The sequence below is a fragment of the Pelodiscus sinensis genome, chromosome 6 (genome assembly GCF_052426305.1).
Source record: "Pelodiscus sinensis isolate ZL-2025 chromosome 6, ASM5242630v1, whole genome shotgun sequence".
Taxonomy (NCBI): Eukaryota; Metazoa; Chordata; order Testudines; family Trionychidae; genus Pelodiscus; species Pelodiscus sinensis.
In genome coordinates this window covers 90,012,483-90,589,198 of record NC_143057.1, presented here as the reverse complement: position 1 = coordinate 90,589,198, position 576,716 = coordinate 90,012,483, and the positions used below count along the sequence as shown (strand labels likewise).

General features: G+C 41.9%; 2 protein-coding genes across 8 annotated transcripts; one reads left to right on the top strand and one right to left on the bottom strand.

Moving 5' to 3' along the window:
- Window positions 1–107,256: 107,256 nt before the first annotated feature.
- MAST4 (microtubule associated serine/threonine kinase family member 4) lies at window positions 107,257–550,460 on the top strand. 7 transcript variants are annotated; one of them, XM_075932355.2, is made up of 30 exons: window positions 107,257–107,969; window positions 185,663–185,816; window positions 211,341–211,462; window positions 291,686–291,760; window positions 311,428–311,459; window positions 428,813–428,901; window positions 441,674–441,743; window positions 447,566–447,644; window positions 458,614–458,771; window positions 460,227–460,302; window positions 460,980–461,189; window positions 465,990–466,091; window positions 470,332–470,464; window positions 483,237–483,298; window positions 486,835–486,920; window positions 502,869–503,077; window positions 504,751–504,889; window positions 506,374–506,506; window positions 507,273–507,438; window positions 512,477–512,578; window positions 517,584–517,706; window positions 517,952–518,064; window positions 519,775–519,902; window positions 520,044–520,276; window positions 526,182–526,382; window positions 532,220–532,449; window positions 535,203–535,325; window positions 540,990–541,126; window positions 543,414–543,595; window positions 545,111–550,460. In XM_075932355.2, exons 1-30 carry the CDS (start codon window positions 107,706–107,708, stop codon window positions 548,986–548,988), a joined length of 7,809 nt encoding a protein of 2,602 aa, XP_075788470.2. In that variant the 5' UTR covers window positions 107,257–107,705; the 3' UTR covers window positions 548,989–550,460. The 7 variants fall into 7 exon arrangements, with proteins under 7 accessions (XP_075788470.2, XP_075788471.2, XP_075788474.2 ...); XM_075932356.2 differs by lacking the exon at window positions 291,686–291,760 and having other exon boundaries at window positions 107,258–107,969; XM_075932359.2 differs by lacking the exons at window positions 107,257–107,969; window positions 185,663–185,816; window positions 211,341–211,462 and adding an exon at window positions 256,826–257,065.
- Window positions 550,461–551,089: 629 nt separating this feature from the next.
- On the bottom strand, window positions 551,090–574,688 carry CD180 (CD180 molecule). Its single transcript, XM_025182648.3, has 3 exons — window positions 574,414–574,688; window positions 565,390–565,556; window positions 551,090–564,605 (listed from the first exon to the last, which is right to left on the bottom strand). The coding sequence occupies exons 1-3, from the start codon at window positions 574,501–574,503 to the stop codon at window positions 562,877–562,879; spliced, it is 1,986 nt and encodes a 661-aa protein (XP_025038433.3). The 5' UTR covers window positions 574,504–574,688; the 3' UTR covers window positions 551,090–562,876.
- Window positions 574,689–576,716: the final 2,028 nt, after the last annotated feature.

The following is a 576,716-nucleotide window of genomic DNA, read 5'->3' as shown; positions in this document are numbered from 1 at the left end:
GGCAATTTACCATGGTAAGTTAGGCACTGAAATGGTATTCTTAATCAAATGGCACTTCATGCCCCCCATCCCTGGGTATGTCCACAGTGCAGTTAGACATCTGTGGCTGGTCCATGGCAGTTGGTCCCGGCTCATGGAGCTCGGGCTGTGTGACTGTTTAAATGAGATATACAGGTGCTGGCTTGGTTTGCAGTCTGAGCTTTGGGGCTCTCTCACTTCACAGGGTCCTAGAGTTAAGGATCCAGACCGAGACTGAACATTTATGCTGCTTTAAACATCCTTGTAACTTAAGCCCTATGAGTCTGAGACAGCTGCTGTGGACCTGCAGCAGGTTTTTAATTGTAGACTTACCCTAGTTCATGAAAAAGATACAAAATCTGCTGTGACACAAAACTGAAGAGGAAGAGGGGCCTGCTAGGGCAAGAACTGGGAGAGAGACATATCCTGAGAGTTCCTTAAGAGGGATGCTGCAGCAACTTTTCCTGGGAGAGAGCCTGCCACTGAGGCTAGAGGGGCTGAAGGCCAAGTTATTTTCCTTTTGTTTGCTACAGTATCAAACTGTAAGACTTTGAGATAATAGTGAGTGGCAAGATGTTTCCCAGGGAGGGCGTCTGAAGGCACTCCTGGTGTTAGACATTGCTGCGTCTCTTGGTGCCCTGAGCTTAGTGGAGCCAGGAAGATTTGGGCTCAATCTACCAGCCATAGAAAGGGAACCCTTTTCCAGACTCTCCCACGTACAACTCCACAGAGAGCAAATACTATGCAACCCCCATGGTTGGTATAGAATACCTACTGGGGTGCTAAACAAACTGAAGGTCCTTCACTGCCTTTATGAGGGTATGGGACCCGCTATCTTCCTGGGAACTCTGTTACCCTGCAGAGGAATTGATAACTGACTGGCGGGTCACGTCAACATCCACCGAAAGGTAGGCTGCCATGGAATTTGACTGTGGTCAATTAGACTTGGTCTACACAAGGACTTTACTTCAAAATAAACCCACAAGGTTGAATTTATAAGCAGAGCATCCACAGTAGCAAGCTCATTATTTCAAAATAATGGGTGGTGAATTTGAAGTTGGTACTCCTGCTTTTCATCAGGAGTAATGGTAATTCCAAAATAGTTATTTTGAAATAATGATAGTGTGGACGCTTTGGTGCTGCTATTTCGAATTAATCCCTAGTGCTTTCTAGGGCTTTATGTTTGAGGTAATGCATCCACATTAACAGAGCCTGCCTCGGACTAATTTCAAGGATTCCTTGTGGTGTGGACACATTAATTTGAATTTATTAAATCAGGAGTTAAGTTGAATTAAATAATTTTGAAATACTTTCCTAGTGTAGACATGGCCTTAGACACATTAAAGTTGGGCAAGTAGGCTATGTCTACACTCACGGATTCTTGAGTCAGAAGTATGCAAATGAAGCTAAGCATGGAATATTGCCGAGCCTCATTTGTATACCTAATGAGCTGCCATTTTTGTAGAAGAGGTTCTTGCGCTAGAAGGAGCTGTCTACACTGCCCTTTCTTGTGCAAGAAAACCCCTTTTGCACAATGCCGTTACGCCAATTATTTTCAGGAATAACGGCATTGCTCAAGTGGGGTTTTCTTGCGCAAGAAGGGGCAGTGTAGACAGCTTAGCCTCATTGGCATATTTCTGACGCAAGAAGCCATGAGTGTAGACATATCCCCCGAGACCTATTACTACCCTAATCATTGAGTGCTGCCCTTCACAATCCTATATATTTTTATTTGCAGATTCCATAGCCTTGGCCAATTTCAGAGCTGTTTCAAATGTTAACTGTTTTTCAGATAGCAATTTAATTTGTATTTTGTTATCACTCAATGATGCTGCAAACTATTCTAGCTCTTAGCATGTGTGTCAAGAGTTAAATCATAATTACACTCTTAAGAGAACTTCCTCAGTTATACCACAAATTCTTTTATAGATTTCTTAGACCAAGAGCTAAATTTCAGTCCTCCTTCTGCTTCACTGGGTGTTTGGTTGCAACAGTTTTTTACCAGATTTATTAGCTTTGTCAAAAGTTTTATCTCCAGGCTTTTTAGCAGGTCTTTGTTTAAACTGTACTCCTTGGCCCCTATGCTGCTAAATAAAGATAGCTTTCTTTTTATCTTCATCTGCAGTATTATCATTAGCAGTGAACAAGTAATATTTCAGTGTTTTTCCAAAGGCTGGTCCTGTGTATTAAGTGGTGAAACAGTGACAAATGTTGCACCATCTCCCTGGTGCTTGTAGGGGTGTATAGCCCTTTCTCTTTTTTCATTCTTGTGAGTTCAGCTCCTCCTAGGTGCCATATATTGTACTGTAAAGCAGCTGTACTTCAGCTTCTTTGAGTATTAACAATTCTTGTATTCAAACAGCCAATAGCTTCACAGTTGCAACAACATAACCCTACATATTTTTGTTTAAGTATATTCCTGCTCCCCACATAACAAATCCCTGGGGATGAAAGACATTCTTGTGAAGTGGACTGACACACACACACGCACACACACTTCACTATGTGTATAAAGGCGGAAAGGATAAATATTATGAATCTTTTTTTTTCTTTTCAGAACTCCTTATATATTAGGATAACTCAGTTTCATTTTGAATCCATTATATTATAGTGACACCTATTGGAAAATATCCTTGCCTAGACAACATGCATTTTTCAGCATAATTCAATTAAAAACCAAATTCAGTAAGACACACACTAGTACGGAAAGTGATTTGGAGTGATAATACAAAAAACTAACATTTATTAGAAATGTCAGAAGAAAATAAAACAAATTGTTGTAGGGAGAGGGACCTATACAGCAAAAAGAGCAAAATGTTGTTTTACATATATCACCTTTTTTAGTGACAGAATTTAAGAAGTCTCTCGACCACTGAAGATTGACTCAAATCCTTAAGAGAGTTTAAGCAAGAATTTCTGCACTGTTCTTCTGTAGTGTGTTGAACTTGAGTTTCAGAGAGCTAGGAAGTTTGAGCCTCACGTTGGGCTACTTTTTTTCTAAAAAAAATTGTTTTAAGGAAATCATGCTTTCTAAGTTTCTAAGGTATTTCCTCGTAGTGCTTAGTAGCTTTTATCAATTAAAATATCCCACTAATATAAGCATATGTGAGACCAGGGAAGGAGGGGCAGAAAGTCAGGTGGAAGAGGAAATAATGCCTTATCTCTCTCTCTATAAAAAAAATTTCCTGTGGGATGACAGAGTGATGTCATCTCACAGTAAAGCTTCCCTGCTGACTGGCCTCTTTGTTGAGACCTCGGTGTGCTTAAATTTGAAACTTTACGCCGAGGTCTCAAAAAAGATGCTAATAATCTTACCCATTACAAAGATAGCTTCCCCCAATTATCACCTCTAATATCATTATCTCACAGACATTTACCTCCCCCCCTATCCTCCCTCTGTTCTGAAATTTGATTTGTCCTTTTCATATGTGTTCACTTTTTTTGATTGTATCCCTTTGGTATATATGGTCATGCCAATTTTCTTCCACAATTTGCTCTGAGGAAGTGGGTCTGGCCCACAAAAGCTCATCACCTAATAAACCATCTTGTTAGTCATTAGAGTGCTACATAGTCCTGTTTTTTGTTTCAGCTAGTTCCTTTTAAGTCTAACATTTCATTTTCATTTCCCACTAAAGGAAATACCACTAGATGTCGCTAAGTCTCAGGAGTACTTGAATATTGTTAGCATAGGTCCTATGCCATAGGAGGACTAAAAGCCCACCGTGCCACATATATTCTCTCTCTCTCTCTCTCTCTCTTTCTCTCTCTCATTTGTGAGTAATACTCGTAGGGGAAATATATTTTATGTTGGATATATACGTAATGAGCTTTCATACTAATTTTTAGTCAAAGGACTATTTTAGGCCTAAACAAGAGGATAATAACTGCAGATGTCAAAATATATCTATTTATACATGCTTATGCTGGAGGACTGTTTTGTTCTAGTAGGGCTTAAAATCAGGCCAAGATGTGTCACCAGTTTGCCTGCAGTACGTGTTTCTAGTTTACCAAAGGACTCTCATATATGACATAAAGAGTGGAACATGCTACAGTTGAACTAAAGGTTGCCCAATAAGTCAGCTGTTTTCTGTTTATAACTTTGCTGAAGTTTAACAGTTTGGACTGAAAGTTTCAAAGTCAGATTGCTTAAGCAGCTCTCTTTCCCCTCCACCCTCCCCCGCCACCCCCCGCTAAAATGTAAGATGTTCTGAAAATGAAATTAAGAAAAATGTTTTGTGTGTGTTTTTAAAAAGAAAGTCTTACGATTGTTTCATTAAGCAGCTCTAGCACCTGCATGCTTTGGAGCAGGTTGTCAGGGAAAGGCCCTAAGAGATGTGCTGTTTCGTTTTTGTTTGTTTGGGAGTTTCATTTTTTTGCTATCTGTATGAAAACTTGTTTACATTTATCTAAGTTATGAGTCTCTGAAAATCTCAGTTGACATATAGTAAATAGAGATTTGTTAGAGATTGGCAGCTAAATCTTCATGTGGAGTAAGAGCCTGCCTCAACCACTAAGGGACAGAGTAGCTACCTGCATCTAGTGGGGGGGAAGGGCACTCTGTGCTCCTGAAAGGGGTGGGGCCTTGGGCAAAAGGGGCAAGGGTGGGAGCAGGCAGCCTTCAGAACTGCCTAGATCGTGCCATTCCTCCTGCTACCAGCACTGCCCCTTTGAATTGCTGGTTGATGGGCCTGGCTACTTTACCAGTAGACTCTCATTAAGCTGTCCAAGGACCAGGATCAGAGGCCCTTATGGCTTAAGGTGAGACTTATGGGTGGAACAAGCAGGGGCCCTAGGCAGGTACTTCTATACTCCATGAGTGAGAGAAGAGCTGATCTCCAGAGGGTTCTGTTGCGAGGCCCAGGAGAAATACGATATTGGGAATTGAGGAGAGCTAGAGTCGAACTAGAAGGTTAGGAGAGAAGATCTTATTTCCAATGGACCTGAGGCCAGCCAAGAAAGGCTGAACTCTCACCTCATCACATGCTGTCACAGCCTGCCCCTGAGGTCCTGGCCGGTGGGGTAGGCAAACAGAAGTGGCATATTCACCCTCCTGGTTGGATGGCAGGAAATCCCACCCTGCATGGGACCTTTGTAAGAGCACATGAGGATCAATCAGAATACCAAAGGGAAAAGATGACTCAATCTGTGACTCGCAGATTAGGGGTAAACAATGGCCCTGCTTCTTTTGTCATCTTCTCCTTAACAGCAGAGCCCATCTCCATCTCCAACCCCTTCACCTCCAAAAGATCCCATGGTATGGTGCCCTCTGGAAACTGGTGCCCGGAGTGACTGTTCTGCTTTCCCACTCCTAGAAGTGGCCCTGGTGGGAGTTTGGAACCCGCTACCGCAGCATAATATGCTCTGAGCACGCACCGTCCTTGTAAGTCAGACCAGGCTGTACATGCACCATTTCTACAGTAATTGATCATCCCAACCTAAGGCTGCAGAAACTGAGGACTTTCCCTGCAATTTTTCCTCTTGGCTGCCTGGGCTGTGATACCCACTGCCAAAGGCTACATCTACATTGGCCCCTTCTCCGGAAGAGGCATGTTAATTTCCAACTTCAGAATAGGGAAATCCGCGGGGGATATTTAAATATCCCCCGCGGGAATTAAATAAACATGGCCGCCGCTTTTTTTACGGCTTGGGGAGAAGCCGGAAAAAAGCGTCTAGACTGGCGCAATCCTCCGGAATAAAGCCCTTTTCCGGAGGATCTCTTATTCCTACTTCGAAGTAGGAATAAGAGATCCTCCGGAAAAGGGCTTTATTCCGGAGGATCGCGCCAGTCTAGACGCTTTTTTCCGGCTTCTCCCCAAGCCGTAAAAAAAGCGGCGGCCATGTTTATTTAATTCCCGCGGGGGATATTTAAATCCCCCGCGGATTTCCCTATTCTGAAGTTGGAAATTAACATGCCTCTTCCGGAGAAGGGGCCAATGTAGACGTAGCCAAAGCGTCTTCTGTTGCAGCTCATGAATGTGGAAGAGCAGGTTGTTCAGTTTTATCAAGTGCTAGAGATCTGAGGTGTGGATATAAAGGTGTGAACCCTGCTGATGACCTAAGCTGGAGAAAATTATGGTTCCATATGATAGAACTGTGTGTGTGTGTGGGGGGGGGGTTCATTTTATTTTTTAAAACAGATACTGTGATGAAAATGCTATAGAAACACCAATGGGGAAATTATTTGTGAGTTTGGGTTGGATGGTGTACGTTAAATAAGGCCGGGGCCACCTTTAGGATGAGGAGGATAAAGAGTACATCTATGTAAGAGGGACATACTATTTGATCTTGTTATTAAAGACTGAATCCTAATGAATATGTACAAGAGGACAGAACTAGGATTGCATAGGCAGGCTTTCTTCTGGTATCTCCTAACTTTTGAGTTACCAACCTAACATTCAATGAAGGTGCAAATAGATCTTTATGTAGATTCTTGTGTTAGTATCCCCCCTATCTATTGACTTTGATCCTTACCTGCTTTGTTTTAACTATCCAATCTTCAGGTACTTACTGATAGTCTATTCTGCCTTCCTGTTTTCCCTTTGATTTTGTCATAACCTCTGCTCCTTGTTTCCTGCCCCCCGCCACCTTCCTTTCTTTCCCTTCCCCCTTCTCCCCTATTTATTTTGGGTCTGCACATCCTAACCTCAAAACTCCAGTCATCTGAAAAAGTGGGCTGTGTCCACAAAAGCTCATGATACCATTTATATGTTTTGTTAGTCTATAAAGTACTACCAGACAAGTTTTTGTTTTTTAGGTTTATCCTGTACAGACTAACTCAGCTACCCCCCGAAGCTTCTAACTTTTGAGTGTTTGTCTTTGGTACCTTTCTTAATGTTATTTTAACATAATCTTCATCATAATATGCTCATTGATCTGAATTGTGTATATATAATATATAAACTTTCATACATGATACAGATGACAGAACTAACAAGAAACGTGACTATAGTCATTCTGATCATTTTACTTCTTGTTTTTCTCTCTTCCCCACTATTTGGCTATCTCTATCTGGACTGAATACTCTTTGGCGAAGGGTTCGTATCTTCCCATGTGTTTGTATAGGGTCTTACTGTGGTATATTGAAAAATCTGTTTAAATTGTGATATATCACTTTAAATTTTCAGGATTTTGCTAGTCCTAATTGCTCTGTAGGGAACCGTGTGATCAGAGAGAATTTGCAGCCAGCCTAGAGTAAGAAGGAGTCTGCTGATCGGTTTTAGGGAGAAACCTGCTTTGTGTGTCTCTGTTTTTGGTTTCTTTAGTGTTATTTTACTGAATTCTAAAAAATGAAGTAGTGTTACCCTGGAGCTCTCTGGCCAGAGGATTTATGATGTTATCTAACTTCGGTGTGTGTGCCATGAACGTGACATGAGCACCAGCGGGACCCCACTTACAACCTTTGTATGCTCCTATAATATAAAAAATAATAGAAATAGCCTCTCTGCCTCAATTTTCCCCATCTGTAAAATGGAGTTGAGACTTTATCTACCTAATGATGGTATTGTGAGGCTTAATAAGTTTCTGTTCATAAAGCACTTTGAAGAGGAAAAATGCTGTAAGTAATGCTTTCTGGTACCCTGAACAAAAACAAAAACAAAAACAAAAAAACATTCCATACAATCTTAAAATATCTTAGATAAATGGCAAATCCTAGCTGATCCTAGACATCCATACAAACATATGTATGGGAGCAAAAATAGTCCGAAGAGTAAGTAAATATAGAAACCATTTTTTTAAAAAATTGACAGTTGTGGTATTTTCGTTCTTTTGATTTTTAATGTGGATCATTTCAATATGGACCTCAGAGTCTGTCTGTTCCTCTTCCCATGACTGAGAAAGAACATGAAGTAACTCCCAGTGCTGCATAGATGCAAACAAATGTTTTGAAGGTAATAAGGGTTGGGAATTATGGGCCAGAGAGCATAAACCCATTTGCATGCATTTTTTTACCTTCCAGGTGCTTATTTACATATACATTTACTAAGCAGCTGTGCAATGTGTAGCTGATTTATTGATATTTATATGATGCCCATCCAGGTACTGGTATTGTGCAGGCAGATAAAAATACAGGGCATGGCTCCAAATAGCTTTCAGGCTAATGACCTAATTTTGACATAATTTCATTCATGCGTGGCCTCCTTGTTTTAAAGTACTAAGTGTGAGTGGGGGTGACAGAACCGGGCCCTAAAGTGATGACAACTCAGTTCAAAAAGAGACAGAAATAAGGGGACTCAAAACACCTTTCCTTGTACTTATTTTCTCCCGTATTGTATGTCTGTCTTTTTGTCCAGCCTATTTTGCTCTCTTTGTTTTTAACACATGTTCTTTTGCCTTTGCTTGTCATTCAGAGCTCACTTGTATCCACAAAGCACAGCACAGCATTATGATGAGCAATGCAGAATCTCGTGCTTCAATGGAAGCACCAGGATGCAAATGTCTTTTGAAGTTCCTGGCTGCATAGAGGCACCATCATCTTTCTGTGGGGTGCAGTGGACTCCCACTGTGTGGTTAGGGGTGTGTGTATATGCGTGTGTGTATGTGCATGTGCATATGCATGCATATATGTACGTACACATAGGTAAATGGGACTACTTGCGTGAGTAAAGACTACTCCCACTGATCATGTCACTTCAGTGGGTTTAAGAGTGTCTGATGTGCAAGCAAACAGTCTATGAGGAAAACAATGGTTTTAAACATCTCATGAGTAATACAAAGATATAAACTAGCTTTAAATCTGTGACTCGCATCAAGTCAAGTCTACCACTAACGTACTATGTGACACATTCTTCTCTCTGATTGAAGACCCACACAGTTTCTAGTCAGTGAATGTGGGTGTAAGTACCCCGGAGCAAAACATAGCCTTTCTACTTTCATCTAACCACAGTTATATTCCCATAATGTTTTCAGCCAAAAGTTGAAAACTTACTATTGCAGCAAATTTGTTACTGTGTGCCTGTACTTCTTTTCTCTACTGCATAACATCAAAACTTCCACTGTGTGTCATAAACCTGATACTCCTCTAGTTCATGTTGTTCTGGAGCAGAAGGATGCAAGTCAAAGCCAAGCTGTTTTTATGATCTGAGTGAATATGGTATAGCCAGTGAGGAAAGCTATGAAGTGTAGATATGGACACAAATGTGTTGTTCATTTTTACAGTAGTGATTTTTGAGACATTGGTGAAAATCTGTACCTAAGAGACCTTAAAACAGAAAAGTCATGAAAGGATGTATAGAGTAACAGGAAATGGCAAAAAGAAAGATCAGCTCATCTATCCTACAGATTGTTGTGTGACAGCCATGTAACACTTCTTTCTTTTATTAATGTAATACTTATGCAAAGACTGAATTCTAATTGGAACAAATATTTATCTGCATTAAATGCTACAGTACAACCAAATCTGTAATACTCATCTGCTCTGTCTCCCACTTTGTCACTTTCCTCCTAATATGGCTTTAAGCATTGAACTGCAACAGTATCAAGTACTATTGTGTAGTGGTTTCATAAAGCAGACAAAATATCCTTAAAAGCAGAGCTGGAGCTCTTGAACATACATTGCTATGAATGAGGTTTATGAAGGTGGATTGGGATAAGAAAAGGAGACAGATCTTTGAATAGCAGGGCCATTATGAAGTCACAATATTGCCTTCAAGTCAAATCTCTCTCAACATGGCATCAAAGCCACAACTGAGGTATATAACAAGATGTTAAAATACTAAAAGTGAATCCCCTCTCAGAAGTAAAATTTTGCACTACAGAAGCACTAGCAAGCAGCTACAAACAAGGAAGTCAGAAGCTGGTATTCCATTCAATTTCCAGACAATACTTAAACACACAGATTCTATGGTGGAAGATTTACAGCTTTATTCTTGATGTTGAAATGGCTTCATTTTGACACAATGTAAAGATTTTTAAAAAGTGTGGGGATAATGATTTAAAAAATTTAAGAGTGAGACGTTTTTACCATTTCCTAACCTTCTCTACAATGGTTGTTGCTAAAGACGAGCATGGGGTCTGCTGAATGACATTGTGGGATGTCAGTTGATTTCATCTTCAATCTGAGCCCCCACAGCAGTGAGCCAGGGCAATCAGAAGACTGTTTGAACAGAGGAAGAGAAAAATATCAAAAGGCAAATTGAAGTCGGTGTGAAAATGAATGGCCTGCAATCTCAAGGTGAGATTACAGAGGTAATGATAACATAGTCATTGCAAAAGAAGGCTGTTATTTTAAGAAATAAAAAAGGGGTGGAGGTGTGTGTGGGGAGAGAGGGAGGAAGAGAAATTATGAAGAAATCAGCCCCACTGAAACTGCTACTTTCCGCTGGAAGATAAATCATTTATTTTTAAATATTTCTTTACCAGGTCATCAGGATGTTGGTAAATGCGTATTGTATTTCAGAATTATATGTTCATTCACACCTTAATAATCTAAATAAATAGTATAATAATTTTATATGTAACAGAGGAAATGACCCAAAGAAACTAAAGTGAAATTTCTAGATTGATAATATTACATGCTTGGGACTTGTGCTTTGTAATAATAATTCATAGATCTGCACCTGTGGAATATTAAGCCACCCAGAACTTGCAAGATAATTAGGTGACATAGAGGGTTTGATTCTACACCAGTGAAGGGAAGAAATTGTCTCTCGTAGTCATTAACTCATCCTGTTGTGCCTACGTATCAAAATGTATGACACATCCTACAGCATCTAGGCACAACAAGATGAATTAATGAAAAGAAGGATTCTTCAAGTAGTAATATATTTCTTTTTAAAAAGATAAGAGAAAGGAGGTTGGTTGATTATTTTGAAGGTATGCAAATAGACTCAATATCAATTTAGACAAATTTTGGAAACACATTTATCTGATCTTATGGATGAGATAAACAACTCTGAGATGAAGACTGTAGTCAACAGCTGCTCTGGCTCAATGGAACTTTTTTCAATAAGGAGAAAGCGTCTCTGAGGGTATGTCTACATTGCATTCCTCCTTCGAGAGAGGAATGCAAATACAGACAAACAAAATTGCAAATTTCCCGTGCTTCATTCGCATAATCACGGCTGGCCACTTTTCTGAAATACTGTATTTTGAGAAAAAAACATGGTCCACATGGGATATTTTGAAAAGAAACCCTTCCTTCAAAGTAACCCTTCAACCTTATGTTTTTAAGGAGTAAGGGTTATTTCGAAGGAAGGATTTCTTTTTTAAATAAACCTGGGGGTTTTCTTCCCTCAAAATACACTATTTCAGAAAAGCGGCCAGCCGTGATTATGCAAATGAAGTGTGGGAAATTCAAATCTGTGCTTCATTTGCAATTTCATTTGTCTGCATGTGCATTCCCCTCTCGAAGGAGGAATGCAATGTAGACATACCCTTAGATAGCATTTTCTCATGGGCTGGTGAGACAGTGTAATGAACTCCCATAGGTACTAAGGACTATTACAACCTCATGCCACCTTCCCTTCCAAGTACTAGGCAATCTTTTCAATTTTACTTTTTGACAAACATAAAGCAACATGCATATGTAGCTATAAATCCACTCCACCACATACTCTTTCTTCTTGGGGAGAGGACGAGAGAACTCACAGGACTAATCTGGTTAATATTGATCAATAAGTTGAATTGCAAAGTGCTTAGATATTACAGTGAAAAGTGTGGTGTAAGAACCAATGTGCAGGCTCATTGACAACAATTTGGGGCCACAGAGCGGAACAGTCAGTGGACCTGTAGAAAGGATGGGTGCAGTATCTGCTACAGCTGGGCCCAGTGGAAACTTCACTTCTTTCTAGTCTTCTACTGTCTGTGTTTCTGCGGATCGTTTTCTTCAATACACATTTACCAACCTCAGAATTCCTAACTTCCAGTTCTTCCCTGTGGATTCCATCCAGCTTCCTTTCCCATCCACATGCTTCAGATTTTATATGTTTCTCAGACATTACCCACTCCCTTTCTCATATCACCAAAAGAGTTTATTTCCGTCGGCCTTTGGGAGAATTAGGACGTAATGCAGTAGGTTTCTGGGGACAAGACCGAGAGAGTTAAATCAGGGCAATCTGCTTAGAAACAGGGCTGCTTATATCCCAAGATTGGGGGTCCTCCACTGCAAGGCACCAAACCAGTCACAAAGAGCACTTCTGTTCACCATGCTGGCTAACAAGAAGTTATATATGCAGCCCCCTTTTTCATTCCAGCTTTCCAGTGCCTTAACTAGCACCACTCCTTATATAAATGAAAGGTTATAAAAACCAGTCTCATCAAATCAGAAGCAGGTTCTTCTGATCCCAAAGGACCAAGCACGTTCCCAGATCAATTTATTCCTCAGATCTTACCCAAAAGAGCATGCTGTGTCGATCGTTTAGAATCTAAAATCTAAAGGTTTTATTAATAAAAGGAAAGGAAGGATGAGATTTAAAGTTTTTAAAGGAATCAAATTACATATACCAATTGCACAGTTATTGGGGCAGGCTCGTAGAAAAAATGCAATAATCCGCCATTTTAAATCAAGTCTCTGGATTACATCTTTTGTTAGGATAGGTCATCCGTCCTTTCGAGCTCAGTTCAAAGCAGAGAGAGGTGATGAGCTGGAATGCAGACAGGATTGAAGAGAAATGGAGGAATTGCCAATGTGGGGGATATTCCATTGTTCTCACTGTGTGAAATCCTGTCCTGAGATGGAGTCTGTCGCATGAGCAAGTCATCTGTCCATGCATGACTCAGTTCTTTTTAGGTAGCAACCCTTGCTTACATGCTGGTCTGAACATTCACAGCAAAGCTCATCAGATGCAGATTGGCACTACCATTCACTTGACTAGCAACACTTTCACAATAGGTTGGCGAAGCCTGTTGATGTCTCCCAGAAGTAAACATTTGAAATATAAGTACTTAGGCAATACTCATAACTTCAAATACAACATGATGCATGCAAATGAATAGTATAAACAGGGTCAGTGACATACATTTTCCATAAGCCTCTATCATGGGACATTTTGTACAAGCTTTGGTGCAAACATATAACAGTGGATGCAGCAATGATTTGTATGTTCATGTCACAGTCCAACGATATCACAGAGGCAGAATAAACTGCAGTTCTGTAGCTGTGTCACTACCTGAAAGCTTTGTGTCTGGAACCTGCAGTGCATGGCTTGTTACTGAAGAATTCCTTCTCCCCTTCCTTCCTTAGGTCAAGGGTAACCTGATGTGCTAGTAACCAGCCGAGATCTCTTTTATTGGGTACTTCCAGACAATTGGTAAAAACCTTGGAATGTATCCAAAGATACCTGAGCATGCAAACACTGTAACTCAGGACTCAGTAGAGAACCATTGCAACTGTTATTATTTTATGCATTTGCATTACAGTAGCACCTATGGGCCCCAACTGAGGTCTGGGTGCTATTGTGCAGGGTGCTGTGCATAATCATGGGGACAGTTCCCTGCCCTAGAGATACTACCAACTAAACAGGCAAGATAAACAGAGGAACATTTTACAGACAGGAAATTCTGGCTCAGAGAGATTGATATACCCAAGGTGGCAGTCTGTCCCCCATCCCCTGAACCAAAACCAGCCCTCTAGCAGTCAGAGAATTCCCCTGTAATGGGTAGTGCATTGTGCCATCACAGGCAGTCTTACACTACTCCCACTGCACATTCCGGCTGTGGGAGGCAGGAAGTCCAGGGCAGAGAATTGAACACAGAGCTCCTACTGCTGTACTCCCAGGACCTCCAACACTTCCCAGAAATAAATATGAGCTTCCAAGTCATAATAAATACACTGAAGGGCAATCTAGCTGTTTGACCTATTCCTAGACCCTACAGCTAAAAGAATCCCAACACTCTACGTTTGTGGCACACAATTCTGCACACACAATCATTTGCTTATGCAACATCTGAAAAGGAGGCCAAATGGAGGTTCCTTTAAAAAGGCCCTTTATGCCTAAATTTACAGACCACTTAGTATCATGTTGACTAAAGGTTAGAGCAGCACACTGGGTTCTGTCTGTGTCTGTGGCACTGATTCATTGGATGTCCTTAGGTAAGTCATTTAATCTCCCTGAGCGAAATTCATTGAGACGTTATGTTCCAGCCAATTTCCCAACCAATTTCCCAGAAGAAAAATCTGACAAAGTCTGGCTAAAACAAACAGAGAACTAATATATGGGAGAGGGAGAGTTCCAACATTAACTGGAATTAAATTTACCTTCTGTGCACTGATAGGCTTTGTAAACCTACAATTGTGGGTGTATGAAAAGTCTCACAGTAATACCCCAAGACTCATATCCCTCTTGATATGTTACACATGCACCAGTTGAAGCTCTTTAGGGAACATTGCATTCTTATTCTTAGATTCCAAGGCCAGAAGGGACCATTCTCCCTCAATAATTCCCATGGCAGATCTTTTAGATCTTGATGTAAAAATGGTCAGTGATGGAGCCTCCACCAGGATCATTATTAGTGAACATAACTAAATCCTCTGGTGAGACTCCATCACTGTTCCACTTACACAGTCCCAACAGCAACATATCCCTTCCCCCAATTGCCAGCCCCCATATCCAAGCATCCTGTTACACCCAAACCATCTCCAAATACCAGTGTTAATCCACTGAGTTCAGCCACATGATCAGCTACCAGCCCCATATCAAAATAACCTCAAACACACCACACCCCTCCTCCAACTTTTGCTCCCTGAAGAGGGATGACTTTTAAATTTACTCTAAGTTCTTGTGGTGTAGAGATCTATAGCTGAGGGACAGTATAAGAACAAGGCTCTAGTTTATTCTGTGCTGCCATGAATGTTGCTGTAGTTATCAACAATTCCTTTATGCCTGAATAGTATGTTTGTTGTGTCCAATTCTAATTTAGCAGCTTAAGAGAGTGAAGCCAGGCCTTTGAACATGCTCTTGTAATTAATGGGGAGTCAGTGTAGTGCATGCTTCAGTGGGGTAATATGTCCCATTTCAGCAGAGAGGCAGTCAGCTTTAGAGAGGACTAAAAAGGACTTTAGAGAGCTGAGAAGGCTGAGGGGGACAATTCAGCAATCCTGTAGAGACCCAATTCAGCAAAACAGTTAAACATGTCACCCCATAACCCATGGTGGAAGTACTCCCATTGTCTTTAAAGGGACATCTCACACACTAGCGTACATAAATGCATAAATACATAAATGCTGTCCTAGACTGGGCCTAGGATAAGAGCTGGGTGTTGTCAGAGCCACTGCTTCTTCCAGAGTTTGGACACTGCAATGATCATTAACTGTCTTCATGAAAATTGACAGGCTGTATGAAAAAAAGACAGAAAGGGACTTGCTTTCCTTGCCCCAAACCATATATAAATCTGTTTTTGTTTGTTTCATTGCAAAAGGGCCATTGCCTGACAGTGTTATTTTTCAACAGTGAAGTGAAAGCTCTGTTGTTTTTGTAACCACGTATGTGCATGTATGGGGATCACTCCAATAAAACTCCCTCAGCTGGGGCTTTCCTTTCATCTTCAAGCACAATCAAAACAACCATCAAACACAGTGGCTATGTCTACGCTGCAGGCTTCTGACGCAAGAAACTTTTGTGAAAGTGATCTGTAGTGTAGACTTAGCCGGTTTGAGTGAGAGCTCCACTGCAGGCAGCGGGCTAGAAATCTTTGAGAGGGGCCAGCTCTCTAGTACTTTTCCCCCTTTTTAGTCTATTCAAGACAGCCACCTGCCTAGGCTGACAAGATGAGTGAGCAGACTCTGGGCCTAGAGTCTGAACATGTCACCTTTTGCTTTATTGAGGGACAGCTTAGTTTTCCAGCAGGATTTTTCAAAAGGAAATTGGGAACATGGTTTTTCAAAAGAAAGTTCAATTTTGTTCTTTAAACATTTTGTTTGTATAAAAACCTAGTTTTCATTCCATTTATATGGCTTTCAGTGAAGTGTCACCTTCCATTAAGGAATGATTAATAGAAGCAACACTGAATCTGATGAAAAGGCTGCTTGACAATCCTCTTCCATTGTTAAGTGCAGTGTCGTTATAGCCATGTCAGTTCCAGGATAGTAATGACAAGGTGGTTTTCTGTGTAGCAAAAAAGCTTGCCTCTTTTACCAATAGAAGTTGGTCTAATAAAAGATATTTCCTTACCCACCATGTGTCTCTAAGACTAGGTCTACACTGGAAAGGTTTGGTGACAAAAGTGCTGTCAACATGAAAACGTTGCCAAAACAGAAAACTCGCCAGACCTGTTTTTTTGCCACTCTTTATCGTGGCCACATTGTTATCTTCCCTGTTGACAGAAAGAGCAAAGCAATGTGGGTAAGCATCCCACAGTGCTTGGTGTTACCTTCAGTTGCTAAGCACTGTGGGAATGCACAACATTGCACTAGACCTCCTGGGAATATGAAAAACATCCCGTCAGCCATCTCCGCTTCCCATCCGGCTTATTTTCACACCACTTGAATGACAGTCCTTGCTGTGAGCTTCAGCATCTTCTCTGAGAATTCATGGATCCCAGACTTCTCTTCCATGTTGTGTTCAATGTGCTTAGGACATCACACATTGTAGCAGGGCTACTTATGCACTTAATAGCAGAGGACAAAGACTCGGATGCAGATGACAGTGAGTGACAGGGACAGCAATGCAGTGGCATTGTATTGGGCTGTCACAGAGCAGCTGTGCACAGTAGAGCATCACTTTGGGGCCTGGGAAGCCAGCACTGAGTGCAGGTGTCGGAGGAAGACCCATGGCTATAGAACTTTCAGATGCATAAAGCAACCTTCCTACAGCCGTGTGCTGCACTGGCCCCTGAACTGTGGCACAAGGACGCCCAAATGTGAGCTGCTTTCTCCGTAGAGAAGCATGTTGCCATTGCTTTGTGAAAGCTGGTGACTCCCAATTGCTACTGTTCAGTTGCAATGCAGTTTGGAGTGGGGAAGTCTACCGTTAGAGTAGCATTTATGTAAGTGTGCAGGGCAGTAAATCGCATTTTGCTGTGGCGCATTGTGACTCTGGGAAATGTGGCTGCCATAGTGGCTGGCTTTGCTGGGCTTTCCAAACTGTGGTGGGGCAATCAGTGGGCACACACATTCCCATTATCAGGCCACCCCACTTTGTCCTAGAGTATATCAACTGGAAAAGGTGCTTCTCCATTGTGCTTCAGGCACTTATGGATCACCGTGGGTGTTTCGCAGACATATATGTGGGATGGTCCGGGAAGTTACATGATGTACCCATCTTCAGGAACAGTGGCCTCTACAGAAAGCTGCAGGCTGGCACTTTCTTTCCAGACCAGAAAATTATAGTGGTGGTTGTGGAAATGTCCATAGTGATCCTCGATGACACAACTTACCCGTTAAAGCACTGGCACATTAAGCCTTACACGGGGTATCTGGACAGCAGTAAGGAGCAGTTCAACAGCAGGCTAAGCCAATGCCACATGATTGTTGAATGTGGATGTGGGGTCCCCACCCAAGATTCCCTCCAGTTCTTTATAAACAGGGCTCGACAAATCAGTGAATCTACTCACCCGTGGCGAGTAGATTTCAGCCGGTCGCCCCGTTCACTGGCGGCGCACACATACGCAAAGTGGGTCTTGCGCATGCGCAGTGCGGGGCTGACGAGTAGATTTTGCCACGGTTTGTCAAGCCCTGTTTATAAAAATGGCATGTTTTGAGTGCAGCTTTAGACTGGCTGTTTGCCTCCTCTGCCTTCTGGTAGGCCTGCTAGAGTCCCTTTATCTTTACTCTGCATTGCAGGGAGTCTCGCTCCGATCCCTCCTCGCACAGGGCTCAAGAACTGTGACTGCACATGTCCCAGTTCTTGCAGGTCACTTGCAACTGTCATTGTGCCAGTTCTTCACCCCACACATTAATAACATCCAAAAGCTCTGAAGTGCTCTAAACAGGAGAGTGTTCTGAGTGATAGTCACCCCTTTTTCCCCGGAGAAGAGGGCCATGACCTATACAATGAGCCAGACACCAGAAATTGATTTTAAAGTTCCAGGGGTTTGCAAGCAGGAGGGGCATTTCTGCTTGCCTGTTTATGAGGCTGCAGAGTAGTGGAGATCAAAGCACTGGCTAGAGTGTCTAATTGGGCATTGTCGGAAACATGCTGGAGTTCAAGAAACTCAACAAAAAGCCTACTGTAGTACACACTATATGATTGTCGACAGTAAAGGGAGGGAGAGAGAGAAAAGTTCTTTGAGGAGGTGGAAGTTTTTTGTTGCCGAAACTGGGCATTTTTCACGACTTTTGTCACATCGCACTGTGAACACTCTCAGTGTTTTGTCGCCAAAAAGGGTTTTTCTGTGACAAAACTTGCCAGCATAGAAAAGGCCTAAGCCTCCTCAATTGACATTTATTGGGGGAAGGTGCATACAAATGAGCAGAGATATTGTCCCAAATTGACATCTAATCTTGATTCTGCCAGTGAATTAGCCTTTTGGCTTATCCAATCTTCTTATTTCTTCCATCTTCAATAACTAAACTATCTGCTCCCACATATCATCCACACTGCTCTAGACCAGCACTCAGTGCTTCTCATTACTGTATTCAAGAGACTTTAGACTGACAATAAACAAGAATGCCAAGATGTTTCTCTGCATGCACAGGTAGTAGGCCACACCCAGGATATAATTCACTCTATTGAAAACATTGCAGAGGGAGGCAAGAATTCTACAGTAGGTAGTTGTGGTATAACCCCAAAGTGGATATTGCTTTAAACAATGTAGCATGAAGTTTTTATCCTTTCCAAAACTCCGCATCAATTATTGTAACTGGATATTCTTGTTTATTCGTATAAACATCCTGGCTGCGTTCTCCCTTGTGGCCGGATGCCAGACAGCCCTCAGCACTGCCCAGTGCAAGCCACGTCTACCCCAGACAGCCCTCAGCACTGCCCAGTGTGAGCCATGCCTACCCCAGACAGCCCTCAGCACTGCCCAGTGTGAGCCACGCCTACCCCAGACAGCTCTCAGCACTGCCCAGCATGAGCCACGTCTACCCCAGGCAGCTCTCAGCACTGCCCAGCACGAGCCACGCCTACCCCAGACAGCTCTCAGCACTGCCCAGTGCAAGCCATGCCTATCCCAGGCAGCCCTCAGCACTGCCCAGTGCGAGCCACGCCTACCCCAGACAGCCCTCAGCACTGCCCAGTGCGAGCCACGCCTACCCCAGACAGCCCTCAGCACTGCCCAGTGCGAGTCACGTCAACCCCAGACAGCTCTCAGCACTGCCCAGCATGAGCCACGTCTACCCCAGGCAGCTGTCAGCACTGCCCAGCACGAGCCACGTCTACCCCAGACAGCCCTCAGCACCGCCCAGTGCGAGCCACGCCTACCCCAGACAGCCCTCAGCACTGCCCAGTGTGAGCCACGCCTACCCCAGACAGCCCTCAGCACTGCCCAGTGCGAGCCACGCCTACCCCAGACAGCCCTCAGCACTGCCCAGTGCGAGCCACGCCTACCCCAGACAGCCCTCAGCACTGCCCAGTGTGAGCCACGCCTACCCCAGACAGCCCTCAGCACTGCCCAGTGCGAGCCACGCCTACCCCAGGTAGCTCTCAGCACTGCCCAGTGCAAGCCACGCCTACCCCAAGCAGCTCTCAGCACTGCTCAGATCATGTTGCACAGGGGCTCCAGTGGCAATTTAAAGGGGCCCAGGGCTGCTGCAGTAGCAGTGTCCAGGAACCCAGGGTTCTTTTAGAATCGCCTGGCCCTGGAGCAGTTACCCTCTTTGCCTTCTCCCATCAGCGGGGCTGCCTTAATGACATACTGGAAAACATAGATGTATGAGAACAGCCAGCCCTTTCTACAAGGCCCTTTTGGCTGTGTTTAAAAAATTCCTTTGCATCAACAGTTAATTTAGATTTAGATGTTCGTAGTTAAGGTTTCAGGGTGCTTGCTTAAAGCAGGAGTCCCTGCTCCACGGGGATGGGGCTTTCTGACAACATCGTCAGTGGGTTTCTGCTGTAGGGGATAGCAGGTACGGGGTAGGTTTTCTGCAAACAAGGGTGCTACAGTCTGCTTAGCAGAGGTCAGAAACTACTCGAGGTTGAGGTAGAGCTAGATTCTTTGCTCTGTTTTATCTATAAAGGGATGTGTGTTTGTGCCAGCGTGCTGGGGCCATAGAGACTACTCCAGCCAAAGTCCTGGAATAGCTTCCATGGAATGGCTGCACTGCTGGTTCACTGCAGATGTCCCCAATGCTCAGCTGAGACACTGAGGTTGGACCCTGAAGCATAAAGAGCATCTATATTACCAGTGAAAAATGCTTTTCACACAGAAATCCATCTCTTCTGCCACCACTTTTACCTTATGCTGCTATCACTGAATCTCTTGAATTTAGTGAAGACTTAGGGAAAGTCTCATACCCCATTTTAAGGGCCAAATTTGTATACTTAGGTGACTATACAAAAATGAGTGACTATACTGGTGTATTCAGATGGGTGTCTAGCAGCTATCAATGGGCAGTGACGTAAATACAAGGGAAACTGCACCGCTGTCTCCTCTGGGTCTCTTGTAGTGCACCCAAGGCAGGTTCATCCCATTGAACGACACCATCATAGTTCTCTTAACAACCTCAAAGTGATTTACCTCGACGTGCCTTGACTCTAGTATTGTTTTGCTTCCTGCTTGTTTTTCCTAGCAGCCTCCTTTGACTTAATTCCATGTAGTCAGACGGACAACTTCCCTCACATCCCTGAGCATATAGCATGCACAGTCTTTATCCATGTATGTTGAGCAAGTCCACGTCCTTCACAAACACTCCTGCTCACATTTTGCTAAATAAATCTGCAAAGTTTCCCAAGCTGCATCTGCTCCGGGCATCTCTCTGAAAGGATAAAGATGACAATATGATCCATAATATTTGCTCCGTGTTGTTACCCCAGAGACACAGGTAAGCAACTAGATACCGTGGGCTGATTATGATTTTGAGTGTCTCTGCACAGAAGTGAGGTTTGGCCTGGCACTCCTGTATCTAATTACTGGTAAGATTGACACAGACAGAGTCCAGAATAAATTTAAACTTAATTACATTGTAAATTTGAATAAACACAGCAGTTAATGAGATAAAACAACAACCCCGGACACTTTGTGTCACAAAGCCAACCCACACCCACGAAGAAATGGAGCATAGTAAAGAAAACCTGAAAAGGTAAACAACTTTACAATTGGTAGGTGGTACAATGGAGGAACCAGACAGGATTCGGGTAAGTTGTTTGGGACCTTCAGACCTAGGGCTACTTATAGCCATTGGGGAGGAACACCGAGTGGTCCCTCGAGGATTGTAGATGGTATTAGAATGGAGCAATTCTGGAAAGGCCTGGGCCTTCACCACAGCAGTCCGAAATGTCCACAAATAGCTGCTCTCGTTTTTAGTTTCACTGATGCTTGGGCATTCACCACAACTCGAGAACCCGGACAGCTGAGGTGTTATCCAGCTATGATGGTGAGGACCCTCAGTTTCTAGTTGACACTCCTACATGCAGTAGCTGAGCTTTTGCTACAGTCTACGCTGAAAGATGTCACAGAGGCCTGAGAATCTCACCACCCTTGCGTCCAACGAAGCAGCAACCGAAGAACACGGGAACTCAGAAACCGAGGAAGAAGCAACCCGAGCCTTAGGGCAAGATCTCCTTTTAAAAATTCCTCAGTGGGAAAAGGAGGTTTGTGCAGTGTGCACATTAGATGGTGCAGAGTGCAAACAGTGCTGAGTGCAGAGGTTTAGTGCCGTGGGAAAATGATGGTGAGTGACGTGTGCACCTTTTAGTACTGTGTGAAACAGTTCTTCTGGCGGGAAAATCCAGTCCATACCAGTTCCTTGGCCTCAAACAGTCCCAATAGTTAATAGATCGTAAAACGGAACTGAGAACTCAAAACGGAAGTTGGATTGCACTGTCCATATTAGCACATAGCAGTACTCAAATTAATCCCAACAATCTGCCATTCTATTTTGAGAGGAGAGCAGAGTCACCCTTGTAGTAGACAGTCTCTGGGTGCTGATATGGCATTGCTTGGTCCTACCATAGGAAGTCATTTTTTGGATAGTAGGCAGGTCACAGGTGAACGAATACCCTGAGATAATTTGGCAATATATAGTGGTACCCTAAGCATGTCTCCTATTTCGTTAGGAGGACATCTCTAACTTTAAAACAATGATCATTCTGTTCAGCAAATCCCGAAGGGCAAGTTGAATTTGCCTTCTCTCTAATTTGTGTACACCACATTATTCCCCTTTTGTTTTCTCCCTTGAATGGGATTAGTTAAATGTTCTTTTGGAGTGGAGAATGTGGCTTAGTTGACTTCTCTTTCTATGCTGTTGTCATGAATAAATTGAGAGTAATGATTGGGATATTCTGTTGAGTCTCAGTCAGGGAAAGAGATTTTGTTGGCAAATCTCATTTTGAAAGCAGGCTTTTCTCAGAGTAGGATATTCAACAGGACAGATTTTTACATAAATAATGTGTTGAATTTATTATATATGCTTTCAGGGGGCCGCAGGGGATTTCCCATTTGAAATCACAATTTAAGTGATGAGATGCGGAGAACACTGCAGCATGCTTGAGTTTCTGTGTGGAAGATCCTGGTCTCTGGGGGGTCCTGCTGTGTGAGCTCGTGCAGATTCTGAAGGGTTTTAGGGTTTTTCTCTGTGAAAGAAGAATCTTATATTCTACCATTTTATCTTAGAGCTTATGTTGCTCATTAATTGAGAAAATAGAATGAAATATGAAACACATACCAAGGAGAAACAATAGCTTGTATATGAAACACAGCCTCAAAAAACAAAAAGCTAACCAACCAAATAAAAACCCCTCTGTAATAAGGAGGTATATTTTTTTTTTCAGAGATTGTTTCACCAGAGTTTTGTTTTGTTTTTAATAGAAGGCAATAGGCATTTTAGTTGAAAAAAATCCTGTATTGTAAATATTACTGGAATACTCTATACTTTTTTTGTTATTTCCTTTTGATTTCAATAACCTATGTTCTATTTAGATTTAAGCAGTTTCGGGCAGGGACTGCTATGTTTGAATAGTGCATAGCACACTGTGGTGCCGGCACTAGGTCCTTTCACAGTACAAATAATTAGCATTAATAGTAAAACAATTAAGTGAGGGTAGCACCAGGGCTATCATGTGGACACAAAGCCATATGCTAGAGTTAGAACTGTGTTGTTTATTCTAATATATTCAGTTTATTTTTCCCTCTTCCTTTGAAACTGGTCTGAGTTCCTTGTTGTTGCTAAAGTTAGCTTCAGTTTGTGCCTTCCTGTGCTCAAGAAAGGGCCACAGCCTACATGTGTTCTGTACGCTCTCAAAGACACTGTTCAAAATGGCAGCTGGACTCTGATCCTTTTCTGTCTGCAAGAAGAGCTAGCAGCCAGCTGCAGTTTTGCCTGTTCAAAGCTGCCACTTGTATGAATTAATGTAGTTTTATGTGAGGCAGCCTGTATGTGCATAAGGACTTCAGAGCATAATAATTAGTGCAGAGCAGCCCTAATGCACTCAAGTTCTTATGCCCCTAACATGTCAGAGCCTTATAAAAAAAACCAACCAGAACTAGTGATTGTGTCCACAGCCAGCGCAATAAAAGGAATTATCCTCAGGCAAAAATAGTTCCTTTGAAGGTGCATCTGCCATCGACCTTTGGCTTCAGGCAATATACCATAGTCTCAGATACTATTTTTACCCCTGGGCAATATTCCGTTATTATCCTTTACCAACAGGTATTTGTGGAACATGCTTATAGGTTACATGAAGTCTACAGCTCCAGAGTGACTCAGGATAATGACCCATTTGAATGCAGAAAGGTGAAAGTGTAGCATTGAAAGAACTGGAGAATATGATAAGGGTTCAAGAAAGAGCAACACACAGGCCCCAACTCAGCAAGGAATTTAAGTGCATACACCACTTTAAATACTAGTACTCCTGCAGACTTGTATGGGAATGTAGTAAGAACTAGACCAGGGATGGACAATAATTTTTGATGGGGGGCCACTCCAAGACTGTTCAGGGCTGGGGAAGGCAAGGAGCCTGGCTGAGGCTTTTGCTGGGCCATGGACTGGATCCAGAAGCTTGGTGAGCCAGATCCAGCTTGCAGGCTGTATTTTGCCTACCCCTGAACTACACTGTACTCTTTTTGGGTGGTTTGTCCCCTGACACTGAGATGAAACTGGATGTGATTTTGTCTGGTATCAGACAGGATTGCCATTTTTATGAATGCAACACTCCAATATGACCTTACATGCACCAGGAGTGCAGAGTCACACTGCCAGGGCAGGACACTCTTAAAAATGGTGCCCCCTGTGTGACATGACTTTGCATATGAGGTCACACTTTTGGGGGCAGGCCCACACCACCAGGAAATACAGGAATGCTTGATGTTCCAGGAATGGAATAACAGACATGAATGGGGAGATAAGACAGAGATCTATAAAAGCATGACTAGTGTAGAGAAATTAAATAAGGGAAAGTTATTTACTTGTTCCCATAACATAAGAACTAGGGGTCACCAAATGAAATTGATTAAAACAAACAAAAGGAAGTACTTCTTCACACAATGCAAGTCAACCTGTGGAACTCCTTGTCAGAGGATGTTGTGAAGACCAGGACTTTAACAGGGTTCAAAAAAGAGCTAGATAAATTAATGGAGGATAAATTCCTGACTATTAGTCAAGATGGGAAGGAATGGTGTCTCTAGCCTTGGTCTGTCAGAAGCTGGGAATAGACGCTGGGAAGGGATCATCTGATGATTACCTGTTCTGTTCATTTCCCTCTGGGGCACTTGGCATTGGCCACTGTCAGGATACTGGGCTAGATGGACCTTTGGTCTCACCTAGTATGACTATTTTTAATGTGCAAATGGCCACTCTAGACCATTCACCTGCTGAAAGTTATGTTCCTGCTTAAGTATTTAACTCCATAGGGGCCAGAGAATGATAAACCTATACAATGAAAAGCTGTTGCTACTGTCAGGATAACAGTCATTTCTAGCATTGCACATTTTGGCTATGTCTACACTCGCAGCTTCTTGCGCCAGAAATATGCAAATGAGGCTAAGTGTGGAATATCCCCGAGCCTCATTTGCATACCTAATGAGCTGCCATTTTTGCAGAAGAGGCTCTTGCGCCAGAAGGAGCTGTCTACATTGCCCCTTCTTGCGCAACAAAAACCCTCTTGCACAATGCCATTCTTCCTGAAAAGTAATCGGTGTAACGGCATTGCGCAAGAGGGTTTTGTTGCGTAAGAAGGGGCAGTGTAGACAGCTCCTTCTGGCGCAAGAGCCTCTTCTGCAAAAATGGCAGCTAATTAGGTATGCAAATGAGGCTCGGGATATTCCACACTTATCCTCATTTGCATATTTCTGTGCAAGAAGCCTCAAGTGTAGAGGTAGCCTTTGGATGTCTGTGTTAGAGAGGCAAGGAGACACAAATCTATAAAAGATGGCTCCAAAGAACTTTTCCGAAAACTTGTATCTCTATGAATGCCTTTACAGCAATGCCATGTTACTTCCCCCAAGGACCAATTCAACTGTTTTTTTGCAGTGCTGGAAAGAATTAATGCTGATTATAGGCATCCTGTCCACGTTTTTCTGGGATCATCCTTTTTTGAGGTATCCACCCTAGGATATATATAAGGATGCTCAGTATGCACTGGCAGTTGTCCAGTTTTGTGGGCCAGGCACATCCCAGGTGTCCTGGGTTTTTGTACCTCAGAAGTGACAATTCTAGATGCATACCATATTGAGTAAGATAGAGGCACAGATAGTAAAACTCACATTTTGCCTTTCATAAATGGCAGCTCAGTCACTAAACTAAGAGGCTATGTCTAGACTGCCCCCTCTTGTGCAAAAAAAATGAAAATGAAACAAAGTATGGAATATCGCCATGCCTCATTTGCATAATTAATTAGGCTCTGTTTTTGTGCAAGAGGCTTTTGCGCAAGAGCTGTTCTTCCTGAAAAAAATGTGGAAGAACGGCTCTTGCACAAGAGGGGATGGCTCCTTTTTGTGCAAAAATTAAGACTAATTAATTATGCAAATGAGATGTGGTGATATTCCATGCTTCGCCTCATATGCATTTTTTTTGCACACGCGGTGGCAGTCTAGACATAGTCAGAATGTTTTAAAGCAAAGTACAAGCAGATTTATACACATCAGTCATCTATCTTAAAACAAATTAAACTCTCAATGAGTCCTGTCCCCATATGCACCAAATATTGTATAAAATTTTGGATAGATACTTTGGTGGCTGTCTTTACTTCAGTTATTCCAGGATCTGGAAAGAGGTAAGGCTCTCTCAAGGATGTTAAAAGCAGATTTCTCCATGGCCTTGTGTATTCCTTTACAGCTGGGCAAAATGAATGAAAAATTTAAAATGTTACCAAATCTTCGGTGCACTCCCCTGACTAACTTGTAAAGGTGTAAGGCAGCTCAAAATCAAACCATTGTTCTAAGTTTTAAATACAGAACAACTGCCCCTTTTGACCAAGATTACTTGCAATCAGCTGTGCTGCCTTCACTCAACCAAAGTCTCTGCTGTGCTGTCTTTTGTTCTGAAAAACAAACAAATAAAACAGCCAAGGACACTGCATGGTGTATAAGGATATTGATTGGCCCGATGATTTTTTTTCATTATACCTAGGAGCTGCTGGTATGTGCGGAGCCATCATATTAGGTGTGATCAGGCAAGTAAATTGTCCCTGCCCTTAAGCATGCTGCGGTATTTAACTCTAATACCAACAACTAAATGTTAATCACAGTATTTGCAATTGCAATCTCATTGTCCACATGGTAAACCTTTTCTAATAGTGGCTTCAAGGTGATGCCCTTTGAAACTGAGAGTTTACAAGAAGTACATTGGAAATGGGCATTTCCTAGTGGTAAGAATGTTCTAATCATTATTTTCTAATTATATTAGGGTATTTTTTTAAAAAAAGGTTAACGATGACATTTTAATAGCTTCAGTTCACATTGATATTCTGAGGACACACTTTACCTCAGCCACTTGTGATTGAAAAGGATGTTTTTCCAATTAGGAAATCTCTTTTTGAGGGCTCCTAGTAAATGACATCCATTTCACTGTGGGGTGTGGACTGGAATATAATTTGTTTCCCTAGCTCCCCGATTCATTACAGCAAGACTATGTAATCTCTTATTTTTATTAAAATTACAAAAATGTGTTTTAATGCAACACTGAGGTTACAATGTTAAATGTGCAAAGGTAAAGGAACTTATATAAGTTAACATTTTCAGTTATTTGAACTCATTCCATGTTTCAGTTATAAGACTAGTTTTGGCTGCTGTATTTATGCAACTCCTCATGAAGTCCGTTGGAATTGTGAGTGTATAACTGAAGGCAGGTGCAGGCCCACTAGGTACCATAACTAGCATGGCTGATAATGCAAAATATTCCATACCATAGGTGTGGTGTGGGTGAGTTAACATTACTATGAGAGTGTTTATTTTCCAAGTTGAACATTTGAAATTATAACCTCTGTTAAATTTAACATAAGCTTTAATTTGTAGTTTCCTTAAAAGAGAAAAGATACTTAAGGTATTTGCTGATGGTTTACTGTTTTGTTGGTGGGGATCCCCAATTGAAAAACAAAGTTCTCCACTCTCTCCTAGGGTTCTATGCCCTCTAACTCTAGGAAGGGAAAGTAGTGGCTTTACTGGAAATGGGGCATGGGTTGTTGTACAATGCACAGGAGTTTAGGGAGGTCAGGAACAAATGGAGATTAAGATGAGACAGACTATTTCACTGCCACGATCCTTGTAGTCATCAGTGGACTTTTATTTCCTATTTGTCCCTCAACAAACTTTCATGACCATTATATTCATTGTAATACAAATGAGATCACTGTTGTTTCTTGATGTGTCTAACACACTTGCTGTAAACTGCAGTGCAGTTTTTAAGAGTTGCTTGTTTAACATAGTTATAAGAAAATGGGTGTTCTTCATGTTAACATGAGGGCGTGCTCCATTTTAAAAATGATTTTGTAAGTACAGTGTTATTTACTGAAATGTTTCAGAAGAAGTGAAACAACAAGGTGGAAGATATTATCTTATTCACCCTTGTATCTCATGTTGGAATCAATGCAGCTAAATGATTGCAGAATAAGTAACTTTTTCTGGTAGGAATGTTTAAACAAAGATTACCTGGTAACAGAAACAAGGATATTTAAAACTCAGGGAATGTTTTATTTCTTTAAATCATTGTGTGGTTTGCCTTTGTAATACTGTGCAAATTGAATGTCAGTGGAAAGGAGTTTTCAGTCAGGACAGAGGGGGTAGAAATGCTGTTCAGAAAGTCCCCAGGAACCTAATATCCAGGAAATTCTGCTAGAATCATGAAATGCTTGTTAGTTGGGTTTGGAAGCAGTGGAGCCTGCAGCAGATCAGTTCTGGCTCTATCAGAAGGTCTCACTGTAGTGAATAGAATTACTATAGATGGTTTCATGGGATAAGGAGAGATAAATGAGCCAAACAAAAAGGCCTGCAGAAAATTGAATAAAAACAGTATTCAAGTAAAAGATTTCCAGCTAAAACCTACTTCAAAGAACATAATGAATCTGTTAGATCAAACACAGGGTCACTATTGCATTCAAATACTGTTTATATTTTTCCTTTATAGAACACATGAAAAGAGACAGTAATAGTATGCATACAGTCTATGGTCATATTTTATTTCAGCTTTGAAGGATATTTAATCAGCTTTTCTAATAAGGGGACAGGATTTAAGTGATTACTCATCACACTGAAAAAATATTCATACAAAGAGCTCTGCAGACATGTGCCATTGCCTAGTTGCTTCTGTTTTGTCTTCTCTTAATAAGATAAGAGTTACCTTCTTGCAATATGTGAGCTTAATAGAGACTCCATACCTGCAGAGATTCTTGGAAAGGGCAGGTAAACATAGATTTTAATGAAAATATTGGTAATGAATGGTTTGGGTTTTTTTAAAAAATAGAAATATCAATTCCAGTACAAGATGCATTTAAAAAAAATTCAGAAATAGAGAACCCTCAAACTCATAAGAAATTATGATATTGGATAAGAAACAAACAAGGCATACAATCCTCCTCTATGTGAAGAACCAGTGCCCAAGGTTCAGAAGTAAAAATAATTATGTAACTAAGTTTTCTGCATCTTGAAAGCCTAGCATTTTCATTTTAAAAGCTTTTGCTTATTTGTTTTCAGACGTGACAAATTAAACCTTCCTGCTGGAGTTCTAAACTGACTATTTGATCGGCTGTGAGTTTATGCGCCCTAGCCTTTGCAATATACTCGTTTATTTTGTTGCCAGTGGCTTGGGTTTATTGGAGTATGTGCATGTACAATTATTTGCAAACTTCACACATTCCTTGTCTCTTAGATTTAGTGTGCTCTGTTGGCTGACTGACTGGAGGGATGGTGGATGGGAGGAGAAGAGATTGTTCTATCATGAGTGGAAGCCAAAGCATCTGGAATGATCTGTGTAGCAGCAGCCCACTTATCCTTTCCTTTTCTTTTTATTCCCAGCCAGCTAATGCCCATTTGCTAGGAAGACCTCTGGTGTACAGACAGGTTTAGGCTTTAGGGACTCTTGAATTACAAGGTATTAAATAGTAGTTAAAGATTTTACCCTTTTTTTTTGTTTGTTTGTTTTATTCAATCCATAGATGGCTTAATTTTGTAGTAATCTGAGAACCAGATATTTGGTCCTGTTCCAGATGCTTTGTGCTCTTTTATTGGTGCAGAGTGGTTGGAAATCTGAGGAAGCCCTCTATGAAATCCTCCCACATAGGGAGAATTGCAGCTCTGTTTCTTAGCCCAAGGAAAAAGGAGGGAAGCTGAAGACAGACTGGTGTCATTTAGAGCAATCTTAAGATTTGTGCCAGTGGCTGGGATGGCACCAAACTGCCCCAACATTGGGAGCTACAAAACATTCGTTTACACCTACTCTTTATCTCCCCCCCCCCCCCAGCTGTATCAATCATGTCAGAATTAGACTGAGTTTTTGGCCCTAAACCTAATAATATTATCTCATATGAAACTTGCCAAAAATGAGGAAAAAGAAGTCATATGGGAGCATATAGAATCTACAGATCAACTTATTTTATCTTCAGGGTTCTTTCCACACAGTAAGACTCCTACCAAGCCTTGTCTACACTGGTAAGTTACAGCACAGTAATCCACACCCAGTGTCGTAACACCCAAGGTGTCCACACTGGCAAGGTACTTAGGGTGCAGCAACTACAGAGTTTTAGTGCACACTAGGTAATGAGAGGCATAGAGCTTTCTGTACAGTGATTACAGCGCTGGAGTGCCAGTGTGGTCACCATGGTGTACTATAGCATTATGACAGGCCTCTAGGCCACTGTCCCACAATGCCTGTTCTCGCCTCTCTGATAATCAGTTTGAACTCTATTGCCCTTTCCCCAGGGGACCAACCCCAGGCCAGCCCTTTACATTCCTTGGGAATTTTGAAAGTCCTCTTCCTGTTTGCCTGGGGAGATGTGGTGGATGCTCAGTGCATCTTTCCAGGCCATCATGCCTGCTCCACACACCAGGTGATCTGCTACTTGGAGCCATGCCAAGTTGCTGGACCTCACCAGAATTTGGGGAGAGGAGACTGTTCAGCCCCATCTGTACCCCCAGCTATAGGAATTATGATACCTATGGGCAGATCTCGAGATGCATTACCGAAAGGGGCTGTGACTGGGACATACTGCAGTGCAGGGTCAAAATGAAGGAACTGCAAAATGCCTACCACAAGATGTGGGAAGTAAACCACTGCTCTGGTGCTGCACCTACCACCTGCCAGTTCTACAAAGAGAAAGATGACATACTTGGGGACGACCCCATCATCACTCCGAAGACCCTCGTGGATAGTAAGGACCCACTAAATCAAATACTGATGGTGCCCCTGTTGACTTAGGGGATTACCTGGGGGCCTGGCACGTGGCAGCAGCCAGGGTTGGCCTCCCTCCCTCACTATGGCTCACCTCAGGGCCCAAACTCTCTGCTTCCTGCTGCCATGGCGATGCTGAAGCAGTGGGTTCGGAGAGGGCAGCGCAGCAGTGCAGAGCTGGCTGTGGGCCACTCCAGCTTTGCTGCTGTGGTGACAGCAGGGTGGCCAACAGCTGCTGTCGCCCTGCACCGGGCCCCCAAGTAATCACCTAGCTCTTGTTGCTTGGGAGAGGGGGATAGGGAGAGGAGCAAGGCTGGGAAAGAATGTGGGAGAGGCAGAACAGGGGTGGGGCCATGGTGGGGGGTGGTATTGCTTTAGCCCTGTACCTGGAACACTGGGAAACAGCTGTCCCAGGCTTTGTGCACCCTACGGACTGCTGCCTACTTAAGGTTTCTTCAGGCCCTCCAACATGGGAGGCAAAGGGGGCAGTTCTCTGGGGCCCAGAGATTCAAAGGGGCCCAGAGCTCTTAGCCTCTGCCACTGCAGCAGCGGTGGTGGCTGGAGCCCTGGGTTCCTTTGAGTTGTCACCAGAGGACTGGAGCACTGCTCCGTGTGGCTCTGAGGGCCGGAAGGGGTTCATTATAGTCTGTGTAGAGCTAAGGGATGTTTGCCCTTGGCCCTGCCCCTTCTACCTAAGGCACTGGCCCCTTTTTGGGGTTTGGAGAACCCCCCCCCCCCACACACACACATACACACCTTGCCTGGTGCCTGTGGTGGCTGTCGTCCCTGCTGGGTTTCTTTAAATGGAAAGAAGTGTGTGTGTGTGTGTGTGTGTGTGTGTGTGTGTGTGTGTGTGTTCGTTCATGGGAAAACCTTTGGGGAGTCAAATTTTAAACAATCCAGAAATGCTCCTTTAACCCAACAATTCCCCTATTTCACAAGGAGGGGCTGGCTCTGAAAACAGCCCATGCCAGTGTATGCAGTACCCAAGAGAAAATGTCTCTGAGAGCCCCTGTGGTATTTACTCATTCCAAGTGAGCACAGCCACAGTTCCCTCATGTCTGTGTTCCTTGACAATCTCTGCACACAGTACTCTCAGCTATGGCCATTCTTGCTGCTCAAAGCAAATGGTCTAACACTCTCTCTGCCAGCCATAGGACTGGGGTGTGGACGCTGCATCATAGTGTATTACTGGAGCTGTTTTGAATTTTTCAGAGAGGTAAGCAAAGTTGCCTTGATACCCGTACCCATTTGAATCTTTGTTTCAGTTTTAAGGTGTGACATTAATATGATTAATATGACCATATTCATCATTGTTGCAACCACTGATATATATTTGCAAGAAATTGTGTACAAAAAGTAGCATGTAGGGTGTCTATGGAAAGGCTATGTTTTGCTGAATATGATTGTGCTATTTGTATGCATGGATCATTTTCATATTTGAAGTTATGAATATTCGTTATGTATCTATATTTCAAATGACTGGCCCTTGTGACAAAACCTGGGAAGTATTTAGACTGCTCACTTTGAAGAGATTATTCAAGATGAATGGCTCATCAAGAAACACTTAACTCTCAATGGACCATGGAAGATGCCCATCTCCACCTAATGGACTTTCCTGTGAATGTTCAAACTGAAGAAGTCACTTCTGTGACTAAGCAAAACTATGCATAGATATGTGACTTGCCTATGTGACTTCATACTCCATCATTTATCTCTAATTTCCACAGTAAGAATAATGGGATTCCTTCCACATGGCAGAGCCTATAATAGGGCCTGGAAATACCTCTTTTTTTTGACCCTTTTTTGCTCAAACCTCTGGACTATGGGAGCATTCTAACAAAGGGAGTGAAGTCCTTCCAATGATTTGGAAGCAGCCAGAGACTTGACTGAAGCCAGCATTTTATTCCATTGATACAAGCCAGAACCAAGAACTTTGCAGTTTTTGTATGTTTGATTCCTTTAACAAATTATAACTCTGACCTTTCTTTCTTTTATAAAAAAAAAATCTGCAAATTTTAGATTCTTAAAGATTGGCAACAGCGTGATTTTGGGGTAAGATCTGGGTGTGTGGCTGCTCCTTTGGGATCAAAAGAAACTGTTATTTGAGGAGGCTGGTTTTCAAGAACCACTTATGTCTGAATCCATTTTTAGGGGTGATAAAAAGACTGGAATGCTTTTCTGACTTCTTTTGTTAGCTAGTGTGGAGACAGAAGTTTACTTTTGTGGCTGGTTTGTTATACCTTATGGAAGAATTTAGGGATGTACTTGCCTTATTTCTAAGCAGTTTGTCCTAATTTTGGTATTTTCAGTTGTGACCCACAAAAGCACAGTTACATAAGGTACAGTAGAAAGGAGAGTGTTGTATTTCTAGGGCTCAGCAAGGTCATAAGAGTTCTGTGAGGTCTGAGACCTCTCTGTTGGGAGAACTACAACTGAGGAAGGCATTTTTGTATCTTGCACAGCAGCAGTGGGGGTGATTCGCATTATTATGCCAGGAAATATCCCCTCTTCTTCCTTCCTGCTTCTTTCCCTTAATTTTGTCTCCTGCCCTTTATACATCTTCCCATGTCTTCTTTCTTTCTTTCTTTCTTTCTTTCTTTCTTTCTTTCTTTCTTTCTTTCTTTCTTTCTTTCTTTCTTTCTTTCTTTCTTTCTTTCTTTCTTTCTTTCAGTAAATGTGACTATCCCTCAGCTGAGAATAAATTCAAAAGGAAGACTTCACTGCTGCTCTAGTACTGATGCTCACCTTGACCCTTTTCTGACTCACTGGCTGTTTAGGGATGCTTCACCATGCAGCATGGTCTCATCTCAGTGTTTGAGGAGATATGAAAATGTTTCAGCTGTACAGCCAGATCAATCATAGATTGATCATAGATAAACCATTCTGATTTGAAGCAGAATTTAGCTGAATTTTTTATTGTAAAATGCCACCATCATTAATAAAACCTTATATAAAAATTCAGTAGGCATGATCTGAAAAAAGTGTCAAAAGCTCATGTGCAATTGTTTTATATAAGGACAGCTAAGAAAATGTTCAAAGATCTGAGTCTGTCACACAAAATTCAAAGTGCAAACATGAACAACTCTCCTGCAGGATTAGGCAAATACAAGGCAAATAAAATACTTGGTGAGGATTCACTGCATTTCTTCTAAAGAGACATCTGCTCATTTTTTTTCTGTTTATTTAGCAATATAGTCCAGCGTACAGAGCACTAGACATGGGTGTGTTATGTGAGACCTGATTTCAAGTCTTGGCTCTGTCACATAGGCCCTATCAGAAGGGGGTGGGCAGGAGAGCCATTTAGTCCGGGTCTCAGGAGACAAAAGAACCTCAAATTTTGACATTTTTCTACCGAGTCATTTCCATTTATTATACACTTTGCTGTTACAACACAAACCACAAAAGAAGCTATATATACCTGCAAAAACTGGATTTAAATCATTGTGGGACCTGGGGGTGAAGGGAGCGCACAAAGTTTCCTCTGCCCTGCCCCCTCCCTGCAAGGAGCAGGGTGGGGAAGCACGGAAAGTCTCCTCCCACCACCAGGAGCATGGGTGCCTAGGGAGAACCTCGGGAGGGAGGGCAAAGGCGCTCCCTCACCCCCAGACCAATTATGGTCTGGGGGTGGCGAAGCCCAGAAGTATCCTAGCCCTGCCCCTTCCATTTGAGGCCCTTCTGGTGCCCAGAATTTTTGAAGTGGCCCCCAGCAAAAAATTATTGCCCACCCCTGGAGTAGAAGCAGTCCTTCTTGAGCAAAATCACAGCTGTATTTTCTCCAGTTGTGGCAAACCATACGCTAAAGCTTGTCAGCATTGATTGTGCTGAATCATGCAAGGAAGCAATCACATACTTTGGAACAATTCAGCAATTGCACAACCTCTTCAGTAGCAGTCCTCGAAAGTGGGAAATTCTGAAGCAACATCTGCCTTCCCTTCACGACATGTTGACAACAAGATGGTCAGCAAAACTGATGGCATTAAACCAGTTGCACAGCATTTGGACTCTGTGAGAGAGGCTTTACGTGAGTTTGAATCTCTTACTCTCGCAGCACAGGCTTGCACTGAACTTAAGTCAATTCAGAAGTATACATCCACATTTAAATGTATTTTAATTTCATCCATATGGATGAAGCTGCTAAAAATTATCCATGAAACTAATCTTGTAATTGAAGCACACAATGCTACATTAGATGCTGAGAAGGATAACACTGAATAACTTCTTAAAGATATTCAAAAGATTCATGATCAATGGGACACAAATCCTTTCTGAGTCCAAATCAGTAGCACAGGGTATTGACTTTTCATCTGAATTTTCCAACAATTGCAGCCAAACATCTCAGTCTGATGCAGAAAGACACTATCGAGTCAATGTTTATTTTGTTATTATTGAGTCTATCAAATCTGGTCTTACAAGTCGATTTGAGTCATGGCTACAAATTTGTACCCTTTTTGGATTCCTTTGGGAGTTCAGAGAACTAAGTGATGAAGATCTATATTCAATGGCTTAACAGTTTCAACAAAGGTACACCAGCAAAATTTCAAGAGATCTCTGTGACGAGATCATCTCCCTGAAACGTGTACATTCCACTAACTTTAAATCTGACTGCAAGCCAAAAGAACTGCTTCAAGAAATATTTACTCTCGGCCTGTCAACTTTATTTCCTAATATCACAATTTTATTACGTATTTTTGTCGGTCTCCCCGCATCAGTGACTTCACCTGAACGCACAGTCAACGTGTTAAAACAAAGAGCTACCATTGTTCTACAAAGGGAAAAGAGCATTTGAATGAGCTCGTAATGCTTCACATTAACAGTGATGTTACACATAAATTATATTTTTCTTCAATTATAAACAAGTTTTCACACAACAAAGCCAGAAAAGCATTCCTGAAATGAAGAGTTTTGCTAGCATATATTACATTTTTAATATATATGCTATTGGTATAATTACTTAATTGTTAATAAATAAATGTCTCATGTTCGTTTATTTATTCTTTTAGTATGACCCTATGGATGAGAAGTTAGATACATAGGGGACCTGAGTCTTGGGCTAGTCTGGGGCCTCTCAACTCAAAATGGCCCAGGCCTCTGTCATTCTTTGAGAGGGCCTGCTGCCATACAATCCCCTATATGAGCTTGGTCACATCACTCTGCATCCCCCCACACCCTACCTTTCATTTGTCTTCTCTGTTTAGGATGTGCCTATAATGTAGTTTGTAGGTGTGATTGTAGCATGTGTCTGTGTACCCTAGGTAGCTTTCATCACAGCTTGATCAAAGCTACTCGGCTATGGCTACTCAGGTTGCAAACTTCCCCTCCCAACTGTGGTATCAACCTAACCTAAGGGTAGGTCTACACTGCAGATTGGAGGTGTGATTTTTAGTTAGATGTACGTGTGCTTTGATATACGGAGTAGGTAATTGAGTTACTAAACCTAGGGTTTGGGATGAGATGGTACTCAGGCAGCTAGCCTTTGCCACAGTAGCTATACTGCTCTTTTGCAGTGCACAAGCTCAATCAAAATTAGTGTATATGTCCACTTAAGCATCTCCAGCTGCATTATTCATTTGTCAGGCCTTTTGGATAAGGGGTGTCTTTTTCTGTGTATTTGCACAGTGCCTAGCACAATGGGCCCTGATCTCTTTTGGGGCCATAATAAATAATAATAGTAATTGTGTTTGTGGGAATAAATATCAAGTTGTGATTCAGACTACATTCTTATGGCTTGATCTATTGCTACAGATTACTAAACACAGGGGTAGACCCTTGTGTCAGGGGCTAGGGGATGGCTTTCTGCATAGAATATTTTCTGCTGTGATGTATTTTTTATGCATCTTTGGTTTAATTTTTAGGAGCCAAGAATTTTAGTGAATGCACTGAAAGCCTGTTTGACACATGCTTAATTATGACAATCTGAATGTCAAATTTTGTTAGCAATTTTGCTGCTTGTAGACTAGTTTTATATGAAGAAGTCACTTACAATAGCTGGGGATTGTGGGTGGAGCTGGGGATTGTGGCTACAGCTGGGTACCCCAGTCCTGTTTTATCTTTTTAATATTGTTCAGCTGTGCAGAATGTAGGCAAAAAAAAAAAAAAAAGCAAGAAACAAACAGCCGCTACCCTCTCTCCAGCTAGGGATTTAATTGTCATTTGCATAGATGGTGCATGCAAACTTAGCATATTTTTCTGCAAAAGGAACATGACATTACAGCAGATTTCCCAAACGTGCAGACTCCATTTAGTAAAGGTCACAAGACAGCATTTGGACATTTAAGTGCTCACAATGTATTCATTCTACAGCCTTGAATACTGATTCTATGGATGGAAGAGGGACCAATATCAGCTCTAAAGTTGGCTGATTCGTTAGTTTTGCTTGCAAGAATAACGTTTAAAGAACAGTGGTGAGATGTGTTATTTACACATACTAGTGGTGGGTGAGATTTTCAAGGTCCACTAATCAATTTTCAGTGCTTCCCACTATTTTAAGACTCTTCTTTTCCCCAATGTGATGGGGCATGTGCCCTGCACTGGCCCTTTAAGGGTAAAACCCAGCACTGGGAGAAGGCTGAGAGCAAAACCCACAACTGTGGCAGATAATAGTCAATTAGGGTACAACTGCACCTACATAAAAAAGGGCTCTGGGTGGGTAAGACTCTTGCTCTAGCTGGAGAGCAGGAGGGACTTGGCTGCCGGGGAAGCTGGGGGCTTCCTGGGACAGAGCAGGCTGGGGAGAGGCAGACAGGGCTGGGGAAGCTCTGGCCTGGCCTCACTCCCACGCTGCAGGGCCTGAAGCAAGGGCTCATGGTACTGGGGTCGCAGGGAGGCAGCCAGGGAGCAGGGAGGCAGGTTCATGGCCAATAAGGAGTGGCCATTTCAGACTGCAGTTTGCCCCTGAGTTAAGGGGATAGATGAAGACCAGCAGTGGGTCACTGAGGCAAGGTGAGTGTAGAGGAAGTGAGGATTCCCTGGGAGGGGAGGACCCCAAAGTATAGAGACTGACAAACTCTCTGGAAGGGGACTGAGGGACACTGGAGTGGACACTGTTGGATGGCAGTGTCCTGAATAGGACATCGTGGTCTGGGAGTGGTACGGCTCTGGAACTGAAACAAGGAGTGTGGACATGGGAAGACACCAGCCAGAGTGAGGCACTGGTGGATGAGCTAACTGCCAATGCTACCGGCAGGAGGTGCCATCGTCGTGTCTGCCCTGTGACACTCCGGGTATTTGGGATGGAATTGTGTTATAGATCCGACCTGCTAGCTGGTACAGTAAACTCAGGAAGAAAGCCTTAGAAAGTAAAGGCTGGAGAAGCTAGCTTCCTGGAACCATTCAGAAGTTGAGCAGTAATTTTTATTCCTAATTAACCTTTCCATTCAAGTGCACTTTTTCATTTGCACCATCTAGTCTCCCAGTCAGAGGTGAGACTGCATATGGGTTTCTAGTATGTTCCCCTCTGCTAATGTACAGGAAATTTACAATAAATCTACACTTAGATTTTAGTGCAAGAGCTTGATATTGATGTTGCTTACTTAAAAATCAGTGTGTTTGGGCACCTCAGTGATTTCTTTGGCAACATCTAGACTGCAAGCCTCTTTCGAAAAAGTGTCTAGACTACAACCAGAACTTTCGAAAAAGTAAGACGCTTTTTTGAAAGAGTGCCCAAACCATCTGGATGCTCTCTTTCGAAAAAGCACAGTTTGCATTACATGGAGCCTTTTTTCGAAAGAGCACTTTTGAAAAAAGTCATTGTTCCTTGTAAAATGAGGTTTTTCCGTGATCGAAAAAACTGCCGTGTTCTTTCCAAAGAACACGGCAGCAGTCTAGACGCAGGGGAAGTTTTTTCGAAAAAACCCTGTTGTCTAGACATACCCTTTCTGCTGTCTTTCTTATATGGCCTCTCAACAAGTGAAGTGATGGCATGTTGTGGATAAAAGCTGAGAAAACAATGGAAAAGAAACCAGAATGCATTTTATACAAATGTTTCAGTTTCTATATTTAGAGGTTTTTTGTATGTTATGAAGTTGTGTAGCTCTTCTGACATTTAAGTTTTTCCCTGTCCTCAATTTAAATTTATTTTCTCATAAGATTTTTTTCTGGACAAATGTGATTTGCAGGTGTTTGCTGATGTGGTGAACCTGGTAGTGACCTACCTAACAAAGAGCTCTTCTTACTGAGAGCTGACTCAGGTTATCATCAGCAGTGCATCTCAACTGATGCATAGCCCTTGATGAAGATAAAGTGGTTTGGCCTGCAATGTTATTAATGCCATTGGTAACATGGGTGATAGTGCTACATCTCTTGGCATTTACAAGTGAAACAAAGTGTTATGCCCTTCACTTGTGACTGCGAGGACGATGAGACTTGAAATGGTAGCTGTAGCCAGAATTGTTACTGATGTAAGTGCTACGTAATTAATTGGAGTTGATCTTGTATAGAAAGTTGAAAAATGCATAGATGTTGATTTAAAACTGCGTTCCTTGCAAGTTTTTTTTTTTTTTTTTATGCAGGTGCTGGAGATTTTTGCTATGGCTAGTAATGCAGGAGTCTGAAGCTCTGTTCTGAAACAGTAATACAAGAGCCAGTTTGACCAAAATCTTTTATCTTGTGATACCCTTTAGGTGTCAAAAGTATAATTCTGTTAAATAGCGTATAAAATACTGAGATGGGAGTGTGTGTGGAGTCATGGGCAGCTGGTATACTAGGCAGCCACCAAGCTGGCCTTGACCACACTCTACCCCCAGAATCAGGGCTGGACTGAGGGGTGGGCGAGCCGGGCAGCTGCCCAGGGTGCCAACCGATGGCGGGCGCCTGATGGCAGCTGTAAAGGGCTCATGGCGTACCTTATAGCTGCCATCAGGCGCCGCGAGCCTGGCTCCCGCAGTGCTGGCCCCATGGTGCTGGCCAGCAGCGCCCTTCACCCGATGGCCGTGGGGCCCTCCATGGCCCAGCGCATGCGACAGCAGCGGTGGCCAGGCCAGGCTGGGCAGCGCATGCGTCGTGCGCCCCGGGGGTGGTACCATGCACCCAGGCCCAGGGCACCAAAATGGCTCAGGCTGGCCCTGCCCAGAATGCCTGCTGTAGGAGTTCTGGGGGCAGAGTGTTGCTGCCCCCACACCTTCCCTCCCTATGCTCTGGGCTGGCTGAGGCTGCATGCAACCCTCCTTCCCCATGCTCTGGGGCCAAGGAGGCTGGAGCTGCCTGCCTCTCTCCCTCCCTCCCCATGCACCAAGCCTAGGACACAGGAGCCATGTGTCTCTCACCTTCCCTGTGCTCCAGGGCTGGAAAGTCTGGGGCTGTGCACCTTCCTTCCTCCCCATGCTCTGGGACTGGAGAGGTTGGGGCCATGCTCCAGTGCTCCAGGACCAGAGAGACTGGAGTTGTGCGCCCTCCTCCCTTTCCATGCTCTGGGGCTGGGAAGTTTCCGGGCACATGTACATTGCCCTCCCCCTGTGGTGGGGGGCAGGAGGCAGCTTGGGTCCTGTGTGGTAGACCTTAGCAGAAGGGGTGGGGAAGGGGCTTGCCTCCCTGAGCCCTACCTTCACAGCTTGCTCGTGAGTGGAGTAATCACAAGCAAAACTAGATTGCTAATTCCTCATATAGGGTATGTCTAGACTACATGCCTCTGTCAGCAGAGGCATGTAAAATAGGCTACCTGACATACTCAATGAAGCAGGGATTTAAATATCCCCGGCTTCATTAAAATAAAAATGGCCACTACGCTGTGCCAGTTCAGCTGATTGTCAGCACAGTGCGCGAGTCAAGACGCGGATCGGTCGACAAGGGAAGCCTTTATCGACCGCTCCCTTATGCCTCATGAAATATTGTTTCCTGGTTGCATTGGTAGAGATACAGAAAATATCTAGGGTTGCCAGATGCTTTCACAAAAAATACCGAACATGGCGGGGGAAAAAATTGGTTGAGCAAAAACTTAAAAAAAGAAACAAATGGGGGACCAAAGTGTTTTGAAAAGAAAAAAAACCCTGCACAAGAAAAAGTCACTGTGCCTTTAAATCACCCCACTCTCCGCACCCCTGCCAGACATGGCAGGGAAAGAATGTCCCAAGTGGTCTTCCATCTGTGAAACACAGAAAATACCGGACATTTTACATTTTACATTTTACCGGACCAAGGCTGCAAATATCTGACTGTCCAGGCCAATACTGGATGCCTGGCAACCCTACAAATATCACTGTCTCAAACAGAAGAAGCTTGATGTCTAGGATCCTGATTTGTGGGGTTAAAAGAGTGGGGTTAAAAGGGCTTGGCCTCTTTGATCAGTAAGTGAAACCTTTTGGGGAAAGGTAAATATGCCTATAACATATCAGCACCTGCAAATCTGTAAAGCCGCTGGATTTCATTGACCCCAAGGCAGCCTCCGATAATGCTAGCTATGTTTTTAAGTAATTGGGAAAAGCCTTTAGTTTAGCTTTCTGTCTCTAGTCCCATCATGGGTTCATCTGAGTTGAGTGTCCTTGAACTCCCAAAGGACGATCTGTTTTGGATATATCTTTTTTTTTTTTTTAAGTGCCCAACTTGAGACATCTCTAGTGCAACTGAATTTCAGAACGTGCTCACCAGCAGTCCTCAGAAATATCAGGCCTTGTTAAGGAGCCACATTCAATTGGATTCCGCATCCAACTGCTGCTGAAAATTTAGGATTGTGACACAGAAGCATTCTGCTCCTGCTTCTTCTCTAGTCACAAACTCCTCAGAGAGACCTTCTTCAGGTTAAACACCAGGAAGGGACAATTTATGTACAATCTTCTTCCATTTGTGCAACTCTGTGCAGCAGAAAACACTGTTTAGCTCACTCAGTCAAGATGTGAGACAGAAGTTGACTTCCCCCTGAGCGATCTCTCCAGGCTTTGATTCTCCAGAGCTTGCCAGTTTCTCTTTCTTCCCAATCACTCTTTCTATGCCTTTCCAATTTCTGGATTAATGAGCTCTATGGTTCCCGCTCATCCACAATCTATCAGTTAGGCACAGCTTTGCCCCTTACAGGCAATTCAGGCGGTGATCCTGTGGTCAGAGTGCTGATAATGCTGCCATTGTCCTGCACTTTATCACAAGGACCAATGGTTTAACGTCACGCAACTTAATGCAGCCAATTGCCAAAGTCTTTACACAATATGAAGCATATTTATAATTTTGTGTAAATTTGGTGAATTACAGTGTCTATTAAAGTGTGAGAGGGATGATGGTCTGGTGAGCCTAAAAGACATGTCCCGATATACTTTACCAATGCATAGCATTGATGGTCTAATTTCCCCACTATTCCTGTTCAGGACCTCTCCTCATCTATGGACATTGCAACAGGTTGTTAATTATGGACCATGATTCACTAGAAAAGGTGTGAGACATTCCAATTTTTTCTCTTGTATTGAGTTAGAGCCTTGTTCACAATTTAAAGCTAGTGTATGAAAACACAGTAATACCTACCATCTGATTTTACTGGGCAAAGATTCAAATTTTGCTGTTTAAAACAAAACAAAACAAAAGCTTGTTACAGTAAAATCCAGAATTTTTCAAATCTGCTGTAATGTGATATTTTTACCCATTAAAACTGGATTTTGATAGCACTCCACTTATTTTTAAAATTTCTTAGCCATCGAGACCCTGAATAATTTTGTCCCTCCTGACTTATTCATTCTTGGATTTAACAATGTTCTCCAGCCAGCCTCATCCAAGGTCTTAGCTTGATCAGGGAAGCACGGTTACAGTCATGTCAACAGGACAAATTGGAACTGTTTGAAACAGGTGCTTTAGATCTCGATGTGTAATCAGTGTTAGACCCTCACATCTCACTTGCTGAACAGCACCAAAGACCAAAGTGGGACAAGTACCTTGAAGCACCCAGGCAGCAATAAGTAGCACTACAATCTCAAGAAATTTTGAAGCACTACAGTTTTCAGCTTTCCTTCCAGATGAGAAAGCAAGAATTGGCAGGTTACCTCCAGGTTTACCTCCAGGAAAGGATTAACAACTTGTGAATACTTCAAAACTATTTGGCAAGACTTGAGCTAACCCTTCTTTACATTCCACAATTACATAATGGAGCTGATCTTCCAGTTCCTTGCACCTTGAGTAGTCAACCATGTATAGCCATTGTAGGTGCTCAGATAATGTGCAGATGAGGGCCATGTAAGTATTTAGATACATTCATTTACGTGCAGAAAAAGAGTGGAAAATGCTGCCACTCTGATACTCAGTGGCAAAAATGACTGCACCAGAAATAGAGGATCATCTTACTAATCTCTGATTACTGCAGTATTTGACACTGCCATGGACTTGCTGTGTGATCTTGAGGAAGTGAATTAGCCTGTCTAAGACTCAGTTTACCTATTTGTAAAATGGAACAATAAAATTAATCTACTAAAGAAGCACCTGAACTCTCCGATACGATATATATATATATATATATATATATATATATATATATATATATATATATAAGAGTTGGCTATAATTACTGCCCAGCTGTTATATTTTTAACAGCTTTTGAAATTCTCACATCAAACAATGTTCTCTGAATCACAACAAAATAAATGATATATTTTCTCTGAGCCAAGCAACTAACCGTTAAAATATATCATATGTATGTTTGTTCAGAGAAAAATACTTCACAGACTAATAAAAAACCACCAAGCCCTAATGCCCCACAATCTGCACTACTGAAAGATATACCAATTGTATCATAGGATATCCTTTTTTTTTTCTGTCAGAAGCTAATGCTGAAGATGAGTTAACTTATATGTCCTAGCTGTCAGATGAGGATTTAAAAAAAAAAAGGGAAGCCAGAGCATGTGCTTATGAAGGGTTAAAATACTCAGGATGAGTGTTCTCTGTAAGCTGAGTGCTTAGGCACCCACCCAGGAGAGAGTAAAATGCTGATGAGCAGAGTGCTCACATACAACAGCATGTGGTCCTCCTAGTGATACACATCAGCACATGCTTCAGTGCATGTAACAAAATGTATTCTGCACATGGATGAAAAAATTAGAAGGAACACTGGTTAGGACCAAATCTTGAGGTGTTTTCCCTGGTAAACATCCACTCTGGGAGGGGTGTTCCCTGAGTTAAAACTGGATGAAGGCTTCAGAATGTCACTATAAGCCTGCGTAATACTTCAATGTTTACTGGAATAAATGGCAATAATAAAACAGCTGGCAAGTGATGGAACTGGCTGTGAAGAAAGCTTCTCCAATCACAAACTAAAAATGTCAGTCAACTTTACTGGGTAAAGTATCGATAATTAAGAATCAACGGAAGCTTGAGGACAGGTTTTATTAAAGTCCTGGCACTGGGACAGATGAAAGAAGCCTGTTTCTCTGGAGACAGGGCTGGGGGGTTGTTTATAATGCACATGATTTTTCTGATACACAGGAAAGACAGTTTCCCTTTCCAAACTGAAGCAAGCCTTAAAAATTAAAGTGTTTGGGTTTTTTTGTTAAGTGCCCAAACATCCTGCAGATTGCATAATTTTAGAGTAGATTAACATGAAGCATTAAAGACCCTTTGTGGGAATATTTCTGCTTCTTCAGACACTATCAAATCAAGAATGCATGTTTTCGGCTGAGGAGAAGTTAACATGTTTTCTTTCCTGGCCCAGAGAGTAAAGGAAAAAGTCATCATTGAGGGTGTGTCTAAACGAAAGTGCAATTGAGCCCAGGATTTAAATATCCCTGGCTTAATTTGCATACTCACGTTCGGGCGCTGTACCGATCATGTGCCCTTTTGAAAGTAAAGTCTAGCCGCAGCTCTGCCAACAGCGGGGAGCTTTTTTGGCAGATCCTGTACTCCTCATTTTTTACTTCTGAGGAGTACAAGATCTTTCGAAACAGGCTTTTCTTTTCGAAAGAACCGTGTCTAAAGCAGTTTTACTTTTGAAATAGTTTTTTTTGAAAACACCGTGACACGGTTATGCACATGAAGTGTGGGAAATTCAAATCCCGACTTCATTTGTAATTTCAATGTCTAAACTAATTTATATACACTACATGTATGGGTATCCTAGGTGTATGGGTTTAGACATACCCCATGTGTTCTGGATAACTTTATTGTCCAAGCAAACATACCAAGTTATCATGGACATGAAGACCTGTTGCTTCCATGATAAACAACACTTTGTTAGGCAGTTTTTGCTTGATGTGTATCAGTGAACACACTTAGGAGCTGATCTTCAAATAGGAATGGATATTAGAGCAATAAAGTAACATCTCTATCCTGGGTGGCAGATATCGGAGGCAGGGAAAAGCAATGCCTGTCCCACTCACACTCCATCCCGAGGGTCCCTTTGCTTCAGCACAGCTCCCTCCAGGCTCCTGGGGTTGCTCGAGCTTCAGCTGCACTGGGGCTGAGGCCACATGCTGCTCTCCTGCCCCATGCTCCAGACACAGGCTGTCTGGGACTGCCCGCCCTCCCTGGGCCTTAGGGCTGGAAAGGCTGGGGCCACGTGCCACCCACTCAGGGGTGAGAGGGCTGGGGATCTACACCTACAGTGGGGGAACTTAGCTCCCATGAGGGGACCTCGGGCAGCAGGGATGCGTTTGGTAACTTGCCAATCCCAGCTCTAGACTCACCGACCATCCATGATCTTTATCATGGTTATCGCTTATTCTAGGCCCTTGTTTGGGTTTCCTCTTATCTTGTAGAGCAGGGGTGAAGAACCTCAGGTCCAGGGGCTGGATGTGGCCCCCTGGCTTGCCTGGATCTGGTGATCGAGGCTCTCTCCTCCATCATTGGGGGTGGAGGGGGGGAGGCTGTGCTGGCACTTCAGCCCTCTACTGCCCCACCTCAGGGCTGAAGCACACAAAATCTACCAGTCTGGGCCCCCATAGGATCAGGTGGGAGAGTTTGGGAATGTGGAGAGTGTCCTTCTCAGTCAGTCGTCACATCAGTGAGGGTTTGTTTTGTTTCTCTGCTTCTCGTTTGTGTGTGACCCCTGACTGATTCTTCTGTGGGTCAGTTTTCCCTGACCTAAAAAAAGGTTCTCCGCCCCTGTTGTAGGGCCAAAGGATCTTTGCAATGGTTGCACTCTAGGAGCCGATGACATCTTCCTGTGTTCCAGAATTTTGGCCACTGAGCCCCTCTGTTAACATTGTAGTAGACTATGACAGTGCTCTGTGCACTGACAGACTGCCCCACACATCCCTCCGCACCACGTAGGCCATCATGCTTTACTTGTGCTTGATGAAGGAAGGGGTCACTGTATTAGCAGTGGAAAGTTCATGGAATTAGATGAACTGCAGCTTCATTTTACTCCCCTCTACAGTGGCGGTGAAAGTTTCCCCAAAAGTGAATTTTCTGTTGATCAAAAGCATTGCAGTTATTTTTTAAGTCATGAGACAGGGAGTGGGAGGAAATACATTTGAAGCTGTTGTAGAAAATAAATCTACCCAGATTTTGTGCACAGTGCTACATCAAAAAAGAATTGAGTTTAAAACATAGGAACTGATCCTATAAACACTTATACACGTGAGTAAGTTTATTCATGTGCAGAGTCTTATTGGAGTCCAGGGACATTCCCATAAATTACACATATAAATGTTTTCAGAATCCAGTTTTTGCCATGTACAAGCATTAAAATCCTTAAAGGAGTATATGGCTTACTGGGTTTGAAAATGCAGTGATTCTGATTTAACAAATGTATGACTGAAAGTTGCATACTAAGCAAATGCAATGGAAAATTTTATTAAGCCCGTTGCTGTACATTTGACCAGCTGGCAATGGGAGCTGGACATATTCATCACCTTTGAAAATCAGGCGATGTATTTAAATGGATAGGTATGGATTTAGGGGTCTCTTTTGAGACATCTGTGTTAAAAATTTTTTGCCTAAGACTTCATTTAAGGTGTACAAGAAGATATTGTGATGGACTTTAAGGAGGTGTTCCACCACACAGCAGCCCTGATGGGGGTGAGTTAGGGTTGACAATTTTGGCTGGCATATTCCTGGAGGTTTCATCACATGACAATCTTTAATTCCTAGGGACTCCAGTACAATCCTAGCAGATTGATAACTCAGATGGCTCAGAAAGGGGGCAAGTAACCTCAAAGACCATACTTGAAGAAAAGTCAGTCTTGATTGAAAAACACTAACTGAAGGTAAAGCCCAGCTGGACAGGAGCAGGCTGGGTTTGTCTCAAGCCAGGAAACTAAGAAGAGAAGGGGGCTAAAAACTCTGCAAATCTCATGCTGTGTGAGTATTATGAGGCCATTGTGTGCTGCAGGTAGCAACAGAAGAAACTCATATAAATTTAAGGATGAAACTGTTAGATTTAGCTAAGGTTAATGGACATGGTGAAATAAGAGTAATAAATAGGAATGAAATAAAAAAGTAGCAACTGAATTCCATAAACTCCCACCTGCTCATAGGTTAAAAGGTGAGTAAGGGACTTGAGTGAAAAGGAAGCACTGGAAGAAATTAAAATCTTCAGTCATGTGAAATCAAACTATAGCTAGACCAGTTGCCCCTCCAATGGTGGATTCGGAATTATATGATAAACAAAGGAGAGAGCATGATGGTCAAATATGATGAAGATTTATGAGTTTATACGTGGCAAAGGGGATCAGAGTTGCCAAATCTATACTGACGGTTCTAAAGGTGACAACACAGTTACAGTGTAAGTGGCCTTTTCTATCCCTGAATTTGTAATTGAGAGCTAAAGAGCCAGGCCCAGCCAAAGAATTTGCAAGGCCCAAGGCAGCATGCTGTGGCTGGCTGAGCCACATGGCTGGGCAGCTCCCAGTCAGCACAGGGAGCAAGGTGGCCAGGACGGTGGAAGCTGGCCATTATGGGGCCCTGAATACGCGGGGCCCAACACAACTGCCTTCCTCACCTTGCCCAAAGGCTGGGCCAGTATAGAAGTATCCAATTTTGTGGCTATTCTCATGGCCAAATTGATGGGCATTTCCCAAGGGAAAAGAATATAATCTGAAAGTATTGGTGAGTATCAGGAAAGTCAGGAAGCATAAATAAAGCATAACTTAGCTTTTGTAAGGATACAAGTCTGGGTGTCAGGATACAGTTTTTTGCTTGGGGGGGAGAGAGGGCTGCACAAGAGAGAGTCTGCAGAGACTGGGTATAGAGTCTACATCTATAATACAGCAGAGAGTTGACGTAAGGTACATAACTCCAGCTACCTGAATAATGTAGCTGGAGTCGACGTACCTTAAGTTGAGTTACTGCAGGGTTTCCACTGTGGAGAAACTCTTCCATCAACGTCCCTTACTTTTCTTGACTGGGGTAGAGTAACAGGGTCAATGGGAGAGCAATCTGCTGTCGATTTGGCAGGTCTTCACTAAACCTGCTACATTGATTGCTGATGGATTGATCTTAGAGTGTTGATTTGGGCTTTAGTGTAGATGTATCCAGATATGTGAGTAGGAAGAAACTCAATGGGAAGAAAAAGCCCTGGGATTCTGTCCCTGACAGAAGGGGTTTAGCTATAGTAGTAGGGAAGAAAGCCTGTGGAAGACAGAGTAGATAGAAGCCCAGGGAAAGAACAGGAAGGTTTGAGGCCTGTATACCTGGGTTGCTGATTATAGGGTCCCTGGGCTGAAACCCAGAATAAAAGGCAAGGCTCAGGTTCTACTGCCAGCCACTGGAAAAATGGCACATACCAGGAATTATAATAGATTGCTTTTTTAAAAGTGGATGGGCCTATTCTGTCCACTTTTTGTCAATGGCCTTGCCCCCATCCTTCCTCTGTTCCCTAAGCCCCACACCCCTGGCCAGGCCAGCAGCTGGAGCTCAGCTGGAGAACCTGGGCAGCTTTGGGGCACCACAGACCCTCCACTCATCAAGGGTTGGGGAGCTAAGAGCAACTCCCGGTCTTTGTTCCCATCTAGGGAAGGTGAAGGATCCACAGCTTCCTATAGCCCTGATGGTTCTTGCCATGGCCAGGCTGTAGCCCCCAAGCTGGAGCCATTCCAGGGAAGAGCCAGGGAGCCTCTTTCTCTGAGTGGGGGACATGGAGGGCAGAGACATAGGCAGGTGGAGAGTCCATGGCTCCTAGCCTGCTTTGGCTTCTGACTTGACCAGGCTGGGGCCTCAGGTGGGAGAGGAGGGACAAGGGTGGGGCCTCCGTCAGAAGAGGTGGGGCAGGGGAGAGGCCACAGATGATGAAGGGGCCCTTGGTTCCCCACTTTTGGGAAGGTTTTGCTGCCCCTGCCCTGAGTATTTCCCAGAGTGCCAGGGCTTGGAGCTTCTGCGATGCAGGGAGCTGACAAGGCTCCCATGGATTTGAAAATATTTGCCAGATCTCCCCTGGAGGCTCCAGCTGAATGTGAATCCTGCCTTTGCGGCTCCCCAATCCTGGGGCTAGCTGTACACAGCTCCTTATCACAACTACACGTGATCCTAAAGAGCTGTTTCCACTGCTGAGTGTTGCTGGGATGTAGTAGCATTCTGGTCAATATTATCTGGCAGGGGGATAAGGTGTACCCACCTGGGGGTTTCTCCTATAGAGAATTCTGACTCAGTAGCCTGAGGGCACTCACCTGGAATGTAGAATCTGGTAAAGCAGGGACTTTAACCTGGGTTCCCACATTCTTGGTGACTTACCTAACCACTAGCTTATGGTGTTCTGGGAGGAGGGAGGACTCTCTCATCCATGTGAACAGCTGCATTTTCATTCTGATATGGAACAAAAACATTGAAAAAATTTCAGGGTTTTTTTTGCAAAACAGAATACTTGTTTTCCAACCAGACCTATCTATAACCTGCATTTTGTATACATGCTCTTAGATTGTTTAAATAACATTTTAGAACAATTGCAATTAACAGCCAGTCAAATAAACTTAACAATATGAAAGCATTCTTTCTTGCACTTCCAAACAATGATAGGAAACAAGCAAGTCTTCCAGTGGATTAAGTGTACAATCTCAAGAAAATCTCTGTAAACAGTTTTAAATTCAGGTCTAATAAAAATGTCAAGCAAAAATACTAGGAACAGTTATTTAGCTCATTTCTCTGCCATGTTAGTCATAGTGCTTTGCTTCTATAGCGCTTTGGGATTTATTTGATTTTTTTAACGCTGCATTTACCCAAGCCAATGAACCCCAGATGCTTTTTGTGCACTCAGTTTACAGCTGCACACTTTAAATCTCATCTTGGTAATTAGCCATGGATAGTCAGGTTTACACTACTCAAATTGCTTTGGATACCACACTATTTAAACATCTTTGGCTGTGTTTAAATGTTTTGTAAATTGGGGCTCAAGGTGAAAAAAGCTATAATTCTCAACATGCTTCAGTCCTGCAAAAATATTGTTAATTATTGTATTACAGTAGCACCTAGGATCAGGCAGCTGGGCATTTTAGAGAGTAGTAGCCCCTGCCTCACTGAGTTCACAATCTAAAAGGTCAACCTAGACCAAGAATAGGAGGAAGGATGTAGCATGTGAACAGAGTGATGAAGCATATGAGTGCTTCAGTCTTTTATAAAAAATGTTTTGCTAGGGGGAGGGCTGTGAGGAGCATGGCTCGATGTGCCACCTTGGGTGTGGGGGCCTCATTGGAGTTGGGGTTGGGTGGGTCTGGGAGCACAGATGGGTGGACGGCGGGGCTGGAGCAGGGTCAGGGTTGGCAGAGGCATTGCATGGGGAGGGGGGAGGAGCAGCACATGGGGAGGCAAGAGGGTGGAAGACAGGAGCAGCGACTTCAGGCGGTTGTGCCATCATGTGCGACATGACGGCACACATTGTCATACCACTGCATCACCTGGTGCCATGTGTGGTTCTACCACTCAAGTCCTCACGGACCTTGTGAGCCATGGTCTGCTGCATGTCATGCAGGACGCTGATGTGGTGGCACATGAGGTCTTCTTGGACCCTGGCGTGCCTTTGGGTACCCCAAACTCTGGCGACTGGCTCTGGTGGTGTGGCTGGGCCCTCAATCCTGGCTGGTCCAGCTGTGGAGAACACATAGAGAGAGAGACGGTCAGTCATCCAGGCAGACATTGTCTCTGAGGCCGTGCCCTCCTCAGTGAGCAGCGACCAACAGTCCTCAGGGCAGAGGAGGGGGATGTCCCAGGAGGAAGGCCATGTGCGGCCTGCACAGCGGGCCATGCCTCACAGGTGTCTGTTGCCGCCGCCTCTGCCGAGACCTCTGGCTGAGCGATGATGGGTGTCTCCAGACCGGAGTCCACAAGGATGGGTGGGAAAGATGTTTCCCCACCCCCAGGATCTGATGCAGCTCTTCAAAGTAGGGGCAGGTGTGGGGTCCTCCCCCTGAGCTCGAGCTGCTCTTTGTGGCCCGGACATATCCCGGGTAGAGCTCCTTCATCTTACTCCGGACCTGTTCCAAGGTCTGGGGTGGGTGTCCGCGCTCCACCAGGGACTCAGCCATCCGGCCATAAATGTCCGCATTTCAGCACTTGGCCCAGAGATCTTGCAAGGTCTTCTCCTCACCCCACAGCTCGAGGAACAGGATCTCCAGACCGGACCAGGAGGGTGCCCATCTCTTGGTCCCCCTGGGTGGGTCCTGGGACCCCGGAACTGCTCCCTGCAAGGACCAGGTGGGTTGTGGGGGGCTTGTGGCTCCGCTATGGGTGGCAAGGCCTGTGGCAGGGCAAGCTCCACGGTGAGTTGCTGCTCCATGGCCAGCTTCCTGCCATAATGCTTATCTAGGGTGTCTTCAGCTTTAAGAGGGACCAGGTGGACATCAGGGCACCTATGATATTTCCTGAAGGCCTCTTCATTTGGGAAAAAAAAACCTCCTCCCTGTCCACACGCTCCTTTTTCTGAAAGAGCTTTTGTAAAAGGCATTCTTCCTTGTAGAAAGAGGATTACCAACATCGGAAAAACCCCTCTGTTCTTTTGATTTACTTTCAAAAGAATATGATTGCAGTGGACGCTCTGCAAGTTTTGTCGGAAAAACAGCTGTTTTTCTGACAAAACTCTGTAGTGTAGATGTACCCTCAGAGGGCCATACAAAAATCTTTTGGCAAGAGAGAGGGAAGAGTCTGGCATATTTTTGTAGTAGGAAGGGGATGGTTTAGCCATGAGACTGACCAACTAAACATGAGTTGACTTGGGGGGAGGGGTGAAAGGGAGGTGGAAGAGAAAGCAAGAGAGAAGACTCCATGATTAGCATGACAAGCCCTTCACTGTAGGAAAAGGATCCTGGATGCCCCCGGAGGGATCTTACCCTTATCCAAAGCATGCTCTGAAGTACTGAGGAAACTGAGGCAGGGAAGGTTTATTAATTCCTATGGGTCTTATTTCTTATTTGGTTAAGTGATTATCTTTCGAAGGATCGATGATGGATATCACGCAACTCAGACAGACTTGCACAGGATTCTAAGCCATTTTTGATAATCTGTGACGGAGTGGTCACAAAGTTAGAGTTCTGTATTAAGCTACAGCAGATTCTGAGGAGATAGCTAGGAGAGATTGTTAGATAGGGCATGTGCACCGTGAGAGTGTGCCTATGAATTCCCAGGACCGAGACTGTGCCTGGGCTTTGTCCAGACTTCTCCGGCTTAAAGCACATAGAATCCAGCTTTCAGTTCCACCACCTCAAGCTGGTGAGGGCCCAGAAAAAGGGAGGGGCTGGTAACTGGGAGCTGTGAGAGGACAGCTCAACTAGATCTGTGACGGGCTCTGGAAATATTCAAATTTATGAATAAAAACAAATGGAGATAAAATCAGCAAATTGTAAAAATATTACTGTCAATTGTTGTGGACCAGATCTTAATCCCCTAACTCAATGAATATTACCGCTTGCTGTAAGGTTATGAGAATCATGTGGTGTATTCCGAATTAAACAAGGAGAAGGCCAGGCCATATTCTTTTATCTCCCTATGGAAAAATTGGGACTATAGGCTACTTTCAACAACAACAAAAAGGCATTTTAATAATTGTCATTCCTATTCTTTAAAACTCACAATTAAATAACTAATAGTTCTAGTGATAAATGCACATTTTCTCTAGGGAAATCTATTATCCATTTTTTCAGTTTAATGGATATCTGCACAAGTCATTACTTACGGTCTAAAGTGCTATATTTCTTTATGTACAAACCTACTATCTGTTGTTGCTCATTATTTATGTACTATTCCATTTTAGTGACAAAGATATAATTGGTTAATTAAATCTGAGGGGAAAAAATAGAATATCTCCTATGAGCCTAATCACTGAGAGAAAAATCCCCAGGGAATAATTGGAACAAACAATATCTATGACTGTTACACTTCAAAGCACCAGAGGAAGAAGTTTTAAAAGAATAAAAAATGAAATGTGAGCTGAGAGATGTCCAGAAGGAGAAATACTTCCTAGATTGTCAGAAAAGAGGAAGGATCTAACTCACTAGGGTTTGGAAGTCAGATGATATCTATGTTTGTATATCTAAATGTTGGAGTATCCTGTTTTGGGCCCAATCCTGAAAGCCCACAATCTATATTAAGTTCATGGAGAGCATATTCATCTCCTCACTGAATTGGGCACATCATGTGTTTTCAGGTTACAGCCCTTAATATTATGGCCTAAGATTTTCCTAAGAGATGGGTTTGAGTTCAGAACCTGAGTTCTGGGAATTTAATTATGGCAAATGTAATTAGTAGAGACAGAGTCCTGAGGGCAGCAAGGTAAAAACAAATCCTGCAGAAGTAAAGATTTTTATCCTGTTCTGTAACCTTTTTTGGAACAAAAGGGACGCACCAATACTGTTAAATGAGTCCTTTTCTAATAGGTAATACAATCCTAGCTGTATTTTATCTAGCAAAGCTTAGGAACACTACCATTGAAACATAAATTTACATTGTGAAATTATTACTAGCAGGCTGCACCCCATGTTCGCTACACTTGCCATGTTGGTCCTGCCACGGCTGTTTTTGTGGCCAGAGAGCATGGTGACATCATTATGTTGCCCAGCAGGAATAACTGTTTCATATAGAGAGAGCGATTAGAAATGCAGAAAGGGAGCTCAGAATTCATGAGATAGTAGGGTTACCAGATGATTTAAAAAAAAAAATACCGGACACACTTGATCTCAGATGGGAGGGGGAGAGGGGACCAACTGGTAGGGAAGAGGGGCTGGCCAGGGGAGATCGGGGTGGGCGGGGAAACCAGCAGGAAGCAGGGCAGGCCGTGAGAGCATTGTGGGGAATGGGGCTGGCCAAGGGGGAACCGGCTGGCAGGGAGCAGGGTCAGGAGGAGCAGGGCTGGCCAGAGAGGAGATTGGGGGAAAGAACATATGGAGGCTGGCCTGGACGCAGCAGATCCTGGGGTGCTGCCCGTCCCAAGCACGGTCCTGGTGGGGCACGTGGGTGAGTACGGCTCCAGGGATTCCATCCCACCCCGGCCCCACTCCCGCCCTTGCCCCCCTCCTCTCTACTCCGTAGTTGCGTACTGTCTGGCTGGTAGACATGCTTACTGTTGAGCGTGTCTATTAGCCAGGCAGAGTGCTTTGGGCCCAAGTGAGGGCAACCAGAGCATGCAGAGACAAAAACGCCTTGCTGTCCCTCATCGAGGCAGGCAAGCAAAACGCTATTTCGAAATGTATTTTGTGTGTAGACGCGTTATTTTGAAAGAAGCTATTTTGAAATAACTATTTCGAAATAGCTTATTTCGGAATAACACTATAGTGTAGACATACCCTTAGAGACTAAGACAAATATACATAGTATCATGAGCTTTCGTGGACAAAACCCACTTCTTCAGATGAGGTTGAGTGGAGAAAAGGGGGACCCTCAGAATATGTAACAGAAAGAGAACGGAGAGGAGAAAGAAAAAAGTGCCTGTCAATTGTTGTGCTGGTGCTAATGAGGCTAACTGAGTAGGTTGGAAGTGTTCCATACTTAACTTTTCATGTCAGTGGGGTGTTGAATGTTTTTATAATGGGCCGTCCAGTTAAAGTCTTTCTTTAGGCCAAGGGAAACAGTATCAAATTTGCATATGAAGGTCAATTCCTCTCTCTCTCTCTCTCTTTTAGTTGGCTTGTGAAATTCCTTTGAGAAGCATGGCTACTTTTAAATTCATTGAGCGTCCAGGCAGGTTAAACTGTTCCCCTACAAGTTTCTGTTTTACCATTTCTAATATCTGTTTTTGTGGCCATTAATCCTTTGTCATCGAGACCATCCAGTCTGGTGCTGGGAGGGAAGGGGAAGAGTAGATCAGCAGGGCCACGAGTGGGAGGCACTTGGTGGAGGGAGGCAGAAGCTGCTGATGTTGCTGAGCACCTGCTAATTTTTCTCCATTGGTGCTTCTGCCCCAGAGCACCTATGGATTCGGCATCTATGCCTTTGACCAACATCAACTGGTTCAATAGGAGATATTACCTTACCCACCTTGTCTTTCTCATATCATGGGACCAGCACTCCTACAACAACAGTGCATGAACACAGAAATGGAAGATGGGTTTGAATCCTAGGTGTTTCATCAACTTTTTGCAAGGTCTTTGGGGTATTGACCATATTGACAAATTTGGCCTGAAATATATACTGTCATTTAAAATGTACTGTAAGTTGGTCAGAAAACTAGTTCAACATGCCCTTGAAACAGTTCGGGATTTAGCACATTTGCAAATAGAGTGTAATTTATATCTGTTCAGTATTTTATGAAGACCAAGTTCACCCCCTGACATGTGCAGGTAAAATTTGCATTTTGTATGTCAAGACAGAATTTGGCATCTGAGATCTCGGGTGATACAGCAGTTTAACACTAGAAAGAGAACCTATTTTGTCTTACATCCCATTCATTTTTCTTCCCGGTACACTTATATCTTTTCTCCTGCAGGACCTAAATCTGCTCAGTTCTGGTCTATAGTGAGGTTCTTGGCAATGTGCAGCCCCCAGTGTAGAGGCACCTACTAGCATAAAAAGTGACCTGCACTAAGGTGGTTTGGTTGCAGGCTGCAGAATTTACTTCCATCACATCAATTTTTTAAAAATGAAGCTGAACAATTGTGTGTATTCAGGTTGCCTGCCCTAAAGATCCTGTTTAAGTTGAATCTTTCCCCACCCCAAAGAGAGGATGGACATCTCTGTGAAAAAGGGAAGGCAGCTTTACAAATGGCCTTGTATTTTTTCATTCTAACTACCTGACAAAGTTTTAGTAGTTCCAGGATAATGAACCCCTTTGAGAGTGTCTCTAGAAGACAAGAGTGAAGTAAGTTGGTTGTCAGAACTCTCCCATAGCCATTTAAAAAAACCCAATCAGTTTCTTATTTATTATAGATGATTTTTGTATCCAGAAAAATAGATAATAAATCATTTTACCATATAATGTGGGGAACAGAAGCAGCTGGCTCTGAACAAAGTAACAAAAACTCATCAACATATGGTGCTGATTTGTGTTCATGCCTATGCAATTTCACTGTAAGAAATACTGAAGATCAGATTAACCCAGTGCAAAGTGGATATAAAATGCTCTCATTCTGAGGCACTGGAATTATTTTGTACCTACTTTGCACCGGTACAAGTGAATGAAGCCCCGAGTGTCTATCAGGCTGGCAGATGGAAGTTCCAGTACTAGTGCAAACACTGTTGTGATGGAAAGGGGGTCTTATGAACCCTTTGTGGTCAGCAACCTCATATTAATTTTTTTGGAAGAGTAGCAGATGTGGATCCACAGTTTATCTCCATCCACCACAAAATGATGAATATTATTTTTTTCATTCACACATTTCAGTATGAATGACATACTGAAGATTAAAGGAAAGAACAAAAGTAAAGTCTTGGGGTGTGTCTAGACTACAGGGTTTTTTTGAAAAAAAAAAGTGGCCTTTTTTCGAAAAAATTTCCCCTGCTTCTAGACTGCTGCTGCATTCTTTCAAAATTAAATCAAAAGAATGAGGATTTTTTTTGACTGTGGTAAACCTCATTTTACGAGGAAGAACGCCTTTTTTTGAAAGAGCACTTTCAAAAAAAAGGCGTTCTTGAATGCAAACAGGGCTTTTTCGAAAGAGAGCCTCCAGCCTGCCTGGGTGCTCTCTTTCAAAAAAGTGGCTCGCTTTTTTGAAAGAAGTGGTTGCAGTCTAGACGCTCTTTCGAAAGAGTCTTGTAGCCTAAGAGAGAGCACAGTGTATGTTTCCTGTCTATCTAACAAACATATGTTCATCTCTGTTACTGTAGTAGCTGAGTGCTTCACAATCTTGAATGTACACAGTGTAGTTGAAGCTATAACGGCCCAAGTATATTAGAGAGACATGGTGGATGAGGCAATATGTTTATTGGATCAACTTCGGTTGGTGTGAGAAGGTTTTGAGCCAGAGTTGTTCCTTTCCCAGACCTGAAGAACATCTTGAATGTATTCATCCTCACAGCGCTTCATTAACAAAATCAAGGTGGTCCACAACCTCCGTATTAGGCACAGGAAAGCGGCCGTCTAGGGCAGGAGAACTGCCAGCCTGGCCACCCAGGAGCAGGTTTGCATGAAAATCAAGGGGGTCCTCTGAGACCCCCGACACTGAGCCCTGAGCTTAGAATGGCCGTACTGGGTCAGACCAAAGGTCCATCTAGCCCAGTAGCCTGTCTGCTGACAGCGGCCAACCCTAGGGACCCTGGAGGGGATGGACCAAAGACAGTGACCAAGCCATTTGTCTCGTGCCATCCATCTCCAGCCTGCCACAAACTTTGGGCAGGGACACCACTCCTACCCCCTGGCTAATACCACTCCACGGACCCAACCTCCATGAATTGATCTCACTTCTCTTTAATCTCTGTTCTAGTTCTATCCTTCACAGCCTCCTGCAGCAAGGAGTTGACTATTTGCTTTGTGAAGAAGAACTTTCTGTTATTAGTTTGAAGCCTGCTACCCATTCCTTTCCTTTGGTGTCCTCTAGTCCTTCTATTATGGGAACTAATGAAGAACTTTTCTGTATGCACCCTCTCCACCCCACTCGTGCTTTTATAGACCTCTATCATATCCCCCCTCCATCTCCTCTTTTCTAAGCTGAAAAGTCCCAGTCTCTTTAGCCTCTCTTCATATGGGACCTGTTCCAAACCCCTCATCATTGTAGTTGCCCTCCCCTCTCCCACCCTCTCTGTTCCCCTCTCCCACCTCCTTTTCCCAGTCTCCCCGAGTTTTGTTCAATAAAGAGAGATTCTATTTTTGACCACACGTTTTCTTTATTTTGTACATCAGGAAGGGGAAGGGTAAGTGGAAGGAGGTGAGGGAGGAATGGGGTACGAGCCCCCGATGGGGAGGACTGGGCTGGCCCTGCGGACTTCTGGGGGTGGAAGCTCTCCTGCAGCCCCCCAATTGCCCCTTCTCCCCAGATGGCAGCCTGTGGCAAGTGCAGCCGGTCTGATGGCCAAGTGCTGTGATGTGCCCAGTGTGGGCACTCAGGGCACTCCAAGACAGGACTGCTTTGCAAGCGGGGAACCCCTGAGAACTGTCTGTCCGGGGTGGGGGTCAGGTCCCTTTAAGCACAGACCTCGGCTAGCCTGAGGCAGCAGCTCCACGCTCTTAGTCCTAATCTGATGCCCTGCCAGCACTGCTTCCGGCCATCCTTAACCCCGGTTCAGGGTCCACTTAATGTGGACATGCTAGTTCGAATTAGCAAAATGCTAATTCGAACTAGTTTTTAGGTCTAGATGCACTAGTTTGAATTAGCTTAGTTCGAATTAACTAATTCGAACTAAGTTAGTTTGAATTAGCGCTGTAGTGTAGACATACCCTTACTGACTTGCTGATATATCCTGCAAGAGAATTTTGAATTCTTGATAACTCACCATGGGTTCTTGTTTTGGAAATATTAATTTGCTTTGTTCAGGTTTCCATCCTGCTGGAAGGAAGTCTTTGTTGTGAGCTGCGACATGTTGAGCTAATTCATCGTCTTTGCTACCAGTGCTGTGTTTCAAAATCACTAATAGAAGTGCTTTCCGTGCCTTTCAGTCTTGTGAGCTTGTTTTTCTTGTGTTATGCTGATGCATGCAACAGATGTATATGGTGAATCTTCTGTTTCTTTTTTGTGGCTTTCATTAGCCTTTGTATCCTCCTTCTCCTGCTTACTTACAGGCTCATATGCATTAATACCTGATTTAGAAAAGTAGGACCATATTTTCTTCTGACTTTGGGATGTTGTGATAGTTGATCATACATGTCACGTCAGCAAAACAATAGAGAACTCATGGCTACTGGTGGAAACACTGACACACAGCAGTAGAGCAACACTGTGCTTCCATTTTGGCTGCCTAGTAACACAAATAAACATGCCTAGCAGCAAACTGGCACTTGAGCATACACAAGAATTTTCAGAATTGATAAACTATGTTGAGAATTTTAAGTCAATTGGACTTATTATAATATGCCTGACTGAAAATGCTGAATTCTTAGACCACATACAAGGAAAAAAATAGTTTGAGATTTTTAACTTTTCTAACAGGTGGTGCCAGGGCTTCACACCGGCTTGAAAAGAGGTCCTGGAGCTGAACTTCAGCAAGCCCTAGAACAAATTAAACTGTGCAGAAGGGAGCACAAGATCAGTGTTTCTTTCTCTACAACCAGGCCATGCACTAGTGCCAGTTCCTGAGATCTCCATGACATAGCTTAGGAAGGCAGTAAGCCTGCCCTGGGTATCAAAAAGATGGAGAAACACTGCACTAGATTGCATGCGTGTGATGTGCCTAAGGTCACATGGGAAATCTGTGATGGAGCAGGGAATCAGAATTGGCTCAGCTCAATCCCCAGCTTGCATCTTAAGCCCATTCTTCCTCACCTTTAACTTACTGTAGTTCAGCTGAATGGGCACTGCCTCTGCAGTTGACAGGGATCTTTATTTACATATAACTGTTTAGTCTGCTAAATCAGAGTTCCCCCTCATCTTCTTTCAGAAACATAAGTCCCCCATGTTTGTTAGAGTGCCCCCAAAGGAACAAGGGAGTCCATGAGGAAGAGTCCATGAGTATTAAATGCTCACGTTTGCTGGCATAATGCTGAAAGTAGCTCCAGCACGGCAGTGCAGTAAAAGTACATAAGCCTGAGGCTTCTCAGACAATGGAGTAAATCAGTTTAATGTTCATTAGCCATTGTGTAGAGACACTGACCATGTTATTAAAAACTTGAAGTTTCAATTATTCAGTGACTCCTTACAAAAGGCAGACACTGCAGCTTCCCCTCTCCCAGCAGTAATAGGAGGGAGTGAAAGAGACCATGTTAAATCTCCTCTTCAGTTTTTCTTGACCGATTTTGTATTAAATTGTGTTCATGTGGACAGGAGAAGGATTTGCATCAAGGTAGTGACTGCTCCTCCCTCCCAGCACCTTCTCATCTTGGGGTCTGGCAATATGGGTAGGCCACACGAGGGAATAAGGAGTCTCCTTATGTGCCCTTGGACTCACACCTGCACAGGTGAATTTCAAGATTCAACACCACAGAAATTAACTTTCCTCATATGTATCTTGCAGATTGGTCACAGTACTTTTCTTCTCACCACTTTGTGGAGTGCGCAGAACAGGAAAAGAGAGCAGCAGGATAATAGGTTGGTGCAGCTCCTAACCTCAGGTCAAAGGCATTTCTGTGTGGCCTCTGGACGAGACAGATGTTTTGCAGTGGGAAGACAGTGGTCTCTGTTTTGGAGAAAGGCACAGAGGAGAAATATCCTTCAAAGAAACTTACCCATGCTTCATAGGCCAACTTCTGTGTTCCACTCCATGCTTGATGGATATTGTCAATTTTCCATGGAATAAATTTGGTCTCTAAACTCTGTTTAGAGTATGGCAGAGGTTGATAAACCTGATTAAAATGCATATGAATGAATGAGTCTTGCCCACTAGATGAACAGGCACCTGGATGTTTTTAAATACTTATGAGATGAAAATGATGTCTGAGAAGGAAGCATCTGTGTAGACAACAGTTTTTATAATGTCTTGTGTAATGTGCTTAATGGGTAGTATGAGAATAAATGTTAAACAACTATAACTCTGCCGGCTTCCCTTCTCTGGTTAGCAGGGAAGAACAGTCTTCTAGGCCCTTAATAAAGATGCATCAAGCAGACTGATGTATCTGTTTCTGATGTCAAAGCAGAAAGAGATCAGAAGGATCCTTGTGATTCAGCATGGTCACACTGTTGCTCTTAGGAGTACTTAGAATGCAGATTGTGTTATAAAGATAATATGATATATGATTACAAATGTGTACTACCAGAAGCTTTATATTGGAAATAAGAGTGATTCCTTACTAAGGCAACTGTACCACTTTTCCCGTGTGAAACAACTATGTAGTTCCAGGGGAGAGGGAGTGAGTGAGTGTGGAATGTGAGTGCTTGGAAAGACAACAACTTATAGGCTCAGCAGTTTCAGAGTCCAAATGGTCAAAGAAGCCAGAAGTCTCAGGGGTGCCACAGTACCATCAATTGGGCCCAATACAAGACAGACCAGTATAGGACATATAGATGGTCTTGGAGTTAGGAGCAAGTATCCCTTTACAGAAAAACATTGGGAAGGAGGCACTAATATACTGATGTCAGATGACTAAAGAACAACTCCCAGATAAACAGATGTTAAAGCAGAATTGATAGTGATTAAGAGCTGACAAGATAAAATGTATAGACCTGAAAGGGAGAAAAGTCCTATAAAGGAAGGGGTGTCTTGTCCTCCACTCCTCCCCCTCGCATTTAACTTACCTGGCCAGTGATATAACATAAGCAACGAACTGGTAACTTTAAGCAACAGAAAGATGGTGTATTTGTGTATATGCATATAACAGAATGTTACGTTGTCGATAAATGTGGTGTTTTGCCTTCTCCCCCTGAAAAAGATCCTGTGAAATTTTTTCAAATATTACATCTGCCCATTATTTAAAGATCTTGCACATCAATCTGACTTCCACTAAAATCAGTAGAAGCCTTTCCTCTTGCATCTAAATGCTGGTGGATAAGTCCTTAATATGGAAATTATATTTCAAAAAATCAAGTCTAAACTCCAGACTACATTCAGCTTTCTTTGCTTTAACTTTTTCAGTTACACAGTATATAATTTCTGATGCAATTTCTCTTGGGGGGTGGAAATCACGTGTGTTTGGAGCAGACCCCAATGTAAGGATATTCCTAAGTCCATTGTTGCCAAAGAAAGCCTTTCTTGACTTCAGTGGTCTTTGGATGTAGGTCTTTACATTTCTGACTAAGATACATTCAAACAGCTGCTGTGATGGAGATATCATACAATGAAGGAATTAAGACCATGAAATGGTGATTTTCTGTATGGTGACAGGGTCTCTAAGTCCATTAAAATTGCATTTAATGTTGCCTCTGAACCTTTTTTTCTGCCTTTTCTTGCATCTTCCACATCATGAAAAATAACTTCACCAACATATCTCATCATCTATATAGCACCAACAGGGTGCTATGGGCTTTACAGACCAAGTATGAAGACTAGATCCCTCTCCTGAAGAGACCAAGGAATAGACTAGTCTGTATTAACTGCAAAATGTAAGAATTATGCCTCTGTTAAAAGCACCCGCTAGCAGTGCAGCTGGAGTTGAGGACTCACTTTATTATTCTTCATCTGGCGAGCACTGATAATGTATTCAGCACTTTGCAGAACATTGAAGATACCCTGTCCCAAGATGTTTATCATCTGTAGCACAATGTAATCAGCAATCAGCCTCCATATTCACCATTATGAAGACATTCTTCTGTTACAAAAATAATAGCTCCAATAGTGATGAGTCCTGATGAGGCTCTGCCGACTGCCAAAGCCAGTCTTACCCCTGGGCTCACTAGAGGTTTTGTAGCGCTCTTCAAGTATGGCAGCTTTTTAATTGGGTTACTTGCCATTTCCCATGCATCAAAACATCCTTCTGACTTTTAAGGAGGAGATCAATATGCTCCTCAAAAATGTCATAGCCATATTCTTAAAAATACATATTGTAAGAGTCATTGTTGGCCAGAAAATACCCCATTGTTCCTGAATTAAATTCCCCAATAGTTACTTGAATTTTCCTTTTATCCCTGCTTTGGAATTAAAGGCACGATGCACTGTAAATACTGCCCCATACCATACCATTTATTTTGTATTAAATGAATTTGATATTCAATATGTTAAAATTCCAGGCCAGGTATTATTGGAACACGCAGTAAATTAATAGGCCTGTGTAGTCAGAGAAGCAATGAGTTTTCATTAAGATTATTAAGTCACAGGGAATCCGAAAACATTGCCTACTTAGGTTTTCATTGTTTAAGACAAGCTTATCAACTATCATTTATGTAAATTTAAATCTGTTTGACTGCATCAGTCTATAACCTGTTTGATATTTAATCATTACCTAAATGTGAGTTTTGCTTGCATAAGGCTTGTAAGATCTGCTGCTAAGTCATGATATCCTCTAGTAGCCGAATTACAGGAAAACTTTGAGATCCTATTTTCAGTGGTATTTTTACTTGATAATTAATAAACACTATATTGAAAATAACTCTTCTTACTTTCCAAAAGCATAGCCAAAATAGCAATTCAGTTCTATTTGTAAAATGTGTTTGATTATGGGGAAGAAAAGACTAAAACATATGGGAGTGTACAACCTGTTATATCTAAGGCTATGGGGCACCTTTGCACACTTTTTTCCCTCTTGTACACATAATGGCATGAAGAAGTAGTAATCTGTGAGCAGTCACTGGCATCTCTCACATAATGGAAGGAACCCTATCTTATCCACCCAGTTCCTTTTTAGTGTAATATATTCTTGAACTGCCCAGTGGATTTCCTGTAATAAAAACAAAAGTTACTTACGATCCACTGCAGTTTAAGAAAATATTTTACAGTATATATAGCTGCTATCATCAAAATTAAAAGTAAATTTGATTTTGCTAACAGAAATGATTTGCTGGGTTTTCTGAAAAGGAGTTAACTTTGCTTCACCTTCATCAGTGACTATGGATTTGATTTATTCATTGTAACAGACTCTCGCAGATGACTCCCCATTGCCAGTCTGTCTGAAAGGTGGGACAAGGCTTAAGGAAGTTCAAAGCTTCGGTAGCCCTCATTTGGCCTGGGCCTCCACAATCAGCTATCAAAGCCTGCACATAGCCCAAGGATAGCACTGAATCTATGTATCTCTGTAGACAGCCTCCCCCAAAGGAGCACCAATGGAGAAAAACTGCAAGCTCTTCCTATTGAAAACAGTGAGCCAGATGGTAGTCTGTCTCTCCCATATGACATAAAGGTAACAATCTGAATCATCCTATCCAGCAGATTGAATCAAGCTCTATATTCATCACCACACAATGCTTTTGAATGCACACATGTGCTTCTTAAACAAGATAATTTAAAAATATTAAATGCTGATAAGCAGGTGTGTAGTCATCAAGTCTTGACTAAGTAGGGAGAACAGAAATTCACGCATAAGAAGCAATTTGTGTGTCAGTAATAAGCACTGGCATTACAATGTTGTGTTCAAACTTGTTTATTTTACAAGTTTGGATTTTTCAATGTTTTGTTTCTGAACATAAACAAATATAGCAAGCATGAACAAACCCATTATGTAGATTGATGTAAACAACTCCTTCTGTAGTATAGTGGTATGTAGGCTTCAGGAGCACAATTTCTGGGATGCTCAGGGGGCTGGGCTGATGAATCTCATGAAAGCAGTATGGGCATGATCCTAAGAACTGGGCTGCAAGTCTTTTTAGAGGCAGATTTTTCTTCTTCCTAATGACGTGTGCATTTCCATTTGAACACTCATATTGAACAGAAGGGGCTTTTGCATCCCTCCATCTCCCTGGATGTTAGCATTGTGGTCTCACTTCTTGTGCGGGGAAGGGGAGGATCTCATCCTTCTAAAATAAATACCATATAGACTCAATCATAAGTCTATTTTTTGGGTAGAAAATGACACATTAAAAAGTGGGGGTTGGCTTATGAATGAGTCACTGCCTTTTACCAATTTTTGTGCAACTTGGGGGAGACCAGCAAACTTCAGTTCCCAGGCCAGCAGGGCAAACTACTGGCACAGGAATGTTTTATGTACCTGGAGTGTCTGCAGGCACAGAGCCCCTCAGTTCCCAGTGGCTGCTGTTCACTGTTCTGTATCAATGGGAGTGGTGCTCAGCACATTCCTTAGCCTGCACTGCTTCCCACAGCTCCCATTGGCTGGGAACAGTAAAGAGCAGCCAATGGTAGCTGAGAGCCTCCGTACCTGCAGACACTCCAGGTAAACAAAATGTCTCGACATGCCAGCAGCTTATGCTGACGAGCTGGGACTGGAAGTTTGCAAATTGCCAATATAGATTTGACTTATGAATGGGTCATTGCAATTTTTACAATTTGTTTTAATGTGTGGGGGTTGGCTTATGAATGAACAGGCTTATGATTGAGTATATACGGTAATTTACATAGCTCTCTACCTGAGGGGATAGGAACCTAATCAAGAACCCACATGTCTTGTTTAACCCTAGAACAGTGAAACCTCAGTTTTGCAGAAATGAGCCAAATACTTGGAGAAAATACAATGCAAAGTCATCCTAGGTCATCCTGAGCGCAACAGAAGAGATAGTTTCTGCATATGCCACTAACAAAAGCATTTTCTATACAACAATGATGCAGCCTATTTTTGTCCCTGAAGCTGAATGGCAGCTTTTAAAGTAGGAAGACCTTTAATGTGTTCCTCTTTCACATCTGAAATGGAAGGATTTGGATCAAAGATCCTGTTAACTTTGAAGCACCTGTTTCGAAACTTTGATTATGGAAAGGTGTTTGTTCATAAGCTCCAGCATATACCCTCCCACATTACAAGCTGCAAAGCAGGAAGTTTTTGTTACCAGATCTGGATCCAAATTTCAGGGCTTGTTTGTCTCTGCGATTTCAGCTATGACCATACAAGATTTGAAAGAACATTAAGAATGATTTGTGAATCAAAATACTTGTGTAAAATGTTCTCTATATTTCCATGAAAATCTCTGCTATGTTAGTTATGGATGTGAACTTCAGCAATGTATGGTGAATCTTTTGATTTCAAAATTACATAGTGCACTATCATTGTTCTGAAACTTAACTGATTCCACCCCCCCTGGTTTGTGTCTGAAGAAGGAGCGAAGAGTGGCTACCAGGTCTGAAGGCAGAATGGAGAGTGGCAGCTGCTGGCTGTGTGTCTAGCTTTGAAGGCAGCGTTGCTGCTAGCAGAAATGGAGAAGTAAGGGTAGCAGTATCATATTATGCTACCCTTACATCTGTGCTGCTGCTGGTGATGCTGTCTTCACAGCTGCGCACCTCGCCTGCAGCCACTGCTCTCTGGCAGCTCAGCTCTGAATTTGTGCAATAGTTCTCCCTGCTTCCCGCAGGCTTCTCTTGCCTCCACAGAATATATTCCCCTCCCCTCCCAGTTTGAGACCTTTTGAGTATTTGAAATTCAAATCCTCCAACAACACTTACCTTCTTCTGGGATTTCTTCTTTATTCTTCCATTTCATTTTGATTCCACTGCTGTGTTAGAGTTTTTTTCCCAGGGTTTTCCTATTGAAGCTTCCACAGCCTCCAACTCTCATCAATTAGTCTATTGCAGCAGTTCTCAAACGTATTTGATCAAACCCCCTTCTTTGTGTCTGTAGTAGTTTGCACCTCCCCCATCACAAAAGTATATATACACTACAGGTTGCACCTTCCCTGGTCCAGCATCAGGACCTGACTGGTCCCGAATGACAGAATTTGCTGGACCAAGGTAGGTGTCCTCTGCCCCGACCTAGCTGACTCCCTGCCTCTGGCTCCCCTATCCTCTCCCCCAGCTCTGCTGCTGCCGGTCCTAGTCTCAGGCTGCCTTTGGCAGCCAGGGTTCTCCAGCCCTGGCCCACACTGCCATGTGCAGCCAGATTTCCCAGTCCTGCGCTGTTGTAGGTGGCCAAGCTTCTGCGGCCTCTGACTCAGCATTGCTGCTGGCTGTTGGGGCTCTCCAGTTCCTCGCTGCTATAGGCTGCCACAAGCAGCTGGGCTTCTCTGGGCCCCAACCTTGCACTGCCATGGGCTCTCCAGTTGTTGGCCCACCACTGCTGTGGGGCTCCTCCAGCGCACTGTCCTCAGCCCCAGCCAGGCTGCTGGCTTTCCTGCCATTAGGCCCTGGGGCTTTCTGGTCCAGGAGCATCCATGGTTCACCAGACCAGAGAGTACCGGTTTTCAGAGGTGTAACCTGTAGTGATAAAAACCCCTATGCAACCCTCACTAAATATTTGAAGAAATGCCTTACTGTTTCTAACAGAGCTAACAATCCATTGTTATAAGAGCAAAGGCAAAACTGATTGTGGTTGATGCTTATAATTAAATGTACACATTATGTTGTAGCAAATGAATTGACATATATGGCAATGATTTTGTATAATGCTATGCAAGTTGAACAGAAATCAGTTGTAAAGCACAGCGCTATCTGAGGACCTTATATGTCAGCAATGAATAGCACAGCTAATTCCTCCAGACGGTAAAATGCCTGCAACAAGTTTTTTCCCCCCAAAGTCTCTCATGCCTCCCCAGAATACATTTCATGCCCCTTCAAGGGGCCCGTCCTCCAGTCTGAAACTACCTGATCTATTGCAGTAGTAAGCTAAAGCATTTCTATAGTTCCAGTGTTATCACTACATCACATACATGCAGGAGTAAGAAGACAAATTTGCAATTACTTACAAAGATCTTCAATAGATTTAGCCTGAAGGTGGAGAAGTTAAGGATAATTCCTAAGCTCAGGTTGAATAGCTTTTCCAAGCATGTCACCTTGGTAGGAGAGTCACCTGTCCAGACTGATCACAATCGCAATGTGTAATCATGAAGAACTGTAGCCGTAATAGTTCAGGAGCCTGTCCCCATTTGCAAGGAAATTCTACATGTAATGAACCTGTTTCACCCTAATACACAGATTATACAGGCACCTTGATAGAAATATCTTGTAGTAGAGACTTTTTCACATCCATATCAGTATTCATCTTCAAGATACAGGCAGGCCAAATTCTGACCTCAGTAAAACTGAAGAGACTCAATTGGTTTTAAATTCCTCCCGAGTCACACTGCTATACATGAAGTGAGAGCTGAATTTGGCCCCACTTACACATGTATTTCATTTAGCAGTTATGTAATGATAGTTTCTATATTCTTTATACATATTTTGTACAACTGAGCATGTCTGAGCAGTAGTAGTAGCTCTAGAAGCATGCTGTCAGCGGGGGATTCAGAAGCCAGCCTGCATCATGTTGTAGGTAACCTTTACATTCAGCACCTCTGTTAAAACAACAAGAAGTAGGTACAATTTTTCCTAGAATGAGAAATGCATTTTGCAGTGGCTTGTGAAACATTAATGGTATTGACTATCTGGAGAAAATCAGCACTCAGTACAACAGGTCTGATTTCTGGTACAGATATGCCACCATCAAGCAGAGCAATGGATTTGAGATCCCACTTTGTTTTTCTTAGATTACACAGTTTTCATTATATCAAGCTGCTTTAAACATTTAAGAACAGATTCTGGCTGCTTGTGCAATGGGAGAGAGAGGGGGCAAAGTTAGATTCCACTAGATACCCCTAAGGGATGGGACAGTTATAAATTCTGCACCACTAGAAAGGATAAGGAGGAGCAGCTTCTCAGCATACTCAACTCCGTGTCCATTGAACTATGTGTGGGCCTCTCTCCTTCACAGCTAGAATGCCTTCAGTCACTGCTATGGGGCACCGTCGCCCCGCACTCAGAATGCCCTGGCACCTGTCCTATATGGGGAGCGCGGGACATGGCCCGCCACTTGTGCTGCCTGTTCGCGGGCTGTGGCTCAGTTGAGCGGCGTGCGCTGCAGTCCTGGGGTGGGGCGCTGCAGCCGTGGTGCGGACCCGCCGCCAGTGATGTAAGGGAAAGGGAGCAGAGCTTAGGAGTACATTGGCGGGGCGTCACGGAGGGAGGGGCAGGCAGTGGGAGCAGGGCGGGAGATACAAAAGGGGCACGAGAGCAGGAGAGAGGGAAGGCGAGCGAACAAGCAGGGGTTAGATTTTCCCTCCATCTGGGAGAGGCTTGGTGGCCTCCGCGTACAGCCCACACACACCGAGGAGACTACTGTGAGGACGCTCGGAGTTCTCCAGGTGGAACCAGGATAGGAAGTAGCCCAGGACAGGGTTTCCCTGCGAGGAGTCCCCGTCAGCCAGACAGGAGCATGTTTGAACCTGTCTTCAGGACCCTGGGCTGGGATCTGTGAGAGAGGGTGGGTCCAGGTCCCCTAAACCCGCCTGCCAAAAGTGGGTACAAGTAGAAAGACTATTGGACAACCTAGGGGTTACACGAACTGCTGGAGGGGCAGAATAGACTGGGAAACCCACCAGCCGAGGAAAGTCGAGGGCCCGAGTGTGGCCCCTGCAGAGTGAAAGGTTACCCCCAACCTTTCACAGACATCTTTGTAAGCTTCCTGTATCCCTATCACCTAAAACAACTGTGTTTATTGAAGCCACAATATGGAACTCAGTGTTGTGCAGCCAACCTATAATTTGATCTTAATGGCTCTGTTGAGGTCAGAGATTGTTGTACTTTTGAGAGGTTTTGTTTTGTGTTAATGAAAAAACAGGTTTTTTCCCCTAAAGAAATAGTAGCCTTTGCAAAAACTTTCAGCAAAATTGTGCTCTGCCTGGTTTTTTCATAAGAGGCTATGATTTCCTCCTGCCTTTAATTGCTGCAGGAGAAGTAATTTGTCTTCGGTGCTCTGGAGTCGCTGAGCTCCTTCCTTTCTTTACCTGATGTTTCACTCCGGCAATATGCTTAATCAATGTTTGCTGAAGTTTATGGTCTAATGCTTACTGACAGCAGGTGCAGTAGTAGTAAATCACCATCTGCATAAAAATCGTCCTTAAATTCAGCCACATGCTGTTTTGCTGTAATTTTAGTAGACAGGTGATTTTTCATGGCACCTTTATAGGGCTCTTCCTCTTCCCCCATCTTCCCCCACCACCATACCTGGCTCTGTTTTCCTACCTGCTGCTTTCAGAAGTTATGGCCTTTTTTTGTAGACCTAAGTGAGGTGCCACTTCTAGCATATCTATCTGTTTTTATTGTTTATGGGTGTAACTCCATCACAGTTGTCATCATGTCTAACTCTGATCTGTGTAGTAGGCGGTCACCCCACTCTGGGGTAATAAGAATTAAGCCCAACCTTTAGAGAGGGCTAGAGACAGCCCCAATCAAGGCCTCACTAAGCCTTGTAAGAAGGGTTCTGTAGAGGAGGACCATACAATCTTGATGCAGCTGTGGAGCAAGAGAGACTTGGCTGATTGGGTATGCCTCAGAGAGTACTTGAAGCAGAGAAGTGCTGGGGAAGGGCAGGCAGAGCGGGGGAGCTCTGCCCTGACCCAACTCCCAGGCTATGTCTAGACTACACTGATCTATTGGAAAAAGGTATGCAAATTGCGCTCCACAATTTGCATACCTTTTTCTGATTGTTTTTTCGGAAGAGGCTTTTCTGAAATTTGGCCTGTTTACACAGGGCCAAATTTTGGAAAAACCTCCTCTTTTGAAAGAGCCCTTCTTCCTCGTGGAAGGAGGAAGATAGGGCTTCCAAAAGAGCGCATCTGCTGTTCCGCAAAAAAACGCGGAAGAGCAGATACGTTCCTCATAGTGTAGACATAGCCCTAGACTGCAGTCCTGATCTGGAGGCCCGAGGGGTTCTAAGGCTGCTGAGGCAGCCAGGGCCTGAGAAAGCAGCAGAGCCATAACCCCTTGCCTATGATGAATGGCCATTTCAAACTGCAGTTTTCCCCTGAAGCGGGGATTAGTTAACAACTGGTCAGGGAGTCACTGAGGCAATGTGGGTCTAGAGGATTGGGGTTCCCTAGGAGAGGAGGACCCCAGAGTGTTGGGGCAGTGCTGCAGGACAGTACCATAAAGGAAGTACAGTAGGCCAGGAGGGACATGGGACCTGAAATAGTGCAGAAGAAGATAGGTAACTAATGGTGAGACACCAGCCAATGGGGGATGCTCTAGGGCTGGAAGAGTGAATTCCCAGATAGACCAGCAGGAGGTGCCACATGGTGAGTGCTTGAACCCTTATATTCTGCTTTTAAAAAGTTGTGATGGGCTACTTTGAGCTGCTCTTTTTTTTGTGCTGTATGGATGAAGGAATGCCATAACTCTGCTTTGAAGGGATAAAATTTCCATCATGACAGGTAAAGATTTAGCTGTATAATGTCCACTAATATTAATGGAAGTATATATGTAAATCTCTATGCACCATGCTTGTAAACTTTCTACTAAGTCCTGCATCATTGGTGTAAGTACGGGGCAGAAAAAAATCAGCTCAACTGTTTCTGTAGCTGACATTTTCCATGTTCCATGTTGCCTGTCTTGCTAGTGCTTCAAGTTCACAGTGTTTTCCCAGCCACTACTAATAGTCCACCACTTTATTTCTGAAACAACAGTGAAAGACTTGATTTCTGTTAGCTAAAAGGGACCATTCATGCAGCCCATTCACTAGCCTAGGTTGCTCATTACTGGAATAAACAGAAGAGACAAAGAAAAGGCAAGAGGAGAAACAGCCACAGAGCAGAGACATCGCTTACCCCATGTCATACAGTGGATCAATGGTAGAACCTGGACAAGAACTTGATTGCCAGTGAAGTATGCTAGAAAGTGGTGGGGGTTGAGCTTACCTTTTATTAGATCAGTTTCTTTGTTTTTTAAAAAAGCTCCGTGTAGACTCCAAAGCTGGTCTTTCTCACCAACAGAAATGGCTCCAATAAAAGATATTATTTCACCCATCTTGTTTCTGGGACAAACACTGCTACAACAACACTGCATACGATAGTGAAGTAGCCTCTCTACAGGAACATGCTATCTCTTAAAATTGTGCTTTGTTTTATTAAACTGCTTGTTGATGCACTTCCAGGAAGAGCAGGGATAGTAAAATCTAAGAAGATTCAAGAAAACACCTAAAAGGAAAGCTACATAGGAACACACAAAACTGAGTAAAAATGATTAAGTACAGCATGAAGGCCACAAAGAATCCATGTGAATATGAAATACCAAACGATAAATGTTCAAAATAAATAGAACACAAACAAAGAGACACTATTTACTATTTTTGATTGCAAACCTTGTAAATTTACTCTTGAAAATCTATCTGAAGATCAAATAAAGCAGCTTAAGATGAGCTAAGAAAAATTTTATACAAGCTGATTCAAAGACAAAATGTAAAGGTAAATAATTAAAGTGAGCCATGTGAGAAGAATCTTAAAGCAAGACGTCACTGAGCCAATAGAAACTCAAGATCAATTGTGCCTGTACATCAAAGGCAAGCTGCAGTACAGTGAGAGAGAATTCTAGGAGGAAATGTACTAGAATATTATCTACTAGAAGATTTACCTAGCATAGCTTGGTTCCTTACCTCAATTAATTTTTGGTTACTGAAAAATAAAAGGAAAATGTACATGCTTCATTTGAACCATTGCTTTGGGGTGGGTCTGAGAATGTGGGGTTCAGAATGCATGGACTACTCCAGCCCTCTCTCACTGCAGCAGCTTGGGGCCAGGTGGAAATACCTCTCCATGGCCATTGCAGCTCCAGTGGGCACAGACAGGGGAGGAGTGCATGTCCTCCACTTGTGGGCAGGTCCAAGTTTATCTGCCCCCATCCCCTGTGCTTCTCAGCCAGAGTGAGGAATGCAGCAAACTGGGCACTTTCTCCTTACTCCTAGATGAAGGGGAACAGCCTGCAATGTTCCCGTATGAACTGGGGGGAAGGGGAGCTTCACCCCCCTTGCCTTCCCTAAAGGACACCGGGGGGTTGTAGGCTCAGAGCTGGGTCAGTCCTAGAGAGGTGGGTGCCCTCAGCCATCCTCTTTCACGTGCTTGGTGATTCTGTCTCTTTTCTGTATGGTTTTCTGAAAAGCAATCCTATTCCAGGCACATCCCATTTTCCTAGCATGACCAAACCCTGACTAGCTTTAAGTTATAATAAGAGGAAGCTGTATACTGAATTTGGTGGTCCTCGCTCTTACCATTTAGGAGCAGTTCTTGAACAATCTGACAGAAGACAAACTCTATCACATATATAGATTACAGGGTAACTGCATCATATGTCTGAGAAAAATGAGACACTTTGCTCCACTATGATTACCAAAAATCTTTTGCGTAAAAGATCAGCGTTTCTGAGGGCAATGTCGACTTAAGGTACGCAACTCCAGCTATGTGAATAGTGTAGATGGAGTCAGCGTACCTTTTAGGAGTTGCCACGAGGTCTCCATTGCAGTGAGGTCAACAGGAAAAAAACTCCTGTTGACTCCCCTTATACTTCTCATTGCAGTGGAGTACCAGAGTCAACAAGAGTATGATCAGTGGTCGATTTAGTGAGTCTTTATTCACTCATCTCCTGGTAATCTCCCTAGTCTTTCCATGTGTCACATCAGCTGGGAAAAGCCCACACCAACAATGATTTTTTTTTCCTGTGTCAGCACAGATGAGGAAGAGGCATCTCCCCAGGAGAGTGTGTGATGAGGTGTATCAACTCTGCACTGGACTGGCAAGGGTTAACCATGGTTACCTGGCTGAGAGAGCCCCGCCCCACAATGCTGCTGGGCATGCTCCAGCTGGAGACTCGCTATAAAGCTGATGGAACAGCTCAGTCAGGACTGAATGCCACTAGGGAAAGAAGTGCTGCCAGAGCGCTGGAGGAAGAACTGTGGACCAAAGAAACTGCAGAGACTAGTCAGCAAGGAATGGACAGAGAAGCCCCCAGTCTGGACGAATGTGGCGGAGAAGACAGCAACAGTGAGTCTGGTAGGAAGTAGCCCAGGGTGGAAAGTTACATTCCCTGAGAACTCAGCGTGTTTGGGGTGGATTCACTGCTGAGTCCACTCCACTGCTCACAGGGCCCTGGGCTGGAACCTGGTGGAGACGGTGGGTCTGGGTTCCACTACCCCATCCCCAATAACCCCAAAGGGGCTGTGTGCTACACCTGTTGACTGTGACTCTGGCTGCTAGGCCGCACTGCCCTGAAGGCAGGGATTGTTGTTACTGACTGTGGCTGCTAGGCCTCACTGCCCTTAGGGAAGGGAGTATTATTATTGATTCTGGCTGCTAGGTCCTGCTGTTAGGATTTTCCATTGACCAGCCAATAAGCGGGGGAGCTGCAGCGGGGTTAGCTCCCGGCCCTGGTAGGCTCTGAAGAGCCAGTAGGCTCTTAAAACATTTAAAAGGGTGAAGTGCAGCAGGGGTCCCCTCCCCCACCGCTGTGCACCAGCCTTTTAAATGTATTAAGAGCCGGTGCGCAGTGGGAGTGGGGACCCGGCATGAGCCAGGACAGCTGATTCCCAGCTGGCGCTGGGTCCCCACTATTGCACTTTAGCCTTTTAAGCATAGTAAGAGCCTGCCAACTCTTAATACATTTAAAAGGCTGAAGTGCAGCGTCTGGGACTAGCTGTGAGCCAATAATCAGCTGCTTTCTGGCTTGTGCCCAGTCCCCCTACCCACCTGCTTCCCACAGTCGGTGCTGTGGGAACCAGCTTTTAAGCTGGCTCCCCTCAGCACCAGCTCATGCTCCCTCCACCTTGCTGCCTCTGATAGCTAGGGAAGGGGCACTTCTCCCTTAGCTACAGCGGCAGCTCCCTGCTGAGGACAGAGCAGCAAGTCTCCCCCACCCAAGAAGTGCCCCTCCCCCAGCGAGGCAGCTCCGTGCATGGAAGTCCTGAGCCCCTGGACCAGGCTCATTAAGCAACTATGGGTAGTTGCTCCCTCTCCACACAGCTTAGAAGGAACCTTGGTCCCAGGATATTTTGACACAACCACTTTCATACTCTAAAAATATTTCCTGTATTTTTCTTCCCTCGTTTTTATTACAAATATTTGCATGAAAACAGGAGAGCTGATTAAGATTTTGCTCAGGCCCGCTACTTATCATTAACTTGAAGTCATGAAATATTCTGTTTGGGACATCAAACCTATCCACAGCAACTAAATGTGGTGGAAGTGTATGATTTCAAATAAGGAATAAATGAAAGGAGCAGAGTTCATGCAAATACAGGATCCCTAAATAATACAAATCAAATCAAGAGAAACACCGAAAAGTGACTGCTATTTAAATTATGCCATTCTACATTGTTTTCCACGAGAAAATCTGTTATAGTGATAACGATTAATACAGACATGTTTCTTAGATAACTATTGAAGCAAAAACTGTCTGCACACACAGCACTAGGGAAGATTAAAAGAAGAGGTCTGGTTAAACTGTAAGTAAGAATTTGAAATGTACTACTGTAGTTGTAGAGCTGCTTTTAAAAAGTCTCCTTTGGTCAGTGTAGTCACAGGATGACATGTACTGTGAGATTCAAAAGCTAGGGCTTAAGAAAATAAACTGGCTAATGATGAGTAGGAAACTTCTACTAGTAAACTAGGGATAAGTAGGGTTCCCTAAGCCATCTTTTTTTTTTAATGCTATACAATTTAAATTTTCATGAAGAAAATGTCTATCCTTATGTGCTAAGTCAACCACCCTGCTTCAACAGGCTCATGATAGTGGTACCTATGGTAGAGTACTAAAAATAGCTATGTAGTTGGTGCATTTTGGGCTTTCAAGCACATCCAACCTTCCAGCTATTTTTAATGTGGTATGGCAGAGCCAGCTAGCACAAGTCTGACACTCCAGAGTAGTGATAGAAATGTAGCCGTGTTAGTCTAGGGTAGCTGAAACAAAATACAGGACTATGTAGCACTTTAAAGACTAACAAGATGATTTATTAGATGATGAGCTTTCGTGGGCCAGACCCACTTCCTCAGATCAAATAGTGGAAGAAAATAGTCACAACCATATGTACCATATGACTATTTTCTTCCACTATTTGATCTGAGGAAGTGGGTCTGGCCCACGAAAGCTCATCATCTAATAAACCATCTTGTTAGTCTTTAAAGTGCTACATAGTCCTGTATTTTGTTTCAACTCCAGAGTAGGGGGTTCATACCCAGTTGCACAGGAGTCATTCCTCATGGTTGAAAAGATAATGAACAATGAGCTGAAGTGGGGTTGTCTCTGGCAGTGTTCCAGAGCTAGTTGTAACTAGGGTCCCTTCTCTGGTCTCCTGAGGGCCTTTACCTCCTTGCCATGTGTCATGGGCTGCACGTCTCACTGCTGGAGTAGCACCACCTGCTGGTCACTCTGGGTATTAGGTTGAGGCCCTCACCTCCCTCCCCACTCTGGACTTTGTCTCAGCTTCAGTTTACACTTGCAGTGGTCCCCAACACGGTGCTTGCGGGTGCCATGGCGCCTGCCGGGGCATTTATGTGCGCCCGCTGAGTGACCAGGGCCGGCCCAAGCCATTCTTGTGCCCCAAGCCCCAGGCCAGTGCCGGCTCAAGCCATTCCTGCGCTCCGGGCAGTGGGTGCGTGACGCATGCGTGGCTTCGCCTCCGGATGAACGGTGCATGCGCAGCCCCACTTCCCAGTGCGCTGCTCACCTTACAGCTGCCATCAGGCACCTCCCCATAGATTGGTGCCCCGGGCAGCTGCCAAGCTAGTCCCCCCCCTTAATTGGGCCTTGTGCGCGGCGCATGCACAGCCCTGCCCCCCGGGTGTGCAGTGCATGTGCGGCCCCGTCCCGGACGCGCGGCGCATGTGTGGCCCCACCCTAGACACACGACAGTGCCAAAAGGTTGGGGACCACTGGCTTACAGCCACTCTTTCGACTTCCGTTACAACAGCATCCTCTTCATAATCTAACGTTCTGGTTATGGTCGACTCTGCCCAACAGTCCAGCCATTTCACCAAGGCCTGCCCACTACTCCAGGTCCCAACCTAGGAACCCTGTAAATAGCACCTCTTTTTTCTTTCAATCCTGTTATATTTTTCCCGTTATATGTTTTCCCATAGCGCTGGTACTCTTTGCCCTCAAGTGCTCAGTCCTGGTAGCTTGCCTGGTCTCTCCTGGTCCCCCAGTCCTGGTCCCTGACAGCAGCTGCTTTGTGCAAAGTGCTTACCATTCTATCAGCCTTCCATGGACATAGATCTCATTCCCAGCAGAAACTGATCCTGCAGCTTCCTTTTATCTGAGCCTGCAGGGCCTGGATTGGATGCTCCCTGCAACTCTTTCCTGATTGGCTTGCTTCATGCAGCTGCTCTGGGCTGTTTACCTCCATAGCTCCTTCCAGGCCATGTCATGATTAACCCTTTCTATGTCTAGGTGGGGTAGTCACTCCATCACAGGGCAGAATCATCCAATTCTCTCGCTTTCATACCAAATCCCAGATTACAGCACCCTGTGGATCAACCTTGCTTACCCCAATAGGTCCAGCTGGGCTTGGGTACCTGTGGTTCTTCCCTGCAGGGGTCTTGTGATTCAAGATGCAAAACACCTTTTTAAAAATATTGTTTAATTGTCACAAAGGAGAACAGAAAAAAGGTTGTTTTTTTAAAAATGCCCATGTAGTTGATCTGTAGCCTTATTTTACTCCAGACCTCTAATCCAGTCTGTTTTTCCAACAGTCTTTGTATCTCTGTCCTTGAGGAACTGTCCCTTTGAATTCAGCCAATGTCTTTGTTCTTCTGTGATTTCTGAGACTGGTTTAATCAGTATGGGCAGCACAGCAGAATGGGATAACATAACCAGGTAAACTGACCCATAAAGGCCTGAGGCAGTCAGCCATGTTCAATTATCAAACTCAGCCAGGCCCACTGATGGGATGGTGGCTGGAGGGCTGGACTCTTTACATTGTCACCAGAGCCCTATGCGGCGTGCTCTGGGGGGCACTGAAAGATTGGGGAAGGGGCTGTTGTGCAGTGAGGACCTGTTGGTGCTGAAGGCTGGCTGCCCCAGCCCTGCCCCTTCTGCCCAAGGCTCTGTCCCTTCCAGGAGTACAGAGCCAGCCTCTTTTTGCCCAGGGGCGCAACAATTCTGTCGGCCCCCCTGAACTCAGAAAGAAAAGGGTTGGGTGATCCCTATAATGAGTTGAGAGATCCCAGCTGACACGGGGCTCCCTCCTTGGACTATCCCTGGGGAAGAGTGAAAGGGCAAGTAGCCTGCTCTAGTTGTGAGTTTGGTATGACCTTGCAAGTTTTAGTTGGTGCTTTGGATGAAGGACCTGAAAGACTCTGGATGAGTCCTTTTCCAGAAAGTTTGGAGAATGGGAGCAGGCGATTGGTCCTGGAACTGAAGGGTAAGTTGAGGTAGTGGCTAGCTTGAAGGCAGACAGGTGAGGCAGGACTGGGATAGACGGTAACAGTCAAGTGACTAATCTTGAGTATTTGCTGAGAGGCTGTTCTTGGAACTATTGTCCTCGTTCCCTCCTGCAGTTCCAAACAATTGTGCTGCATGAGGTTGTAGTGCCACTCACTCATATTTGTACAGGATAGGTATAGAGATTCCAGGGTCACAGTTGCCAGGCTGCTGGGGCGGTGGTACCTACATTGCCACAACCCCACATTCTTTAAATGGTGCGCCACAGCCCCTACTTACAATCATCACCCTAACAGATAGAATATACAATATTTTTCAGTTATTGCAGATCAGCACCAAATCTTTCAGTCTTCCTGAGCCTGCAGACTCACATCTACAGCTCTTTTCAGCTTTCTAAAGCAAAGGCCACAGACCAAAGCAGACCAAACTCTAATTAGTTTCAAGTTAGTGTGCTGAATCCTGTCAATCTCACAAAACAGTCAATTTCATGCTTGGACAAGGGGCAAAGGTGAGACAAAGCACCTGTTGCCTTCATATAGATTTGGCAAACCCAAACTATATGACGGTGGGAGACGGTTGGGTGGTTGAGAACTCAGTTTTATCAGACACCTACTAACCAGAAGCTGATAGCAAAGATTCAGAGTCCAGGCACAATATCATGGTAGCACTGTTGATGCACTGTTTTCCTCAGAAGCACGAGAATCTCATCAAGGAGCAGGGAATCTCATCAAGGCTTTGCTCCTGACCCTTGGCAGTGCCACTTCAAAACATCTCTCATATATTCCTCTCTATCTAATTACTGGTTGATGTCTGGCAACTTTTGTCAGGTTATGTCTAAAGGTTCTTTTAGAGATAATGACTTTCCAATATAATTGATCTGTTTGAGTAGTAGAACTTAATTACATTTCTACAGTGAAAGTGTGCACTATTGGGATTCCAGTTATAATTCCTTAAGTAATTTATCTTCTAGATGAGATTTAAATGCAAATAACGGAACAAAATCTTGCACATACCAGTTCAAAATAGAAGGGCCTCATAGAAAATTAGATGCTCGACTAAAGCTGAAAAACATTTTCTTTCTCCTGGCTCACAAGACAACCTAAACCATTCTTTGGACCACTCAGGAAAGAGATAGAATCTTCCTAGCCTGCATGCTGTCTCAGACAATGGTGATTTAATTGTTTTCAGCAGATAGCTCTCTGGTGGTCTCGCATTAATTACTTCTAATCCAGTAGTGCCTACAGGTCCCCACCCCATGAAGTTAAACATTGCACAGGTGGACACGGAGTAAAAAAGACTATGATGAGCCCAAAGAATTTGCAATCCAAGTATATGATGGGAGATGACAAACAGATTTATACAGACAAGGGAAGCACCTGCTAACAGCAAGATGATTATGAATAGTGTGATAAGCAGTGGACACAGCTTCATTTCTAAGAGTGCGGGAGGTGAATTTTAATATTTCTGTGAAACAAGTTTGTGATCTTAGTAAGGATGTTTAATTGCATTTAATTGACTAGTCAAGTAGTCGATAGAATTTCCATTGACTACTCGACTAGTCAATAAGCACTTCTGCATTCCTCCTTTGAAATGTGCAAGAGCCCCCACGAGGGCTCTTGTACATTTCAAAGCAGGCACGCTGCATGCAGCCCGGGGCCAGTGGGAAGTCCCACTGGCCCCGGGCTGCATGCAGTGTGCCTGCTTTGAAATGTACAAGAGTCCACAGTGGGGGCTCTTGTGCATTTCAAAGCCACAGTGCCCTCATGGAGCCCAGGGTCAGCGGGGGACTCCAAGTTCCCCACTGACCCCGGGTTCCATGCTGCGCTGCATGCCACATGGAGCCTAGGGTCAACTGGGGAGTCCAGTTTAACTTTCAGGATCATAGTTAAATACCATAGACTGGGCTGTTTGCTCTCCTGCTGTACACATGCGTGTAGCTCTCCTCTGATTAGAAGGCCATTCCAGCACCTTTTCCAAGCATGACATTACTTTTCAACTATATTGTAAACCCGGAAGGATCACATTTACCTTGTCCAAAAGAGCAATAACAATACATATTCAGGAATACATATTTCAGTCAAACTTGCTACATAAAAATCTGCCACTTAATCAAATGGTAGCCTCATAGAGCCTGTGTTAGCCCACTTCTGTAGCTCTTCAGCACCACTGTGCTGAGTTCAGTGTGTAGTATCAATTCAGTCCAAAGTCAAGTGTTGAACTCTATAGGAGGCCAAAAGAGCCACAGTATTTGCAGCACCTTGGAATTAAACATGAACCACTAGCTATATATGTCAAAAAAGTTATCCAGCATTCTGGTCACTGCACATTCATCCTTTTATGTTCCTCTGTTGCAGGGATTGTATAACAGTAACAATTTGATATTAGCTTCTAGTTTTGACTGCTTAAGTGCTACTTATTGAAGAATTCACTCCCCCACAGTATGTACACCAAATATTGTGTTTCTACTGAGACTTCTGTGAACAAATTAAACTCTGTATTCTCTATATTCTAAACTAGAAATCTTCATTTCTCAGTCTTCTAGTGGTTGTTTTGGATTTGAGGTTCTGAACACACTGAGCTGTGATGTTTTTTTACCCCCTTGCATTATGATCTGTTAATCCCAGCAGACTCTATGGTATGACATGGAAGGATAAATGATGAGAAGTCAATATGTAGGTATTTTATAGCAAAGACTGAAAGAACTTGTGAAAGATCTCCAACTGCCCTGATATTTCCTTTACTACTTTAAAGTACCAGTATGGAAAATAAAAATACTGCTCAATCTAAAAGCCACATGCACAAATAAAAAGAGAATTAACAAGATTTATGCAACAAGAACCTGATCCAAAGGTTTCACGAGGCATAAAGGATCTGACGACAAAGGGCCCTAGGGTTGGCTGATCCCCATCTAGACTACCGCACTGTGCCGACAATCAGCTGATCGGCACAGTGTGGTGGCCATTTTTATGTAAATGAAACGGCGATTATTTAAATCGCCTCTTCATTTCCTTTTGCTGAATACACTCATCTACATGTAGTCTAGACACACCCTGGCTGTCCAGCTCTGAAGGCAAAGCAGAGAAAGCAGCAGCTGCTGGCTGATTACCCAGCTCTGGAGGCATCATCAATGCCACCATTAGCAGCTCAGGAGTAAGTCTGGGCATGGGGTTGGGCTACCTGAGAAAAGTGTCCAGCCTGTGTCCCTGCCTCCTGGACACGCTGCCTAGGGCACATGGAGGGTCCTGTTGCCTTTGATTTTATTTAAAATGAAGTTATTTTATTTACCATTTTAAGGAATTTTTTATTCTATCATTATGACTCTCCTCTGATGGCTACAGTTTCAAGCTCAGAGTGAAAGTTACCTCTTTCATATGTCTCAGATCTAAAGTCTCTAGGAACACATGAAGACCAAGTATTTTCACTGCACAACATATCCCCTTGGGTAGTCCTGTGCAGATACAGTGCTCATTCTCTCTTTTAAAAAGTTAGTTAAATTAAACTTGGAAGGTCCTTAGCACTCAGCTGATCAATCTACTTTCTTCTGCTGCCCTTGGAGCAGTGACCTGAAATTAAAGCTTCTGCCACTGGGACTGTGTAAACATAAATGCAATGAGAATTGAAGACATTGTATAAAGGCATTGTCAGCTTTTAAAAAACAAAACCTCTCTCTCAAAGTGTAAGGCAACCAATTTTTAAAATCTAAGCTGTTTTTACTCTATCAATACCCATAATGTCGACAGAACTCAGCAGTTTTGTCATCAGCTGTAAACCTCATTCTACGAGGAATAACGCTTTTTGTCAACACAGTTGTCAATAGAAGGCATTATTGATCTACACTGTCCTTTGCGTCTACACTGTCATGTCGACAAAGCGGCTTGCTTTGCTGACAGAACTGGATATAGTCTAGATGGTCTTTGTCGACAGAAGCTTTGTCGACAGTATCTGTTGACAAAACTTCTGTCGACAAAAGTCTGTAGTCTAGACATACCCCTAGTGAATACACGAACATGGAAAAGAGTTAGGTTTTCTTTAAAAATCATAATATTAGCAGTTATGGAGTGTTTTACAGTTGCACGTCATTAACATTACCTCCAATGTAAAAGCTGCAGTGGAAGGGAAACTATAAGAGTTTTGATGGGTGTGGCAGCCGTGAGAAGCTCTGGAGGCCAATTATTTCAAAATAAGCTGCACTGTCCACACTCACCCTATGTTGAAATAGCTATTTTGAAATAGTTATTATTCCTCATAGAATAAGGGTTTATTATTTTTGAAATTACAAGACTTATTTCAAAATAATTTTGAAATAATGGGCTTGCTGTATGGACGCTCACCTTGCTATTTCGAAATAACATTAGTTATTTCAAAATAACGCCGTATTGTAGATGTTCCCTTAAGGAGTAAGGAGGTAGTTAGAGGCTGTTCCCTATGACAGATCTGGGGATACCCAGGAATGTGAGTCACCTGGTTACCACCTGCATCGAGCATGAATGAGTCTTGCTTATGGTAACTCACTGTTAGCTCCCTAACAGCACCAGCTTCTCAGCCACTCAAGCCACTCCTTGGGGCTATCCTAGCCTTTGCCTTGCAGGTTAACAAGAGATGCATCCTTATCCCAAGTCTCCTGGAACTGTTTCCTTTTGATATGCAACCCCTGACACTGAAGCAGTATATCGCAGTTTACCGTAAACACTTAAATGAAACTTCTTTTTGTTTCATTATAAGACAGAATTAATTTCCACTAGAAACAAGACAGTGTGATGGAAACAAATGGTACAATACAAAATAAATCCGTAAAACATTAACAAAGCCCTACACTTATTCACAGTTACCTTTCCTATCTAATACACAGGTTTTCACCAGGAAGTTCAGTCAATTGCAGAGCTGGCTTGCTTCACAGAAAGCAGGGCCCAATCTTTCATGAACATCCTTACGTAAGAAGATGCATCCTCAGTGAATGGATTCAGAGTGGCTCTCCTCACTCTGTTACACCGAAACTGTCTCTTGTCTTTATATCTTGTCTATTATAATGGTCAATTTTAATCTCAAAGTGTTTGCTGTTATCTTTGATGATTTTCTGTTGATTGTTCTGTGATAGTGCAATGGAAGAAAATTAAGGCTTGCGTTACATCACCAGCTAACCAGGGAGAGGTAGCAACTCCTGCCAGCATGAATAGACTGTTGCAGAGTAACCTGATGACTCCTTTTAACTTTAAAACCATAAGAGCATAAACGTCACTATTTCTTAAATATTACCCATACAAACATCCTGCCATAATTATGAATGTTGATAAATGGCAGTCTTTCACTAAATACCTTACATTACCCTTTATGCATAAATTCCGTGAAAGCAATGTATTTTATGTAGTGAACTGGTCAACTCTGATAAGTTGTTTTTAAAAGAACAGGGGACCTTTTGACAAGGAGTTTTGGGTGTGTCTACACTGCACCCTTAGTTTGAAATAAGGTACACTATTTGAGCTACAATATTTGCATGGCTTATTTCAAGTTAATTGAATGAGACTAAGTGTAGAATATCACCGAGCCTCATTTGCATACCTAATGAGCCACCATTTTTTTCAGAAGAGGCTCTTGCGCAATACTGCTACACCTATTACTTTTCAAGAAGAACGGCATTGCGCAAGAGGGTTTTTCTTGTGCAAGAAGGGGCAGTGTAGATGCTCCTTCTTGCGCAAGAGCCTGAAAAAAATGGTGGCTCATTAGGTATGCAAATGAGGCTCGGCAATATTCCACGCTTAGCCTCGTTTGCATATTACTCGGGCAAGAAGCCATGAGTGTAGACATAGCCTTTGTGTATGTCAAGAACGGAAGATCATGAACCTTGGTCCACAGGACTCTTAGGAGCTAGTAAGCGCCAACCCATCACTCAGTGACCTGCTCAAATTTGCCGGGGAAGAAGATGGACTCCAAGAGAGAACTCCGGTCTTAGATTCTGATTGGCAGACTGCTGTGGATCCTAATTGGTTCATAGCATCTATATAAACCCAGCACAGGAACACAAAGTGATGCATGTACTCTGCTCCTGCTTGGTTTCTGGCACCTGACTCATGGATCTGGTCACTAATTTGTCTCCTGCTTCTGATCTCCCAGTATCCAGAATTGGCTGAATCTTGATTCCCATCCCATGACTGTGGTCTCTGCCTTCCCATAACCCGGCCCAGACAGTGTCACAAACACTGCAGATAGTCTACATTTTCACATGGTGGATTGAGGTCTGTGAGAATTGCAATCTATTGCTTTGGTTATATGGGGTTGGGGGGCAAATTTTGGTGCATCCTGTTTGCAGTGTAAGGAGCTCTGTAGAGAAAAATGTTCCTGAAAGAGCCAGTCTATAGAAAGATGGAGTGAGTTATGCCTCTCTATTTTAGGGAACAAACTGTTTTGTGTGTCTGTTTTGGGTGATTGTGTTTTTTCTGAATTCTGAGAAATCATGATGTTACTTTGCAATCTTCCAGCAAGAGGATATTTGTTTTTATCTAACATCTGTTTGCATGTCATGAATATAACACTTTTTTTCCCAAATCTGTATCAGGATGCAATTCAGTGCCATCTGGTTTGATTTCAGTTTTGGACAGAGTTTTGCCATGCAGCTTGCAAGTCAGTCCTGATCAAACATGACTAATATCTTCAAACTCTGAAAGTTGAGACAATACAATTTAGCGGTCCCATTCTGCTCTAATTCTGAAAACTCTCATTGACTTGAGTGAGAACAGGGTCAGTTCCTAATCATTATTATAAACTGGAAAATCAAAGGAGTGTCTAAATTTAAATAAACCTGTCTCAGAAGCCTAGGAATTAAAAAATACTATTACTAAAAAGGAGGAAACAAAGTGGCATATTCTTTCACTGACGATTGATGGATTTGTGTACATGCAGACTTGGAGATCGTTAAAGTGCTTCTGTTGAATTAGACAAAGAATGAGTTCCAGAGATTTCTGGGAACATTCTTGTCAACGTGAAGATTTTATTTTCTTCCCAGATCATGGCTGTTGCATACATACCAGAAGGAGAGTACTGGCACTAGTTAGCTATGCTGTATTCCCTAGCATAGTTGTTGGGCTTCCTAGGACAGAGAAACTTTACTTGTTAAGACAACTGAAAGTTGATAAAAAGTTAATGTATCAGGACAGACTCCATAGACACTAAAGGTATGTCTACACTACATGGCTCCATCGACGGAGCCATGTAGATGAGTTTACTAGACATAGGAAAATGAAGCGGCGATTTAAATCGCCACTTCATTTACATCAAAATGGCTGCTGAGCTGTGCCAATCAGCTGTTTGGCAGCAGAGTGGGGCAGTCTGGACGCGCCGCGGTCAACAAGCGAAGCCTTTGTCGACTGCTCCGGTAAACCTAATTTCACGAGGCATACCGGAGTGGTTGACACAGGCTTATCTTGTCGACCGCGGCGCATCCAGACTGCCCCGCTGCCGCCAAACAGCTGATCGACACAGCTCGGTGGCCATTTTGATGTAAATGAAGTGGCGATTCTTTAAATTGCCGCTTCATTTTCCTATGTCTAGTAAACTCATCTACATGGCTCCATCAACGGAGCATGTAGTCTAGACATACCCTAAATGACCATACCTTGGTGCAGTTGCCTCTGGGTTCTGTGGAATGCAACACAGGAACTTTCTTAAATTGTATTGTGTTCTATTATTTCTCACTTTGAGAAGGAGTTTGGAATCAATGCCAGGTGGTAAGATTTGTATTCAAAGATAATTTCACAGTTTAAAATTGAGATGTTGCTATGCAATTTTCAATATGACATAAGATGAAAACTGTGAGCTTTATTTTCTTTTATAGGTAGACTGCTACTAAAGATGAAAGTAATATTTTAAACATTATCATATTGTATTGTAGTAACACCCTAGTTTTTAGCCAAGATTTCCTTTGGTGTTTAAACTGTTATTTTACTCATATGTTATCATTTGAAGAAGTTTATTTCTAGCTATTTTCCCTCTAGGGTGCCTTGAAATTTTTGAAGGGCTGGCAGGAGTTTCCAGTGTTTTTGAGCTATCTTGTTGACATTAGTTCCAGGATAGCTGTTTATGCCAAATTACATCTTGTTTGGCTGTAGTTCCCTAGTCTTAGTTCTATGCCTTTCCATGCCATGGTTGAACGATACCAGGATGAAGGTGTATATTTGGACTGTTTTATGAAAATACAAAAAAGTTGCTTTGAGTGAGGCTGTGATGAGTTTGTTCAGCCTTTTATATATATTAGGAAACAAACACATTGCCTGGAAATAAAGTATGTGAGCGACTGGAAAACGGTGCTGCTACGTTGACCTCCCAACCCACTAAAAAACAACTGGACTTATAACCTTCATGTATGCGAATGAGTCATGCAGTTAATTGAGTTCTCGATGGTGTGAAGAAAAGACACATAATTTCTAGTTGGCGGGTTAATGATCAAGAGCGCACAAGCAAAGGATTCTAAATGTGGGAATCTTGGTCCAACTAGAAAATTCTCTCCTTTGTTTTTTCTCTTTCCTTTTCTTCCTATGATGCCCTCTCTCTCCCATACTTCATCTCCTGTGTTACAGTATGAGTGTACTTCTCCCAGAGTAAAAATGATTAAATATGGATTTCTGAAGCATACCATCTGGAGGATGCATAAAAGTGTTTTATACTTGTATGTATACCTCACATTTATTTAGTATGCATCCTACTTTAATTTACACTTTCTGTCTTCTAAATATGTGAGGTATACCAAATTACATTCCCTTATATGTGAGCAAAGCAGGGTGCAAAAGTCTGGGTTCAAGAGGTCTAAATTAAATCACCTTATGTATCGCTTCTGAATTTGGCCCAAAGTTTCCATGATTTACTATTGACACCTAGGCTACTTCTACACTGGCATGTGCTTTTGCACAAGAGTGTCTATGGCATTGTGGATGCTCTCTTGTGCAAGAAAGCTCTGATGGCCATTTTAGCCACAGGGGTTTCTTGCGCAAGAAATTCATGTTGCCTGTCTACACTGCCCTCTTGTGCAAGAGCTCTTATTCCTCGTGGGGAGAGAAATAACTCTTTCGGAAGAAGCCCTGTTTTCCAATGTTGTACTGTAAATTTACTTGCGCAAGAACGCGCGTGCAGTGTAGACACCCGGCAAGTTTTTGAACAAGAACACCTGTTCGTGCGCAAGAAGCCGCCAGTGTAGATGTAGCCCTGTATATTCAACCTCTGTAGACAGAACAGTGCATTTATTTCTTTGAAGCTATGAAGAGTGCTGAGTGTAAACCTGAATGCCTCTTCCTTGTCTAAGATGGCCACTCTGTCCATTATTCAGAAGGGGAAGGAGGGCTATCTGGTACTGCTGGGAACAGCATAGGTCTGCCCCTAGTGGGGCGACCCCACCCTGGCTGGTGTGACTGCATGTGAGGTCATGCTGCATGGTGGATGCCATTTTGAGGTGCGTACCTCCCCATCCTTGCTGGCATGACCTCACATATGCAATGTTGGCCAAGTCTTGCTGGTGGAGACAGAGTGGTGTGCTCTTCAAAATGGCACCCCCGATCCATATTCAACAAAACCACGACAAGTTTTTCTCATTATCAGCTGGACAAACCACCCAAACAAAGATGGGTGGTCTTTCTACCTTTCTCTAATGTGTAGCTTCGCATCCCCCTGTGGATGCAGCTTGCTTTTCACTGCTGCTCTGCAGAGTAGCCTAAGGGAGCTCATTACTGTGAACTTTATCTACCTTGGGATTGTCCCCAGTGTGATGATCAAGCCACTGATGCCCACCTTCCTGCCTTCTAGGGTTCCCTACCATCCTATCCTGCTAGTCCAGAAGCTCTGGTCCCCTCCCCGCCCCCAGCCAAGGCACAGAGTTGGGGTTGCCGTCTACCTGCAGAGCAACACAAACACTAAACCAGCTCAGTTCTGGGAGGACTCAGCTATAAAGCTTCAACACCTAGGAGCACTGTCCCCAAAGAGGACCAAAGCCCCAAATAAATCCATCTTATGCTGCATAAAAGTTTTAAAAGATGTCCACCCCCTTTATCAATGAAAGAGAGATATGCACAGAGGTTGCTCCCCACCGTAACAGTTATTTACACTGGGCTTGATATACTTAATAGAAACATTTTTGTTTAAATTAGTAGGATTTAAGTAGTTGATCTGACTGTTTTCACTTCCAAAGTAAGTTACTAAGTTAAAATAAACAAAACTGCCTGCTAATTCTGAGTTACACTGAAATTTGTTACATACACATTCAAACCCTACACTGCTGGATCTTAGCTCTGTCAATATGCTTCAACTCAAAGTTGATCTTTACTCTGGCCTGGGTCTATAGCTTTTTTCCGAGTTCTTAAAGTTCTTTGTTGCCAGGTCTTTTCATGCCTATCCTCTTATAATGGGTGAGGCCGTTTCAAAGGCCAGCTGGAGACCAAGAACTGATTGCTTCCTGTTGCTTAAACAGACTTCCCCACAGGGGTAGGAACCTTTTGTTCAGGACTTCCCATCCCCATGGAAAAATACCAGGTTCAAGATGGATTCCAGTACCAAGTGGCATAGTCATATGTTGTTCAAGGACAAACAACAGGTTGGGCTTACAGGACAAACAAAACCATTCGCAGGTGTGAAGACTGAGTCATTAAGATCCTAAAGTATTCCTAATGGCCCTCATTAGCACATTTAAAATTAAAACCAGATTCACACGTCATATTTCTACTTCACATACAAGAATGATATATGCCCAAAATAGGATATATAGATTCAGCAGATTGTAACTTTATGCAAAATGCCTCATATAACATATCAATTTTAAAGTGTCTCTGAGTTATGCATATTCATTTCTTAAACCAATTTTCATAAAGTGGGAAGTGGGGCTGTGACATCCTGGAACTCTGCATTGCCCAGACCAGTTGAACTTTAGAAATGTCTTATGTGGATTAGCTAAGCTTGTCACTGAACAGCTTAACAAGACAGTCTATATATAGCTGAAGATACAGGCACACACACACACAGCCCTTGCATGACTTCCTCAGTATTTCATGTCACTGAAGACATCAGTCTTTTTCTACTGGATCAAACATTTAATTGCTGAATTAGTCTAGGATTTCATTGTAGAAGTCATTACTACATTCATCAGGATCTAGAGCTGTGTTAGAATGACTTAATGACCCTACAAACTTTCTCTATTTGCTATCCATTCTAATTATCACATTAAATGTTCTACGATGACAGAAAGATGTGACTTATCAATATGGCTACAGATGCCTTTGAACACATCATTTATGAGAGGAGCAGTGTGTAAATCTGTGGTAGGTATTGGCACTGACTCCAAGGGCATTCCAAGCCAGGAGCACCCATGGAAAAAAAGTAGTGGGTGCTCAGCACCCACCAGCTACAGCTTTTCTCCACCCCTGCTCATCAGCTGATGGGTTGGGATGCTACCAAACACATGTTTGGCAGCTCAGGGAAGGTTTGGATGCGGGTGGAGAGCAGCATGTAGGTGGATGTCTTAGGGAAGGGATGGAGTGGGGGTGGGAAGAGGCAGAATGAGGGTGGCCCTGGGGAAGGGGGGAATATTTTTCCATTGGAAAATGCTAATATATCAGAAGTGAAATATTTTCCAGAAATGTTAGTTTTGACAAATTGTGTGTGTGTTAGGGGAGAGGGGTTGGGTGACCAGATGTCTTGATTTTTATAGGGACAGTTACAATATCTGGTACTTTATCTTAGAAAAACACCAATTACCCTCCACCCTGTCCAGATTTTTCACACTTGCTGGCTGGTCAACTTTGTAGAGATGGGAAACTGGAGGGAAAAAATGTATTTTGATAAGGTCACACTTTTGTTTTTCCATTACTGGAATAGAATGGTTTCATTTTGTTTAGAAACTTTGTTTCAAAATTTCATTTGTACTAATTTCTAAATATAAAGTTAATTTTATATATGTATAAAATCACACACACACACACAATCAACAAGAAATTATTTTTTCAGAATTTTGTTTCATAGGGAATTTTGAAAATGCTTTTTAAATCTTATTTCAGAATATAACAAAATTAACCTTTCAGAATTTCCTGGAAAAATGGAAAATGCTGTTCCTGCCCCAGCTGTAGTAATTAGCATTATATAGCACTTTCTTTGTATGTTCTGAATACAGCTGCCACTAACCTTATTTGCATTGTGAGTGGTCAGCACTTCTGCAAGTAGACTCCACTTGTTGGGACCCAGAAAATGAGGAACATAATTGGACACAATGAGAAATAATTAGTGGCTCTTGTGAACATTTTTGTTTGTGACTTGCGAAGCATAAGGTAGGAACTGTGGTGCAGGCAGAGAGAGAATCCAGTTCTTCCAGGTGCCATTCAGCTGTATTAACCAGGCACAGTTGGGTCAGCTCATAGAAGTGAGAAAATGGAGTATGCTCTGTACAGATAGAAGCTTTGAAGAATTTTGCTGCCAAACTCTAGCAAGCCTCTACTGAGCATGTGTAACTAAGTTTAAGAGTCTTAAAACCAGGCTGGATTTGATTAGAATACAACATATATGGCAAAAGGTACATCCCTCATGTCAAGCCACCTCCCTGCCAAATTTCAAGACCTGGTTCCAGAGTATGGAGGTACTGTGGCTTTTCACTGAAACAAGAATTGTAAGAATTTTTAGCAGTGTATTTTTCTGTAGCTACATTCTTGGATGTGGCTGAATTGTTTTGGCTGAAACTTTCACAGAACATTCCCCCTAACCAAACAAGCAAATACTCCCAAAACCACTTCACCACCAACCTCAGTGAAATGGAAAATTTCAGCTTGAATGGTTCTTATCATAATGGACAGTATTAGATAACCTTAATTATTGGTATCTCTAACAGCTCCATTTATAATGAATCTGTGATTTTTTCCAAATTTCTAATAATTGTGAGAATGGCAGTGGTGGAAGTGTTTCAGATTTCTGGATTTGTGTAAGGGAAGATATGTACTGGGCCACAGGGATTCACACTAATATTCTGTTCAGTAATATGTATGTAGCAATCTTGTTTTCAGATCTAAATATTTTTGCCACTTTCTTCCCTTGAAACCCAGATGCTTACACTATAAATTATTAGTTTCTTATGTCTGCCTACCAAAGAAAGATTACAAGTGGAGAAACTTATTCTAAGTGGCAGTAACATTATACACTTAATTAATAAATGGAGAGAGGCTTATTTAAGCACTTTACGTTTATTACACTTGTTGCCCTGAAGAAGAAACAGGGAAACAGTCACAAGATTTGAATTGGACATTCTAGTCTATTTTACTTAAGTTCTTCCATCAGGTCTGTTCTCAGAATATATCAACATCTGTAAGAGGCTCTCTACAGATTCCCTGGCTATCCTAGTGGCATGTTACCTACCTCACACAGGATTTTTAATATATATATATATATATATATATATATATATATATATATATATATAAAGAAGTTTAAAACTGAAAGCACCCTGTAAGTGCTAAGTACATGAACATTAAAATGATGAGCACTTTTGAAAGTCCCTGTCACACAGATATAGGTGGTAACAGTGATTTCTTACCAATCTTTCAGGTTTTGGAGTCTGTTTTCTTCTGTTTTACAGCTGGACAAGACACTTCCTCCTCCACTTTCAGATGCTGCTCCATCCCCATTGATGCTTACATCCAACATGGCAGGCATGGATTAGCATTCACATTGTACTCCCTGTCAGTACTCATCCCAGGCAAGCTAATAATCCAACCAATGGACCAAATTAGGTGACGAATCCTGGTCACATAACACCTGAGCCATGTGCATACGCTAAGACTACCTCCACCATCACTTTACATACAGGCAGGCCCACCAATGTGGAAGGGTGGAGGCAAAGGGCACAGCTGCCCTGGGGCCTGGTGATTTAAAAGGGCCTGGTGATCTGGGCTGCCACTTCCACCACTGCAATAGCAGTGGTGGCTGGAGTCCTGAGCCCTTTAAATTGTTTCTAGAGCTCCATGTGGTCTGATCTGGATGTCCCTGAGGGTTGGTTGGGGGAGGTATGGCATAGTCCTGGTGGTGCTGAGGGCTGGCTGCCCCTAACTATGCTCCTTCTGCCCAAAGCCTTGCCTCTTCTCAGGGACCCAGAACAGAGCCTCCCCCTCATTGCCCATGACCTGGCAAAGTCTGTTGCTAGTCCTACCTACAGAGGGTGAGAAAAATGCACTAGCTGCTTAGTCTGACATTTGCTATAGGGCTCAGCATCCAACAGCTTCTGTTACTCTCTGTTTTTTAAAAAGAGATGAACTATGGATGGAATGTTGTGCCTTGTATCATGGACTGGAGTCTTTCCTAGCTTGTTTTCTCTTTGTGTCTTGCAGCACTCTGCCTGGATGCTGGTCTCTCTTGCACTGAGAGACTGTCCTCAGCTAGAGCCCTTTTTAGGACCCTTGCCCCCCTTTATTCCAGGATCCTCAATAGTCTTTAGGCTCTTAACTCCCATTGAAATGAACAGGATTTAGATACCTTAAAGGATTTTGCCTAAGTGCTTTTGAAAATTTAGCTCTTAAATGATTTCTTCCCCACTCTCCAAACCAACACCAGAGGCTCTCCCAAGAGAGTGTGAAAATTGCAGTCACATGTATGTGTATTATGGAATGATGACACTTTTTGCACAGTTAAGATCAGAATCAGATTGCATTATAAAGCCTATTGTTAACTTTCCTCCTCCCTTATAATTTTAGATAACCGAGTAACTTTGGTCTGGAAATTACTGTGCTTCCTCTGAAGAATAAGAATATTTATGTAAAGTTTGAAAAAAAAATCAAAGGCTTTGCCAGTTACAGGCGACTCTAATTTATCAGGTTTAAAATTTTGATTTATGTTTAATTTTTTTGTTCCTCTGGCTCAAATATGGTTTATCGTGAGCCATTCACATTTTCGCCCTAGTTATATCTCCTTAGAAATTCATGCATAAGCTCTTGTAAAAGAACACTGGCTGTAATCAAGCAAAGTTATTAATGATTGTTGTCTCTGTCTGTAATTGTTATTGTGTGCGTACAGCTGCTCAGCTTGTAGCTTTCTGTCAGCTCTGGGAAGAAACAGCTGTAGATTGCACTGGTTGATCTGTGACTAAACTGAGCTCATTGTCCCAAACATAGCAACCAGGATTGCACAAAATCTGTTATTTATTATTAAAGGCAGAGTTGGCACTCATGCCTATAATAAGTAAGGTTCCTTGACACTTTCCATTGTAAGACCCTATTTTAAACTGCTTATAACTTTGCCAAATATTTTCTGTTGAGGCCGACATCTTCCACACTTACCCCACACTGAATTGTTTTGGAAAGTTTCTGCACAAGCAGTTCATCACTTTACAATAACATGAAATTATAAAACTACTAACTATAGTATGTAATGAGGATCACAGCTCCAAATGCTGTGGGTGGGAAGGGACAGACACCAGCTAGTAGTGGGATAGCCTGGAGCCCGTAGCAGGAATCTGCTCCCCCACATTCACCAGCAATGGCAGAGGAAGTATAGTAAGGTGGCCCCAGATTGCTTTGCTTTCGCAGCATAACACTCTGGGGGAGGAAACAGGACCACCGCCACATTCCCTGGCAGGAAGCTGAGGGAACAAAGCGATGTGCGGCTGACTTGCTCTGCTTCCCCAGTCATTGCTGGGGAGTGGATGGACCCCTGCTACCAGTGTCAGGCCCCTGGCCGTGCTACATTCCCTGAACCACCTTAATTGGGGGAAAAGGTGGGGCAAGGGCAGGGAAAGAGGTGGGGCAAGAGCAGAACAGGGCTGGGGAACGGCAGGGCTTGGGGCAAGGGCACAGGGTTGAATAGTTAGTTTTCCTTTTTTAAGTATAACATTTGGGCCTTGTCACCAATGTAACCAGGATCAGAAGGAATGCTTTCCTTACCGCTAGGTGGAAGGGGGGAGAGAATCTTGGGGTGCGTCTAGACTGGCAAGATTTTGCGCAAAAGCTACTGCTTTTGCGCAAAAACTTGCCAGCTGTCTACACTAGTCACTTGAATTTGCGCAAGAGCACTGACTTTGTAATGTACAAAATCAGTGCTTCTTGCACAAATACTTTCACGCTCCCACTCGGGAAAAAGCCCTCTTGCTCAAAAATATTTGCTCAAGAGGGCCAGTGTAGACAGGGAAGAATTGTTTTGTGCAAAATAGCTATTTTAGCCATCGGCGCTATCGGGGCTTTCTTGCACAAAATCGCATCTAGACTGGCCACGGATGCTTTTGCGCAAAAGCACTTTTTGCGCAAAAGCATCCTTGCCAATCTAGACGCGCTTTTGTGGAAATACTTTTAACGGAAAAACTTTTCCGTTAAAAGTATTTCCGCAAAATCATGCCAGTCTAGACGCAGCCTGGGTGTGTCTATGTAACTACACTTTGCTTAGAAATAGTAGCTATTCAGCAGATTAAGTAGTATTTTGCTCATTGCAATCAACTTAATTTGGGACTCAACAGCAGCTATGTTTGTACTAAATGCAGGGATAACTCAAATACGGTTACCAATTAGGAATGTTAAAATGTGTGTAACTGCGTAACTGCGTAACTGCTGAAAATTTCAGTGGTTACATGTAGAGCAGCAGTTGGCTCTTGCCTGCCCCCTCACACCATTGCCTCTGCTCTTCATCCCACACCTGAATGACAAGGTGATTCTACCACTCAGTGTTGGTTTCCCTAGCCCAAAAGTGACACTATATTGTACACAGCTGCTCTGACAGCCCACTTTGTTGCTGTCCCTCTCACTCACATTGTCATCTGCATCCAAGGCTTCTTCATCTGAAATGAAGTTCATAAGTAGCTCTGCTGCTATGTGTGATGTCCTATTGCACCTTCAGGCTAGCATAGGGGAGAAGTCTGGGAGCCATGATTTCTCACAGCAGATGCTGGACTGCGCAGCAAGGACTGTCAGTTTCAAAGGGCATGAAAGTAAGCCAGAAGGCCCAGGAGGGCTGTGAAGCAAACAGGTGGCTGTTGGGATGTCTTTCACATTCCCAAAATGCCTTGTGCTACATTGTATGTTCCCACAGTGCCTAGTATCACCTGTAGTTGCTAAGCACTGTGGGATGCTTACCCACACTGCTTTGCTCTTTCTGTCAGTGTGGGCGCTAACAATGTGGCCATGATATGTTGACAGGAAGCATAAATATGATTTGGCAATTTTCCTGGCATCGTATGAATGTCGCCAAATCTTTCCAGTGTATACATGGCCCAAGACTTAAAATAACTGGGAGCTGAAATCACTTGAGACTAAGTCACACCCAGGAGGTAGATGGCCAGCAGATGGTGACAACCAGCAAAGTGGTGGTGGAGAAATGTGAAAATAAAATGAAAATGTACCTGCTTCATTAAAATCATTGCTCTGGGATGGGGCTTGGCATGAGGGGTTTAATATGCAGGCTGCCCCAGGGAGACAGGACTACCCCAGCCCTCTCTCACCAAAGCAACTTGAAGCCACATGAGAAGTGTCTCTCCAGAGCTGCTGCAGCTCCAGTTGGCACAGACAGAGGGGGGATGCATGTCCTCTGGATGAGGCAGGTACAGGGTCGTCTGCCTCTGCATCCCTTGGTGTAAGAAATGCAGCAAACTGTGCACTTTTTCCTCACTCCCTGACAAAAAGCAATAGCCAGTAGTGTTCCTGTATGAATGCAGGAGAGCTTCAGCCCTCCTGTCCTCCATGTTCCCGAAAGGTCACCTGGGGGTGGGAGGCTTGGGGCAAGGGCAGCCCTGGATGGTGGATGGAGGGGGCATGCCCCAGCCAACCTCTTTCCCCTGCCTGGTGATTCTGTCTCTTTTCTGTATGGTTTTATGAGAAGCAATCTCATGCCAGGCACATCCCATTTTCCTGACACAAGAGGAAGCTGTATACTAAATTGCATGGTCCTAGTTCTTCCCATTTAGGAGGGGTTCTTGAACAGACAGACAAACAAACCAAGATTTCCATCTACCCCTTTCTTTGCTATTGGGAATGCAGACTCCGTTTAGACCTTTATCTACTGTATATCTGAGAGTCTGTCTACCCCCCCAGGAACACTTTAGGGAGTACGGGCGAGGAGGCTTTGGCTTTTTAATCCTTCCTGTATATAGGTGTGAGCATCTTAAATTTCAATCAATTTATTAGTGTTTATAGCTTTACAATTTTTATTACCATAGTTTCCAGTGTTTATATTTAGGCTATTTGTATAATAGTCTCCACATGCTAGCACTGTTATAACTAGGAGTAGCTTGAGGCCGGCTGCTGCAGCTGGCGCCCCAGGTGGAACATGCGATTAGCGCCCCCGCCTGCAGGGCTGTCAATGGACTGACATCATCGGGGGGGCGCCCCCATGACGTCATCATTGGGTGCTCCGGGTGGCAGTGCCATAGGCGGCGGCCGAGTCCTCCTATAGCCACGGGCAGCCCCTGGTTATAACTCTTCATTGAGATGACTGAAATAAATCCTGTAAGGTTAGGACAAGACGCAATGAGCATAAACTGCAGCAAGGAAGGTTTAGGTTGGACATTAGGAAAACCTTCCTAACTGGCAGGGTGGTTAAACACTGGAATAAATTGCCTAGGGAGGTTGTGGAATCTTCATCTCTGGAGAGATTTAGGAGCAGGTTAGATAGACATCTATCAGAGTTGTTCTGATCAGGCATACAAACCTTGAATCCTACTAAAGACCACACAAACGAAAATGGATAGCTTTCAGGGCCACCAAAGAAAATGTACTTCTATCGGAAAGTTGTAATTATTTATTATAAAATATATCTAAAAATAATCTATCTTATTTTTTTCAGGTCTTGTTAGAATATAATACAATAATTGGACGTGTAAAATTGTTATTTGTTCATATATAATAATTTTTAATTTAAATATACATTTAATGTTAGGGAGTAATTGGCATTGCTGCTGTAAAGGAAGACAGACCCAATTTTCCTGTCCTTTTGAACAGCTTCACACAAAAAAGAGAACATTTGCTCAATGTGTAATAGATATTAAAAGGGGAAGAGGGAGGGTGAAATCCATAAGGAAAGGTACAGGAAATAACACTGTAAGTATTGTAATGCCATTACAAAGATCAATGATGCGCCCTTACCTGACTTCATTGAATATCTTTTTACATTTACGTAAATGACAACACATTTAAAACTGATAAAAGGAAACTTTTTTTTACCCCATTCATTTGTGGAACTCACTGCCATTAAATAGTGAGGTCAAAAGTTTGTAAGATTTTTAAAAGGATGAGGGCTTATTGATAATGAAAACATTTAAAATACCATAGGTAGGATAAAAAACAGATTAAAACCCACTCATGTTTCAGGTCATAAGCCAGCCACAAACTGATGGGAGTGAAGAAGAAACATTCCCTATCTAAGGATAACTGTCCACTATAGTTTCTTAAGGACATACGCGCGCACAAACACCCAACTCTTTCCCCTCTCCTCCCCCTCCTCCCGCTCTACCCTAATGCCTGGGTCTTGGAGCCACCGCCGCCATGTGCTTCTCCCTCCAGGCACTGGGAGGCGGTGCGCAGAGCGGCTGGCGGGCCGCACTTAGATCCTTTATAAAAATGTGGTCATGAGCTGCATAAAAATTTGATCAGGATGCATGAAGCCTGCGAGCCATGTGTTTGACATGACTGATCTAGATGGTACTGGGTCCTGCTGTGAGGGCAGGTGACAGGACTCGATGACCTCTCGAGGTCCCTTCCAGTTCTAATGTTCTATGATTCTTTGAAATTAACACATCAGATGGCCCATGTTTCAGTCTATATGTCAGCCATTTATAAAGCCCTATCTACTAAAAATGAAGTGTGCTTCCTATCCAGTCAAAAACAGTTTTCTTCAGAGGCCCCTGTGCAACAGGTTGGCAACATTTGTGGAAAACACACCCTTTTAGGAGATGTTGAATCTCTTGGGACAGGCTTAAATTGGTTATGCTGATTCACTGAGGCAGGAAACTCATTACCCCATCTTGTTATAAAAAAGGAGCTCTTTGAGGGAAAATGGAACCAGAATGTGCACTGAGTAATCCAGATAGATTAACCTTAGGGCAGCTGATTGTGGGGAGAATATTTGACCTGGTCTTTGTTACCTTATTCTTGTTTGTTTCTTAATGAAGCCAGATTCCACAAACACAACTTGGTTATTGCTAGACGAGGAAATGTCCCGTTCTTCTGCACTGGATGTTGAACTTTTCTGCCCACATCATTGACCAAACTATTTTTACTTGTGGTTGAGAAAAGGCTAGGAGGAACTGAATGTCGACCATTGCTTAATTTCTGGTGGAAACACATCCAACAAAAGGCATCCGTGAAAGATTTATAAGAGAAAGCAATATTTGAAACCAGAAGGGCTATATAATATAATTTTAAAATTAAAGTTAGATTGCAAGCATACAGTAATATTTGTAAAAGATATACAGAATGTGCACATTTCCATTGCCCTACTTATTGCTAGCACTTTCCATTTATCTTCAAGTAGACAGATTTCTTCCAGAGGTAAAGCAGAAATTGAAGTGGCTTGCGTGAACCCTCTCTTCCTGAAAGAGGCTCAGTAATGAAACATTTATACAGCACTAGTGCAACATTTCCAGAATTAAAAATTGAAGGGTCTATTCAGATTACAATTTACTTTCAGGATTGGCATTAACTGGCAATAGTGCTGGCAGTCTTAAAAGGGAGGGCAAGGACTGAAAAGGCACAGAGACTCATTCATCCATGAAAACGATTCTTCCAGGTCAGGATTGATGCACATTGACAATACAGCAAGGGAATGTTTGCAATGGGCAGTACTATAATTGTTTTATGCACAGATGGTTTCATTTGCCACAGCTGTCAGACCAGCACCTTTCTTAGGTACCAGTCTATTTTAAAAACAAATTTTAAAACTTGCTTTTTTGCAAAAAGTGGCCTTTGCATATGTATGCACTATTAAAGTGTAAGAAACCAATTCTAAGCTATAGAAGAAAAATTTGACAAAATATTACCTATCCGCAGCACTTTAAAAATATACAGTGCAATAGATGTCCTCCAATGTGTTTTAGAGAACACGCCTTTGGAGTTTGTCTATAAGAACAAGAGCTTAGATCAGCAGCCTGCCACACCACTGAAACTTATCCATACACCCCTCTCATTTTCCCTCTTGACTTTTGTAAGCTTTTTCTCCCTGGCCTTTTTAACACCCACCTAGTTCCACTGTGGTCCTTTCAAAAAGTTAATTTTTGTGGTCTGTCATTTTTACCACCTCACCCCCTTCTTTGAGTCTCTTCACTGAGCTGCCATTATCTTCAACACAATGAATAAAACCTTCTGATCCTTATTGGAAAAGCTCATCACAACTCACCTATTTCTGCTCATCTGCTTGTGTATCTCCTTATGTTGTTTCTTCCACCCCTTTTGTTCCACCTATGGTACCAACATCCATTGCCTGTTTTTCTACTCCCAAATGCAGCCATGCTCATCTCAGTGGTCTCTCATGCCTGGTGTACACACACTAAACTTTTCTGTAACTCCTAGAGTGACCATATTTCTCCATGCAGAATACAAGACACCTTTTGAAATTACTTGTGTTCAAGAGAGTTCAACAGCAATCAGAACTATTTCAGATTACCATTAAGTTGACATGACTAACCCCTATTAAAAAGAAATAGTGAGTAGTTAGATTCTTTTTATTTACTTTACCTTTAAGGCTGTAGAGTTCACACGGAGAGGGTGACATACTCACCCCTACCCTCACAAACACACACACAGCTGGGGAGAGGTGACACACAGGGGATGAACGACCAGCTGACCCTCCCTGCCCAGCACTCTCCTTTCTCTGTGCTTGGCTGGGCTCCCAAGGATGGGCCCACCTTAATGGTACCTGGTACTGCATCTTCCCAATGCAACACGTGGGGAGGAGACATCCATGGTCACATGCTCCCCCAGATTTCTGCCAGGGTTCACACCATTGTGTGTGTGAGGGAAGGGATGGGAGCTATTCCAGACACTGGGGCAGCAGTTGATGTGGAAATGTCAAGAGAGAGGAAATTGTCTTTATAGTGCATTAACATATTAAGATCTCTAATCAATGCTAAGTTGATAATAATGAATAGGATCTTAACTGGTTAATACACTATCTAGTCACTTCTTTACATGTGGTCTTAAAATATTTGAATACCTAAGGGTCCATTTGTTAGAGAAGTTGAGACCATCTCCCAACTTGGATGCTTTGTGTCATTCTAGTAGCTGGAAACCTAGCTGAACTGTGTATCTGAGAATCCCCCTGGTGTAATAGGGTACGTCTAGACTACATGCCTCTGTCGCCAGAGGCATGTAGATTAGGCTACCAGACATAGTAAAATGAAGCAGCGATTTAAATAATCGCCGCTTCATTTGAATTTACATGGCTGCCGCGCTGAGCCGACAAACAGGTGATCAGCTGTTTGTCGGCCCAGCGCGATAGTCTGGACGCGCGGGTGTCGACATCAAAGGTATTTGTCGACCACCCAGGTAAACCTCCTGGGATGAGGTTTACCTGGGTGGTCGACAAATACCTTTGATGTCGACACCCGCGCGTCCAGACTATCGCGCTGAGCCGACAAACAGCTGATCACCTGTTTGTCGGCTCAGCCATGTAAATTTAAATGAAGCGGCGATTATTTAGGTTGCCGCTTCATTTTACTATGTCTGGTAGCCTAATCTACATGCCTTAAGAAAATACCTTGATGGTGAATATTCTGCACTGCAATCCAGCTGTATGTCACCATCCTTTTTCATCCCTGTGATGAGAGACATGGCTAGGAAATAGTAGACATAGCGGAAGCACCTATATGCTGTCAGAATTACCCCTTGAGACAGTGAACAGCTAGGTCTATAATAGAACTCTCTTGGGGCAGCTCTAATTTATGGTAAGGACCATACCAGTTTTTGGCAGGTCCTAGAAGCCAAGGGCTGTAGAGGAGTCAACATACAAGTATCTTAATGGAATGCTGTCAGCCGAAATGGTCAGGGCAGTGTGTGCGTGTGTGTTACATCCAAGTCTTCAACTGCTGAGATGCAAAGTCTCGTTGCAGTGGGCAGCCTAGGAGGCTGGAGGGCGCCCCGAAAAATAGTTTAATGTCTGTGACTTTACTGCTAGGACCGGGGTCCTGTTGCAGAGGGCAGCCAGCAGGCTCTCAGATGCCCCGGTGTGTGTGCGCGCTATACACCCGAGACTTCAACTGCTGAGACCGGGGTCCCTTGCAGCGGGCAACCTGGAGGAGGTTGACGGGCGCCCCAATAAGTTTATAGAGAGAGCTTAACACCTCAGATTTTAGCTGTTAGGATACAGAAATCCCTTCGCAGCGGGCAGCCTGGGGAAGCTGAGAGGTGCCCCAATGGATCTGTCCCCTGGAAGCGACACGATCCAAAACGCCCAAGCTCTTCCTATACCTGTCCCTTTTGACCGGCTGAAGTTATTTTGTTTGTGTTCGGTTCGGGTACAGCAGCACAGGTTCAAGTCAGAAGCTTGACACGCACTGGCTTATTTATAGGAGAAAGAAAGAGAAAAGAAATAAAGAAACTTGGTTCAGTGTATATATATATTTTATAAGTGAATGAGGGCACCCCACTTATTCCCAAAGTTTATAGCTAAATCACCTTACCAAAGGCAGTTTACAATAGAAATGAAGCAGTTTGACTTAAGAAAACTATAATAAAGTAACTAAACTTACAACAGAGAGACAATTAGAGTGTACACATAAAGAAAACACATTGCAGGTACAATTCTCACCCCTGCGTTCCAGACTTGGCGTGGCCAGTGTCTTTCTCTCAATCCCTCGGGAAGAAGTAGGGCGAGGATGGGTGTCCCACGGACCTCGGGAGACAATCAATACCTGCCAGCAGGTGTAGGTGATTGGAGCTCAAATTGGGTGGGCAACTCAACCCTCTTTATACCCCTTGGGTCACATGGGCTTCTTCCTGGTCTCAAGTGGCCAATTAGGAAAAATGGCTTTGAATGCCAAGTTTCCCACGAAGGGTGCAAAGCATAATTCACACCTGGGAAGATGCAGACAATGGGCACCTCTGGTATGTGATGGGCAAAGATTCCTCTCCTGAGACAGTGCAGGCGTGTCAATTACTGATACTAGCCATCATGGCGACGGGAGGCCTCCCAGTCGTCAGCTAGCCCATTTACTGTCTGGTTTCTGTTTAGGGTAGAGTCAGGGAAAGGCACCACACCTGCGTTCCCAGGGCATCAAAGGCTGACTGCCTTTCTCTTGCTCTCGGGGCGGGGGGGGGGACGGGGGGGGGGGGAAAAACAAGATGGGGTTTGTGTCTGGCTACAAATGCAAATCACAACTGAAGTTTGGGTCTTTATGCAAACCAAAAGATGTGATGTTTACTGACTTCTCTCTTCAGAAATGACTTGCTTAGCTGAAGGCATAACACAGCTTTTAAAGGTAGAGTGATAAGAGTGCAACTGAACTCTAATAGTTCAATCCATTCCCAGCTCTACATTCTAGAAATGCTCACTCCCACCAATACAGTGAACATCATCATGAGGCGACACTGCAATTCTAGTGTGTGTTTAACTGGGATTCCAGTTGGAGCTGTATTTCTGTTAAAGTCATTGAGATATAGTGATTATCTCTGTCATTTTTGATGGATTTTGTTAAGGCCTGTTCTGCAAACTCCATTTGTTAAACATCTGGGGTTTTGGTTGAATTCAAAAACAAGGAGATGGAGATTGGTTTAAGCTTTAGACGGACTGGAAGAAGGAGAGTAACAGGAGCTTAGGATCAAGACTTTTTCTTTGTTGATTAGCTAATCTTACAATGCATGAACTCCAGAATGACACTGAAATCAATGGCACCTTGCATCATGCCCAGCAGTACTATCTGAGGGAAAGTATGGGTCTAATGGTAAAGTACAGGATTGGGAATCAGGAATTCCTAACTTCATCACCTACTGACTGGGGCTATGTCTAGACTACACAGTTTTTCCAGCATACCTCGCTTCCGCATCCAGGGAACGCGTTTGCTCTTCCACTTTTTTTGCGGAAGAGCAAACGCGCTTTTTCGGAGGGCCCTTGGGGGGAGGTGAAGGGGCTTCTGAAGAAGCTTTTTCCCCTACATTTGGCCCAATCTATATGGGCCAAATGTCGGAAAAGCCTCTTCCGACAAAAGAATCAGAAAAAGCTATGCAAAATGCAGAGTGCATTTTGTGTAGCTTTTTCCCAAAATAAGTGGCAGTGTAGACCTAGACTATGTGACTTTGGCTCTGCATAGGTTTCCTGCTGTAATAAACTTCTGCTCAATATATAAGCTTGTTGAGTGCCTCCAATGGTAGATGGTACAGGAATGCTAAGTATGGTTCATGTGCTTAGTTTGTAATAAGAGGTGCCAGGGCTAGGGCCTGGCATACCATTTTTAACAGGACAGGCCTGTATTTAAGCCCTCTTGTAGATGTCCTGCCTTAAAAAAAAAAAAAAAAAAAAAGGCAATTTTCCACATAATTTCCACTGTCCCATTGGTCAAAAGTCAGCAGTAAGTGCAGTTTCAGCCCTGTCTTGTTTGTGGCTGGTGGGTGAGCATGGGCAGGATGTAGCCAGTCAGTGAGAGCATATGGTGGCCTCAGGCTTGGTAAAGAGGTGGGACAAGGCAAGTGGCAACATCAGGCAGGAGAAGAGGCAGCCGAGTGGGGGGTGGAAAGAGGTGTGTGTTACCGTGCCCCTGTAAAGCAGAGGTTCTCAACAGGAGCCTGCAAGCCCTTTCAGAGGGGCACTGGGTGCCAGTGCTGATACCCAGAGCCTGAGCCCCAATGCCCCCCATGAGGCTGAAGTTCTGATCCCTGGCACTCACTGAAGCTGGGAGCTGCAGGGCTGACTGACCTGAGCTCTGGAAATCACCATGAGGCCGAAGGCAGGAGCCTTGTGGTTAGAGTCCTGATCTCTGGAGCCTGTCCCCCTATAGGATGAAGCTCCAATCCCTGGCATTCTCTCCCTTTCCCTTCACTGAATCTGTGAGCAGAAGGGCAGGAATCCCAGATTCCCATGCTGCAGAAGCACTGGAGATATTGCCACCCGAAATTGCAAGTGCAGGACAGTCCAGGTGACAGCTGCACACCCCTTCTTTCCCTGCCCCCCTGGACAGTTTGGAGGGGAGGGGTAGAAACCAGAGCCGGGCACTGCAAGGAAGCTGCTGCTCTGGCTGGTGCCATGGCACAGGCAAGCCATGATGTTCCTTCCTCTCCTGCTCCTGCAGGGGTTCAAGTTACTGCTCAGTTCTCAGCCCCCTTTTCTCACATTGCCAGTAAGAGCTGCAGGGGTAGGGGACCCAGCTCCATAAATGGCAAAGCCTACCTGGCACACAACTGTTAGCTACTCCCTCCCTACCTACACACAGCCTCCTTCTACTCCCTCCCTGCACCTAAAGCTACCCCTCAACTGCACACAGACTTGCACCTTACACCCACCTTGCACCCTGAGCTAGCCGCCTGCTTGAACACAGCCCCTACTTACGCCTCTTTTCATACCTTGAGCTATCCCCTCCCTGCACCCTGAACTGAACCCCCCCCCTTTTCAGTTATAATTTTTGACTGGGCCTCCCCCTCTGCCACAACAAAGACAGGCTGGATGCCCTACTGAGGTGAACTGGGGGGAAGAATCCCATTCCCTACCCACACCGGCTATATGGAGCTGGCTTGAGCCCTGCTGGCCTGAGCCCTGCTGGCCCCCACATCGCAAATAGAAGTCATACTATGCCTATGCCTGAAGTTCCTCTTAGCCCAGACCACAAAAACCACCTTCCTCCAATAGGCCCTGGTATTTTTATAGCATATGGCATAGTTCTGATTGATTGCCCTTGAAATCACATGAATTCAAACAATTTACCATGGCTACATCTACACTGGCCCCTTTTTCGAAAGGGGCATGCTAATTTTAAACTTCGGAATAGGGAAATCTGCGGGGGATTTAAATATCCCCCACGAGATTTAAATAAAGATGTCCGCCGCTTTTTTCCGGGTTGGGTGAAAAGCCGGAAAAAAGCGTCTAGACTGGCCCGATCCTCCGGAATAAAGCCCTATTCCGGAATAGGGAATACGTAGGAATAAGAGTAGGAATAAGAGTAGGAATAAGAGATCCTCCGGAACAGGGCTTTATTCCGGAGGATCGGGCCAGTCTAGATGCTTTTTTCCGGCTTTTCCCCAAGCCGGAAAAAAGCGGCGGACATCTTTATTTAAATCCCGCAGGGGATATTTAAATCCCCCGCGGATTTCCCTATTCCGAAGTTTAAAATTAGCATGCCCCTTTCGAAAAAGGGGCCAGTGTAGACGTAGCCCATGTGTCTTGTATTCAGCATAGAGAAATATGGCTACCCTAGCCAGGGCTCAAGAAAATATGTGCTGGGACTCAGTTTTTTTTTTAAACATTTGTAACCCCTAGAAGCTGCTGCATGGCAAAGCCTAGAGGTGCCAGGATGAGCCCTACCACAAATTGAGCACTGTGACTCTGATCTTGCAACTGGGCCTATGTGGCTGGGTATCTGAGCTTCTGCAAATCAGTGTTGAAATAAATGCAGCTCTCTATGGGCACAGGAGTCCACCTGTATTGGTCTGATCATAGATCAACATATTGGGCCCATCTTGTAATTATAGATGGTTCCCTATAGAAGCTCATATTTTATAAACAGAAAATATATTTTCAGAAATGGCAAAGGGTCTGGTACTTAGGCACCTAAAGATGCATATAGGGATCTAGTGGGATTTTCAGAAGTGCTAGATGCCTAAATCCTGGGAGTTAAACAGCCAAATGATTTGGAAAATTTCAATAAGCACCTATGTCAACAGTTTTAGGTATCAGACCTTTACAAATCTAGCCCAAAATTACTTAATGTTAGTGAATGTTATAAGCACGATGAGCATTGTAGTGCACTTTGTCTGCCATAAGATTGCTACCAACAACTTCCTAAGTGGTATTGAATTGATATTCTAACCACCACAAATTTTTGGATGCTAATTTGGTTGTTTTAAAGGGCAACAATCCACTTGAACAGTTATATTTCCATTGGAATTATTTTTAACTGTTATTGGTACAAGTCATATTTAATACTGCTTTGAAATTAGATATTTTCTCTATTATCTTGTCTATTCTCTTTGGCTGCGTCTAGACTGGCAGTTGCTTTTGCGGAAAAACTTGCCAGCTGTCTACACTGGCTGCTTGAATTTCTGCAAGAACACTGACTTCCTACTGTCTGAAATCAGTGCTTCTTGCGGAAATACTATGCTGCTCCCGTTCGGGCAAAAGTCCTTTTGTGCAAAAGGGCCAGTGTAGACAGCTCAGATTTGTTTTGCGCAAAAAAGCCCCGATCGCGAAAATAGCGATTGGGGCTTTTTTGCGCAAAAGCGCGTCTAGATTGGCACGGACGCTTTTCTGCAAAAAGTGGTTTTGCGGAAAAGTGTCCGTGCCAATCTAGACGGCTCTTTTCCACAAATGCTTTTAAACGGAAAACTTTTCCGTTAAAAGCATTTGCGAAAATCATGCCAGTCTAGATGTAGCCTTTGTATATAAAGCATTTCTCAGCTGTAGTTGAAAGTCTTGCAGAATCTTGCAGAAAAAGTGTCAGGCCCCATTTCAGCAGGACAATGGTGCACAGGAGTTTTATGGGCACGTGAGGCTGCAGATGGCCAGAGGACCAACAAAGCGGAAAGAAGAGGCAATAAGTAGTAGTGTGCTCAGAGATTGTTACAAATGGTGCAGGGACTCATTGGGACTCAGACCTGTTACCACAGCACAAATAATTAGTAAAATAACAGTGCTAGGAGATCTGCAGAGAGATGGGCCTGAGCCTGTTTTGGACTCGCCAAGAAGACCTTTCAACAGAGAAGGATTTGGAAAAGATTGTTTTACAAAATCAGAACACTAACTTTGTCAGCCTCTTGTAACTTAAACAATCTATTCACTCATACCTTGATACCATCTACATTTTTAGTTAATCTTTAAGGTGCTAATAGACTATTTGTTGTTTTTTAAGTTAACTTATTCAGTCTTTTTTCTCCTTTCCCCTCCCTTTCTCTCTCCCCCCTCCCTTATTTATTCTTTGTTCTGGACTTTTAATACTCCCGTCACCTGAAGAAGTGGGTTGTGCCCAGGAAAGCTCATGATACCATCTACATGTTGTTAGTCTTTAAGGTGCTACTAGCCTATTCGTTGTTTCATACATTTTTCTGTCCGAAAGTTGACTACAGTGAAGCCGTGTATAAACAGTGAAGCTGACGGTATCCCTTTGACAAGCTCCCAGCCCGAGTTTGCAAGTGAGCCCCAGAAGCCGCCGGCTGATTTGAAAAAACTTGCTGTCTTCAGAACCCGGCTGGGAAGTGCAAGGAGGCAGAGCTTCTGGCTCTTCCTTCCCTCTTCCCTTGTCCCTCCTTTTTAGCTGTTTGATTCCCTTCTCTTCCCCGCCTCGCTCCTTGCTCCCCTCTCCCCCCATTACCTGCCGCTCACGTTGGGCTCTTGGCCCAGGAATCATCCTTCCAGGGCCCACCCACCACCGCCTTTACCATTGGCTCCGCGGGCTGCCCGTCTCCCCCTTCCCCTGTCCCGGAGGCAGGTTCGCGGGAGCTGCGGCAGGCTCGGCGCGTCTCCGGCTGCCTGGGAGAGGAGCTAGCACTGGCAGCGGCAGCTCGGAGCCTCGGTCCCACGCGCCGCGGCGGCTCCCCAGTAGCCGGGGCCGGGCACCATGTAGCCGCTGCTGTCCGGACGGCGCGCGAGGCCCCGGGGGCGGCTTCCTGGCGGAGCATGCGGGCGCCGGCGGCGGGGGGCTGAGCTGGTACCCACCGCGGCGGCTCCTGCCTCCCCGCGGCACTTGGTGGCGATGGGGGAGAAAGTTTCGGCCGGCCCGGAGCGGCTGCGGGGCGGCGGCCGCATCGTCTTGTCCAGCTCCAGCTCCTCGGGCTCCGAAACTCTCTCGGAGGAGGGGGACGCGGGGCGGCAGGCGGCGGCTCCCCGCGGGACTCAGGAGGAAGAAGGCGGGCGGCGGCGGCGGCAGCAGCAGAGCGAGGAGGCGGCGAGCCCAGGTGGGGGGCAGCAGCAGCCGCGGCCGGAGAGTGACGCCTCGCTGGAGGAGCAGGAGGAAGAGGTGCGGTTCGTCCCGGGGAAAGGGCCCGGCCAGGTGCGGGGGCGGCGGGCGCCGTGGCTGGCTCCCAGCCGGGCGTGGTGCCGCGGGAGGGCGGGGTGGCGCCCTGAGGTTAGAGGCGCTCGCCCCTGTGGGCACCCGCAGCGATTGCCCGGCTGCATCCTGCGTCCCTGGGGATGGGGGCTGGCTGCAGGGCGCTGGAAAAATTTGTCTAAGGGGGGTGCCGAGCGCCATTGAGCCACACGTAACCCTGTGTGTCATGGAGCCCACCTCAAGCAGGGGGTGTGGCGGCAGCGAGCTTTGCTGGGCGTTGAACTTGCTTCTCCCTCTATGCTCTGCCCTGTCTTCCCCGCCTCTGACGGGAGAGCTGGGTTGAGACAGAACAGGGCTTCCCTGCACGCTGTTCGCAGGGGCCCCACCCCGCTTCCTCAGGCAGACAGCGGGGTCGTGTTTGTTCCTTGGGCTAAATGTTTTTTTAAAAGGGGGAAAACTTCCTGATCTCCAGCGCTGCACCCTCCTTCCCCGAAAAGTCCAACAGGACCTTACAAATAACGCTGCTATAAAATGAATTTCTCAATGTCATATGGAAATTATGGGTTAGCCCTTAAATGTCTGCAAGAGAGCTAATGCCATATCTTTGTGGATTGTGGTGTGGCTTTGTGAGGACAGATCTGTTGGTTGATGTATGTATACGTATGGTTTTAAAAACTGATTTTAGCCTTACTGTTTCAAAGGCATTTAGGCTGTTTTTAGGCTAGGTACTATAGTTGTATGTATTATATTGGTTTAAATCTGTTGGCATACTCTGGTTCCATGAAACTTCATAAAACCTACTTTGGACTCATATTTTCACTGGGCAATCTCTGTGTTACTTTGCCTGGTGGCTCTCAAACTTTTTTTTTGTAAGTTGTTGACAACATCCTCATACAGGCTACCTTCTCTCTTGGACTTCATCCTACATTTCCCTTTGTCTTTGGCCGAGACTGACCAAAGAGCCCAAGGATTTATTTTCACTGCAATGTTAACCTGAGCATAGTTAACTCAAGCTAACTCCTGTCCAGGTAACTTAACTGGTGGCAGATGCACAAGAGGAAATGGACAGAACAATTATCAAGTGATCCATTCCCTGTTATCTAGGTCCAGCTTCTGGCAGAGGTAGGTTTAGGGACACAGCTAGAAGGATATGCCTGCTCTGTAATTAAGCACCCACAGGTGGCCTGTGCAGGCTACTTGGGCTAACAGGCTTTCGAATTGTGGAGTAGATGTTTAGGCCGTGGCTCAAATCCGGGCTCTTGGACCCTGTGAGTTAGGAAGGTCCCAGAGCCTGGGCTACAGCCTGAGTCCTCCTGAACCTCTATGGTGCAATTAACTAGATCCTTAGACCTAGTCCTGTGATCCCAAGCCAGCTGGATAGGCCAGCCACATGTGTAATTGCAGTATAGACATAGTTTATACGTAGGCATTGCCTCCCTGACCATCCTGTCCAATAGCCCTTGGTGGACTTAACTTCTGTTGCATCAGGGGATAGCCGAGTTAGTCTGTTACAGAAAAAAACAGCAAGCAAATGGTCTGGTAGCACTTTAACAAAACATGTAGATGGTATCATGAGCTTTCATGGGCACAGCTGACTTCTTCAGATGACTGGAGTTATGACTAGGGGATAAGAAAACTTGAAATAGGAGAAGGGAAGTGTGTGTGTGGGGGGGGAAGAGAAAGATGCTCTGTTGCCCACCTCCCTACCTCTATACATAAAATATCAGGAGAAAGGGTGCTAAACCTGAGCAGATAAAGATCAAAGTCAGTAGATAGATTGCTAAGGCAGGAAGGATACCATTCAGAAAGCTGTTAGCACCTTCAGTGTCTTGTCACAGGCCAGCTCCTCAAGTCAAATTCACAGGGAAAGCTTGGAATTAAAATACATATGCAAATTCAATTCTATTACTGATGGTCTTAATCAAGATTTGGCAGTGGTGGACCTTTTATAATTGAAGGTGCTAACAGCTTTCTGAATAGTATCCTTCCTGTCTTAGCAATCTGTCTACTGACTTTGCTCTTTATCTGCTCAGGTTTAGCACCCTTTCTCCTGATATTTTATGTATAGAGGTAGGGGGGTGGGTGACAGAGCATCTTTCTGTCCTCCCCCCCATTTATTTTGAGTTTTCTTATCCCCTAGTCATAACTCCGGTCATCTGAAGAAGTGGGCTGTGCTCACGAAAGCTCATGATACCATCTACATGTTTTATTAGTCTATAAAGTGCTACCAGACCATTTGCTTGCGTTTTTTTTAACTTCTATGAACATACCAAGTTCTTTTTTTGGACCCCGTTGGCTTTCGTAGCATCTTCTGGAAAGTTCCTACTCTAACATTTTAGCTGCACAGGGTGGCTGAATCCTTGCTGTGTTACTAGCTGACACGTTTTCAGCAGTGTGCCCAGTAAACTGAGTGCTTGGGTGGATACCCTGGAGAGATTCAAATACTGGCCAGCTGATTAGCATAGCACACTCAGCTGGCAGCATGTTTCTCTACTGGTGGTGCAATTTGCACATACCTTGGTGCAAATAACAAAATTGATGGAAACCGTTGGAACATGGGTCAGCAATATTTGAGCATGAATTTATAACTCCAAATGAGCTAGGGAGCTATTATTTAAAGAATTAGTTAAGGGCAATGCTCTAGGCAAAACCTTGAGTTAATGCTGTTAGCATTATTAACACAATGTTAGCAAGCCCTCAGAGAATTAGGCACAAAACTTCCGCTAAAATTAAGTGCACTCTAGTCTTCCCTAAAAAATACCAGGGCAGATCAAAACGCACTAATTGGAGCAACAGCCACAGAATGTGTTCAAGCACCCACTCCTGCATTAAAGCTAGTTTATCCACAAGCTGTTTTCTTTTTTGCATGTGTTAAGATTTTATCTGCCCTGGCTGCTAGCAGCCATGTAGCACTATTCATGCCAGGTCACTTTGCTGTTTGGTTCTGCTCTCTTTGCATTTGCTAGCCCACCAGTTTTGCTGTAGTCAGCAGAATTGCTCATGGTTGAATTTCAAAGTGAAGAAATGAAGAAATACTTAAAGCAGCAGGTTAAGACTTCATTTTCTATGCAGGGAACCACACGTGAAGAATACAGAGGATTTTTGAAACAAACTTGAATGATCTCTTGAAACTTTTCAAAAAGCTGAATGTTGATTACAGTTTGCATAGTTGGGGAAATCATGCTGATTGGTCTTGTCCCATTAGTTTTATTTTTGTTGCTTTTAAATAAAGTCATAGCTTGAAAAGCTTCCTGGACTTCCCTTGGGTTAAGGGGAGAAAGTGCCTGGGTAGGAAGTTTAGATTTCTTCTCTCTCTCTCTCTCTCTCCCTCCCCCTTTCTGTTCCCTTCTCCTCAATCTTCCTTCTGATGAAGCTGAGTACTTAAGAGTGATCTTGTTAAATGCACACCATTGCTAAGAGAACCTGTGAGCAGTAGGAAAGGTAGGATAGCTGTCAGCAGATCCAAGAAGATAGTGCTGCCTCTGTTCATACTTTTATAGAGTTATCTTTACAACCATAACTTGAACCCTTTTAACTAAAAAACATTTAAATTATTATATAATTAGTTACATAGGTTCCCTGCTGTTTTTGACTAGAACTGAGCGAATAATGGATTTGCAGTCTCTCCTCTTGAAACTGTTCCACAGTATATAGATAAGGCAGTAGCAATTGGAGCAGGGACTTGAACTTGAGTTTCTGCCTTCTTGGGTGAGTGCCCATACCACCTGACTGCTCAATAGCCTAGGATGGGTGTGTCTTAGGCTGTCCTCTTGAAGCTTTTCCACATTGTATAAAATTCTTAAAGTCATGGGCAAGAGAGTGGGAGACCAATTCCAGACCCTGGAGCATCTGTGGGGTTGAAGGAAAAAGGACAAATACCAGAGGGGCAGTGCTTGTCCCATTTTCTTTTTACCATGCTTCTTTTCTCCTGTGGATAGAAACTTCTCTCTGCCGGAAAGTGGCTGGGAGCCGGGGTCACAGTTGTTTATAGTTTTTGTTAAACTTACAAAAACAAATAGTACCAAACATCAATGCTGCATCCATCATTTTGTTACTAAATACTTTTCTTTCAGTGAGAAAGAAGCCATGTAGTTTATAGGTCAATCAATTCTCAGACTTTGACTGAACTGCTGGAGATTGAATTTACATAGTGTGAGATCATCATTGAAGCTAAAAGCCACCTTTTCCCACATAAAACTCCCCAGTCCTTGTTACCATGTTAAATTGAACTTTTACAGGAGAAAATTGGTAAATTTACCTTTGTAAAGTTTTTTATAAAAGTGTTCTTTGTAACTGAAACTTGGTATTCATATGACAGCATGGTTTGAGTTCTGTCTTCAAGATTATTAAAACCCCCAAATGACTGAAAATTTAAACTGACTTTTTAGAGTTGCTGATATTCAGTTAAATATATTCTTTGGAAACAGCTTTTCCTCATGATTCCTGTATCTCAAAGCCCTTGTACAGTAAAATTAAGGATATAGAAGAAAAACTACTGTACCAAGAAAGTACAGGATGACAGGAGAGGAGTCACGTGAGGATTACCTGTTGCGTTCACTCCTTGGGGTATCTGGCATTGACCACTCTTGGCAGACAGTTACTAGAATAGATGGACCTTTGGTCTGACCCAGTATGGCCATTCACCTGTTGCTGCTTATTCATCACTTGAAGACTCACTGCTCAGCTCTCATATTGTATGTAGCATTTTACTTGGGCCATGCCTACATTAAAAAGCCAGGTGGACTCAGCTATGTTGTTCAGAGCCACACCCCTGAGCAGTGTAGTGAAACTGTCCTAAGCCCTTGTGTGTACAGTGCTAGGATGATGGAAGAATTCTTACCTTGACCTAGCTACCAGCTGGTTGGGAGATGAATAAATTACAACTATGGGTGAATCCCTCTTGTCATTGTAGTGACTCTCCACTGAAGCACTGCAGCTGTGCTGCTGTAGTGGCTGATGTGTAGACAACTTTTTCCATCCTTTTAAAAAAAAAAAAAAAAAAAAAAAAAGAGACACAAGGTGTTGGGAGGGGTCATGGATCATAGTTGAATACTCTGCACAGGTGCGAAAAGTAGGGCATCTCAGTTAGAAAGACCCAGAAACTTCCAAAACAAGATCTGGTAGTTAGTTAGTAGATATGTGCATTACTTGTTCTGGGGCTGTATAGTCAATTTTCATTGTGGGCAGACCACCTGGCAGGTCATATCTTAGTTACTCTCTGAGAGCCGAACCAATCAGAGAGTCAGGGTAGTGGAGAAAGGTTTTAAAGAGGAATTTGATTGAAATGGGACCAAGCATTGTGTTTGCTTTGAGGGCTGGGTCTCAATCCCTGTACCACTTTGGATACAAATGAATGCTATTTTAGCTTTATTTACCAGAGACACCCTCCACTAGAGTCCACGGAGTGTTTTATGAACCTGCCTGAAGAATTTGTCATAGTTATTAGCATTCTGCTCTAAATTGGGATTCTGTTTGTTAGAGAGATTGGGGTAGCGCTTAGTGAAGTTTTGTGAATTCTTGCTTGACTTAGCCAGGCTTATGAGGAGAAATGGTGCCCTGCAACATGACAGTCTATACAAATACAAGAGAAGGGTATTTTATTTGGTGATTCTAGCCTGTGTAACACTGTAGATAGAGGCTATAGGCTTCTATTTCACCAGCAACTGAGAAGAACAGTGAGCTATTAATTCCAAGGCTGAATAGGTGTATATTTGTGGAGCTCCCCAGAATGTTTGTTTGTGGACAGGGTTCTGAAGTATTTTTAAGGCTGTCATTTCTCTGCCCCAAAAATCCAGTTGACACACTCTAAAGAAATGTTTCTTAAACTTTTTAAGACTGAGGAACACCAAGGATTTTTTTGTTGTGGGGGAAGCCCCTGGGGAAAAGTTGTTGGGTGGGAGGGAAAGGCTTGTCTCTTTAAGGGTGGCTATTTTGAATTCTGTTCTTTCCATGGCATACCAGTGTGCTGCGTAATACACTTTAAGAAACTCTGCTCTAAAGTCTCAAAAATCAACGCTGAGAGAGGATCAGAGAGAAATGTGTTTTCATGTGAGTGTTGTAACCTTGTATTGGCAAATATATGTACAGTACATAAAAGAGAAACAAAAAGGAGAAGTCCTGTGTAAGGTACTAAGAATGTTAAATAGCGACTAATTGACTAATCGAATAGTTGATGAATTTTGCATCGACTATTCAATTAGTCGATGGGGCGCTTTCGCCTTTGAAGTGTAGCAACAACTCTAGGGCTGTTGCTACACTTCCCGAGCTCCACATGGCACTTTTGCCTTTGATCAGTTGGGGACTCCAGCTGATCCTGAGCTCCACATGGTGCTGCCACTTTGAAACACTGCATGTAGCCTGATGCCGGGCTCCTTGTGGCGTTTCAAAGCTGCAGTGCTGTTCAAAGCCCAGGGTCAGCGGGGGAGTCCCCAGCTGACCCTGGGCTCCATGTGGTGCTGCCGCTTTGAAACTCTGCAAGGAGTTGGCTGCCGGGCTCCCTGTGGCATTTCAAAGCGGCAGCGCTTCATGGAGCCTGAGGACAGTGGGGGAGTCCCCAGCTGATCCTGGGGCTCCATGTGATGCTACTTCTTTGAAACGCCACATGCAGTCTGGGGACCCCCCCCCAACTGACTATGGGCTGCATGCGGCATTTCAAAGCATCAGCACCATATGGAGACCAGGGTCTGGCCCCAGGCTTCAAGTGGTGCTGTCACTTTGAAGTATCCCCCTCCTCCCTTCCCACCTGCTTCTTTCTGATAGAGGCAGTAAGACGGGGAAGTGACTAGTTGATTAGCATTTGCTTATCGGATAGTTGACTAGTCGTTCACATCCCTATAAGGTACATGAATTGATTCATCAAATAGGTTTTGTTTAAAAGTTATTCTTGATATTCCAAATGTTATTGGCAACATTTTATGCTATTTACCATGTATTTTTATGCATTTAAATGTTTATGCTAAGAACCATATGGTGCGCTCACTTTGAAATTTACTAGGAACTATGAACATCTTTATCAGTGTTTTACATTCAGCAGCTCTGAGGTTGAACATTTATGTAACCTTTTTAGAAAGCACTGCAGAACAGAGCTGTGGCTTGCACTTTAACAAAGGGTTAAGATGAGGAGCAAGAAATTGGGAGCCGGGAGTGAACAAGATTTATACAGAATATTGCCTGAACATCCTTTGCACTGTTGCAATATCAAAATCAGTTGTTTAGAAAATTGTGACTTTATATGGGAAATGTGAGCAGGACTAGATAGGTTTCTGAAAAAACAAAATTCTGTCATGAAGCCCTCAATATTATGGAGCAAAAAATTACAGAAAATAGAATTGTTTGTAAATATTTTTTTTTTTTTGTAGATTTGTCATCTGGAATGCATAGCACCCAATAGGTACATACCTGTGATTGTAGATTGCCATACCTTAATGCAGCACTGTTGGCTGTAGCTTACGTTACTCTTATACAGGCAGTCCCCGGGTTATGTACAAGATAGGGACTGTAGGTTTGTTCTTAAGTTGAATCTGTATGTAAGTCGGAACTGGCGTCAGCCGCTGCTGAAACTGATCAACTGATCACCGCGGCTGAATCTGGACGCCAGTTCTGACTTACATACCGATTCAACTTAAGAAACCCAGGCATCCCCAAGTCAGCTGCTGCTGTAGTAAGCTGCTGGTCAGTTTCAGCAGCGGCTGACTTGGGGACGCCTGGGGCAGAGCAGCTGGGGTGCTGCCGGGTTGGTCCGGAGCGGTGCTGCTGGACCAACCCGGCAGCCCCCAGCTGCTCTACCCCAGGGGTAGGCAAGAAAAGCCTGGTCTGCTGGGGGGGGGGGGGAGCACTAGCTGCACCCTTCCCCCAGAAGACCAGTGAGACGGGGGTGGCGGGACCGCACAAGTCCTCCACGGCTTTGCTCCGTCTCCCTGGTCTGCTGACCTGGGAGACACGGAGCAAAGCCGCAGAGCATGCGGGCAGCGGGACAGTCCAGGCGTGCCGCGGCTGTCCCACTGCTGGCGTGCTCCGAGGCTTTGCTCCCCATCTCTCTGCAGACCAGGGAGATGGGGAGCAGCTTTTCTCGACCCGGAGGACGGGGGCGGCGGACCGCGGCGCATCTGGGCGTCCCGCCGCTCCCGTCCTCTGGGGCGAGAAAAGCCCCGTTCATAACTGCGGATCCGACGTAAGTCAGATCCGCGTAACTCGGGGACTGCCTGTACAACCTGGTGTCCTTAAATATTAATACTGTACATGTTTTGTTCTGGAATATGACATAAATGACCTACTCTGAAGTTACATGATTGACATCAGCCCATGCCACTCACTCTTCCTTAATCAAATGGAGTGGTGGTGTTTTTGCTGTTCCATTTTTTCCTTCCTCTTTTTCTTTCCCTATCGGTACTTGAAAATAAAAACACCATCTGAAATGAACAGTTTCAGTGTATGAGTGAGATCCCAGTTATATGAGTGTATGAGTGAGAATCCCAGCATTGTTTTAATAACAAGTTCTTAGTGTTTGGCAGTGATGGAGCAAGCACCTTTGTAGCTCCTCCTGAACACATCTTTTGCTCAAAGACGAACTGCATAATTATTGGAAAGTGAGTTAAGAGTCATAGATCGAGGCAGCGATGAAATACATGCTCATTACTACATGGAGTTGGAGTTTATCAACAAGATAGTTTTGTGTCAGAAAATGCCAATTCATCAACCTGAACACTTTCCTGGAAAAGGGCTATTTTCAATGAAGCCTTCATTGGGAAAGTATCTCAGGTTCAGGGTATACAGTACAGTAATTTCTACTCAAAACCAGAGAGATGTCCCCCATCATAGCCAGTAGCCTAGTGGTTATGGCACTCCTCCAATGTTCAGAAGACAGGGGCAAGCCAAGTTCAAGTGCCTGCTTAGCCTTGTTCAGAATCCTTGTGAACCTGTGTCTCATCCTAACCATGAGGCTTTTGGCTACCTCAGAGTGGGGAAGGGAGAGGAGGGGTCTCCTGTTTGGAATTCTTTGCATTTCTATAAATTGGGCTAAAAAGTGATTAAGTCTGTAACTTGGTTGTTAGGTGATTCATGTAGAATGTGGATGGCATAGATACAAGTCCCTGATCTGAAAACGGGAGATCAGGGACATAAACATAGTTCTCCCGTATCTCCTTCATCTCTGGTGAGTGCCACAGCCATTGGTTTGTTGGCTGGGCGTGGTTGGCTGTGTCTGTTTTTTACAGCGGCAGCTTTGAAGTATCTCAGTTTTGTCCCAGAGTGAAATAGGTAACTTTTCAAAATTGTGGACGTTCTTGCAGGATGAGAGAACCATTTCCCAGCTAGTTCTACTACTGAATTCTTGAATATTTGCTGTGCGGGTTTAGGAGAAGGTAATCACAAAGGCAGATATTTTCATTTTTAAGTATACAAGACTGTCTCAGCATTCATGTAAACCACCTTTCCTCCCTCCCCCCCGTTTTGCTTTTACAGTAGAAGTATTTTGTGCTTATTTTTCTTTGCCAGAGAGACTCATCAAAATCTTTTGGAGTATCCTTGGTGATGCCACACAGAGCTGTAAGATGAGCTTCTGTGCCCACAGTGGTGTGAGTGAATGTTGAAGAGGCTGATTCTTATGCTTAAGATGCCATTCAGTTTATACTTTCACGTGCCAGAACTGTTTTAAGGTCCTTCTTAAAATAAGGAAATGAGGACCTGATTATTTCTAATCTTAAAAACAAGACTGAGATAATCTGTCTGCATCATAAAGAAGCAACTAAAGGGCCATGAATGTACTGTTTAAGTTGGTAAGTGAGAGGAAATTGTGCTGAGATTACCATTATAGCCCTTAGAGCTGACTTTAGCATTTTTTGGTATTAATGCAAGTAAATCAACAGAACAATAATTCTAATAATACTGGCCTGAGCATGGGACAAAGAACCTGTAAAATCTGAGTGATAATTGGGAATTCTGAAGTAATCATTATAATTAATACATAATAGAATGGGCTACACCATCCAGCAGTCTTGCTAACTACATGAAGTAGGGATGTGAATGGATAACTGGTTACCAGGTAAGCATCACTCTTACTGAGTGATACTGGAACAGCATATGGCCTGTCATGGACAGAGGCTGCGCCAGCCCTGCATAGGCATTGGGAGCTGACAGCCTGCTCCAGGGCACACCGAGTGGGGGGCCTAGCAGTGGCAACCCCCTGCAACCAGAGAAGGTGTGCTTAATCAGTTCAATTTAGTGTTGAACTGATTAGCTAATTAACCAGGATTTTACATCCCTAATATGAACCTCCATCGCAGAATGAGAAATGGAAAAACTGTTTCTGGAAAACTACAGTTCCACAGTGAAGGGCTCTTGTGACAATCTACAAGAACCAGGAATGTAAACAGGATCTAAATATTAAGCAGTACTCTTAAGGATTAGAGCTCTCTAAAATGGTGATGCTCTGATAACATCGTGATGGGCACTGTATAAATTCTAGACTATTTGGGGAGCTTCTAGTTACATTGCAGCAGGGCTTGGATAGGTCCTGCCTTCTGTCTTCTGCAAAAGCATAGTAGCATGGAATAGGGAATTGGCTTTCTGACAATGGGAGCTTCACCTCTCTTCCTACTCAGCTATAAACCTTTGTCTGCAAAGAAACTAACTTGGAAGATGCTGCTATGAGGGCAAAAATCTCTAGTGCTTACTAGTGAGGAAAATGGGGAGAGGTGTAACAAATGTTTTGTTTTGTGATTGTTCAGCACCTAGCAGAATGGGATCCTGGCCCATAAAAGGGGCTCCAATATGCAATGGTAATACAAATAACAAAGGGACTCAAGTGCAGTATTGCCAACTGCTGCTGGAATACTCTGTCTCAGTGATCTGTAACCTGTTTTCCATTGTTGGCTATCTCCAATATTACTTGTATGGACCTATGACTGAGTCACAAGCTCATAGTTCACTGGGTGAGAACGGCTGCACTCTGTCTAGTTCTGGTCTGCCCAGTTGAAGAACGATGTTGATAAACTGGAGAATTCAAAGAAGAGCCACAATAATAATTAAAGGAATTGAAAATATGCCTCAGAACAAAAAGATTGTATTGGTTTTACATGCAGGATATGCTATTTAGCCCCTTTAAAAATAATTAGGACTGTCTTCACAAAATTAGTTAGATCTTCCATTATAAGATATTTTGTTAATTTCTTCCAGTGATCTGCAACAGGAATAGTTGCCTGGGTCCGCAAAATAGTGGACTCCCCTTTTTTTGACTATAAAGAGCCCGAGTGGCTTCCTTGTTCCTGGTTTGACTCTTTCTAAAAGGTTAACTGGTAATATACTTGTTTAGAACATTAACGGGACTTCTTTCTAATATTGTTTTTTTTTTAAGTTACTTTCAGGATTCTTTCCCAAGCCTTTTCACCAATCAGTAGTTCCATATCCCATATATGAAAGAGATCCTGTTTGTCTTGCATTTCATAAACTAGCCGGGACAATATTATGTGTTTTATTATACAGAGATGGAGAAACGTGCATTCTGTAAACTAAAAAGTGCTGAACTACTTGGTTAATATTTCCTCCAGTGTTTTTCATTTACATTATCTCATTTCATTCTTTTGCTATTACAGTAAACTTCCGATAATCCAGCACCTTTAGGACCCAGGGGGTGCTGGATTATCAGAAGGGGGGGCTATGAGGGGTCTGGAGTGGGGTGGGAGGGGATGCCACCCCAGACCCCTCATAGCCCCCCCCCTTACGATAGTCCGGCTCTGCCCCAGGCGTCCCTGATTCAGCTGCTGCTGGTCAGTTTCAGCAGCAGCTGAATCGGGGATGCCTGCAATAGAGCAGCTGAGGTGCTGCCGGGTTGGTCCCGCAGCGCCGAGGGGCTGCGCTATAGCACCAACCCAGCAGTACTCCAGCTGCTCTTGGGGACGCCTGGGACAGAGCAGCTCGGGTACTGCCCAGTTGGTCCCGTAGCGCTGCCCCTCGGGGCTGTGGGACCAACCCAGCAGGACCCCAGCTGCTCTGCCCCAGGGGTCAGCCGCTGCTGAAACAGATCAGCGGCTGATTCCAGGAAGCCCAGGGCAGAGCTGCTCTGCCCGGGGCTTCTTGGAATCAGCCGCTGATCTGTTTCAGCAGCGGCTGACCCCTGGGGCAGAGCAGCTGGGGTCCTGCCGGGTTGGTCCCGCAGCACGGAGGGGCGGTGCTATGAGACCAACCCCGCAGCACCCCAGCTGCTCTGCCCCAGGTGTCCGGATTCAGCCTGCTGGTGAAACTGGCGCTGCTGGTCAGTTTCAGCAGCGGCTGAATCCTGACACCTGGGGAAAGCAGCTGGGGTGCTGCCAGGTTGGTCCCGTAGCGCCGCCCCTCGGCGCTGCGGGACCAACCCGGCAGCACTCCAGCTGCTCTGCCCCTGGGGTCCCCAAGTCAGCCGCTGCTGAAACAGATCAGCGGCGGATTCTAGGAAGCCCGGGGCAGAGCAGGTGGGGTCCTGCCGGGTTGGTCTTTTGTGGTTTGTCTTTTAAACAAAGATAGTCATGAGATTAATATGTTCTAGATACAACCTTTACTCCTGAAACATCAAGCCTGCTTATAACATTTACTAATACATATAGTTTTCTGGTTCCTTCCTTATCTGAAAGGGCTTACATTTTCAACAAACAATCTGCGTAAATTCATATGGCACGCATTTTTAAAAAAATCTGTTATATCTGTTTTTAGGGATTGTCCATCTGGAAATAAATCTTTCCACTTTCAATAGTGATAATTTGCCTCAACACCTAAAAACTGCTTCATTCAAAAATTTTGAAAGCAGTGTGACTTTTTTACAGTTATTTTATATTCTGAAGTTGTCTTTTTATTTGGTTGTGTTTCTCAGGTATGGGATTAAGGGATGACTTGATCACTCTCTGTAAGTACCGATGTGGGGAATAAATATTTCATAACGGTTTCTTTTGTCTATCAGAAAGGTATAACAGGGTCCAGTGGCTGGAAGTAGAATAGACAAGTTCAGTCTAGAAATAAAGCGCAAGTTTTTAGCAGGTTAGTTAATCATTGGAACAACTTACCATGAGTTGTGCTGGATTCTCCATGGCTGGCAATTTTAAAATTAAGATTGTATTTTGTTTAAAACATATGCTCTAGTTCAAACAGGAATTAATTCTGGGAAGTTTTGTGGTCAGTATTATGCAGGAAGTTGGTCTAGATGATTATAGTTGTCTTTTCTGCTTTTAGGATCTATTCAAAGATCATGAGTCAGGCCTCAAAATGAACTTTAAAAATAAAATTGTGTTATTTTTGTGGTGCATTGAATATGTAAGGGTCATATTTTCCAATTCTTCTTCACAGCCACAAAGGCTACACCATTTGCTTGTTAATTAATAAATGGAGATTTTCATGACTTTGGGAGCTGAGGCTTTATAAATGCCACAGGAGTTTTAGTGTTTGTGATGCAGTCAGAACAGTTGATAGCTGAGTGCATGTGGGAGTGATGGGTCAACAATGAGAAGATGGGGAGAAGTGGGCTTAAAATTAAGCCATTCACTTTTGTTTTATTTGTTTTATCTACTCATTCCCACTAACAATCACAGTTTAAATATCTAGCTGAAAGAAATTCTCCCATAAAACATTCGCTCTGCACTTCATCTTTTGAAATAATGTAATATGATATTTTACTCAGAGATGTAAATGAAAATAAGGCTCCCATCTAACCAACAAACCATTGACCGGTTTACAATTTCTGTGCCATTTATATAAAGCCTATTCATGGGTATGTTTACACTGCAGAGTTGCATGTATGGTTTTTTTTTTTTAAAATATAATGGCTGTTTTTCCAAAAAAAACTTGTTACCACTACTCTGCAATCATGTTCTTTAAAAAAAAAAAAAAAAAAAAAAAAACAGAGGGTTTTTTTCTGACAGCAGTATAGCTCTATGAGGAAGAATGCCTTTTCTGAAAGAGGTCTTTCAAAAAAAGGCATTTGTGGATGGGGGAAAAGGATTTTCTTTTGAAAGAAGAGGCCTCCAGAAAATAATACAGGTGCCCTGATGGCCACTCTGTGCAAAGTAATCACAGCTCTATAGTTCCTGTCTCCTGGCTCCTCTTAAAGCTCTAGGCACACTGGACAAGCCTTGTGTCAGGAAGCCAGCCTTGGAGCAGCACCCTGATTGCGTAGCTTTCCCTGCCACAGGCCTGCTGACCCATGGCACAGCCACAAGCCCCCCACGACTCCCCTGGCCCTCACAGGAAGCGGCGCCAGGGCTCTCAGGACCCACTGAGGGCTACCAAGCAGCGGGCACCGTCGTGGTCTGGAGTGGAGATCCTGTCCCTCCTCGAGCTGTGGGGAGAGGAGGGGACAATACAGGATCTCCACTCCAAACGACGCAGATATTTATGGCTGGATGGCTAAGTCCCTGGTGGCGTGGGGACACCCACTCAGGACCTAGAACAGGTCCGGAGTAAGGTGAAGGAGCTCCACACCTGCCCCTATTACGCAGAACTGCGCCAGATCCTGGGGAGTGGGGAAGCCCTTTTCCCCACCTGTCGTTATCGACTGTGTGCTAGACGCCTGTTATTGCCCGGCTAGAGGTCACGACGGAGGAGGAAGAAGGGAGACAGCAGGGGTAGAAGGAGGAGGACGACGTGGCCACAGTGACGCTGTCTCTGGAGCTCAATTGCCGTGAGCCAGGATGTGTCCCAGACATCATCTGATGCCAGAGAGGGATCTTCAGATGAATGCTCTGTTTGTCACACATATAGGGCTTGGGAAGTGGGCATAGAGGGGGTGGGGTGTGAGTGTCGCTTAGCCTGCTCGGGCTGTATATCATGCTGCAGTCCGTACACGTGGAACCACATGCAACGTTATTGTGCACCACACAGACACATCAGTCAGCCTCTGAGCCCGCCTAGGCTTCTGCTCTCAGAAACTGAAGCATGGCCATGTGGGGTTATCACACCAGGGGCAGCTCTGGCTCCATGGCACAAAGAAAAATGATGTGGAGTCCAAAGAAACAGGGCAGCCAAAGCAGGTACTGCTAAAGCTTTGCTGTCCCTTGAAGAGGTAGCAAGCACATAGCAGAAGCAGAGAAACGGCTGTCCAGGGGGGTTCCTTTAAGCATGTGTCTAGCTAGGCTTTGGCACCAGCTCTCAGAAGCAACTGATGACCTAAAGCCCTACCTGAAGTGGTTCCGGGTGGCCTTATATGCGAGATAGCGTTCACACCGATTGGATGCTATCTTTAGAAAAAGTAGATCGCTTTTTCAATGCGCTTTGGCAGTGTGGACATTCTTTTTTGGAAGATCTCTTCCAGAAAAGCTTCTTCTGAAAGAAGCCTGCAGTATAGATATAGCCCATGTCTTCAAGAGGCGTAAGTCTGTTGTGACCTGGTAATACTATTACTGTCCATTCATATTTTAAATGGTAAATGGTCTTAACCAGGAACCACTTAGCACAGTTATTTGCAGAGCAAGTATGGTTGAAGACCCTGAACATAGACAGGATTAAATCTTGAATAGTGCCACACAGAAAATTTTAATTAACATGTTACTTTGCTGAGAAAAAGTAACACACCATATTTAAGTGGAAAAACTTAAACAACTAATAGTCTAGCAGTCTCTTAAAGACTAACAAAACATGTAGATGGTATCATGAGCTTTTGTGGATACAACCCACTTCTTCAGATGAATGGAGTATTAACAGTCAAGTTCCAAAATAAATTGGGGATTGGGGCGGGGGAGGGGAGGAGAGGAGGAAGGAAGGGGAAAAATAGTAAATTAGTGTTAATTTTACATGAAGCTGATAAGAGAAGGTGCAAATTGTTCTGAAGTACTCATTTGATTGGTTAAGTCATTAGGATGTAGAAGGTAGTGTGTTAGCCAGGTAATGTCTTTATTCATACCTTTGTGATGGGTCCCAAACTTGTAAATGATATATTTAAGTGACTAACTATAGGTGGAAGTAGCTGATTGTGGGGTTAATTTACACAATCCACTGCAGGGATGATGTATTCCCCGTTGGCCCACAGAAACATTACTTTGCATCATATTCATTCAGCCCACTTAGGGAGAACTCTATATGGGTCTCAATAGAAACACACAGTGACTTACCGGTAATTTTTATTTCTTGAGGGCAGCATTTATTTAATATATACTGATTGACAAATTCTTTTTTCATGGAGCCTTTTCCGATGCTTTGCTAGAAGTATAATTAGCTGTACCTGCTCTTTGAGTGATCTTACTCTGGCTAATAGCACTTCTATCTTAGGAGATAGTGTGCTGTTGGTGAGTGCATGGATCTACCAGTGTATTAACCTTCCACCCCAACACGTTAGATTGCTAGTTATCTTCACAGCCTTAGGCAACTTTTATTAGAATACAGCCTCTTTCCGAGTTACGAACAAATTACGGACCAAACACTTGGCCATAACTCTATCTGTTCGTAACTTGGACCCCATTGAGTTACACATGGCTGCGCTGTTCGTAAGCGCAGGTCATGTTCGTAACTTGGGGACTGCCTTTACAACCACTCCATGGGAGCTTTGGTCGTAAGTGCGAACGGTTGTAACTTGACCGTTCGCAACTTGGGGAGCAGCTGTATAGGTATGCTATAATTAGGGTTGAAAAGACACTTCAGAATAAGCCTTTATTTTTCCTACATTTTTACCTTACAGAAAAATGTCTTGGTTATAACGCTTTCGTGCCAGACATGAAGTTATGGGTCTGTTACAGGAGTAAGTAGGTGAGGGTCTGTGGCCTGAAAGATTAGGTAGGTAACTTAGATGGAAGCCACCCTTCAGCAAACAATTTAGAGCTGTTGTAAGACAGTGGCAGAGCCACAGAAGGTTGCTATAATCACCACTGATCAGAGATTCCTGAAGAAAAGGCCCAGGACTGTTGGTCCTGTTAGGGAAGCATAATTGGATATACAGTTTACTGTAGCTCAGTCTGGTCTTGGAATGGGTGAATTGTAGAACCCCACTCCAAAGCAGGTAAGCACATAAGTGAGCCTTGAAGTGAGTTCCCTCTGAGATAAAGATGTAGCTAGTTTTGCAACTTTGTCAGGTGCTAGTACTTCTTACACCACCTTAGGATCAACCCCATAATGTTCAATAGCTTGTCTGTTTCCATGTCTGTCTGTGGGACACTCTGCTAGTGCAGTGGGCTTTTTCTGAGAAACCATTAGAAACACAATGAACAAAAGAAGATGAGTTGCACAAATGTAAGACATAGTGTAACAAGTTTTAAATAGGTAAAAACAGTAACCCCACATCCTACTGTGGGTGCAAGGCTTGCTTTCTGTGAATGGGTAAAGTAAGGGCAAGGCTTCTACCACTGTTGAATGTATTTATGTATTAAACCCTTCCATTTAGTTCACTTGGGTGATACCACGGAGGTAGTTCTGCAAAGGAAGTGTGACAACTTATCTCCTAGATAATGAGGAAAAATATATCTACAACTATGTGCACTCTGGTAATTTACAAGTGAGTACAAGCAAGTTACAGCTGGCCTCTCTAGTGTGACTATTTTGCATAGTAATTTAAATAAGGTAAAGGCAAATTAAAAGATTGTGAGTCACAATGTAGGTTTATACATTAATGCATGTCAGTATAAAAGCCAAGAGCGGAAGTGGGAATAGCAGCCTGAACACATCTCAGAGTTTTAGTTGGTTTCCGAGGTGAAATATGGTACCTGAATGAAACATTGTGAACAAATGTGCTGTTGGGGAATTGTATTGTTTTTTAATTTATCTCTTACAGTGTTGCTATTAGGTTTTTGCAGTTGGTTGGAAGTTAGGTAATTGTAATATTCATCTACCTGAATTTAGATGCTAACCTAAACAACTAAAGCCAACAAAAAGCGATAATTTAAATAACTTTATCTGAAGTAAATAACTTTATCTGAAGTAAATATATGTCCATTGTTACAAATCTAGATCCCAGTTTAGAGGTATGCATATAAGCACTCCCATTGACTCTAATGAGGCTTCTCATGTGTAAATGGTAGTTGAATATGAAGGTATTTGCATGTGGGAGTGTGTGAAGCCACTTATAGAGTTCCAGGTAAGATTTGCTCAGACAAAAACTCTTCTTTTGTAGACTCTCTCTTAGCCTTGATAATTCTTTGGGGGGCAATCTCTTCCTTGTGTCTTCACTAATATGAAGATTCTGTGGGTCAAGTTCTATCATCACCTCTAACTGCAGTTCCATACGTCTATCCAGTTATCCTTAGTGGGGTCTTTTACATTGAGGAGAGTATAATTAAAAGTATACTGCAGAACAAAAATATTGAAATGGCATTCTAACCCTCCCCCCAAGTAGCCATGTGAAGGTATATAAAGGTGTTGTGTAGATCCATTTTCATTATGTCACTGGTTTCCTTACAAAATTTGCTCTCTCTTTTTGTTTACAAGTAATTATAAATGATTTTTATCTAACAATTAGCCATGCAAAATCATGCTGAGTTTTGAATATCAAGTGGATTTTCAACATCTCCAGTATTATCAACCATGTCAGAGTTTGCATAATTTGAACTTTCAGCTACATCTGTGCAATCCCATTACATCTGTGCTCTCATCTGATACACACGTCAATTCAAATTTAGCCCTCAGTAAAGCTATTATGAAAACAGTAGTGTTGAACAGTCGTAAGAGATGGTAGAGCTTAGCCTTCTGAGCTGTTCTCATTGGTAATGATGGTAGTGCATATGACTGAACAAGCTCAGATTGTCAGAACCCAGGGTCACTGTTGGTCTACATCACAAATTTACACTATATCTCTCAGGGGTATGAAGAAAATATATCCTGAGAGAAGCAGATATACGACCTTACGCCCTGGTTGTAGGCAGTGCAAGGTAGATGAAAGAATTCTATTGACCTGGCTACTGCCTCTTGCAGAGCTGAATTACCTATTCCAGCGGGAGAACCCCTCCCGTTGGTATAGGTAATGTCTATACTGAAGTAGGGCAGCACAACTGCAACTGGGTCGCTGTAGCATTTAAAGTGTAGGCATATTCTGAGTTTGTACATAGAATTTTACACCTCCCAAGCATGGAATCTGACACAGTCGCTTTTTAGAGTTGAATGATGCTTTAGTTTTTTGATCAACAATTGTTTCTTAATTTTTCCAATGTCAAGTCTTGGAAAATGTTTCCCATGCAATCTGTACGTGTTCAGTAGAATTTTCTGAATTGTATTTGTGTACAGAGAGCTGTATAGCGCTGTTGTTGCTTCACTCTGCAGAGTCAAACCATAATCAGACTCCGTTGTGGAGCTCTTGCAACCAGCACTTGGAAAACAAGCATCAAAATGTACACGTATTTCAGTTACTTTGAGTTGTCACATTTTGTCTTATCAGTTTAGAAAAAAATGTTTTCCCCTGATAACTTGTTGAGATGTACATTACAGTATTGATGCCTGTTAGATAGAGAAAAGAGGTCTTGTGTTGCATATATATGATGTCCCAAAGTGGGTTTGCTGAAAGAAGAGGTAAGAATATTGATTTCATTCACCATAGATACAAAGAGAATAAAATACTAGTGCTGATAAACTTTGAAGGCTTAATTCAGGAAAAAATTTAGTACTTCTATTCCCCCTCCCTTAATCTAATGTTATTCATTTCATCAGGTATCTATACAGTTCCTTCATCAGTGTCCATTTATTCATCATTTTGATAGCAATATAATTTCTCTTACACTGAGAAGGCAAGGCTAAAGTAATAGGTGTCACTTGACATAACTTCTGAAAATGGATCAATATTTTTATTGCATATTGCCATTTTGCTGAGCAGTGCTGTAATAACAAACTCTAATGCCTGTCAATGCAACATGTACATTTAAGTGCCTTCTCAAAAGTAGGGAATCAAAAATAAGTTATTTGGGCTTGTGTATTTTTATACCTATTTTAAAATAATCCATAAAATATCCTTTAAACTTGATAAAGCAAAATAACAAACTTCTAAATTCCCTGATTCCACAGACATCAATCCCATGAAGTCTTGCTCTATTGTTGCCAACCCTGCTGATTAAAAATGAGTGGTTTAAAAATCCTAAGACGTTAACAAATATTGATGGTTTATATTTGCCTTTTTTTTTGCGTCCCTTGGGTTCACATTTTTTCCACATTTATCTGCAGGCATGGAGGGTAGGAACTCGCTTGAAAAATACAAATAATAAACAAAATCTTGACTCTCGTGTAATTACAGGACCTCAGAACTAGTGATTGAGAGAAATGTCAAATATCACAAGAGATATAATAAAACCAAGAGCCAGAAAAAATAATAATTACAGTCAGTGTTCCCTCTAATATGGTGGCAGCACAGCTTTACAGGTGATTAATTAACCTCGCCCAGCCAGTCTGCTCCATGCTCAGCGCACAGTCAATCTGTGGAACTCCTTGCCAGAGGATGTAGTGAAGGCTAGGACTTTAACGGGGTTCAAAAAAGAGCTAGATAGTCATGGAGGTTAGGTTCATCAATGGCTATTAGCCAGAAGGGGTAAGAATGGTGTCCCAAGCCTCTGTTTCTACAGAGGTGGGTGTCAGGGGAGGGATCACATGAGGATTACCTGTTGTGTCCCCTCCTTCTGGGGCATCTGGTATTGGCCACTGTCGGAAGACAGGATACTGGGCTGGATGGACCTTTGGTCTGACCCAGTATGGCTGTTCTTATGTTCTTATGCAGGAGCCCAGAGCCTCTGACTGGACTGGGCTGATTAATCACAAGTGAAGCTGTGCTGCCCTGCATCTGAGGGAACACTGCTTGCAGTGTGTCCTGATAACTGTAGAAACTGCCCTTTCGGACATCTGGGAAAGATGTGGAGATGTGAAAGAAAAGCCTGCTGCCAGTCTCCCCTTTCCCACCCCTTCCTCCCCCGGGCAGTGTGGCATGTATTGAAGATAGTTTTTTTTTTTTTTTTTTTTTTAACAGGCCTCAGCCATTTAGTTGTATAAGTCAAAACTAGCAGCTTAGTTTCCACTTGGTAAGCAGCAAACAGCTAGTGCAGATTCTGTGGCACAAGTGTCATGCTTGTGCCAAGTTATGTTGCTTAATAAGTAGACTGTTGTGTTCTGTACTGGCTTGTTTCTAGTTTGGCTTAGGTCATCTTCTCTTGTACAGCACATTGCAATTATTTAGTCTTGACCGATGGAGGCCTAAATTGCGGTAGCAATATCGTCTGAAAAGTTGCCACAGACTTGAGATGAAAACGGGAACTGAGGTGAAAAATATTCCTTGACACTGATTCTGTACAATCTCTATAAAGCAGCTGGAGAGCCAACAGTATCTCCAAATTGCAAACTCTGGTAACAAATGGCAGATACCCTCAAAAAGGAAGTCATCTCATCTCATGCATATTTTTGGTTTGCTTCCCCAAATCAGCATCACTTCATTTCTTATCCAGATTGAACTTCTAATCTCCATATTAGGTAAACCGGAAGTTAAAAGGTTTTTCTATCTGTAAAACAGATATAACAGAGTGCTATCTCATTGATAGGTGTGCTGTGAAGCTTAATGTTAAAAACATTTTGATATTTGGATTGAAAGATACTGTATAAGTAGTAACAGCTGCTCAATTCTTAAGTAAGAAATTTTCAGATTCCTACTAGTAGGAAGAGAGGGAAGAAAAGTATAGGTGATCTAGCTGTTAAAGTGTTAAAAGTCTCTCTGAAACATCAATTTCTATGTAATATTTTGAGTAGAAGTAGAAGAAATTTTGAGTATTTTAATATTTGAGTAATTTTAAATGTTCTAAAACAGAGTGCATGTTTTTTCCAGGCAAGCTGCAGAAACACAGTATGAGAGTGCCTGTGTGTAGTGAGGGAAAATGTTTTGGTGCTTTCTTATGTACTTTGATTCCCAATGCTCATTTCCTAGGGCTGCGATTGGCATAAATACTGGTGTACTAGTCATCTATTGAAATACAATAAAAAAGATGCTATTTGAACCTAACATTACACTTCTCTAAATGAGAGATTCTCTAGTCAAACAATGTATAGTGTCTACCACCTGAATCAAAGCACTTTGTTTTTTGCCTAGCTGCAGCTCTGTGGTGTAAGGTTTTTTTTTTTTTTTTTTTTTTTTTTTGGTGTGCTTTGAACATTCGAAGAACCTGTTAACTGCACATATAATGCTGCTTCTGTTCCTCTGTGCACTTTGTCACCCTCCACTGCCTTCCGCTTGCTCAGCAGCACACAGAACTGAAATGCACTGCTTCACATACATTTTAACTAACACCATTGTCCCATTCACTTTGGACTTGATATTTCATTTTCTACATCTTGATTATTTTTAATACTATTTTATCATTCATTATAAGTTGAACTTGGTTGAATTACTCTGCATATCACTCTGGATAATTCTGAAAACTCAGCTGAACACGTGCTACTCCTTATATATTCTGTAATTCTTTTAAAAAAGAAAGGGGGAGGGGAGTAGGGTTGCCACATGTTCGGTATTGACCTGTATAGTTTGGTATTTTCGGTTCCTGTCTGATTTAAAAAAAAAAAAAAATCAGAGTACGTAAAATGTCTGGTATTTTCTGATTTCCCCCCATCCAGGAGGCTTACCTGGTTCTTCAGGGGAGCTGTCTGGCCAGCAGCCTGTTAGGGCCAAAAAAACCTCAAAGGCTTTTTATTTTTTTTTCTCAACAACTTTAGTCTCTCTCTTCCCCCCCCCCCCTTTTTTTTCCTCAGCAGAATTTTTTCCCGTGTGTGTGTGGGTGTGTGGGTGGGTGGGTGTGAAGGGATTCGGGGGGGGGAGGGGTGTGGTGCAGTGTTCGGTATTTTTGGTTAAACCATCTGACAATCCTCACCCTTTCCCCTAGATGGAGAGAGAGACTAGTCTGAGAAATAAACACTCTGCATTAAGCAAGTACATTTTAAACCTTAAATTCTTCTGGTTGATCAGTTTGTCAGATGATTAGCTGTATTTTACTGTTGTTTTCCATGTTTAAGTTCAGTCCTTGATGAATTTTTTTTTCCCATTGATCCAGCTTTGGTTTTCCTGTTTCATTTGGTCTCCACTTTCACTGCCCCATATAAAAGGTGATAATTCTTGCTCCCTACTGGTCAGTGTTTCTTGTTTTAAACAGACAGGTTCTACTATGAAAGGACTTGGTAGAGCTATTGTGTTTTGTAAAACAACATTTATGTCAAAATAGAATAGTCACTAAAAAAATATTTAGGTCATGGACAGATGACCTGCGGCAAGACAGAGTAATATACATATGGTTCTGAGCTCCCAAAGAATCTGAGCTTTATCACAAGCTTTCTATTTTTATTTTGTGTCCCTGTTTCTTGAAGGAAAGATTTGACAATATTTTATGAAATTAAACTTAAAAAAAAAAAAGGTATTTCTGATCTGGCCACAGCTGCCTCTCCAGCCCTGGCATTTGACCCCTGGTTATGGCTCTGGCCTTCAACTCAGCCCCAGCAGGTAGCTCTAATGTGTTTGCCCCTTCAAAAGTGGTCAAATTCAAATTCTGGTGGATACCCCTGGTCTGACTGTATTTTGTTTTTCTTTTAACAACTCTCTAAAGATGTACAGTGTCTTCATATCATATTATTTTCTTCAGTGGCCTGTAATTCTATTGTCATTTTGTCTCATAGAGGGCGACAGAGAAGGATGCTGTGGTTGAAGCTGTAGGCTATGAAGGTGATCTTTACAGCAGTGTTCTGAATGGACAAGAGCAAGGCAGGATTGCATTTGTCAAGGCCAAAGTAAAAGTGGTACTTTTGAGAATGGTTCATCATTTTATCAAAACTACTTGGCAGGAACAGAGTTAGAATATGTCCTAATGTATGCATTTGGCATTAGGAGAGGATTAAAATGTTTTGTGGACTTAGTAGTATCCTGATTAATTTCTTGTTTTGCGAATACTCTGTATTTTTTCTTGTCGCCTCTGTGTCCTCTTCTTTTGGTCTCTAGCCTTGATCCCATTTTCTCCTTCCCTCATTTGATTATATTATATATCTTTTTTTTAAAAAAAAAGCAGAGGAAAAATAAGTGGTAATGAAATATTTGTAATGTAGATTTTTGGCAAATGCTGAAAAAATTAATTTGCTAACACTTGCTCTGCCTAACTATAATACTACAGAAGATAGTTTGTAAATGGCTATTTTTGGTGTTTTAGATACAGTTGTAAACTGTTGGCTATTGAATATTCTAAGCTCTTTTACCTGCCGTCAAATCAGCTCTGGTTATAAGGAACTTATTTGATCATAAATCACTGGATGAGAATATATTTCCACACACTTTGAAGTAAATAATTTTGAAGCAGCAATGTTTCTAGGGTAGGCTTCACAAACATAGCCTGACAGCATTGAAATATAGCTTTTAAAATCCTAACAGCAGGCATCAGCAAGCCTCCAGTCTATTACTATTTTAATTATCTGCTTAAACCTTGAATTTCTTCAAATGTAAGAAACACTTCAGCATTTTTGACAATGCAGAGTTGAATAGTGTAAAAATATTCATATTATGCTTACTTTAAAGTAATAGAAGAACTTGGTGAAAATGATAGGTTGCTTTTAAAGGTAACATTTATTGTTGGTGTGACAGGGAACACTTTGTGGAATTGCATGGAAATTAGTGGGATTGCTTGCCCAAAAGATTACTTGCATGATTAAAGGCTGTGGGTCTGGGGCTAACCTCAGCAACAAGTAATTACATATTATGTTTAATGACTTCAAATTTGCACATCATAACAATTTGAAAATCAGTTTCTCCTTTACTGACCCAACAGTTGAAGTTCACACTTCATTGCTCTCACAGTAGCGGTATCTGAGCTCTCAAATGCCATCACCATTCTGTTAAAACATTTATCTTCACTTGTTAGAACCTGAGAATGGCATAACTACTGAAATGAGTTCCATTTTTTAAGATTAATGTTAGAGAAATTAGCCATATTTTCTTTATATAATGAGTTTATAGTTTTGTATTTTAACAGGCTTTTATAGTTCTATCTTGATTATGAACTGAAATGATACAAGATTCCATTGAATATAGATGTCACACTTATTCAAAAGATTTGATACTAATCTCATTTTCGTTGTGTTTTGCAAAAAAAAACCCCCCAAAAAACCAAAAAGAAAACAAAATAAAAAAAGTGATTATCCACACCAACAGAGCTACAGTAATGCATTTCTCCTCCAACTACTAAAAGGGTGTACCAATGTATCTGTGAATAGGGTAGTACTTTTTATATTTAAAATAATTAGCTGCTCGCTGTAATATATTTTCAGAAATTAGGGATGTTAGCTATGGTTTAATTGAATAGTCAACTAACTTTATGAATTTTTGACTATTATTCGACTATTCTATAGTCCTTGAGGGGTGGGGCTGGCAGCTAGTGCAATCCAACCTCACACCAGGGAGCCCCCTGCCATCCCGTGCTACTGCCTCTCTCTGGGGCTGGTAGTGAACAGAGGCTGGTCCAGCAGCAGCATTCGTCTGTGTGTGGCTGGGACCCCACATAGACAGGGACTGCTGCCATGAAGCAGCCTCTGCCCCCACCCCTCGCTGCTGCTTCTAATAAGGCAGCAGCATGGGGAGGACAGGTGGCATTGCGGAGCCAGTGCTTGGTGGGGGGGAGGGCAGCTTTTAAGTTGGCTCCCCCCAGCACCTGCTCCTGTTTCTTTACCCCCCCCCTCACTCCCTCTGATTCAGAGGCAGTGGGGGGATGTAAGTAGTCAACTAGATGAACGGATAAGCCTAGGCTTATCGGTTAATGAGCTAGCTGACTACTCGTTCACATCCCTATCAGAAATGTCTCTTAGTTTTGAGGATTCTTAGAGAAACATCCACTATAAATACAAAATAATTACCATTACATCATTAACACTGAATAAGATCTCAGGCTCCCCTTCACCCACATCCAGGAAAATTAGACTTTACATTCTGGATGTAACAAAACAGACAACATCAAACACACGTTCCTGTAAGGTAATGAAATTTTAAAATTGCATGGCTTTAAGCAACTTAAATTGTGTTTTCTTTCCTCAACCAGTAGTGGTTCCAAACAGACGTCTACGTGCTTCATTCAGCTAGTAGCAGCTATACAGCATTTAGTATCTCCTGCAGATTTGAGTCCTCTAGATCTTTGCATAGATTCAAGGGAATAAGGCTGTAATGCATCCAAGGGGTTCTGATAGAATCATAGAGCTGGAAGAGACCTCAGGGAAGTCATCAAGTCCAGCCCCCTGTCCAAGGCAGAACCAATCCCAACTAAATCAACCCATGATGAAAATGACAAAATACCAAGTGCTTTGATGTCAATGTCACTGTAATCTATTGATGGAATTGCAGACCTCCTTTGTACAACTGGGGGAATGTTATTGTTCTATGAGACACAAGGCAGGTGAGGCAGTCATTTTTTTGTTTTGTGGTGGGTTTTTTTTTTTTTTTTTTTTAAATTTGGACCAGATTCAGTTGGTGGAAGAGACAAGAATTCAAGCTTCACTAACATCTTCCTCAGGACATCTTTACACAGAAGACACAGTCAACAAAAATGATGAGAAATGCTCTTGTAAGAGAACCATTCTTAAAGTATACAAGGCGGAGGCTTGAACAAGTAATTTTAAAGTTGACAGAGCTCCACCGTAATAAGCATAAAGCTGTTTAAATTTAGAAAATTCCCGGGTTGAGGCAAGTGATGCCTCCTGTTTTAGCAGAGAACTCTTCCCTGGTTTCTGATCTAGCCGTAACTGAAAGACTAATTGTTTGTTTGAAATTATATGATTCTGATCCATTGGCCTAACAGTAAATATGGTCACCATACAAAAATAGAGAAAATCCTCTTCGCTGCTCACTACATTACAGTGCTAGTTGAGGTCAGTTTAGAAAACTCCTTAAATCCACAACTAAATCTGGAAGTCCGGGATTTCAATAGAGGGAGACACAAATTGTCTGGGCAATATGTAATATGAATCCCAGTATGTGCAATTGTATTTTCCTTCCTCCCTGTGGCTGTAAGCCAACAAATCTGTTACATATATGGCTTGATTGTGCATAGTGTTTAAATAAGTGCTGGGTGTGTATGAATGCATGCAAGTGGAGCTGCCCCTTGATCTCTTATGGTTAAGGTAATGAGACACAGCTTTGAAGGAGAATCTGTAAAGCAGTGTAACAGCAATATTACTTTTTTTTTTTTCTATGAACTGTTCACGTGATTTTTGGTTCCACGCCATCCTCAGCATGGAGCTATGTGTGTAAATGGCAAAAATAAGCCTATTACAATGTTTTGGCTTTTAAAAATGTAGATGGAGCCCAATATGGTCTTACCTTTGCATAAATGAGTTTATAGCAGCAAATGCCTGTAATACAGGCAGTCCCCGGGTTACGTACAAGATAGGGACTGTAGGTTTGTTCTTAAGTTGAATCTGTATGTAAGTCGGAACTGGCGTCCAGATTCAGCCGCTGCTGAAACTGATCAGTTTCAACAGCGGCTGAATCTGGACGCCAGTTCTGACTTACATACAGATTCAACTTAAGAACCCCAGGCATCCCCAAGTCAGCTGCTGCTGAAACTGATCAGCGGCTGATTCCAGGAAGCCCGGGGCAGGGGCTTCCTGTAGTCAGCCACTGGTCAGTTTCAGCAGCGGCTGACTTGGGGACGCCTGGGGCAGAGCAGCTGGGGTGCTGCTGGGTTGGTCCAGTAGCGCTGCCGCTCCTTGGCGCTACTGGACCAACCCAGCAGCACCCAAGCTGCTCTGCCCCAGGCGTCCTGATTCAGCCGCTGCTGAATCTGACCAGCAGTGGCTGAATCAGGACGCCTGGGGCAGAACAGCTGGGGTGCTGCCCGGTTGGTCAAGTAGCGCCCAGAGCGGCGCTACGGGACCAACTGGCAGCGCCCCAGCTGCTGTACCACAGGTGTCTGGAGCAAAGCCACGGAGCACGGGGGCAGCGGGACAGCCCAGACGCACCGTGGCTGTCCGCTGCCCGCGTGCTCCGCGGCTTTGCTCTGCTTTGCCCCCCCCCTCGTCCTCCTGGTCTGCAGACCAGGGGGACGGGTGGGGGGGCAAAGCAGAGCCAAGCCGCGGAGCGCGCGATCAGCTGACAGCCCAGATGCGTCTGGTCTGTCAGCTGGCCGGGCGCTCCGCGGCTTGGCTCTGCTTTGCCCTCCCCCTCCCCCTGGTCTGCAGACCAGGGGGACGGGGGGGGGGGGGCAAAGCAGAGCCAAGCCTCGGAGCGCGTGGGCAGCGGACAGCCCTGTCTGCTGCCCATGTGTTCCGCTGCTTTGCTTCCTCTCCCTGGTCTGCTGGAGACCAGGGAGAGGAACCCCGTTCGTAACTGCGGATCCGACATAAGTCGGATCCGCGTAATTCGGGGACTGCCTGTACTACCGTATATTCCGGCGTACAAGACGACCTCTGAAGTTAAAAAACATCCCCCAAAAATCGGGGGTCATCTTGTACGCCGGATGCCCCGCCGCCGGAGCCCCTCCGCGGCTTTGAAAGCCTCGGGGGAAGCCGGCGGCGGGGCATCCCAGGCGCGCATCGGCTGCCCCCCCGCCGGAGCCCCTCCGCGGCTTTGAAAGCCTCGGGGGAAGCCGGCGGGGGGGGGCATCCCAGGCGCGCATGGGCTGCCCCCCCGCCGGAGCCCCTCCGCGGCTTTGAAAGCCTCGGGGGAAGCCGGCGGCGGGGCATCCCAGGCGCCCATGGGCTGCCCCCCCACCGGAGCCCCTCCGCGCCGCCGCGGAGGGGCTCCGGAGGGGGGGGCAGCCCATGCGCGCCTGGGATGCCCTGCCGCCGGCTTCCCCCGAGGCTTTCAAAGCCGCGGAGGGGCTCCGGCGGGGGGGGGGGGGGAAGCCCAGGCGCTCCTGGCGGCTTTGCTCCCGGTGCCTCTGGTCTGCTGGGGACCATCTCCAGCAGACCAGGGACACCGGGAGCAAAGGAGGCGGAGGGGCGCTGGGGTATAAGATGAAACCCTATCTTTTAATTAAAAAGATAGGGGGTCGTCTTATACGCCCAGTCGCCCTATACGCCGGAAAATACGGTATGTACAATTATAGGTGAGCTGTGTTTATGTGCCATTAATGTTAAAAAAAAAAAAATTGGCATACAATTGCACTGCATTTTGAAACACTAATGCAGTGGTCTCCAACGTTTTTAAGCACAAGATCACTTTTTGAATTTAAGTGCAATCTAGGATCTATCTCAAACCAAAATATCCTTGCCTTGCCTCTTTCATGCCTCTGCTCTCTCTGTCCTCACTCCCTCCCCCATTATAGCTCTTTCACCAGGCAGGGTCAGAGGGTTGGGACACAGGCTCTGGTCTTGGGCTAAGGGATTTGGAGTGTGAGGAGGGCTCTGAGCTGAGTCTGGGCCAGGGGTTTGGGGTGCAGGAGGGGATTCGGGGTGCAGGCTCTATAAGGAGTTTGGGTCCAAGAGGCTCAGGGCAGGGGTTTGGGATGTAGGAGGGGGTTCATGACTGGGGCAGGAGTTCGAAGCTGGCTGCAGCTGGACACTGCTTACCTCAGGTGGTTCCTGAGTTGTGGTGCAGTGGGGCTAAGGCAGGCTCACCCCTTCCCTGGCCCTGCACCACTCTGAAAAGCAGCCAGCAAACTTCCTCCATCCCAAACCCTGTTGTACCCCCTCCTCCATTCCGTGAAGATAGGATACAGGGTGGGAGAGGGGACACCCTGACATAAGCACCCCCTCCTCTCCCTTCCCTGCTCTGTACCACAGGCAGGAGGCTCATGGGGAGGGGCAGGAGATATACAGCAGTGCGGGGAGGGGCAGCTGAAGTGCTGCACTTGATAGCCTCTTAGTCTAATCAGTCAGGATCACCTGTCAGCAGCTCCAAGATCTACTGGTTGGTGACTCCTGCACTAATGAATGTCTTATCAAATATTTTGTTTTTTGCCTCCATTTTCCAAGATTTGAATTGTCAGATGGTGAAAAGCTTTTAATGTGCTTGACTCATTGTTTGTCAGGTACAGTTTTTTTGTGTGTGTCAATTGCAGGCTTACCATTTTTTTCCAAAAGTCAAATTTATGCAAAGGTTTTCTTGAGTTTAAAATAATATGTTGGTGCTGCTTTGTAGGTATTACATTTTCGTTACTTAGTGGAATAATGAGAAATTTTAGTAAACCTTCAAATGTAAATGATTGAAACTTAAATCTCAGTAAAGTAATATGTTAGTGGTATGTTTTCAAGTGGCTAGGGCAAGTTAGTATATATTCTTCAAAAACCAAGCATCTTTCCTACAAACTGTCTCAAGTGATATTACAACATACAATGGCAGAAAGTGATAGTGAGCAAAGCAATATATTTTCCAGTCCCCCTTTCGTAGGTCTAGTTTACACTGTGGGACTAAGTTAACCTAAATTACACTTCTCCAGCTTTGTGAATTATGTAGCTGGAGTTGACATAGCTTAGCTTGTTTTATGGTGGTGGTGGGTGGTGGGGGGGGAGGCTGTCATGGCTCCTTCCCCACTCTGGCATGATAAATGCAGAAGTGGGGGCCAGCAAGTGTACCCCAAAGCCTTATCTGCCAGGCTTTGGTATAAAACTTCCCCCAAAATCTTAAAAACCTAGATTTTGGGAATAAAACTTCCGCTGCCACCACCCAAGTATTAATAACGAGATTAGGGGAAAGATCATTTGGGAAATCTCACCCCTATTATAAAAATCAGGACACACAGTAACCAATGCCAGGGTAATAAAAAGAAAGGAGAAAACTTTTATTATTACAACAACATTCCTGTTGCAAGCATAAGGATCAGATGGAAAGGTAACAAAATATACTCATGGAGGAATTACACCATGGGCTAGAACTTAGTTAAAAAGAAAAGCCAAACATCTCTTAAGCAGTGCCAGATATCAGATCCCATACCCAACCCTTAAAACAATAAAGCCTAACGAAACTACCTAAACTTTACCCTACTTACAGAAAGTGAAGAATGGTGTCTTGGAGAGAGAGAGAGAGACATGCTTGTCCCTCCCTGTAGCTGCAGAGGACTCTCTCCTTTTGTCTCTCTGGGAAAGGGGAAAAAAACCCAAATTCCTTTGTCCCAGTTTGAAAGTCCTACCTACATTCCTATTGGCCACTCCACCTGGCTAGGTGTAGTTAACCCCTTAATCCCCAGGCTGCTGGTTAACCCTCATTATCATGACAGGGTCTATACTGTGCTGGATAAATGGGAGAAACTCTTCGGTTGACTTACGCTTCTAGTTCCTACTGGGTACTAGAGTCAACTGGAGAACAATCTGCAGTTGATAGTGGGTCTTATCTAGATTGGCTAAATTAACACCCCTCCCCCCCAGTGGATCTATTGCTGCGGTGCTGATCACAAGTAAGTAAAGACATATCTTTAGTGTTGTCCTCATATCTTTCTGCCTTCTTTCTATATGGTCCCTACATCTGGCTCCCACTCAGTGACATAAGTTGTCATGTCATTGCCCCCTCATCCTGTTTAAGGTACACTTCTTACTAAACTTTTATAAGCTATAATCTTTCACCTCTTCTCCCCAATATAGTATTCAAGATAGCTTAAAGGAGGGGAAACTTCAGACTAGAAACTCAGAAGTGTTTAACTGTTGAATATACCTGAGGTTATGGACTGATTAAATTAAATGAAATGGTTCTCCCCTTTCAATTCTGGAAATATTAGTCATTCTTGAGAGCAAAATTTATGGGCCATCAGAGAAGCAATTACTTATCAAGAATTAAAATATACAACCTATTGTCATCCCTATCTACTTTTTCCTGCTTGTGTATTTGTGTGTTATGTTGTGCATACCTAATGTTTTCCTACTGGTGGTGGTGTTTTAAGGTGGCAGTGCTCATGTGATTAAAAACATGCTTTCATCTAGTTTTTATAATGCTTCATGTCAGTAGTCATTGATACACCATTGCCTCCTAGATATGTTTGCAAGAAGTAATATTTGCAAGCGTAATTAGGGATGAAAGGACTAGTCAACTACCTGATAAGCATATGCTTATCGGATAGTCGAGTAACTACTCGACCAGTTCCCACCTCCCTCTTCCTCCCCCCTCCCCCAGTGCCTCTATCAGAGAGAGTCAGCAAGGGGGAGGGGAGCAGGAGTCAATGCTACTTTTAAGCTGCCCCCGTGCACCATCTTTGCGGGGGGGACAGGGGAGGCAGAGGGACCGGGTGAGAGCTGGGACGGCTGATTCCCAGCTTCCGCCCCGTTTCCTTTGCTGCATGTCTGCCTTTTAAATGTATTAAGAGCCTGGTGTCTGCCTAAATTTAAAAGGCAGGGCCACAGTGGGGTGAGCTGATTAAACTCAATTGAAACTTCTCGATTAGCTGATTAAACACAATTTAACATCTCTAAGCATAATACTAATTTAGCATGCCATGGTCAAGCAAAAATAAACAGTTTAACTGGATATATGTACATTTTTTTTCTCTTTGTGGCAGAGGACAATTGTCGACCTTCTCATTACTATTACTAAGATACCACACATGGAGCTCTAGAATCTAACATGAGTATTTTAACAGAAGAATCTTAAACAAGCAAATAACCCCTCCCTTCCCAAAGGAATAAAAGACTTTGCTGGAAGCTAAACTTGATTATCATAAAATCATATCTGGTTTATCTTTAACATCTGTTAGCCATAGATTAGTTGTTCAGATCGTGCATGATGATTTCCTTGTCTCCCACTCAAGATATTGTAGTTTCAAGTAAATAACCATTTGGATCAATGAAGGAAGAAAAAGATGCCACAACAGTATAAAATGCATTCATTTTGATGGTAGTTACGGTGTCCCCTTCATTTCTTGCGGTGTTACGTTGCAAGGTGTCCCTGAACAACAGACTGGACCATTTGGGATATGAAATGTGTAGCTGATGTGACTCTTGTTATATGTATTTGGCTTTGTGTCTTTTGCTTTATGATATGTAAAGCTGGCGTAAATGTTTTCCTCTATTTTTAAGTTGGGAAACCTAATACAGGCAGTCCCCGGGTTATGTACAAGATAGGGACTGTAGGTTTGTTCTTAAGTTGAATCTGTATGTAAGTCGGAACTGACGTCCAGATTCAGCCGCTGCTGAAACTGACCGCCAGTTCTGACTTACATACAGAATCAACTTAAGAACCCCAAGCGTCCCCAAGTCAGCTGCTGCTGAAACTGATCAGCAGCTGATTCCAGGAAGCCGGAGGCAGAGCAACTCTGCCTCGGGCTTCCTGTAGTCAGCGCTGGTCAGTTTCAGCAGCAGCTAAATCAGGACGCCTGGGGCAGAGCAGCTGGGGTGCTGCTGGGTTGGTCCAGTAGCGCCCAGAGCGGCGCTGCAGGACCAACCAGCAGCGCCCGAGCTGCTCTGCCACAGGCGTCCAGAGAAAAGCCTAGTCTGCTGGGGGGGGGGGGGTGGGCGGGCGTACTATCTGAGCCCCCTCCACCCCAGCAGACCAGGAAGATGCGGGCGGCGGACCGAGACGCACCGCGGTCCCGCCGCCTGGGTCCTCCGTGGCTTTGCTCCCCGTCTCCCTGGTCTGCTGGAGACCAGCAGACCAGGGAGACGGGGAGCAAAGCCTCTGAGGACGCTGGCAGCGGGACAGCCGTGGGGTGTCTGGGCTGTCCCACTGCCGGCTTTCCCCGTGGCTTTGCAAAGCCTCGGGGAAGCCGGCAGTGGAGCAGCCCAGGCAGCCTGGGCTGCCTCACTGCCCGAGCCCCCCCGCGGCTTTGCAAAGTCTGGGGAAGCCGGCAGCGGAGCAGCCCAGGCGCGCCTGGGTTGCCCCGCTGCCTGAGCCCCCCCTGCGGCTTTGCAAAGCCTCGGGGAAGCCGGCAGCGGGGGGGGGGCTCGGGCAGCGGCTTTACTCCGCGTCTTCCTGGTCTGCAGACGAGGAAGACACGGAGCAGCTTTTCTCGCCCGGAGTACACGGGCGGCGGGACCACGAGGTCCCGCAGTCCGTGTACTCCGGGGCAGCCCCGTTCGTAACTGCGGATCCGACATAAGTCGGATCCGCGTAAATCGGGGACTGCCTGTATGTTATCATAATTTCTTGTATTAAAAATAATAGTCATTGAGTTGAAATTGATATTAACAAAACAACAACTTAAACTTTGGCTGTTTTAATATATGAAAGACTTATAATGCCATTGGAAGTGGCATATATTGTCAGTCTGATTTTTTTTTTTTTTTCCCTTTTTGGGTGGGATGTCTGAGCTAGGTAATATAGGACAATGCTGTGTAGTAAATACACTGCTAAACTGAATGCTGTTGGACCATTATAGCTTTTTTTCTTACAATCTGTGCAGTCCTGATAGCATGGCAAGCAGTACACAGAATATGTCAGCAGAACTATCTTAAGTTCATGCAAGGCACCAGATGTTTGTGAATGTGCAAATGTTAAGGATAATCTCATCTTTCATATTGAAAAGAGGCTTAAATCTTTGTGAAGAAAGCCTTGAAAATATAGCTGTCACTTTATAATGTTTTATGGCTGAAAGTTTGTTGGGAAATATCTTTTTCTTTCCCTTAAGATCCATCAAACCGGGGTCAGCAATAATTTTTGCAGGGGGACCACTTTATTAATTTTGGTACATGGTTGTGCGGAAGGGGTGGAAGCTGAGGCAGAAGGAGCAGGGCTGGGGACTAGCCTGCCCCCAGAGTTGTACAAGCATAACAAATGGATTGTGGCCTTCGGCCCTGTTGCTACTGCATTGCCTGGCAGTCACCCAGGGTTGCTGTGACTATTTAAAGGTCTTGCGGCCCCGGCCTCTACTGAGGTAGTGTTGCAACTGGGAGCCAGGAACCATTTAAGTAGGATTCTGCTTCCTGAGCCACTGCCTGGAAATTCGGTGGCATGAGCAGAAGGATATAAATAGAAAGCAGCCAGATGCAGTCCACAGGCCGGATCAAAGTGTTAGGCAGGTCAGATCCAGCCCCTGGGCTGCATCTTGCCCAGCCTTGGATCAAATACATGCAGCCAGGGATTCTTTTTACTGTAAGAAGATGACACAAGTCCTAGGTCTGTTTTGAAGTGGATTATTTTGCATAGGGTTCTGCTAATCATGTTTCAGTTAACACAGTAAACTCATCTGCTGACATGACTTCAGGCTATAGGCTACGGTTGCCAGGTGTCCGGTATTCACCTGGACAGTCCGGTATTTTTGCCTCCTGTCCAGTAAAAAATTCAGAGAATACCAGACACCTAAGACATCCAGTATTCTCTGAATTTTTCCCCGGCCAGGAGGCGAAAATGCCTGGCACCTGGCAACCCTACAAACACTCAGGGCCTGGCCTCCCCCTCCCCGAGGCTCTCCCCGGTCCCCAACACCCCCTGACCTCAGCCCCCATGCTTACCTGGTTCTCCAAGGCGGCAGGCACAAAATGGCTGCTGGCCAAAAGCCCTAGGGGAAGCAATGCTTCCCCTGGGTCTTAGTGCTCAACCGCTCCTCTGTTTCTATCCCTGCACTCACTCTTAAAGGGGACATGCTGTTTTAATGCTGTTTTGTTTTAATTTTTTTTTGCTCCTCCTTCAACAATTTTTTCCTTGTGTTTTTTTTTTTTTTTTTTTTTTTTTTTTGGCAGGGGTGGGGGAGTGCTGTTTGGTATTTTTGTGTCAATCATCTGGCAACCCTACTATAGGCATGGGCAGCTGAATAGCACAAGTAGCAGCTTCTGGAGTTTGGGCTCCTCATTGTCTCCTTCCTTGCCAGACTTGTGTGCTTCTACTATATATGGTATACAGCCGGTCCCCGAGTTGCCAACGGTCGACTTACGACCGTTCGCAGTTACAACCAAAGCTGTCGTAAATGGCGGACTCCGAGTTATGAATGCAATCCGCGCTTATGAACAGCGCGGTCGCGTGTAACTCTATGGGGTCCGACTTACGAACGAACAGAGTTACGACCAATTGTTTGGTCCGTAACCGGTTTGTAAGTTGGGAAGAGGATGTATGGTACACCAGGTGCTCATAACCTTGGAGCTTTAGGAGAGCATGGTGTTAAAATGCTTTGGAGATGGAGGAGGTCAACATTAAGGAAGCTGTTCATCAAGGTCCCAATTCCAGGAGCAGAGAGTTTGTACCAAGAAAGTATGCCAGAGTTTGGAGCCTGTTGGGACCCAGGGAAGCTTCAAGCACATAGATCCAGAATGGTAGGTAGGGCCTGAACTCACAAACCTGGTGAGTGTCTGGCACTAAGGAGACTTATGAAGGACTGTGGCTAGAAGATTGATTTATTAGGTTCAGGACAAGAACTTGACAGAGACAGTTGATTCTGTATAGGAGCAAAGATTTAAAATGATCTGAGATTTTATTTTTCATAATTAAGAAAATACCGGGAATTGTCTGATGGACAGTGGACATGCAGTACTACTGAAGAGAAGCTCTAAAAGTGTGTGTGTGTGTGTGTGTGTGTGTGTGTGTGTGCGTGTTCATTCCAAAGCATCTGATTTCAGCCAAAACCATGTCAAGCCAACACAAGTCGACTCAACCAAATAAGTCAATATATGGATTGATCTGATGGCCCCCTCTAGAATTTTTCCCTATTTATTCACTGAGGATTCTTTTTTTTCTGGTGAGCCTCTCTGATTCCTTTCTTAGGTTTGGTTGCTACTGTTCTAAAACTGCAGTATGGCTCAGTCTACGTCTAGACATGAAAGGCCTAAAAACAACATAGTACAGGATGCAAGCCTGGGATTAATATTGTGATCCATGGACCCAGTCAGTCATAACAGTAGGAGTCCTGGGTTTGCTACTATGTTTATTTCCAGTGCGCGTGACTCTTTTTTATAATTCTGTACTGAGGGTCCATAATGGAAGTGCACATATTTATATGCCAATCTCAATAGATTGCTTTTTTCAGTGTATGTTTTGCAAATCTTCTCAGGTTTTGGGTGTGATCAGATATCTTAAATGCAAAAATATTAATCCATTCTTAAGAGTTTGCAGAATGCACATAATGAAGAATACAAATTATTTTATTTGGGAAGATGAAATCACAAAGGGATTGGTATTTCACTCCATGAGAGTGAGTTTTTTTTCTTTATAATTAATGCCAAGGAGGCCATAGTGCTAGTTAAATTACTGGTTTTGAGAGATCTTGTCATTAATATATAAAAGGTGTTCTCTGTTTTGTCTTAATTCTGAAAATGTCAAGAGCGATAGAGATACTTGATTGACAATGTATTTGTCATGGATGATCATAAGATTTTTAAGATACAGGGAATAGGGCAATGTTTTGTTTGCATGTAGATTTTTTTTAATGTGTAATTTTATGAAAAAGTGATTCATGCTAGAAAATTATATATTGATTCATCCATGTAGGTGTCAGTTTTAGGCTTAAAAAGGATATTTTTGTAAGTTCTGTGAAGGGCGACATTTTGCAGCTGCAGGGAAAGGATCTTTTTTAGAATTTCTAATACAACACATGAGAATCCAAGAGAACTATATTTTCCCACCCAAATTCCTACTGAACACACAGCCCTTATAAGCTCTTAGACTGAAAGCAGTTCACTCTCAGTAAAATTTGTTGTAAATTTATTGCTGAATATAGACCCTTTTAAAATGCGGAGTAACAGGAGTTTAAAGTATTTGGTTATATTTTGTTATCCTTAAGGGACACACCTTTCCACTCAGTCCTCCAAAAGTCCTGTGGGTCATAGGAAGGAAAGACAGAAGGAGTGTTTGAAGTTGACACAATCAAATGTGTTTCTAGTGAAAGAAATGGTGTTGGAAGCATGTTTCAGAGGCTTAATTTCTGATCTCTTCCCCTTTTTTCCCCCCCTCACATTTTTTTTATCCAAAGACTCTTGTTTAACAAGGTTTGTCTAGTTTCTGATTAAGGCCCTGATTCTTCTCTAGTTGACATCAATGAGAATTTTGCCATTAGAATTCAGTGGCGGTAAGGATAGTTCTGAAGTTTGTAATTGTCATTTTTCTTCCAAAAATGAGTTCCAGATACTGTATATGCCTCTAGTCCCCTCTACCAATTCTTGCATGTATCCTATGTGAAAAGGCTTTCCCTCTGCTATTCTTGTGTAAAAGACCCATACAAATACAAACATTTGCTTATTTGATACATAAAATGCTGCCAAAGCCTAGCAGTTTCAGTCTTCCCTCTATAAGATCAAACTTGAAAATCAAATACAATTTATTTTGTCTCTAATATCTTTGAGGTATTACTTATACCCTTAGGTATAAACTAATTAAGTTTACAGAATTTTTAAAAAGTGACTGCACTTAAGCTGGTCTGAAAATATCTTTCTTATGGAAAACTTTGATTGGGGGAAATTGTCAAATTTCAGTGTAAAAAAAATAATTTTTTGTCAAATTAACTTGTCTAGAAATTTTCACTGAGGAAAGAGCATTTTCTCGTTAGTCAAAAATACAATTATCTCTGGGAAAATAATTTGCATAGAAAATTTCCAACCAGGTTTTCTGTCTCTCCTGGCTTTTAGTTGTCCACACAAAGTTTGCTTTTCATGTTAAGAAGTGCTGTCTGGTATTGTTCACCTTTCTTTTGTGGGATGCGGCATATGATCCCAGAAACATTTTTTTGCTATTGAAAACTCCGTTGACTTGTTGAGAAGCTTTATATAAGCATTGAGACCAAGCACATTATTTGTGGGGGTAAACTAACATGGGAAAAATTAGTCTCTATGTTCTTAAAAGAAAATTCAGAATGCAGTCAAAATTTGCATGGCTCCGCATGGGATTGTTATCCTAATGGAAAAGATGCTAAAACTATAATGTTTTGCAGGAGGATCTGTGGGATTGCCAGCCCTGTGCAATTTCATAGACTGTAAACTCTGAATGCCATGTGCTTTGTAGGGTGATTTTGAGGGAGTAAGAGCAATGGGATGAAACTGAGCGGGGGAAGCACTGAATATGAGAACAGGCTGGGTCAGACCAAGGGTTCAGCTGCCTCAGTGTCCTGCCTTTTGACAGTGTCCAGTGTCACATGCTTGAGAGAATGAACAGAACAGTGCAAATATTGGATAATCCATCGTGTGTCATCCCATCCCAGCATCTCTCTGACACTTTTGGGAATGGTGTACTGGACTGAGAGGATCTCAAGAGAAGTAGTAAATTTTATTATTTGAGTTTTTTAAAATATACTTTTCAAAGCATTCAAGAGTATACCACAGGACTATTATGTCTTTAGTTCCAGAAGGGAGTTTCCTGCTTTCCTGTTTGAAGCAATTAGAGCCAGGTGTTTGATTTCTCTAAATAAAAATGCCATACAGATTATTGGGTGGTTCTGAGCAAAGAATTGTGTGGATTATAAAGCCATGGTGATCATCTAGCCCAGGAGTGGGCAATAATTTTTGGTGGGTGGACACACCACAATTTTGGAAAGTGGTCAAGGGCTGCATTTTTCTGTGGAGGAGATGTGGGGTCTAGGATGGAGGTTGGGTGCAGAAGGGTGCACAGGGTAAGGGACTGGGGTACAGGAGATGGTGTGAGGTCTGAGAGGAAGTTTGGGTGAAGGAGGGGGTTGTGATTTGGGTAGGGGATTGAGGTGTAGGGTCAGGGAGGGAGTATGGTGCAGGAGAGGATTCTGGCTTGAGGGAGGGGCGCTAGGAGGGAATGCAAACTCTGGGAGGGAATTGTGACCTGGGAGAAGGAAAAAAGGGGGTGAAGGCTGCAGAAGGTTTGGGTGGTGACCTGGGGCAGGGGAATGGAGTGCAGAGTCTGGGAAGGTGTTTGGGTGCAGGAGAGGATTCTGTCCTGTGGGAAGGGTGTAGGAGGAGGTACAGAGTCTGGGAGGGAGTTGTGACCTGGGGGAGGGAGTGCAGAGGGTTTGGATGGTGACCTGTGGGAGGGAGTTGGGGTGCAGGATGAGCAGGGCTGCCAGAGATAAGGATGTTAAAATGCGGTTAATTGACTAGTCCAGTGTTTCTCAAACTGTTCCACGGAGCCCTAGGGCTCCGCGAGACATCTCCAGGGGCTCCGCGAGGTTGACAAATTGGAAACATCGATAGGTACAACATATACAGTCAGTGGACCACTGGGGCTCCGCATAAATTTTTATGCGTGTAAAGGGCTCCGGAGCCCAAAAAGTTTGAGAAACTCTGGACTAGTCAATGGAATTTCCATCGACTAGTCTATAGGCCAGTGGTCCCCAACCTTTTGGGGTGGCCTGGCCCCCGGGGGGGGCCCACTCACACTGAGCACCCGGGGCAAGGCTGCACATGCGCCCAGGGGCGGGGCCACCTATACGCTGCGTGCCCGGCGCCAGCGCCACTCCTGTGCCACACGCCCAGGGGTGGAGCTGCCCATACGCCATGTGCCGCTCCTGTGCTGTGCGCCTAGGGGCGGGGCTGCCCGTACACCACACACCCAGGGCCGGAATGGCCCATGTGCTGTATGCCCGTGGCCGGCGCCGCTCCTGTGTCGCACGCCCAGGAGCTGGCAGTGCTCCCGGGGCCGGCACAGCCCATGCACCGCATACCCGGGGACGGGGCTGCCCTTGTGTTGCGCGCCCGGGGCTGGTGCCACCCCTGAGCTGTGCGCCCAGGGGCGGGGCCAGCCTCGGTCACTCGGTGGGTGCCATGGTGCCCGTGGGCACCGCATTGGGGACTACTGCAAGTATAGACACTTCTGCATTCCTCCTTTGAAATGTGCATACAATTTCAGTCATACTATTATCACTCACAGTCCTGTGTATGACTATTCCTATTTTATATATTCTCAGCGTATCTCCAGTTGATTCTTGCCATTTTCACTGCCAATGTGGCAGTCTCTTTAAAGTCTAGACTAATTATACAAGGAATCTCCTTGCTCAATAGTTCTGTATCTGTTTTTCCCCTGTGAATGCGGCAGCAGAAACTGTTGCGAAGAATCCCTCTAAATTTTTTTGTGTAATGGTGCAGAGCAAATTAGAATAGCAATATTGCTATTCCCAAGCTGGTTTCTGTAGTGCCTTAGAAGAAACCTTCTAGTAGAACTCATAGGTAGATAAAAATATAAAATGGACGCAGGGGAGGAATTTTGCAGATCTTGAAAAATACTAGCTTCTTACTTTGTAGCTATGTTGGAAGCCTTTTCTCTTCTATTTTATAGCCTGTTCTTGTGGACTACTAGTTGATAATTTAAACACACTGTAGTTACCAATTAAAGAGAAATTGAATTTGAAGCAGCAGTAGGTTCCATTAAATATATTTGAGAATCAGTTACTTTTTCAGTTGCCTAGGAAGGGGTTTAATTATTTTAAAACATGGTCATTTCTTCTTTACTTTGAAAGAATAAAAAAAGAGAGAACCAATTGCTACTTACCATTACTGAATAATTTATTTTTTAACTTTCTAAATTTGTGTATTTTAAGGGTTTTCTTAATCAGTAAAGATGACTGATGATGAAATGCATGTCTAGACTGGATGGAGCGCAGGTTTAATCTACAAAAAGGCAACAAAATATGTTAAAGATTGTGATCATAAAAATGAATATGCGGTTATAAAGTGACAGTACAATTACACTGACCATCTGAACCTGAAAATTTGGGACAAATAGGAAGAGAAGGATTTATCTAATCTACTATATATTTGAAAGAGTTTGTGTTTGTCTATTCAGGAACTCTTCTTGAATAGTAAAAGCCAGGGTCAGCTACTTTGGTATATGGCTGCTTCTTCCCATAACTTTGTTGGTTCTTGATTGGGTAAAATGGCCGGAGTCCCAGAGGCTTAAGGCCAAATACCTAGTGAAAACACTGAATGATGGCAAGACAAGTTTTAACAAAGAAGGAATGATTTATTAAACTGAACAACTTAAAATGAGCAATTACCCAATATTTGCCACAAAACAATTGAACCACAACAATTTTTAAAACTCTAAGTTAAATCTAAATCAAATATATACACATTTCAAAAACTGTTTCTTTAAACAGACTGACAATAGCAAAGGTAAAAGTTATAACTGAGCAATATATTTTCCAACCTGTCTCTTTTAAACCACTTAACAAACAGTGAGGGTAATCAGCAACAACAATATAAAGATATACAAGGAATCAGAGCATGCTCCAGATTTGTACATTCCTACAGCTGCCTTTGGGTGATCAGTCCTAAGCCAGACTCAGATTCTGTCTTCCAGTATTGGGGAGTCCTCCCCAGCTTAGGGCTCAGGGGTTTTTAATGTTATTGCCTATTACCATATTTGGTATTGTTTGTGCTCTGGGAGTGGCATGGGTGTGGTCAGGGTGCTGTGTGATGCCCGTATATGGTATTGAGTGCTGGACTCTGGCAAGCTCCATTTTATTGGCAGATAAGCCTTGGTGCTATCCATGTGAGTGATGAGGTTGCTGAGATAGATCTCCTCTATGCGCCTGCAAGGCCTGGCCAAGAGAACCCATATTTGACAAACTTAAAGCAAGGTAAGGGTTGGTTCTACCAGGCAAACAGGATGTGACAAGAATGGGATTCCATTCTCATAAAATGAGAATGGAGGGCTCTACTATATAATAACCACAAGGGGGCAACAAGGGATATGGGATAGAAAGCAGGGACCCATTCCTACCAGGGACAGACAACAAGGGGCCATTGGAGCAGTAGTGGCCATAGGGGTGGAGAAAGGGACAGCTGTCTATATTTGACAGGTCTGTATGTCTGTCTCTGTTCCCCAGCTGGGGGACACATGCCCCTCCCCAGCTGCACTCACTAGAGCTACAGTGGCCATGAAGAGGCACTTTTTGCCTGGCCCCCAAGCTGCTGCAGTAAGAGTGTGCTGGGGTAGTTCTTTCTTTCTGGGGAAGCTTGTATATTGAATCCATCCCTAAACCCAACTGAGAATAATGATTTTAAATGAAGAAAAATAAAAATGGAGTTAAGGACCCGAGCAATGCTGGGTAAATCTTCTAATTTTGGTTATAAAAGAGTGAATATACTTTTGAAGTCTGGACACTTGTTTTAGGGGTTTGGTTATTGAAATAGCAAAAACAGTGACAACATTTCTAGTGTTCCAGTTATAAGAAAAGAAAGCGCAAATTTTTGTTTTATTACATGGTACACCTGTTCTTTTTGGTATTGAATGTGACTAAGAGCTCAGATCTACAGGTTTAGGCGTGATGCGCAGATCGCCCGAACCCAGCTCTTCCGGGTTACAATCTACTTGCCACGGGCGAGTAGACTGTATAATTTGCCAAGCCCTGCTGATGGCTGTTACCTCACAGATTTCTTAGTGTTGTAGGAGGTTAGGGAAGAGATGTATCCATGTTCTAAATTTGATCAAAAAGTGAATACAGGCAGTCCCCAGGTTACGTACAAAATAGGGACTGTAGGTTTGTTCTTAAATTGAATTTGTATGTAAGTCGGAACTGGTACATATTGTAGGGGAAACTCTAGCCAAACATTTCCCCAGAGCTCAGTTTTATTCTCCCACACCTCACTTCCCTCAGTCCTTTATTCTCAAGCTGAGGTGTCTGCTGAGAAAAGCCGCTCCGCATTTCCCTGGTCTGCTGGGGGGGGCACTAGCTTCGCATCTCCCTGGTCTACTGGGGGGAAGCAGCTAGTGCGGGGTTGCCTCACCCCGTTTGTAAGTAGGGATCCGATGTAAGTCAGATCCATGTAACCCGGGGACTGCCTGTATAAAGTAAGTGCTGGTATGTATTGTCAAACTTCCCAGAGGTAACTACCATAAAAATAACTTCTTTGGCACTCTTCCCAGTTACACTGTTTGGCTTGTGGGACTCTCTTGGGGCAGATGCCTGTGACAACAGAATCATTGAAATGAGATATGGGTAGGCAAAAAGACTTTTTGTCTTTCAACTCTCATATACAAATAATTCGTTTACTCCTCTACAAATCCTTACAAGTAGTTGGCCATATTTCCCTTAATAGTTGTAATTTAGTCAATTTGTACATGTTTTAAAAAAGAGGATGTGATCACTGATGCCATCAATTTCCTGCCCTGAGTAATGAACCCATGATCAGCTTTTTTTTATTTGTGAATTTTCTCAGCTGAGTATCCAAAACGACATAACATTTGAAAGACTGTAGTCATCCTGTTGTTTTTACTGCATGTACATAACCAAATTACCCACTACATGACTCGGACAGTTCCTGGTACTTTTAGATGTGTGCAAGTATAAATAATCTGAGAACAACTTACAGTGTGATTGATTTGCACATCTTGCCCTTTTCTAGCTCTTCTAGCCTCCAAGCTATTCCAAAATGGAAACTGTGAAAAACAACTTAACCTATTCATCTGCGTATGCGCAAAGTTAACTTTTGCCTTGGTTGTCTACTCCCGACTCAAGTGTAGTCCTGATGTTTAAGAATCTTTGAATTTCCTAAATGCTCTGGAATCTAGCTCATTAGTTTTTAAGGTTATAATATTTAATTTGAGATGACAAACTTTACATGAAAATGGAAGGCTGTCCCACTCAGGCACGTTGCACAGGGTCTTCAAAAAACTAGATTTGCTTTCGAAATTAACCATTTAAAACAAGCTAGTGTAGATGCTACCTCTTTATTTTTACTTGTCATTTTTAAGGATGGTAAATGGAGGCACCATCAAGCTGCTAATTTTTAATTCAAAAGGAGCAATCTGGTCTGCATATCCTCTCCATTAGCTAGTCTGAACTTGTTTGGGAAAGGTCAAACTAACTTCTTTCGTTCTTTCGTTAGTTCTTTCGTTAGTTCTTTCGTTAGTTCTTTCGTTAGTTCTTTCGTTCGTTCTTTCGTTCGTTCTTTCGTTCGTTCTTTCAGTAGTATAAAGGGGTACACTTATCAGCTGAATAAACATTATGAGCCAAAGTTATTGTGCTATATATAACTTGATTTCCTTTGTTTTTTCTGCGTTCAAAATGTTTAAAAACATCAGTATTTACTTTAAAGCAAAATGTCAGACATATTTCTCTTGATTTTTAATTAATTCCTTTCCCTGCAGTCTCCATATTGACAATAAACTGTAAACATGAAAATTAAATTCAGCAGCAGCTTCCCCTTTTCTCCAATTGTGCAATAAGCATGAGGTGCAAAGTGAAAATAAGTGCTACCTTCTGAATATAGCTTATAATAAAGTACCACTTTTCCACTTAATCAATGAAAAGTAAAATATTTTAAAGTGGTAACATTTCATTTAGGCTAGCTAAGCTATGGCACTAAGTAATAAACTGCTGGAGAAGTGCAGTACTTTGAAGCTGAGCTTTCATTCTAAGGCTTCTTTTTGATTTTGAGATATTACAGAATGGCATATACAATGCAATATTTATCTTCCAGCTACATCTTGGCTTAATCATGCTGGTAACAACTTTTTAAAATTGCCGCTTCCCTGTCCGTTACTTGAGAGTGTTTTTGTTTTTATTTAAATATTCCATGCATTCTCAAATGCAGGTGTGTGCTTGCATGGGCATCTATACCACTCCTAATTAGCATAGGGCCGTGGTCACCAACCAGTAGATCGTGAGCTACCGGTAGATCTCAGGGCCTCCTCCGGGCTGAAGGCCACAGCCAGCTGGCCAGCCAGCTTCTCCTCTGCACCATCCCATCTTGGAGCTTGGTGCACCCTGGGTGAGCACCATGGCCAGCTGGCCAGGAAGCCGCTTCTCTTCGCTCCCGCCCGGCTGCCCTGCTCTCAGCCCAGGAAGTTTGCTGTTAGTGTTAGTATCCCAACACTGTCCAGCTTGGAGCCCACTCCCCGAGCCAGTGTCCTCTTTTCCACCTCCTCCTGCATCCAGATTTCCTCCCAGAGCTTGCACCTCTCACCCCTTCCCACACCCAAATCCCTCATTCCCATTCCAGAGACTACACATCCTGTCTCAACACAGCAAGGGTCCAGCTAGACTGCAGGAGGCTTTCAGGATTCTGGAGATATCTCAGAAAAACTCTTCTGCATCCAGGGTTGCGTTTGTTCTTCCGCTTTTTTAGTGGAAGAGCAAACAGGCTCTTTTGGTCACCCCTATATTCCTCTTTCCATAAGGAATAAGGTGGCTTCCAAAAGAAGGGTTTTTTTTTTCTGACATTTGGTCCAGTCTAGACAGGCCAAATGTTGGAAAAACCTCTTCCTACAGATTTTTTTTTTTTAAAACAGCAGTATAAGGATTGGGGATAGCAAGTGATGGAGAGGAGGAGAATAGAGAGGGTGGGGCTTCAAGGAAGGGGCAGGGCGGTAGATCTTGGCTTGGTCTGTCATTTAAAAAGTGATCTTGGGTGTAAAAAGGTTGGAGACCACTGCCATAGGGTATCATTTCAGAACTTGTAATTGTTAGGTGTGATTGAAAATCATGTTAATCATGTGATCCTCTGCCCAAACTTACTCTGTGGATAAAGCCTTAGCTTTTTTTGATTACTTGCTTTTGAAGTTAAAGTCATCTGAAGGTGGCAGATATTTAATAATGATAATCTAAAGCCCTTGATAAGTGTAAGAGGAAAAGGAGAAGCAGAAAAACGTTTCAGAACAATTTCTCCTGCTGAGGTTTTGTAAACATTTGATCAGGGAAAAGTAAAACCCATAAATTATAATTTGTTTGCAGTTTTGTAGCAACCTTTTAATGTTTAATAGCTATATTTGTTGGCTTCAAGAAATGGAATAAGGTGAAGGACGTTATAATGGAGCTGCTTTTTCCTTCTAAATCAGAAGGCAACTTGGGTCTTTGTTTTTTCCACATGCTTGACAAAAGTCAATTTTTAACAATGCTGTATACTTAAATCTGAAAAAGAGAGCAACTGGAAAGCAATTAAACAAGGGTAGCCAAATTTTGGTTTTCACAGAACCAGACATCCTTGCCCTGCCTCTGCTGACCTGCTTTCTCTACTTTCACTCACTTGCTTATTTTCAGCCAGTTGGGACAGGGATTTGGGGTGTTGCTGGCAGTGCAAGCTCCAGGGCGGGACCAGAAATGAGGGGTTCATGGTGCAGAAGGGGGCTCTAGGCTGGGGTAGGGGGTTGGGGTGTGTGTGGGATCTGGTGTAGGGCTGGGGATAAGGGATTTAGAGTGCTACAGGGTATTCATGGCTAGGATCAGAGAGTTTGGAGGCCAGGGAGGGGTCATCAGGGCATTGGCAGAGAGCTTGCCTTAGCCCTGCTGTACTGTTGCTGAGACATGGACCAGGGCAACATGGAAACATGAAATACTGTACTTCTCTGTGGAGAAGTACATAACGTTTATCTGTCTTTAGTGGGGTATTTAAGATTTTGCTTTTTGTTTTTTTTTTTCAATCTGCAAGTGATGGATGAGTACAAATGGAGACCAAACTAGAAGAAAAATGTTTGCATGAAGTCAGCAAACTGTGGCTGAATTACCATTTGACTGTAACACCCTTCTGCAAAGTGTACCTGTCAACCTATCCTGAAGGGCAAAGGTGCAATCACACACTAATGGGCAGGCAGCCTTGCAAATTGCTCTTGAAAAGGCTGTTCTTCTTTCAATAGGTTCTGTTGGGTTTTCTCCTGCTTGTTTGAATTGGAGGTATTTTGAGACTTTCCTGTTCCTTTTAGTGTGCATGAACCATCTGAGTCTGGCCCCAGGCTCAAAGCTGTTCTTTCTTTAGGGATGCCTCATAAAATATATGTGCATCGTTGAGAGTATCCTTTATCCTCCTTCCACAAGAAACATTGTCTTTTTTAGCTTTTCCCAACACCGCAGGATCCTCCTTCAGTTTCTCAGTGAATGTTACCTTTATTGCTCTAAATGCCTGTGTCCTGCCTGGGATTCACCACACACTATTTGCTTTCTTTGACAGGGGGATGAACAGGATCTGTAAGATCAGCGGATGATCCCCTGGCACTGGTTCTGACACAATCTTTTCCTGAGCCTCAGGAGGATGTGCCTCCCTAAGTAGGATGCTGACAGGTCCCTAATTTATAGAACTCTCTTGAGAGTGGTGCTTGATCATGTGAGTGCATGACTGGTGTGGAAAACGTGAATAAGGAAGCATTATTTACCCCTTAATATAACACAAGAAACACCCCCTCCCCCCCAAATTAATAGGCAGCCGATTTAAAACAAACATAAGGGAGTAAGTCACATGGCACACAGGCAACTTGTGGAACGTGTTGCCAGGGGATGCTGTGGAGGCTTAAAATATGTCTGGGTTCAAAAAAGAATAGGATGGGTCCAATAGTGGTGCTGGAACATTTTTTGGGATGGGATGCTGTGCTGCCCCCTTAGTCCTGTCCCTGTCTTCACAACCCCCTAGAGCTAGGGCCAGGAATCGGGCTTTCGGTCTGGGGGTCATGATAGAGGTAAGATGGCTGAGGCTGGGCACACCTAGGACCCCCACATGCATGGGGCCCGCAGCCCCACATGAAACCTGGGGCTACTGCTGCACTCCTAGTTCCTGCATCTATGTTCATCAATGGTTATTAGCCAAGATGGTCAGGGATGCAGTTCCATGCTCTGGGTGTCCCAGAAAGGCAATAGCTGAGAAGCTGGAAGACAAGAGTATATGTTGAACCACTGGGGGAAACACAGGTTCAGTTGTCCTGAAGTGATGACAAAAGATTATATATGATTTTTTTGTCTTTACCATGGTCTGTTTTTCCTCATTGTTGCATTACTGACATAGGAAAGACTGTAAGTTACTGCATTTTTCTTATTTTGACTACTGCCAATAAGTGTGTTTTAGCATTATGGTTGTGAAAACAAATACCCACTTATAGAAAAGCAGTTTGAGAAATATTATTCAATGTAGGAAATATTAAAAAAAAACCAGACCAATCCCCAAACTGCTATTTAAATGTTTTCTGTTTATTGGACTCTCATATGCTCAAGGGTTTGTTATTTATGTCTCTGTATATAAAATATTTAGTTTAAGAAATGGATTCTTTTTTACCAGTGATCAAATAGCAGCTGCGGTATTCTGATTGCGTTGGCAAATGGCCTCATAGAATATTTTGGTCTTTTTATTCACATTCAGTAACACGGTGGTTCTCTAGACATGTACTCTTTTCACATCCTCACATGACATTTCTGTGGACAGGAGATTTTATGGCTGAGGAAGCTGTTGGAGGGGACACTAGATTATGTGTAGTAGGGATGTTAAGGACTAGTTGACTATCTGATAAGCATTTGCTTATCAGATAGTTGACAGGCTAGTTGACTAGTCACTCCCCCCCCCCCCCCTTGTTGTCTCTATCAGAAAAAGGCAGCGGGGGGGGGGGGGGAGGAGCGGGAGGGGAAGATGGGGTATTTCAAAGCAGCAGTGCAGCAGGGAGCCTAGGCTCCATGTGACGCTAAGCCTGGGATCAGCTGTGTCATGGAGGCGGTTCAAAGGGATAGTGTCACCCTATCGACTAATCAAGTAGTCGATGAAAAAATTAATTGACTATTCAATTAGTGAAATACCCGATACTTAACATCCTTAATGTGTAGCATTGACATGTAGAAAAGAGAAATCTGGTACAGCATAGAGGCTGACACCAGAGGAATAAGGGCTCGCATGCACTCGCAAGGCAGGGGTGCCAGCCAGCAACTGGTGTGGGATTAGCAAAGCTAGAGGATGCGTGCTGACAGCAGGGGTCCATGTCTCCCCTTCCTGCATTCATCAGGAGTGGGGGAGCACAGCAAGGTGGCCTCAGCTTGTGCTGTTCTGGAGGAGGGGGCAGTACTGTCCCAGCATTCTGTGGAGCAGGGCCGTGTGGCTGGGGAGCAACATAAGCTGGTGCTGCCTTGCTGCAGTACTTCCCCACCCCTCTGGCTACCGGTGAATGCGGGGTAGGGGGATGTGAATACCTGCTGTGGGCGTCATCCCTTCACTAGTCCTAGGGCTTCACTAGTCCCTGGACTGCCTTGGCTGTTGAAAGAGGTGGGGTGAAGCAAGGACCGTTCTCCACCTGGAGTCTCTGCCTACCTGCCTGCGTGTGTGTATCAGAGGAGTAGCTTTGTTAATCTGTATCTGCAAAAACAGTGAGGAGTTTTGTGACATTTTAAAGACTAATAGATTTACTTGGGCATAAGCTTTTGTGGGCAAAATCCCACTCCATCAGACACCACAAAACTTCTCATTGTTTTTGTCTGTGGGTAATTGATTTGTAGTGGTAACTTTTGAAATTTAATATTCACTCTATATGAACATTTGCAAAAATTTATTATCCATGCAAGCTGTATTTCCTTCAAAAAGAGGGCAAAGAAGTGTATGTAATTAGTAGTTGGGGCTTTAAATCTTGCTGTCTTTGGCTGGCTTGGTGTGTACCCTTTTTTTATAGGAAAGAATTTTGGATTTTTTGCTGCTTGGGCTGGCAGAAGCAGCTTCAAAGGATATGGAGATAGTGGGTCCCAAGGGAACAGAGTTTAGCATCCATAGCTTGCGGGCGGGGTTACTGCAAAATGTGGCTTTCTAGTTTGCATGGTAAATACAAGAGTGGGAGAGGCTGGTGGGAGAGGGAAAGGGGATGCGTATATTAGAATCTTTTTGTCTAATTCTCATTATTTCTGTGGATTACATTACTGACATACTTAAATTACTTCAAACTATAAACTGAAAACCTATATATTAAAACTAACCTGCTCAGTCTTCAACTGCTGGAAATATATAGTGAAACACTGGTATATGTGATGCCAAATATGGTCTTATTTTTAACTTGGATGGACGTTATCGTGATCTTTGAAACCACTAACTAGCACTTAATTAAGAAAAACATTATGTAAACATTAGCCAGAGAAAGTTAGTTAATGATATCATAAAGTAAAATAAAATTGTGTTGTGGTTTTGAGATCCAAAGATGTGAGCACTTCTGTCCATTTGTTATTCATTAGGCTGACTGTTACCAATAATTTTTAGAAGTTGCTGCTATGGAAATAATGAGGTCGCTAAGAAACCATATTGTGTGTCCCAGTTAGTCTTGTGTTTTAACCACTTCCACATTTTAACATTAATATCTGAAATAGTAGCATGTTTGCCTCGTGTTTAAAAGACAAGTAATTCTACAAAATTGCTACGTATGGTTGGGATCAAGAGAGCATGATGGTTGCTTCTACTCTTTCTTAACCAATAAAACTTACTATATGATTTAAACTAAACCTACTCAAAGATTTTCTTGAGCAAATCAGACACATTACTGCACATCTGAATAAAAATCTTTAAAGCTCTTCCTTCTGAATTGTGGCTATGGTTAACTTGCATGTTGATTTCACGTTTACTGTATTTTAATTTATGTAGTCCGGCACCAACTGGAACCTGGAAGTGCTCTGGCAGCTGCTTCAAGAAGTTATTAGTCAATTACACTATCGCGGGCTGGATCCGCAGGCGACAGGCTCGCAATTTATCTTTCCTCTACTGCTTCTGGCTGGAGTGAGGGGGTCACTACTATATCCTACAATCATTAGCATGCTGTGCCTCTGTTAAAGCAATCTAAAACTGCATATGCTTATTGCTGTTTTATGTTGAGGTTGTGATCCACCACAACTCCCAGATGTTTCTCAGCAGTGTTGCTGTCCAAACTAGTTTCCCCCCATTCTGTATGTATTTGGTTTTTCTTCTCAATGTGTAGCACCTTACATTGATGTTTGTTGAATTTCATTTTGTTTTTATAGCTCATTCTCCAATTTGTCAAGATCCCTTTGAATTTTAGTTCTGTCTTCCAAAGTGGGGGCAACCCCCTGCTTTGTATCATCTGCGCATTTGATCAGTATGTTCTCCATTCTTATGTTCACATCATTATTAATAATTTGAAACAACATCAAACCGGGGAAAAACCACTTCAGACCTTGCTGAAATATGACATTCTGTGTCCACTTAATGGCATTTCTGCTGAGCTCGTATTTCTCTAGTTGACTTATCAGCATGTCATGAGGGACTGTGTTCAAAGCTGTGCTGAAGTCCAGGTACAGTATGTTGACCACCTTCACTCCCGTCCATCTAATCAGTTATTTGTTTGTCAAAAAGGAAATCTAGGTGGGTTTGGCATGATTTGTTCATGCTGGCTACTAGAGATTACTACAGTACTCCATTCTCCAGGTATTCACAAATGCAGTGTTTTTAATTCATTGCTCTACTATTTCTCAGGTATCAAAGTTAGTGCTGATTGGTCTGTAGTTCCTCAACTCTTCCTTTCCCCCCTTTTAGAAGATAGGCACTATGTTAGTCCTTCTCTGATCTTCTGGGACCTCTCCTATCATCCACAGGTTTGAAATATTGACAGTGGCTCTGAGATTTCTTCATATAATGCCTTCAGAATTGGCCATAAATAGCATTTGGTCCCACTGATCTGGGTTTGTTGAAATTGGGCAGAAGATACTACATGTTCTTTACTAATCCAGTCTGTATTACTTCCCCTTTATGGTAACTTTCATAGTCATCTGGTTACATGTTTTTTTAAATGAGAAGACCGAAGCCAAGTGCCATTGAGTGGCTTTGCCTTCCTGTCCTTTTCCATTATCAGCTCACCACTTCTGTTTGAGCAGTGGGCCCTTACAATTTGGGGGGGGAGAGGGTTTGACATATTTGAAGAATCCATTATTGTTTTTTCTAATTTTTCTTGTAACTGATTGTCATGGCTTTCCAGTTTTTTTTTTTTTTTTTTTTTGTTTCTACATGCTTTCATTAATCCGATTCACTCTTCCTTGGTGACATTCAACCTTTCCATTCTCTGTATATATCTTTTGGTTTTTAGATGGCTATAAAGCTCCCTGTGCAGCCACAATGGCTTCCTCTGGCTCTTACCATCTTTCCTTTGCATGGGACTAGTTTGATGCTTAGCCTTTACTATTGTATCTTTTAGTAACTGCCAGCCCCTTTTGACATCTCTTCTTCATAATTGGTCTTTTAGTGGAGCCTGGTCTAATATTTTTCTTGACTGAAATCTGCCTTTCTGAAGTTATGTTCTCATGTCTTTTCCTTAGGATCTTGAATTCTATCAGGTCATATTGGCATTAGAAAAGGGTCAGAAAAGGGCAACAAAAATGATTAGGGGTTTGGAACGGGTGCCATATGAAGAGAGATTAAAAAGACTGGGACTAAGGGGGAGATATGATAGAGGTTTATAAAATCATGACAGGTATGGAGAAAGTGAGTAAGGAAAAGTTATTTTCACCAAATAAAATTAATAGATAGCAGGTTTAAAACAAACACAAGGAAGTTTTTCTTCATGTAGCATACAATCAACCTATGGAACACCTTGCCAGAGATTGTTGTGAAGGCCAGGACTTCAATAGGGTTCAAAAAAGAACTACATAAATTCATGGAGTGTAGATCCATCAATACTTATTAACCCGGATGGGTAGGAATGGTGTCCCTAGTCTCTTGTATGTGAGAGGCTGGAAGTGGGAGACAGGAGAGGGATCACTTGATGATTACCTGTTCTATTCACTCCCTCTGAGGCAGTGGTCTCCAACCTTTTTAAGCACAAGATCATTTTTTGAATTTAAGTGCAATCTAGTATCTACCTCAAAACCAAATATCCTTGCCTTGCCTCCTTCATGCCTCTGCTCTCTCTGTCCTCGCTCCCTCTCCCATTATCACTCTTTCTCCAGGCAGGGTCAGAGGGTTGGGACACAGGCTCCGGTCTTGGGCTAAGGGATTTGGAGTGTGAGGAGGGCTCTGAGCTGAGCCTGGGCCAGGGGTTTGGGGTGCAAGAGGGGATTCGGGGTGCAGGAGGGGGTTCAGGGTGCAGGCTCTATAAGGAGTTTGGGTCCAAGAGGCTCAGGGCAGGGGTTTGGGATGTAGGAGGGGGTTCATGACTGGGGCAGGGGTTCGAAGCTGGCTGCAGCTGGACACTGCTTACCTCAGGTGGCTCCTGGGTGGTGGTGCAGTGGGGCTAAGGCAGGCTCACCCCTTCCCTGGCCCTGCACCACTCTGAAAAGCAGCCAGCAAACTTTCTCCATCCCAAACCCTGTTGTACCTCCTCCTCCATTCCATGAAGATAGGATACAGGGTGGGAGAGGGGACACCCTGACATAAGCACCCCCTCCTCTCCCTTCCCTGCTCTGTACCACAAGCAGGAGGCTCACGGGGAGGGGCAGCTCCAAGGGGAGGGGCAGGAGATATACAGCAGTGCGGGGAGGGGCAGCTGAAGTGCTGCACTTGATAGCCTCTTAGTCTAATCAGTCAGGATCACCTGTCAGCAGCTCCAAGATCTACCAGTAGATCTACTGGTTGGTGACCCCTGCTCTGAGGCATCTGGAATTGGCCACTGCCAGAAGACAGGATGCTGGGCTAGATAGACCTTTGGTCTGACCCAGTATGGTCATTCTTAATTTCTTATATGCAGATTCTGATCACTTCCACCCCATGTTATCACACATGTTACCAATAGATTAATTAAACAGATATACACTACATATAATACATAGTTTTACAATGTTGATCAGTCTCTGTAATGTGGCAATTAATGTCTTTTGAGAAACTCTGTTTTCATTGTTTTTTTTATTAATTAGCTTCTGTTGGTAGCACTAGATTTTCCATTAATCTGGGTGCCTTCTTTAAGGAGGTTAAAAGGTAGGTAACTGACTAATCGTGTAACTGATACAATTAGTCGATAAGGGAAGGTGCTCAGAAGGAGCTACTCCTGCTGCAACTCTGTAGTTTAAATGTACTAGGAGCTGGGTGTGCAGGCAGTCCGGCTCCTATTACATTTAAACCGCAGAGTTGCAGCGGGGATAGGTCCTGGACTGGCAGGAGCTGGGACTGAGCTGGCCTGCTGGAGCAGCCTCCCTCCCCTCTCGCACCTGATAGGTGCTGGGTGGAACTGGCTTTTAAGCCGGCTACCCCCAGCACCAGCTCCTGTTTTCCTTCCTTTCCCCCACCTGCTGCTTCTGATACAGAGGCTGTGTGTGAAGTGAGTAGTCGACTACCTGGTAAGTTTAGGCTTATCAGGTACTCCACTACTCGCTTACATCCCTAGTCTTCATAATTAGGAATGATGGAATTAATTTTATTTAAAAATGTTTATGGATAATTATTTTAAGCATTTCAAAAATTTTAATTTTTAAAAAAAGTTCAGTTTTATGTGAAATCAGAAATTATTTTATGACAATAAAGGTTAATGTAAAGTTTGTTTTAACATTTAAAATGTCAAATTATCAACATATTTCAAAATAAACAAAGTGAATATCCTTACACTGAGTTTTTAAGCAGCACTTTTATTGTCTGTGTGTAAATTCATGAGGGAAATACTACTTGTTGGTTTGAATGTGCAGTGAAATCAATGTTTATTGACATTTACTGTTAAAAATCCAATCCTTCAAAGCCTGTTCATAGTTGATGAATGCTTTGTACTTCTCTTAAACATAATCAGCATGTAAGCATAAAGAGGTGTTACCACAATTATGCTGTTAATTTGTACATAGACTTTGAATATTGTATGTGAAAGCCCTCTACTTTTGACTTCCTATTTCATGTTCATGCATAAATTAGCTTCGTCATGAAGATGTGCCAAGATTAAAGCTAATAAAATGGGGAAAAATATTCCCCTCGACATTTTTGCATGTAACTTTCCCCATTCATTTTTACATATCTCAGACCCTGAAAAGTAATTTCTGATGACATTGAGTACTAATTTCTTGTAGGTCAGTATGCATAATCCACTTGCAGCCTGAAATTTCACGTAACCAGAATTTTGCCTCTATTGAAAGGACAGCTGTTGTTTTGGCAGTTATGGCAAACAAGGAGAAAATGGGGAGGGCTAGAACAGAAGACCAGGAACACACATCTGCGTCCAACTTGAGAATGAAGATAAACCTCTTTATATGCTTTTGCATTTTCACAGTCTTCCAGTTTGTTTGCGTGGCCTGAGCTGGAATAAGCAGAGATGATGGAATGATTATTATGAATTTTTTTTGTACATGTTGAACCTCTCTTAACCAGGACACTCTGGTTTGGCAACATCCCTGGTCCAGCAGGACCATGGATGTCTGGGTCCAGAGGGTCCTGGTAGAGGTCTGGTCACTTGGAGCCCTACAGAGGAGCTAAAGCCCAGTAGTAGTGGGGTTGCCCCCTATGGCAGCAAAACCGGAAGCCCAGCAGTAGGGCATGATGGGGAAGGAGGAAGAGAGGAGTTGCATGGACCACAAACAGAACTGCAGTGGACCACAGGTTTCCCACTATAGGCAATCATACGGCCCACTCACTTAGTCTTGGTTGCCCATTGCTGATGATTAATGAGCATACCACGTGCCTTGCTGATGCATAAGGTGTGTCCTCTAGTTCCCTTCAGTGAGTTCATTGCACAATTTAAGAGCTTAAATGAGCCATCAAAGAGGGAAGTACACAGTACTGAGGCCAGCCTATATGGGAGTGTCACCCAGAAAGACAGCACAAATTTTGAAACATAGATACACCATACATTTCTTTAATTTAGAATCCAATGGTGATACAAACATATAAACATAATTAGCCTATTTGGCAAATCATACATTTTTCACTGACCACTTACCTGGCATGTCTCGTGAGGTTCATTGCAACTGTGTAACATTGGTATTAATGTCACAAATGGTCACTCATATTCCATACAGCGTCACTTCCTGTCTCTAGTTGAGAGACAGTGCATCTAGCCATTTGTTCTGTGCCCTAAAATGAGTGACTTACAAGTTCTACAAGGTAGAATCATATATTAAAACTTTTTGATTAGACTAGGCTATTCTGACTAGGCTATTCTGACAAAATACTACTGAAAAGAACTTAGTTTTAACTCTGTTATTCCATCTATGCAGACACCATGGAACTAAAATGCTGCTAATTGCGGCATATACTGACACAAAACACACAGTATATCTCTGTTACAGCATAACCCCCTCTCCTAAGACGGATGCTAACTTCTGTCCTGCCGAGAGCAGTTCACAGCAAACAAGGCAACATGCTTGATTATTCCGTGTCAATTTATGCAAGAAGCTAGATCTCCAAAGACATTTGTAAGAGGTAAGTTTGATGGACTCGAGAGCAATAGATCCCTCAGCCAAGAAGACTGCCCTCACCTCAGATCTCTACACGAAGAGCTAACTGACGCACACATATGCAATGCAAGGTGGAACAATACCACATATTCTACTCATGTTAATCCATTGTTTCTGAGGCAGCTAAATATGATCTCCAAACTACCAAAGAATATAAAAGCATCTAAAATGAGTTTGGAAATGCAATCACTTTTGTAGCGTCAAGACTATAGGAAAAAATAGCTGGAATTCGATCTCCTATCCCATTTTTTTTTTTTTCTGGTAAGATTGACAATGTGCCGCTATCCTAATAAATTGTATAGTTCTTGGTCTAGTTTTAGACTTCAGGATCCGTAAGATAAGGATTTTTTTTTTTTTAATTTCAACCACTGGCATTGTTTTAATGGTTGGGCGTTGTATGTCACATTTTAGACTCAGCCAGAAGCATGTGGGCGAGAGCAAATATGAAGTGCTTTTTATATTATGCACTGATCCTAGATACCACAGTGATCGAAACAGGTGGGATTGAGATGCTATGCTTTAAGTAGATCTAGGCAAGATGAATTGGAAAATTTGATTAGGACAGCAGCTGTACAGATTCCCTTCTGACTGCATTCTCTCTCTTTTCCCAGATTCTCCTTGCTGCATGTAACCTTTTTTTTTTCTCCTTTATGTCATTGAAGTTAATGGGTTACTTGAGCCAGATAATGTTGCTAAGTCTCTGCAGTAACAGTAGCTACTGTTAACAAGACCTAGATGTGCTCATTTTTAAGTATTTTGAGTTTGACAAATGACAGCTGCCAGAAGATGTGAAATGGATGGAGGCTTTTCAAAATTGAGTGCAATTTTTCACTACTGCCCTTAAAGACTGATTAAGTACAAGTGATCTGGGCAGTGTTCTTCTTCTCACTTATACTGTCATTAGGTCTCTAGAATCTCTCACTAATTTTATTTTTGGAGAACTCCTGATATTTTAACGACAATTAAAGGAGATTCAGGTATTGATGTTAAAGGTCTACTGAAAAATTACCAAGCCACTCAGTGCTTTATTTCAATTCTCTTTGAGCAAATTTCCAAATGTTCAAGTTTGTTGTAACTTTCTCAGTCATGATATGGAAAAGATTAAAAAAACGTTGTCTGCATCGTCTCTTGTGGCACTATTACATTATTTAAAAGTTTAAGAACTATGTTAAATATTAAGCTTAATGACTGTAGAGTTAAATTAAAATTTCTGGTGCTAGATGCACTATATATGGGTAAAACACAAAAAGGAATGTTGCCAATTGGCAGTTATGCATCTTGCACTGAAATATGTTCGCATGGCATTTATGCTAATACATCCAGTAAATCATGTCTTTTTTTTTTGCAATATCAAAGTGTAAATTAGCTATGCAAGTCTTTCACGTAGCTTTTCAGTCATCATGCATTGATTTGCAGATCAACTTCAGATTTATTACATACTGAGAACCCCCTCCTCTAAGCCTGTTTTACCATGGTTTTCTTTTGCTTTGCTTTGCTTTGTACCTGACTTGCATAATGTTCAGTAAATCCTTTGATATATGTTACTTTCCTTGGAAATAATTGTAGATTGGAAGCTTCATAGGGCCGAAAGGATTATGTAGTATTTTTAATGGTGTACATAAAATATAATTGATTGACCTAAAAAAAACTATTGTCTCTGTTTAAGGCAAGTAATGGGTATTATATCTTATTTTTAAATTGATAAATACAGAATTCAGGAGTAATGTTCAGAGCTATTTATTACAAGGTGCTGGGGGCAATAGAATGTGTTACACTTGATGAGGGAGTAGGTTAATGAATGAAATTTTGTTATTAGTTGTATTTCACTAAAAGCAGTATTTTGGTAGAGGCCTATGCTGTTTGGAATTGCAATTTTTCTAAATGTGGATTGCAAAAACAAGCTGGTCAGTGGGATTAACAATGTTTTACCTTGCATTTTTATTTTTAATTTTGATGTAACTGAGGGGAAAGTGAGACTTAATTGAGCATGGATACAGTGCATAGACTTGAATAAACAACTAGCTGTCTGAGGCAGCTGAGCAAATGAAACAGTTTCAGGTAAAGTTAGAAGCTCAGTAGTGACTGACTAGAAATGGATTTTACAAATGAACTAAACTGCTCTCACTTCATTAGTATTCATGGTAAATAGAAAAATTTCCTTCCTGAAGATATACGTTCCCCTCAGCAAATTAAAGCATTTTTTCACTAACCAAATGATGATGGTGTCAACAACTGATAAAGATGAATAGGCCTACTTCTTAATGTACCTCAGTGTTTTCCCAAGAATTGAAGGTGACTTTGAAGGAAAATTTACTATAGTTTGATCCTTTTTAGCTTTGCTTCTGCCAATTATATCTATCCTCTTCCTCCCTACAGTCGGTATGTATAAACCACACCATTAAAGTAATGTTAAATTATTATATACAAATATTTAATGAATATATTGTACTAGAAGATTTACCCAGTGATGCTCAGGTTCTTAACTCAAATAAGAATTGTTTTTCTTCATTTAAATTCTTGTTCTGGAGTGGGCCTGGGAATAAGGGATTCAATATGCAGGCTGCGGTTGGGACAGAGGACAACCACAGCCCTACATCACTGTAGCATCTTGGGAGCAGATGAGGATCACTTGTTCATGGCTGGGGGACAGACAGACGCACAAATAGACAAACTCTCTCTGAAAGTTTGTAGATAGCTGTCCCTTTCTCCATCCTTACCAGCTTAATGAGGTTATAGTTGCTGTGGTCCTTGTCCCTGGCCCTTTGGTTATAGTTGCTGTGGTCCCTATCTCTGGCCCCTTGCTGCACCCCTGTAGTCATTCAGTAGTATGACTCCTTCTTACCACACCCCTTTCTTTCCATTTTATGGGATACAATTGAATTCTGGGTATGCCCTGTTCCGGGTACAACCAAGCCCTGGCCATGCTTTGTTATGGTAACAGGACGCTGCATACCAGATTTGATGGTTTTAGCTCTTACTGTTTAGGAGGAGTTCTTGGGGAAAAAAGGTGTGTCAGACAGCTGGACAGACACACGTTTCTAAAATGTATAGTAAGATTTGTAACTGGCTTTCTTATGCCATTGTGAAGTCATTAAAGTACTTGAGGATGCAGTTTTGTCAATGGTGGTTTTTAACATCTATTGTCTTTTTCCCCACTTAATTTTTTAGTGAAGATATTAAAAAATAGTCACTTCCGCTAATGCTTTACTTTGTGTTTGTTTGTGCTCTTATAAATCACAATTTCCAAGATGCTTCTAATGTTAATGCTTATGATAGGGATGTAAGAGTTTAACTGGTTAACTGATAAGCGTCAGCTTATTGGTTCCACTCAACAGTTAAACTTCTGGGCCAACAGTGCTGGGAGCCTCTGGCACTGGTAGCATTTAACTGTGTAACCGATTGAATTGTAATCAGTTACATGGTTAGTAATTTTTTACCGTTTTTACGTCCCTAGGTTATGACTGCTAAATGAAGGAACAAAATTGCATCAACATGAAAAAAAGAAAAGGAGGTGTGTGGGATGGGATGCAATAACAATTTAACAATAGATAGAGAATAAACATTTAAAATCTTCCTTTTCAGTAACAAAAGAGGAAAAATTAGTGGGTCCCCCGTGACAAGTAAATCAGTAGAACAATATCTTTGGTATTTTGTCCTATAAGGATCCAATTCTATATATAACTTTCTTGTGTCAAATACACGTTCTAGATTTCATGTAAAATATTGGTGGTAGCTTTCTAGCAGTACTCTTTTGGGCAATAAGCACTGCTGTATATAGCTGGCATGCCAGATTGCAAGAACCAGGAAGACAATTAGTGTGTTAGTTTTTCTGTAGAGACGGTTTAAATTTGAAAACGTACATTTTCTTCCAAGTAGCTTTCTTTAGCTGGCATGTTTTGTATAATAACCAAGCAATATCACCCTCACCCTATTCCTGCTAATTTTTTTCTAGCTGAGTTCAGCACTGTTTACATCTCAGGCTTGATTAGTGTGGAGATTGACTTGCTGCCCAGAAAGCTGAGTTTGTCCAATTAGTCACATGGAACTTAGAGCTGCAGGCAGATTGTGGGGGCTTCTGTGGGACAATGTAACTTCCTGAATATTTGCATTTTCCCAGTAACAACACTGTATGCACAATAACAAATTTATTTTCTTGTCCCCTCAGGTTTCACCTAATGGGATTAATGGGTTGTGTTCTTACTCTAAGCTTCTAATGTGAGGATTTGGTACACTTGTCTGAGGGCTTACTCTCAAAACTCCCCATCTACTCATTCAGCTTCTGCATAAAACAGATTTGTAGTCAGATTTCAATACCTTAGATCTTTGTTTTTCTCCCTCTGCCAAGATGGAAAAAGGAGAAGGTGACAGGATAGGGAGGGTAGGGAATGTCCTTCCTTTTGAGCGGTATGCTTCAAACCCCAAATCTGAGTCAGTATTCATGGTATAGGGCATTTTCAGCCATGTAAATTTCGCTGAAAATTATTTAGTTTGCCTAACACTTCTGATTGGCCTCTTCTGTATTCAGTTTGTCTGTTTTTAATGCCAATTAATTTAAGTAGAACTGGAAATAAAACCCTATTTCACTCACGATTCTATTCTTTCACAAAGTTTGCAGATATATCCTGGAGAGTGAGCAAATGTGTGCGTGCACATCCTTCCTGTGTGTAAATATAAGCTTCTATTCGATGATTTGGGCTTGAATCAGTGGTCACAATGACCTTTTTACATTTAGTATAATTCCATCATGATCCAGGGGGCATTTGGTACCAACTGGCAGAGGCCAGAAAGTTAGTTCATGGGGACTTAGAGGGAACTCCTGGGTCTGGTGTGTACCTAGCATGTGCCAAAGCGTGTCATGTGAGGTCAATACCAACAGTCAGTAATGCACTGGTCATCAATAATTTCAAGATGTATGCATGGATGATATTTGAGGATTTATGTTGCTATACTGAGAACTATGTTCTTAAGATATGGGAATTAAGATAGATCCCTATAAAGGGTTAAATGGGTTCTCTTTAGGCCGGGGGTAGTAGACACTACTTTTTCTGGCTGGTCACTGTGTGTCATGTGTATTAGAATGCAAATTTGTTTGATTTACTGAGCCTGATACTGAAGAAGAAATTGTGAATTCACATGAGAGAGAATCTGCAGGGGGAGGGGGAACAGCAGGGGGACATAACCGGTTTGAGTAAAGACAGTAGATTTTAGGGATGTAACTGGTGGTACTGAGGTATACCTGGGATCCTTCACTGAACAGTCAGTGCATTTGGTCTTTTGAAATGTGGGTCAGAGCACAGTGAAGGAGGCTGGAAAGTACAGCAGAACATTAGCAGGGGTGAGTTAACTCCTTTAGACGAGATAACATCTTGTTAATTAAGTCTAGGCTCTAAAGTATGTGTTACTATTTTATTACACCATTTAACTATTTATTTCCAATACTTTCACTTGCTACTTCTACAGTCTCTATACTTTGTTAAATAAATTTTTTCTTGTTTTCACTAACAATATCTTTTTATGTGCTGTGTGTTCATAGAAGGGTCCTGTGAATGGAAAGTGGAAAACCGTTGACTCCTGCTTTTTTTTTTGGGTGTGTACTGCATAATCTGTGAACTTTGAGAGTGTCCAGTGGACCAGGGGCTGGGCAGTTCACAGAGATGCTTGGGGGTTGGAGTGTATTTATTGCTAACCTGTTAAGGGAGAGTGGAACCTGTGCAGGCTGAGCACATGTATTTCCCACAGCTTGTGGAGCTGACCACTGTTAGGCACCGTCAAGACTTCCTCACTCCGAGGGCAGGAGGTTGTGCTTTAATCTGCTTTAATTGTTCTTTGATTGTCAGGGGGCACTACTTAGGTTTTCTTGCACATGTGAGACTGCCCCTTTCTGTTATCCACAGTGTGCTGTTTTCATCCTTTTTAAAAATGCTTATTCTTAACTCCAGTTTGCTTCTATTGGATTTGGTGTGGGTAGCTTGTGGTATAGAAATACTATGGTTTTTTTTATTGCCTAAGAACACTTGCACATAGTTAGGCATGTGATACTCTTTTTAGAAGAAGACTTGCTTTTGATCTTCTTTTCTGGTACTGTATTCATTATGCTACAGCCTCTTCACTAGTCTGCTTAGATCACTGCAAGTGAAGCAGCTCATCATCTTATGAAATAGACAGACACACTTTGAAGGCTGCTGTTACCAAAGTATTTGAGATCTATTTAATTCAATTTGGAAAGATTGATCCCTTCAAAGAATAAGAACTCATCTCTCCTCAGGTTCAAACCAACTTGAATGGTTTGAGCATCTAGCTATGACCATTCCATTACTGAGCCTCGGAGTTTGACCCTCACACTTAGAAGGGTTCAGAGATCAGGATAAAATAATCCAAAATGGAAACAGAACTACACAAGGACCTTATTGACTTCCTCACCTGCAAGTGAGCAGTTGCTTATGGAACTTAATTTTAACTTCTTGATTACTATAGTCTCAATGACGCTTTCTGGCACAGCTGCTATGTGGGAATACAGAAAATATCAGTATAGATCAGGGCTACATAACATGTGGCCAGTGGCCTGTTCGTTTGTGGCCCGCAGTGTGGTTGGGGTTTACACCGGGCTCAACACACGGGCCTGCAGGTGGGAGCCAAAACAAAAAAGTAGTCAATATAATGGTCTTCTGTTGATATGCGTTTTAGTAGTTAAATTCCTGGACTGTTTGTTATTGCTCATTAAAAGTGCAAAATGGATGGAAATCTGGTAAATGTTGCATTTTATTAATATCAGCAGAACTGACTTAAGTGGGCCTGGGTGTTGTGTAGTCTTGCCTTAATCTTTGTATTCATGCCGTCAGTGTGAAAGAAGCTATTTGCACATATATTTGCATGTATATGTAACTACACTTCAGGTGCGGCCCTCAGCATGTGCTGTGAGTATCATTGTGGCCCACAGGGCTTCCAAAGTTCAGTAGCCCTGGTATAGATCAATAGGATCCTGAGGTTGATAACAAAGGACAGGCGTTCTCTTATAAAGTAAGATCAGAATTTCTCCTGGATACTCAAAATGCTTCTCTTTTCTTTTAAGAATATGTCAGTCTTTACCTGCATAGAATCTGAGCAAGATACTTTTCATTCAGCTATGCTGTTCCCTTTAGTTATTGCGATAAATATATACAGTGGACACCCTGCTGCTTCAATACTTAACGGTAGGAATTGTTTATTTTAGGGCTTCTGTTCTAAAATAAAGAGAATGGCACTAAATGCACAGCAGTAACCTTTTATTTTCAACCCATAATCTGTACATGTTTTGAGGTAATTATATGTTCCTTTTTTTACTTTTAGTGTCCGATGGCTACAGAGATTTTTTTTTTTTTTGCATGAATGAAAGCAAACACTGTATTTAAAAAAAATGTGTTAAAAAGCATAATGCTTCAGCCACATGGAACCAGCAGCCAGAGCCAGGTTCAATATAAAGGGGTTCCTTTCCATCCATCCAAAACAGAACTGGTTCAAGCCCCCACCCAGTAACCTGGGAAATTCACACACTGCCCCTGCAATGAGGCAGCTTCAGGATTTTGGATACCAAGAGAAGATTTATTAGTAGAATTGGTCTGATATCTGGTGAAGTGGGTGTGTGCAGGCATAGGTTCATTAGCATTTGGAATAGAGATTTCCCATCAGGAGATGCTTTCCTGCTTTTTGTGTCTGAGTTCAGTATGATTCCTGCCCTGGACTTTGTTTTCCATTGGAGAGATGCCTGTGTCCCATCTTTGATGCAAATGAGTCTAGGGGAGTTTCCAGTGGGGTTTAGGTGTGTCTTTCCTTGCTTCTTCATTACTTTTTGTAAGTCTTTCTTCAGTTTTGGCTCAAGCAGAGGGTGGATGTGGGGTGCAGTGTTCCCTCTAAGATTTTTCCATCCATGAGTGGAGTGAGTTTCGTCTTGTACATCAGTATTGAGTTCATGTAAGCTTGTTTGGATGTGTGCCACTGTGGCAGCTAAGATATTAATACACATCTTGTATTTAAAATGTTACGGAAGAAGGAATTATCACTTGTTTTAGTATTAACAAAGGTGCATGACTTTAAATGTTTATTTAATATGAAGTCAAATAAAAAGGAAATTAATACTGCAAAGTTTTCAGTAGCCAATTTCCTTTATTAATAGCCCTCTCCCAGGCCCTCCCTCAGCTGTGCTTCCTCCTCAATTAAATCTGGCTCTTCTTTCAGGGAGCTATGTTAATTGGCTTTCAGGCTAAAATTTCTGAGCATGTGTAGGACACAAATGAGGACACAAGCTTGGTGATGACATTAGTGCTGAAAGACTCTTCAAACATAGTATTTGAATACTCTCGCTGCTTCTATCCAAGCATTGTAGATTCAAGTCAAGCATTTGCTAATTAGATCTGGCCTAGAGAAAAGCTTTCCCATGATTGCATTAACTGTCATTATGCCATGTCCTTAATGTCTCATTTCAAGCTCAATCTATGCATATATAATATGACAAACACTAGAGCAGTGGGAAATATTTGTAACAAGTCTCAAGCCCACTCAAATATATCCTACATTTTGAGGTTCACCACCTTCCTGAATGACAGCTTACGTTACTGGGAAGTTTACTTTTCACTCATCAGGTTCTGCAAGTTTCTCCTCTTTCTACTGTTGGTTGGCTGCTTTGCTGTCCTGACAATTTGGTCCTCCTGCCAAACCCATAAACGTCCACTTCTCCGGCGTCCAAGGTCAAAACACATCTAAGTCACTCTCTTCTTTTATAGAGAACCAGGACCTACCTCTTCTACTGCTTCCCTCTTCACAGCTGCCCACAGTCTTTTCGTCCTTCTAGAGCAGGGTTTCCCAAACTATGGGTCGGGACCCAAATATAGGTCGCCATTACATTTCAAAAGGGTCACCAAGCGTCTCCCCAGGTGGCTCTGTCCCCTCTCCTCCTCTCGTTTTTGAATTGCCTTGCGTCACCAAGTGTTCTTGAATTGTCAAAATGGGTTCCCTTCTGGAAAAGGTTGGGAACCGCTATTCTAGAGACTATATATATATATATATATATCATAATGCTTTGTCTTTAAAGGGCCAGAATTTGGAATAGGACATAGGTCCTCCCTTTAGAAAGCCCACCCTTTTCAAAACAACATATTTGTTGCATGGAAGTATTCAAATAGTCATCACAAAATTTCCAAATTTCGTTTAGCCTCTCACATATTAACGTTCAGGTAGAAAGAAAGAAATATTAATATTAGAATTGGAGATGCTCCTATTATGTTACAAGCCTTAGTTATGAATTCACACTGTTTGGCACTGTTAGGTTAAGTACAAATTCTGTAGGTGTTTTAAACACAGAGAGCCTAATTCTCCATTGCCCAGTGCCTTGTGGAGTCTGGATGCCTCTGAAAAGAGAGTGCAAAATGCTACCAAATCAGACTGAAACCACTTTAATCTCACTTTGTACTAGTGAAGATGGCATTGGAGAATCAGGACTGGAGAATTATGGCTGCAGCCATGCCAAAAGTGGACAAACTCATGGCACGATAGCAGAGTGGCTGCCACATCTGACGACAAGCACCTCAGGATGAGACTGCAGAAGAGAACATAAGAATGGCCATACTGGGTCAGACCAAAGGTCCATCCACCCCAGTATGCTGTCTGCCAACAGTGGCCAATGCCAAGTGTCCCAGAGGGAGTGAATTGAACAGGTACTGATCAAACAATCTCTCCCCTGCCATCCATTTCCACCCTCTGACAAACAGAAGCTGGGGACACCATTCCTTACCCATACTGGCTAATAGCTATTAATGGACTTAACTTCCATGAATTTATCGAGTTCTCTTTTAAACCCTGTTATAAGTTGTAGCCTTCACAACCTCCTTAGGCAAGGAGTTCCACAGATTGACTATGTGCTGTGTGGAAAAAGAACTTCCTTTTATTTGTTTTAAACCTGCTGCCCATTAGTTTCATGTGGTGGTCCCTAGTTCTTGTATTATGGGAACAAGTAAATAACTTTTCCTTATTCACTTTCTCCACACCACTCATGATTTTATATACCTCTATCATATCCCCCTTTGGTCTCCTCTTTTCCAAGCTGAAAAGTCTTAGTCTCTTTAATCTTTCCTCATATGGGACCCGTTCCAAACCCCTAATCATTTTAGTTGCGCTTCTCTGAACCTTTTCTAATGCCAGTATATCTTTTTTGAGATGAGGAGACCACATCTGAACACAGTATTCAAAATGTGGGCGTACCATGGATTTATATAAGGGCAATAAGATATTCTCTGTCTTATTCTCTAACCCTTCTTTAATGATTCCTAACATCCTGTTTGTTTTTTTTGACTGCCGCTGCACACTGCGTGGACTTCTATCCACGATGATTCCAAGATCTCTTTCCTGATTAGTTGTAGCTAAATTAGCCCCCATCATATAGTTGGGGTTATTTTTTCTAATGTTCATTACTTTACATTTATCCACATTAAATTTAATTTGCCATTTTGTTGCCTAATCACTTAATTTTGTGAGACCTTTTTGAAGTTCTTCACAGTCTGCTTTGGTCTTAACTACCTTGAACTGTTTAGTATCGTCTGCAAACTTTGCCACCTCGCTATTTTTACCCCTTTCTCCAGATGATTTACGAAATAAGTTGAATAGCATTTGTCCTAGGACTGACCCTTAGGGAACACCACTAGTTACCCCTCTCCATTCTGAAAATTTACCATTTATTCCTGCTCTTTGTTTCCTGTCTTTTAACCAGTTCTCAGTCCATGAAAGGATCTTCCCTCTTACCCCATGACAACTTAATTTACGTAAGAGCCTTTGGTGATGGACCTTGTCAAAGGCTTTTTGGAAATCTAAGTACACTATATCTACTGGATCCCCCTTGTCCACATGTTTGTTGACCCCTTCAAAGAACTCTCATAGATTAGTAAGACATGATTTCCCTTTACAGAAACCATGTTGACTTTTGCCCAACAAATTATGTTCTTCTATGTGTCGGACCATTTTACTATTGTTTCAACTAATTTGCCCGGTACTGACATTAGACTTACTGGTCTGTAATTGCTTGGCGTTACATTAGCTATCTTCCAGTCATTGGGTACAGAAGCTGATTTAAAGGCTAGGTTACAAACCACAGTTAATAGTTCCGCAATTTCACATTTGAGTTCTTTCAGATCTCTTGGGTGAATGCCATCTGCTCCTGGGGACATCAGGGTACAGAAGTGAGCATCCCTGCATGAAGGGAAAGAGGAAAGTGAAACTTGGAGGGAAAAGGGAATGCCTAGGAAAGGAGTAAAACCTAGGAGAGAAAGAAAGGGAGGAATTGAATGGAGAGGGGTTAAAACAAAGGGCGCGAGGGTGGGGAATGGCCTTTTACTCTAGGTTGGTTTTAGCGAGTCACTGCCCAAACTTCTCAGGAGGCAGATGACTCATTGTAACCATCTTAGAATTAGACCCTTTGCTCACTGTTCTTGCTATCCCTCTCCCCCGAACTATGTTCATGTTCCTCTGTCCTGACCAACAGCATCTGTGCTGCATGGCTGGATGTTATGTTCCTGGCATATACTGAGAAGTTAGATTAAAAACACACCCTCATCAGAAGGTTTCAAGTAACCGTTAGCAAATGGGTTTGTTAGCCTGAGAGAGGATTTGGGTTTGGTTTTTGAAACTTTTATCTCCTTACTAGTATGTGTGAACAAAGTAGAAAGACATTGCCTATTACATCTGCCAACAAGCAAATTGCATGAAAAGAAGTAAGAGATAAAACTAATGTGTTGCTGGTGAGTGGAAGTTTACTATATACAGTAGACTTCCGATAATCCGGAGCCTTTGGGACGTAGGGGGTGCCAGATTATCGGATATGCTGGACTTTCAGGAGGTACTATAAAATGGTTTTATATATCTATATCTATATATACATACACTGTATATAAAGTATTTTTAACCCTTTTTATTGTATCGCAAGCACTGTCCAGCGTCACACAATGCCAGTGGCAGACTGACTCGGGCCCGTCCGGTTTTGTTTGGTTCAGCTGCTGCCGCTTGACTTGTTTTTTGCCGAAGCTCACTCACTAGGCTCTTGCCATTTTGATGCTATTGGGAGTGCTGTACAATTGGATGCTGGACTATTGGAGTTTTACTGTATATGAGGGTGTACATGAAGGACAGACCTACCTCAACTCCTCTTCTGAGATAATGTCCAGTAACCAGTCAAGAGGGGTGAAGTATAAAATATACTAAAAGCCAAAGAAATACCTGTCTCTGATAAAATCACAATCTCACTCCAAACCTCCTCCGCCAGAGCAGACCCAGCCCCAGAATAGCCCTGCTCTGCCACATGGTCCCTCCTACCCCCCTGGAGCAGCCTAGCCACTGGAGCAGCCGCCTGCCATGAGCCCCTTTGGCCAGGCCACGTGGCTGCCATGGAGCAGGAACCGGGGCCGTGGTAAGGCTGCCGCAGTAGGGACATCCTCACCACTGCCCAGCTCCAGTGGCAGCAACCGCTACACAGTCCTGCTGGCATGTGGCAGCCACCCGCTACACAGCCCAGCTCCAGTGGCAGCAACCGCTACACAGTCCTGCTGGCATGTGGCAGCCACCCGCTACACAGTCCTGCTGGCATGTGGCAGCCACCCGCTACACAGTCCTGCTGGCTTGGACGTGTGGCTGCCAGGGAGCCAGAAACAGGGCCATAGTGAGGCTGCCCCTGCAGCGACAACCTCACTTCAGTCCCAGCTCCAGCTGGGGCACATGGGGGCAGCCACCTACCCTGTGGCCCTGCCAGCTGGACCACTTGTCATTTCCGCTGAGCTGGATCCCACCACTCAGCTTCCAGAAAGTCCAGCAGGGAAGTGAGTGGTGAGTGCTGCTGCACACCTCTGCAAATGAGGTGGGCAAGCCTAGAATTTTTGTGCGTGGATGCACGGGTACGCATCTTAGAATTATGGTGGTGTGGGGGAGTCAGACCGACAGGATGGTATAACCTGGCTCCCTAAGAACAAAGAGCTGATAGGCAATGTTCCTTCTATTTTTTTTCCATTCGTGTGCAGAATAAATTTTGCTATGTGCACTATGGCATGTACAGATGTTCATCACCAATAGAAACATGCTGTGGGTGTGTGGGCGCTTTGCTGATCAGCTGAGTGGTATCTGAATCTTTCCTCAGTTGCTCATCTTACAGGGAACACTACTGGTAGATGATGAGCTGGTAGATGACTAGCCCAGACCTCGATCCATGGCACAGTGTCTGCTTTGTTATTTTTGGCTTGCTAGCTCAAACATTGCTAGGTGCACCTGTGTACCTGGCTTGGGAAGTTCACTTCTCACTGCAGTGTAGACATACCCACAGTTAGAAAGTTTTTTCTTAGTATTTATTTAAACCTCCCTTGCTGCAGATTAAGACACTTTCTTCTTGTCCTACTTTCAGTATGCATGGGGGCACAGTTAATCACAGTCCTCTTTATAACAGGCCTCAGCATATTTTGAGACTGCTAAAGTGTCTGAGTGGGTCCTGTTTTCTCAAAACTAAACATGCCCAATGTCTTTAACTTTTCTCATAAGTCATGTTTTCTAAATTTATTTTTGTTGCTCTCCTCTGGACTTCTGTCTAGTCTGTGAAAATATTTTAAACCAGTGCTGGAAAGGGTAACAATTATTTCCTGTCTGAAATATGGCACTTCTATTAATACACCCAGAATGTAAGCCTTTTCATCAACTTCTTCGTGTTGTTGAATCATATTCAGTTTGTGATGCACTGTAAGCCCCAGATCATTTTCACCAGTACTACCACCTAACCTCATATTCCCAATTTTGTAGTTGCTCATTTGATTTTTTTCCATCATAAGTGTAGGTATTTTTTTTTATTGCATTACATGTTGTTGATTTCACACCAGTTTTTTGATTTGTCAAGGTTATTCTGAATTCTAACCCTGCCCTCCAATGTGCTAACAACACCCCTTAGCTTGGGGTGGTCTGTAAATCTACAATATGTTTGAGAGAGTTTGCCTGTGAGTGTCTGTTTGTTCAAGAACTCCTAAAAATCTTTTACTGCTCTGTAAGTATACTCTCCACCACTCCATCTTCCAAGTCATTAATGAAAATATTGACAAATACCAGACCCAGAACAGACCCCTGCAGGATCCCACTAAGTCCCATCCTTGATAACTGTTCTTTGAGTATGGTCTTTAAATCAGTTTTGCATCTACCTTACAGTAATTTCATCAGACATTTCTTGAGCGTGCTTAACAGAATGTCATGTATTACTGTGAAAACCCTTACTAAAATCAAGATGTATTCTGTCGACCTCTCCTAACCCCCCATTACCTGAGCAAGTCACTTTTTCAAAGAAGGAAATTGGGTTGGTGTGGCATGACTGTCTCAAAAATTCATGCTGGCTATCCATTTTCACCCTGTTAGCTTCTTAGTGCTTGCAAATTGATTGATATGTGGAAAGATACTGAAGGAAATGATTAAACAAAGTTAGGCTGAATTGTTTAATTCCCTTGACCATCTTTATTCTTTTTTTAAAATCAGCATGATGGTTGCTCTACTCCAGTCCTCTCAGATTTCACTCATCCATTACAGGTTCTTGAAAATAATTGCTAAGTTATAAGATTGGTCAGCTAGTTCCTTAAATATTCTGGGTTGAATCTCATCAGGCCCTGCATAGTTGTCTTATACCCAACTGAATGAAATCATATTTTAACCTGTTCTTTTCCAAGCCTTTGTGATGTCATCAATTATTAGCTCTTCTCTTCCACTCAGTAGAGCTCCTACGTTTTCCTTCATCCTTCTCTTGCTTTAAATGTATTGACAAAACCTTTTCTTATTGCCTCTTAAAGTTCTTGCTAGGTATAACTCTTTTTCTTCCAAAGCCTTTCTGATTTTGTCCTTACATTTATAGGCTATTCTTTTGTTCTCCTCCATAGCAATTTCTACTTTTTGTAGGATTCCTTTTTTTGAGTTTCAGGTAATTAAAGAGTTCCTGACGGAGCTACAGCCTAGTTCACCTCTTAACCTATTACTAGGTGCAGGACTGCATGATCTTAATTTATTAACTCATCTACTGTGCATTTTATTCCCCTGAAATCTATAATCTTGTGTCTGATGCTACTGCTAGACCTTCGGTTATGAGATCAGGTGGAAAGCAAGCTGTTGTTGCAGATGAACTTATCAGAAACATTTTATCTGATTATGAAGTGTGAAGAAAAAAAATAATATGAGAATAGTTTACCATAGGGTTGCCAGGTGTCCGGTTTTATACCAGACAGTCCAGTTTTTTGGGCTCTGTCCGGTTAAAAAAAATCCAGAAAATACTGGACATATACAAAAGCCGGTATTTTCTGGTTTTCCGACTGGGTGCCCAGAAGCCTGGTGGGGGGAGTGGCTGGGAGGTGGGGCATGATCAGCGCTGGGTGCCCTGGTTGAGTGTGAGGAAGAGGGGCAGCCCGATCCATGCTCCTGCACGCTGGTCAAATGCATGGTGGAGCTGCAGCTGGACTGACTTGCGTTTCGCCTGGACTGTGCCGGAGCGCCCTGGGATCTGCACTACCTGGGTCAGTCCCACTCCCCACCGGCTAATACACTTCTCCCTCCTCCTGCCCCCTCCTGGCCGGCCAGTTGGTTCTCCCCCACTTCTCCTCCCAATCTTCCCCCGGCCAGCCCTGCTGCACCTGCGGCCAGCCCTGCTTCTGGTGGCCAGTTCTTCCCTCCTCCTTAAGCCAGTTGACGTACTTGATGTATTGTTTTGACATGGCTAATAGATATGTCTTGGCATACAGATGCATTGTAGTTCTGGAGTCTGAAATTATCCACCTTTCCTAATTCCAGTAATTAACATTCTGGGTTTTTTTAAAAAGAAAAATCCATCTTTCCTGCAGAGCAGGTGTTCTTTTAAGGACCTTGGATGGTACTAACATCAGGTCAAGGCAAGGTGAATTCCTTTTCAGAAAACAGCTGATTATAGATATAAATAGAACTTGTACCTCACAATATTAATAAAATGTGTGTTGAGAACAAAGCAATGGTTTCTTACTCTGTAGAGAAAATTCCTGTAGAATAGAAGTGAGGATGCTGCTGAAATTCTGTCCATATTTTTATAGAATTTTTAACCAACCAGAAGATTTTTATGGCCAGAAATGTAATTCATTATGTAGTAGAGAATTTTTTAATTTCCTTCTCTTTAAAGACATCTTTCTCTAATACATTCTGTTAGTTGTTAGATTAGTTTTTGAGGAATCCTATTATCTCCTGCTTATTCAATTCTTTCTGACTTCTTGTGACATGGGCATAGTTACCATTCTTATATCTTTTGTGTGTGAACAGTGTGTCTGACAGCTTCTTGTTGTAAATACCCTTGTGTACTTCATATGCAGTTTTTCAGTGCCTCCGCTAATACTTATCAATGCATCTCCTCCTTTACACGTTTTTTTGAGCTTCTAACCCCTTTTCCTGGGGTAGTGGTGGGTGGGGGATGTTTCAGGTGTCTATTCAAAGAATTCCCCTCATCAGGCTCTCTAAGCCTTTTGTCTACACTACACAGCTTTTAGTAATAAAACTATGTTGCTAAATGTCGGGCAGGTAAACGCTTTTTATCAGCACTTTTGCCAACAAGAAACTTCCAGTCCTTTCGAGCAGTGTTTGCTTCATTGGCATTCCTGCCAACAAAGTGATGTTTATGCTAGGAATGTAAAATCTCATTTAATTGGCTAACTGGTTAAATATGTTTAATCAATTAACTGATTGATTAAAGGGGGAGAGCAGGGTGGGAAACGCTCCAGCCCATCTGGAGCAGGACTTCCTGCCTGCCGCTGGGCCAGACTTCGGGCCCGCCCTTTCCCTGCTGCAGGCAGAGGCTTCTCCAGAACAGCCCCTGCCTGTGATGAGCCAGGGCTTCTCCAGTGTCCTGGTCAGAGCATCCCCTGCCTCTGCAGTTGAGGCTTGCCCGTTAACTGGGTAAACCTTCATGTCCCTAGTTTACCCTAGCACTTGCCAAAGCACAGCTGTGAGGAAGCAGGAGCTAAACACCTGTGAACAACCAAAGCTTTGTTGCTCAATTGCCAGTGTAGACAAAGCTGCTCCAGTAAAGCAGAGCACCCTAGCTGGGAGATAGGCAGTGGAGTGGAGCAGTGGCTGGGTCGCTCTGCTTCCTGCGGCTACCACCACTGCTGCGGTGAGTGTGTGTGCGTGGGGGGGAGGGACGGACCCAACCCCTGCTGCCACCCTATGCCGGATACCTCTACTCCCCTGGTAATCACCCAGGCCACCTTAGGCCCAGCTAACACGAGAGACCTACTGTCTATAGCAGTGGTCACAAACCAGTAGATCGGGATCTACCAGTAGATCTTGGAGCCCCTGGCAGGTGATCCTGACTGGTTTGGCCAGGAAGCTATTGAACACTGGCCTTTCTCTGTCTGTGTCTCTGTCATTCTCATAAATACACACAGTTCTGTCCTCTCATCTCCCAACCCAATACATATGTCAGAGGTGGTTGTTACTACTTCTGCTGCTTGCAACGTGGGTTATTTTTGGTTTTGGACTGGTCTCTGTGTAAGCGGGGGAATGGTCCCGCTCTTGTGGGGAACTTTCCTGGCTTCTATACACCCCGGTGAAATGAACCAGCGAAAGGATCTGAGTCCCCGCTCCCACTTCCTTTACCCCACGGCTCCCTGATCCTGAGGGCTCCCCCTCCACTCTCCTGAGTAGCAGAGCCCTTGAAACCCCAACAAGGCTGGGCCCAGGTTTCCTGGGGCTTAATCCCTGACCTTGTAGTCACTAGGGGCAGGAGTTAGGGTGTCCCCACTCCGAGGTGCTCTCTTTACACTGCAGGCCTTCTTGGCCCAGTGATCACTTCATAAGGTTCAAAGCAAATACAATTTATTAAACATCAACTGATTAAAGAGAATAGAATAAGAAACAATGAGAATGGTTAAATGAGAACACACAGCCCTGCTCTGTAGCACAGGGACATCAACGCAGCAGTCTGCAGAGTGTAAGGACAGTTCACAGTCTCTTCCTTAGAAGCCCTGGATGTGCTGCAAGGGGCTGCAGGCTGGACACACTTGCTCTGGCAGTGACCACACAGCCTCAAGCTCTAAGTGGCCAGACCCCTCTCCCAGTCCAGAGCCTTTCCCCATACTTTGCAGGTCCCAGTAGCTCACCACATCCAGCTGCAGGCTGTGCTGCTTGGCCAGTTCCAGCTCCTTGTGTTGCTTCTCTGTTCCTTTTGGCTTTCTGAGCACTGCTGGTCTGCTGCTCAACACAGGGTCTGCACTGCTTGGCCTGTCTTTGTCTGGTTCTATCGCTGCAGGACTTCTTCTTGTACTCCTCTTTCAGCTCTCTGTCTTTGCAGGACCTCTTCTGCACACAGCTTGTTTGTTCAGAGACAGAGCCAGAACAATCCCCACTTACAACCTGTCAGTCAGGCTGAGCTGGAGTGTTGACTGCTTTCCATTGTCTCTGGGGTCTGTCAGTCTCATGAACCCTTCCCCTTCTGAAGCTGGTAAACCAAAAAACTCCCACAGTTTTAGTAAGGGGTAACAGTCCCCTTACATCTGCATTTCATAATTTTCTTTTCTCTTATACTTCAATTTAATTCTTTTGAATAGTTTGTTTGAAAATGCCTAACCTGCCATGGTTGGAGTCGTCATCCCCATGGTAATTGCTGCTCCTGGAAGTGGCTGGCATGTCCTTGCAGCCCCTGAGAGAGGCGGAGCAGGGGGTCTCTACATGCTGTCCTTGCCTGCAGATACCACTCCTGCAGCTCCCATTGATCAATAACAGAGAACTGTGGCCAGTAGAAGCTGTGGGTTCAGTGCCTGTAGATGAGGGGCAGCACATGGTGCCAGGGAGCTATTGCTGTATTTGCCAGCTGCTTCCAGGAGCAGCAATTACCATGGAAGCAGCTTCACAGTCAGAGCCTGCTTCCTGAACCCGTCCCAGCCCTGAACCTCTCCCTGCACCCAACGTCCTGCCCCAGACATGAGTCCCCCTGCACCCAAACTCCTTCCCAAAGCTTGCACCCTGAAATGCCTTGTGGACCCCAGTGCCCCACCCTGGGCTAAGCCCAGAGCCCCTCCCACACTCCAAACCCCTTTGTCCAAGACCAGAGCCTGCACCCCAACCTCGAACCCCAGCCTGGTGAGAGTGAGTGAGGATGGGAGAGGAAGGGGGATGGAGCGAGCAGGGTGAGGCCTCTGAGAAAGGGGGAGCAAAGGCAGGGCCTCAGAGAAGAGTTGGGAAGGAAGTGGAGCAAGGGCGTTTGAGTTTGAGGTAGATCTTACATTGCACTTAAACTGAAAAAATGATCTTGTGGTTAAAGATTGGAGACCAGTGGTCGAAAGGATGGTTGAAGCACTTGCCATGGACCCCCTTCCACTCTGCCAAAGTGCGGGACCTGGGGTAGCAGCTCCAAGCTATTCTATGGATAAGACAGCTCCGACTGATGAAGTGGTTTTTCATGGCTAGCCGAAGCACTGTTCATAAGCTTGAAGGGAAGCAATGTGTGTGCATGTATGTTCAGAAATAGAAGCATTAACATTATAAGCATAATTTTGATCCCTAATTTGCTCTGGTACATCTGTGTTGTGTGTAAGATTACTACCTAGAGGTTTTACATAGGACCTAGTTCCATGAAATAGGGACTGAAATTCTGGCCCTTCTGAGGTTAATAGGGCTGACTCAGTGAAGCCAGGATTTCACCTTATAGTGTCTAAGCTCTGCACAGAACTTAAAAGAAAAAAAAAAAAAGTCCTGATAGAAAAATAGCATTTTTTCCCTCTGTGCTCTTGAGGCACAGGAGTGGGGTTTTGATCAGTGTTCCCTATAAGCTAAGTGCGTAGATGGCTGCCCAGGAGAGATTCAGGTGCTGCTCAGATGAGCATCAGAGTGCCCACAGATGGCAGCATGTGTTTCTAGTGCATGTGAAAATGTACACCACCTTTGGTGCACATAACACTTTGCGGATTAGAAAAAAAAAGTAGAGGGAACATCGACCTGGATTCTGATCAAATGTCTTATTGAAAAGATGTGGTATTTTCTTCTAGCTCTAAATACTATCCAGGCTTTGGGTTTTGTTTTCCAAAGTTGTCAAATGTTCAAGAAATTCAAATGAAAAACAAAGAAATTAGAGTAGACATTAAAGATATTATAACAGAATGCACAAATGATGTTGACTCAATCATGTACATTATAGAAAAAAGTTGCTCGGAAAATTTTTCTTCTACACCTCGTTAACCTCATCCTCACATTTGTATTACTAGAGGATGACATCTTTTTAAGAGTTCACCCTCTCTTGTTCTCTGGTACTCCATCCCATATTTGTGACATATAGAACAATCTCCACATTAATTATATTGTTATTACAAGCTGAGGACTATAATTTTGAGTTGGAATAAGTAGGAGGAGCAATAATTTTCTAAACAACAAACATCCATACCCATATTTCCCTTGAAATAAGGACAATGGAAGTAAGTGATTTGACTGTAATATTTAAATGGAACGTTTTCCCTCATGGTGTAAGTAGAAATGTAAGTTTTTAATGGCTGGTTTAAATAGGTATACTAGAACGTGTGGTGTGTTTTACATGTTGTTTATGACGTACTGCCATCTGGTGGCTCTTTTTGTAAAGTAGTAGAAATACATGACAACTGTTTAAAGGAATGTTAGACAAGTCACTCAAAAGTTCTGAAATGTTGGTTTTATGAAGCTTGTGACACTTGAATTCTAGCTCCATATGTCCACCCTGAATGCACCTACCTAATGAAAGATTATATCTTAATGTAAAAGGTGGACTTAAAGTTACACAAGTCACTATACTGGCATTTCCTAACTGTTTAATACTCCATTTAACCACATATAATTTTTTTTAATTATTTTATTATTTTTAAGCTAACAGTGGGTTCAGAATCTGCAGACAAATGTGTATTTATGTTGACTGTGTCTTTCTATTGTGGGACTCTGTCCTTAACAACAATGCATTTGTTTGTTTGTTTTTTGCAGCTTGATCATATATTATCCCCTCCATCTATGCTGTTTCGGAAATCCAGCAATCCTGAAGTCTCCTCTGGACCTGGAAAGTCATTTAAATTTAAAAGACAGCTGAGTGAAGATGGAAGACCCTTTAGAAGGGGAAGCCTTGGAGGAGCTCTTACTGGTGAGCATAGCAGGCCTGAAAAAACTAAAGGCACGGTGATCTATTTGGCCCAGATTTTCTTGGAGGTCTTACAGTGACATGAAGCATTGTATATGCATATGTGACCTCATTTATCAAATGTGTTTTTCTTCCCACCAAAGCTCCGAAAGAATTTTTTTTAGTGTGTAAAGCCTGGGACTAGCTATTAACGGCGTTACTTTCTGTGATCTAAAACAACAATCTCAATGCCAAAGCCAGAGTTTTCAAAAGTGCTGAACCCCCAAATAGCTCTTAATTGTTCTCAGTGAACACTTCTGAAATTTAGCCTTATCATTTAAGGGCCTAAATGGTCAGTCTTGATTCTAGAGCTCTTAAATTCAGGTTTTACACTGCCTAAAATGAATTTGAAAAAGTGACTAGGGGGCTCTGCCTCCCTGCTCGCTACATTCGCCCCCTCTGGAGGCTTTTGTGGCCACAGTGCGAGAGCTACGTTTGCCAACCCCCCTCTCTCTAGAGGTAGGTGTCTGCCTGGCAGGGAGGATGCAGGAGCAGGCTCGGGGCAGGGTGTCTGGCCAGGGGAGAAAGTGGAAGAGCAGGGGATAGTGCAGGAGTAAGCTGAGGGAGGAGTTTGCCCAGGAGGGAGGGTGTAGGAGTGGACTGGGGTGCAGGGTGTAGGGTTGCGAGGTAGGCTCTGTCAAAAAAATGGACACACTTGATCATGGGGGTTGGGGGCGGGGAGCGGGGGGGTGCGGTGGGAAGTAGAGCTGATGGGGGGGGGGGGGGAGAGTCCGGGGGCCGCAGGGCTGGCCGGGAGGAACGGGGGAGGGGGCGGGGGGCTGAGAAGGGGGGCCGGGAAGCAGATCTGGGGAGGGTCGGGGGCGGTGGGGCTGGACTGAGGGGGGGGGGGGCAAGGGCGGCGGGGGGAAGGGTGCAGCCACTGGCTGTAGCTGGAGTCCAAAGGAATGCGCCCCTGGCAGGCACTTCCTCTAGCTGCTAGTAGAAGCCCAGGCAGGGAGAGCGGCTGGAAGCCACTACCCCAGCCCGGCTTCTGCAGGCAGACAGAGGCTCCTAACTAAGAGGCGGGGCTGCGATTGGCGCTGGGAGCATCTGGTCACATGCAGAAGTAGGGCTGGGGGAGTGGCTGGGAGTCACAGCCCCCGTTCTCCCTGTCCGTCCCCCACCCCAGCTTTTGCATGTGACCACTGGCTCCTAGCACCAATAGTGGCCCTGCCTCCCAGTCACTCCCCCGCCTGGCTTCTGTCCGGCACCCAGCTGGAAATTCAGAAAATACTGGACATTGCACATGTTTTTTCTACTGGCCAGGCGGTGCAAATACCGGACTGTCTGGTAGAAAACTGTACATTGGCAACCCTAGCAGGGTCTTGGAGGAAGAAGTGTGTGAGGGAGCTGGTGGTGTAGGCTCTTGGTGGAGGAGGTGTGTGAGGTGGCAGGTGGTGGAAGGTTTGGACAGGGTGGCGAGTGAGCGGTCTAGAGGTGCAGGGTCTCAGTGAGTCAACAAGGGAGGGGATTATTGTCCCGAGAGAGACAGTGGCTGCAATGCCAGAGCATCCGGGAGTCCTTGTGTGCAGTATGGGGCTGCAGCTGCCGCCGAGTGTGGAGTCACAGCCCAGGAATGCAGAGTGGCTGCTGCTCCTGCGGGGCCTAGAGATGTCAGGGACTTGACACTTGCAAAGAAAACCAAAACCAACATAAAAATACCACCCTACCCCCCCCCCCCCCGAAGAGGAGGAACAAAGCCCATCCCAGGAAATCCACCTACTGCCAAGGTCAGGGCAGTGGGGCCGTAGATTTCCTCCCTTGCCTGCAGTCCCACCACGCCCCTTTGGCTGTGCGACCTTCTCACATGTCTGTGTAGATGGGCCTGAGGCTTGGGGGGCACGAAACAAGGGGTGGCTGGTTGCCTGAAGAGGCGGGGCAGAGTCCAAATGGCAGGCACCAGTGCCAGCTTCTTGCGGGGGGAGGGAGGGGAAGGGGAGAGAGTCCCAAGGCTGCCCATGCGCTGCCACTTCCCTTACCCCTCCCCCAGCTGGGGAAACAGCAGCACAGGAACACACTCCAAGGAGGCTTTTCCTGCTGCTCAACAGGGCTCTGATCGGGGCTTTCGGCTTGTGGGAGGCAGGCTGAAGCACCAGTGTGGCCTCATCCCACTCACTGACTACCTCTAGCCCACACACTCACCACCCTGCTGAAGGTTTCTGCCTCTGTCCCGCCAAACTCTTTCAAACTTTCCCTGGTGCGGCAGGGACAATGTTAGTTGGTGGGGGTGGTGCCTGTGGATGCAGAATGACGTGATGATGTCACTCTGTCATCCCACAGGAAAAGGTTTTTTTAGACATCTGTAATGTGTTTGGTTTCACATTTGATTAAAAACGAGAACGATATAAAATGATCATGGCACATAATAAATGCGTTGAAAACTGGCTAACTGATAAGGCTTAAAATGTAATTTTAAACAAGGAATCCTTATCAAGGGGGTGAATTTCCTGAGGCATCCAGAAGGGATTGGTTCTTGGCCCAGTACTATTGAACATTTTTTATCAATGATCTGGAAGAAAACAAAATGGTCAGCGATAAATTTTGCTGATGACACAAAAATTGGGAGAGTGGTAAATAATGACATGGACAGGTCAGTGATTCGTAATAATCTGTATTGCTTAGTAACCTGGGACAAACAAACAATGTGCTTTTTAAATAAAGTTAAATGTAAATATACATCTGGGAACAAAATAATGTTTACAGATTAGTAGAACTCTATCCTGGGAAGCAGTTGGCTGCTGCTTATAAGTAGTCAACATTTTCTGGCTCTTATGCGCTGGACATGCACACACATAAGTAATATACTCATCTGTATCACAGCTCCAAGGACCACAGTTGCAGTAAGTAATAGTTTCATATCTGACCAGATTCTTTTCAGTGTATATAAGGCAAGCATTTCTAGCTATGATGAATAGTAAAAACATCTATTAGTCATTTATTATTAGTGTAATGGCATTTTAGTTCAGAGTGGAAAATAGAAAGTACTATAGTACTAATAGTAATATACTGCAGACTACTTTGGGGATCATTCTTTGGTAAAACCACAGCATTTTGAATCGTTAGTGAGTATTATCACTAATAAAAAAAAAAAAAATTTAAAATTACACTCGTCTGTATGCAATCAGATTTTTTTCTCACAGGAGTTAAATTTATTAAAACACTACAATAGCGGTAAATAAACATCTCTACTCTTTCAGGAATAGATCTTAGTTGACGTATTGGTGGGCAGAAATGCTGTTTGTTGGTTATACCATTTATTTTAGATATACCTGGAAATAAAAATGCTGTGTAGATTTTTATCTAATAAAGGTCATACAAACTGAAAGTGTTTAAATTATTAATTGGGAAGATGTTATTTTGTAATGGTGAAAAACCAATTGAGACTCTTCCATGAAGGGAATTTAATGTGTGCATCTCCACTAGATACATAACTGTCTCAAATTCTTCTCCCACCCTCCATTCTCCACTTCAAGGGACCTGTAACTGAACAGCATTTACTTGTGGTGCACGTTGTCTGTCATATACTTCCTACAACAAAGAGGGAAAGTTTTCAAGGCATGAAAAGTAATCTGATCCACCACACGAGTGTGAATTGTGTCTACTGTGGTTGTTGGAAATATTAAACAGTTCCTGGTCTGTCTTATTGACAAATAATGCCTCCTTAGATGTAGGGTACCTACTAACCATTCTGAAACGCGCACAGCCTTGCATTGCATAACCTCGGAAGGGACTGCAATGCCTAGCCCAGGGGTCGGCAGCCTGTTCAAACCAAAGAGCCAAACTATATAAAAATTCAGAATAAGTGGTCAATAAAGAGCCAGTATAAGAATACTCATTTGCATGACTAAAAATATACAAGTTAATATTATGGATAATTGACATGGTGATTAATAATAGCATAAATGAAACATTGTACTCATAGACTTTCTTTAATGGGAGTTCTGCTGCTGCATCTTTTTGCACATTTCTTTGAAGTTTACATCATAACTGGTCAAATTCAGCTTCCTGCATTAATTTAGGCTGTCTTCTGTAAGTCTTGAGTGCAGATTACCTTTGATGTGATTCAAATGAAAGAAAGCCTGCTTACACACACATGTGGAGCCAAACATTAAAAGTAAGGCCAAGCTGACATTCTGCATAGTATTGTGACAGGAAGTTCTTTCCAAGTTTGTAGAATCTGACTATCATTGTGCTCTAATTTCTTCGTCAGCCCATTTGTACAGTTTTGCCAATTCTGCATGTTGTCTAGCAAGGCATTCTAAATCAGAAATCAGCTTGATGAATTTTTCCACACAGATATTTGACTCCTTGAAATTTGCTGTTTCCATTTCCAAACTGCTGACTCAGATGTCTGGAATCACTGTCAAATCCTGTTCTTCAACGGATACTTTATGTGGATGAATCATAAACTTAAACAGAGTACTGTTTGCAAAAGTCAACAAAACAAGACTTGAATGCCATCAAAACCTAGCAAGTTGCTGCAAATCAAGGCTGTTATTTGGATTCTCTCTCTGGTACAAATTACAAAACATTCGTAATCTTTTAAAACGTGCCAATCTGCCTGTGTCAGTATTTTTGATGAACACAGTCAGTTTTGACTCAGATCCATATACTGCCTGCTGCAGGGTTAAGTCTATATTCCTTACCCTTGTAGCTTAAGGTTCAACTTATTCAAATGACCAGTAATGTAGACAAGATAGTAAAACTTGAGCAACCAGTCAGTCTGAAAGCTCAGGGTGTTTGACACCTTTCATATTCAAAAGGTGGCAAAAAGAGACAAAAGTCTGCCAAGAGAGAACCAGCAAACATTTCTGTGCATTAGCAGATCAGGGTATTTGGAATCTACTTCCCCACAAGCAGTAACTGAATTTGACGGTGATTAAGGGCTTCTGCAAGAATCCAATTGACAGTGTGAATGACCAGTCCCATTACGTTTGAGTTTGGTACCACAAGATTGTACACAAAGTGCCCCCTTATGCATAATGTAATGAAAGTTTAAAAGTGGGCAGTTCAGCTGTCCTAACAAAAGAGTAAGTAATCCCTTATATTTGCCGACCACTCTAGGTGCACCATCCGTATGCACAAGCACAGGCTATCCAACTGCATTTCTTTCTCATTTACGAAAGTTTATCCGTTTTAAGAATGTCTTTGCCCCTTGTTTGATTTTTTTTTTCCATTGGTAATATCTCAATCATTTCTTTGTGCATGGCACTTTCACAAATATATCGTCTCAGAATACACAACTGATTAACATCACATATGTTGGCTTCAGGGACCATTTTCACAGTTCTGTCATGAACTGTTTTTGCTGATAATGGCATGTCTTGAATTTTCTGTAAGAGATATATATTTTTGTCCCGGTTGTGAAACCCATCAAATAGTTCATGACCAATTTTTAGCACGCATCTCTTCACATAACGGTCATCAGTGAAAGGCTTCCTCTCTTGAATAATGCTGTACGAGATTGCAAAACTTGTGGAGTTTAAGCTCCCATCTTTTTTTAACCATGCTAGCAGGCTATTTTGATCAGTGTTCATTTTTCACTGCATCTTCTCTCAAGCTTTTTTTGTGCGCCACCCTAGGGGTATTTTGTAGTAAATGCTGCATATTGTGTCATGAAATGCCATTCTAAATTCGATTTTTGTGTGTGTGTTTTTGTTTGAGGACATTCTCATGCTACAAATGAGACCGTGTGGAGATCCAGACCTACCTACAAATGCATACAAGTTTGTCCGCCCCTTTTGAAAATTTCAGTGCTTATCATTTCTCTTTCTCTTTGCCATTTTTACTGTTAGGGGCGACAGAGTTCACCATCGTGTATGATACTGGAAAGATTTCTTGATCAATCAAAAAGAGAATATGCACAACCCTCAGTGAGTGGAGGGGATGGATGGTTGTTAAAATGAACAAATAAAGGTGAAATAGACAAAAAAGACCATCTTGACATATGTAATTATGTATTTTTAAAATTTTGAATTAACTTTTCATTTTAATGTAAGAAGTTTTGGGAATGACCAAAGATCCATATTTGATTCTGTACTGAGCCATATCTGGCTTGAGAACTGTAGGCTGCAGACCTCTGGCCTTGCCCATGATGCTACCCGCAGTACCACGGGTGGCAACCCGCAGTGCTGCTGCTGTTTGAGCTAGCTTTGGTATATGTAGATCAGTGCTGACTTGGGTACACTTGCCTGTCTGTACGTGTCCCAGCTGCACTTTAGACATATCTTTAGCCACTTGTGTAGTTAGAGAGAGTACAAGTATGTCAATATAATTGTGCTGCCCTGATATAAAGCAGGGTTACACCAAAGTGACATAGTTACATATAAAATAAACCTTCATATGTCTACATATGCCTAAACCTTGGGGCATATGTAGATATTTAATAGACACATTCAAGTAAATAGAACTTTCTCTATTTTAAGAGCTGAAAAGTTTGTTCCTTCAAATCATAAATCCGCACACAGATAACCTTCCAACTTTGCTGTACTATCCTCAGTCAAAAAGAGTGCTTAGAGGACTAATATATTATGAAGAGGGAGGGAATTGAAAGATTCCCCACCTGCCAAGTATACCTTGCTACTAGTTCAAGTCCACTCTACATTTAGGGACTGTGTGCTTGAACACCTCAAACCTAACCAAACTCCCATTGGAGAATATGACACTAAGGCTTTGCATAGGAGGCTGCTTATTTTTGTGTGTGAAATCAAGTGTTCCCAACTAAGAGTTAAACACAAATCTGTCTTAAATTGTGGTCCAAATGATAGATTTTGTCCTTTTCTAGTAAGAACCTAGATGTTTACATAGGTAAACCATGATTTTTTAAATTGCCTTTGGAAAAAAAAAATTCCAGTAGTGCAGCTATTGGAGCTTTAAAACTTGTTGCTGATCAGGAGAAAAGGTGGTTAATTGAGAAGCTGCTTTTCTGTAGCGGCTGGTTTTCTTGAGCTGCAATAACTTCAAAGGATTGTCTACCATCAGAGGGTTTGGGGATTGTTAATATCAACAGAGCTTCTATAGGCTTTAGTCTGCTGTGTTCAGAGACAGTTAAATAGAATTCATAGCAGAAAATAGCAGATTTATCTTTTTATTTATTTATTATTATTTTTATTCCATGCACTGTCAGTATGTTGGAGGTTAATATGGCTAACTGGTCCTGACCTGTAAACTAAGACATCTTTCATTTCCTAGCTCTGTTGTTCATCAGTCTAACAAACCTGGAGTGGCCTAGTGGAAAGGGAATTATAAAATTATTTATCAGATTTTTTTTTGTTCAGTTTGTCCAGTGGTTTTAATGAGACCGTACCTTTCTACTTTACTTTTAAGATTGAATTACGTGCCACGATCAGAGGATTACATTCTGTGTTATATTGTCAGTAATTCCATGATCTTCCTATGCTGTCCTATTAGAGAGCTCCTTCGCATCTACAGCACAGTTTCGTCTCAAGGACCAAAAAAGAATGATGTACAGCACTATATACATGGGTGCTATTCTTCCCCACTGATCCTAAGAGAAGATTTTTAGTGTTTTGAGAGTAAACTTTTTAATTTTCCTTTCAATATTGTCTTCTGCAACTGCCTTTCTTACATGCTTTATTTGTAAGCTTATTATTTTATGTATGGGTCCTAATATAGAGTAGATATCATGTTAAGCAATCTAATTATTAGCAGCAGAAGAACATTTTATCCTTCTCGGTTAGCATCTTTAAAGCTCCTTGCTTTTAGTATTTCAGGAACCCCATTATAATTCCATCCTTTCCATCCAGCCAAGTTTTCTGTTTAGATGATGATGACCTTCACTGTAGGTAAGCATCAGCTGTAACTTAATTATTGAGGAGTAATGCTGGCATTTCTTTACATACTAAGAATATTTTGGACATATAGCATGTTTCTTCCAAGAATATCAAAGTGTACTGTACGATAACTAAGCTTAACCATTATTCAGTGTGATGAAAAACATGCATTTTAGAGATGGGTAAATTAAATTTGCCAAGTATAGCTTATTTTGTGTGACATTTGTGTGTTTTGCAAGCCTTCTCATGCTTGCTTAGGTAAAATATAATCTTAGAAGCACTCGCCTAACCGTCTTTGGCTTGTGTGAAGGTGCATGGAACTGGGAGCTAGAAGATTGATTTCTGATGGTAGTTTTATTGGCAGGCATTTAAGATATCTGTGCAGTTGTCAGCTTTCTGCTGTTGGCCAAGGTGTTGTGTATATTAGCAAGTAAGTAGACAACTATCATAGATCTACTTTACAAATAGATAACTGAGAGGTCATGTGAAGTGATGTCTGAGAACTTGGTTCTCTAACATGACCTCTGGCTTAGTCATGTTAGGACAGTCATATTGGGACATTCATTCTGAAAGACAGTGTGGCTATTTGTGCTGGCTATAGCGTTCTGAACTATTTTTCTAACCAGTAGACCAAGCTCTGCCAGAATCTATAATAGAGCCCCAGTACTTCTCATTTCCAACATCTCACCATTATCTCAGAAACAGTTCTGCAGCCTATTCCCAGTAGTGCGTATGAGGTGTCACCTTCTGTGGGCAGGTCTACAGAAAGGCCCATACTTCAGCTTCAGTTTACTCACTTTAAGTGGAAGATGTCTGTGTTATGGATTTGAAGGTTCAAAGTACTGTGGACTGAGGGAAGAAAATAGTATGTAGTCCTAGTATTATAACCTTTAATCTGGTGTTTTCTCATGGTGATGTTTTGCTAGGCTTAATACTTTTTTAATGTCATCTATAAAACTGTATATGGCTGCATCATTCTCCGCCTGGCAGTTGCTAGTTTCAGTATAGTTCAGTAATGATTGAGTTGTTCCCATACAATGGATATTTGGCCCCTTATAAGTTTGGAGGGTCCCAGTTCTAGTTTCCCAATCACAAATTCATCATGATACTTTGCACTAATAGCAGATTCTACAGAGATACCAAGAACGACATGGGCCATGCAGAATAAGCTACCCTGTTTATCCTCGCTGCCTTGAAGCATGCTGGTAGGTCTGTATGTGTGGGCTAAAATGCCCGGCTGCTACCATCTTAAGTAGTATTTACTGGGACTGTTGATCAAGAGCTTTTTGCCAACACTAAACCACATGGTAGTGGTGATGGTGTTTTTTTAAACAAATTGTGTATATTGCAGACATTGCAAATTAGCTCATTAAATAATTTACATAATTTCAAATGGTAACAATTGAAAATAGAAATAAAGAAATTAGTGCAGTTGTATTTAGAAAGCTCATTTTTAAAAATGGCACCTTCTTATTCCATAGACATGCTCCTTGTGTATATTTCTTCAGTGACAGCATTTTTACTAGGTTGTTCTGGTTAGTGCTTCCCAGTCAGTGTAAAAAAGAAAGGAGAAGTGGATACTATTCCCTCTTGTGCATCATCAGAATTGTTTACTACCTTCCAACTATGGGACCAATTAATTATTCTTGTACAACTCACTGAAGGCAGTGAAGTTGTATAGATGTCACTGGGGATATAGTTTGAAGACAATGTGATGGTACAGGTTCTGGAGCCAGAAGTAAGCTTGCAGAATCTTAATTACTGGGTATGTTGCATGAGCGGCACACTAATCTATTTGCAATCTAAACAAGACTTGAATTTACTGGAAACTTTTATCTTGTGTTTTGGTTTTCTAGGGATCGATGTAGGGTTTTTTCTGTTCCATATGCACTTGAGCAAGGGCATATCCCAAATGACTTTCACCTTACTGAGGCACGGAATGAGTGTAAACTTAGATGTTTGTTCAGGTTCGTCTGTGTCCTTTTTCACATTTTCAATCAGCAATCTCTGACAGTAGCTGCAGGGGTATCATTTATCCAGCTGCTGAGAGATGACAGACCAGCTTTCAGAGGGTACAGGAACTCCGTTGTAAAGGGAGGGAGGATTCAGTAGCAAGGCAAACCACAGCCCAGAAACCCATTCCAAGAACTGTCAGGCACTTGCTAAAGTGCTCTGTTAGTTTGTGTTGAACTGTTTCCAGTAAAAGGAATTTTACATGTTGTGTAGTGACAAACTGAAAATAGAACTGATTTTATGTATTCGGTATTTTAAAAGTCCTATGCAAACAAAGTAAAATACATTCTTCTGGGAAGTATAAATATTTATATTTTTAGGAAGTGTTTGATGCGCTAATGACTCAGGTGATGTTAGCTTGCATTTGTCATTGTCACTTTCAGTTGTCGTTCAGGTCTTTAATCAGCCCTTACAGTCAGGGATAAATTCATTTTCTTGTGTGCCCCCAGCAAGATAATCACCCTGTTATTTAGTGTGTCTCGATCATGCATCAGATGATCAAAAATTAGAGCAGAAGAAACTGTACGCCTGTCTCATTATTTTGTTTTTAACTCCTCCATTGCTGCTTAATTGTGCTTGTGTCAACAAAAGACTTGAAGTTTACTAGAGAGATCAAACCATACTAAAGCAGGACCAGCAGAATGTCTGATTATCATCCAATAATGAAGGGTTCTTATCATAATTTATAAAAGGTAGGGACGAATTGGGTTTAAACCACTTTTAGCTGTTTTATGATACATAAAGATGACCTGAAAGTAATCTTAAAACCTCCTCCCTTCCGTGCTCTATTTTTGTATTAAAAAACTATGCAAATGACATCTGACTACTTGAGAGTGTCCAGAATTCTGCTTCTGCTTCTTCAGGTAGTGTCCTTGCAGTCCAGGTGCAGATGCACTCTTGTTCAGAGATTTTTAGATGGCCATACCTGTTCAGTGCACACATTTGTCATACTCAGCTTTGTGCTCCTTGCAATGCAGATATAGTGTTGGGTGGACAAACCACAATCAGTTCCTTCTCAACCATCTCGTGCTGACATGGAACCTTAAGTGTCTCAGGTGAGCTTACATCATACGTGATCCCTCTCAGAATACTAAGCAATTCATTTTTTCTGGTTATGATCACTGTTAGAATAGTGGTTGTAGTGGTTTTAGCTTTAAAAGAATCTTCAAATTTACATAGTTTTTTTTTTCTTGTTTTAGGGACCATTGTCCCATAGGCGTTTCTGCCATGCTCAGGGCTTTATACTGTTTGGAGGGCATGCCAAGTTCTCCATGTTTTTATATGCTTTATTGTGCTTAGAGGCTAACCTGGTGAGTGACTGGCACTCCTGCATATCATACATTTCCCAGAAGTGCAGCTTTTGTCTGGTGTTAATATCTAGGCTCAGAATGACCTGGGAGATGAAACTAAGTCTCCTCACAAGGGAGAGCTCTCTCTGCCTGGCTTCTGATGCTGGTTAGGGCACCCTCCTTGTATGCTGGTCTCCTTAAAAAGTCAGCCCCTCAGCCACTTCAGTGTTACACTCTCCCTCAGAGAGATCCCATAAAAAATCTGAAATATGGCTCTCAAGCCCTCAAGGAAGGAAGAATTTACCTGAAGAAAGTATGGTCACTAAATGAATTACTTATTTTGGCACCCACTGGTCATTAACCTGATACCCAAGAGGTTGCAGTTTCCTCAGGTACTGAGAGAGTCACTAAGCCCAAAGACTCTAGGGTTTTGGGTTCCAGCAGATCATTGGTGATGTTGGGTTTCAAAGTGGCAAGAAGTGGCCTCTTCTCAGTCAGAACCAAAGAAGACCAGTTTGACACTTACATGCTTCCAGGAATGTCCAGTAAGTCTACAGCACTATCAGCTTCCTTAGCCATGATCATGTCTGCCCAGTGCCCATGGTACTGACAACCCTCTCTCCTCCATAGGGTTTCAATTTCCTTGGAACCGTGTAGTGTCTAAAATGCATGACTCACCATTTGATAACAAGCTGTTCTCAGTATGGAGAGAGGTCTCCAGACATCTATCCAGTGCTGATGACTTGCTTTAAGTTTCTTTTTTGCTCCCCTGCTCCAGAGAAATGTAGAGGAGGTGGAGATTTGAGGACTCTTGCATCAGTCCCTCAAATCTCAGGTCAGGAATGTCCTCTTCATTGTTAAGACTATTTTTGAGATACTTTGGGGAAAACAAGTGTGTTCATCAGAGACACATGCCAATCTCATATCGATAGTATGAACACCTTCCAGTGCCCCTACCTCAATCATGTGTACCCTCTCATTGGCCTTACTGGGACCTGTGGGTGGCTCATTAGCAATTCTCGGATATCTCCCACCAGAAGGATAGGTAGTCATCGTCATCATCTTCCCTCTTGAGAAGGCTACAACTACTGTCATGATTATGAGGGTTAGCCAGCATCCTGGGGATTAAAGGGTTAACTACACCTAGCCAGGTGGAGTGACCAGTAGGAATGTAGGTGGGACTTTCAAACTGGGACAAAGGAATTTGGGTTTTTTCCTTTCTCTTTTTGTGTGTCTGCAGCTACAGAGAGGGACAAGCATGTCTCTCTCTCTCTCTCTCCCCCACTCCCCCCCCCAAGACACCATTCTTCATTTTCTGTAAGTAGGGTAAAGTTTAGGTAGTTTCGTTAGGCTTTATTGTTTTACGGGTTGGGTATGGGATCTGATATCTGGCACTGCTTAAGATATGTTTGGCTTCTCTTTTTAACTAAGTTATAGCACATGGTGTAATTCCTCCATGAGTATATTTTGTTACCTTTCCATCTGATCCTTATGCATGCAACAGGAATGTTGTTGTAGTAATAAAAGTTTTCTCCTTTCTTTTTATTAACCTGGCATTGGTTACTGTGTCTCCTGATTTTTATAATAGGGGTGAGATTTCCCAAATGATATTTCCCCTAATCTCGTTATTAATATTTGGGTGGTGGCAGCAGAAGTTTTATTCCCAAAATCTAGGTTTTTAAGATTTTGGGGGAAGTTTTATACTAAAGTCTGGTAGATAAGGCTTTGGGGTACACTTGCTGGCCCCCACTTCTGCATTTATCATGCCAGAGTGGGGAAGGAGCCATGACACTGGAAGAGACCTTCAGGGAATGGGAAATGAGGGCGGACAAAGAGATCACTCCATCAACCAGCATCTTTTCTTTTGACGCCAGATGTAGCTATGCCATCTCCACCATCCCTGGCTGAAGACTGAAGTCCTCTTAACAAGGTCCTGGAACTGCTTGAAAACACCGTATGGATTCCACTGGAGGAGATAAAGGAGCCACAGTATAAACAGCTTGAAATTCTGTATCTATAGGTTAGACCTCCCTGGTCTGACTCTGGCACCCTTGGAACCTGATCAGTCCTGAATGAGAGAATTTGATCGACCAGTGGAGGTCAATTCCAGCCGCTCTGCTGCTGCTGGATGCCAGCTGCCTAGCCAGGTTCCCCTCAGTCATTAACCCCATTGCTAGCCCTACCCACTGGGCTCCATTGCTGTCCCTAGCTGAGATCCCTGCCACTGTCCCCCTGGATGGCTTAACCACCGGTCCCCCAGACTGGTTCCACTCCTGGCTAGGCTCCAGGTTCCCTGCCACCGAATTGGCAGCCAACCCTTGCTCCAAGCTACTGGGGTTCTCTGGTCTAATAACATCCATGGCCCTGCTGGACCAGAGAGGCTCAATCTGTAGAGTCCTCTGCCTGGATTGGGTTACCTGTTAGCAAGGCTGTACTAGATCTAGGGGAAATAATCTGGTATACCTTGGCTACAGTAGTGCCCATGTGTAATAGAGCAGATAAACAATATTATGTTCTTTCTAAGGACTCAAACTTTTTCTTTTCTCACTCGTCTCCCAACTCTGTAGTTGTGGAAGTGGTTAATAAATGTGATTCCATGCTAAATTAGCACCCTGTGATAAAGACCAGAAGCACCTCTGTGTGGTTGAATGTCATATTCTTCAGTCTCTGCTATTGCAAATTGATGACAAAATACAATCACATGGACCATTGAGAGCTGAATTTCTTTCTCAAGCATCTCTTGACAGAGCACAGGCAACTTCAAGCGATCATTGCAGGCCAGCTTTTTACCAGAACAAGAACGGATGCTGCTGGCACTGCTACTTGTTCTATCTCTATGGTGATCATTATGGGGAGAGCCTCTTGGCTTCAGCACTCAGTATGCCCGAGGGAGATCTAGAACACACTGAGGGTATGTCTACACTACCCTCCTAGTTCGAACTAGGAGGGTAATGTAGGCATACCGCACTTGCAAATGAAGCCCGGGATTTGAATTTTCCTGGCTTCATTTGCATAAGCGGGGAGCCGCCATTTTTAAAACCCCGCTGGTTCGAACCCCGTGCAGCGCGGCTACACGGGGTTCGAACCAGCGGGGTTTTAAAAATGGCGGCTCCCCGCTTAAGCAAATGAAGCCGGGAAAATTCAAATCCCGGGCTTCATTTGCAAGTGCGGTATGCCTACATTACCCTCCTAGTTCGAACTAGCGGGGTAGTGTAGACATACCCTGAGGATTCCCTTTGAGAAGTCCAAACTGTTTGTGAGAAATACAGGGGAATCTCTGCACACACTGAAGTTTTCTGGGACAATGCTGCATTCTCTGCGAATGTACACACAGGCACAAGAGGAATTCTAGTAAGTCTGAAAAAGGGCAGAGATCTCACCCCACTTGATTCTCTGGTCCCCAGAGACCATGTGAAGCTCAACTTAAGTGGCACAGGTTCCAGTGGAGAACACTATCTTCCTCATAGAGGTTGAAATTGCAATCTTTATTTTCTAAACACTAGTTTTGGTGGGAGTGGTCAAGGTTCTGAGTTGGCATCCTCTTCCAAGTTGGCTACAAAGATTCTTGTGCTTTCCTTGCTTTGGCCACTGCTTCCATTGCTTGCAGCAGGCTTGAGAACTTTCACTAGTTCTTCAAGGACAGTGTCTTATTATGGCCATATCCCAAATGTTTATCAGAAGTATCCTCTGGGTTCCACAGAAATCAGCCTCTTCATCTCCCAGTTTTCTTCTTTAAACCATATTTAGTAAAGAGGATGCAGTGTTGTACACATTCAGTGTAAGAAGAGCTTTAACTCTTATCTTGACAGAATTAACTATTTAGAAAGTCTCCCAGGTTGGTTTGCAATAGACAATCTAAAGGATAGACAGTTTCCAAGCAAAGGCTCTCAGGAAGCATATGGGACTGCATTAATTGTTCTCAGTCTTAGGGTTTCTTTTGAGAGCATGAACCCATTCAGTGAGATTGTATAGCATTTTTGAAGACTTTTCTGATTATTTTTGTGTGTAGAGCCATGACTTGGATGTCCTGTACATACTGCATTATGTTCAGAAAAGGTAACCCATGATTCAAATTCTGATACCAAGTTTGGCTATGGGGTGCCAGCTTTAATTCTTGATGTGACCTTGAAGCATCCTCCCCCTTTAGAGGGTTCTGCTTGGTAGTCACCTATAGTGGAGCACCTGTAGGGACATACATTTTTAAAGAAACAAAGTTATCACACAGGGTGAGTAGCCTCTTCTTGTTAATATCTATATAACACCTCTGAGAAACATTTTGGGGAAGAGATTTTTGTTAGTCATTTATTAGTGACTAATAATCCATAAATGATGTTGGTGTCCTTCAGCAAATGCAAAAGAGAGAGGCTATTTCAATAGGATGGTATTGTTTCCTTCATATGTAGCTATTCACCACAGTATTTTGTAGTTTGTAGCTGCAGATCACAGAAGGAGTGGTACAGTACTAAAGAGCTCTAAATGCTGCTCTTGTGATTCATAAATGTCCTCAAACAGCAGATGCTATATTTGATTTGCTAGTCCTATGGGAGAACGTACAATCCCATTTCCTTTTGTAACTCCCATGCGGTCAGTGACAGAACAACAGGGGATTAGTGAAGATTTGTGATTCAAGAAAACCAACTGCAGAATTTCAAGGATTTGTTTATTGACATTTGTTTATGGACTAAAAGTTGCTAGGACTATAAAATAGAAAAAAATACACAGTAGGCACAACTTATTGCACAGTCTGATACAGCCTGTTGCATGTTCACAATGTTGCATGAAAGAGCTATCTTTTGGGTGTAGAAATTCCAAAGAAGGTTCCACAAAATTTTAATCTGTACTAATCTTAGTTTGTTTATTCAAAATACGTGGAACTATCTTTGTCCTTATCTTTAACAGTGTTCTTGTTTATGTGCAGTAGGGATGTGAATGGGTAATACTTACCAGATGATAGTTACCGATAGTGCTTGGGAGCAGCTCCTTGCCCGTGGCAAGTGGAAGGCTGCACCAGCCCTGCTGGGCCCACCATGCTGCAGTCTGAGATTGGTGGAGATGGCAGCCTGTTGGGGTTTGGAGGGGCCACAGGGCTGGGAGCCCTATGGGGCTGGCAGAGCTGGGGGCTGCTCCAGACAGGCTAGAGCAGCCCACTGCCCCCACAGGATCCCACTTGATCCGTTAAACTTAACATTTAATTGTGTAACTGATTAAACAGGATTTTACATCCCTAGTGTATAAATATTGGCAGGGGATATTGTAATGTTCTGCCCAACGTATTTCTTTCCACTCTTGCTTTTATCCCCATATCTAAGTATTTCTGTCATACCCACAGGCCTGCCAAGGATGGGGGGGAATGAAGGGGGACACCTGTCCCAGGGGTCCAGAGATTCAAAGGGCCTGGTGCTGGTGCTGGTGCTCTGGCTGCCACTGTTGCTGGCAGGAAACCTGGGCCTTTTAAATTACTGCCAGAGCCCCAGGTGGCTTGCTGTAGATGGCACGATGGGGGTGTGGTAGTCCAGGCAGCACTGACGACTGGCTGTTCCAGACCTGCCTCTTCTGTCCAAGGCCCTGCGCCTTCAGGGAGTGTGGAATCCCTCTCCCCACACACCTTGCTGAGGGACCCATTGAGTCTGTCACCCGCATATCTGTTGTTGTTCTATCAGAACGACAGCTTTAATATTCCTCTAGAGAAGTGTTTCTTAAACTGTGTTCTGGGGCGCGCTCACTAGTGTGCCATGAAGCAGTCGGAGGTGTGCCGTGGAGAACAGAATTCAAAATGGCTTTTTTTCCCTCAATAACTCCCCCCCCCCTTTCTTTTTGGCCCAATAACTTTCTCCCCCTTCCCCCACAACAATTTTTTTTTTTTTTTTTGGCTCAACAGAAAATCCTGGGTGTTTCTCATGTAAAAAAAAAATACTGTTCCTCAGTCTTAACAAGTTTAAGAAACACTTGCTCGGTGAGCAAGGACATTTTATTTGTGGAAGGAGGATAGGAAGATGGGTATCTATGTAGTAGAGATTTGTAGTAGAATGGACAAACATAATGCAATTTTAGCTGTGGCATCAAAGCTGTATAGTTGCTTGGAAAACAAGATCTGTTTGTTGTTTCTTTCCATATTTCTTGCCAGCAGTATTCATCCTTATCTGTCACTTAGACATCACTAACCATTTATTGTGTTGAATTGTATTGCAGTACAGTTAGGATGGAGGGCAGCAGAGTTATAAATGATAGCTTTCAGCTGTGCTTCTATATCATTTAGACATTGCTGCAGCATATGGCAGGGTAATAATGATATTGCTGGAGATGCTTTCAATACAGAAGATGCTATTTCAAAAGCAACTATGGGGTGAGCAAACCCTACACTGCCTAAGAAGAGGTTAATAGCTAGTGTGGTCAGTGAGCCCCACCTTATCACATCTTCTGTAGATGTTCCCTCTGGAGTATGGAGCTTTAGAAGGGAGAATACAGCTCAGCTGGTGACTGACCAAGAAGAGGAGTAAATCTCCAGTGCTCATTCAGTGAAAGAAGCCTGGCTGGAGACAGGAATGTAAGTTGGACTGCAGCCTGTCAGGGCTTCCTGGGCAGGTGGCGGGAGGGGAGGAAGCAGGAAGTAGTCCACAATCTGGAAGCCCAGACAAGTGTTAATTAGACAAGACAAGAAGAGCCTGCTCTAGCTCCAAACTGGGAGAGGACAACTCTCCTATGTGATTGAGTTGCATTTGTTTTGGAGTTGGATATCCCAGAAGGAACAGAACTTTGGCATGACATAGCTGGATGGTTAAATCACCATAACACAAAACCATAGAATCGTAGGACTGGTGAGAACCTCTGAGAGATTATCAAGTCCAGTCCACTGCATTCATGGCAGGACCAAACAACATCAATACCTTTCCTGACAGGTGTTTGTCTAACTTGCTCTTAACATTTCCATTGATGGAGTTTTCTCAACCTCTTTAGGCAATTTATTCCAGTGTTTAACCATCCTGACAGTTAGCAAGTTTTTCCTGATATCAGTCTGGATTTCCCTTGCTGCAGTTTAAGCCCATTGCTTCTTGTCCTAACATTGTAGGTTAAAAAGAATAATTTTTCTTTCCTCCTTGTAACAACCTTTTAAGTACTTGACAACTCTTGGCTTGTCCCCTTAGCATTCTTTTTTCCAGACTAAACAAACCCAATTCTTTCAATCTCGCATAGGTCATGTTTTCTAGACTTTTAATCATTTTTGTTGCAAGCCCAGAACTGATAGGATCATATGAACCTGATATCAGGAATGAGGAGAATTTACATGAATCTGAGCAAAACACAATTCAGTCCTTATAAGAGAATGATCCTGATTGTGTAAATTCTTGGATGGCAAATAGTGATATGCTAACACTGGGGCCTTGGCTGTGAACATCTTTCAGTTGGGAGGGACATGGATTGGATACACATTTACAGATCCAAACCTGCCTGTACTTATTTGTCTTGGTCTAATCCAAAACATGACATGGCCTATTTCTAGAATCAGATTGGAAATACGTCTAACTTTGTATAATATTTGCATTACAAACCGCTTGCAAGATTTTAGTTGCCTCTGAATCTGGCCTTTAAGCCAGCTTGAACTTGTTTTATATTTCAACATCACTGCTTCAGCCCATCTTAAAAAGTAAAGATAATGATCCATTCAGCAGCTTGTAGAGATTTTTCTGTTGGTGATGTCGATTTGTCGGTGATATTTTAAAAATCTAATCTGCTTCCTTTGGGTGGGCTGCTACTACATTCAAAACCTTTCAGCATAATCAAAGAAAGCCCATTTAAATAAATTTAATAAAAAACTAACTTTCCACAAAATCTCTTCCTTTAAATACTGGGTTTCCTGTCCAAATTGCACCTTACTGTGTCTGTCATTAGCAGGGCTCGACAAATCAGTGTATCTACTCGCCTGTGGCAAGTAGATTTCAGCCGGTCGCCTCGTTCACCAGCGGCACACGCATGCGCAATGCTGATCTGGCGCGTGTGCAGTGCGGGGCTGGCGAGTAGATTTCGCCGCGGTTTGTCAAGCCCTGGTCATTAAAGCCCTACACAGATACAAAATTTGTAATCATATTTGTAAAAATGAGCTACAAATGCTTCCATTGATATCCATGAATGTGGATACTTGTGGATATAAAGTAGGTATCTGCAAATTTCCAGGGCTCTAGATACAAAATTTGTATCCTTATCTGCATTCATAGCTGCAAAAATGAACTGTGGATGTGGATGAATCAGTGACATGCCTGACATGCCTGGTAATGCACTGTCAGACCTAAATCTTACCTAGAAACTGGAGCTTTCTTACACTGAAAAGAGTTGATTCCAAATTTATTAGTGGAAACATAGCATTTGTTTCCAGTCCCAGTATATTGTGAAATATAGTGTGAGAGTGTGTGAATATAAAACATTTTAGACAATTTAGCTATTTTAGATATACTAAAAAGTTTTAGAAACCTTAATTATCATAATTTTTCTTTCCTTGAATATATTGGGCATTTTGTCTCAGGGTTCTAAGCTGTGAGGGAGAAGAATTATTTTACATAAAGGCTATTATTTAAAACATGGCATATATAAAATATGCACTGTGTTGAAAGGCTATAAAACACTCATTTGGGATAAACTCCATTGTATTTAAAATCATGCGGAATAATGGTTTTAACTACAAAATCCCATGTATTCTCAACTTGCAGTAGCTTAGTTGTAACATTTCAAAGATTTTTTTAACCTGTTCTGCTTATGGCATTTAAAGATCAATAAATATTATAAAATTGCTTTAGGCCTAGATTTGTAAAGGTATTTAGGCATCTCTGTGTTCAGATTTGCAATACTCAGTGGATTTAGGAGATTGCATCTCATTTTCAAAAGGGATCTGGGCACTTAGAAATGTAAATGCAATTGACAATTGATGGGATTTAGTCTTCTATGTGCCTAAATCCTTGTTGAAAATGAGATGTATGCTCCTAAATGATTTTATACATTGCAATGCTGAGTGCAGCAATACCTATACCTTAAAAATCTGGGCCTTAGTTCCCATTTGTCCCATCAGTAGTTGGTGGCTGGGACTAGGGATAAGGATGACCAGAACATTTTTTTTTCTTGTCTTAAGGAAGATCTTTTGTTCATAACTATACTAAAAGGATCCATGAAGTGGGTGAGTGGCAGGTCATCCCAGGATATTATCGTTGGTGGGGGCTGAGAAGTTCCCTGCCTGCTGCTGGCAGTGGATTGCTCCAGCATCATGAGCTTTAGAAGGGAAAACACAGCTCAGCCATGGACAGAAGCACTCCAGCTTGGCAGTGGGTCTGGGTGCATGGCAGGCAGTGGCTGCTCTGGCTGAGCTACAGCAGCCTCTGCCTACAGCTGGGGCGCTGCTCCAGTTCACCCGCCCTTTAATTGGTTAACTGGTGAAACATTGCGTTTAACCTGCTAACCAATTAACTGGGATTTTACATACCTAGAAGGGAAATAAAGAAATGCAAGTGGAAAGACTCTCCACGTTCTGAATGTTTTACCCATGCATTGCTTCCATTTGTCACAGCTGTTCAGGGAGGTAGACGGGGCTACCTTGAGCAAGAAATGCTTGAGGTTGGTGCAAGCCAACGTGCTAACCATTTTCTGACAAGTTTTTAGTGCACTTGTATTTTGTCATTGACTAGATTGTGGTATTGATTTTCTACATTTGTTTTTTCAACATATATAATTGTAGACACAAAGAAAAATCGAACATCCAAAGAGTAAAGAATTAAACAAAGCTGATAATAAAATAGTCATTTGTAGAGCTATGGAAAAGTTTTTTAGCTACATCCAGGTTGGTTAAATGGTAAAGGGGAAATGTGCTTGTTCCTAGTACAGGCAGTCCCCGGGTTACGTACAAGATAGGGATTATAGGTTTGTTCTTAAGTTGAATTTGTATGTAAGTCGGAACTGGCTCCAGATTCAGCTGCTGCCACTGAAACTGACCAGGGGCTGACTACAGGAAGCCGGAGGCAGAGTTGCTCTGCCCCCAGCTTCCTGGAATCAGCCTGATCAGTTTCAACAGCTGCTGAATTTGGAGCCTGGGACAGAACAGCTGGGGCGCTGACCGGTAGGTTCCCACAGGACCAACCCAGCAGCACCCCAGCTGTTCTACCCGAGGCGTCCCGCAACAAAAGCCTGGTCTGCTGGGGGGGAGGGAGCACTAGCTGCGCCCCCTCCCCCTGAGCAGACCAGGGAGACCCAAGCAAAGCCGCCGCCTAGGAGGCTTTGCTCCTGTCCCCCTGGTATGCTGGGGGGGGTCCAGCGGCTTTGCTGGACCCCACCAGCAGACCAAGGAGACCGGGAGAAGCTTTTCTCCACCCGGAGGACACGGGTGGCGACCCGCTGCCCGTGAGCTCCGGGGCAAGAAAAGCCCCGTTTGTAAGTGCGGATCCGACATAAGTCGGATCCGCGTAAGTCGGGGACTGCCTGTATGCTGTAATGTGCTGTGTGCATTTTGAAGAAGATGGGCCTTTAATTGGGTTTCTTACAAATGTTTCTAGTGTTAATAGAATAAATGATAATTGAATCAGTTGTAATTCTAGGCTTGATTGAATAATATTAGGCTTAGCAGACAGATTGGTGAAAAATGTTCACCTCTCTTACAATCAGGCTGGGAAATGGGCATTGTCTATTAACTTTAACCATGTGCAACTAAATAATACAGTTAACAGATGCTAATTTTTTTAAGTTGCAAGCAGCAAATGATGCATGAATAAAGCAACATACTTTCTTTAATGTCTGCTGGTAGCCAACCCAAATTGGAATTAAATAAAGTTTGTTGATGTAAACACAATGAACTAAGGCACAGTGTTGAAGAGTTTCATAATGATAGCTTTAAATCCATCCATAATCCTTTTATTCTCTTATTAATGCTGATGGGAATTGTGTGCATTAATTCCCCAGGCACTGATGAGAGAACAGACCCTAAAATTTATAGTCTCCACATAACTTCCTACAGCTGGCTCTGGAAAAATTATAAAATTGAGGCAATAAAATATGAGGCCTAGAGGGCTAGCCTGATTGCAGGATTGTAAAATAGAGGAGATTCATCCCCTCCTTTTCTATTCTGCACCCTCCCCTTCCTTCTCTTCCGCCAATAAAACCTACAAAGATAGTCTTGGAAGGTTTTACTTTTCTCCACACTGGTTTGGGCCTGAGAAGCCAGGTTTTTCACTTCTGTTCATCTGCAGTTTTTTGTTCTTGAATATCTAATTATTGGATCAAAATACCATACTCTGTGAAAGACTTCAGACATTTCCAGTTAGAAATAAGGCAAAGGATGATTAGTCTGAAGGATGTTTACTTTTCCATGACTACTATAAGGAAACGTACTTATTATATCCTAACTTTCAGTAATTCCAAAATTTTTTTGTTTTGACTATGTCCATGTCTTAGCCCAAGGCCAAAAGCTTAAAGTTTTAATAAAAAATGTGTGTACCTAATGTTGATGGAAGAGTGGGGGGGAGGGGGAAATAGTTGTATCATTTTCTCTTAATAGTGACCATTATCCATTTTTCCCCAGTCTCTCCAGTCAGTCACTTCAAAATTAGATGGTTCATTCAAAACAAATAGACAATTATTTGATTGGTTTCCTAGCAATTGTTTCAACGGTGTAATCTATGATCTCTATTAAGTAGGTTTTTCCCCCTTACCATTAAAGCAAGCTTAATCTAATGTGTCAGCATTTACTTTTTTCCTCCTATGTCCTATGAATACCTTCTATATAAAACCTTAACATTTTAGGCATATAACTTTAAATGATTACTAAAAACATGTGCATGAAGGATTTATTGGCATTAAATTAAGCTCAGAGGCTGGAAATAGATGACAGGAGAGGGATCACTTGATGATTACCTGTTCTGTTCACTCCCTGTGGGCATCTGGCTTTGGTCACTTTTGGAAAACAGAATACTGGACTAGATGTACCTTTGGTCTGATGCAGTATAGCCATTCTTATATACTTATGTACAGGGCTCAACAAATAGTGTAATCTACTCGCAGATAGCAGAACTGCGTGGCTGGTGAGCAGGGCTCGCCGCCGCTCGGCAAGCCCTGCTTATGTAAGCTTTTATTAATGGTTTTCAAATAAATGTCACTCATCTAAAATGGTAATATAGAGTGCATTGTAAGTGTAAATATGAAAATGTAATGCTTGAGTTAGGAAAAGTAGGTAAAATTGGTTTACAAATTGCAGAATTTTTTAATTAAACATTTTCCCACATGAATGATCATTGTGGAAGCACAACAAAACACATCAAATTATAGTTTTTCAGAATTTTTCTTGGGTAACCAGTGTACAACCATATAAAGCGATTAAACACAGTCAAAAGAAATCAGAAAATAAATTCCAGTTCTAAAATTTAAAAAAGTTCCACTGTATAATGGGGGCATCATCTATATTAAAGGACAAGTCAAGATAGAGAAGGCATAAACTCTAGTAACTCCTGGAGATGCATTCCTCATGACCACCCACATCTCCAGTATGTCTGGAATTTTCTAACAGCTAATTTTCATTCTATAAATCTATCTTGGCTATGTGGTGGAATAGCAAGAATCTCACTGGATCCAGGTCTGAATAGATTTCAAATTCCAATTAATTTTATTCAACAAAATTCTCCCTTGTGTTCGAATACCAGTCCTTTTTTGTTTAATTAAAAAAAAAAAAAAGAGTACCAGTACTCCAGGGGAAAGGTTGTTGAACTCTGACTGGAGGTGCCGGTACTGCATATTGGGCAGTACATGTGTCTGGTTATGTTCTGCAGAGGCTGTTTTCAGATATCATAATGAGGCTTCAGTGTTAACATTGCACTTGATAAATGCAAGAAGTCTTCAATGTTTGCAGACCAAAACGACAAGAATGTGTCATCTTGTGTTAACAGCCATCTTTGCAAAAGAGATTGAAAACAAGCTGTTTTCCAGTTACAGCTGAAATTCCAGAGCACTGAGCCCAATATTTGGGGAATTTCATCTAAAATGTCTGCCCTGAAGAAGTGCAGCACATGTAGCTTACCTTCACATACAACAGTTAGTGTTTTTCCAGAAGTGGACAATATACATGTTAGTGCTTTTCTGCATAGATTACGTGTTTTTTTTTTTTTTTAAGTGGGTGCATGTGTTTGAGTAAACTCAAAATGTTGCATGCTGTAATATATTCATGGCTTCCTTTAAAAGATTTAACTTGGGTTTTATACAAGTAATACACTTACCTTATTGTCAATAGGTTGTGAAATGTTTTGTGCCCTCAAGGCTTTTGGCTGGAAAAAAGGAAAATTTTTCACTTCAGCATCACGTCTACACTTGTGTCAGTAGATTTAATCATGCTGACAGTTTCATTAGCTACACCACAGGCTTTCAAACATTATTTTTAATAATTTGGGAGGTTAATCATGCAGAAAACTCTAATGAAAAAATGAATTGTTTGTACTTGCAGTGTGGCTACTCCACCCAAGATGTTGATTATCCTGTCTGTTCTCCATTGATCAGTCAAAACTCTTCATCAGTTTAAAAAAATAGTAAAAGGAATAGACTTTATGCACTAGGCAGTCACTTATCTTTTCTCCAGGCTTGTCTCAACTTATCAGGAGATTTACACTCTGGAAACCAATCCCCCGAACATCAATTTAGCAGATCTAGTAAGGACCCGCTAAATCAACTGCTGATCCTGCACCCGTCAACTCCAGTACTCTTCCAGATCGTGAGGAGTAAGGGAAGTCAACAGAGTTTCTATTCATGTTTCTGGAGTTGTGTATCTTAGTTCGACTTTGTCCCTTACTGTACACCAGGACTTAATCTTCTGTTGTAGTTTTTTTTTCAAGGGGCGATGGCAGCCCTGAGATATTTAAGCAGTTCAAGAGAGTTTACAGTGAGTGAAGTTTTGGCAACTTGATTTAAATTGTTTTGGTTGATGTCATCTCCAGGTTTTGGACATGATCAACAGTCACTCTTGGTAAAGAATTATAAAAGTGAGGAGTGCACAGTTTGGAATACACCATTTGTACAAATAGAGCAATTAGCTTTAAGACTTCAAATTAGCGGGTGGTTCTTGGTTTTTTTTATTTTTATTTTTTTGGTGCTCATTCCCACTATTCTGAATATTTGTATCAGTTATTGCATTTGTAGAGAATGCATTTAGTGCAGAGAATATACAATAAGGAAAAAGAGTGAGTTTCTCAGATGAATATCAGTAAGTGGTAAAAGATCTCCACTTAGATGGAATCCTGCCTCATCAGTGAAAGAACCTAACATTTTGAATGACCGAGAAACCAAAAGCTCTAGGTAAGAGCTTTACCTTTTATAGTAAACTATGTCAGTTAGGTTTCTTCTGCTGTCACATCTAGTACTTTAACATATCTTTTTTACTTTGACAGGCAGGTATCTGCTTCCCAATACCATTACACAGCAGTCATGGCAACCTGCAGAAACCTCAAATCTTGTTCGCATGCGTAGCCAAGCGCTTGGACAATCTGCTCCTTCCCTTACTGCTAGTTTGGTGAGTCACATTTTCAAAATAGAAGTGTATTTTGTATGACAAAGATGTATGAAATATAATGGTTGAGATTTTATGTGCATAAATGTCAACAAGCCAGTTTGTCTCCAATAACTCATGCATTTCACATAACTGTGAATTAGTGCACGATAGTAATTGTGTGTTACTATACATAATTCTACACCATATGTGCAGGGTGGCTGACTTATGTTTTTGATGGGAAATGTAATTTTGAATGGCCTTTGAATGTTCTCTCAGTCTCAGCTGAAGGGGTGCATTAATATAGCTATTTGTGTTTAAATGGTCAATCTTCAAAGAAGTCGCTAGAATTGCCTTGCCTTTCTGATGCCACCATGTGCTATCAGTGTTACAGTTTATGCTTTCCACAGGATTCTGTACTCAGGACACTCTCTTCTGCAGTATATGAAATATGAACTGAACATGCAATTCATTGATCATGATTTTAAGTAAATTCGGGGGACTGAATGGAAGGTCTGAAGCACTCGATATTAAATCTGGCTTTTCCCGACTGCTTCATCCTTGCTTGTTTGCACTGGGCATCATTTCGCAATATGCTGCTTTATGCTGGTATAGATTGCATTTTCGGAAGTGTTCAAAAATAGAAAATTAAAATAAAATTGCATCCTTCCCATGCACAAGATATGATTTTCAAACACTTAATTATGAACCAGGTTCCATCAAAAATGTCAGCAGAATTTATCCTGTTTAGAGCTAATTCCATGAGAAGTGTATAGTTTTGCAAGAGAGAGCACTCAAGATGATTCAAAATGGTAGATAAACATCTAGGAATTTTCTTAAATGGTAGTTCTGAGACTCAGTTAAATCTAACAAAATAATGTTATCAGCCCATCCGTATATTCCACTAAAAATTCTTCCTTGTGCAGAGAATCAACAAAAGAAAATACACATCAGAAACCAAAGCTCGTTCTCTAGCATAACCGTAGTGATACTAAAAGTGGCAATAAAAGTACAAAGATGTTGTTACTTGGCATCTTTCATACATAGATCTCCAGACTCTTTACCAATGGTAGGGAATTAAACCTCACCCTTATGAAGTGGGGAAATACTACCTTCAGATTACAGAGCAGGAAATGCACTCTCTGTCTTATTCTTGCATAAAGCCACCCAGAAAGTCATTGGCAAAATTGAGCTTAGAACAAAAATTTTCTGAGTTTCTTCTGTGTTCTAACTACCAGACAGAACTGCTTTCCCAGAATTTTAAAAATCAAAAGCAAAATATTATTAAAAATGGTATGCAGTAATTAAGGAACCAATGATGTTAATGTAGTCTGTGTTGAAAAGTTAGCATATATCAATAACTACGCTATCTTGATATTTGTAAAACTGTTGCTATTTCTTTATATTAACCTACCAGATTCAGATTAGGACATTAACAAGGATCGTTATACGAAAGGAAGCCAAAATGGTACCATATGTATAAACTCACTGCTGTGTTTTCACAATGTCTAGCATGGTGGAACCCCCATTTCTGTAGGGATGTCTAGAGTCATGCCTTCTAAAAGAATAAATAATATTCTCTTCAAGCACCATTGGTGAGATGGGCATAGTGGCAGGCTTTTAATGATATTTTCCCCTTCTCTCCCATTGTTCTACAGTTATTTTACTGTTGTGTTGCTTCTCAGTCAAACCTCAGATTGTGAATTAGAAAATTTCTACTGCCTTGTTGGATGTTATTTTAATACCCATGTGTCTCAGAACCAGTAACCCGTATTTCTTATTGGAAAGAAGAGGGGATTGCAATGAGGGTAAAAGACTGAAGTATCATAATTTCTCATATTGCTAGACCATATCTCTTAGTGAGAACTCCTCTATAGAGCGATTTCAGAAGATGAAAAAAGTGAAGAAACAGTCTCCTTAAAACCTTTCTTAAATCTGGCTCACAAAAAATCTCATCAGCTTGCTGCTTCAGCACCAAGTAATCCAGTAGGATGATTTTTCATGTTGTGGACAGGAACTGTGTTGATTACAGACAGCTGTAAAAAGACTAATAAAACTGGAGCTTATAGATGACTACTCAATGACCTGGTAGTACTGCTTGATGCAGTTAATATTTTTTTGCTGTATTAGAGTGGTACAACATTTTTTTTTTCCCAAACAAAAGGGCAGTTTTGGGACCAAACTGTTGAATTGGACAGTTAGTTTTACATGACTAACCATGCGAGTGTGAACCTACAAAAATGAGGACTCCTAAGGCACCTTAAAGCCTAACAGATTTATTTGGGCATAAGCTTTCATGGGACCCACAAAACCTTATGCCCAAATAAATCTGTTAGTCCTTGAAGGTAACACAGGATTCCTTGTTGTTTTTATAGTTAGTTTTTTTTGAATATTTTTAGAGTTGGAATCATTAATTTCAGTTTTACATTTGGCCAATTAAACATAAATTCATTTGGTTGAATCGATATGGAAAGCTCAAAAAAATTCAGAAAAATTCTGTTTCAGTTATTCAAAAAACACTGAAAACCATAAACTTTGTTTAAAGTTAACTTGAATCATTTAATCAACTTCAGTTAATTTTTGAGGGTTTTTCTTTTTTGGTGTCATGGAAAATTTTGAAAATTGTTTTTTGTTTTGGTTCAAATTAAACTGATTTCTTTCATGATTTTTTTTTTTTTGGTTGAACTCCCAAAGTGAGAAAAATCCATTATTTGCTCAATTCTGTTGAGGAGTGATATAGGGCTGATGGTAGTTGCATGGTAAAAAGGCAATAGATCATAGGGAGCCCTTGTATTCAAGTGGCAGGATAATCTTACTGCCCCCCATATATTTTTTTAAAGCATTGGAAACCTCAGAGAGCTGCAGATTAATTACCCCATAGTCTTTGAAGCACATGTGACTTATTAGACTTTATCTTTTAATATAAAAAGTTGAAGTAACCATCTGAGAGGAAGCTAGAGTTTGGAGTAGATGAAGGTGAAGAAAGAACTCTGTATAATATGGAGTGAAGGCTTTAAACTGGAACTTTGTTATGATTTTAAATTACTCATTTTGTAAATTATTACTTTAGCAAAGTAGAGCAGTGATGGCCAATTTAGCGTAGTGAGTGTGATCCTCCTTCATCTCAGTGGGCGGCAAGATTGTCTCCTGGGTTAGAGTAGTTTTTCTAACTGCACTTGCATACCTAGAATTTGCAGGATGTTCCAATGGTATCGCAGCAGTGCTTTGAATGCAGAGGGAGTGCATGGCTCTCAGAGTCAGTGTTGTGTGCAGCCAACACACACTTCACTTCTCATACCCTTTTACGTTCTTGTCACTTTAGTAATAGCAGTATGAAAAAAATAACATGGATGGAAACCAGTGGAATTTGGCAACCCTGCACATGAGCGTTTGTTGAGCAGTGTTTATTCCTTAAGCAATTGAACTTCATTTTAAAGAAATTTGCCTCTCCCTGTCACATTGCTAAAAAGACACATTCATTCCACTTGTAACCCACGTACCTACTTGGTGTATTTCACTGTCACATATAGTGGTACTTGGACTACTTACAGAGAGGAAGAATGATTTGGCTCTACAGCCTTAGTTGACAGCCAGCTGGCTTTTAGCTAAAGCTGTTGAGATTCCTGTACTAAGCTCCAGAGGTTTCAGGTTTGGTTCCACCTGTCGGTGTTACATGATGACACTCAAGTGTACGAAACTAGAATCATAGAGCACTTGTTCTGTGTCTCTAAAAACAGGCATATGTTTAATGTCTTTGGGCAGGAACTGTGCAGTGACCCTCTCTTCCTTAAGTGGGTGAAGATAATGAATCCATGGCTTACTTTCACAACTAGCTGCCCCATATAATGTATTACTTAGAGTATTATATAGTAGATACTGCTTAATGTCCAGGCTAGTTAAAAATGCAAATCAGTTTTCTTTGACCACATTTTCATTCATGAGTAAAGGTCTCTAACAGTTTCTGACATAAGGGAAAGAAAAATCCAGTATGCAGAGTACATTTGTAAGCTGCATAGCAATTCCCCATGGTGGAAAATGTTCAGTCAGTGTGCACGGCTAATTAGTGCATGCTCTTCAGTTCAAGGATGTATACTGGGAAATAGTGATGTTCTTGTATGCAGCATCTATCAGATATTCTAAGCTCTGCAACCAAATTTGGTGCAGATGAGCAGCTTTTAAGCTACTTTCAGATTTTTTTCTTATTTCTTATTCTTAAACACCCAGGAATTGAGTGAGAGTGTTTTAATGTGGTATTTAAAGCTGAACTGTTAAAATAATATATAATATAATTAAGTAATATGCAGAAATTATGGATCCAAAAGCAATGTTAACTGTTATGCTTGTGCATATGAATAAAACATTGTTTGAAGTTCTGTTTTTTGCATTTTTTTTCACTCTTTCAAATGTCACAGTTTGACTTATGATTGTGTTAGCAGAGTTTTGCTTTTAATCCAGTATTTGAACCAGTGCAGTCACAGGATGGAAGTAATTTCTGTTAACACATTGCTGTGTTTTAAATGATCAGGAAGCAGAATTCTAAAGAAATACAACTTACGGGAAGTTCAGTCACGCTTCCTTTGGAATCTGTATAGCCATTGACTTTATCACCAGTTAGCTTTTACTGAACTTTGTTTTTCTTATAGCCACAGACTTTCTTCCTTCCTGTCTGCCACCCCCATTTTTTAAATTTGTGCCTGACGATAACCTTGGTTACCATCTCTCCTTCTTCTGCATAAACAGGATGTCTTATGTATTGCATATCCAAACAGATTGCACTGAGGGCAGGGATTATTTTAAATTTAGACATAGTTTCCTAATGTATTTATTTACTAGGTATTAAGAACTGCTATATAGCAAGGCTAATGTAATGTGGCTGCAGACTCAGAACTTCTCTAAACCAGCTTTGTCAGTGATCACAAAGACCAGTGTGACAATTTGCGGGCGGGGAGGGGGGTGGGACCTAATGTACAACCTAAGAATTCTATTTGATTTTAATAATAGAGTTTAGAGGAATCTTTCATTGGAATAATTTGAGTAGTTTCTCAAATACTGCAGGAAAATGCCATGTTGCTGAAAAACATTGGTATTCCTGCAGATGCAAAATGAAACTGACAAGAGCCTTCCTGGTAGGATTCTGAGGCTGAGCGCCATGACTGTCTCCCTGCTTTCCCCCAGCTCTGGAGCGAGAATGATCAAGAGTAGTGAAGCAGGGAATTACGTGAAGATATATTTTTTTTCTTTGCATATCTCATATAGTCTAAAGCAGTGGTCTCCAACCTTTTTAAGCACAAGATCGCTCTTTGAATTTGTCAGTCCAGGATCTACCTCAAACTCAAATACCCTGCCCCACCCCTTCGCTGAGGCCCCACTTTTCTCACTCTGTGAAGATGAGATACAGGAGAGGGGGACAGAGTGACATCAAGGCCCCCTTGCATATGTACCCCACTCTGTACAACAAGCAGGAGGCTCCCAGGGGGCAGCTCTGAGGCTCTGGGCGGGGAGGCAGCTGATAAGCCAAACCAGTCAGGATCACCTGTCAGAGGCTTCAAGTTCTACTGGTAGATCCCGATCTACTGGTTGGTAACCACTGGTCTAAAGAGTAATTATTTTCAGAAATCCCTTTTGCAAAAACATTGTCCAGTTACTTCAACTATCCTGTGTCGGTGACAGGTTAAACTATAAATCAGAATACCTACAAGGGTGGAGGCTACATGTTAGTCACTGGATTGTTGGGGGTCAGTATTTGTTTTGGAGCCAAGGGCATTTGGGCCACTTCTAGAAGGGGTACCACACAATGTGTCTGCATCCAAGAGCTATGCTAAAGGGGCTACAGCCAGAAACTGTGGCAGGACCCTACCAAAGAGAACTATAAGCAGACTGATATCAACAAAGCTGCCTGAGGAGTCCAACAGAGAGAGCTTGCCCTAAGACTCCTGAAAGAAGGTGGTAGTGACATACTTTTATGTTTGAAATCAAGTTGATTACCGTTTTGTAATTAGCATGAAAGTATTACCATCGCTTTGCAAGGGCAAATTATCCTGCCTGAAGTAATATGAAGCTTCAGTGTGAATATAATTTTATGACTATAAGAAACACACAAAAAGCCTTTGTTGGGCAGATGTAGCTCTTGGAGAAACAAGTGAATTTTATAAGAACAGTTAATATAATGAGTTTGAAGATGCTGCTAGTCAGACTCTGAATTGAGAAAACAGCTTATCACCTGAGATGTGTCTTGAAATAGCCACAGTTTACCCCTGAACATTACCTTGAACATTTTGACAATACAGGCAGTCCCCGGGTTACGTACAAGATAGGGACTGTAGGTTTGTTCTTAAGTTGAATCTGTATGTAAGTCGGAACTGGCGTCAGCCGCTGCTGAAACTGATCAGTTTCAACTGCGGCTGAATCTGGACGCCAGTTCTGACTTACATACAGATTCAACTTAAGAAACACATGCGTCCCCATGATCAGCGGCTGATTCCAGGAAGCCTGGGGCAGAGCAACTCTGCCTCGGGCTTCCTGTAGTCAGCTGCTGGTCAGTTTTAGCAGTGGCTGACTTGGGGACGCCTGGGGCAGAGCAGCTGGGGTGCTGCCGGGTTGGTCCAGCGGCACTGCAGGACCAACCCGGCAGCCCCCAGCTGCTCTACCCCAGGGGTAGGCAAGAAAAGCCTGGTCTGCTGGCGGGGGGCACTAGCTGCACCCCCCACCCCCAGCAGACCAGGGAGACGGGGGTGGCAGGACCGCCCTAGTTCTCCACGGCTTTGCTCCGTCTCCCTGGTCTGCTGACCTGGGAGATGCGGAGCAAAGCCACAGAGCACGCGGGCAGCAGGACAGTCCAGGCGCGCCGCGGCTGTCCCTCTGCTGGCGTGCTCCGAGGCTTTGCTCCCCATCTCCCTGGTCTGCTGGCCAAACCAGGGAGATGGGGAGCAAAGCCTCGGAGCACGCCCGCAGCGGGACAGCCCGGGCGCGCTTGGGTTGTCCCCCTGCGGGCGTGCTCCGCGGTTTTGCTCCTGTCCCCCTGGTCTGCTGGGGGGGTCCAGCAAAGCCTCTGGACCCCCCCAGCAGACCAGGGACACCAGAGCAAAGCCGCCGCCTGGGCAGCTTTGCTCGTTTGCCTGGGAGCAAAGCCGCCCAGCCGGCGGCTTTGCTCGGGTGTCCCTGGTCTGCTGGGGGGTCCAGCAGCTTTGCTGGACCCCCCCCAGCAGACCATGGAGACCGGGAGAAGCTTTTCTCGCCCCGGAGGACACGTGAGCTCCGGGGCGAGAAAAGCCCCGTTCGTAAGTGCGGATCCGACATAAGTCGGATCCGCGTAAGTTGGGGACTGCCTTTATAATAAAAATGATGTGCATACAGTGTCAGCCGACGGTCAGGGCTCCCTATATCTGTCCCTTAAGACCTGCTGAAGTTCTTTTTAATCGTGCTTGGTTCTGTTACAGCAACTGAAGGAGGCAGGTTAAAACTTAAACAGTTACAGGTTTATTAAAGAAGCTTATAAATCATATGGTTACAATGGCTATTGCTCTATTTCTTAACTACTAGCAAAATATAGATCTTAAAAATGGTTACAAAGAAGATAAAGATAGAAAAATAGAAATAATGGTACCAAGTAACAGCTTACTCTTCCTATGTGTACAGGCAGTCCCCGAGTTACGCAGATCCGACTTACGTCGGATCCGCAGTTACGAACGGGGCACTTCCTCTCCCTGGTCTCGAGCAGACCAGGGAGAGGAAGCAAAGCGACGGCGGAACGCGCGGCCAGCTGACAGCCCAGACGCGTCTGGGCTGTCAGCTGGCCGCGCGCTCCGCTCTGCTCCCCCCCCCCCTGCAGACCAGGGGGAGGGGGAGCAGAGCAGAGCAGAGCGGCGGAACGCGCAGCCAGCTGACAGCCCAGACGTGTCAGCTGGCCGCGCGTTCTGCCGCTCTGCTCTGCTCTGCTCTGCTCTGCTCTGCTCCGCTCCGCTCCGCTCCGCTCCGCTCCGCTCTGCTCTGCTCCCCCTGGTCTACAGACCAGGGGGAGGGGGAGCAGAGCGGAGCACGCGGCCAGCTGACAGCCCAGACGCGTCTGGGCTGTCAGCTGGCCGCGCGTTCCGCCGCTCTGCTGTGCTCCGCTCTGCTCCCCCTCCCCCTGATCTGCAGGGGGGGGGAGCAGAGCGGGGCACGCGGCCAGCTGACAGCCCAGATGCGTCTGGGCTGTCAGCTGGCCGCGCGTTCTGCCGCTCTGCTCTGCTCTGCTCTGCTTCCCCTCCCCTGGTCTGCAAACCATGGGGGGGGGGGGGAGCAGAGCGGAGCACGCGGCCAGCTGACAGCCCAGATGCGTCTGGGCTGTCAGCTGGCCGCGCGTTCTGCCGCTCTGCTCTGCTCCGCTCTGCTTCCCCTCCCCCTGGTCTGCAAACGCGTCTGGGCTGTCAGCTGGCCGCGCGTTCCGCCGCTCTGCTCTACTCTGCTCCCCCTCCCCCTGGTCTGCAGACCTGGGGGACGGGGAGCAAAGCAGAGCAAAGCCGCGGAGCCCGAGGGCAGCAGGATAGCCACGGCGCGTCTGGGCTGTCCCGCTGCCCGCGTGTTCCGCCGCTTTGCTCCCCGTCCCCCTGGTCTGCAGACCAGGGGGACGGGGAGCAAAGCAGAGCAAAGCCACGGAGCCGGAGGGCAGCAGGATAGCCACGGTGCGTCTGGGCTGTCCCGCTGCCCCCGTGCTCTGCAGCTTTGCTCCGGACGCCTGTGGTACAGCAGCTGGGGCGCTGCCGGTTGGTCCCGTAGCGCCGCTCTGGGTGCCACTGGACCAACCCAGCAGCACCCCAGCTGCTCTGCCCCAGGTGTCCCCTAGTCAGCAGCTGCTGAAAATGACCAGTGGCTGACTACAGGAAGCCCCTGCCCCGGGCTTCCTGGAATCAGCCGCTGATCAGTTTCAGCAGCAGCTGACTTGGGGATGCCTGGGGTTCTTAAGTTGAATCTGTATGTAAGTCAGAACTGGCGTCCAGATTCAGCCGCTGTTGAAACTGATCAGTTTCAGCAGCGGCTGAATCTGGACGCCAGTTCCGACTTACATACAGATTCAACTTAAGAACAAACCTACAGTCCCTATCTTGTACGTAACCCGGGGACTGCCTGTACACTTAAGACAGAGGACCACATCCAGGTACAATTTTTATCCCCTTCTGTGCCTCTCGACTCCAGCATGTCAGGCCAGGGCCGGTCCCTCAATTCCTAAGAAAGACGAAAATACGAGGTGGACGTCCCCATAGAACCTCGGGAGGTCAAACACCTAACCTGACCAGCAGGTAGAGGGTAGAATGACACTCAAAGTGAGTGTGTGCTGGGCCCATCTTTTATACTTATGGGGTCACGTATTTCTCTTTCTTATCTATCATGCCAAATGGGGCTGGTCTGTCTTTTGTGAGACCAGTTCTTACAAGGGAGTTGTTAACTTAATTTACACTTTTAAGAGAGATAACTAAATTGGAATTACTGGGGATTCTTTTCTCAGTGGGAAATTCCTCTTCCAGAGACTGTGTGTGTGTTCGAATCAACATAGGTGCCAGCCGGTGGCAGTCTCGCATATCCTGATCTCTCCTCATATCTATGTTTCAGCTTCTCAGGATCAGATGAGCCAGCATAGACTATGCTCCTTCTCTGTCCTGTATGCTTCAGAGAGGCAAATAAGATGGATGAGATGGGGTGTGGCTGTCTGGCTACATACAGCCATACACCTGGCATGAATAAAAGGAGGCTTCCTTTTCATAGGACATAGGTAGTGTATGGAACTTGCTGAGCAGCAGTAGCTCCGCAGGCAGCAGTGTGATGAATCTCAGGGTGACTCTGTTGTTTCTCAGCTGTCTCCTGAGAGGAGAGTAGGAGGGCAGCCAGGAGTGGCAGGCTCTTTGGTGCTTAGGAGGGCACTTTTGAAGTGTGAAGGGAAAAGTGATAGTCTGGAAGCGCTCTGACTTTGGATCTAGAAATATTAAGTATTTAGAAAAGGAAAACTGAGACTGAGGTCTATCTAAGGAATTCTAGTGCACAGCACCCACAAATAGCACAGCTGTTTGTTTTGTCTCTCCCGTTTCTCTCCCCCCCCCCCCATCCTCATTGGCTTATTTTGAGAACTTGCTGGTTTCTCTTAACTCTTTTTACACATTAAGATGCAGAATTTTAAGTATAGACTCCCTTTACTGAGCAGCCTCTGAACATTACTGGGGATGTTCGAGTTGGGAAGATTGTGTGTGCTGTTATTTAGCTTTAGAAACTACAACTCCCTTGATGACTTGGAGAGAGAGAGAGAGAGAGAGACACTGCTCCCTTTCAGGGAGTTCAGAGACACCAGGTGGTGGGCTTCATTATGGGCAAGGAGTGAGATTGCTAGTGTGGAGCTCTGTCCATAACAGGAACTGCTGCTAAGAGCCTGTTGGGGCTTTGATTGAACAGGGAGCTTTAATGGTGCCCTCTCTGGAGCCAGAAGAGAGACTTTGCTGTGGCTAGATCTGATGGAGATGGGCCCACAGTGAAGGAAGTGTGAGAAACTAGTACCCTTGTTTTGGAAAGCACTTGCAAGGGATGGGGTATAGCAGACTGAGTCCGAGAAGGCAGAGTAATCTTCCCATCGAACCAGGACCTAGACCAGTGGGCGTTTGGTGAGGCCAACTCAGTCTTCAGAGGAGCTTTCGCCTTGGCTAGACCAAAGCACAGGACTGTGTGTACTGTCCACAGCTGCAGGTCAAGTGAACCCATGCAAACAGGTGTCTAGAATGCTGAAATCCAGAGGAGTATACATTTCTGAGTGGGGTATATTGTAGCTGTGTAAGTGCAGTTAGATAAGTTTCATTTTTTACTGAATACTATATTTACTTTATTCATCTGCCCTTTATGGATTTAAATTAGTAGTTACATTTAATCTTAGTCTTTTTATACTCTGTTTCCTTACGTAAAGCGTGTTAGCTCTAGGTATATTGCATGTACATTACTAAGTTTGAGTTAGACCTATATGTTGCAGACTATTCGGATTAGAATAGGTTTATTCCTGAAGGTTCCCAATGCAGGCCATTGAGTGGGTACAGGGGCCAGCCAGGTGGAGGCACTTACAATTTTAAATTCCTTTAGAAGTAAAGGGACCACAGAAGAAGGATGGATAGAAGATTCCCACCTGTGGGATACTTACGATCTCCCTTAATATCAAAATCATCAGGCTCCCAGGCACACAGGTGACCCAGGGAAGTGTTATATAAGCAATAGCTGTTTGCTTCAAATTGTCCAAATAAACAGTCACCTTTTGATTTAAGCTCCTAATTCCTGAAATATATATGTGACAAGATTTATCCTACATCACACATTTATATGCTAACTTCAATGTATTGAACTTGTTCATAGTACATTAACGTTACTAATACAAAAACCTTACTAGCCTTGTCTTTCTCAGGAAAACATAAACTGAAACCTACTTACTTAACTCAGAAATCAAATATTTTAAATATTCTTGTGCATGAACTTCTTTTATTGGCATGGTCTCAGCTCAAGTGTGGGAAGAATAGGAACCGGCTTATAATTTTTTCCTCCTTAAAGTAGCAAGGATCTTGTTTCCTACCCTTTCATGAATATCAGTGTAAATGTGTGTTTGAATCCCCCAGTCTCTTCATGAGTTCCCTTTATCTTTCACCTCAAATTCTTCTCCCACCCGTCCTTCCCCCAAAAAGCAAGATAGAACACATTTTGTCTTTAAATCATACTTGTTCTTTTGTATAGAATAATGAAAATGAATAAGCAAGTCTTTGTTAAATGTGCCATCAACTGCTGCTAAATTGAATCATTTTGTCTTTAGATAACCTTGGATCTAGGCTCTCCTTACGTAGGAGGAGTTCAGTATTCTTCCAACCCTTGATGTACCAATATTACTGCTATCTACCATGACATGAGTTGTGTTCATTGGCCTAGATCCTTAAAGCTTCTTTGGACCATGGATCTTATTTGGTACTCTTATGCAGTATCCTTCAAGAAGTTTACTCCTTTCAACATAATAAACCATTTTAGAATAAACATTCCAGTTAGGAATCATCTGTTTTTATGTAAGTTGATTTTCTCAAATTCCAGAAAGGCTTCTGTTTTGTGAGCAGTGCAGAACTTACATTTGTTTTCCCTGAGTCTTTTTGGACTGTTTACAAGACCATGTAAAATGAGCACTGTAATTAAAGCCAGGGAAGAATATTGATTTGTTTTTCCTACTTTTCCAAGGATGTATAAAGAATAAGTAATTTATCTGGCCATGAACTTTTTGCATTGGTGTAGCGCATAAATGACATTTGGTGTTTTTACTGAGAACATTTTTGAAGCCTTATGAGCAATTGTGAATAGTGCCTTCTTTAGCTTTATTAAGCTTAAAACAGCTAAAATAGTCCATTATCAATAGCAAGTACTTTTTCCCATAAGAGAGCTGGCAGTAGTGTTGAGTCATGATATGAACAGGTTTGTTTCACTGGGGAGCACAGGAGAATTAGTCTCCCTCCTACCTCCTTCACTTTTTTTAAATGGACCAGGGTTACTTTTCAAAATCTCCCAAACTGGTAGATATTAAATCTACTAATATCTACACTGTAATTTACCTTCCTCTTCTTGCAATTTCTCATAACCACTGCAAATTAATCTGTAAGAATGTACTGACTAAAGCTAGAAGGTGATAACTCTTTACACCAGTGGCTTCTGAAAGACCGATTGCTGAAAGGAAAGGAAATCCCTACTGCTAGGCTAAGTGAGAAATGCTATATACTAGTGAAGAGGCTTTACTACTTGTTCTTTTGCATAGAATAATGAAAATGAATAAGCAAGTCTTTGTTAAATGTGCCATCAACTGCTGCTAAATTGACATAAACGTTGACAGTTATTGCGAGAGCTGTTTCAAAACTAATTATGCTGATTAGAATGTAACTACCAGTAATTGCATGTTTTGAAACAGCATACCAACGCCCCTTTGTGCATTTTATTCCCAGATGTAAGTCATCCATTTGTTCCCTGAGAAGTGGTGAAATTATGGTTTAGAGGCACACAATTACAAACAACTACAGGCATTTCATTGAAAATACTAATTGGATAGATATGTGAATAACAGTATCAAATGCGGACGTGTAAACCAAGTAATTCAAAAGGAACGCCTGTAAAATCATCCATTTTGAAGATTTTCATTCAAATAGATTTTTAAGCTGTATGGTTTTAGAACAGACGCTAATACAAATGTTTTCACCATAGTATATTGTAAGTATTAAATAATGATTCTTGGAGATTCAGTAGACAAACTCATTGTGGTACTAATTTCAAATTAAAAATGTAGCTTGCAATAAAATATTCTCCATTCTCTTTCTATTAAAAAAGAGTGCAAACATTAAAATGAAAAAAATGAATGAATATCAGTATACTAGATAGAGATGTTAAGGACTAGTTGACTAGTCAGCTTTCCCCTCTTCCTTCCCCCTCCCCCCCCGGCCTCTCTCATATAGAGGCATCAAAGGGAGGGTGGGAAGAGGGGGTATGTCAAAGTGACAGCGCCACACAGCTGAGCCCGGGATCAGTTGTGCAGTACTGCTGCACGTGGAGCCTGGGGTAAGCTGGGGACTTCCAGCTGATTCCAGGCTCCAGTGTGCATTTCCGTGGAAGCCAGGATTAGCTGGCGACTCCCCAGCTGATCCTGGGTTCCGCTGAGTAGTTGCCAGCTGACCCCAACTCCACGTGGCATTTGAAAGCGGCAGCACAGCATGGAGCCTGGGGTCAGTGGGGGACTCTGAGTCCTCTGCTAACTCTGGGCTCCGTGCTGCACTGCCACTTTGAAATGTACAAGAGCCACTGCTGGGGACTTGTGTACATTTCAAAGCTGGCATACTGCATGCAGCCTGGAGTCAGCAGGACCTCCCACTAGCCCCCAGGCTGTATGCAGAGTTCTGCATTCCTCCTTTGAAATGTGCAAGAGCCTGAGCCAGGAGCTCTTGTACATTTCAAAAGAGGAATGCAGAAATGCCTATCGACTAGTTGATGGAAATTCCATCGACTACTACTTAACTACGAAATTAACCATTACTTAACATCATTAATCCTGAATCAAGATGACTTTAAATCTAGTGTTTGTTTAGGGTGTGAACTTGCTTTTGTGGCCTAGGTGGATCTATAGCAAATAGTGATCTCTTTTCCACTCTTAAGTACAGAAGAAACAGTCCATAAAGAACTTTTTTGAGAGACTGGGTAAGATACGGTAGAAATCTTCTGAATAGCCAGTCTCAGATTTTTGCCATTTGGGTCACAATCTCCCGAGAACAGTTAGCTAGATTTCAGTGCTATTTAATTTGAACCATGGGGTTGATTTGGAGTCCTACTGTAGTTTGAATCTGCATACCTGTTCCTTTGTCTCATGTCTGGAGAGATAATGGAGGAAATAATTAAGCAATAAATTAACAAACATCTAGTAGCTAAAAAGGTATTCAGTAATAGCATAGGTTTGTCAAGAGCACATTGTGCCAACCAATTTGACTGCTTTCTTTGACAGGGTAACAAGCCTTGTGGATGTGGGGGAAGTGGTTGTTGTGGTATATCTTTCTTTTTACACTGCAGAATGACCACAGGGAGGCAGCAAGGGGACAGAGATGGGCCTGCAGGGGTGGAGAAAGGGATAGCTATCTACCATACATTTCAGGGAGTTTCTGTGTGTGTGTGTGTGTGTGTGTGTGTGTGTGTGTGTGTGTGTGTGTGTGTGTGTGTGTGTTGTTCAGTGGGGGAACATGCACCCCCTCCTCCAGCGGTGCCTGCTACAGCGGCCATGGACAGGCATTTTTTACCTAGCCTCAAAGTATTCCAGTGAAAGAAGGCTGGTAGTGTCCTGTGTCTACAGGGCAGGCTGCAAACTGAACCTCTCATCCCCCAGACCCACCCCAGAACAATGATTTAAATGAAGAAAAACAAGATTTATTTGGGTTAAGGACCCAAGCAGCACCAGGTAAATTTTCTAGTAGTCAGTAAAATATATGTTTTAATGAGCCTGAACTTCAAAAATCTGTGCTCACCATTCATAGTTATGATCAGACCGTATAAGCAGAATTCTAATAATATATTAGGAAGCATCGAGATGTCCTGCAGCCCTGCATTTTCAATGAATCTGAGAACTTGGAGTGGAATGTGTTTTTCCTGTTGCAAAATGTGATGAATGTTCAATTTGACATATTGGTCTTTATCATTGACACTGCATATTCCCAATGTGTCAGTGTCCGATGAAGGTGTACAGTTATTCAAGAGTGTTTTCATGTCTGTCAACAACTTACTAAGTCCCCTCCCCACAGGACTTTTCATGATGCTTCATTTGTTGGAATTGTTCTTTGATGGACCAATGTCAATGAGCAAAAAAAATTAACTAAATAAAACTCTTGAATTTTCTTCTGACTGTTCCATCACCTCTTTTCTGTCCTTGTAATCAAATTAACTCTTCTTCCGATGAATGAGTTTAATTCAGTGATCGCCAACCTTTTTAACCACAAGATCACTTTTTCAATTTAAGTGCAATGTAAGATCTACCTCAAACCCAAATAGCCTTGCTCCACTTCCTTCCCTCCCCTTTGAGGCCCCACTCCTGCTCAACCCCTTCTCTGAGGCCTCACCCTGATCATTTCATCCCCCTTCCTTCCCATCCTCATTCAGTTTCACCAGGCTGGGGTAGGGGGTTGGGGTGCAGGGCATGGTCTTGGGCCAAGGGATTTGGAGTGTGGGAGAGGATTAGCCCAGGGTGGGGGATTGGGGTCCAGGAGGCGTTTCATGGTGCAAGCTCTAGAAAGTAGTTTGGGTGGAGGGGGGCACTCATGTCTGGGACAGGAGAGGTTCAGGCTTGGGACAGGGTTCAGGAAGCAGGCTCTGGCTGGGCACTGTTTAACTGAGATGGCTTCCAGGTGGTGGAGCAATGGGGGTGAGGCAGGCTTACTCCTGCCTTGGCCCTGCACCACTCCTGAAAGTAGCTGGCATGTACAGCTATGGCTCCATGGTGCTATGTGCTGCCCCTCATCTACAGGCACTGAGCCTACCGCTTATACTGGCCACAGTTGCTTATTATAGATCAATGGGAGCTGCAGGAGCGGGGTCTGCAGACAAGGACAATATGTGGAGACCCCCTGCTTTGTCTTTCTGAAGGGCTGCAGGGATATGCCAGCCACTTCCAGGAGAAGCAATTACCACAGGGATAATTACTCTGGGTGTGACAGGTTAGGCATTTGAGAACTCATTGCTCAAAGAATTAAATGTAAATGTAAGAGAGACATGAAAATTATTAAATGCACAAACCAGTCAAAAACCGAGAACAACACACTTTGCAAGCAGTAAAATAAGTAAAAACAACAACCCATGTATGTGTTGGGTTGGGAGATGGGTAAAGAACAGTGTATGTTTGTGAGAATGACAGAGATTTGCTTTGCCATGGTCTCTCCATTCCCTTCTTTCTGTGTGGAGATGGGGTACAGAAATGGGGGGAGGAGAGACACCCTGACATCAGCATCCACCTGTTCTCCCTCCCACACCCTACACAGCAAGCAGGAGACTGCCAGGAGATTAGCTCCAAGGCAAAGGGCACAAGCAGCATGACAGTGGGTGGAGGGGCAACTGAAGTGCTAGCGCTTGATAGCTTCCTGGCCAAAGCATTCAGGATCACCTGTCAGAGGCTCCAAGATCTACCAATAGATCCCGACCTATGGGTTGGTGATCACTGATTTAATTGATGATGGGCTCAACTCCTTAAGTTTTCCACCCATTTCTTTAGCAAGAGTGATGGCATCTTCAAATCAGTTCTCTGTAGGCAACAGAGAATTCAAGGCAGCTTCTCATCATAGTAATAACTTACTTTCAGGTAAATCTGCTAATTCCTTAGTAGTAGGGCTTCCATTATTTACACTTTACTCCTCAATTTCTTCTACGCTCAGATAATCATAACTGCCTAAAGCCCAGCTTTTTGTTCTGTTTCTGATATTTTTCCCATCAAATTTGACCTTTAATGCAAACTAGAGTGCTGTTGAGCTTTTTGCTTCTTACACTGAGCTCCTGAAGGCTTCTTCGAGGATATTAAAAAAAAAAAAATTATTGGGGAAAACAGTAATAGAGGGAGCAAAAGTCTATATTCCACAGTCTTAGAAAGTCATTAAACATTGTTTTAAACATGGCAAAAAAGTAATATTTCTTCTATATTGTTGCCTAGGTAGGGGTTGGGTAGATAATGCTGGCATCTCATTAAACATGTCTTTTATTAGTTGCTATTTACCCTCTTCATATCTTAAAATCCAATATGACACAGTCAAACCAGAGGGCTGTGATAGAGTAGGAAAAGGCAGCCCTAAAAGGGTGTTAAAAAAAAAAAGCCAACTCCCCTATTAATTAGAAATGGGTTACTGCAGGTAAGGCAGGAGCATCTTACAAGGGGGTTGTCTCAGACAGATTAGGATCAGCTGATTCCACTTCAGGCCTGCCTGAGTCATTTTAAAGCCTCCTCTGTTGGGTGGAGGGAGGAGAGACTGGTATGTAACAACATGAACAGCTGCTGAGCTAAGAGACAGAAGGAGGGTGAGGTGCTCCAGAAGAATAGCCTGGGCTTCCTACAAGACCAACCCCCAACCAAGTGGAAGTCTAGCTGCTTAGATGGGGGGGGGGGTGTTTTACCCAAGGTCCTTCCTGCCAAAGGGAGAAGTGCAGAGGTGGGAAGGGAAAGAGGGGCCCTTGCCACACCAAATACACTTTAACAATTTACACAATAATGCAAGGTTCATGTAAATTGTTTTGTGTTCTTTTTGTTTTTGTTTTTAAATTTCAGCCTGTCTGGTGATGCTTTGCACCTTATATATCAGTGAAGGCATGGCTGACAACATTCTAGCAGATAAGTGGTAAATGTAGGTCTCAAAATTTGTAAGGTTCCATAGGATTCTACAACGATCCAGAACATTCTTGGAGTTTAATGAAATATGAATCCACATACAAAATACCTGAAATATACTATATCACTCTTAAATTCAGCACTTGTTATGCACACACAAAATGGGAAAAGACTGCCTAGGAAGGAATACTGCAGAAAGGGATCTGGGGTTATAATGGATCCAAAGCTAAATAGCAGTCAATAGTGTAATACTGTTGCAGAAAAAAAGCAAATACCATTGTGCAATATATTGGCAGCAGTGTTTTAATTAAGACAAGTGCTCTACTCTGCATGGACTTCACATCTACTGGAGTACTGTGTTTAGTTCTAGGAAGTGACCTGTGGGAAAGACTAGGGAAAAAAATGGATTTATTTAGTTTGGAGAAGAGAAGACTGAGATGGTTCACAACAGTTTAAGTACATGAAAGGTTGTTAGAAAAAGGAAAGAGAAAGGTTCTCATTAACCTCTGATGATAGAATAAGAAGCAATCGGCTTAAACTGCAGCAAGGACAATTAGGTTGGACATTATGAAACATTTCCTGTCACCGCCATTAAACACAGGAATAAATTGCCTAGGGAGGTTGTGGAATCTCCATTTTTGAATGTTTTAAGAGCAGGTTAGACAAATACCTGTCATTGGTGGTTTAGATACTACTTAGTCATGACACAAATTCAGGGGACTGGACTAGATTATCTTTTGATGTTCCCTTGCATCCTTAAGATTATATCCATGAGTTGGTTTTGAATAGTCAGGCCAAGACAAACTTGTTAAGTCTGAAAGCTTTTTTGCTCTGAGATGTTCAAAATTCCAAATAGCTGTACTTCTATATTTTGGCACTTCATCTAGCCCTGTTTTAAACTTGTGTTACTAGTCATTAATGACAATGGTCTTTTTTGTATACTCATAGCTTCTCCTCAAGCTATGTTTCTTTCAAGAAAATTTTAATGGGATATTTAACTGAATAGTAATGTTTTTACTGAAGGAAGAAAAGGTTTTTTTTTTGTTTGTTTGTTTTGTTAAGTACAGATGATGTCAGAACACCATGCCTCTTACAACGCTGGAATTTTGGTGGTACAGGAAACCTACTTACGATGTGTAGCTTTCAGAATAACATAAGGCAATGACCATATCACAATAAACGTCTTTCAAGGGCTTAATATATTCAATATATTTTGTACTAAAATATTTGAATATTCAAACATGCAAAAATTTTCCTCATTTTATCTGATTTATTCTAACATAAACTTGGGGCAGAATCTAAATTAGTATACTCTTCTGAAGTGCCAGAATATTAAAAAAAATTCATTTCAATTTTATATTCCCATTTGGGTTTTTCTGCATAACATCAAAAAGTCCAAGATGTGATGCCTTTAAGTATTAAGAGCCAACAATAATTTATCAGGTCAATCCTAAACTACAGACAGCCTTCTAACCTCTTTCCAGTAACCACGAGCACACCTGCATTATATTCATCCAGGAATCCACCCCTGCAGTCAGCCCCGGTGCCAACTTTGTCCACACATCTAGACAAGCGACATGATCACAGGACCTAACAACATCAGCCACCACGTCAGCGGCTCATTTAACTGCACATCCACTAACGTCATCTGTGCTATCAAATGCCAGCAATGCCCCTCTACCATGTATATTGGCCAAACTGGACAGTCTCTACGAGAGAGAATTAACAGACACAAATCAGAGATCTGAAAAGACACCACATAGAAACCTGTTGGGGAACATTGCCAGGGCACTCAATCATGGATCTCAAAGTCACTGTATTGTTTCAGGCCAATTCCACAAGCCAACTCCACAGGGAAGCCTTAAAACTTAACTTCATTTACAAATTTTTATTCTTATCACAGATGTATAAATAAAGACATTGGCTGGATGGCCAGCTACATTCCAAATCCTGATGACATAAAAAAACCAAACAGTGGGTACTTAAGAACAATTAGTACCTTCTCTATCAGCTTCATGTAGCATAGACACACTGACTTTTTCTTTCCCCTTTTTTTCTTCTTTTTTCTTCTTCCCATCCCCTATTTATTTAGAAACTGGACTTTAAATTCCATTCATCTGAAGAAGTAGATTGTGTCCATGAAAGCTCATGATACCATCTACATGTTTTGTTAGTCTCTATTGTGCTGCAAGATTATTCTTTAAGTCTTTCCAGTTAGACTAATTCTGCTACTCCTCTGAAGCTTTTGAATAATTTCTCAGTAAGCTATTCAAGTGGATAGTAAAAGGGCATCTCCAAATAAACCTGTTCACTGTCCATATGTCTCTTAGTTGATACTATCTAGCTCAACTAAGTATGAGAGCACAAGTTCCATTTAAAGTAGTGCTTTTGAAAATTCTACCCAAATACGTATGTTTAATCTCCAAAACAAGAAGCTGGTTATCAATAATTTTTTAACCACACATACAGAGCTTGCATTCATATACTCTTTCCCCCTCCCCCCCTTCTGAGGACAAGCAGAGATTCAATATGAACAGAGGATTGAATGCTGAATGTCTGCTTCTTATACCCAGGTAATGAAAGAGAAGAAAAGCAAATGTTGAATTGCCTGAGAGAAAAAGTATTGCTGGATCAATCTGAATTTTAATAATGAAGTTACAGATTATCACCAAGAAATTAATTGTTACACGAGAAAATTAAAAAGAGAAAGTTGCATTACAATGCTAGACATCAGAAATGCATTGCATACTTGGAAAGCACCGGAACTCGTATTTCATGCTCACATCTTCTGCTATAATTGGCTAATACAAAAATTTTCCAATCTGTGACCTTAATCAAAATTGAAAAACAGTTCTAATGCTGATTTACAAAAAAGAAAACATCTTACTGATACATTCTGTTTTGTTTTGACTGTAGGTTGCTTGAGAAGATTATCTGCTTTCTGTATTATGCTGAACACATTGCTGGTGCTTCAAAATACATGTGAATTAATACTATATGTAAGAGAGTAGCTAAAACTGCTTGCATCACACAGTGGCACTAATGTTTCCATTTGTTTTGCATATAAGGTCCAAACTCTAAAAGGTGTTAGCATGAACTATTAAGAAAGACTTTAATTTTAGTATCCACCATTCCCTTTCTCTTTTATCTGGAAATCTTACAAGCACCTTCAGGTTATCATTTGACAGTCTTTTAGATGGCATTAAAGATAACTAATCCGTTTTGGGAAAAATGTTAATTGAAATAGGCTAAATACCTATTGGATTGAAGCCAAATCCAATTTCCTGAAACATGAAACAAGATCGATAGAGAGAAAAGCAAAGAAGATGCGACTTTGTTGCTGGTGTTGCCTCTCATTGCTAACTGTCAATCCCCCCACAAATACTAGTTGCTGTCTTTTTTTTTTTTCTTTTCTCGTGCTAATTTGCTCCCAAAAGTCTTGTTTTTGAGAACCCTAAAAGAGAGACAGGTGTAATAACCCATCCCCTTGTTATATTGTTTACCAGGTTAGACCTTCTAATACAGCAGTTATGGTCCCTTAATTGCAGCCCTACCCTTCTCTTGTTTATCAGGCATAATCTTAACACAGTCTATCAGTATTTTGTGTAGATGAATTGAATTTCTCTGTCTTCTTTTGCATCTTTTCTTATCACCGTGTTATAGGTTATGACATTTTATTAACTCATATCCAATTTCTTTAGGCCTACTCCGCTTGTGATCCTAATAGGCTCCAGTTATCACTACACTACTCTCCTTCATGAATAGTGATTAGTTTTAAGTGTTTTAAGTATTTAAACTGTAAGTGTATTAAGTATAAAAAGTAGGATTTAAGTGATTGCAAGTGAAAGCAGACAGATCAAAACAAGTTACTAACACAAAATAAACAAAACACACCAGCCTCCCATGGGAAAATACCAGATTCAAGATGGATTCCAGCACCAGGTGGCATAGTCACATGTCTTTTTAGGACCGGCCACAAGATGAACATAGAGGAAAACCGACTCATTTACAGATCATTGTCTTGGGCACCAGGCCATTAAGTTTCCTTAAGCACCTAATGGCGTTTACTAGAAGACTTAGTTCAATAAAACAGGTTTATATTTTGTATTTCCACAGAAATAGAATATACACATTCAGTAGACTACAACTTTAAAAATGTCACTTGATGCATTTTGTCTAAACCATCAAGTTATGCATATTCATATTCATAAGCCAGTTTTATAAAGCATGGGAGGGACCTGTGACAGGAACATCCAGCATTTCTTTCCCTTCTGAAGAGAGAGAATATGGGCCAAAAATCATGTATTGTTCCATGGGTTTTTTTTCCAAGTTTTTTTTTTCTGAATATTGATAAACTGCTTTTGGACTTCATGGGTCAACCACAGTGCTATGTTGCTCATCAGGTCTTTGTACTTTTATAATTGCTTGATGGTCTTAGAATAACTGTGTTTCTATTCTGCCTTAGACAGTTTTCACCTGTCCACAAACACTACACCCTCATCCTGATGTATAATATAGGTAGAATTCCCATTCCCATTTGATTAAACCTTATTTTCAATTCATCCTAGGCTGTTCTGCAACATTTCTTTGAAGACCAAAGAATCCATTCTTAACAATTCTCTTAACCTATTATGAAACAATTGGAGATGAAGGAAGAGAAAACAAATATATAGTAGTGGTCTTATTGACCTGGTCCCACTTGAGTAAAAGATACAGTAATCAGTGGTAAATTAGATAACTTCAGTTCTCTCATTAATAGACTTAACCTTTTGGTGCCACTTCATTTTAGCAATTACATGGTGTGGGCAGTACACAGTCAATTAAACTTCAAACCATCTTTGAAGTCTTCATAATGGATACTACAGTTTGGGAATCATCTACACTTGACTGTACAGGAATACATAGTTTTAGATGCTAGGGTCTATCCAAAGTTTCTGATAGTGGTCTGAAGGATCAGAATCTAGATACCGTATGTGAAGCAAGCAGGAGAGTTTACTACACACACAACGCTGTCGGATTGTTACATCACTTGTTAGAACTCAGTGAACACTGCCAAACAATAGGTTACAACTAATTATATAGGATGCTCAATGGGCAGATCAAAGTGATTGGGGGCGGGGGAGGGGGAAGATCCTGGACCCCTGGATAGGTGCTAATTGTGAAGCAAAATAAGAGTAATAACACTGCTCTACAGCCAAAATGCTTCTGAAATAAATGTAGTCAAACTTTACTAATTCTGGGTCACTGAGAACGAAAATGATGCTTAAAATTGTTGATTCGCTCTAGTTTTCAAGATATGCTATTGGGTCAGTATATATGACCCTTGACTTGCGAATGGTGGAGGATAAGTGAGTTATAAAGGGAAGAGATCTCAATTTAAACCAGAAATGACTAAAATACATCTTTGACTGGATCTATGAATAAATCTATGACTGGGTTTGGACAGTACTTGCTTTTTAGGCAAAACAATGAATGATGCAATCTGAAGCTGTTATTGCGTCATACATTATATGAATTGCATCATGTTATTCCTAGAAGTCATGGATGTTTTGCTGCATAATGGCAATGTTTTGCCATCCATTCCAGTTGGTCATGCAGTCCATATGAAGGAAACCTATGACAACATGAAACAACTTTTGAGGTGCATAAACTATGACCAACATCAGTGGCAGCTTTGTGGCGATTTGAAGGTTGTTGCTCTCTTGCTTGGTCTGCAGACTGGATACACAAAGTACTGCTGTTTTCTCTGCGAATGGGATAGTCGTGCAAGAGATTCCCACTACATCAAGATAGATTGGCCACTCCGACAGTCATTGGAGCCTGGGAGGAAAAGTGTTCAGCATCCACCACTTGTTGAATCAAGGAAGATTTTACCACCCTTACACATCAAGCTGGGTCTGATGAAGAAGTTTGTCAAGGCCATGGACAAAACACAAGCAGCTTTCAAGTACCTCTGTGGAAAATTTCCAAGGTTAAGTGAAGCTAAAATAAAGGAAGGTGTCTTTGTTGGTCCTCAGATTCGTGAACTTCTTCGAGATGATGCATTTGACCATGCACTGCGTGGCAAGGAAAAGACGGCATGGAAAGCCTTCCAGTTAGTGGCAATAAATTTTCTCAGAAACAACAAGGCAGACAACTACAGGTTGTTGGTGGAAAACCTCCTCAAGGCATACAAAAGCCTTGGTTGCAACATGTCACTAAAGATAATTTTTTTGCACTCTCATCTAGATTTTTTTTCCCACCAAACTACGGAGCAGTGAGCGACGAGCATGGTGAGCGATTTCACCAGGACATTGCAACAATGGAGAAACGCTATCAGGGCAAATGGAGCCCTTCAATGCTTGCAGACTATTGCTGGACAGTGACAAGAGATGCTCCATTTAATGAATACAAGAGACAAGCCAAGAAGCGCCGAGTAGACACTGAATAGGACTAAACTATGTACATAATAGTTTTTTGCCTTTGGTTTCATAATAAATTTTATTTATATAACCCTTTTGCTGATTTTTAAAGTGTTACATAAACAGAACACGTGAAATATCATGTAAAGCAACCATAAACACACGAAAAGACCTAGGTTTACAATTTATGATTAAAACTCTACTATCTACACAATATATATAGACGTAAAATGTAAAACCTTAAATATTTTGGAAACAGTAGCCAATCAGTTGTTTTAATTGTCATATTTGAATTCAGCACATTAAAATACATAATAAATAGCACATTTTATCTCTGAAGCAGACAACTTCTACAATTTTTTTAGACCAGTGTAATATAGTTACATAGTGTTTTCAGTAAAACAAATATTTAAACAAAGCAGACATCAGTTATCAACTATGTGTTAAGTGGTGATATGTCTGTCAGCTTCAAGAAGAGTGATAGAGATGCAGCCATGTTAGTGTGGTGTAGCTGAAACAAAAGACAGAAGTATGTAGCACTTTAAAGACTAACAAGATGGTTTATTAGGTGATGAGCTTCTTGGGCTAGACCGACTTCCTGAGATCAATATGTACTATATATACCAAAGTGATACAATTAAAAAAAAATGAACGCATGTGAAATTGACAAATCAAATTTTAGAACAAAGTGTGGGTGGGGGGGGGGGGAAGATAAGTTTCTGTGAGGTAGTGACATAGGGGTGATGATAGGGGAAGTTTCTGTGAGGTAATGACATTGGGGTAATAATTGGGGAAGCTATCTTTGTAATGGGTGAGATAATTAGATTCTTTGTTTAAACCCATACATAAAGTGTGTTAAACCCATACATATTGATCTGAGGAAGTAGGTCTGGCCCAGGAAAGCTCATCACCTAATAAACCATCTTGTTAGTCTTTAAGGTGCTACGTAGTCCTGTTTTTTGTTTCAGCTACACCAGACTAACATGGCTGCATCTCTATCACTATTCATCTGTACTGTGTTTGTGTGCCCGTCCTAGACTCCAAATTTACAAAAGGGGTTCTTAACAGAATATCATAGCCTGCCTCAGAAATTTTCATCCTACAAGATCCCCATAAGAAACCAAATTGAATCATAAGATTCCAAACCATCCTGTTGCTGTTTGAAAGAAGGTAATTTGCTTCATTCTGCGTTGCTGCAAGATTTCTTTAAAAAAACAAAAAAGTTCTGTTGGACATGAGCTCACTCTTTCAGGGCAAGCCTGCCAGAGAATAGTTTAACAGGAAACATTTCAAGCCTGCAACTACTTTTTCTCACACACAGAATTTCCAAAAGTAAATACTGCCTTTTGGGTATGCTCCTCATGGAAAACTATCTTCCTCTCAAAAGAGCAATTGAATTGTACCAAATTCTGGAAAAATTGAAATAAATGACAAACAGAAAAAGAAGGGGCCTACTACTTTCATTTTTTACTGTAGTGTTACACCTCTGTGATATAAATCTATTAGTAACTGTACAACCAGAAACAGGCAAGGGGAATTAATCACCAAATAAATCAGAATATTTAAAACCCTCAAACTTGGCTCTGGTGGAAGAAAATTTCACTTTGTGTATGCCATGAAGAGGAAGGACCAAGCACTGGTACGTGTTTGAATTTTGCAGTAGAAGAGCACAGTAGGGACTGGATTTGTTATATGCAGGTACATTATTAGCTTCATTGTGTTGAGAAAATAAGTCCTCATGAGTAGTTAATTACAAATCAAACACATTTTCAGTAAGTCTCTTAAAAAAGCAAAACTGGGGATTTGGCTGCATTTAAAAATATTAGGAAGTAGAGACAATTATGTCATTGTGTTGGGGGGGAACCTAGCCTTTGTCAATGGTGGTTCTTGTAATTCTATTCTGTTTTGTCGAATTCACGTAATAGTGACCACTTTTTACTGATGTAGAGAAGGAATAATGATAGTTGTTATAGTACAGATAATCATGCACACCATGAGAATTTATAAAGATTTGGGTAATTTATCTCAGAAAGGAGGAAACTGAAAATGTATTTAATTGAAATGTTTAGAAAATGTCAATATAATAAACCTTAGGTGCTGCTTATTATCCTTTCTCAGTTTCATCTATTCCTAGATGAAACTGAAAAGTTATAAATTTTAAGTTAAAACTATTTTTACATTGTCTATTTTTCATCCTTGGAAATTGTTGTGGCAAGATAGTACTGAGGCTGGTAGGTTAGCAGAATTTTGTAAAAGATGACTTTGAGCATAAATAACAATTTACAGTTCATGTTGAAATAGAGGGTTGAAAAATCATATGTGATGCTTTAGTGAAGAAGTAACACCTGGGAAGGTTTGGAAGGACTTTCCCCTCTAATGCTACTGTTTAAGATATACTGGGAATAGTGGGGGTTAATTGCTGGGTTCTGATACTTGAAAAGTCTTACTGACTCTGAATCATAGTGTAATTTTGCCACAGTAAACAGCACTACATTTGATGGAAAGAGAAATATTCAATAGCTTAAGTGTTCATGGTAATCTGCATGTTGTAATTATCTATCTCTTACTATACCTTGTGATATGGAATGCAGTGTTAGAAATTTGAAGGTTGATTTACTGCATAGTGTTTCTCCAAACAGTAATTACAATAATAAGCTTGGGTTTTATCATTTTCTTTCTGGTATTTACATATAAATAAATTTACATATTAATAATTTGTAAACTTGTTAAAACTTCATAAATAGAGTTTGCTCTCGCTCTCGCTCTCGCTGCTACAAGGACTATTTTTGCCCAGAAGGTGGCACAAGAGTGTGTCTCAAAGTAAATATATGTTTGATCTCTGGACCCTTGTTAACTGTTTGCTTTTGTTATACTCATTAAATTATGACCAAATCCCACTTTGTAAATACATGCCTCTATATAGGATAAAAAATAATTTTCAAGGCTGTTAAGATAGCATACAGGAAAATCATTTAAGTAGTTAGAAAAGCCCCCTTTTTGGAAAAAACAATTGCTGTCCCTCTGGTCTTTGTTATATGTAGTAGATTGGTGTTGCTGTCTCACAGTAATCTATATATCAGGAGATTACAAGTGTTGTACAATTTTATTTGAAGAATCTACCACTTTCTAAAGAAAATCTGTGAAGATTTATAAATTCTAAAAGAGAGAAAATATCTGTGTGTTTCTAAAGGAAATATTAAACTTGAATATCTTTCAGGTCTGGTGCTATATATTCTGAATTGAATATTTGGTTGCTCGAAATAGTAGTACAATCTATTGCATCATGCTGAGGAAATTACTTGTTAGTAACCTCTCTTAAATATACAACTAAATGTCCTGACGAAATGAGCTACTCTTTGAAGAGCATGTAATAATGACACTAATGACACTCACTTATGGTAAAAAGGAATGCATATTAAGCAGCACTTGCCAATCTAATGTTTCTCATCTAAAAACCTGGTTGCCCCCAACTCTCAACATAGTTTAAAAATATGTAAATAGTAAAAAATGTTTGAACATTCAAAATCTGTGTGATATAATTGGTTGGCTTTGGTTACATTTTTAATACTGAAAGGGATTCTCTGTATGCCTGAAGATTGCATTGTCTATTCTGCTGTTCCTGGACAAACAGTGTCAGAAGTAAGCTGATATCTACTCCACGTGGAGCGGTGCCTCCTGTTGTCTAGAAGTGCTGCTAGCTGGTGAAGAACAAACTTATTTGACTGTCTTTTTGTCTCTTTCAGAAGGACATTTGCTTTTGCAGGGCTTTGAGTCTTGGTAGGGTGCGGGGGAGAGGGGGACAGAGGAGAGGCTGTGTAGGTTTATTTGAGTGTGGAGGAAAGGTGGGAAAGAATCAGAGCCTTGAGAGGTACAGAAATAACTTCAGGAAGTTGTGTGTGTTGAGCATAAGCAGGGATATAGGGCAGGGGTTCCCAAACTTTTTGACACAGGGACCAGTAAATCCATTCACGAGCTTTCGGAGGACCGGTAACATTGACTTGCATATTTGCATATTCATTAAGCAAATACCGTGGTTTTGGTCCTCCCACAGCCCCCAGGGCCAGCTTTAGCAAAGCTTTTGATACGGCCACCCACAATATTCTTACCAGCAAGTTAAGGGAATATGGATTGGAAAAATGGACTCTAATCCAATAAAACCCTGCACCACCACACTGTGTATTGAAAAGGGGCTCATTTATTTTCAGAAAGCTGGCACCATCTTTCGAATTTTTTATCCATATTCTCATTCCGGATGGTGAATGCACCAGGTTCTCTCCACTCTGACACATTGTAGTGCCTTTAAACCTCACTGTCAGCAGTGGGGATATTTAAAAGGCACTTCTTTTACATTTTTATTTAGGAACTGCGTGCGCCCTGAACTGTCCTGCTCGCTGCTGGGCGATTCTCTCTCTTCTCCCCCCCACTCCCCCGCCAGCCCTGCTTCTGCCGGCCAGTTCCCCAGCCAGCCCCGCAGTCTCCCCCAGCCAGCCTTACTGCCCCCGCGAGCCCGTTCCCACCCCGTGATCTCCCCTGGCCAGCCCCACCGCTCCCACCCCCCCGGCCAGCCCTACTTCTGCCAGCCAGCCCCCCTCCAGCCCCCCGCGATCTCCCCTGCCCCCACTACCACCACCCCCCGGCCAGCCCTGCCCCGTGATCTCCCCCAGCCAGCTTCACTGCCCCCGCCAGCTGGTTCCCACCCCCGTGATCTCCCCTGGCCAGCCCTGCATCTGCCGGCAGGCTCCTCTCCCTGTCTCCCCCCGCGCACCTCCACTGCCCTGACTCTGCTTCCCTGTGGCCCATATCCAACCCCTCCTCCCCCTCCACAGACAGCAATAAGAGCTCACCTGGTAACCCTCACTATGCCTCTGCCAGGAGCCTGAAACATACGGCTGCATCCGCCCAGCCTGGCTGAGGGCTTGGGGAACCTGGCGCTGCACGGGCAGTCCGGAAGCCCGGAACACCCTGGCAGCCACACTGAGACCCGGTATTTTTTTCCCGCGGCCCGGTACCAGGCCACGGTCCATAGTTTGGGAAACGCTGATATAGGGAAACGGAACAGAGAAGTGGGGATACTAGAGAGGAGAGAGAGGTTTGTATCACAATGTACTGCAGACATATATGGAATTTTCTAAGGTTAAGGCAAATAGTGTTTCTAATTGGCTGCTTCAATTTTAAAATTTGTTTTTTTTCCTAGCATGCAAATTATATGTATAATGTAAAAGAGAGAAAGGAAAGTACATACCAATGTGAAGACTGTCTAGATGTATGAGACTTAATTTGAAGAAATTACAGTAAAACTCCTGATGGTCCGGCTCTCCTGATGGTCCGGCACCATCAGGAACCCGAAAGTGCTCTGGGCAGCCGGACCCATTGGAGCTGCTCTGCCCCAGCTTCCCCTATTCAGCTGCTGCTAAAACTGACCAGTGGCTGAATCCGGGAAGCCGGAGGCAGAGCAGCTGGGGCACTGCCGGGTAGGTCCCCTAGCGCTGCCCTGCGGGGCTGCAGGACCAACCGGTCAGCACCCCAGCTGTCCCTGATTCAGCCGCTGCTGAAACTGACCAGTGGCTGACAACAGGAAGCCTGAGGCAGAGCAGCTCTGCCCCGGGCTTCCTGGAATCAGCCCCTGATCAGTTTCAGCAGCAGCTGACTTGGGGACACCTGGGACAGAGCAGCTGGGGCGCTGCCAGGTTGGTCCCCACAGCGCCGCACCTCGGCGCTGTGGGTACCAGATTCAGCCGCTGTTGACACTGACCAGCAGCAGCTGAATCGGAGACGCCTGGGGCAGAGCAGCTGGAGTGCTGCCGGGTTGGTCCGGTAGCACCGACCCTTGGCACAACGGGACCAACCCGGCAGCACCCCAGATGCTCTGCCCCAGGTGTCCCCAAGTCAGATGCTGCTGATACTGATCAACGGCTGACTCCAGGAAGCCAGAGGCAAAGCAGCTCTGCCTCGGGCTTCCTGGAGTCAGCCGCTGGTCAGTTTCAGCAGCGGCTGAATCGGGGATGCCTGGGGCAGAGCAGCTGGGGTGCTGCCGGGTTGGTCTAGTAGCGCCGCACCTTGGCGCTGTGGGACCAACCTAGCAGCCTTCCAGCTGCTCTACCCCAGGCGTCCCCAAGAGCAGCTGGGGTGCTGCCAGATTGGTCCAGTAGCACCGCACCTCAGCACTATGGGACCAACCCGGCAGCTCCCCAGCTGCTCTACCCCAGGCGTCCTCATTCAGCCGCTGCTGAAATTGACCAGCAGTTGACTCCAGGAAGCCCGGGGCAGAGCAGCTTTCCTCGGGCTTCCTGGAGTCAGCCGCTGATCAGTATCAGCAGCGTCTGACTTGGGGACACCTGGGGCAGAGCAGCTGGGGGGCTGCCGGGTTGGGGTTGGTCCTGCCGCTCCAAGGGTCGGCGCTATCAGACCAACCCGGCAGCACTCCATCTGCTCTGCCCCAGGCATCCCCACCCCCACCTCAGACCCCTCACAGCCCCCCCTTCCGATAGTCCGGCATATCTGATAATCCGGCACCCCCTGGGTCCCAAAGGTGCCGGGTTATCGGAAGTTTACTGTATGTGGCATTGATATTTTGTGTACATATAAAAAAACTCTTTATGAATTTTGTACAGAAGATTTTGGAAATATATCACGATTTCCTTCTTGGTCGGATTTGATGTTTGAGAGAAATTTTGAGTTAGCAGTGAGAGGGTCTTTTGTATATAATAGTCTCTTGTGAATTAAACCTTAAGAGCTAAGATGTGTTGAGTGGGAGATAATCAGACGGCTTAGGAAATTTTTTTGAACACACAACAAATGCATCAATATGTTTTCCTAATTGTTAAGATGAGTGCAAGTCACATCACTTTAAAGAGGTGAATATCACTATATGATATAACAATCAGGAGTGTTCTCTACATTGCACTCTAAAATCTGAAGTCAAAGGAGCAAGAAGAGAAAATTCTACATTTCAAGTTTATTAAATTATGTTTGGGAAAATATTTATATCCTAAGACTCTCTTACCAGTTAATGATATCCACTCGTTTATTTTATCTTTCACATTTTAGATGTTAAAATGTGTATTCATTACAATAACTGGAATTGTGTGGAGATTTGTTTACTATGCCTTATTAAGTGGTAATAGAATCCATAATTGTTAGTGCTCAAGTCTAACAAAATACAATTAGTTGCTGCAAAATACATTGTACGTTAATGATACCATTAAGATTAATTAATATAAATGGATGAGCTAAGAATTTCAAATAGGACAATACTGACTTGACAACACTTTAGAATCTCAGGATTTATTTGCTTGTCCTCTGAAGATAATGTAGAAGTTACTTATCATGGTCTTATGCAAGTACAGTATGTACAAAATGTAGTCAAGAGTAAATATACATCATGAAAAGAGATAAAGCTGGTAATACTTCTAATTTCTCACATGGTATGTGATAAAATTGGTCCAAAATCCCACATTGACTGACTTCTTTAGTTAAAAAGCTTTATCAGGTAATCTAACAGCTTAGAAGGGTTTATTTGGAGAAAGTCTTTTGGGAATTTGTCAGTAGATGGCATTGCAATAAGGGTTTTCTGTTTTGTGTCTTATCTGTATGTGAATGTTAATATATTCTGTTTACACCTGGGACTGCTGACATAATGAAATACAGGCAGTCCCCGACTAACGCGGATCCGACTTATGTCGGATCCGCAGTTACGAACGGGGCTGCCCCGGAGTACACGGACTGCGGGACCTCGCGATCCCGCCGCCCGTGTACTCCGGGTGAGAAAAGCTGCTGCTCTGCGTCTCCCTGGTCTGCAGACCAGGAAGCCGCGGAGCAAAGCCGCGGAGGGGTTCAGGAAGTGGGGCAGCCCAGGCACGCCTGGGCTGTCTCGCTGCCCGAGCCGTTCCCCCTCCCCCCCCCCCCCCCCCGCGGCTTTGCAAAGCTTCGGGGAAGCCGGCAGCGGAGCAGCCCGAGCCCCCCCGCGGCTTTGCAAAGCCTCGGGGAAGCCGGCAGCGGAGCAGCCCGGGCGCGCCTGGGTTGCCCCACTGCCCGAGCCCCCCTGTGGCTTTGCAAAGCCGCGGGGGGGGCTCGGGCAGCAAGGTAGCCCGGGGGGGCTCGGGCAGCGAGGCAGTCCAGGCACGCCCGGGCTGCTCCGCTGCCGGCTTCCCCGAGGCTTTGCAAAGCCGTGGGGGGGCTTGGGCAGCGGGGCAACCCAGGCGTGCCCGGGCTGCTCTGCTGCCGGCTTCCCCGTGGCTTTGCAAAGCCACAGGGGAAGCAGGCAGCGGGACAGCCCAGACGCCCCGTGGCTGTCCCGCTGCCGGTGTCCTCAGAGGCTTTGCTCCCCGTCTCCCTGGTCTGCTGGTCTCCAGCAGACCAGGGAGACTGGGAGCAAAGCCGCGGAGGACCCAGGCGGCGGGACCGCGGTGCGTCTCGGTCCGCCGCCCGCGTCTTCCTGGTCTGCTGGGGTGGGAGGGGTGCAGCTAGTACGCCCCCCCAGCAGGCTAGGCTTTTCTCCGGACGCCTGTGGCAGAGCAGCTGGGGTGCTGCCGGTTGGTCCCGCAGCGCTGCTCTGGGCGCTACTGGACCAACCTAGCAGCACCCCAGCTGCTCTGGTCCTGATTCAGCTGCTGCTGGTCAGTTTCAGCAGCGGCTGAATCAGGACGCCTGGAGCAGAGCAGATGGGGTGCTGCTGGGTTGGTCCAGTAGCGCCGAGGAGCAGCGCTACTGGAGCAACCCAGCAGCACCCCAGCTGCTCTGCCCCAGGCGTCCTGATTTAGCCGCTGCTGAAACTGACCAGCGCTGACTACAGGAAGCCTGAGGCAGAGTTGCTCTGCCCCGGGCTTCCTGGAATCAGCTGCTGATCAGTTTCAGCAGCAGCTGACTTGGGGACGCTTGGGGTTCTTAAGTTGATTCTGTATGTAAGTCAGAAATGGCGGTCAGTTTCAGCAGCAGCTGAATCTGGATGCCAGTTCCGACTTACATACAGATTCAACTTAAGAACAAACCTACAGTCCCTATCTTGTACGTAACCCGGGGACTGCCTGTACCCCAATCCCTTGCCCTTTGCATGTTGGCTGCTATGGAGCTGGAATAGGGATGAAGGAATAACTGGCTAGTAATTAGTTGGTTATGCTCATTGATGTTAAGTTTTTCCTGGAACAGAAAAAGCAAGAGTGATTATTTTTGTGGAGAAGGAGGAAAATTGGCAGCAGTAACTTTGACACTCTCCACAGATACACACTTGAATGGAGGATATGGCTTTGCCATAGCATTAGTTTTAGGATTTAATTGTCTCACTGCTTTTTAGTTTCTACAGATCTCAGATAAACAACAGCATTAAAAAAATTGTATATGTATTCAGCAAAGTGCGAGCTGTTGCAAATTGTTCTACCTTTTTATAAATATTTTCTCTTATGTGACCCTGTTTTCATCAACAACTTTAATTGGGTCCTAGCAAGTGAATGCTTTATAATAAGCACTAGTCTGCTATACAGTAATCTATATTTTGCCCATAAGTATGATGCCTTTTCTCTTGAAAATAAGAATTTAATAGGCTGGAGCCAAAAATATCACAAGCAGTCGCTGTGTGAAATTTTCATTAATATCTTACTACCCTACCCATGCCTCCCAAATAAATTAGGTTAAATGTACCTGGTTGTGTATTTGACCTAGGTTCAACATCTGGTGAGAGTTTCTAGTGATCCCTTCCTTTCACAAGGATTCTGGGATGAGATTTGTATCTTTGGTTTCTAGTTTCAAAAGAGTCCGCAGTTGTGCACAACTGTAACATGAAAGGGGCAAAAGTCAGTATTTTTTCTTATTGGGTTCCTTTTTCACATATGAAACTCAGCAAATCTTCCTTTGGAACTGAAATCACTGAAATTTTGGAATGTTGTAACAGGCAGATGAAGTTAATATGAATGTACTGATCATGCATCTTAATTTTGATCTATGGCATCTGTGCTGTCCTCACCATGGAATGAGTTGGAATGTTTACATGGACTAATTTGTTCATTGCTTGTGGACTAGCATCCAGTTGTTTGCTTGATGAACGGCAATCAGCAAATGAACGCAGGATTCCATATAAAGAAAACTAAAATCTCAGTGGGATTATATTCCACATCTACAATACTTGCTTTATTTCTTAATATACAGCATAAATTAAATATGCTTAGGTCCTCACATCCTGTGGCGCTTTATCCTGTGTGATGTCAGTGAGAGAACTTGTATAACTGAGGATAGGGACTGAATTGGAGTTTGGTAAAATAATCTCCACCCACATTAAAACATCAAGTAAAGATGACAAAATGAGATCTGCTCATACACAGAGTGCAGACTTTTATGATATCCTTCTTTCTTGGGTGTTTGGATCATACTCAATTTTAAAAAGTATTATTAGGCTTTTAAATTTAACACTAGAGAAACAAGAGAAGCTCATATCTCTAAGAGCTAGTGTTTCAGTCTGTCTGAAGAATTAGGCAGGCAAGACTTGGTTTACAAGAATGCAAATCTAGATCAAAATTCCTTGTAGAGAGATACAGTATACTCTGTTTCCAGGCAAATGCAGTTCAGATTCACTATCCTGTACTAGTAACTTTAAAAACAATGAGTAATCCTGTGGTACTTGGGTTAGAGACAACAAATTATATAGGATCACTTTGCGGTTTTACCCCCGAAAGCTCATGATCCTAAATATTTGTTAATCGCTAAGGCTACATCTAGACTGCAGGTTTCTTTCAGAAGAAGCTTTTCTGGAAGAAATCTTCCGCAACAACTTCTTCCAAAAGAGAGCGTCCACACTGCGAAAGCTTTTTCGACAGATAGCATCCACACTGAATGGACACGATCTCTCATTTAAGCTGTGATTACTATGGATGGAGTGGCCACCAGGGCATCTGTGCTTTTTCCTCTTTCTTCTTCTTCCCCGTCCACACACCTTTTTCCAAAAGAGCTCTTTTGGAAAAAGGCTTCTTCCTTGTAGAAAGAGGTTTACCGACGTCGGAAAAAGCCCTCTGTTCTTTCAATTTTTTTTCGAAAGAACGCGATTGCAGTGTATACATAAATGAAGACTTTTTTCGGAAAAACAGCCGTTTTTCTGAATAAACTCTGTAGTGTAGACATAGTCTAATGTGCCATAGGGCTATCTGTTGTTTCTAATACACTTTATCTGCTGAGTGCTGTTGCATAAGAAAGCCACCTAGCCATTAAATAGCAGTTCATTGTTCTTGTATGATGCTGTTAACCTATGGCAGGGGTTCCAAAACTTTTTCACACAGGGACCAGTAAATCCATTCACGAGCTTTTGGAGGACCTGTAACATTCATTTGCATATTTGCGTATTCATTAAGCAAATGACGAATATGCAAATATGTTGGATTTGGTCCTCCCAAAGCCCCCAGGGCCAGCTTTATTAAAGCTTTTGATACGGCAACCCACAACATTCTTACCAGCAAGTTAAGGGCATATGGATTGGAAAAATGGACTGTAATCCAATAAAACCCTGCACCACCACATCGTGTATTGAAAAAGGGCTCATTTATTTTCAGAAAGATGACACCATCTTTTTTTTTATCCTTATTCTCATTCCGGATGGTGAATGCACCAGGTTCTCTCCATTCGGACACATTATAGAGCCTTTAAACCTCACTGTCAGCAGCGGGGATATTTAAAAGGCACTGCTTTTACATTTTTATTTGGGATTTGCATGCGCCCTGAACTGTCCCGCTCCCCGCGGGCCGATTCTCTCCCCTCCTCCCCCCTTCATATTCCCCCCCCTCAACCCTGGGCCAGTCCCGCTGTCCCTGCCAGCCGATTCTCTCCCGATCTCTCCTGGCAAGCCCTGCTGCCCTTGCCAGCCCTGCTTCTGCCGTCCGGTTCCCCAGCCAGCCCCGCGATCTCCCCCAGCCATCCTCACTGCCCCCGCCAGCTGGTTCTCTCGCTCCCCCTCCCCCTCCCATGATCTCCCCTGGCCAGCCCCACTGTTCCCTCCCCCCAGCCAGCCCTGGTTCTACCAGCCGGTTCCCCTCTACCCCCCACAATCTCCCCTGGCCAGCCCCGCTGCTCCCGCCCCCCCGGCCAGCCCTACTTCTGCCAGCTAGTTTCACCCCCACCCATGATCTCCCCTGGCCAGCCCCACTGCTCCTGCCCCCCCGGCCAGCCCTGCTTCTGCCAGCTGGTTCCCCTCCCTATCTTCCCCCGGGCAGCTCCACTGCCCTGGCCCTGCTTCCCTGTGGCCCATATCCAACTCCCCTTCCCTCCTCCACAGCCAGCAATAAGAGCTCACCTAGTAACCCTCACTATGCCTCTGCCGGGAGCCTGAAACATATGACTGCATCCGCCCAGCCCGGCTGAGGGCTTGGAGGACCCAGCGCTGCATGGGCAGTCCAGGAGCCTGGAACACCTTGGCAGCCACAGTGAGGCCCGGTATTTTTTTCCGGCGGCCCGGTAGCAGGCTGCGGCCCATAGTTTGGGAAACGCTTACCTATGGCAACAGTTCAACTTTTATCTAACGGCAGTCCTATATGTATATCTGTTGCTGATGATTTATAGAGCAGCTCCCATGTGATCTCTGAGGATCTGGTAGATGCAAAAAAGACAATTGTAGAGGCTGAAAGATGATCTGAGGGGTGAGACCCCAATGTACAATACTCTTCCTAAAAGACATCAAACTCCACCAGACGCAGGAATCTCAGGCCAGATGATATGTTCCCAGTCATAATAAGAACAATGTGAGCCCTATTGTAATACTTACTTTTCCTTTAAATAAAAAAAAATCTTTCCTGTTCTTCCCCATTGTCTCCTTGCCTTCCCATCATTACATTGTGAGATTCTTAAGACTAGAGGTGAAAATAAGCGGGTGCACCCTGGTGCGCACTCTGGCAAGAGTTGGCTGAGCTGGGGCAAAAGCCAGCAGAGAGCTATTAAAGAGCTGGCAGGACCCGAGTTGCAATAGGACAGTACCAGTAAGTAATTTTAAGTTATTTTCACCATTGCTTAAGACTGAAGTTCTTCCTTCTTGTTCATCTAGAAGGTGCCTTAGTTATACCCTGAATCACTAATCCTCTAATACCAGCCCTAAATGCCACTGTTAAATATTGAAATGAATGAATATTTATTATGTTTCTCAAATTATTAAAATAACAATTGCAATAAACTGTGAGATTAATAAACTGTGAGATTAAAAAATTGTCATGGTTAATTTCATTGTAAAACAAAAAAATACCACATAAAATTTATTATAAATATTTTGGGTGTTTTTCTACATTTTCAAATATATTTATTTCAGTTACAACACAAAATATAAAGTGTATAGTGCTCATGTTTCTTTTTATTACAAATATTTGCACTGTAAAAAAGATAAAATAAATAGTATTTTAGTTCACATCAGATAAGTACCATTGTGCAATTTATTGCGAAAGTAACTTAGCAATGTAGAATTTGTTACGTAACTGTATTCAAAAAACAAAACTGTGTAAAGATTTAGAGCTTATGATTTGCAGTATGAAAAGGCATATGAATGTTTAAACTTTAGCATATCGGTCATATAAATACCTTGCAATGCTAGCTACACAATGTCATCTGAATGCCTGTTCTCACTTTCAGGCAACATTGTAAAAAAGCAGGCAACATTATCTCCCATAAATGAAAAAAAAAATTGCTTGTCTCAGTGTTTGGATGAATAAGGAATAGGACTGAATAGATTTGTCGGGGATGAATTGAAAAATATTTGTGTTTTTAAAAGAGCAATATTAGTAATAAAAATAATATAAAGTGAGCACTGTACACTCTGTATTCTGTGTGGTAATTGAAACCAATATATTTGAAAATGTGTAATAGTTTAACAATGCAGTAGAAACTGCAATTAATCATGAATTTTAAAAATGTAGTTAATTTTTCTGAATTACTCATATGCATTAACTGTGATTGACAGTCAGCTAGCTTGAGCATTTGTAAACTAATTGTGTGGAAGAAGTCCCAGGGAGAGTGCAGGGAGAACCACTGGGATAGTAGAGCTTTTGGATAGTTGAAAGTTCAACTATATACATTTCCATTCTTCGTTAAACTGAAACTCTGTATCTTTGTTGGATCTCATCATTATTATGCACTTTATAAACTGCGGAGGCTCTCCTGCAAATACTAGGATGTCTTTGTTCACTCGGTAAGATCTGAATAAAGACCTTTGGCTAAAAAGACAAAATTCATTGACTTTGAAACCTTTAGGTAGACTTAAACTTCACTCAGTCTTGGGATTTCAGATTTAAAATACAAAGTGATTTTGCCTTATTCCAGTGCTATTCATCAGTGTTTCATTTTACCTTGTATAGATAGTATTACAGCTAAACTTTCATTACAAACACCTGATTTAAAAAAAAAATATTCAGACCTACATAATAGAATTAAACTTGAGGCAGTGGTGAATGAAAACCACTTGAAGGAGGTGGGCCTTGAAATAAAATAAAATTACAGAGTCAGAAAATTGCCTTATAGCTGGGGTTTATTTTTTAAAATTCTGTATATTTGTTCTCCAGAATCTAAGCTGTCATTTAAAAAAAGACCCCCCCCCCACACACACCTGTTTCTAACCCTTATGATAGCAAACAGAACCTTCAAAATATGAAGTAAAAATAAAAAAGATGGACATAGAATTGCCATCTAGTTCCATTGCCTGCTCTCAAACCATGACTATTTAATAACTAGACCATTCCTGAAAGGTGTATGTCTAATGGAACTTATTCTTATAAACCTCCAATGATGGAGATTCCACAACCTCCCTAGTATCTGCACACCATCTGAAACAATAGCTGTGAACTGTTAACTGTTTGACCAATGATGTTGTGGAAACATCCTTATCCTTGTTGGCAGCTGTGGCTTATATTTGTATTGGGTATAGGGGGGTAGCTGCTGTCAAGAATTGCTGAAAAGTGGAACATGTAAATTCATTACATCCACTCCGCCCTCCCCCAAATTAAAGTATCTTCTGCCCCTGCTCGAAAAGGAAGCAGTTAAGAGGTGACACCTACATCTTTGACAGACTTCTTTGGTACCAAAATATTAACGCCGTCTTCCACATTACCTTGACTACCAACCCCCCCACCCCAGTGTTCCCTTATTCAGCAGCTCAAACTACCCTTGTTCCCTTGATGACTTCTGCAAGACAGCATTTGGAGATTAAGATTACAACAAATATTTACTTTTTGAGGTGTTTAATATTGACACCATCCTCCCAACATTGTTCTGATGGGACTGAAGTAAGGAAAGTGGGCAACAAATGGATCAGTGTCCCAGCTGCATAGTTTGGGTCTGGTGTGCTGCATACAACATGTCTATGTACATTGTTGGGGAGTCGAGTCTACTTTGGGAGGCCTTTTCCACATGTAAAGAGTAAATGGTGGTGTGTATGGCAGTGTACTGGTTTTATCAACACAAACTTTAAGTACTCCTAAATGGCAATTCTGTGAGTTCCAATCAAACATATCACATCACCTGGTCTCTTTTTCTCATTCTTCTTTCTAATCCTCATTACAGAAAAGATGTATTGGAAATGGTTAGTTTATAAACATTTACCTTTTAGCATCCATCTAGTTGTAAAACCAAATGCCTTATTTATGGTGAGTCCAGCTATCTGCACTTAAGACAAGAAGAAAAATATAACAAACATTAAATATCCCTAGAATTGCCTAAATCACCTATGTCTGTGCATAAGAAAATCATTATTTTTTAATGCCTTGGGCTTTCCAGCATTAGAAGCTAGATGGGGCTCTCCCCTTTCCAGTAGAGTAAAATACCAGTTTGTATCTTTCCTGGGTTGCACGTTATCAGACTTTAAACCAGTTACCTGGTATAGGACTGATCTTTTCCCAGAACCTTAAATTCCCACATTTGGGGAGAAAAGAAGAAGAAAAAAGTCAATCTCTATCAGTTGACTTATTTGTCATAGATTAAAATAGGGTATCATGTGACTACTCTATATCGAGTGTGTTTGTGTGAATGTAATGTCATGTCAAATAGCTGGCAGTCTAAATTCTTAATTACAGAAACTTGTATGTCTATGTCAAACTCATTTTTTCCCATTTAAGTGATGGCTTAGTGATTTCTGACTTTTCTCTCAAAACACTGAAGCTTAGATGATGTAATTGAATAACATATGGTGGATGCAGTGAATAGCAATATTAATGAGACTATAAATTGCCTAACATTTCAGAATTGCTATAATCTACTATAGTGATGTTATTTCCCATCACCTCTTTTCAATTTAAAGTAAAAATAGATAACATTGTGAAGACGTTCATGTGCTAAATATCGAAAACTTCATCATATGTAATCAGGTCACATTTTCTCCATACAGAGAAGAGGAAAAAACTTTTCTGAAATAGTTTGGCTGGCTTTTCTTAAAATGCTTTTGCTCTTCCTGACAGGGGGGAAAAAAGGTTCTACTCATTTTTATGAGACATGCTGTATTTTGTGGTGGTCATGCAACTAAACCAGTGTTTTTCCCCCTGTGATTGATGTAAGGGTATTTATGGTGATAGTCTGCTATATTTCATATGTATATGAGGATGTCATGGTTAGTGTTCCAAAGGATATTATTTATATAATTTATATTTTATCATTTTCTTTTGGAATGTCATTTTGTTCAGTAGTATGATTCCTGTCATTTTGCCTGTTACACTTTTGATGGTTAATATGGCAGAAATAATTAGATGAAAAGGTGATGTGCACCTCTAGACAGCAGTATAACATCTTGTGAAAAGCTGTGATGCAATTTACATGAACTATGCTGCATCAAACACCAAGTGCATTCATCATGAAGCATCTAAAAAAGGATTGAATGGAAACAATTGCTCAAATGGTAGGATAACATGGATGCAAATACGTGCTGCTTGCCACTCTGTAATTCATGCTAAAATGCAACATAAGCATATTAAAATGCCATTTGCAGAATTGATACAATATATATTGTTGGTAGAAAGGTGATTGCGCTTTTCTCTCTGTGATAAATTCAATCGTCCACTGGAAGGCAGTCGTCTTTGTTTCCTTGACCTGCCTTCCAACCTATTTAGGTTATTACATGAATAACCTTTAGTCTCCTTTCAGATAACTTGTATGTAAATGTTACCACTTGAGCAACAGAAGGGCAATATTTTGTCTTAATTGAAGTTGTAATTTCATTCAGGAAATTTTGTATAGATCATTTCTGCTTCTTTTCAATTGTCTGTTCCCTGTAGTATTTGAAATGGAATTGAATGGTATTTCTGATTTCTTGTCAGGTTGTGGGTATTTGGTAGCTAGTCTGTTAAGCAGTAAGTTACTTATTAGCACAGTTTTAACCTTGTGAAGTGATCTAAGTCTTGGGTATGTAGAATTTTTAACACTTCACAGGCTTCGGAGCTAAACAGAAGTATACTACCATATAAAGCTTCACATTGAGGAACCACACAGCTTCCTGTGTTGGTCTTAAAATGTACATTTTCTATTATGATATAGCTAACAGTGCTTAACTGTAATGTGGTCGACTCCATGGGACAAACTGCATTTTTTTTCACTGTGCCAAGGAATCCCACAAACTCTAACTATCATTTCAGATACATTTTGAGAATCCCTTGAAACTACAGAAAGTTTCATTATTTTTACTCTCTCACCATGTACTCTTTTTGGAGCTGGAGGAAGCAATCAATAGAAAGATGAATGAGGGCACATGGAGTGAACATGTGACAGATTTGAATATAAAAAAGCTGAAACAAGAGGAGATAAATAATGGAAATGAGAAAATGGTACCAGAATTAATTGGAAGAAGACATATAAAAGAAATAGGAAATACATTTTTTAAAAAAATCCACAGGTTTAAGTTATTATTTTAATATTATATTGCTTATTTCTCTTTAAAGCGAGGGAAAGGAATCAGGTGCCTACCTACTTTTAGTGGTTGTCATATTAATATTGCTGACTATTTAGGCAGACCTGTGGTTAAACTTAAGTTAACCAGTAGTTGTTAGTGCTGCTTTTTTTTGGTTGCATGCTAGGTCCTGAATTGGCTGCTACTATTCCTGGGATCTGGGAGAATGCCAAGATGGCTTTAACTGGAATTCTGACACAGGTGAGGATCTGGCTTGTTACATACACATGAGATGAAGCATCCGTAGAATAAAAAGACTGTTTTTGAGTTAGTATGTATGTAACTTAGACATCTGACACTTGAACATATCTTATTTTTAAACATTGACTCTTTAAATATTACTCCTCGTGTAAGTTCATATAGAAAGTTTTGGCAAAGTTGAGTCTTTCACAGCATAATTGTAAGCCTCAGAAAATTGGTATTTATAATCAAAGTGAGTGCCAGAATCTTTTGTACTTTGTGCACTGTTACTGTATAACTTTTAAATTCATTTCTCATTCATTTTTGATCATGTAAGGTATGTAGACCTTGGGCAAATGGAGCAACTTTTCCTATTCCCTCAGCTATGCTATTATTGTTCAATGTTATTCTTTCAGCAACCTTTTATTTTTGTCCCAATGTTTTTGCCTCTAGCAGGTTTTATTTCTTTAAAATGTATGTGGTCCACTTCTCAAAGTGATGCATTTTGACAGGAAATCAATACTTTTTTATATACTAGATTTGATGGTGTGATTGTCATAATCCTCATCTTAGACTTTGTTAATGGCTGAATACTAACCTTGTTTTTTTATATCTCAGTTTTTATATCCTTTGCTAAGAAATGTATCTTTCACCTCCATCCCAGCCCATTCTCTCCAGAAAAGTTCTTTTAGGTATATCATATCTTCCATTGAAACGTACTAGAGTCAGGCAGCTGTAGAAGTACCTGCTACTTCTATATTGATACATGTATTCCTGCAGCTAGACGTCATTGCTATGGGCTGTTGTGTCATTCGTGTGATGACACATCTGACACAAAAACTTCCCCAACATTAGCCAATTAGGGCAGTTAACTTATGTGGGATGTGGACAGAGGATTAAAATTCCCTTTCGTGAATTTTGTAGCTCTGAAGAGAATATTGAAGGGGGAAAAAAAGGCTGGTAACCACTTTAAATATAGCTGTCAATCACATCTGTTTTGAGAATGTCTCTAATTTATTTTGTCTTTCTAAGAGGTCTTTTGGCAATATGACATTTCAGAGTTTGATTGTGCTTCCTGGTTTTGGAAATGCTATAATTATTTTTTCTTTAGCGTATGAAATTAAAAAGCCTGGATGTTTTCTAATTTATGTTGTATCAACTCCTCAATCCCAAACTGAAAACCTATGGGTGTGCTTGCGGGGATCTCTCTTGGTATTGTGTATAGTATTTCCTGACATGACTTTTACTGGGTATATCTAGTGATGTATGCAGAGATCATTTTTAACATAAAATGTAATCAATTTAACTCAGTGGCTGATTCTTAAACCTCTAAGATTTTTTTAATGACACAGTATCAATTGATATCAAGGCTAATAGTCTGACAGCTTCAAAAATCAATGTTTAGTTTAGTAGCAGCTGTAATGATATAAATCAAATACTTTACTTTTTCCTCTTGGCATTTGTGTATCCAGGAATGATCATCTTAGTTACAGCATCTGGTTTTTACCACAGAGTTGTCTTCGTTGTTTGTCTTTTGCCATTCCTTTTGTCCTGCTCGGTTGATTTGTGGCCTAGGAGCTCAAGTTACTTGCCCTGTGTCACTAGGTAAATTAGTGACTGTTTCCAGTTGTTTTTCTTTAACCACTAAACCCCACTCAGTTTCTTCCGTTTAAATGTCTGCAATTTGAAAGCAAAGGGGATAATTTCTTATAAAGTGCCATTACAATGCAGTGTTACTAATATACTGTGCAGATAATGAAAACTTAATACTCATCTCTTAGGGTACGTCCAGACTACAGGGTTTTGTCGACAGAAGTTTTGTTGACAGATACTGTCGACAAAGCTTCTGTCGACAAAGAGCGTCTAGACTACATTCAGTTCTGTCAACAAAGCAAGCTGCTTTGTCGACAAAACCCTGTAGTCTAGACACAACCCTACATGCAATAACACCTTCTGTCGACAGAAGGCGTTATGCCTCGTAAAATGAGGTTTACCAGCGTCAACAAAACTGCTGAGTTCTGTCGACGTTATGTCGACAGAACTCAGCGGTAGTGTAGATGCAGGTATAGTTTTTTTGACAAAAGTCCACTTTTGTGGACAAAACTCTGTAGTCTAGACACACCCTTAGATATCTTGAATTGAAATTAAACAAGAATGAACAAGGTACAACCTAAAATAGGCTTTGAAACTACACATGTTGGGAATCCTATTGTTTATTTATAATTCTTTATTAAATTTTCCAAATGCAGCATGTACCAAAATACCAGAGTCATTATAGTACACCAAGTAAATAAAGAGGGTTAGAATAAAAGAAAGGGAGGGGACAAGGCCAATTTTATCTTTGGGATCTTTGATAAGCATAAACCTCTAAAAAGTTAGCCCAAATTCTTTGATTTTTCCAAGGATTCCCTTCCTGCACAGTGCCAGTTATCTGATAGCTGTGAGGTCAGCTATATCACTGAGCCAGGCAGGGAATCCTGTGTTTTGGTTTTTTTTATATTACTGTAGTTGGGTTAATATTTCACCTAATGAATTAATTTTATTTTTACTTTGTCATATTTTGATCTGGTGTTGATACTTCTATCATTGACATTAAACTGTAAAATGTTTCTATATTTGTGGTCTCAGAATAGGCTTCCAAAGTATTTATGTAAATAAATTGGCTTTCAAGCTGTTAGATAAAATGCCACTGGTGACTGGAAAACTGCCTCTGTGTTGTTAAAAGGCAGCGTGCATGTTTATGCTACATTTTGTTTTCTTTGATGCCATCAAAACGATGAGAGCCAGACTTGGTTGTGCTGCTTGACTGACCAGCTGTGCCCCAGTTTTTCACCATTAGAATCAGCTGCTGCCTTTACTGAGGTGTCACTGCTGATTTACTCAGACACTTTGACCTTACAGTTGCCTCGGAAAGTGCTTGACCTAGAAGCCAGTGCCCAAAGCAGTTTGCCGTTTGCACAGGATGCCAGTGTTATTGTTTTGAATATAACAATGCTCAAAGGATTTCCTCTGTCTAATAGCTATTCCTGCCTGGATGAATGTGTTAGGTGTCTGGAGCCCACTTGCTGCGTTGTAACACAGTACTGCAAGCATTCATGATCTCTGAAGTTGCTGGAGTGAATAACTAAACCAGAGTCAGCTGACTTTCACTCTCCAATCAGATAAAATGTGATGTAAGTGTTTAGCAGCTGCTAGGATCTGAATAAGGGTGCTGAAGTCTGAGGTAGTACAGCATGGCTATACTGTTGTGGGAGGAATAAGAAAAGCTAAATAGTGCAATGGATGAGTCCAGCATTCTGAGGAGACGAGGGCTTCAGGTAAGAAACTATACATTCATCAATGTTTTCTCCATGAATCTCTGATCGTTTCCAAGTCCTGTTTCATTCTTTGACTGCTTGCAAATGTCACAATTTTGGAACTACATACTTTGCAGTGTGATGTGTTGGGTATCATGCTACAGGTACAACATGTAAGAATGAATGCTCATCAGTTCTCTCGAGGAACTGATTTGTCTGTGTGTTTGTGAGAGACAGGTAATATCTTTCAAGTATATTTAGAATAACATTTTCTTAAGCAAATAAGTTTGGTTTTTAATATCCTGACACTAATGATTTAAAAGCGCAATGTTATGGTTGGTTAACTACAACTATAGTGAAGTATATGGATATGTTTCACACAGTAGTATGTCAAAGGAAATCTAAGCTTAGCATCAGTGGGCATTCATAACAGATGTGTGCAGCTGTTGATTGGAGTTCCTCTAAGCAATAATTAATGTGGGATACTGTTTCAAGTTTATCATTTTCTGTAGGTTGGAAATTAGAAGAGATACTGTGTATTTTTAAAGTAATGGATATGTGATGCCATGGTTGAATTTGTTACATTTATAAACAAAATAACTTTACAGTAAAGATTTATTTGAAGCAAAACTGGGTAAGATAAGGCTATTGTTTGAGAGGGGGCAAGTATGTGTTAAACTTCAACAAAATCATAGCTATTTGAGCAGTATTTTAAGAATGATAAAAATTCAGAGTGTATTTATCATCTAAATCACATTTTGCAAGCCATTATTCGACAGTATGCGAAAAAATCAGGCAAATATTTCATTTCACAAGTGCTGTGAACAATTGGGAATTTTTCATTTGTCTCAAATGGTTATTACTTTAGTTTAAAATGCATGCTTCTGTATGCTAAATGCATATTAGACCAATTTAGTCTTTTTTGAAAGTAGTTAATATAAAATAGGGTCTGAAAATCAGTTTCTTAATATAAAATATATGTAAGAAAATTCACTGATGCAAAATGGAGCACCACCTTTAAACTTCATTATTGTATCCTATTGTTTGTTTAAAAAAACCCTTTTGCTCAAGTCACTCTTAGTGATGAATGTACTTCCTTTCTTTTGTTTTCCTTTTCACAATATATCAATAGAGAGAGGGGGAAAGCCCATGCCGTATGTGAGATCACTACTGCTTTAAGCAATGTAAAACTACAAAAAAGTGATGCAATTCACTGAACTTCCAAAAGTTGTAAACGGCACAGAAGCCTGGTTGTTGTTAATGAGAAGTACTTCCAGATAACTCAGTATGTCTAAAGTGATTATTGTTATTGTATAACTTAAACCTTTTAAGTCACCGTGCTAAAATATCTGTTCAGATTCTCATTTGTTTTTCTTTAACTGTGTATTACTTTATTTGACCATAAGGATTAGGTTAACTTTTTAAATTAAAACAAACTCACTCCTGCCTTTGAGCTTTTGCTTCGTCTCTGAGGGCACGTCTAAACTACATTCCTCTTCCGAAAGAGGAATGTAAATGAGCCCGATAGAAAATGCAAATGAAATGCAGATTTACAAATCTTGCGTTTCATTTGCATAGTCACATGAGAGCACTTTTTCGGAAAAAAAGGGGTTTTCGAAAAAGAAACCACAGTATACACTTTTTCTTTAAAAGAAAAACGCCCTTTTTCGAAAGAACCCATATTCCTGAAAAATGAGGTGTACGGGTTCTTTTGAAAAAAGGTTTTTTTTTTCTCTAAAGAACCCCATCTAGACTGCATTTTCTTTTTCGAAAATCCGTTTTTCAAAAAAGCGCGCTTATGCAAACGAAGCACGAGATTTGTAAATCTCCGCTTCATTTGCATTTTCGATTGGGCTCATTTACATTCCTCTTTCAGAAGAGAAATGTAGTTTAGACATAGCCATATAATCTAAATCCTTCCTTTTATATTAACTGATTGTGTGTGTGTGTGTGTGTGTGTGTGTGTGTGTGTGTGTGTGTGTGTGTGTTGGGATGTATGTGTGGGGGATATCTCCTCAACTACTGTATATTGGGGCTGCCAGTGACATCATTTAAAAGGAGGATTTAACAGTTTCAAGGGGTAGATCGTCACAGTAAAAACAGATTTCCTTCTACTAAACCGGCTATAGTCCACTGAGTTATGTAAACTGGGATATCTGCCTTTGGACATGAATTCTACAGCATTCTGTATGGATTGAGGATAGGTAAAACTGTACTGCATATATCTGTTGCAATGTTCTGTAGCATAAATATTTTCAAGACAACAAAACATTCTGTAATTTGTTTATGTAATCTGTTGTAACTCAATTGAATCTTTTTGTATAAATATTCAGATGCATCTAATTACATATTTACATTTTTCCATTATACTTAGCTAAGCATTTTTAAAGAATTTTGAGAATCATGCACTAAATATATTCTTGATATCAAAAGCAGCAGTGCATACATGCAGTACTGGATTGTTTTAAAAGAGGGGTGTGGTGCACACCACAAATCTATGATTAGGATCTGATCCTAAAGTTCACGGTCTAAGGACCATATCCTACAAATCCTTATTTTAGAGAGAGTTCCACAAAAGTCTCTGCCCATTTGCAAGTGATGACAGTTTAAGTCCTTAGAGTAGACTGTAAACTCTCCAGGGCAGAGACTCTATTTTTTATGTGTGTAATACAACACAGTGGGATAAAGGGTGCCTTAAGTAGAACTAGTAAGGGAAAATAAGTAATCTGAGTATTTAATCAAAAAGTAAATTTTGAAGGACCCCACATTAGGGATGTTAAATATTGGTTAACTGAATAGTAAAGGAGCCTCATAAATTCTTATAGCTTACACAACTATTCTATATTCCCCGGGGGTAGGGCTGGCACCCAGTGCGTTCTGGCCCCACTCCTGAGAAGTCCCCTGCCACTCCACGCTTCTGCCCTGTATCAGAAGCAGCAACGCAGGGTTCCAGGCGGGATGTGGTCCATGAGGAGAGCCAGTTTAAAAAGCAGCTCCCCTCATGGACTGGCTGCTTATCAAGCCATGCTGCTGCCTCTGATACAGGGGTGGCAGCAGCCCCTGTTCGAGGGAGGAGGGTCTGAGCTCCTGGACCCAGCGTGAACTGGAACTGAACCAGGGTGCCAGCCCCCCTACATTCCAATAACAGTTTAAATGGAGAGCTGCAGCGGGGGATAGGTCTCGGACCCATTGCAAGCCAGGACTGAGACAGGATGCTGGCCAGTCTGCTAAAAAATGTATTGGAGGGAGTGGGGGAATGTGTGCAGTGTATAGCATTAACCTATAAGCTTTTGCTTATCGGTTAATCGACTACACTGTTAAATTCCTACCACATATTATAAGATTAATGTTTATCCAATATTATGCTGGACTTGCGATACTTTCTTTGTCCATTTTTCTTCTGTTTTAAACATTACAGATTCTTTCATTTAAATACTTGTTACAATGTATATAAAGGTGCCTCTTTGTAAATGATAAATTAGTGATTTTTTGCCAGAGGTTTTTGATCTTCAGTGAAAAGCAAACAAATTTCAGTTTGTCCATCTTCAAGCAATCAAAATTTTGTGGGGTTACAGCATTAGAAACAGTAGCCGTAGAAATATAACCATGGGGAAGCATTATAAACATGTGCATCTGAGTAGAATGTGAACCCTTGCTTGAATGAATGTTCACTTAACCGTCAAAGAGTAATCTTATTGCAAGTTTGATTTCTTATGAATGATCACGTGATGATAAAATTTACATGTTTAACTTTGAACCTGATTTGTAAAGGATAAGGATTTTTTTATAACTCCATATTTTCATACTCTTTGTACAGTATTCACTTCAGCTTTTGTCAGAACATCTCTCTTTTTTGAGAGAGAGAGAGGGGTGAGGTCCTGATATGTGAATGCCTGCTGCCCAACCCCCACCATACTCTGGAAGAAGCAGGCGGCTTCTTGGATTGCATTTCAAAATTATATTAAAACCATAACAAAATTAGACTTAAGTAAATCTCTGGAATTTTGATTTTGCTGAAACACTCATTTTTTCACACAAAAACTGGCCCATTCCTACATTGCCCCCTGACTATTTGAATATGGTAATAATTTACCAATAGTTTGAATAATTTCCTGTTACTGCTAATATTGGTTACAACCATAAAAAGTAGTAAAAGCTGAATATGAATAGCTTTTGTAACTTGTCATTGAATGGGTTCTCTACAAAGTGATTTTGGGGCTTCAACCAAAAAAATCCCTTTTTCTAGCTGCTTTCTAGTGATGTCATTAAACACTGACATTTCATTCTGATTCTGAAATGTCAAGTATACTGTAGTGGGTATGAGAAGAGATACCATTTGAAGATGATGATCATTAAAAGTAACCAACAACGGAAACAACTTCTGTATTTAGAGGGTCCTCCCTCCCCGCCCCCCAATCCTATGTTTTGTCACACTGATTCTGATTTCATTCCTTATTCCTTCTTTGACTTGTTCTGGAATTCTGTTTCAGAAAGCAGAGAGGGGCAGCTGAGATATATTTAGTGCCATGTGCTAAAATGCTTAGACATCACATTGCTGAGATTAGGATCCATAGCTCAGAATTTCCTTGTTGTTGATGGGTCTCACATCCCCAGTACTAGTCTAATATGGTTTGTGTTTACTTATGTATTTTTTAAGGCTCATGTAAAGTAGTTTTTGAGGTAAGTAATGGGTGAAATGATGCTCTTTCCCTTCATAGGGAGGGAGAGGGCATGGGAAAGTAGAAAGTCATTCTGATGACACCAGCTTTTTTCCTCAGTAAAAGGGTGCTTTTTCATTGTGGCTATGTCTAGACTACATCCCTTTTTCGAAAAAGGGATGGAAATTAGACATATCGAAATTGTTAATGAAGCTGGGATTTAAATCTCCCGCACTTCATTAACATAAAAATGGCTGCCGCTGTTTTCGGCACAGAGCTTTGCTGAAGAAAAGCAGCAGTCTAGACGCGGATCTTTCGAAAAATAAAGCCTTTTTCGAAAGATCCCTTATCCTTCGTAAAATGAGGGTTACAGGATCTTTTGAAAAAGGCTTTATTTTTCGAAAGATCCGCGTCTAGACTGCTGCTTTTCTTCGGCAAAGCTCCGTGCCGAAAAAAAGCGGCAGCCATTTTTATGTTAATGAAGCGTGGGATATTTAAATCCTGGCTTCATTAACAATTTCGATATGTCTAATTTACATCCCTTTTTCGAAAAAGGGATGTAGTCTAGACATAGCCTAAGGGACATACATCCTGTTTAGAAAAGTTTTACTAGGCCTTCCATTGCTTTATGCTTACATACCCCCTACAGCTGGTTCAATATCCGTTCTGTGAGGCTTGAAATCTTATCTCTCTTACCAACAGAAGTTGGTATAATAAAAGATATTCTCTTACTCATCTTGTCTTTCTGGCTTTGTTGCTGGCAATAATAAACCTCTTCTTGTATACCCTTGGGTAGAGCGTACAGAGAAATTCTTCTGCTGCAATGTATGAATTGATGCTGTGCTAATTAGGGATGTGAATGGGTAACCAGTTACATGGTAAGCATCACTCTTAATGGATAATGTTTACTGGGTAACGGTTAAGTGCTGCCTGGGAGCGGCCCTCCACCTGTGGCCCGTCACAGACAGAGGGCTGCTCCGGCCCCACAGGACTGCTGGCTTCCATGAATTGGCAGCATCACGTGGGGGGATGGAGAGGGCAGAAGCGACAATAGCAGGAGGAGAGGGTTGCCAGCTCCCAGTCTGCTAGCCAATAAACTCCTTTCCCCCACTGCTGCTTCTGCCATACCCCCACTCCCTGAATGAGGGTGACGACTCCTAGCCCATGTGGGCTGGGAACCAGTAGCTCTTGCCTGTAGCGCAGGGGTCACTCCAGTCCAGTCATGGTGGGTGGGTGGGTGGTGCTGCTCAAGGCTGTTACCCCAGAGTCTCAGTAACAAGCATAATCTTTTGAATTAATTTAGAATTTAGGATAAGAGATCTGATTGATATTAAATGCTCTGCTTACCGGAAGGGAGGCCCCTGGCACCGTATCTAATCACTCGTGATTTCTCCCCCCAAAAAACCCACACTTGGAGTCCAGATTAGAGTTCACTAATATATTGTAAGAATTTAAACTGACAAGGGCATGAACAAGAACAAAACAACCACCAACAAATCCAACCTCCATCCCGAAACAGAAGAGAATCAAGACAGAAAGATCCCCAATACAGGTAAGGTATTTGTGTTACAACAGTCTCTGTGTTGCCAATGGTGGTACTGCTGCTTGCGACCTTCTACCTTTGGGCTCAGGTTAGCCCTTAGGGAGGGAACCGCAAGTGATCCCTCGCAGTTCTGGGATGATTCTCGTTGGGCCTTCACCACAACGGAGTGTTTCATGGAGAGGGGGTGATCAGTGTTCTGGGCTGTGTCTGTGAGGAAAAGGCAGAGGGATCATTCACAACTGCGGTGGGTCCCCACATGCTGTGGTGAAGGCTCAACACTGGTGATCTGGGATACACCAAGCAGAGGTGTTTGATCTCTACCTGCCTCGGACCATCACATCGTCACCATCCCTGAAACACTCCGTTGTGGTGAAGGCCCAAAAAGAATCATCCCAGAACTGCGAGGGATCACTTGCGGTTCCCCCCTAAGGGCTAACCTGAGCCCAAAGGTAAAAGGTCGCAAGCAGCAGTACCACCATTGGCAACACAGAGACTGTTGTAACACATAAATACCTTACCTGTATTGGGGATCTTTCTGTCTTAATTCTCTTCTGTTTCGGGGTGGGGGTTGGATTTCTTGGTGGTTGCTTTGTTCTTGTTCATGCACTTGTCAGTTTAAATTCTTACAATATATTAGTGAACTCTAATCTGGACTCCAAGCGTGGTTTTTTTTTGGGGGAGAAATCAGCGGTGATCAGATACGGTGTCAGGGGCATCCCTTCTGGAAACCAGAGCATTTAACATCATCAGTCAGATCTCTTATCCTAAATTCTAAATTAATTCAAAAGATTATGCTTGTTACTGAGACTCTGGGGTAACAAGGCCAACGGACTGTGGTGACCCTCTCCTGCCTGCCCATTTAGTCAGTTAACCAGTTAATTAATTAATCAGTTAATGTTTAGCCGGTTGACTAATTAAATGGGGTTTTACTTCTCTAATGCTAACACATGAGACAAAGTATACCTGACTTTGGAGATTACGGGTTCAGGACTTCCTTAAGTCGGCTATCTGTTACCTAAAGAGAAATAATTCTTCTCAAAATATTGAAAATTGACATAAAAGTGGCTTATTCACTTTGTTCATAGGGGAAAGGGTTAGGAAGAACTGCTGTGAATGCAAGGAAATAAATCAGCATAGAAATGGCAGTGACATTAAAACTGTCTGAGTTTTTGGTTAACTTAATTTAGGAATGGGAATGTGTTTAGTTGGTAGCCTGTTGGAGAACTCATGATGAAACCTGAAAAATATTTATTAGACCCTAACTTGGATCGCAGGCTGATAGGAAGGATATAAAAGAAGTCAGTTTTCTAGATAAGGAGCCAGAGGTTCTTAGCATTCCCTACTGAGTCAGGAGTGGCATACAATACATTCTCCCTCTTTTAGGACACGAGGGGCATGATTCATCATTTTATAAAAGTATAATTTCACTGAATTGAAAACTATGTATGTAGGAGAGTGGAACAATCATGAATGGGGCCTGAGATGTGTGCTTTTGCCTGTTAGTAGGAAAGAAAAAAAAAGAACTTGGACTGCAAGGGGAAACCCACTGCAAGAGCAGAAAGAGGATCTGGAATCTTTGCTTGTACATTTCAGTTTAAATGCACTCTCTGTATGAATTTCCTTCTGAAAATAATCACCAAAAATTGATGTTTTAATATGTCCCTGGATTGGAAATTGAAAAACTTATTAGTGAGAGCAAGATTATCCAGCCACAGGGTACATCTAGACTACATAGTTTTGTCGACAGAAGTTTTGTTGACAGTATCTGTCGACAAAACTTCTGTCGACAAAGAGTGTCTAGACACATTCAGTTCTGTCGACAAAGCAAGATGCTTTGTCGACAAAACCCTGTAGTCTAAACACAACCCTACATGCAATAACCCCTTCTGTCGACATGCCTCGTAAAATGAGGTTTACCAGCGTCGACAAAACTGCTGAGTTCTGTCGACATTATGTCGACAGAACTCAGTGGTAGCGTAGACGCAGGTATAGTTTTGTCGACAAAAGTCCGCTTTTGTTGACAAAACTCTGTAGTCTAGACACATCCTTAGTTACTAATGTAGTTTCATACACTCTTGGTTGAACATATCCAGTGTTTGTTGATATAGCTTTATCTAGATTCGTTTTAATAGTTTCTGTGGGCACCATGTTGGAAGCCAGAACATCTTTATTCTATCCTGATATAGAAAAAATAGGAACCCTGTGTGGTGCTTTTATAATGCTTAAATACCACAGTGACAGCTGTCTTAGACAATGCTTCTGTGAGATGAGACACTGGTGCAAAAAACACTTTCCCTTTCCTCATTAGCTGTAATGGCTGTGTGCCTAATAGTTAATTCACCTGTATTTTCAATAATAAACCATCTTGTTAGTCAAAGTGCTACATTGTCCTGCATTTTGCTTCAACTACCCCAGACTAACACGGCTACATCTCTGTCACTGTATTTTCAAGGCATTCATCCATTGTTACATGTTTGGTAAAAGGCACTTTCTTTTGTCTGACATTTCTTTTGCTATTATTCCTGCTATAAAATGCACTTTTCCTGAAGGGGTTAACATTGCTCTCAGGGGGTCACTCCTCTCTGTGATGTGGTTACCTCATACCAAGAAAAGAGAACTGCTGTATTTTTAGTCAGTGCATTTGGCATTAGGCCAAACTCAGTGTCTGTAGTCCATATCCTACTTTTCGCTAATTCCTTTTGATAATTGCACTAACATTTTTTGATAATGCCTACAATATGTCACAGAACTGACTGTTTGGTATTATGTTGGGAGGAGAGACATAAACTTAATGTTCCTTTATGTCAAATCCTTTGGTGAGCAATATGTCTCAACACAGGAATCTTGCGATGGTTAGACTCAACTTCTGTCATGTTCGTGGAGCTGTACACAAACTATTTTTCCAATTCAGTGTGCAGTAGCTGGCACCAATTCCCAAATAACTTTAGCTTGTCCTAGAAAACAATGACTATTTTACATTTTACTTTTTACTATTTCAAATAGTTTGCGTATGCTGCTAAATAGTACCACTATCATTGCTAGGTTAGTCTTACGAATTGTAACTACTGGGAATTTTGTTGGTCATAGATGTACCTACATAGTATGGTATGACAAACAGTTTGGTTTGTATAGACTCAGTGCAATGGTAACTAGTAATTAACTTATTTCCTGTTAAATCACATGGAAATAGTAACATCCATTGTATTTGACTTTCCTCTCCATTGTGAGAAACTTCCTTTGAGTTATTTAATATTTCCCTTCCACTTTTTTCTGATATATTTGGTCTAATAATTTTTCAAATTTATTTTTACTTTCTGATACTGCTTATGCTTTAAAATGTTATAAGTATTATTTCTTCCAATTATGCATTTTTCTCACTCTCAAAAATATTAACATTCCTATATAATTTTCCATTACATTGAAATCTTACCCTTTTTGAGTATAATAGTGTTATCTACCTATGTATTAAAATTAAATTAGGTTAAGGTTGCAAAATTAGGAAATGACAGAATCAAAGATGCCCATGCAACCTTCATTTGGGCTCCTTGTGTCTGTGTGTTTTGGTAGCTTTTGATCAAGTGATCTCACAATATATTTTTTTACACAGGACTGCTGCCTCATTCAGCATACAGGATGGAGGTCATCAGGGCTATTTTGAAAAACATTTCATTCTGCACTGGCATGAAATGTCAAAACAATAAAATTTTGCACTGGAAGGGATTTCAAGAAAACAATCTTGTTTTTGGAAAACCAAAATGGAAGTTTTAGGCTTCCCAGCTGCCTTACCAGAAAATTCTTGTCAATTTCACTTTGAGAGAAATCAATGTACCAAGCAGTTCAATTTGTTTGTTTTTTGTTATTTATTTTTTTCTGAGGAAAAAATGAAATTGACAAGAGAATTCCAGCTGAGTTCAGAGAGTGAGAGCGAGCACCTTAGTATTCAGCCACCCTCCAGCTCTGGCAGCGAGAAGGTCAGTGAGAGCTGGATTGCTCAGCCTGCCTGGCCCTGGAGCTGTGGGGGAGGTTCAGAGTCAGGATGCTTAGCTTTGGCAGCCCTCCTGGAAAGCTTTTGTCAATTTCAGTTTCTGCCAGGAGCCAGACAGAAGGTGAAATTAACAAGACCCTTCCTAGCAGTCAGCTTGGGAACTGTCATTAAGATTTTCTTGACAGTGGAAACTTGCAGCAAAACTTAAGGTCCCCCCCCCCCCCCCCCCCTCGTAAAATTTTAGTTTTGTGAATAGTGTTTTGATCAGAAGGTTATTCAGAAGAAACATTTCTCACTGGTTCTAATTTATATCTGCTGCCAGGTCCTTCATCCCTCCTACTCTGTCCATCTCAAACCACACATACCCTGCCTTGTGTTCTCATGGTCTCCCAACCCTTTTCTTATACTTTTTCTTGGACATTAGTAGAGGGCACATTGAAAGTACAGAGATTGAGTCCTGATATGCTCTTACACCCTTTGAATGGGGCCTGCTCGATCCAGCAGTCTTCAGTGTCTATTTTGAACATTTGAGAAATTAGATTTTTTGTGGGAGACTTTGTTTCTTATCCAAATTCGGACATTTTCACAAGGAGGGCAAAAAACCCAGCATTCTTGACACGACAGTGACACCTCTGCTAAAATTCAAGTCCCTGCTCCAAGGGAGGGATGTCAAATCCCAGTTAATCAGTTAACTGGTTAAACGTTAGGATGACCTAATGAAAAATCAATTGAATGGCTAAGTGGGATGTGGGCTGGGGACTCTAGACCAGCTGGAGCAGTCTCCAGCCCCTGGGGCTCCTGTCCTCAACCCCTCACTGGGGCTGGCTCTGCTGGCTCCCAGCTCTCACCAGTTCCCTGCTGCCAGCCCCTTTCTCCCCCCCGCCCCAGAGAAGCCCCTATTCACCCCATGGGACTGGAGCAGCCCCCTGTCCATGGCAGGTTAAGAAATATTTCAGCCTCCACTGGTTATTGATTAACTGGAGCCAGTAAGCATCCAATCATTATCCCAGGAGGATCACAGTACATTTTTGTTTTTTTGTGAGCGCGCCACTCAGGCCCATTTCTATAGAAAATTTAATCTGTACCTGAAAAGTTGCTTGTAGAATTTAAGGATTTTTCTGAACAATGTTTTAGTTTCAAATGGCTTCTGTTTTTGCAAGTTTAGTAAACATAGAAATGAAGGGACAGTCTAGATCAGCGGTTCCCAACCTTTCTCTCTGTGAACCTTGTAGTGAGGCTGTGATAAGTGTGTAACTGCTAAGATTTTGTGCAGCTATACGATTATTAAATTAAATAGTATCTAACATCCATAATTTTAAGCTATTCAGTTATGGGACTATATCTGTCTGCTTCAGTGTGCTTGGAGCACTAAGCACTTGAAAGTGATGTTGAAATCAGAATTTTAGAATTGACCTAAGGCCAAACTAGTTATATACTGACAGCATGTAGTTTTAGCTGGCATTTTTTTTAACCTCAAAAACCCTTCTGTTGTTTTGATATCATTTCTATTTGGCAGTGAACCTACACAGTGCAGATCAATACATGCTCCTTTGGTGCCAAACCCAGTAAAGCTGGTTGTGAGCTTATAGATGAATAAAGCAGTGTGTTCTTGTCTTTAGGCTCTAATAAATTCTCGGGGAGGGGGGAATCCTGGCACTTCTAAAACTGTTGCATTTCCACAATGTGTGTCACTCCAGAAACTTTAAATATAAGATCCCTCTTTTTTCCTATTAATGCACCATGAAAGCAATATAGTAATTGATGAGAACCTGTCTTAATATCTGTTCATCCCTGCTCCCCTCACAGCTCTGCAGTGTCTTTTATATAACTAACACATGTAACAATTATCTCTGTCTAATGGGCTGCATTGGGAGAAAGGAGTAACTACTGAAGGGCACTGGCATAACTAGCAACTTTAATAGAACATTTTGCAGACTAATAGCTTAAATAGTCAAGCAATTGGAGCCAATCCATTAGTTATTAAGTAAAATTTAACATTTTATATGTAAGACAACCAAAACTAGCAGTCTTAAGTCACAGACAAAAGGGCATCATTTAAAAAAATTTGAAGTAAAATCTTACTTAGTTTCATTGGCGCTCATTCTGCTTTGACCAATGGTATGGACTACATGATTTTCTGAAGTCTCTTCTAATCCTAATCTTTTATTATTCTATTATTCTATTATTCTTACTGCAGAAACAGAGAAAGAAGCATAAACTCTGGTAAGTCAAGTGTAAAAAGATAATTAAGCAGGCCACATTTTAAGTACTTCAGAAAAAGGAAGCCTGATAAATGTTGGGAGGTTCTGCATGATAAAGGTGCTAACGGAGCACTCAAGGAAGATGAGGCCTTAGTAGAATAGATAAATAAACTTTTCACATTGGTCTTCATTGCAGATGTTATCAAGAAAAATCGCACATGACACATTCTTTTGAGGTGAGAAATCTGGTCCCAGATAGAGGTGGTTTGGAACAAACTGAGAAGTTGAAAAAGCAATATATTCCAAATGATATACACCGAACTTGTGGAACTCACTGGCAGGGGATGTTATGGAAGCCAAAGTTATATCTGGGTTCAAAAAAGAATTAGCTAAGTTCATGTAGGACAGGGTCATCCGTGTTTAGTAGGCAAGATGATCATGGATGCAACTCCATGTTCCTAAACCACTGACTGCTAGCAGCTGGGATTGGAGGACAGAGAATGGATCACGATGAGATCATTCCCTTGTTCTGTTAATACTTTCTGAAGCTTTTGGGATGGCTACTGTTTGAAGCCAAGTTATTGGGGTAGCTCAGGGGTGGGCAAAAGGGCCTCCGCGGACAGTATTTGGCATGCCAAGCGGGTGGATCCAGCCTGCAGAGGTCCTGCTGCTCCCCCGCCCCCAGGCCAGTGAGAGCCTGGGGGTGGGGGAGCACCCAAAGCCTTCTCTGCTCTTCCCCCGCCCTGTAAGCGGGAGTGGGGGGAGAGCGAAGGAAGCTTCACGCAGCTCCACTGCCCCCAGGCCCTCATTGGTCTGGGAGCAGGGGAGCGAGCAAAGCCACCTCCGCTCTCCCCTCCTGCTCCGTGAGCGGCATGCGGCACTTCAGGTGCAACATGCAACTTGCAGGGCGGGAGGAGGCTTCGTGCGCTGCTCTGCTCCCAGGCCCTGATTGGCCTCGGGGTGGGGGAACATGCCAATTCTCTTGCAGGTCATGGGTGCCTAGTGGGAAGTGGGGACAAAGGGGCTTCCCCACCCCCAGAGCAATCATGGTCTGGGGAGTGGAGTAGCCCTGCCCTCTCCTGTTTAGGCCATGCCCCTTCCGGGGTTGCCTGGGTTACTTCAAAAATTTTTGAAGTGGCCCTAGGGTTGCCAGATGGCTGAAACAAAAATACCGACCCCCCCCCCCCCGAAAACAAAACACCGGGAAAAAATTTTGTTGAACGGGGAAAAAAAAAGGGGGGGGGGGGGGAAGACCCCAGAACCTGGATCATGGCTAGAGGTTACCAGCTAGTCATTAAAAAAACAAAAACCGGACACGCTTCATACGGGGAGGCGGGGGGAGGAGACAGGCCAGAAAGGCGGGGGGGGGGGGGGGCTGGGAACAGCTAATGGGGGGGCAACGGGGCTGGACAGGCGAGATGAGGGGTCAATGGGAAGCAGGGCTAGTCGGGGGGGGGGGGGTCAGGCAGAACGGGGCTATCCGCCGGATATCGGGGGAGAGGGGACCGGCTGGGAGGGGGCGGGGCTGGCCGGGAGTAAGGAGGGACAGGAAGCACAGCTGGTGGAGATCGGGGGCCACGAGGGTGGCTGGGAGGAAGGGGGGGGGCGGGAAGCACAGCTGGTGGAGGGCGGTGCAGTGGCGGGGGGGGGGCTGCAGCAGTGTTGGCTGGGGAGATCAGGGGAAGTGGGGGAGAACTGGCCAGCCGGGAAGTGGGTGGTGAGCAAATTGGCTGGCGGGGAGCAGGACTGACCTGGGCACTTGCTGCCTGTCACGTGTAGGCTCCTGGCGACGCACAAGCGAGGAGGTTTCCCCTCCTCCTCCTCCTCCTGACTGAGGGCTCCCGCCGGCAATTGCAGCCCTGCCTCCCAGCCGAGACTCCCAGCCGTTCCCCCCGTCCACACCAGGCTTCTGTCTGTGCGCAGTCGGAAAAATCAGAAAGTACCAGACATTCCACATGTCTGGCATTTTCTGATTTTTTTTTTTTTTTACCAGACAGAGCATGCAAATACTGGACTGTCTGGTGCAAATACTGGACACCTGGCAACCCTAAGTGACCCCTGGGCAAAAATTATTGCCCACCCCTGGGTTAGCTGGACCATTGGTTTGACCCAGAATGGCCGTTCTTATAAAAGATCTATAATAGAGCTAGACAACCATGAGTTAGTTATATCTCTTCATAAGTTCTGATGTATTTTTGGTTTTCTAGCAATTCTTGTTATAGTTCCAGGCTCAGATTTCTTTGCTTAAGGTTTACAATTTTCTTAATGTTTTAAGACCTGAAGTAGAAATTGGACACTTTTAAAAAGTCTAACTTGAGACATTGACTGAATGTTATGCTTATTTGCTATTATTCTATACTGAAGATTCTTTGCTAAGCAAATAATTAATACAGAAGTTGAAAAATATTTTTTTAAAGTACGTAAATATTTTTACATACTTTTGTGATCTAATATGGTCAGATGTGTGATCCGTGAGATTGTTTGTTTATTTTTAATGGAAATATCTTTTTTCTAATCATTCTGTTGGTTTGGTACAGAACTTACTTCAGTGTGACTTGATGGCCAATGTTGAAGGCAAATCTGGTTAGCAAAAAGTGAAAGAGTATGATTATTAGTAAGAAATGTGCTACTTGTATTTCCTTGGATCCTCAGAAAAACTTGTCTGAGTTTGTAGCTTGGACCCATCTCTAGTTCATAGTATCTTTCCTCAGAAGAGCTGTGTTTCACAAAAATTGGCACATTTCTATGAGAGATCATAAAGTAAAGGAAGGGAAAAATAGTATATTAAATACATCCCATACCAGTACAGGATTGTTCCATATACTTTGTCTAAGGTTTTACTCAGGTGCTCTTAATAATTACAACCATATGCAACCATATACCATTGCAAACTCAAACTCATGTATTATCTACTGTTACATCAAGCTTTTTCAGTATTAGTATTTCACAATTTGGTTTCTTTCTTTGATTTCTATCATTAATAACTCCTTTCAATAGACCAGTAAAACTGAAATTGAGGAAGACTATGACTTGCTCAAGGTCTCACAGAAACTAGTTGGCATAGCCAGGAATCAAACACAAGTCTTTTTTATTTTAGAGGGAATGGTCTCTTTTGCTGAGTACGCTACTTTGTTATTACTCTGCAGGAGATGGAGAACTCCACAGCCTAAGAAGCATTTTGAAATGCCATTGTATTCTGGATAGTGGAACTTAAATCAGAGGGCCCATGGTCTCTGGAGGGACTACACCAGGGGAACAGAGATTAGAGGAGTTGGGCTGGAAGCAATGCACAAGTTTCATTAGTTCCACCCTCAATTTAACCGACATTCATCATCACTTTCAGTGAGTGAAACACCCATGATACCTCACTTCCCTTCTCCAGTGCCTATCTCAGCCTGGACCATTCTACACAAGAGATCCATTTCCTGAATACCACAGTACAAATCACTAATGGAAAATTAGACACCACTCGCTACAGAAAACCCACCAATTCATACAGTTACCTACATGCCTCCAGCTGCCATCCAGAACACACCATACTATCCATCATCTATAGCCAAACCCTTCGATACAACCGCATCTGCTCTAATCCCACTGACAGAGACCAGAAACTTCAGGATCTCTACCAAGCATTTATAAACCTCAACTACCCACCCGGAGAAATAAAAAAAACAAATTGAAAGAGCTAGACGAATACCTAGAAACCATGTACTTCAAGACAAACCCAAGAAAACCAACAATAGAACACCACTTGTCGTCATCACGTACAGCCCCCAACTTAAACCTGTCCAACACGTTATCAGTAAACTACAACCTATACTGGAACAGGGAAGCTCTGGGAGACAGACCCATAGACAACCACCTAATCTCAAGATGATTCTTATCAACAACCACAGGACATACTACACTAATACCAACCCTGGTACCTTCCATTGCAACAAACCCCGTTGCCAGCTTTGTCCACATATTCATTCTGCTGATACCATTATTGGACCTAACCAAGTGAATTATAAGATCAAGATCACATATTCCTGCTCATCTAGAAATATAATTTATGCTATCATGTGCCGAAAGTGTCCATCTGCTATGTACATTGGACAAACGTCTCAGATACTTCGCCAAAGAATCAATGCCCACAAAACAGATATTAGACAGCATCACAAAGAAAAAATAGTTTCTTGACATTTCAACGAGAAAGGGCATTATCTCAAGGACTTGATTACCTGCATCCTGCTTCAAAGACCTTTTCACACCAAACTTGAAAGAGAATCCTCTGAACTGTCATTCATACTTAAATTCGACACTTATCACCTAGGTCTAAACAAAGACATTAATTATCTTACCCGTTACAAAGATAGCTTCCCCAATTATCACCTCTAATATCATTAGCTCACAGACATTTACCTGCCCTCCTCATTCCCCTTCTGTTATGAAATTTGATTGGTCCTTTCATATGTGTTCATTTTTTTTTTATTGTATCCTTTGGTATATATGGTTGTGCCAATTTTCTTCCACTATTTGATCTGAGGAAGTGAGTCTGGCCCACAAAAGCTCATCACCTAATAAATCATCTTGTTAGTCTTAAAGTGCTACCTAGTCCTGTTTTTTGCTATAAAAACCCAGTACGCATGGAATAGCACAAGGAGACCCAGGATTCAGTCAGTGAGGATTTTCAGCAAGAATTGCACGAGGTCAACCTCCCCAAAATCAAGTCCAAAAAGAACAAAAGGAATGAACTTAATTCTCAAGTACCAACTTTATGGAATCTTAAAATGATAAAGCAGCATAATAATTATTTTTTTCAATATAACATGGTTATTTTGTAGTCCACATACATTGTCTTCACAGTTATACATAAACATAAAGTAAACAAATTAAATGTAAGTGGTTCAGTCCTCACAGAAAGACAGTGAAAGGTAACTCAGAATTCCCCAAAGCTAAGGTTTAGTATATTTGAATCTGTCTTTGATCATCAAAATCTATATGGTTTTCTGAGGCAAAAGCACTACAACATCTTCTTCCCTCCATTTTCTTATAGAAATCTCCAGCTGGGCTCCATACAGACTCTTCCTTCTCCTCCTCGGTTGCACTTAGTTAGCTTAAGGCCATGTCTGGGTTAGTGAGCTTATAGCAGCACAGCTGCACTGCTATAAGATCTCCCCTGTAGCCTCACTATGCTGATGGGAGAGAGCTCTCAAGTTGACATATTGAAACCACCCACAGCGAGCAGCCCAAGATATATTGGTGGGAGAGTGTTTTCCTTGGACATAGCGCTGTCCATATTGATGCTTCTGTTAGTGTAACTTATGACATTCATGGATATGCATGGTATTTTTTCATAACTCTGAGCAAAATAAGTTAGAGCAACAAAAAGTCCTAGTGCAGACATTGCCAAAGTAACCAACCACTCAGTTTAAGTATACTGATTCAAAAATTCTACTATAAGAAAAATGCAAAGTTGAAAATAGCAAAATACAAATTACTGTTCCCATCACTTTAAACTAAGAGGAAAGTTAGTGAATCATACTGTGACATAATAGTCCATATTCATTATGAAAATATGCTTATGATATGAATATGCTGTAACTGAGATGCTTTATGCCAGATAAGTCATGCAAGGTATCATTGGAAAGATTAAGATTTACTGAACCTTATTATCCCATTTGTGTGCATGTATCATTGTCGTATTTGAAGTTAGGAATTGACATGTGTGTCTCTATTTCATATTTGCTGCTATGGGTCATTTCCAGTGCTGACACTTTAGGGACGCTCAAGCTCATCTGAAGAAGTGGGTTTTGCCTACGAAAGCTCATGATACTATGTATATTTTTGTTACTCTTTAAAGTGCCTTGTTGTTTTTAAAGTTACAGACTAACACGGCTACCCCCTCTGACTTTTTTAGAATGAAATAGTCAGATAGGGCTGATGGCCCATCAGCAGATACAGTAGGCTTGGCCTTCCTGTAGGCATTGTACACTACTGCTGACTCCTGGATGCTGTACAATGAGGTGACCAGGTCAACTGATATTAACCTGCATCTTGGATTACTGAACTGTTCTATGGGGGGAATACAACAAAGGGTTTCTGTGTTTTGGAAATTGTATATAAAGTGTGGGAGGAAAACAAACATTGCTTCACCCAGGGGCGGATATAGAGCAGGGCGAACGGGGCGGCCGCCCCAGGCCCCGCGCTTAAACAAGCCCCACGCATGCGCCGTGGCGCCACCGCGCATGCGCATGGCGTCACGGCACATGCGCCGTGACAAAGGAGGGGCCCCGCGGAGTTACGCTGCCCGGGGCCCCGCAAAACAGTCATCTGCCCCAGGCTTCACCTCTACCTCCTGCCGCAGAGAGATACTGGAAAACACCTGGAAACAAAAGGATTGCAGCTGGGCTGGATGAGGGAGAAAAAACTGGTAGATCCAGGCTAACAGTTACCTGGCCTGTAAAGGACTCTACCTGAAAAATAACTAGGATGAGAAATTATTATTTGTATTCAGTTTCTTTAGTGGATCTAGCTTAGTTTGTGTGTGTTGTATTATTTTCTTAGTAGTCTGCTTTGTTCTGTTTGCTACTTCTTTGGATACTTAAAATATACCTTTTTAGAGTGAATACATTTATTTCTGGTTTATACTGTAATCCACTTCATGTAATTACTAACCTTGGGGAGGACTGAAAGGTGGTGTATATACAGTTTAATTTAAAAGCGAACAACATTCCAAATGTACAATCAAAATAAAAAAAAATAGTTTTCTTTCAACACAGTTTCACCTTTCTAATATTCATACTGCCAGGGCTTCCCAGTTGGAGAGTAACACTATCACTAGCTTGACATAAAATGTTTGTGTCGGGGAAAAAAACTGTTTTGTGCTCTGTGGCTCAGCTTCTTTCAACCTACAAGGGGCACACAGACTTTTGTAAAGCAGATGCCCTGACTACTTGCCCTCATGAAGTCTGAGTTCAGCAACCTGTTGAACATTCTGCAAACTATCACACCCAATTCCAGAAATGTCTGGGTGTGGAGTGCTAATACATCTGCCTAATAACAATGATCCAGACACAGCTCGTTCTTACACACCTCCAAAAGAGATCTCCTTGTTAGGCAAGTGGGTTACAATGTGACCCTGAACTAACTGAAAATTGAGTCAATGGTTTTCAATAATCTATGTGGTGAAGGAGGTGGTGGAAAGCTCTCCTCTAGCTGTGCCTATGCAGAAATACGATTCCTTTTTGCAGTATATTGAGATTTATTAATATATAAAGCAACAATGCTGTAATTTTAATGTTTCAAAAGTGTATTGTATCACTGTAATGCTTCTAAAAAATTCTAAAAGTGTGTGGGAGATGAACGAGTAGTATATCCACAAGCAAACTGTTGCAACCTGCAGTGTTACATGATATAACTCTCACTGTTTCTGTACCCCAGCGTGGAAAGTTTTCTCAGGGTCTGTGCCCCAACTAGGTAAGATCATAAGAGGCCACCAGGGGAGATCTTAAATAGTCACAGCAAGAATAATATATATAACAATTATGCTTTTCCCTTCCAGGCTGTTTTATCTTGTTTTATTTGTCTTTTTTCTTCTTTGAGGTTATGCTTTTTTTTGTTTGTTTTTTTTTACACGTTAGCACAACTACGTATTCATGACGTCACTGAGACATTGTTGGTTTTGTCTTCGTAGAGCTATGTAGAAGACAAAAGGTCCATTTAAGGAAAGGTTTCAAATTTTGTCTTCAGTCAAAATCAGAGTGAAAACTAAAGATTCTGAAGGAAAATTATCACCCAAAATTATTTTCTGGGTCAATCAAAACATTTCATTTTGATCACAACTTTCTTTTATATTTGTTGCAATAAGTAATTTAAAAACAAAAAACATTTTCCTTCCAAAAATGTTAAAATGGAACATTTTGACATTGTTGGAACTCTTTCCCAGTTTTTTCCCAAGACAAAGACCTGATTTTGTGAAGCTCTTTGATTTTCATAAGATGGCTCTACTAGGTCAGACCACAGGTCCAACTAGCCCAGTACTCTGTCTTCTGACAGTGGCAAGTGCTAGGTGCCCCAAAGGGAGTAAAGAGAACAGGGAATCATCAGGTGTCCCGTTTTCTGTTGTTCATTGCTTGCTTCTGGCAAACTGAGGCTAGAGGTGCCATCTCTGCTCATCCTGACTAATCACTATAGATAGAACTATCTTCCATTAATTTAGCTAGTTATTTGTTTTTAACCCAGTTATAGCTTAGGCCTTCATGACAACCTCGCACGAGGAGTTCCACAGGTTTATTATGCACTGTGTGAAGAACAGAAGACTATTTGTTTTAAACTTGCTGCCTATTAATGTCATTTGGTGGCCCTCTAATTCTTGTTTTATGAGAAGAAGTAAATAGCACTTCTTTATCTACTTTCTCCACACCAGTCATGATTTTATTGAGCTCAGTCATATCCCTCCATTTAGTCATCTCTTTTCCAGGCTGAAAAGTTCCAGTCTTATTGAGCTCTTCTCATATGGCAGCTATTCCGTGCCTTTAATAATTTTTGTTGCCCTTTTCTGAACCTTTTCTAGTTCCAGTATGTCTTTTCTGAGATGGAATGACCACATCTGCATGCGGTATTCAAGACGTGGGTGTATCATGGATTTATATAGAGGCAATATGATATTTGTTGTCTTATTTTCTATATTTTTCTTAATGATTCCTAGTGTTCTTTTTTTATAACAATTGCACATTGATTGGATGTTTCCAGAGAACTACACATAATGACTCCTAAGCTTTTTGTTCAATGGTAACAGCTAGATTTGTCCCCAAAATGTTGTATGTATAATTGGGATTATGTTTTACAATGTGCATTAGTTTGTATTTTTTAATATTTAATTTCATCTGCCTGTTTACCCAGTTTTGAGAGCTCCTTTTGTAGCTCTTTACAGTCTGCTTGTGACTTAAGTATCCTGAGTAGTTTTGTTTCATCTGCAAATTATTGCAGATGAAACATTGTTGATCCCCTTTTCCAGATCATTTATGAATATATTGAATAGGACTGGTCTGTGGGGGACACCACTATTTACCTCTCTCCAGTCTGAAAACTTACAATATATTTTTACCCTTTGTTTCTTCTTTTAACCAGTTATCAATCCATGAGAGGACCTTCCCTCCTAACTAATGTCAGCTTATTTTACTTAGGAGATTTTGATGAGTGACCTTGGGAAAGGCTTTCTGGAAATCTAATTACACTATATCCATTGGATTCCTCTTGTCCACATGCTTGTTGACCCTCTCAAAGATTAGATTCTTCAAGTGATTGCTCATGTGCATTCCAATATAGGTGTGTGCGCACAGCGTGCACGCGTCGTCGGAAGATTTTTCCCTCAGCAGTACCCTTAGGGCCAGCAGGGAGCCCCCTACAGTGACACTAGTATATCAATGCATATATACCCTACTGGTCCCCTCCCCACTCCAGTTCCTTCTTACCGCCGTGACGGTCGTTGGAACAACCTCAGCTCCCTTAGAGTTGTGTTTTCACTTGCTAATTCTTTGATTACTGTGCTTCAGTTAAGTACCTGTGAACTTACTTTAAAGACTCTTTGTGTTTGTCCTCTCCACCCCGCCGCGGTGCTCCGCGTGCCTGCAGCTGGGCATGTCCGGCCATCAGGGCTCCAAACCCTGTGGCAAAACTTCAGAAGTGTGGCAAGCCCATTCCCTGCAGCAATCCCCACTCTTCTTATTTGAAGTGCTTGGGAGAATTGCACATAACATCAGTGTGCAAAATCTGCAAGGCCTTTAAACCCAGGGGTCGGTCCCCACTCAGGCACATACCCTCTGAGTGCCCCTCGGTGGGGCACGTGGCGCCTGATAGCGCATGTCCCAGGCCTTCAAGGCTGGGTGCTTATCTATCCCGGCGAAGGGTTGATAGCTCCCCAGAGGACCAGCCTGACCCATCTGCCCTGGAGGTGGCTAGGGTGCTCATCGAGTCGTCCTCCTTGCCTCCCCCCACCGCGACACCGCCTAGATGGCACCACTCGCCGCGGGCGCCCCAAGAGCAACAGCCTCAGGCCACAGTCGGCACTGAGCTCAGAGACGACACCAGCACCACCACCGACGAGCCCCACACACGCGGCGCCTGCCCCGCCCGAGGAACCAGCACTGGTCATGCCGCCTCCTCCCCCCGACCCAGCATCGCGGCAAACCTGAGGCTATGTCCTGTCATACCCCACCACAATCAATGTTGGCACCTCTGTGGTCCATGTCAGATTACTCTTCCGACTCCGATGCGGCATTTGTGTTGCCGTCTAGGGCCTCCAAGTCATGCTCCCAGCACCGTGCCCGATCACGGCACTGTGCCCGATCACGGCACTGTGCCCGGTCACGGTACCACTCCCGGCATCGGTCTCCTTCACAGCAGCAACTATGGGGGCAGCCAATGTCAGTGCTGCTGCTGCAACAAACCTGGCCTCCCCAACCATCTGGGCAATGGCCTTTCTGGACTCCCTGAGCCTACCACCAGTGCCAGGGCTCCATGCCGCCCTGACCAGCCTCCTCCGCATCAGGGACTCCGATCCTCCCTTCAGCTACCCCTTTGGTCCGGTCCCCCACCTTGACACGTTCCCTGCCCCCAGGTCAATCATCCCTGGGCCTGGCAGGGAATACTAGCCAGGAAAGCCAACCAGGTCCCTCTCCTCCCTCTGTGACCACCTCTGAGGGTCCAGGGCAAGGGGACGCCCCCATGGTGGACATTGCAAAGGGGTCGTTGTCCTCTTCTCTGGACAAAGTGCTGGTTGACGCGGCGCCCCACGCCCTCTATGGATGCCAGGGCCCATCAGGACCTCCTCTGCTGACTGGCCCAAAACATAGGGGTTCAAGCGGATAAGGTGGTCGAGGACTCCGACCCTACCATCGACATTGTACAAGCAGATACCCCCTCTATAGTGGCACTGCCTATAAATAAGATCGTTGCCAGGGGGTTCTGACCATCCCTCTGAGTGTCCTCCTCGCGCTGCAGTGCTGGATTCGCCAAGAGGAGGTCTGTTCAGGTGTCCCGTTCTCCAGACCTGCCCCATCACTCTGGCTCGTAACGGACGCTTCGGATACGGAATGGGGAGCTCACCTTGGGGACCTGCACACTCAAGGTATGTGGTCTCCGCATGAAGCCTCCCTACATATCAATGTCAGGGAGCTCAGGGCAGTCTGGCTCGCCTGTGCAGTTTTCCTTCCTCACTTGAGGGGCAAGTTGGTCCTTATTCTTTCGGACAACATGACAGCTGTAGCATATATAAACAAACAGGGTGGGACCTGCTCCCCCCACCTGTGCTCTGAGGCACTCCACCTCTGGGAGCTCTGCGTCGGGGCGGATATCCACCCAACGGCCTCGTACCTCCCCGGCTCCCAGAACGTCTTGGCGGACAGGTTGAGCAAGTTGTTCGCGAGTCACGAGTGGTCCCTGCGTTGGAACATAGCTCAATCCATTTTCCACACATGGAGGTTTCCCCTGTTTGCCACAGCCCAGAACACCAACTTTCCCTGCTATTGCTCCCTCCTGGGAAAGGGACAGGGTTTCCTAAGGGGTGCTCTCCTTCATTGGCCGCGGGCCCTACTATACGTCTTCCCACCGTTTCCTCTAGTCAATAGGGTTTTGCTGAAGGTAAGGGAATTCAGGTCCTTACTAATCCTAGTCGCCCCAGTGTGGCCGCGACAGCATTGGTACTCGATGGTCCTCAGCCTCTCGTGCAAGAGGCCCGTAGCCCTCCCATTAGTCCCGGACCTCATTCCGCAGGACTCGGGCAGGCTGCAGCACCCGGACCTTCGGTCCCTCCACCCGACAGCGTGGAAGCTCCGTGAGTAATGGCTCAGGAGCTCCAGTGCTCCCAGCGGGTTCAGGAGGTCCTGTTAGGCAGCAGGAAACCTCATTCAACGAGGAATACCACCTAATTCAATTTAGGGCTTTATTCCAGAATCCTGTTTCACTGCTGTGTGTAGACGTGGGCAGTTACTTCAGGCTAATCAATTTCTAAAATGGCGGCCGTCCGGGAACATGCAAATCAAGCACGGGATATTTAAATCCCGGGCTTGATTTGCAATTCCGGTCACCCTTAGCCTCCCTAGATCGATCTAGGGGGCTCGTGTAGACGTACCCTTACTTTGTTGTTTTTAGCCATGGTGGCACTGTTTTGGATTTCTTTCTCCCTCTCTGTGTCTCACTTTAAATTTGGGCATACATTTAAGTTGAGACTCCATTATGATGTATATAAATAGTTTCTGTGTAGCTTGCAGAAATTTTCCTTTTGGCACTACCTCTTTAATTAATGTTTAACCTCCTCATTTTTGTGTAGTTCTCCTTTCTGAAATTAAATGCCACAGTGTTGGGCTGCTGTGGTGTTTTTCCCACCACAAGGATGTTAAATTTAATTATGGTTACTATTATTAAGTGGTGCAGCTATATACACCTCTTGGACCAGAGCTTGTGTTTCACTTGAGACTAAATCAAGAGTTGTGGGTTCCAAGACCAGCTGCTCCAAGAAATAGTTATTTAAGGTGTCAAGAAAATGTGTTTCTGCATCTTGTCCTGAGGTGACATGTGTACTTAGTCGATGGAGGATATTTGAAAATCCCAATTAATATTAATTTAAAAAAAAATGTGTAGCCTCTTTAATCACACTGCATTTTAGTCTCTATCACCATACTTTCCAGGTGCTTGGTAATATATTCCTACTGCTATAGTCTTATTATTAGAGAAGGGAGTTACTATCCATAGAGATTCTATAGTAAAGTTTGGTTCATTTAAGACTTTTACCAAATTTGATTTCATGCTTTCTTTCAAATATAGTACCACTGTTTGGGGGACACGCATGTATCACAAAAATGTGTCCGTTGTGTCTGTTTGATAGCAAGAGCTCGCAAGGTAAGAGTTCACAATACATACGCTGTCCGTTGACAAAGCCTTAGACACTCGTAGCTATAAAGGGGGCAATAAGGGCTCAGGCGTAACGTCACTTTAGGGGAACCCCTCAAGCCCTTCACCTCAAAAAGTGTACTCAAAAACCAAACCCTCACCTGCCCGCTCTCTCCTGTCAAAAATGAGTAAGGGAGATGAACCTTGCACCTTGGGCCTGGGAGAATCTCGTGCCTCCTCACTAACTGGCTTAAAAGTATGCTCTAAACAGGCAGTGAAACCAGCTACCCAGCCATCAAAAAGGACACCTACTAAGGGCTCTGATGCCACAGAGGCACCACTGGCACTAATAACACCCGTGATGACATCGGCAGACTCAATATCTCTGGTGTGAAGCAAGCCCTCGGTGCAACCTTCACCTTGGGTGCTGAGAAATGATAGGGCTAGTTCTCACTACCGTTCTGTACCTCACACTAACTCCATATTTCCCTGGGTATCTACTGCACCCATGCTTCCACCACAGATGCTGGTAAACCCGGCAACAGGACACAACTCAACTTCCCACTGCCGCTCCCCAATGCACAAAACACAGACTGCACCAATAAATGGCAGGAGAACTAGAGCCACATCTTCACCTAGTCTTTGGCACACCGCCGCTCTTGCTGCCCATTATTAATAAGGGGCTTGCCGCCCTCTCCACGCTTACTTGTTTTATCACAACTCAGTGCCTACCATGTGGATACAAGGAGTGTTTTTTCCTTGCAACATTCCTCCCCAGACAGAGCGCATGCGTCATATGGGACATACAGGCTACGGCATTATCCATACTCTCCATAGCGCCCTGATTGGCAGTACTATTCCCAGCTTAATAGCCAGCGCTCCCCCCCCATTGCTCCTGGGCACCGCAACACACTGCCACTGCCCCTCTTATATATGCACAGAGGTCACTGCTCTCTATACACTCAGATACATCACATTCCCCATCTGAGGGCATGGATCTGGAGGAAGGGCAAACTGAGGATGATCCAACAATCAGACATGCGACCAAACAATTACTTCTTCTCTGCGCCTGATGAAGCAGTTATCCAAATTATCCAACACCTATTGGCGACTTCAAACAATTCCAGGACTTATTCAAAAGAGTGGCTATCGGTCAGGATGTCATCTTATCAGAGGTGCAGGAAAAACAGGCTTTTAAAGAACCTTCAGCCTTCCGCAAAATCCAACTCATTCTATGGCTACAACTTCTCAGTATAGGAGCCATAGAATGAGTCCCTGAACAATACGAAGGTCGAGGTTTTTACTCAAACTACTTTCTCACTGAAAAGAGAATGGGGGTTGGAGGTCTATCTTAGATCACCATCAATTAAACAAATGCCATTGCAACCAATGCTTCAAAATAGTCACTCTTGCCATGATAATTCTGGCACTGGACAGGGAGGCTGGTTTGCAGTCCTTGATCTTCAAGACGCGTATTTCCACGTCATGATACATCCCACACACAGACGTTTCCTACACTTTATAGTGTACTGAAAATGGTCTGAGGCTAGAGTCCTTCCATTTGGACTCTCCTATGTCCCCAGAATTTTCTCCAAGACCCTGGCAGTTGCAGCAGGACATCAGACAAAATGGTATCACAATCTTCCCTTATCTGGACAATTTCCTCATCCGAGGTCCCTCTCAACAGACCATGAGGGTCATGATCAGGTTCACAATGGCCTTCCTTCAATCTCTAGGCTTCATTATCAATGACTAGAAGTCCACACTATGCCCCACACAATCCCTAGAGTTCATAGGGGCTTGCATAGATTCTATAACAGTGCGCGCCTATTTCCCAAATCACCATTTTGACAATATAAGAAGCCTGCTCACGATCATAACCAACAGCCCAACCGTCCCTATCCTAAGTTGCCTCAAACTCATGGGACATATGGCAGCCATCACATATGTTGTCCCATGTGCCAGAATGTGCTTTCGAAGTTTCCAACACTGGATTTCCTCAACTGTCCGAACACCTTATTGCTAGGTTGGGTTGCACATTTCCAGCAACAATTTGCACAAGGAAAGTGGTCCAAAGACAAGTCCATATTCCACATAGATCTGCTTAAGCTTAGAGCAGACCACAATGCATTCAAGCACTTCCTTCCACATATTCGAGACTCCTCAGTGCATTTCCTCATTGACAATATGACTTCTATGTTTTACATCAACCGCCAAGGCACTGTAAAATCCCATTCGCTGTGTGCAGAGGTGATCCGGCTTTGGAACTGGTGTATCCACCATAACATAACCATCATGGCAGCATAGGTAAGAATATTATATCCGATACCCTCAGCCACAACTTACTCTCAGAACATGAATGGGAACTGCATGGGCAAATTCCCCCAAGCTGTCCCAATGCTGGGGTCAACCACAAATAGACCTTTTCACAACCAGACAAAACTCCAAATGCCCCCAATACTGTTTGAGAGTGGGCATAGGACATGGCTCCCTGGGGGATACAATGCTCCTCCCAAGGGGGGCTCACCTAATATATGCCTTCCCTGCTGTCCCTCTCATCCCCAGAGTTCTCTGGAAGATACAGACAGACAGGGCCCATGTAATTCTAATAGCCCCAGCATGGCCTCGACAGACATGGTTCCCATGTCATCTTCAGTTGTCTCTATAACAGCTCTTTATGCTTTTGACCCACCCAGACCTTCCCTCCCAGAACAAGGGCACAATACTTCTTCCCCAGCCACAAACACTACACCTGACAGTATGGTACCTATCTGGTTCTCGGAAGCAGAGCAACAGTGCTCCCAACAAGTGAGAGATGACCTGCTGCATAGCAGGAGACAAACAACATGCAAGACTTACCTGTACAAATGGCAACGGTTTACACAGTGGTGCACACAGAGGGGAATCCACCCATCTATGGCTCCACTCCCTCTGATACTGGAATACATTATGCACCTGAAACAACACAATTTATTCCTTTCATCACTCTGGGTTCATATGGCTGCCGTTACAGCCTTCCACCCCCCCGTTGATGGGTTCTCTATATTTGCATACCCCATTTCTAAGAGATTTTGGAAGGCCCTTAAGAACCTTCACCCACCATGTACACCCATACCCCCACATGGGACTTAGAATTGGTCCTCCACTCACTCACAAAACCACCCTTCGAACCAATGGCAACTTCATCACTTACCTTTCTCACTATGAAAATGCTGTGCCTTCTGGCAATCATATCTGCAAGGAGGGTTAGTGAATTTGCAACTCTCATGGCCTCACCTCCATACATGACCTTTCACAGGCACAGAGTTGTTCTATGGCCCCATCCCTCCTCCTTCTCCATAGTTGGTTCCGAATTTTATATCAGTTAACCGATAGTCCTTCCTACCTTCTATCCAATACCACACCGCTTCTGGGAAGAAGCTATATTACACACTTTAGATGTCAGAAGGGCCATTGCCTTCTATCTGGATAGGACTATGCCCTTTTGACTGTCCCAGAGATTGCTGGTATCCCTAGCTGAAAGGTCCAAGAGAAAACTACTTTCTTTCCAGCACATATCAAAACTCATAGCATTCTGCATTACCACCTTCTACTCACTCTAGAATAGGGCATTACCGATGACTTCCAAAGCCCATTCCACCAGAGCGATGACTATGTCAACTCCCTTCCTCAAGGGAGTCTCACTTCAGGAAATATGCTGAGCAGTGACATGGTCATCCAGTCACACCTTCATAAAGCATTGTGAGATTCCACCATGCTCGACAGTAAATACTGCAGTAGCCACTGCGGTCCTCTCCCCAGTCTGTAACAATTAGTTAATGGGCACTGCTACACGGTGACCAATAGTAAGCGCCCACAGGGACATCACTTGAAGAAGAAAGAGAAGTTACGCACTCTGTGCAGTAATGATTGTTCTTCGAGATGTGTGTCTCCTGGGTGCTCCACTACCCGCCCTCCTCCCCACTTCATTGGGGATTAATAATATCCCACGAGGGCATCAAAGAAGAAACAGAGGAGAAGCAGGCTGCGCTTGCTAACTTCAAAGGTGGGAATGCTGCTCACTGCTCGCTCATGCACAGCCTGCCTGAACACTGCCCTAAAAGTCTCCGATCCGTGGTGCCAGGATGAGCACACCACCAACAATGGAGCACTCATAGGGACACAAATCTTGAAGAACAATTGTTATTGCACAGAGTGAGTAACTTCTCTTTATCTGTTAGGACAAGGATTATTAAGAATTCTTCCATGTTGGTTGCATGCTTCTCAAGTTAGAAAATTTGCCAGTTATAACATTTAGAAATTCCAAGGATGTTTTTGTACTGGTACCATGAGACACCCAACACATGTCAATCTAATTGTAGCTCTTCATGATCACGTAGGCTTTTTCCATACTCTTTATAGATAGCTGGATACGTGGAAGGCCATTCTGTTTGCTAGTGCGTTTTGGTATTCTGTTGTAGACACCTACTAATATCCCATCTTGTGCATTATCTGTTAAGATATTGATCCACAAGCATTCAAAATAATTTTCTTCTAAGTTATCTGTGACTTGGAAAAAGGTAGTTTTGACAGAGGGCCATCTTTTTCCCCTTTTGTCCACTCAGTCCTTCCTAAGTAAGTTTTTAACCATTGATTTTTAACATTCCAGTCGTGGGACTCATCCCATCGGGTTTCAGTACCAACTAGAATGAACTTATGCTCATAAATGAGCAATTCTACTTTCTCTTGTTTGTTTCCTAGGCTCTTAACATTGGGAAATTCAAGAATGTTTTCTCCATGTTTAATTTCTTAGTTTTGTTCTCAATATCCCAATTTCTTTTGAGCTGATTTCCCTCTCCCATTTTTGCTATTTAATCCCCGACTGCTGTAGCCAACCTGTCCCCAACGAGATTGGTCCCACTCTAGCTGAGGCGGAGACCATCTGAACTATACAGCTCTATCACCATAGAAGGTGGACCAATTTTCCACAAAACCAAAACCCTCCACCACTTACCCTGCTAGCAGTTCACTTCCAATATATTTTGCCTTCACTTGTGAGATTGGAAGGCTCTCAGAGAAGTTGCTTGGAAATTTTCAGCATGCTTTAGTGTACCTTGAAGCCATTTACTATATCTGCTAGATATCCTAGGGTGCAGTGTTATTATTACTTATATGAACCATCACTAGGTGACCTGGGTGCTGTTCCCAGTTTCTCCACAAATATTTTCTGTAACCTTGGACAGGACATTGTGCTTATGTTTCCTATTTGTAAATTGGTGCTAATAATTTTGATTGATCTCACAATGTAAAATAAAATGTAATGTTTGCAAAACTATTTGAACTATTTAGATGCATTATTCTTTATTTGTTGCCCAGAATATGCATTATATATAATGACCCTAAAGCCTTTGTATAGGCCCTTCTTTGGAATCTGGAACTTTATTCCGTCTACTGATTTTATATATGTATATGAATGAGGAATTATACTCTGGCACTATGCATGCAGGAGTTATTTTTTCGAAACAGGAAAATAAAGATCCAGCGCATTGGAGAGTAATGGGAATGTAAAATATGCCAAAACCAGAGTCTAGTATTATGCCAAATACAGTGGCAGAACTGCTGCAGAATCTGTTTCCCTGAGTTGTTGTTATTCATAGTATTCATAGATAGCTGAAGCCTATAGTTTACCCAGAAACCTGAATTTTAGAGACATAATGAACAATCTTTGCCTGTTACTGGCACCTACAAGAAAAGTGAGCACCAAACAAATACATTGTAGTAGGTCAAAATTATACAGAACATGGAAGCTATATTTATTGAGTTTTGGATGTCAGGATTTTCATGACTAATAATTAAAGGGTGTCAAACTCAGCTGGTGACCTAGGATTAGATTGGATATTGAATTTTTTTCAAACTTACCTTTTTGTGTAAAAATAGTTTCTTCATTACAGCTGTTCATGAAATTCATAGAAGTACTAAGTCAGGGTTCCCTGAAGGTTTTGTGTGTGTTTGTAACTGAAAGACAAAACAACTGCCGTTCCAAACAAAAAAAAATCTGTTGGTTAATCTTGTGTTTTTCGTATGTTAAGGATTTATTTCAAATAATTCAAACACAGGTGATCCAATAAGAAAGGAAAGCAAAGACTTTTATTTACCTTAATTATTTCAGAGGGGATGATGACCTTCCATATTCTGAATTTGATGCACTATCTTAGAATTAATAGCAACAATCAGTTCCACACCTCCCTGACCATAAGGTAATTAGGTAATATTGAAAACAAAATTTACTTTCATGTAAGAGGACCAAAACCAAATTACACTACCCTACATAAGAACGGCCATTCTGGGTCAGACCAACAGTCCATCCAGCTCAGTATCCTGTTTGCCGACAGTGGCCAATACCATATGCCCTGGAGGGAGGGAACACAACAGATAATCCTCACGTAATCCCTCCCCTGTCACCCACCTCCAGAGAGGCAGAGGCTAGGGACACCATTCCTACCCATCCTGGCTAATAGCCATTGATGGACCTAACCTCTATGAATCTATCTAGCTCTTTTTTGAACCCTGGTAAAGTCCTAGCTTTCACCACATCTTCTGGCCTGCTGCCTATTAATTTCATTTGGTGACCCCTAGTTCTTGCATTGTGGGAATAAGTAAATAAACCTAGGATTCAATGAATTTATATTTCTGTGTAAGTGTGTTTTAAATACTGTGATCTCCATGCAGAAGTCAGTTACTGTTTTGTGATTTTCATATCTGCTAAAGCTTTTATGTAAGTTCTCAAAGAACTTTACATATGTTTAGCTAAGTAATTCTGTACTTGTGTGAGATAAGTAAGAAGTCATTTTGTCCACTACAAAATATAGCCACTCCTGAGATTGAATGCAGAAGCCATCTTAGTTCTGAGCAATATTATTCTCCTTTTTTAGGAGGGGTGAAGAAAAATGCCATATGCGAATGAAATTTAGGAGAAATTGGGTATTCCAGAATATACTTGCCTAGGTTAGAATTTGGCCGGACTACAGGTTCTCACTCCTACTTTTCTGAAGAGCTCTGTAAGGTTTGTAATGCTCCATTGTTCATGTTTTTAGATCTTGTCCAGATGACTTCCTCTCCAGTAGAAGTGACCCCTGGCTCTAATCTGAGGCTGTGGTTCAGATGATTTAGCTAAAAAAAATACCACCTTCTGAATTAGCACCACTTCCCTTAATACCTAGTTCTGACAAAATACACCTCTATATTCACATCCTACACATTGCTGTACTAAAATCTTGCTGATCAATAGTATGATACTGGAATGTATGTAGCAACATTATATGTAAAGTTATGAACATAAGCTGAAGTAATTACTGAAATGTGTTTACCAGACTAGTCTGGGGAATGGGCATACCAGTTTTTCAAAGACAAAGAACAAGATGATATCTCAAAATTAATTGGCAATCACTGGTCAAGATGCCAAGTCTCCATCCTTAAAGCTGGAAGGAACTTATCTAGGGGTAGTCCTCTGGGAAAAACATATCATATATAGTCGCACTCTCTCTGATATCTGAGAAGATAAAGGAACTAGTCTTTGGATTTTGGAAGACATTCTGAATTGAGAATTTGGTCAGTCCTGTTGCAGGGAATGTTTGATTAGAACATTCACCTTGAACCATTCCAGTTTGTCTAGTTATTAGAAACTGTTTCTTTATTTCTCTTATAACCATTTCCAATTTAAATGCCTTATACTTGTACTCAGTGGAGACCTTTTGGCTTGTGGCCAAATACAGACACTCTCCGACTTGTGAGTGTTCGACTTATGAAGGTTCCTACATATGAACAAAGTTCATCTCAGGCGAGCAGGCTGGAAGAGCAGGAGGCGGTGAGCAATAGGAGAGTAGGCTGGAGAGCTCCAGCAGAGCAGTGGGCAGCTATACAACTGGGAGGAAAAGGGGGGGCTAGAGAGAAGTGGTGCTTTGCAGGGGAAAGCTAGAACTGGAAGGCAACTATTACAATTGCACATCTTGGATAATAAAGCAGTTCTCATCTCAATTTAATTTTGTTCTAGCTTTTTTTTGTTCAAATAAATATTCATAGTACATTTTATGAAAGGATTGCATTATTGACAAGATGCCAAACACTAATAACTGCTTTCCTAACCTTCCCTCTTCCTGAAACATGGGAATCTGTTGTAATCTAGAAATGAATTTAGCTGATATTATTAGAGGAGGAAGCTTGTACAAACATATTGCCCAGAAGTTAGCTCTTAAGTTTGTTCAGCATTAAAAATCATTTGCATAATATAGTGAAAACTTTGTTATCCTGCACTCATGGTGAATAGGGGTTGCTGGTTAATTGAATGTGACAGATAACAAAGCTTATTGCTCTGCCCCTATTGGCAGATCCGGCTCCTGGCAGCTTGAGGCAGGCTGTAGGGGGAAGGAGACACCTGTTGATGACATCAGCTAGCAATGCTGGCTATCAGACGCCCCACAATAGTTGGCTGGATTGGCGGCATGCACCTGAAGATGTGGCAGAATTGTGGCTAGGGCCTCAACTACCTGATAAAGCTATGCATATTGGGTAGTCAAGTAGTCGCTTATATCCCTATGCAGGACCATTCGTTGTTCTTTCAGTTATAGATTAAACCCTTTGAATTTTTGAGCTGGTGATACATACAAAATGACAGTTTCAAACCAGGAGAACTTTTAGCTGTTTTAACAGCATGAATCCTAAACTTTCCCCAAAGAAAGTATATAAACATTAGTGAATGTCTTTTATTCTCCTTTCCAGTGTCATAAATGTTGCATTCCTCATGCTCTCCTTGCAAATACTATTTCTAGTTGACTCATTTGTTTAGCATCTTATAGCTGAGCTATGTATGGGTAATGTGCATTTTGGTGTATTTACTAGCTTGAATTCTTAGAAAGGATGATGATACATGTACTCCAAGTGTAGTATTAATTTTCTTTATTTGATCTCATGTTAAATATTGTAAGCATTGCTCCCTGTTAACTATCCCTCGTTTTAATATATTTTCTTCCACACATATGGACTGCTTAAAAAATTGTGTGTGTGTGCATACAATAATGTATATAATTTCCACACACTACCTCAATAGTGGTGTTGCACATAAGAAATTTCAAACTGCCCAAATGAAAATTCAGCCTGCCTAAGGATAGAAAATGCTAGAGGGAACACTGTTCATGAGAAGCAAAATAACTTCATTTTTCTCTGATACACATATGGTGAAATATGGAATATATTTCATAAAGCTCTTCGAAAAAGACGGTGAAAATGCTGTTCAGTTAAATACTCTCCCTCTCCCTTCTCTGGCCATCTTTCATTCCGCCCCCTCCATGATCCATCCTCTTCCCCTTTCTCTCTTTTTTTCCTTTCCCATCTTCCATTCACTGTCAGGAAGGGCCGCCTCAGAAGAGTCATTTCAGCTCAGCACGGCACCGTCAGAGGCTAGTGGAACCAGCAGCTTCAAAAGTGAGTGGACTTATGAAGGACAGTTTTAAAAATGGAATTTTGTGCCAGTGGAACATGACAGCTGTCGTAAAGATCTGATGTGCATTTGATAGGATCATTTATTATCCATTTTTGACTAATATGGTCAGCGTTGTTTCATAAAAATGAATTTGCATATTGAAGATATGCATTATGCAAGTATAATTGCTGCCCATTTTTTAGAAGTTGTGGGTGAGGTTCTTAGATGTACAGTGTATGTGTATAAAATTGTTATGCTGTTTTATTTGCTGCTTTTGTTATGTGTTCTGTTCAATATGGCTGTATTTTTCCCATTTTTGAAATGTATTCCCAAATATGACACACACACTTCTGTTTCACAATATCTTAAATTGAAGATTTCTTATAATATTGCCACAATCAATTTGGGAAAGATATCCTGGGATAGCATTGATTAGTCTCTTGAGCAAGCCTTGCTAAAAATGTATAGAATTGAAGATAACATTGGGGTGTCAGTCTTTATGCTGGCAGATTTAATAGCAATGTCAGATATATTGACAAGCTTATTCTGCCTTTCTTTGAAGATCATTTAATTTAGAAGTATATAAAAATTAGGCATGGTTCAATAAATCTAATCAGCAATAGCTATTGTGGATATTAGTTTTATTTTTTAGATTGATGAAATGTACCACATTGCGTATTTCAGATTATGTGCACAACATTACAATAATATTTTCTGACTTTTTGGCAAGAATAACAATAATAAAGTCACAGTGGAATCTCTCTCCAACCCACTCTTAGTTTTCTTCTTTTCCTACAAGAACGCTAAACATTTGAGAAAAGGCATCGGACTTGCCCTTTACTCTAAAGCCAACTGTTTCAGATTCAGGTGGACCAGTGGAAGGGCCAAAATTGAGTCATGGGCCATCCACTGAGGACTGGTCAGCTAGTCTCAGGAGCCTAAATTTAGGTACAATTATCTTGGGTACTACGTCTGACCTCAACAGTTACAAGATGGTATTGAGTGAGTCACTTGTTAGCTAGGACCCAAACATTTTTTAATTTTCCTACCTAGGGGTGTGTTTTTTTTTTTTAAAGACAAGCATGTTGAATTGTCACCAAGAGAAAGGTAAATCCCTATGTGAAAAGCTGAATAGATCATACAAAGAAGGGAAGAGTGTGAGGGAAACAATGAAAAGTAACACAATGGTATATGTGAAGAGTAGGTTCCTATCACGTTACCTACAAAGCTATTATGTGAATTCTTGTTACCTGGGAGAAGACAGGATGGAGGTGCAGGAAATAAGGTTCATAGGCATCCTTGTGCTTTCTGGAAGGAGGGGAGAGTAGAGGCACATTGTGCTGCAGAGCACTATGTGGGAGGAGGCTTGGAGATGAACCCAAAGGGGGAGTTACTCATGAAACATGGGCCTTGTTAGGGAACAACAATAATTGATGCAAACAGAGCAGTATGTTGACAGTGAGAACAAGGTCTGAGTCTTTTCAGTACTGCTAAAGTTACAAGAAACCCAGCCACATAGGTGATTCACTGTACATAAATTAAAGGTGAACTAATATGATAGTCAAGGGATGTGCCCTGAGAAGAGTGGGCTGGAGGTAGGGGCGGGGGCCTGAGTAGGGAGCAGGGTGCAGGAGGGGCCTGGGTGGGCTATAGGTTCCCCATCCCTGGACTAGAATTTTGGTAATGTAGACAAAAGTTAATCAGTGGTCTTTGGAGTGTTAGACAAAGAAGCGTTAAACTGACAAAGAACTTTCCGTGAGGGGAGAGAATTAACAATTATTCCATGGCTGTGAATTGGAGAGGGACCTCACGAAGTAATCAAATCCAGCCCGCACAATGAGGCAAGTGCACCTAAACCATCCACAAAGGGCGTCTGTCTAAACTGTTCTTTAAGATGTCCAGTGACAGGGATTCCATGTCTTCCTTGGAAACCTATACCTGTAGCTACCCTTATAGTTAGAAAATGTATCCTAATATATAATCTAAATTTTCTGTGACTAAAATGTAGCCTTAATTGTGTCTACTGCTTTTCCTGTCTACTAGGCCAGGAATCCTATCTCCTCAGCATAGCAGAGAAACCAGTGGTAACTAAGAGGAGAGGCTTTAAGAATAAAACAGTGTTTAGCCATATTTGTTTTGAGTTGGTCGGTCGATTCAAGAAGGGAGATCAGACAGAAGAGCATTTGAAGAAAGGGAGAGTTTTGGGGATTTGTGAATCAGAGTCAAAGCAGCATGAGTAAGTTAGACTATCAATGGGCAGTTTGTAGAGGGAGAAGAAAGCAATAGGTGGAGTTGATTTTTAAGAATACATTACATTAAAGAGAAGTGGAATGGCTGGAAAGGAAGACACACTGAAGACTTAGGAAAAACAACTGGAGACTGAGTCAGTTTCCTTGTAGTGGAGGGGTTGAAGCCATATAGTAAGGCAACCAAGCCACTGATAGTACAGGTTGAACCTCTCTAGTCCGGAACCCTCAGGACTTGACTGGCTCTAGATGAGATCATTTTCTGTACCATGGGAGGTCAATATTGTCTAGCAACATTTCCAACACTTCCACAGCTTATTGGGCTCTTAGAAAACATCGAGGGGGTAAATTAGAGGTAAATAACAGCACAGAACACTGAGAGCTAAGACTGGTGGTTGTAAACTACTTTTTGGGACTGCGGGAAACTTGGCCACACTCATGAAAAGTGGACATCTGGCTAGCTAAAATAATTCTGAACAATGGGTGTTTCTGGATGAGTGTTCTGGATTAGAGAGATTCAGCCTCTAGTGAGGAAGAGGGGGCAACGGGAGTGGATATCATGATGGTGCTTGGAGACAAAAGAAAGAAGAAAGGGAGGTGCAGGACCAAAGGATTGAGTCGTCTTAGACTGGTTTGTAGGAATCTCAATAAGCTTATCTCAGATAAAATATTTTTTAATTCAGTGTCGCAAAATAGGGCAAATAAAAGGAAATATCAAAGTTTTATGCTGGAGACTTTATTTCAAATAATGTAGATTAGACAGAAGAACCCTTTGTGCTATAGCTAAGTGTTAGTCTGCAATCAGCTTTGTTTTTCTTCCATTTCTTAATCTGGTCCCCCTAATCTGTGCATATTATCCCTTCTTCCTAGAGCCTAACTGATCCATAGCAGCCCTGACAGCAGTAGTTTTCACCATTGGGTAGCTCCTTTGTTACCTTTGCCATGTACCTACAGATTTGACGTTGTCATATTTCTTGCTTTATTTCGGTTCAAAATTATTTGTTACAGTCCATTATTTTCATCGCAGGTATTTTCCTTAAAAAAAATGTATTTTTTTTCACTAAAGGCTTCTTGTTGTCATATGTTAGCTCAGTACTCTAATATTTCCCCTTGAGCAAAGACATTATGTACAAATGTTACCGTGCTTGTCATTCATGTATCATTTAGACTTCTGTGATTGGTGATTCAAACCATTGATTCATAAACTATAAATATTCTTAAATGTGTTGAACTGAGTTGCTCAAGTTTCTTATGTATGTATGGTATTAATAAAAATCTGTGTGTTAGATATTGTAGCATTTTTAGAACATTTTGCATATAGCTGCACAAAGGATTCCAAGAGTCAGGGTTTCATGTACACACAGAAAAAAGATACTTTTGGTGTAATAGATGCAAAAAATATCGAGAGAAACATTTTATTTAAAAAAAGTTACTTTAATTTTAAAAAATTAAAATAACATTGATCAGTTTTTACCAAACTTGCTTATAGCATAACTGCACAGTACCTCATATTAGAAGCAAAGCTGACTTGACAGGTACTCAGAGAATTTGTTCACTGAAATTTCTTTGTAGATAGAAAAAATGAACAAGTGAACACAGGTAAGCCATGGTGAAGAATATGCTATTGGAATAATAATCTAAAGGGCACAATGAAATCGTTCTATGTGAAACTGGCAAATGTAACCATCAAATAAAAATCAATTTGATATGGGAGCGTATAGGATGAGGAAGTAAGTAGGGGAGAGAGACAAGAGAAAGTATTCAGAAGATTAGTTTCAAAGTCTTGTGGTGTTTCAATACATAATGGTAATAAAGGTTTATTCCAGATGAGCTGTCAATATAAATTGAGAGCATTTGTAGGTAAGGTTCTTGAGGATTTCTCTGAAATTTTGTTAGCATGGAGAAAATGATAGAACAGTGTGTCAAATAACACAATTTCCAAACTGAATGTAGGGAGAGAATACTGCACCAAAGTTATTGACTTTTTAAAAATCCTAATTCCTTATGCAGTAATATCCATGAAAACCCTTTTATAATTTTCAGGTTTTTATGATGGAAGCTAAAAAAGATGGACCTTAGGAAATAAACTCTCCTGCTGATGAAATCAGCCCTGGAGCTATACTAAGCAGATGTTTTTCTTTTAAAATCAGTAAAAATCTTTTAGGATTGTGTTTTCATGACTAGATATCTCAAGAATAAATGCTGGTAACTTAGAGGTCTTAGACATATATTATTTAATAAGGTCTAAGGTGATGGAAAAATGATAAAGATATTAATGTGATCAGACTATAAAAATGAGGCTAGATTGGTTGGTAAGAGAGCACTATGGTAGACACGTCTTTCATACATTAGACATATAGGCTATGTCTAGACTACAAGCCTCTTTTGAAAGATGCTTTTTTGAAAGAATCTTTTGAAAAAGCCTCTTCGAAAGAGAGTGTCTAGACTACAAGCAGATTTTTCAAAAAAGCGAGATGCTTTTTTGAAAGTCTAAACATTCTCTTTCAAAAAATCACAGTTTGCATTCAATAGTGACTTTTTTTTGAAAGAGTAGTTTCAAAAAAGGCATTATTCCTTATAAAATGAGGTTTACTGCGATCGGAAAAACTGCCACTGTCTTTCAATTTACTTTCGAAAGAACGTGGCTGCAGTCTAAATGCAGGTGAAGTTTTTTCGAAAAAAGGCTCATTTTGTCGAAAAAAACTCCTAGACACGCCCATATTCTTAAACTTGAATTGTTTACCTGTTTCTAGATGTTGTTTATATATACTGGACATAAGTCAGAAAGTAATATGGTCATAGCTGTCCTAGACATTGTTTATAGGATGGCATGTAAAGAAAGAAGTGCCATTGATTGTCACTTTTGTCTAGCACTTTTGCTCGCTTACACAGCAGAGGAGAGTCTGTTGGCTATAGTGAATCACAAATGAAATAACAGTCAGTAATGTAAATACTATTGCAGAAAATGAACATCATTCTGGGATGTGTTAGCAATGGTGTTGTAAGCAGGCCATTAGAAGTAATTCTTTCACTCATCATTGATAAGGTCTCAGCTGGAGTATTGTGCTCAGGTCTGGGCATCATTTTCGGGGAAGATATAGACAAATTGGAGAAAAACTAGAGGAGAGCAACAAAAAAATTAAAGGAATAGAAAACATAACCTACAAGGAAAGACTGGAAAAATCTGGGTTTGTTTTAGGGATGTTAGTTTAACCAATTAACTGGTGAACCAATAAGCTGATGCTCAGGGCTCGCTGAACTGCAGCGAGCCCTGCTCTCCAGCCGCACTGTCCGGCGATCTGCGCATGTGCAGATCGTTCTGCGCATGCGTAGATCGCCCGAACCTGGCTCTTCCGGGTCAAGCCCTGCTCATGCTTATTGGTTAATGTTATTAGTTGAACTCTGCCTTGCTCCCTGGGGTAGCTTCTCTGTGGCAGGGAAGTCTCCTCCTCTGGAGCAGAAATGGCAGCCCTTGCCAGTCCAGCTTCCAGGGAGGCGGCAGAGGTGAAGCTGGCAGCCTCTGCTGGCCTGGCTCCCGGGGAGGTGACTTGGCTGGGGGCTATACAGTATGAAGCTTATTTAAGTTTTATACTGCCAAGCCTTCAGCGCATATAACTGCTAAGATTTTTAGTTGTTACATGGTTACCTTATTAAATTACTTTTAACATTCCTAGTTTGTTTAGTCTGGAGGAGACTGAGGTGGACACCTGATATTGTCATGAACTATGTAAAAGGTTGTGAAAAAGAGAAGGGTGACAAATTGTTCTTTTTATCTACTGAGAACAGGACAAAAAGCAAAGGGCTTAAATTGTCGGAAGGGAGATTTAGGTTAGATGTTAGAAAAAACCATCTTTACAGTTAGGAAGCTATGCTTGCACAGATTCCACATCGTATTAATAACTGACAAATATATATATATGTACCTACTTTCCATCTTTGAACAAATGATTTACAACATTGTCTGAGAATTTAATTTAAAAGAAAAAAACCCAAAGGAAAGTCTTACCATCCAAAAATTCATGGGTCAACTTGAACCTGCAGCTTATGCCAGAGTCCCAGACCCCATTCAGTGATTCAGAGAGATGACAATATGCACTTTGACATCTTATAAAAGGGGAAAGGACTATTATTTTATATGCAGTTCTGTTTCTTAATGGGAAGAATCCTTTAAGCGAAACTGTGTACTTAAAAAATGTTTTAAATAAGAGCTAAGATATTCAGAGCTAAGGTTACATTTAACCAGGTGAGTTAATGCAGCAGAAAGAATATTAGGAGCAACAGGAGTGGGAATTTGCTAAGTTTTTACCACTACAGAAAGCACCCATTGTTGCTAGGAGGCAGAAGAAGGTGGCTGTCAGTCTAACTGAAGCTCCTGTGTCCTGCCCTGGGAGCAGCTCAGCTGTATGTGCAGCAAATGAAGTAGAGGCCATTTGGTCATCCAGGTGTGTGTTTAGGTCAGTGTTTCTTAAACTTTTTAAGACCGAGGAACACCAAAGATTTTTTGTTGAGCCCATGCCCTCCCTCCCTCCCCCCCCCCCCCAAAAAAAAGGGTCAGGAGGGAAGTTATTATTCCAAAAAAAAAGGTTGCCTGCCCCTTAAAGGGCAGCCATTTTGAGCTCTGTTGTTCTCTGTGGCACACTGGTATGCTGCAGAACACAGTTTAAGAAACACTGGTTTAGATAGTGGCGTGGTGTCTTGTTTTCATCCCTCCGCAAGTGTGGCAAATGAGCAGGTGGTAGGGTGAAAAAAAGAATAGATTTGTGTGAGAGAAGACCTGAGCTGTCGTGTTTCCACATCATTGTCAATGGAGAGTGGGGAAAACTGTCACCTGGAACTTGCACTCCTCCATCACTCTCTCCCCAATGCAAAAAGCCCAATAAAACCAGTGTGATGGACCGAAGCCAGCAGCCTGCTACTCTGATCTAAGGCAGGTAAGTGGTTTTCTCTTTCCAGAATAAACTACTAGAACCTGCTGCAATAAAATGAAAGCAGGAAAACATTTGGGGCTAATTAACTAGATTGCGCCTTCAGGCAAGTCACTCAAGATCTGCAGCCAATTACAGCTAGTGGGGTTGCTTTAAAAGGCTTCCCCAGGTAAAGAGAGGGGGAAGACAAAGAGTGATGGACTGGAAGGAGAAAGGGAGAAACAAGAAGAAGCTCTGCATGAGCTGAGAGCTGGTTATCGTGTCCCAGAGGGAAACATGTTGGAGGAGTTATTTGGGAAAGTGGCCCAGGGAAAAAGCTGTCAAGTTGGAAGGAAAAATAACCTTGACTGCTGCTACTACTTTAGGGTCCCTGGACTGGATCTCGGAGTAGTGGGCGAGCCTGGGTTTCCCCCCAAACCTTCCCCCATGCAAACACAGAGCCTGTCCCAAGAAGGGAGACCAGGACTGTCAAGGAGTTTTCACTCCAAAAACTATGGATTAGTGTGTGATTGATTGAGTGTTGCTCACTAAGCTGTGGACCCTGCTCCTGTAAAGAGAAAGGAGTTGGTATAGGTATAGCGAGTCTCTGAGGCTAATATCATCTGCTAGTAACACGAGACACACGGGGCATAGCCAGAACTTTGTCAGATGAGGTATTTATCTAAAAGTTGATGGAAGGATTTTTTCTCCAAACCTGAAGCACTGAGCAACAGTACTAGTGTTCTTGTTTGTTCTGCTGCACAGTTGTACAAACAGCTGGGATTTTGTGTCTTGCATGATTTTTTCTGAATGTACTATACTGCTCTTAAATTGTAAGGATGAGAATGTTTTGTTTGTTTGTTTGTTTGGTAGTAGCTGGAACTTGTGGTGATGGTGTTTTCAAACATTTCTTAGTCAATGTGTTTACTCTGCTCTTCCAGTCATGCAGTGATATGGTACATTGCCAATGGGTGAAATAGACTGTGCAACAGGAGGTCAGAATGGAGCATGGATTTTCTAACACAGCGTGTGAGATGAAATGATTTTGTGCACTTTGAAGTGGAAAATTCAATCAGAATTTTCCACACTTTTTAGTTAAAAAAACATGGTTATGTATTGATAAGTCAGACTGAGAAAATAGAGAATGCATCATAGTAGGCAACAAATATAACTAATATTATTCCTGGTCATAGTAATTAGTTTCTTCTGCAGTTTACGGAGAGGTCTTTTAAAAGACAAAATGGCTATAAAGTGTCTGGAGCACACAACAGTATTGTATTCATGTTTGGTATAAAAATGCTTGTTTTTGAGGGATTATGCTTTAGAGTAGAAGAGGCTTTCATATTTTGTTAATATTGGCAGCCACTATTCATGTAACTAGTTCTTCATTGTACTTGACGTAGTAGAGTTTGAATAACATTGGCTGCTCTCAACTGTGGACTTGGGGATGTACTGTGAAGTTAATAAGTAACATAAATACTGGTTAATTGAAAAGTGGTTTATAGATTAAAATATTGAGAAATTATTAAAAACTTTGTTTCATTAAATATTTCAGAATTAATTTATTCCATGGGTATGAATTGGATGCATACCCTCTAAAGTGTGCAGGTTTAAAGTACCCCATGTATCTTTAACGTGGAATTAATTTTATTTAGAGAAAAAGCACACTTGTAGTAAGTAAATGTTGCTCTGAGTTTTGGAATTGGGTGTTTTGGCTTCCTAATGCCACATACCGCACATCAGGACTCACTGCGACCACAGATTTGAATCCTTTCAGGGTCACCTTTTATCCTTCCAAGGTAGAGACAGTGATTGTACTTAAAATGTTTCTCCCATTTATGAGAGACTGCTAATTCCATAAATCAGGACTCCTCCTGACGGTCGAAATGACAGACTGGACCTATACATGGAATGCTTCTGCCAACATGCACAGGAAGAGATTGTGGAAAAGTAGCATCACTTACCCTAGAACCTCAGTCGTGCAGAACACAATGCCATCCACAGCCTCAGAAAAAATGCTGACATGATAATCAGAGGCTGATAAAGGAGGTGCTGTTGTCATCATGAATAGGTCAGAATACCAAAAGGAGGCTGCCAGACAACTCTCCAATACCACATTCTACACGCTATTGTCCTCTGATGCCACTGAGGAGTACACAGAGAAACTATACCATCTCCTTAAAATCACAAAAGCAAATTTACATACACACATCACAGATCCACAATCAGGGTTATTCTGTCTACTAACCAAGATCCGTAAACCTGGAAATCCTGGATGCCCCATCATCATTGGCATTGGCACTCTCACTGCAGGATTGTCTGATATGTGGACTCTCTACTCAGACCCTACGCTACCAGCACTCCCAGCTATCTTCGAGACTCCACTGACTTCCTGAGAAAACTACAATGCATTGGTGATCTTCCAGAAAACACCACCCTAACTACCATGGATCTATAGGTTTTCTACACCAACATCCCACACGTGGATGGAATACAAGCTGTCAGGAACAGTGTATCTGATGATGCCACAGCACAACTTGTAGCTGAGCTCTGTGACTTTTTATCTTCACCTGCAACTATTTCAGATTTGGGGACAATTTATACCTTCAAACCAGTGGCATTGCTATGGGCACCCTCATGGCCCCACAATATGCCAATATTTTTATGGCTGACCTGGAACAGCGTTTCCTCTGCTCTCATCCACTAGCACCCCTTCTCTAATTACGCTACATTGATGACATCTTCATCATCTGGACGTATGGGAAAGAGTCTCTGGAAGAATTCCACCATGAATTCAACAGTTTCCACCCCACCATCCCCCATCAATCTCAGCCTGGACCAGTCTACACAAGAGATCCACTTTCTGGACACTACAGTGAGAATAAGTGATGGTCACATAAACACCACCCTATACGGAAAACCTACTGACTGCTTTGCCTCCAGCTTCCATCCTGGACACACCACATGATCTATTGTTTACAGCCAAGCACTAAGGTACAACCACATTTGCTCCAACCCCTCAGACAGAGACAAAAACCTACAAGATCTTCACTGAGCATTCTTAAAATACACTATCCTCCCAAGGAAGTGATGAAACAGATTGACAGAGCCAGATGTATACCCAGAATCCTCCTGCTACAAGACAGGCCCAACAAAGAAAATAACAGAACACCACTGGCCATCACCTACAGACTCCAGCTTAAACCTCTCTAATGCATCATCAGTGATCTCCAACCCATCCTGGTCAATGATCCTTCACTCTCACAGATCTTGGGAGGCAGGCCAATTCTTGTCTATGGACAGCCTGCCAACCTGAAGCAAATTCTCACCATACACCATACCACAGTAACTCTAACTCAGGAACCAATCCCTGCAACAAATATCTACACCAGCAACACCATCATACACTTATTCACCTGCACATGTACCAACTTAATATATTCCATCATGTGCCAGCAATGCCCCTCTGCCATGTTACATCGGTCAAACTGGACAGTTCCTCTGTAAAAGAATAAATGAAAACAAATCAGAGCTCAGGAATGGTAAAATACAAAAACCTGTAGGAGAACTCTTCAATCTCTCTGGACACACAGTAGCAAATTTAGAAGTAGCCATCCATGCAACAAAAAAAAACTTCAAAAACAGACTTCAAAGAGAAACTGCAGAGTTACAATTCATTTGCAAATTTGACACTATCAATTTAGGATTGAACAAAGATTGTGAATGGCTAGCCAACTACAAAAACAGTTTCTTCTTTCTTGGTGGTCACATCTCCACATCAGCTGCTAGAAGTGGGCCACACCTTCCCTGACTGAATTGACCTCATTATCTCTGGCCTTCCTCTTGATTGGTACTCCCTTCTTTTCATGTGTCTGTATATTTATACCTGCCTCTGGAATTTCTACTGCATGAATCTTACGAGGTGGGTCTTTGCCCACGGAAGCTTATGCTCCAATAAATCTGTTATTCTATAAAGGTGCCACAGGACTTCTTGTTTATGCTGATTCCAGTCCTATACTACTTTTAAAGGGTCGAGCATATCTATGACCAGAACATTTTAAAATTAAGCTTGTGGCACTCTTTAGCGAATGTTAGATTTCAATCTAAAGAACTATTTAGTCTGGTTACCGAACTTGTTGTTCTCTCCAATTTTTGTGCATTTATTGCCAGGACTTTAACAATGAAAACATTTTTAGGGACATCTTTTAAGCAATATATTTCCTAGTAGGTAAATGTAGTTCTCCTCCTGTTGCTGAATCTTACTACACACTTTGCCTCTGGAGATGCATGAGACAACATATAGAGGATGTTCTGCTAGACCAGACCTTTTCTGTTGGCACAAATCATTACTCCAAAATACAGTATTCTTTTGCTCCATAGGAATTAGTATTTTCAAACTTTGTAAACATATGGTAGGCAAAGTAAAACAAATTGGGCTGCTAACTCTTTATTAGTCTATTATAATTTAATATTTCCACAGTATTTAGGTTTGTTCCATATTCCATGTGGCAGACACATTGATTTTTTTTTTCATTCTATTTTGTGTTTTTATATATTGATAATATCTAGGGTTAATCAGACTTCTGGGTATTCTCTTCATAGCACATTTCAATAACTCTGAAGCTGATTGACAAATTTCTGCCCTGAAAGAGGATGTTGGCAAGCACTATAGCAATTTAACTGAGTAAAGGGGAACAGTTTAAAAACAAAAATTAATTGTATTAAGTGCCTGGCATCAGACCTGATAGCCCAAGTGTCCTCTTCCAGTTAAATTGGACTTTGTCTGTCTTTCCTTCAATTTGTATGCATCTTACTGAAATCTATAATAGAGACCTCCTGATATATATTGAAGATGATTCACAGGTTTCATTAATTTCTTAGCATTGGGTGAGAAGAGAAAGTTGAAGCATAACATAATAACTTCTGTAAATTTAGGGGTCCAGTTTAGATATTTAAATACCGCTGCTCTTGGAAAAGGTTGGAGTAAACATGGAAAATTGTTGGCGTCATGTACAGGTGAAAAGGAGAAATTGTGAATGTAAATTTTTATATGTAATCCACAGAAACAGTTGGTACTTAAGTGGCAGAATAATTGTGTAATGAAAATGCTTGTAACCAGGAGACTTGGTATAATCTGTGTTTACACATACATTTAATGAAGTCACCACTAGTAAAAGAAGCTGGATACCTTCCGATCTAAGGCTATAGACAGTAAATAGCAGTATTGTTCTTTCTCACATTATTTCTTCATTTTTTAAAAAAAGTGCATTATTGACATTTACTTGAAATATTTCTTTTCTGGAGCTCTTTATGGACAATTGAAAAATCTCTGGATCAGGCCTCTGACTATTGGAAAACCTTGCATGTTGTTGAAAGATAAAACTGATTTACTGTGGTTCTAAAAGGTACCCAGTATCCACAACATTAGCTCTCTCTTTAGCAGCTTATGAACATTGTAGCTTTTATTGATTCTTGGGAATGGGACTTAGCAACAAGCAATAAAAGTCAATGGCACCTTTCCCCCTCCATACAGGGCAGGTCGATCAATATTTGAATTTACTGTAATTTACTGGTAATAGGTAGAAGAACTGAAAGAATTGCAGTATCTTGTGGGTCACAGCTGTGGTGTATATCCTTTTTATTTAAACTCAGTTGTAGGTCAAAGTCTTTCCCTTACTAAATGGAAACATAGTTAGTAGTAGAGATGATACGCCCTATTTATCAATGGGCTTTATAAGGCTGGACACCTACAGTCTGCTGTATGAATTAAAATTGTGCCGCTGTCCTAAATTTCATAGATATGAAAGACTGCAGCATGTACTGAATTTCTGAATATTTTGTGAGTTATAAACCCCAAAAGCTTCTGTGGTTTTGAAGACCAGTTACTAAAACTAAAATTCTCACTGTTTTGTGCCAGTTTATTGATTAATGGTTAGCTTAATTAAATCATGAAAGCACAGTATATCTTCACTGTAAATTAGCAAGATCCAACTTTAATATATTTTTAGGTTTTCAGACAACAGTCTCCGGGCAGAAAGGACATTACATCTTTGGGACAAGAGTCTCTTGTTTGTGAAGTGGTATAAAGTAACTGTAATGCCAGCTTAACTGGGACAAGGGAAAATAAATTCTATAGAGAGGTCAGCCATGTCTATACCTAGACTCCCTGAGACCGGTTAGGGGTGCTTTTAGTATATTTAATTCTACCTCAGCACAGAGGGATAAGCTAGATGACCTCTCAAGATCCCTATATTTCTGTTTCTACTTTCTGGTGACCTTTGACTGCTGGAATGACTTTTGGGGCCATAGACATCCATCATGAAGTAGAGCTTGTTTATTGGAGACCTGTCCAGTAGGTATATGAACTCAGGTTTGAAGCCTCTGTTACCTGGGGTTCTTTCAACCCAAACGACTCAGTAACTTTTACTTTCTGTGAGGTAGTGTCGAGAAATAATTCAGGGGAGACACAGTCGTCCGACCGATAGATGGATGGTACAAACAGGACAACACGAGTGCTTTTACTTAAAGCTAAACTTTTACACATGTCTGCAACAGGTTAGTAAAACACCCCCACCCTTGATAATTATAATTAAAATGGCTCTCGAGTGACACCAGGTAGGCTTCCGATGGCCTGTGCCGGTGGGGATGAAAATGCATCCAGATGTGAAGAGTCCTCAAGGAGTCGTTGGTGTCCCTCCAATGTCCCCCTAGATTGTCCAGATAACTCAAACTTTCCTTCCCTATTTGTCCATTAGTATAACAATAACATGTCACTCAAAAACCTGTTAGACAAGCACTTCTTAAAGGTTAGGCAAGAGGTTTTCTTCTGATCATCACTTTAGCCAGATGTGTGTGTTTTCTTTTTCAGAGTCTCCATACCCGGGATCCTTGACAGATATATGTCTTAGGGCATTTAGACAAGCTTCCTGTTTTTCTAAATGATTTGCCTAGAGATCTTGGCCTCAGGAAGGATGCGGGGTAAAGCTGTTCTCTCTGTGGCACTCAAACCTCCTTTCTTCCCCCTCCCTGACTTTGGTCATGCTGAAGCTGCTGCCTATTTTTGGGCCCGTTAGCTCAGTTGCTAAAGTTTAAGCAGTAAGCAATAGTGGTTCAGGCACTTTACTGGATTTGCCAATATCTCCCCATGCACCACTTCATGCCACCTGCATCCCTGAGTCCTACACTGGGCACAGATCATCTGAATTAGAACCTAGCCCACAAAAACATGGCCCTTGATTTTAAACATATCAAGATCCTTTCTTAAACTGTTAGTGCTTCAGAATGATACGTTAATTTTATGGCATTTTTAATGCAACTGAGATTTGAATGAACAGTTCCAAAGTTAAGGAAAGTTATAGCATGTCAGCAGTCTGCCTTGTTCAGTTTCTTTTCCCCAGCTCAGTTTAAAACCTGTATAATTTGGTCAAACTGTTTCTTCAGTTTGTGAAATAACACTGTTTTTCAGATGCATAGGAACAAATTTTCCCTTTTCCTGGGTCTTAGAAGAAGGTATGTTTACATTAGGGATACTTTCACTTGTGTATATCTACAGCAGTGTAAGCCTGACTTTTGATGCACTGCTTCAGGGTAGAGCAAGGACTAAACTGCGGAAACTTACCTGGAGTAAACATTACTATTTACTAAAAAATTGAGTAATTTTGTGCCCTGATGCAAAATCCTTAATCTAGACAAGCCACAAACAATGTCATATATGACTAAGAGTTACAAATTGTAAGCCTTTTGTGTAGTTCAGTGATAGGAGGAGTGGAAAATGTAAATTGGAGGTACTCGAGCCTGTGATAAATGTGAGAACTGACCTGGAATTTTGATGTCAATGCTCTGGTGTATAGGGAAAATGTGAAGATACAGATATTGTTTAAAAAGGAAGTTTGTTTTATTTATTCATTTATTTTTGGTTAGTTGCTTATTGGTATTGCCATGCTTTTCATTTTAAAATCATGCTTAAAAAGTGATATTTGCGCTGCTTTGCTTCAAATGAGATCTGTCTGTGTAAAAATAACTTGGGTGTGAAATTTACTTTGTAAAACCTGCCAACATCTTTTAGTACATCTTTACCCTCTGCTAGTTATCTCTAGTGATTTATCTGATGCGGAGTTTCTTCAGTAATTACAAGGTTGTACAGCAGGGGTGCCCAAATCATGGCCTAAGGGCCAAATGCGACTGTACCTGCATACTCAGCACAGCGTTGATCATCTACAATTTTATGACTGATAACGACAAACTCGGGGGGAAGAAAAATCTGTTCAATTTCCAAGGAAGATACAAGTATAAGGGATTGATTTTGTATACTTGTTAAGAGTATGTTAAAGTAGAAGCACTTTCTGGACACTTGACAAGATACATATGCTACCTTAGCTCACAAAATTTGAACAGCATAGCATTAGTCACTGTTGATTACAGACTAACTGTTCATAGTTCACCAGCTGTAGATCAACAAGGAAAACTGTCCTTGTGATACATTTTAAATTCATATTGATAGGGATGTAAGAGACTAGTCAACTATCTGATAAGCAGAAGGGTTATTGGATAGTCGACTAGTGATACAACTAGTCGCTTCCCTCCCCCTTGCTGCCTCTTTCAGAGAGAGGAAGTAAGGAGGAGGAGCAGAAGCCGATGCTGGGGGGAGCAGGCTTCAAAGGCTCAGGCGTCGCAGGACGTATGGTCCAGCAGTCTGGTACCACGCTCGCTGCGGGGCTTTCGCTTTTGGACTGCTCTTGCTACAGTTCAAAAGCGGAGGCATCCTTATAGACCAGGAGTGGCCAAACCTGTTCCAGACGAAGAGCCACAATAGCAGTGGAGACAGCGTGAAGAGCCGGGGCAAAATTGTTGAGCACGAAAAAAAAAACCCACCCAAAGGAAAATACCGCGCTGGGGAAAAATAGGTGCTGGTACACCGTCCCATGGCTGCTTTTGTTGTTGTTGTTGTTGTTAACAACTTTTCCCTGGGTCTTTGCAGCCCTGCCTCTTTTTTTTTTTTTTTTCCCCCCCCTCAACAATTTTGCCTTGGCTCGTCACGCTGTCCCCACTGCTATTGTGGCTCACAAAAAAAGCACTGGGAAGGGGTGAGAGGTGCAAGCTCTGGGAGGGAATTTGGGTGCAGAAGTAGAGAAGAGGATTCTGGCTCAGGGAGGGAGCTCCAGGCTGTGGAGAGTGTTGGGGTCAGGGGAGGGTTGGGGAGCTGAGCAAGCCGCAGTCTTGTGGCTGTGAGGGTCCAGGAGTGTGGGCTGGAGAGTATGAGGGGCTTAGGGCAGGGAGTATGATGGGCTCAGGACACAGATTTGCAGTGTGGGGATAATGCAGGAGTGTTGTGGCAGAAGACTGGGAATGTGGGGATGCAGGAGTATAGGCATGTGGGAGGCATAGGACAGGGGGTTCCAGTGTATGATCGGCTCAGGTTTGGGGGGTGCAGGAGTGTTATGATGCTGTGGCCAGATAGGGGCTTGGCCCCAATTGGGGGCTTGTTGGCCAGGCTTCATTTTTAAATGAAATATTATGTCAAATACAAAAAGTTTCAGCGTTGTCTTTATTTATGAGAGGGGCGGGGAACCTGTTTTGAGTCAGGAGTCACTGACCCACAGAAAAGTACGTCGGGGCCACACAAGTGAGATGCCAAAAAAAAAAAAAAAAATCCTCCAAAATCCCCCAAGCCTCACTAATGTGGCCCCAACTGTGCTGGTGGGTGCAGGGGCAGGGTACTCGTGGGGGGGAGGGACAGAGACAGCTGAGGCCAGTACCTGGGGATCCCAGGTCTCAGGAAGCATACAGGCTGCTCTTCCCCTCCCCTAAACAGCTGGTGCGCTTCCTGAAATGCCCTGTCTCTTGCTCTGCCAGGGACTTCCTTCCCCCCTACTGCTTGCTTGCGCAGGGTGTATGTGTGTGTAGGACTGCATGCCATCTCCAACTTCTCAGGAAGCGCGTGCTCTTCCTCTGCTCCTCATGACAGCTGCATGCTTACTGAGAAGTTGGAGCTGGCATGCAGTCCCAGGATTCCTAATCCCTTCCCCCTCTCCTCCGCGCAGGCAGGCAGCAGGGGGAAAAGTCCCTGGTGGTGTGACAGACCCAGCATTTCAGGAACTGTTGCAGCTATTTAAGGATCAGTCGAGCAGCTGCTTTAACCCAGTCCCCCTCCACTTCCCCAAATCCAGGCACACACACCCCAACCCAGTCCTCCTTCCCCCGCTCTAACCTAATTCTTGGGTCCCGCAGCTGCTGCTACAGCCACGCATCTCCCTCCAGGTGCTGGGGTACATGTGCTGACCTGCCAACTTTGAGCATGAGCTGGCCAGGATGCCATGTGCAACCTAATCCCCCTTCCCTTCCCCAGAGCCAGACACCTTCCCTCCCTGCTGTAACCCAATCCCTCCTCCCCCCCCCCCTTTATGCTCGGGTCCCAGAGGTACTGCGCCACATCTGGGATGCCATGAGCACCTCCCCCCCTGCCCCCCCCATCCCCCTTCCCTCCATAGCCAGGGAATCCCCCCTACCCCTGGCAAACTTATGCCCGGGTCCTGGAGCCACTGCCGAAGCTGCTGCCTGCACTCAGCGGCCGTCTGCTAGAACGTGCAGGTTGGGACGTTGTGTGAGACCCGGCCTGCACATACAGAATATAACGCAGTGTGCTGGGGGCCGTGAGTGGAACGGCGTGGTCCGTGAGCATGCATGCGTCTCACAGCGGCCCGGCTGTGAGAGCGGCTGACCAGAGCGGTTCTGGGACCCGTCCTGTTCTGTCAGGAGCTGCAATTTTTTTCTTTGTAAGTCTCGGGTTGGCCACCTTTCTTGTAGACTAATCGAATGGTTGATGAAAATCCCATCGACTATTTGATTAGTTAATTAATCTAAATTTTACATCCCTAGATATAGAACACAATGCATTTGTAAATTTGAATAATTTGTACAATTACGAATATGGGTTCCAAGCTTAACATACTTTTAAAAAATTGTGTGAGTGTGAGTGGATGTATATAAATAAATAAATAAAATAAAATAAAATCATGAGTTTTTGTGGACAAACCCCACTTACTCAGTTTATATAAAGCAACTAGAAGAGTTACCCAGCATTGTTCGGGTTCTTCAGGGCAGGGAGCTGGTGGTATGGGAGGGTGCAAAAGTCAGGGCAGGGGTTTGGGGATGTGGGGCCTCAGGTCAGGAGGTGGGAGGTGCAGGAGTCAGAGCAGATGGTGAGGAGAGGCTCAGGGTAAGGGTTGGGGTGCAGGAGTCCAGGCAGCAGATTGGTAGAAAGAGGAGCACAGAGGAAGGAGTGGGGGTGGAGCTCAGGGCAAGAGGTGGGGCTTGCTGCTGGCTTCTCCCCAGGGCTGGTCAGGGATGGATCTGTTCTATTAGATGTGTAAAAACAGTATCCCAAGTGTGATGAAATACCTGTATAATTGTGCTGGTTCACAACTCACTCACAGCCACATCTTTTGTGTTGTTTTTGAAATCAACGTATCTGCCTGGAGAACATATTGTACTGTGTATCTCATAGCTTAGATATATGATTCTTTATTTAAATGAAGTTGTATTCCCATCTAAACAAGAGTACAAAGATGACTTTATAAATGTGGTTTTGAGAAAATAACTGGAATGGCAGAAATGGAGCAGTTGAATGAGGGGTACTGAGGTGTAACAAGGTATGAGCATGGAGGATGGAAATCAGAAAACGGAAATTGCATAATTTATCTGATATTAGCTAGCCCTCTTCTAGGCATATATTGTGCATCTTTAGATGGACAGAACATGGTGGCTCTTGTAGCTCTGTTCTATCTAAAAATATGAATAGAAACTGCATTAGCTATAATAACTTACCTCTGATTCTCATTTAGCTAATTCACAATCTCAATAATTCTTACCAAATGGCAGTTTTAAAAAAAACCCCAAACTTTTGCTGAGAAGTAGAATGAAAGTTCATTATGGTGCCTTGTATTTAGACTTAATTAAAATTATGTGCTCTAGAACACTGTATGAGCATATTATGTAGTAGTACAGCTGATCAAACTGTGCTTGTCAGAACAGATGAACATTGTCCGTTTTGTGATGTAAAATCCTTGATATTTGTGACTGATTCCTGGGAGCCTGACCCTGTCAGATGCTGAATATCCTCAAGTTTTTTGCACACAGTGGGTGTTACCGTAGATCAGCATATTGCAGAACTGGGCCGGCCTGTGCTAATTTGACTTCCTTTATTAATCCCAAGTGTATCTGGCTGTTAGGTTATTGTGTTGTTTGAAATATGATCTGAGAACATTTTTGTCACAGATTTTATTGAACATTCCCAAAGATGAACCTAAAGAAAACTAGTGTTTGAAATAAAAGTATGAAGCAGAACATGGAAGTAGATTTATACAAATCTGTATAATCCTTTACTATATTCAAAACACATTGATGCTGTCTGTGTATACTATTGTTGACATAGGACGACTGTGGTACTTAATCTAAAAATGGATATTTCCACTGCATTCCTTTGATTTGAAATGTAACATCTCTTTTTTTGTTATGTTACAGAAGGAGTTGAGTCTTCCAAGAAGAGGAAGTTTGTAAGTAGCTAAAGTTTCTTCCATTATGCTTACTGCACAGTATGTGGTTTGACAGTTCTTCGATATGTATATTCTTTTTTCAGTGGGAGATGGAATGAAGGTTAAATGTGGCAGTTGATTGGTCTTATGATACACACACACACACACAGAAAATAGAGATTGTAAATGAATACCCATGGGTCGATATGCTGTGTTGTGAAGATTTATACTAGTGTGGTTTAGTCACCTTTTATGAAAGAGGCTATTGTGAAAGTCTTTGAAGGTTTATGATTGGGTTATTAGTGTAAAAAAAAAAAGTGGTCCTTATGTTATGATACATTTTTTAATTCAGACTTTTGTTGTAACCAGACAAATATTTGGTTTTCTCATGAACAGCACAACATAAATTGATTTTAAAGTTACATTGTGTTTGTTCTGTGAATTGAGATCATATCCAATATTTCTGATGTAAACAAAATTGTTAAATTTTTTTACAATATTTGCAATTGTGATCTAGTGTTTTAAGCAGAGGAAATACAGATTGCGTACATCCTAGAATGTATTATTATTGGGCTAGTACATTGAAGAAGGTCTTAAAATATGGTCAAAAGTTTCACAGGGGTTGCTGTGCGAGTCTTTAACAGGGAAAACTTAAAAAAACAGCAAATAGTCTAGTAACACTTTAAAGACTAACAAAACATGTAGATGTATCATGAGCTTTCGTGGGCACAGCCCACTTCTTCAGATGACAGGCGTGTTTGAAATCCAGATCCAAGAATAAATAAGGGAAGGAGGGAGGGGAAGAGAAGGGAAAAAAATGGAGGGGAATAAGAAAAAAAGAGACAGTGAGCATATAAGCTTCAGAGTGATAGCTGAGTAAATCTGTAACAGGAAAAACTTAAAAAAACAACAAATAGTCTAGTAGCACCTTAAAGATTAAATAGTTACAAGAGGCTGATAAGAACCTGGCTATATTTGCCCTTTGCAGGTTTATGTATCTTGACTTTGTGTGTCATACATTTTGAACTACTGTATTTTAAAACTTGTGGTTTTGTTTGCATCTATTTTTTTTTGTACCTCTTTCTTTCTCTAATACCTGTGCAGAATTGTATATTTAGCAAGGCACAACTGGTCTATTATAATTTAATGGTAATTGACCACTTTACTAATAGCTGTCTCATCTAGGCTATGTCTAGATTGCAAGCCTCTTTCGAAAGAGGCTTTTTCGAAAGATACTTTCGAAAAAGCCTCTTTCGAAAGAGAGCGTCTAGACTGCACACGGAACTTTCGAAAAAGCAAGCCGCTTTTTCGAAAGAAAGCAGCAAGTGAGTCTGGATGCTCTCTTTCTAAAAAGCTCTGTTTGCTTTCAAGAACGCCTTTTTTCGAAAGAGCACTTTCGAAAAAAGGCATTCTTCCTCGTGGGATTAGGTTTACCGCCGTCGAAAGAAAAGCTGCGTTCTTTCGATTTAATTTCGAAAGAACACGGCTGCAGTCTAGACGCAGGTGAAGTTTTTTCGAAAAAAGGCTACTTTTTTCGAAAAAAAAAACCTGAGTCTGGACACAGCCATAGAGGCAATCTTGAAATATATTTACATCTAACAGAGGAGAGATCTTAGCCAAGAAGAATATTAATATATAGAATCTTTATCCTGGAGATGCCCAAGTTTTACATAACCATATAGCATCATCAAAATGTTGCTGCTTTTGGAATATGAGTGGTTGCACTTATCTATAACATGCAACTTAATAATGTAGGTAGGGGAAATATTGGCCAAGAACAAATAGATTGTTATGAAGGTGATGCAGAGCAGAGATGTTTTTCTGAACACATTTGTTTACCTCCAGAGATGGACTGAATCAAAGATTAGAACCAGTGATTCAAAATGGTATTTAAAAAAGATAGGCTGCTAAGACATTTTCTGGCTATTTAGCTACCCTGTGAGAATTATCCTTTTTAAAAACTCATGTTAAAATGACAGCACTTTGTGAAATTATTTCTACAAAATGCAAATTATTACTGCTTTCCATATTTATACTGGACGCACCTATATTACTCCTGTTATAATTGGTGATTGGTTGAGCATAGTGAGGGTGAAGCTCAAATTGCTGGGGAGATGCAGAGGAATGCAGTGTTGTATAGTAGCCTATGTTAAAATAACAATTGTCTGTTCAGAGAATTGCGGTGGCAGTGTTTTTAGTTGATTCAAGAGAAGAAAAAGACACTTCCAAGTTTGTTTTCATAAATCTGTAGCTCAAAAGGGCATGTGCAGGGGAATGACAGCTAAAGATATCACATTCATTTAAAGCTCAGTTAGGTAGGAACTCTGGGTTCCCAGCTGCTAGTGTAAACACCATTGTGAAATACAAGGCTAAAAGGTTGTGTTTCTCCTTTCTTGCAAAGCTAATGTAATATCAGATGCTTAATATGGGATTAAATACCGGTTCTCTGTAAAAAATGCTAAAGGAAACCGACTGGACAAGGGAGTGCCTAACCCACTAAATCAGGAGTGGGGAACTTTTTTTGGGTCAGGGGCTAATGACCCACAGAAAAATCAGTCAGGGACCACACACAAGTGAGAAGTGCAACCCCCCCCCCCCAACCCTAAACAAATCCTCATTGACATGGCCCCCAACTGAAGAGAAAAAGACACTCCGCACATTCCCCTAGCATACCAGAGCCCAGGGGAACCCAGGCTGGTAAATTGTGTGTTCCTGCCCCAGAGGAGCTGGAGTACCATCATAGGCTACCCAATACTGAGGGGAGGAAAAGCCCTGAGCCTCAGGGGTGGGGCCCAGGCAAGCTGGGGTCTGCATCCGGCCCCTGGGACCGAAGTTCCCCACCCCTGCACTAAATTGTTGGGCATTGTGGAATGTCTGTGCGGGAGAGGGAGGTGCTTCAGTATTTCCTGTTGAAGCTGTTCTACAATATATAATATATTTGAATAACCATGGGATATGAAAGAGAAACTGCAACTCAGTGGTTAGGGCACTACAGTGGGGTGACTACTACCTACCTTTTCAAATGTTTTATTTTAATTATAACTTAGAATGTGATGTATGCAGTGTTCACTTGATATTTATTTTTGAAGCAACCACCCAAAATATTTAAATAAATGGTATTCTGTTGCTTAACAGCGTGTTTACTCGCACGATTAATTTGATGAATTTTTCATCTCTTTACCGCCCTAGTGTTAGTATTGTTGTATTACTAAAGTTATTGTTAAAAAGAGATGTGTTCATATATTCCTTAATCTTTCTCATGCACAAAGTGGAAACTATTGTGCACGAAATTAGAGATTGATAGGAAAGTAATGCAGGCACTTTGAAATAACATGAGAAATGTATTTATCATGAATATGATCTTTCCTCGGTTTTTATGAATGAGCGTTCCTGGTAAGAAAAAAAATCCTCAGTAAAAGGAAGTTGACAGCAGGTTTGTTGGAGGTGGAGGTAAATTTGAGTTTAAACTGAGAGGCAGTGAGGGATAGATGTGCATACTTGAATGCAATGCTTTTTCTTCACTTTTCTTTGGGCATTCATTTCCCCCCCTTAAAGTATCATATATTACAATGGTTAGGGTTTTGTGGCAAAATATCTGTTGCAATACTCCACAAATTTCTAAATATAGTCTCTTACTTTGAGTACAGATCAGAGTACCAGAAAGTTAGAAAAAAAAAAAGCCCTGTTAAGTCTTGTTCTGAAATGTATATAAATATTAGTGTATAAGAACAAAAGTGATTAGAACAAAATATGAAAAAGTAGGAAAGTTAGTACCTTCTGAAAAAGTATTACTGATGTTAAACTGATATTTGGCTTCTATGATCACCTATTGCATTTAGATGCCAAGAAAATAACTCTAAAACCCAATGTTTTTATATTGTATCTGAATTAGCATTTAAAGTGGCATGTTGTGTAAAGGAAGAGCTAAGGGATCTATTATCCGTACAGCAAAAAATTCTTTTAAAGATTTCAGACTTTAGAAAGCCACCAATTACATTTTTATATTCATAGAATAATGTGTCCTGCTCTTCCCCCTCCTCCTGCAACACTAATTAAAACTGAGAATTTTTCTTTGTTTCTGTAGGTAAGCAACAATACAGTGAATGTTCTATTAGAGATTTCTTGGGTTTTGTATTTGTTAGGTGCCTTTGTAACTGGAAATTATAGTATGATTTCCAATTTTTATCTTTCTCATTTGTTCTTAACCTATTAGAAAGACTTACTTTGGCAAAATTTGCTTATTTATTTCTTGCTGAATCCATTCTATTGAGATGTACAGAAAAATCAACTGAACATTTAATGTGGAATATCCTTTGTTCAGTTGCTGCAGAAATTTAATCTTCTCTCCCCCCTCCTGCCCCCCCGGAAAATTCAGCCCCTGCAGGTTTGTCACGTAGTGCTCACAAATCTCATTATATGTTATAAGAAAAGTAGCTCAAATCATCAGATAAGTTGCAAAGCAGAAGAGACTAACTATCTACAATTTAATAGAAAGAAGCACAAGTTAAAGCTGATCTTTGCTTAAGGGCTTATTCTAACAAGGTTTCAAAAAGTTGATAACTGTTCATAATTGGGCTCTTTATCGATGCCGGTAAGTATGGATTATAGGATAACCTCAGGGAAGAAGCAGGCAGAAGCGTACTGCAACCAACACATCAGTACAGTACATGGGTAGTGGAGTCAATATTACTGGAGCTTGACAAAAGAATGAGACTTGACTGCAGCATTTTACATGTGGGTAATGTGAAGTAGAAGGGAGGTGTTACCATGTTTTAAATTGGGTCCCAAGTAATTTTTTTCCAATAATTACTAAAATATATGATTTAGAGAAACAAAGAAATGGTACGCCAAACCTCACTTGTCTCTCTCATGGGCTACGTCTGGACTGCAAGTCTTTTTCGAAAAAGAGCATCTAGACTACAACCAGTACTTTAAAAAAGGCAAGGCGCTTTTTTGAAAGAGAGCACCCATGCAATCTGGATGCTCTCTTTCAAAAAAGCACAGTTTGCATTACGCAGCACCTTTTTTCGAAAGAGCACGTTCGAAAAAAGGCATTTTTCTTCATAAAACGAGGTTTTCCACAGTCGAAAAAACTGCCACGTTCTTTTGATTTACTTTCGAAAGAATGCGTCAGCAGGATATATGCAGGGGAAGTTTTTTCGAAAAAGGGCAGTTTTTTTTTTAAAAAAAAAACCCTCTAGTCTAGACACACCCTTAATGCCAGTTCAGGGATGTCACTTACTGCTGTAGTTAGTCGGTGTTCTTTCCAAGTTATAGGACACACCACAATTAAAAACATGCAGAACAATCATAATGATTAACTGATTTTTGTGCTATTAAAAGAAAGTAAAAAAAGGAGAGAGAGCTGAACGGAAGCAATAAAACATGTTTACTTCAGTAAAATTTCTTCTCTATGTCGTTCTGTAGAGAACTTGCAACAGAGAGGGCACCTTTGAAAATGGGTATACTTTGTTGGGGGCCCTCCTCTCTAGGCAGACTAAAACTAAGTAAATTATTTCCAAAGTGAGTAGTGTATCCAGCTGCATTTATATCACAGACAACCAAAACAGATATATAAGGAGAAGAATTTTGTTGGATGAACCCTTTTTGGCTTATCATGGATAACTATTTATAAGTGTTATGAAACCAAAGGATATGTTAATACCAGTTACTTAAAAGAACAAAATCAAGGCGAAGTCTTGATACAAGCAAATAATGAATATTAAGAATCTTAAATTAAAAGTAAATTCAGTGGTAAAAAAACTGAATTAACCCAGTGTTAAGGTTGCTTTGTGGTACTATATGTTGTCCTGTTACAGAACTCAGAATTGAGCAAAATTCAAATGTCTGAAAACCAGGAAATGCATGATTAACGTTGCTTAAATATATGGAGATATACCTATCTTAGAACTGGAAGGGACCTTGAGAGGTCATTGAATCCAGTCCCCTGCCCTCATGGCAAGACCAAGTACCATCCCTGACAGATTTGCTCCAGATCCCTAAATGGCCCCCTCAAGGGCTGAACTCACAACTCTGAGTTTAGCAGGCCAATGCTCAAACTACTGAGCTTATGCAATTTTACCTCTGTGCTCTTTCAGCAATATCCCAAAAATACACACATACCTTTATTTCATCAACCTCATAGTTGCTGAAATGTTCTTTTCCTCTTTTTACAAGCCAAACACTTTCAGCATCTGGATTCCATCTAATACTATTAAAGAACACACAAGCATACATGCACGGATGCCAGTGAGTCACTCACATGCCCTCCACATGCGATCAGTGTCCAAGTGATGATTTCATTTTCAGCTCTGTGCAAAAACAAACACAAAAACCACTTAAACATTTTTTTTCAAAAATGGCATTAGTTTTGGGGGCTTATCAGACACCTTAGCTCAGGTGATCCCAGATTTAGGTTACTAACCCTACTCTGCCCTCAGTGGATTTTAGACCACTGAGATGCGTTGGAGGAGAGAAGGAGGGTGGAGGAAAAGGGCTCCTCTACATATCTGTTTTCAACATGGAAGGTTCTGAAAGGTTTGAGGTTCCCTGTCCATCTCAATGAGATGTTGTCAGCTGACTAAAAACGCACTGCAGAGATGAATAAAATAATAGCTCTGAGTGTCTGAACTTCTGTGTTCATCTCTGTGGGTGTTCCCATTCCCTTTCAGTTCTTGAAAGCCTGTGATATGCATGGAGTATGCCTATTCTCAACTGTCCACCTGAGGGGACAGAGCTTCTCTAGTTCCTTGCTCATGTGATAGGTAATGAGGGGCCTCAGACCTTCCTAAAAGCAGAAAGCTCCCAGAATTCAGCTAACATAATGGGAGGCGCCAGTGTTGTAGATAGGCATGGGGTCCTCCCACATCGTGGTGCACACATGCATACACAGAAGGTGAAGATGTTATCTGGAAATATCTGTGGCCCAAAGAGCACCCAATGCCTGAGGGCATTTCCTGGGATGTAGCAGAGTCTGAATTAGCCTGTCCAGCTTCATTCATCTTGCACAGTGCTGGCATGTTACTTGCCACCTTTTGCATAAAAAACATCATTGGGGGGTGCAGAACTTGGAGCTGGAAGGATTGTTGTATGACCCTGCAAGGAGTAATGAGGATGGGGGAAGCTAGGGCGAGGTCATTGTGCTATAAGCATGCTGATGTAGTTACAGCTCAAAACTGCATAGCACAGAGGCACTGGGGTTATAAGTCAGGTGGTGACACAGTCCCTTAGTAGTCTGGATTGAGCTCCAGAATATCACAATATTTTAAGATGGTTTTTTTTGTCGGTGGCATTACCTGTGTGTCTGTGCTGTCTCGGTGCACTTTAAATTGTGAAAGTGTTTCACAGCTAAAAAATAGCCTGTTATCATGTTCTTAGTGATCAGTTAAAGTTCATTCTATTAAAACACCACTAATTCCCCTTTATATCTCCTTTTTGTTAGTGTAAAAGGTCTTCAAATGCTAGTCTCATCAACATAGAAATGTTAAATATTTTTAGGTGTCTGCAACACAACTGTTTGTGGAAATCATGAAGCTTAAATCAGAGTAAGCAATTCCAAATGGCATTCTAGAGGATTGGGATGGCTTCACCTCCCCACCCAGTTATGTGCTGCCCTAACTGGACATTTATGTTTATAGGCGCTGAGCAGTGAAGTGAAATAAGATGACATTTATTTAATTGTGCTTCATGCAGAGTGAATCACTATATCAGCCTGCCAAAAGGGTAATATAATCCCTATTCCTAGTAGTTACGATGCTTTTACTAAGCCAACAATGCATTTTTTTTATTTTCTAACAATTTAATCAGTGTTATCACCACTGTCTGTCCTTGTCAACAAGTGACTCTCTCCCACAATTTCTTCCCATTGACCTTTGTTTTCGTTTTGAAGGGACTTTAGTGCTGAGGAAATTATCAGGTTGACTGCAATGGAAACATGAACTTACTGACCCCAAAACAGTTCAAGTATAGATAACACAAGTCCTGCTTTCTCCATAAATCAGTGGCACAATTCCTCATTACAGAGCATGGTGCATGCCTCACTAAGTTTGATGGCTACTCAATCCAATGAGTGAGAGAGAGACCTGTCCAGAGAAAGGGCACACCCATGCTCTAGCAGTGCTTTGAATCTGATTCTTTTCTCCTCTGACACCAGAATTCACAAAGCTTAAACCAGTCTGCCTTGCAACATCTCGCTCCATCTACAAGATATTTTCAGCAACCAGAGCGAACATCTGCACTCTTTCCCCAATTATCCTCAGAAATTCCAAAGGATACCAAGCCATCTTTACAAGCCTCCCCATATCTGCACAGCAGTCTGCCTCTTTTTCTAGACCCTTAGAATTTGAGGGTACAACATATTATTTGGGAGCCTTAGATCCAGCATTTGCTGGACATGTTTAAGCCATCCTAGTCTTTTCTTACTAATCAGTGTTCCCCAAATAACATACCAGAATGATCTAACACTTTCTCTTTGCCACCCTGTCTTGACATCTTATTCAAATAATTATATGCAAGCATCTGATATGAAAGCTGTTAAGTCTTTTGGTATGTTTGGCATACACCATGCTCTGTAAAGAGCAACAGTGCTACTGATTGATGGGGAAGGCTGGATTATTTATAGAGAACTAGAAGACTGACTCAGTATTGCTTGGGTCTTCAATGTTTGTTTTTCTTCATTTAAATCATTGCTCTGTTGTAGCACTGGGGATGAGGAATTCAATATGCAGGAGAGAGAGAGGGGGAGGGAACTACCCCAGCCCCCTCTCACCACAGCAGATTGGGGCCAGGTGAGAAGCATCTCTCCCTGGCCACTGAGGCTCCAGCAGGCACAGCTAAGGGAGGGGTCCGTGTCCCCTGGATGGGGCAGGTTCATCTGACCCCATGTCTCCTCAGCCAGAATGAGGAATGCAGCAAACTGTGCACTTTTTCCTTTACTCCCTGACAAAGGGGAACAGCCTGCAATGTTTTTGTACAAATCCAGGGGAGGGAGAGCTTCAGTCCCTCCCTCCCCATACTAAATGGGGCCTGGAAGGTGGGAGGCTCTGGGCTGGGGCAGTCCCAGGTAGGGGAGAAGCCCACAGACAGCCCCTTTCACCTGCCTGATGAACTTGCCAGGTTCTGGGGTAATACCTTGGGGAGCCTGGGGTCAGCTGGGCAGTCCAGAGCTGATCCTGGGCTTCATGGCAGCTGCCCCTTTGAAATGCCAGAGATGGCATTTTAAAGGGGCAGCCACCTCACAGCTGATCCCAGGCTCCGTGTTGTGCTGCCTCTTCAAAGTGCTGGAGTGGCACTTCAAAGGGGCAGTGCAGCATTAATGCCTGTGATTAAGGCATTAAAAAAATTGACGCATTAATCTTGCCCTGCATTAATCGCAAGCGTTAACACATGTGAATTGACAGCGCTACTTTATACTTCCCCATACGGATTGTTGGGAGGGAAGCTTTAGCTGCCCCCCCCTAAAGGTGCAGAGTGTGTGTGTGTGTGTGTGTGTGTGTGTGTGTGTGTGTGTGTGTGTGTGTGTGGGGCTTTGAGTGGGGACGGTCTCAGATGGGCAGGGCCACCCCATCCCCTTTCCCCTGGTGACTCTATCTCTTTTCATATGGCTTTCTAAGAAGCAATCCCATTCCAGGCACATCCCATTGTCCTGGCACAACCAAACCCTTGCCTTGCTTTAAGTTATGATAAGAAGAAGTTGGTATACCAAAGTTGGTGGTCCTAGTTCTTACTGTTTAGGAGGAACAAAATACAGGACTATGTAGCACTTTAAAGACTAACAAGATGGTTTATTAGATGATGAGCTTTCGTGGGCCAGACCCACTTCCTCAGATCAAATAGTGGAAGAAAATAGTCACAGCCATATGACTGTCTTCTGAATGTCTTCTGAAGTAGGATGCAGGTTAGGATGAAACTTGTCATTTCAACCAGAAAGGACACTGTCTCAATGACCTGCTATCCTGCATCCTACTTCAGAAGACATTCAAGTCTGCACTTGAAATGGAATCCTCTGAACTGGCATTCATGCTAAAATTCGACACTCTCCGCAGGGGACTTAACAAAGACTCCAGCTATCTTACCCATTACAAAGATAGCTTCCCCAATTATCACCTCTAATACCATTAACATCTACCCTTCCCCACCTCTAATATCATTAACTCACTGGCATTCACCTTCCTTTCCCCCCCACCCTGCATCCCCCTTCTGTTCTGAAATGTGATTTGTCCTTTTAATATGTGTTCATTTTTTTAAAATTGTATCCTTTGGTATATATGGCTGTGACTATTTTCTTCCACTATTTGATCTGAGGAAGTGGGTCTGGCCCACGAAAGCTCATCATCTAATAAACCATCTTGTTAGTCTTTAAAGTGCTACATAGTCCTGTATTTTGTTTCAGCTACACCAGACTAACACGGCTACATTTCTATCACTGTTTAGGAGGAATTATTGATCAAAAGACAGACATACTCACAGACAAACTCTCTAAAATATATAGTAGGTGTTCATTAGATATTCAAGTTTTGAAGGTCCAGGACTAATATGTGGTTGACCATTTCCTTAGGGTTACCCTGTGGTGTTCCTTTTCTATTTTGTCTGCTTGGATTACCAAAAACGGAAGGAAATAAAAGAAATTCTTTGGGCATGAATGTAATTGATGATAATAAACTCTCAACAGGGATTCTTGTTGCCAACAGAAAAAAGAATACTGAGCCCATCCAAAATCACCCAACATAGTTCCTGTTAGTCTTCTCGACGTGTACATGCTGTTAGTGCCCTGGCAAGTGCATTTCTACTAGATTAATAGGCCAATATCAGCAGAGGTAGCATAACATGAGGAAATCAAAATATTTTGAAGACCTTTCTCATAGTTACCAGGTAGAGAAACTATGTGTTTCAGACCATAGGGAAGGTAGCAGAGGGGGTTAATCTTTAAGATCACATAATGACCCAAATGGAAGCAGTATAGGTGGTTGAAATATAAGCAGGGTAGAGAATCAGACCTTTCTCGGTGGGAACAGAGAAAATTGAGGTGGGCGGGGGCGTGTCCAACCCCTGGTTTGTCCAAAACATGGCACTGCTTTGCAATAGGATGACCTATACAACTAAATCTTAAAGTATATGCTTACACTCAACTGAAAGTAACAAAATGAAAGGATGCTCTGGCCATAGATGTTTTTGTTTTTCATTTGAAGTACAGTACAAAGTTGTTATATTTTATGCATGAAACCCAACCTAGAAATAAATGTGTGTTTTTAAAAAGCTATACACCTTGAATGAAATCATGGTTTCCTTGCAGTCAGTTGCATCTGTTTGGGCCAGGATTCCACCCCTGTACTATTTCCTTTGGGAACAACTGCCATTATAATTTGCAAAAAGGAAATGCATCCACATTATTAACTCGCCATGTAATACTTCACCATAACCAGCTGTATGAATTGATACTGTTCTTTCTAACTTTTTATCCTTGAATTCAGTAGTGACTTGAATTAACAGAATCTGTATTGCTCACCAAGTTTCTAATTGAGCAGGGCCAATCAGTCAGCCCCCCAAATAGGGAAAGAGTGGTATTTGTTTTTTGTCTTCATCTGATAATAAGATGACTTATACCTGAGTCTCTGGTTGGCAGAGACAGATTCGGAGAAATCAAATTGATGATAATCCGTTAACTCTTAAAAAACAGGTTTTAGCATCTGAGGGTACATCTACACTACAACGTTAATTCGAACTAACTTAGTTCGAATTAGTTAATTTGAACAAAGCTAATTCGAACTAATGCATCTAGAACTAAAAACTAGTTCAAATTAGCGTTTTGCTAATTCGAACTAGCGTGTCCACATTAAGTGGACCCTGAACCAGGCTTAAGGATGGCCGGAAGCAGTGCCGGCAGGGCATCAGAGGAGGACTTAGAGCATGGAGATGCTGTCTCAGGCTAGCCGAGGGCTGTGCTTAAAGGGTCCCAACCCCCACCCCGGACAGACAGTTCTCAGGGGTGCCCCGCTTGCAAAGCAGTCCTGGCTTGGATTGCCCGGAGTACCCACACTGGGCACATCACAGCACTCGGCCATCAGACCGGCTGCACTTGCTGCAGGCTGCCATCTAGGGAGAGGGGGCAATTGGAGGGGCTGCAGGAGAGCTTCCACCCCAAAAGCCTGCAGAGCCAGCCCAGTCCTCCCCATTGGGGGATCGTACCCCATTCCTCCCTCACCTCCTTCCTCTTACCCTTCCCTAGCCCCTCTTCTTGATGTACAAAATAAAGGACAATTGTGTTTAAAAAATGGAATCTGTCTTTATTGAACAAAACTGGGGGAGACTGGGAAAAGGAGGTGGGAAAGGGGAAGAGAGAGGCTGGGAGAGGGGAGGGCAACTAAAATGATGAGGGGTTTGGAACAGGTCCCATATGAAGAGAGGCTAAAGAGACTGGGACTTTTCAGCTTAGAAAAGAGGAGATGGAGGGGGGACAGGATAGAGGTCTCTAAAGGCAGGGGTTGGGTGTAGAGGGTGCATACAGAAAAGTTCTTCATTAGTTCCCATAAAGAAGGACTAGAGGACACCAAAGGAAAGGAATGGGTAGCAGGCTTCAAACTAGTAAGAGAAAGTTGTTCTTGACAAAGCAAAGAGTTAACCTGTGGAACTCCTTGCTGCAGGAGGCTGTGAAGGCTAGAACTAGAACAGAGTTTAAAGGGAAGTGAGATCAAGTCATGGAGGTTGGGTCCATGGAGTGGTATTAGCCAGGGGGTAGGAGTGGTGTCCCTGCCCAAGGTTTGTGGAAGGCTGGAGAAGGATGGCACGAGACAAATGGCTTGGTCACTGTCTTCGGTCCATCCCCTCCAGGGTCCCTAGGGTTGGCCGCTGTCGGCAGACAGGCTACTGGGCTAGATGGACCTTTGGTCTGACCCAGGACGGCCATTGTAAGCTCAGGGCTCAGGGTCGGGGGTCTCAGTGGACCACCTTGATTTTCATGCACACCTGCTCCTGGGTGGCCAGGCTGGCAGCTCTTCTGCCCTAGCTGGCCACTTTCCTGTGCCTAGTGCGGAGGTCGTGGACGAGGTCCACGATGTCCGCACTAGCCCAGGAAGGTGCCCGCCTCTTGCGGTCCCGGGCAAGCTCCCGGGAGCCGCCAGCCTGGTCCCGGGAAGAGGGGGAGGTCTAGGGGGCATCGGGTGGGTGGCTCGAGCCGTGCCAGGTGCAGGGTCTGCTGGCTGGGTGCTGGCAGGCTTGCACCTGGCACGGGCACCGTAGCCAGCCCGTGCCCCTTTAAGGGGTCCGGGGCCGGGAGGGGGGCAGTAGAGTTTCCCTGGTGTTGGCCAGAGTGGCCACCAGGGAAACCTGGGGAGGGCTAGCCTCCCACTAGTTCAAATTAAGGGTCTACACAGCCCTTAATTCCAACTAGTAAGTTTGAACTAGGCTTAATCCTCGTGGAATGAGGGTTACCTAGTTCGAACTAAGCGCTCCGTTAGTTCGAATTTATTCGAACTAACGGAGCGCTAGTGTAGCACCTATGAAAGTTAGTTCGAACTAACTTTGTAGTGTAGACATACCCTTAGTTACTAAAGAAACACAGAGTGGGAAACTAGCACATATATCTTCAGTGTTACTCAGCCAGTATGTCTCCCTTTTTGACATACCATGTTTTCAGGGTGGCATGCTGCAATAATAATAATAATAATTAAAAAAACCCAGAAACCACAGGACAAAGGTCCACATGATTTGCTAACAGGACCCAACACATGAACTTGACAAAATTAGGTAGAAAACAGCAAGTGGGAGGAAGTGAAGAGCAACAAATTGGCCCTCCTGCCAGTCTTGTTCATCCCACGTGATGCTCCTTTCCCCGTAGGTTCCTCTTGAGTGCACTGCTCCTTCTTAGCTGCTTCTGCTTCTGTCGCTTGTCATGACCTGTTGAGCCAGCAATTTTGCAATCGCTTGTGTTTCCCCGAAGAACAGAGAACTGATAGAAGGCATCAGCAAGAGCATCAGGAATATTTGCTAATGGGAGGAAAAAAATGTGTGGCTAGGAAGGTTAGTTGAGGGACCCACAGAACTGTCTCTTGGCAGGCACACATGGATTTGGGATTATATGGATTCCTGGGCATAGTGATTCAGTAACTTTAGGCTCCTGATCTTTTACAGCAAACATGACAGGCTGCTTTTCAGCTAGAACAGGTGAATAAAGTAAAATATTTCCCACAAATATTTGGTTTTAATTAATTTTGGCTGATTGTATCCCCTTTTGGGATCGAGTTTTACTGTCACAAATACAAAAGCAAATTAACTTTCTTAAAATACCCACAAAAAACAGATTTTCTAGTCATCAAACATTTTTACTGACTACATGATAAAAGTATTCCTCCAGTCAGGAAGCAGACAGGAGAATGCAATCTGAGTAATGATAATGCATCAACACAACTTGAGATTCAAATAGCAAACCTTAAAGAATGTGGAATAATAGATAACACACAAATAACAAAAGCTGTTAGCTTTAAATCACAAACACGTTGGGAAGAATCACAATCTGTATATGCATTTTCTGCAAATTGTAAAAGGGAAATGTTTAGCAAATGGATTTTTGCTTTATGAATTGTTAATTCAAGTCTATTCAGTGCTGTAGTGGATAATTATAGACTTAGATACACACATACCTTCCCTTGCAAGTAGTCCCATTGAAGTTCTGTGTCTAAAGCAAGATGCATAAACTATAGGACTGGGACCATAGTAAGGTAGTTGTCTAGATGAAACCATTCTAAGCAATCTTCTTGATATGGATTCTTCACTGTATTCTCCTGGGGATTACAGATGAGGTGTAAATATGACGAAACTGACAACTTTGTTAGGAAAGCAGGTGCTCATGGTTTTCTGCACAGGGTATGTTTTCTTTTTGAAGAAATTACATTCTAAATAATTACTCTGAGGCAAAGAAGACAATTGTGAAACAAACAGCAGGGTGCTGCCTTCCTTACATCTTATTATGTTATATATACTTTTTGCTTACAATTGTCAGTTTTGTAGTCTTATGTCACTTAAGAGATGGACTGGTTCTTTGTGATCTTGAGATCTGCAAAAAAAAAAAAAAAAAAAAAAAGTCCAAGCAGTCCATTTTTTTTTCCACTCCCCTCCGCTTGCTTAGCTGGGAATGAATATATATTTTTTATTATTGTCAGTACATGGAGGCAGTGTTATTGTTGATCATAAGGACTGAGTGAAGGACAGCAGGGGTGTGGCATGGCTTTTCAGTTTTGGACACACATTTCATAATATAAAATGATTTCTATGCATTCATGTATATCTGGCTGTTCATTTTAACAGCTGGCAGTGATGTGTGTGCTGGTAAATTGGAGACTTTTGATAAAAGAGTTACTGGAAGCTTTAAGAGATTAAGGTAACATGTTAAAGCTGACTGCAAAGGGAAACAGTTGCCTATGGTCTCTTCGTTTATTACTAGCACATTTTAGCTGGTGTTGCTTGGGTCCTTAACTCAGATTCGTACCAGGGCTGCTTGCTCTTCCTCTTTGTGTACCTGTCAGGGAGTGAGAGCAAAGTGCATCGTTTTGTCTGTTCCCTACATTTCCCAACCAGAGGGAGGAGTGCAGCAAACTGCACTTCCCTCTCATTCCCTGACGAAGGGGAACAGCCAGCAATATCCCCATAGGAATCTGGGAGGAGGAATCTTCAGCCTTCTCACTAAAGAGTATTTGAGGGATGGGAGGCTTAGCCCTGGGGAAATCCCAGATTGGGGGAGGTGGTTTCCCCCCCAGCCATCTCCTTTCATCTGTCTGGGGATCGTTTCTTTTTTGTATGGTTTAATTCAGTGGCAGGAAAGAAGGGGAAGAGCTGAGCCAGAGCCTGTGTTGGCTGGGAATTGAACCCAGTTTGAATGTTTGGAAGGCAGCTATGCCATTATGAGAAGCAATCCTATTCCAGGCACATCCCATTTTCCTGGCACAACCAAACCTTTACCTTGCTTTAAATTGTGATAACTGGGAGCTGTATACCGGATCTGATAGGCCTAGCTCTTAACTTTTAGGAGAAGTTTTTGGTCAGAGAAGAACAAACTCTCAAATATATAGTAAACATACAGAGTAAGCCTGATGTGTTTTTTTTTTTTACTTTTTTTTTCCTGTTTGCTTTTTACTAATATGTGTATTCATCGTATTGTGATTTTGCTGGAGATGGGGAGTGGGAGGATTTACAGTTCTCTACTGAAGCAGTGATATGTTATGCTTCTATTGTGAAAAACAAGACAACCAGAAATACTTTGCCTTGTTTTTCTTGTCATTTTCACACATGACAAAGAAGCAAAAAGACTAACTCCATATTTATGTACCCAAAATAAATGGCCCAAAGTACTGAATTATCCACAGATTTCTGCTAAAGTAAAAGCTGGTTTCTATGTACTTTTGAAAATGACACTATTTTTTTCGAAACCTAAATACAGATTTAGGAATCGGCCTTCAGTCACCCATTTTTGAAAATATTAGCCCTCGTTGATTTCTTTAATATTCCTCTACCTTAGAAGTTGTCTTCAAGTTAAAAAAAATCATTCTAATCTTTGAAAGGACATAGTAGGATTAAGAATGACTTATGCAGGAACCTTGTATCCTCCAAGATAGCCAGTGATAGCACCAGTTTAGATGATATTTCTCTTAGTTTCCCGTTAGTGCCATTTCAAGGTACACACATTTCTTTGAATTTGCATTTTGGGGAATATAAAAGTAAATCCACCCTGAGTTTGAGGAGCCAAAAACCTTTGATTCACACTAAAAGCTATTTAATTAGAGGGTTTCTCTTAGATTAGTAATTTATATGTAAGCTGTTTTAAGGGTTTTATGGAGCTGATTGCTGACACTGGTTCTGGATTAATTATTTACATGTCTGTGTAACTGTTGCACACACAATTCATTGACCACTGTGACATGGTAGCCATTATTTTTTTGCCAGAGGTGGTAATAGTGCCATAGATGCCTGATAGGAGAGAGGGGATTGAGGGACACCCTATAAAAATCATAGATGGGTACTCTATTGGAGGTGAAAAAATACGGTGGCTGCCTCTTCATTACCAGCCCTGGATACAAGAGCTATATATGAGTTTTTCTCTCCCCTCCATTCCCTACTTAAAAACACACAGTGGCTGTCTGTCACAAATGTAGAACTGGAAAGGACATTGATGGAACATTTAATCCAATGGCTCTCAACCTTTCCAGAATACTGTATCCTTTTTAGGAATCTGATTTGTCTTGCATGCCCCAGTTTCACCCCATTTAAAAACTGCCTGTTTATATAATCCGACATCACAATCCAAACATGACTGGGCACACTATTGCTGAAAAATGCCTTTTTTTCCTCATTTTTGCCATAGAATTGTAAAATATATCAATTGGACTATAAATATTGTACATGCATGTCAGTATGCAGTATATGGGACAGTATAAACAAGGCTGTGACGTAGTGGGGGTACCTGGCTGGTTTCTATGCTGCTGGCTCTGGGGTAACCCCCACTGGCTGCCGTGGGTACCACGACCCAGCAAAACAGGATGAGTCACTATGCAAACCAGTATGGCCAGACACCCCCCATGGAGAGGAACAAAGGAAGGTGGAATGCTGCCCTGGCTGGGGGGCAGGGCTGGAAGAGAGTGAGTTAGTTGCTGGCTGGGAGCATGGAGGAGACAGCCTAGGGAAAGGGGCTGGAGTTTAGGGGCCCAGTCTCCCCCATCTCAAGGGGGCCTGAGGCAACCTAGCCCAGCTTTGTGACCAGACTACATCTGTGTTGTGCTGTAACCTGGAGAGGCAATAAACTTCCTCTATTCCACCGGCTGGTGCAGTCTGTTTGTGCCATTTCGGGGTGCAGGAGACGGGGGACCCCCAACGCGCCGTCACAAAGGCATTGTATGAAATTTTAGTTTGTAGAGACTGTGTTAGTGTTTTTTATGTAGCCTTTTTGTAGAACTTGGCAAATATCAAGATGAGTTGATGTACCCCCTTGAAGATGTCTGCATAGCCTCAGAGGCACATGAATGTCTTATTTAGAACCACTGATGTAGTCCAATCTCCTGTATAGAGGCAGGACTAAGTGTTATCTAGACTATCCCTGATGCACAGGTATATCTCTCCAGGGACAAGGCTGTGGTGGAAACAGAGAAGAAAAAGCTGAAGACAGTTTTGGAAATTGGCAGTGTGATTTGGGGAAAAGGCAGAGAGTTTGATGGGTGGAGAAAGAACAGGGGAGGGGGAACTGAGGAGTGGAAGACTGGCTGAAATTGGGCAAAGGGAAGATGAGAAAATTAGAGCAAGGTGTGAAATAGGAAAGAAGTAGTAATGAGGAAACACAGAGAAGAAAGGTCATTGTTTTCTCCTCTGGGTCTTTTAAGGTAAATGGTACAACTGTTCAAGCAGATGAGTAGAAAAAATAATCAACAACTTTATTGGATCTTTGCTGTTTCAAAGACAATCCATCAATCAGTGAGACCCAATACTGTTTCTGTAACAGAGACCTAAAACAACCTGAAAATTGTTTTAGGAATTGTGAAGACTCCAGAGCTTCCTTGTCACAGTTCTCATACTATTTGCCCTTTTTGGGAGGAAAATAAGTGGTATGATTGTTAGAATCAGATTGTTTCCTGAAGTTAGGCCTTGTCTGCTCATTCGAGATGTTTGTAGCTTGTCCTTCCACGCAAAGTTTTTGACAGTCTCCAGTAACTGATCCAACTTTCCTCCCTCCCTCAACTAAATTTCATCTGTTAAGAATATCAATCCAATCTCAGGTTTTATTCTAATAGTCTCCAGTGCCCGCAGACTCTCACTGAGACCAAGCACAGAAAATATTCACTTTTGTAGCCTCTTGAAAGTTCTGCTGCTACAGAGGCAGCCAATTTAATCCAAATCTGCACAACTATTGAGCTTGTTTTAACTCCTGACAGAGGAAATAAAACGAGAGAGATGTTAATTTTGGGGGGCAGGGACAGAGGAGTTGTTCTAGGTGACCTCAGGAAGATGCACTGGTCATTAGTAACACTGATGTGTTCCAGGTTGCTAAATGCTTGACGTGTAGCTGACTTAAATCTTGTTTGGGAAGCTTTGGAAGCATCATATTTCCAGTGAGAAGATGGAAGCCCATGAATAGGCTTCCAGGTAATCAGAAGAGAAATTTGAGCTACTTTCTGCTTATTTACTATGGTTTGATGTAAAACCTCCTTGTTTCTTCATGACTTAATGTCATTCTATGCCTCTTTTCCTGTATCAATTACTGAGCTTGTTTGGCTATCACGCAACTAGCACAAACAAGTTTTCTGTTCCCTTGAATCCCCTGATGGGCCATGCAATGAATTCACTATGACTAATGCACATCCAGCCCTACAGGTTGGAAATACTGGCTTAGGAAGCAGAGACCTGGGACCTGATAGAAGGAACCAAGAGAAGTATAGGGGAGAGGGACAGTGCCCTGAACAATAGCAATGAAACAGAATCATGAGAGGGATTTCCAGGCAAGAAAGACTAAAAGTCTAATCTCACTTTGTATTTTCCTTTTCATGCCAAGATATTCTCTAGTTGTATGTAAGTCATTCCAACTGAGTGGGGAACTAGGAAGACACACATGGAGAGCAGAGAGGCTGAGGATATAATGATACTTGGTTACTTAGGCTAACAGTGTACATAACTGGTGGCTGAGTTATTTACAGATTTTACCTGGCACTTTTTTTAGGCAATGGGAGTGGAGGCGGTACCATAGTGATGGGAGAATGAGCTAAGATAGAGGAAGCAGTGTTGCTAAGAAGGTGCAGTACCATGGGAATGAAAGGAGATGGGAGAGGCCATATGGCTGCATAGAAAGAAGGAGGGGATGGTGACAGGAAGGAAGAGGGCACAACCATGAAAGTTAAAAACTTTATTATTTTTAGTGAATGCTGCATTTTGTATGTAATCATACTACTCTAGTGCCTCTGCCTTAATCTGACCCTGTTCAAGCTGATGCTGCCATTTTTTTTCTCTTTCTTCCCTTATATCTGTGCAGAATTTAAAATTCCTACTCTTTTGGGCTTCTTAGGCTACAAACTGCCTAGCAGACTGTCTGTTACACAATTATAAATAATCATATTTGAGTCACTGAAATAGTTAAGTGTCTTTAAATTAAATTGTAGTTTTTATTCTATTGCTACATTCTTTAAAACTCCAAATGAATGTGTTCATGGTCAGGAGCCAGTGGTATGCAAGTACTTATGAATATTGAATTATAGAACTCAGTTTAATTATATTTTTCCTCAATAAAACATGGAAAGAAAATCAGTTAAGTATACTTATGCATTTTTAAATGCTTTGTTCCCATTTCAAATTTAGGGAAGAGAGACTTGTTTTTAGCCGCTATTGTGGAACCTATTTACTTGCTTTAGAAGATTGAAAAGTTGCCATTAGAAGAAAATGCTGACCGTGGGAACAAGTTTTCTTAGAGCTCTATTATGGAGAACTAATCCAAGTTGGCTTAGTATGATACCTTTGTTGGATTTATTGAATAGTGCATAAGAGCATCAAAGAAAATCTTTGAATCTGTCCATACAATGTAGTACTGCTGAAAGGTGTAGTGGAGGTTGACCTTTTGAAAAGAAATAGCCCTTGGCACTGTTTAACCAACTTTTGACTTTGATTTCAGTTCAGCATGTTTTGAATCTGTGAATCAACCAAATATGTATAGGAGATATATATATATATATATATATATATATATATATATATATATATATATATATATATATATATATATATATATATATTTATTTTATATCTTTAGATACTTCCTACTTGCCTGAGTCCAGGTCTTAGGTCACTATCATTAATAGATCTATAAATAACTTCTGTTAAATCTATGTATATATCTTGGACAGACTTCAGACATTTCACCAAAGAATTAATGCCCACAAATCAGACATCAGACATCTTCACAAGGAAAAACCAGTTGCTTTTCATTTCAACCTACCTGGACATAATCTTAATGACCTTACTTACATGCATCTTACTTCAAAGAGACTTTAACACTAGATTACAGAAGGAAACTTCAGAACTTACTTTCATGCTTAATTTTGAATGGGCCTTAACAAAGATGCTAATTTACTAACTCATTACAAAGATAGCTTCCCCACTTATCACCCCTGATTAGCCATTCATTGACTCATAAATAGCTATTCCCTTCCTCCCTCGCCCCACTTCTGTACTAAATCTAATTTGTCAGTTTAATAATGTGTTCACTTTTTTAATTGTATTCCTTTGGCTTATATGGTCATGGCAATTCTTTTTCAGAATATGATCTGAGGAATTGGATCTGGCCCACGAAAGCTCATCACCTGTTAAACCATCTTGTTAGTCTTTAAAGTGCTACATAGCTTTTCCTTTTGTTTCTGTTAAATCTGTAAGTTTCTTTATAGCTAATAAAGCAGGAAAGAGAAAAGAACACACTTGAAAATTGGTTATTTTTTCTCCTCACATATTTAAGTGATTAATGCACAAAACGTCAGGCTATATTAAATTTGAAGTATTTATACATATACTCTGTAAAAATGCCTCCAGTATATGAAAAAAATACAGTTTTGTTGTTTTTTTTATTTTTTAGACTTCTTTGTTTTAGTGATTTTGTGTGTGTGTATCTTACAAAGGTCTGAATCTTAATGTCTTTTCAATATGACCTCATAGTGACCTTGAGGGGACTGCTGTTGCTAGCAATGGGAGAGCTTGTCCTATCCATTTCATTTTTGCCTATTCTGGTGTTTTATGTACCAACTTCGGTGGGGAATTTGAAATGTGTGCTTATCCACTACCAAGATTGAGATCATCAACTCATTTCATCTTGGCTCATCAATGGTTTTCTGTTGCAAAAACAAATTTGCTGATAGTTGGCTTGAGCTGGATTCATGCTGGTAATGCAATGAAAGGTTTATATCCCCTGTTAGTTACCCAAACCATGGAAGCTTTGCAGTCCTGCTAAAAAACCTGTTACTATGGAATATTGTTATGCCATGAAGTTGCTCCACTTCTAAGTTCTGCTAAGAACATTTTAAAATATTTTCATTTTCATATAGTGGTTGTAAAATGTTTTAATATGTCTGTCGTGGGTACTGAAAAGTTTTTTAATCAGGATGAAATATTGCTCTTCATAACTGATTTTTTTAAGGACAATACTTCATGTCAGCTCATGTTCCTTTTAATTATTATATTTGTTACTTTTAAGAGTCACTTTTAAGGACATTCTGATTTGCAATATGTGGCTAGAAACATTAGGCAGGAAGAGCGCACAGGAAGTGTATGAAGCTTAGTCAGTGTCATTTTGGGGAGTGTTGCACAATTATGTAATCATTTACAGTTGTGGATTTGCAAGTGAAGAGACTTTTAAGGTCTTTTCTGAAATGTGGCATGGTATTAAAAATAAGTGTGTCTGTGGTATTGAATTTTAAAATATATGGACATGGGGAGCAAATTCCATAGTAGACTCATCATCTAGCAGAGAATGTCTAACATGATCCACACCTGAAGCTAGATAAGTTCAGACAGGAAATAAGGTCATACATTTTTTATGCTGAAAGTAATTAACCATTGGAACAATATATCAAGTGTTGTGGTAGGTTCTCCATTAGTGGCAATTTTAAAATCAGGATTTGGTATTTTTCTGAAATATATGCTTCTAGGAATTATTGGAGGAAGGTCTATTTTGGGGTGGGCAAAATATGTCCCACCAAGCTGCTGGATCTGGCCCACAGGCACAGCGGGAGCCTCAGCCTGGTTCTCTTTTTGCCCCACCCCTGCACATTGCTCAGAGCTTTCTGAATGCTGCAAGCATGGTGGGAGGTAAAAGAGAGGCTATGCGTATTCCCTGAATCCTCAGCGCAATCTCTCAGTGCCTTGTTTCTGGCCAGTGGGAGCTGCCTATTTGCAAGACAGGCAGCATGCAAAATACCCCTCTCCCCTCTTCCGGTTTTGGAGCATTCAGAGCAGCCCTTTGCACCATCTTTCCCCCTACACACACCCATACCCCCTCTCAGACCTTGTACTCTGTCCTGTATTCCTTATACTCTCTCCTATACCCCTTCTCCAGGTCACAAGTCCCTCCCAGACCTTGCACTTCTCCAATCCCCTATCCCCAGTCATAACCCAAATCCCTGCACCCCATCCTGCATTCCTGTTCCAGGTCACAACCTCCTCTCAGATTCTGCATCCCCTCCTGTATCCTCTTCCAGGTCAGAATCCATACCCCCTTCATAGACCCTGCACTTTCTCCTACACCTCAGTTTCCTGCCCTCGGTCACAACCCCTTCCTACACCCAAACTCCCTCCCAGATCTCATACACCTTTCTTCACCCCAGTCTCTTACCCCAAGATCCTTTCTGCACCCAACCTCTATCCCAGATGCTACATTTCCTTCATTAATATCATAGCTGCTCATGACCACTTATCAAATTCTTGGAGTGACCTGGTCTATGGCCTGTCTTATACCAGAGGTCAAACTAGAGGATCACAGTGATTATTCTTGGCCTTGAAATCTATGAAAACCCTTAAAACATTTAACTTTTGTGGCAAGTGATCTAGAAAAAAAGAGGGATTTTTTTTTTATGTTCTGTATTTTCGTAGTTGGTTTTGGATCCCAAGATAATTTTTGTAAAAACCTAAACAGAAAATAATTTGTTCAAACATTCTTTTTTCTTTTTCTTGTACCAGCTGCCCTGTGTGTGATATCTTCTAGTAAAAACTGAAATGCAACATCAACAGAGAACAAATAAACAAATGCAAATGATCAACCTTGATTTAATCAAGCTATCACTTGGTGACAAGTCCTTTGAATTTAAGCAACAAACAATAGTTATTTTAGTGCTAATTGATTCAGTGTGTTCCAAGATGTAGCACCATGTTTCTGATTATCTCTATTTTAGTCTTTTTTTAGTTTAGACTTTTTTCAGATTTAGAAGCCAGACAAACTGATTCCATCACTATTAAAGGCTGGCTTGCCCAAATTCTTCCAGATTTTGGTATTTGTTTACAAGAGTTTGTATGAATCATACAGCTATTTTTGTTGACCATCTAAAACTAATGTTTAGTGGTGTGAATTGTTTTTCTTACAGTATCATATGTGCAATATGGTGGGAAGCTGCCTACATCTGCTGTACCTACTCTCTAGGAAAAAAAAATTCAAGAAGGGAGTTTGAGACTGAATTAGTACAGTGGAACTGATGCTGCTTGTATCATCATATGCAACATTGCTTTGGTTGTCCCTTCTGTAGGGAAGTTTGAATTAGTGTATTCTATAAAGGATGGAAAGAAAATGGGTAATTGGAGGAAGGTCTGTAGGGAAAACTAAATTGATGTCTTATGCATGATTGCACTTGATAGCCGCTGTGTTCTTTTAAATAGATGCTCAGGCAGCTGATCTATCAAACTGAAGGAAAAGAGATTTTTACCTTGAAATTTTAACAGCTGTTACATTTTAAGAGTTGCTTGGACAGGTAGAATGTACCAGCACTGACTGTATATATTAGAGCAGAAGTCATTTTTAGAGCTCTTTTGTTGTCAGACTTCCTTGACCATGCCATTCTTAGCGAAATAACCTAGATAATTATTAATGTGGCAATGGCATCACTAACTTCAAGCAAATCGAAAGAGCCAAACGAATACCTAGAAACCATCTACTACAAGACAGACCCAAGAAAACCAACAATAGAACACCACTTGTCATCACCTACAGCTCCCAACTTAAACCTGTCCAACACATTATCAATAGATTATAACCTATACTGGAACAGGACACTAAACTCCAAGAAGCTCTGGGAGACAGACCCATAGTCTCCTATAGACAACCGCCTAACCTCAAGATGATTCTTACCAACAACCACAGGACATACCACACTAATACCAACCCTGGTACTTTCCCTTGCAACAAACCCCGCTGCCAGCTTTGTCCACATATTCACTCTGCTGACACCATTATTGGGCCTAACCAAGTGAGTTATAAGATCAAGAAGACATATTCCTGCGCCTCCAGAAATATAATCTATGCTATCATGTGCCGAAAGTGTCCGTCTGCTATGTACATTGGACAAACGTCTCAGACACTTCGCCAAAGAATCAATGCCCACAAAACAGACATTAGACAGGATCACAAAGAAAAAACAGTTGCTTGTCATTTCAACCAGAAAGGACACTGTCTCAATGACCTGCTAACCTGCATCCTACTTCAGAAGACATTCAAATCTGCACTTGAAAGGGAATCCTCTGAACTGGCATTCATGCTAAAATTCGACACTCTCCGCAGGGGACTTAACAAAGACTCCAGCTATCTTACCCATTACAAAGATAGCTTCCCCAATTATCACCTCTAATACTATTAACTCACAGACATCTACCCTTCCCCACCTCTAATATCATTAACTCACTGGCATTCACCTTCCTTCCCCCCCCCCCCCCCCCCGCATCCCCCTTCTGTTCTGAAATGTGATTTGTCCTTTTCATATTTTTTTTAAAAATTGTATCCTTTGGTATATATGGCTGTGACTATTTTCCTCCACTTTTTGATCTGAGGAAGTGGGTCTGGCCCATGAAAGCTCATCATCTAATAAACCATCTTGTTAGTCTTTAAAGTGCTACATAGTCCTGTATTTTGTTTCAGCAACACCAGACTAACACGGCTACATTTCTATCACTAACTTCAAGAATGTGAGTAGTTTGGAGTTTTTAACTATTTTGGCACTGTCTCAGCTATTTCCACTAAGTATTTAAATACTTATGAAATTACAAACGGGCTATACTAGTTTGTATGATCAAGTATTTTAAAATCATATTACTGTACTGAATATTTCAAGTAATGGGTTATTCCTTTGCACAGTTTCAAGAGAAATACTATTCATTTGGACACAAATTATTAGTACTGATCCAAATGCTGTTTACAGAGGAAATGAAAAATGCTGGCCCTGGTATTTTGATTTGCCTTGCCTCAGTGCAGCATAAGCCCCTGAAAAGACCATATTCCACAGCCATTCAGTGCGGACCATTTCATATTGAACTCTTTAGTCTCCATTGCTGCAAAGAGGCTGTTTGTCAGCCTGGAATAAGTTTGGAACCCACAGCTTTAACTCACTGGCAAGTGAAAAAGTGCTAAGCTTTTGGTGGATTTTTTCTTTAATATGGGAAAAGAGGTGCATTTCTCCATCTTCCGTACTTCCTATCTTTTCTGCCTTTTCATATGAATTAGTAAATTGTAACTAGGCTATTTGACATTTCAGTTATAGAGGATGTGAATGCTTTTCAATCACCATTCTCACATTTAAATGGCTACATATTTTTTGTTGATTGTTGTTACATGTAGGCGCACCCTTCAATCAGCTAGAATTTGCCTTTCCCAGGGAGAATGCCACTTTCAGCCTGTTAGAATGAAAGAGTAACTGGTTGGGTGCCTCTATGTGATGGAGATACTGTTTCATGTTTCCAATGACTAACCATATATAAATATTCTGGATGGCACTCTATTTCAGACAGTGTTACACTTTCATTAGATACTCTGTTTTATAAAAGTGCCGTCTTAGTAATATGTCAGTGGGAATGTAAAGGGATTTAAAAAGAATGCATGGAATATGTGGTGAGAGAGAGAGAGAGAGCTGGTTGAAGTTCAGGTTCCACAAATGTTGAATCGTAGGCAGGGTTTGTTGAATCATAGGCAATGCTGCAGGACCATTCATTGTTTTTTTTATTCTTTTTATAGGTAAGGTTCTAATGGAAACCAGTCTGGTAGGCTCCTGAGGAGTCAAGTTTTGAAGTTCTGAAGCACCCAGTTACACAAGTGCTCTCTGGTTTCCTGCAATGGACCAGGACCTAGATACAGTCCTGGGAGCTCAGCTCTCCAGTCCTCAGCTAGGAACTTGAAAGCTGTGAGAACCTCCATGATTCGTTGAGTTGCTTTTAAGCATCTTACTTGGGTTAATAACTTCCAGGATTTATTTTATTCTAAAAAAATGAGCAAAATCACTCTAACTATTTTGGAGTTGTGAGAGATGGGAAAAATAAATTTTCCCTATATTTTCTGCTTGGAAATGTTTGCTCTTGTATTGCTTGCAAATTGGTGAAAAGAAGAAAAATTTCAGAATTTCATTTGAAGAATATTGATTTAGATATAAAATTAACATATTATAACTTGAATGGAAAAATGATTGTTAGCTTTTTGTGGTACTCTTAGCCAAAAAGGTGTTAGGACACTAGCAGGGAAGATTAAGATGCCATTGTTAAGGAAACTGCTATTAAGGCCCACTTCTGAGATATGTACACTGGCAAAATGAGATTTCTTGTTAAATTATCCCAGCCAAGAACAACACTCACCTTCATATATAGGTAGATAGGTGTGTAATGCAATTTCAAGATAAAGATAATCATATGGTCTTTAACACGAGTTACATGATTGTGGCCATTTCCGCTCTTTTGTTACATGTATATCATCCGATAATCCAGTACTGGCGTATGACATTAAACGTATATGTTTAAAAACATACAGAGTGTGCAACATGACTAAGTAGGTATTCCCTTAGAAACCTTAACTTCTCAAACTTGCTGATTTTGTATGTTTGATTTCTTGCAAGCATAAGGTTGCAGTCTCATATCTACCGGTAGTATTTTATATGGGAAATGATCCTGTTGTGTTTTGAAATGCTTCTTGCCTACTTAACTTCCCAAAGGTCTATTTTCCAGATTTGTTTCATGGTTCAAAAAGTTAATTAACAATTCCAATGAATACACTTTTTGTTCTATGGCCTTTGCACGGCAACATAAAAATGAAGTAGAGCTATCAGTACAGTGCATAGTTCATGTTTCAAAGTACTTTTAAAAAAAACTTCTAAAATTTGAATATATTATTTAAAGCCACAATTGAAAAAAATCTTCTGTAGAATAGTAGGAACACCTTCCACCCCAAGTAGACTCCAATGAAACATTCTCTCGGACCACCCAATTTTACCTTATTGTGCTGTATTAAAGCATTAATAAAATGCACTACAGCAACTTGCTCATTTGTGGCATATTTATGGAGATCCTTGTAAAATACAATCTGTAGGAAAGCCTCCTAGGAATAGTCTGTTGTTTCTTTTCCATTTTTATGATGCCCTAATTCTGTGTCTTGTAGTGGTGACTAGCACTATGACATAGTACCTCTTACTATTTCTGATGTGCTGCGTGGCCTCTGTGTTAAGGAGTAGAGGGTATGTTTATAAGTGGCCAGCCCACATGAAAACCTCCACATATATCCAAGATTCTCAGAGGACCTGCAACAGAAAGTAGTAAAGGAGATTTGATTTTGATAGTGGAAAACAATAGCTAGTTCAGATTAGACTCTTGCTCAGAAGATTCCAATCTAAGTCATTGCTTTGCAGGATGCAAAAAATTGGTGCTACTTTTGCCACAGAGATGGAAAAGTCCCATTCCATAGAACTTTCATGGAGATGAAATAACTTCGTTAAACTTTCACTTAACCCTATAATCCAGCACCTGCTCTTATAAAAAACAGTGATGAGGAGCTAGTGACAAAACCAAATGCAAGGTAATTTAGTACAGTTCCCTCCTGGTAAGTAATTAATCTGTTTGCACAGGTACATAAGAATGGCTACGTTGGGTCAGACCAAAGGTCCATCTAGCTCAGTATTCTGTCTTCTGACAGTGGCCAATTCTGGATTTTCCAGAGGGAATGAACAGAGCAGGTATTCATCAAGTGATCCTGTCACCCATTCTCAACTATCCTTCCTCAACTTATCTAGTTCTATTTTGAACCCAGTTTTAGTCTTGGCCTTTGTAACTTCCTCTGGCAAAAAGATCTACATGTTGTCTGTGCACTGTGTAGAGAATAAATAACACCTCCTTATGTACTTTCACCACACTAGTCATGATGTTATACTCCTTTATCATAGTCCCCTCGTCATGTCATCTCCAGGCTGAAAAGTCCCAGTTTTATTAATCTCTCCTCATATGGCAGCTGTTCCCTACACATACTGTTGCCCTTTTCTGTACCTTTTCCAATTCCAATATATTTTTTTGATTTGGGTCAACTACATTGGCTCCCAACATTCAAAGAGTGGGCGTACCATGGATTTATATAGAGGCAATGTGATATTTTCTGTTTTATAATTTATCCCTTTCCTATTGATTCTCAGTGTTCCGTTTACTTTTTTGATGGCTGCTGCATGCTGAGTGGATGTTTTCAGAGAGCTATCCAGAATGACTTCTTGTGTCATGATAGCTAATTTAGACCTGATTTGTTGTTGTAGTTGTTGTAGTTGTAGTTGTAGTTGTAGTTGTAGTAGTTTTATAAAAATGGCTGCAGTCAAAGCTGCCATCAGTAATGCTGAGCCTTCCTTTTCCAGTCCAGTGAAAGTCTTGACCCTTTGAGATCACTAATAGCAGTGATTGTCTGGTGAAGTCTTTCTGTATCATTAGGTCTCTCTGGACTCCTCACTGCTACAACGGCTCAGAGTCACAACAGCAAAATATGTCCTGTCTTCCATCTGCGGGAGACCAAAAATGGTGTCCACAACTCTGGAGTTGTTGACTGGTCACACAGATCCATACTTTATTGCCCTCCAGCCTTGATTATTGTAGCTCATTTGGCATCTCCCCTTGATGTTATTTATCTAGTGCATAATGCAGCAGGCTGTTTGGTCAGACATACCTGGCCAAAAGCAAATCTCCTGGTGCACCATTCTTTGTAATGGCTCTTCATTAAATACAGAGAGCAGTGGTAGTTCTTCAACATAGCATTTAACACCCTTGTTGGGCTAGTCCAAGGTACTGGAGACCATCTTCCTCTCTGTTTGTGACTACAGCTGTCATCAATAGGCTTATTCCATTGACTACCTAGCAAATAATTGAGGTAGGAGAAAATTTTTCTGAGGAGCTGGACCAAGTTTGTGGAATTTAACGTCAAGAATGGCTGTTAAACCTCTCTGATTTAGAACTAAATGCAAAGCTCACTTCTCAAACATTGTTTCTACAAAATAAAACTCTAAATTTGAAATAGGTCAGCTTTGAGTGGGAAAGGAAGATAAACTATGATGGTTCTGTTGTGTGTAATGTGTAAGGCACTCTGGTACCATAATAATGGGAACAATATAAGAATAGGGACTGTGTTTGAACTTCTGTCAAAACTACATCTGATGAGCTGCACCAGATTCAGACTGATATAATCAAAATGCATCAAAGCAATGTAAATTCAGTAGTTGTTAATGCAAAACTTCCCGGAATAAATTGTGCACAGTGAAACATTAATTTTTTTTTCTTTGAAGTAAAGAGAGTGACTCTCAAACTTTTTTGTCTTGTTTTTGAGAACTCAGTCTGTTTTCCTATTCTGAGTAGTAAAGCAACCACTGCAAAGCTTGAGTGCCATCAAGCTTTGCTAGGCACTAGTGCATTGTTTGGTTTTGAAATTAAAGAGTATTATTAGAATATTGAATTTTATGCTACAATATCAATTCATGCTGTAAACTTCAGACCACTTCACAAAGCTAAACATTGGTAATAGACGCGACAGCATAGGTGAACTCAGCAAGCACCTGAGCAGATCTGTGGAAGTTGGAAGCTGCTGGTGGAAGGGATATTTTCCCTGCTCCCCAAGATGTACTATCTAATCTTTAATTTCCTAGTTGAAAGAGGGGGACACAAAGTTATCTCTTGCCTATCACATCACTGCTACCAATGTGGCATCTTTACTACTTTGATACTTTGTCAGCACTGGGTGCAAACTCCAGGGTTGGTGTTGAAAGTTAAATCCATGTTGCATTACTTGAGAGCAAACTATGTCTTACACTATTTAATTATAGATCTGTAGTTTAATTTATTACTTAACCTGAATATTCTGCTGTTCTGTGTATGTAGCTGACTTCCATAGATTTGTATTAGTTTGAAAGCACAAAGACATACATTACTGAGTGGTATTTAGTTAAAGACCATTTTATAGGTACTATGTCCTCTTCTCAAGACTGCAATTCAAGTTAAATTATTATTTTATAGGCTCTGTTTCTCTGCTGCCCTGCCCTGCCCTGCCCTGCCCTGCCCTGCCATGCCCTGTCCTGCAAGAATTAGCAGGAAAGTCGCATCACTCTGGGGAAGGAGTGTAATACTGTACCCTTCAGCAAACTGGCAAATAGAGGCTTTAGCCTTCCTTTTAGAAAAGGAGAACAGTATTTGGAGGATTTTAATTCCAGAGCTGGGAATACATTAAACAAAGTCTTATTCCATCGCAGTGATTTGCTCACATGTTTTTCTCATTGATGGCAGATTATTTTAAGAGACTTGTGGAATTATGAGATTCTACAGAAAGCAGCTTTTTTTAAAGCATCCATTTTAATTTAGGGTGTAGTCTGGTTTGTTCAAAGATGAATGAAAGGATCAGGAGCCAAGCTTGTTGATCCAGAGTGCCGGTAGAATAGTCACAATATATTTCCTTTTTTCTGTGAACCATATTAGCCATGGTCCTATAGCTTTGACATGATTTGACAAGCTAAGTTAATACAGACAGGTTGTCAGTCTACATTTGTTTATTCAAAAATAAAAAAAGTTAATCTATTATTTTAATAAATGTTGTGTGCTACTTTATATCTTCAAAGTACAGTGTGAACATTAACTGATCAATTGTTTCTCCTAACATAGAAAGGGAGGGGTCTGGCAGGAGGAACAGTTGTATTGTAAAATTACCACAAAGCAATTTGAGATAAGGAACTGAGCAACGCTGGGTAAATCTTCTAGTCAAGTTACTACTAATAAAAACAGATTCACTAGCACTTTACTAGCTGAATTACACCATGTTATCATTATTTAAGAATATAAACTCCTGTTGACTACAGTCTGGGAAAGACAGATGAAATAACTTATTATCTGGCCTGTTTAGATTTTTTTAATCATTGTGGCTATTTCAGACTTGCACTGGAGTTATAGTGGGCATGAATTATAGTAGGAATATAGAAGGAAGACACCAAACAACTGTAGTGAGTTGACAGAAATGAGGGACAAGACAAGGACCTGAAAATGTGGAATGTGGTGATAGATATTCCATATGGCGGTAAGGGAGATCAATATTTAGGTTTTTGCATTTGAGTGGATTTGGGGGATTAAATACACATCTTAAATTCTTCTGCCAAGATTTGAAAAAGTGAATGTTTTCAGGTTAAACTCATAAATCCACAGACATCTGAAATGGGGATTTAGGTGACGTACCCATTTTTGAAAATTTTGGCTTTCATCTTTAGCCACTCTAGGTTCTAACACCTGTTTGGAAATCTCCCCTTAGCTCTAATCTTCATGTTTTGGTTCAAGGATAGTCTCTCAAGATAAGAGACAGTACCTTAGTGGGAGCTTCTGTCAACATAGGCAGTATCTGTCAATACTCAGGTCAGTCTAACTGGCAGGAAACAATACTTTTTAATTGTAGGCTTGCTGAGTGTTTGACATTATACAGAGCAGAAACTAAACGAGGAGATATTTCTGCAGTTGGTCAGACTGATTTTGCCTGAGAAGCAAATTGGTTGACAGCAGATGTGATGTTTTGTGGTTATTGGCTTTCAGGAAATTGGATTGCTGGTAATAGTTCCTTGTTTTTGAGAATGGACTTTCTCCTGGCATTTAGTTACCACTATTTTCCTTTTGCTTTGTATATGCAAAGGAAAGCATCCTCTGTTTTGCTTGGACATCCCACTGGCATACAAGCACTTGATGTACAAACCTGAGAAAGCTGCCTTATCCCCACATGTTAATAACTGATTTTAATTTTATTATCCAAAGCTGATGATTCTGAAAATTGTTAGTAAAAACATCTTTGTGCAACTAAATTACTCAATGATAGAGGGGAGGTCAGAACTTCAGTACAATAAAGCATTGAGCTAAACAGCAAGAGGTCAGTGCAAGCACTTAATCACCTTCCACTTACAGCAAATTAACAGGAAATGTAACTTTTCAACACCCATCTCAGTGGGTAATCTTTATCATACTAAATAGTAATATAGGGTGCTAACGTAAACGTTATAAAACGTCAATAAAACACCAATGTTACCTGTTTCAAGGCTGACACTACTGTAGAGATAATGAAGTTTAAATGATCTTTGACTATATGAAGCATTGACCCAATCAATACATCTTGAAAGTAAATTTAATTTTGTTTATTTCAGAAATAAAAGATAAGCCTAATTTTAATTACCACTTGTTTTCCCAATCAGAAGCTGGTAGGTATAACTTCTAGCAGATAATTGATTGAGTTTAATTTCAGATTTGTTTTAACTAAATGGGGAGTCAATTCTTAGTAGCTATGTTTCATCTAATTAAACTAAGGCCTAAATTTTGCTGTGTAAATACAACTGAGAGCAGAATTCACTATTGTGTTCTTCAGTAAATCATCTTCCTAAGTCTTTCAGAACTGCAGCATGTACAAAAGATGATTACCCAGACCCACCTGCTGACTTGAACTACCATCATGAGTCAACTAAACATTAATATGAACATTTAAGAATATACTTCTAATTGAACATGAAATTGGATTTTGTGTCTTTTTGGGTCTCAAAGTACCCTTCATACATCTGGTTAAATTGCTATAGTCAGCTGCTAGTCCAGTTCTTTCTCATATACCCACATGTACACCAGCAGTGCTATCCTCCAGGCCAGAAGTATGTATTGTCTGTTTATACAATTTTATACTAAAATAATTATTTTATAGCTTGTCATGCAGCATGGTTAACTTGTTCCTTTACATACTGCTGACTTTAGTCACTATACAGAGTTGGTGAATTAACAACTTTGTTAGGGCACGTCTACACAGCAAGGCAAAAGTCTAAGCTACATAGCTTCAGCTACATCAATTGCGTAGCTTAAGTCAAAATAGCTTCATTTGGCTTTTGGTACTGTCTATACAGCAGGAAGTTGAAGGAAGAACACTCTTCCTTTGACTTCCCTTAGTCCTCATGAAAAGAGGGTTACCATGAGTTAGAAGTTGTCCAGCTTGACATTTTGAAATAGAGGCTGCTGTGTAGATGTACCCTTACAGGCATGTCTTCTTAATTCACCTTCATGTCAAATTTGGTGTGAAAGGTAAATTTCTGAAACTTGTATTGCCTTTTGAAGCAAGGTGTCCAGTGCTTCTGAAATTTACTCCTTTTAGTTGTTTTTTATATGGAAAAGGTTGTGGTACTGCCTTAATCTAATAAAAATTTTGGAGCTATTTAGCTGTTACCTTGGTAAGTCAGTACTATCTTTTCCCTTTAAATGTACCATGAAAGGTTATGAAGATTTATACAATAGAAGCCACACATCTTGCCTAGTAGTTGTACAGATTTCCTATTCTTTAGTGGATATTGCTCATCAAGATGACCTTTTCTCAACTATCATAGAAGCAGATGCTGTGTATAGCGGTAATATTACCTGAAGAAAATTTAAGTGAATATAATAGCAGTAGACAAACACCCAGTCTCAAAATCTACAGAAGTATAAATCTGTACACAGGGGGTGCAGCTTTCCTTTGTATTGTCCCATAGTTGCATCACCTCTCTAAACTGCAGTTCAATTGTTATAACGTACTACTACTATTATTATTATTAATTATTTGTAGCACTTAAGAGTCCTAATCATTGTCTTGGACCTCATTATGCTAGGCCCTTTGAGAACAGAATTGTCCCTGCCCCCAAGAAATTGACTGCCTCTCCTGGTGGTGTAAGAGTTTTAAAGGATGACTTGTAGCAAATGGCCTGTGTACAAGTTAGCGGCATTTGTATGTTATGGAATAGTTATAAGAGTGGCTTGTGTTTTACTTACAAATTGGGGTGAGGATAGATTTTTCAAAGGCACCACTAGAAGTTTTGTGCCTAGCTTCCTCCTTTGTGCTTTTAACAGTTGACACACACACCCTATCTCAAGTTAATAACTTGAATATATTTCCATGAATACATCCTAGCTTGGATGAATTAGCTTTCCTGTCAGATAATGGGGGAGAGTTTAGAATTTGGCAAGTAAGATTATTTTATAGAATCATAGTACATTAGAACTGGAAGGGACCTCGAGAGGTCGTCCAGTCCAGTCCCCTGCCCTCACGACAGGACCCAGTACCTATTTGAAGGATAGGTGTGGCCTAGTCCTCTCTGGTGGGTCCTACTTGAGTTTGATAGTTTTTTTTTTTTTTTTTTAAATTGGACTTTTAGGAATTCAAATACCCCATTTTCTATTTTCTTTATTTCCAGTAGAATGCAAACTAAGGTCAATGGTGAAATTAAATTATATTAGAAATATTAGCTAATACAAATGTGTAATGGAAATAAAAACGTAACTTATTTATTGTCTTGTGTGTAATCATTAGGTGTATTAAAATGCATTCAATTATGTAATCATGTAACCACTGAAAATTTCAGTGGTTACATGAGCAGGGAGAGGGGAGAGAGTCTGCATGTAACTGTATGTGTTAACCAATGAGCCCAGGTTCATCTGTTAACCGTGTAAATGGATACACTAACACATCCCTCATAATGATATGAGTTCTTTGGAGCCAGGGAGATAAGCTGCCTTCTTTGTTTGTATAGTACCTCACATATTGTTGGTGCTACTAATTACAAGTAAGCTGCAAACAATTATTTAATATCTAGATTTCAGTATCTTTTTCAAAAGTACATTGACAGTCCCTTAGACCCAAATTTGATCTTTCTTACAGATTGGTTAGGAAAATCTTACATATAACATTATTTAATAAAATGCTTTCACCTCATCACAAGTATTTATTTATATTTTTAAAGACTGAAGGTGCAATCTAAGAGTCATGCTGAAATGAGCACCAATGGCTTACACAGTCTTAGGAACTGCTGTTAAACACTGCCTCAATAGTTGTATTCATTTGTGCTGACATCATAAGTGATGTTGGTACATCAGGTTGTAAACTAAAGGGCCCTACATTAGCTTCTCATTATAAAAAACTGGAAGATGGTGTGTAATATTATGAGAGAGATTGGCACCACTGCCTATGCATGGTTAAGGTTTCCTGACATTTCCCAGCATAAGACCCTGTTCTCAGTTCCTTGTATTTCTGCTGTACTTGAACTCCTCATACTGAAACTTTCTGTGCATGATGTCCACCTCAGGCAGTGTGGAGGATATTTTGATTGTTTGTTGTTTTTGTTTGTTTTCCAGCAACATTTTTTTCAATCATTTCTGAGAATGAGAGAAGGGAAAAATTTAGTTTGCACATGCTCAGTACTGAGTTGTTAGAGCTTGTTAGCTAAATTCTTCAGAATCCAGTTGCTATCTCTAGAGGTTGGGGGGGGGGGGGGGGGGGGGGGAGGGGTTATTTAACTTCCTTAACCAAGAAGCTATCCATTTCTCTTCCTGCAGTCTCCTGTCTCATTCATGACATACCTTCTAAACTCTACTACAAACAAAGTAGTGTCCTAGAGATAACCTCCTCCTTTACAAAACAGTTCTGAATGATCCTCAGAGAAAATCCATCCTGTGCATTGAAAGAGGCAACAGTCCTGTGGAAAAAATGTTGCATAGTTAAAACTGTATCATAATGCCTGTGCATAATAGAGGTGAACAAAAATTGCTCAGGCAACTTCAATTCTGGTATTTTAACTTTTGAAAACTTTCCATTGCACCCTTAATGATGTTCTTTTTACATAGGCTGGTTTTTTTGAGGGGAGGGGCAAGAATATTGATAGAGATTTTTATACACACAGAGAGAGAGAGAGGCTATCATAAGGAAAAGGAGATATTTGTGTATGTAGACTTTTTTATAACTAAAAATCTAATGATTTGCAAGTAGAAGAATCATAAAAATAACATCAATGATTCACAAATTCTTTTCACATTACATTAGGTTCTGTATAAAGCAGTCTCCATAGAAAACAGTGACATGAATGGGATAAAATATTCAGATTCTTACAGTATTCATAATAAACACTTGCATAAAGTTTTAACATTTGATGGTGTTTCTTGGGGGCAGGGGGAAGACCATCCTTTTCAAGTAGTTTATAAATAAAAAAACAAAAATCATATACCAAAGAAGGGGATAGAGGTATGAGTAGGATTAAATCAAAGGAATGGGTAGGATTAAATCAAACAAGAGACATCAGATATACTGTACTTTGAGAGTCTCTGTAAAGCATTGCTGTTATTGAAATGAAATTGCCTTTGTTCTCAATTTTTATATTTTAATCTAAAATTTCTTTCTTCAATTTGTGGTCTGGCTCTCATCCTTAATAAAGTATTTATAACACTTCCCCTTTTAATATTCAAATGCAGCCACCCCAAAACAACACTAACTCTTTGTCTTACATTAATTTTTGTTGCACTCATTGTTAGTGTATTTGCTTCTAAGTCTCCTAAAATAATTTTCTATATCAAGTAAAGGAGCTTAGGTTGTCATTCAGTGACTTACTGTTTTATTGTTGCAGATGCTGAATAAATTCTGTTTACTAAGAGAAGAGGTAATGTGACTTAAACAAGACAGCTAAAATTCTATTTGGTAGGATCATAAGAGGTGGTGAATGTTTGACATTTGCTGAGGGGAAACTGTTTTAAGTATACATTGCTGCTGTTATGTTTTTGAGCTGTCAGTCTGTGTGGCGAGGGAGACTTCTCATTCTGTTGCAATGAAAAGTGTGCGTGTCAGTGAGGCAACTGCTTTTTTAGGCGATTAGAAACTGCTTTTTTTGACGTGCAGAGCTGAAGGCTTCATTCTCTTTGCAAAATCAGTGCTGTGTGCATTGCTGTTAACCTGAAAAAGACAGCTGACATCTCTTCATGACAGCTAGAGGTGGAAGGACCCAAACTTGCAGTACACCATCCCTCCCCCCAGAGATTGTTAGTCCATTCCTTTATAGTGGTTCATTTTGGCTCTGTCATCACCAGGATGCTGCCAGTGAATGTGTGTCATGGTTACAATAGAGTGTGGTAACATATAACAGCAATGAAAGCCCAGCGGGAAAGGCTACAGATTCCAGGGTTGACCTTGGAGTAAGTATTGTCTGTCTTTAATATTTTAATGATTTCTGCATGACATTAGCTTTTGTGCAACCAAGAGCTATTAAATATATGTTTGTACTGATAGTCTCGGAACACTGCAGCCTTAGGTTGAAGGAACATGTTTTTAATGCATTGCAGTTGATTTCAGCAAATGTGTGAGCTAGAGTCAGGACATTGCGGTATATTTAGAAGAAAATATTTCTGCATATTTGAAGTTGCTGAATCTCAGAGCATGAAACCTACTAATAGCTCACAGTGAAAGAATGTGTCTGTAGGCCATAGTGTCTGTCTTTCTCTCCCCCTCTCTGTTACTGTTTGTTTATCTCTGTGTTGCCTTTCAGAAAGGCCTCTGTCTCTGCTGAATAACAGAGAGCACTACAAGAGATTAGAGCATAATATAAATGCTATTTGTGAGCATTCATTAGGTATGATACGTATTTTACATTTGTAACCGAATATTAATGAACTGTATTGCATTCTGAATGATTCCTGCTTAGCATCCAGTCTCTGCAGTAAATGTGTTTACCTATTTTAGCAGTATGTTTACTTGTATTGTTTTAAAGCTGATTAACTCGTTTGCCCACTTTCAGCTCTTATATAGAGAGTAGCTACATGAAAATATACAAATTAGCTATATAGTGAATATATTGGACAAAGCCTCTATTTACAAAGTGTCCGCACATATTTGTTTTAAATAAGCCAGCCAAAGATAAAATATATTTATATCTGTACATTCGTACTCTCTCAGTTTCCATATGCTATGGATGTATTTATACATAAAATAGGCACCCCAGGAAATTGCTGTTTTATCTAGTTAGATATGTTTATTTCAGATTCTGTAGTATTCCCTCGGAATTCTCCATTCTTGATGTAGGAAATATCCGACAAGTGAAAATATGAAGGAAAAGTTCTTTAGTTATGAAAGATACTACCTAAGAGATTTGGGAAGTTTTAAAGGAAGACATATATGCAAATATATAGTGTGTGCATATGTATACTCACGTACACATGGGGAAAATAATAGTGTGTGGATACACACACACACACACACACACACACACACACGAAGGAAATAATCCATTTTAATATTGATTAAAAGTGCCAGGATCCTTATTATAGAAAACAACTTGGTAGTTAGAACTTTGGAGTTCTCTCATTTATGCTTTTCCCATTTGAATGAAGACTCAGTACTCCTGCTCCTTTTACTTTGGAAGAGTTTGTGACCTGTAGGTACATTTTAAGATTTCAAAAGTGTATTCTAAGAAATAACATTATTAATTTCTCTCAGAAATATTTTCCATTAATAATTTATAGTCGAAGTCTCTTTTTCTGAAAAAATGGCCATTTAAATATTCTAAAACTAAATATCACCAAACATACATATATGTATTCTGCAAATAATGTGTCCAGCTATAGAAGTTGGAAAATCATTTACAACACTGTTCAACAAATATTTTTTGTTTTTGTAAAGTAAGGTAAGTACTTGTACCAAACAATATATATATTTTCCTTCTCGCTGTGCACCTTCCCACGATTAGGCTTATGCTGCCACGTTACTCAGGTTTTGAATTATATATATTCTGTTTAAATGTTTATTGCTGTAATACTAGTTTGCTTTTTGTAGTTAAAATATTGTCATCATAAGAATTATGTATCTATTTGTATTACCTTACCTATTTTATTAAGTTTGTTTTATTAGAGTTGAACAAAAATTTTAAAGTGAGCTCTTTACCTTTAAATTGTCTCTACTTTTTTATATTTTACTTGTTTGTACAAGGATTTGGGAAATTTATACTTGGCTTCACTACAGGGTCCTTCCCAGTCACTAATCTACTTCACCCTGAGCCTCAGCAGAGGGAATGTTGAGAGTACAGGAGAAACGCATTTCCTTCTCTGTCCATAGTACCCAGGACCAGCAGCAGGGAATGTCTTGCTCAGTCCTTGCTGTCACAGAAGGGAACACAACCAGTACAGATGGAGTCTGAATTTTGTGGCCAGATTCTAACAAGTCTCTACTGAGCATGTATGAGGATTATTTAAAGGCATTTTCCCACATGAATGCAAAAGGCATATCCCTGACACTGGCAACCTCCTGCCAAATTTCAGGTCCCTGCTCCCAAGCTTGGAGATTCCCAATGAAAAGGTTGTAGGAATTTTTTTGAACATGTCAAAAGAACATTTTCCCTCCTCTCATGGCAATGGCTAGGCCATTTTGTCTTGAACTCCTCCCTTCCTCCCCCTCCTTGAAACAAAACAAAAGACCCAGCTCAGTCTGAAACAGACACCCAGCATGGAAAAGTTCAGTCTGAACAGTTAGAAATTTATCAAAGTGATAAACAACTGAAAACAAGATTTTATAATAGTGTCACAAACTTGGCTGATTTTCCCCTTTAGGATTCTCACCAGGGGACAGTGCTTAGATCTGGTCCTGGATCCATTGTGCTTCTGAGCACCCATGGACCTCAGCAGCTTCATCTGCAGCCTTTTGCTCTAGTATCTTGGGCACACAATCTATCTCTTAGCCTGCAACGATCCCATTCCCTGAAAGGGCTATCTATTATATGCACCCAGCACTGCTGCTCACATGTAAGACCACCTAGTAGCATAAGCACACCCTCCCCAGAATTCCATCCCCCTGGGTACAATGGTTTAGTTTTTATCCCTTTTCAAGACCCTTGATCGTTGGCTCAAGAATGCATAAACTTTGCAAAGAGGATTTCTATATCAATCACATTTTATCCCCATGGTTTTGCTAGTACAGGTGCAGCTCAGCCTGTGGTATATCATTGGGAGTATTAAATTGCTAGCATACGCTGACCACAGGATTCAGGTAGACAACCTGATTCTGGGAGGAAAAACTGGTGACTGGTCTATCTGTGTGCTGCTTCTGTTGCTCTACAGCGAACACTAAATCTAGAGGAATGGTGAGAGAATTTGAGATACTACTCAGTAGTATACAGAAGTGCAAGCAAAGCTAACTAGTTGGTTTCCAGCAATCATTTATGGGAAAAGTGCATGTCACTGAGTATAATCTGGCATCCATCAATGGCCCTACAATGCTAGTTTTATAGTTGAACCATTCAAAGCAGAACTATATATAAATACTCCTAAGTATTTTAAAGAGAGTATCTAAGGTTTAATAGTCCGATGTGGTTTGTTAAATGCTTATATCCATTCTGAATCACTTAAATATTTGGCTTGGTTTTCAGAGATATTAAGCATCTGCATTTCCCACTTTTACAGGAGTTCAGCACATTCGAAAACGAGACCATGGACTCTCCCAAATTTGAAAATTTGCACCAAAGTTCTCTTGTAGTCACCTAAGTATATTTTTATAAAGTTGATGTGAAATTTCAAATACTCAAAATATTTAGTTTTAGAATCTGTCATCTTGTGTAAAGACTGCGTGTGTGATATATATAATCATACACATGAGAAAAAAGCATTAAACTGACTAAGATTAAACTAAAAAGTCAAATGTGTAGGCTTTGCCAGGCTTCCCATATTTTTTTTTAAATGTTATCAATTTCGTACGTGGGGTGGACCAAGACTGATGAGCCTAATAGAAGTGATAATTAGTGAATGATTATGTACCACTTCATTCAAGATTGCATTCTAAAATTTCTGTTTTAAGGACCATAACCCCGAAAGTAAATCATGCCACTTTTACTGAACCTTTTGTTTACTAGAGATGACATTATTTTAACTTTCAGTCTCACCCCAAGAAGCCTGAGCCCAACCCCAACAAGCCCTTGCAGTCCATGCAGTCCTCTGTTCGCTTTTCATTTTTGGAGGTAAGCAAGTAAACTTCCATCATTGCAGTGTTTTTTTTGTTTTTTTTTTAAGAAGACACATTATGGTTGGGGGTAGAGTACGGCAGATTACTGAATCAAATATGTCTGTTCAATCAGGAAAGCAGGTCTACTTAAAACAAGACTTTGTTTCAACATTAAAGTAGTTTTAAAATATGGCAAAACATTGTGAGGGGGATTAAAGAGACTGAAGATGTTAATGCATAGAGAGTTGGGAGTCATTGAAAAGGATTTTTTTCCCTGTAGCTAAATTGCAACAATTGTTACAGGTTCTTATGGGTCTTCCAGTTTTTCATTTATTTTGGTGCACTGTCTGTTCAGGGGATGACAGTATGTGTGTACATTTTGTCACTGAGCTCACCTCCTTATAATGATTGTGATGGGAGATACAAACATGCAAGTAGATGCATTGGCTTTTTTTTATTTAAGTGTTTGAGTTGGATGTTATTCAATCAGTTTTTAATTAGGTTTATTCTGCACTGTTTCCCATCATATGAAAAGTCAGACGACAGGTCAGAGGGTGAAGATGATTCACTTTCAAAATTGCTATTTTTGTGTAGAAGGTAGACAATGATGTACTTTTACAAGGTCAAACAGATTTCAGAATAGGAATTTTTGTGTCCAGGACCTACACTGACCTAGGAATGCGCATAGTGATTTAGTATAGGCCTCTTGGACTGTTTCCCCTTCCAGCAGTGAAAATGTCATGGCAATAGAAGTTGTGATTGTAATACAGTGTAACTGAACAAATCTGCACTGTGAGATTTTATGTCTAAGACATCAATTTTTGTTCAAAATTGTATGAAAGAACATTTACTATTAGACAATGAAATATAATCGTACATAATGAAACTGAAGTACATTTGTGAAAGAAACAAAATTTATTTGGTGATACAGCTTTCTTCCTCTGATCAATGCCTTGCTAATGAGCAAAATTAAATTATCTTGTGTCTTGTCATTGATGTGAGTTTACAAAATTCTGCTCAATGGAGTAAGTTCCTAAAATTAATATTAGTACATTGTTATACATATCATAGATAAATAGCTATGTAATTTTGTTAAGAGTTTCACCAGATGCTCTCAGGGTGAAGAAACTTTGAAAATGTAATTTAAAAAAAATATGCAGTAATGCGTGTACTGTGTGCATTAAGCATGTTAAGTATGTTTAAAAATCTTTTGTTCAACGTGGCATGGAAGACATTACATTAATGTATTATTCTAGTTTAACATATGGTTTTCTTTGGTAAACACAAGTAGATCACCATCATCCTTCCTTCTGTGATTGAGATGACATTGGGATATGTGGTATTTTCTTTGTGAGGGTGGGTGATTTTTCCCTCAAAATTTTAAGTTTATTTTTCTAATGCTTACTGTTTGGTTCAGAGAGATGGGGTAAAAAAAGATTTTTTTTTTTTTTTTGGTATCTTAGGCATATTTTTCTAAAATATATAGTATTTGTCTGTCTGAGAGAGTCTGTTTGTTCAAGAAATCCTAAATGGTAAGAGCTAAGGCCACCAAATTTGGTATTCAGCTTCCTCTTCTTATAGCTTAAAGCAAAGTCAGGATTTGGCTGTGCCAGTCTAATGGGATATGTGTGGAATTGAATTTTTTCTCATAAAATGGGAAGGGACAGGTCTAGTAGGAGAGAGTTGTACTGCAGAATGAACACAGGGGGCAGCAAGGGGCCAGAGATTGGGACTGGGACAGCTATAACCCAATTTGGCAAGGAGTGGTGGAGGAAGGGACAGCTTTCTACTATATATTTGAGAAAGTTTGTGTGTCTGTCTGTTCCCAAACAGGGGGCATGCACATCTCCTCCAGCTGTGCTTGAGGCAGTTGCCATGGACAGGCACTTCTCACCTGGCCTCAAGCTGCTGCAGTAAGAGAGGGCTTGGGTAGTCCTCTCTCCCTGGGGAAGCCTGCATACTGAACCCTTCATCCCCAACCCCACCCCAGAACAATGATTTTAAATAAAGAAAAACAAATCTTCTATTTTTAAAAATAATTTAAGAAGTCATTGGATATATTTGAAAGCTCTCTGATATTAATTAGCTGGTGGTGAGCTAGAGTGTTTGTCTTGATAGCTGGAAAATTTAGTGAGTCATTTTTCAAAAACAACTGTTTTCAAAAGGCTCTTATGCTGCCAAGCGAGAGCATATCACTCTGATTCATTCTGGATTGTGACTTTCTCTTTTTTGTTTTGTATATTTCTGTAAATTCAGGGAGTTCGAAAAACACAAAACAGCAAATATATCAATCAGTGGTTGGTATAGGTGAATACACATACAAGCTAAATGAGTCAACAGTGTGAGACTGTTGCCAAAAAAAAAAAAAAAAAAAAAAAAAAAACCCAGGCAAAAATCATTCTGGGATACAGTAACAGAGGTGTTGTAAGCAAGCCATGAGAAGTAATTCTGCCCCTCTATTCTGTTGTGATTATGCCTCATCTGGAGTATTGTGTCCAGTTCTGGTCATCATATTTCAGGAAAGATGCATAAAAAATGGAGAAGGTACAGAGAAGAGCAACAAAAATGATTAAATATCTAGAAAACATGACCTGTGAGGGAAGACTGAAAGAATTGGGATTGTTTAGTTTGGAAAAGAGAAGACTGAGAAGGCACATAACACCTTTTTAGGTACCTGAAAGCTGTTACAAGGAAGAGGAAGAAAAATTATTCTCCTTAACTTCTGATGATTGGACAAGAAGCAATGGGCTTAAATTGAAGCAATAGGGTTTTAGGTTGGATATTAGGAAAAACTTCCTATCGGGCAATTTATTCTAGTGCTTAAAAACCTTAAGGAAGTTGTGGAATCTCCATCTTTGAAGATTTTAAAGAGCAGATTAGACAAACACCTGTCAGGCATCCTCAAAATGATTTTGATCTTGCTGTGAGTGCAAGGGATTAGAATTCTGACCTCTTGAGGTCCCTTCCATTCTAGTATTCTATGGTTCTAGGAATACGGAAAAAGTGTGTATGTGTACGAGGCAGTGAGTAAGACTATTCTTGCTTAAAGTTAATCAGGTATATAAGTGTTTGCAGCATTCGGGTCTTAGAAAATTGTGAATGGGTAGAATTTTTGTGGGCTAGACTAGAGCTCTTGGTTGTGATTCTGTCTTACTACCCATTCACATAGTTGGACCATAGCAAGCTATCTACTGTAAGTTTCATTGACAGTAGTTGACATCACACAATTGACATTGGTCATTTCAAAGTGATTAGTATTACTCTTCTTAAAGGATACTGTATGAAAAGAACTGTTTGGGGATGATAGGTGTAAACAGATGGGAGTCAGTGGGGAAACAGGCACATATCTGCCATTTGTACCTTTTAGAAATTTCTAACTCATATAGATGGTTCAGAGGGGTTACTGAGTTAGCCTGTAACAGGAAAAACTTAAAAAACAACAAATAGTCTGGTAGCATTTTATAGACTAACAAAACATGTAGATGGTATCATGAACTTTTGTGGGCACAGTCCACTTCTACAGGTGATCAACAGTCCGGTCATCTGAAGAAGTGGGTTGTGCCCACAAAAGCTCATGATACCATTTACATGTTTTGTTAGTCTTTAAAGTGCTACCAGACTATTTGTTGTTTTTCATATAGATGGATCTTTTTATATAAAGCTGCAAATCAGTCCTGAGGGAATTCTGTGATTATTGTATTTGGAATTATAGTAAAAATGCAGCGTTCCCTCAGGACTGGAAAAAGTGCTTTATAGAACATACAGAAGAAATGATTCCTTCCCCCAAAAGCTTCTATGAAACCACAAACAAATGAATATGAAAAACAATAGGGGTGTTCAGAGGACAATAGAAGGGTTGCAAAAAGACTAAGAAGTTGCTTAGAAGGTGATGTGCAGAATTTTGAATTATTGATTCAAAAGAGTAATCTAATAGGCATGGAATTATTTTGGCCTTTGGGTGGGTGGGTTCTTTGGAATAGAAATGGGGAATGGGAATGGTGGATGGCTGCTGTACAAATCTATTTATATAGCAAGACCAAAATTAGCAGTGAGGGGAAGGAGATAAAGGTCTTGAAAGAAGAGGGCAAAAAGCATGCTGCATAGTAGAGGATTAAAATAAGATAGGATGTGGTTGAAGGGAGGACTTGAGGGTGAATGATAAGGTAGAAAAGGCAAAGTCTTGAATTTCAGAATGTGATGTGTCTAGGAGCTTGTTGGGTTTTGAAGCTGGTTTGGGAAGTCAGGGAGGCTGTCTGGGTGTGTGTGCGTGCCCTTTAAAATAATCTGAGGGGTAGCCATGTTAGTCTATCTCTGCAAAACCAATTCTGTCCTTAAAATAATGTCTCTGCTTAACATGTCTAAACTGCACTGCCATAGCACTTTAAATGGTGTTTAATCAGCTAATCTACTAGTCGATGGAATTTATATTGGCGAGTTGATTGGTTGATAAGGGGGGGAACTGCAGAGCTGCAGCGGGACCCCCCTGCAGCTCTGCCTTTCAAACGTATTACGAGCCGCCAGGCTAAAGTGCAGCGGGGGGGAGGACCAGGCAGAGGCTGGGACAGCTGATTCCTGGCTTGCGCCCAGTCCCCTCTGCTGTTCTTGTGCTTTTAAAATATATTAAGAGCTGCCAGGCTTGTGTGCGGTCCCACAGTACACCTCTGCCTCCCCTACTCTCCTGTGGAGATGATGCTGGTGGGGGAACTGGCTTTTAAGCTGGCTCCCCCCAGCACCAACTGCTGTGCCTCCCTGCTGTCTGTGTCTCTGACTAGTCTGCTTATGCTTATTGGATTGTAAACAAGTTGCTTACATCCCTACTGCAGCCACAGCCATGCTACTGAATCACTTGAGTGTACACACTATAGTAACATGGTAGGTAATCCATCTCCCTGAGTGGCAGTAGTTACTCCAACAGATTGAACCCTTTTATCATTTTAACATAGTTTACATTGGGCTAAGCCATCCTAACTGCATTTCATGGGGATATGGATGTGGCTATGCCGATGCAACTTTTCAGTACTGTAGACCATTTCTAAGCTTTTGAAGCCTTTTTATGCCTGTTGGCCCTGCTGAGCCAACTAGCTGAGGGAGAGTGTGTTTTAATATTCTATCGTGTGTATCATCAATGGAATTGTTTATTGAGAGCCAGTCATTTGAACATGAGCAAACTCATTAAATAATGGGATTATACAAGTGTAAATGGGGTTATAATTTGAAGTTAACATAAGAAACACCAATTTAATCTCCAGAATCTTTTTACTGGTCTGCTATTCAAAAGGGAATTACAACAATTTGACTTTCAGAGTCTGTGTTGTGTTTGTGGAACTCATAGGTAAGAAAATTGTTTAACTATTAAACAGAGTATATTGGTAAGAAAACAGAGAGATGATAGACTGGGAATCCTACAATGCTGTTTTAAGTAATTTTCAGAGCAAAATTAAACTTCAAGTACTTGCACTTCACCTTAAATCCCTCAGACTATGTCTTCGCTTCATAGGAGAAGGTATAGGGATCCGAGCATCTGGGTTGGTTTAGCCCCCATCTGAGCATCTCCACAGCAAAGCCATACCTGAATTACTGTATCCTCAGTGTTCTGGCACTTACCAGTGTATGTCTCAGGGCATATTCCCGGGGAGGGGGGGAGAGGGTTGTGCTGAGACACACTAGGATTCTTTTCCAGTCAATTTTTGAAAGCGTATCTTGTCCTTGGGGGAGGAGGTGATATTGAAAAGGCACTGAAGGATTATCAGCAGTCAAGGAATTTAGCCTATGTTCTCACTGCAAAAAGTGGTAAATTCCAGCCCAAATGAAAGAGGATCCTGGGTTCTAATCCATATCCCCAAATGGGTAAAATAGTCAGAGCTTAAAGCATCACAGTACTGGGTAAGATGTTTGTCTTTGTGGATGATAGTGGGGGTTGGTCTAAAAGTCAGGTAAACTGTGCAGTGAAGACATACCCTCAATGGCTTGGGCCCTGAATGCCTTAAAATCATTTTTATGGACAACCTGAAGCTATGTAAATAGCTTATAGCTGAATACAAACAAATTTGATAGTCTTATACAATGTTTTAATCTGATTTTTTTTCTTCATACAGTTGAGGAGGCAGATTTAATAAAAACTGTGTATTCTAAATGGGGAAATGATTAATGGGAGAGAAAGCAATCTTGAAAAATTGCCAGCTTTCACATCTTGGAAATGGTGCTTTAGAGTGATATTTATTTTTTAACTTTTTAAAGAATATATCTTCAGGTGCTCATCCAGTGCTCTAGAGGCAATTATTTCCTTGTGGCAGTCTGAAAACTGCTTTAGCTTTTTCTTTTGTAAGAGATAACTTGTCTGAGACATTTTAAATGCTATTCTGTTGATCCCCTTTCCCTTAGCTCACATAAAGATTTCCCCCAAAGTAACTGTCTGTTAGTTTTATTATAGAAGCTTATGATTGTCTGGGTTGCATTTTATATAAATTTGTTTATTGTGAGATTTCTTACACTGCTGCAAGTTAGTGACTTAGATTAGGCAACTGTTTGGAGATGGATAAAGAATTAGTTGAGTTTGATTAGCTTCCATAGTGTAGCCAGCACTGCAAAATGGTTGAACATTTGGTAATATTAGGTTTGTGATGTTGATGGTAGTAAAAAATGTTACTGTTGTTCTAAAATCTGTACAAAAATCTGTATGCAGTTATAAAATGACCTGAATTAAGATCTCCTGAACTACTTAAGTGTTTTCTAAAGCAAAATAGAGAGTGAAAATCTTCTGGCAGATTTACTGAGATTTACTCTCAGAATTTTGCTTTTTAAGATAACTTGAGATACTGCTCCGATTACTTTACATATGACTTGCTGGCTTATTTTTGTAAAAGTGCTTATCTGCTAATCCATAAAGATCAGTTTATCTGAGCACAAAATATGAAACTCCTTGACAGCAAAACCTGGCACAGTTTTATGGCATTTTGTATGTGCAGTGGCCATTTTATCTACATGACATTAAGTAGTTTAATATGTGCAACCACATAGGATGGCTATGTTTGGCTTCCCTTAGGATGAACCCAGTGTTTTCTTCCAACTATTGCAAATGATATTACAGAAAAAAAAAGAAACCTTTTAAAGCTTATTTCTTGACTTTTGTGTGATTGGTGGAAGAGCACAGTGAACAAACTGTATAGAACAAAGATATCAGAAGAAAAAATAATCTTTCTTGAACTGTCAGTGAAACAATAATTCCAATGGAGTTTTGCAGTGTTGGTTAACTTTACACATTTTAGAGCATGTCATAGGGCGGAGGGCTGAGGAAACACAGCAGGGGAATGGAAGAAAGAGGATGGGCACATCCACTAAATCCTGCATATCACAGGAAACTGCATTGAGCACATGCTCAGTGTTGCTTAGCTTCCCTGTAGGAGCCCTATGCCATAACTGGAAAAGGAAGATTTTGAGGAAACTCCCTTGAACAAAGACTGCAGCTTGCTAAGCCTGAGACATTAGGAAGAACATTTTTACCTTCATGTATGTGTTTATAACCTTTCTATCTTTATTCCTTACACTTAATGTCATCTACATGGATAATTTTAATATCTTCTGTGAATGTTAAGAGGTAGTGGGAGCGCATTGCTCAGGGACATCTCTGAGAGGCAAAATACAGACTGGTAGAGCATTGAGGAGTTTGCTGGTGAGTAAGACAGATTGGTATGGCAGGGAGCTGGTGTGCAGTCTAACCTCCGGCAAAGCTCCTACTTCCTGAGAGGCAGAGAGGTAGCACAGTAGCTCACAGCTCTGACCCCAGAGTGGATTGCATTCTTGTCTTCGTGTCATGGTGTCCCTAAGGTTAAGTATCTGCATGCTTATCACTACAAGGTAGCCAGTTACCACATGGTTGATATTAGCACATTGCTGCCATGCCCAATTTCTGTACTGGCGCTCTCCCCAGGTCGATACCAGAGAGCTATCTGAACTTACAGAGGTTCATAACACCACAACTTACTATGTTGCTCTTTGTGTACATTTGCAATGTGTGGGGCAGTTTGTCCAGTCTTATGATTGGGAGGAACTGGTTTAGACTTGAGAAATTTACTTCCTAGTGATAATCCATCTTCCAGGGTGCTGAAGGTATGGATCCTTGTCTCCCTAATTCGTAGGATTGACAATCGCTGCATTTTGGAGGGCAGTGTTCCTTTTCCATGCCTCTGCAGAAGCAGCTGCCAGGAAATGTTGGCAGGATTTCAGAGACAGCTGTTGGGCCAGAGAAGACTGAGCGAGCAGCTTGGAGTTAGGAGAAGCCCAATGACAGTATTGAATGGGCTTATGTGGGCATGGACTGAGCTATTGCTATTTTTAATGGCAGATAACCCTTACATAGACCAGTGCTTCTGAACCAGAACTACAAGAACACTGGTGAGATCATACTGCACTGCAAACATGGGATGGCTATCTTCAAGCCCTGAACTTTTGCAAGAGGAAAGATATGTTCCTGGAATTTTGTGAGAAACTAGCCCTGGCATGTGAGTGGTAGAGCACCAAGGCGAAAGAGCCAGTAACAATCTAGTTGCTATCACCCTGTGGAAACTGGGAACCCCAGATTGCTAAAAATCTGTTGGCAATCAGTTTGGCATTGGGAAATCTACTAGTAGTGCATGCTTATGGAGGTTTGCAAGGCAGTGGATGAGGTGCTCTAGGCTTGTCACAGCTGGAAATACTCCTGACATTGCAGAATTTGGGCACATGGGTTTCCCAAGTCATGCAGATGTAATGGAAGACCCAGACCCATCTGATCTCAAACGTGTATTAACAGGAAAAGATACTTATGCTATTCTTGTGGGATACTGTACTATTTACATAGACAACTCCACCAGAAACTCTGGTGTATGGAAAACTATTAAAATTGTAAAGCTACCAGATTAAATGCTCAGAGGTTCCTGGTGCTGCTTGCAAGGTTGGGTGTGTAGTGTGAATTGTGTCTTTCTGTTTTAGGGAGCAGCTTTGTGTGTGGTTTCAGAGTCTGAATTCTAAGAAAACTTCCAGCAAGAGTGTTTGTCAAACTTCTATGTGTGTGTAATAAAACATGTACTTGCAGGGTTATTCATTACCAGGGCATTCTGGAACTCGAGCTTGTTTCAACATTGTTCCCCCTCAGTAACAGAGGAGAGTGGTGAGGTGTTTATGGCAAATTTGATTTTTAGATGACATGGCGTACCCTCTGCTGTCCTTACCCTGATGTGCACTAACACGACAAAGTAGTTTAACTACATGTTTGAGCAGGTACAGGATGGTTATAAAATGTGCTTTTGGCCAATTACAAGCAAGACACCATCACTTATTAACCCATTTGGACTGTAGTATCTTTAACACCATAATTGTGATGGGCACTGCTATGGGGTTGACTGTGTTGCCGATAGTTATGATTGGGCATCTGCTTGCAAACAACCAACAAATTAACCTATTATTGCTGCACGGTCTGTTACTTTGCTTTATAGCAAAGGCTATAAAAGAGTGTTTTCCTCTTGAATTTTAGAGCTGTCGGGGGAATTTAATGGGATTGCATAATGTATTAGAGCTTTTGCTTTGTATTCTAGTATTTATGCATGTATTGTATTGTATTTTTATATATATATACACACACACACACATTCTGTTCAACTTTGTAGAATTTCATGGACTCTTAAAAAAAAAAAAAAAAAAAAAGAAAGTGGCCTAATGTGGTAAAAATGTCTGCAAACACAAGGTAAAACCCTGTCATTCTAAGGACATTATATATACTGTTCTTTCTGGTGCATTGGATCAGATGCAGAGTTAAGCTAGCACTTTTGATGGTGTGGTGGACTACGGCTCACTAACTGGCTACCCCAGATATGATTTTACATATTTGTAGTGCATGGTGATGTCCAAATGATTCCATAGAGCATTCCTGGATGTTCACCTGTGGCTCATGCCCTGGGGAATAGTCCCTCAAATATCTCTCTCTCCCACATATCATCATGGTGAAGTCGTGGGGGTGTTAGGTACTGGAAGACCACAGCAATGGTAATGATCTTAAACTATTCTCAGACTTCTGCAACATTACATGATATGCTGCTTCAAAGTTGAGTTCCATTTATGTTAAGGAAATCTTTCATATCTCGTAACAGATGACCTGATGATGGGGATCGCAAGTTATAACTGTGGCGGGGGAGGATTGCCTTATGAAGGAATCTGAGATTGCTTGGAATTTTTACTCTGTGAAAAATTCTATTTTGCTAATCCCCAGGAAAGATCCAAATCAGATCAACAATAAACCAGCTTCTGCACTAACAGCAAGGTGCTTTTTGGTGTGTGAGATGATAGTGAGCACCTTTCAGCATAGTTCTATGGCAGTTTACATTGTGACTGTTATATGGCAACTAACCTTTTAACTTCAACACAAATGCTTTTTCTGTGTGAAAAAGTACTGCATTCATCTGTTATAAAGTGTGTGTTTGTGTGTTTTTCCTCTGCTTTGTCAGCCATTTTGAGCAGAATGATCAGGAAAAAGGGAGGGTAGGATAATAGTAGTTGGGGTGGGGGCTGAAGGAGGGAGCATTGATGGCACTGCATCCATAAAATCTAGGAAGCAGAATGCACCAGTTACAAATAACAGGTTCTTTTAATTTGCAACTACATGAGAAATTTTGAGTTTCAAAATTAATGGAGCACATACATATTCTTTAAGGCTTTACTTAAAATCCAAATAAATCCAAGCATAAGCATAATTATGCAAAAACATGCCTATAACAAAATACCCTCCAGATCATGCATACTTATAGTCTTAGGATAGTAAAAGATAAAGCAACCCCCGATGCTGAGATCTTTTCTTCTGTCTTAGTCTTGTGCAGATTGGTAAAAACAAAGTTTACACAGGTAAGTGCAGATCACCCTAAGAGCTCTTGTTCATACTCAAGCTTCTACCATTTGGTTGTCCCTCATCCCTGAGGTTTCAACTAGGGTTTGGCTGCATCTTTTCATGGCCTTTTTTCTTGCATCTGAAATCATAAGTGATTTAGGTCCCACCTGTGACCTATGTTTGCTATTTTGGGGGACCATAATTAAGGTTTCTGATTGCTAGCATAAACTATTTGCATCATGTTTCCCCATATGTAAATACGGTTTCTTTATGATTATATGTGCCTCCAAATTTTCTAGAAATCCAGTGTTTTAAGCCTTTGTGTTGTACTTTATCACAGGCGACATAGTGCAGAATCTTATTACCTTAATCAAAGCATTTTTACTAAGCTTTCTGCTGAGCTTTGTTCTGGGCTTCGCTTACTTCTCAGCCTGTTGCTAAGCGTGAATACTCATGTTGTATGCCCTTCTCTGTTCATTTCAGCTGTTTTTACAAAAGCAGTCTTGCTTTTGTCATGGGCCATAGGCCAACAACCCATAGCTGACATGGCAGCGAGGGTTATAATAAGGAAAATGTCTGTCTCCATTTTACCAGCCTGAGATGCTGCATCCTCCTTGCTTCCTTGGTGTAGAACAGTGGTTTTCAAACTTGTTGGGCTCTGGAGCCCTTTACAAGCATAAAAATGTATGCGGAGCCCCAGCAGTCCACTGATTGTATGTGTTGTACCTATCGATGTTTCCAGTTTGTCAACCTCACGGAGCCCCTGGAGATGTCTCGTGGAGCCCGGGGGCTCTGCGGAGCACAGTTTGAGAAACTCTGGTGTAGAAGAACTCTATTACACTATGCTGTTCTGGAACAAGGTAAAAGATCTTGTCAGCTGGAACCTAGCCTCCTCCCCGCCTCCCCATCTCTCTCTTTATTGGCTTCTGGGGCGGGCTTGGGTCAAGCCTTCAGACATCCAAGTTCTGAACCCACAAACATCCCAGCACCCTAAATGAGTCATATCTGAAGTGGGTCATTGTGTTTGTGTGGCTGCTCAGAACACATTCCATTTCATTGTAAAATGGGCATATCGCCAGGACAGTACCAGATTTCTTCCTTTTATGCCTAATCTTCTGGTAGCTCAACCTCTTTATTTTCTCCTGGTGCTGTTGTCTAGTCCACTTGATCCTGTGATCATCCAGCAGTTGATGAATTGCCATCACACAGTTCAGTGTTCCTCTTTGTAGTGTTAAAAGTTGTGAGTTTTGTTCATTTCAGCCCAACACCAAGATTCCAGTGTGTTTATGCAGACAGGTGGTCTCCTGCCGATATATGGGCTTCTTGAAGGCCGCTGTGATGATGATTTTAGCACCAGAGAGGAGTGAAGTTTAAGAAATTGCAAGCAGTATGGACCATGGATACTGAGCAGTAGAGATATGAAGGTACACCACTTCTAGGCCGGTGTCAGAGCATAGGTGATGGCAAGAGTATATGTCCAGTGGGTTTATGAGAGAAGATTAGCAGACCAGGATAGCTTGTTTATTATGGTGAAACATTTTCTCTGCATTAATTTTGTAGCAGCAACAGAGGTCAACAGCTACCTCACGGTCTGCCCTATAACTTAGAATGCAGTGGCAGCCACTGCTAGCGGCCCTGAGAACAGCATGTAGATGTGTGAATGACAAAAACAGTGGTAAGGGGCTTCTGCACAGGGTTGGCAGGCAGTGAAGACAATGCCTGTGTAAACTTCCTATGATATCATATTAGGAATGAAACTAAAATGAATCGGGGTGTTTTTATACAACTGTATCTTGTTTAGTAGATGTATATTAGGAGGTCTGTGCCAGTACAGCTACGTTGGAATTCTATGCCTCAAAGTGCTCCTTGTGGACACGAAGCACTGTATTGCTAAAACTGCACTCGGATGAGAGTAGTTATTCCAGCCCCATCCTGAAAAAATAAGCTATACCAGTAAAAGCGCAGTATAGCTTTTGCTGGTATAATTACATTTGCATTAGGGCCATTCATCAGCATAGGCATGTCAGTCAGAGATCACACTCCTCACCAACCTAGCTCTGATGGGGAAGGTTTCAAGTATAGGCCTGTCTGTAACCCCTCATCATGCCAAAATATCCTTCCTTTATATCAGCATCCTTAGAGTGACCCTGAGAATAATGTTCGTTTATAAAACCACACTATTTAATAATAACTATTGTAGAATCCTTCCGTCATTTACTCCTTTAAAATTCCGCATTATGAAAAATGGTAATCTTTTCTGAGTAACTAGATGTTTAGAACCTGGATTGTTATCTTTTTAAGACTCTTATACAAGAAATGAAGATGTTAAAATAGCCTGATCATTTTTCACTGCAAGCATATAGATTCCTTAAAATCTATGTCTAGCAATTGAGCTTTCAAATGAGAGATTTATTTGAAAGGTTAATAGTTATTTTCAGATCAAAATAGGCAGAATAACGTGGGGATTCGGTCCATGTGTGTAAACTGACTAGATCAAGGGTGGGCAATAATTTTTGATGGGAGGCCACTTCAAGATTTTGGAAAGTAGTCATGGGCCACACTCTTTCATGATAATGGAGGAGATGAGGGGTCTGGGCTGGAGGTTGGGTGCAGAAGAGAGCTTGGGGTAAACGATTGGGGTGCAGGAGGGAGAGTGGAGTCTGGGAGGGATTTTGGGTGGAGGCAGTTGTGACCTACGGCAGGAGACTGGGGTGCAGGAGTTTGGGGTTGTGACTTAGAGTAGGAGGGGATTGTGATCTGGGGCAGGGGATTGGGATGCCAGATCTAGGAGATGATATGGGTGTAGCAGGGAGGCAGAGGGTTTGGGTATGTCAAGTGGAGGGGTAGAGGGTTGGGGAAAGTAGGGACTCGGGTGCCAGAGGCAGGCTCTAGCCAGGAGACTCACCAGACAGCAGCCCAACCAGCCTGCCTACCTGCAGAGCTAAATGTTTGCAGAACTTAAGTTTCTCAGACAGCCAGACAGCCTGTCTGCCTCGCACCTGCACAGGCTGCAGGGCCATGTGCTTGTATGAATAACTGAGCTGGTTTCTCGCCAATGGGATTGTGCTTAGGGCAGGGGTAGTGCCTGAAGCCTTCACCTACTCCCCTCTGGGATCACAGTTTTGAAGTGGCCCTGCAGCTGCTTTTCTGAGCAGTCTGCGGGGCAAACAGGGGAGCCTGCCTGGTGCTCTCTGCTGCGTCCGCGAGCCAGATCCGGTAGGTTGGTGGGCCAAATGTGGCCTGCAGGCTGTATTTTGCCCAGGCCCGGACTAGATAATAAACAGTCTTGTGTCAGGATATGTGTAAATTGGTAGAACAATCATTTTTCTCAATGATCACCCATTAAGAATGGGTAAATCATATAGTCAGTTTGCCTCATATGACTAAAATTGAGACTTAAAAATTACTAATAATTTTGCAGCACCTTAGAGACTACCAAAAATGTAGATGGTATTAGGTACTGCAAGACTATTCATTATTTTTAACATTTTTTTCAGTTAGACTAACACAACTATCCCTCTGAAACTTTTAAAATTGAGACTGTTAGCTCATTTGAGTTCAGCTGAGTAATTTTGGCTTATGATTGAATGTTGGAATATTAGTTTGCACATGTTAGCTATTGCTTATAGAAATGTCTTAAGTCAATCAATGCCAGGGATTAGAACAGTCAGTGCTGATCCTGCACTCTTAGCTTTGTTCATATTGGTTAATGAATGATGTTTGAGATGCTGACTACAGACCAGGCATACTTGCCTGTTAACTCTATAGAGAAGGAAAGAAATATTTATCACTCTGTGCACGTCCCTCTCCTCTTGTTTCTATATGGAGGAAGAGAAAACTGCCACTTCTCCCTACCTCTGACTAGGTCATAGGTTCCCAAACTGGGGGACGTGAAGTGACCCAGCTTCCCCCATTAATCATACTCTCCCCATCTCTCCCCCCAAGAAAGAGCCCAGTCTGTCCGATGATAAAATTCAGAAAATAACGTGTGAAATGTCCCATATTTTCTGTTTTTCCTGGTTTGGGCATTTACCGGAACACGTGCAGCTCGGGCTAGGTGGGGTGGGGGAAGGATGGAGCATCCTGGGCAGACTTCAAAATGGCTGCCTTAAAAGGGCAATGCCTGCTCTGCTCTTAAAAGGGTCAACAACTTTTCCCCTGGAGTACCGGCACCTTTTTTTTACACTGGTCCCGGGAATTAAAGGGGTTGCGACTGTTTATTGGCCCCAGTCAGTTCCTTTTTTTTTTTTTTCCTCCACAAGCTTTGCTGCTATTTTTGTTTTTGTTTTTGTTTTTTTTTTGGGCTGGGGGGGGGGTCAGTGCATGAGGGTTTCTCAAAAATCAAAAAGGGGGTCTGATGCCGAAAAGTTTGGGAACCACTGGACTACGTATAGGTATAGCTTTTTTTGTCCACAGTGGGATGAAGAGATAATAACTTTTGTCTTGTTAATGCATGTCTTCCCCACACACCTTTCCTCATAACTTTGAGAGAAGAATTATAGAAACCATTGTAGAAGCCAGCATGAGGATCTCCCCTGCTTTTGTCTAGCTCTATTTCTTTTTTCTTATGGGGGGTGGGGGGAAGGGCACTACATTAGTTTCTGAGTACTGTATACAAATGTATGATATTATTCCCAGTGTTCTGTGAGACATAGAAGTATTATTAGCCCCATTTCACAGATGGGCACAGGGGGATTAAATGACATGATCACACACAGAATCTGTGGCAGAATCAGGAACAGAACCTGAGGTCCTTTAACCACAAGTTAATCTTGAATGAAGTGCAACTTAATCTTCCTTTCTAAGGCTTTCTCCTACATCATGTTTTATATTCACTTACTCCAACCGTGTTTTCCTTGTATCCATTTAGGTTTTTAAGTCCCAGTTTGAGAGAGCCCTGCTGGGGATGATTTAATTGGTATTGGCGGGATGGACTGAATGACCTCCTGAAGTCTCTGTTAATCCCATGATTCTATGATTGTATCTGAAGATTGTTCGTTCCCATTTCAATGTTTTTGGACAAATAAACTGTTCTATAAATTCTTTTTATCTCCTGTGATGCTGTTTCACTGATGCATCAGATGAACCTGTTATATTTGGTACATGCGACTGGAGACAGTGGCACATTTTGGCATCAGTTGAGATGTGAGCTAATTATTAGTCCTTTTTTTTTTTTTAGGAAAAAATTGGACCTCATACAGTGATGTGCTCAGTTATCCCCTATAACTGTTACTTTAAATATCCATCCTCTGAATCAGGAAGATTCAGTAACTCCAGCTTTCTTCTTATTGGCCCTAAATATATTTGGGGTTATTTGAAAATTCAGATTACAGGACATGAGTTTTAGACGGGATTTTTGTACGTTTTTGAGTAAGAGAGTCGTTTAAAGGTGACTTGTACACATTTAAGACTGTATTGACTATAAAGCAAAGTGCTCAGTGCTCGAAATTCAAAGTGTGGTGGAGACAGGCATTTCCCATAATATTTCTTAAGCATTGTTTTCCTCTGTCTCAAAGTTCCAATTTGCCAGCTCCTACTGCACAGGATACTCCATCATGCTATTCTGTTGACAGCAGAATCAACTGAATCAATCACTGAAGTTAGCCGGAACACGAACCCAAACTAGGGCAGAGGAGAATCAGGGAAATACTGCTGTTCTAGTAACTTCATACATAGCACCCTTGGTTCCTGGGTAGTTAATAACCTTTTTGTGGTTTTTGCAGTAAAATCAGATTTTTTTTTAAGAAATCATGTTTTTCCAACAATCCAGACCGAACACAATCAGTCCCTGCCAATTCCCGTGCTCCAGCAGATGTCTGTGGTAGATGTGAAGTCTTAATTACAGCATAGGTTAGCTGTCATGTGGGATGGGTACCAAGGTGTATGTAAATTAGAAATTTTTTTCTGTTCGGCACTTTAGAATATAACTGTATAACTGAGGCATTTTTCCTCCTTAGAACAACCTTTTATGTACTTGAAAACTGTTGTCATGTCCCCTTTGTCTTCTATTTCCCAAACTAAACAAACCCAATTCTTTCAGTCTTCCCACCTAGGTCACATTTTCTAGACTTTTAATCATTTTTGGTGTTCTTCTCTGGACTTTCTCGAGTTTATCCACATCTTTTCTGAAATGTGGCACCTTGAACTGGACACACTAGTCCAGTGAGGCCTAATCAGTGCAGAGGTGAGAGGAAGAATTATTTCTCATGTCTTGCTTACAAAACTCCTGCTAAGGCATCCCAGAACAATGCTTGCTTTTTTTGCAACGGTGTTACACTGTGGACTCGTATTTAGCTTGTGGTTCACTGTGACCCCTAGAGCTCTTTACCTCTGCTAGGCTACCATTTCCCATTTTGCCTTTGTGCAACTGATTGTTCCTTCCTAAGTGGAAGGAACTTTTCATTTGTCCTTATTGAATTCATCCTATTGATTTCAGACTATTTCTCCAGCTGACTTTGAATTCCAATCCTATCCTCCAAAGCATTTGCAACCTCTCCTGACTTGGTATCATCCATAGACTTTTTAAGCACACTCTCTATGCCAATATCTAATTCATTGATGAAGATAATGATCAGAACTAATCCTTAGAATAGATCCCTGCAGAACTCCATTTGTTATGCCCTTCCAGGATGACCATGAACCAATAATAACTACTCTCTAGGCATGGTAATCCAACCAGTTATGTATGCACCTAATAATAATTGAATCCCATCTCCAGGTCAGAACAAATTTATACTAGCTTAGATACATGGTTGACTGAACTATATAGAGGAAGAAAGTAAAATGGCCTTGCCTGATTCATATGCATATTGTCTGCTCAATACATATTTAGGTTTTAGTTAATGTTTGAGAGACTTTTCATAAATCATAATCGCTTATGAATGAAGACCGATTCAGTGACTTTATACAAAATGATAGTCCCTTTTGTCAAATACGTTTAGCTTGATTAAGATATAATACAATAAAAAAAAAGTAGGGTAATTTGAATTTTGAATGGTATATTACATCTATTTAGAGTAATAATATTGACACGATTATAAATATCAATGGATATTGTTAGAAATTTAGCAGACATATATTCTACACAAACACCACTTCCATTTTGTTTTAAAAGTTTGTTAGGATACATTGTTTCTCACACAATTTCATGTTTTAATTCATTAAAGACGAGTAATGAGTGAGTGGTACATCAACAGTATCAACCACTAGAGGGAGGAAAAGGTCAAACATTGCAATAGGGCAAAATGAAATGTCCTTGATTCATGGGTTTTTAAACCAGAAAATATTGATGAAAGGGATCTTATCACTAATGGTTTTAATACCATTAGGATAATCAAGTCTCGTGCATAATATAGGTCAAAGAACATTAGCCAATAACTTCTATTTGAACTGTAGCATATCTTTTAGAAAGATATCCAACTTCGATTTAAGACTCCAGATGCTAGAGAATCTACAACATGCCTTGGCAAGTTGTTCTACTGGGTCATTAATGTTGTTTTAAAAATAATCATCTTTCTAGTCTTGTCTTTGGTACCCTCTAGATATATTTTGTTTACAGTTACATTGAGATTTACCAATTAAATGATTTTTAATTCATTTACACTGGGATCATCTTAATGCAGGGGTGGGCAATCATTTTTGCCTGGGAGCCACTTCAAAAATTTTTGAAGTAGACCCAGGCCACCCTGAAAAGGGCAGAGTCTAAACAGGAAGGGGCAGGGCTACCCCCAGGCCATGATTGGTCTGGGGGTGGGGGAGCCCCTTTGTCCCCCCTTCCCACTAGGCACCCATGCCCTGGAAGAGGCTTGGCATGCTCCCTCACCCCCAGGTCAATCAAGGCCTGGGGGCGGGGAAGCGCCCAAAGCCTCCTTCCTCCCTGCAAGAAGCACGTGGCACTCTGAAGTGCGGCGGGCTACTTGCAGGGTTGGGCCAGAATGAAGGAAGCTTTGTGCGCTCCCCCGCCCCCAGCCACTTAAGGCCTGGGGGGCGGGGAGCACCTGAAACCTTCTCCATTCTGCTCCCGCCCTGCAAGCAGCATGTGACACCATGTGCTGCTCACAGGGTAGGGGCAGAGCGGAGAAGGCTTCCGGTGCTTCCCCACCCCCAGGCCTTAATTGGCTTGGGAGCAGGTGAGCAGCAGGGCCTACGTGGGCTGGATTCACCTGCTTGGCAGGCTGGATCCAACCCATGGAGGCCTTTTTGCCCACCCCTGCCCTAATGCCATGTGGAAAGGTAAAATGCTTTACAGAAGGCTAAGTAGTTTCTTTATCATGCAAACTTGTAATTTCATGAAAAAAACATACCAGATACGTCTGACAAGACCAGTTTTTCATAAAACGTGAATATTTTACTGATTGTGTGCCTTTCAATTTGCTTGGGCTCACTGTTAATTAGCCTACAGTTTTCTGACTCATTCTGTTTATCCTGCTTTAAATATTGCCATGACATCCCCTGGAACTTCTTAAATTTTCCAAGGTTTGTTGAAAATCTATATTAATTTCAATTATATACCCTGTTTGCTGATGGAATAGGAAATATTTCTTTGTCACTTTAAGATATAAATATATCATCCTTCATCTTTCCTAATAGAACAGAAATATGTATTGAATCCTCCTACTTTTTCTGTATGATGATAGAGAATTGTACCATCCTTATCTAATATTAGGCCTATACTTCTCTCAGGATTTAATTTATTTCTGATGAATTTCAATAATTATTTCTTATTTTCTTTAACCCTACTAGCCACAGACTTATTACAATGCATTTTTAATGCCTGCTTGTCTGGATTTAGCCATTTAGTTTTCAATATCTAAATCAACACTGGAAACTAGTTGGAGCTTTTGCATGCTTCATTGTAAGGAAATATTTCTCAGCTAAAGCTTATCTTTGTATGCTTATTTTTGGTTACTTAGTTTTCTTCAAAGGAACAATTGGTTACTTGCCTTGGAATCTTCACTGTCTTCAGGGTGACATTTTAGTGCCTCATCTACATATATGGAATGAAATAGAATAATCTTTTTTTCCTGCTATTTTTTGTACTTTTTTGCTTAAATAGAAAATGTCATCTTTTTATAATCTGTCATCTTAATAAAGCATTTTATAAGTAACAAAGTAGCTCTAGTTTCTGGTGGTTTTCAGTATGATTTTCCAGGGGATGAGACAATATTGGTTGATTGATCTTAAATGTGTATTTTCTTGTTTGCAAATATTTTGGTTGTTTTTTTTAATCTGGAAACATGACCTGAAATTTTCAGGCTTTCAATCAAAAAAATTTCAAGTTTTCTAAAGGCTATTTCCCCCCAAGTGTATAGATTCTTTCCAACTTAATTCCAAGCTGATGAACTCTATTATGAGAGAATGTATGTTGTAATATATTGATAAATATGCATTCAGTACCATCTCAGGTGTTTGTTCCTGATAACTGTGTCAGTTCTGTACTAAGTTCTACCATGTCACATACAGCAACAAATGGAGTGAATGTTGTCTGTGGATACTAAGGATGTCAAACTGTAGTTGACTACATGATTAAGCAGTAAGCCTGGGCTTATCGGTTAATTCTATCAACCCCACGCATTGCCCCCTTGTAATGGACAGGAGGAGAGCTGGTCAGCATCCAGTGACTAAGGGGTTAAACTCAGGTAGCTAGCAAAGTTGTTGGCCAGGCAGCTAGGAGAACCAATCAAGATAGAAGGCTGAAATTATGAAATTTGAATTGTATAAGATTCCTTTCCTGCGTTCTTCGTGTGGGAGAGAGAAACCAGGAGTTGAGAGAAACAGAATGATTTAAATCCAGGCAGGACTACCATGCCTCCAAGGAATTTGGGGCATGGAAATGGACTGAATAAAGAGAAGATTGGGAGTAAGTAAAGGGAAAAGTGAATATACAGCCTCTCTCCGAGTTATGAACAAGTTACGGACCAAACACTTGGCCGTAACTTGAGCTGTTCGTAACTCGGACCCCATTGAGTTACACGCGACCGTGCTGTTCATAAGTGCGGGTCACGTTTGTAACTCAGGGACTGCCTTTACAACCGCTCCATGGGAGCTTTGGTCGTAAGTTGACCGTTCGCAACTCGGGGGAGCAGCTGTACTCACATTCAGGATAGTTTATTTTGTGGTTTGGTTTGAACTGCTCTGTGTGACTCTATTCCTCCTCTCCCCATTTACCATCTAGCATTGTGCCCAGAGACTTTTCTTTATGCTTTAAATTGTTTTCCTTAGTTGTTCTGTAACATCTAGCAACCAAGTATTATTTATCAAGTATATATTTTGTTTTGTAATAAAAATAACTTTATTTTAAGGTGATGATTTGATTCTTGTGTCCTGGAAGGTCGGTCGGTCTGTGTGTATCTGCATACCTCAGACTGAGAGGCCAGCTACTAGAGACTGCAACTTGTTTTCCTCTTTTCTTTTGTCAAGCTCTGTTAGGGCAAAAGAGCTTGGGGTACTCCTGGGGGTGGATTCAAGTGTTTACCCCTGGTTTTTTTGAGGGATAAAAATCACTTGATGATGGCAGCAATTCCCCAAAATCTGTGTATTATGATTCTGGGGGGAAGTTTTTGTAACCAGTGTCTGTAGAGGCAAAGGTGGTGTTTTTTTGCGGGAGAGAGAGTTAAGCTCTTTGAGAGCCACCATCTTCTGCACTTAGAATGCCAGAGTGGAGGAAAGCCCTGACCCCCCTCCGCTGCCTCTGTATCAGAGGCAGCAAGGGTGGGGAGGCAGAAGTCGATATGCACAGGGAGCCAGATTTTAAGCCAGCCCTCTGTGAGTGCCATCTTCCACAGAGCTGCCTCCCACTCACCTTCTGAGCTGGGACGTGTAGCCTGGGCAAGATCTCTAGTGAAACTTAGGTGGGTGAGGCTCGCCAGTCTGATCAGAAGTGCAAAGTTCGTCCTCTCTGTTCCAGATTACAATGAGGTGGAACCATAAGATTCCCCCTTGTGAGGGTCAGCAGACGTTTTCTTAGGTTACATCTCAGAACAGCCAAGAAAAAGCGGGAACTTGCGGTTTTGTCCAGGAAATCTGGCATATGATTTTATATGGAACTAGTTAATGCTAGTTGGCAGATTTTTCTATTGGTTCTGATCAAAATTAAGAAATAATCTGTCACGCAAAACCTCTTGCATAACTCATCTCTTGGAAAATAACAGAAAAATAAATCTTAACTTGTCACCATATACATAAAAATTTGCTAAAGCTGAATCATAGAGAGGAAAATAACCCTGTAGGCCTTTTGCATTATTAGCTACCAATATATTTTTTTAAAGATCGAATTTGGCAGGCTACAGTTGACTTCTGAGCTGGGTAGCTGGAGAGCAATGACTGTTGGTTGGGCACCCAGCTCTGAAGAGACTTCCCTGCCAGCAGCAATGTAGAAATAAGGGTGACAATATCATATTTTTCCATCTTTACTTCTGAGCTGCTGCTTGTGGTGTCTCTGATTTCAGAGCTGGGCTACCAGCCAGCAGCTGCCACGTTCCACGTTATAATAAACCTGCCATGTGAGCTCTCTACCTCATCTCTGTGGCAAGCCAGGCCAAAAGAACTCTTTCACATCAGTGATAGATATTGTCTGTTGTTCTTTAAACTTCCCAGCATTGCACTGCCACTGGGGAGCAATAATGGGAAAACTGGTATAGACAGACTCCCTCCCCTGACTTTTATCAGTAGTCACCTAATTCCTCTCAAAGCAGGCAATGTTACCATTTCTTGCAATAGTTAGTGTTTTTTCTTAAATCTTACAGCTTCTGGATTCTTATGGTTACATGAGAACCTCAGATTTCCCTTGAATATTATTAAAAAAGTAAATGTCTAGCCCTAAGAGTTGCAAAGCAAAGTCTGCTCATGTGACCTGTGTGTGACTGAATAATTCCAATTGTATAATTTTTTTACACCTCATGATTTTTGTTTGTCTTCATTCAAGATTTTTAATCACTTGGGATTGGCAATGGTGAGCAGATTGAAACATCACTGTTGTATAAAAATGATCTGATGATGGCAGACAGTTAACATGTGTACGGTTGCCAGTACAGAAATGAGAAATGTAAAGAAAATTGTTAGTGTAGACAGGGCCCTGGAGCAGGGCTGGACAAAAGGGACTCTGAGGACCAGATCTGGCCTGCCAAGTGGGTGGATCCAGTCCACAGATGCTCTACCACTCCCCTGCTATCAGGTCAATAAGGACCTGGGGGTGGGAGGGGCACACAGTCTCTCGCTCCCTGCCTCTGCCCTGCAAGTGCCTCATGCCCCTTGCAGGGTGGGGGCAATGAGCGAGAGACTTCGCACACTGCTCCCACCCCCTGGCTCTGTTTGGCCTGGGAGCAAGGTAGTGCGTGAAGTCTCCTCCTGCTGTGCAAGGGGTGCACAGTGATTTCACTCTAAGTGCTGTGTGCCCATTGCAGGGTGGGGGCAGGGAGCAAGAGACTTTGCGCACTCCTTCCACTTCCAGGCCCTGATTGGCCTGAGGGTGGGAGGAGCTTGCGAAGTTTCCTCCTGCCGTGCAAGGGGGGGCGGGTGCCACGAAGGGACCGCCAGCTGTTCTGAACAGCTGGTGGTTCTGTCTAGGCAGAGAATGGGGGCAAAGACTTCATGTGTTTTCCCAGGCTCAGGCCAATCGGGGTCTGTGGGAAGGGGATCACAGAAGTTTCCTGACACCACCTTTTCCACCAGAAGCCCCGCCCCTTCCAGAGCACCCTGGAGTCACTTAAAAAATTAGTGAAGTGGCCCCCTCATCTAAAATTATTACCCACCCCTGCGCTGGAGGATAACAGAGATTTGGGGTGGTATCAGAATTAAAGAATTAATGAATGGGAAGTAGGAAAACCAACACAGACGGACTGAAAATGAACAGCAATAAACAGTTCAGAAAAATCAGGAAATTTGTAAAATCCCAAATGGAGGGTAGGTAATAGGGCCAGGAGAGGAAGACGTAAAGCAGGATGTAGTTGTATCAAAAGGGCTGTGAACCATATGAAAACACTGAGAGGGAACTGGCCATTAAATCCTTTTTTTCTTCTTCCTACTGCAATATGTCTGTTTTTCATGTCAAAAGAGGAGATGGTAGATAATGTGGATTGACGCCAGTACCATTTCCTATCCTGAAGCTCCACATCCACCCCCATTACAGGTGTGATAGCTTTTTGTGTTACACCAGTTTTTTATGTAGTTACAGGCAGCCAAGCTGAAAATAATTATAGGTATCTAATATCAGACTTGTTAGGACAGACTTAAATCTATATGCATCAGTGTGGTTGTTGATTGAACGTACAATATACATGGCTTGTATTTTGGTAGAATAGACAATGTGTCACTTACCTATGCCAAATTTATGGATCTTTACATTCAGCAAGTGTGTAGTAACTCACTACATTAGGGGGTTATGAATTCCCCCTTCTGTACCTCCTACTTGAAACTTGCTCGCTTAAGTAAGTACTTTTACTCTAATACTCTAAACTTCAGAGTGACCCACTAAGTGGGGTATGTGTGTGTTTGCATGTTGCCTTATATCATCAGTGCCTAAAGTGGTGTATGACGCGTTTAACCTGGGTGGAAAGATGAAATCATGCAGTCTTTTTTTTGTGTAGTGTAGGAGCTCTCAACTTCATTCTTATCCCCTTGGTAAGCAGCAAGATGAGATGAAAGGTGACGGGTTTGAGTCTTGGAAAAGACTCTCAAAGATTAGCTTATTTCTAAAACTACTTGTGGGAATGGGAGTGAGTAAATGGAATTTTTATTTTTCAAAAATATTTTTATTATAAAGGAAAAATACAAAGTTATCATATTATTTGTATTAACATTTATAAACTAGACAAGTGTTTTTTTTCAAAACAATATAAATAAAGGAAGCTTTTGAAAGTATAAAATGTCCTACTCCTCCCTCTGGGTAGATCTGAATGGTATCTTCCAAACAGATGACAAAGTACCTAGGGGTGAATCACACATAAACAGAGACAGCATTTTCAGCAGACCATAGGGCTAAACTATTGTATTTATTTTTCATAGCTGGGAAATGCCCATGTTAGAGAGGTTAGACCAAAAAGAAAAGTTTATTAAACCTTTGGAGAAGCAGTTGTATACTAATTAGATGACCTAAGGGGGTTTTCAGCTACACTAAAAAGTTTCCCTTGAGATCAGAGTTAATGTTTACCAATTTTTGCAGAGTGTGATCAGATAATTGGGGATTTCTTCTTTTTCTTTTTGTACTGTGGCTTTGAATTTTTAGTGAACTGAAAAGAAGGGAATGGATATGTCTGATCCAAATTATTGGACTGTCCTCTCAAACTATACTTTGCCTCATCTGAGGAGTGGAAACAGGCTCCGTCGAACACAAAGGTAAAAAATCCTCTCTGAGTTCTCCTGTGGTGTTGTCCTAAGGGCTTTGTCTATTTATTTCTCCATGTTGTAAAGGACTTAAATAGTATGTTTACCTAACACAGTTGTTGAACTTACTAGGTAAATCTCTCTAGTTTAAAATGCTCTCTAGTCAATACTTCCTGGTTTCATTGTTCACTTTCACAAAACCGTAGGTTATTTGGTGCACGCAGCTGCGAGGATTTACTTCTCTTAAAAAGGATGAAAGCTTCTGTATCTTTGTGTCTGTATTGTTTTTAGTCTTTTGTTGAATGCTATTTATTACTTTCCATCCCCATCATACTTTTTTTTTTTTACTTTTGTTTCTTTGTATACTGTTTGAGCTGTCTGTACAATATTTAACCTTTATCTGGAGTGCTTTTACTCTATATGGATAATCCAAGATAGCCTATTTCATACTGTACTCTTAGAGACAGATTTGTGTAATTGTGCCTTTTTTACTTTACTGGTTAGCTGACAGTAATGATCTCTTCGTTTTTGACAGAAGAGTAGAAGTTAACAGTAAAAATGCAACATTTAAGTAAAGTTAAAGATTATGCCATATTTCAACAAAAGCAGGAAATCTGAAACTATGTTGAGACTTTTGAGATGTGTTAGATGGATATCTATTCCTGCTGTAAGTCTGGTGTCTCTCTGTCACACTGAGTAAGAATGGTATATAAAGGTTTATGACTATCTCTGTTAAACTACCAGTCTTGTTATTTTGAGTCACATCACTGCTGTTGTTTTAAATGTGGTTTATTTTTTTATCAGTGAAATATTTTTAAAATATTTTCTTGACGTATTTTAACTATTTTGTGTGTTTGTGTTTAAATCTTTCAATGTTACTGCCTCTGTCTTGCTATCTGAGTAAAATAAAGAAATCAGGATAATAGAGGCTTACCAGATCTGGAAGTTCATAAGCTTTAAGTATTCACACACTTATAAAAAATAAATGTTTGTATTTGAGATAGAAAAAAGTATTAAATCATCTGTCCTATTTCCTTGTCAATGCACAATTGTTCCTTATAGAATACCCTCACTCTCTCTGCCAGGCCCAGTACAGTTTTAAATGCTAGATTTCATGTTATAAAATGTTCTTGTTCCTCTTTGAAAATTAGTTTTAACTAATAAACATAATCAACTGAATACACAGGTATCCCATTTGTACTTTCCTGATAGAAATATGCTTTTCCCCACCAAAGCCTCAGAGGTTGTTCAGCTCTTAAGCACTCTGCTAACTCAAGTAGGTCTTGCTCTTTCCTGAAGACCTAAAAATACCTTTTATAAAGGGTTCTGCTGGGCAGCAGGTCTTGGAGGAACCTGTTAGACTTTCTGCCACATAAGAGCACAATCAAAATATATTTGGGAGCCACCCTTTAATTCTAAATTCTTACTGTACTCTTTGTTTTGTCACTAAATTTACATAATCCTAGATCAAAGTATATACATTTTGAATGAACTTTGAAAGCAATTACTTGAAGAATATTCCCACACTTTAAGGCTACGTCTACACTGGCCCCTCTTCCGGAAGGGGCATGTAAATTTCAGCAGTCGTCGTAGGGAAATCCGCGGGGGTTATTTAAATATCCCCCGCGGCATTTAAATAAAAATGTCCGCCGCTTTTTTCCGGCTTTTAAAAAAGCCGGAAAAGAGCGTCTAGACTGGCCCCGATCCTCCGGAAAAAGTGCCCTTTTCTGGAGGCTCTTATTCTTAGTGCTCTGCCCCAGGGTCCAAAACAAAAGCCTGGTCTGCTGGGGGGGCACACTAGCTGCGCCCCCCCCCCCCCAGCAGACCAGGGACACGGGGACCCCCCCCCCCCCGCGGCTGCGGCTTCAGTCCCGGTGCCTGTGGTCTGCTGGGGACGGTCCCCAGCAGACTACAAGCACCCGGACTGAAGCGGCAGCAGCGGCTGTTCCCCACGCTTCTGAGGCTTTGCTCTGGCAAAGCCTCAGAAGCGCGGGAACCCGCCCGGTGCCCCTGGTCTGCTGGAGACGGTCTCCAGCAGACCAGGGGCACCGGAGCAGCTTACGAACGGGGCTTTCTCGCCCTGGAGCTCGCAGATAGCAATCCGCCACCTCGACCTCCGGGGCGAGAGAGCCCCGTTCGTAAGTGCGGATCCGACATACGTCGGATCCGCGTAAGTCGGGGACTGCCTGTAGTATCCGAAGAGAGGGGAGGGCAATGGGGTGAAGGCCGGGGCTGCACCATCTCCTAGAAGACAGTTTCTGGGTAAAATTGGGCCTTTGGTCCTGCCTATGGTCTTGGTTGAAGGACTGGAGAAATAACTTTCCAGTTTTGCAATGAATGATGGAAGATTTGGAGAAACCCAAGAATATGAGCAAACTTGAAGGGCTTGTGAAATAAACCGGCTGGCCATAGTTAACTTGAAAGTATAGGAACTAATAACAGTAAGTTCTACCCATGGCAAATGAAGCTGAACTGATTAATTTAGATGTTAGAGTTGTGAATGAAAACCTTATAACTTAAGTACAGGCAAATATTGGTCATTTGTGGAAACTTTAACATTTGGGGATAACAGTTTTGGTGTTAGTTGGGATTACCTTGTATTTTCTTGTTTCTTCTGTCACCTCCACTTAATACTGTCTGAATAGTTTGAGGCTGTGTGGGAGAGGTAGAATGGACATCTTCTGTGTGGATGGACCTAAGAAAAGGTTCCAGGATCCATTCTTCTCCTCCTGGTTCTCAGACTTCCTGGGGATTTTTCTCCAGTGCACCCTAAGAAAACATTTAGCCTAGGAATATCTTTCCCTTTCCTGAGCGTCAGAGAAACAAAGAGCCCTGGGTAGTCCAGGAGCATGGGAGATCGCAATATTCAGCATAGCTTGTCGAAGTACAGATGCGAACTGAGTTAAAAATTTCTTCTCTAGAGGATGATCTGTGTTTCTGCTAACTTGAGTTACTAAAATAAGTTTTTACTGTTGTTTACTCCTTTTATCCCTTCAAAATACACGTAAGGGAGAATATGCTGGATTTTATTATGACTCATGCATCATCAGCAGTCTTGTTAACTGATTTCCAGTTGTAACAGCTTTATTGCCAGTAAGGAAGCATGGGCAAAAAATATACTAGTAAGTCTTTCAAGTCTCATAGTGAGTTTTCAGGGTTGGCCAATTACAAAACCCTCTCCAGGCAGTCCCCGAGTTACGCGGATCCGACTTATGTCGGATCCACAGTTACGAACGGGGCTTTTCTCGCCCCGGAAGACGGGGGCGGCGGGGCGCCCAGATGCGCCGCGGTCCCGCCGCCCGCATTCTCCAGGGTGAGAAAAGCTGCTCCACGTCTCCCTGGTCTGCTTTTCTCACCGATGACGCCTGGGGTAGAGCAGCTGGGGCGCTGCCGGGTTGGTCCTGCAGCGCCGCTCCTCGGCGCTACTGGACCAACCCGGCAGCACCCCAGCTGCTCTGTCCCAGGCGTCCAAATTCAGCTGCTGTTGAAACTGATCAGCGGCTGATTCCAGGAAGCCCGGGGCAGAGCAACTCTGCCTCGGGCTTCCTGTAGTCAGCCTCTGGTCAGTTTCAGCAGCGGCTGAATCTGGACGCCAGTTCCGACTTACATACAAATTCAACTTAAGAACAAACCTACAGTCCCTATCTTGTACGTAACCCGGGGACTGCCTGTACTTGTAAACTGGACAGATACGATGTACAGGCAATTGAGCGTTACTAAACATGGATCACACAGCATCACTTTTACAGAGTTAACAATCAGACTTAATGTGTCACCATTTTAATATTTGTATTTAGCACTGTGTATGTGCTTGGCTCTTTACAGAATGGACAAATACAGAGGTCCTGCCTGGAATGGCTTCTAGTCTAGATAGTATGATGAGATCACACTGATTACTGCAATTTAATTTGTTTTCCAAAATATTTCATTCTTTATTTAAGTGCAAATATTGCTGATATTCTGTACATTTAAGATGTTTGACAAGAGAGGAGTGAATTAAAGAACATGTTTGTCTATTGCTGGCTCACATTTATTTAAAAGGTTATAAAACTTTTTAAAGCCAGTAGTTTTTTTTCCCAGACCACTTAATTGTACAACAGTTTATTGCAAAATCTCTTCTAGTGTGTCAGTACACTTTTATTCTAAAACACAGATTATAAACAATCACCTAATCATCATCAAGTAATTCTGTGACACCTTAAAGACTAACAATAATATATATATATATATATAGTATCATGAGCTTTTGTGGGCAAGACCCACTTCTTCAGATGTATTGAAAGCTGGACTGGAAATAACAGGAACCCAGAATTTATAACAGAAAAAGGAAGGGGGGGGGGGGAAGGTACCTGTCAATTTTAGTACTGGTGCTAATGAGGCTAATTGAGTAGGCTGGAAGTGTCCCATACTTAGTTTTTTATATAAATGAGGTGTTAAATGCAGGGAAGGCTAGCTTTACAATGCAATAATTAGTTAATGTCTTTATTTAAATCCAGGGAAATAGTGTCAAATTTACATATGAAGGTCAATTCCACACTTTCTCTCTTGTTAAATTCCTTTGTAGAAGAATGGCTTCTTTTAAATGTATTAATGAGTGCCCAGGCAGGTTAAAATGTTCCCCTGCAGGTGTATGTGTGTTACCATTTCTGATATCTGACTTGTGTCCATTTATCCTTTGTCACAGAGACTGTTTGATTTGGCCAACATACATAGCAGAGTGGCATTGCTGGCACTTTGTGGTATATACCACATTAGGGGATATGCAACTGTATGAGCCCCTGATGTTGTGGCTTGTGGTTAGCTTCTGAGATAGTCACTTGTATAAATCTGTGAACAGAGGTGGCAATGGGTTTACTGCAGGGATAGGTTCCTGGGTGAGAGTGTCTGAAGTGTATTTTGTGTGGCTGCTGGAAAGAATTGGGTTCAGGTCACTGAGTTAAAACTTAATTACCACTGGGGAAATAAGGAAACAGATTGACAGAGCCCGATGAGTACCTAGGAATCTGCTTCTTCAAGATAAGCCCAACAAGTGAAATAACAGAACACCATTAGAAGCCTTTTAAATCTGGACTTGAAAGGGAATCCTCTGAACTGTCATTCATGCTAAAATTCGACACTCTACGCGTTGGTCTCAACAAAGGCGCTAACTATCTTACCCATTACAAAGATAGCTTCCCCAATTATCACCTCTAATACCATTAGCTCACAGACATTTATTTACCTTTCCTGACCTCTAATACCATTAGCTCACAGACGTTTACCTTCTCCCCCTCCCCGCATCCCCCTTCTGTTCTGAAATATGATTTGTCCTTTTCATATATGTTCATTTTTTTAATTGTATCCTTTGGTATATATGGTTGTGACTATTTTCTTCCACTATTTGATCTGAGGAAGTGCGTCTGGCCCACGAAAGCTCATAATCTAATAAACCATCTTGTTAGTCTTTAAAGTGCTACATAGTCCTGTATTTTGTTTCAGAACACCATTAGTCATCAAAATGAGGAGTACGGAAATATGGGATCTTTTGAAAAAGGTTTTTTTTCCTGAAAGAACTGCATCTAGACGGCGCTTTCACTTTTGAAATACCCCTTTTCAAAAAAGCGCTGTGATACAATTATGAAAATGAAGTGTGGAATATTTAAATCCCCGCTTCATTTGCACTTTCAATTTGCCTAATTTACATCCCTCTTTCAACAGGGGGATGTAGTTTAGACCTACCCTAAGAGATCTTTTGGGCTGAAAGAGTGGATTCTTAAGGAGAAAATATCTCGAAATAGGTACAGTATCTAAAATCTAGAGTAAATTCCATTCCAAATTCATTTTTAAAAATGGATAAGCAGTGTTTGAACTAATTGATATGACACATGCTATCTAAATCCATGTAGTCAACAGTAAAATACTAAACTCTTCCTATAGGTCTTACCTCTCTATGTAGAATCATGTAATATAATAGTATATAGTATCAAGTGAAATTAATTAAATAATCACTCTAAAAAATTAATTCTTTAGTGGAACAAGAACCTTAAAAATGGTCTGTGGGCTGTATAAGAAAAGCGAGCATAATTAAAGGGCTGAGATTAACGTCACAAACAGCCAAAAGTGCTCCATAATAGAATATGTACTGGCTGGATCTACCATTACCCCAATTTTAGTTATTTTTAGTCATTATATAGCACTGTGTTGGGTAAAAATAGCTAAAAAATTACTGTTTACTGGGGGGTGTATTCATAGTAATTAGTTTTCCCTTAAGTCTAAAGCTTTTTAGATATTCACATTAAACTTTACGCATACAGAGCAAGAGACTTGTGTGTGTTTATTATACTAATAGCTACTGGACATGCATAGACAGAAGATAATTATGCTAGAACTAAGGGAGTGAAAATAGACCAGTGCATGCTATTTAAGCTTACACGAGCACACTGATATGGAATATGTGGTGTGGTTTGGTGTGTGTGTTTTTTTTTTTTTTTAAACAATCATTTGTTAAACTAATGGTCCCATTGCTAGGTATACTTAAGAACTGTGTGCTAACATAGCAGGCTAAATGTGTTTCCTTCCATTCTCAGTACAGTGGACTGTTTTAAGGGAAAATTTCTTACAACAACAGTGTTCACAATCAAAGTGAGGGGTCCTGTTTGGGCTCACTTATTTTTTTGCTTTTTGCTCAAGCAATTAGTTTATTTTCAGGTTCCCAGGTAATCTAAATGTTGGAAACATCCAGTTCTTCCATGATAAACTATCATTGGTTCATGTGGCCAAAATCCAGTTTTTACTTGGTACTGACTCAGGTGAACTCCATTGTCAGGTGAGAACTGAGTCAAGATCTCAGGATTTGGCCCTTAAATCTTGCTGAGATCCATGTTAATGAGGCTAATTAAATGGGCTGGATATATCCCATTCAGAGCTTTTGATGTGAAAATGTGGATGTTAAAGGCGACAGGAGAAATTGGCTTTGTAATGTGTTAACCAGTCTTTATTCAAGCCCAAGTTAAACAGGTCTCCTTCCTTCTTTCTTATTTGTATTAATTTTTTAAGAATGCTATTTCTTACCATAGTACAGAGGGGCTCCAGTCGTGAACTTTGATCCCTTTGGAGCTAGGTGCTGTACAAATACAGAATAAATGGTAAACTTAAAAAACAGTCTGGTAGCATTTTAAAGACTACAGCCAGTCCCCGACTTATGAATGGGTTACGTTCCGAATAGCTGGTCGTAACTTGATTTGTTTGTAAGTTGGAAATACTCTTATACGAATCACTCCGAATATAACCAAGCACCAACCAAACAGCAGTCAACAACGAAAAATAGAAAAACACGAAAAAACAATACTACTACAGCGACAGCAAACTGTATTTGACAGACATGAACATGAAATACAAAACACAGTACAGTAATTTAAATATAGTAATGTGAATTGAATTAATTGGATGAGGAATCGGAGGAGGTAGGCGGCAATACTACAGTAGCAACATCAACAGATTCATCTTCTACGTCAGCAGTGCCTTTGCTTGTAGAACGGTTCAATGTGGGAGTCAGCAGTGCTTGGGGCTTTCTTCCAAAAAATATCCGTTTTGGACTGGACAGTTTGTTTTTTCTTCTCATTATAAATTTCCCTATAGCAACCCAGGGCATCCTGAATTAAATGATCCACTTTTGAGAATCTCGCAACATAAGGGTCCATTTTTTCAAACATTTGCATTCCTTCATTTATTTAGCTGAAGGCTGCAGCCATTTCTTTCATCACACATTTTTTGGGGGTAGCTGCTGCTGCTGCTTCTTGGGCTTTTTGTCTCCCTTCCTTTGCTACCCTCTCCGCCTCCAGCTGCATTAAATCTTCATTGCTCAGCTTCTCCCCAACATCCTCAACCAGTTGGTGTATGTCTTCATTATCCATTTCCAGATCCATTTCTTTTGCCAGCTGTACAATGTTATTGGAAATGTCTTCTAGTGCCTTTTTCTTTTTCAGAGTCTTTGAAACTGTTCACAAATCTTTTTAGGTTTTTCTTCCATGTGCCATTCATACATTGTGGAGTGACTTCTTCCCACCTGGCAGCAATGTTCCTTATGCAATGCAGAATGTTGCAGTCCTTCCAAAATTCACGTAATGTTTTGCCATTTTCGCATTCTGTGGCAGCTACTGCCTTTGCAAATGTGTTGCGAAGATAATAGGCTTTGAAAGGTTCTATGGCCCCCTGGTCCATGGGTTTGAAAATAGATGTGGTGTTGGGAGGCAGAAACACCACTTTCATGTTGGACTGTAAGTCATTTAGGTATTGAGGGTGACCTGGAGCATTAGCCACAATAAGCAAAATTTGGAAAGGAATTCCTTTCTCCAGGAAAATATGCCTTGACTCCAGGGATGAAACAGCTCATGAACTAATCTTCAAAAATGCAAGCGTCATCCATGCTTACTTATTAGCGCAATAATGGACTGGTAAAGTACCCTTGCTGATATTCTTGAAGGCTCTAGGGTTTTCAGTGTGATAAATCAATAGGGGTTTCAATTTATATCCAGAAACATTGCCTTCTAACAAGACTGTTAGTCTTTGAAAGCCTTAGAACCAGGCATAGTTTTTGCTTCCTTATGTATGTAGATACGTTCGGGCATTTTCCTCTAAAAGAGACCTGTCTCATCGACATTAAAGGTCTATTCTGGAAAATAATTTCTCTCTCTTATCAGTGACAGAAATGTAGCCGTGTTAGTCTGGTGTAGCTGAAACAAAATACAGGACTATGTAGCACTTTAAAGACTAACAAGATGGTTTATTAGATGATGAGCTTTCGTGGGCCAGACCCACTTCCTCAGATCAAATGATCAAATGATCTGAGGAAGTGGGTCTGGACCACGAAAGCTCATCATCTAATAAACCATCTTGTTAATCTTTAAAGTGCTACATAGTCCTGTATTTTGTCTCTTTTATCAGCTTATCCAATTTTTCTATGGAAGTTTCTGCTGCTTTAGAATCAGCACTGGCTGCCTCCCCTCTTAATTTCACGTTGTGAAATTTTGCACGAATCTTGAAATGGTTGAACCAACCGTGACTGGCAGTGAAAGTTTGGTCGCAGTCATACTCCTCCTTTTTCTTTAAGTCTTCAAAAAGACTATGAGCCTTAGCTTGTATCGTCATGAGGCTTAACGGCGTGCGTTTTTCAATTTGGTGTTCCATCCAAAGCACTAAGAGTTTTTCCATTTCCAGGATGGGCCTTGCTCTTTTCTTTGTTAGAATTTTTTATTTCATAGGTGCAGACCCTCTCACTGCTTCATGAATGCGATCACTATCCTTTATAATCGTGCTTATGGTGGATTTTGTATCCCTAAATTACACGACAGGAACGACACTATTTTACCCCCTTCGTATTGCTATTTTCTGTTCCAAATAAATAGCTTTTCTTTCTTTTATCACCATCCTTATCACTAGCCCTTTTCCTGTTACTTGCCATGATGGCCACAAGCAAACACCGAAAATACTGTAAGAGCAAGATATGTATATGAGAGAATGAAATGTAAACACACTGCCCAACTGCAGACACGCAAATACCATGTGCTACTAAGAGGTTGGTCATAAGTGCGGATGGTCATAAGTCGAGGTGTTTGTAAGTTGGGGACCCGCTGTATTTATAGGGAGGAAAGCAGCTAATTATTATATGACCTAAATATGTTCTTATTTAATGGGACTAGTAGAAATGTTATCGCATCTGGTGAGGCCATGAGGCTGTAGAGAGCTCAGGGATACATAAAGTTATTTATAAATAAGCAGTGTTTCTTTAATTTATAATCATTTGCTTTAGCAATTAAAAATCTTATTGTTTCTGTCTTAATGGTCTACAGATTTCAAGGTAGGCTTAGTATAGATTTATATGAATGAAATTAATGTAGAAATGAGGTTCCTAACTGCTGAAGCAAATACTTAATAAAATGAAGTGCTGCATATTAAAGACTGTATTTTATATAACTCTGACCTACCTCCGTTTAGGTTAGCAGTAAAACAAATCATTAATTTCTTCCTTTCGTTTGTGTGAATAAAAACCACATCTGCCTGTCTGAATTTTAAAACAATATTTGTAATTGAATCTATTTGTGCATTTTTACATTTTGTTTTCAAAGAGTTGAGAGAAATATAAACTTTGTTGGCAAGGGATTGGGTGGAACCCATGTTCTTCATTACTGAAATCCACGCATTGTTTTGAATGCATACATAAAAATAGTTGAGTAACCCAAAAATTTCACTGAGAAGCTGAATGAGATGAGTTTGATAGATTCTCAGCTAAATAATCAGAAGAAAATAATTCAAATAACACCAGCTGCTTTCAAAGATACATCCAGCTACAAATGGATATGTATAGTGAAGTACCTCAAACCTTTTGGAGAAGGTATTTTTTTCTGATCCATACTGGGATGTTCCTTCTGCTTCTCGCCTTCACAAAATTCCCAAATTCCTGCTTCTTTCAGTTTTTTTTCCTTAGGAATAGCTTGTCTGACTCCTAGAAAGCAGAGAGAAGAAGAGAGAAAATGGGTTTTATATTCTGTCCCAAATTGTAGTAGTTCTCCTGAACACTACTGGAAGAAGGACATTTGTTCCTTAACAGTTTGGACACTTTCTAATATTTGAGCCCAAAATTGGTAGATTTCTCTCGTGTGCTTGGCTAACCTCAAATTGGGACTTTTTCATTGTGAGGGCCTATGTAAATTGGTCTTTCTTCTTGGAAAAGTAGGGGAAGAGCAGAGTTACATTAAACATTTTTTAACTGCAGTAAGGTCTCTGTGAATCTTAATTTTATTTAGTGACTGTCTTAAAGGGGTGCAAAATAAAGATAACTTGTGGTTTGTTTGTTTTTTCTCTGTGCTTGTTAAAAGTAATACTCATGATTTCTATTGCTAAAATGATAGAGAGGGGATGCATTTTTTTTCTCTGTTTCTCCCCATTTTTCTACTTAGTGCTTTTGGCAGTTTTTTGTGTATAATCACATTCCCCTCTAATAATCTGGGCTACAACCCTCTCATTTACTTGACACAACTACATGTGCAAGAGCTGGTACAGTCAACTGGCTCCATAGGGGCACAAAGGGTTTGCCCATGTGGAACAGGTTGTAGGTTAGAATCTCAGTTTGCTTCCTCTGTTGTACGTATGGATCTTTTACAAAGCGATCCAGGAGATGGGGGATTTGTTGAAAAAACAAGGGATTTGTGATATTAAAATTAGAGCTGGTAAGAAATTTAACAATTTTTTGTTTAAAAACAAAAGTAGTATTTTACCAGCTCTAATTAAAGCTAAAAAAATTACAATGAAGACTTGGGAGTAGGTAACATTTTAAAAAATATGCTTGGATTTCATCCTGATGTTCCATCTTGGTGGTATTTGCTCATAATTGTGATTTCTTGTCCTGAGTGAGTATGCTGAGTTTTTGTGGAGAGATACTACACCATAAGAAAGGACAGAAAGAACTTTGTTTAAAAAAAAACCAACTTGATTTGTTTTATTTATACATTAGTATAAGCAGAGTATTGAATAAGTCTGTTACTTTATCTGTTTGGATTTAGTCTGTTCCTTAACAGATCAGTTTCTATAATGAATTCAACAAAAATGTCCAAGCTCACCTGCACCTGTGATTGCTTGAGATTCTTTTTTTTTTTTAAGCCAGTGCCCACAGATGTGCCTGTTTTTCATCCACACAGTTAACTTCATTTAGAAAGGGTGTGGAGCTAATCAGATCTTTCTTCCCTTGCACCTTTGTGAAAATAAATATGCTTAGAAAATCAGGGTTTAACTGGTTTCAGCTTTGCACAAAAGAAATGTATACCACTGCACCTTTAAAAAACAAAAGCAGTGCCTTAACAATGAGAATTCTTAAAGCCAAACTTGGCCTTTCAGGCATGAACAACTTCTTTTCATTTCAGTAAAAACTGTTGGTGTGGGCCCAGAATTTTGCTTTAATTGACTGACTCTTTTACTGAGAAACCTGTCCAGCTTTTAAAGAAATACAGTAATAAAAGCTTTGCATAGGTTTTTCAGTTTTCTTCCTAGTTGTAAATGACTTGACGATTTCACAGTGGGTTTGTTACACAAATTATATTAATTTTCCTTAGCTGTTTCTGATAACTTAGAATATACATTGTTGTTGTTAATAAAAAATCCCTGGTAAAACAGAAATAATTTAATCGTACTTCTCTTAATGGCATTTTTATCTGAGACTAGACTGAAATCCCTTTATCACTATTATTGCTAATAATAACACTGTTGCACATGGATAATCTTAATTCAGGGATGTGGGTTTTACCAGAATTTTTATCAGTTTATCAGAACTTTTTGCCAGGATAGTCCTCACAATGTAAAGTAACGCAGGGATTATTTGTTCTAAAAGCAGAAAACTATAAGGATGTTAAAATGCAGTTAAGTGACTAGTTGATGCGCACTTCCAGATTCCTCCTTTGAAATGCATAAGAGCCCCTATTGGGGCTCTTATACATGTCAAAGGAAGAACGCAGCACACAGGCGGCATTTTCAAGGGGCAGCCATGGAGCTGGGAACTCCCCAGCTGACCCTGGGCTCCCTGCAGCATTTCCCTAGAACCCAGGATCAGCTAGGGAGTCCCCAGCTGACCCCGGGTTCCGGGGGGAAGTGCCATGCGGAACCCGGTGCCAGCTGATCCTGGGTTCTGGGGAAATGCCGCCGCCTGGACCCCGAGATCAGCTGGGACTCTCCATCTGACCCTGGGCTCCACGGCTTCCCCTTTGAAAAGCCCCTTGGGGCATAGAGGCAGCAAAGGGAGGGGGGAATGTTGACTAGTCACATACTATCTGATAAGCAAATGCTTATCGGATAGTCGACTAGTCTTTTACATCCTTATAGCAAACCTGAACTGACAGAGGTTTGCTGTAAAGATGCACGTTGACAATGTTGCTAATTGAGAAATGTTAATAAATTGATATACTGAACCTGTTTCACTGCTGAATAACAATGTACTGTCGTTAGTTTATTCATTTGTCAGAAATTCCTTTTTAGTGGTGAGAATTGCCAGATGTTTGTTTTTTGACTGAACACTGAGTCAAAAAGGGGCCCTGGTGACTTGCTGACCAAGCCATTAAAAAGTCTGGTTAGTGGTGTAGCACAGCAAAGTCAGGTTCCGTGCCTGCCCCGGCTCTAATCAGCTCTTGGAAGTGGCTGGCATTTCACTTTCCCCTCAAGGAAGAGGGGCAGCCAGGGAAGCTGTATGTGCTACCTACCCTCAGTGCTACCTCCGCTGCTCCCATTGGCTGGGAACCATGATCAATGGAGATGGCGGGAGTTGCCTGTGGGCACCGGCAGTACAGTCACTCAAAACTGCCTGGCCATGCCTCCACTTAGAGGCCGGAGGTGGACATGCTGGCCACTTCTGAGAGCAGCGTGTAGCCAGGGCAGGCAGGGAGCATGCCTTAGTCCTGCTGCACTGCTGACGGGAAGGTGCTTGAGGTAAGTGATGCCCAGCTGGAACCGAAAGCTTGAACCCTGTGTCCCAGATTGAAACCCCTTGCTGGAGCCTGCACCTCAAACCGCCTCCTGCACTCCACTCCCCTTTTCCTATCCCAGAGCCTGCATCCCCAGCCAGAGTCCTCGTGCCCTCTCCACTCTCTGCCCCAGACTAGAACCCCCTCCCGCACTCTGACCCCCTCATTTCAGGCACCATTCTGGAGCTTTCATCCCCTCCTGCATCCCAACTCTCTGTTTCAGCCAAATAAAATGGGAAGGAGAGTGGGAAAGAATGATCTAAGGAGGGAGCAGGGTTGGAATCAGTGGGGTGGAGCCTCAGAGGGAGTAGGGCCTTGGGATAGGCGTGGGGACAGGGTGTTCTGTTTCATTCATTTAGAGAGTTCGCACCACTGTAGGGTTACCAGACATACCTAGCATGGTATGTGTCTATTTCCAGGGTCTTTCCATGAATAACTGTTGCTTAAACACTTGCATTACCAGCAGTAGATGTAAAGGTAGTCAAACAGGTTGTGTTTGGTTTTGGTTATGATTTGTAAGACTCATGCCTAAATATGCAAACACATGCAGAAAAGGTAACTATAAGGATTCAAAGCAGTACTGTGTGTTTTCTACCTTCCTTCTTTCACTCCTCTTCTTCCCTCCCCCACTCCCTGTCACTGAAAAGTCTGGCTTGTAGAAAGTGAAAGAGAAGTTTTGAAAATAAGCAATCATGCTAATTTTTTTTAAAAAAACCTTAGGCGAGGTTTTTTTGCTTCTACTCTGATGTGCCTGCCACTTTCTGATTACTGAACTCCTTTATCTGGAGGCATCTGCTCCCCATCTCTTACATGTGACTAACAAGAAGCTCAGATTATTTTAAAGAATATACCTCTTCTTGGTTTTTTTTTTCCTCTTACTGTCCTGTTGTCTTGGATATCTTCTATACCAGTGTTTCTCAACTAGTGGTATGAGTACCCTCAGGGATATTCAAGAGAAGTCTGAGGGTTACATCAACACAACTGAAATTTGGAGAAAACAGAAAATTGTGTTTTAGTTTTACAGCACTTCATTATTTTTGTACTTCTTACACCTAAAAATTTCATTGCATGTCTGGCTACGATTAAGTTGTTTAAACAAATGTGTTGCAATTTTGTCTCTGAAAACTGTACGTACTGGGGATACTTATAATTTTTTTAAAGGGGTACTTTATAAAAAAAAAAAAAAAGGTTGAGAAACACTGTTCTATAGTATCTCACCAAACATAAACATGTTAGCAAATGAAATTAAAAATGATAGGAATTGATTTGTGGAAGAATATATTTTCCCATTTTCTTCCCTTCAGATGCATCCAGCTCAAGACCTTGATACATAAAATGCTTGTTAATACTGTTCAAAATTGTTAAGAAATACATGTAATATATTAAATTACAAACTAAATATGCAAATTACTATATGAGTAATTGTTGTCCATTGCTAACCCAGTGTGGTTATAACTGTCCTGGTCCCCATCTCTGGCCCCTTGCTGCCTCCCCTGTGGTCATTCTGCAGTAAAACTGCTCCTCCTACCAGACACCTCTTTCTCCATTGTATGAAAACCAGCTGAATTCTAGGAACAACGCATAGTCATGAAACAACCAAACTCTTACCTTGCTTTAATTTATGATAAGAGGAAGCTGCATCCCATATTTAGTGGCCCTAGCTCTTAGTTTTGGAGGAATTCTTGAACAAATGGACTCAGGCAGATGGCCAAACAGATGTACAGTTTTTCTCAAATATGTAGTAGATAAGGAGTATCTTTATTTTACAAGTAAAAACTGCCATGAGAGGTTAAGGAATTTGTTTAAAGCCACAGACATGTCAGTTTTATAGCAGGAAGCTTTCCCTAGACCCTAGAATTAATTACTCTGTTTATGAAAGGTACCATAGGTAGTTTAATATTTTGTTTATTTTAAGGTCTTCATCAATACAGTACCAGAGCACCTCACATTTATCAGTAACTAGCAGATTGTCCAGGCATTGCTTGGGTCTATAATTTGGGAATTCCATGAAGTGTATTTTGTTTCTTCATTCCTATAAACTCTTATGATTTACTATGTTTTAACAAAAAGAGGCTATAGTCAATTTGGTTTCCAATAATATCATCTTATTTTCAAACCTTAAGCATTGATTTAGCTGTGCCAAGAGGGCACTACTTCAGATTTCTCCATATTGTCTCTTTTCTGCAATGTTTATTGAGAAGCAATCCTATTCCAGCTTCATCCTATTTTTCTTGCTCATCTTAGTTCGGTCTCTTTCAACATTCATTCAGTTATCTCAGTTGTACTTGCTTTGGTGATTCTTTCTTATTTCTGTTTGGTGTTACGAGAAGCAATTCAATTTCAGGCACATTCCATTTTCCTGGCACAACCAAACCCTAACGTTGCTTTAAGTTATGATAAGAAGAAGCTATATTCTGAATTTGGTGCTCCTAGCTCTTAGTGTTTAGAAGTTCTTGATCAAACAGACCAACAAACTCTAAAATATATAGTAGATTACTGATTTCCACATTTATTAATCCATTTATCTCCACAGCTCCCATGTGAAATAGGGAAGTACCATTTCCATGTAGAGATGGCAAACTGAGACACAAGGTAATTTGGATGATTTGGAAGTCTGTGTTCGAGTGGGAAATTGAACCTAGGTCTTAAGCCTCAGCCTAGTGCCCTATCTAATGTACTTTGGGTAATGCCCTTAGTTTTAAATATTTTCCAAATGCAGGTGAAGGTAAACTCCCAGTCAAAATCTGTAACGCCACTACTTTATTCTTAATAAGAATATTCTTTATTCTTAATAATGAATTTTTAAATCATTTCTGAAAACTCCCTAACTCCCTTCTGCCATGATAAATATGGAAAAATTCAATTTGATCATTGGCAAAGATGAGTGATGAATTGTAGTTACCTTAGGGCCGTGGTCCCCAACACGGTGCCCGCGGGCGCCATGGCGCCCGCGGGGGCATTTCCATGCGCCCGCCAGGTGCTCGGGGCTGGCCTGGCACCGGGCGCTGGGCGGGGGGGAGCGCCGGCTCCGGGCGCGCGGCGCCGGGGCGCAAGTGTCCCCGCCCCCTGGCGCCCGGCGGGCGAACGGCCACGCCCGCTTGCGCCCGACAACCTGGAAAGGTTGGGGACCACTGCCTTAGGGCGACCAGATAGCAAGTGTACAAAATTGGGATGAGGGGTGCCTATATTAAAAACAAAAAAACAAAAAATGCCCTGAGTCTTGGGAGTGTCTATGTAAAATTGTCTCAGAGGGGTAGCCGTGTTAGTCTGTAACTGAATTTTTTTTTAAAAAACCACAAATAGTTCTGCAGCACCTTAGAGACTAACAACAATTATGTATAATTGGTTAGTGCTCCTGGATAGCTAAGTGTTAGGCATATACCCTATATATATTTTGTTGATATCTCATCCTCCACATCCAACATGTTTTATCCACCCATTTTGCTTTGTGTTTTAGATTGAAAGCTTTGGGTGGTAGTGTGTCATTTACAATAACTTTATACAGTGGCTACTGCAAAAAGACCCTGACCATAAATACTAAATATGAAGAGTATTTGTTTTGAGACCCTTGGGGGGGGGGAAGAGGAGGGAGGAGGGGGAAGGGTCTCAAAACAAAATTTGTCCTGATTCAATTTTGCAAAGTTTCTGCATTTTGAAGATATTACTATATAAGGCAGTATGGCTTCAGCTTGAAATGAACATGACCAAAGAAATCTAATAACCACTTAAAATTTCAGGTAAAATGTGTAACATGATCAGAGTGCTTAGAATTAATACTGATGTATTAACATTAAAGAGCTTCTAAAACTATGTACAGTAATTGAAACTTCATATATTAGGCTTTTTCATATATTAGAGAGGAATACTTCATACCTTATGAATTCATTAATTTTCCAGTTTACTGTATATTTTCTATCCTTTTTTAAGGTTCCTAGGAAAGGAAAATGGAAGTGTATAATATTTCCTTCTCCACACTCTTCTGTTTTTTAATATAGAATACAAAATGTACATCAGTGATAATACATATAGTGGGTTAGCAGCATTGAAAGCTTGGAACCAGCTGTATAAAATGTGTAATGCATTTTTAGTTTCAGTTGATCTAATTTGTGTGTGAAATAAGATTGAAGTCCCTTGCTGTGACTTTGAGTACCAATAGCTGTGCTTAAGTTGTGTGTGTTTCTTTTTTTTCTCTCCCATTCTTACAAAATAAATTTGTAATGTGAAAGAGTTATGAAGCAGTGTTTCAGAGCAGGAATGAGAATTAATTCTTGAGATCTAGCTCTGGCTCTGACAGATACCACAGGTTTTCACAAATCTTTGAATTTTTCTGCTTTGGTTTACCCACATGTACAAAGGGAGAAGGGGCTGTCAGTAATAATTAAAATTTTCGAACAGCTCTAAGGTTATCTACTAAAAACTGAAGTAATACTTTGCAACCATATACATTATTAGATCTCAATCTCAGAACAGCCTAATTGTAATTTATTAACCAATGATTAGTTTAGAACTATAAGGTTAATATTTATTATTAATATACAGTAAACTTCCGACAATACAGCACCTTTAGGACCCAGGGGGTTCCGGATTATCAGGTATGCCGGACTGTCAGAAGGGGGGGGCTATGAGGGGTCTGGGATGGGGTGGGAGGGGATGCCACCCAAGACCCCTCATAGCCCCCCCTTCCGATAGTCCGGGTCTGCCCCAGGCGTCCCCGATTAAGTCACTGCTGGTCAGTTTCAGCAGCGGCTGAATCAGGGACACCTGCGACAGAGCAGCTGGGGTGCTGCCGGGTTGGTCCCGCAGCCCCGAGGGGCAGTGCTAGGGGACCAACCTGGCAGCACCCCAGCTGCTCTGCCCCCAGCTTCTCCGATTCAGATGCTGGTCAGTTTCAGCAGCAGCTGAATCGGGGAAGCCGGGTGCAGAGCAGCTCCAACTGTCCGGCTGCCCGGAGCACTTCCGGGTTCCCGATGGTGCCAGACCATCAGGAGTGCCGAAGCATTGGATGCCGGACCAATGGAGTTTTACTGTAAATATTTTATTGGTCTGGATATTTCGAATTCAATAGCATTATTGGCATAAGAAGAAATGTTTCTAGTCATTTAAACCCTGGTATAGAACAAGTTAAGATAATCCTAAAGTTTGCTGACTTCAGATATTTATACCTTCTTTATAACTACTGAATTCAGAGCATATCTATATGATAGTGGCAATTGATGTATAAATCCACAGAGCTGCACATAAAGTGAATTTTTCACAGGATCCATACAACAACTCTGTGTACTGTATCTTCACACAATGGCTGGCGATGCACTAAGCCTTATTTTTTCTTGAAAATGCTTTGCTTTTAGAGATCAATGAACCCTACAAAATCAACCTCTGTCTGAAGAAAATAAGTTCAGTTGTTTTAAAGTTATGGACATTGAAATTTCTCAAGTTTTTGAAAGTTCACCTTTAACTGCCTTTACTCTTACAAAAAAGCTATGAGCTCTTTAGTTGCCTCACATAGTAATAGTAATCCATTTGAAATGTAACACCACAATGGGAAAATGGGATGTTAGTTTAGTACTGACTCAGAAGGAATCACCTAAGGGAGGAGGGCAAGATACCTCTTGTGGCCCGCCAAGCCACCAGATCTGGCCCACAGACACCCTGCCAGGACTGCAGGCATGCAGCAGCCACTGATTTAAGCGCTGGGCAGCTCCATGTGACTCTACTCTGGAGGGAGGGGAAGATTTTGTGTGAACTCCCTCCCCCAGGTCACCATCCAAACCCTTTGCACCTCCTGCCCCAGGTCACTACTCCCTCCCGGACCCTGTACCTCCTCCTATGGCCCTCCCTCAGGCCAGAATCCTTTCCTGCACCCAGACCCCCTCCTGGACTCTGCACCCGAATCCCCTGCCGCAGGTCACCACTCCCTCCTTCACCCAAACATCCTCTCAAACCTCACACCCTTTCCTGCACCCTGTGTACCCTTCTGCACTATCCTAGACTCTGTACCTCCACAGAAAAGCGTGGCTCTTGACCGCTTTCCAAAATCTTCAAGTGGTGCCCTACCAAAAATTATTGCCCACCCCTGACTTACAGCTAACCTAACACTAGGATGCTGGAGCAGCCTGTGTCCATGGGGAGCAGATACAGAGGCAGCAGCAGAGGACTCCCTGGGATTGGAGCCAGGAGCATGCTGGCCTTTGCCCCCCTCCCCCCCCCCCCCCCGGGAAGGGACACCAAATAACTCTGTAACCACTAAGAATTTAGCAGTTACACAATTATTAAAATAACTGATTTCTAACATCCCTAATACAGGTGTGGTTGCTTCATGGCAAAAAAGATATCTAGGCATTGGAAAAAGTTCAGAAAAAGGCAACAAAAATGACGAGGGGTTTGGAATGGCAACCGTATGAAGAAAGCTTAAAAAGACTGGGACTTCTGAGTTTAGCAAAGAGGAGATTAAGGGGGTATGTGACACAGTTCTACAAAATCATGACTGGTGTGGAGAAAATGAATAAGGAGAAGTTATTTACTTGTTCCCACAACATAAGAACTGGTGGATCACAAATGAAATTAATAGGTAGCAGGTTAAAAGCAGACAAAAGAAAGTATTTCTTCATACAACACACGGTCAATCTGTGGAACTCCTTGCCAGAGGATGTTATGAAGGCAAGGACCTTAACAAAGTTCAAAAAAAGGACTAGATAAATTTATGATAGGTACATGAATGCTTGTTAGCCAGGATGGGTGGGAATGTTGTCCATAGCCTCTGTTTTTCAGAATGGAATGGATGAAAGTAAAGGGATCACTTGATTACCTATTATTTGTTCCCTCTTAGGCACCTGGCATTGGATACTGTTGGAGGACAGATACTTGGCTATATCAGTGGTTTTCAGTATGGGTCGTAAAATGTCAGGCAGTGGGTCTCGTTACTGCAGGGTGACTAGTGGGGTGCTAAGGCAGGCTGCCTACCTGTCCTGGCACTGAGGTGGGGGAAGGGAGAGCGCTCACAGGACTCTGTGCACTGCCCCTACCCCAAGCACTACCTTCACACTCCCATTGGGAACCTGCTGTTGGCTATTTCCGGGGCACAGCTGACTGGGAGCTGCTCAAGTTAAGCCTCTCCTGCCCCTGCCCTACACCCCCCAAACCTGGAGCCCCTTCCTACACTCCAAAGCTCTTATCCTCAGCCCTACACCTGAGCCCACACACTAGTCAAATTATGGTGGTTCCTGGGCATCAACAATTTTCTTCAACTGAGTCATGAGGAAAAAAAAGTTGAAAATCACTGGACTAGATAGACCTTTGATCTGACCCAGTATGGTCATTCTTATGTCCTTGTGAAGGAATGACTCGTCATTAACTCAATTTCTTTAAAAAGACAGGAACTTGGATTTAAAAAGGTTATGAAAAAACAATATATTCCAGAAGTGATTATGGTGACTTGGTTTTAGAGATCTGGAATGGAAAACATGGAAACATTTCAAGAACTGTCTCCTCAGCCTAAATACCGAACCAGATGGATCACTCTTTTCACAGTGAGCTGTTAAATACTGGAATGGCTCACCTGGGTACTGCAAAATGACCCTTTCATTATATATGACAGATGGTGGCTGCACTTCATACAAGATACATGCATTTTCCAAACTATCATTTCTGTTCTCTCCTGCTGCTTTGCTGCTTTTGTACTAGCTGCTGAACTTGCCTCACTACAGTTATGTCAGCCACTTAAGAAGCAGAGCTAACTGAAATATGTGGTCTTGACATAACTGCTACTGATATAATTTAGAAAGTATAAACATTTGTCTTACATTATTACACTTGAACTATGCTGCTCATTAACCTCTCTAGTCTGGCACTCTGTAGTCTGGCAACATCCATAGACCTGCATGATTTTAGTTACCCAGATATCCACTTATATTGGGTGTGGCCAAGTTTCCCACGTTTCCATAAAGTTTGTTTACAGCCACCAGTGACTCTCAGTATATTTAGCTCTAATATACCTCTAAATGTCTTCTAAAAGCCCAGTAAGCAGTGGAAGTGTTGACAATGTTGCTACACAGTATTGACTCCCAGCATCTGGCAAATTCTCTGGTTCAACACTGCTCAGGTCCTGAGGGTCCTGGACTAGAAAGGTTCAACCTCTAGTGAGTTTAAGAAAGAATAAAGGAAAATTAAGGAAAAATTAACCTAATACATATCTCATTAGTTAGTCTCAAGTTTTTTTCTGAAATCATGGGAACAATATACAGAAATAAAGCAGTTTTCAGTACTAAACCTCAGTCTGTTCATGCCAGTATTAAGCAGTTAACTTCTGTGAAATCAGCTAGAACATCTTGTAAACATGCGACTATTCTTGAATTATGTTGCTCTTACTCCACCAAATTGCAAAAGGTCATCTGATGTGTTGAATACTAGTATAATGTTGTTGAATGTCTTTTTTGTTTTTTAATCAATCAACTCCTTTTATTTTCTCTGTGTAATTTTCATGTATCGGAAGAGCTTATGCTGGTAATAGTGAAGCAAAATAATTGTAAATCAAAGGTTTTTAGGCACATTTCCCTCCCTAGTTTTAGTCAGATCACTGTAATTTTTTCAAATGAGATTGAAATACCTATCGTTCACTTTCAAATGAGTCACACCTCTGACCTATAGTTTAATGTGAAAGTGTCCTTGTATTCTGAACTCAATTCCTATCATTACACACATTTGTCATGACAAAGGGAGGAAGGATAGAAGGCAGGCAAGCTATGGATTTCTGTGGTAGAGATGATCAGTGAGACTACAGTTATAATAAAATACAATTTCCATGTTTGCTTAATAATATTGATAATTTTCATCTTCGGTGGGCAAGACTGTTTTTATGAGTAATGATAATTTCTATAGTCATCATAGATGATGAGTTGATAATTCCAGCAAATATGACCACACTTTCCTTTATCATAAAGTCCAGATAATCATTCTTCCATCTCAGACTTATGTCCAAATGTGTACTGTCAACTGAATGCAGTCAATCATAGCTTGTTACTCCAAAACTGCAGCCAACACCTGATTTTTAAAGTAACAACCAGTTCCTTTGGGGGAGGGGGGAAGAGGAGGGGGAGAAGATCTAGGATGTCGACAGGTAGCAGGGTTCAGGTGTTTTATCTAGGCTCATGTGTTTACATTTGGAATCATTACTTGCTTCCATGTGGTCATACCGTTTCCAGTCTCTTACTCTATTGAAAGTACACCAGGATTTCCACTTGTGGTCAGTGCTTGGTGGAGTTGTTCTGAAGGACCAGATTCTTCAGGGTCATTTGAATGTTTTTCCCTTTTGTTACTTTGTGACCTTCCACACCGGTGTTTTGGAGTGGAATTTTCAAAGGCAAAGTTTTGCAGGAATTAAGCTCTTGGATGGTGGACTGCACCTGTTCTGTCTTTCCTTACTACTGAAGGCATCCCCACCTCCTGATGATGCAGTCTGCACAAAGTAGTATAAAAACGATGTGGGAGTTAGAATTCTTGTGACAATCCTACAGAATTGATTGAGTTCAGTATCAATATAGTATGCATGGTTCAAGAGTGACTGTACTGGGCCACAGAACTTTCCAACTGAGTAATACAATGTGAGATTAGTTGCTCCGTGTTTTGGGGTCAGCTTATCCCATTTTGAATTGGTCAGTTTCTGAAGCACACAGTTCCTGACCTTCACCTTCTTTTTCAGCTTCTTGAGGTGCTCTAGTGCAACTCAATGGGAGAGCAAATGATCATAGAGTTTAAGGTCTGTACCGCCTCACAAGATCTTGAATTTTAGTTTGACCTGATGTTTTAAATGGAAGGTTCCCACTTGCATCTTGGTTTTCCAGGACCATGCATGACAGTAGTCTACAGATGTGCTCAAGAAGCCAAGCAGTTGATATCCTGAATCTTCCTGATTGGATGGTGGTGCAAAGGTCATCTGTAAAAATGAATCTTCATATCTTGGGGAATTCTGGTCGGTCAGTGGGGCTAACACTGAGTCTTGGGGCAACCCATTCTGATTTTTGCCATTGACACTTCTGACCTCGCATCTTGACAAAGAAATGTTCATTCTCAAGCAGGCCCTCTCAGAGAATGACAAAGGCCCGGGCCACTTTGAGTTTAGAGGCCGAGGCCCCAGCCCCAGGCCCCTGACATACCTAACTTTTCACCACCGGGGTCATACTAAAACCAAAAGAATATATGAAAATGAACACCTAAGACTTTTATTTATTAACAATTTAGTCATTATACCAATAGCGTGTATATTAAAAATGTAACTTCAATTGTGAGTTTCCACTGCAAAGCAAAACTCTTCATTTTAGGAATGCTTTTCTGGCTTTATGTGCAAACTCATTTATAATTGAAGAAAAAAATATAATTTACGTGCAACATCATTTTTAATGTTGAGCATTGTGAGCTCATTTAAACGCTCTTTTCCCATAGTAGAATGATGATAGTTCTTTACTTGTTTTAACATGCTAATTATGCAGTTACCTGAAGCCGCTGATGCCTGGAGACTTGACAGAAATATGTAATGCGATTGTGATACTAGGAAATTCAATATTTCTTGAAGCAGAAAGAAATATTCTTTTGGCTAGCACTCTGATTTAAAGTTGGTGGAATGTATACGTTTCAGGAAGATGATCTTGTCACAGATCTCTTGATATTTTGTTGTACCTTCCTTGAAACTGTTCATCCCCTTAATATAGATCTTCACTTATTTAGTTCTCTGAGCTCCCAAAGGAATCCAAAAAAGGTACAAAATTTGTCACAGTGACTCAAATCAACAAGTAAGACCAGATTTGATGGAGTCAGTAATACCAAAAAAACCCCCAACCCACTAGATAATGCCTTTCTGCATCAGATTGAGATGTTAGGCTGCGATTGGTGGAAAACTCAGATGAAATGTCGATACCCTGTGCTACTGATTTGGACTCAAAGGATTGCTTCCCATTCATCATGAATATTTTGAATATCTTTTAAAAACTCATTCAGTGTTATCCCTCTCACCATCTAAGGTAACATTGCATGCTTTAACTACAAAATTAGTTTCATGGATCATTTTTAACAACTTCATCCACATGAATGACATTAAAATGCATTCGAATTTGGATGTATACTTCTGAATTGACTTAAGCTCAGTGTGAGCATGTGCTGTGAGAGTAAGAGATTCAAGCTCACTTAAAGCCTTTCTTACAGAGTTAAAATGATGTGTGACACGGACCGGGCCGTGTCTGGGCACAGCTGAGGGCGTCCGCTCAGGGCGAATTGCTCAACTTTGGGGCTCCTTACAGCCCACAGACTGGTGACCTCTCCAAGCAGGCCACAAACCAGTCCCACCGAGCGCTTCAGCAACCTGCCTGAAGCCTCAAGAGCAAAACCCCTCTGACACCCCAGCAATATCCGTGCCCCAGATGGCCCCGGGCCTCATAAACAGGTGGGGGGTCCTAGCACCCAATCCCACCTACCCCGAAAAAGTTCTGTCCGGTTCCAAGAAACCAGCCACAGATCCCTGGTCAATTTACCCTCTGGATCTTACCCACAAATCACGCTGGGCCAATCCTTTAGAATCTAAAACTAAAGGTTTATTATCACAAGAAAGAAAAGCCTGAGAGTCAGGTTGTTAAAGAATAATACGTTACATGCACTGAATCTCCCAGTCTTCGGTGCAGGCTCTAGCAGAGATGTTACAGCTGCCGGTTTAAAAGTTCTTATTGCACATCCCAGCATCAGGATGGGTTCACAGGTCTTCCGGGCTCTTCGATCCCTGCAATGCTGCCTCTGGGATGAAGTGCTGAGCTGAGAACAAAATGGCATCGACCACATGGCCTCTTTATACCTCCTTCCTGGCCTCTTCTAGTATGTAGCAGGTCACCTGGTCAGAGGCCAATCTCTGTGTTCCCTGCTGGCTGCTCTCAGGTGACAGCCCCCATTCTTTGGGTGTGTCTTTGACCCATTGAGAGCCATTGTTCCACAGGGCCTCGGTAATTAGCATGTCCACAGGCTCGGCCCTGCCCAGTGCTTAACCACATGCAGGGAAATCTTCAGTGTCCATACAAGTACATGCTAATAATTGCACCCACTGACATTATACAAACACATGAACAGCATACATAGGATTATCAGATAATAAGCTTCTATTCACATGGCCCCCTTCTATAGCATTTTTGGGGCTAACACCCCCACCTATGGGTGCATCAGTGATCCGGCTGCTCTCCTCAAGATCCAGCAACGTGACAATGTGCAACTGGTTTAACACCATCAATTCATGCTGACCATCTCATTGTCGACATGTTTGAAGGGAAATAGGCAGGTGCTGTTTCAAAATTTGAATTTTAAGTACTTCGCAACTAATATTATATATTAATGGTTTGGGATGCTATTTATTATGGCCCTTATAGCCTTCTTTTAAATTCCTCTAACTCCATGTGTTATGAATATGAACATGGGCCAATTGCCAGATTAGATATAAAGTTTATTAAACAACTAGAATTAAAAGTTTATCTCAAAAAAGCCTTTAAAGGTTAATCTAAAACTGGACAAAGAGGTAGCTCACAGCTGAGCCTGAAATGTTTATTGTATTTGAAGATGCATAAGGGAAAACAGGAATACGAAAATCACCTATGCAGTGATAGACATCTAATGTAAAGGTTAAACTCACTTTCAGACAAAGCAAAATCAGTTTACAGTAACCGAATTAGAATCACTAATCACAAAAGCTACTTCAGTCTCCAGTCACACAAATAAGCACTCAGATGTGACCGAAAAATTGGTGAAGACCTGAGGTTCGATAATGATTTAAATCAGTTTTTTGCAGGTATGTATAGCTTCTTTTGTTTTCTCTGTTATAACTGGAAATGACTCAGTAGAAAAATGTCAAAATTTGAAGCCCCTTTGTCTCCTGAGAGCCAAGTCAAATGGTCTTCTTGGCCCCATTCTGAAGCAGGGAGTTGACCTGGACCATTTTACTATGTTTCAATATTCTTGACAGTCTCTGTAGAAGTAAATGTTGGCTTGCAGCATCTTCAGCAGCCAGCAGATGGATTAAAAACAGCCCTTGTGATTTTGCAGGTTACGCTGGGTTTGCAAATTGGCCCCACAATTAATGTTCTGTGCAGAATCTGGCTTGGTCATCCTTCAGCTGTCCATTCACGATTGGGTCTATTCTCTTAGTTTTTTATCTAGTCATTTAACTTGTAGGCTGAGGAGAGTGAGGATATTTGAGTAGTATTTCTTTGCACAAGTTGGAGTCCTTATATAGTGCAAGTAGTAGAACCACTTTGCTCTCTCCATGCAAGAACTGAAGAGGTCAAGTAGCCACTTCTGTGCTCTTATTCTAAAAATGTAATAACACAGTTGATTTGTAGTATCAGTTATTTTGTTTAGAAGGCTGAATTATAGGATATGTTGTATCTTTCAATAGGCACATCAACATTTGACTGACTAAATTACCAAACTGATAACATTTAACGGATATGTCTAACACGCACAAAAAGAGGAAGTTTCGGATTAATGTGCAAACCTTGGCCTTAATAGGATGTTCTAATTTACCATTGGGGGCTTAGAATAATATAGAATATTATGTGTAGCCAGTGTGCTTGAATATATCTCCATTACAACAAAAGGCTGGTATGCTGAAATTGTATGAAGCCTAGATTTAAATGTTACTGAACAGACAGTTAATTCAAATGCACTAAAATTCTTCTGAAGACTTAGGATCAAATGTCATCTTTCCCATTAAAGGTATTTTGGATGACTGGTAATGTAGGATGAAGTCATTCACAGTTATATCGCTAGTGTGAATCTAACCTAGATCCAGTGATTGAGTAATAGCTGTCTGGTGATGGGGATCTATGTGAAGCGAGGCAACAGCTTCATCTCCAAAATTCATAATTATTATGAATTGTTGATTTTGACTTGAATCTGAAAAGGTGGTGGTTCTTCTACACCACAGTTGAGACAATGGGGAAATGTGCCTATTTGTTGATCCTGCTATACTGTTTTTAGGACAAATGGAGGGCTTCTGAGCTCTCATTCCAGAAGCAGTCTTGAGCAGGAAACCTGCTTAGAACATTTTAATTGGAGGAATTTTAAAAAATATGCAATATAATTATCTTTATAGTTTCAGTCGGGTGTATTATTCCCTTTTAAGTCACAGACTGGACTCTTGTGCAGGTTAGTGAATAGTTAAAAACTACTCAGAACTAGTTGAAATTCCCTAACTCTTTTCGGCTCCCAACTTTCCATTGCTCCAGTTTTGCTGATCCTGGAGATAAGTGCCATGCCCTATTGTGTCTCCTTTCCCATTTGTGTGGCTACGGGACTGTATGTTACCGCTCTAACATATCTTCTTTCTCTGAAAATGACAAACCCAAGCACTCAAAACTAATTACTCAGATCCCAAAGAACCATGAAATTTTAAAAACAAAACATTGAGTTTATTTTATTTGTGTTTTGCTTTTGAGTCTGTAGAATTCATGTTTTCAAGTTTCCTCTGCAATCATGAGAGCTTAATACTTTTTTAAATGGAAACTGAGATTTACTTTCATTTGGAGTAATCATATTGCTCCAAGAGTTAGGGCTTTTAAGAGGAGGAACAAATACGCTGAGTTGTGATTAATTTGCAAGAATTGGCAAGCTGGCCACTGAGATTCTATCTCTTTGTTTTGTTTCCAGCTTTGCTACTCTTGAACAGCCTTTGCAATGTATTGTAATTTACTACTTGGGGGCAATGTTTCTTGTCACAACTGAGGTTCTTTTTATTATTGCAAGCATACTGCTAGTAAGGAGGTAAAATCCCGTTTAATCGGTTAACCAGTTAAATAGGAGCAGCACCATGGCCAGGCTGGAGCAGTCCCTGTGCCACGGGCAGGGCCTGCTCCAGCCCTACACTGTGCTGCCAGTTTCCAGCCAGCACAGGATGTAAGCCGGCCGCCTTGCGTGGGGCTGCTTCCAGGTAACAGTTAACTGTTTCCTGGTAAGCAGTTGACCGTTCACATCTTTTCCTTCTTTATTGGGCCTTTTACATATTTTTATTTAAAGACAGCATCTAATGGATGGATTTGACCTTTCAGATATTTTTCAAATATTTTTCATTCCCTGTCAACAAAAACGAGTTCAAGCAGTCTCTTCATAGAGGTGGGTTTTTTTCAGATATTTTTTTCTAAAGGTAATTGCATTTCTTGGGAGTTTTTTCCCTTCTTACACACCTTATGAGTCATGGATTATTGTTCAGTCATGACCTACTTTTTCTGTTTCACAGGCAATTAAGGCATTACTTTATTAGTAAATTACATACAGCTATCCTGATTCAGATGTTACAGAAAGAAAACATGTATATGCCAAACTTCATCTCACAACTTTGTTGTACAGCAGGATGTGTTCAAGATGACATTTGTATAACTTTGAATTTTATGGGTTATATTATCATTGCTGTATAGATTTTAAATAATACTTTAATATAATCAATCAATCCCCCTTGCCAGTGAAATACTTTAATAATGTTATAAGGTAACATCCTACCTATTTTTTTAAAATTTGTGCTTTGAATGTTCATGAGAAAATATAAAACTGTTAACCCATTAAGGGATTGAGAGGATTGTGAATCTGTTCAGAAGTGAAAGTTCTAGAAATTTCTGAACTCTCTAAGAGTATCATCTAGGCTTCTTCTGTGAGTAGTGCCTGCAGGTTTAATGGGGGGGAGGGGAGGAGGGAAGGCAAGGCAGGCTTGCATTCTCCAGTGCCTGCCAAGGCATGTGTTTCAGAGAGGAAATTCACCTCTGGGGAGGAAGGCAACTTTATATTCTGGCCAGGGTTCCATATGAGCTCTGCTGTGCCTCTCCTTTCACAGGCAACTTTTGCATTCTAAGCATGCCTCAAGGGAGTTCAGTAGAGGAGGGTTTTCACACACCCTGTATCACTGTACTGCTGCTCCAGGTGGATTTGCAAACGGCCCACAACTTGAGGAGTTGTGCCATCTGAGTTAATCAAACCCTATTCTAGACCTATTCTTGTGTTTATGTATGTATACATCTGGGAGGAAAGTTATTGAGGCCCAGACCTGCTCAGTTTGAGATCTGACAGGATAGCTATCTTGTTCGTTTTGGTCATTGTCACTTCATGATAAATGCAATATAGCACTTAGCTCTGCAATTTTACATGGTTCTCACCTCCCTGAATGCTCCCAGTGCTGCTACTAGGGTTGCTTCCTCTGAGGCACAACAAATCATGACATCCAGGATTATCCTGAGTCCATAACATTGGACATCTGGCTGTGTGTAATGCACCCTAACAGGTCTGGGACACCTATCCTGGAGTGACCTGGGAAAACCTAGGCAGCTGGCAACCCTTGATGCTGGTAAGGTTTCAGGAATGGACTCAAAGTCTTGCTTGACAATGGATCTGCTAGCTGAGGAGAGGGAATGCAGGCAAAGGATGAGAGAGGGAAAGAGTGAATGAAAGTGTAGATGAAAGGTAGGAAGGGAATAGAGTAAGAAGGGACTGAAGGGACATGACAGATACTGGATTGCATTAATGGATTTTAAATTTGAGGCCTAGCAGTCCTTTGTTTGAAACATTGTGGGACAGGAGGAGGATTACAGGATGTGTTGATAAACACAATATGTGTGCTGGTGATATCCATGTGATAAATTGCTTTCATCAGGCACCTTTGGCTACTTCACCTGTGTGCTGCCCATTAATCTGTCTCCACTTAGACTATTTCAGACACTCTTAAGTCTCTGAACAACTTCAAACAACCCTTGTTTAGAAAGAAAAAGCCAGCCAGAGGAGTATTTTCTATCTTTCCCTCCCAAAAACCGTAAAACAAAAAAATCAAACAAAAACACTCCCTAATTTGTCAAAACGTTGACTAGCAAGAATCTCAGGATGGCCCATTTGTATTTTGGCACCACTGACAGGTTTAAAATCTGACACACTGTCTCATGACCTGATAGCTATATTTAGGAATTTTATGAAATAGATATTAGGGGTAGGAGAGAATTTTAGCTTCCTAGTTTATTACACAGTACCTGTTTTAAATCCCAGAAGATGCTGTCTCATAACATTGACATTTGTCTACACAAAAGCTGCATTTGCAGGTTTCTAAAATTGTATTTTATAATTTTCTTCTGCCTCGGAAAGCTTTATAGTGGGATTACTTTCCATGTGGAGAGAGAAAACAGTGTCATAACATTTTAATGCAGAAATTTCCAAAATAGTTTTTCTGCTTTTTTTTTTTTTTTTTTTAAAGTTAAACAGAGCATGTAGTGGTGTGATATAGTGGTACAGTACTTGTTTGGAATGACTGATACAATTTGAGTAGTGCAGCCATCCCAAACTCACTCGAGTGAGGTTATTTTTTTAACCACACCACAGCATCATTAATACGTGAACATGTTTAGTGCCAAGCATGCTGCAGGGTACTTAAAACTCACTGATTTTTTTTCTTGCTGTGTGGTACTCGGTGATTAAGCATAATGGGAAAAAAATCTCCTCTGAGAAGCCTGAAGCCTTGTATTGTAATCTCACTGCTGACTGTGCCTGCCTGTAGATGTTTGAATTGCTTCACTGGAGATTATTCAGACCTTTCCAATTTCCTCACAATGATGGTGCAGTAAAGCAGTGTCTTCTGCATGTATAATTGCCTGCTTGAAGTAGATGTACTTCAATATGGAAATGAAAAGCTTCATCAGTTTTAGCATCAGTTCATTTCTGTCCTGAGTGTAGTGTGGGGTTTGTTTGTTTGTTTGTTTGGGTTTTTTGTTGTTTGTTTTTTACTAATATAGTTATATTGACACATCCCCTAATGTGGATGCAGTATAAAGGTGCCTTTATACTGGTGAAGCTTTTTCTCTTTCCCATTTGGGAATAGCTATTAGAGTTGCATGAAATTTCTTTGGTAAATAATTTATTTGCTAAACGTGGGTTTGGTTGATCCAAAACGATTGACGAATTTGTGTGAAGTTGGCAGAATACAGGTTGGACCTCCCTGGTCCAGCACCTTTAGGACTAGACTGGTCCCAAACAAGGGGATTTGTCTGGCCAGGGATCTGTGTGTCAAGAGCTCCCCACTGCATCCTCTGGCCTCACTCCGTCCCACCCCAGGGCTCATGCTGAGTCACCCGTCCCCCTGCCACACTCTTAACCTCTCTGCCAGACCTCTCTATTCCCCTGAGCTCTGTGGTCCAGCAACATCCATGGTCTTGTTGGACCAGAGAGTCCTGGTTCAGGAAGGTACAACCTATAGTTTGGACTAAACTGCTTTGGTAATGTTGAAACAAACATTTAATTTTAACCAGACTCAGTTTTTGTTGTGGTTTCATATGAGGACTGATTCACAAAACACTGGTTGCAGGGAGGTTGTTTGGAGAGGATGGTCTCCATTATAAAACTTTTTGCTCAAGATACTCCTATGGGATGTGGGAGAGTTGGTCTGGTTCAATTCCCCTGACACAGAGAAGAGATTGGATCTCTCCCATCCTAGGTGAATGCCCTACTGACAAGGTTATAGAACCATTTTCACACTCTCCCTGCCTAATGATTGTTCATTGTAATTCCTATAGTCACTGGGACAGGCAGAAAGAGGGAGACTGATTCTGTAACCTGGTCATTAGGGCACTCAACTAGGACATCCGATTCAAAAGGAGAGACTGAAAGCACCCTAAACCAATGTATCCCATTGTCTAGTGACTAGAATATTCCCTTGTAGTGTGGGAGACCATATGGAAATGAGAAATTTTGTGTTGGGTTGAAACACAGGGGGAAAAAAACTGACTGTTTTATTCACCACAGTTTTCGTTAGACCTGAAACAAAACTTCAAAAAAAAAAATCCCTTATTTGCCCAGTATTGGTAACTATACCATTTTTTAAAAACCTTTAACTGGCCAAACTTCATTCATACTAGGGGACTATGTTGCTTTTCATACTAGTCTAGTTAAAGCAGTTCACATTTTTTTCTATGCAAACAAAGAGACAAGCACATGTTCAATGAACTTATGCATTTGTTAATTGTGTGGAGGTCAGTAAAATAATTTTTGGTTTACTGTAGTCTGTAGATACAATGAAATAAGTGGTTAAACCATTAGAGACATACTTTAAATTTACACTCTCTTTTCAGTCTGAACACGAGTTGTAGTTTTTAACAGTGAGAGTAATTGAGACTGATTTATTAAGGGTCATGATGTCCATCAGTGACAATTTTCAAATCAGGATTGGATGTTTTTTCTAACAGAGTTCAGATTTTCTGTTGGGGAGGTTCTGTGCCTATACACGAGGTCAGTCTAGATGATGGTCTCTTCTGGCCTTAGAAATGACGAACTTTTTCTCTCAAACTGGTCCTGTATTTAAAAATTCACATTCATGTGCAATATTCTTGGAAATGACGTAGCCCACACTTACTTCATCCTATCTGGGAAAAGGAGTGACTATACATATCATTCTAGCAAAGGCAGGTGAGAAAAGAAAAGAGTTTGTTAGAGATAATCATTGTAAGGGAATTTTTTGCACAAGGATGATTTAATGGACAACAGGACACAAATGTAATAAGTGGCCTGGAAAGGACTGGTAATGTTTCATATTGATTGATTGATTGATTGATTGCCAGTAACACTAGGTTCATTTAGAGACAGTATCAACAGGGACCAACAAACTGACTAGGCATGGTTAATGAATTAGCCCTGTTCCTTTTTGTAAAAACAGAGGACTATAGTGCTCGTAGACTCTGAAATGTGAATGAATTATAATAATTTTTCTTCGCATCTCACAATTCCAATGAGGGAAAATATTGTTGACAATTAAGAGATTTCTTAATTTCAGCTTTGAATTGTGGACAGTTATGAGTGCACTCAAATAGTACAATGGTGGCTTTCTCAATGATGTCTGTAGTAAAGCAGCCACAATTCTGAAATCAAAAGCTATATTCCTAAATCCACATTTAGACTGCTTAAATAAAGGAGGACATGGTTTTCAGAAGCCTTAGGGGGTCGTCTAACATTTAGACCTAAACAAATAGTGATGAAAGGCATATTTCCTTCTCATTCTGTTTAATTCTTACATGTCAACTATTAGCTTAAACCTTAGCCACAAGCCGTATCCAGTCCTTGTATTCAAATGAAAAGCAGTAAAGCATATTAAATGCAAAGTATTATCAATATAAGCCATAAACTTTTGGAGATAGACTAAGGGCATAGTTTCAACATGCAAAATCAATTCTGATTTATATTGAAAAATTCAGTAAAAAAATCAAATAGCATCTCTTTTGCTGTATGGTTCTAATCAGTCTTGTAAAAGAGAATTACATTGTCTCTGCTATTAGGGCATGTCTACACTGCACACTTATTTCAGAATAAGCTATTTCGGAAGAAATACTCCAAAATAGCTTATTTCGAAATAGAGCGTGCACACAGCAAATGCCCATTGAAATAGTGATGAGCTCTTTTGAAATAGAGCCTCCACACACATTGGACACTGAATCACATTTAAGGCCACTGGGAAGCATTTCAGACAGGGCATCAGACAACACTCACTTCCTGTAGCTGTTGCCTGATGCCTTCTGTGGCTTGTGCTTAAAAGGACCCCCCCATACAGTCTCAGGCTCTTCTCCTTTGCCTACATCCTTGAAGGACAGCAAAGTTTTTTCTGTCTGCTTTGCCCTTGCGGATACCACAGCCCTCCTGCCATGGAGACAGACCTGCCTCTGAGCAGTCAATGGCTCTTATATTGCATGCTACATCTCCTGCTGTAGTTTCTGCAGCCTACTCTCATGGCTCTGCAGGAACTAGGGTTACCAGGTCTCTGGTTTTGAACCGGGCAGTCCAGTATTTGAGCTTTCTGTCCAGGAAACAAATTGAGAAAACACCGTATATATCACTGTCCGGTATTTTCTAATTAAGTAAGTTGTATTATTATCATGAGCAGAGCTCGACAAATCAGGCAGATTTTAGCCCGGTGTGGCCACACAGCGCGGTCTGCACATGCGCAGCGTGCACTTTTGCGCAGCTGGCAAGCAGGGCTCGCCGCCGCTTGGTGAACCCTGATCATGAGTATCAGTACATAGTTGCGTACTGCCTGGCTGGTAGACATACTCATACCTCGTGGAGAGAAGGGGGTGGGGCTGAAGCCGGGGCGGGATGGAATTTCCGGGGCCAAACTCATCCATGCGCCCTGCCGGGACAATGTGCAGGACAGGAAGCAACCTGGGATCTGCGTGTACCCGGGCCAGCCCCGCTTCCTGCCAGCCCCCTCTTGGCCAGCCTTGCTTCCCACCGGCTGGTTCCTTCCCCCGGCCAGCCCTGCTCCCCGCGACCTCCTCCCGGCCAGCCTTGCTTCCCGCCAGCTGGTTCCTTCCCCTGATTTCCCCCGGCCACCCCCTCCCCCCCGGCCGATTCCACCCCTTCCTCCCCAGCCAGCCCTGCTCCCCCCAATCCTCTCCTGGCCAGCCCTGCTTCCCGCCGGCTGTTCTTCCCCCCTCCCCCCATCTCTCCCGGCCAGCCCTGCTCCCTCCCGGTCGGTCTCCCACCCCCACCCCACCCCCGCCCGAGATCAAGTGTGTCCTGTATTTTTTTGAAATCATCTGGTAACCCTAGCAGGAACAGGACCCACAGCTCATTGTGGGGCACCACCTCACCTCTCTCTAGGCACTGCTCATGCAGTCTGACCCCACTCAGCCTCCCCTGCACACCATGTACTACTGCTTCTGATGACTGGACACCAGTTCTGACTGGTGGGACCGGGTCATCATGTAATGGTGGGATGACCACAGTGGCTTCAGAATTTCTGCATGCAGAAGGACACCTTCATGGAGCTATGAGAGTGGCTGTCCCCCACCCTCAGGCAATGGAACACCCATATGAGACCTGCCATCCCCCTCCAGAAGCAGGTAGCCATTGCCAACTGGAAGTTTGCCACACCGAACAGCTACTGATCTGTCGGGATCCAGTTCAGCACAAGGAGATTGACTGTCGGGGCCATGGTAATGGAGGTATGGAGCTCTCATGCTGTTCTCCCAGGAGGTGGTGAATTGCTGGAATAGGATTCCCGGGGGCGGAGAGGAGGTAGTAATGGTGGAAGCCTCCTCCCTGGGAAGTTTTTTAGTCCCATCTTCACAAAGCCTTGTGGGGAAGGGGAAGGGGAAGGGGAAAAGGCAAATTAGGGTTGCTTCTGTGTGTGGCATGGAGGAGGGGAGTTAGGCTTGGGTACCTCCCAAGAGCTCTAGCAACCCTGTGATTCTCTGTGTGCCTCCTTCTGCAGGTGGTGCGGGCCATCAACACCATCTTGCTGCGCATCAACCTGGGCGACATGGACCCCGTTGTTGCCAGTTTTGCCGCCATGGGCTTCCCTGACGGCAGGAGAGGGAGGGCTATTGACGACACTCACATCCCCATCCAGTCCCCCAAGCACAGGGGCACTTTTCAGTGGTCCTGCAGGTCCTCATGGACCACCGTGTCCCGTTCACTGACATCTACGTTGGGTGGTTGGCTGTCTTCCGAAACTCTAGCCTCTTCCAGAAGCTGCATGCCAGCGCTTTTTTCCCCCAACTGCGCCCTCAGGGTCGGGGATGTGGACATGCTACGAAATTTTTTTCAACCTTTCCTTCTTTTGAAACTGAAATTTACCTCTTTTCTATCTAAAAGTGATTTGTGCTGTATATTATCAACTGTATGCATCACTAATGCTGAATTATGGAATCAGGTGTTTATAAAATCTTTTTGTAATTAATTCTATCATTTAAATCTCCCTATACTCATTTTTCTTGTGTCCCTCAGGTGAGCCTACTCTGGTTGAAAAATAACATGTGAATTGAAGGGTGTCTCATTGGCAGTGCTCATTTACATATGTGCTGGGATCCTGGCCTTTATGGTGTGAAATAATTAAGGTTAATTTTATGTGTGTCGGAAGATGCATGACTTTGGGGAGGTACTAGTCTCATAGTTCTACAATAGAAAGATTCATCACTAGTGCTCTAGTAATTATGCATAAGGATTAAACTGTAATGCTACATATAAACTAGTGATAGTCACTTTTGTGATTATTTTCTAAATGCTCTTCTATAAGTTTTCTTTTTAGCATCCTATAGATCTGTTTTTGATTTTTCTTAAAAGGAAATTAAATTTTACAGTGATTGTTTTAAAAAGTACTTTGGTCAGGGATTTACTTTGCACCAATACAGAGAATAGACCAATGTTTTGTAACCTGAAAAATATTCCTGTGGGATGCCTTATACCCTTCTTTAATCTAGTCTGTTTAGTGTTCTTTTCGTGCAAGTGCAAGCAGTGAAAACCTTGTACTTGTGTCTCCAGTCAGATTGGCTTTGGTGTGTGATTTTTCTTCCAGATGGATATGTTATTGTGAGGTGGTAGTTGTGCATACAATAATAGAAGATTAGAATTGGAAGAGATTTTAGGTGGTCATCTAGTCTAACCCTCTGTTCAAAGCAAGCCTGACTAAATCATTCCAAACTTAAAAAACAATAACTAGTCTGGTAGCACTTTAAAGACTAAAAAAAACCATGTAGATGGTATCATTAGCTTTTGTGGGCACAGCCCACTTCTTCAGATGACCGGAGTGTTGGATGTCTGGACATCCCGTCATCTGAAGAAGTAGGCTGTGCCCATGAAAGCTCATGATACCATCTACATGTTTTGTTAGTCTTTAAAGTACTACCAGATTATTTGTTGTTTAAGTTTATCCTGTACAGACTAACTTGGCTACCCCTCTGAAACTTTTAAATCATTCCAGCTAGCTTACTACCTTTATTTATTCTTAATACGAGGGACAAAAATCTGAATATTTCAGTGCTAAGAATAAGAACATAAGAATGGCCATACTGGGTCAAACCAAAGGTCCATTTAGCCCAGTATCCTGTCTGCTGACAATGGCCAGTGCCAAGTGCCTCAGAGGGGGTGGACCGAAGACAATGATCAAGTGATTTGTCTCGTGCCATCCATCTCCAGCCTCTGACAAACAGAGGCCAGGGACACCATTCCTACCCCCTGGCTAATAGCCTTTTATGGACCTAACCTCCATGAATGTATCTAGCATCTCTTTAAACTCTGTTTATAATTCTAGCCTTTACAGCATCCTCTGGCAAGGAGTTCCACAGGTTGACTATGCGCTGTGTGAAGAAGAACTTTCGCTTATTAGTTTCAAACCTGCTACCCATTAATTTCATTTGGTGTCCTCTAGTACTTATATTATGGGAACTAACGAATAACTTTTCTTTATTCACCCTCTCCACACCACTCATGATTTTATATATCTCTGTCATATCCCCCCTCAATCTCCTCTTTTCTAGACTGAAAAGTCCCAGTTGCTTTAGCCTCTCTTCAGTCTAGTCTTAGGACTCTGGGATTTGATTAGAAATTTGTTTCTTTTATTGTCTGAAGCAACAAATCACAATTTTGGGATTCTCTTTCATGAGAAGTAATCAGGGAATACACTTCTTAGTGTCTATTAATAGTTCAAATTAGCAAAAGTTCCATGTGAGCTTCCATGCTTGTAGGACAAGACTGCGTGGCTAAGTGGGCAATCCCAGAAAGTGTGTGCGCGCACCTGGTTAATCATTTACTTGTATCCTCTAGCAGAAGCTGGGACTGAATACATTCATTTTATTGGTGATCAGCAATGTAAGAATAGTACATTATTTGTTTATTTCAACATTTTTCAGCCCTATTTAGAGTATGGCGATTAGCCGTCAGTAGATCTGACCATCTGAGCCTCATGCAACATGAGTGCTCAAGAAGCATGTTGTTCCTGCCTTCCCCTGGCTGGCCAGAGCATGCTTACTTGGGGAGCCATGAGAGGTGGAGGGGGAGTGCTTTCGCACCCTTTGCACATGCCCTCCCCTACATATGGGCCTGAAGTAGTTCTCACCGTGATAATGCTTGCTGAAGTTTTGAGGATGGAAATATTTAAATTTATGGTACACTCGTATTATCATGAACACCTGGGGAGGTACAAATGTTGCCTGAATATAATGCTATGGTGAATTTGTGTAGATTAGTTCAATGTTGTGTCTCATGCAACATATCAACTGCGTGATGCAGGAGGATTAAGTCTGTAAAGACTGTTGAGGGACAAGAGAGCTGCCAGAATGAAGTGTAAATGGAGGAACAACTGGCAAGGGTGTGAATTTGCAAGAACACTTAACAGTGCAATCATTAAAAAGAGCAGAAACTGACAAGTGAGGATTATGGAAAGGGAGAGAGATGCCAAAATCAGTGGATACTCTGGGAAGGATATAAGGAAAGAAAAAAGCAGCCCAGATCAGCAAAGTGTTGCAATGTTTGTTTGCCTAAGAAAGGTAGGGTAAGTATTAATTAGTTTAGTCATTAAAACTATTCAAAAAATTGCACAGGTTGAATCTGCAACCATGAATCTTTCCATTTCAGCTCCCACTTTTCCTGGCCATTAATTTTTTAATTTGACCTGCTTTGGCCAATCTCATTCCCAGAAGGTGAGAAATAGACTAATGAAAGAAACAGCTGTGGATACCATTTAGAATAAGTTTAAGTTAATTGGGCATGGGGTGGTCTCTGACCTTGTGTTACTGATTTTTAGCTAAGGTGGATTCGCTGTTGAGCTGGAAGCAGCCAATGGGTGCTTTTTGTTAACAGAGTTCACTTTTGAAGGCTGCTGGCCCTCTTTAGTCAGTCTTTACCCCTTTCTTTGAAGGTAGATGTGAAAACATAAGTCTATGGCTAGTTCAGCTCTGGGCAGGCTCTAGTCAGCTTTTTTGAGCCTCATGGACCTGCAAGCAGTAACCAGGAAGCAGCAGGAAAAAACTGTTTTAAACATACTCCATTCTTCCAAACTCCCATCAGGGATCAAGGAGCAGGAATGTTTGGAGCTTTGTACCAGCCAGAGAATAGCAGACACAGCTGATATAATGAAGTGGAAGGGCCACATTTGCCTCCTATCCAGGGTGAGCAGCAGCCAGGATTAAGGGCTAGTGACCTAAAGGTAGAGACTCAAGAATTTTCCAGAATCACCTAGACACTAAGGATACAAATAGTTAACTGGTAAGGGTGATACTCACCTGTTTTAGTTAACCGGTGACCAAGCCAGGCCTGCTGTGGGTTGGGGGGTGCTCCAGACCAGCCAGCCTGGAGCAGCTCCCCACCTGCCGTGCAGCCATCATGGCCAGGCTGGTACAGCCCCCGCACATCCCCATTTAAGAACATGTTAAATATTATCTTTAACCAGTTAACTGATTTAACGGAATTTTACATTCCTACTGAACATCCACCTGAGGAGATGTCGTTTGTAGCAAGGAGCAGAGTGATTCATGAGTTCTAAAGCTCATTCCTGGCTCTAATCTTGATAGATCTAAATTCTGGGTGTTTACAGTCATTTATGCATGCTCACAAAATATGCGCTTTAGAATACTATGTCATTTGATTAATATTTCCAAACATCTGAACCTTCAGACTTTACATAGCAGCAAATAGTTGAGGAGGACATTTATTAAAATGTTATCAGCATATGACTGGATTGCTTTCTTTTGTTAATGGGCTGGTTTTCCTTTTATTTAAGTCCTGAAACAATTGAACATAGAATAACATAGACATAATTAGAGGCTAGGGATAGGATGAACCTAAGGAATGCTTTGACTATAGGATTTATAAAGATTTAATAGTAGTCTTATTACATTTTACATTTCTCAAATATTTCTCTGCTGGTGACATAGTTTTTTTATCTTAATATTGAAAGCAAAATATTTGTGTATTGTGAAATTAAGTTAGCTGAAAGTAATAGTTCAGTTATGGTAGTGAGCATGCTATTCATTTTCGTCACATTAGAGGAGAAATAAGGTATAAAAGAGCCCTACAATAGGGTTAAATGTACACCCTAGTATCTATTCAGTCAGTTGTACAATGTGAAGTTGTGAATATTGCATTCTCTGGATAATGAACTAGAATTATGAAATTGACGATTGCATGGCCCAGATAATATAAATTTTGTCTGCTCTCCACTGCCTGCACACTTTACATGTATTACAGATTTTTATCTTTTAAAGCAGCTATTTTATGAATATTGTCCAACTACGGAGTTAAAATAGACTATTTAGCTAAATGTTATGTTACTTAATTAAATATTTGTAAAGAATTAAATTCAGAATCAATGTGTGTAGCGATAACATGGAGCAGAGCAGACCAGACTGCCCTCATAGTCATTTAGGAAAGATACAGTTCTATTAAAATATTCCCCTAACCTGGCTTCCTTTCTTTTGTTGGGTTCTCTGCTGTATGCGAAAGAAAAATAATTTGTGGTTAGTTACAGTGAACAATAAAATATCACAAAAGTTCTATATTTTAGACGCAGCTTTAAGTTCTTTTCAGAGTTTTTATTATTATTCAAGAGATCTTTTATCAAATAAGCCAGTGTCATGGAGATGTGAAAGGCCTTTGTCCACTGGAGGCCTTTGTTTACATCCATTTGCCTCACCAACTGTTGAGTCCATTGAAGGATAATGGTGTACAGGCAGTCCCCGAGTTACGCGGATCCGACTTATGTCGGATCCGCAGATACGAACGGGGATTTTCTCGCTCCGGAGGACTGGAGCGGCGGGACCAGGGGTGAGAAAAGCTGCTCCCCGTCTCCCTGGTCTGCTGCGGGAGACAGCAGACCAGGGAGACGGAGACCAAAGCGGCGCAGGACCCGGGGCCGGACCCGCGGCCGCTTCCAGATCAGCTGGAAGCGCCGCGGGTCCGGCCCCGGGTCCTGCGCCGCTTTGCTCAGCGTCTCTCTGGTCTGCAGACCAGGGAGACGCTGAACAAAGCCGCGCAGGACCTGAGGCCGGACCCCCGGCACTTCCAGCTGATCTGGAAGCGCAGCGGGTCCGGCCCGGGTCCTCCGCTGCTTTGCTCCGCGTCTCTCTGGTCTGCTGGGGGGGACGCAGCTAGTGCCCCCCTCAGTAGACCAGGGAGATGTGGAGCAAAGCCCGGGGCCTGTGGTAGTGCAGGTGGGGCGCTGCTGGTTGGTCCCACAGCACCGCTCCTTGGCGCTACTGGAACAACCCGGCAGCACCCCAGCTACTCTGCCCCAGGAGTCCTGATTCAGCCGCTGCTGATCAGTTTCAGCAGTGGCTGAATCAGGACGCCTGGGGCAGAGCAGCTGGGGTGCTGCTGGGTTGGTCCAGTAGCGCCGAGGAGCGGCCGCGCTACTGGACCAACCCAGCAGCACCCGAGCTGCTCTGCCCCAGGCATCCCCAAGTTAGCCGCTGCTGAAACTGACCAGCGCTGACTACAGGAAGCCCGAGGCAGATTTGCTCTGCCTCGGGCTTCCTGGAATCAGCTGCTGATCAGTTTCAGCAGCAGCTGACTTGGGGACGCCTGGGGTTCTTAAGTTGAATCGGTATGTAAGTCAGAACTGGTGTCCAGATTCAGCGGCTGAATCTGGATGCCAGTTCCGACTTACATGCAGATTCAACTTAAGAATAAACCTACAGTCCCTATCTTGTACGTAACCCGGGGACTGCCTGTACTGCTACCTGCTAATGGAATTACTGTTCTAGCTCAATTAAGAGAAATTTGTGCTTTGATACCAAACTTCCTAGGTTAAAGATTCACAGATGACCTATGCAGAGGGTCATCTTATGTGCATTCTCTTGCATTTTAAGCTACAGTTTTTCTTATAAGCTACTTTCCCAGCCCTGAATAAGAGCTCTGCATAAGTTTGAAAGCTTCACATTCTCACCAACGGAAATTGATCCCCAATAAAATATATTACCTTACTTTGTGTCTCATTTTATCTTTGGAAAGAGGAAAAATAGAGAATCTGAACTCCACCAAAATTTATATGTGACTGCAAGAGAAGGGATTAATGGGGTGCAACTCTTAGACAAGTGGGGGGATACTGGAGACATTATCTTCCCTTCCCTCCCCCAGGTCCCCACCTATTTTCTATTAACTCCCCCCATGTTTGGTCTTCTCTTAACGTGCAAGGAATGTACCTTGCCAGACCAGTACATATTTTTTATTTTGGTGTGAGGAGTTGTCTGCTTATTCTAAGTTGAAATGTGAGCCCTAGCTAGCTAATGTGCCAGAGATGGAGCCATAGTTTGGTTGTTACCAAGGTGCTATTAGGGCAGCAGAGGAAAGCTGATCATACTACATTAGAAGCTAAAGAAGCACCTCTCTGCAACAGGATTGTAGCTATCCCTTACTGCTCATGTCATTCCCCCCAGCACTGGCTAAGCATCTGACACCCCCGCCCCCCTCGATCATTTTCCAAAAATCTAGGATGCACTCTGACAAACTAGGACTATTGGCAGCCAGCCTCTTTTCAAATGAGCTGACCTAAAAAATAAGCCTTAGATGCTTGCATTATAACAGTCAAATTTTAAAAAAAATCCTTTAGCTCATGAGAGTTTGCAGTGGGTTGTTTACTTAGAATGAGTGGGGCATGTGGCTGGATTTTAGCTTGACTATCATGATCGCTATAGCTAATTGAACCTACTTAAGCTTTTAAGTGGAAATAGAGAAAGTGTTTCCCCAAATTCTAAAGGATGGCAGCCTTACTCAACTTTTTTAAGCCTGTGAGCCTAAAGCCTTAATCTAAAGTGATGTGAAAATAATTAGGACTGAATGAAATCTGTAGGTTCTAGTTCAACCCAGAGCCTGTAGGAGTTCCCAGTGGAACATCCCGCCAGTAAAACTGCATCCCCTTAAAAGCAACAGAGAACTCCATTTAATGATAGAGTCTGACATCACCCCTTGCGTCTACAGAGGATGCCCTCTTTTGTCTGCTCTTGGTGGGGAGAAGTGCCGTATAGGACTACTGCTTTGCTTCATCAATAGGGAGTACTCATCATTCTCTCGCTGTGGCTGGCTTTCAGCTTCTCAGTGTCGGGGTAGATAGCTTCTTATAGTATTGCAAAAGTCTTTAGGGGTCCCAAAGTAATACAGAAGAACTACTTTTTCATAAAGGGATAAGAAAAATCAATGCATGCCTTACAGTAATTTTATTTATAAAACATTGCTATTTCTTTAATGCAGAGAATTTGCTCAGTTCTTATTCTTATCTTTTGTGAATAGCAATTAAAATACTAGAAAAACTTTGCTCTCTAAACCACTGCATTGTGCACTCTGGAGTCTTTGTTCATAAAGACAATAAATAACTGTGGAGTCATAGGCTAGCACTCTTTGTAACAAGTTAAATATAACTTAAATTGAACTTTTCCAGTGTAAACTAAGTGGGCACCTCCCACATCTTACTAGAGACAGTTTGTTTCTCCTGAGGTGCTTGTCGGCTATACATTTTTAATGTTACAGAAATTGCATCTGCCTTTTCTTTCCCCAGAGCAGCTCTTACATTAGTGGTCTGTCTTGTGTCTACATAGCCAGCCTTTGTATTCTGGCTGCCATGATAGCTTAGTCTCTCTAGGTTTGTATTAGCAAATACAAGATTATGCTTGCAATAGTTCTTCATATATACAGGATCCCCTTTTAATCTTTACCTGCATCTAAATCAGTATGTTACACTGACACACAAATGAAGGGCTATGTTGCAGCACAGTGCTGTTATCAATACACTGCTAAAGGTGGTGCCAGAGGAGTTTATAGCCCCTATCCATCTTCATTATAAGTGTGAATTATTAATAATTTAGAATGTTGAAATGATATAATTATAAATGATTAAAACAGATGCCAAATTTCCTGTGGAAAGCACGGCAGATTGTAGTGTATCAATACCTCCTTTGCTTCCTACATTTTATTTTTAGCAATTAACCTTTATTCACAGTAATTACTCTTGTATTGGTGCTGGCATGCTTGTACAACAGAAGAGACTTCCATGATCGCACATGGCTGTGTCATTCATTAGCTATTCTCTTGATTGCCTCATCAGGAAACAAGCATTTAATATTTCAGCTCTGAAATGCTGTCTTTCTTTAGTGGTTGTTTAAACAGCCTTGATTTGTTAAGAATAAATTTCCTTTCCGTATGATGGTGGTTTCATAGGTACATACAGGGAGTTAATCGTTTGTCCACTTCTCTCAACATCACAGCTGGTATCCTTATTGCACGTCTTTTACCAAGAGGCCAAGGGTCAAGATAGCTTTCACTGCAGTCCCATGTTGTCCCTGTCTTATGGATAAGCAGAGAATTGCAATTTCCAGAGCAGCAAACTTGGAAGCTCTCGCAAATGATTAATATTGCTTGGAAAACATTGATAGGAGATCTAGGACATAAAAATAATCAAATGTATAGGAATGAAAATACTTTTTGTAGTTAAAAAGCAGAGGTTCTTCTTTTGGATGTAATGGGACATGCTGCATTTAAGGGTACATATAGTATTTGTTAGAAACTGTATTTTTGTATAATTGTGATAAGCTATTCTGAATATTGTAATAGAGATGTGATGATTTAATTATAAGCCTTATTACAAAAAATGAAGAAATTTGTATTTTCACCTATGCTATTTAGGTCTGTACCATGTTTGCCTTTCAGATTCTTGCACTGATTAGGTTTGGAGTCCATCAGCATTTAACCACTCTTGTAGCCTTGATTATATTTTCTACTTTAAAAGTCATTCAGAGCCCTCACTTAAGCAGTATCTGTGTCAGAGCCCTTTGGAAGTAAAACAATATTTTGTTAACACAGGTATGATAGAAAATAGTAAACTGCCAGTTGTTAATTATGGGATTATAATTTTAGGTGTTTGCATGAATGTTCTTCAGTTATCTTCAAAAAGATCCCTGAAACATTATACCCCAATAATTAGATATTTGTCTGTTCTGTGGTGTCTACCTTCCCTTGAGCTCTCTGCTTATGCCCCAACTTTTTTTCCCACCCTTGTGTTCCAAGCAGTTATGGATGGTGACTTCTCTCTACTATTCTCTTTTAATAACCACATTAGCAGTTTTGTCATCTGCTTCATTGACCCTGTTTTAACAAACTGCCTAAACTGCCTAAATGGGTTTTGTCTGATTTTGTTTGAGCAGCAAGAGGGTTAGGATTAATTTAACTGAATCCCATAAGTCAGTAGTTATAGTCCAATTGTGCCATGAGATTAATTATGTGATCCAATACAAATTATTTTTATGTATCATCCATTATATCACAAAACCCTTCACTGAGAGAGTGAATCCTATGCTAAGGTTGAAACTCGGTTTTAAGAATAGGAAATGACTCAGAGGGAGGGGAGGTTAGGTCATTGTTCCTATTAGTGTATAGCACAAATGAACAAGCAGTTCCCCAACCGTGTGAAGTTGAGAAAAGAGAACAAGATAAAGAGGAGGAGAGTGAGTGGGCAAGGGAGTAGGTAGATATGAGAACAGGAAGGAAAAGTGGAACCAGTTGATGATCAATTTGAAAACCAAATAGGTCCTTATGTACACGGTTTGCACAGTTGGCTTCATACCAGTAGGCAAGGAACAGCCCAAAGAGAAGGCGCCTAGGAAAAAGAAGAGACCGACAGGAAATGTTAAGCTTGTATATTTCATTTTCTTCTATGCTTTTTTCCCCATGGGTAGTTTCTAAATCATAAGTAACATTTGCTGTCACGCTGCTTATTCACCATAGGCAGGTCTCTTCTTTGTGATAGGTATCCTTCTAAGGATATAAAATCAGTTGTGGGCACTGTTTGTTCCCTGTCTCTCACCAAGGTTTCTGCTACCCCAACTTGCCATCTCTGTAGACTGGTCCGACTTCTTTCTGCTGAAAGACAAATCTTTCTGCTGTCACTGCTGCCTCTAGCCAGCTAATGTTGATCCTTTCAGATTTGGTTGTGGGAAATAACTGGTATGAAAGGAAATATAATAAAAGCGTGCACAGGAAGATTGAAGAAAATGGATACATTATTTTGTCCATCTGAACTATCCCTTGGATACACGTGTGTGCACACACAACAGACACGGCATTACACGACCAAATACAGGAAAATTCCTGCGATAGTTGGCAATCCTTTGCTGCCTCCATCCATGAATTCTCAAATTTGTTTGCTCTAACAGCCCTAATCACTTTTAATGATTCCCTGCATGTTTTCTACCCACGGAGGACCTCCTTAATGCAGGCCTTAGCAAGGTAGTAGTGTGTCACTTCTCAGGGTTGCACTGGTTTAAAGTCTTTATGAAACAGAATGAAAAATAGGGATGGTGACAGTCTAAGTAGGAGTTTCTCTTTCATGCAGTGATTCTTACCTTATTACCAAGATAGCTAATGCAAGGAGATGTCAATCTCTCTTCATCTTATTATTCGTTAATAGAACATTTAAATAAGCATGGTAATAAATAAATTGTGCTTAAATCTTATAAAATTATTGCATACATTTTACCAAATGACAATAATGCCACCCTAGTGTCCATCATTAGCTGTACAAATGTAAAAATGAGAACTCCTAAAGGAGCTGGGATGGGGGGAGGGGAGGAGGAGGACGGCATTTGAATGAAATGTTTTTGTCAATGATCTCTGTCTGTATGTGTTGAAAAGATGTTACCCTGGTAACTTTTTATCTGGAGACTATACTTGAGTACTGAATATTGTGCTCATTTGTTTATATTTGAATTTTTAGCAACACTGCTTATTAAACTGAAAATTTCAGTGATGCTACTTACATAGTTCTAAATACAGTAAAACTCCAGTGGTCCGGCACTCCTGATGGTCCGGCACCATCTGGAACCCGGAAGTGCTCCGGGCAGCCGGACAATTGGAGCTGCTCTGCCCCCCGCTTCCCCGATACAGCCGCTGCTGAAACTGACCAGCGGCTGACTTGGGACCAACCCGGCAGCACCCCAGCTGCTCTGCCCCGGGCTTCCCGGAGTCAGCCGCTGGTCAGTTTCAGCAGGGCTGACTCTGGGAAGTCTGGAGCAGAGCAGCTGGGGTGCTTCTGGGTTGGTCCCGCAGCACTGAGGGGTGCATCCCCCCCCACTCCACCCCAGACCCCTCATAGCTCTCTCTTCTGATGGTCTGGCATATTTGATAATCCGGCACCCCCTGGGTCCTAAAGGTGCCGGATTATCGGAAGTTTACTGTAAATTGAATCATAGAATTCTGTACTTGGACATAATTAAAGCCAAAGTTGGAGAGAGGGCATTTTTAAGTAATTTTATACCAATAAAATATTGAAGCATTGTGTGTGTTCAATAAAAAAAAAAGTTATTAAAGTGAAAAGAAGCCACTTTCATGCCACATTTCATGCTTGGCAAATTTTGAGATCAACATTTAGGTATTTAGAAACACATTCTGTGAGAGGGAGAGTCTGTTTTAGATGTACATGACAATGGAGGAGCAAAGTGAGGTTTGGGATACTTTACTTTGCATAATGGTTCTATCTTCACTGTAAAGAATATGGGAAGCATGTTAGTGGTGTATGGAAAACAGTAATATTGACACGAAAGTAATATTTGATGACACGATAGTGCCTCATCAAAGAGAAGGGCTTCAGGGTAAATGCCAAAAGCTGTACACCACTGTAGCACAAAGATAGCTGTGTCAGCAATGGATGGTCCTGAAAATCTGCTTCGCATTCTGGACCACTTTTCACTATTCTTCATGTGCAGCTGAAGCATGTGGAGAACTTGCACTCTACACAGTTGCAGGATGGAAGATTAATAAATGAACAGTGGTTAAAACATTAAAAAGCAGCAGCAGACGATAAGCTGTGGTTTGCCACAGTATACAACAGCTGTATGAAACTTAGAGTTGGAATGTGGCAAGATGACTTTGGATTTGAGGTCTGTAGAAATATGAAGCATTTTATGTGGACCATTTCGAATAAGATATTGACTACAAAAAACACATATACTAAGGATTAAGTATCCTTGAGAAATTATTTAAAATAGTTCATATATAAATATTATGCATTTTCAGAGTTTTGTCTGTTTATTTCAGTTAATCTTCTTCCCCCTTTATATAATAATTTCCCTACATTTAAGACTACAAGGGTAATAATTTAAAAAAAAACTTACTTGTACCTTGCTATTACCATATAACAACTATTTACTAAAGTAATTGGTAGTAGAAAGCACCTTCACAAGAGCAAAGTTTATTGAATAGCTTAGTTACATAGCCAGAACTTCGCAGAAACAACACAGAGAAGTATTTAATAAAACAGCTTCAGCAGTAGAAATACATAAAAGTAATTGTGAGGGAAACGTGATTGCTTATTTCAGTTACCCAAGTTTATGCAGGCTCTACAGACCTGTATCCCCACAAAGTTTCTCTCTTCACAAAATGTCCTCTAGCAATATGCCCTTCCCTCTCCCCCTGCTGATGTCATCTTTGAGGAATGGGTAGAGCTAGATGTTAGGAGCTAGATGTTGTTTTTCTAATCGCTCACACATTGTCTTATTGAATAAGTTCAATGGGCCCTGATCCTATGAAGCAAGTGACTGGTTTCATTGGAGAAGAAATAGCACTTGACAAAACCCAAACTGTCAGTCTTTACAACTCAAAAATATACCACAAAAATGTATTAAAATTTTCCCCGACATCCAGATAATAGGTAGGATTTAAGGAGATTTTATTTCATTTTTAATTTAGGGGATGATGACATATTTAGTATGATGTATTTTTGCCCATGTTCCACAAACTTAAAAAAGATCATAAATAAAAATTTTCCTATGCATTTACAGTTAAATTTATATTAATATTAGTCTGATATTTCTCCATTACCAGTCAACTGAGTGTTGGTCTCACTTTGTTCTTATAGTCAGCTGGAACCAAATGGTCATTTTGGTGGGCTTTTCTGCTGCTCCATTGCAAACAGTTAATCAGAATTGAGTAAGTCAGCACATATTGTGCTGTTAAAAAGCAATGTTTTTAAAACATTGACAACCTTGTTAATAATACCTTGGATTTAAAAAAAAATCTTATTTAGTGCTAACCATTTATGCTATTTGCTCACCTTTTTATATTTTCTATATTTAGCTTGTGTAAAGAGGGAACTAGTCAATTTCCTTTTCTGGCAGTCATACAAAACAAAATGTAAGGTTTAGACTCAAAATAATGCAGGAAAATGTTTAATTAAAACCCTACTTTTATTGGAATTTTCTATATAATATTAGAAATCTTTCTAATCAAGTTAGGGTACATTTTTGGCCTGAATTGATCTTATTGTCTCTCTAAAAGATTTGCAGGGAAAATTTATGACCCCTTTCTCACTCCTGCAGACACCTACCTCCTTAATGTTATGCACAAGTAGCCCTATTGGCTTCATGGAGCTGCTTACATGTATTAAGTTAAATAGTGTCTGTGTTTGAATACTGTTGCAAGGTAGTAAACAATGAAATGTAATGAATAATAAGATGCAGTTAAGGAAAAGATCCCAACTTTTTCCTTACTTTAATAGAAGTATGAATTTATTATTTATATCGTATGATCTATGATGGGAGAAACAGTGGATTTGCAGTACTTGAGTTGAAATGTGTGAGTGAAGGAATGTTTTTCTTTGTTGGTCTCATCTGTTCTATTGACAAAAGGCACAGATGTTAAATTTATCCAAATAATTAGCTTTTTAATTAGTGTATCATCATAAGATTGACAAATCATTGCTCTTCATTGAATTTGATTTGGAGTAAGAAAGTTCATGTAAATGCAAATATATTTAATCATTGCCTGACCATTCCAAATCCAGATTTGTTTTGATGTGTTTTTTCATGTTGTGTGTATAATAAAAGGCAGTATGTTACAAGATATTGTATCTAGGAAACAAGCTGTAATTTGATCCTAAGCCACACTAGTGACACAGAACATTGACTTACTAAAGTACTGTGAATTGGTGCATAGGTCTTTGAGCTAACTGAATGGTAAATGTCTTGCAAGCTGGATAATTATCCGTAATGTATTATCTTGTGTAATTATATGGGAAGTGACACTTCTTACTATGATGTAACTGATCTAGATTTCTTGCACACTCCAAACTCTTGTTGAATCATATGATTTTAATGGGAGATTGTGCTGCTGAGTGAGTGCAGGAGTAGTAACTAATGCTTGTTTAGAGGTTATGCTATTTTCTAATTTTAAGGGTTTTTTTTTTTTGTCCCTACAGTTGTCGGACAAGTAACCGAAAGAGCTTGATAGGCAATGGCCAATCTCCAGCTCTTCCTCGGCCTCATTCACCGCTTTCAGCTCATGCAGGTAAACCACTTAATGTTACTTATGTCATTTGTATGAATGCCTTTAATTCTTTAGGAAAAACATTATCTAGCCCACTATATTCCTGCAGGGTAACTTTCTCCCCATTGTTTGTAATAACTACAATTTGAAAATAATCATGATGAGAACCCTAGTTACTCTGTTCCGAACCACTAAACTATGGCAGTAGGCACATAACATATCATCATGTGAGGTTAACCTTATTTTTGCCCAATTACATATTGACAGATGTAGATTTTCCCCATTCTCCAACTTCAGTTCAGCGCAAGGTGGCAATGTTGCCAGTGGATCGGATGTTTGATAGCGCATCATGATATCTTGAGTTCTGTTCTCAGTTCTTTTCATACGTGTTGCTTGAGAATGTGCGGGGTCACTTCAAGTTTCTTAACCACCATTTCCCTATCTGTAAATTGGTGTCCATTGTTTGGAAAGCACTTTGAGACCTATGGATGAAAATCTGTAAATAAGAGCAACATTATTGTTGTTTATTATTTGTTTTGTGTCAGAATCTTGCCTGTACAGTAGAATGCAGTACAAAAAAGTATTTTGTATTACATTGTGTGTACAGCTGAGTCACAATTAAATCCCTGGGAGTGCTACAATAAAAAGGTGAGAGTGTGGCAACTGGCATTAGTCATAGGCAGGCAGGCTGTCAAAGATAGTTAAAGTGTGGCTATGGAGAGCTATTTGAGAACTTATAAGTTGAAGGAGAGAGCTGAAAGATGGGTTTCATCTTCATTTTTAAAAGGACATTGGTAGGTTCAGTCAGTAAGACATTAGTAGGCTGTCTCATGCCTCTGACCAGCAATGCTGTGAGAAATATGCCTGTCCTCACAATTGTGGGCAGCCCAATGTAGCTATAGGAACAAAAATGTTTATGTAATGCCATTTCAGAACCAGTAAAAAGAGCTTGAGTTTTTGTAATGGTTCATGAGGGCAGGGACTGGTGAAACTTCAAACTCAGCATTGGTTCATTTTTTAAAAAACAAATAAATCAGTGCTTAGACTCTGACTCATTTCATACTGCTCTGCAGTCATTTAAAAAGTGGGCACAGTCAACTGGCTTGAGCAAAATCTGAAAGTCATGAGTAAACATCAGACATTTGTGACTGATAACCATCTGTGGCTTTTGCCAAATAATTTACTCTCTCTTTTGCAGCTACTCAATCTCTAAAATAGGTACAATAATATTGATGTCATATGGCTGTTGAGAAGTTGCTTTTAAAATTAAAAATATTAGTATTGATTATTAAGTAGATCAAACGTGAGCTTTAAACCACTTGGCATCCCCCGCATTAAATAATATATGCAACACCTTCAGGAGCTTATGGCTACTTGTCACAATATCTATTCTAGTTCCCCATGATCTGTTGGAATCTATTTATGTTCTCATATATTTCACCCCCAGAGTTAACATATTTGCTGCCTGTTTTTGCAGTTTGGGGCCTTGTTTGTATTACAGATTTGCCATAATTCCAGATATTGATATAGTTGCCCCTGTTCAGGCTTCTATTGTAGATCATGAAAGCTGTGATTTGCCCTAGTTTTAGATAGAAATAGGCTGCACCAGTGCGAATCCTGGTTTTGCTTGTCTATACCGGAAGTTGACACTGGTGCAGTGAAGCTACACAAGTAGCTGATCTCTGATGGCTGGATTCAGGGGGAAATTTCAGTATAGAAAAGTCCTTGGTATACTGGGATTTATGGCTTATCTGAATTGTCCCTGATGTGAATGGTGGCTTTAAAATCTGCTGTACTGAATAAACACCTTCTAAAATTACTTGAAGATGAGATGCTCTATATTTATTGTTTTCGTCCCTAATTCATGATTGCTTGGAAGTACATCTTTCTGTGATGCAGATGAAACAAAAGGAGGAAGGTTTAAGCTGCTTCTGAGTATTATTGCAGAGCCTTTTTGTTGTATTTGGGTTTTTCTTTCAAGCAGAAATAGAACTGGGTTATCACAGTTTAACTCTCGATTCCTAGGGAATCTTTTTTGGTGTTTATATCTGTAGAGACATTACTTGCTGCTGCATATTTTGAAATAAATTCCCAAAATAATCAAATTTGGCATAATTATATTGTTTCATTTTGGCATATAAAATATGCAGAATTTTTCATATTTTGGTGCAGATTTCCTCCAGGAATAAAAAGTAGAGAGAAAGAGAAGTGAGTGAAGAAGGAACAAACAGCTTAATGAAGCAGTAGCATTGCAGGGCACATGGATATTACTGGATGAGTGACAATAGCCAAAGATTAGCCAGATGTATTGATAACTAATGGGAGACAGGAGCAACCTTGGGTACTGCAGTAATATCTTATCATAGCATTAGAATCATAGAACCATAAAGCTGGAAGAGACCTCAGAAGGTTAACAAGACAAGCTCCCTGCTCTAGGCAGGACCAATCCCAACTAAATCAACCCAGCCAGGGCTTTGTCAAGCCGAGACTTAAACACCTCTAGGGATGGAGACTCCACTACTTCTCTAGGTAACCCATTCCGGTGCTTCACCACTCTCCTAGTGAAATAGTTTTTCCTAATATCCAACCTAGACCTCTCCCACCGCAACTTGAGACCATTGCTCCTTGTTCTGCCATCTGTCACTACTGAGAACAGCCTTTCTCTATCCTCTTTGGAACCTCCCTTCAGGAAGTTGAAGGTTGCTATCAAATCCCCCCTCACTCTTCGCTTCTGCAGACTAAACAGACCCAACTTTCTCAGCCTCTCCTCATAGGTCATATGCTCCAGCCCCCTAATCATTTTGGTTGCCCTCCACTGGACCCTCTCCAATGCGTCCACATCCTTTTTGTAGTGGGGGGCCCAGAACTGGACACACTACTCCAGATGTGGCTTCACCAGAGCTGAATAAAGGGGAATCATCACATCTCTGGATCTGCTGGCAATGCTCCTCCTAATGCACCCAAATAGGCCATTAGCCTTCTTTGCTACAAGGCCACACTGTTGACTCATTTCCAGCTTCTCATCCATTGTAAGCCCCAGGTCTTTTTCTGCAGAACTACTACTTAGCTGGTTGGTCCTCAGCCTGTAACAATGCTTGGGATTCTTCCGTCCCAAGTGCAGGACTCTGCCCTTGTCCTTGTTGAACCTCATCAGGTTTCTTGTGGCCGAATCCTCCAATTTGTCTAAGTCACTCTGGACCCTATCTCTTCCCTCAAGCTTATCTACCTTTCCCCCTAGCTTAGTGTCATCTGCAAACTTGCTGACGATGCAATCCATCCCCATATCCAGGTCATGAATAAAGATACTGAACAAAACCGGTCCTAGAAACGAACCTTGGGGCACTCCACTAGAAACTGACCACCATCCTGACATCGAGTCGTTGATCACAGCCCGCTGGGCCCGGACTTGTAGACATCTTTCTATCCATCTTACCGTCCATTTATCCAATCCACATTCCCTAAACTTGCTGGCAAGAATATTGTGGGAGACTGTATCAAAAACCTGCTAAAGTTGAGGTACATCACATCCACTGAGTTTCCCATGTCCACAGAGCCAGTTACCTCATCATAGAAGCTAATCAGATTGGTCAGGCATGACTTGCCCTTGGTGAATCCATGCTGACTATTCCTGATCACTTTCCTCTCTTCCAAGTGCCTCAAAATGGATTCCTTGAGGATCCCTTCCATGATTTTTCCAGGAACCGAGGTAAGACTGACCGGCCTATAGTTCCCTGGATCGTCCTTCTTCCCTTTTTTGAAGATGGGCGCTACATTTGACTTTTTCCAGTCATCCGGGTTCTCTCCCGATCTCCACGACTTTTCAAAGATTAATGGCCAAAGGCTCCTTAGTGACATTTACCAACTCCCTCAGTACCCTCGGATGCATTAAGTCCAGACCCATGGATTTGTGTACGTTTAGTTTTTCTAAATAGTTCCTAACCTGTTCTTTACCCACCAAGGGCTGTCCATCTTCATCCCATCTTGCGTCACTTAGCGCATTAGTCCGGGAGCTGACCTTGTCCGTGAATACAGAGGCAAAGAAAGCATTGAGTACTTCAGCTTTCTCCACAACATCTGTCACTAGGTTACCTCCTTCATCCAGTAGGGGTCCCACACCCTCTCTGATCACCTTCTTTTTGTTAACATGCCTGTAGAAACCTTTCTTGTTATCCTTCACATCCTTTGCCAGTCACAATTCCAATTGCACTTTCGCCTTCCTGATAACCCCCCAGCATTCTCAAGCTATACATTTGTCCAAGTTTCCACTTTTTGTAAGCTTCCTTTTTGTGCTTAAGTTCACCAAGGATTTCCACTGTAAGCCAGTCCGGTCTCCTACCACATTTGCCTTTCTTGCTATGCATCGGGATGGTTTCTTTCTGTGCCTCCAGTAAGGCTTCTTTAAAATACTGCCAGCTGTCCTGGACTCCTTTCCCCTTCATGTTAGGATCCCAGGGGATTCTGCCCATCGGGTCTCTCAATAGCCTTAAATTTGAGTCGGAGAGGAGGCTGGAGTGGGTGTGTGTGGGACTGAAGGAAACAAAGAGCAAAGTCTAATGCTACACCTACACTGTAGCCTTCTTCTGGAAACCTTATGCAAATGAAGCACGGCATGGAATATCGGCATGCTTCATTTGCATAATTCATTAGTTTTTGCGCAAGAATGGTTTTTTGCTCAAAATAGAGCCCATCTACACAACTCCTTTTTGTGTAAAAGCCTCTTGGGCAAAAATGGCTGCTAAGTAATTATGCAAATGAAGCATGGTGATATTCCACACCACGCTTCATTTGCATAAGCTTTTCTGGAAGAAGGCTACAGTGTAGCCGTAGCCTAAGTGCACAGCAGATACAGAACTTCTGTTGCATGTCCACCAATTTGTTGCCTTCTGTGAAGATACATGGGCAGCTGTGCAGAGATCACTGATCTGGGTAATAAGTCAGACCTCGGGTTAGGGTACTCGTGATGTGGGAGACCTGAGTGTTCTAACCACGGAGTTAATGGCTCGTCTCTTTCCCCTTTGCTCCCTCTCTCCCCCCCAAAGTATCTCAAAACATCTCAGGTTTGTCCTGAAACAAAATGGTAATTAGCTTTTTAAATTGAATTTTTTGTAGGACATTGTAACTGTTTTCCATCCATTCTAACCATTGACAAATTTTTAGATACATATTTTTGAAAAATGCAGTGCTCTTACACAGAAGTCAACTTGACGCCTAAGGCTTTCAAGGAAATGGTCAACCAGGCAGTAGGTTAGATCACACACACACACATGGAATTTGAGGGGGGACAAACTATAACCAGGTCACTTTTTTAGTATTTGTGAGGCAGTTAAGGATGTAGTCAGATTGGCGTTTGGGTACAATTTTGCAGAATGCTACAGCATTGACACACACTCTTCTGAGATGTCTCGTAAATGGATTCTTGAGAATGTTTTAGCTTTTCATTGACCCTTTCTTATTACTTTCGCTAAATGTCTCATATCAGCATGATGTTGAGTAAAGATTGGTGAATGTCAGGAATAATGAAGGAAGTTGATTTCTACTTTGTACTTCTCCCTTTGCTTATGGTATTTTATCTAGCCAGCAACACAGAGAGATTCCAATAGCTTTTCATTTTAATTTTCTCTAACACTATGCAAGTAGCATGTCACTAGTGCTGATTGATGATCTTGAAGTATTACCCTTTCTTGGCACCAGCACTCAGTGCTAGTATCAGGGTGTGTCAGATCCTAGTGAAGGCCCCCTAGTGGGACTTCTGTGAAGGATCCAGCCATTGGGTCCCTGGATATTGCAAGTCTCTGGGGCCTGAGCAGAGGTTGCCTCAGTTTTGTGGTCCCTAGGCACACTCTCAGGGTGAAGATTCCATGCCTGACTCCCTGAGAGCTGGAACCAACTGTTATGCTATCTTGCTCCTGGTTCTGTGCTCCGACCCACCCCGCCCTTTTACTCCTACTGAAACACATCTTTTCCCCTCCCAGAACTCGGTGAGAGACTCTTCTGGTTTACTGTTTAAGAGTCTCAGGAGGCACTTGGTAATTCTGAAGCATATAATACAGAGACACTTTGCACAGAGTTTTGAACACATTATAGCTCTTGATCTTATAAAGCACAAGAGAGTAAAGATGATACAGAAAATGATAAATATCCTAACTGCATCTAATGATCTTTCCCCTCTTTTGATGGACCTTGGAAGGACTATCATGGTTCAGGGCCACCGGTAGGCACTTTGCACTGGGCTGCTCCTTCGTGGAGTCTTTCCTTTTCTCTCCTGAATCCTCTCTTATGCCCCAATTTTCCTGTTCCTCTCCCTACTTTGTGCCTCCCATCCAATACCTGGCTTTCTTTGTTCTGTGCTTTAATAATTTTCCATTGCTCTCCTCCTGCTTTTGCATAAGAACTGTGGTCAAAGCCCTGTTGTTTAAAGTTAAGTACTTTCCCATTGTCCTCAGTCTCAGGAGGACATGATTTCAGGCAGCTAGATACGGTGGTGATGAGAAGCATTCATGATACAGCAGTTCTCAGAGTAATACCTCACATCGCTAGGCACAATTCAGAAATTGTGCAGATGCATCCCTAGATCCTCACACAGGGTCTTGTCATTTCAAAACTCTTTCAAGAAGCTAATGTTTCACATTTCTAAACAGAAAATGAGATGAAACAGTAAAACTTTGTTAATTCAAACTGGGGGCCTAGCTGAATTCTGCGATTTTGTGATCAAACTAAGGCATTTAAAATCAAGATATTGTCTCAAAATGTACTTCTGACTTAATTTCCCAATGTAGGTAGGTGTGAAGGTAGGCATTCCAATTTAAAATGGCTTGATTTTCAGAAGTCCCCATATTCCTTGCTGTGAGTATTCCAGTCCCCCTAAAAATCAAGTCACTTCAATTTTGTTGCCTAAATACCGGAATTAGATGCCTAACTTCAGGCATCCAATTTTATAAATTGTGGGCTGTGGTGTTTTATTTTTTAACAAATGTAGCTTAGTTTTCTTAATTATGGTGAAGCACACTAAGCATGTAATTTTTGCAAAAAAAAAGGCTTATATCTGTGTTTAAAATTGAGTTGTAAAATGATCAGATTTGTGAATTAATGAAAAGAGCAATGAGTTAATTTTCAGTAACATACGAAGATGTGGCAGAAAAGTCAGGGAGCTAAACCCAATGTATTTTAAAAGAATGATATCTACAGAAAGAAAACAATACACATTTATTTTGTTTGATAATTTTAACTATTGCCACAGTAATGGCAGTTCCTAACTGTAGCCAGAAAGATTTTTTTTACTCATTTTGCTTTATGAAGGAGTGGACCTTGTAATGCCTTAGGGATAATGTATATGGGGAGTAGGGGGGAAATGTTTTAAATGATAAATTGCTGATTCAAGTGACCCAACATTATGATCTAAATAAGTTAAAAATTGTAACCACTTCTTTTTTTTAAAAGGAGTTAGTTAAGTTGGTCACCTTTTGCAGAGTATGCCTCTAGTATGCCCGTGCTTTGTGTTTTGCAAGAGATAGCATCCGATGCTTAACTATATTTACTTTCTTTTTATGAAACCACTGCTGTCTCCAATGCTAGTTGTACGTTGAATGGTATCATCACTGAATTTCCTGTTAGTGGAGGACTCACCTGTCTCTCTGTGTCAGTAATCATTACATCTAATTCCAATTTGGAGAAAATAATAACAAATGTGCTTTATAGATACAGAATTTTTTCCGTGTGCTCCTAACTCTTCACTTACTTCTGTAGAGGCATATCTGTCCATTGTTAATCTCTAATGGCATCAAGCAAACTGCTAAACCTGTGAAGAGATTGCATTGGCATCTAGACTACAAACAAGGAATATCCAAGAAGCAAAATTACTGCCAACCATAAACACATTTAGCAAAATATATAGTATTTCCCCTATCTGGATTTTAACTGGGAACAGTCATCTGCGGGTACCATGGCTAATTCAGTTATTTAAAAAACTCGAGCTCTTCTTCCCCTGCACAAATCTCAATGGAAAGCACCTGGATAACTGTCTGAAAATGATTCTGCTTGCCCAGCTGTGTGTTTCACGGACTAGCCTTGTTGGGTACATTACAAAATACAGACCTGCAACCTTCCGTGGCTTCTTGGATCTTGTCTGCTTTATGCCAGGATTTCATGACTGTATAGCTAGACTGTAAACTCAATATAAATACATATTAGACCTGTTGTTATGTTATGGTGCTGTGGTGTTAAAATGCTGAGAGTCATTTAAGATCATCACATGACGACAAGGCTTCTTAGTGGGGCTAATGTTCTGATCCACCAGAAGTTTATAATCGCAATTATCATTAATCTCCAATTCCCTCAGTGCTAATAGAAAGTCATTGCATCAGAAACTCTTTATTTCGTAAGTAGGCAGCTATTAAAAATGCATTAATAATCTATAGTGAGTGCAACATATGTCTTTCCGAAAGATTTGCAATTCTTCCCTCTGTGGTGAAGACACAGGATTTCTTGAAGTTAATTACAAATAAATCAAACAGTTTTATTAATCTGGATATAGCTTTCTTAACCATAAATGTTGAGAGAATGAGGCACCCTAAGTGTATTGCCATTAAGTAAAGTATTGTTTTGGTATGTTGATTACCTATTCACTCTGTCACTCTGTTACTTGTCCCTGGAGATGATAGTGTTAATTACCTACCTAATGCCTGGCCACCAGTCAGGCTTATTTTGTCAGGTCCGAAACAGCAGCAGTAATCTCAGAAGTATATAAAATAACCTAAGACTAAAATGTACAACAGCCAACAAATCCCTGGGAACAGCAGGATTTGAATAATAAGCTAGCACTGCACATATGGGCAGAGAATTCACTGGCACTGGCTTTCATTTGAAAGCCTCTCAGGTATTTACTTGCAGATGGGTGGATGAATGTTGTGAGGGATGAAGGTCACGTATAGGACTCTGGTTCTAATCTGTCTTGCTTTTCTGGAAATACCACACCTTCAAAACACAGCAGCAGTACCAGTCACCCCAGTCACTAACAGGAGAGGGTGTTCTTCCCTATTTGCAATCTTGTCTGTTTGAATTTTTTGTTACTCAGACATCTCTAGATAACCCCCATGATTTAGTTAAGTTTGATCCTTCTCTTGTATGAAGAGGAATCATTGAATCTTACCTGTAATAAGTTGGTAGTTCTCTGCTACTCCAGGTGATGCTAAAGAGGTAGGTAGAGGTTCTGCAATAGTAATATTTTGAAAAACAAGCTATGGTGGAAAAATACACTATTTTCATGAAAAAATAAGAATATGCTTTGAATAAATGACTGATGGACAGTTAAACGTGCTGCTGAGGTGTAATGTAAACAAATATAAGTATGAGGTACTTAAATAGTTATGGAAACAGCAGTCTAGATTTATATAACAATCTTATGTGCTGATATTTCAAACCCTTTGCTATCAGAACGTGTTTATCATCTATAATCTTTATTTTTTAAATGACCTATTTCTGTTCTCTGTAAAATGCTGAGACAGATTCTTTGTCTTCTCATTCATCTAGCCCACTGTTTTCTCAGACACAGCTCCCCTCCCTTTTTTGTGTGATATCTGGAATGTGTGGCCACATTTTATCTGCACATGTTTTTTTTTTAAAGCTTATCTTTATTTAATAAGCTATCCTAGTAGCAAGAGGAATCCAGTTAGGAGCTGTTAAATTAAATGAACTGTTGCTCCCAGTAATTTGGTGTTTGCAGTTCATGCAGGACAAGAATAAATTGTGCTAGTCCCCAAACAAAGATCAAAATCTGTGCCACAATGTCTGGTTTTAGATGTTTTTTTTCCCTCAGGGAACAAAAATCCCTGCCACCTTGAAATTATCAAGACCCCCAGAGGTATATGAAGAGTAATGAAGAAGCTATTGTACTGGGGGAGGGGAGAAAGCTGAAAACTTAATTCAGTTGTGATAGATAAATGGACAAAAAGAATCAGGGGTTCTGGCCAGCTAAAGCGTAATTCCTGTCTTCTGGGGCCCAGGGGAGAACAGATGCAAAGATGTGATTTCAGTGCAGCTGAAAATGCGTCCTGATTCTACTTCCGAAATAGAATGGGTTTCACAGCGTTTACTATCTGAATGTCTTATTATACTCTTCCATAAAAACTAAAGGCATTTGTTGAAGACATCACTATAAAAGGTGCAATGTTAGGTTGATTGAAAAATTTCAGTAGAAATCTAGCACACTGGAAGCCATTGAGAGCTTCTCTGTTGGATTAAGTTTTTCTTTTGAACATGGATAGTAATTCTTCCTCTTTAAACATTTGCTTTGAATATATACATAGAAGTCTTTCTCTCCTTCCTCCTAAGTAAAGTTGAAGATTTCATTCGGTGTCCAACAATACAGTAAACACAGTAGTTGCTTTTCCACTTGTTCTTTAAATGTGCGGGATCGGTTTATATATGGGATATACATTTATCTCATAGAACAATACTGCTTTAAAAACATTTTTTGCACGTGTCACCTTTACATTTCTCCTTTTGACAAGCCACATGGTCTAATTACACATGCTGAGTGGCCAAGGCAAACTAGAGCCCTGGTGAACTTCCCCTTAACAGCTGCCATTCAGTTTTCTCTCTGATCAGCAGCAGGTTGCATGGTCTAATATGAGAAAGTAGCAAGTCCCCAAAGGAGATGTCCTATTCACAATGTGCAATCACTTCTGCATATCACTTAAGGAGTTTTTCTCTGTAAGCAGGCCTTTGGTCTATCCAGACCAGGGGAAATTTTTCCATCCCATTTGTTTTGTGTAGTTACTGGTTTTTAGAGAGATATAGGAATTCACAGTACAGTTGGCAAGAAAAAAAAACTATAGAGAAAATATGTGTAAGGACCAACTCTTATGCCAGTCATTTTCTGGGTTTTCAAGTGTTAATAGTGACTTTAAAAATAGAATCATAGAATCATAGAATAATAGGACTGGAAGGGACCTCGAGAGGTCATCGAGTCCAGCCCCCCGCCCTCAAGGCAGGATCAAGCTCCGTCTACATCATCCCTGACAGATGTCTATCTAACCTGTTCTTAAATATCTCCAGAGAGGGAGATTCCACCACCTCCCTTGGCAATTTATTCCAATATTTGACCACCCTGACAGTTAGGAATTTTTTCCTAATGTCCAATCTAAACCTCCCCTGCTGCACTTTAAGCCCATTACTCCTTGTCCTGTCCTCAGAAACCAAGAGGAACAAATTTTCTCCTTCCTCCTTGTGACACCCTTTTAGATATTTGAAAACCGCTAGCATGTCCCCCCCTTAATCTTCTTTTTTCCAAACTAAACAAGCCCAGTTCATGAAGCCTGGCTTCATAGGTCATGTTCTCTAAACCTTTAATCATTCTTGTCGCTCTTCTCTGTACCCTTTCCAATTTCTCCACATCTTTCTTGAAATGTGGCGCCCAGAACTGGACACAGTACTCCAGCTGAGGCCTAACTAGTGCAGAGTAGAGCGGCAGAATGACTTCACGAGTTTTGCTTACAACACACCTGTTGACACAACCTAGAATCATATTTGCTTTTTTTGCAACAGCATCACACTGTTGACTCATATTCAACTTGTGGTCCACTATGACCCCTAGATCCCTTTCCGCCATGCTCCTTCCTAGACAGTCGCTTCCCATCTTGTATGTATGGAACTGATTGTTCCTTCCTAAGTGGAGCACTTTGCATTTCTCTTTATTAAACCTCATCCTGTTTACCTCTGACTATTTCTCTAACTTGCTAAGGTCATTTTGAATTATGTCCCTATCCTCCAAAGAAGTTGCAACCCCACCCAGTTTGGTATCATCTGCAAACTTAATAAGCGTACTCTCTATCCCAATATCTACATCATTGATGAAGATATTGAACAGTACGGGTCCCAAAACAGACCCTTGAGGAACTCCACTTGTTATCCCTTTCCAGCAGGATTTAGAACCGTTAACAACAACTCTCTGACTACGGTTATCCAGCCAATTATGCACCCACCTTATCGTGGCCCTATCTAAGTTATATTTGCCTAGTTTATCAATAAGAATATCATGCAAGACCGTATCAAATGCCTTACTAAAGTCTAGGTATATGACATCCACCGCTTCTCCCTTATCCACAAGGCTCGTTATCTTATCAAAGAAAGCTATCAGATTAGTTTGGCATGACTTGTTCTTCACAAACCCATGCTGGCTATTCTCTATCAATTTATTACCTTCCAAATAGCCTGTTTCCAATTTTCAAGCTGTATTTCTTGCAAACTAAATATTATTCCTGTAAGTTGTATGTATTGATTTCTGCCTCTGAAAATGGAGTGAATTGGATTTATCAGACATTAAATTCAATCTTCATTACTAGGGATGTTAGTGTGTAGTCATTTACACAATTAACCAAATAAACCTGAGCTTATTGGTTTATCCTACATGGACCCCTCCCTTGCTGCCTCTGTATCAGAGGCAGGACAGGGAAGGAGGAGGAGGGAAACTAGCTCCTGTGGATCTGCCTCTCCCCTCCTCTCCTCTCCCCCCTCCCCCCACTTCTGCCTCTGTGTGTAAATGTGCTCCCTGCATGTAAAGGTGTAACCACTAAAAATTCCAGTGGTTATACATTTACACAAATACACATTAGTTAACATCCCTATTCATTACTAATGAGTCTTTGATTGAAATGTATTTTTAATAAAAGTTTATTTTAGGAGTCCAATTCTTTCAGAAACCATACAGACTAAGGATTCATTTTAGGCTGTCTAGAAATGTAAGTTATTGACTTTGTTTTTGACTTCTTTTTCTCCTTTATTTTTGTCCCCACAACAGGAAGCAGTCCTCAAGATAGCCCTCGAAATTTCTCTCCCAGTGCCTCAGCTCATTTTTCTTTTGCACGAAGGTAGGAGTTTGCTATGCATAAATCACATTTTGTATGGATGAAATGTTGCTATGCACAGAGGGACAAAACACGTGGAAATCTTGATAATTCAGAAGTACTTGATTTAACTATTTTACTTCTTTAACAGTACAAAACTACACTGAGTGATTGATAAAATGCAAATGTGCCTTTTAAAAATAAGTTTTAAAATTTAAGTTTTGCTAATATGTATCTTCAGTTGAATTATTATCATTGTGTATTTAATTCCAATAGGACTCATACAGTTGGTCAGATTCATATCCTGTAAAAACGGAGACATTTAGTAGTAAAGCTTCAGTCACAAACATGCAGACAAGGAAACTGCTTATAATTAAGATAATTACCTGACTTACAGGTGTGTTGAGAATTAACTAATTCATGTTGATATAGTTTTGAAGTAAATTATTAATTAATTAACCATAAACTGAGTAAATAACTCGTCACAGGACACTGCCTATTCATGCCAGCATAGTTCCAAAAATCTCCTGTGCTTACTTCAGATAATATGTTCATTAACATTAAGGCTAGAAGGGTTGGAAGGGTTTATATCTTGACCCAAGAGTGTCTGCAAAATAAATGACATTGGATGGCTGTTTAAATGATGCATTAAGTATTAACTGCTTCATTCATCAGAGAGAGAACATTCTTTGGTGCAACTTTGTTTTATTTCAGAATTTTCAGATAAACAGATTGTCAGGGAAGGATAAGTCTCACACTTAATGTATGAAAATGGCTTTGGCTCTTTGCTCAAGCCAGGGGAGAGAGCTTAATTTGTACATATGTTTTGTGGGTCAACTCTCACTTCTGGTGTTTCATAGGAATCTGTTTTGAAATTCATAGAGGAATATAACTAGTGTCTGATATAGGGATGTAAAATTTAGATTAATCAACTAAGCGACTAGTCGATGGAATTTCTATTGACCAGTTGAAAAGCGAGAGAAACTGCAGAGGCACAGTAGGGATGTAATAGTCTAGTCAATTAACCGATACTCTAGCTTACAGGTTAATGCTATAGACGCATTTCCTTCCCCATCTCCCTCAAGTAAATTTTTTAGCAGGCTGGCCAGCAACGTGGCTCAGTCCTGGTTCATGCTGCATCCGGGACCTACTCCCGCTGCAGCTCTGCATTTAAAGTGTATTAGGAGGTTGTTGGGCAGGCAGGCAGCCCGGCTCAGTTCCAGTTCACGTTGGGTCTTGGAACTCAGACTCTCCCTAGACTGCGACTACTGCCACCCTGCACTCCTTCCTCTTTATGAGAGGCAGCAGCACAGGGCGACAGGCAGCCAGTCCACAAGGGGACCTGATTTTTAAATTGGCTCCCCTTGCAGATCAGCTCCTGCCTGGCACCCCGCGCTGCTGCGTCTGATACAGAGGCGGCAGCGCAGAGTGGCAGAGGGCTCCTTGGGAATGAGGCCATAGCTCACTGGCTGCCAGCCACATCCCCGGGGACTTTAGAATAGTCTACTATCCAATAAGAATTCATGAGATTACACGACTCTTCAATTATTCGATATTTAACATACCTAAGCCGCAGTGAGGTTAGTTCTTAATACATTTACAAAGCAGAAGCTCAGCGTCTGTGACTGGGCGCAAGCCGGGAATCAGCTGATTCTTGGCTTAAGTCCGGTCCCTGCTACCTCTCTGCCTCTGCTGCCTCCCATGGAGACATTGCTGGAGGGAATCGGCTTTTAAGTTGGCTCCCCCTAGCACCCGCTCCTGCTCCCCCGTCCTTACTGCCTCGGCTAGAGGCAGCAACCTGGGGGGCGAAAGCGACTAGTCGAAGGACTAGTAGATTAATTGGCTTACATTTCTAGTCTAATATCATTCATGTTTAATCTACTATGTTTAAAACTAGCTGAACCATTTTTCATTGTAAAATAGCACATAAATAAGCATCTTTCTGTGAAGGATAAAACATTTATAATACATTTATAAATCCCCTAAAATAGCTCCTTAGAGAAATTGATCGTTAGTTAGGATGAGGGTGTTGTGATAGCATTTGGCACCATTTAAAAAGTATCTGAAATAATTCCTGTCATTAAATGGTTTATCATTGAAATACAAGGGAAAGTACATTTTATTTCTATAATGGAAGTGTTCACAATACCGGATACCTTGAGGAGTTTACCTGGAACTTTGTACGTCTTTTTTATTAGGATGTAAAATCTTGTATTACAGTAATCTTCCGATAATCCGGCACCTTTAGGACCCAGGGGGTGCCGGATTATCAAATATGCCAGACTATCGGAAGGGGGGGCTTTGAGGGGTCTGAGGTGGGGTGGGGGGGATGCCACCCCAGACCCCTCATAGCCCCCCTTCCGATAGTCCGGCTCTGCCCCAGGCGTCCCTGATTCAGCAGCTGCTGGTCAGTTTCAGCAGCGGCTGAATCGGGGACGCCTGCGGCAGAGCAGCTGGAGTGCTGCCTGATGGTCAGGTAGTTCTGACCCTTGGCACGGCGAGACCAACCCGGCAGCATCCCAGCTGTTCTTGGGGACGCCTGGGGAAAGAGCATCTGGGGTGCTACTGGGTTGGTCCCGCAGCGCCGCTCCTCGGTGCTACGGGACCAACCCGGCAGCCCCCCAGCTGCTCTGCCCCAGGCTTCCTGGAGTCAGCCGCTGGTCAGTTTCAGCAGCATCTGAATCAGGACGCCTGGGGCAGAGCAGCTGGGGGGCTGCCGGGTTGGTCCCACAGCGCCAAGGAGTGGCGCTACTGGACCAACCCGGCAGCACCCCAGCTGCTCTGTCCCAGGTATCTCCAAATCAGCCGCTGCTGAAACTGATCAGGGGCTGATTCCAGGAAGGCGGGGCAGAGTTCTCTGCCTTGGGCTTCCTGGAGTCAGCCGCTTGTCAGTTTCAGTAGCGGATGAGTCGGGGACACCTGGGGTGCTGCTGGGTTGGTCCCGCAGCCCCGAGGAGCAGCGCTACAGGACCTACCTGGCAGCACTCCAGCTGCTCTGCCCCCGGCTTCTCCGATTCAGCCGCTGGTCAGTTTTAGCAGCGGCTGAATCGGGGAAGCTAGCGGCAGAGCAGCTCCAATGGTCCGGCTGCCCGGACCACTTCCGGGTTCCTGATGGTGCTGGACCTTAGGAGTTTTACTGTGCTTCAGCAGCAATGGTGCAGCACATTTTACAAATACCATATAGTAAATTCTGGATGCCGTACTTTACATCTTGCACTCGCTTCTTTCAAACTGTTTTTTTGATTTAACACAAATTCATAGGGATCGGGAGAAGAAGTTAATTAGGAAACATAATTTCCAGCACATTCTGCAGATCAAAATAAAGGATATAACTTCAGAACTTCAAGAGCAGCTTATTTAATTTCTGTGGCAAATTTGATTGATAGCATTATATATATGAAACATCAGCCTAAGAATTTCTGATCCATATGGTACTTGTATGCTATTTTATTAAGGAAAGGCGCTGTGTATCTCAAGGTTATATTCATGTACCATACAGCAAAAAAATGGATTGGTCTGTGTGTATTAGTGGAGGAAATGTGTTCAACCCAAATAACCTGCTAAAACAACTTATTTTTGCCTCACAGTTGCATAACATAGATGCGTACTATACAGGATGTAAATCCTTGTTTAAATCTTTCAGTTTTTTCTATACTAAACAAATATAATTCATATATATATGAGCTAAAAGAAACAAGCTTCCTTTTGGAATTGTTCATTTATTGGAAGGATGCTCATTAATACTTGAGAGAAAAGTACAAAGGCGGACAGATGTTCAAAATTTTTTCAGTGTGTTCTGTGTTTGTTCATTGTTAATAAATGAACCGAAAAAATCTCCACAAATCATACGCTTTGTTCTGACAGGTGTTCTGTAGTGCTGAGCAACACTAGTTCTACAGTGTTATTTTAATTCATTTGTTATTTAATCCTGATAGAACTCATACAATATATGAGATTAGGATTATGTAAAAGGGGAAAAATGTCAGTGGTAAATGGATAGCATAGGCCAGTGTCAATCACTCCTGTAACACTAACCCAGGCTTACAACATTCCTTTTTTACATGAGAGAACTTGGTGTAGAGATGAGTTAGCATGGGCGACTGACAGCCTGGGATTCTGGTCCTGATTTTATTGTAACTGTCAGTGACACTGCCACAGACTTGTGACCCTGAGCATACACATAATCATATGTATTACAGTTTTGTGGGGCTATGTCATGAGCTCCTTATTCACAATATACTGAGTGAACATCCATCCTGATGATTGGAGGAGGAAGACAAGTTTGGAATTTGAGTAGTGGTGGAGTTCATAGACAGACTTTTAGAGGATTGGAAGGTGGCATCAAAATGTTGAGATTTCCAGATCTGAAGCTCTATAAATAACACTTCTATTGGGTGTTTGTACCTGATATCAAATTCACTGTTTTCTTAAAAAATATTTTTTCCAAAATACCTGATTTGTATTAAAAAACAAACCCTCTTTTGTTCTGTTTATACATTTTGTTATTTTGTTTGTGTTTTAACATACTTGATACAATTGTACTCCAGTCATGGGCACCGAAATGACAGGTAAATGTAACCAAAATCCATAACAGTTGTTCTGTGACTTGTCTGTTTGAATGTGTAAGCTCCATATTGTCTGTATGTAGGTCACATGAAGCGCAAAGGTTAGGAATATTATTATCTTATAAATGTGATTTCTGCCAAAGATATAATTTTAGCTAAAATGTGAGTTTTTCCACATGTATTCATAACTCTTAGGAATTTAATTTCTAGTCTAATTGTTCTTTCCTCTTAATGATAATAACCTACTGGTAATTTGTATTGATTGCATTTCTATTATGGAAATAACCATTCCCATTATATTTTGCTTTTAAGTTGTTTTTGTTGGTTACACTACATTTCGTAGTATCATGGTTTGTGTATTGGTTGCATGTTTTTATTTTGTTCCTCATTAATTCGCATTTTCTGAATCTGTCAGCTATTATTATTTCCTGTATTCATTTTGTCAGCGAGTACAAATTGAACCTTGCTTGTCCCGGCACTCTCCGCACTGGAGTGGTCTCAAGCAAGGGAATTTGCTGGACCACGGGAAGTCAGGCATCTCGGCTCTCCCAGGGCTCCCCTCCTGTCAGCTGCCCTGGGAGATCCCAGAGACCTGACCTCTCTCACTGGCACCTCTGTCTGGGTCTACTGCCCCCAGCCCACTCTGCTTCCTGTCCCCAGCCCTGCGTGGGGCAGCAGCTGCTCCTGAGGTTCCCCAACTCCGGCTCTGCACGTGGTGGTGGCGGCACCTGCCTCCAAGGTTCCCCAGCCCCGTTCCTGGCAGCAGCTACTCCCAAGGTTCCCCAGTCCCAACCCTGTGCATGGCAGGGCAGTTGCTCCTGAGGTTTCCTGGCCCCACATGCAGCGGCTGCTCCCAGGGTTCTCTACCCCTCAGGTCACTGCCCCTGCAGGCTGCCACTGAACAAACTGGCTCTGTTCCCAGCCACTCTCAACCTCTGCAGATGGGCTCTCTGATCTATCAATATCTGTGGTCCTGCCAGACCAGGGATGTTGTCGGACCAGGGAGTCTTGGACAAGAGAGGTTCAACCTGTATTAGTGAAAGATCAGTATTAGGGATGAGGCCATTCACTTTCGTGTTATTTCATCTAATTGATTCTGTTAGAAAATTCAACCTTACATAATATTTGTTCATCATGGCCCCTTGAGAAAGTTTACTCTCTGTTGAGTAACCTGATTGTATCATCCTTCTAGAATGCAGTGCTATAGAATAATAGTTTCCCAGGTATATCTGAGTAACAATTCTGCAGCGTTCTGTTGGATTAACCTCAATTTCACAACAGGACTGATGGACGCCGCTGGTCCTTGGCTTCTCTCCCATCTTCTGGCTATGGTACAAATACACCCAGCTCAACAGTTTCAGTAAGTGTCAGCTTTATTTTCTAGATAGATTTCAGCTACATACAGTGTTTTCTCAAACAGGCCACCATGTGAGAAATAAAATATAACATATGTCTTTTGACAGCATAGATAAGCTATGCATTAAATGATGTGTGGACAAGCAAGATATGCACATTTTCGGAACTGGGATTTCATTTGTGATGCAAAACTATACAATCACCCAGTAGTGGTAGAATGTGCACTGTGTTTGATTTATTGAGACTCCCGTACGTATTATGGCATATGCCCCTTTACATAGTGCTAACTTTATTATGTATACTACATACAACAGTTGGCATTGTTATCTGTGTACTTGTTATGCCCCACACTTGTTTTTAACTATAGACTGTTTATTTTTTAGGCTAATCTTGTCCTTGCCCTTCCTTCTCAATATACATTCTGCCTAATTTTGACAGGTGCCCATTAATAAGCATCTCTTAGTCTGTCCTCCTCCCCCCCCCCCCCCGAACAAAGGGTTTATGAAGGTTAAGCTTATTCTTGTTGACTTCAAAACAGTTTGAGGAAATGTAATAGCTGAAAAATAACTCCTCAACAACACTGATTTTGCTCTACACTGCACCCCTCTAGACACACGCCTGCACTCATACATCTTGCTTTTACCAAATAACTTGTCATGTTTAGGATTAATTCCCTTAACCACTTTCCATCGTGCACATGGGCGCTTCCCTCGGAATTCAGATGAACAGTGATTTGCTGTGCTCCATGAAAATGCACTTGACAGAAAAGAGTTTGTCAGCCAGTAAGTAATTGCTATAGCAACTCTGTCACTCACCATTATAAGAAACACACATACCTAAAAATTGGAATGTAGAAAAACAGCAGGAATGTGTTATCAAAACAGAATTTTAATTCCTAGTTATAGGAAGGTTTTCTTCCTTGAATATACACAATTTTAAAACTACAGTAAAACTCCATTAGTCCGGCATCCATTAGTTGCGGGGGACTGCGGCCTATAATGGCAAGGAGAAAGGAGGGTCAGGGCACAACAGGGAGGCAAGATCAAATCAGTATCTTAGATGCCTATATACAAATGCAAGAAGTATGGGTAATAAGCAGGAAGAACTGGAATTGCTAACCAATAAATACAACTATGATATCATTGGTATTACAGAAACCTGGTGGGATGGGACGCATGATTGGAATGTTGGTATGGACGGGTACGGCTTGCTCAGGAAGGACAGACCGGGAAAAAAGGGAGGAGGGGTTGCCTTGTATATTAAAAATGTACACACTTGGACTGAAGTGGAGATGAACGTAGGAGATAGCTGTGTAGAGAGTCTCTGGGTTAAGCTAAAAGGGGTAAAAAACGAGGGTGATATCATGCTAGGAGTCTACTACAGGCCACCTAGCCAGATGGAAGAGGTGGATGAGGCCTTTTTTAAACAATTAACAAAACTATCCAAAGCCCAAGATTTGGTGGTGATGGGGGACTTCAACTATCCAGACATATGTTGGGAAACTTACACAGCGGGGCACAGGCTATCCAATAAGTTTCTGGACTGCATTGGAGACAACTTTCTGTTTCAGAAGGTTAAAAAAGCTACCAGAGGAGAAGCTGTTCTGGATTTGGTTTTAACAAATAGGGAGGAAGTAGTTGAGAACTTGAAAGTGGAAGACAGTATAGGGGACAGTGATCATGAAATAATAGAGTTCATGATCTTAAGGAAAGGTAGAAGGGAGACCAGCACAATTGAGGTAATGGATTTCAGGAAGGCAGATTTTGATAAGCTCAGAGAACTTGTAGGTAAGGTCCCATGGGAAGCAAGATTGAAGGGAAAAACAACTGAGGAGAGTTGGAAGTATTTCAAAGGGACGTTGTTAAGGGCCCAAAAGCAAACAATTCCGCTGTGTAGGAAAGATAGAAAATATGGCAAAAGACCAGCTTGGCTTAACAAGGAGATCTTGCATGATCTCAAAATAAAAAAGGGGTCTCATAAAAAATGGAAACTATGACAAATAATAAAGGATGAATATATCAAGCAACACGGGAATGCAGGGGCAAGATTAGAAAGGCAAAGGCACAAAATGAGCTCAAACTAGCTACAGGCATAAAGGGAAACAAGAAGACCTTTTATAAATACATTAAAAGCAAGAGGAAGACCAAGGACAGGGTAGGCCCACTGCTCAGTGAGGAGGGAGAAGCAGTAACAGGAAACTTGGAAATGGCAGAGATGCTCAATGACTTCTTTCTTTCGGTCTTCACCGAGAAGTCTGGAGGTGTGCCTAACGTAGTGAATACAAGCAGAGAGAGGGTAAGTTTAGAAGATAGGATACACAAAGAACAAGTTAAAAATCACTTAGGAAAGTTAGATGTCAGCAAGTCACCAGGTCCTGATGAAATGCATCCCAGGATACTCAAGGAGCTGATAGAGGAGGTATCTGAGCCTTTAGCTATGATTTTTGAAAAATCATGGCAGACGGGAGAGTCCAGAAGACTGGAAAAGGGCAAATATTGTGCCCATCTATAAAAAGGGGAATAAGGACAACCCAGGAAACTACAGACGGGTCAGTTTAACGTCTGTCCCAGGGAAGATAATGGAGCAGGTAATTAAGGAAATCCTATGCAAACACTTGGAAGGTAATCAAGTGATAGGGAATAGCCAGCATGGGTTTGTGAAGAACAAGTCATGCCAAACTAATCTGATAGCTTTCTTTGCTGGGATAACAAGCCTTGTGGATAAGGGAGAAGCGGTGGATGTCATATACCTAGACTTTAGTAAGGCATTTGATACGGTCTTGCATGATATTCTTATTGATAAACTAGGCAAATATAACTTAGATAGGGCCACGATAAGGTGGGTGCATAATTGGCTGGATAACCATAGTCAGAGAGTTGTTGTTAACGGTTCTAAATCCTGCTGGAAAGGGATAACAAGTGGAGTTCCTCAAGGGTCTGTTTTGGGACCCGTACTGTTCAATATCTTCATCAATGATGTAGATATTGGGATAGAGAGTACGCTTATTAAGTTTGCAGATGATACCAAACTGGGTGGGGTTGCAACTTCTTTGGAGGATAGGGACATAATTCAAAATGACCTTAGCAAGTTAGAGAAATAGTCAGAGGTAAACAGGATGAGGTTTAATAAAGAGAAATGCAAAGTGCTCCACTTAGGAAGAAACAATCAGTTCCATACATACAAGATGGGAAGCGACTGTCTAGGAAGGAGCATGGCGGAAAGGGATCTAGGGGTCATAGTGGACCACAAGTTGAATATGAGTCAACAGTGTGATGCTGTTGCAAAAAAAGCAAATATGATTCTAGGTTGTGTCAACAGGTGTGTTGTAAGCAAAACTCGTGAAGTCATTCTGCCGCTCTACTCTGCACTAGTTAGGCCTCAGCTGGAGTACTGTGTCCAGTTCTGGGCGCCACATTTCAAGAAAGATGTGGAGAAATTGGAAAGGGTACAGAGAAGAGCGACAAGAATGATTAAAGGTTTAGAGAACATGACCTATGAAGCCAGGCTTCATGAACTGGGCTTGTTTAGTTTGGAAAAAAGAAGATTAAGGGGGGGACATGCTAGCGGTTTTCAAATATCTAAAAGGGTGTCACAAGGAGGAAGGAGAAAATTTGTTCCTCTTGGTTTCTGAGGACAGGACAAGGAGTAATGGGCTTAAAGTGTAGCAGGGGAGGTTTAGATTGGACATAAGGAAAAAATTCCTAACTGTCAGGGTGGTCAAATATTGGAATAAATTGCCAAGGGAGGTGGTGGAATCTCCCTCTCTGGAGATATTTAAGAACAGGTTAGATAGACATCTGTCAGGGATAGTGTAGACGGAGCTTGGTCCTGCCTTGAGGGCGGGGGGCTGGACTCGATGACCTCTTGAGGTCCCTTCCAGTCCTATTATTCTATGATTCTATCCAATGCTCCGGGACTCCTGATGGTCCGGCACCATCAGGAACCCGGAAGTGCTGGGGCAGCCGGACAGGCTTCCCCCAGTCAGCTGCTGCTGAAATTGACCAGCAGCTGAATCGGGAAGCCGGGAGCAGAGCAGCTGGGGTGCTGCCGGGTTGGTCTCGTAGCACTGCCCCTCGGGGCTGCGGGACCAACCCGGCAGCACCCCAGCTGCTCTTGGGGATGCCTGGGGCAGAGCAGCTGGAGTGCTTCCGGGTTGGTCCCGCAGCGCCAAGGGACCGCGCTGCGGGACCAACCTGGCAGGACCCCAGCTGCTGTGCCCCAGAGGTCCCCGATTCAGCCGCTGCTGAAACAGATCAGCGGCTGATTCCTGGAAGCCCGGGGCAGAGCGGCTGAATCCCGATGCCTGGGGCAAAGCAGCTGGGGTGCTGCCGGGTTAGTCCCATAGTGCCGCCCCTCGGCGCTGCGGGACCAACCCGGCAGCACCCCAGCTGCTCTCCCCCAGGGGTCCCCAAGTCAGCCGCTGCTGAAACAGATCAGCGGCTGATTCCAGGAAGCCCCGGGCAGAGCAGCTCTGCCCCGGGCTTCCTGGAATCAGCCGCTGATCTGTTTCAGCAGCGGCTGAATCAGGGACCCCTGGGGCAGAGCAGCTGCGGTGCTGCCGGGTTGGTCCCGCAGCCCCGAGGGGCAGCGCTACGAGACCAACCGGGCAGTACCCCAGCTGCTCTGTCCCAGGCGTCCCCAAGAGCAGCTGGAGTGCTGCTGGCTTGGTGCTGTAGCGCCACCCCTCGGCGCTGCGGGACCAACCCGGCAGCACCCCAGCTGCTCTATTGCAGGCATCCCCAATTCAGCTGCTGCTGAAACTGACCAGCAGCAGCTGAATCAGGGATGCCTGGGGCAGAGCCGGACTATCGTAAGGGGGGGCTATGAGGGGTCTGGGGTGGCATCCCCTCCCACCCCACTCCAGACCCCTCATAGCCCCCCCTTCTGATAGTCCAGCACCCCCTGGGTCCTAAAGGTGCCGGATTATCGGAAGTTTACTGTAATTCTAGTTTAGTTTCTTATATTCTTCTTCTCACTTGCCGTTGTACAATGTTGTATGCTGACAAGAATGGGTGAAATCTTGCATGTTCCCAGCTTCTGGAAACTTATCTAGCACTGTCGTCATTGTCTAAGCTATCTAAAACTGTATAATGGATTGTATGGTGAGCAGTCCCTTGGTAATTCATGAATAGGTCATATCTTATTTATAATTATTAAAACAGATGTCCTTCTAAACACATACATGACATTGAATTAATAGTTTCCAGTTGGTGGAAAGAAGTCTGCCATTTAAATAATTAAGTGCAAATTTTCTTGAGTAAACTACCAGTATAAAAATTGTTCCCTGAATTTTTATACATTCTTCTGTCTGGCTGATTTTTTCTATTGATTCCCTACTGTTGATGCAGCTTGCAGAAGAACCAAAAACTGCTGATTTTTAAGAAATAGAGGTGTTCTTTCGTAGCTTTTGAGACGTGACATGTTCCATTTGCATTAGTCACTCAAGCTGAAGACAGTGAACATAATATTTGAATCAAGGAGTGAAAACTTTAACTGCTGCTGTTCTGACTTGTTTTACATGTTGGCTACGTCTACACTGGCATCCCTTCCGGAAAAGGGATGCTAATGTAGCACGTTGGAATAGGCAAATCCACGGGGGATTTAAATATTCCCTGCGGCATTTGCATTAACATGGCTGCCTCTTTTTTCCGGCTTGGGGAAAAGCCGGAGAAAAGCGCCAGTCTAGACGTTATTCTCCGGAAAATAAAGCCTTTTCCGGAGGATTTCTTATTCCTACTTTCCGGGGAGAAATCCTCCGGAAAAGGCTTTATTTTCCGGAGAATAATGTCTAGACTGGCGCTTTTCTCCGGCTTTTCCCCAAGCCGGAAAAAAGCGGCAGCCATGTTAATGCAAATGCCGCGGGGGATATTTAAATCCCCCGCGGATTTGCCTATTCCAAAGTCTACCTTAGCATCCCTTTTCTGGAAAGGGGTGCCTATGCAGACACAGCCGTTTTGTCAAGCTCTGAAACAGCATGTATTAGACACACTCATTCCTTGGGAAATTTTTAGAAATTCATGGAACCTTGGAGAGACTGGTTCACATGCAGTAGCTTATTCTTTCTGTGATACTCCTTACTTCCACCCAAGTATAAATACATCTCTGAGTTACTGTGAATCTCCTCCTCTGCCTTGAATGCTTCTACAGTTTGGGGATATGGTATCATAATAGCTAGTATAAAACTTTGAAGATAAATTAATTCCTCATTTAACACTATAGATATGTTTCAGAAAATGATCGTGTTAAATGAAAACATGCTATGTGGGGTCAATTTTCTCATTGAAAATAATGGAAAAGGTGGGGGTTGCGTTTCAAGCGGTGGTGTCTATTAGGAGTGGGACATAATGTTGAGGGAGAAAGGGGACTGGGTTACAGCAGGGAGGGAAGGTGTTTGGCTCTGGGGAAGGGAAGGCGAGGAGAGGGGAGGAGGATTGGGTTGGGAGTATGCCCATGTAACTGGTGTGCCAGACCTGCACTGCATCCAGCGAGGGGGAGTCAGCGGGGAATTGTGCAGCGAGTGACGAATCCTCCGCCGCTTTGCAGGAAGGTGGGGGAAGCCCCACGCAGCCACAGTAACGGGCCAGCTGGGGAAATCGTGTTATTCCGGGAACGGTCATGTAGTTCAAAAAACGTTCCCTAAAAAAAATCGTGCTATTGTGAAAACGTGTTAAGCGGGCGCGTGTTAAATGAGGAATTACTGTACTTGTGATCTTTTAAGATCAACTAGAGGAAAAGGTAGGTAAAATCTGTAGTACATCCCATTGATATCCAAATGAATGAATTTCACCTTGTTATTGTTATCTCACTACATTTTCTTAACCTTCTTAAGCTGAAACTGAAGAGAATAAAGTGACTAGTTTAGTGGCAGTTTAAGAGAGTATTATAGTGACATATATTTTGGTCCTGTGGAAAAGGTGAAACTAGGCAACTGCTTGGCTTGAAAAGTTTGAGATGAGGGCTTCTGCAAAAGTAGCTTTCAGGGCACAAAGTCCTTGGTGTGCCATATCATTGGGAAGACAGATGTTGCTGGGCCAATTAACATAAATGAAAAACTATCATCACTATTTGTTAAAAATAACTGAGAACATGGAAAGTAAAGCAAAGGAATGCAGGGCTCCCACCCTTTGCTGGTTGCTTGTCTTCTTAGATTGAAAGTTTTATGGAGTGGGGACTTGATCTTCTTGGTAGTATACCATGTGGCACTAGCTGAAGATCTGCCTCCCAATCACTGGTAAATAGCATTTAGGTGGGTGCAGTATACCTTATATAATACATGTAAATATGACCTGTAAATTCTGAAGTAATTTTGAAGCTACTTAATTTAAAGAGCGCCTATAAGTTTCAATTCATTAAGAGATTTTTTTTTTTTCTGAGAGAATGGATACATATGATTGAATTCTAACTTTCCTGGAAAGGTCCTTTACAATATCTCATTTAATGGCCTACACCCTTTCACCAGAACATGCAAACCCTCATGTGCTACTTAGGGGAGGGGGCAGTAGACTTGTCCCTTCTCTTGTTTTGTCTGGATTACATGGCTCCATCGCTGAATCTTCTGAATTTGCAAGTTGTTCTTTCCAAAATGTTGTTTTTAAGAGAAGCACCATATAGGATAACTGCCCTCACCAGTTTCAAGGTCTCTTCTGATGTCAGGAAGGTAGAAAGTAGTGGTAAATATGCAAGCATACATGAGTTGGCATTTGAAATTTGTCATACTAGAACACCTTTTGACCAACACAGTGTCAGGCACTTTTTCAATGTAGAAGGGTCTACACTAGGATTATGCCATGCTACTTAATATGGTATAATGTAATGTAATTTTCCAATGTAGGCATGCTCTGAGAAAGTTAATCCTTCCCAAGAAGTTCTGCTTGAAGATGCCTGGGAAGATCTAGGCCAAATAAGTGTAATCACCCTTTTTGAGTTCCCTAGAACTATATACTAGGAACTGGGGATCTTCACTTCTAGCTTTTAGCTGCCAGGAAATCCTGAAAGTTGGCTAGCTGCTTACTATGCTTAGCATCATGGAGTGCTACCTGTACATGGTACTTAGTGCAGAGCCTCTGCAGTGACGGAGACTCTCTCACTTCAGAAAATACTTGGGATTGTGAGGGTACAGAAGCTCTGTCTCTTGTCCTCCAAAAAATAGAAGATGCAGGGGTGGTGGTGGTGGGGAGAGGGGAAGGGGGGGGGGGCAGATAGCCCTTGAAGACTCGTGCAAGGTAGTGGAAAAACAGTAAGGAATGATCTCATATTTTGAGGCTATGGGGAGACTGTAAGGAAGGATTTCAGCAGTATAGAAGCAGTATATCCCAGTAGTGTTCATGGAGTTTGCCATGCTATAGACTTCTTCCTCCCATACTGGCAAGGCATAAGGAATCTCAGATTCAGTCTCAGTGGAGCAGAATCAAGATTCAATGCAAACATTTTGCACAAGCCTAGATGCAGCACAATGTAGAATATGTGTGTGTGTGGCATTGCTATCATTTGTATTTGTGCTTGTTTAAGTGCAAGCAAAATGTGTACAGTATAAATAATGATAAGTGAAGAACTTCATATCTTGGAAGAGCTTTTGTTAGACTTATCCGTTCACCCTCCTACTTTCTTGGTCTTTATCACGTGAACAGCAGTAGCTGAAGTCCGGAGATGCAAACACAATTTGATGTTCATTAGGGTTAGCTTCCAGCAAGCATGAATCTAGTTTTCTTTCCCTTTCCCCTTGTTTTTCCCCCATTTACTTCCTGTTTATTCCTAATATACATAGTATTATTTTCAGATATTCTTTAACCAGTCATTTTACTGAAATTCAACTAACCAATTTTAACATTTTAACATGATTATCTGGCCAATTATAATTCCACCACCTTAATTTGTTTACAGCCAGCAAAATTAATTATACAGGAGACAGAAACAATCAAAGAACCAGACAGAGCCGTACAGATAAACAATAGAGAGATGGGGGAGCATAATGACCAAAGGCGTAGCAAGAGTGTTATGTGCCGCGGGGAAAAGGAAAAATTTGCGCCCCGCCACCAGAGCCGCGTGTCAGTGCCCCAAACCTGGTGCACAGCTGAGTCCGACCCTGGGGGGAAGCTTGTACCGTGTCTTTTCCTGCTCCTTCCAGTTTGGGGCTGGGCCCCTGCATGCACTAACCTACTGGCAGAGATGGGGAGGGTTGGGCTGGGAGAGGGGAAGCTCCAGCTGGCATCTGCTGGTGGAGGAGGAGCAGGCAAGCTGAGGAATGACGGGGAATGGAGGGGGACTAAATTGCCACCCCCCCCAGCATGGTGCCCCGGGGGCATCTGCCCCTCCCCCCACTTGCCATTGATAATGACAAAGCAATAAAGGAATGCAGGTTTTACAACACCAGCTATTGATAAGAGGGTCCTTGCCAGGCAAAAAGTTATCAACCTAAGTTTCTAGGCTCTTTCCTTCATCTTTTCAATATGATTGGTTTTGGAATGTGCCCAGACTGGTTTCCCAGCTTATGGCTGCCCTTGCTGCATCACCAAAAGCCTTAGTTCAAGAACAAACCTCAGACCATCCTATACAGATAGACTGGGATTTTGATTCTTTGTTTTCTTACCTCTGTAAGAAAGCGCCTACATTCTTGAAGTAAAAGCTATAAAATGCAGGTCTAAATATCTAGATCCTAACAGTTTTGAATCATTAAGAGGATGGTTTGATGATGTCTCTTGAGTGTTTATAGTCTTTGGAACTCATTATTGTATGAAGATCTTACATTCCAGTTTAGATGTACAAATTTTGTAAAAAATGGTATGTACAAGGTGTTGAATGAGAATTCAGGTCATAATTGATAAACAGTATTAGAAATGTTGATAATGACTTTCTGGTACCAAAATAGTGTGTTTTTAAACAAGTAATGGGCACCAAAAATGTAGGGTACTCAGGCACTTTGGTGACTGCAGCATGTAAAATTATGGGTTTTCTTTTGTGGCAGTAAATCATAGATTATCCCTACCAGTGGTATGTGTCTAATACTGCTTGAAATAATGAATATTTAGCAGACTCCATTTTAAATGTTTCTTCTCTTTTGATGGATGTTGTTCTTTCTAGCACTCCCATATTAAGTGTAGGGAAGTGCTCTCAAGGAACAGGAATCTTTCAAACTAGAAGAAAATTTAAGTGCAGTCACTGTGTCTGTGGATGCATTTTCAATTTTAATATTACCAATTTTATTATATTTATTGTGTATCTAGCTCATAAAGTCAAATATTTGCTCCAAAGTGCTCCAAAAATTGGTAGGTGAATAAAGGAATCAGCCACTGATCAGTTTCAACAGCGGCTGAATCTGGAGACTGGGACAGAACAGCTGGGGCGCTGCCGAGTAGGTCCCCCCAGGACCAACCCGGCAGCACCCCAGCTGCTCTACCCCAGGCGTCCACAACAAAAGCCTGGTCTGCTGGGCGGGGGGAGCGCACTAGCTGCGCGCCCCCCCCCCCCCCCCCCCCCCGCCGACCAGGGAGACCCGGAGCAAAGCCGCAGAGGAGGCAGAGTCCCGCGCCTCTGTGGCTTTGCTCCTGTCTCCCTGCTGTGCTGGGAGCGTCTACTTCATAGCTTCTACTTCAAGAATGTAGGCGTTTTCTTACAGAGGAGTCCCCCCCAGCACAGCAGGGAGACAGGAGCAAAGCCGCACGGGCAGCGGGGTCTGCCGCCTGTGCGGCTTTGCTTGGGTCTCCCTGTTGTGCTGGGGAGTCTCCCCCCCAGCACACCAGAGAGACCCAGAGCAGCTTTTCTCGCCCCGGAGGATGCAGTGGAGGGACCGCTGCGCTCCTGGGCGAGGAAAAGCCCCGTTCGTAAGTGTGGATCCGACATAAGTCGGATCCGCGTAAGTCGGGGACTGCCTGTAATTCTTAATTGAAGTGGTTCAATCAAGTATAGGCAATGAATATAATCTTGGAAATGCCTTTTTTTCCTATGATAATAACTAATCTGCTGCTTGCTCATTGCAGTCATCCTGTTCCTCCCAAGAGAAGTTACACCAGTTACCATACCAGCCAACACCTGATGAACTACATTTTTTGTCTAAACATTTCTGTACCACTGAAAGCATTGCCAGTGATAACAGATGCAGGACCACACCAATGCGTCCTCGATCCAGAAGTCTCAGGTGAGTTCAGCTGTCTGAAAATAGTAGCTAAATCTGAATCTGTACACTGCCAGAGTTTTAAAAATGTGGGACATTAACCAATTTGCAATACTTCAATAATTCTTGAAATGTAATAAAAGTTAATGTTGATTGTGTCTTAGGTTGAACCTAACTCCCTGATAATAATAAATTGTTTCTTAGATCGTCATTGGTTAATTCTTTCATTGACTTAAATGTGGAATTTAAGTTTTAAGGGAACTAAACTAGTAAATTCTGGCCCCCTTAGCTGATGATGAGCTAATTATTGCAAAATTAGCTCTGGCTTTTATTCTACTTCTGTGCACAAGTATTCATAGGATTCAGCCTATTTTTGCAAGATTAATTGTAAATACTTTTAATATTTTAGGTGTCTTATGTATAAACTAAACAGAGAAGTATTGAAATATTAAAGAAGATAAACTTGATTAGTAGATCAGTTTTTAACTGCTTTAAGGCAATCTGGATTGATTGGTAAACTGAATGCAAGCAAGAGAGGTGAAAGGTTAACCAGCAGTCTTGAGGGATAATCACCTGAGCATGAGGTCCTAGTGCAACACCTAGAATCTTAGAATGCATAAATAGGGAAATCTCAAGTAGGAGTGTAAAGGTTATTTTACTTTTGAGTGTCAGTGGTGCAACTGCTGCTGGATGTTGGTAAATTGGACAGGGTTCCAAGAAGAACCAGGAGAATCATTAAAGGATTAGAAGATATGCCTTCCTTGAGTGATAGACTCAAGGAGCTCAGTCTGTTTAGTTCAACAAAGTGGTTAAAGGTGACTTGATTAGTGTATAAGTACCTACATAAAGAAAACACATGTAATAATGGAGTCTTCACTCTAGTGGAGCAAGGTGTAACATAATCCAGTGGTGGGAAGTTGAAGCAAAATTAATTCATACCAGAAATAAGGCATACACTTTTAATAATAAGGGTGATTAATTGTTGGAACAATTTCCCAATGGCTGTGAAGGATTCTCCATCACTGGAGAAATGTTTAAATTGTGATCAAATGTTTTTTCTGAAACTATGTTCTGGGAATTATGCAAAGGAAGTTCTATGGCTTGTGCCTAGATTATCAGAAGGGTTATTTTTGACTTTGACTCTACGAATAAGTAGCTTTGATTATGTAAGATTTAAAATATACTCACATGCCATGTCTAAGAAAGTGGTAGCATCATAAACATAGCAAACCGTCTGCACTCTAAAATATAGTTACAAGCTAAAGAAGTTGTGGTGTTGGCGGTAAAAGGCCCAACACTTTTTGAAGGCAACTTTTAGACCCTGCTGGTATGTAGTATGATTTTATAGTTAGTTAGTAAATATACCTATTTAATGAAGGCTGCAGTGTCTTTTGATGCAAGAAAATTGTATAGAAATATAAAAACTGCTTTCAGTTCATGCTGAGACAAGTTTAAAGGGATGATTTGCTTTACTTACAGCCCTGGACGTTCTCCCGCCTGCTGTGACCATGAAATAATTATGATGAACCATGTCTACAAAGAAAGGTTCCCAAAGGTAATGGATTATATTTAAGATACTCAGTTTCTAAACTAATAAGCAGCATAGGTTTTAAATAAATTATGTTTTTGTTATGGGAGCTAACGATCTAAGCCAGTAATGGCTTTCATAAAGCATCGCCAAACGCTTATTAGAAAGATAAAATCACAATAAAAAAAATCCCTGCTGAGAACTGGACATACGCTAAACAAAGCTGCTGAACTGATTTTGAAATGAATCTTGCTGATAATATACATAGATGATTGTCTGGAAAGGTTACAGTAGTTTGTAGTTGTACAGTTGCTGTAACTAGTATGCAGTCAGTTGCAACTTACCAAACAGAGTGTCCTGCACTCAGAATGTTGTATAGCAACCAGAAACACGTTTCAATCCCTTTCAGATATTTCTCTTGTTTCCTAATATTCATTATATATTTTTTTCATTATGAAAATCAGCATGACTTGGCAGTCCCAGTTAGAGGCATCGAGTAAAATAACAGGAGGGAAGTTACTAAAATAATGTGGGGAAAATGTTTTGTGTTTGCCCATTCTTTATTTAGCTTTGATCAGTGTTTTTTGGTTGTTCCCTTTCATGATCACTCATTTTCATTCAGTGTTAAAAGACATTTTAAACTATTCAGAAATGTATTTAAAAAGTTTCAGGAAATACTGATTTTAATTTGTCTGTTTTTTTAGGCCACAGCTCAAATGGAAGAACGGCTTCAGGAGATTATCACCAGCCAGTCTCCTGATAACGTTCTTCCCCTGGCAGATGGAGTGCTCAGTTTTACCCACCATCAGATCATTGAGCTGGCTCGAGATTGCTTGGATAAATCCCACGAGGGCCTCATCACATCACGATACTTCTTTGAATTACAGCACAAATTAGACAAATTACTACAGGAGGTATGAACCATACACTATGCAAAGATAATTATCTTTTGTTAAAAATTGTTCAAATATGTTTGCTTAACATTAGTTGCTGTGAAATAATTATGGCACCTCTGCTGATTTGAAGTAGTATAAATTTTTCTGGCTGGCTGAAATACTGTAAATTCGTAGTGGGCTTATTCAATTAAATGACCTGTATGGGACCCATTGGGCCTTATGGAATATGACCCAGGGATAAATGGATTATAAAGATATTGAGACTTGGGAACATTTTGTAATACGCTGCAAGTTATAAATTGCCTATGTCGATGTGTATATGCACTCCAAAATGAGGCAACCCGCTACTTTCATCTGTTGTGGATAAATACTCCTTTCAGGTGATGTAACCTACTAATTCTTAGCAGGAGTTGGGGCAGCAAACAACAACCCTTAGGCTATGTCTACACTGGCGCGTTCTCACGCAAAAACTCTTCCAGAAGAGAGTGTCTACACTGGCATGTGCCTTTGCGCAAGAGCATCCATGCCAGTGTAGACGCTTTCTTGCGCAAGAAAGCTCTGATGGCCATTTTAACCATAGGGCTTTCTTGCACAAGAAATTCACGTTGCCTGTCTATACTGGCCCCTTGCGCCAGAACAGTTGCGCAAAAGGGCTTATTCCTGAGCGGGAGCATCAGAGTTCTGGCACAAGAAGTCCTGATTTCATCCATTAGAACGTCAGTTTACTTGCGCAAGAACACGCGGCCAGTGTAGACAGTCAGCAAGTTTTTGCACAAGAGTGACTGCTTTTGCGCAAGATCACACCAGTGTAGACACAGCCTCAGTCTTTCATAATCAGCATGTTATTTATTTAGAGATGTGTAATATCTCCTTATAACTTTAAGACCAACCATTAGTAATTCAAAACAATTAATTTCAACACATAAACATTAATAAGAAACTTCTTAAAAATAATCAGTTGATAAGAGAAATCTGAAGCCCTAATTAACAAATAGGTAGGACCTATGCTCTGACTTGAAACTCATCAAATATATAAATGTATCTTTTTAAAAACAAAGGAACATACTATGTCCTTGTCTGGAAATCATGCATTTGGCCTGATGGGTCAATGTGCCTCAGAGTTAATCTGGTAGATACATGGATTCAATACAGGGAAATACAGCAACATAGATTTTGTTAAGATTTTATTGTTTTGTTTTGCTTTTGTTTTAGATACACAAAAATGCAAGTTTGTATCTTAATAGTTTGCCTATTTTCAGATGATACTGGTTATGGGGCAAAACCTGGTTAAGTTATGTCAAAAAACATTTCTCTTACACTACTTTCTGCTGTCACTAAATTTCCTTGTGGGGCTTTCCCCTTCCCTCTTAAAACAATGCAAAAACTGGACAACAGTGTATCATTTCTATATTACTGTATTGTTGTTCTGTCCTTATCATTGAAAACAAACAGGGAAGATTCATGAAAACCTAATGTACATTTAAACATTATTGTATGGTTTTATGATGCCAATGTGCAGGTAAATTGTTTAATAATTGGTTACAGATACCTGCTTGACTTTGTACTACAGCACGAGGATATTAGTACAGTATGAAGAAATGTCTTTTGAGTTAAGGCTTACTTGATTGTATTCATTGACAGTTTTAATATTGCCTTCTTTGGCTGTGATATAAATTGTCCCTGTTCATAGCTGTCTGCTCTTTTCTAAGCCATGTGGTTTACTATTCAGGCAGTCCCCGGGTTACGTACAAGATAGGGACTGTAGGTTTGTTCTTAAGTTGAATCTGTATGTAAGTCGGAACTGGCGTCCAGATTCAGCCGCTGCTGAAACTGATCAGTTTCAACAGCGGCTGAATCTGGACGCCAGTTCTGACTTACATACAGATTCTACTTAAGAACCCCAGGCATCCCGAAGTCAGCTGCTGCTGAAACTGATCAGCGGCTGATTCCAGGAAGCCCGGGGCAGGGGCTTCCTGTAGTCAGCCACTGGTCAGTTTCAGCAGCGGCTGACTTGGGGACGCCTGGGGCAGAGCAGCTGGGGTGCTGCTGGGTTGGTCCAGTAGCGCTGCCGCTCCTCAGCGCTACTGGACCAACCCAGCAGCACCCAAGCTGCTCTGCCCCAGGCGTCCTGATTCAGCCGCTGCTGAAACTGACCAGCAGTGGCTGAACCAGGACGCCTGTGGCAGAGCAGCTGGGGTGCTGCCCGGCTGGTCCAGTAGCACCCAGAGCGGCGCTACGGGACCAACTGGCAGCGCCCCAGCTGCTGTACCACAGGTGTCCGGAGCAAAGCCACGGAGCACGGGGGCAGCGGGACAGACCAGACACGCCGTGGCTGTCCTGCTGCCCTTGGGCTCCGTGGCTTTGCTCTGCTTTGCTCCCTGTCCCCCTGGTCTGCAGACCAGGGGAACGGGGAGCAAAGCGGCGGAACACATGGGCAGCGGACAGCCCAGACGTGTCTGAGCTGTCCGCTGCCCGCGTGCTCCGCTGCTTGGCTCTGCTTTGCCCCCCCCTCCCGTCCCCCTGGTCTGCAGACCAGGGGAACGGGGGGGGGGGGGGCAAAACAGAGCAAAGCAGAGCCAAGCCGCGGAGCACGTGGGCAGCGGACAACCCTGTCCGCTGCCCGCGTGTTCCGCCGCTTTGCTTCCTCTCCCTGGTCTGCTGGAGACCAGGGAGAGGAAGGGCCCTGTTCGTAACTGCGGATCCGATGTAAGTCGGATCCGCGTAACTCGGGGACTGCCTGTATAATGGCAATTGTTCAAAGAACATAAGCTTGTGTATTATTTCCTAACAGTGTGTTACTTCATTTATAAACTTTTCAACCTATTTCTTTTCAAAGAACTATAGCTATTGTCTGAGCAAATTTAACAATATTCATCAAAAGCCAAAAGCATAAAATAATTGTAGGAAAATTTACCTCATGTTGAACTGAACTGTGGGAACATACTTACAGTTTCTAAGGATGCATTTGTTGTCAGCTCCCAGCTGTGATATTCATTGGGAAGCTGTGGCTTCTACTGCTATTTGTCACCTTGCGGTTGCTTTGCATAACCAGAGAAAGAGTCCCTTAAGGTTTGAGCAGCTTGATTTAACTAACTTTCTTTTAGTGGTAAGGTCAACTTGAGTTGAATATTTTCCCCTCTCCTTTCTTTCACTTGCATGGGATCTTCTGTACCTATTCCTACCTAGCTGGATGCAGAATTGTGTAGTATTACATTTATTTTGGCCAATGATTAAAAGAGAAGTATGCTCAGCCCATTAATATTTTCCTCATGGATGAGCAGACAGCATATAGAATACAAATGTTTGCCTCTCATTAGCATTTTCTCAAAACTAATGATAGGAGTGCTATAGTGAAGTTCGATTTCCTTTGAAACTTCACAATTACATTACGTTTTCTTCCGTTACTTTTTAATTATGGTATTAAGCATAAGACTGTTATTTTTTCATTGATTTTTTTTTTAATGGCAAATATGATTTTAATTGAAAAGTACTTTGTGTAAGGTTTTAGTTTGAGTTTTTGTTGTATGCTTGAATATATGGCACATAGCGCAGAATATGCCATAGATGAGATTTCAGATTTATCCTGCAGCTTCTATTATTTGAAGCAAAGAAATGCCTTTTTGATATGCCTGAAAGACCATCAATATCTTTCATCCAGAAGAAAGAACAGATGGCTTCATTAGGTATCATAAAGTCTATTCTTTGTTGCAAGATAAAGTTTGAGAGAAATTTGAAATGCAATTCAGAACCTTGTGAAAATTCTCTTTTAAGCTCTCCGGAAGAATACTTTCTTTTGTGCAGATTCTTTAAACATCATTATTTTCCTTTCATCTTCTTATTCTTTGGAGAACTCAATTTCCCATTTGCTTCCTTTACTGTACATACCTGTGCTCAATTTCTACCATGTGAATTACCATAGTTTCATTATATTTGTACAGCTCGGTGTTGTCATTTTACAATTGTATGGCCTTCATTTAATCATAGGAAATCATTTTCCATACCACATGAATGCTAGTTATGCTTATTAATACATGTTGTATCTTTTATTGTAAAGGATCCTAAAATATCCACCCCTCCCCCCACAAAAAAACCTGATATAGAAAAAACTGTAGAAATAGACATATCTCATGGCAAAATGCAGGAGCCTCTAGTAATACAGGAACTATAAGAGTGCACAAGAATACATTGGAAAAAACTCATATCCTATCCATCCAAAAATGCAATCACCTTTTATTTTGATAATGTCATATTATAAGGGAAGATTTGCACTAATTTTGCTTTGAGGTTAGAGTAAAGATGCTAAGTGTTACTAAAATGAACATAGAATCTTTGCTCTTACAGCAGGTTTTCTGAAAGTGAATCACTGTTCATTTTTATAAGTATTTTTAAAGATAAGACCAGTTGGCTATTTCAAATGCATAACCCACATTATAAAGTTAAGATATAAAATGTCATTCTTAATGATACTGGAGTTAGGGGCTAGACTTCATTAGATCATTGTAAAATATATTCAGGTTAGGCTTTAGCCACTGTGCAATGATAAAATGTCTTAACTTGTTCAAATCATTTGGGGTGGCCTCTATAGTCCATGTTGTAGAAATTGAAGACATCCTATTCCATGTTGTAGAAATTTTGACTGTCTGAGCTATGTTGCAAGGATTTCAAATGGAGGTTAAACACTGTAGTTACAAACTATATTTAATACCGCTGACTGTATTTCTGGTCATCCTATTAACAATCTTTTAGGCTGGTTTTTAATCATCAATCATCAGTCTTTTAGGCTGGTTTTTAATCATCCTTTTCCTTTCACTTTCTTAGGCTCAAGAGCGGTCAGAAAGTGGAGAACTAGCATTTATTAAACAACTTGTCCGAAAGATTCTTATAGTCATTGCTCGTCCTGCTCGCTTATTGGAATGCCTGGTAAGCTGATGATTATTGTAAATAGGATTCTAAATTGTTACTGGTGGAAAGCTTGACTACTTGGGCTGTTAATAAAGGCATAACAGTATAAAAGTAGACTTCATAGTTTGTGAAAATGTTATGTATTCTTTGGCAATTCCAAAATTGTTTTTAGTATGAGAACTATCCATTAGAATGCGGTTAACTTTTATTAGTGCTTACCATTCTGAATTCCTTTTTATTTGAATGCTCTATATATCATATTGCAATAACTTTATCAAAGATTAAGTCCAACAATCCAGATAGGAAATACTAGGCAACATTAATCTTACCATTTTGATACAGATGGAAAAACTGAGGCACGGGGAGTTTAGGGTAAAATTATTCCTTAATTTTAGATGCCCAATTTGAGACAGTTAGGACTTGCTTTTTTAAGAGTACTTGGCATGATTAGCTCATCCACCTGCACATCCACTAATGTCATGTGTACCAGCTGTGCCCCTCTGCTATCTATATTGGTTAATGCGGACAGTCTCTATGCCAAAGGATAAATGAACACCATTCAGACATCAAGAATGGTAACACACACAAACCTGTAGGGGAACACTTTAACCTCCCTAGATGTTCAGTAATGGATTTGAAAGTAGCCATCCTTCTACCAAAAAAATTCAGAAACCGGTTACCTAGAGAGATATCAGAACTGGAATTCATTTGCAAATTTAGTACTATCAATTTAGGATTGACTAAGAATCTCAATTGGTTAATGCATTGCAAAGGCAATTTCACCTCTCTGAATATTCACATCTCTAGACCACTGTGGGAAGAATAGTCCACTCCCCTTCCCCCCCAACTTGATTAGCATCATTAACACAAGCAACTTGTTCCTTATATACACTCCTGCTTTTTGTAACTTCCACTCCAATTCATCTGATGAAGTGGGTTTTACCCATGAAAGCTTATGCCCTAATAAATCTGTTAGTCTGTAAGGTGCCACAGGACTCCACATTGTTGATCAGTAAATTATGTTTATTTTTAAAATATTAAATGTGTAGAAACTTCAATGAATGTTTTTTCTAACTTAAAATATATATTCATATGATAGTATTGTCTTCAGCTTCACCCAAACATATAGGTTGCTTATCTCACCTCATGGTTGTTATGTTCTCTGTCTCAGAAAATGGACATTCTGAGCTTGCTCCTGGCTTCCTTCAGGTGTATGTGGACTTTTTGTCAAGAGAGTCGTCTACTTCTGAAATTTTAGACTAGTTTGGAGTTTTTTGAATTGTTGGGGATTTTTTTTTCTGCCTAGCTAGTGTTCTGACAAGAAAATGCAGGAAAAAGGAAACTACGTACAGTAGACTTCCGATAATCCGGAACCTATGGGACCTAGGTGGTGCCGGATTATCAGATATGCCGGAGTATCAGGAGGTACTATAAGCTGGTTATGTATATACTGTATACAGTATATATTGTATATAAAGTGTTCTTAACCCTTTTTATTGTACATACTGTATACAGTATACTGTAATGTTTTAGTTTTTTAACCCTTTTTTACCCTTTTCACTCAGTTTAGCTGCTGCCACTGTTACCTTGTGACTCATTTTTTTCCGAAGCTCACACAGTAGGCTCTTGCCGTTTTGATGCCGGACTATCAGGAGTGCCGGACTATTGGAGTTTTACTGTACTTAACTCCTTCTCCCTCCCAAAAAATCATCTTCAGTTGGGATGAAAAGTAAAAACCTCAGAATTTTTTCACAGGAATGAAAATTCCAAATTCATTTAGGAAATACTAAAATGTTCCTGCTGCCCAGCATTTTGATGTTTTGAAATGAAGTGTGCCTCCTGCAGTCTCAGGTTGCCCAGCTCCCAGTCAGTGGGGGAAGACAGCTCACAGCCGCTTCACCAAATGGACTGTAGGAGTACTGGGGAGCTGGACTTGTCAGGTTTCCATCAAAAGCTTTGATGAATTTGTGCAGAATGATTCAGTTCTGCTGAATTAACAGTTTATAACTGGGATGTAAGGTGGAAAGTGTTTTGTCATAATCTTTTCAACCATCCCTAGTTCTCATGCAGTTGCTCTCATCTAAGTTAATGGTGGGTAGGGAGACAGATGAAGAATGTAAGAGATATGTAAAATAGCTCATGCCAGACATGACCTAACATTGGGAAAATTGCTGTTTGGGAGAGCATGAGATTAATACAACTGTATTTTTTAACACAAAAGAAAATAAGAAAGCTGCGACTGATAACTTAGCTTATTCATTCCTGTGCTTCCTCGTATGAAAGGTCTATTTAAATTGTAAGATACAGAGCTTACATTTAAGGATCTAGGGGTGGGGAGGGGGAGGGGTTTCTTTTGGATTCTCTGCAGCTCTTTCAGACATTATTATTAATAATAATAATAATAGTAATATTGTCGGTTTTGTGAGATGGTTTTAATTTTCAAATGTGAAGTCTCTTGCAAAGTAATATTCCAGTAATATTCTTGCCCTTGTGGTTTAGATCTAGAGTAGATGATAGTTTTTTAATATAATTTTCTTAAAATGCAATACATATTGATTTATTAGAAGTACCTTAAAATCACAGAAAATCAGGTCTCTGGGAGATATGTACCTGTTTATATGAATAGCAAGTTCTTTTACTACATGCCTATGTAAGAATGAGAGTATAGAACATCTTCCACATGTGAATTCTAAACACTATATATGACGTGTTAATGATCATAGGGTATTCAACCGGTAGAAGTGTGAAATGCTGACAAAATTACTCCCTGCCTTTTATGACTTACTAAAGAGTTGTGTATCAACTTTAGCTGTGTAGTGCCATTTAAAGGATAGAGAAGCCAAAGATTTAAACAGTATGCCTTCTCAACCTTCTCCTTTCTCTCTTAGGCTAGGTGTACACTAGACCCAGCAGCTCGGCTTAAGGTACACAGCTCCAGCTATATAAAATACATAGCCGGAGTTAGCTTATCTTAAGCGACGCTTGACAGCGTCCCCTCAGCAACAGGCCAATGGGAACATATGCTCCCATTATCTTCCCTTACTCTTCACAAAAGGAGTACCACCAGGCGCCAGCGGAGGTGCCCTCTGATAAATCTAACTCCGGAAGATCAATTGCAGCAGCAGCAATCTTCCTTTTAGTGTAGACAAGGCTTTAGGAGGTGATTCTATCCTTTTCTCCTTCAGACAAGCAGCAGTGCAAGTGGAGACTGGAGGCAGATTAAGTCCTTTTTGCCTACTACCTTCCCTTGAGGACTTATACTCATCTCATTCTAAGAGCCTCCATTAGCCCTCAGGGGAGGAGGATACAAGACCCACGGTTACAGACACAAGAGCTCCCTGCCTTTCACTCCACGAGCCCCTAAACCCATGACTCATCCCATCAAGGGAGCCCCTCTATCATCCCCAACCCAGGACCTTTTGCCTTCCCCATCCCAGTTCTCTCTGCTAGTGAGCCTCTGATCCAACTATCTCACTTCCCAGTCCCTGACACGAAGAGGAACGGGAGTCTCAGCTGCTAGAGTTTTGGCACAATGAGAGCCTGGCACGCAGAAGAGGACCTGGGTGCTTGTGCTAGTAGCAATCCCAATCACATAACCTGCATACTGTAGTTAGAAGATGGCAGCACAGCCACTGCTGTGACTCTGCACAGTTTACAGTAGCTGGTTGCAATATGCCAGGGTATTTTGATTTTGCTTTTCATTTGTAAAATTAAAAAATTGCCCGGCACATTGCAACTGTTAACAGGAGAGGCAGTAGAAAAACCAGCCAGGTTGGTCAGAAACCAGACACATGGCAACCCTACACGCTTAAAAATGGTCAGGCTATGCTCCGGGCTGTCCCTTGGCCTCCATAGCCTATGGTAGTAATAGTCTAAGACATTGCTGTTTACAGAATGTTGCTACAGTGTCTTGGATCGCTAGTAATAGAATGATGTAGTATTGCTTTTAATTAGGTAAATAATAAGAGGCTTGGAGAAGTAAAGGAAGCTCTGGTGTGAGAGTTCAGGAGCACGGTTTCTTGCAAGGGGTTTATTGATTTTCTTACAGTGGCATTCAAATTATAAAACCTTATTTTGCCAGGTAAAGATGACTTAACTAGGTTGACTCAAGATCCCATCAGTTGCTGGTTCAATACAGAAATCTCATGCCTTGGCATCTTGTTTTACATACAACACCAGAGAAAATTAGAGTAGTGCCTATTTCTTAATGAGGCAGTTTCTTCCTCCATTTTGATAGTTATTTTTTCTTCTCTTCCAGGAATTTGATCCTGAAGAATTTTACTACCTCTTGGAAGCTGCAGAAGGACATGCTAAAGAGGGCCAAGGGATTAAAACTGACATCCCTAGGTATATTATAAGCCAGCTGGGCCTGAATAAGGATCCCCTGGAAGGTAAGCACATATCATGGTCTAACCAGCAATTACCAAATCAAGATGATAAGCAATTCAATTATTTCAGTATGTTCTCTGGTCTTTATGTGTATCCAATAATAAATCCAAGGCTGGAGTGCTCAGTGGGGTAAATACAAATATTAATCTGCTTGGAAACTAGCTCTGAACATTATTAGCATCCTTTAACTTTCTGGAATGGGCTTCCATCACAGTTTCCTGGTTTTATTCCTGAAGATTGCCCAGAGTTGTTAGTAGAAATGCAGCCAAACAATCTATAACTCTCCATCTCTCTAAGCTAGCAATTCAAATCTGCATGTGCCCTCTGGCTAATAAGATGCTAACTGTCCACAATTTGATCATAGATAAGTCTTCAGGGTCTGCATGTGTAACTGAGACTTGGCTGGAGAAAGCAGAGTTTTTCTATTAGATCTGCTGTCCCCCAAGGGAATGCTCTGTTCACTATGAGTGAAAAGAAAATCGAGGAGGTTGTCTGTCCTTACATACAGGAGGTTTCCTGTTCTCAACCTGTATTTATGTGTATCTGGTTTGTTAGAGAGTCACATGATAGGATTAGAACTCTGTGATGTGAGAGAAGCCCTGGTACATCTCCGATTCTCCAACGGTATTCATTGACTTTCTTCTGCTGGCATTCAAATTACAATGTCCTGGGTGGTTTCTGTGTCCATGAAGATGACTTAACTAGGTGGACTCAAGATCCCATTAGTTGCTAGTTCAGTATAAAAATCTCATCCTCTCGCATCTTGCTTTACAGACCATGCCAGAGCAAATTAGAATTGCACCTGTTTCTTAATGAGGCAGTTTCCTCCTCCATTTTGAAGCCAGTCTACCATTGGTTGACTTGCTTTATTCATCGTTGGGGATTAATGGAAGTGTTTAGGTATCACAGTGCTCTGAAGAAGTTGGCTGAGGGTCCATGCATAAGCACTTCTGGCTGGGAGTAGGGAAGAAGATGTTCATAATAAAAGCAGAGTATAATATACAGTTTTACCCACCTGCTTTTCTGTCAACCTTTTACAGTAATGATCCAGGACCAAAGGGGTTCAGAGACTGGTCATGGCAATGGTTAGAGACTCATTATGAGAATACCAAAGAAAAGGAGCAATATAAGAGGGCATATATAAAAATGAATAATATAGCAAAAATGGATGACTGCTTTTCTTCACCGTTTCTTATAATCAAAGAACAAGAGAACATGAATTGGGAGTGAATTTAAAACGAACACAAGAAAATATTTTTTTCACATAGAACATACGTAGTTTACAAAATATTACTGGGATCAAACGCTTAGCAGGATTCATAAAAGGGCTGGACATATATATTGATAAAACTTTATATAAGACTACTGATGGGATTAAAAAACCCCTCAAGTTTTGAAAGGCAGTATAGTATTCCAGTTTCTAAGGAATGGAAGTTAGGAAGAAGCTATGTGTGGGCAGCTTCTTATGCAGATTAACTCAACCTCTTATGCAGATTTTGCCCCAGCTTCCTTTCTGTCCATATACGCAATCTTTTCATCTAAGTTTAGTGCTGTTTTAAAGATGGGCTTGTTGGCCCAGCTGGTGGCATGGGTTAGAAGTTGGGTGCTGCTTTCACTTGGGTGATAACCTGCCTACTTTGCAGTGGGGGTAGAGGTTAAGTAACTCAAGTGTTGACAGTCCTGTCATTCTCCCCCTTGTGCCCAGAACTCACTGTGAAAGAATAATAGAGTTTGCTTAGCTTACTGTAGCTCAGAGATGTTTGGGACAGATGAGCCTTTGGTTTGACCCAGTATGGCTATGCTTATGTTCCTTCTCTACAAATGGGTGGGTTGAATTAGTAGGGTATGATTTTCTGTGAGATGCTGAGAGTCTGTATCTTGTGAATGTTATGAGCCCAATTCTGCCAGCCTTGCTAATTTTCACTCAAGAAATCACTTGAAGTGTGGTACTCAATATGAGTGAGGGATTTGTCTCTCTGTAAACATCTGGTAATTCTGAGAAAAGGAGAACATCATTGATAAATAAACAAAATAAATTAAAATTATTTTTTGTCAAACAGAAGGATTAATTGCAATAGATCATTTTTATATATTAAATAATATAAAAGACAACTTCAGTTGGGGTCTCAGAGTTATCAAAATCTGTCAAAATACAGTATTGAGTAAATTGGCTGTAATATATATAGCGTGAGTTGTTGGAGAAGGGAGAATACTGACCTTTGGTCAAATGGGAGATTCAGAGAAATGGGTTACATAGAACATACATAAGAATGGACGTACTGGGTCAGACCAAAGGTCCATCTAGCCCAGTAGCCTGTCTGCCGACAGTGGCCAGCACCAGGTACCCCAGAGAGGGTGGACCGAAGACAATGATCAAGCGATTTGTCTCCTTCTCCAGCCTCTGACAAACAGAGGCTAGGGACACCATTTCTATCCCCTGGCTAATAGCCTTTTATGGACCTAACCTCCATGAAAATAAGAACATAACTGTGTATCTTTTAAAGGTTAGTGCGCTCTGTAAATTTATTATCAAATAATCCAGATCATCTCATTCATACTAATACTCTTTCTGCTCCCCACAGAAAAGTAACAGCTATAAATACCATGAGCTGCTTATTGTGTTGGCAAAAATCTATTTTTGTATCTGAATAAATAATTATTTTTAAAAATAAATAATTTTCACCCAGCATTTTAGTTCAGAAGAAGAGGCTAGAAAATAGACATTTGTAGACTTATGCATTTCAGTATAGGGATACTTGGAAACACCAATCTGTCTCTCTGTCAGAGCATTATACTGAGATAATCCTATGAAAACTCTTTAAAATTTGCATGGAGAAAAGATCTAAAAAGCAATAATAGTTGTTATCCATCAGAAATATCACCCTGATTGGATTTCCAAACAGTTCATTGAAATGTGTATACAACGTTGGTAAATGGTCACAAGAAAGGATTCCCTTTTCCTTGCAAGGGAAACTGCCAATGTAAACCATTCTCTACTTTTTCCACCTTTGTTTGCTGCTATGACCATACTTTCTTTTCTGTAAGTGAAATGGTTTGAGCATTACTTGGAGATAATGCCAGATAAACGTCTACTATACTGAAAGCAATACCACAACAGATTCATCACTTATCAGAGACTGGTTGCTGCATTTCTGAAAAGTTCCCTGGGGAGAGATTTTTCCCTGTGGCTTTTAAATTACCATCTTTACCTTTTTGAATCATGAATCTTCAGAAATGGTTTAAATCAATGAAATAAAAAGGGCAGATGTTTAATGGTATTTAGATGAGTTTTAAAAATCTCTTCAGGCATTGCAAAATGGTTCCTTAGTTCCCTGCTTCAGAAGCTGACTCTTGGTTCCATTCCATTACTACCTACTGTTTGCAAATAATATGTATTTCTCAGATAATGGTTATTTTGCAAACATTCTGTTTAAAACAGAACCATTTTTAATTTGCCATTTATGAAAGCAATTTGGGCTGAGAAGGCTGTCAAAGTACATTATACTGGCTTGGTTCTCACCCATCCAATAAAGGCTGCATCAACACTTCCATTATAACCCCCTGCCACTCCACCCGATTCACAGCTTTATAACTTGGTGGTAGAATTCTCTGCAGCTTGAATGTTGTTGATATAAGAAGTCTTAACCCAGGATAATTTTTTTCTGCTTAATTTTTTAAAATAATTGGAATCCTTAATGAAAAATGTATAGTTATTGACTTTTTTCCCTTGAATGATTTTCTTGTACTTCGGTAAGGCTAAAAAACCTTTGGTTTTTTTAACATGACATTTTACAGGCCTCTAGTTCATTTATTTTATTAACTTGTGCCTTTTGGGTTTTGTTTTTAATTCTTAAACAACAGACTTATCAACATTTAAAACACATCAGTCACACGCGGGAGTAACTTTTAAAAACCTGTAGTAAGTCCCTCACTAAAACCTGTGTACTTACATTTGTTCTGATGAATAAAACAAGCCCTGTACAAACATCAGAATAATAATATTACAGTTATGAAATCCCCTAAATATTAAAATCATGAAAATGTCCAGTTAAGTTAATTTATATGAATATTCCATTATCTTGAGAATTTATATTCAGTTGACAGTTTTAACTTTTAAAATTTAACCGTACACATTTCTGATCCATAGCACATATGCTCAACTCTTTCAACATATATTTGTGAAGTAAAATGTATATCTTCAGTTGTATTCATTATCTAATTAACTATGTATATGAATGAAGTAGGACTAAGTTTCCCAAGGTCTTTCAGTTACCACTGTTCCCATTTGCTACTACATACCTTGAGGAATGCCTGTGTCTGGATCCACAGAGCATACTCTGGGGCTCCTGTTTGAAGCTATGAGGAACAACCAAGTAACCTGGACACCCTGGGAATCTTCCCCAGGGTAGTAGATACGGGGTAGGCAAAGACGCTATTACATTCCTTAAAATTCTGGAAAGAAAATGGCTCTTAACTGATCTTGTAGGCACTTCTTTTGTTGGCAGGACATTTAAAGCATTGAAACCCTTATCTGGATAAACTAGAAGCCTGTTAGTCAGTTAGTCTACTACTATGAGACGTTAAGGAGTCCAATGAGAAAAGTGACTGCTCTTACCAGTGGTGTCCCAAGGAAGTCCAAAGCTCCACAGGATTTTTAGCACAGGATTTGGTTGCTTCCCTCAATTTTTCACTCTCGTGGAGAGTACCTCAGTCTAGGAAGGCAGGGATTTTCTAGTAGTTAGTCACTAAATAGTCATTTCTTCCCTGGCCCAAGGACCCTACTCTACTGTACTCTCCCCTCAAGTTCCAGGGTTTAAGAAATGTCTCCCCTGCTGCTTTGTCTTCTGTGTCAGTGACAAATACCAGCATGTCTTTACTGTCTCAAGGTCAGCTCTATTTAAGGAAACATCTCATGGAGAGGGCCATGAGACCCTAGTTGGATCCAGAATACAGAGATCCCTCCTCCCCCTTATATAATGGCTGCAAGTAGTGCACCACGAGAGCACTGGCCAGAATTATTAACCGTAGGAAAAGGAAATCACTCCCTCGGGTCTCTCATAAGAGTAAGGGGCATAGGCATAAGGAATGATCCCCTTTCAGATTTGCACTGAAGAGAAAGGATTGCTCCCTGACTCTCTCTCTAGGTCATCAGAGTCCTCATGCATGGGTCCTAAATACTTAGCTATGTATAATCCTGACCAAGAGGGTAAGGTGTGAAGAGGAAAGGGCCAACACCTGCTCCAGTTTATAAGCCAAAGGATTGCCATCTGCCAGCAGCAACTGGAAGCTTCACTTTGGACTCCCCTACAATGATACTGCCATGCTCCAAGAAGGAGCTACAAATCACCACGCCCTTGGATGCACTTGATCCATTGTTTGCCATGTCTGGAACTTCTCATAGTCTGGATCACAAAGTTCTGACACCTACCTTTCTAAGGAATACTTTTGCCTTTCCCTACTCTCAATCTCTGCTCCTCCTCAGGAATATCTCAACTCTGGATGAAGAAACTACCTCCCGGAGAAAGGGATTGTCCTTTATCCTTTCTACAAGTCAGAATTAGTATTCACAGATATCCATGGCAGTGCCAATAGAACCTGAACCGCACCTCTAGACAACACATTGCCTCTGATGGAAACTCCATAAGATCTTCCAGCCCCCATGCTCCCAGCTATGACTATTGGCACTCAGTACCATTGGGCTCTCCCCAACTGTACAAACAATACAAGTCACACTGAGGCCCTCGACATGGGATCCTTATGCTAGCCTCTTTGGGTCTGTGCATGATTCACACTGCTCCTCTCATCCTAGCCAGCACCACCCAGCTCCGTTTCAGTGTGCAATGTAAAAACTTAAACTGGATCCAGAAATACGTGTGGTTCTAACAGACATCCTCCTTGTTTGATAAGGCAATTTCTCCATCATTGCCATACCCAACTGATAGTTAAGGCTACAAGTCAGTCATGGAGATCACAGATACTGTGATTTTTATGAGACCTCCGCAACTTCCACAAAATCCCACTAATTCGGCCCTGGGCAGCAGGGTTTGGGCTTGCTAGCCCTTATCCTCTGAGTGCATTTTGATGGTTTTATTGTTTGTTGCCTGTGTCCTACCTTGGATTTTTGATAAAAATACTTGTCAAAATCTTAGCCTTACTAATAATCACAGACAATGCCAGGAGCTGATAAAGAAGGTGGTGCCCAAGATGCAGCTTCTGTAACAGGAGATCCAAGACACACAGCAATGGCTTCTGGACATCTAACAACACTCTGGTTCTTGTTGCTTGTCCCGCCCAATCAAGGCAGCCATTTATGGAATCATCCAGGACGGTATAGCATATCCTTGCATCTGGTGCCCCCACCCTAAAAATGCCTGAATTGGGATATTTTGTAGCAGCTAAAGGGGCACGGTTTCTGTTTACTCACCCAGTACCCAACTCCCTAGTGATACAGGCAGCCACAGAGATCCGGGCTGCAGCACCCTACAGCAAGACCCTCAGATTCTTGGGAGGGAAGGTGTTTTCATCATCTACCCTTGGTTTCAGAATTGCTAACAACCAGGCCTTGTTAGCATAATATAATTTTGCTAATTAGTCTAAATACCTGAAGTTCAGGGACAGAGTTTCCCAGAGCTCAGTCACAAGCTCTCATAGAGGAGTGTAAGCTGGTGACTAAAACCTGGTTCCGGACATCAGTGAACATAGCCAAGATCCATAGAGCTCTAGCTACAGCCATAGTCATGGCTTCATTCTTTGGTGCTCAAAATATTCTTTTGAGAATATAATCAAGGACTTGCCCTTTGAGTCCAGTCTCTTGAGTGAAAGACCTGGTGAGACATTGTACTTGCCAATGCATTCCAGGATAGCCCTCTGCTCCCTGGGCATTTACACTCTGGCCCCAAAGAGAAAACTTCAGAGGCAGGTAAAGGAGCTCAAACTGCTCCCTGAGCTGTTTTACTAATGGCACCATTATAAAGATGAGGTATGCAGCTTTCTCCACTTCAGCCACTGCTGCTCAAGCCAGCCCACCAACCAGGGTTTTCTTTTGACAAGATGCTTGAGAAATACATCCCCTTATTGATGTTGTTTCCTGCTGCTCCTTCCCCCAAACTTTGGCAGTCTCCTCACCCTTTTGTCCAACAACTGGAGGGAAATAAAGAACAAGTGGGTACTACAGATCATAAATTCCAACTATATAATTTAGTTTTTCTCCCATCTCCCACCCGCACAGTCCCCTTTCCAGGTTCCTCTTCAGGAACCATTGTCATGCCATAAGGAAACGTACTCTTCAGCAGCGAGGGACTTTATAGCAAATGCCCACTCAAATTAAGGGAAAGGATTTTACTCCCCATATTTAATAGTTCCCAAGAAAAATGGAATGAGGATCAATTCTGGTTTTATGCCAGCTAAATATTTTTATTTGAAAGTAAAAAAAAAAATTGTGGTCACACTGACATTAATAATTCCCTTTCTGGAGGAGGGCATATTGTTCTTGGCTCTTGACATGAAAAATGCTTATTTTCATATGAACATTTCTCCATCACACAGAAGATTCCTCAGATTTCTAAGTACTTTCAGGTCAGAATACTCCTGTCCCATACAATCGTCGCAAAGTTCTTCTCAGAAGTGATGGCCCTGATGAGAGTAAACAGCTACATCATCTTCCTCTGCCAAAACAATTAGCTACTGACAGGCAAAATCAGTTGAGTCCAGTTACTGACCATATTCTTACTCCATCTTCTGCCATCCTTGGGATTCTGCATAAACAAGGAAAAGTCTGCTTCAGTTCCCACAAAAACTTCATCTGTTTAGGTGCAACCCTCGACTTAATCTCAGTGGAGGCCTATCTTCCTATGGACATATTCTAGACCACGAACAGCTGATGTGCCCAGTTTCTCTAAGACCTTCTGCAGTCAAGGGCTGTCTTTCTCTATTAGGCCATGTGACCTATTACATATCTACATAACCCTGTTCACCAGACTTCTGTTGCCAGAAGGCCTGTCTCTGTTTGACTTACCAGACAGAAACAATATGAATACCAAGATAACAATCTATACTAAGGTCACAACTGATCTGCTATGTTAGACAAACCTGGAACAACTGAATGCAAGTATGTCTGTCTTTCCACCCACACCCAATAGACCATAATCATGGACACATTCTTTCTAGGATAGGGAGCCCACACTGTACAAGATGCATGGTTTCCTCAGTGGAGAAAGGGCAGGATTCATATCAATCTACTGGAGCTAAGGGCAGTCTGTTTAGGTTTCAGTACATTTTTTTCACGAACATGGTCTATCATTCTTCTTATCAGTAAATTAGGAAAATAACACCTAGATGGGATTACTATAAACTGTCTTCAGAACTGGCTAGATAACCATTCTCAGAGAGTAGTTATTAATGGTTCAGAATCATGCTGAAAGGGCCTAACAAGTGGGGTTTCCACAGGGATCAGTTTTGGGATCAGTTCTGTTCAATATCTTCATCAACATTTTAGACAGTGGCATAGAGAGTACACTTACAAAGTTTGTAGACTATACCAAACTGGGAGGGGTTGCAAGTTTCTTGGAGGATAGGGTCATCATTCAAAATTATCTGGACAAACTGGAGAAATGATCTGAGATAAATAGGATGAAGTTTAACCAAGAGAAATGCGAAGTACTCAGGAAGGAACAATCAGTTCACATATACAGAATGGGCAATGACTATCTAGGAAGGAGTACTGCAAAAAGGGATCTAGGAGTCATAGTAGATCACCAGCTAAATATGAGTCAACTGTGTGAAACTGTTGCGCAAAAAAAAAAAGCAAACATCATTATGGGACACATTAACAGGAGCATTGTGAGATAGACACAAGAAGTAATTCTGCAGCTCTAATCTGCTCTGATTAGGCCTCAGTTGGAGTTTTGTGTCCAGTTGTGGGTACCACATTTCAGAAAAGATGTGGATAAACCAGAGAGGGCCCAAGGAAGTGCTACAAAAATGATTAAAGATCTAGAAAATGTGACCTATGAGGGAAGAATGAAACAATTGGGTTTGTTTACTTTGGAAAAGAGAAGACGTAAGAGGGGACATGATAGCAACTTTTAAGTACCTAAAAGAGTGTCACAAGGAGGAGCCTTTGATGATAAGACAAGAAGCAGCGGGCTTAAATTGCAGCAAGGGAGGCTTTGGTTGGAAATTAGGGAAAACTTCCTGTCAGGGTGGTTAAGCACTGGAGTAAATTGAGAGGTTGTGGAATCTCCATCATTGGAGATATTTAAAAGCAGGTTAGACATACATGTATCAGGGATGGTCTAGAAAGTGCTTGGTCCTGCCATGAAGGTGGGGGACTGGACTTGATGACCTCTTGAGGTCTCTTCCAGTTCTAGTACTCTATGATCGCATTCAGGTAACATTGGACAACATGATGACAGTCTTCTACATAAACAAGGCAGAGCAAAATCTCTTCCTCTCTGTATAGAGGTATTCAGTTTTATAAGTGGAGCATCAGGAACCACATACCTTCCAGGTACACAGAACTTTAACAGACACTCTCAACAGGCATTTGCTATGGACTATGAATAGGAGATATGCAATTCTGTCCTAAACTATGTACCCTCTTGGTTGTGAATGCCATCCTGGGATCCAGATGAACAAAGAATTCCATCTGTTACTGCTCTAGAACAGCAGTAAGCCAGGAATTCAGGGCTTTGCCTTCCTATTGTCCTGAACAGAGGAGCTGAGGTACACCTTTCCTCCTGTCCTACGGCTATCACAGGTTCTGTTAAAGATTCATCATGACAAAGCTTGAATTTTCGTCACAACCAACTAACTCAGATAATTCTGGTTTCTAGTCGTCTTATGAATGTCAACCTGTCCTGTAAACATCCGTCCGTTCCCAGATCTGTTAACTCGAGAATGTCAAGCTCAAACATCCCAACCTGCACCCTCTTCACTTTGGCTAAGTCTACACTGGCACGATTTTCCGAAAATGCTTTTAACGGAAAAGTTTTCCATTAAAAGCATTTTCGGAAAAGCACGTCTAGATTGGCAGGATGCTTTTCCGCAAAAGCACTTTTTGCGGAAAAGCGTCCGTGGCCAATCTAGACGCGGTTTTCTGCAAAAAAAGCCCTGATTGCCATTTTCGCAAATGAGTTGCGCAAGAGGGCTTTTGCCCGAACGGGAGCAGCACAGTATTTCCGCAAGAACACTGACGATCTTACATGAGAACGTCAGTGTTCTTGCAGAAATTCAAACGGCCAGTGTAGACAGCTGGCAAGTTTTTCCGCAAAATCATATGATTTTGCGGAAAAACTTGCCAGTCTAGACACAGCCTTTATGTTCTGGTGTTTGCATGAATATCAGACATAGGGCATTCATGTTCAAAGGCCATTCAGTCTGTCCCCAGACAAAGTAGAAAAGAGTACTTTAGAAAATGCTTTCTAACCATGTGAAGGTATTTCTTTACTTGGATGCAACAGAGCCAGATATCCACTTCACCTGAAATTCATCCTTAAGGTAATTTCTGACTTTCACATGAATCAACGTATTCACTTATTGTAATTCTTTTTTGAAAGCTCAGACTTCCAGTGGAAAGAGGAGACTTTACACTCTCTATATCAGTTAGGCTTTGGCTTTCTACTTGCAAAGAACAAAACCAATTAGAAAACTGCCAAGTTTTTGTGTCACTGAGCAGAGCTATCTCAAGGTCAGCGTCATTTGCTTAAACTCTCTAAATCGATCTCTGGCTCCCTGATTCTTTATCAGTTGGCATGTCTTCCTCCCGATGGTTCCATTCTATTGGAGCACATGCAACCTCATCAGCATCTTTCTGAGATGTTTGTAGGGCAGCTACCTGGAGCTCCAGTGATACCTTCATGAAACGTTATGCCTCAATCTAGGCCTCTTCTGTAGATGCAGTGTTGGAACATCAGTATTTGACATCTATATTAACTACATTCTTGCACCGCCCCCATTCCTGCGTGACTACTGCTCGCCAATCAGTTTCATGTGGAAGAAATGGATGCTACTAATCAATAACTGGAAGCTCTTTGAGTTCCCTATCAGAATTCAACTCCTTCCTTCCCTACTTCAGATCTTAACAGATTGCAGTAAGAGAAGGAAGTGCTTTTCAGAGCAATGGCACAGACTAGTGGACTCTGCTTGCTAGAAATATTCAGACTCAGGAGTGTGGTGTACATACGTACCAGTGTGTGGAGTATGGACAGGTGGGAGAGGAGGCACATATCTTGAAGAACCTTCTGTTAAAGATAAGTAACCTCAATTTCTGCAGAGTAGTGAAAGCTAAGACAAGTGAATTGATTCAGTATATTTTTCTCCATTGTCAATCATGGTGGAAACAGTTGGATACTAGAGACACAAAGCAGGGAAGGTAATATTTTTTATTGAACAAACCACTGGTGAGAGAAGTTTTCAAGCTTGCACAGAACTTTTCTTCAGTTTTGGATTAACTGTGATTGCCTCAGTTGGTATGATTTAGGCTCAGCCCTGCAGAACTATTACTTTGGGGGAAGTGACAGTGATGATCAATGACCAGTCAGCATTGTTAAAGCAAAGTATCATTTATGTAGAGCACAACTATTACAGAGCAAACATATCTTAATAACAATAAAACACACTATGTGAATGTCTAGTTTGTAAAAACTTAAAAAACAACAAATGGTCCAGCAGCACCTTAGAGACTAGCAAAAAATGTAGATGGTATCATGAGCTTTCATGGGTACAACCCACTTCTTCAGATGCTTGGAGCAAGGGGTTCAGAAGAACAAATAAAGAACAAGGAAAGGGGGGGGGGCAATTTTGTCAATTACAGTGTCTGTGCTAACTGAGGCTAATAGAGTGGGCTGTAGGTCATATGGGTGTTGAATATAACAGCCGATCCAGTTCAAGTCTTTATTCAAACCTTAAATGTGTCAAATTTGCATATGAAGGCAAGTTCTACAGTTTCTCTCTCTAGCTGTTTTTTGAAGTTGCTTTGGAAGAAGACAGTCACTTTTAGATCTATTAATATGTACCTGGGCAAGTTAATGTTCCCTAACAGATTTCTGTGCATTGCCCTTTCAAATATCTGATTTGTGTCCCTTAATCCTTTGTCATTTGTGTCCCTCAATCCTTTGTTAACATTATCAACACAGGGTGTTCCTTCCTATAGACTTTTCCCAGTGGGTCTCTCTGTCAGAGCTCACTGTTTCTTGACAGTCCCTGGTGACTCACCTCCCTTCACAGGAGTCACTTTTTAATTGTTTTATCCCTTAGATCTGGTAACTCCCATCTCTGGCAAAACAAAGTTTACAGCATACTGGAACTAGAGACAGGATATAGGATCTTTTAAGCCAACAGTTTGTCTCATTGTCTTTCCAGTAGCTACAAAAATGATTGTATTTACGTAGGCATTGTGTTGCTTCCTTGTATTGTGTTCCCACAGCCCTCTGCTGCTAGATCAATACATTCATACAGGGAAGTCTTATAACCCCAGTGTACAGTAACTTTTCCTCACAGTTCTCAGCATATACAAGGTTCATGAAATTGTTACATCTCAGTGTTCATAACAACTCCATTTCTGTTACAGAAGGCATTGGACAACAGGTCAGGATTTCTCAAAGGAGATGATCCTCCAAAACTGGAGGAATTAATTGAATTTTAAAGGTCATCCAACCACTCATATAATACAGTACTATTGTTAACTCTTTGTTCCTGAGAAGTGACTTTTTCATGTTTTAGTTTGGCACTTCTGTTTGCTATATCTAAAATGAAGTTTCTATCCTTTGTTTTTAGAAATAGCTCAGCTAGCTAGCTATGACAGTGGCACAGCAGAAACTCCAGAAACTGATGAAGCGGTAAGTGTAAATCTGCCTATTTCAGTGGTGGTGGCTAATGTTTTTCATACATCAGTTTTAAAACACATTGTTTCATTACGTTCGCTAGAAGATTTTGTACATGGCAGGCCAAACAGAATATAGGCTGACTTTCAGACTAATGCTAATGTGTAACACTGATTAAAGATAGCAATAAGCAATAGCCCAGCTATGCCTTCTGTTTCAGGAACTTGTAATTTTCATCATTTTCATAAATATTTACTTGTGTGTATAGAGTTAGCTATTACCAGAGACTCACTTATTTTCTTTCTATTACATTTAATACAACTTAAACACAGTATTATTTTCTCTTTCTGAAAAGGGTTTAAAAATCCCCCCAAAATTAAAACTAAAAATGTTTGCACGGACATTTAAGTGCTCCATGTACATAATGATCCAAAATTTAAGAGAGTGCAATGCACTGAATAGATAAGAATCAACAGATTTAAGTAGTAATTCTAGACTTGGAAATTAAACTTTGTAAGTAGGAGGATTGTGCATTGCATTTAAAAGCTGTTTTACTGCACCTTGAAGATACATATTGTGAAGATATTATATTAGGGCTGTAGTAATGAGTAATATACAGTAATCCCTTGGAGTCATTTGTTTAAATTGCTTAAGATAGAATAAAGGTCCAGGGAGGTAACTGGAATTACTGGTGTGCTTAAGGCCAGAATTTGGCCCATTATAATAAAAAACAAACCTATCAATTTTTTTCCTAAACAAATAGAGGTAGGATTTCAGTGCAGCTTTGCAACAACAAAAATGCCTTTGGGCTGCATATATAATTCAGTTCAGCAATAGTTAATTGTTATGACAAGCTTTACAAGAATTGCTACCATATAAAATAGAATACATAGGTATCTGATGAAAATACTTCTAGTATTCTGGGAAAAGGCCTCAGAATGTGTCTGCGGTTTTATCATCTTATGATCGCTCCTGATTTGGTGGCAGGATGCTGTCTGCAAAGGGTTCAGGTGCTATGAGAGGGAGGTAATTGTACCTTTTATGCAGCTTTGATCCGTCTGTCTCTAAAATATTGGCACTTAATTGTCAGAAATATACTGACAAACTGGTCAGAGATTAGAGGGGAACAACAAAAAAGATTAGGGAGCTGAAGTTACTGAATTATGCAGAGAAACTGACAGTTAAATATGTATGGCTTAGATAAGCAATGACTAGGGGGTCATAAGTCTAGATATCAGGCTACATATCAGGAAACACTTCATGATAATGTATTGTGTTAGTCTCTGGAAACCATGTTGCTTAGCAAGTGTAAAACTAGACTGTCCAAAACACTCATAAATGTGTAATTAGGAACAGTCTTGTAGTGGCAAGCAAGTGAACTAAATGACTTAATGAGCTTCACTTCCAGCTCCAGATGATATCATTCTACTAGCACTTGCTTTCATGTACTGTATTGTTATATAAATATACCCCATTTATGCAAAATGGTTGGCTGCAGAATAATTTTTTCCCCAACTGCCTCCTGTCCTTTTCCAAATGCCCAGACTGGCACCAGTGTTGGTCCCTTCCTTTTTTGTGTAGGGATATCCTCAGAAGTTCTGAACACCTTAAAGTTGCAAGTTGACAGTACAGGAAAGTAAGGCTAATTAATGCTGCCACACTGGGTCTTCCTGCTAGGAATAGATTAAAATAATTAGAAGTTTACCACTCATCCCCCAGTGCTACTAGCTGTGGACGGTATGTGCTGCTTGAGAGCTCTCTGAAAATATCCTGAACCCTCTGTGATGGAATATATACATCAATTCAGACACATTCTCTGGAACTAAAATCTCCTTTCTATGTGGCAGACCAGATCTATTTTGAGGCTGGATGTAGGAAAGAAAGTTCTTGAGTAAGTCTTGGGGCCCAAATGAGTGGCTTCACCAGAGTTCAATATTTATTTAAACTGGTTCTGCAGGAAATGAAAAGGGTGCTGAGCACATACGTGACAAAGTAGGAAGAGGATTTCTTTGCCATATGTACAGGAAAGTGTTATGTCATTAAGTATCCTCACACCTAATTAAGAGTGAAGGTTTCCCACAGGTGCATCGTACCTTTCCAGAATGTTACGGTCAGCTAAACTCCAAACGTTGGCAACCAAGATACAAAGAGTTGAGCTGTAAATCTCCCCTACGCTGTAATCTTAACTTCTCATCTGTGCATACTAGTCCATTTATTTTCTACAAAACACTCTGGGGATAGAGTGCATGACACAGGCTTAACCACTTCCCTTTGCTAAGGCAGAACTGGGTTTAGGTCAAGCATAGAGAAAGGGAGCTATCTACACTCAAACATTGTGTTTTCTCCATGCAAACCACTGCAGTCTTGTAAAATGCAACTCCTCTTTGCCTACTTTCTTCCAAGAAAGTACCTTCACTGATCCCATACTGTCCCCCAGAAATCATTCTTATGTATACCACCACATTGATGATAATTCCCATGACAACTACAATTCTGTGCATCATTGCTGGCATATCCTGCAGAACTTGGTGCTGAAATGAGGCATATTTGATCTCTTTGAAATCCTTGTGCATGTCTTGTAATAGATGTGCTAATATGCTCCAAACATTCAGTCCCTCCACTATGCAGTACAACTAGACTGACACTGTTGGGAGTGTACATTAGTAAATGCTAGAATTCAAATCTGTGGAGTGCAGCACAAATGACACGTTATCTTAGTCCTTCCTCTTCTGTCTACTGTAGTAAATCCTGCCCACCCCCATGTACTGAACCATGCTTAATGGCTGTTGCTAGTTCCAAAGTGGGGAAGTTAAGATTGTGTTGTGGGAGTGGCAAGACTTTATATTTCCTGGTTTTCAGATTTGACATTCTAGAAGGACACGATGCACCATTGGGCAACCTTAACTCTCTACAGTATTAAGATTTCAAGCACTTAATTCTCAGCTCTCTATGTACCACCGGGCAGCATTGATATTAGGAATTTTGGGGGACAGAATGGAAGGTTCATATTATGCTTCACTGCATAGCTCTGGCCTTCTCCTTTTTACCCCACTACCTCTGTGTGCTGCTTCAATACCTCTTCACATTGTTCCTCCCAGCTCTGACTCTCTCTGCCCTCTCTCCTCCATATTAGACAACAAGTTCATCCATCCTTGTTAGAACTTTACAAAAGTGTTCAGTCACCTAGAGAGGCAGCTGGGTGTTCAGCAGTACTTACAAAAATGCTTAAGCAGGCTTGGTGCCTATCTGCATCCTGAGATGGCTGAATATTTTTTTTAAATCTGGCCCCACCTGCCAGCATCTCACCACAGAGGTGAGTAGATGAACAGAGACAGAATAGTATATACGTTTCTGATGGAATGACAGCTTGTTTCAGAGACTTCTCTGACCCCTGACCAGTTGAGCTGTGGCTGATTGACCAGAGACATAAAAATATTCTACCATGGTTTTGATGAACATGTTGCAAGCCTGAGGGCAGTAAAGAATATTTTCTGTTTTCTATATGTCTGTAGAGTGTTAACTTTGTTCTCTCTCCCTTTTGTACTTAAAAGAACTCTAATAAATCAGTGAAGCTCCGGAGAAAACCTCGTGAAAGTGATTTTGAAACAATTAAATTGATTAGTAATGGAGCTTATGGGTGAGTAATCCATGAGTGTAACAGCTCTTCTGCATTTTGTTTCTGCATAATTTCCCATTATTTCTTACTGTAAACAGCAGAGATAGGTGTGTGAATGTGCGTGCATATGTGCATGCACATACGTGTGGGCTGTGTGTTTTTCAAATTCTGATTTCTATACCAAATGCATTTCCCATATTATTACTGACAGTGGTGATATACAAGAAACAATTGAGCTTTCTGCAAACTGGTCCTAGTCCGTAACAAAATCCAGGATTGCCAGCATGCTGCAGTTTTGTGAATTAAAATAATGTATAGATGCATTGAAAAACAGGCAATTGAAACACTGTGGAACAAGATACTGAAGGAAGCTAAAGCTGAAATGATAAAATGGAGTTTTGAAGAATATGTAAAAAGTTTTAGCAGATTTTTTTCAAATTTTGAAATGGAGTATAATTGAATTTGTAGAGTACACTGTTAAAAATTAGTTGTCCTGCCCTAAGAAGTTGAAGAAAAGCATAAGTTGAAGAAAACATAGATGCTGTTTTAAATCAGTTATATACAATATTTTTTTCACATTGAAAATACATTGATGCCAGTCTGTTTAAACCAAAGATGTCTGAATGATGTCATACTCAGTGCTTCGTTGACAGGTGGTGAGCTTTAGGGCCACGCATACCGAGATTAAAATGAGACCACTCATTTTTCATTTGGAAATGTCCCAGCATGCAGTGCTCTATCTTGGCAATACTGTGCTGCTCAAATCAAGATCAGACATTGCATGCTATGCTCTGTGGTCTTTTTGGGTTCCCTCTCTATACAGGGAAGGATTAAGGCATGTTTACAGATCCAAACTCCCATCTTTTTTGAGAGGCTTGGAAAATGGACTCAAACAATTTGAGTGTGCCTTACAGTGGTTGAGGAGTCAGCTACCCAAGAAAGGTTGGCTCTGCTATGGGATGAAGAGCTGCTTCCTTGTCCTGACTTTGTCCTGCTGATTCTAGCCTTTCTGCTCTCAGCCAGAATGTGACAGCTGCATTATAGGGCTGAGTGCTTGCTGCAGAGTCCCTGAATGTAAAAGAGAAAATAGCGACAGTCCACCTTCCTGCCTGATCCAGTGGAACCTCATGCTCGCTTTTAATGGCCACATAGTTAATGCGCTCTCTGGTCACAGTTAGTTATTTCTTTGTTGTGATCCATGACCAAAGGAGAAGGCTGCAGCTACTCTACCCTGCATGCCTGTGACAGTCAGTTACTACAGTGCATGCAGGGGCAATTGCCTGTGCCCAGACTTGCTTGCATGGCTGAAGAAAAAGAAAAAGCCTGAAGAAAAAGTAGCAAATGCAAACACAGCTTTCATTATACAACTTCACACAAATCATCCCCGCAGAGATTTTCCCCTAGGCACTTCATCACCACGTATTTCATTCTCTCTGTTGCCCCAGTACTTCAAAAAGGTCCTCTTGTCAGTAGGTAGCAGCTGCTGCTGCTTTAGTGGGGCATGTGTCTCTTCCTTCTTCTCCCGACAGCTGCTACTTCCTTTCATCTTGTCCCCAACTTTCTCATTGGAGGAAAGAGTGAATAGGGAGGGCACCAAGTTGGCAGCCAGTGAAGGACAAAAGAGAATTGTAGCCACTGAACCCACCCAACTTTGGAGGGATTCCTGATGGGGAGAGGAGCGAGGGGAGGGGCAGGGAGAGATGGAGCCAGGAGCCCTGAAACTCCAGACAAAGGTTAGACAAGTCTGTCTGCCTCAGCTTCTTACATTAGAGGCTTAGACAGTTATAGAACAACATAGTGCAGAGAGCCACCTCTACACCAGAGGAGACAAAGTATCATGAATTTGTAAAGCCAGAAGGGATATTTATGATCAATCTGTCTGGCCTTCTGCATAACATGAACTGAATTTCACTCAGTAGTTTGAAGCAAGCCCAATAACCTGTGATTTCAAACAAACTCAGGCTGAAATATGTGAAATCTTTGGGATCCACAGATGTTTTGAAATGTTCTCACCCTGTAAATAATTGGGATCCCACACAAACTTTCATAGCAAGTGAGGAGAAATGAGTATTGAGTTCTGTAGTATGTGCAGGTGTAAGAACCAGTATAAAATAGAGTATTGGTGATGAAATACACCAATGACTCTCTGGTAAGGGAGGCATCAAATAGCTAGACTGGGCCCCGGTGGACTCACTCTGCCATATCTGTAAAGCATTCATGGCTTGTAAGAGGAATTCAGTAAGCTCAGAATGAGGGCAGATGGACTCCGGACTTCTGGAAAGAGCACTGCAAAAAGCCCTGCTTCCTGAGGCTTTGGATATAGAGACGACGACGGCTCACTGAGGAGGGGGAGGACTTATAATACTCGGAACGTCTGAGACTTTACTTTGGGTTTCAGTTATTTCATGTTTATTGCTTTACCTGATGGGAAAGAGGGGACTGGTAAGGAAGTAAGCCAGAGGGGCAGCAGTAAATAACACTTTTGGGTAGGAAAAGCTTATCGGATACAAGACTAGTTGATTCCCCTTCTCTTGCTGCCTCTGTTGGGCAGAGACAGCAAGGGCAGGAGAGCAGGAACCGGAGCTAGGGGGAACTGGTAAAGCCTCAGCACCAGCCCCTGTACATAGCGGCCAAGACTGGCTGTGGACAGTGGGTACTGCCTGAGCAGCCCCTGGCCTCGGCCAGCCCCGGCCGCCATGAACAAGGGCTGCTCCAGCACCAGACCCTGTCTGCAGCAAATAGGGGCCGCTGGACTCAGCGCAAACTGGGACCCAGCAGTCCCAGCTTACGTTGATCGCTGCGCCTCTGCATTTTAAATGTAGTAAGAGCCCAGTGGCTCTTAGTTAGAGCACAGGTGGCTCTGGAGCCGTCATGAGCCACGACTGCTCAGTTCTGGCTTGAGTCGGCTCCTCTGGAAGAACTCCCACTGCAGCTCTGCAAAGGCGTTTATCGACTAATCATATAGTCGATACAAATTGCATTTTGACATCCTCACTTTCAGGCACAGGGCTTAGCTGCCTACCATTGGACCCTGCAACAGAACCCAGTAGAGCGGGCAGGCCTGGGTTCCTCTGGCAACCCTAAGGGGTACACAGAAGGGCACCACCTAGCTGGAGGGCCGAGACATGAGAGGGGGCATACCATTGCAAGACTGGAGTAGTTGTTACCAGGGGAAGCTCTAGAGAAGTGACTGCTAGACCTGAGCCCAACCACAAGAAAGCACCTTCAGTGAGCAATCTCCTTAACCACTGGTAGAGAAGGTAGGCATCTCATCCCAGCCCTGCTAAAAGAGGATGATGATAAAAGGCCAGGGAGGTCAGCCACCCTTCTAGTTGAATTTCATCTGGTCAGTCAGCAATAGATAGGCTATTGAAAAAATACAGGTGGAGAAGCTGTTAAATGAGGTGATGGGCAGTCAGCAGCAGCAGGCTATGCAGCAGCAGAAACAGGCCCTCTTCCCCTTCCCCCCCTCCATTTGCTATGGTGAAAAACATGTTAGCAAATACAAGCTCAACAGCTTGTAAGAGAACTGGCTGCGCATCCACAGGAGCAACAAGAGGACCTGGCTGGACAGATGTTGATGCTAGTGCAATCATTGGGGACCGTAACAGATGATACACACACAAGAGCTCCCAGCTCCTCTAATGCCTGTGAAACTTACAAAGGTGGGACCAGAAGATGACCCAGAGGCATTTCTGGTTACACTTGAATGGGTAGCGATAACAGACAATGGCATTACCAAAAGAGTAAGGACTGGAAAGGGAGGGTCAGAGAGGAAGGAAATCACAGAGCTTAGAGCAGAAACAATGTCCCTAGGACTCAGAAGTGGGAGATCATGCACAAGAAAGGTTGGCTTTCAGGGCTCATGGAAAGAATATAGAAGAGGAGAAATGGCCCCTTCAGGCCTTGGGCAGGAAGTGGAGGAAGGATGAATGTCATCATTTGCTTCTTGTATCCACTATATATAGTGTGTTTGCAGGGAAAAAATTGATGTGACATAAATGGCTGTATACTAAATACAAATTAAAGTTAAACAAAGTGGGGAAATAAAGAATCATGTAGGAAGCGCTAACAAGTTTGTGGGCAAGGAGGAATTTGATTTCTTGGCAGGACGGGGGGATAGTTATTGAACTGGATCTGAACTCCATGTAATCAACTTCTGCCTCAGTATTAAATATAAAGTGGGCTTTACATTGTGAAATGTTAAGAGGAAATTATTACATTTTGAAAGCTTCTCAAAGTCCTATTTTTCTGTATGTGTTTAACTACATAATATTATAGAAATATTTTATTACAAATAAGTGCTATTTTTAAAGAATAAAAAGCCCAAACACCTAAGTTTAACGGAGGAGAAATGGATGCCGTTTTGGTAAATAGGGCTGTGGGTAAAATTTTCAAAAATGCCTAATGCTTATTTTCAAAAGTAAGGTCAACACTTAAAAGAGCTTGAAGTCTTCTCAGCTTTCAACAGGTCACTTTTGAAAATTAGCCTTGGATGCCTAACTTACTTAGGTGCTTATGAAAATGATACTCTATGTGGTTAGATTCCATTCCACTTTTTCAAGGTAGGAGGTAGATTAATTTGCTTTGACATTTTTCAGGCATTTGGTTAATTGATTTGGCAGCATGTGATTGGTTGATTTACTGTACATTTATGATCAGCATGTTTAAAGGGTAACATAGCATTAGTACTTGAATTCCTTTTTTCTATCTAAGAAATGGAATATAATTGAGCAATAGTGTCTGTTGCATCTGTGAATACAAAGCAATAAACTTCTTCCTAGGCATTTATTACTGTTTATTACAAGTATAAGCATCTGAAATTAACATTATTGTTTTTATGCTACTTGGATTTTTTTCTCTTCCAGTATTTTTCCACTTCATTAACTTTGTGAAGTAATCTAAATAAATATGCATTCTGTCTGTGCTTCACTGATTTATTCTCAGTAACCTGTCACTAGTCAAATTTTGTGATGGGGCTTGTTAATACTTGATTATGTTGTTGTAATATTTTATTTCTTTCAGGGATATAATGAATGGATTCCTCCTGAAACAAATGAGAAGAAAATGTTATCCAATGCAGTGTTTTTGTTTGTTTTTGGTTTTGCTATGAAAGTTTGTGCCTTCATTAACTTTGATGGTTTGACAGTGTAATTCTTGGATTTAGCATATTGTAGCAAAGATTTGTCAGATACGTTAAACTTCATTAGTTTAAATTTGAACCATTGTGTTTCTGAAAGTTTGAGTAGATATTTTAGCAGTATTCCTCTTTGTAACCAATTGAGTAAACTCATTTGTAGTGTAATTAAATGACTGTATAGTAGATGAGGTATATCAGGCTTTTGGGAATGGTTGGGAATATACAAGAAGTTAAACAAGCTGTGAATCAGTAAACATGTAGGACGCAGGCCAAATCATTAATGGTTTTGCAAGCTGTCTCCTAAACTCTCTCACCCCGCCAAAAGGTTTTCCTTTAATGCTCCCCAAATTTTTAATTTTCATTATGGTTCAAGCAGATTTTCTGCCTGTTCTTTGAAATTTCAAACGGTGACATACAGGAACTCATTGGTCCACTTTGCAGCTGTTGTCAGCATGCCTGCCTAGACAAGTTCAATCAATTATATCTAATAGTTTTATTGTGGGTGTGAAATTCCCATTTAAATTTGTTAGGCAGTTGATATAGTTTTACATAATAGTGCCTGCTTTATGCAATTATGTGGTGCCAATTACAAAGCTGTCTAGAATGTTTTCAGTTGGAAAATGGTGGTGAATTGAATATTTTGGTTGTGTACTTGAAACATACTGGCTAAGCATCTCTCATCTCTCATTCGTGTTTGGTCCATGTAAAGTAACAAGGCTAATATTTCAACTAGCTGATCCAGTAATTTCTTTCAATCAAATGGTAAATGCTAGATTTTTTTTTTTTTTTTGGTGTTCAAGATCTTGGGTTCAGTTCCTACTGAGGGCCTGTGCATGGTGGAGTTGTAACGAAACAGTGGACCATCTGACGATTTGAATGCTTGAGAATGCTTGTGCCCTTCCAATGCTCAGGATGAACATCCCCTAATAAAGGGAGTAACATTAGTTAAGTGTCTTGCTTCTTTCCAGTAGCTAGTACATAAAGGAATAAGATCCTTTTAATGGTAACAGCTAATGGAGTTATTCCAACTTGTAGAGGCAGATATTTTTGGTGCTCAAGGTGCCATTTTCAATTACTGCTGACTCTAGGGGTCTTACAATTATTCACAGCTCTCCCTTATATTTGGAATGCTACAAATTGAGCATCAAATTACTGAGTTGATTCATTTAATAAGAAACTTCATTGTTTTACACTGACGTTTACAAGCAGTATTAAAAGTGGGAGGAGTTACTTATTCTTATGGAGTTCTCTAGTAAAAGTGCTATATCAGCCCAACTGCACTGATGCAAGGGTGTCACTGTAGCACATCTGGTGAAGATGCTCTATGATGACAGGCGAACACTCTCCCTCATGGGCATAATTAGCTGCCACCTCTGTGAGAAGCAGAAGCTATATTGGCAGGAGAGCATCTCCCACTGACATAGCGCCAGTGTGGACAGCGCTTGGGTCACTGTAAGCTCATGAGGGTGTCTTTTTCACACTTCTGAGTGACATAAGTTAGGTAAATTTAAGCAGTAGTGTAAGCCTATCCTAAAAGGTTGAGAGATGCTTTTTTCAGCTTAAATATCAAAATCTACATGAAAGAGACAAAAACTTTGAGTAGCAGCAGGAAGAAAACAAAATTATTATGGTTTATCATCTGGGTAGTTGATCACTAAGGCTATGTCTAGACTACGTGCCTTTTTCCAAAGATACTTTCGAAAAAGCGTGTCTAGACTACAATCAGTACTTTCGAAAAAGCAAGCTGCTTTTTCGGTAGAGATCACACAGGCAGTCTGGATGCTCTCTTTCGTAAAAGCACAGTTTGCATTACTAGAGCCTTTTTTTGAAAGAGCACTTTTGAAAAAAGGTGTTCTTCCTCGTAAAACAAGGTTTTCCACGGTCGAAAAAACTGCCACGTTCTTTCGATTTACCTTCGAAAGAACACAGCAGCAGTCTTGATGCAGGTAAAGATTTTTAAAAAAAAAGTCCACTTTTTTCAAAAAATTCCTGTAGTCTAGACACACCCTCAGTGTTTGGGCATCAGCTAACTGAAGATAGTCCTGATCTTAAATTATTACCTGTACATTTATCACATTGACAAACTATCGGTCACAGTTGCTTGGATGGATTCTCTTCGTCATAGATGACAAAGTTTCAATTCTGGAGTGACGCAGAATTCACAAATCTTGTCTCATGAAACTCTACTTGAAAACAAAGCAGCTAGCATTAAAAAAAATAAATACTGTAGCTTTCAAACTTCAAATATAGCAAGGTGCACCTTTCCCCATAAGGAGTTCAAGGTTTTTGATAAATTAGAGAACTAGGTCAAAGAGATTAATTCAGCTTCTCTAGCCTCAAGCACCAAATCTAGACCACTTTATTAAATGGCTCTAATGTAACCGAGATTGTGGAAGTTGTAAAAATAACTTTAAATCAAGGATTGTATTATTTAAGGAAAACCACATGCCATTCCTCCTGTGGCAGATTTTGAGGTTTCTTTGTATAGGGGAAAAAAAATCCACAATTAACATCTGCATTTGACCTTTGAGATTTTGTTTTTAAATCTCCTTGATCTGTGGGACTATATTATCCTCTGTATCCAACCCAGCCAAATCAGCTCCAATGTTTCATGCAATAATGACAGAAATAATTCATATTAGAGCTGAAATGAGGCAATATTTGACAGATCCCTACATCAGTAATGAGACTATTTTGGAGGGATAAACTTTGCTCATTATGATTAAATATGACAACAGAAAAATACAGGGCACTCATGTGAAGCTTTTTCCTAACTATAAATGCTATTCAGCAAAATGAGACAGATCCCTCAAGCAAATTCCAGCTTCTGTGCCAAGAAAGAAAGGTAAAATACCCCAAACCTACAGTTTCAGAAACTAGAGGATTAAAATAGTATAATTCAGAAGATGAGCACTTAGGCCTTCTCTATACTTACTAGAGGATTGACGCTCCAGAAATCAATGTTCCAGGGTTCAATTTAACAAATCTAGTAAGGACCTTTAGTAATTGAACACTAAGGGGCACCCCTATGAACTGATTCCCCTTGGAATTATGATGAGTAAGGGAAGTCAATGGGAGAATTTCCTCTCTCTCTCTCTCTCTCTCTCTCTCTCTCTCTGGAGCTGCGTATCTTACATCAATTTTCTCTGCCAGCGTAGACCTGGCCTTAGATGGCATCACTGGTAAAGATGACCAAGCATGATCTGGCACAAAGGGGCTGACAGAAAAACCTTGCAGAACCTGGCAAAGACGTAGCGTTGTTGTTTTTGCACTCAAAATTATCCTGGACACCACTGCAATTGTTGATAGTATATGTTGGTGTCACAGAGTTATCTTAAAAGGTCTGGAACAAGGTACTGAAAATCATGAGCTGAGAAATGAGTGACCATTAGCATGGGACTTAGAGTGATTCACCATCAAAACTGCCTCAACAGTGGGATCAATGACGATCTCCATTAATGTTCTGTTTTTATGAGAAATATATTCTCACTCACATTTAAAGTCTACAAAGGAAAACCCACTTTGGAACCAGGAACTCTGGGTTGTCCAGCTAATTGAGACAAAATCCTAGTTGAATGCTACTTGGAGGATACAAAAACAAGTGCAGTGTGAGAAACAGATGCCTCAAAGAGTCTCCTATATGTAGTTTGGGTGAAAAAGTATTTACTGTCTCTGCAATTGTGCCCACTTACTGAGTTTCTGATCACTGAGGAATATTTAGTGAATGGAACATATGAATGGCTGGGTCAGATCAAAGATCCATATAGCCCAGTATCTTGTCTACCGACAGTGGCCAATACCAGATGCCCCAGAGGGAGGAACACAACAGGCAATCATCACATGATCCCTCTCCTGTCATCCATTTCCAGATAAACAGAGGCTACGGACACCATTCCTGCCCATTCTGGCTAATAGCCATTGATGGACCTAACCTCCATGAATCTATGTAGCTCTTTCTTGAACCCTGTTAAAGTCATAGTCTTCACAACATCCCCTGGCAAGAATTTTCACAGGTTGACTGTGCGCTGAGTGAAGAAAAACTTCATTTTGTTTGTTTTAAACCTGCTGCCTATTAATTTCATTTAGTGACCCCTAGTTCTTATATTGGGGGAATAAGTAAATAACTTTTCCTTATTCACTTTTTCCATATCACTCATGATTTTATAGACCTCTGTCATATCCCCCCCTTAGTCTCCTCTTTTCTAAGCCCAAAAGTCCCAGTCTTTTTAATCTCACTTCATATGGGACCCATTCCAACCCCCCCTAATCATTTTTGTTTCCCTTTTCTGATCCTTTTCCAAAGCCAACATATCTCTTTTGAGATGAGGTGACCACATCTGTATGCAGTATTCAAGATGTGGGCGTCCCATGGTTTTATATAGAGGCAATAAGATATTTTCTGTGGGTATGTCTACACTACAGAGTTAGTTCGAACTAACGGAGGTTAGTTCGAACTAACTTTGATAGGCGCTACACTAGCACTCCGCTAGTTCGAACTTAATTCGAACTAGCGGAGCGCTTAGTTCGAACTAGGTAAACCTCATTTTACGAGGATTAAGCCTAGTTCGAACTAGCTAGTTCGAATTAAGGGCTGTGTAGACCCTTAATTCGAACTAGTGGGAGGCTAGCCCTCCCCAGGTTTCCCTGGTGGCCACTCTGGCCAACACCAGGGAAACTCTATGCCCCCCTCCCTGCCCCGGACCCCTTAAAGGGGCATGGGCTGGCTACGGTGCCCGTTCCAGGTGCAAGCCTGCCAGCACCCAGCCAGCAGACCCTGCACCTGGCACGGATCGAGCCAGCCACCCAATGCCCCCCAGCCCTCCCCCTCTTCCCAGGACCAGGCTGGCAGCTCCCGGGAGCTTGCCCGGGACCGCAAGAGGCGGGCACCCGCCTGGGCTAGTGCGGACATCGTGGATCTCGTCCACGACCTCCGCACTAGGCACAGGAAAGTGGCCAGCTTGGGCAGGAGAGCTGCCAGCCTGGCCACCCAGGAGCAGGTGTGCATGAAAATCAAGGGGGTCCAGTGAGACCCCTGACCCTGAGCCCTGAGCTTACAATGGCCGTCCTGGGTCAGACCAAAGGTCCATCTAGCCCAGTAGTCTGTCTGCCAACAGCGGCCAACCCTAGGGACCCTGGAGGGGATGGACCGAAGACAGTGACCAAGCCATTTATCTCGTGCCATCCCTCTCCAGCCTTCCACAAACCTTGGGCAGGGACACCACTCCTACCCCCTGGCTAATACCACTCTATGGACCCAACCTCCATGACTTGATCTCACTTCCCTTTAAACTCTGTTCTAGTTCTATCCTTCACAGCCTCCTGCAGCAAGGAGTTCCACAGGTTGACTTTTTGCTTTGTGAAGAAGAACTTTCTGTTACTAGTTTGAAGCCTGCTACCCATTTCTTTCCTTTGGTGTCCTCTAGTCCTTCTTTATGGGAACTAATGAAGAACTTTTCTGTATGCACCCTCTACACCCAACTCCTGCTTTTAGAGACCTCTATCCTGTCCCCCCCTCCGTCTCCTCTTTTCTAAGCTGAGAAGTCCCAGTCTCTTTAGCCTCTCTTCATATGGGACCTGTTCCCAACCCCATATCATTGTAGTTGCCCTCCTCTCTCCCAGCCTCTCTCTTCCCCTTTCCCACCTCCTTTTCCCAGTCTCCCCCAGTTTTGTTCAATAAAGACAGATTCCATTTTTGAACACAATTGTCCTTTATTTTGTACATCAAGAAAAGGGGCTAGGGAAGGGTAAGTGGAAGGAGGTGAGGAAGGAATGGGGTACGAGCCCCTGATGGGGAGGACTGGGCTGGCTCTGCAGGCTTCTGGGGGTGGAAGCTCTCCTGCAGCCCCCCAATTGCCCCCTCTCCCCAGATGGCAGCCTGCGGCAAGTGCAGCTGGGCTGATGGCCGAGTGGTGTGATGTGCCCAGTGTGGGCACTCCGGGCACTCCAAGCAAGGACTGGTTTTCAAGCGGGGAACCCCTGAGAACTGTCTGTCCGGGGTGGGGGTCGGGTCCCTTTAAGCGCAGCCCTCGGCTAGCCTGAGACAGCATCTCCACGCTCTAGGTCCTCCTCTGATGCCCTGCCGGCACTGCTTCCGGCCATCCTTAAGCCCTGTTCAGGGTCCACTTAATGTGGACATGCTAGTTCGAGTTAGCAAAACGCTAATTTGAACTAGTTTTTAGTTCTAGACGCGTTAGTTCAAATTAGCTTAGTTCGAATTAACTAATTCGAACTAAGTTAGTTCGAACTAACTCTGTAGTGTAGACATACCCTGTCTTATTCTGTATCCCCTTTTTAATGATTCCTAACATTCTATTTGCTTTTTTGGCTGCTGCTGTACCCTGAGTGGATGTTTTCAGAGAACTATCCACAATGACTCCAAGATCTCTCTTGAGTAGTTGTAGCTAAATTAGTCTCCATCATATTGTATGTGTAGTTGGGATTATTTTTTCCAATGTGCATTACTTAATTACATACTTACATTAATGGGACCAGGTACAATTCAAGAACTTCCAGAATCCTAGAAAAATAGTTTACTTATGGAAGAAGTGAATGCCTTGCTGACTTGGTTGCAAATCTTATCACCAGGGATTTGAGAGGGTGGAGGGTTCCCAGAATCTGATCATATTTGTAAAATCATGTGGATTCTTAGTGACTTTGTATTCCCTTCAGATTGACTATTACACTGGCAGCTTTTCCATGTTTTCCCGAGGACTGTTTTGAGGGACCTTTGGGATTAAATATATAGAGCCCTGCACGGATACAAAATGTGGATCTGCAAAAATAATCTGCAGATATGTGCATCCACATCTGTGGATGTAGATAACCTTGGATATTGAGCAGCTATCCACAAATTTTCAGGGTTGTAGATACAAAATTGGTATCCGCATCTGTATCTGCAAAAATGAGCCATAGATAGCCACATTCACATCTGTGAATACAAATACCCACAGATATAAAGCAAATATCTGCAGATTTGCAGGTTTCTATAAATATGCCCCCGTTCTATGTGTTATCATGGTCTGCAGCAAGGATTTTGAACAACATATGGAAAAATGATTATGTATCTGTGGAGTAAAATTAAAACCTATAAATGTAGTCTCTCTAAAAGAAATCTGACACCTGAGAAGATTAATATCAAGTGAAGTTCTTTGGTCTGACCTTTTAAAATATTGGCCAGCATGCAAAATGGAAGCAAAAGGAAAATAAATTGTTCAGTTAATTACAAAAGTGAAGGGATTTCCTGCGATGCTACCATGGGCTTATAAGGGACTGTTCTCATGTTACTAAATCTTTGTGACCTTCTTTAAAAAAAATGAGGAAAGAGCTGGAAGAGAAGGTCAATTATCTTATCAAAGTCAACTGGGCAGTTATCCACTAAGAGGCTGAAGGCCAACTTTGTTCTCCACTCTATCTTCACCAATCCCATCCTTTGTGATGCCATATCCCACGTTCAATCAGTTGTTAATTTTGCACAGTGGCGCTTCACCCAGTATGCTGGGGACAATATTATTTCAGCTGCAGGGCTGTACATTTCAGGTACTAGCCTGCAGATCAGAAACACCTATCCAAGACAGAAATATGCTACTAGCAAGCATTCAAGGAAAGTAGAAATTGTGAGTTTGAAATGGGTCTCACTGAAGATGAAGGATAATCTGTAGTATGCTCCATCTTTTCCTATCTGTAGCAGTAACATCTCCACAGATGTCATGAAATAATGAGACCATATTTTTGCACCCTTTACTTGGTAAGCTATTGTACAGTTCTGGAAGTTCAATGATTTGGGGCAGTCATAGTCCAAAACGGCATGGTACAGAAAACAGGTCTGCCTAAGAATGGTAAGATGCAGCAACGAGAAGTTTCTCTATTTTTTTTTCAATCTTATAGCAATGAAGTTGTGATACTTTCAGCTCCTCCATCAAGTGTTTATGACTGTATATTCTTCCCAGTCCACCCTTCCATTCAAAGTGCAATATATACAAAGACTTGCAAAGCAGTTAGTCTAAAAGATAAGCACCTGTGTACCTGATGATGTATATAGATAGCAATTCACATTTAATTTTTTCCCCATTTTTTGAAACCGCAACAATTTTTGTACCTTTTTATTTACTTTTTTCCTCTGGGAAGTGTAGCTTTTCAACAACCACTTCCGTGACCAGTTAGTACATATAACTACCAATATTTAATTCAATGGGAATTTAAAACTCTCTCAGGATTTGGCCCTTTAATCTCAATATTTTGTGGTATAGAGTTGTTTCAGGTAAGCTCAGGATATTGGCAGGTTGGGGGGGGGAGGGGTTAGAAAAGTGGCATAACTACCATGAATTCAGTGTAATCTCAGAGGAAGAAAGGGTATCTACAACACAAATGTATCTGGAGTCACTTTCTTCATTTCTGCAAACACAAATATGTTATAGATACAAGGTGCTTTACGATTAAAAACAACCTTTGTTTACCAGTGTGTCAAGCCATGTTGACACAGGGCATAACTTCAGATACAAACAAAAGGACAAGGGGTCAGAAATAAAGTATTCATCTGCTGCAAAGTTGAATTGTGCTCCTTTGGCACCAACTAACAGGAAACTCAAAAAACTCAGTTTCTGGTTGCCTGAGTGAACGTGACAATCTGAGATCACACCATTCACTATTCAGTTCTGTGGGATGAGTTTCTTTTCTTTTGTTAGGCACATGGGAAATGTAAAACATTATACAATATAATCAATGTGGGCATGTGTTTATATACACTTACTGTGTTCTGCTTGCTGTTTAGTTTGATACTGCTTGAAATTGACAGATATTTCTGGAAAAATGTGTATGGCCGATCCCTGTTTACCTGGAAGCTTATGTGGGTGCCTGCCTGTGTCATTAAAGGCCGAGGTTGTGGCTTGACAAAGTGAAATATTTAATATTAATCATGGTGATAATTTATTTGTCAGGTCAGATAAGTTTGATCTTACTAGTTCCTGTGATGTTGTCTTTAATTTGGTAATACTAACTGTGCAGTACTATGATTGCATAATAGGAATCATATTTATTAAGATTCAATGTTAATAGACGCAATTAATGTCTGTTACTACATTGTTAAGGGCTCTTCTTGCTATACCTGGCTGAAGGTCAGCTTTTGGAGTCCTTCAGCAGTGCTTCAGAGGTCTCCTCCTGAAAAGGGAGTTTCTGCCCACAGTCTTGCAGAGTTCAGTGGAACTGTTTATTGGCATAAGAGTTCCTTGAAGGATTAAGGATTCAGGCATGTAAAGGGGTCACTTTTCCATATGAACAAGTCAGGAAGGTAACAAAAATAAGAGTGTTGAAGTAGGAAAAGAGAGGAGAGGATGAAAAGAAATGGGAGCAAAGAGGAGGGGGAAAGAAAGGGCAAAGGGGAAAAGAGGAGGATTAGAAACCAAATGAAATGGAATGTGGGAGCAAATTGGAAAACCAATATCAGGGAGGGGTGGGAAAAGGAGGTAAGCAGCCAACAGGGAGGAGTACTGAACTGATCTGTGAAGTTGAGTAACTCCCTTTTTTTTTTTTTTTAATTCCATCTGGGTGGGTAGGAGCATGAAATAGGAGTGTGTCTTCTACAAAGGGTGGGGTTTGACTCACTTTATGCCCAAGGTGTTTTCTACCTAGTCATTATGAGATCATGTATTTCAGCTGCCCCACCCTTGATTGGGGACTGTACTTACAGAGACAATGGAAAGAATTAATGACACCCCTTTCAATCAGAGAAAACACCAGGAAAATCAGGCTTTAGCTGTTTGGAAAGGTTTACAAATTAGTCTACTGTGGGCTTAGAATACTTTTATCAAGATTAGTGATTATGAGGAAGTAAATGCTGAGCTGCCTTTTTTATTTCAATAATTATGTGGCTATTTGGGCCTCCGGGGGCCACAAATTGAATTAGAAACTACATAATCAACTTCTTTATTCTCTGCTTTCTCCATCTCCTATTTATATTTTCTTTACCATATACCGGAACTACTATGATAATTACATACTAAAATGCCCTAAGCAATAAATATTACAAAATTGAGGTAATCTCACGTAATATAAACATTTTCAGGGTTTGTAGGAAATGTGGTAATTTACATCCTGTGTCTGTACTCCAGTGCAGAGGTCATTTCACCAAATCCTGGTGCTCAGATCCTGTTTTGCTTTCACTCCGCTTCTCCCCTCCCCTCCTCACCTTCAAATCACTGGGGAAGTCCACTCAGTGCTATCCCCAGTGGAATTTCTACACCTCTGGGTCAACGCTAAATCCCAAATTAATAGGGAAGCTGACACAGTGATGCATTTTGATGGAATCAGCCGCTGCTGATCTGCCCTTGGTAGTGGTAAATGCTGATGTCAGAAACAGGGTGAGTATAACAGATGAGGCACTTTGCAGCTGGCAAAAAGGGAGCCACCCCACTGAGCAGCTTTTGCCCTTCCAGGCATTTCATATGTGAAATCTCAGGAGAAGTCTATGACTTAACTTGAAAATCCCCCGAAATGGAGGCTGAATCATAATTATGACACACTCTTGCAGAATAGGCACTTGTCAGAATGATTTATAATATTGGCCATAGTTGTGTTTTCTATATAAATCCTTTGCAGGTGGAAGTGGCCAGAATCCATCTGAGCTGAGCATTTGCATGCTTTGTTTAGGTTTTTTAATTGGGTGTAATTGATGTATCAATTGATGATGCATCTTGATCATGAAACAATACTGCATTTGGGAGCTCATGTGAAAGACTACTCACTAGCATGTTTGTTTGGTAGTATGGAGAGAGAGAGACACATAAATGTATCTAGTCACTGATCCTTTTATCCTTCTGTTGTTTGGGCTGTTTCAGTGCTGTTTATTTTGTGCGACATAAAGAAACCAGACAGAGATTTGCCATGAAGAAAATTAACAAACAGAATCTCATCCTCCGAAACCAGATCCAGCAGGCCTTTGTTGAGCGCGATATCCTGACATTTGCAGAAAATCCATTTGTCGTCAGCATGTACTGCTCCTTTGAAACTAGACGCCATTTATGTATGGTCATGGAGTATGTGGAAGGTAAAGTATTTATGCTCTTTTCAGTGGGAAAAACTGTGTCTTTAAGCATTAGAAAAGGAAAATCAACCCATACCATATTTAGATGACAGAAGCTCCCTTGTTTGTTCTCTGTACACTAGGCATGTACACCTAAATCCAGCAATGAGTTTGCTTCACTCTCAATCATTATCTTTTGGTGATTACCTGTAAAATACTTGTGTTGAAGTTCTAAAGTGAAATAATGCCCTTTGAATGAGTATGTTATAATTTATGATCATAGTGTCCTGTAACATTGGAAATTCATAAGGAAATGAAGTTAAGATGTTTTCCTCTGCTTTTGAAATTTTCACCGTCATGAAAATGATAATACATCTGAAAGCATACAGTAATAAGCTTGAAACCTCAAAGAGAAACTTTCTAGGGGACCCTGACCTCGAGAGAAAAGAAAATCCAATGGTTAAGCTGTTATTCTGAGCTGTGAAAGAAAAGATATATACTGTGTAATCTTGATTAGCCTTTCTAGATGTCATTTCACCCTCTGTAAAATGGGCATCACAATACTTCTCTACCGCACAGTGATATTATAAATAAATACAATAAAGAGTAAGAGAGATGCAGATTGTATGTTGATGGGGCCATATAAATATCTTATGTGAGTAAATAGATTAAGGGCTTGCCTAGACTTAAAGGGTACATCTAAACTACATGCCTCTGTCGACGGAGGCATGTAGATTAGCCAGAACGGCAGAGGGAAATGAAGCCGCGATTAAAATAATCGCGGCTTCATTTAAATTTAAATGGCTGCCCCGCTCTGCCGATCAGCTGTTTGTCGGCAGATCGGGGCAGTCTGGACGCGACGCGCTGACAAAGAAGCCTTTCTTGATCAGCACAGGTAAGCCTCGTGAAACCAGGTTTACCTGTGCCGATCAAGAAAGGCTTCTTTGTCGGCGCGTCGCGTCCAGACTGCCCCGATCTGCCGACAAACAGCTGATCGGCAGAGCTGGGCAGCCATTTAAATTTAAATGAAGCCGCGATTATTTTAATCGCGGCTTCATTTCCCTCTGCCGATCTGGCTAATCTACATGCCTCCGTCGACGGAGGCATGTAGTCTAGACACACCCAAAGAGCAGCTCTTGGTGAAGATGCTACCTGTGCCAATGGGAGAGCTTCTCCTGTCTATGTAGGTACTTCATCTTCCTGAGAGGATAGCTATGTTGCTGGAAAAAGCCCTTCCATTGAGCTACTGCTGTCAACGCTGGGCATTAGGTCAGTATAACTGATTTGCAGAGAGGGTGTGAATTTTCAACAGTTTTGAACAGCATAGTTACACCGATGTAGCGGTGTAACTGTCACGTAGCATAGGCCAACCCTAAGACTTAATCATGGCATTTGTGGTAGTGAATCAGAATTAAGGAAAAAACTTTTTTTAAATACCGCAATCAGGTATTTAAGATATCTTTCTGCTGCTTTGGCATCAGTTTCTATTTCCTTTTCCTCTCAGTCAAAATTGCTTATATGAAAGTATTTTTCAGAATAAACCTAAAAGGCAATATTCAAATGGTGAACATTCAGAATCCTTGTGCAATTGGTAAATATATGGAGGTCAACTTATGCCTGCATGTGCAACATGCCTTAGTTATGTCTGTGCACCCAAAATATGATACCCCCTAGAACTTTTTTTTCTGTATTTGCAGGTGGAGATTGTGCTACTTTAATGAAGAATATGGGTCCTTTACCTGTAGATATGGCAAGGATGTATTTTGCTGAGACTGTTCTAGCCTTGGAATATCTGCATAATTATGGAATTGTACACAGGGATTTGAAGCCAGACAAGTAAGTGTATAGAATATAAACACAAAAAAGTCTCAGAATTATTCAGATATGAAAGATGTAATTTTGCTCTGCAGAAAATGGATGTTTTGTTATGAATATTTTCCCATACATTTAGAATTTCACATAATAGATTTATAATATGAGTAGGGTGATTTAGCCATAATTATAGAGGATGTGTTGATTTTTACAATCCTTTTAGGCTACGGGAAGCTGTAAGATTAGCACAAGAGAAATACATTTATCCACGTGGCTGAAATGAAGGATAATAAAGTCTGGCTAATAAGAACACGCTCTCTCTACATATGTTTTGTACCTTATTTAATGCTGAGTATGAAAAGATAGCACCTGCAAACTCCTTTATGGTCAGTGTTAAATGAAAGATTTTGCCCCTTTGTCACATATCTACACTATTTGGAATTATACTACAGTAAACTTCTAACAATCTGGCACTTTATTAGATTAGGGGGTGCCAGATTATTGGATATGCCGGAGTACCGGAAGAGGGGCTATGAAGGGTCTGAGGGGGTGGGGGGATTCGGCGGGGAACTGCGCAGAGTGGGCAGCACTCCAGGTGCTCTGCCCCACGGCTTCCCCAAGTCCTCTGCTCGTTAGTTTCAGCAGCAGCAGACTTGGGGAAGCTGGGGAGCAGAGCATCTGGAGTGTTGCCGGGTTGGTCCCGCAGCGCTGCTCAGGTGAGGGGCGGTGCTGCGGGACCAACTCGGCAGCACCCCAGCTGCTCTTCCCTTGGCTTCCCCAAGTCTGCCGCTCGTCAGTTTCAGCAGTGCCGGACTTGGGGAAACTGGAGGCAGAGCAGCTCCAATTGTTCGGCTGGCCAGAGCACTTCCGGGATCCAGTTGGTGCCGGACCATCAGGAGTGGCGGACCACTGGATGCTGAACAACTGGAGTTTTACTGTACTTTCTGTCTTTTATAAGTCTAAACTGTGTTACGGTAGGTTGCTAAAATTAAGACTGAATCTGACACAACTCTTAATAAATTTCATTGTCTCCTGTTTCAAAACTGTTTGAATCCCAAATAAGTCAAAATGCCCACCTGTACTGTGTATCCGCTGCCTGCCAATTTGATATCTGTTTCTCCCCTCCCCCACCCCATTCTCCCCTATTGAAATGAGGTGATACAGTCAGTTAAAGGTAGAAAAAACTAATTCCTCCTTTTTCTTTTTAAGTTAGAGTCTGTTCGTGTGTCTGCTGGAATTATTGCCATTTTTCCTTGTGCTGACTAAGCTAGGGTTTTTTTTTTTTTTTTTTTGGTGGCCATTATGATGGAGCCTTTTAAGATCTTTTGGCTATTAGGTGTTTAAGCAGATATAAATGATGATGCATTTGATGACTTCTACAGTGCCTCTGTGTCTAGCCTAGTAGCTTCCTACATTGTTTTTGAAACAGTTACACAGTACTGTTAATGCATAATCCTGTGACTACAATTTAGGTTTATATTGTAATAGAGTGTTGTTCTGATTTGCAGTTTATTGGTAACATCCATGGGACATATAAAACTTACAGATTTTGGACTTTCTAAGGTGGGGCTAATGAGCATGACTACCAATCTTTATGAGGGTCACATTGAGAAGGATGCTAGAGAGTTCCTTGACAAACAGGTAAGAGATGCTTTTTTTCATTTCTACACTGGAAGATTACAAAAAGCCATATTTACCAATGAGATAATGCCATAATATTATATAAGCTGCTATTATTGTTTCTGCATTGGTATTTCAGATGTATTACTGGTTCACTGCAGAGTGTTCCATGCTTTTTCCCGCCCCTACATTATGGTCTATTAGTAAGATGGACGATCTAATTGTATGGAAGTGAGATGGCGAGAGAGACAAATGGAAATCTGGTTTTATAAGGAATTCAGGAGTCTCAGCAGAGTATTTGCAGAACTCATGATGCATTGTACAATCAAGGGTGCTAAAATCCTAGTTATGGCCCATTTCCCTTTTAAGCATGCCTCATTACCATTTGCCCACAATCTGTTCACTCTAAAAGTTACTTAAGATAAAACCATCACAACTTTCATGTCAAAATAAAAATATCTTTTAGATAAATAAAACAATTGTCTTTAATTGACTCTTGTGTATAAAACCTAATTATTTTAATACTGTATTTTTCATAAAATGCGTTTTTCACATACATGACAGTGAATTCATGTAAAATATTAAATGTATTGTGAGCTCAACAATATAAATCCTGCAGAAAAGGAAGTTTAAAATTATCAATTTTTGTAAGATTTTGCTACAGCATGAGAATTACTGGGAAAATTTAAGCACAGTAACTAATGTTGTTAAACTTCACTTGTTTAAACATTTCCTTTTTCTTATTTTCTTTCTTCACTTGTCTAAACATTTTCTTTTTCTTCTTCAGGTCTGTGGCACACCTGAATATATAGCACCTGAAGTGATATTGAGGCAGGGTTATGGCAAGCCAGTGGATTGGTGGGCCATGGGAATTATCCTATATGAATTTCTTGTTGGATGTGTGCCATTCTTTGGAGATACACCAGAAGAGCTATTTGGACAAGTTATCAGTGGTAAATATCACCATGAAAAACTGAAATTTTAACCCACATAATCAAAAAGATATATTTAAGAATTTTTACTAAAATTAGCTTTTTTCAACTAGCTGTTCCTGAAAGGAAAAAAAATCACTCATGTTACCATAACAACAGCCATCAAAACAAAGGATGAAATTTGATCTAAAAAATGGAACTTGTATTATACATCAGAAATTAGTTTAGAAATGCAGTAAAATTGTTGGTAGTGTTTATAAGTACAATGTTTTAAAAGTGCATTGTTTAAACTGTTTATGGTTGGACAGTCAAATAATTTGTCACCGTCACAGTATTTTCAGGATTTGTTACAGATAATAAAAGGTTAATGCGGACTGTATTTGCAGAAATGGAAAATTGCCTAATGGCACAATGAAGAAATTAACAAAAATGTAATAAACCCCTAAAACAAATGTCTCCCAAATAATAAATAATGAAATGAAAAAGAGAGGGAAATTAATTCAATTCACAGATTGTTAATGATTTCATTGGTGGTTGTTATATTGTAATGTTATTTCTGTAACAGCTGTTCTTCTTTCATTTAAAATTCAATAACCTTTTAGATCCTAACCTGCAAGCTGACCCTAAGTATTGTCATGCAGCTTGTGGCGAAACTAAATGATAATTAAACAGAATCTCTCACTGTCCTACCTGCTGTTTCCATGCATTTCCCAAATGTATCGATGTAGATGGCCTCTGTTTTATGCCAAAAGTTTATCGGAATGACATCTCTTTTACTGAATGTACTAGCTAAAAAAGAGAGAAAAAATCCAATTTGGTAAGTAGGGAAATGTTCTGTTATCATCACAATTCTCCATCTCTACCTTTGCAAGCCAGGCATGTTTGTAAACTTTTATGAAGTGGATTTGTGAATTGCCTGCAGTATATGACCTCTTTATACAATATCCTAGCTGTTTATAGATTTATAACCATGCTGTTTTCTGATGTGATACACCAAGGCCTGAGTGGCAAGGGGAATCAACTGTTTAATTAACACAAGCAGCAAATGCTGGCTTTGTTCTCAATGCCTTACGGCTGAAATGTATATTCATGTTTTATTTTATCCAAATCCGATTTAAACTGCGGTAGAAGCTGCAGGCAGGAGAACATGGAGATAACTCATGATTTTTATTACACACACACACCCCACACCCCCCCCCCCCCCTCCCCGTTTAGGCTGCTCTCTTCAATTGTGAGGGGGAAGAAGAGAGATTTTAATTTTATATCAATTTAAAAATATGTATTTTGGAATTTCATAGTCCATGTTTTCTTTTTTGTCCATTTAACTTCCCCCTTTTAAATCTGAGGCACTCATCCAGTAGATATACAAGCCTGTGAATAACTTTCTGTGTGTGGTCACTCCCATTGACCTTACGTGGGTGATTCCTAGAAGTATTGATAGATTCATTATTCTATCCATCGATCGATTCAGATTTTGGGTTTTTTTTTACCTATGTCATATGTTTCCTTTGATAGTAATTATTTTATTGAAGTATCAGAGGGGTAGTCGTGTTAGTCTGAATCTGCAAAAGCGGCGAGGAGTCCTGTGGCACCTTATAGACTAACTGAAGTGTAGGAGCATAAGCTTTCGTGGGCAAAGACCCACTTCGTCAGATGCAGGTAGTGGAAATTTCCAGAGGCAGGTATAAATATGCAGGCCAGGATCAGGCTGGAGATGATGAGGTGGATCCAATCAAGAAGGATGAGGCCCACTTCTAGTAGCTGATCTGGAGGTGTAAATTCCAAGAGAGGAGAAGCTGCTTTTGTAGTTAGCGAGCCATTCGCAGTCTTTGTTTAATCCAGAGTGGATTGTGTCAAACTTGAAGATGAACTGTAGCTCAGCAGTTTCTCTTTAAAGTCTGGTCCTGAAGTTTTTTTGCTGTAGGATGGCTAGTTTTAGATCTGCAATCGTGTGTCCAGGAAGGTTGAAGTGTTCCCCTACAGGTTTTTGTATGTTGCCATTCCTAATATCTGATTTGTGTCCATTGATTCTTTTACGTAGGGACTGTCCAGTTTGGCCGATGTATATAGCAGTGGGGCATTGTTGGCAGTATAGTATATCTACTATATTACGTTAGTAGATGTGCCATGCAACAAACCTTGGTTCCAACTCTGCCCACATATATACACCAGCAACACCATCACAGGACCTAACCAGGTGTTGCTGGTGTATATATGTGGGCAGAGTTGGCACCGAGGTTTGTTGCATGGCACATCTACTAACGTAATATATGCCATCATGTGGCAACAATGCCCCACTGCTATATACATCGGCGAAACTGGACAGTCCCTACGTAAAAGAATCAATGGACACAAATCAGATATTAGGAATGGCAACATACAAAAACCTGTAGGGGAACACTTCATGCCCTCCTCCCTTTTGCCATGCGGGGGGAGGGATAGCCAGTACGCATGGATGAGGTGGGGGTATTCATTATATGGAAGTTCAGGAAGCCTTCCACTCTCCAGGTGGGCAGTCTTATCTGCCTCCCGTGCAGCAAGCAAATGGAGGGGAGGTCAGAAGGGGAGCGGAAGGCTGCACCTCATTAATAAAATATTAACCCTACCAGTATTTTCTGCATGAGGTAGGGTTGCCAGATGATTTCTGAAAAAATACCGAATAAAAAAGGACCCTGAGAATTGTTAAGTCCCCCCCCCCCCCAAAAAAAATGCATGGCCCCTTTAAAAAATGTGTGATGAGGCTTTTTGGCCCTAATAGGCTGCAGCGGCCACCTGCCATCTTGCCTTCCTGCGCCAGACCAGACAGCTCCCCGGTAAGCACTAGGGTTGCCAGACTGCCTCCGTATTGAGCCGGACAGCCCGGGATTTTCGCCTCCTGGCTGGGGAAAAATCAGAAAGTACCAGACATTTTAGGTGTCCGGTATTTTCTGAATTTTTTTTACCAGACACCTGGCAACCCCAGTCTGCAGAAGGCCTGAAACAATAGGTATGACACTCCTTACCCCCCCCCCCCATTCTCCCCATGTATATCTCCCCCACATCAAGCTGCCAGATTCAACTCTGTCTTTACCCCAGCCATTCAGCACGGCTCTGGCTCTGTCCATCAGGCGAATTGAATGTGACTCAGTGCACTAGGACTGCAGTGAAAGGGTGGAGTCAGATAGGGCCTCCCTCTAGCAAATAAGTACTTCTGAGGTGCAGACTTCTGCTCCTCTCTGGCAGAATCCATGCCAGCACGCCCAGCAGAGGAGCACAACTGCAGGAATGGGAATTGAGATGGGCAAGAAGCCTGGTCCTTGCAGTCAAGACGTTCCGTGAAGAGCACTGTCTGCTGCTCCTGCCAGAGACAGCCCCTCCTGATCCTGCCCCTTCAGCATGGCCCAACAGGTTCTCAGGCTCCGCTTATGACCTCAGGGCATGCCTCATAGTTCAGAATTCTCTCTGCGTATATCTTGACTAGTTTTTGCTCCTGTTGTAGTTGTGCTAATTGATTACTTGTTAACTTGAAAGAGTTAAGATTTGTGTATCTGGTGAGCTAGATGCTCCATGTTCATTTCTAGTGTCCCCTTGGCGCTGTCTGAAAGAAATGTTTTGGCATGTCAGGTTACCAAAGCTAGCTCCAGGAAATTGGCATTAACTGACTCTCAATGACATTAGAAGCAAAATATCTAGCTAAGTATTCATTGTAAAAGAAAGAGGTCTTTTAGCCGTTAGGGTTGTGGGTAAAGCCCTTGAGAACATGAAACAAATGTTAACCTGTGTAATATTTTCTGCATTAGACTTCAGAAGGCCTGAAACAATAGGCATGACACTCCTGACCCTCCCCCTCCATCCTCTCAATGTCTTATATTCTCCCGAAATCTAATCAATATAATTTTTGCTAATTATTTTGCATCTTCGATTGTTTTAATAGAAAAATCCACTTCTCTTTTATGCTTAATGCAAACTCCCAATCTGCCACCCAGGTCTCCCCAGGTGCCTATTGTTCTAATCAAGCTGCCAACATAATCTTTCTCTCTGACAGCTTGTACGGTGAGGTTCCTCCTATGTGTAGAGGAAAACAAATCTGACCTATTGAAAATATATGGAAAATCAGAAACGTATTAATTTAATGTGAAAGTGGAACCCTCCTATCTGAGCACCTCAGAATCTTTCACGTATTTATCTTTACAGAGTCCCTGTGGGTTAGGAAGCTACGGGGGTTTTTTATTTTACAGAGATGCTAAGTGATGTGCCCAAGGTCACACAGGAAGACTATGACAGAGCAGGCCCTGAACTCAGTAGTAGGCTAATTCTGAAATCGCTGGACCATCCTTACTCATGGTTTTGGTGGTCAGTTTCATATCACCAAATTACAGATTCCTGTTATTTAAGGTAAAGGAGAGCTGAGCAGAATTTCCTGTCTGCCATGACCAAGGTGCAGCAGACTCCAGGAGCCTTGCCACAGAAATTAAGTCAATCTTCTCACAAAGTACAAAAGATCTTTGTAATAGGGTTAACTGAAATACATGGGGCTTTTTTTCTCTTAAGTAGAAGAGACCAAGGGGGAAAAGAATACCATCTTGACTTATATTACTCTAACTCTGGAGCACCTAGGGAAAAAATAACTCCTGTGAATAATGACTTCAGTGAAATGACTAGCATCCGTAAGGATTGCAGATGTGAGCAATGGTTGTAGGAACAGGGTAGATGTCAGTAGATGCCACGAACAGAACTAGTATTTAAACCACAACAATCTTTGAAGGGAAGAATGGCCAACAGTGCTAAGCACAAATATTTTGTAAACACAGTTAAGCACTTCTCCATGTTGTTATTAAGAGCTGTTTAAATAACACTTCGTTGCAAAATATATGAATGAATGAATGAATGAATTTTGAAGAATAGGCGCAGATTGTGTTGTATTTAAAAGCAATTAACATCTTATAAAAACAATGTGATTAATATGCTATGTAGAAAAGTCTGTTTCATTTTGACTAAGCTGACCAGCAGTTACCCAGCATCCTTTATGGTACTGAAATGGGACTAAAATAAATTCACAAGCAACTTTCTTTCATACTAGATGAGATCAACTGGCCTGAAAAGGATGAAGCCCCACCTCCAGATGCCCAGGATCTGATTACACTACTGCTCAGGCAAAACCCTCTGGAGAGACTGGGAACAGGTTAGGGGGACGTTATTTTAAATTTTGCAAATGTGCTAGAAATAGTATATATGTTGAACATGCTGAGGCTTTTATTTTCTTTTTTGTTGTGGCCAGAAAACATCTGTGTATGTGTACAACATGATGCCAGCTCATATGTGCACGAGTGTGTTTTGCTGATTGGGTTTTTCTTTTGCTGATTCAGAGCAGTAACACTGTAGGGGGACAAATATCAGTGCAGTTGTCATCTTATACAGTTCTTATCTTATACAGTTGTTCTCATTTCCTCTTATCTTGTTTCAATAAATAAAAGATAAACTTCTCTTGAAGGCAGTCTGCATGGAATTGTTAACCTCAAGAAAATGAAGACTGCTAAATAGCTTAGTTGCAGAAATAGCAGAGAATCAACATACAAGAGCCACTTCATGGGCTACAAACCTGACCTGGCCAATGAGCGCCCATTGGCCTCAGGACACATGATTGCTACTTGAACTAATTACTTTAAAATGACTGCCTGAGGTTGGATCACGAACTTTCTTATTACTTATTCAGTGCTACTTGCCTTTGTACAAAATAGAATAAAATCAAAAGCGTGGGAAGCTAAGGAAGTAAATGGAGAGCAGTAGTGAATTCTCCATCACTGATCATTGTAAAAGCAAGATGGGATGCTCTAGGGATAATTTGGGGGAAAGTGATATGGTTGTACAGGAGGTTGGACTAGATGGGCATAATGATCCCATCTTGTCTTAGAATCTACGTCAATAAGCTGCTGCTTACTGTGCTGTGGGGATTCAGGCCCTAATCGGTGCTGCTCCCAAGACAATCTAGGTAGAGAGCCTAATGTGAAGTCAGCTGCAGATAAGACCTGCTTAGTCCCCATAATGTATCAGTACATATTAAGATCTGAATGTGTTGAGCTCACATACAGATCAGCTTATTTTGGGAATTGTAAGTTTGGGAGAGGAGCAGGAGTCACAAAACTATTGCAGAGGTTACGTCCGTTGTCCGTGAGTTTTTAAATTTTCAGTGATGTGCATTTTTACAAAGATAATTTGAAAATACAGACAATTGAATAGTAAGGACAACTATTCAGTCATAGTCAGGCAGAGGTATACGAATGTGACCGATCTGCGGTGCCTTTGTGGCCACATTAAGTTCCCCAGGCCTTGAAAGCTGGTATGGAAAGAGGTGAAAGGGGAGCAGGAAAGTGGCTGCATGCCAGTGACCCCAAATAGCTGGACAGGGAGTAGGCAGAGCTTTGGTTCCAACTTTCCATGGACCCCTTCCCCACCTCCAGGTCACTTGTTAGAGTGCAGTATGCCACACCCTGTAGACAGCTCTGTCAAATGACTCCCTCTCCCCCCCCCCTCCACCATGTCATGGTCCCAAAGACCAAGGTAGTAGTCGCTACTGTGTTCTGAGGCAGCACAGCTTTGCTCCACCCCAAGCATAAGGCATTACCATAAGTACATGTCTGAAGAGCTAGAGTTGGCTCTGGACTTGGTTTAAACATGTTAATTGTAGACTCCATCACTTTATTGCCTGATCCTTCATAATAAATGTCATTTCCTGCCTATGTTGCTATTCTATCAGAGGGAGACTGAGTCACTGGTAGAGTCTGTGTCCCTTCCCCCAACACATACATGCATGCTTTCTCAAGTTCCAATGGTCCATGTTCCAAATGTAACATCTGCTATATTTATTTACTAGTTTATTTCTTCAACTGTTCTTGGTGTCTTAAGAGATGGCAATCTGAGAAGGGGAATCCTGCAGCCACTTTGAAGCTCAGAGGGGTATTTAAAAACTAAAGCAAAGCTTTTAAAGTGTCAAAATCAGCTCACAAAAATAGCGGCTACAATGTGATGGGTCCCATAGGGGCACTGGAAAATACTGTTCTGCCACACGTTTCATACAACAGCCTTGTGTATATAATACATATTTAACTGGCTGAACAATGTTCCATGAAAATATATAATTACATATTTACTCAAGAGATTGGAGTGGCTTGGTCAGATTGTAATGAAATGAATAGATTTTTTTAAACTACTTCCATAAAGAAAATAAAAATAACAGAAATATAAGAACATTTTATTAATTCTAAAACATGGCACAACATAATCATATAGCTTCAAGATCAGTGTTGGAATTAAATCATTGTACTCTTGCCCATTGCAGTTTAAAAAAAAAACAGATGGATTCTATTGTTGCAGTTCTCCCTCTCTGGACTATCTGGACTAGTTTCTTGACATTAGTCCTGTTTTGGTTTTATTGTTTTATTTTAGATTTTTTTAACTTTCCATAAAACAGTGCTTTGATTTAAACACCCTCTTTAGAAATCCGAGAGAACCCAAATCACCACATTTTTTAAAAATACACCCTTGCTTAACTAACAACAAGTTGGAGTTGGGTTGTTTCTTTGGTCTCTTTCCCATCCCAGACTCAAACAAGCAAACACTGTTTAAAATTTCTGCAGGCCATCTTCCCTACCCTACCCCAAGTCATCTTACTAGATTCTGTTTAGGAGCCTTATCTCATGCCAGAAATACTGAAAGAAGGGGAATCTTTTGAAGACCCAGGTATATTGGAAAAAAGCCAACAAGTTCAAAGACAATGATTTTAAAAAATCTGGTTTTACCCAAATGACATCAGAAGATAAATACCAGGCACTTACAACCCACTCTATTAGCCTCTTTTAGCATGGACACTTTAATTGACAGATTTTTCCCCTGTCTTTCTGCTATATATTTGTACTCCTTTACCCCTTGCTCTGTTCATCTGAAGAGGTGGATTGTGCCCATGAAAGCTCATATCATCTAAATTTTTGTGTTAGTCTCTAAGGTGCTTCTACACAGCAGAGCTTAACTTGAAATAAGCTGCACAAATTGAGCTTCGTCAATTGCATAACTTATTTCGAAATAGCTTATTTTGAAATTGGGAGTGTCTACACAGCACTTATTTCGAAATAGAGCACTCTCCTTCCGACTTCCCTTACTCCTCATACAGTGAAGGTTACAGGAGTCAGAATAAGTCGTCCTTTAGCTTGACAGTGTTTTGACGTTATTTCAGAATAACTGCCTGCAGTGTAGAGGTGGACTAAGTTATTTTGAAATAATGCTCGGTTTTTTTAATAATGTTGCTGTGAAGATGTACCCTAGGTGCTACAGGATCATTCATTGTTTAAGTTGTTTTAAAAACTGTTTCTCCTAATAATTTTTCCACCAGTGTGAATATGCCATAATTTGGTTAAAATGCCCGTTGAAGGCATTCTGAACCTAGGAAAGCATGCCCGTGAATGTGCTATACTTGTTAGCTTTTATAAACTTTCTTGGGATGATAGACCATTTTAGATGAGACAAAGGTAGCCAACATAGTATAAAAATCTTTGTTGTCCAATTTCTACAGATATAACAAGAGATGTGAAAACATAATTGGTTAACATTCACGGTTACGTGCAAGCTTTCGGTATTCATGGGGTGCTGACTTAAAAGCTGACTCTCAGCATGCACTGGCTCCAAGGGAGCTGTTTGCTACCTCACGCTGCTGGTGGAAGCTGGTATATGCAGGGAGCCAGCTTAAAAGCCTGCTCTCTCCAGCACACCGGCTCCTGGGGAGCTGCCTCCCACATCGCTCTGCTGTCTGTGCGGGAGCTAGTACATGTGAGGAGTTGGCTTAAAAACCAGCTCCCCACGCATGCCAGCTCCCAAGGAGCTGACGCTGCCCTGTGTGTAACTGCTGAAATTTTCAGTGGTTACATACAGGGTTACTTAATTGCACGCATTGTAACAATATTTCCCAGTATTAGTACTCCTATGTCAATTACTGTAAAAAGAATAGTGTCTGATGTTTTCTTTAGGAAGGCATTCTAGGTTGCAAGATTATTACACTTTGCTGTAACTTTACCAGCCCAGTTCAGAAATATGAGGATATTGTGTTGTATAGTATATAGCATAATGCTATGAACCCAACAGATCTGTCAGGATATTACTTGTCTTTGACAGCAGTGCATGCATTAATGCTGGTGAGCCTGTAAAATAATACTTCCGTTATTTTGTTTTTCATTATTTCCACATTGTACTGCTAAAATTCTCAACAAAATCATAAACAAACAAAACAAAACAAAAAAAAGAGACTATAACAGATTACAATGATTGAAGAACTGGAAAAAAAAAGTTGTTCATAAATTCCTGCAGGTTATTTTTCATTTGTCTGTTTCACAGATGTTTGTTGTTGTTTTTTTAATGTGCTATATTTGTTTCAAAATTGCTGAAGCGATTCATTCTTTTGAAGCACTAACTAATTGCAGCACTTCTAATAGTTACACAATATACTGTACAACAGAGGGCAAGAGCCTTGTTGTCACTGTTCTATTTTGTTTTTGAAATCATTTTTGTTATGGCAGTCAGCAAGTTTCCTTGAGAAAAGGCACAAGCTGCAAATCATCCATACATAGATGATAAAAAATAGATGAATGTATTTAAATATTCAAATCACTTTATAATAAATGGACATTAACCCATAGTAAGCTAAATTATAAAGATATTCCAGAGGAACTCCCTGTTACCATCCCATAAATGCCAAACAATTCTTAACGAGGTATCTTATTTCAATAAATGGATAATAAAATCAAAACAGTCCCCTACTTGTTCCAAAGTGCTGCCGAATAAACTTTTGTATTTGAAGAGATTTATATCTTGGCTAACAACACTGAGTTTCAAGTTTCAGTTTAATATGCATTTTTCATATGTAGTAATTAAACTCCTAAAAACCAAGTTTTTGATGGAAAAGCTCACATAACAATAGGAGTGCCACAAGAGCATAAATGTCTCTCTGAACAAAAGAATGCTGAAGAAATATGTTTACCCACAATTATACAGCTAGTTGGCTAGGCTTCAACATGTCAGCCTGAAATGGTGATTGTACCTCTCCATGCTAATTAGCATTTTCTTTTATCAGGAGTTTTAGTTTTGAATTAACTGAAATTTTTTTGTTAAAAATCACCCACTTTTTTTTTCTCTGGCTCCCCCAGGTGGTGCATATGAAGTAAAACAACACCAGTTTTTTCGTACTTTAGATTGGAACAGTCTGCTGAGACAGAAAGCCGAATTCATTCCACAGCTGGAATCTGAGGATGACACAAGTTATTTTGACAGTATGTATTGTATAAAATATGATTGAATTTGGGGGGACATTACTTAAGGTAAAATAATTTACCTTTTCTCAGCATGGGTTGAAAATCCTGCTTATTAAAACTAATGAAAACTGGAGCTTCTGACTGCCAGTCTGCCACTTCAGGAAAACCAGTTTTTGAAAATAAAATTACCCTATTAATTAACATTAAGACTTGGACTCTGAAACTTCATTATAGTTTAACTCATTTTCCCCCCTTCTTTGTAGCTCGTTCTGAGAAATACCATCATATGGAAACTGAAGAAGAAGATGACACAAATGATGAAGACTTTAATCTGGAGATAAGGCAGTTTTCCTCATGTTCACATAGGTTTTCAAAAGTAAGTAAAGTATTTGTATGTTTGTGTGTGTGTACACACTCAGTTACTTCTGTGGGGCTTGGAAAGGGCCAATAGTGTGTGTATGTGGTATTTTATTCCCCCGTGGATCAATCCTGTGGAATTTAATAGGTATGAAACCAAGACGGTTCAAATCAAAATTTAATGTGGCATTTGTGAAAGCACTAAAACACTAGAAAATGTCATAGAAAATGGTATAGTTTTATAATTTTTGAACTATCCTAAAGAACTAACAGGATGGTTCAAAAGACCTATTTTTAAAAGTTTACTTTTAAAAGACTTTTTCATAAGTGTTAATTTTTACTGTATTTTGTGCTAGCAGTTTAAGTGTCTGACAGGCAAAATTATATAGAGAAGGAGCCTTCCTAGTTGATCATGTGATTGAAACAGTAATACAGAGATGAGCTACGAGGTAGCAGATACAATAAAAAAAGCATAGTGATTGACTGAGACTGGTTAGCACATCTTGTTTCACAATTTTTGTTTTCTGTATTATATGGATTTTTGTGGTACATTTCGGATGGCCTGAACAAGACAGACTTGGGAAATAAAAGAGGAGATTGCAATAATCAAAGGAACAATTATTAGGACCTGTACAAAGATTGAAAATTGGAAACGGAGCAGACTTTGGAGATGTTTTGCAAGAATAAACAGACTTTTGAAATTCTTATATAGTGGGATTTTTATCGTAACTGGCAGTTAGCACTGAGTCTCAAAAGCTTTCATTAATAGGTATTTACTGTGCACCTTCTTCAGATACTGCTGTTTTACCCCAAAAAAATTTAATTAAAAGCCAAAGCAAGAGAAGGAAAGGATGTTCAATTCATCAGGGGGCGGGGGGGGGGGTGATGTTAATGTACACTTAGTTATATCACTCCACTATGCTGTAGACACCATGTGAGACTGGAGGAGTGAGGGCAGTAGTCATCTCAAAGTCTCACTATCCTAGTATGTGAACTCTGACCTGACTTAGCAACAGGAGCCCAATTCAAAGAGACAGGAATGATTCAGAGTTCTTAATCTCCTCTTTAGAGGTATTTTTTATCCTTTTGTAAGGAGTGAACCTACAAGAGTAGCTGTATATCTTAAAACCTGCCAGTATGTCATTGTTTGTATCTGTAGCTGTGGCTTACAGGCTGTAAGAAACACAGCTGACACTCTCTATAGGCAGTTTGTCAGCTGAACAACTAGCTTTTTATGACCAGAATTTATTTTTTCTAAATCTTTTAGCCAAGTAATTTATTCTCATCTTCACAGTCAATTCCAACTCATTTTTCTACTTCCCACTCCAGATTGGGAGCCATTGAATCAGTAGCTTGGGGGGGTTGTTCTTTTGATTGACTTTATGGTTAAGAAGTAATCTAAGAATGTGCATTGATCCTTTGACCTAAAAGCCCAGGAGCATCTATGGATTTTGTTTGCTAACTTGGAGTTCACATAGTGAAATGGTGAGAGAAAACTGATGGATTCATAACTAAAAGATGTTATTCATGACCCTGTAGCAGAGGAACTAAGAGAATAAAATTGAAAAGCACTTCAAGAACACAAACCCCTAGAATTTAAATGTAAACCATCTCAGTCTTTTTAAGCTCCAAGACACTCTAAATGCTTATGCAGTATCTAGATGTGTTTTCCTGAAGATCTCTTTATATCAAATGTGTGTTAATGATACCATTTTCTTTTCTCTAACAGGTTTTTAGTAGCATAGATCGAATAACTCGAAATCTAGGTGAAGAAAAGGAAGATACAGGAGACAAAACAAAAAATGTGACGTTGCCATCTGTGGAATCTTTGAGCTGGAGTTCAGAATATTCTGAAATGTGAGTAGAAATAATGATTAAAGGGAGCTCAAGTTAACAGCCATTAGTGATTGTTTTGTAGCCAGTCAAGCCCACTACAATTGGCCTTCCCTTAAAAAGTATCATTAAACATGATGTGTGTAAATGCTGTTTTAAATGCAGGCAACAGCTATCTACCTCCAACTCATCTGATACTGAAAGTACCAGGCAGCGGCATAGTTCAGGTTTGCTTCCAAAACTGGCCATATCATCTGAGGGCGATCAAGATGAAACCACCTGCTCAGGAGGATCCCGGGAGGAGCAAGAAAAGGCTGTTTCTTTAAATGAGGAAGTTGTTCAAGATGAGCCTGAGGTCACCACTCCAGCAAGTACCATCAGCAGCTCAACACTCTCAGGTAAGGATCTTAATTTACTATACTGAAGGGGCAGGGAAGACTGATAAGACTCCTCTCCACACACCCATCTACCTCTCTAGCTATGATTTTATCTCCCTCCTTCCATTTGTTACTAAAATTCTTAAGTGTAGTGTGCCAGGACTTCTCCAGCTTACCCTCAGGTCTCTCCAGTAAGGTGTCGTCCTGCATGCAGTTAAACTAGACACATTAAATTCGCATATTACTACTGTTAGATGCTGAACATCAGTTTTTCCTCCATATATTTCTCTTGAGCTGCTTCAGCTCAGATCTTCTCAGGTTTTCTTACTTGGTTATGAAATTGCCTTTACCACCTCCTTTTCCTTGTAATGCAGGTTCAGGAGTTCTAGATCACAGAGGTTAAAATCAAGTTGCATGTGCACGGTTGGTGGCAGTATACAGACCAATACTAGGCATTTTTAAATTGTTTGCTTGGGGCTTTTTTCAAAGGATCATAGAATACTGTAACTCAAAAGGTCATCAAGTCCAGTCCCCTGCACTGACGGCAGGACCAAGCACAATCAAGACTATCCCTGACAGTTATCTAACCTGCTCTTTAAAATCTCCAGTGATGTTGTGGAGTCTCTATCCATAGGCCATTCATTCCAGTACTTATCTACTCTGATAGGAAGTTTTTCATAATTTTTAGCCTAAACCTATCATTCTGCAATTTAACCTTATTGCTTCTTGTCCCATCATCCAAGATTAAGGATAATTTTTTTTTCTTCCTCCTCCTCATTACCTTTTAGATACTTGAAAGCTGTGACTTAATAATTTTTGGTGCTCTTTTCTGGACCTTCTCCAATTTGCCCACATCTTTCCTGAAATGCAGTGCCCAGAACTGGACATACTGCTCCACTTGAGGCCTAATCAGTGCAAAATAGAGCGGAAGAATTACAGGTCAAACCTGTCTAGTCCAGCAATCTCTGGTCTGGCAACGTCTGTGGTCCAGAATGATTTTAGTGAGCTAGATGTCCATTTATCATGCATGTGGCCAAATTGCCTGTGGTCCACTAAAGTTTGTTTACAGCTACCAATCCTGGCTCTCAATGTTCTGTGCTGATATTTAGCTCTAATTTATCTCTAAATGGCTTCTAAGAGTCCAGTAAGCAGTGGAAGTGTTGGTAATACCACTAGACAATATTGACCTCCTGTCATTCAGCAAATTCTCTGGTTTGGCACCGGTCAGGAACCAAGGGCACTGGACTAGAGAAGTTCAACCTGTACTTCTCGTATCTCACTTACAACATTCTGTCTAATGTATCCCAGAATTATGTTTGCTTTTTTTCTCAACGGTGTCACATTGTGGACTCATATGTAGCTTTTGGTCCATTAACACCCCTAATTTCCTTTCTGCTTTACTCCTTCCTAGACAGTCATTTCCCATTTTTGGATGTATGAAACTGATTGTTCCTCCCTAAATGGTGTGCTTTGGATTTGTCCTAATTGAATTTCATCCTATTTACCTCAGACCATTTCCAGTTTGTCCAGGTTATTTTGAATTATAATCCTATCCCCAAAGCACTTGTAATCCCTCCCACCATGGTATCATCCACAAACTTTATAAACATACTCTCTATGCCATTATCTAATTTGGGGGTGGGTAAGATCCGGCCCACAGGCTGCATCCAGCCTGCCAAGCCTTTCAGTGCGTCCCACAGCTGCCCCACCGAACCCTCACCAGGGAGCAGTCCCAGGGCTCAGAACAGCTGGCTGCTCCATCTGCCTCTCTATATTGGGGGAAAGGGAGAAGCTTTGCATGCTACCCCCACCCCCAGCAAAACCTTTCATTGGCCAATTCTCATTGGCTGCCCCATCCCTCAGCATAATCTCTCAGCTCTCATTGGCTGATTCTGGCACGTGAAGACCCCTCCCCACCTTCACAGAGAGACATGTGGCACAGATAGGGAACCTGCCTGATGGTCCCGCTGGGTTGCTGGCTGGGAGCCACCGAGGTAAGTGACTCACAGGCACAGCCTACCTACATCCCACCCACTCCCCCCAACTTCCTGTCTCAAGTCACCACCTAACTATTCTGCACCCCGCATTCCATCCTATGTCAGAACTCCATCCCAGACCTTGTGTCAGCCGATGGTCAGGGCAGTGTGTGCGTGTGTGTTACACCCAAGTCTTCAACTGCTGAGACACAAAGTCTCGTTGCAGTGGGCAGCCTAGGAGGCTGGAGGGCGCCCTGAAAAATAGTTTAACATCTGTGACTTTACTGCTAGGACCGGGGTCCCGTCACAGAGGGCGGCCAACAGGCTCTCAGACGCCCCGAGTTTATAGGAAGAGCTTATTACACCTTAGATTTCAGCTGCTAGAATTCATAATTCCTTCACAGCGGGCAGCCTTGGGGAAAGACTGAAAGGTGCTCCAGTGGATTCTGCCACCTGGGTGTGACACAAATCCAAACGCCCAAGCTCTCCCTATATCTGTCCCTAAGACCGGCTGAAGTTCTTTTAAATTGTGCTTGGTTCTGTTACAACAACTGAAGGAGTCAGGTTAAAGCTTAAACAGTTACAGGTTTATTAAAGAAGCTTATAAATCATATGGTTACAATGGCTATTGCTCTATTTCTTAACTACTAGCAAAATATAGATCTTAAAAATGGTTACAAAGAAGATAAAGATAGAAAAATAGAAATAATAGTACCAAGTAACAGCTTACTCTTTCTATGTGTACACTTAAGACAGAGGACCACATCCAGGTACAATTTTTACCCCCTTCTGTGCCTCTCGACTCCAGCATGTCAGGCCAGGGCCGGTCCCTCAATTCCTAGGAAAATACGAGGTGGGCGTCCCCAGAGAACCTCGGGAGGTCAAACACCTAACCCGACCAGCAGGTAGAGGGTAGAATGACACTCAAAAGAGAGTGTGCTTGTGTACCACCTTTATACTCATGGGGTCACGTATTTCTCTTTCTTGTCTGTCATGCCAAATGGGGCTAGTCTGTCTTTTGTGAGACCAGTTCTTACAAGGGAGTTGTGAACTTAATTTATACTTGTAAGAGAGATAACTAAATTGGAATTACTGGGGATTCTTTTCTCAGTGGGAAATTCCTCTCCCAGGGACTGTGTGTGTGTTCGAATCAACATGGGTGCCAGCCGGGGCAGTTCTCGCAGCTTCGAGGCCAGCTTATTGACTTAATCGCTCTCTCTTCACATATCTGTTTTTTCAGCTTCTCAGGATCAGATGAGCCAGCATAGACTATACTGATTTTACTGCTCCTTCTCTGCCCTATATGCTTCAGAGAGGCAAATAAGATGGATGATATGGGGGGTTGGTCTGTCTGGCTACACCTTGCATCCCCTACTACATCCCTTCTCCAGTCAGAATTTCCTCCTGTACTCCTCCTCCCTCCAGACCATGCACCTCAGTCCCCTGTCTGAGGTCACAACCTCCTCCTTCACCCAAACTCCCTCTAAGACCCCACAGCTGCACCCCAATCCTGAGCTCCCTTCTGTACCCAACCTCCATCCCAGACTCCCGCAGTCTCTCCATAGAAAATTGCGGCCCTTGACCACTTAGCAAAATCTTGGCGTGGCCCCCATCAAAAATTATTTTCCACCCTTGATCTAAATCGTTGATGAAGATATTTAATAGAGCCAGTCCCAAAACGAATCCCTGAGGAACCCCACTTTTATGCCATTCCATCATGACTGAAACATCAATAACTACTCTCTGGGAATGGATATCCAAACAATTGTGCATCCACCTTATAGTAGCCCCCACCAAGGTTGTATTTCCACAGTTTGTTTATAAGAAGACCATGTGAGACTCTATCAGATGCTTTACTAAAGTCCAGGTATACCCTACCTACTGCTTTCGCTTATCCATAAAGTTTGTTATCCTATCAAAGAAAGCTATCAGTTTGGTTTGACATGATTGGTTCTTTACGAATCCATGCTGATTGTTACTTATCACCTTATTATCTTCCAGATGTTTGCAAATTGGTTCCTTAATTATTTGCTTCATTATCTTTCCTGGCACAGAAGTTAAGCTGACTAGCCTGTAATTTTCTAGGTTGTCCTTATTTCCCTTTTTATAGATGGGTGCTATATTTACCCTTTTCCAGTCTTCTGGAATCTTTCCTGTCTTCCATAGCTTTTCAAAGATAATATCTAAGGACTCATGTATCTCCTCAATCAACTCCTTAAGTATCTTAGGATACATTTCATCCAACCCTGGTGATTTTAAAACAGTGATTCCCAATCTTTTTTTATACCATGGACCGGCAAACCCATTCACAAATTTTTGACGGACAGGTAACATTTTATTTGCATTTTCATCGTGCAGATAATGAATATTCAAATGTACAAATAAAATGTACAGGGCCCCTCAGTGCCTATCCTAACCCATAGAACTCCCCACCCCTCCACTATCTCCCAACACCAGGAACTGACCCCAGAGTCCCTGCACCCAACTCCCCCAGTGCCAGCTTCCAGCCCTCCCACCACCAGACCCCCCCTAGTACCCACCTCCTGTTTGCAGAGCCCCACTACACCCTACCTCCCAGAGCCCCCTCAGTGCCAGCCCCCAGTCCCCAATATTAGCCCCATTCCCAGTGCCAACCCTCTCCCCATAGACCCCTGACTACTAGCTGCACTGCCAGAGCCTCCCCAGTGCCAGCTCCCCGCCCTGGATGCCCCAGTGCTCCCCACCCTCAGAGCCCCCCAGCATTAGCCCTGCCCCCGAAGTTCCTGGTGCCTATTCCGCCCCCTTCACCTAGCCCTGTTCTGCATCCCAGCCTCCGGTTGAGCACTGCCATCCAGGTCAGGGCTGCTCTAAGGCTGCCGTGCTGGGCTCCACGTGGCCCGCCCACTGCACAGTGAACCGCTCTTCCGCAGCCAGGGGGAGATCCCACCCCTGCCCAGCACTGGTTGGCTGAGAGGCAGGGCAGGACATGCATCTCTCAACAGCTGCAACAGAAAGAGAGGTGCTGAGTGGTGTATCCTAGCCCCCAGAGCTGCCGCAGCCTGGCACCTAGAAGTTTGCAGTCCAGCATTGGTCTGCGGACCGATGGTTGGGAACCACTGCATTAAGATATGCAAATGTTAGTTAAATTAGAGAATATATTATTATTTGCTCTACAGCGTGCCAGAGAAGGGATGTTCTTTGTGAGATTGCTTGGTTCTTATTGTCATCTGCGTAAATAAAATGGCTGAGCTTTTCTAGGCGTTCATCCCGTAAGGTTGCTGAATTCTCCTGTATCCATCACTGTACATCTGAACAGATCCTTTGCAGGTGGATCAGCTGGTATAAGGTTTTTCTCCATTTTTAGTATTTTAAGTGGTGGTCTTTCTCCGCAATCCATAGTGTCCAAGAGTCTCGTTTTGTCTCAAATAACGAAATACATCATTATGCTTTGGAGTCTTAAATTGGCCTCTCTTATGTTTGTGGTATTGGGCTTGAAACTCCCTCCCTTCTCCAGAAAAAATACCCCAAACTTAGAAATGGAATTCTTCTTGGTGCTCAATGCTTTCACAGGGGGTGTTTTCTTTTATTGTTGGGAGAGTCGGATGCTGAGGTAGACCCACACTCAAATCTCCTATTGACCCTAGTGGGAGTTTTACATGCAGAACGAGCGTACAATTAAGTCCTAGAAGGTGTGTGTTGCCTGTCTATGCTACCAACAAGTTCAGAGTTTATTTAAATTTAATTATGTCACTGATGTAAAACCATGTCAGCTACTCTTATTTCACCTTACCCTGTTAACCTTACCTGTTAACCTTTGTAAAACCTGTACTACTTTGTTGTCCTTTTTATTTTACCTTTACTATTGTGTGAACTTGTGAGCAGAAATACATATTTCCACCTTGCAGTTGTATTGTTTTCCTTTCCTGACCCCCAGTTTCCCTCAATGTGTTTATCCCTTCTTCTTTATACAGTTGGCAGTTTTTCAGAGCATTTAGATCAGATAAATGGAAGAAGCGAGAGTATGGACAGTACAGATAATTCCTCAAAGCCATCCAGTGAACCTGCTTCTCATATGGCTCGTCAGCGATTAGAAAGCACAGAGAAAAAGAAAATATCTGGAAAAGTCACAAAGTCCCTCTCTGCCAGCGCTCTGTCCCTCATGATTCCAGGAGGTAGAGATAAATCTATTAGTATGAAATTTTGTGATTTGTGCATAATCTATGTAGAACATGATCTAAATACAAGATTTCTTGAGTCCAAACTGGACTTCCTTTTGTTTCTCTTCTTTACATACAATCCAATGGTTATTCTCAAAGGTCACTGTGTGTCATATGTTTGTCTTTTTTATTTTCCTTTATTCTCCAGGAAGAAAGAAGAAATAACGTGTATTTTATAAATGTCGATATTCTGTTTTTATACTAGAGTAAAAATAAAAGCTGAATTGAAGCTCCCCAGACTTTTGACAAGTACAGAATCCAGATAAAAATTGCTTAGTTAGTCCCTCTCTGTGTAATAGGCCAAATTCAACCTCAAAGCAACCGTCTACTTTGAGGGACAGATTTTTTTCCATGTAGGACTGGTTCTCAACTTTTTTTTAGCCTGAACACCTGTCTGTTTAACCAGTATAACAAGCATGATATTTGAATGCGTGTACTGTGAACATGAAGAGATGGATTTGATAGTAGCTTCAGCAGGGACCCTAGTCATCAAGCTAGTAGAGAGCATTGTACATTGGTAAAATGTTATGGTTGGTCTTCTAAGGGGGGAAAAATGCCCTCCTTGTCCAGTAAGGGCTGTAAATAAAAGACTGGTAAAAAGGTGGTAAAAATGACCTATGATACCACAGTGCTTGCATACAAATGAAGGAAGACCAAACCCACCCACACCCACTGCAAAGGGTTCCCATGCATCACTTCATTTTCTTCTCTACTTACTCCCTGGACCAGTGGTTCTCAAAGCAAAGTCCATGCAGGGGTCTGCAGCTCGAGCTGAACCCCGCCCCCCTTACTGCCCCCGCAGCAGGGAGCCCATGCTGGTGCTCCAGCCTTGCACCCTCCCCTCCCTCAAGGTTGGAGTGCCAGTGCCGGCTTCCTGCTGGGGGGGGAGGAGCCCCGAAACTCATTGTGCAATCCATCTTGTGGGGAAGAAGCAGCTCCATACACTGCTGCTCCCCTCTCCTGGCTGGAGGAAACAGCAATGCATGGATGCACTGCCTGGAGGATTTCCCTGCTGCTCTCATTGGCCAGAATCCAGCCAATAGGAGCAGCAGGAGACCGTGTTACATGATGGCTGGGAGCAGCGGGGGGCATGAAGGCAGATAAGTCTGCCCCCTTCACCTTATGGCTAGAACCCACACCCCAAGCCCCTCATGCATTTCCCCTCCCCCCCACCAAGACCCTGCATCGTCAGCTCCTGCACTCTCCTCCCTGGCCAGATGCCCTATCCCCACCTTGTGCCTGCTTTCTCTCTCCTTTGGCCACACATTCTACCCCCAGCCCACTACTACACTTTCCCCTCTGTCCAGACACCTTACACCCAGCCTGCTCCTGCACCCTGTCTCCCACCCAGACCTTGCACTCTCACTTCCTCCTGCATCCCACCTCCTGCCCAGATCCTGCACCCTCAATCCATTCACTGGCAGCCCTGTCCCACACACTGAACCCCTCTTTTTGGCCCCACCTCAGACCCCAGAGGGTCCACAAAATCCACTAAACCCTGAACCCCAGAAAAGTTAACCTGGCCTCTGGGTAGCCCTGAAACTCAGTCTTCCCTGTCCTCCCCCACCCATGGGGCACCAGGGGAGTGAGTTGGGGGCACATCGGTAAGGGTTGGGAGTTTTTTGTTTGGTTTTTGCTTTTCATTTGTGTGGTCCCTGACTGACTTTTCTGTGTGTCAGTGGTCCCCCCTCCCCACCTGCCATAAATAAAAAAGGGAACCTCTTGTGTTGGACATAAATTAATATTTTACTTCATTTACCAAACTTCATTTTAAATAAACATGAGAAAGTTAAAGTGCTTAATCTGAATATTTCCTTTCTTACTGATAAATCAAACCATTCTCCCTAGTAACAGCACTAGCCAAATGGCTTAGGTGTAATTATATAATTAACATCGAGTTTCCATTAGCAGCTGGTGGTCCATGAAAAGGTTTGCGTTGAGCCGGGTAGGCCACAGGCCAAAAAGTTTGAGAACCACCACCCTAGACAACTAAAGGAGCCCTCACAGTCTGGCAACTTTCCTGTCTCATGCATCACCCACTGGTCATGAGTAGTGTCAAATGAGAGGGAAATCAGAGGGAAAGTCTGAAGAATGATTGCCTGTTCTTTAATGCCTGCAGGCCAACCAATTGGGAATAGAATGAAAATTTAGCATTTGTCGTGCTGCGTAAATATTAACAATAATTAATCCTTATTTGTGAGGAAAGGGACATTATCCTTATTTTGCAGTTGGAGCAACAGAGACAGTATGATAAACCCAAGTCTGTGTCAGAATTAGGATTAAAAATCAGGAGTGTCCTGATACATAATTCCTTGCTGATCCTGTGCGTATGCTGCCTCTTCCAGATAAAGTCTTTATGTAATATGTTCTACATGTGTACCAGGGGGAATTCTTTACCAGTAAACCTAGAGTTTGTACTGTGTTTCAGATTTTGTTTTTGAGGAGTGGCTGTAATCTTCATTATTTGTGCTGCAAATCCAGTTGCACAGTAGTTTTATATTGGGCATTTTGTAACTCAGATCACAAAAGAGTTTTAATGTTCCAAGATGGCGCCGGTTGATTTGTTACTACTCAAAAGCATTAGCCCAATTTTCTTTCATTTTAAATGGGAATGATATCACATTGTATTCAGAGTTTAGGCATAATGTACTTTAAAAATTTTGTCAATTTAACTATATACAAAATCCTCCTTGGGTGCAGGTTTTACTGGCATAAAAGTGCTTCTTCAAGACTGTACAAATTCATGAATGAAATAATCTGTGCCAGCAAAAGCAATATATCTGTGCCAACAATCTCAATATATCTGGGTATATCTACACTACAGCACTAATTCGAACTAACTTAATTCGAATTAGTTAATTCGAACTAAGCTAATTCGAACTAGTGCATCTAGACCTAAAAACTAGTTCGAATTAGCATTTTGCTAATTCGAACTAGCATGTCCACATTGAGTGGACCCTGAACCGAGGTTAAGGATGGCCAGAAGCAGTGCCGGCAGGGCATCAGATTAGGACTTGGAGCATGGAGCTGCTGCCTCAGGCTAGCCGAGGGCTGTGCTTAAAGGGACCCGACCCCCACCCCGGACAGACAGTTCTCAGGGGTTTCCCGCTTGCAAAGCAGTCCTGGCTTGGAGTGCCCTGAGTGCCCACACTCAGCACATCACAGCACTTGGTCATCAGCCCGGCTGCACTTGCCGCAGGCTGCCATTCGAGGGGGGGGTCAATCGGGGGCTGCAGGAGAGCTTCCACCCCGAAGAGCCCGCAGAGCCACCCCAGTCCTCCCCATTGGGGGCTCGTACCCCATTCCTCCCTCACCTCCTTCCACTTACCCCTTCCTAGCCCCCCCTTCCTGATGTACAAAATAAGGGACACGTGTGTTCAAAAATAGAAACTCTTTTTATTGAACAAAACTCGGGGAGACTGGCAAAAGGAAGTGGGAGAGGGGAAGAGAGAGGGTGGGAGAGGGGAGGGCAACAAAATTGATCAGGGGTTTGGAACAGGTCCCATATGAAGAGAGGCTAAAGAGACTGGGAGTTTTCAGTTTAGAAGAGAGGAGACTGAGGGGGGATATAATAGGGGTCTATAAAAGCACGAGTGGTGTGGAGAGGGTGAATAAAGAAAAGTTCTTCATTAGTTCCCATAATAGAAGGACTAGAGGACACCAAATGAAATGAATGGGTAGCAGGCTTCAACTAATAAAAGAAAGTTCTTCTTCACAAAGCAAATAGTCAACCTGTGGAACTCCTTGCTGCAGGAGGCTGTGAAGGCTACAACTAGAACAGAGTTTAAAGAAAATTTAGATAAATTCATGGAGGCTGGGTCCATGGAGTGGTATTAGCCAGGGGGTAGAAATGGTGTCCCTGGCCTCTGTTTGTGGAAGGCTGGAGATGGATGGCACGAGACAAATGGCTTGGTCACTGTCTTCGGTCCATCCCCTCCAGGGTCCCTAGTGTTGGCCGCTGTCGGCAGACAGGCTACTAGGCTAGATGGACCTTTGGTCTGACCCAGTACGGCCATTCTAAGCTCAGGGTCGGGGGTCTCACTGGACCACCCTGATTTTCATGCAGACCTGTTCCTAGGTGGCCAGGCTGGCAGCTATCCTGCCCTAGATGGCCACTTTCCTGTGCCTAGTGTGGAGGTCGTGGATGAGGTCCACGATGTCCGAACTAGACCAGGTGGGCGCCCGCCTCTTGCGGACCTGGGTAGGCTCCCGGGAGCCTCCAGCCTGGTCCCGGGAAGAGGTGGAGGGCTGGGTGGCAGCGGGTGGCTGGCTCAAGCCGTGCCAGGTGCAAGGTCTGCTGGCTGGGTGCTGGCAGGCTTGCACCTGGCACGGGCACCATAGCCAGACCGTGCCCCTCTAAGGGCTCCGGGGCCGGAAGGGGGGCAGAAGAGTTTCCCTGGTGGTGCCCAGAGTGGCCACCAGGGAAAGCTGGGGAGAGCTAGCCTCCCACTAGTTCGAATTAAGTGGCTACACACCCTTAATTCGAACTACTTAATTCGAACTAGGCGTTAGTCCTCGTAGAATGAGGTTTACCTAGTTCGAATTAAGCGCTCCGCTAGTTCGAATTAAGTTCAAACTAGCGGTTTGTATGTGTAGCGCCTATCAAAGTTAATTCGAGCTAACATCTGTTAGTTCGAATTAACTTTGTAGTGTAGACATACCCTCTGAGTCCACACTAGAGCTTTTGTCAGCATAAAACTTGTGCCAAAAAGTTTCACCCCAAACAGCATTGCTAGACTGACAAGCCTAAGTATGTGACCTTAATTAAAATAATGGCAAAAGTAATAGTGGTTTACTAGGACAATGTCGAGTTATTATTTTAAGTCGGAACTAAAATTAATGGATTTAATTACAATATTTGTTACAAAACTAAACTTGGGATGACCAGAAAAGTTGCCTAAAATCCAGCTCCATGAAAATGTTTGGGTTTTTTATTTTATTTTATTTTATTTTATTTTATTTTATTTTATTTTATTTTATTTTATATTTGCTAGTGGACAGTTTCATTATTTGGGGCCGGCAAGTCAGTGTGTCTGGGTGACATATTTACAGATTGAACTTCTCCAGTCTGGCGCCATCTGCAGTCTGGCATGTTTTTAGTGAGCCAGACGTCCACTTACCATGGGTGTGGCCAATTTTCCCGGAGTCCCATAATGTTTGTTTACAGCCATCAGTCTTGGCTCTTTGTGTTCTGTGTTGTTATTTAGCTCTAATTTACTCTTGAATGTCTTCTAAGAGCCCAGTAAGCATTGGAAGTGCTAGACAATATTTACCTCATATGGTCTTGCAAATTCTCTGGTTCAGCACCAGTCAGGTCCTGAGGGTGCTGGACTAAAGAGTTTCAACTTGTATTAGCAAAGTTCACAGCATACCTTCTGTGTCTGTGTTTGGAAATAGACTGGAGATTTGTTTTTCTTAACAAAGTCTTTGATTAACTTTTTCCATATAAAAAAAGAATAGTTTACACCTTGAGCGTTAAGAGCCAATGAATAACAGAACACTGCATTTTATGGAAGTATCTGTTCCAATAGTAGATTGTCATTTCAAGCTTCTGATGAGAAATTATAAAGACTAAATACAAAGTGGAATTTATAAATCTTGTGTGTGTCATTTTAATGGTGGTCATGAAAGTGAAGTTTTGTGTTCTTACCAATTCAGGCATTGTTAAATAAGTTCCTCTTTATGCTATAAATCTTTATCTAGTTTCCTAAAGTTAAAATTGGCATTGCTTTGATCTGGTGTGTTTATGTATAGTCAGAATGTGCTCTAACAGGAAATTTTATCTGTTTCAGATGTATTTGGTGTTTCTCCTTTGGGAAGTCCTATGTCTCCACATTCCCTTTCTTCAGATCTTTCATCCTCCAGAGATTCTTCTCCTAGCCGCGATTCCTCAATTGCTTCTGCAACTCCTCATCAACCTATATTAATTCATAGTTCAGGAAAAAAGTATGGCTTCACCATCCGAGCAATCAGGGTCTACGTGGGTGACAGTGATATCTATACAGTGCACCACATTGTTTGGGTAAGAATAAAATTTTCCTCAGTGGTTCTCACAGCAGAAGTTTGAAGTTGATATATTTGCATTTAAGGTCTTTTCCAAGCTGAATCAGATACTATCTCATAGACAGTGTGTCCACTTGCATGTTGTAACTATTTAAAGAATGTCTGGCAAATTATTTTCTTAGGATGAAATTCATCCAGAGGTGAAAGTATGCAGGTGCACCCTGGTGCATAGCTTTGGCAAGAGCTGCCTGAGCTGCAGCAAAAGCCAACGGTGAGCTATTTAAAGAACTGGTAGAGACCTGGTTTGTAATAGGATAGTCCCTGTAAGAATTTTAAGTTACTTTCACCTCTGCATTCATCCTTGTGTGAAGGGCTACCACGAAACCTAGATACTGCCTGACTCACATATGAGGTCACTTGTTATTTAAACAGTTCTTAAATGGTGGTTGAGCCTTATCTTCTACATGGTGAATTTCACCCTTACTAGACTTAACACTCATGAAAGGTCATTTGAATATTCAGAGAATAGAAATATGACATACTATCACACTACCTATGAACTACCAAGCAATGGAGGCTTGGCTAAACCTGTACAACCGTTCCTTCCTTCACCTTTCCTATGCATAGTAATAGAAGTTTTATTAATGTACAAGCCCATCCATCAGGATTCTTCAGTTTACCAGACAAAATTATAAGGCAATCCAGTGGCTAGAAGTTGAAGCTAGATAAATTCAAAGTGGAAATAAGGTGTACATTTGTAATTAATTTGAGAGTAATTAATCATTATCACCAGTTATAAATGCTCATAGTGGATTCTCCAGGATTGGATGGTCTTCTAAATGACCTGCCCTAGAAATTATTCTGGGGAAGTTCTGTGGTCTGTGCTACATAAGGGATCACCCTAGACTAGATAATCACAACGGTGTCTTTTGGCAGTAGAATTTCTGAATCTTTGAGATAACCAACTTCCCATTGAATTCCAAACACAGCAAGTAGTTAGCTCTGGTAGCAAGTTACTCAGTGAGCGGTGGATTATTTTTTTCCTGACAAGTATTTATTCACATTCATAAGTGAATTTCAGTTTCACTGTTCACAATTCTATTTTTGGTCTCCATGACTGGTGGAGGCCTTGAGCTTTACTAACATGAATACGCAAGAAAAGTAAATATTTAATCAGAATGTTTGACTGAAAATAATGTGAACAAACTATATAGTCAGTTATAGATTTTGCTATTTGTACTGTGTCGGTTAGTTTCGTAAGCCACGTGATATTTTTTTTGTTTTCTGATTAGATGAGCTCTATATTGAATTAACATGGTGTGAATGACTAAGTGAATTATGCTTATGAAAATTCCATATACAAATCAAAATTCACGATGTATGGGAAATTTATTTGTGTATGTTAGTTGCTTAAGATGTATTAGTTGTATAAGTTACATAGCTGTATTAAGTGCATGTCAAGGCACAAATTGTATAGTTGATTGTAATAGCCACAATTAGAATAATTTAAAGAAGAATGTTGGAGAAGTTTGCAAATAATTTGGAAAATGAATTAGTCTGTGTATAATACTTACTGTTCATGGAATAGGAAAAAAGATTAAACTAATTTAATACATAATTATTTGTTGGTTTATGTGTTCTGGTCACTGCTGAACTCAGTCAAGGAATGGGATATTGGTTGCTAATTAATAGTTCTTATCTGCCTCTTTTGACTATCCAGCCTTTAGGTACTTAGAAACTATTTGTTTTTCCTATTATATTCCAGCTCAGCTTTCCCCTTGATATTTTTTACCCACTGCCTCTTCTTGTTCTTCCCCCATCCCATTTTTTCCTTCTTCCACCCTCCTGTCTCCCCTGTTTATTTTGGTCCTGGACAGCCAACACTGTGGTCATCAAAAGCTCATGATACCATCTACATGTTTTGTTAGTCTTCGAGGTGCTACCAGACTGTAGTTTTTTTAAGTTTTTCTTTATTCGTTGACATTCATTTACTTTCTTGGAAATTGATTTCTTTTCATTGTAAAAAAATGAATTAACTACAAGTTTTTATGACATTTTTCAGCAGTTTTTAATTGAAATGGCATTTTTAGTCCAATACTTTATTTTAAATTATTGCAGTGTTTTAACTCTGAAAATAGCCACAATGTTGATACAGCAGCATCTTTTTTTTAAAAACACTAAGTTTATAGCTCACCATTTGGATTCAGTGATTTGATGTTGCACTGTCTGTACCAAAATGCCAGATATGAACCTTCCTGAACTTTTTCTTTTTGCGATGGAAGAAGGAGGCATGAAACTCAAGACTGGATCTGAATATGCAAATAATCACTATCATTATTATGGTTTCAACCATCTATCTTAGACTTGAGCTTCTCTAAACTTTGGGATATTGAAAATCTGGTTCTGATTTCTCAGCGTTAGTGAGCAAATTAAAAAAAACACTTAAAAAATCCAAACTTATGCCAGGAATAACGTGCCTGATCCAAAACCCACTAAAATCAGAGGGTAGATTTTAGTAGATTATGCACCAGTGTGAGTTGTAAAACATGGACATAAATGAATACTTGAAGATGGAATGGAATTGACAGTCTGAATTTCTTTTTCTGATATTGCATTAAGCCATGAGGCTATTTCAATGTGATCTACTATTTGAAAGTCTAAAGCTTGTTTTCAGATAATTAGTTTATTAAAACAGAGCATTGTTTGGAATGCTGAGGATTACCACAAGCCTGTTTTCTTCAAAGACGTCTTCTCTTCTTCCCTTAACTCCAGAATGTTGAAGAAGGAAGCCCAGCTTTTCAAGCAGGCTTAAAGGCTGGGGATCTGATCACACAGATCAATGGAGAGCCAGTTCATGGTCTTGTTCATACGGAAGTGATAGAGCTGTTGTTGAAGGTAAAATGTTACTTTTTAGATCAGCATTGTCTCTTAGTTCATATTTTACACTCTACCTGTCTGGTTTATGTATAGCTTTCCTTCAAAGTTTAGTGGTTATCAAAAAAATATATTTAGTGCCTGTACAGATCCTAAAATGATATTTCGGCAGATCTGGAAAAAAAGCCACCGAATCCATAAGTACAACCAAGCCTTTCATTTCTGTGCTAGTGCTTGACAATGCTACTACAAGTACATTCAGGATACTGACAGAAAGTATCCCATTCTCCTTCAGAAAGTGAAGGTAGCATTTATTGGGGAAACAGGAAAGTGTAGCTCCTCTAATGCCGTTAATTACAATTTCTTTCTATTCATAGCAGGGTTCTCTCTCCTCTCTCTCTGTGTGTGTATGTGTGTATTTCAGTCTATCGGTGATAACTTTGTTTAGAATGTGCCAGTTTTAAAATGGAATCTGTAGAGACCTCCAAAAGAATTAAATAAAAATCTTCTCCTGTTCTTTAAGATAAAGGAAAGTGGGGACCGTTAAATCTCAAATTTCAGAAATCTCAAAAAGTAGATTTGCTCTTATATCCTGATATACCATGCAAGTCAACTGAGCTTCTAAGGCCCTGATCCTGCAGTTGGATCCATGTGGAACATAGGAACGGCCATACTGGGTCAGACTGAAGGTCCATCTAGCCCTGTATACTGTCTGCTGACAGTGACCAATACCAAATACCCCAGCGATCAACAACAGGAAATCTTCAAGCAATCCCTCTCCCATTACCCATTCCAAGCTTCTGAGAGAGGCTAGGGAAACCATTCCTACCTATCCTGACTAATAGCCGTTGATTAACCTCCATTAATTTGTCTAGTTCTTTCTTGAACCCTGTTAGTCCTAGTCTTCACAACCTCCTCTGGCGAGGAGTTCCACAGACCGACCATGTGCGGAGTGAAAAAAAACTTCCTTTTGTTTGTTTCGAACTTGCTACCTATTAACTTTCTTTGGTGACCCCTTGTTCTTATGTTATGGGAACAAGTAAATAACTTTTTCCTTATTCACTTTTTCCACACCAGTCATGATTTTATAGACCTCTATCATATTTCCCCCCCCCCCCCAGTCTCCTCTTTTCTAAAATGAAAAGTCCCAGTTTTTTAAATCTCTCGTCATACGGAACCTATTCCAAACCCCTAATCATTTTTGTTGCCCTTTTGTGAATCTTTTCTAATGCCATTATATCTTTTTTGAGATGAGTCGATCACATCTGTACTCAGTATTCCAGATGTGGGTGTACCATGGTTTTATATAGAGGCAATAAGATATTCTCTGTCATACTCTCCATCCCTTTTTTAATGATTCCTGACATTGTTTGCTTTTTTGACTGCTTTTTTTGAGTAGATCCTTTCAGAGAGCTATCCACAATGACTCCAAGATCTCTCTCTTGAGTAGTTATAGTTAAATTAGTCCCCTTCATATTGTATGTATAGTTGGGATTAATTTTTCAAATATGCATTACTTTACATTTACCTATATTAAATGTAATTTGCCATTTTGTTGCCCAATCACTTAGTTTGGTGAGATCTTTTTGAAGTAATTCACAGTCTGCTTTGATCTTAACTATCTTAAGCAGTTTAATATTATCTGCAAATTTTGCCACCTCACTGTTTATCCTTTTCTCCAGATCATTTATAAATAGATTGAATAGGATTGGACCCAGTACGGACACTTGGGGGACACCAGTAGTTACTTCTCTCCATTCTGAAAAGGGACCAGTTATAAGTGACTTATTACTTATTCCTACCCTTTGTTTCCTGTCTTTTAACCAGTATCAGACCATGAGAGGACCATCCCTTTTATCCCATGACAGCTTACTTAAGAGCCTTTGGTGAGGGACCTTGTCAAAGGCTTTCTGGAAATCTAAGTACACTATATCTACTGGCTCCCCTTGTCCACATGTTTGTTGACCCTCCCTCCTTCAAAGAACTTTATTAGATTAGTGAGGCTTGATTTCCCTTTACAGAAACCATGTTGACTTTTTCCCAACAAATTATGTTCATCTATGTGTCTGACAATTTTATTCTTTACTATAGTTTCAACTAATTTGCCCGGTATTGACATTAGATTTACCAGTCTGTAATTGCCAGGATCATCTCTAGAGGCTTTTTAAAATGTTAGCATCACATTAGCTATCTTCTAGTCATTAGGTACAGAAGCCGATTTAAAGGATAGGTTACAAACCATAGTTAATAGTTCTATAATTTCACATTTGAGTTCTTTCAGAATTCTTGGGTGGATGCCATCTCGTCCCGGTGACTTGTTACTGTTAAATTTATCATTTTGTTCCAAAACCCCCTCTAATGACATTTCAATCTGGGACAATTCCTCAGATTTGTCACTTTAAAATAATGTCTTGAGTTTTGGGAATCTCCCTAACATCCTCAGCCATGAAGACTGAAGCAAAGAATTGATTTAGTTCTCTGCAATGACCTTATCCTTTTCTTTAAGTGCTCCTTTGGCATCTCGATCATCTGGGGTCCCACTGGTTGTTTAGAAGGTTTTCCTGCTTCTGATGTGCTTAAAAAACATTTTGCTATTACTTTGTGATTTTTTGGCTAGCTGTTCTTCAAACTCCTTTTTGGCTTTTCTTATATTTTTACACTTAATTGGACAAAGTTTATGGTCCTTTTTATTTTTCTCGCTAGGATTTAACTTCCACTTTTTAAAAGATGCCTTTTTATCTTTCACTGCTTCTTTTACTTGGTTGTTAAGCCATGGTGGCACTTTTTTGGTTCTCTTATGTGGTTTTAATTTGGGTATACATGTAAGTTTGGCCCCTATTATGGTATCTTTGAGAAGTTTCCATGTAGCTTGCAGGGATTTTACTTTTTCTCATTGTATCCTTTGATTTCTGTTTCACTAACCTCCCCATTTTTTGTAGTTTCCCTTTCTGAAACTAAATGCCACAGTGTTGGGCTGCTGAGGTGTTTTTCCCAACACAGGGAATGTTAAATTTTATTACATTATGGTCATTATTTCAAGCGATCCAGTTATATTTAACCCTTGGATTAGCTCCTGTGTTCCACTTAGGACTAAATCAAGAATTGCCTCTCCCCTTGTGGGTTCCAGAACCAGCTGCTCCAAGAAGCAGTCATTTAAAGTATCAAGAAATTTTATCTCTGCATCCCGTCCTGAGGTCACATGTACCCAGTCACTATGGGGATCATTGAAATCCCCTACTATTATTGAGTTTTTTATTTTGATAGCCTTTCTAATCTCCTTAGCATTTCATAGTCACTATCATATCCTGGTCAGGTGGTTGATAATATATCCCTGCTGCTATATTCTTATTCATTTAAGATTTTTAGTTCATTTGATTCTACATTTTCTTTCATGTGTAGTTCCACTCCCCCACAACCTGTTCTGTACTTCCGATATATTTTGTACGCTGGTATGACTGTGTCTCATTGATTATCTTCATTCCACCAAGTTTCTGTGATGCCTATTATAGCAATAATCCTCCTTTAATATGAATCACTCTAGTTCACCCATCTTATTATTTATACTACTAGCATTTGTGTATAAGCACTTGAAAAATTTGTCACTATTTATCTGTCATTTCCTGATGTTAGACCCTTTTCCACTTGATTTTCTCATCTGATCTTACCCATATTTCATCATCTTCCAGCATCTCCTCTTTACTAGAACATACACAGTCTCTATTAATAGACTCTCCCCTAAGAGATGTCTCTGTCTGATCCATGTGCTCCTATGCACCTGTCGGCTTTCCCCCAGCCCATAGTTTAAAAACTGCTCTATGACCTTTCTAATGTTAAGTGCCAGCAATCTGGTTCCATTGTGGTTTAGTTCGAGCCAGTCCTTCCTATATAGGCTCCCCATTTCCCATAAGATTCCCCAGTTCCTGATAAATCTAAACCCCTCCTCTCTACACCATCATCTCATCCATCCATTGAGCCTCTGAAGCTCTGCCTGCCTACCCAGCACTGCGTGTAGAACTGGAAGCATTTCAGAGAACAGTACCATAGAGGTCCTGGATTTCAATCTCTTTCCTAGCAACCTAAATTTGGCCTCCATAACCTCTCTTCTACCCTTCCTTATGTCTTAGGTATGTACGTGTACTACGACCACCGGCTCCTTCTCAGGCAGCCAAATCGCCATACAGTTCTTCCAGTCATCACAAATCCAGCTGACCAGTACACAGCTCCATTGGGGTTCTGCAAGGGCAGACCAGGGGCTTGTCTTACTAGATAATTTTATATTTGTTTTTCTTGTATAGATTTTAAAACATGGTTTATTTTTTTTCAGTGTTCAATATTCTCTTACACATTGCTTCACTGTACCTCATTATGTTGCTGTTCTTCTATAATATTTGTAGGTCGGCATTATTTTTGACAGCTGTACATTTGCTTCTTACATTATTAATAATTTCATGGTGGTGTATGAATAACTTTGCCTGTCGAAATGAATAATCAGTCACAAAAGTGGATTTGGAAGCAAAATATTTCTAAAATATAGTATAAAGATAATAAAAAGGTCAAAATATATGTTTTGCTGAGATTTTTTTTCTCTTCTGAAGCAATAGGAACACTCAAATTAATATATTATGTGAGAAAGATCTATTATAAAACACTCACTGGTTAAATAATTTTAGGCAGCCAGTTCACTATTCTATGGATGTGTTTCTTGTCTAAAGAATTAACTTAAATTTGAGCTTTATTAGCAAAATAGGATTTTTAAAGCTAATAAATTACAAAGATTAAAGAAAAATAATTATCTGATGGTATTTATAATATTCATGAGAGTAAATTCAGCATGTGATGATATACATTCATACAAAAAGATAGACTTGTTACAAAGGAAAACTTTATCCTGATGCTATACTATTCTTAGCAAGTGGTTTTGGTATTAACATAGAACTATAGATTCTTACTTATTTCCAGTCAATCTTATATTCAAATGGAATTCTAGAGCAGCCCATGGCAGTTCAGGTACACATTTCTGAGAAGCTTTTAGCTTAAAATAAATAGGCATTGCTTGTGTAAGCAACAAATATCTTTGCTACTTCTTGTTTGGAACTGGCATGGAGGTGGATTCTCCAGCTCAGTTTCACAGTTGCAGAGGTTAGTTTCTTGAGAGAGTGTGTTTACGTGTTTATTCAAGATAAAATGACAATTATATTTTTGATGTGGGAAAAAGGGGTGGGGGTGTTTAAAAAAATGTAATTACATTCTTTTATAGTTTGCAATTTTGGCCAACCCATAGTATCCTTCTAACTAATTAAAATAATTAAAAAGCTACACTAGGCCAGAAAATTATCAGTCTGGGCATGAAGGAAATTTATAAGGTTCGACTACCTCACAATGTGACTACTTTTGCTAAAGTTTGACTGACAGTTTGTCTATGCTCATGTTTAATAGCAGACATATGATTTGAATGTGTAAGTGGGTGAATATGGTAACCTGACGATTTGTGTTTATTTTGGTTCCTGGTGATTGCTCCCTACAACATAATTGATTCATAGGCATATAGAGTGCTTGCGTATGTTGTCAATTCCTACTCCCAAGCTGAATTTGTGTTTTGCTGCATTTGAAATGTAATGGAACTTCCAGTTTATAGGAAAGTGATTCTGTCTTACTCACTCTGAAACATTCTAATAATTTTGCCAGAGTGGAAACAAAGTGTCCATTACCACAACTCCCTTTGAGAACACTTCAATCAAAACAGGTCCAGCCAGGAGGAATAGCTACAGGAGCCGAATGGTTAGACGCAGTAAGAAAACCAAAAAGAAAGAGAGTCTAGAAAGGTGAGTGATAGTTTTGTTTTAAGGCAGATATATTGCTTTTGCATGTGTGTAGTCATGTGTTTATATATGTGCAATCACATCTGAAAAACACTGTTATACCATTACTTTCTGTTCCACACCCATATTTTACCTTCATCCATGTTATCCCATACTCATGAAATATACTACTCATCCTATTATGCCAGAATGCCCCCCAATTTATCCTTATTTAAATCACTCCTGAAGATGAGCTGTTGCTGCAAGGCACACAAACAGAAACAGAAATGTAAGTGTGAGTAACTGTAGCTGCCTTTTCTTATAGGTTTTCCAGTGCATCTTTGTTTTAAATAACCTCTTTGAGACTAGGGTTGTCCTGATGTGTGTGTATCAAAGCTTTAAACGTATTGCTGGCTGTGAAGGGACATGCTTTCATACTAGCTGAGAGAAGACTAACAAACTCCTCTGGGCCTATTCAGTACCAGTGAGGTTTACCTGGAAGGCCTGTCCTGCCTATGAGGGAAGGGGAGGATGTAAAGCTTCAAAGGGAAAGCCTGCTACAGGAAGAGGTGTTCATCAGGAAGCAGGCTGTCCCACCCCAGACAGCACTGACAGGCTTGCTAAGAGGCAGACAGCAACATGCCTTACCTCTTCCAAAACTGCAAGATCCAGCTGCAGAGCGATGCACACATGAGGAGGGGCTGGAAGGAGACTCCATTTGGAGCAAGTCCAAAGAAGACCCTGAAAGACTGCCTGTGTGCTTTGTCATCCTGAATTCCATTTATTTTCCCATGGACTCCTCTCTCCCGTAAGAGAGGAAAGAGAGGAGAGGATTTTTCTTTTCTTTTCTTTTGTTTGTTTGTTTCAAGAACCTGCTTGGGAATGTGCCAGGAGGGATGGGGATAGGAGAGAGAGGAAGACAATGTAAGGACCTGAAGAGTGGGCTGGGACTCCTGCCCTGCACAAATGGTGGAGAATGTGGGCATAACCACACCTGATACAAGGGGTTATAAAAAAGCCATGAAAGATGGAACTGGAGCAGTGGCATGAGTAGTTAGTAGAATGCAGCAGCAGCAGCAAGCTGCTTAGCAACATCAATTCCAACAGCAGTTTCTGCAATAGTGGGACCCCAGTAGCAAATTCAGACCATACAACAACAGTAACACCTACTGAGGAAACTGTTGGCCCAGCACCAGCATTATCAAAAGGAGACAATGCACCATATAGTGCCAGCGCTATCCCCTCAGGAAGTCCCACTAGATCATGCAAAGGTATTCCCTTTTCAGAACCAGGAAAGCTAACCAAGCTGGGGCTGGACGATGACCCTGAATCCTTCCTATTTATCTTAGAGGATGGTGCTAGCAGCTCAGTGACACCTCCCCCATCCCCCTTTCCCCCCCGACGATGGCCTCTGGTCCTGGCCCCATGCTTGCTGGGCCTGGCCCTGGCAGCCCATTGTAATTGGACTTGGAAAGGGCAATAGATAACAAACAGCTAAAGACCTTTATTTTATACCACTTGAGTATCTCCAAGGAGACCCACTGTCGACAATTTAGAACTGAGAGCTATCCCGTGGGTGTGAGACCCCAGACAGTGGTGTAGTAGTTGAGAGAATAGTACTGAAAATTGCACCATCCTGCCTGAGTTCCAAGTCACCCTTACCTCACTTTATTTTCCAGTGCACTGCCTTCTCTCATAAGGGAGGAAAGAAGGAAAAGGACTTTTTGTTTGTTTGTTCCAAGAACCCTCTTTAGGCATTGGTCAAGTTGTAGGAGACAAGGAAGGACGGTGTAAGGATCTAAAGAGGGGCTGGAGGGAACTTTTACCTCCTGCACTGGTACTAAACTATTCTATAAATTTTGTTATGGTCTTAAACAAAGGAATAAGGTACCAAATTTTACACTTATTTATATACAATGAGCAATCTTGCGGCACTTTAGAGATTAACAAATTCATTGTATCAGGAACTTTTGTGAGTAAAATCCCCCCTCGAATTCTCATGATACAATATATTTTTTAGTCTCCTAACGTGCCACTGAACTTCTCATTGTTTTTAAAGTTAGACTAACGTGGCTACCCCTCTGAGATTCATTTATATATCACTCAAACTTTCTCTGGAAGTGTAGTGCATAATTTTTGGAGATGATAGACTGTGGGCACATTTTCTATCCCATCTGTCTGCAATTCGCCCACTATTCACTTTTGAGGAGGTTATGGGGATGTTATTAAAAGCCAGCATTAAGAGCTCTTTCTGGGATGATGTATTTGTGTAGTGTCTCTCCTGATGAATTCCCTCTTGTTCTCATGTTAGGAGGAGGTCTCTCTTCAAAAAGCTTGCCAAGCAGCCCTCTCCCCTTCTTCATACCAGCCGAAGTTTCTCCTGCTTGAACCGGTCCCTTTCATCAGGAGAGAGCTTGCCTGGCTCCCCGACTCACAGCTTGTCTCCCAGATCTCCTACCCCAAGCTACCGCTCTACTCCTGATTTCCCATCTGGTGAGTTGTTAGGGAGAAAATTAAGGGAGATCAAAATCCGTGTTGCCTTCATGAAGCTTAGGCTATACTAAATTCCACTTGGAATGGTCGCCTATGTGAAATCCAAGTTAATTGGAATAGTTTGATTTCATTTGGATTAAGAAAAAAACATGGTACTAAGTCAAAGGTTTTGGGGCTGGCACAGAAGCACTTAAAGGGAAACTGTCTGTTTGCTTTGTCTCCAAAATTGTAGTATTCAGGGGGGTTTTAAATCTAAAATTAATAGAAAATAAAACTTCACGAATGAATAAATCAAGTATAGCTATTACCTAGGGAAAAATTAGAACTAGTTGAGAGAATATAAAGAGTAAAGGAAAGAAAATTACCTTGGAAAAAGCATTTCTAGCTCAGGGGACCAGTCTGAGGTTTAATAAATATGGATTGCCAGTCGAAAGCTGGGTGAGGGTACAACTACAGTAGACTTTAAATGTCACATCATTCTGATTTCTAGATTGCTTCACCTGCCCCAGCCACATTTTAATTCTCATGATTTTACTAGCTATAAAAATTAATGTTGTTGCTTACTATTCCTTGCTGAAGATATAAACCATATAAAACTTGGAACCTTTCTTTCAAATGGCAGAAAATATTAGCTTCTAAATCCTGTTAAAAAATAATTGCTAATTTAAATGTACAGTGAAAGTATGTTTATAAGAACTGGGGGCTGCGCCCTGTGCTCACCAGCCTCACTCTTGTGGGGGACTGTCAACCCTGGCTCCCCCCAACAACTGGGAAGAGCCAGGCTGGGGCCACACCAGCCCGGGCACTTTCCCCTCTCCCACCGCCCGGGCCCCCCTTCTCTCTCCTCCCCCTGCCAGCCCAAGCCCCCTTTCCTTTCCCCACCTTGCCAGTCCTGGACCCCTTCTCCCTCCTGAACCGAAACCCCTCTGTGCTGACCATCAGCCCAGCCCTTCCACTCTATCCCCATCCACAAGAGCTGCTGGGCAGTTGGGCCAGGCTGAAGCTGCGTGCGGCCTGGCTCTGCCCACCCCAGCCTCCAAGCAGAGGGGAGGGGCAAGGAGTAGGCTGCAAGCCGCATGGCTCGCTGCTCCCCCACACTCAGGGCAGGACGGAGAGAAGGGCTTCAGGACACAGAGTGACACATGACATCACTCAGTTGTCCCACAGGAAAAGTCTTCTTTAATATATAATAAGGATGATGTTATTTTAGCATCCAATAATGTGCAGCCTACCAAGCCATGGAATGCTTTGGCAGATAACGCAAATGGTTATCAGCAGGGCTTGACAAGCGGTGGCAAGCCCCGCTCGCCAGCCATGCGGTTTGGTATGCTGCGCATGTGCTGACCGCGCTATGCGGCCACTCCAGGCTAAAATCTACTCACCAGGGGCGAGTAGATTGCCCTAATTGTCGAGCCCTGGTTATCAGTATGTGTTTTGTGTTGCTGCTTCTACTTTAGTTATTAGAGACCAGAGCTGAAGAACTTTGCTAGCTCTATATTTTTTTTTCTTTTTTAGGTACCAATTCCTCCCAGAGTAGCTCCCCTAGCTCAAGCGCACCCAATTCTCCAGCTGGCTCAGGTCACATAAGACCCAGCACTCTTCATGGCTTGGGTCCAAAGCTTGGTGGACAAAGATACCGGTCAGGAAGGCGCAAGTCAGCTGGCAGCATTCCTCTCTCCCCTTTGGCACGAACACCTTCTCCAACACCCCAGCCAACATCCCCTCAAAGATCTCCATCACCTTTACTGGGACATTCAATTGGAAATTCAAAAATAGCTCAGGCATTCCCTAGCAAGATGCACTCCCCTCCAACTATCGTAAGACATATAGTGAGGCCAAAGAGTGCAGAGCCACCCAGGTCTCCACTGCTAAAGAGGGTCCAGTCTGAAGAGAAACTTGCTCCTTCTTATGGCTGTGACAAGAAACACTTATGTTCACGCAAACACAGCCTGGAAGTGACTCAAGAAGAGGTGAATAGGGAATTGTCCCAAAGAGAAGTAATGCTTCAGAGCCTGGAGGAGAATGTGTGTGATGTGCCATCACTCACTCGAGTCAGGCCTGCAGAGCAAGGCTGCCTGAAACGCCCTGTTTGCAGAAAGTTGGGTAGGCAAGAGTCCATCGATGAGCTGGATCGAGAGAAATTGAAGGCCAAGATAGTTATGAAAAAGCAAGATCTTGTTGAGAAAGCAAGCACTATACATGAGCCTAGTTGTGAGTCAGAAAATCCAACTACCGTAAGAGTAGAAGACAGAGACAAAAAAACATTTCAGAAAGCTTTGGAAAGATCACATCATTTTGAAACTAAAATTCCAGCTCTGGAGACTCCGTTAGTAAGCAGCATACTCAAAGACACCTTTCACAAGACTGCAAACATGAGACCAGGTGACTGCACTCCTTTAGATACGCACATGCTGTGTCATGGGCCTCCACTTAATGAATTCAGTCATATCTCTTATGACTTCAAAAGAATTTCCCCTCCAAGTACATTGCAAGATGTGCTACCTCACTCATCTGACAGGCTGCTAAATGGAAAGGGAGAAAACCCAGATAAAAATGCACCAACAAAAGAATTTGTCAAATTTGAAAGAATAGACGGTAAGCTTGCAAATATTGATTATCTAAGAAAGAAAATGTCCTTTGAAGAAAAAGATGATAGCCTCTGCCCAGTGCTAAAGCCCAAAATGACATCAAATGTTCATGAATGCCTTCAACTTAATACAGCAAGACCCATCAATATACAACAGGATTCCTCTACAGTTGCTGATAGCAGAGCATTTATCAGTAATGCGCACACTGCTCAGATTAGCTCAGTTTCTTTTGTTCCTCTCAAAGCTCTGAATGGCCGAGTAGAAACTGGCATGGAAAAATCAGCCCTGATTTCTACTGAGTCTCCTGTCAGAAAGAGTCCATCAGAGTATAAGCTAGAAGGGAGATCGGTTTCTTGTTTGAAACCAATTGAAGGCACTTTAGACATTGCCTTACTGTCTGGGCCTCAGGCTTCAAAGACAGAACTGCATTCATGCATGCTACCAGAAAGTCAAAACACCAGCAATGAGGTGGGCTTTTCCATGCCTCTGTTATCTCAAAGCAAAGGTGTAAAGAGGGAGGCATCCTATCAGAAAGAAGTGTTGTTACCCTGTTCAAAGTCGAGTAAATCTCATCTACTACAGCCCCAGTTTTCACAATCAAACAAGATTTTTCAAAGTGCACTAGCAACCCCTATGACCACAGAACTAGAAACAGAAAAAAAGATTTCCAGCCTAAGTGCTACATGCAATGTTTCTGTCAAGGAAGTTGATCAAAAGAGAGAGGATTCTCATTCAAAACAGAAGGACCATCCGACTGAGGCAAAATTACATATTGTCCAAAATCAATGTGTCCACACTGCCCTAGCATCTGCCACACCTTCCACAGCCCAAAGCACCCCTGAAAAAACTGCAGGGAAAGAGAGGCAAATCCAAATGGAGTTGCCTGTCAGGTACCCAGTGTCACAAAGAAATTATGAATCTTTCCCTGTGAAAGCTGAAGGGATCAGAGATTCATCTATGAAAAAATGTATCCCAGATGCTTTTAAAACAAGTGACTCCAAAATTGTTCAGAGAAACGCTGCTGACTTTGCCATTCCCCTTCAGACACATGGAGCAACGAGAATGCAGGCAGCTGGCTCTAAGGTAGAGTCTAAAGATGACAGAGATCTTCCAAAACAAGTTGCTAAAGATGACATTATCCCTGCTAATACTTCTGTAGAAAGGGAAATGAGCAAGCAGAAAGTGATGGACTCAAAGAGTGAAATGTCTTTGCCAAAAAGGCCTGTACAACCACCAGTTGAGTCTAACACTAAAAATGAGAAATCACTGATGAGTTCCTCCGTGCAGAAGGACAACTCCAAAGATCTGAGAAAGAAGGATCAGAAACAGTCTAGCGCAACACAGTTTCAAACTATGGAGCGAGAGCTACCGAACTTGATTACTAGGCAGCAGTCTAGCTCTTCAAGTTCTCCTTGTGGAAGAGAGATTGTAAACAGGAACTCTGTAATAGATGCTCATGTGCATTTAAGTATACAAGAGCCAGTCAAAGCTACTTCAGTTTACATGGAAAACAGTAATAATAGATCCAGGCAAGTAACTGAAACGTGTTCCTCTAAATCTAAGCATTCTGACAAATTCACATTTGCACAGAAACAGTCCCCTGCAAACATAAAAGAAAAAGAAAATGTTATTCAACTCTCCGCTGGCTCTCGGAAAGATGGGAAATATGCCAATAAAAATGTGCAGGATTCTCTTTCTTTTGTTCCAGTTTCTCAGAGAAAACTAAACAATGAACACATTCAGGTAGAAAAGCCAGTGGATCTGGAAGATGGGTCAGCACCTTCAATCCAAATCAATAGCAACACTCTTGAAACCAAACCTAAATCCTCTTGTAATGGCCATGCACCAGCAGGCCCAGAAAACTCCAAGCTTTTTCTAGGGCAGGAAACAGCAGGCTTCAGTGAGGCTGCTGATCAAAAGCAACTCTATAAAAGTGAGAAGCAAAACATGCCTCCAAAGTTTTCCACTGTGAAAGAGTCTCTCTTGTTGAACAAACAAGCAGACAAGGGCCCAAGTAATCAGGCCATCACTGCAGACAAAAAACCAGAAGGACAAAAATTCACTGAAGCACTTTATGTTCAGAAGGACAGTGGGAAATTGGAACCCAGCCTTTCCTTTACAAACTGTGATGCTAGGGGGAAAGTAGCAGAAAAGGCAGCAATAGTTAGCAAAGGCTCACCAGATTCAAAAGGGAAGGGGCAAGCTAATCAAAAACAGTTAACAGATGCAAACAAGCAGATTACAGCAAAGCTTTTATCAGCTGCCACTGTGCAGAGTTCATGTCATTCAGCTGTAACTCCATCAAAACACCTGAATTGTCCACCCAGCTTCCCTGAATGTAGGCAAGAAGCCTCTGGATTGTCTTCAACAAACAATGATCTGTCTTCAACAAAGATTAAAGCAGACTCACCAGAGCTTCCTGTCACCAGCTGCAAGGAACTAAAAAAGCAAGCCACCTCTTCTGCAGGGGATTGTAAAAGAGAAATCACAAAGAGTGTTTCACTGTTGACATTGCATAGCTCTGCTATTCCAGTAGAAGCCCTTCTTCCTGCTTCAAACCTTGGGAGTAAATCTGGAAATCAAGAAAAGCCCCTTTCTGCTAGCAGCACTGTGGATGTAAAGGGAAAAGATCCCAATCAAGCTCAGCCTCCTTCTATAAAAAAACAGAACGTAGGTAAAGATTTATCCAGGTCAGTAACCACCTCTGACCGTCCTAATGCACTTTTATCTGATAAAGACTCAGTGCGCCAGAGGCGAGGAAAGGATGCTTCTCGGAGCAGTCCTCACAAAAAGTCCTCTCAATAGCAGTAACTTGGCAGGTATGACTTAAGGACAATTGTTGATGTGTCTTGACTACCTTCTGAAACCAGCACTGTGTGGTATCTTCAGGCAGCACAGCTTTCATGCCGCTCCAGCAGGTGGCAGGTTGTATAAAGAGAGGACCTTTTTCAAAATGCCTTCCCAAATGTAACCGGTAAAACTGTTTCCATAGAGTATTTGTACAAAAGTACCTTTACAGTTGAGAGCTGTTGAGAAAAAGATGTTCTCTGTAAATATCTCATGCCGTGTTTGGTTTTGAATGTAGCGTATATACATTGCTGCTGATTGCATTGTTTACTATTACCTTTTTTTTTTTTTTTTAAGATAGTTGCTTTGCCACTTATATGCCATAATCAAATAGGAAGCAGAATTACTGAAACTCAGATGTAGGATAAACACATGCAAATATGATCTAATGTAAAGGGAAAGCAAATAAGCCACATTTTTACTTCTTAAAAATTCTAGATAGTGTTAAAAACAATAGAAAAAATAGGATGAGTTTTTATGTATATTTTTAATAACCATAGATTTTGATAGTACTGTATCTGGCTAGCTGCTTCTCTAAATCGAATGTAAGATCTAATCGGATCTGCCTAGTGTACAGTCCACCTCTCATTTAGAATAGGCATAATTACCGTGAAGGGAGAAGCCTCCATTATCACTACATCCAGTTAAGTAGCATTATCTGATGAAACAGATCATCTTGTCTTTAAGGAGGCTACCTGGGACCTTCACTTCAGACAAGGCTGAAACTCGAAGCATATGTGCTTAGTTTCTGCTGCAATCCTGTCCTGGTTCCCTTTTAGCGCTTTTAAATTTAGGCCTTTATTGAGGTGAGGTGCATAAGTAGAAGCAAATGACTTGCAGTACTATTCCCATCCCTGTTTTTTAATGAATTTAAAGAATATCAATTATCATGGTATATAGGGTTGAGTAACTAGCTTCACGCAGTTTAGCTTTTTTCTCTTTTTATGACAAATGCGGTAAAAAGGAAAAAAGTTATTTCATTATCATATCTTCAGAAAAGATCAGGACTCTGATACATTTTAATACATAGCTGGGGCCTTATGTTGTAGATTAAACTTGCTGTTTTTAGCAAGTAATCCCTGGGTTTCACATTCATTTCTAAATGCATTAAGTAGCTCCGGGCATTTCATAACATGATATCTTTATTTGTATGCAAAAAAATATTAAAAAGTAAATACTGTAATTTTAAAAAAGCAGCATTTTTGTAACAAAGGGACCAGTTGGAGCTATTTGGTGCTAGAATGTGACTGTCCTTATTACTTTTGCTAAGCCTTATTTAAATTTTGTATATTGTGGAACATGTTGAATTTGTCTGATCGTTTTAGTGTGGAGTATTTGGTTTGTTTTGAAGGACAAAAGGTAAAGTTTGAAACATGTACAGAAGCACTACAGAAATATCCACACCGATGAGTACTTTTAAATTATTGGTATCAATAAAATGGTATTTTTGCTTATTTGTGTTATAAATATCCATATAAGATCCGATCTACTTATCATTTTCCTCTGCCGTTCCTTTCTGTTTCTAGAGGTATACAATTTTTCCTCAAAGCACAATGTAATTGTGGCTTGGAGATTTGTAAGGCACGTACTATGCAAATTTTCCCCCCACTGATTAGTTGGGTTTGGATTTATTCCAATGAATCTGTGATTAAAAGATAAAATTGCTAGCAAGTCTTCCAGTTTTTGACGTAGCGCTCTTACATTAATTTTTCCTTTTGTGCGCTCACACAATATGACAATTGGAGAAAATATTTTTGAAAAGCTTTGAAGAGAAAATTGTCTCAGCATTTACAGTATATCTGTGCTTTGGCAGTTGTTATAACCAAACACTAATGCACTTATGTATCATGACATTTCTGGTGGGAGGTATTTCCTAGTTTACAGTCTTTTACATTTTTAAACTGTCCTCTTGTTTCCTTTAAAACACATCTAACTATTTGTTTACAAATGTATCTTTTATGTATATTTTGTATAGTGCATTCTCACTTCTGCCAAATATGGGTTGTTGGGTTTTGTTTTGTTTTGTGTTTTTGTTTTTGTTGGGTTTTGTTTTGGTTTGTTTTTGTTTTTGTTTTGTTTTGTTGCATTTTGGAAGCGTAACAGTGCTTAAGCTCGTGTTCATGTAGTACCTGTTTGTTGGTGTTTGCCTTACCAATGAGCTGTTAGAGATCCTCTTACCTGTGTACTAGATGGTCTATCTTTGTGAGATTGTAGGTTTTGACGTGCTCCTTTGTAGACTTCCTGCTGTAGATTTATCTGCTTACAAAACCAGTTAGGGTCTGTGCAATACAGTGTTTGCAGACTTACTTTCTTTGAGAAACTCCCAATGGATATCATAATTGTTGTATATTGAACAAAATATTTATACTTATGCAGTTGCATAAAACTGAAATAAAAATTGAGCATGAAAAGATAGTCATTAGGTTTCTCTTATCCTTTTTTCTCCTGTTACTAAATATCATTCTGTAATGCATTTGCATGTGGTTTGATGGATCATGCTCTAGTTTTTTAACCTCTGTTATGATCAAAATGTGTTTCTGTTGTTTGGTTTTTCTTATTGTCAAGTCAGTTGAGTAACATTTAGGACCAAACTAACCAAGTATTTTACGTGGGGGCAGCATGGTCTAGTGGTCAGAGAATGGGCTTAGGATTCCATTTCTCTGGGTGCTCTCCCTAACTGTGCCACTGATACGCTGTGTGACCCATGGTTCATTAGGTAACCACCTTGCCTCAGTGTGGATCTGATATCAGACACGCCAACTCTTGTGAATTAAACACAAGAGATTCGGTTTCTAGTAAAATTAAGTCTGACTCATGATCTCAAATGTCAGGATTTTTTTTCTCCTCTGGTTCTCAGCAGCCCCAGCCTGCTTGAGCTTCCGCTGTCAGTGCCCCTGGCAGCCAGACTTCCACTATTAGTCAGCACCAGAGCTGACAGTGGGAGCCACAGCCACCCAGAGGTGATAGCAGATGCCTCTCCTCACAGGACAGGCTGGCAGTAAGAGTCCCAGCCACTGCAAGGAGAGACTCCCATTGTTCAACAGCCTGGTTGGCAGGAGTTCCCGCTGTCAGCCAGCCTGCACTAGGCAAGGTGGAGGGGGGACTTCCAGCTGTACTAGAAAAGTAAGTTTCTAGCTGGCCTGCCTGGTTGTAGATGAAATGTTGAAAATTGTGACCTGAGAGCTCCTGAAAGGCTGAAAACCAGACGGGAAATAGCACACGTTTCATTAAAAAAACCTCATGATTTTTAAGCCAGTCTCATTATTTTTGGGAGCTGGACTGATGATTTTCCAATGACAAGGTTTGGCAACACTGATATTAACCCACCTTTTCAAAGTTCTTTGAGTTTCTCAGATGAAAGGTGCTATGTAAGTGCCAAGGGTGTTGGAAATACCTATAAGGACTCAGCTGAGGAAGGAGGAATAAGCTGTAAGCTCTCTGACGTACCTGCTCTAAGCTGAAGGGAAAGAGCTCTCCCATCGGCTTATCTGCTTCAGTCTCTGTGAGTGGTAGAAGCTGTATCATCTGGAGAGGCTCTCTCGCAACATAGCACTGTACTAACCAATACTTAGATCAGTGTAGCTTCTGTCACTTGGGGGTGATTTATTCACACCCACGAACGACACAAGTTATGCCAACATAAGCTGTTGTATGGACATAGGTGTTGAAAGGCAAGGTCAGGTTTGGGAGGATTCTCTACATAGGTGTCTCCCACCTGCCTCATTTTTCCCAACCTTTTGATATGACTAAGCTCTTGTTGCTACATGTTCCCAACCTCTTCCTTCCCCACAATTCATGAACCGGCAGGTAGGAGGCTGGTCAAATTGGAATAACCTTTTGGAACATAAAATTGAGTTACTGTACTGGAGCCAGACCCAATGAAAGCAGGTGAGGCTGCCCTTAGCCTGACTCCTTGAACTGGGAGGCTATGTCTACGCTCACGGCTTCTTGCGTGAGTAATATGCAAATGAGGCTAATCGTGGAATATCGCCGAGCCTCATTTGCATGTAAGAGCGCTACGTCAAAAATCCTCTTGCGCAACACCGTTACACCTGTTACTTTTCAGGAAGAACAGCCTTGTGCAAGAGCCTCTTCTGAAAAAAATGGTGGCTCATTAGGTATGCAAATGAGGCTCGGCGATATTCCACTCTTAGCCTCATTTGCATATTACTCGCGCAAGAAGCCACGAGTGTAGACATAGCCGGAATGATCCAATCCTTTGTAGCCCCTCAGTAAAGGGCATTCCAGGCAGTGGCACACTTAAGTGATTCATTGGGACAATGATAATCTCCAGGTTTGGATACTAACTAGCTGTGGGATAGGTTGAACCCAGCGGATCATCCATTGTCAGGAAATGCCTGACCCTCATTATTGCCGCTGTTCACAAGTTAAAACTTCATTGATTCCACAGTTATTTCCCCCTATTAAACCAGCTACGGAGAAGTGTTGCCATTGTTTTTACAACAGCACTTTCTGGTTAAACCAGCACTGAACAAAATATCTAGGAAGACAGGTGCTGATCTACAGCTCTTTGACTAAATGACAGAATTGCCAAGTATCTAGCATCTTGGCTGAAACACTTGTGCAGGCCACTCATAGAGTGATCAGATAGCAAGCATGAAAAAAGGGGAGTGGGGTGTTAGAGTCCTATATAAGACTCCGACCCTAATGTTGGGACATCTGGTCAGCCTAGTCACCCCTCCTGCTTTTCCTGGCCCACACTGAATGCCATGCCAGCTCTAGGCAAGCAGAAGGGTATAGGCTACCGTTCAAACCTGTTGCCACCTCAGGTCGTGGTTGCACCTTTCAAGCAGGCTGTTCTCTGCCTCCCCCTGTATTGTCTCCAGTGCTCCAAGCCAGTAGAGAGGAGGAGGTAACCATGCAATGTCAGGTGAACAGCTGAAGGGAGGAGAATGGGAATCATAGGTTTCTGCTCACCAAAAAAAATAAAAAAATAAAAAAAAATGCAAGGATGGGGTAGGCTCATGGTCCAGTAGAGAGGAGCTAAGCTAAGGACTCTCCTTCTTCCCTACACCTCCAGTGCTCAGGGGAGCTCTGGAAAAGTGTGAAAGGGATATTAGCCTCTAGTCAACACTGTTCACCAGACTCAAATACACACAGTGTTTTCAAAACAGCAACTTAGCCCCATATGCAAATGGTGGGTAATAAGTTAGCAAATAAAATGATTTGTACAGGTGTGATAATTGGAGCTGCAGAGAATTTGGCAGTGAGTAAATGAGCAGATAACCTGCCCCTGATAACCAGGAGGAGGGCACATTTTAATGGGCGCGTAACGGTATTTCTTCCAGGCTGTGGACAGGTTTTCACTGATAAGCTCAGGTATTTGAATAAAAGGAAGTTTAGAGATGACACCAGAATGTAGAAGTCAAGTGAAAAAAGATGCGAAGGTGAAAAGCACAAGATGACTGGAGGCGTTTACAGGGACAAGATGGGAGGCTCCGGCAGGATTAGGGAGGAGTAGGAAGAAACAAGCAGAGATGCAGGTAGGAATGGTAATATGTGGGCTTGAAGTTTGTACTTGATACAAAAGAGTTGAGGAAACTAGTGGAAGGATTCAGACTGGGAAATACTGTGGTGTGAATGTCTGGCACAGAATCAGGAGCGTGACTGGTCAAGGTGGGTTTCAATCCCAGGCCTGGGCAGATTTTGGGATGGAAGAAAAGGGGTGAACACAAACATCAAGATCCTTTTGCAAAAGGAATTTAAGTTAACCAATTAGAAATTGGCCTGCATCTCGCCATGAAAGTCTGCAGTCTGGTTAGAGCATCAGTCTTTTCCTAGCCAAAGATGAGGAAGAAAGAACTGTGCTTTGAGCACTTCTGGTTTTCAGTGTGGAGTAAAGGTAAGTGCTACTTCAAATCTAACAATTTACTCCCTAATCTCCTCAAACATAATTTACAATCAGGTTGGGTTCCTTCTCTGCTTAAATACTGTGGAGGTTTTTAAACATCAGTGACATTTGTACTGTGTTGTAATTTTGTTTTACATGAGTGGGCTAGGAGCCAGGGTGATCCTTAGTTAAAATCCATCAGCCATCATTCACCTCAGGCAATTCAAAATAAGAGAGAAAAGCAAAACCTGACTATAAACCAAGTGGTGCATCAGATCAGTGCTCGACTGGATAAATAAATCGTATAAGGAAAAATAAATACAAAGTCACTTTCTGTTGGCTTATATCTTCACTAAGTACTCCCCAAAAAACTAAATCTTTAGACTTTGAATTTCGCAGGTATATAATCTGTGCACGGTGATGCCCTGCATTCATTTTTAAGTATTCCTTCAGAAGGGGGAGTCTAGGCTCTACATTCAGGATTTGTGTTATTATTTGTGTAACTTTTAGGTGTCAGTAGTTCTTGGCAGTCAAATAAAAAAAGGGCCTGCTCAGAAAGAGTTCACATTCTAAACTAAATAAAGGAGAAGACAATAATGACCACAGGCCAAGGTGGGATAAAAATAAAAACTGCGATGGTAAAATAGCGGAGAATTGTAGGAGACAGTGCAACCATTGTATTGTACTCGGAGAAGCACAGATCTGCCAGAGAGAGCAAATTTTATTTACTCGTGATAAAGTGGAGAAACTGCTTGACAGCTCAGAACAGGTTAATGAGAACAGGTTTGGGCCCAGTTAACTCCCATCTCATTATAGTTGCAGCCAGTGCCAGGCCTGGAGGGGAGAGAACAGGTGACAGCCTGGGCTAGTTTAGGGTTGACTAGGGAAGAGGCAGGAGCTAACTGTCTGAAAGGAAGAAGCACTAGTCTGCCTGTCAGTCAAAGCAGCCCCCGGGGAGCAAGGTCTGTCTCCCAGTCAAGGGAGACTATGAAGAACTAGCAGCCTCTGGCAACTTAGGTAACTATGTGACTGCAGCCCAGAGACGTGGGGTTTGGCTGTACCAAACTTATAGCTATCCTGCCTGAAGGAGCTTGGGAACAAACCAGGTTGCTACCCAGGATCCATGAGCCACTCCACTGAATTGAATTATAGGGGCCATACCCCAAACTGAAGATACGCGGGTCAGAAACAGCCCAGAGTACTGCATTGCCTCTTTGCTTGGAGTGCATCAGGTTCAGGCCCTCTTGTATCACACAAGGCCCTGGCCTGGGTAGAGTGAGAAATCCCAGGTCCTTCTACCCATATTGCCTGAAAGCGTGAGGCGCCTTGATCCACGAAAACAAGGGGCTGGAAGTCACGTGCACCATCCACTAGGCACCAGGCTCTCTAAGCACTTTGTATGCGCAATTCTTGTTACATTATTTTTGCTCATTTTCAGCTTATTACCTTCTTTGTTGACTTTTTTTAGTTGACTTGTAAAGGGTTGAAATTGACATCTGTACCTGGCCCTAGGGGACTAGGTCAGGTTTCTGTAGCTACAAATCAGTTCATGTTGGAGATTTTGTCTGAGTGCAAGGTTTGAGCCTCAAGTGCCTCTTCTGAGGTGTTGCAGAAGGCATGGTGAGACATGCTGGAATAAGAGTGCTGATGCTACAATTTTTGGGTCCCAGGAAAGTATGAGTAGTTAGTAGCTGCAGAAGACAACTGATGTATGTTGGCAGAGATGTTTAGAGAAGTTTGGCACAGTGCTTTCACATGCTATAATAGTGCTCTGACTTTTGACTCCACTAGCTGTCTATCACTTTCCTAGCATACGGTTGTAGAGAACATGTCAAGCCCGGATGGAAACACTGGAGACAAATCCATGCTACACAAATAGAAACTTAAGACACTAGAAAAGAAAGCCATACAAGATTTTGGGTGTTTTACAGTGTTACACCACTGGACAGATTCTTTTAGGTACAATTTTCCTTTTTCTCCAATGTTAAGTTGTATCTTCAGATGGTGCATTTATTAGAACATCAAACATAAGCTATTTATCTTCAATTTCAAGGCCTTCATAGTCTATATAGCCACCCTATCTTATCTCTCATTCACTATTATAATATTGATTTTTGTCTCCAATTGACTTGTGAGTCAAATTGTTTGTGAAATGCAAACATTTTAAAGCTTTACAAGAGCCTCCATTTTGTAGACTGACACTAGCCAAACTTGGCATCTGCTACAAAGGAGAAAAATAAGAGAAAATATTGATAAATATTTCTCTCAAGTCTTACAAAGTGAAAACTTAACTCAGTGGTGATCTTATATAAATTAACTAGCTTAGATTTTATAGGGGGAACTTTCAAGGAAAAGCCTGTGGTATGATAGCTGAAGTAGAATGGAAAGAGAACTTGCATCCTTATGTAAATGCAACATTCCATTCATCAAAGTTGACAGCTTTTACTCCGTACAGTGTATATACAGTTCTGTGGGAAGATAATGATGTGCAGCCTTAGAGGGAATTAGCTCCTTACCTCAGTGTTGAATTGTTATGGAAACACTGGTGCAAAAACTTGCGTTCTGTCCAGAAAAGACAGGCTAATAGACACACCAAATACTTGTCAGGTTTGGGCTGAGTATAAATATTAACTCTAGATTATTACTGTTTGGATTTAGTAGCCTGATTAAAGTAAAGCAGAAACTCTCTAGGTCAACACAAGTAATGCTATGTCTTTTCTGAACATTGCAGAGCTTGCTAGACAAGGGCATCTACCAAAAACTTTGGTCCAGAAGCAGACCCTAGCCCCACTATGAAATAGCTATCAGCTCCATGGGCATTCAGGGTATTTGAATGCACATGAACCTACCAGGCATCTCAGTTTGCTTGCAACCTTTTCTTTCTTTCTCTGCAGTTCCACAAAGGGATATTGACATTTACCAGCACAGCTAGCACACAGACTGCCAACCATCTGGCCAAAGATGTGAAACATTCAAAGCTGAAGGTGGGAAAATCAGACCCACCAACGGAGCCGGCAATTCCCCTCAAAAGGCTCCCAGCCCTCACCATGAATTCCATGGGAGAGGCAGCGGCCAGAGCCCCAGGCCCTTGAAATCACCACTGCAGTGCACGTTCCGATGGTGCCCCGAGGGCAATTCTGGTCTGGAGCCCAAGTACTTGAGCAATCAGTCATCCCACTGCCCATGCTGCTGCAGCTTCAGAGCATTGAACCAAAACTGAGAATAATGATATCTGGGTGCTTTCCCTACCGCCGCCACTGACGTGTGATATGACCCGAGGCCAGTTGTTTAATCTCTATCTCTGTTCCTGCTTCTGCCAACGGGTGGTGATTCTAACCCACCTTTGCAAAGTGCTCCAAGTTCCTGTGCTGTGCAAGTGCAACCTCGAACTGTGATATCCATGACCATTCAGCTGAAGAGTTGTTCTGGGAAATAGAAAGAATTTCTGGCAGCTTGACTGGCACGGTGAAGTTTGGGTGGAGAGGGTCGGCACACAGCAATCTCCCTCCCTCTTCACTAGTCCTGACCTCTTGATCTGGCCCTCCCTTTGCTGCATATTCCTGACTCCTCCATCAGTCTATGAGCCATCAGACAGGAGGCATGTTGAATTAGGATAACCTGCAACCTGCCAGCAGCAGGGAAATTTAGGGAAGGTTTGAGCCCCAGGCGAACGTGCTTAGCTCTCCCTACTCCCCATAAAAGGGAGGGTTGCCACTTGCCTGGGGAGAAGAAACAGGAGCCAGGAAGGGGGATGGGTCTCCTGCTGGGCTAGTAATTAACATGTGAGAGACTGAGTCCTCCCTACCCCTCAATACAGGGCATTATAGACAAGGATCCACAGGACTTCTCTGCTCTCAGGAGAGTGTCTTCTTTGAAAGGTGATAACCTCGAGCACTTCCTGGGCACTTCTTGAAAGTTGGAGGAATTGAAAACAGCTGGCTGTAAATGTCAGGAAATGCCTGGCCTGGGCTGCCATCGTTACTACATTTCACAAGTGACAGCTGCATTGTTCACTCAGCTATTTCCCCCCAAACAAAACCAGCCGTAAAGAGGAGTTGTCATTGTCACATCCGCTGTTACAAACACTCCACATGAAAGAAAATCAACCATATTTACTCCTTAAATCATCACAGCATATTCAACACTACAAAATGCATACAGCTCCTGGGAGACACACCCACACATGCTGGCACGTACATGTTCCTGCAGCCTCTCTGCCTGCTCTCTATTCCTCCTGCTTCTCCAGGCCCAGCAGAAAGGAGGAGCTGGCTGGAGCATGGTCAGTGCCCCAGCAGCAGGCTTGAGGCACCAATGTGGATACCAGGAACTATAGGCGGGGAGAGGGAGGAGGAAATGGTAGGGTGAAGAGAAGATAACAGGAGCTATTGAGGAAAAAGGTGAAGAGCTACTTGTAGGAAAGAAAGTAAACAGGAGTTCAGGGGAAAGAAGGGTTGATGTGGAACAGACTGGGATGATAGGCCAGCAGAGAAGATTACTACTACTTGATCTGGATACTCCCTGATAAGATATTCCTTTCTGATCCTGACTGCAAAGTTCCTCAGACTGCCCTAGTTCCCTTAATTCCCTCACAAGCTTCCCCTGATTCCCCACAAACCCTTGCAACCCTACTCTGAGGGCAAGAAATAAGGCCTTGCATCCAATGTTCCCTCTGTTTTTTCCCCCTCCATGTGCAAAATAAATGTTGTGTGCGCACCAGTAGAAACCCCTGCTGTGTATAGCTGTGGGCACTGTGTTAATCAGCTGGGCAGCATTTGAATTTCTCATGAGTGGCTGCCCAAGCGCACACCTTACAAGGAACACTGCCTGCATCTCCCCACCTATGCCCAGTGGTTCAATAAAGAATGATTGAGTAAGAGGCCAATCTAATTTTCTTTTAGAGCACCCATGTTTGAAGGATGTGAGCATCATCTATTCAGATAGCACCATTTCATAAATTCTGATCTCAGAACAGTGCATACATTTCAGGCAACCCATATTTCCACTTCACTTTTCACCCCTTTCCTCCTAGGTGACATTCCTCACCCCACTCCATTTCCTGAGGCCCCAGTGCTAGTTTGTTGAAGATGATTGGCAGACTTCAGGGGGATGAATTATTATCTGTATTACCATTTTGCTGAGGAGGCCTTGTCATAGATCAGGACCTCACTGTATTATTTGCATGGCTAAAATATTCATAGAGTCTGGTCTCTTTTTTTCATAGTAATTGTTCTTAAATGAATTGCTAAAATTAGAATGAGAATGGAACATGTAATAGTAATGGTGACACTACACCCCATATTTTTCATAGGAGTCTTGCTATATGAATATGGCACAACTAAGAATTTTTATGCAAGATGGATCATGTGAGATATCATTGGAAATATTATGATTTATGAATATGATCAACATTCCCTCTAACCTTTCCATCCATGTGCATGCACTGAGGCATGTGCAAACGCCACAAAACCTAGCTATGGGTGCTTTGCAAATTAGTCAAGTAGCATTTGAATTTCTCCTGAATGGTTGTGCACACACACAGCTTACTGGGATCACTGAATAGAATTACCCTTTTTATATGCGTGTATCATTTATGTGTCTGAAGTTAGAAATATTGACACTGCAACAATCACAACTGTGGTTTACACTTGGAGAATGCCCACCAGACAGCATGCACTCATCCTGGATGGATCATTAGGAAGGCATGATGCATGGGCTAAGCATCTTGCAGAAATAAATTACCCAAATTCAATCTTTAGGGACATACTGGTAGATAATGTTTGTAGTTTTGTGTTTGTGTCAACCTCTAACAATGTATGATCAATGTAATCAGATGGTTCCTGTCTATACTATATTTATTTCTCTTTGAAGTGTATAGCATCTGTGAATGGCAGAAACGATTTCCTTATGTTAATCCATATAACTAATTACAGGCAATGCTGGGGAGGTAGGTCAGTTTGGAAGTCTCAGTGACTGTCTATTGTTTGCCTAAAGACTCTGAACTGTGAAGACTCTTTTGTAATCTCAGATCTTCTTAAGCTCCATCAAAGGAAGTTTAAGTTGCAAGACCTGAGATCTGCAAGCCTGTTTGGATTCTCCCTGAATATGGACATTGGACTATAACCTGCAGACTAATTCTGTAAGAGCTCTCTGCAGCTACAAATCTTAACATCTCTACCATGAATGTGATCTCAGAACTTCACTCATGTCTATGTGTGCTGATCTCTTTTAAACAATATGGTCTCCTTAATTTTAGTTTAATTAATAAGCGTTGGCTGTAGTGTCTCTTTGGGGTAAGATCTGAAATATTCATTAACCTGGGAGGTAAAATGACCAGTCCTTAGAGATTGGTAGAACTGTTTTTATATGACGAATAAGATCTTCAGTGATCGTGGAGGCCTCAGGCTGCATAACTTTAAGAGAACTGTGGTGTTGGTTTCTGGGAAACCAGTAAGGTATTATAGAACTGTTTTCTCATGTCTTGGTAAATCTAAGAATTGGAATAGCCACCAGCTTTGGGAAGTGGCTTCCCCATTCTTTGCAGTTCACCCTGTGTGACTTCAAGGACAATAGGACTTTGAAAATGCTAATCTCCCTTCTTCTAGTGAAGCATCCTCGGTTTCTGCTTTGACACCGCAAAGTCAGGCGGATCCTGTTACCTGGTACTGAATACCATCTTGGTCTGCTGGTATTTTTCCATTGAAAAGGGTTGGGGTCAGACTAGGAAACACAGGATTCCCATTATATACAAATCTTATTTATGGCTGCAGGGAGGGTGTGGATTAATCTTGGCTCTTCTCCACTGCCTTCCTGCCCAAGAAGGAACACTGTTGAGAGAACCTGAAGAAAGGAAGGAACTAAGATAGGTTGGAGAGGAGCAGGGGCTGAGCCCAGTGGGAAAAGATCAGCCTCTGAAGGATATTCTTGGAGACTTAATCTTCGAGCTGTGCAATTTACTTTCAAGAAACTCTGCAACCTGCATAAAGTAACATTTAAGGTGAGAAAATACTATTTGTAGATAATTTCTTTAACATGTTAAGCCTAGTTTGTGTGTGTTATTTGCTCAGTGATCTTTCATCTGTATGATATTTATAATTACTCAGTTACTCTTTTGTACAGATTGGACCTTCCTGGTCCAGCATTCTCAGGACTGGATGAACGATTTTGCCAGACCAAAGGAGGTCATTTCTGGTCCCCCTGCTGCTGGCTCCACTCCCTCCCTATCCCCCAACCAGGTTTCCTGGCCTCCCCCCAACTCCCAGCATCCCAGCTAAGTTTCCACTGCCCTGAGCTCTGTGCTGGCCTTCCCGGCTCCCAGACCCCCACAGCCCAGCTGAGCCACACCCTCCCCTCACATTGCGCCAGGCTCCTGGCCTCCCCACCTCTCTCAGCACGCCAAGACACTCTGATCCTGGAATATTTGTGGTCCTGCCAGACCATGGATATTGCCAGATCAGAGAGTTCCGGTTTGTAAAAGTACAACCTTTAGTTAATAAAATATTTTATTTTGTAAGCACTTTGTGCAATTCATAACTGAGGGTGGGGGAGTGAAAGCTGTGCATAGTTTTCTCCTCAGGAGGGAAGGGGGAAAATTCCATGAGTTTATGCTGTATAGATCTTTAGATAGTGCAAGACAATATAATTTTGGGCATACATTCCAGAGGATGTGTGCACCCGAGTGCTGGACTCCAAGCAGAGGCTTCCCACATGCAGCCGATGGCAGAATTGGTGTGATTTTTATAGCTGGGTGCATTCCTACATTTGTGTCTGTGTGCACCCGTGTGCAGCAGGAAACAGTGAAGAAAGTCACCCAGGTGGATGGAACAGGTGGTCTCAGAGGGACCCCAGCACATTAGGTGACAACCCTAGAAGGGGGGGGGTCCAGTCCATCAGGGTAATGTTAAAAGGAATACTGCCCAGGAGCAAAACAACAAGTAGGAATACTTACCTTCAGAATCTGTCTAGAAACTGATTTCTTCCTTTAGGGCCCTCATTCATTTAGATTTGTTGGTAATTTCTCTTCAAAAAGCGTGTCATATAAACCAAGATAATAACAAGCAATATCAAAGCCAGCATAATGCAAACAATTTCAGCAACACTGATCTGACAGGATAGTGTTACAGTGGACAGCTTAGCACCTGCTAGAGACTTGGGCTCAGAACACAGTGTCTCTTCAGGGTCTTCAATTTTATCCAGATTCTGCTTGTACCAGGTTAATAAACCAATATTAGAGCAGGTGCATTCCAGTGGATTGTAACTTAAATTGATTACACTCTGGCCAGATAAGTTAGTTAACATGTCACGTGATATAATATGGATCCTGTTATTGGCAAAATTGAGATAGATGCCTTTGAGATTGGAAAATGCACTTGTGCTGAATGCAATAAGCTTGTTGTGGCTCAAATCAACACGCTTTAGCTTCTTGAGGGTGTGAAATGCCTGGTTTTGGATAGCAGTCAGATCACAGAATGATAAAATTAACTCCTCTAAACTTGGTACCTGGTGAAAGAGATTGTCATTCTGAATGATCCCTGCCTGGAAGATATTCCCCCTTAGGTTCAACAGGAAAAGGCTTTGCAGCCCCTGTAAGAGGTTCTGGCTGCTGGTATTGACACTGGAGTAAGACATATTCAGGACATGCAAACGGTGCAGATTGCAGAAAGGACCCTGGGAAGTATTAAGGTAAAGACTCGTAAAAGCTAAATCAAGGAGCTCCAGGTTAGCACATTCCTTAAAGGCTACATCTTGGAGCTGAAGCTTCATGTTGTGGCTCAGATTCAGGTGCTGTAATCCGCTCAGGCCTTTCAGCTGCTTGCTGCAGCAGTCTACATTTTCTATGAGACTCTGGCTTAAGTCAAGGTGTTGAAGCTTTGACAGCGTTTCTAAACAGCCATTGCCTAAGTCCAGTTTCTCACCATTTTCTCTGATATGGAGATGGGTGAGGGAGGGGAAAGCAGCAGAGCTAATGTTACAAATGTGCTTGAAGGCATTCCTGTTGAGAATTAATTCTTCCAGTGTGTTCATTCCGCTGATGTCAGGAGGTAACATGCTGATGTGGGTATGAGTCAGATCCAGCCTTTGGAGTTTGCTCAAACACTGAAACGTGGCAGCAGTCAGGAGAAGGAAATGCCGCAGTTGCAAACTGAGCTCCACCACAGAAATATTGCACAGATTCTGTAGCATAGTAGAGTTTATAGGAAGCCCATCTGCTGCATCCTCAAATGTCTCCAGCCAAAGAGAATGGGTTTTGGTACCCTGGATCCCAGCTAAGACTACAGAAATATCAATGCAACCTCCAAAGTCCAAGCTGTAAAAGAAGTTGGACTGGAATGCCCCAGCTTCAATGTGTGTAATATCATTACCCTTCAAGATCAGCGTTAAGTTCTTTTTCTGCTGAAGAATATCGATGTCTTTTGCTGCTATTCTTTGTATGTTGTTCATTTGCAAATTAAGATATTTGAGGTTTCTGGTTGGGAAGTTTGGAGGGAGCTGCAGTGAGGAGATGTGATTGCTGCCCAAGTCAAAAGTCTCTAAATTATCCAGGTTCTGCATTGGAATAAATGTCAAGCTGGTTATACCTGTCTGAGTTAAGACAAGATGCTTCAGAGACTGCGGACCAAGAAATGCCGTGTCAGCCAAAAACATGAACAGATTTCCAGTCAAAATGATCGTGTTCAGATGAATATTGCTTTGAAAGGCACCCTCATACACCCAATTGATTTGACATCTTGAAAAAAACAAAATAACCTGACATTAGTAATAAATCAATGGGATAAAAATTTCCTGTGATTACATGATCATTTAAAAACAACATTCTAAATGCAATCTCAAGTACAAATAAAAACCTGATAAACTATGTTCTTTGAGTTACAAGCTATTATTTTCTTTGCTGGAAGTACATAGCTGATATTCAGAAGCCCCTGTTTTTCAAACTCAGGTAAGAAGAGGACATAATGGGAAGCAAAAACTATCTAGAGATGATTGGATGCGGAGGTCCCAACTGTGACGTTGTTCATGAAAGTCCCACAGAGGCATGCTAAATAAGGGGGTTTTCCCGTTGCCTTCCCTGATGAACACAAATATCTTGTCCCTATAATAAAAATACTACTTACAAACCTAGAATTGCCTCCTCCCCACGTCACAAATGACATTAATAGAAAAAGCAGGTGAGATGTTTCCTACAGCAAAGTGCTAGTGTAGGGTTTCAGTGACTCTAGGCTTCAAAAGGAGAGAGCCCAGAAACAAGCTATTTCCAAACAGCTCGGCTTTCTTGATTGGCAAGACAATGCATCCATCAGTTGTCTGCAAGGGCCTCTGAAGGTTCTGCTATGAGGATGGTTGCCATGGTTTTATTTTGTAACCACTTTGTGCAATTCATAACTGTGGGGGGGTGGGACTTTTAGTTTATTAGAATTGCAAAAGGTTGAAACAAGGGCATCTAAGTAATGGCAGATTCAAAATATGTTCTGACTTGTTGTGTGACCAGTGGAAGTGACAAAGATTTCCAGTACCTTGTTAAGTCTAAATAGACCAGATTCTTTAGCTTGCTGAAGGTTGAATTGTGAAGAGAAGAAAGCAAGTTAAATCCAAAGTCAAGGATTTCTGTTGTGTCTGGAAGGCTCTCAGGAATCTCTCTCAGTCCTAAATTTTCACATCTGTAGTTTTTGTTGGCTGTAACCTGTGAAATTATATATGTTAATGATGACACAGATACAGGCATACTGTGTATGTAAACATGGAGATCTGAGATGCACATTCTACAGAACAACTGCCTTAAAAATCAATTCAGAACATAACCATAGAGCACTTGCAAAACCTGACACATCTCACTCTATTCCTAAACCTTAAACAGGAACAATGCAAAAACCTAAGGTAATACTGTATTTAAAAGCAAACAGTCTCCCCGCACTCCAAAATTAAATGCCTGCATTGCAATGAAGTGAGTGGGGAAGAGCCATTAATCAATAGAGATGCAGATGCCTAATGGTGAGGAAATTGAGTTTAAATTTTTTTTAAAATGCTGAATTTTGTAAAAATGGAGGGCGGGGGCAGGACAGCAGGAAAGCAGATTGGGAGCCTATTGGCAGCATCCGAAAGTATTTTTTGAAATCTTAATACAGACTTGAAATATGCAATCATGGGATTTCGTGGAATGCAGTCTTTAAACCATAGGCTTGGATCTTTTGTGCTAATATTAAGCGCACTTCATTCTGTATTTCATAAATTAGTTAAAATAAGTAGGGCAGTATGAATAATTCATCCCCCAAAAATAATTTGTGGGTCTTGTAACAATGCTCACCCTAAAATAAATCTTAGGGAGTTACGAAGTTCTTACAAAAAGAGCTTGGCTCAGAGTGCTAAAATGTATTTTTAGAACTGAAAATGTCTGCTCCAATAAAAAGGAGTGGAGTTGAGTTTGTGAGAGTCACAGCAAGGGACTGCTCAGCACATTTAGCTGAAACAGAACAAAAATTATCTGAGAAACTTGAGATTTTTAAATTTTTTTAAAGCCTTTTTAATCTTAGTGGAAGTAGAATCTGTGTCTTATGCAAATATAGTCACCTCTCTGATGTTAAAACTGGGGTTTATTAGCATACCAGACCTGCCTCTGAGTCTATGGGAAACTATGTTGTCAATCTAAACACAAGAATGTTATGCACTCTATAGCACAGCCCTGAGTAAGCTGATCTGTGTGACTGTGAAAAAGAGATGTATGAAAAGTCCAACTTCAGTTCAGGCTTCAAACCCAAGATTGCTACCAAAGCAAACAGGCTGACGTTCACAAGTTCAGTGGAATCAATGCCCAAGGAATGGCTGCCAATCAGAAACAATGGAATTAGAGCGCCCACAGAGAAGGGGCAGCCATGCACTAGAGGAGTTCAAGCCTTCTTTTAAGAAAGACTAGGCCTTGTTTCTTAAAGGATACTTCAGAAAAGCACTACGTTGTAACCTCAAAGACTCTTACTTATTGTTGAAATGAGCTCCAAGGAGAGAAGAAATCCTTCGAAGATTTCACAGCCTATTGTACAGATTCTCAAATAACTGGCATTGTCTAAAGGCTTAAATAACTTGCAACTTGCTATCTAAAACACAGCTAAGCTTTGAAGGAATTTTTTCACAGTTTTTTGTTGAAATTTTGGATATAAAAATATTTGGACCAACCCTGTTCTCTTCAATAGAGTAAGTGACATGTCTTTATTGGACAGTAATAAGTTAATTGGAAACTGTCATTAATGTAACAACCAGACTTCAAAAGAAGGCAACTAGACTTAAGAGCAGATATCAGTCTATTAGTAGTTCCATCTACACGATTCCATTTATAAACCATTACTGTTTTTCAGGCATACCAAGGATGGGTGATGCTAGCAGTATTTGGGTTTCACCTAACATTTGCTATCGGGATGTGAATAATTGTTACGGTATCCTCTAGTAAACCAGAGACTGTTGTGTTGCTAGGCATGGTAGCTGAGAATTTCACAACTTTGCCAAATGGAGAACTAAACTAACACTTTTTTTATTAAATTTGATTACAAAACTAGGTGGAGCAGGGTGAATGGGTGCTCAGGGTGCCAACATTGTGTGCCAAATCCCCACTTTCTGGTGGTTGAGGGTTTTTTAGAGGGGAATGTGTGTGTTTTGCTTCAATATTTTATGTAGCTGCATGGGATATGCCAAAAATATTTTCTGCGATGGGTGACAAAACATTTACGGCCAGTCCAAGTGAGCAGGTCTCTGAGAGGTGTAGCACAGAATGCACAAATGAGGGGGAACTAAGGTGCTCCCTTGGTCCTGGCTGTTCTGGGAGCCTAGCCTAACTTATATAGTCCCGAGTAGGGATATTAAGTACTGTAGTGGTTAATTGGCTAATTGAGAAGTCGGTGAAATTTCCATCAACTACTCGATTAGTGGATAAGGAAGAGAAGCATCAGTGCTCATTCAGCACAACCTCCTGCTGCCTCTCTGCATTTTTAAATGAACGCCAGCAGGAGAGGATGCTGGCTGAATTCCTGTTTCAGGGTCTCAGCATAACACCTCACCGCTCCTCCTGCCGCTGCATTTTTAAAAGGAAGCCGGCAGGAGAGGACACTGTCTGAGTCCCTCGTCCTGAGTTTCAGCACTTGTGCCAGCTTCCGTTTAAAAATGCAGAGCGGCAGTGAGTGGGAGTATGTGTTTGTGATGAGACCCGGGACCAGGGATTCAACCAGAGTCCTCTCTTGCCGGCTTCCCTTTAAAAATGTGAGGGGGGGGGCAATGAGTGAGTAGTTGATAGTGCTCCCAGATAAGCTCCTGCTTATCGGGTAGTTGACTAGTCGACTACTCCTCTACACTCAAGGGCCTTCCTTGCTGCAGCCCTGACTTTCACCTACTGCAGCTATGCTCCTTTCTGCCCTCAAAACCGGAGTTTGTGAAAGCCTCTCTTTCACAGTTCCTGAAATGGGAGAATGGTGCCCCAGCCAGATCCTGGAATTTGAGAGCCCCTTTATGCCACTCTGCCTCTTTTTGAAGGAAGCGGAGCAGGGGTGAAAAGTTTGTCCTGTGTTTTGACTAGCTAGCAGCCCCTGGGAGGTCCTGGCAGGAGGCTCTGAGATGGAATTATATTTATTTACTTAACCTACTAGCAGTGGTTCCAAAATGTGCCAGACTGGCCACAGAATTTCCTAATGTTACTGGCTTACTAACTAGGAGGAACATTACTTCAGTCCTTTGTGTCGAAAAGAGCAGAGCCTCAATGTACAACCAAAATGATGACTTGATTACCTCAGGGCACATCTACATTTAAAATGCTACAGTGGCACAGCTGTGTCACTGCACTTCAGTGTAGGGGCATGGGGTGGGCAATAATTTTTGATGGGTGGGGCTACTCCAAGATTTTGGAAAGTGGTCGAGGGCTACATTCTTCCATGATATTAATGCAGGAGGTGCGGGGTCTGGGATGGAATTTAGGGTAAGGGCTTGGGGTGCAGAAGGGAGAGTGGGATCTAGGAGGGAGTTTGGGTGAAGGAAGCAGTTGTTACCTAGGGCAGGAGACAGGGGTGCAAGGTTTTGGAATGTGACCTAGGGGAGGAGACTGTGGTGTAAGAGTTTGGGTTGTAACCTAGGGTAGGAGAGGATTGTGATCTGGGGCAGGGGTATGGGTGCCAGCTCTGGGAAGGTATGGATATTTTGGGGGGTGGGGGGCAGAGGGTTGAGGAAGAGAAGGGCTGGGGTGCCAGATGCAGGCTCTGGCCAGGAGACTTACCAGCCAGCAGCCCAACCAGCCTGCATGCCTGCAGAGCTTAAAACATTTCTCAGCCAGCCTGCCTGCCCTGCACCTGCACAGGCTGCACAGTCTTGTACTTGTGGGAATAACTGAGCCGGGGGGGGGGGGGGGGGTTTACTTTGTGTGCTGTCTGTTAATCAAGAAGGCAGCTCCCATTGGCCAGTTTCTGGACAGAAGCCAGCCAATGGAATTGTGCTGGGGGTGGGAGTTATGCCTGAAGCCTTCCTCCCTCCCCTCTGGGCTTGCAGTTTCTAAAGAGAAACGACCCCACAGCCGCTTTACTGAGCAGAGCGTGGGACTGTGGGGCAAGCAGGGGAGCCTGCCTGGGTCTCCCCACGGTATCCGCAGACTTGATCCAGTGGCATTGCAGACTTGATCTGGTCCATGAGCCGTATTTTGCCCAGGACTGGTGTAGGCACTGTCTACACCAACAGGAAGTCTTCTCCTATTGATAAGGCCCTACATTGAGCAGTTGTTGAAGGCAGGGCTGGGGGAGGCAAACCCTCAGCCCCACCTCCAGCCTTGCCCCTTCTGCTGAGGCCCCCACCCCTTCCCTGCACCCCACAAGGAGGTGGGGCAGTGTGCGTTGCACATGCTTCCTCTCCCAACCATGGAGAGGGGAGCAAGCAGGCAGGCGCACATTCATCTCAGCCTCCCCAGCTCCAGGGAGGAAGGAGGGTGGAGGGCGCATGGCATGGCCCCAGCCTTCCCAGCTCCAGAGGAGGGCGTATGGTGTGGCCTGGTCCAGTACAGCCCAACCTATCCAGCGCCGGAGTACTGGGGAAGGCACGGTACGCCATGTGGCCCGGCCCAGACTCTCTAGCTCCAGAGCACCAGGGAATGAGGTGGGCATGCTGCACGTCATGGCCCAGCCCCAGAGTAGCATGAGGGCAGGTGCTGGGGACAGCAACATGCTGCCTCCAGAGTGCCTATAGCAGGCATTCTGGGAACATAGTGTGGGTGGGGCTACACCTTGGCGGTTTGGGAAGGCAAAGCCTTCCCCTGCCTGGCATACCGGATGCTCATGGGCCCTACCACATTTACAGTCCATTTTGGTCAGTTTCACAGTCACACAATTTTAAAAATGGTTAATTTCATTATTTCAGCTATTTGAATCTGAAATATCGCAGTGTTGCAATATTAAGGGCACCGATCCAAAAATGAGCTTTTTGTGTGGGTGTGGAGGGGGAAATTGCAAGTTATTTTAGAAGGGTTGCAATATTGCTACCCATACTTCTGTGCTGCTGCTGGTGGCAGCCCTACCTTCAGAGCTGGGCAGCTGGAGAGTAGCAGCTGCTGGCGAGGAGTCCCGCTCCGAAGGCAAAGCTGCCCAAAGTAAGGATGGCATTGTATGGTATCTCTAGCCCTTACTTCTATGCTTCTGCCCAAGAGTTGGGTCTTCAGTCAGCAGCTGCCACTGTCCAGCTGCCCAGCTCTGCAGGCAGCAGCGCAGAAGTAAGTGTGGAAATACCACAGGATGCCATCCACACTTCTTCACCGCTGCTGGTGATGACTTTGCCTTCAGAGCTGGGCTCCTGGCCTGCAGCAGCCACTCTCCAGATGACCAGCACAACTCCTCGAAAATATCCTTTTGACCTACTAGTGACTCCTGTTTGGGTCAGACCCTCCAATTTGAGAAATACTGATTTCCCCCTCTTCTCCCCCCCTAAAATCTGGATAGTAAACACCAGATATTATGGGGGGGGAGAGAGGACAAACATCATAAGGAAAGACCAGATTTCACAGTCTCATATGCATTTTTTAGTAAGGTCCTTCCCATCGGTGCAGGTAAGCCACCTCCCCAAGAAACAGTAGCTAGGCTGATGGAAAAATTCCACTATCATCCTAGTTTTGTCTACATCAGGAGTTAGGCAGGCATAGGCGCTGGCTTCGTCTGGGCCAGGGATGTTCAGCCCCTTGCCCTGTCCCAACCTGATTCCTCCCTGAAGCCCACATCTCATTCTGTCTCTGCTCTGCCCTAGCCCTGCCCCCATTTCACTACTTCTCTCAAGTCTCCATCCCATCTCTTTCTACACCCTGTCCTGCCTCTTCCTCCCTTTTCCGCCTCCTGCCCTAAGCTTGCCCCATTTCCACTGCTTCCCCTCCCTCACAGAACTGCCTGTGCACTGTGAAATGGCTCTTTGTGGCAGGTGGAGGCTCTGAGAGGGAGAGGGAGGGGGAGGAGTTGATCAGAGGTGGGAGCTGCTTGGAAGAGATGGGAGCTGGCTGCCTGTGGGTGCTAAACCCCTGCTAATTTTTTTTCTGTGGGTGCTCCAGCCTTGGAACACCCACGGAATTGGTGCCTATAGCTATGTCTGTCAGGGCTGTGGATTTTTCACACCCCTGAGAGATGTAGCTATACAAATGTAAGTCCCTAGTGGAGACCAGCTCTTATCTCAAACAGAGGCTTACAGCAGAAAATGGGAAGGCGTGATGAATGTAGCTTGTCTGTTCCATTTATAAATTCTGATTGATATGAAGTTATACTAAGAAAAACTGCTGTATCCAATGTGTCTGTCTGACCATGTATCTGGTACTACTGACTGGCCCACAGCAGATACATCCTCGGCAGAGACAATGGGAAAAACATGTGGATATCAATGAGACTTAGACCTCACCAAGCTTATGCTAATAAAGCAGCTAACTCCTTAACTGTTTAGCTGTTTCCTCTGAAGGCACGGGAGAAGGTAGGTGTAGTAGAAAGAGTCCAGATGACCCGCAGCAGTTTAGATGAAGAATCTCAGGGTATGTCTGCTTTGCATTCCTCTTTCGAGAGAGGACTGTAAATGCAGATTAACAAAATTGAAAATGAAGCATGGATTTGAATTTCTCGTCCTTCATTTGCATAATCACGTCTGGGTGCTATTTTGAAATACCCTATTTCAAAAAAAGAAACACTGTCTAGACGTGGTTATTTCGAAAGAAAACTCTTCTTTTGAAATAACCTTTAAACTTCATTTTATAAGGAGTAAGGGTTATTTTGAAAGAAGAGTTTTCTTTCGAAATAACCACGTCTAGACAGCGTTTCTTTTTTTCAAAATAGGGTATTTCGAAATAGTGCCTGGATGCGATTATGCAAATGAAGCATGGGAAATTCAAATCCACACTTCATTTGCAATTTCGTTCGTCTGCATTTGCATTCCTCTCTCGAAAGAGGAATGCAGTGTAGACATACCCTCGCAGAGAAGGAGAGCAGACAGGAAAAGGAAACGTGAGGCAGGAAAGAGCCTGGTTACAGAAACAGGGTGAGTGATTTAGGAAGAAGAGGTCAGCCAGCAATATAGCAGTCTTATGGGACTGGGAGATTCTGCCTGCTTTTCTGAGCCCATATGGGTCAAGGGACTCGGGACAACTGAAGGGATTTGGACCTGACATAAAGAATGTTCTGGCATGATGAGGAAATGGAAGTAGCCAGGACTGGGATGCTGAAACAATTTTTATATAGTGGGGGTCCTGGGGATGGAAGTGTATATTACTACTTCAAGCTGGGGGGGTTGCTGCACCCCTAGAACTGCCAGTTCTGACACCACTGGGCAGGGACACTTATTCAGTGCTTGTTTTGATATTATCTGTTTTCTCTTGTGCTTTACCTGATTGTAACAGGGAATAGAGGTGACAGATTCTGAGCAAAGTGTGTCTACTACGTGCCCCTGGGAGTGGTAAGCAGTAGAATAGAAGAGTTGCACCTTTGGGGTAGAGTTCTGGGAGAGGAGTGTGATTGAGTAATAGGGCTATCTAGGGGGTCAATGCTGGTCATGGGGGCCTCTAGACTAGGTGGGATGAGGAGACCCAATTCTGAGAAGCCTTGGTAGGCTATTGCACTGGTTCCTCCGTTGGCCTCTACCACATTTCCTGGGCACTAAAAGCTTAACAAAGACTTATACTCCTCTCTCAGTAGTCCCAGTGAGTCGCCGACAGGGTGTACTCCCTGGGATGTGTGACCAAAAGCTATTGGATGCAAACTGGCTTGTAACAAGAAGTTTCTTTACAAGTAGAGGGTTCCATGTTCATTACTGAGTTTAAATGTTTATTACTGAGTAGGTATTTTGCAAGTAATGTAAATACAGACGCTAGAACCACAAACAGGGGCTATGAAAACTAGGAGATAGAAAAAATATATACAAAATAACTGCAGAGTGCCAGCAAATCAGTAGCTCCCATGTATTCTATCCCCAACTTAAATAACAAAGATGACAGTTCTAATTTAGAAGCTTGTAGATACTACAGTGAAGATCACTTAAATGAAATGTCAAATATTGACCTAAGAAAAACCATCCCATACCAGACTGGTGAGTGAAAAACACTGCTTTTGTACAATTTATAATGAACTTGTGGCACTTGCTGTCATTGATTGTTATTGAAGCAAATAGCTTAGGAAGATGAAGACAAGAGAGGTTTGGCTGCTGATGTGAGTGAGAAGAGTACCTGCGTTATGCCATCTCAAATAAAATTACCAGAGCGATCAACCCTTATGCTTTAGGGCCAAAACCAGTCTCCAGATATAGCAGAGGAAGAAATTCCCTGTATATTACAGTTTTGCACAATTAGGAGGATTATGGGAGTTGTACTTCAGTAAAGCAAAGGATCTATGATAGGGCTCTGTGGCACATACAATATGAGGGTAATTCCTGAGTCTCCCCTCAAAACTCTCTGAAACAAAAAAAATCAAAACAGAGAAGCATCTTGCCATAAATCTTCCTCTCCACCCGCTTTCCCTGCCCTTTTAATTAAAAAGGAACCAGTACAGACCAGACAAAAAGAGCTAAGGAGGGCCTGGTATTTCTTTTTTTTATTGCTCTGGTGAGGAATTGTATATCTGCTAAACTACACATGCACACTACATGTGGAGAATCTCATCCCGCCCATTGGTACTGAAGTGTGCATATTCTTAGACCCAAATAGTAGGAAACAAACCCTGTATAAACCTGTTCTCTTTTCAGCTCCGATGTCTTGTTGTAGACATGCATATGAGATTTCATTGTCCTCAAAACAATATGAAATCTCAGATTTATATTCTCACTTCAGAAGACTCCCATATTGAAGGGTCCTATATATTTGTGCCTGAGCGGTGTCATCAAGAGTGTTTTGAAAGACCTGCCTTACGTTCCTAGTTAAAGGCTTATGGACACCCCCGAGCAAAAACAAACAAAAAAACCCCATCTCTGCACTTCAAAGCACTCAGATGTTAACATGCAAATAATCACCTAAGATTCATTATTGATTTTCTACTTATACAACCCGCTTGCCTCAAGAGAAAGAAATAACTATCACTCACCTCAGTGCACCTCGTAGCTACGGGCTCAGACACTTCACAGCTAACACAGAAAAGCCCCATCAAAATCAACCAATATGTATGGTAAGCCATTAAGGCTCCTCAACTCAGACGATCTTGTGGTATCTACTCTTCATGAAAGCAAAACAGAACAGCAAAACCAAGATAAGCTGAAACAGTCTGCTAGAAATGAATTAAACGGTGAAGGCAGAAAAAGAAAGTGCGATAAACCTCTCAGGCTTAGTGTAGTGAAATCCTAGTCACAGTTCAAAAGGGGAAGTTCCCACTTTTAAATACAGTCCTTCAAATGGCTAGTATAGAAGTGATGTCTAGTGGACTCAGAGCTGATCTAGAAAATGAAAATGGAGGGATCTATTCAGGGCATGCCAATGACTGATACTGATCTTGTTTATATTGGTGTAAATCAGGGCTACTCACCATGCGGCCCGTGGGCCACATGCGGCCCACAGCACGTTTGTTTGTGGCCCACGGTGTAGTTTGGGTTTACATGGGGCTCAACACGCTGCTCATGAATGAGAGCCAAAACAAAACAGTAGTCAATATAATGGGCTTCTGTTGATATGCATTTTAGTAGTTAAATTCCTGGACTGTCATTGCTCATTAAAAGTGCTCTCATGGGTAGAAATCAGGTAAATATTGCATTTTATTGATATCAGCAGAACTGACTTAAATGGGGCCTGCGTGTTGTGTAGTCTTGCCTTAATCTTTGTATTCATGCCCGTCAGTGTAAAGGAAGCTATTTGCACATATATATTTGCATGTATATGCAACCACACTTAAGTTGTTGCCCTTAGCATGTGCTATGAGTATCATTGTGGTCCCCAAGGCTTCCAAAGTTGAGTAGCCCTGGTATAAATAATAACTAGCTTTTATAGAGTACTTTGCATCAGCAGAGCATGGAACACTTTACAGATATTGCTTTTATAGAGGAGGAAACTGAGGCACAGGGGAGTGACTGCCCATGGTTGCACACCAGGCCAGTGGCAGTTAGAACCCAGATGTTCCAATTCCCAGACCAGTGTGCTGTCCACAAGCCCATACAGTAAATCAGGCATAGTTACACTGAAATCAGAAGTGTTACACTAATGAGAAGTGGGAGTCAGAGCAGAAATAGTCTCCTAGAAAAATGAATCAGGTGGCTTAGGAGTATGTTTTTCACCAATAAATAATCTGAGTGAGGTTTTTTTATTTGAGCTTTTCTGAGACCTTATGTCTTTTCCATGTCAGATAAAGGGTGCTGTACCACTTATGTAGGTCACAGAAGTCTATGAAGGGATGAAAGTGTTTGGTATTTAAATTTAACTCCACCTCCCCTTTTCCCATACACACACTTTCTGCATAAACCCTACCTCCCCCAAATTTTCCAGTCAGTTCTACTGTGCAACACACTCAGCGCTGAAATCACTGGACAGCTGCAGGTGCACAGCATCTTCGACATTCACATAATTGTTGTTTAAATGCCTTTCGGAGGTGTTAGCAGTTGAAAAGCTTTTAATGAAAAGCATGTCTTGACAGAATCCTTCAGCATGCTCTCAGGAGTGCGACAAGGGTACCTATTGTCACCTTTCCTGTTCTTGATCACAATGGACTGGATTATGAGCAGGACAAGAGATGGCCATCAACGGGGCATTCAGTGGACACTTTTCAAACAGCTAGAGGACATTGATTTTGCTGATGATGTCGCCCTCCTTTCACACCAACATGAAAGCATGGAAGAAAAGATTGTAACACCAGAAAAATCTGCCTCAGTGATTGGACTGAGCATTAACAAAGGAAAGACCAAGACAATGAGAATCAACCAGTCCAACAACAACACCATCATACTGGAAGGGGATGACCTGGAAGATGTGGACAATTTATCTACTTGGGGAGTATTATGGGCAGAGATGGAGGAACAGACAAGGATATCAATGCTAAGATAGGGAAAGCAACAGCTGCATTCAAGACTCTTCATCCAATATGGAGTTCACAAAAAATATCTATGAAGATGAAACTGCGACTCTTCAACACAAATGTGAAGAGTGTGTTCTTGTATGGATATGAGACCTGGCATACTAAAAAGTCTTCAAATCACAAGCTACCAACATTCCTAAACAGATACCTGAGGTACGTTCTTCACATCAAATGGCAAGACTTTGTCACAAATGAGGAGCTTTGGAACAGAGCAGGACAAGAACCACTTGACGTTCAACTCAAGAGAAGAAAGTGAGGGTGGCTAGTCCACACTTTAGGAACACCATCATCTAGCATAGACCATCAAGCTGTCACATGGAACCCACAAGGAA

Excerpts from the sequence above, each read along its gene's own strand:
- CD180 (XM_025182648.3), bottom strand. The coding sequence starts at position 574,503 with ATGGCTTACCATACATATTGGTTGATTTTGATGGGGCTTTTCTGTGTT. Across the intron at positions 565,557-574,413 it reads TAGCTACGAGGTGCACTGAG|GTTACAGCCAACAAAAACTA; the intron begins GTGAGTGATAGT and ends ATAATTTCACAG. Across the intron at positions 564,606-565,389 it reads GTCTATTTAGACTTAACAAG|ATGTCAAATCAATTGGGTGT; the intron begins GTACTGGAAATC and ends GTTTTTTTCAAG.
- MAST4 (XM_075932355.2), top strand. The coding sequence starts at position 107,706 with ATGGGGGAGAAAGTTTCGGCCGGCCCGGAGCGGCTGCGGGGCGGCGGC. Across the intron at positions 291,761-311,427 it reads TGGAACCAGCAGCTTCAAAA|AAGGAGTTGAGTCTTCCAAG; the intron begins GTGAGTGGACTT and ends GTTATGTTACAG. Across the intron at positions 507,439-512,476 it reads ATTTGGACAAGTTATCAGTG|ATGAGATCAACTGGCCTGAA; the intron begins GTAAATATCACC and ends CTTTCATACTAG.